The sequence below is a fragment of the Sorex araneus genome, chromosome 4, assembly GCF_027595985.1.
Source record: "Sorex araneus isolate mSorAra2 chromosome 4, mSorAra2.pri, whole genome shotgun sequence".
NCBI classification, from domain to species: Eukaryota; Metazoa; Chordata; class Mammalia; order Eulipotyphla; family Soricidae; genus Sorex; species Sorex araneus.
The window spans coordinates 63,783,551-64,360,266 of NC_073305.1; the positions used below are offsets into that span (position 1 = coordinate 63,783,551).

The following is a 576,716-nucleotide window of genomic DNA, read 5'->3' on the forward strand; positions in this document are numbered from 1 at the left end:
GCTCTGCCGTGGGGGTGAGATACTCTCGGTAGCTTGCCGGGATCTCCAAGAGGGGTGGAGGAATCGAACCCAGGGCAGCTGTGTGCAAGGCAATTATCCAACATAAAGATTAATATTTAACCTCCTCTCCAAATTGCCCACTGGGCCTCTCCTTGACACCACATTCCCGCTTGCTTTGGAACATGATACTCGGTAGAGGCCATCCTCCCTCCACCCCATGGCAATATTTGGAGACTTTGTTGACTGTCATAACTGGGAAGAGGGAGCCTTTTGACATGAGCCCAGGTCTGCTGCCTTCTACAATGTCTAGCAGGCCCCACACAACAGAGAAGCAGAGAATTACCTGACCGCAAATCTTACCCATGCCAAGTTTGGGAAACCTTGCAAAGGAACCACGAATACATTTGCATATTTGATATGCTATTTTGTGTCTGACTCTTTTGTTCATCGTGATATTTGTGAAATTTGTCCACACAGTCCTATGCATCAGAGAATTCATTCTTATTGATACAAGGTGTTGACTCACCTGCTTTTAAAGCTGTTTTTTTTACTTTTCGTCTTCCAGTCAAAAGCCGTGTTGGGAATGCATTTTTAAAATATGCTGTCTTCTTCAGAATTTTAGATATTAATTCTATGCCTAAAACAAAAAGGAAGTATAGATTTATTGGGACAAAATTAATATATTTCATCCTTGATCACTTGCTAAAGTAACTGGTCAACTGTTTCTTCTTTTATGAGCAAGACTTATTTCTTCTTGCTTTCTTGCTGGAGTGACTGGTGAATTGTTTCTTCTTGCCAGTAACCAATAGGTAAACATTTTTTGCTTGCCAAGGCCAGCTTTTGTATGTGCTGGAAGATATAAAGACAGCCAAATCACTTCCATTTCAGCAGTCTTCAATGGGTGTCAACAGAAATAGATTCAGTTCTTGCATGGGAGGCAGGAGTCATGCTTGGGTTGAAAGGGGACTTAAAAGGGGATAGTAACTAAACTTAAAGGATGCCTATCTTTGTTTACCCTCTGAACTTGTCTGATTTTTGTTAACATGGTTACTTTTCTTCCAAGCCATCTTAAAATTTTCGGGAAAAAATAGCACTTTGAGAGTTTCTACATAGAGAAACTATATGTCTCCCTGCCACTATGCTTCTGAATCCATGCTAGGTGTTTTTCCTGATAAGCAAAACAATAAAGTTCTTTGGACCCTTCAGCTACTAAATGGCTAGAGAGGATTACAAGTTAACCTCACCGAAATTAATTTTATAACACTTCCTAATGCAAATAATGTGCATAGATATCTCAGACCAAGCTTTCTCTGTTCTAAGATTTTCTTTGACAACATCAGCACAGTTGTCATTTTTGGTCACTGAATTATCTGTGTTAGGGCTGTTCTGTTTCTTATAGGGGAATATGAGCATTCCTCGTCTTTACCTTTAGAAGCTGGCATTATAACCTCCTTTCTCAAGTTGTCATGCTGAAAACCTTTTTTTCAGCACTCTTAAATGTCCCCAGGTGGTCATATAGTCCCAAATGAAAAACCTTGGACTAGTGTACAGGACACATTTCTTTATCAAGCAAACCTATCCATTAATAAATAGCCTGGTTTCATAAAATAATTGGACTTTGAATGAAGTAGTGGGAATATCTTTGTTCTTCATCCTGTTTAAAACACAAAGCAGGCTTAGGAACTGAAATAAATAAACCAATCAATGAAGGTATCTTTTGGAGATCAGACTCAAAACAGAGATGGCCTGGTTCCATGGCTCTGCTTTCTTACTTTGGCCTCCGGAATGTTGAAAGGTCAGCTTTTGGAGATAAACCTGTCAATTCATAGCCGCTGTTTTGGCTAGAACACAGGTTTAGTCTGGGATGCCTGGAAGACTGATATCTGAGGACCTTTTCCGTTTGCTTAGAATTTTGGTAGTGTTTCTATTGTGCTTGACTATTCCTTCCCAGGTTCATGGTTATCAACATTGATGTTATTGCACATCAGAACGCTGGAAGAAAATGAAAATCTTGGTAAATAGGGAAGGAAATACCTAAAATTTGTTAAATACTTATTATGTTCCTGGTACTGTGCTAATCACTTTATATGTTTTAATCCCCACAGTCATCTACAGAATAAATATTCTGTGGATTATTCCTAATGAGGAGATTGAGCTAAATATGTTCTTTAAGGCGACGTAGTGGAATTGGGGTTTGAACTCAAGTGTGGTGAATTAAAAAAAAAAAAGGTTTCTTTATCAGTTATCCCTTTGAATTTGAATACTGGCTGATTCTGTGTCTAGGAGGAAAAATGAGGAATGTCTTATTTAGATAATTTGAAGTTTCTATTTTTATTAGAGGGTCTCAGGTTTCACTTCTGTTAATACAGGGTCAATGGGCTAGAAGGTTCAATGCTTTAGCACGGCGATGTGGTGTTCCTTGTGACAGAATTTCTGGGGGCCACCAGGGCCAGTCTGGGAGTGATCCCAGGACCATGAAGTGCCAAGTATCAAACTCAGGCCCTCATGCATGCAAGATCTGTGCTCCAGCCCTTTGAAAGATGTCCTTGGCCCTTGCAGTCTTTGCAGTTTCTACTTTTGCTCATCTGGGAATGTTTGTTCCCTTATACTTACAGCAGCAGGATACTATGTCTGCTTCTCTTGGGGATTCCATATTGCGAGGGAGCCCATGTTAGCTACAGGGGGGAGGGCAGGAGGGAGGGAGGTTAGGAGGTGGGATAGAAAGGAATATTAGAAGTTCAGCTTGTAAAGGTATAGATTTAGGTAGGACTGTTATTTTCGTTTTCTTTTGGGAAACATGAATAATAATGTGACAGGTCTTGACTGCTTTGGGTAGAAGGAGATATGGAGAAATGTTGAGCCAGGAGTCAACTAGCAGGCTCAAAGGACACATGACATTACTGTGTGCTTTCTAGGACTGTTTTGTAGACACCACTGTGAAACCCTGGCTGCATCACTCTTGGGAAACTTTACATGGATAACATGATTGCAATCCTGTAATTGGATGGTGATTCATTCTTTTCATATTTATAGTAATACCAGCATGGAAACAAATCCAGATTTATACACTAAGCCTTCACAGTAGTCACCCTTAGGGGAGAAATCGGTGCGACGTTCAATTCTTTCTTTTTCAAATTAGCTGTTACTGGTTATTTGTTCCTTTGTTTAGTTATTGTCTAATGCTTTTTTTTTTTTTGAGGAAACACTAGTTTAGATCACTATATGTGCTTCAGAAGAGTTTTTTTTGCCTCTTCAGAAAGAAGTTGCCATACCACACCCATGACCCAAGTGCCAATCCCTTCACCACCATCTTTTGTGTTCTCTATGACCTGACCTCTGGCAACCTCAATTCTGAGGTCCTTAGTAAGGGTTAGCTTCAGAATGGTTTTGCCTGATACCTTGCTTTATTCTTCCTCTTTTTTTTTAACTAGGAGAGAGTGCAAATGTAGTCCTCCACTATGAGTTTTCCCACATTTGGGGAAATCGCAAAGGTCAGCACATCTGGAATGCAATGGGTAAACCTTACCCTAGGAAAACCACCTTCATGGTTGTTGTCTTTCTCCTGCCATCATGCCTGGCTTTGTTTCTTTATGTACGACATAAGAGTGAGATTAGTACTTGTCTTTCTCTTTCTGATATATCATTTAGTGCAGTATGTTCCATTTTGTCACACTGGCAAGATTTCACCTTTTATAGTAGCTTCTTTATCCATTGTACATCTTCTTTATCCACTTATTCAGTAATAGGCATTTGGGTTGTTTCCAGAACTTGGCTATTATAAATAATTTTCAATGAGCATAGGGGTGCCTATATGTTTTGTGTTAGCTTCAGCTATATATTTAGGAATGGAGCTGCCAAATTGAATAGTAAGTTCATTTTTAGCATGTTGATAAACTTGCATACTGATTTTACAAGAGACAGGGCCACTTTACCCTTCCACAAACATTTGAGGGTTCCTTTTTCTCTATATACTCACAAAAACACATGCTGTTTTTGTTTTTTGTGATATCATTATCTCAGGTGTCATATGATATCTTGGAGGTTTGATTTGCATTTCTCTGATAATAAGTGATGAGGAGTATATTCTTTTGTGTGTCAGCTGGTCAATGGTAAGATATTCACTTCTGAGTAATTAATTTTATATGATCATGAATAATATAAAAAATAAAAAGGAAAATAATAAAGAAAACTTAGAAAATGTGTGTATATACACACTATATATACACATACTTACTCATACATATACTATTGGTTTTTTGCATATTTCTTAAGAACTCTAATGAATACAAAACCACAATTAATACAAGTGCAAAAATAACGTAAACAAATAATAAATTCCTTACTGCATTTGCTCATTATATCCCTCCAAGTAAGATAGGATGATTGACATTATCACTTTTTCTTTTTTCAATCTTTAGTTTTAAAGATTTATTTATTTTTTTAATTGAATAATACACAGTTACAAAGATTGTTCATGATTGGGTTTCAGTCAGACAATGTTCTGACACCCATCCCTTCACCAGATCATAACTTTCTCTTTATGATGGAACTGAGGCTTACAAAGGCCCCAATTCCCAACCCCCAAGCCAAAACACACACACACACACACCCACACACACACACACTCACGCACATACGCATGCACATGCACACACACATATACACACACCCTAAAATGTTGTTCATAATACAGTTGAGACAAGAATTCTTCTGCAATCAATTACTGCTCACATAGAACTCATAAATGATCCCACAGCAATTTGTACCTTGTTGTTCATAGTGTCCAGATAGCTCTGTGATCACCTGTTGTGTTAAGAAATGAATCACACACAGAAACATCCTGCACGTGCCCCCAAGGTCTTTTCCCCCACTGATATCCACACAGGTGTGACCTTTTCATTTCTCCTTTAAGATAGACCCTGGCCCTAATAGGTCTTCATGCAATTGCTACTAAGTTATGCTACCAAGTTGTACTTTCTGTTTGTTTGTTTTTTGCTTTGTGGCCATGCCCAGTGACCCTCAGGGGTTATTCCTGGTTCTACATTCAGAAATTAGTAGTGCTCAGAGGACCATGTGAAACGCTGGAAGTCAAATCTGGGTCAGCCACATGCAAGGGGGATCTCTCTGATTCCCAAGTGCAAGGCAAATGCCCTACCCTCTGTTCTATCTCTCTGATCCCCCCCAGGTAATACTTTGAATTTAACAAAGTAGGCTTACAGAAAATCTGGCTCCAAAATGGACAGAATGAAAATATAGATGAACACTTTTGGGGCCTCTTAAGCAGTGCTCAGATGATCCTGGTTAACCTTGGCCCACGAGGCCGGGTAGTTGCATGCTTGGGTGAAACAATGCTACTTGCATCAAGCTAGGCTAGGGGCAAGCAATTCCCCTCCAACCATTTTCTGGGCTTCCAGGCACTATTTGTATCTCCAATCTCTCCAGCCAGAACACAGACAGATGGGATGTTTAATTCATCTCACTTGCACATGACATTTTAAAATGATTTTCCTATAAGGTAGAAGAAGTACGAAAATTAGTCTTTCAGTGTGAAGATTTCTAACGGTGTTCATTGCTAACTACTACTGACACTTTTTGCTTGGGAACACTCTCTTTTCTTCAATATTCCATTACTAGTTGTAGAAGGGTCTGTGTAGTGCAAAGAAGCCAGAAGCAGGCACCTTCCAGTACTCAGTTTGACACTGCCCACTGGTTGTTCGAGTTTCTTGATTCAACTTTGTTTCCTTCCTCTACTCTTACCTTGTCTCGGAACAGGCGTCTGGCTTGGTGCAGGAGAGTCAGATAAATTATTTTAGACTAATCCTGGTCTCGAGGATCTTCTTGTGTTCAGCCTCTACTTCAAGGCATTTCTCCTCCATTATCTTTCAAGTATCTTTGCCTAGAGGCTGTGCTAAAAATGGACAGGATAGTGGAGTTAAGGTCAAGACTATTTCCTATAATAGAATTTGATTCTGAGATTTCAAGACATGAAGTGATGTATATAAATGACATGACAGGGAGTGGCAGATTGATGTTTGAATATTATATACCCAAGGAAGAATACATATTTTTATTATATTTCAAATAGCATGACTAGGAAGTGGAATATTGATGTCTGAGTTTTATATATCCAGGCTGAATTTTGCATATTATACCTTTATCCAATCAACAAATGCCTTTAAAATGAAATAACCAATAAAGTGCATAACAACTTGATGAATTAAAAAGTCCCTGCTTCTATGGACCTTCCACTCTGCAAAACTGTTGTCTTCGTGATTTTAAGGGTTTCTTCAAGCAAAGAGAGAAAAGCGGAAGGGTGCTTGGCACCCCGGGGATTGTAGAATAGGATTGTAGAATAGGGCTACAACTTGTGACCTAGGCTCTGGACACGCCTAGGGAGTCACATCCCAACAGCCCACCACTGCCAGCACAAGGGGCTGGTGCGTCTAGTCTCCCAGTCCCCAGCTACGGGGTCCTGGGCTGGGAAGTGGGCACAGGAGATGCAGGACTGCAGCACAGGCTTCTGCACACAAGCCTGTGGGGCTCAGATCTGTGCAGTTTTGCATCTGGAAGGAGCTTTGAGCCCACTGCAAGCACCAGTTTGACAAGTCGGAGGGCATGGGATGAAGAAGGCACAGTGGTGCCACACACTGTGTGCCAAGAGATCATCCACGTGACTAAGCCCTGCGTACTCAAGGTCAGAGCCAAGAGGGGAAGGAAAGGGATAACAGGTTGGATGTCAAGGAGCCCTTGCCTCACCCCTTTCCCTCCTGTAATCCCAAGGTAGAATTTACTGGTAGGGTCATTTGTTTACTTAGTAGCTTTATCAGGAACTCTCCGCTGCTTTCCTTCATCCCTCACTCACCTCAAGTCCCAAAAGAGAGGAGAACCTAGAGACTTGTGCCTCCCCAAACGTCATTTGAATATTATATCTTCCTTTTGTTCTTCCCCACAATGATTCCATTACTGTGAAACAAATAAATATATAAGCCAAAGCATGCTCCCCCCAAAGAAACAAATTACTTGCTAAGAATAACCGAATTCATTTTAATAATGTGTAATTAAATTTGTGTGTTTATGAAGAGAGAAAGAGAAAGAGATAGAGATAGAGATAGATAGATAGATAGATAGATAGAGAGAGAGAGAGAGAGAGAGAGAGAGAGAGAGAGAGAGAGAATATAAACCTAAGACTTCACACATGCAAAGCAAGCGCTGTTACGGAGTTACAGCCCGAGCCCCAAGTTTTAATAGTTTGCATTTATAAAAAGGTATGACCTTGGAAAACTTATTTACCCTTTGTAGTCCCCAGTCTCCTCCTATATAAAATTAAAAGGGATGAATTAAATGACACGTAAGGTCTATTAATTACAGGTTGACAGAATTATGCTCGTTGTGATTTTGAAGTATCAGGGTAATTCTCCTCATTTCCCTTTTTCTTTCTTGACTGCTTAATTTTACAGACAATTTTCTTCTTTTAATTTTTATTTTTTTATTAAATCACAGTGATAAACACATTTACAATGTTGTTCATGATTGGATTTCAGTCATAAAACATTCCAACACCCATCGCATCACCAGTGTACTTTTCCCACCACCAATGGTCACTATTCACTATTTCCCTCCTGTCCTCCATCCCCACCTCTGCCTGCCACTATGGCAGAAAATTTTCTTTGCTTTCTCTCTCTCTCTCTCTCTCTCTCTCTCTCTCTCTCTCTCTCTCTCTCTCTCTCTCCTTTGAGCCTTGAGCCTTATAGCTTGCAACACATGAAATAAAACGTTATCAGGTATACCCTTTTGCCTACTTAAAACCAGTTCCTGTCCAAAGTGATTTTTTCTATTATTTTCATGCTGATCTCTTCTCTGCCTTGACTGTCAGAACACAGAAGTTTTATTTATTTATTTATTTATCTATTTATTTATTTATTTATTTATTTATTTATTTATTTATTTATGCTTTTTGGGTCACACCCAGTGATGCACAGGGGTTACTCCTGGCTCTGTGCTCAGGAATTACTCCTGGCTCTGTGCTCAGGAATTACTCCTGGCGGTGCTCAGGGGACCATATGGGATGCTGGGAATTGAACCCAGGTCAGCTGCATGTAAGGCAAATGCCCTACCCGCTGTGCTATTGCTCCAGCTCCCAAAAGACAAAGCTTCTTAATTTTAAAAAATTTAAAAAGAATGGTGTTTTTTCTCTGGAAAATGCAGTGTGACATATACCTTCGGGTCAAGTGCAAAAAAAATTTCCATACCAAGAAAGCAGCTAGAAGTTCATAGAACAGGGCAAGAGATTATGCCCCTAATTAATTCATAATCAAGGTGGCTCTTTGTTACAAATAAGACTTAGTAAAATTGCATGGAGAACACTTTATACCCAGAAAGTCACTAGGGTCCCATTGAAGTGCACCGACGCTCATCTATTCAGCAGGAGTAGACGTTGCAGCTAAGCATGGAAGTATATTCAAGTACTTCTTAGAATCTTTATTTTTTTCTTGGGTGTTTATGCTTATGGATGGGTTATTGGGTTAGGAGGGTATTTGTATATTTTTAGGAGCCTCAAGTTAAACTAGTAACTTGCCTTTTCAAACTTTCAATATTTTTTTCTAGATATAGTTTGTCCTGGAGGTACTCTAATTCACCCTAAATTTTAGGGGGATTAAACAAAAAAAGACTAAGATACTGGAAAGAGAGTACAGGGCTTAATGTATTTGTATTGCAAGCACCGATCCTCATTCAAGTTCCCACATTGATATGGTTGCTGGAGCACTGCTGGGAGTGTTCCCTGAGCTCAGAGCCAGGAGTAAGCCTGAGCACTTCAGGGCATGCTCCCCAAACCAAAATCAAACCAACTCCAAATGGCCAGATCAAAGAAGAGGAATGTGAGGTGCCATCACCGCTTCTCTGCTGTACATGATTGAAAAGCCCTCCTTTTGTGTTGGGCACTGGCTTTGTCAATGACAAAGGACCAATCTTCCACCAACTTGAATGAAAGAGGTAATTGGGGGAAGGTTCTTGAGATTCAGGCCCTAACTTTGGTTTGTGGCCACCTCTGACTTCCAGAGTTTTGGTTCTCAGAGTATTATTGTGGTCTGGGGAATTCCTTGAAAAAGCTGTCAGCAGAGCGAACCTCAGTGTTTGTCCAGGCAGAGATTCTCTCGGTCTCCAGACCAAATCAGGAAGTAGACAATTCTTATTTCAGTCATTAATGAGGAAAATGGAGCTTTCTTTACCCAGGACAGGAATACAATAGGCAATTTATCATCCAGTATGAAGGCCCAGGTGAGTCGGTGCCAATGATTATTTTATAGCTCTCAAAGAAGCAGGTCAAGTGAACTCTATGGCCCCAAGTAACCCTGAAACCAGGTGGATCCAGCTCTTTGGGCTCTTTTCCCAAAACTTTGTACAGCAGCTTCCTGGAGCTGGCTGGAAAGAGTTGAGACTTGGAATTTGGCCTGGGTTTGTAAATCCTTAGCTAGCAGAGACCTAATTCAAAACTATTTTATTTTTTTTTTAAAAAAGAAGGGGTAGAATATAATAAGTGTTATTTTAAATTACCCTGGAGTATGCAAGCTTTTTGATTTCTAATGCTCTCTGTAGAGCCTTCATTTTTTTTCTCACCATTTGAAGGTAAGCTATCAAATGTCCATGCATTCAAAAAAAATGTTTCATTGTTTGAGTCTCTCATAGTTGTCTTTCAACACACTGATTTTCTCTGGCTACACTTTTGGAAACTGGCAGCCTTAGGGAGGATTTTGTGACCAGTATTATGATTTTGCTGTGAGATTGCCAGTCCTCTTCTGATTCCGGTTGAGTTAGTCCTGTTGGGTCTTGATGCTTATTCTCTTTTTGTTTACTCCACAGGGGATTTCGTCACAGTGCCTCGGGGAATGGACTGCATTCATTTTTTTTGTATGTACAGTGGGATTCAATCTCAAAGTGTCTTCCAAGTATTGGGCAATCTCTCTTCAAACTCCTTCCAGAATAGGACTCTTACTGTTTTTTACCTGCTTTCAATGGCAACTTTTGACTCCCTTGCATACAAACCATCTGTTCTGGATTTTTCTAGTTCTGAATTGAGCATGATGACATTTAAGGACTGGAATGGACATTTCAGGGGAGGGGGAGCAGGTATCTTTATTTCTTTCTCTCTCCAGGATATCTTTTGGTTTTATTGTGACGATTCTACTGTTGTGACATGATCGACAAGGAGCAACTATGTTTAGTGATTGAGCCAAAATTGATGCGGGGAATATTAAAGGCAGACTTTGGGGGTAGGGACATTAAACCCAGGTCTTCACAAAAGTAGAGATCTTTTTAACATGTTATCTTTTTAACATAAAGGACAATTCTTCTGATTAGCAGATCACAGAACCTAGAGATGGGGGTTTTCCTGTTGCTCAGAGAACCCTTTTATCATTCATCAACATCAAGGATACTTTGGGAAGTCCCAGTTAGTATTTCTGGGCCTGCTAAAACCAATCTGGGCTCATTCCAAAACCCAAGAGATCCTCAAGCAAGTTTGCTTCAACTGATTTGAAATCTTTCCCAAGAGCATGAAGAATACCCTCAGGTAAGTCCAGCCCCTGCTTCCTGAGCATGCTGTGGTCATTAAGATTGGTATCACTGATTTGGCTCACAGTCCTACTTTATTTTTCATTTCTGCTCTTATTATTCCCTTAGGAAAGAGTCAAGCCTTCTTATCCGTGCTTGAAAACTCAGGCTATCTCTGCATTTTAGTATCAAAATACAATATATGGAAGTGAAATCAAAAGGTAAAAATTCCCAGAACATGTCAACAATTCTATGTACTGTTATTTAACTACTCTAAATCCATTATGAACTGAGGGAAAGCTTTGATATTTATAGAGAATTTAATTCTGCTTCTATCATGCTTTCTGACCTTGCCTCTTCTGAGCTTGCCACTTTACTCCTTATTGTGTTTTGAACATGCCAAGCATGTCCCTGCCTTGAGCTTATACTTTGGTTGCTTAATTATTTTCTTTGTTCACAGATTTCCACATTGCTGCTACTTGATCATGCTCTAGGTTTCTCTGACATCTTACTTTCTCTAAGAGAAAGTAAGGTCCCTTCCTGTTGACCTTATTTAGTATTTCAACCTGTCTTCCTAACTTCCCAATACACCATTTTGCTCTACTCTGCTTATATTTTTTTCAAAAACATTTGATAGTATTTTGTAACTTAAATATTTGTTTTATTTGTTTATTTTGCGTAGCAGTTTGGGCCACTCTCTGTGGTTTTTCAGGGGTTACTCTTGGCTCTATACTCAAGGATCACTCTTGGTAGGGTTCAGGGACCATATGGGATGCTGGGAATAGAACCCAATTGGATCTATGCAAAGCAAACCCCTACCTGCTATATTATCTCTCTGGCCCTATTAATCTAATTATTTTTATGCTATTATCTCCCCCACTAGAATGTAAGGTCTGTAAGGGCAGTATTTCTTTCTTTTTTAAAAAATATTTATTTGTTAGTTTATTTGAGTCTTGTTACTTGTGTTTTATTGTTTTTTTTACATTTTTTTAAATTAATGAATCACCCTGAGGGTACAGTTACAGATTTACATATTTAGGGCAGTATTTATTTTTGTCATTTTTCCCCATAATCAACACTAAGTGCTTAGAGTAATATCCTAGTATTGGATACTTGGATTATTTTATTTCTCTATATAAACATTGATATTAGTACTGCGTCAAGTGCTGGAGCTAGATAGTCCATGCTTTATCAATTTGCTTATACCAAAACTACTTTTCCTAGATTCTTCTTCCCTGAGTGATAAACGTTGGCCAAAAAGGAATTTGTCAAAGATCTAAAAGACAGAAGTAGAACAGGGGCCATTAGTCTTTGAATGTCCACTCTTCTTGGAATCTCATTCTAGAATTTGAATGTGCCTTATTCCTAGATTCTTCTTGCAAGTGTTGGCATATTGAATCATTTGAGAGTTATTTTGTGGCTCTATCTGTCATCCAATATCCTCTTCCCTACCATTTCTTCCTTATTTTCTCCCAGTATTGAGTAAATTAAGTGCTATAATAAGGACTTGTTTTAAAATACTCATAGTGTTTCTTTTTCAGTGATCGAGCCTTGAATAACATAGTTTACAAGTCTCTGGGACTGAAGAGATAGCACAGCAGGTAGGGCGTTTGCCTTGGACCCGGCTGACCCCGCTTCGATTCTTTCATCCCTCTTGGAGAGCCGGGCAAGCTACCGAGAGTATCCCACCCGCACGGCAGAGTCTGGCAAGCTACCTGTGGTGTAGTCAATATGCCAAAAACATTAACAAGTCTCACAATGGAGACGTTACTAATGCCCGCTCGAGCAAATCGATGAACAACGGGATGACAGTGCTATAAGTCCCTCACTACTGTGTTGTTATTGGTACACTTTCCAATAGCAAAGTCTTCCAATCAAAGTCTTCCAATCAAAGTCTTCCTTTCTGTTCCTCACATAAGCTAAGTACGCCCTCGCTTAAGAGATGGAACTGTACCCTCAATACTTCCTCTGTCTAAACTATTCTTTTTTGCAGAAAGTAATAGGGCTTATTTCCTTTCTTCCTCCTGATAACTATTCCAATGGACCCGAGTGGTTCTAGATATAGTTGTTATACAGCTGCACAACAGTGAACTCATTCTCTTCTATACTGATTATCTAGAAAACATTGTTCAATTTTCCCCTCAGTTGTTATGTTACCTCTTTTTTATGTAGTTGTTTATTTTGTGTAGAAGCTTTTAAATTTTACATAGTTTAATTTGTTTATTTTGCTTTCCTTTACCATGCCCATGTAGTTGAGTTCCCAGGTACATATCCAATATTGAGGACCTGGAATAATGTGTTACCGATATATTCTCCTTTGTATTTTATGATTTCAGGTCTAATACTCAAATTTTTAATTCATTAGGATTATTTTTTGTAGACACACAAAATTCTGTGTATGATGTTCGCCTTCTTTCCTCCCTCCCTCCCTCCCTCCCTCCCTCCCTCCCTCTTTTTTTCTCTCCCTCCCTCCCTTCCTTCCTTCCTTCCTTCCTTCCTTCCTTCCTTCCTTCCTTCCTTCCTTCCTTCCTTCCTTCCTTCCTTCCTTCCTTCCTTCCTTCCTTCCTTCCTTCTCTTCCTTCCTTCCTTCCTTCCTTCCTTCCTTCCTTCCTTCCTTCCTTCCTTCCTTCCTTCCTTCCTTCCTTCCTTCCTACTCACTACTTACTACTCACTCAACTGTTTATTGAAGAAGCTTTCTCCATTGTAACAATTTGGTTTTTGGAGGTTATAGATGAGATACTCATTTATATATGGATTTATTTCTGGGTTCTATATTCTACTCCGTTGGTCTATATGCCTGTTTTATTTCAACACAATATTATTTTAATTACTACTGATTTTCACTATAGTTTGAAATCATAACGTATAACGGCTCCATTTTTCTTTTATTCTCTCTTGGAATTTACTGGTTATTTGTGGTGTTTTATGGTTCTATAAAAATTTTAGATTTTTTTGGTTCAATTTTCTTAAAAAACGTCATCGGTAGTTTGATAGGGGTTGTGTTGAATTTATAGGCTGCCTTAGGTAAGATGGCCACTTAATGTTTATTCTGCTAATTTATGAGCACAGTACGTCTTTCCATTTTTTGACATCTTTTTCTTTAAAAATAGTGTCTTATAGTTTTTACTGTATTTTTTACCTCTTTGTTGGGTTTACACTATGGTACTATCTTTTTTGACATAATTGTAAATGGGATTGTTTTCTTGATTTCTATTTCTTCGAACTCATTATCTGACCATAGAATTGCAGCTAAATTGTAATTATTTATTTTTATATCCTGCCACATTACAGAAATCATTGCTTCTAGTAATAGTTTGGGGTAGCCTTTAGAATTTTCTATGTATATTATTATGCATGGCACTTTGTAACAAGTAAAGGAATGCAGCCTCAAAATAAAGACTTATTTTAAAATATATTTGATGGTTGCAATTATTGAAGTATTTTTATTTAAAGAAATTTACTGTTAAACAACTTCAATAGTGTGGGTCAAACATTGTTGAAAGTTACTGAATATATATATAATTGGTTTCCTTTAAAATGAGTATATTTTAATTTCTATACTTGAAAACACTATTTAGTGAAAGGATTTCTAGATTTCATGGAAATGCCACCTGATCAATGGCAAAAGAAGTTAAAATTCCACAATGAGGTTTAAGTACTAAGAAGCTATAACCTTTTTTGTGTGTGTTTTGTAATTTTTCCCCCCAGAAATCTAACACCTGGCAGAATTTGATTAATTTCAAGAATAACTTTTGGCCAGATAGTACTCTGATATTTATATTTTTTTCCTCTCTTGCTTTCTATCTACCAACTTGCTTTCCCTCGGGGCCTTCCCTTTATTCACTGTAGGGAATGTCGCATATTTATGAAAAGAATTGCATACCTGGGAAGTGATTGGAGACAACATTCCTGATGAGCCCTTGACAGGTAAGGACAAATGCCGAAGGTGCAGGGGAGACACAGAAACTTAAAATATCCCAGCATCAAGATAAAAAGTATCAAATTGTAATTCAAAATTTGGGGATTTCCAGGGTACATTTTTACTCCATAAAAAAACAAATTTCTTTTGTCTAGGACTGGCAGTTTCACTTGTTTGAGAACACTAAATCCAAAGATCTTCTTTCACTCAATTCTCAAGAAGTCCAAGATGATGGATGGAGTTTTCTCAAGTGCAAATATCTGGCACCAGAGAAGGACTCTTAGGATCCCCATCGCTCTACTGTTTGGATAAGAAACTATTGAACACTTGCCATAATAGGAGAAAAGGCCATAGAAAAGGCTTCAAATTAAGACTATTTAAAAAAATAATAATTCACTGTGAATTACAAAATGCTTCATTTGTGGGTTTCAAGAACACAGTGTTTCAAAACCAATCCCCTTCACCAGTGTCCTCTTCCCTCCACCAACTCACCCCCACCTTCCCAATTCCCTTTTACCCACCTGCCTCTATGAGAGGCACTTTTTAAAATAATTTTTGACACTGTGACTTATAGGACGCTATCAATAAGTTTCATGCATAACACTTTACTACTTTCAGCCCTCTCTCCTCCCAGTTCAACACTCCCCTCATCCATTGTTGTAGTGCTCCCTTCCCTGTCCAATCCCCCCCACCCTCTCAAGGTGGCAGGCTTCCTACTGAAGAACAGTTCTCATGTTCTTCGTTTCTGTTGCCTTTGGCCATTTGTTATTCCACTATCATGTATTTTTATGTACTGCATATGAGAGACATCACTCTGTGTTCATCTTCTCCCTTCAACTAACTTCACTCTCATGATATTCTGATATTCTTGATATTCTTCAGATCCATGGTGGTTTATTTTGATGAATGATACACATGTTTATGAACATGGACTGGAGCGATAGCACAGCAGGAAGGGCGTTTGCCTTGCATGCAGCCAACTCGGGTTTGATTCCTCCATCTCTCTCGGAGAGCCCGGCAAGCTACCGAGAGTATCTCGCCCGCATGGCAGAGCCTGGCAAGCTACCCGTGGCGTATTTGATATACCAAAAGCAGTAACAAGTCTCACAATGGAGATGTTATTGGTGCCCACTCGAGCAAATCGATGAACAATGGGACAACAGTGCTACAGTGCTACATCTATGAACACAACTACAACACTCCATCTGTGTAGATACTTGCTTTCAAAATATTTTAAAAAGGGCTGGAGTGATAGTATAGTGGGAAGGGCACTTGCCTTGCACTCAGCCTACCAGGTACATTCTCCAGCACTGAATGCAGAGCCAATGGCAAGCCCTGAACACCTCCAGGTGTGGCCGAAAAAACAAAATAAAAACATTTGTGTACAAACTTTCTAGTGCAGTCCCAACTCCTGCATTCCAGTTCTAGAAAAGATGGATTAAGCAGTTTCAGATGGATCGAAAGAATCCAGTCATCACATTCTAGGAAAAAATAATAGTAAAGGAAATTTTCTAAATAAATTACATTTAACTGGATTACTATCTGATTTTCAATTAATCGCTTTACCAAGGTCCATTAAAGAGCTATATAGTTTAAAAATATTTACTGATATTTAATTATTTCTAGACAGTGTACTTGTTACTTTACAAATATCTTATTTGAATTCCTGAGGTCGATATTAGGGAAACAGAAGGTGCTTCGCCCAAGGTCACACATTCTTTCTCTCCTTCATAACATTCTGCTCTAGAGCTCACAGAATTTCCCAGATAAAACATTTCTTACCGTCATTATGGCTCATTAGTTGTTTTCCTAATATTGTTCTTTAGATTGGCTTGCTTAAATATATTTATTTATTGTGCCAAACATTTAAAAAATTATTTATTTTAATGTACACAAAAGCTACAACTGTTGATACAATTCTAGAATTGAAATTAGATAACAAATCTCCAATATTAAAGTTAGCACTGTTAGCATTGTCATCCCATGTTCATTGATTTGCTCGAGTGGGCACCAGTAATGTCTCCATTGTGAGAATTGTTACTGTTTTCGGCATATCGAATACGCCACAGGTAGCTTGCCAGGCTCTGCCTTAGGGATCGGATACTCTTGGTAGCTTGCCGGGCTCTTTGAGAGGGACAGAGGAATTGAACCCAGGCCGGCCACGTGTAAGGCAAACATCCTACCCACTGTGCTATTACTCCACTCCAATATTAAAAATTAATAAGTATAAAATATTTTTAATGTGAAAATTATTATATCTGATCACAGAGTTGTTAAATCCTTGTTCAAGAATTTATTAAGCAGTTTGTTGCTAGTTGAGCCTTCTATGTTGTTTTTGTTTGTTGAATTTACTTGATTTTGATGTTCATTTCCCATCTAATTTGATGTGCTTCCACTGGAATTACAGTTTTGAGGAATTGGGTGGTGTTGTGTCACATACAGCTGTACAGTGCAGAGACTTCAGGATCTAAGGTCTGGGCCAGTGAGTTGACATGTCACGTCAGCAGCTGTGGGAGGTTTCTGGGGCTGCCAGGCCTTCCGGAAGTACAGGGAGTGGAAGAAGACTGCCCACCCTGACTCAGAGAAGACCCCAGACTTCTCAGTCTGGGCACCGGGGTACCTGAAATTATTTGCAGTTCGGCATCTCTGCAGAGATCTTGAAGTGGGAAGTTGGGCCCTTGGTGTGGCTGCAGTGGTGGGCGGCAGGACAGGTACTCAGCCCACTCTCCTCCCAAGGGTGCCCAGAGTTCCAGAGTTTCAGTTTTGCAAGTTTAGCTGCTTGGTGTGCATCTCTCGGAGATTTATTCTACCAACTTAGGGAATCAGTAGAGCAATTCCCCGATGGGTGAGTCAACATGGTGGTGGCTGTGGGAGGTGGGCATGGCTGCCGTGAATGTATTTATTTTATTTATTTTAAAATTTATTATTTTATTTTTTTATATTTTTTTAATTGAATCACCATGTGGAAAGTTACAAAGTTCTCAGGCTTATGTCTCAGATATACAATATTCAAACACCCATCACTTCACCAGTGTACCTCCCGCCCCCGCCCCCCACCCCCAACTGCATAACTGATGAATTTCACTTCATTTCCTCTTTACCTTGATTTCATTCCATATTTCAGCACAAAACTCACTATTGTTGTTGGAGTTTCTCCCCATGAAAGACAGCCCTACTACCAAGGAAGCATTTGATAATTAGTTTTCCATTGCTGAGAATGAAGAGATATGTAGCCCCACTGCTCCAAGTACATAACTCTTTCTTTTTTCCCTTTTTCCTTTTCCTTTTTTTCCCCCTCATCCCCCTTCCTGTGCCTCATAGTATGGTGGACGCCACGCCGCATTTCACCCCAAAAATGGGAAACAACCAGGAAAGAGGAATATTTCCTCTTCTCAGCCGGCGGGGGCTGTTGCTTAGTTCACAGTCCAGAGAAATGGCTTCTACTTTGATTACCTTCAATATTTCAACAAAAAACTCACTGTTATTATTTGGAGTTTCCCCCTCCAAGTCAGACCTGCTAAAAAGGAACTGTTTCACATTGCTGACAATTAAGAGATGTTAAGATGTTAACCGCCGCGCCCGTGTGGTTTTGGATTTCTGTATAAAGTCCAGGGAAAATTCTGCCAGAAATTGCATAGCCCATCTCACAGTCCCAGTGCATTGCTGTAAGAAGCTGTGCTGGATGCCAAAATGTGGCATCCAGCACAGACCTATCTCTGGAATCAGAGTCTTTAGGCGCAGAGGGTCCGTTTGGTTCTCAGCAGCTCCGGATTTATCTGGGCCGAGGGCGTGCTGGTTATACCCACTTCCCATAATTCCCTAGGTGCCCCAAGTGTAAAAAGTGTATACCTCTGGGTTAGGAGTCTTAGAAGGTGGCTCCTGCCATGTGGATGTTGCTGCCACCGCCATTTTCTATGCAGAAAGACAGGGTGGAGAGGAAAGATCCATCCCCGGGCAGCATGGAGTTGTAGCCTAGCTCACAGTCCCAGTGCATTGCTGTAAGAGCTGCGCTGGATGCAAAAATGTGTTAGGTCTCTGAAATCAGAGTCTTTAGGTGCAGAGGATCCTAAAATTTGTTTTTATTTTTATTAGTAAATCACTGTGGGGTACAGTTACAAACTTATGAACTTTCATGTTTGTATTTGGTTTACATCCCTCCACCAGTGCCCATTCTCCTCCACCAGAGTTCCCAGTATCCCATCCACCACCCCCACCCCAACCCCCACCACCCCACCCTGCCTCTGTGGCAGGGCATTCCCTTTTGTTCTCTCTCCTGTTGGATGTTGTAGTTTGCAATAGAGGTATTGAGTGGCCATCATGTTTGGTCTATAGTGCACTTTTTGTACGCGGTTTTCAACCCGAGTGGGTCCTCCCAATATTCTCTACTAGTGTTCCCTTCTCTGTCTGTGCTGCCTTTTCCCCCAGCATGTGAGGCCAGTTTCCAATCTGTGGGGCAGACCTCCTGGTTCTAATCTCTACTACTCCTGGGTGTTAGTGTCTCATTCTACTACTTTATATTCCACATATGAGTGCGGTCTTTCTATGCCTGTCTCTTTCTGACTCATTTCACTCAAAATGACACTCTCCATGTTGATCCACTTATAGGCAAATTTCATGACTTCATCTTTTCTAACAGCTGCATAGTATTCCATTGTGTAGATGTACCAAAGTTTCTTTAACCAGTCATCTGTTTTTGGGCACTCCGTTTTTTTCCAGATTTTGGCTATTGTAAACAGTGATGCAATGAACATAGAAATGCAGATGTCATCTCTACTATACCTTTTTGCTTCTCCAGGGTATATTCCCAGGAGTGGTATTGCTGGGTCAAATGGGAGCTCAATTTCTAGATTTGTGAGAATCGTCCATATTGTTTTCCAAAAAGGCTGAACCAGTCGACATTCCTACTAGCAGTGAAGGAGAGTCCCTTTCTCCCCACATCCAAGCCAACACTGGATGTTTTTGTTTTTTGGATGTGGTTCAGTCTCTATGGTGTGAGATGGTATCTCATTGTTGTTTTGATCTGCATCTCCCTAATAATTAGTGATGTAGAGCATTTTCTCATGTGCCTCTCAGCCATTCAGATTTCTTCTTTGGGAAAGCTTTTATTCATTTTATCACCCCATTTTTTGATTGGGTTGGCAGTTTTCTTCTTGTGGAGTTCAACCAGTGTCTTGTATATCCTTGATATCAACCCCTTATCAGATGGGTATTGGGTAAATATCCTTTCCCATTCTGTAGGCTGTCTTTGTACTTTGGTCACTATTTCTTTTGAGGTGCAGAAGCTTCTTAGTTTGAGAGAGTCCAATTTATTTATCTCTGTTTTCACTTGCTTGGCCAGTGGTGTGTCATCTTTGAAGATACCTTTGGCTTTTATGTCGTGGAGGGTTTTGCCGACCTTGTCTTCAATGTACCTTATGGATTGTGGTCTGATGTTGAGGTCTTTAATCCATTTTGATCTGATTTTTGTACATGATGATAGGTGGATATCTGAACCCATTTTTTTACATGTAGGTGTCCAGTTTTGCCAGCACCATTTGTTAAAGAGGCTTTCCTTGGTCCACTTCACATTTCTTGCTCCCTTATCAAAGATTAGATGATCATATATTTGGGGGGGGGGTGTCAGAGTATTCAACCCTGTTCCATTGGTCTGCGGCTCTGCCTTTGTTCCAGTACCATGCTGTTTTGATTATTACTGCTTTGTAGTGGAGTTTGAGGTTGGGGAGGGTGATGCCGCCTATCGTCTTTTCCCCAAGAATTTCTTTAGCTATTCATGGGTGTTTGTTGTTCCGTATGAATTTCAGGATTGCTTGATCAATTTCTTTGAAGAATGTCATGGGTATCCTTATAGGGATCGCATTGAATCTGTATAGTGCTTTAGGGAGTATTGCCATTTTGACAATGTTAAGTCTTCCAATCCATGAGCAGGGAATACGCTTCCATTTCCTTGTGTCTTCTTTTATTTCATGGAGTAGGCTTTTGTAGTTTTCTTTGTAGAGATCCTTAACTCTTTAGTTAGGCTGATTCCGAGGTACTTGTTTTTCTGGGGCACAATTGTGAATGGCATTGTTTTTTTTTTTATGTCTCTTTCCTCTGTCTCACTATTTGTGTATAGGAAGGCCATAGATTTTGGGGTATTGATTTTATAGCCTGCAACTTTACTGTACATGTCTGTTGTTTCTAAGAGTTTCCTAGTAGAAGATTTAGGATTATCCAGGTATATAATCATGTCATCTGCGAATAGTGAGAGCTTGATTTCTTTTTTTCCTATATGGATGCCCTTAATGTCTTTTTCCTGACTAATTGCTATTGCAAGTACTTTCAATACAATGTTGAACAGAAGTGGTGAGTGTGGACATCCTTGTCTTGTCCCTGATCTTAGAGGAAAGGCCCTTAGTTTTTCTCCATTGAGGATAATGCTTGCCTCAGATTTGTGGTAGATGGCTTTGACTATCTTAAGGAAAGTTCCTCTAAAACCATGAGTTTTCATCATAAATAGATGCTGGATCTTGTCAAATGCTTTCTCTGCATCTATTGAAATGATCATATGGTTTTTATTTTTACTTTTGTTGATGTGATGGATTCTGTTGATTGATTTCCGAATGTTAAACCATCCTTGCATTCCAGAGATGAATCTGGCTTGGTCCTGATGTATGATCTTTTTGATGAGTTGTTGGATTCTATTTGCTAGTATCTTGTTGAGGATCTTTGCATCCATGTTCATCAGGGATATTGGCCTGTAGTTTTCCTTGTTCGCAGTGTCTTTATTTGCTTTTGGTGTTAGGCAGATATGTGCCTCATAGAAACTGTTTGGGAGGGTTCCTGTTTTTTCAATTTCATGGAAAAGCTAGAGGAGAACTGGCAGCAGGTCCACGTTAAATATTTGGAAAATTCACTAGTGAAACCATCTGGGCCTGGGCTTTGTTTTTGGGAAGACTTTTGATTAAAGTTTCAATTTTCTTTACATTAATGGGTCTGTTCAGGTATTCCAAGTCTTCTTGGTTCAGTCTTGGGAGATTGTAGGAATCCAGGAATTTATCCATTTCTTTTAGGTTCTCTTGTTTTCTGGCATACAGACTTTCAAAGTAGTCTCTGATGATGTTTTGAATTTCAGTGATTTCTGTTGTGATGCCCCCCTTTTCATTTCTGATTCAATTTATCAGGGTTCTCTCTCTCTTTCTTTGTGAGTCTTGCTAGTGGTTTATCAATCTCATTTATTTTCTCAAAGAAACAGATCTTTGTTTCATTGATCTTTCAGATTGTTTTTTGGGTTTCCATGTCATTAATTTCTGCTCTAAGTTTTATTATTTCTTTCTTTGGATCTGGTTGGGTTCTTTTTGCTGGTCCTTTTCTAAGATCTTGAGCTGTGAAGTCAAGCTATCTACGTAGGCCCTTTCTTCCTTCCTGAGGAATGCTTGCAGAACTATAAATCTTCCCCTTAATACAGCTTTAGCTGCATCCCATAGGTTCTGGTAGCTTGTGTCTTCATTCTCATTTGTTTCGAGTTATTTTTTGCTTTCTTCCTTGATTTCCTTCATGACCCACTCATTTTTCAACAGTGAGTTATTTAATTTCTAGGTGTTTGATTTGGTTCTCTGCGTCTGTGTGTGATTAACTTCTATCTTCAGTGCATCATGGTCTGAAAAGATAGTTGATACAATTTCTATCTTCCTGATTCTATTAAGGTATGATTTGTGACCCAGAATATCGTCTATTTTGGAAAATGTTCCGAATGCTCTGGAAAATAAAGTGTATTCTTTCTTTTTGGGGTGTATAGCCCTGTATAGGTCTATTAGCCCTGTCTTCTCCATTTCTTCCTTTAGAGCCATTGTTTCCTTGCTGAGTGTTGTTCTTGTTGATCTATCCAGAGGTGATAAGGCAGTGTTGAAGTCTCCAACTACTATTGTGGTACTAGTGATGTCCCCCTTAAATTCTGTTAGGAGTTCTTTTAAGTATTTAGCTGGTCATTCATTAGGTGTGTATATGTTTAATCGTGTGATTTCTTCCTGCTGTACATATCTCTTGATGAATAGAAAATGACCTTCGCTGTCCCTTCTGATATTTTTCAGCCTGAAATCTATGTCGTCGGATACTAGTATGGGAGTTGTTTTCTTGCAGGATTGTTTTCCATCCTTTGACTTTGAGTCTGTGTTTGTTCTGGCTATTCAGATGTGTTTCTTGTAGGCAGCAGAAAGTTGGATTTAGTTTCTGAATCCATTTTGCCACTCTGTGCCTCTTGATTGGTGCATTTAGACCGTTGACATTAAGGAAAATTATTGTCGTGTGATTTTGTGCCATCTTTCTGTAGGGTTTGTTGTTCTTGTTGTTCTTGTAGGGGTTTTCTTTGTCTTATAGTAGCCCTTTTAATCCTTCTTTTGAGTTTGGTCTTGAGTCTATGAAGTTCCTGAGCTCTTGTTTCTCTGTGAAATAGTGTATGGTTCCTTCAAGTTTAACTGAGAGTTTAGCTGGGTAAAGTATTCTTGGTGAGACATTCATTTCATTGAGTTTTCCACTATATCCCACCATTGTCTTCGGGCTTGGAAGGTTTCCTCTGATAGGTCTGCTGTGAATCTAAGGGGTGCTCCTCTCTATGTGATTTCCTTCTTTGATCTTGCTCCTTGCAGTATTGTTTCTCTATCCATGGCATTCATCATTCTGACTATGATATGTCTTGAGGATTTTTTATTTGGGTCCCTTTTAGCCCGCACCCTTTGGACTCCTTTAATCTGGATGCCTGCATTCTCTAGCTCTGGGAATTTCTTAGCATTGATGTCTTTAACTGTGTTTTTTCTCATTGGGATTGTTCCCTGTGCTTCTGTACTCCAATAATTCTTATGTTGTTTCTCTTAAGATCATCCCCTAGTTCTCTAATTCACTCTAGAGCCATTTTGAGTTCTTTGACCATTATTTGTTGTTGCCTATATGCTTTCTGCAACTCATCTTCAAGCTCACTGATTCTGTCTTCGGCTGTAGCCATTCTACTATTGAGGGCTCCTACTGAGTTTTTTATTTCATCTACCGATTCCTTTAATTGTGTCACTTCTGTTCGTAGCTTTGAAATTTCTGCTCTCATTTCTTCCTGGATTATCTTGGTGGAACGTTCCAATGCTGCATTCATATCCTCCCTTATTTTATTGGATGTTCGTTCCATAGTTGCTTTGAGTTCGTCAACCATCTTTACAATTTCCTATCTGAGAGGAGATTGTATTTGTGGGTAGTCCCTATGGAGGTTTCTGAGATCCTCTCTTCCCTTTCTTTTGGCGGTGGGGATTTTCGCTGTTTCTTCATGTTGTTATAGGCCTGACTCTCAGGCACTCTTCCTTAGCTTGTGTGGGGCCTCTGTTGAAGAAGTGAGGCTACGATCTCTTTACAAAGGACTTTTTTGCAGCTTGTTGTGTTCACTGACAATTTTTGTGAAATTAGGATAGGATAGGCTAGTTGACTATTAGCATATTAGTGACTAAGATGGCCAGGGTATCCTTCAGAGGAATAGGTTATACCGATTGTGACCAAAGCACGATGCAGGAAAGGGGAGAAAAAACTGCACCGGGTCCAGTAGGGGGCCACACCCCCTTTAGGCCACGCCCCTGTCATGAGGGCACGCCCCCAACGACCTGGGTAAGAGGAGGGGGTCAGGGCAGCCAGGAGAGGTGACTGAGAGCAGCAAGGCGGGGCTGGAGGCTTCAGAGACCCCCCCAGGCAAGGGTGGGGGGACAATGGAAAAGCTCCTCCTTGCTGGGCAAAGGGAAGTCCTGGTTACCTGGGCAAGAGGAGGGGGTCAGGGCCCCTCGGAGAGGTGACTGGAATGTATTTATTTTAAAGGTAAACTTTACATCGCTGCTGGTGGTAAGTAGTATCATTTGAGAAGAGGATACTATTAGCAACAACTGCAGTTGTCAGTAAAATTTCTGAGTCTGCACTCCCTTTCAGTTCGGTGGCAAAAGCATCTGCCTTGCAAGCCTGACCCAATGAACAGCAGATTCAATTCTGATCACTGCCCACGTGCTGCAGTACAATCACTGTGGCTCTACTGCTTGGGTTCCTAGTGCCCCAACGAAGTGTGTGATTTCCAGTGCACTGTAGCTAAATATGTGTGTAAGCTGTATCACTGTTTCATTGTTGTCTGGTTGCTTGGTTGCTCATAGATTTGCTCCCGCAGGCACCAGTAACGTCTCCATTGTGAGACTTCTTGTTACTGTTTTTGGCATATCGAATATGCCAAGGGGAGCTTGTCAGGGTCTGCCATTTGGGCAGGATACTCTCGGTAGCTTGAGCAGGACAGAGGAATTGAACCCAGGTCAGCTCCATGCAAGGCAAATGCCCTACCCACTGTGCTATTGCTCCTATGTGTAAGCACCATGAACAAGTGTGCAACCCACAGCACACACCACCTAACGTGTGGGCACTACTGCTAAGTATATGTGACTTTCACTTAGGGGAATACATTATTTTTTAAATGTGAAGGTAAAACAAAAAACCCATGATATTTTGAACCAAGGTTGAGTCTTAAACAGAAAGCTAACAAGTGTTGGAGGTGCATTAAGCCATAATTAAAGGATTAGTTTACTAAAGCTGCTACAACAAAGTATTAAAACCTTGGAGGCTTAAGTATAAAAAATATTATTATTGAGAAGTCCAAGATCAGTATGCTCAGTTACTTGGGAAACTTATCTTGACTTATGGGTGTTCATCTTCTGTGTATTCACATGATCTTTCCCCTGTGTTTGTGTGGTACAAATCTCCTCTATCTATAAGGACAGCAGTGATAGACCTCACCCCAATGACCTCATTTTGTCTTAACTACCTTCTTAAAGATCCTAGTGTTAAATTTGGTTGATATTATAAAGTACAAAGAATTAGGACTTAGACATATAAAATGATGAAGTGGAGGGGAACACAATTCAGTCCATAATTGAAATAAAAATGAGATAGTCTAATTGAGTAATTGAAGGGTAGAAAAATATAAAACGAACAGAACTCCTTCACTCTGCGCTTCAATATTATTTAATGCCTGTCTAAACCATTTAAATTCACCTTTTGTATGACTAGTAGCAATTGTCCCCCTGCTTAAGAAATTACAGTTGAGTGTGCTTCATTGTCTATTTCTTTGTCAGATGCTTCAGCCCAGGCTGGATAACACCTGAAATATCACCTGAAATTTTTGCACAGTCATGCAGCCGATTTTAGAACTAGTCTGAAGATTTCCTGCTTGGCTGACTTGCGGGAGAGACAGGCCTGAGTCCGAGGAGTGAATTTCTCTAAAAGTATCTTCAGTCAGAAGTCAGATGTTGGTGGATAAGTACTTCAATTTGCTTCTGACTTAGAGTAAAATTCAAAGGGGCTTGGGGTGATCTATATAATCTCTTGAAGTTTCGAGAGAGAAGGGAGAAGAAAAGTACCTGTCATAGAGCCATGGGGGTTTGGCGGGAGGAAAATGGGCCACTGGTGGTAGAAAATGCTGGTGAAGGGACAGTGTTGAAACATTATATATGTGAAACTAAATCATGAACAACTTTGTAACTGTGTATCTTACTGTGATTCAATTTTAAAAATAAATACATTTTAAAAGAGCTCAGAGTAGGAATCTTTGCTCATTAACATACTCTTGATTAAGTATATTTAAAGTTTTCCATCTAAAATGTAATAAGAAAACAAGACCAAACAACTCTATCTACTTGTTATCTTTTTTTTTAATAACTATTCCCAACCATTTTTTAGTCTTAAAACCTTGAGATGAATCCAGATGTGGAAGGAGGTATGGACAGAAAACAGAAACTCACAAATTTCTATAAGCAAAATTTTGTAGACCACCAGTTAAAGCCTTGACCATATTCCTTGCTGATTTAGTCCTTCTCGTTCTGCAAAAATGTTGGGTGATGTTTAATATGGGTATAACTACAGTGGATATGCTGGTTTTTTCTTTTATTTCTGGCCTGAAGAGAATATTTGAGGGATAATTTGATTACATCTTGTTTCTTTTGTAGATCAGTTGCCTGGGAGTGTATTTTCTGGTGATGAATTTAAAAGAAACTCTTTGCCAAGAAAGGAAAATAATCTAAGTGCTCATTTTACTTAAAATTAAAGAGGCTGGCTGATGATGGATAGACTTGACTTCAGAGAACAATACAAACAGAATTCCATGCATACCTTTAGAAGAGTCTCTGTAGAAGTTGTGTACCAGATGTATTACTGTAACCACAAACAAGGCAACAAATCATATGAACTCACTGAAGCTTGTGATTCCCATTAAGCTTTTTAAAAAAGTATGTCAACAGAAAAGGACATAGAGTAATATATTGAGTACCTACTTCCACACAACATAACTTTATAAAATCCTAACATTTTGTCACAGCCTTTTGTTTCCTTTTAAAGAAATAACACATAACAAATATGCTTGAGACTCCCCAGTATTTTTGCTAGTCCTGTGCGCCTTGTTTCCCTGATGGATATCTTTATCAGTTCTCAGAATATTATTACCATGTAGTATCATAAACAACTACATTGTTTTTGCATGTTTTAAAACATTCTATAAGTGAATTCACTATTATGCTTGCTTCATTTTATAGTTTGAGTGTTTCCATAATGTCATAGTTTGGAGATTTACTTCTATATACATATAGTTTAGCTTGCTCATTTTAACCACTGTAAAGCATTACCTTATATTAATAAGTAAGTTTGCTTTTCCATTTTCCAGCTGATAAACATTTAGCTGTTTACATGTAAAAAACTGCCTCTACAAATATTCCTGAATGTGGTTCTTTATTTATATATATACATATATATATGAGAAATTTCTTATAAGATACTTGCCTACAAGTGCAAATGCTAAGTTATATACAAAAAATGTGTTGCTTTAACTTTATTAGAGACTGCTAAATTGCTCTTAAGGATCAATTTATAATCCCATTAGCATGGTTCAAATTTTTCTTATCCTCACTTATTTGCCCTCATTTGATCATGACAGACTGACATTTTTTCCAACCTAAGGTCTGTAAATAGCCAACATAATTTTATTTTAACTTTAGTGTTTCATTTTGTCAGTAACTAGTGATGGAAAGAGCTTATTTATTTTATTTTAGATCTCAAAACTTTTCGGGTTTGTATATATTACAAATAGTATCCTTCAGTGTTTTTTTTAAAGTGTGTATTTTGTACTTTGTTATTGATATCCTTGAATGAATAAAAGTTCTGAATTTTAATGCAATATACTTTCAGTGACCATTTTTTAGTCATTAATTTTTGTGATTGTTTAGGATATCCTGTCGTACCCTGACCTCTTTTATTATGTCTAACATATGTTATGAAAGTCCTGTCATTTCACCTGTACTAACAGCCACCTAGAATTGAGAAAGAGAGATCCAATTTAAATCTTCTCTATGACTATCCAGATGTTGAAAAGACAGTCCATTTCCCCACTACTTTACATGACCACTTTTGCTGTTGTTGCTTTTGGTGTTCAGCCAGCAATGCTGGGGTCTGGTCCCTGCTAGGTGCTTAGGGGTAACTCCCTCTGTTACTAAGGGGATATGTGAAAATAGGAATGACCCTGAGGTCTCACACATGCAAGGTAATTGAATCACATTCCAGCCCCATATGGTCACTTTTATCAAAAATCCAGCATTCCTATGTGAGTATGTGTTGTGAGTCTCTAGTCAGCTTCGTTGTTCTATCTGTCGGTGTACTAGTTCCACAACATGTTCTTTAATTGCTGTGTAAGATGTATAGACACATGTTCAACGATTTCCCTACATAACCTGTTTTCTCTTTTATTCTTAAAGTCTCATTGTGTGTATGTGTGTGTGTGTGTGTGTGTGTGTGTGTGCGCTTCACTTCTGTGTTATTGGAATTGAACTTGGGGACTACTTACAAATGCAAGGCACGTACTCTACTGATGAGCTACATCCTCAGGCCTAGATTTAATTTTTTAATGGCTGTTTCTTCTACATAAACTTGAGGATCACACCAAACAGTTTCATGAAAAGCCCTACTCATTTAAAAGACAATCAATCAGAATTGTTTGAATATCTAATTTCATCATTGTCATCACCGTCATCTCATTGATCATAGATTTGCTCGACTATATAATTTAGAGATGATAAATACTTGTATAACTGAGTTTTCTTAGGTATAATTTTATTCCCATACTTTGATTTTAAATTCTTCAACAAAATTTTATTATTGTCTTTATGCAGACACCATTTTTTAAATTGAATCACCATGAGATACAGTTACAAAGCTTTCATATTTGAGTTTCAGTCATACAATGATCAAACACCCATCCCTCCACCAGTGCACATTCTCCACCAGCAATGTTCCCAGTATATGCCCTATTTTATAACCCTACCCCTGCCTCCATGAAAGAAAATTTTTCCCATACTTTCTACTTTTGGGCATTATGGTCAGCAATACAGACACTGAGAGGTTATCATGTTTGGTACTTTATCTACTTTCAGCACATATCTCCCATCCTGAATGATTCCAACCATCATTGTCTTAGTGATCCCTTCTCTAAAAAAGTACAGTAGAAATGACATCTGCACCTGTATGTTCATTCTGTACTGCTCACAATAGCCAGAATCTGGAAACAACCTGAGTGCCCAAGAACAGACGTTAGGTTCAAAGAACTTTGGTACATCTACACAATGAAATACTATGTAGGCACCACATTAAAAAAACATCTGCCTGAAGGCCAGATATATAGGTTCTACTTTTTGGTGGAAAATGGGAAGGTTGTGGGAGGTAGACAACTTAGAGTTGGAAACATGGTTATGTTTATTTTGGAAATATATATATTTTGCCACAAACTTCCTTCTGGTTACTATCAGTTACATTCCTTGCATGCACTGGAAAACCTGCACTCTTCCACAGAATCTATTTTTATTACAATCTGAAACTCAGGCTCACAGTCCAGGACTTTGCCAGTTAGATCATGTCCACATGCAATTGAGCACCATCAAGTAGAGCTTATAGAGATAGTTTACCTAGATCTTAAGACTTACAAACTCAAGAATCAATATGTTGCATGTGTGTGCACACACACACACTACATATATACACACCTTGTAATGGAGGAACAGACATGGAGTGATTGTGCTAGACCCTTTCCCTCCGCCATTGACCACCCAGAGAAGGCATATAGAAATCCGTAACAAAAATATTTTCAAAAAGCAATCAGGGACCGAAATGATAGTTACAATGGATAGGGTGTTTGCCCTCTCCAGAACTCCATATTGTCCTCTTAGTGCAGAACCAGGAGTAAAACCTGAGAACTGAAAGATGTGGCCCCCAAATGAAAACAAACAAACAGCAGTCACACATTCTGAAACCCAGATGAGGGCCTGATACTGCTTACTTTGTTAGCATTACTTATTCCTGTCAATAACTCACCACGACTCTTGGTTTTTATCTCCAAGTTCACTTTCCTTTCCCACTAAAAGTGGCCTATATAACAGCTGAATGTTTTTTTCAGTCGGCTTGCTGCATATAAAATATCGAATAAACTTAATTTCTATTCAAGTTCACATGATTATTTTTTAAAACTTGTGGTTTTCTTATGAATCAATTTATAACACATTCAACCAAAGCTTAGTGACTAGACAAAGGCTGTTCATACAAATTTAGTCAAGACAAGCCTTTCTGCAAGAAACAACAAGCTAATTCCTAGACTGAGTGTAAACTGTGGTGGTTACCAGAGGCAAGGGGAGGAGTGTGAGAGGAATAGATAGAAGGATCTTTTGGGTGGTAGAATGACACCAGAACTTTGGTGGTAAGAATGGTGACAAGTACACACATATAGAGGCTGAAACTAAATCCCTGAAGTTAAAAAGCTATTGTAAACCCATGCTAAATTCATTAAAAAAAGATATTTTAAAGTCCTGTGCCTTGGACTTGCAGAAAAACTGCTGACAGACAACATTCTTTAGATTTATGAGTTCTATTAGTTAGCAGGGAGCATCTGTGGAGGGTCATTTTCTTTGAGTAAAACAATTCCTGAGGAATTGCCTCAGGTAGTTCTGAGGTGTTGAGAAAGGATCTTCGGAGTTCATCCTGGGTTTAATATTTTATCTGAAGAGCTTACTTAACTTGAGAATATTTCTGGGATTCTAAATAACTTAATCGTTGAGCCTATTAAATCCTGGTGCCATGTTTATATCCTCTCATTTTTACTGAAAATAAATAATCACTTTTTCAAAAGGACTTGCTCTCCTTTCTCATTTTGCCTTCAACACTAGGAAGAAGTTAGAAGACACTTTGAGTATCCTCTGTCCGAAATCTACTGAGCTGATAACTCCTGCCTTTTTTTTGTGTGTGTGCTGCTCAGGATATTTGTTGTTGTTGTTGATCAGATTCCTACAAGATTTTCTCCATCTTTCTTTAAGTACTTACTGATAGTTTCATTGCGGGTCCTCAGGCTTATCTTAGTAGCCTCTTTGAGATTCTGTAGACCTTTAACTTGCATTAGGCTTTTTCTAGTTTCTTCACTCTACCTCTGTCAAGTCTTTCCCATATATTTTAGGTTTTTTTTTTTTTTAAAAATCTCACTGGTTGTGCCAAAAATAAATTCTCATTTTATCTCTACTGTGTTCTATTTGTTGAGGCAGTCTCAAGTCTCACTTAAAAGAGGGAAAATAGTCTTATCTCTTGGTGACTATTTGAAACTCCATGCCAACTTTTGGAAGATCACAAGAGACTGGAAATAGCGGTGTGCCCATTTAGAAAAACTACATTTGCTCTAGTTAAAATTCCCAAAGTTTTATTGGGTATGGCCCTGGCCACCCCATAACAATGCTAGTCTGAGTCTTTTTCTGGACTGAGTTGGATAAGTGTGAGCAAGACAAGCCTCTCTAGCCTTGCACACAACTGAAATATTTAAAATTTCAAAATTCAAGATTAAAATTCAAAATTATAGTAAATTTTGATTTATTTGTTTTCTCTATTTGTCCTCCCCTTTCCCTCCCAGCCCTCTGGACTAGAGGGGTGTGTGAATTTGTAAGGAGACACATTCTTAATGAGGAGCATAACTTCAATTTTAATGTAATATAGACAAATGTAATATGATAGAGCACAAAACCTAGTACTTAATTCCAAGCCCTGTATAGCACCTACAAATATAGATACTTCTACAGCTATCTGGTCACTAAAATCCAGATATATGTGATGCATACTTTTTCTTATGTTATTGGGAGAGCAAAAATATTTTTGTGTGTGTTGCAGTTTAGGTGGCATGGTTTTAATAGTGGTCAAGGTATATGGGACTGATGCACAAAGTTACTGTGCCTCTTCCCCACATCCCACTAAAATACCCACAACTCTTTACCTTTATCCCCATGGCACCTTCTACCATCACCATTCTTTTTCTCCCCATTATACCATTCAGACTACATTGTCAACTATAAACATTTTATAAAGAATTTAAGCAGAGGATAAAGACGTGGGCAATACTTAAATCCAAAGAAAGAGCTCTAAAACCATGGAGGCTCAAAGTTTGCAAGTTTTAGACATCTTGAATATTTATTGTAATATGACTCTCTGGCAGTATGATTTTTCAAAATTACCTAATCTTGTGCCTTTGACATTTTTATGTTCTTTTACTGATTTCCCTTCCTTATGAAAAATCTTTTTTTATTTTTTCATAGACAAGTATTCCAGATGTGACTAGTCAAAATTTCTGAGTGCGTGACACATTCTTTACTTTTTTAAGGAAAACTACCATACAATATCGTTGACTTAGAAAACTCACTTGGATTGATGTAAATGCATAACAGCAACAGCTTAAGGACTGGCTACATCTTTCCTAAAAATGATCAATTTAGTTTCTAGCTTAAAATGCCATTTGACTTGCAGGCTTGAGTCAGCTTTTTCTTATTCCCCAAAAAAGAACCTATCAAAAATTGAAGAAAATGTAAAAGTTCAATAACAATAGAAAATATCATGGGAATAATTCTCCTGATGGAGTTGGACCAATACAAATCTATGTAAGCTTTTTCTAATTCAAACTCAAGTTTAGTGATATTCCAAGTATGGACCAGATGCAGAGTGGCTGAGAATTTACCCTAGCCCCATATAAATAGTTAAGTCATGTTCCAGTTATGTGAGCTATAGAACAAACTACTACAAAATATAATGGCTTCAAACAATGGTAATCAGTTATTACCTCATGATTTTTATGGATCAGGAATTCAACATATTATGATGTTGTAAAGTCCTGAGCCTCAAAAGGAAGACTGTAAGACTCAGGACAATAATTACTTAAGTCACTCATTCACTCTTGTTGATGGTTGATGGAGACTCTTGACTTCGTAAGATTCATTTTTATTTGACAAAACCCTACACAAGGCCCTCCTTGTGCCATGGGCTTCACTACACAGGGGGATGGAATTCTAGGGGGAAAAATTCCAAGAGAGACACAGAGCTAGGAAGAGGCTGTTTTGTCCTTTAAAATGTGGTCTTGAAAGTCACACTGTCATATTTGGCCATTTTGCTGCTAAACAACTGTTTTATGGGCTCACCAAGCTCAAAGGAGAGGAATGCCTGATGGAGGAGTACTATCTGTTGTAAGAGATGGTGTGGAATGAAATACATACTGGTGCTACCATACCAACTTACCATCATGGGGTTCCCAGATTAGATGACCTGAGTTTAAACTCATCTAAACTACTTACTCTTTAACCTTGTTATGGAAATTATTTGACCTCACTGTTTTTCAGTTTCCTCACTAGGTTGTCAAAAAGAAGTTTTATGTCAAGAAATTAGAATAGTACTTAACACCTATTAAATGCTACATAATAGGAATGTAAGCTCTTATTGTGTAGAATAATGGTCAAAGTGCTCTGTCCTTGCTACCCACTTCCATTTTTAAATTTTCTGATATGAACAAAAGGTCTTTTGATATGATAAGTTATGTTGTGGAATAGAAGATGAAGCTGAGATTCCATGAGAAGGAGAAAAAAGAGGAGAGAAACAGAAAAAAAGGAAGATGTCTGACATTTTGAACCTAATTTTAGATGCCTCCAAAAGTAGCATTAAAACTCTGCATTTATACCTCAAGAATTAGACTGGGTTTTCTGTAGGTTTCTAAGTCCATCTTAACTCCTGTATGTGTGACTGTATATGTAGACTTCTCATCACCAAAAGGCAAATCTCAAATACCACCACAATGCAAGAAAATGTAATGGCATTCCAACACAATTAATCTAGAGGTGGGACCTGAGACTGTTTAGGTCAAAGATTCAGTATGTAGAGATCACGTTCCACCTCAGACACCAACACAAACCCAGGCAATTATCCATGTTTCTGATAAGCTGGCTAGAGATTTGAGGTTCTGGTTAACCCTTCCTCAGATTTCAGATGCTTTCACACACATTAGTACCTGTGTTTCTCACGGACTCACTGACAGATCAGACATTCCCAGGATATCCTCTTCCAGTCTGATGGCTAGGAGGACTCAGAACATTAGAAAGCACTGACTCACTAGGTCACAAATTTACTACTATTCATGCCCTTTCCAGACATTTCCACAGTCCAAAAGTCATCAAAATCTCCTTTTCAGTTTTTGTGGAGCTTTGTTACAGTGTTCATTACATTCCTTCCACTCATTGACTATTGGCGGGATTCTTCAGCTCCCGGCCGGAGGCAAGAACCGTTAGTACTTACCCTCAATCAAACTCTGTGCTTCCTGAAGTTACTTCCTTACCATAACTAAAGACATCTTTATCACTTTCAAGGCTGACTTTTGGTAACTGTGAGACGGGAATTGCGTATGAAGGCCAAACATATTTGTGCATCATCCGGCACTGCTCAGAGCTTTTTCCTGGCTCTGTACTCAGGGATCACTCCTGGTGGTTCTCAGAGCATACTGTGGGGTGTTAAGGATCAAATCTGAGTCGGCTGCATGCAAGGTAAGCACTTTGCCTGTTGTACTATCTCTCTGACCCCTATTTTATTTTTAAATTTTTATTTTTAATTTATTTTATGAAGACACCATAAACTATAAAGTTTATAATAGAATTGCCTCAGGCATCGTTTCCAAGTAATCCCACCTCCAGTTTGACTTTCCTTCCACCCATGTCCTCAGATTCCTTCTTACCAATCCAATGCCCCCTTGGCAGGCGCATAACAAATTTATTTCATATTGCTTGCTCCAACAAAACTCAAAAGAATGGAAAATGAAATTATCAGACAACAAATCAATAAAAGTCTACTTTAATACAGTGGTTTTCTATGGTCCCTATGCTGTACTTTCTTCCTTTCTAGCATCAATATGAATTTAAGATGTTGCCTATTGCTTTGTCCAAGGGAAAAGTATCAAAATTTTATCACTGGCTTTCCTGGATGGTGAGATTCAGCGATTCTTTTTTTTTTTTATTTTTTTTTCCATCACTCTTCCAGAACTTCTATATCATTTGATAATTCAAATGGAAAGTGAGGGAAGAAAATCTGAAAGACAGCATTTGCATATCCACAATAATTGTGCTACTGAGTTTCAATTACCACATCTCATCAGCATTTGAAGGGGAAGATATGGGCTAGCCAAACTTAGGAGTATTTTTTTCCCTGAGGACAGAAAATTCTCCTCTTCATTCTAAATCTGCAGACTCAGTCACTTAGAGAATGGCAAATAGGGCAACCTCATGACCTAGATAAAAAGGAATTTTAGTGACTGACCTTCTCAAATGTCCAAAGTCCTTCCATATTTGCCTCTTGGTATTTGCCAAAGCACCCAATACGTTTCTAAAGGATCAAGTTCCTGGTGACTTGAATGTAGCACTGTAGCACTGTCATCCCCATTGTTCATGGATTTGCTTGAGTGGGCACAAGTAACGTCTCTCATTGTAAGACTTGTTACTGTTTTTGGCATATCAAATCCGCCACAGGTAGCTTGCCAGGCTCTGCCGTGCAGGCGGGATACTCTCAGTAGCTTGCCAGGCTCTCTGAGAGGGGCGGAGGAATTGAACCCAGATGGGCCGAGTGCAAGGCAAATGCCCTCCCACTGTGCTATTGTTCCAGTCCAACTTGAATGTAGTTTTTGTAATTTCGATGGAAATGACTGCAGCCCATCAATACAGGTCTGGGGAGGGGTAGATGAAGGAGCTTGGAGCAGATCGCAGCCAAGCCACTCCTCCAGCCCCCTCCCCTTTACTGTAACAGCACACCCATAATCCCTGGGGAGGCCCAACACAAATGAGAAAACACCTGCGAATTCTTCGCAGAACTCCCCCAGTGGCTGTCTTCTACCTTCTGAGTCCTTTTGCTCCATTTTTGACCTCAGGGCAAGGACAAATGGATGGAGGCCTGGTGTGGCTTCTCTGCTCTTGGCTGTCTTCCCTGTACCAATTAATCACTGGATCCCGGCCTGACAGGCCCTGCTCTCTGCGGCTGCTCATCCTCTGGCTGTTCTGGTGATTACTCTAAAGCCTTTCCCAGATGTAAGAATTTCTTAACGTTTTTTTTTCTTTCCCACTGCTCTAACTCCTGTGCTGGCTACTGCACGGAGAGGGGCACGGCTCCCTCCCACAGTGCTGTCCTGTTGGCCAAAGGATGCCCGAGCATTCCATTGAAATCCAGGTTCTGTTAGTCATTAGCTTTGCCACCTTGGACAAGGAAATGGGCTTCCCAAAGCTTCCTCATCCTTGGAAAGAGCGTAATAGTAACCACGTTGCCGTCTTTAAGGACTCATTGTGATTGTCTGGTCTGGAATCCTTCATCTCTGTCTTCTTCCACTTCTTATTTTTGCCAATGTTCCACCTGATAACCCAGGGATTGGGGTTGGGGATGGAAACATTCCGAATTTGGTGGTGGAAATGTGTAATGGTGGTGGGATTGATGTTTGAATATTGAATGTAATCAAACATTGTGAACTAACTTATAAAATTAAAAAAATTTTAAAAAGAAAATAAAGTAATATGGAGTTCATGCCCAATTCAATCAGCTTAATCAATGGCTGGATAAATAGAAGTGCTCCTACATTCACTGTCATTGTCACTGTCACTATCATCCCATTGTTCATCGAACTGCTCGAGTGGGCACCAGTAACGTCTCCATTGTGAGACTAGTTGTTACTTTTTTTGGCATATCTAATACACCATGGGTAGCTTGCCAGGCTCTGCTGTGCAGGCAGGTTACTCTTGGTAGCTTGCCAGGCTCTCCAATAGGGGAGGAGGAATTGAACCCGGATCAGCTGCGTGCAAGGCAAATGCTCTACCCACTATGCTACCACTCCAGCTCCGCTCCTACATTATAAAAAATAAATAAATACATAAATAATTGAGAATGCTTATGTGAAAATGCATCACAAGCTGTTGTCTGATACATTTGGAAGATGAGCAAATAATCCTGTTCTACAAAACAAAAACGAAACAAAAAACACACCAGGATCTAGTTTCTTTGAATCTTTGTATTCATTCTCTTATCAGTTTCCTTGAAAAAGTTTCTAGAGGTTTGGGGAGAATGTGATCCTCATAACAGAAAGGATCAGAGGCTTTGTGGATTAGAGTTGGTCTGTTATATGTGAATTTTAAATTAAACAAATCTGAATCTGGCCATTGGTTCTGACTCAACTATGTTAGAATGACCCGAGTGGGGGCCTGGGCAGTGTGTACATGCTAAAGTCTCTGCTTCCCCCATAAAGCCAGTCTTACAAACTCCCAGAGGTGACCAGGTGATATTTTGCCAAATGCATCCTGATGATTCTTCTGCACACCTAAACTGGAAAACCTCTCAATGTAGGAAAATTGCATTGATTTTTATCATTGTATTTGAAGAAGTGGAATGGTTGCCGGGGCAGCACAGAAGATTGGCAGATGATCAATGACTTCCTGGCAACTTTATTACCTGAGCCCACTTCAAATAGACCAGAATTATAATCTTCTCAAACATCTATCTCAAATTAGGACTGAGAACCATCATCACTCAAGGAGGGAAACCATTCCCATGATTAGCTTGAGTCAGCAGGGACCCTTTCAGAATCAAGGGAGGATACTATGCATTAAAAAAAAAACCAGCTTTCCGGCCCCGCACGAGATCGACCCCGGAGGCAACTGAACCACTTTGGACACGAGCAGCGCCCCCAAAATGCCTCCAAACTGTGTGCTCGGAGCTTCTGGCCCAGGCGCTGCCGGCAGGGTATGGTCTTTTCTCTCTCAACTCTTTCTTTTTGAATGCAGCGAGGCAATAGCCGGTTTTTAGACTATGCAGGAAGCCCGGGAAAGCCGATGGGCGGGACTTCCGGATCCGCCCTGTGCCGGCCGACATTTAAGCACAGAGCCATGTGGGGACGCTCCTTTCCGGCCCTGTGCGAGATCGACCCCGGAGGCAACTGAACCACTTTGGACACGAGCGGCGCCCCCAAAATGCCTCCAAACTGTGTGCTCGGAGCTTCTGGCCCAGGTGCTGCCAGCGAGTGATGCAATTACCAAAAGAATTTTCCCTGGACTTCATATAGAAATCCAAAACCGCGCGGCTGCTATTGCAGCCGCGCGACCTAATATCTCCTGATTGTCAGCAACGTGTAAATGTTCCTTTTTGGCAGGGCTTAACGTGGGGGGAAACTCCAAACAATAGTACTAAGTTTTTTGTTGAAGGGTAAAAGATTGTAGCGATAGAATTTTAGGCAGAATTTCCCCTGAACTTTATATAAAAACCCAAAACCGCGCGGCCACGGCAGCCTAATGTCATCTAATCATCAGCAATATGAAATGGTTCCTTTGTAATGGGTTGGACTGTGGGGGGACCATAATAGGGTTAAAGTTTGTAGCAACGTGTAATTTCTGGCTGTACTTTCCCTGGACTTTATACAGAAATTCAAAGCCGAGAGGCCGCTGCCATGGCCGCGCAACCTATTGTCATTTAATCATCACCAATATGAAATGGTTCCCTTTTAATGGGTCGGACTTTGGTGGGAAATCCTAACAAGAATAGTAAGTCTTTTGCTGAAATATTGAAGCCTACCAAAGTGGTAGCCATCTCTATAGACTGAACTAAGCCATATCCCCACGCCAGCTGAGAAGAAATATCCTTCTTTCTCGGGAAGAAACGCGGCGTGGCGTTAACCATAGTATGATGTCCATTAAGCTGACACGGACATGGTGGCATGGGAATGGGATACAAGGGAATAAATTATTATGTACTTGGAACAGCGGGACGCTGGTGGAATCTCGAGCTGGGGCCGATACCAGCATATTACTTTTGGTTCCAGAAACTGCTTGCAGACATTCTACCAGACTATCAACTAAGCCAGAGCCCCACGCCGGCTGATGACGAGAAATAACCATCTTTTTTGGTTTGTTTTCCCTTTGTCAGGCAGCGTGGTGATTACTAAACAGGCGTGATCTCGGTGGCGCGGGACGAGGGGGGAAAAAAATAGAAAAGTTATGTAACAAACAGCGGGACTTAACATCTCTACATTCTCAGCAATGGAGAGCCATCAAATGCTTCCTTGACAGTGGGACTGTATTTTATTTTTTGGGGGGAAACCCTAGCAACAATAGTGAGTTATGTGTTGAAACATGGACTGTAACCAAGATAAAGCGTAAACGAAGTGAAACTTATCACTTACAAGGGCGGGGACTGGGGGGGCGGGAGGGGGCGGGAGGTATAATGGGGTGGTTGGTGATGGAATATGGGCACGGGTGAAGGGAAGGGTGTTTGAGTATTGTATAACTGACATAATCCTGAGAACTATGTAACCCTCCACATGGTGATTCAATAAAATTTAAATTTAAAAATAAAAAAAAAAAACAAAGTCATTACTAACCTGAGCCTAATATCCCAGCATGAAGGTATATTTTGGAGTACCAGGCTAGTAATGCCCTAAAACCTGAGATATGTGAGATGTTGAGTGTTGGCTAGAAGAAAGCAAAGGGAATTAAGATTGAAGGGAAGGTAGAATTTCTACCAAGAGAATCAATTCATTTTGGTTATCTTTTTCCTAATATAGAACTCAACTCACAGACTTATAGTAGACACCAAAAATTTTTGAATTTTTTCCATGTTTTGCTGGTCACAGAGGCAGAATAGACAAGAGTAGGAAGAACATTGAGACAGTGCCCCCAATTCTGTGAAATATTCCTCCCTCCCTCCCTCCCTCCTTTCTCTCCTTTCTTTCTTTCTTTCTTTCTTTCTTTCTTTCTTTCTTTCTTTCTTTCTTTCTTTCTTTCTTTCTTTCTTTCTTTCTTTCTTTCTTTCTTTCTTTCTCTCTCTCTCTCTCTCTCTTTCTTTCCTTCCTTCCTTCCTTCCTTCCTTCCTTCCTTCTTCCTTCCTTCCTTCCTTCCTTCCTTCCTTCCTTCCTTCCTTCCTTCCTTCCTTCCTTCCTTCCTTCCTTCCTTCCTTCCTTCCTTCCTTCTTTCTTTCTTTCTTTCTTTCTTTCTTTCTTTCTTTCTTTCTTTCTTTCTTTCTCTTCCTTCCTTCCTTCCTTCCTTCCTTCCTTCCTTCCTTCCTTCCTTCCTTCCTTCCTTCCTTCCTTCCTTCCTTCCTTCCTTCCTTCTTTCTTTCTTTCTTTCTTTCTTTCTTTCTTTCTTTCTTTCTTTCTTTCTTTCTTTCTTTCTCTTCCTTCCTTCCTTCCTTCCTTCCTTCCTTCCTTCCTTCCTTCCTTCCTTCCTTCCTTCCTTCCTTCCTTCCTTCCTTCCTTCCTTCCTTCCTTCCTTCCTTCCTTCCTTCCTTTCTTTTTGTCCACACAGACAAGTCAAATGCTCCATCACTGAGCTGGATCCTCAGTCCAATAATTTCTTTCCTAAAAATGTTTCTGAGAGATTGGAGCAATAGTTGAGTGGGTAGGGTGCTTTCCTTCCATGCAGCAAACCTGGGCTATGTACTCAAAATCCCGTATGATCCTCTAAGCCTGCCAGGAGTGATTCCTGAGTGCAGAGCCAGGAGTAACCCATAAACATTTTCAAGTGTAGCCCAAAAAGCAAAAATAAAAAAACACTTTTTGTGGAATGGACAAGGCCACTTGTGGTTGTGCTCAGTTTTTATTCCTGGCCCTGTGCTTAGGAGTAAATTCTGGTAGTGCTCTTTGGTTCATATGTGGTGCTGTGGGTTTGAAACAGGGCCAGGCATATGCAAGGTAAATGCTTTACCTCTTGTATTATCTCTCTGATCCCAAGTACTTATTTCTTGACTTAAGAGATTGTTGAACAAAATAATTAAAGATATTTCTTTTCCTAGAGAGTGATGGAAACAGCCCGAATGGGTAAATGATCTTCATCAGGAGGGACTGATGATCTCAGAAGATATTTCACCCATGCAGGACAGGATGGTGAAATCAAATGTGTGTGACTGGTCAAGTGGGGTGTGCAAAAATGCTACAGTGTGTTTCCACAGGCCATTTTCTTGAAGATCTCAGCAAGTGTTTCGAAATGTTCTGCATATGGCACAGCCAGGACCACTTTGAGGGGATAGTTCTGACCATTTCTAAATGCTAAAGACAAATGCCTCCAGCTCTGAGGATTTGGAGCACTGGAGTAGGTAGCTGCGTGATGTAGGGGCAGAGGGCTGCATGAGCGAGGCTCTCTGAAGATGCTGAGGCTGCAGCAAGCGCTAGTTGCAATACCCACAGGCCAGTTTCCTTCTACTTTGTCTTCTTCTACAAAGTCTTTTGTGGGAAAAGGGGGTTAATTTTTACCTCATGTTCCTTTAAGTCCAAACTCCCTGCACTCCTTTCCTTGGCTTTCTCTGAAAACATGTGCCTAACACATGGCTTCTCCAAGTGGCCTCCTCCCATTTTAGCACCTTTTGGTGAAAAATAGAATCTGAAAATGGGGTATCAAACTTTGGCCTGTGCATTAAATTCTTGCTTTGATTGTTAGTGTCTTAATTGAAAAAAAAATTTTTTAACTTTTCTCTTCCTTCCCATTTGAAGCTGCTGCAGCTGTGTTCAGGGATCAGCTGTGCTTGGTTGTGGAACTGGCTCCCAGGAGTTGCATATGTGATTGTGGTGCTCACACATTTGGCTGCAGTGCTCATGTGGGGTAGTACACTGTTTTGTATTGCTCATGCTCATTCAGCCGTAGTGTTCGCCAGGCTCACTGCAGTTCTCACACATGATCTCACTGGGGATGCATGCCTGATCAGCCACAGTGCTTACTAATGCTTCAGTCAAAGTGCTCTCTACCTGTCACGCACATCAGCTGTGGTGCTTGCACACACTGGCTGTGCCTTGGAGATCATGCACTGCTGGGGCAGGGGCTGTCAGAAAGCAGAGCCTCAGCACTGAAGATCAAACCCGTGGTCTCACAGAGGCCTTCTAGCCACAGAGATATCCCTGGCCTGCCTTTTAAAGTCAAGCTTTATTGGAACACAATCACTCCTAGCGGCATAGGTATAATCCTTGATTGTTTTCTAGCTGCAAAGGTGCAGCTAAATGGTAACCTCTCAGTATCGGCATTGTAAACCATAATGCTCCAAATGAGAGAGAGACAGACAGAGAGACAGAGAGAGACAGAGACAGAGAGTGTCTGCCACAGAGGCAGGTATGGAAACTGGGACATGATGATGGGAAATGTACACTGGTGAAGGGATGGATGTGGGAATATTATATAACTGAAACCCAATCATGAACAATTCTGTAACTGTGTATCTCACTATGATTCAATAAAAAAATTGTTTTAATACCAAAAACTGCATGGCCTGCAAAGGCCAACGCATTCTTTCTAGCCTCTTTCTAACCTTGGCTAAACGAAATGGAACACATGGGTCAAAGCAGCAGAAAACTTGGGGAGTCAAAGACTTCAAGGGAGACAGCTCATTTTCCAATCAAAGAAGCAGCCACTGCTCTCTGCTCTTATGACCTAGAAAATGTTGTTTGTGGGGAGTCACCTGGGTATGTTTATTAGTGACCATGTCCTCTTTAGCTGAAGACTTATTTTTACTGCAGAGAAGGATTTTACTGCAGATGAAATAATGTCCTTCTCTGTTATATACCATCTCCCCATCCTCTGTCCTTGACCCTCACTCATCCCTCTACCTAGAGCAAATATCCCAGGACCACACTGGTTTTCTTCAGATTATACTGTCAGGTGAACTTTCCGGTGTGTATGTGTTACTAAATGTATGTCTTCATTTTTTTACATGTCCAATCATTTTGTTTACTCGTGTCGTCTGAGAAAGAGTCCAGAGGGTGTTCGGTTTTCCCTCCACTCAATAGGTTTAGCCTGCTGACTGTCCATGTCATAAAGAAACAGAGGAATGGCTACTGCTGCAATTACCAGATCAATGGAACCCTATTTCTTAGCAGTGGATGGTGGGAGAGGCAGTATTATAGGACTTTAGGGTAGAAGAATTCCTATACCCTGTATCTCAGTTGGCCTCTGAAGCCACAAAGGAGAGTTGGAGTATAAGGGTTAAGGCTCTTGCCTTGCATGTGGCTGACCCAGGCTCCATCCCTGGTTCTGTATGCAACCCAGGTGCTCCACTGAAAGCAACCCCAAATCACGCAGCTTTGAGGAGGTTCCAAGCACTGCCAGGTGTGCCCAACCTCCTCTCTTCTCATCCCCAAATGTCATGCAGGACTGGTGTGGGTAGGCAGCCCTGCTCTATTATAATCAATCCCCGGAACTTCATTTCAAGATCACAAAAGAAAAACTAAGTGTTACATTGGTATTTTGTTATTATTCAAATGTTGGGGGATCAAGTCAAATAATCAGCAAATTTAAACTGCAAACTGGCATAATAAATAAGAACTTAAAAATGTTTTGGCCTGGCTTTTCTTCTAAATGTCTCAGATGCCTACATAGGCAGTTCCAATTTTACGAGGGCATTCTTTTTTGGGGAATGGTGTGTGGGTGCTTTGAGACTTGAAGAGTCCCTGTAAGTTGTATAGTTCCACCTCCTCCCACGGTTCTTTCTGGCTGATACAAGCATTTCACCAATATTTGAGGGGAAATGTGTATTGATTTTTCTTTTTATGTTACTGTTTACTTAAATCAGTATATCAGGCACAGCCTGAATTGTAAAGAGGATTGTTTAAGCTACCAGGCATAGTTAAATGTAATATATACATATATATATATATATATATATATATATATATGCCAGAAACCAGAAGTGATGCCAGAGTAGCACTGTAGCACTGTTGTCCCATTCATTGATTTGCTTGAACAGGCACCAGTAACGTCTCCATTGTGACACTTGTTACACTTTTTGGCATATTGAATATGCCATAGGTAGATTGTCAGGCTCTGCCATGAGGGTTTGATATTCTCGATAGCTTGTGGTGTTCTCTGAGAGGGATGGAGGAATCAAACCCGGGTTGGCCGCATGCAAAGAAATCACCATACCCGCTGTGTTATCACTTTAGCTATATATATATATATATATATATATATATATATATATATATACACACACACATACATATGTGGCATACATATATATGTATATATATAGAGAGAGAGTCTCTTATATAGAGTCTCATATATATATATTTATATATATATGAGAGTCTCTTGCCCGCACGCCTGGCTGTCTTCCCCAGGGCCCCTTGAGGGGATGGGCTCCAGCTTCCCTCCCCACCCCGAGCAGAGCTCCCAGCAGCCAAAGACCACCAGAACCTAGCTATAGCCATGCTCGAGGCCCCTCCCCACACATTCGTGACAGGCCTCATGTATGAAGGTACCAGCAGAGGAACCCAGGTGTATGTAATCCATCAACGGCAACATACAGAGACTTAAAAGCAAGCTCCCAGAAGCGCGTGACCCCTTCATGGCCACGCGATATTCTGTAGCCTACTTCTCCCTCTGGGAGAACCTGGCAAATTACCGAGAGTTTCCTGTCCACATGGGAGAGCCTCACAAACTCCCCATGGTGTATTCATATGCCCAAACCAGTAACAAGCTGGATCCCACTCCCCAGACCCTGAAAGAGCCTCCAGTGTGACATCACTGGAAGGGCTGAGTAGAGAGAGACTTCTAAGATCTCAGGGAAAGGACAAATGGAGAGGTTACTGATCCAGCTCGAGAAATCGATGATTAACGGGATTTTGTGATTGTGATATATGTATGTATCTCCCAAGGAAAAACTGAAAACAAAAGAGAGTTTAACTTACCATAGAGCTCACTATAATATCCAGATGTTTCACACCAGGTTAAAGGCAGAGATAGTGGTTCCATACTTAGCTTTTTCCTTGAAGTGGGGGCAGCATAGGGTGGGAAGGGCTGTGCATTTCCAAATAGTGCTCAAGCTTGGTGGGGGAGACACTCCCAGCCACACTTGACCAACTAAGCCAGAAGGTTCAATGTGTGCAGAGTGATGGGGTCTCCAGGGCTAATCAAAGTGCTGGGGTGAAGTGAGGGGAGTACCTTGCTAGGGATGATACAGGCTGGGGCCTTGCATATTCAAGGTATATGCCCTGACCCCGAAATAGTTCCCAGACTTCTCCACTTTTTTTTTCTTTTGGGTCACAGCCGGGGATGCACAGGGGTTACTCCTGGCTCTGCACTCAGGAATTACTCCTGGCGGTGCTCAGAGGACCATATGGGATGCTGGGAATCAAACCTGGTCGGCCGCGTGCAAGGCAATCATCCTACCCCCCCCCCCCGCCCCCGTGCTTAAAAGCAAAATGTTTTGATTTTTAGCAGAGCAAAGTAATTTTTATTGAAAGATATTAGAGAAATGTGAGAAATATGAGGAAAGAGAGAGAGAGAGAAAGAGACAAAGGGAGACAGAGAGAGACAAAGAGACGGAGAGGTAGAGAAACAGAGAGACACAGAGAGAGGTGTTCAGGAGAAAATATGGGTTTCTCCAGAGTAGAAGAAAGCAAATAAAGCAGAGAATGATTTTCTGAAGTTTATACACATTTTCTCCAAAGTGTCTTGGCCTCAAGAGCTCTGCATAGGTGAAAGTTAATGTGTATATTGTCACAGGGAAAGCCTTGCATTCTTAGTGGTTCTTTCATGCTGTTGTCAGGACCTTTAGATTCTCCTGTAGCTTCTCCTTTTCTGAAACAGTTCCATCCTTCTCTGGAGAGAGCTTCAGTTTCTGTATCTGGGTGGTGCCTCAGTTTCTCCATCCCCACAGAGCTCAGGTTTTGCATCTCAAAGGGATGTGCTCCTCATGCGCTTGCACTGATTTAGGGGTAGGCAGTTTCTCCCTATGTTTAAATATGTCCCCAAACTCATAAACAGACCCCCTACCATCTGCTTGCAACATTCCCCCCTCTTAGATATTTCTCCCCCTTACGTCTTTAAAGGGTACCTAGGTGAAGGTCCACCTTCTGTAATTTCTTCATGCTGACAAAGAAATGCAGACCTTGCCTATGTGTGCGAGTGAAGTCTCATGATATCTTATTATTAATGGTGTCTCTTGCCCGAGCCTGGCTGTCTTCCCGGGGCCCCTTGGAGGGGGTGGGCTCCAGGTTTCCTTCCGGCCCTGAGCAGCACTCCTGGCAGCCGAAGACCTCTGGAAACTAGCCACAGCCATGCTCAAGGCCCCTCTCCACACGTTTGGATGAGCCTCATGCATGAAGGTACTGGCAGAAGAACCCAAGTGTGTGGGACCCAGAGCTGAGACTTCCAAGGCTGCTCGGATTGGAACTGGGCCTGCTCTGCCCAGATTTCCCATTTCCCAGTAGCTAGGCTGGGCTGTCGTACCCAGGGACTGCCCCCAGCGCTGCATAATCCCATTCACAGCCAGCATCCAGACTTAAAAACAAGCTCCCAGAAGCACCTGGCCACTTTGCAGCCGTGCAATATCTTACAGCATATTCTCCATCTGGGAGAACCTGACAAACTACCGGGAGTTTCCTGCCCATATGGGAGAGCCTAGCAAGGTCCCCTCATGGTGTATTAATATGCCAAAACCAGTAACAAGCTGGATCTCATTCCCCTGACCCTGAAAGAGCCTCTGATAGGGCATTGTTGGGAAGGACGAGTAGAGAGAGGCTTCTAAAATCTCAGGGCTAGGACGAATGGAGACGTTACTGAGACCACTCAAGAAATTCAACGATCAACGGGATGATGATGATGATGATGATGATGATGATGATGATGAATGGCGTTCAGGTAATGGTTTAAGCAAAACAGTTGAACATGTTTATTTACTACCGTCCAATAAGTATAAAAGATCATTAATGAGTTCTGCTTGGTATTGGCTCTGTGAGGAGCTGTGCCAGGCCTCCGATGGGTGAAGGATGTGTAAAGCTTCTGATTTATGACCCTTTCTCACTTCATCCTGTTCAGTTATTTCTGGTATTTGTTGTATAATGTACCAAGTATGTCATTCATTAATGCATGAATATAATTATGAAGAGATGTTCAACACTTGGTTAATGCAGGAGCTGTGAACAAAACTCCCCCTTTATGTGGTGTCTTAGCTCAGCATCTGATCAGGTAACAGAATCTCTGTACTATAGTCAGGAGCACAAACCCCAGGAAAGGGGTGCCTGCCATATAGCTCCAACCACCTATTCCGTTCATTTGGAAATGACTGATTCAAAGGGTGTCAAAGAGTGGTGTGCCAGGTAGCAGGTAGTTAATTTAGTTGGTCACTTTAAATCTCACCCATAGGAAAGGTACCCAATCAAAATAGATAAAGGAATGGCAGAGGGGAGGAAGATGGCAACATATAAAAGGAAGCCCCAGCCAGAATCTCTTCGCATATGCCCAGCTGACTACAGAACCAGGCCTAGCTAGCAAGCCTGGACATATGGCAGTTCAGACAGAGCTGGAATACCCAGTGACATGGAACTGAGCACAGGAGTCCCACCCCCCCAAGGTTGGAGAGTAGGAAAACCTTGATGACAGGGCATGACAGAGTATCCAGGGGTACAATTTGAGAGAGGCCCAGCGATGGGTACAGAGCACAGATGTCTCACCTATATGCACATGGTGGTGACCAGAGACAAGGAAAAGCTGGGATGGCATGTCAGGGAACTTCTGGGGTACAGTGTGAGGGAGGCCCAAAGGCACAATTTCAGATCAGGAAATCATACACTGGATACACCGCACAGGGACAAGACTTAGCAAATTGCACCTAGACCAGGCAGCAGGGGCAGGATGAGATATTGTCCATGGCTAAAGGAGAAATCTGGACATTTCTGGAGGCCCTGACCCAGTCACTTAAATTTTACAATAAACTCTAACTTAATATACTTCTGAGTTTTGTATGTAAATCTCCCATCCAATTCTCAAGAACCTAGCAGCTCAGAAAAAAATCACTCTCACAGTAACATAAGGATTGAGCTTGGCCAAATCTTTAGATTACTTTTTTAAGAATAAAAAAAAGTTATACTTTCTGTGAAACATTGTGATTTATGCATGAAAACTCATGATTCTTAAATATAGGAAACAGCAACTCTGAGCTGGCCAAAACCCACATCTGTTGGCCAGATTTGACCCATGGACTGGCATTTTGCAACCTCTACCCTGAATTCTATGTCCCACTATTTCCCTGGTTTAAATACTTTGTAAAAAATGCAACAGGAAACAGCTCTTCATTGTTAGTCTTAATGCAGGTTGATATATTAAATGTCCTGAGAAGTAGTGCCAGAATGTAGCTCTGTTAAACTGTTTGAATCACTGGTCCTTCCAAACGTGAATCCTCTTTGCTCCCACATCACAAAAATCACCTGCAGAAATGTGGTTGCTAAGAATGTACACTGTGAAATGCAGCATGATCTCATTTTATTATTATTCTGCCAATAACTGTGTGGTAGGTTTTACTATATTAGGCTTCCTACTTTATTTATTTTTTAGTTATATTTTTGCTTTTTGGGTCACACCTGGCGATTCACAGGGGTTATTCCTGGCTCTGTACTCAGTAATTATTCCTGGTGGTGCTTGCGGGACCATACGGGATGCTGGGAATCGAACCCCGGGTCGACCACGTGCAAAGCAAACACCCTATCCACTGTGCTATCGCTCCAGTCCTTAGGCTTCCTATTTTATCTATTTTTGCACAGAGTTGCACATTTATTTGCCTCCTCAATATTTATTTTTTAATTTTTGCTTTTGAAAGAAATGTTTAATTGAAATACCTTGAGATATACAGTTATAAAGTTGTTCATGATTGCTGTTTTAGTTATACAATGCTCCAACACTCATCCTTTCTTGCTGGATTTCAGACTCCAGCATCTAATAGCACAACTTGTAGGGTGTTTGCCTTGCACGCGGCAGACCCGGGTTCGATTCCTCTGCTCCTCTCAGAGAGCCCTGCAAGCTGCTGAGAGTATCTCTCCCACGCGGCAGACCCTGGCAAGCTACTCATGGCGTATTCAATATGCCAAAAATAGTAACAACAAGTCTCACAATGGAGATGTTAGTAGTGCCCGCTCGAGCAAATTGATGAGCAACGGTATGACAGTGACAGTGACAGTGACAGTGATTAAAGAAGCAAACCCAGGTCCTATAGAAATATATCAAATGACCCTGGTTTCATAAGTCACAGAAGCACCAAGGTCTCATTTTATAGCCACATGTTTTGTGGTCTGCTTCACATCACCTCCCCTGAGGAGGCTGCTGGACCTTCTTCTTCACACCCTGCCCTGCCCTGGGTGTTCCGAAATGACTCCTTTGGCTGCTGTCTCTCTTCCCCTGAACTCCATCACCTTTCTCCCCACCCATCATTAGCCCTGGCCCAGCTGGCCTGGGCCAGCTTCTCCTGCAGACGTCCAAGTCAGAGCCAAAGGGAGGAGTAGGTCAAAGCCTTAGGATAAGCAGTGGGGAGGTCTGGGAGGTCCTCTGGGAGGTGGTGGGGCATCTGCAACAGAATGGGGTGGGGCAAGCGCTGAGAAAGGGTAGGGAAGGCCCAGATGATGACCTGGTCCCTCTCCCACCATTTGGACACCAGATGCAGAATGAGAACTGCCATTTGAACAGCCTAGAGCCAAAAACTATTCCCAGGGGTGAGGTCTCCCTGCTGTGTCTTAAAGATCCCCACAGAGGATCCTTTCTCTCCAAGGGGGATTGCACCCCTCCCTTGGCAATCACTCCCAGGCTTAACTAACCAGGCTTAATGGGAGAAAGTTCACCCTCCGAGGCATAAAACTCTTCCTGCCGAGTTTCTTTTCAGTGGCTCTCCAGAGGCTCCCAGACCTCCAGGGCTCCACCCGCCGCATATTAACCTTTGATAAACTTGAGAGCAACAGAGAAGAGTAGCTAAGAGCATCAGACAGAATTGAGCTTGAGTCCCAGAACATGAAGCCTCTGTGTGATCATGAGCACATTGCTCCACTTTTTCCCTCTGTACTTTGGGGGTCAAAACATAGGACCTCCAAGAAAAAAATGAAACCATCCATCCATTACTCAAATGTGCATATGAACTCTCTCAATATTAGAAATGATCCAAATGTCGACAAGTGAATAAAAATGTAATATAACACAATGGAAGATGAATCCAAATAAGGAATAGATGTGCCCCAACAGGAATGAGAACTGAAAAGACAATGGCTAGGCTGTGAACCCAGCAGCAGGAGATCACAGCTGATATGGTACTACCATGTGAAATATTCAGGAGAGGTAAATCTGTTGTGACATAAAGACTGTTAGGGACTTTCCAGGGCAGGTGGGCGAGGGAAATGAGGAGTGACTACTAATGGATGTGGTTTCCTTTGGGAGTGATGAAAATATTCTGAAATTGATTGTGGTCATGGTTGCAAACTCTGAGAATATTTTTAAAAACCACTGAATTACATAGCTTAAATGGCTGAATTATGTGGTATGTGGATTATATCTCAATAAAGTGACTTTTTTGGCCTCCTAAACAAAAACAAGCCTGGGAGTCAGGGTCATCTATCACTCGGGCAGACCCTCTGTTAGGTGTCGTGTAGGGAATGCAATAGTGCTCAGGCAGGCAAGTACTGAAGTGTCACCTGGTAGAAGGGGCCCCCAGGTTCCCTCTGCAGCGCAAGGGAGCTAACGCAGAACTTCGCTCATGCTGAGCATGTGCCCGCATATATGCCCACATATATGAGTCATATGCCCCCACCACTCTCTTTTTTTTCCTCTTTCCCTTTTGGTCTGGACTACACCCAGCAGTGCTCAGGGCCCACTTTTAGCTCTGTGTTCAGGGATCACTCCCGGGGATTTGGAGAACCATATGAGGTGTGGGGCACCTAACTCTGGTAAAACACTAGCAAGTCAACCACCTTACTTCATGTCCTTTCTACCCCCTCATATTTTTTAAAAGACACAAAAAGTCATAATACCTATTTTATAGTTATTATAAAAATTAATTACTATAGTGTGGCATATTCAATATGTCAAAAACAGTAACAAGTCTCACAATGGAGACGTTACTGGTGCCCACTTCAGCAAATGGATGAGCAACAGGATGACAGTGATACAGTGAATGTCTATAAAGTGTTAACACACAATACTTCATCTACACAATGGAATACTATGCAGCTGTTAGGAGAGATGAAGTCATGAAATTTGCTTATAAATGGATAGACATGGAGAGTATCATGCTAAGTGAAATGAGTCAGAAAGAGAGGGACAGACATAGGAATTCATTCATTTGTGGAGTATAAAATAACATCACATGAGGCTGACACCCAAGGACAGTAGATACAAGGGCCAGGAGGATTGTCCCATCACTGGAAGCCTGCTTGAGCAGAGAGGAGAAGGCAGATGGAGTAGAGAAGGGATCACTAAGAAAATGATGGCTGGAGGAATCAGTTGGGTTGGGAAATGTGTGCCGAAAGTAGATAATGGACCAAACATGATGACCTCTCAGTGTCTGTGTTGCAATCCATAATGCCCAAAAGTAGAGAGTATGGGGAATATTGTCTGCCATGGAGGCAGGGGAAGGTGGGAAAGGGGGGATATACCAGGGATATTGGTGGTAGGAAATGTGCACTGGTGGAGGGATGGGTGTTTGATCATTGTGAGAATGTAACCCAAACATGAAAGCTTGTAACTATCTCACAGTGATTCAACAAAATTTTTTTAAAAAATTAATATTGCTTTGTAGTAAAGACTAAAGTCTGAGAACACACAAAAATAAAAAAAACAGCACTTGGTAAATAATCGATTATATTCAGTAGTATATCAAAAACAATTATACTACTACCACATATTACAGTATCATATAAATGATAATAATGATACAGAACATTTTATGCAACTATAAATATATTATCATAAAAATAATGAAATTATTATTTTCACCCAGTCTCCACCTCCTCTTAAAACTTTCTGACTTTAGAATAGCAATTTTTTTAACAATTTAACAATATCAAAATTATTTCAAACATTGCTGCAGGGCTGGAAAGATATTACAGCCTTACACCTGGCCTAAACCGGATTCCATTCCGGCAGCCCATATGGTCTTCTGAGTCTGCCAGGATTGATTCCTGAGTGCAGAGCCAGGAGTAAGCCCTGAGCACTTCCCTGGTGTGGCCCAAAAACCCAGCAAAAATATTTTCACGCTACATTAAGGTATAGCACAAACTACCGTAATTACTTGTGTCAAGGAGATTGTGACTTTATTATCACATATTAGAATACACGTATATACATAGTCATACCACGTGCTCTTTTGAGGTACAGAATATAATACATCATCTATGATAAATAATTACTCGGGAATATGATAGTTGTAGTGTGACCACCCTGTTATTTTTTTCTCTGACCTTTCTGAATTTGAGGTCGCTTCTCCTGTTCTTTGAACGTTTCCTGGCACGGGGTATATTTGGAAAGAAAATAGCTTTGCGTTTGGAGAAGTTAGGTTGTTACAGTCATCTCTCCAATTCAGCTGCTCAGTTCCAGCCACTATAGACCAACCCCCGCCCCTCGCCCCCCGTGGCGCGCCGCGCAGCTGGGCACTGGGGACCTAGGACACCTGCAGAGAGGCTTGTCCCGTCCAGGTGTGGCGCTCCCGGGAAAGGCGCTCTCCGCCCACCTCCCAGATCCCTCTCCGCCCCTGTGGCGGCATCCAGGGGCCTTCGGGGACTGGTCCCGGGCTGGGCTGGGCTCTGCTTGTCCGCGGGAAAGGGGCGCTTGAGTGTGGCTTCACGGGTGTCCCATTTTCAGGGAAATGACAAAGCAAATGCCCACTTGATCTGGTAACAAAGTGGTCATTGAAGCTGGTGTCCGCCTTGGGTGGCCGGAGCGCTGGAGAAAGCAGTGCTTCCAGGGTTTGGTCTGGCTTCCCACCGAGCTCCAAGTTCCAAGTTCCTCTGTGATGTGGTGGCTGGGACAACACTAACAGCAACCCTAGCTCCCCACCCCCAGCACACACACACACACCACCACCACCACCACTACCACAGCCCTCCCCTCCTCCCCCCCCCTTCCCCCAATGCTAGAGATGCTGTAGTTTTAGGGAACAGAATTATAAGGCAGGTGTATATTTTCCAGGAGAAATATTAGCTGGATCTGACTTTCTCAACAATCCCAGTTTCCCATAAACCCAGAGACATGGTGAGGATTTTGTTTCATTTTTGCTGGACAAACTTCTCTATTATTTTGTCTTATTAATTAATTTTATTGTGGAAAAGAAAATCTCATTTTGCAGCTCTCTTGGGAGGCTATGCCTGGCAAGGTAACAAGTTTCTTAATATGAAATATACATTATATTATGAAAGCTTTTTTTTCTTTTTCCTACTTTGGGAAGACTGCTAGAAGTGACGTCAGAAAATTTTTTAATTTTCTTTTTTGGGGAGCTGGGGGTTGGTGAACTACACCTGGCCATGCTTGGGGCACATTCCTGGTTCTGTGCTGTTCACGGATCCCTCCTGGTGTGGTCTGGAGATCACCTGGGGTGCCTGAGGTAGAACCCAGCTCCAGTGCATGCAAGGAAATGCTCTAACCCCTGCCCTCTCTCTCTGGCCCCCAAAGTGATGTCTTTTAAGAGGAAAAGACTTAGCAAGTTGGATACGTGTAGCAGCCAAGCTGGAGTGTGTAGCTGTCGTTCGGACCAGGTGGCTGGCACTCCTCTGTGCCAATGAGGACACAGTCGAGTCAGAGTTCAGAGGATGGGGTTCTGCTCGGTTCACGACCTGCCTCTTGGACATTCTTAAGCAAAAACAGTTTGCTCAGGCCTATAGGGGTCCTCTGGATATGGTTCACTTCTCCTTGCCTTAAACCCCTTAATTCTGAAAAAGCAAGTTCAGAGGTATAGACTGTTTTAGTCTATGGTCAAAGAGTCAGATAGTCATGAAGCTTTTTGGATGAATGATTCCTAGTACCCCTAACAGTGGCCCTGGAATTCAGCAAGGAGCAGTGGTTCCAGGTGCCTGCAAGACAGTTGTATGTATACTGGAGTTTCTGTAAAATCCTTGATGCCTCAAATAAAGAAGAAAAAGAAGGAGGGAATTGTTTTAACAGTGTTTCATGCCTGTTATATAATTCAACAAAAGTAGATTGGGGGGGGGGAAGGGATTGGACCAAGATGGGGAAATACTTAAAGAAAATTTTAGAAGAATAAAAGATTGCAAGAATGAAAGATCCTGTGGTAGGTCTAGAGTAGCATGGACTGGGCCCATATATTTGATGAACTGGAAGCATCACCCATCACATTTCTTGATATGACAAAGACAAATTATTTAGACTTTGAAAGCCATGTTGGTGGGAAAGAGAATCTCAGTTTTGTTTGGGGGGAATTTCTCACTCTGGGTGGCACCACTGTTCTGAGGTGGGGAAGGATGTGGAAACATTCTGGCTGCTAAACCTTAGAGGTATCCTTGAGATACCACTGTTACCTCCCACAGAGGCTGGTTCTGGAGCTTGTGCCTGCTTCAGCCTGAAGTTGGGAAAGCAAAAGGCTCCTTTGACTAGGATGCTCCAGCAGGGCTTCTCTCTCTCTCTCTCTCTCTCTCTCTCTCTCTCTCTCTCTCTGGGATTCTGCCCATTTTCCTCAGAGCACTGCCAGGAAGCTGGAGCCTGGTGCTTGTTCCTGCTGGCCCCAGAGGACTCTTTGCTTCATACTTCTCCAAGCCCACTCTCAACCCCTACCCTCTTTGCCTCTGCCCTCAAAAAGATAGGCTCTCTCTCCTTTCTCTGCCTTGCCACAAAATTTGTTGGGGGCTCAGAACCTGCTATCAACTTGAACGGGGGTTTGGGGAGGGGAGTAAATTTTTAAAAGTGCACATAGGGAAATAAAATTAATGAAAAGCTAAACTTCTGTCCTGTTTCACAAACAGGATTTTCATCCCTAAAGGACTTTGAACAATTCCTTCTGTCTCTTCATTTGCAAAGCAGGAGAGAGTGATTAAACTGGTTTTCATGTAAATAGCAGATGTAAAGAGAAAAAATTCATGTGAATGAGAGCACATTCATAGTGTTTCATACAAAAAAATCTTTGAAAACAATTCTTTAATCAAGTGAACAAACATCTCCAATTATTTATCTGCTTGGATTTAGGGATCGAATGTTTATTGGAAAGCAGCTTCACATTGTTTTCCAAATAGCTATTTTGGTGGGATATAGCTAGGTTTTTGAGATAACTGTTCTCAGGAGTGTTGCATAAAGGAAGCATCTATGTTCTATAGATACTGAGATGCAGCTCCTTGGGTAGCAGTCTTTGGTGATTTTGTCACCCAGCTGCCAACATCTCTCTCAGTAAGATTAACAATCCCTAAATCCTACACTTTGTCCTACCCTGGCATTTAAGAGCTGACTATTCTTCAGTAGTTAAATCTAATTCACTTAGAAATGTGGAGAGCTGGGTGAGTGGGTGGGCTCTTCTCAAGCTGGGAATGACAGTCAGCTCACAAATTCTTAGATTTCCTCTGAAGCCAAGACACACACTAAGGCTAGAACCACAAAAAGCATGAGAGATCTTGTGAATATCAGTAAATATATCCAAATGGCACTTAGCTGAGAAACTTGTCTGTTTGTCTTGAGCAATGGGAAGGATTCTATGATATGAATTCTGAAGAAGAGTTAAAAAGGTAAAGAGCTAATATTAGAAGAACCTTGTGTTCTTATAGCTGGGCTCCGAGATTCAGGACAATTTCCAACCAGGAGTTCACTCATTAAGTGATTGTAGCTCTCCCCCAAGTGAGAATTTCATATGAAAATAATGGACACTAACTTCTACTCCATCGTGTACTGATTTTTTTTTAAAGCAATATCCTGCCAATCCTCATAATCATCCTATGAAGCAGGCACTGTTCATATTCCACATTTGGTAGATGAGAAAGCTGAGCATAGAAGAGTTGAGATACTTATTTATTTTGGATCACAAAGTAGAACCATAATTTGAACCACTGTTTCACTAACTAGCCAGGTGGCAGCTTTAAACCTTTGCTAGACTATCTCACACTGTGTGTACTGAATGCCTCAGCATGAGCCGACACACCTGCACAGTATCCCCTCCAGGGTAAAAGTTATCTAGATGACAAATTCAGTTGATGATAGAGTCTGTGTTAACCTGATACTCTGTGGCCTCCTTGGGGTTACGATTCAATCTATGTGCCAATTCGTGTGAGCATTGTGAAAGACTATTTCTTAACTTCACTTAATAATAGTCTAAATCTTAAAAACACCTCCTAGAAATTCCTTTAATGACTTCCAACATCAACATGTGAAGTGAGAGTCAAAAAAATGGAGGGAAATTTATCTGTGCGAAGAATGGAGAAAAACTAAACAGAAAATGTTTACCCTTTGCACATATGGACAGTGCAGCTCTCCTGCACACAGATGTGGAAGAATCCTCTTTCACAGAGCCATCCTCTTCCGTTGACTCACCTGCTTCTTGATTGAACAGTTCTTAGTTCTGAGTAATTCTAATATGTTCTCAATATCACGAGAGACAAGAGAACATGGCAATGAGGGGTGTGGACCCTGGAGTCATGCAACTTGGTTTAGAAATCTTTGGCTTTGTAAGTTATCAGCATAATCTTGAGTGCTTAATTTCAACTTTCAGTGACTCAGTTTTCTCATCTGCAAGATGAGACGTTTCTTCCCTATAAGTCTCAAACACTTAAATCATAGTGAGGATTGAAGGGTTTAGAATGAGTACGATCCATTGTAAACACCATGTAAAGCAACTCTAGGGTTAGATACTAGAGATTATATTGCTAATATTTGCTCAGTTGCTGAAACTAAAGCTTTTGGCACATCCTCTATTTTCCTTTTACTCTTATTCACTACCACGACCTATCTTTCCCCAAGATATAATCTATGAGCAAGGCCTTAGATATGGATCTCCAAAGTATAGCTCTCAGATCCAGCCACTTTTCTCCCTCTTCATTACCACTCACACTGTGCCACCATTCTCTCTTGCCTGGACAGTACAATGGCTGTGTTTTTGCTTCTTTATATTATATCTCCATGGGAATCAGAATAATCTCAGTTAAATATAAGTGCTTCCATTATGCATCAAATTCCACAATTTCTCATTGTTGATAGAAGAAAATTCACTTTTTTTTTTTCTTTTTGGGTTACACCTGGCAATGCACAGAAGTTGCTCCTGGCTCTGCACTCAGGAATTACCCCTGGCAGTGCTAGGGAGACCATATGGGATGCTGGGAATCAAGTCTGGGTCAGCTGCGTGTAAGTCAAACGCCCTACCCACTGTGCTATTGCTCCAGCCCTGAAAATTCACTCTTTCAATGTCCCAGTTGATAGATTAAAACACACACACAAAAATTCCAGTTAAATTTGGATCACAACAATCAATGAATTATAGTTTAAGTGTATCTTAAGTACAGAACATACTTCTATTTAAAAAACAACTCACTGTTTACCTGCTTTTTAAATCAAATTGAGTGGGCAGTTATTTATCTAAGCAAATCTAGGAACTTTTCTTTTTCGTTTCTTTTCTTTTCTTTTTATTTTTGGGCATACTCAGCAATGTTCAGAGGTTGCTCCTGGCTTTGCTCTCAGGAATTACTTCTGGTGGTACTTGAGAGACCGTATGGGATGCTGGGGATTGAACCTGGGTCAGCCACGTGCAAAGAAAACACCCTACCCACTGTGCCATCTCTACTGCCCCAAATCTAGGAAATTTCCTACAGTGGGTCTCTGAGAAGGAGCTCTGTCACCATCTCTCCCTCCGTTCTTGCAAAATTCTCTCTTTCTCTCCCACTGAAAGGATTTTCCCTTGTATCCACTCTACTTGGCAGACCTTGCTTTGATGTGGTGGCCACAACTGGTTGCATCTTATCCTTTGGACCTTCTTGCAAGTGTCATGGTTTAGGAAGGTTTTACCTACCATGCTAATGCAACCTTATTTGTTGCAGGGTGTTTCTTTTTTTAATTCAGAGAAGTTCGTTGGGGTATAAATGACTTAGTTGGCTTGGCTGCTGTGACCAAATGCCACGGAATGTGTTATTTACAAAAAAGAAGAATTGACTTCTTGTCATTCTGGAGACTGGAAAGCCAAGATCAGGATAGTAGTAGAAACCTTTGCTTATGAGGACCCATGTTCTTATTCCTGTTGTCTCTCAGTATTCTCTCTTATTGAAAAGGGCAAGTGAGATCTCTGGCATTGACTTTTATAAGGACACTAATCCTGTCCACAAGGGCTTTACCCTCACAATCCAATCATTTCTCAAAATCTTTCCTCTATATGCCATCAAATGTTAGTGTTAAGTTTTAACATATGACTGCATATGCACGTGAGTGCGTGCGTGCGTGCGTGCATGCGTACGTGTGTGTGTGCGTGTAGATGGAGAGCATTATGGTGCACAATTCACTTAGAGATTTGATGCATAGTAAAATTTATTCTTTTACATGGACAATTTTATATATTTTGGCTAATGTATATAGTCATGTAATGATCATACAATTAAGATGCAAATGATCAAAGAAGAATATTTGATTATTCCCAACAATGCCCCTCTCATTCCCCTTTGTCATCAAACATCCCCCCATATTCAAGTGGGTCTCCCTTTTAAATCTGTATTTTTTTTTACTTTCCATAATACATTTGAGGTTCATCAGTGTTTCTGCCTGTATAATATTTAGTTCCTTTTTTTTGCCTGAATAGTATTCTATTTTGAACTTTTAGTATAACTTGTTTGTCTAATTACCCATTGAAGAAAATTTGGGGTACTTCTTATTTATTAACAAAGCCACGATGAAAGAACAAATAAATATCACAAATGTTTATGTGAATTTTTGAGGATCTAATATTTATTTCTCTAAAGTAAATACCTAGGAGCAGTATAGCTGTGTCATCGGCTAATGCAATCACCATTATAAGGTGCCAGAGTAGTTTCCAGAGAAATATAATTTAAGAGAGTTCTGGTTGTTCTGTACCCTCATCTGCAGCACTGTTCATTTTCTTAAAAAGGTATTTAACATTCATGTGATTGATTCTCATTATGGTTTTAAGTCTTCATTTCTCTAATGACAAATAGGTCATATTTTCTTTTTTTTTTTTCAGAGAGACCTTTTTTATTTTTTTTGAAATTAATTTTTTTTTAATTTTTATTTTTTTAAAAATTTTATCACCATGTGGAAAGTTACAGAGTTCTCAGGTTTATGTCTCAGTTATACCGTATTCAAACACCATCCCTTCACCAGTGCCCATATTCCACCACCAAAATCCCCGGTATACCCCCCGCCCCCCACCCCAACTGTATAACTGATGAATTTCACTTTATTTTCTCTTCACCTTGATTACGTTTCATATTTCAGCACAAAACTCACTATTGTTGTGGGAGTTATATCCCCAAACAAGATAACCCTAATAAGGAGGCATTTGATAATAAGTTTTCCATTCAAAGATTGTATGTTTTCAGGTTTTAGAAAAGGTCACGCAGCCGCGTTAGTGGCCGCGCGGCTCGGATCTGTCCCAGTCCCGAATCCTGGAGCCGTGTTAGTTGCTGCTCAGTGTCGCCAGGGTTCCATCTGGAGTAGGTGTGCAGGCGGCACCTCCTCCCTTTGGCCCCCCAGTGTTGCTGGCCCCGATTCGGGTCCGGAGCATTGTCCGGGCCGCGTTGCTCAAAAATAGGTCATATTTTCATCTTGAGTATTTTTTGTGTACTTGTTTGTCATCTGTACATCTTTGGTATAGTATCTGTTCAATATATTGCCTAGTTTTCACTTTGGCGACTTGTTTTCTTATGATTGGATTTTAAGAGTTTGTTCTATGGTCCCTTGGAGGCAATGGGTTTCGTTTCCCTCCCCGCCCCGAGCAAAGCCTCAACAGTTGAAGACCTCCAGAACCCAGCCACAGCCATTCTCAACTCTCCACAGGTTCGGACTAGCCTCACGCATAAAGAAACTGGCACAGGATCCCAGGTGTGTGGAACCTGGGCCTGAGATCTCCAAGGCTGCTCAGATCAGGACTGGGCCTCTTCCACCCAGATCCCCCATTTTCCAGTAGCTGGGCAGTCACACTCAGAAACTTGCCCCAGTGCCTTGTAATCCCATCAACGGCCAACATCCAGAGACCATAAAACCAAGCTTCCGGAAACATGCGGCTGCATCTCAGTGTGCGACATCTAATAGCCTAGTTCTTCCTCTTGGAGAACCTGACAAGCTACCAAGAGTCTATTGCCAGCATGGGAGAGCCTGGCAAGCTCCCCGTGGCATATTCATATCCCAAATACAGTAAAAGACATAGACATACCTCTTGGAGAACCCGGCAAACTACGATGAGTATCCTGCCCGCATGTCAGAGCCTGGCAAATTACCTGTGGCGTATTCGATATGCCAAAACCAGTAACGATAGGTCTCATTCTCCTGACCCTGAAAAAGCCTCCAATCATTGGGAAAGACTAGTAAGGAGAGGCTGCTAACATCTCAGGGCTGAGTGTAATAAAGACGTTACTGGTTCCCACTTGAGTAAATCAACGAACAATGGGATGACAGTGATGACAGTGAGAGTTCTTATTCTGGATACAAGTGCTTTATCAGAAGTGTTTGTAAACATGTTTTCCAGGTCTGCAGCTTGTCTTTTTGATTACTTTGCATCTGCTCACTTTATCTTGGATAACTTCTTCTCTTGATCTATCTCAGAACTGTTCTATTATCTCCATACCACTTTCCACTTTCCAATTTTGCTTAATCTGGGTCATGCTTACCAGAATTGAAGTGCAAGAAGGACAGGAGTCTTACCTATCCAAGTCACCAGTACATTTTCAGAAGCCAGATCTGTGCCTGTCACACAAAAGTACACAACAAATACTTGTTGGATAAATAGTAATAACATCTACTTACACTTCCTGTTAGCTGCTAGCTCCATGTGCTCTGTTCCTCACTTCTCATGATCTATTTCATTTAAACTTCTAAACCACATCATGTAGTCAATTCTGTTATTAATTCCATTTAATAAGGGCCGCCACCGCCGCCGAGCCGCCCCGGGATGGAGGGCTCGAGGCAGGCGGCCCTGGGCCCCGCGTTGGCCGACCAGACAGAGAAGTGGATGGAGGAGGCGATGCGCATAGCCAAAGATGCCCATAGAATACTGAAGTTCCTGTTGGCTGCCTTATGGTCTATAACAATGAAGTTGTGGGGAAAGGAAGAAATGAAGTAAACCAGACGAAAAATGTATGTGGGCTGGGACAGTGGTAGAGGGAAGAAGGCACTCTGGTGTCAGGTGTGGTCTAGAATGTTTCATGCACGAACCACACCGTTAATAGTATTATAAACCGCCCGGGTGGCCATGCCTCTGCACAGCCACGTGAATGCCGATCGAGCAGGAACCAGAGGCAGCTATAAGACTTGGGGTTCCGGCGAGTGCTTGCAACCATGTATGCGGACTGTGAACTAAGCTTTTGCCACACACCGGCTAACGGAGGAAATATCCTTCTCCCTTGGTCTCTCCTCCCTCCCGGGGGAGAAGGCGTGGTGTCCAACATTTTATGGGTCCTTTGAGCAGGTATGAACTTTGTGGCTCAGAAAAAAAAAATGTGTGCTTTGAACTTGAAACCAGGACACCTGGGCAGGTTCGGGCCGGGGCCGGAGCTCGGGCACCTGCGAGATTCGACCCGGGTGGCCATGCCTCTGCACAGCCGCGTGAATGCCGAACGAGCAGGAACCAGAGGCAGCTATAAGACTTGGGGTTCCAGAGAGTGCTTGCAACCATGTATCCAGACTGTGAACTAAGCTTTTGCTCCATGCTGCTCCAGGAAGGGAAATGATTCAATTTCCAACTTTAATCTCCCTGGATTTAATTACTAAAATATAGAAATTGTAAACCGCGTGGCCGCTACCGCGGCTACGTGACTTTTTATCTCTTCATTCTCATCAGTGGAAAACTCAATATCAAATATTTCCTTGTCAATAGGGCTGTATTCTTGGGGGATAAATTCCAACAAAAATAGTGAGTCTGTGTTGAAACTCCAACAACAATATTGAGTTTTGTGTTGAAATATGTAATGTAATCAAGGTAAAGAGAAGAGTGTAATTTATCAGTTACTCAGGCGGGGGTGGGGGGTGGGGGTGGGAGGCATACTGGGGTTTTGGGTGGTGGAATATGGGCACTGGTGAAGGGACGGGTGTTTGAACATTGTATAACTGAGACATAAGCCTGAAAACTTTGTAACTTTTCACATGGTGATTCAATAAAATAAATTTAAAAAAATTAAAAAAATAAAAAATTCCATTTAATAAGAATGAATAATTATAGGGATGAGGTTTGTAACTTTTCACATGGTGATTCAATAAAATAAATTTTAAAGAATTAAAAAAATTAAAAATTCCATTTAATAAGAATGAATAATTATAGGGATGAGGTGCTAGCATAGGTGCAGCATCTCCCTGGCATTACAGCCTTGCCCTACCTCTGCCTGGCATTGCTAGGTATAATCTGGAGGCTCCTAAGAACTCTCATGTGTGGCCCTGGTGGTTTCTGGTCCACAGGGCCTGAGTAGCAGTACCTCTGCAGACCTGAGCATTAAGTGAAAAACTATTTGGTCGACCAAAAAATCACCAGGAATGGACTTTGGCTTGGGAGTCTCCTCATCCCAAGAATATACTAATCATAGCAGTAAGGAGGTACTAATTAAGTTGAATCTAGGAGCATGCAAACCACTCCCCCTTTTTTTTGCCTGTAACTCTGCATTAGGTTCACCAAAATGGGACTCTAGAGGGAGTGAGAAGGATGGAGGAGGGAAAAAAAGACTTCCTTCTTTGCTGTGGATTACTGTTGCTATGAGCATCACTCTACATTTGGGTTTAAAATGAAGCAGAGTTCATTGGTTGTAGAAGCAGGTCTTGGGTCCAGGTTGTAGCTCTTTCCATAGCCAGGTGTATCAAATGCTCTCAGAGCTACTAGCACCAATAAATACCCCTCATCAAAAGATTTAGTTCTGTACTCCAGACCCTCCAAGTCTATAACATTTTTTCCTTCTTTTCCTCACCTTCTCACAAAGGTATTTACTTTCAGCAACCCTTTTTATACCCAAATACTGTGTGGGCTGGGGACCAAGCTATTCAAAGATACAACCTTTTTGATTCCTCAGTGTCCTTTTTATACCTTTCCCATTTCTTATTACACAGTTAATGATAGGTTATGTTAACTTCTTTCTGATAAAAATAATTGGGATCTTAAATGGTACAGAGAACTGAGCATGGAGAACTAATGGCCATCAGACTGAGTCAAGCAGGAGCATGACTTTCACACAATTAACTTCAATTAAAGGAAGAAAGCTAGAAATGCCCTAGGAGGAGCGAACAAAAGGAAAGAAGATCAATTCCGCAGTTATCTATCAAAATCTATTACAACGCCTTCCCAGAAGAAAGGAATATATTGTATGATCTTGGCAACTCCAACTTGGAACTGGGGAGGGGCAATTCTTGGAAAAGTGATGTTGGCTAGACAATCTAATAAATGTTCCCTCCATTATTGTTAAAGGTCCAACCCAAGTACTGTTTTATTCATGAAACCTGCTGTGGCAAATACTCTTAGATACCCCTAGTGCCACAAAGCTCCCCTTTCCCCCACATTAGGATTCCAGGATAGAAAAACCAAAATAGATTCTCAGTTTCTTTTGGGTAAGAGGTATGGTGGGAGGCTGCTTTATGCCTCATTTTTGGCCCATGAGCTATAAGAAGACTTTTCTGAAGAACACATCTGCAGAGATGTTTGTTGGGGCTTCCAAAGAGAGAGCTCCTCATTAAGAGTCCCCATCCTCAGGCACTCGGGGTTAGTGGATCAGAGTGTCTGCTTTACAAGGCAGTCTTGAATTTGATCTCTGGTGCCACCATACAGATGGAGTGGATTCCTGGAAGCTCTGCAGTATGAGATCCCTGCACTGCAAGGGATTTCTAGCTATACCACAATCAGGGGTGTGTGTGTATGTGTGTGTGTGTGTGTGTGTGTGTGTGAGAGAGAGAGAGAGAGAGAGAGGGAGAGAGAGAGGAGAGAGAGAGAAAGAGAGAGGGGGGGAGAGAGAAAGAGAAAGAGAGAGGGAGAGAGAGCGCACCACAATTAAAGAGATGTAAATCCCCTCAAAATATGTGTAAACACCACATCTAGGAAGTTGCAGCTTAGAAAATGCAATTCCTGGCAAGCACTGCAGCTAAAAAATACATGAGCAGCATCACTAAAGTATGTGACTCCCCTCAAGCACCAGAGCCAAGTGTGCAAGCTTCAGCTGACATGTATGTTTCCCTGTCATTGTAAATAACAGCAAAGGAAAGGGGAGGAAGGGAAAAGAAATAGACAATTTAAGGGATTTTTTTCTTCAGATAGCTCCAATAACTCCCTTAATTTTTTCCCCCACTTTAAACACCACAGTTTACAAAGTTGTTTATGATGATTTGTTACAGGAATTCAATATTCCAACACCAATCCCACCACTGCTGTCAACTTCTCTCCACCATTGTCTCCAATTTCCCATCCACTTCTTAAGCCTTCCCATATAGCAGGCCCAACATAATTTATTTTATAGTGCTTGTTACAACTAAATGGCTACTGGAATGATAATATATATACATGTATATATATATATACATATATATACTTCAGTAGAAGAAAATTTGTGAATATTGTTGTATCTCACCATGGAGACACTAAGTCCTTGTCTGAAGGTTTATGAAATTTTGATACAAGTTATGCCTTCCATGTTAATGTTTTTGTTAGTTGAGATTAGTTGGCTTCTACATTATATTTCCATCCAATCTGGTGTGCTCTGACTAGGATGTTAGGATGTTAGTATTGTAGAATTTGGAGATGTTGCTCCAGGAAATACATAATATTTAATTGGGCAGGCAGGAGGGAGGTATGAATAAATACAGTTATCCTGGAGTGTGAGTCTAGTTGTCTAGGCTTTGGTAGGGCAGAAACTTGACCTGCCCTTTCCCCATGACCCCCCCCCCCCTGCCCGGCCGGGATTGTCCTGGAGGTTCTTAGCCAGGCCTGGGTATCTGAGAAATTTTTGTGGCTAGTTGATCTCTTTCGAGATTTATTTATAAGTCTTGGGAACAGGGTCAGGAGATGAGCTTATGTGGGGGTGACAGAGAGATGTGGGTGTAGCTGCTGGGGCTTCCAGAAAAACAAGGAGGCCAACCATCCTGGTTCTAAAAGGGCCTAGAGTTTTCAGCCAAGAAAACCTGCAGTGTATCTGAAATTTTCAGCAGATTAGCATCTCTGTGGGGCTCAGTAGTAAGGTGGTGGAATCTGGTCCGTAATTCCCCCTTTAAACACAAAACCAAAAATGAGACTTTTTTACTTTGTTGCTTTAGCTGCTTCCTGCTTCTAAATGCCTCTAGCAGGAGCTGCTATTTTGGACAATTTTATGAGAGTGACTTTGCTGAGACACTGAATAAATTAAGAAATAGCTAGTTTGACCAGTTAAAGTTATGATTAGTTCAGTTTTCTGCTTCTTGTGTCTTCAAGCGTTTTAATTGGTACATCCTCCAGTTCCCTAGTTGGAAAAAACATTCTTTGTTTTGGTTTCAATAATCCTTCCGAATTTCCTTAAACATTTTTTTCTAGAGTCTGATTAACATACATATGGTAAAAAGATTTATCAATACTCTTATTTCCCTTATTAGAGCTCTCATTATTAAGCCCAGAAACTTAAGTCATTTGAATAGATCATACACTTCTAATAAAATATAGGAGGTCCAAGAATAATGCCCAAATTGTCCAATAAAATTTTGCTAGTAGTTTCTATCTTTTAAAAAAATGACCTTTGACTTATTTTTGCTGTTGTGGGGGCCACACTTGGGAGTGTTCTTGGGCCCAGTGGTATCAAAGGGAGCACGTAGTGTCCAGGAAGGAACTTACAGCCTTGTATACGTAAGGCAAGAGGCTGACACTTGAGCTACATTCCAGTCCCCCTTCAGCATCATATTGTTATTGAAGATGATGAGAAAATAATTTTGACTCTCAATCCATGCCCAGTCTGTGTGGATTTTGCATTTCTTCCCAAGTCTTCAGAGGTTTTATTTAAGTACTCTGGATTCCAGCCATAGCCCAAAGATGTGACATGAGGCTCTTAGAGATATAAAGCTCAGATGTGATATAACGTTTATTCTCAACTGCCCAGCTCAAAGTGAGTGAGGATAGACGGGAATGTGTGTGTGTGTGTGTGTGTGTGTGTGTGTGTGTGTGTGTGTGTGTGTGTATGAATTGCCATATCCAGGGGTGGTGCCTAGAGTAGTAGGCTGGAAAATATGTAAAAAAAATAAACACAGATGATTGTTTAATATTAGGAGTTTTTCTGGTCTTTATTTTTAAGTTTGGAAAATATGCTTGTAATTGAATATATGCTGTAACAATTTAATTCTTGTTTTATCAATCATCCTACAGTACACTGGTTTCCTTTTACATTATTTCATTTAAAATCAATATTTCCAAGAATTTTTGGAAAGTAAGAAGGATTTATTGTACCTAACACATGGTAAGTATTTAATGAATGTGTATGTATGTCCACTAACTCTATAACTACAACTTATTTTGCTGTTCAGCATTTGCCATGTGAGAAGAATGTTAGTTAAGAACACTAACTCTAGACGTATCATGGATATCATGGTGCTATCCCCGGCTAACTAGGTAGCCCTGGGTAAATCTTTACACTGACAAACTCTACATGCTCTACATCTGAATTTAAATATCATTAGCCACATGAAACAATCTGTGCTTTCTTAATCCAAAATTTGATTGCATTATTTCACTCTTCTTAATTTGTCACTCCCTTAACTGAAATGTAGAATTTTGATTTATTTTGCATTTGGGACCATTTTACATGATATTTCTGCTAACTTGATTTTTAAAATTAGCACTGTAGCACTGTTGTCCTGTTGTTCATCAATTTGCTTGAGCGGGCACCAGTAATGTCTCCATTGTGAGACTTGTTGTTACTGTGTTTGGCATATAGAATACTTAATGTTTTAATTATATTATAGCTTTTCATGTGTAGAGTTACCTTATCTGCACACCATTTAGTAACCTAGATTTACCAGAATTCATTTTAATATATTATTTACCGAGAGTATCTTGCCTGCATGGCAGAGCCTGGCAAGCTACCCCTAGTGTATTCGATATGCCAAAAACAGTAACAACAACTCTCACAATGGAGGCGTTACTGGTGCCCACTTGAGCAATTCGATGAGCCATAGGATGACAGTGATCATTAATGAACTTTTAATTTATAATTTCTGCACATTTCATAAAATTGTATACTTAATTTATGTGCTTCTTTCAATGATTTCTCTAAGATAGATACCAAGAATTTTGGGTTGACACTAAAATGGGTAGCTAGACAGACATTTTGAAATTGGGCAGTGTGAGTCAAATCTCATTTTGGTAGTGACCATTGCTATAAGACTGAAAGTTATTCATCACTCTTTCTTTGACCTTACTTACCTTTCAAATTCTGGAAGAGTAACAGTAAGAGGTCCTTCGCTGGTCAGCGTAGCCTGTTGCCCTGGTCTGGCACCCTCATCCTTCTGTAGGGCAACTTGTCAGATTAGAGGGAAGAGCACTGGCATCACAGGACACCACAGGGCTTGATACATTACAATAGTGTCACCAAAGAAACGGTACTGGGATTTCCTTGAGAATTGTTTTCTTCCCTGTGAAACTGGTTGAGAAGACTTCCTTACCTAGGTTATTATCCTTACTGAGAAGGAAAATGAAGCTTTTCTTTAGGACATTCTATTTTTACCTCCTTTCCTCTATTCTTTTCTGCTGCTCTTCAGTCCACAGATCTATGTGAAACTTCACTGTATCTATATCTTGGCCTGGTGGAGTGGTCTTGAAATAAGATGAGCAATATTTTACTGGGCGTTCCATTCTGTCACCGCTTCTACAACATGGGTGGATGTGCCACCTTCATCTCTGAATTAGTCCAAAATTTTGAAAGAAATCTTTTCTTTTTCTTTGCTTCTTTTTTTATTTTTTTGCTTTTTGGGTCACACCTGGCAATGCACAAGGGTTACTCCTAGCTTTGCACTCAGGAATCACCCCTGGCAGTGTTCAGAAGACCATATGGGATGCTGGGAATGGAACCCGGCTTGGCCGAGTGCAAGGCAAATGCCCTACCTGCTGTACTATTGTTCCAGCTCCAAAAGAAATCTTTTCATTGGTGAACAAATGAATAACTGCCAGACATAGGATTTGATTCTACTTTAACTGCCATACTTCTGGAGTAAAGCTCTTTTAGGGTTCGTATAATAATAATAATAATAAAAGCCAATTTCTGTATGCCATTTGAGCAATAAAATTGAGAGGTTATTTCAATCTAGGGATACAAACTTATTACCTAAACAAATCTTCTGACATAAAGATTAAGAAAAGGTGAATGTTCAAAAGGATCCTGTGAAATGCAAAGGAGAAAAAAAACAAAACATTTGTTAGAGGTCAGATTTAGGAATCAGACTGACTCATGGTATACCAAAGAGAAACAAAGTCCTTTAAAAACAGAAAAAGAGTTCTCCGCAGCTGCACGAGCGTGAATCCAGACCCAGCAAAACCTCTTTCGGCATGGGCAACTCCTCGCAGAATGTCTCCAGCCTGAGAACTAAGCCTCGGCCCCATGCCTGCCCAGGAGGGGAAAGGTATTTCTCTCTCTCACCTCTTTCTCTCCAGGGATAAAGGGCGCGGTGTCCGCCATATTAAGACGACCACAGATTGGGTTTTCAAGCCTGCAATGATCCAATATCTGGAAGAAATCTCCCTGGACTTAGTTGTTAAAGTACAGAAATTCAAAACCGTGCGGCCGCTACTGTGGCCGCGCAACCTCATTTGTCTTCACAATAGGTCTGACTCTAGTGGGGTACTCCTAACAACAATAGTGAGGTTTGTGTTGAAATATTGAATGTAACCAAAGTAAACAGAAAGTAAAATGAAACTTATCAGTTACAAGGCGGGGGGTGGGGGGGTGGGATGAGAGGTGTATTGTGTGGGGTTTTTTTTTGTGTGTGTGGTGGTATATGGGCACTGGTGAAGGGATGGTTGTTTCAGCATTGTATAACTGAGACCTAAGCCTGAAAGCATTGTAATCTTCCACATGGTGATTTAATAAAATAAAATTTTTATTAAAAAATAATAAAAAAATAAAAACAAAAAGAATGATATATTTATTAGGAAGAGTCTAGATTAAGAGATAGTATTATAGTTCTGATAATTCCATGCAGTTATTCAGGAATTCATTACTTTTAGGCAGATGGAATGCACTGATTCTTCATGAAAAACCATATATTAAGAAGGAAAAAAGCAATATTTAAATGAAGAAAAGACCATCTGGTTTAAAGTTGAAAAAATTTAGGGTGTTGGGAAAAGTTCCCATGGGGACTTTTAATCACTATATCACTGTCATCCCATTGCTCATCGATTTGCTTGAGTGGGCACCAGTAACGTCTCCATTGTGAGACTTATTACTGTTTTTGGAATATGGAACATGCCACAGGTAGCTTGCCATGCTCTGCCGTAGAGGTGAGATATTCTCGGTAGCTTTCTGGCTCTCTGAGAGGGGCAGAGGAATAGAACCAGGGTCACCCGCGTGCATACCTTCAATATTAAAAATGATTATTTCCCCCAAAGTGAAATTTTTTAGCATCAATTTTTAAAATCAAGGGTCAAAAAACTTTCCCTAAAAGCAAATAACTTCACAGCAAATTGGAGTTGAACTTAGAGTTTAAAAAAATAACTGGACTCAATTAAACATTTTATTTATTGGAACTTAAAATAATTGTAACATATAATTGTAAACATGCATGATTTATATATCAAATTTTCACAATATATAATAAAGGACACATGAATATAATAGATGCATGTTATATGAAATTAAATAAAATTACTTAATATTATTATAACAATGATAGATAATACTTAGAAATATTTTTTTATCCCAGGTCCTGTTTTTAGCATTAAAATGGGTGAATTCTCTCAGATTTACACAAGCAATCCAAGGCTCTGAAAGTTGACTTTGGAAAAAAAAAGAAGAAATTTAGAATTTTTAATTTACTTGGTAAATTTTTAATTTACCAAGGTAGTCTAATTAACAAAGGGAGATGCTAAAGTTTAACAAGGTTATCTGAGTTCCAAATCCACTCTTTTAATTGTCCTAGTATGTGATTCTGTGCTGGACTTTAGGTCACATGTCTGAAACTTTTTTAATCCACCCTGGAAAAATTAGTCTCTTGGGGAGAAATACATATAAATACTAACAACTCTGATACCAGGCAGAATGGATAATGCATCAAACTGAAAGTTTGGTGGTAAGCAGTAAAAAAAAAAAAGAATCTGATTTATACAGCAAGGAAAATTACCGATATGATGATGGTGGCATCACAGATTCATTGGAAAGATTACTAACCAGGATTACAAATGTTGCAGAGACAAATTGAGACCACTTACAATGAAAGTGAGATACTTATCATAGCATGTTCCTTTAACCAGGTAATAGCATTTTTGTTTGTTTCTGTTTGTTTATTTTAGGACCACACCCAGCTGTGCTCAGGCTTAACTTTGGTTCTGCACTCAGGGATCATGTGAGACTTGGGACTGGACGGAACCCTGGTCAGCAGCATACAAGGCAGTGCCCTACCCACTGTACTATTGCTCTGGGCTCCCAGGTAATAACTTAAAACAACACATTAGAGATTAAATACAGTGTTCACACATATGAGGCATGTAGAGTATCACTAACCCACATTCTCAGCTTATAATATCTGCTATTAATAATGGGAAAAGAAAAGCTGAAAATGTAAGAACAAACTTCATTAAACTCAATCTTCAGCGCTAACATCACTATATATGTTCTTTATTTTCCTAAACGTCTTGTGTGATTGAGAATAAAAATTAACTGTGAGGGTCATCTTGATTTTCACTTGAGGTTGTTAAGTTATTTGGGGAATTTCTTATTATTCACATGAAGCTGACAGAGTTTTCTGGATTTTGAAAGTGCAAAGGACAGGTGAAAAGAATCATCCTAACAGAATTAAATAGACCTTAACAAATATCCAATTTGTTTCTTCTTTTTGATAATCATGAGTGATAGTTACAAATCTGTGATCATTTTGAGAAGAAAAAGTTTTCCCTAGAGATTTTTATGGTACTGGTTATTCTACTCATAAAATTTTGTAAGATAGGACTCAAGTAGAATATTGACATTGGGGAATCTATTTTCTTAACTGACCTCAGTTTCGGCCACTCTGGCCAAAATATGTATTTTATTAACCTACCTACATTACTTTCCTCTTTTATTAAAATGAAGAGTTTAAAAGGAAAGGAAGAAAAACTGGAGTGATAGCACAGCAGGTAGGGTGTTTGTCTTGCACTCAGCCAACCCAGGTTCGATTCCTCCATCCCTCTCAGAGAACCCGGCAAGCTACCGAGAGTATCTTGCCTGCACAGCAGAGCTTCGCAAGCTCCCCGTGGCGTATTTGATATGCCAAAAAAAACAGTAACAAGAAGTCTCACAATGGAGACGTTACTGGTGCCCACTCGAGCAAATCGATGAACAATGGGACGACAGTGCTACAGTTCTACCTATACCACTTTCCTCATTTATTAAAAGGAACAGTTTAAAAAAGAAAAGAAAGAAAAGCTTCACTCATATCCTTTGAGCACACATATATCTTACCTATTCTGAGGTTTTGATTGCGTTTTCAAGTCCATGCATGCAACCCCTCAGAACTTTTCTAAAAATAATTCCCAAAGCTGAAAATCCAGATTTTCAGATCACAAAATATTCTCTGATTTATGAACTGAGCATGTTGAGTGTTACTGACAAGCCTCATCACTCATCCACAGCTCACATCTCTTTCTCTGTTTCTGGCTCCAAACCTCATTGAAAGATTATCGCAGTGTGATGGCCTTTGGTTCCCGAGAAGCCCCAGAGCCCAGACGCTTTATCTATAGAATGTTCTCAATGCAAAGTTGTAGCCTAAATTGCCTTTGGTAAAATTTCATTCCAGGTCAACACATACATTTACTCCACTGATTGGTTTTGGGTATGCGTTAGCCTATCGTCTTAGAATCGTTCTTCAAGTGTTAGAAGTCCTCAGGGTTTACAGAATTCCAAAATGCAAAATGACACCTGGTGTAATGCAACTAGTAGGAAGTCCAGTCATACTCTAGGTCCCTAATCATAACAATTGTGGGTTTTTAAATTTTTTAAAATTTTTTAATGAATCACCGTGAAGTACAGTTACAGACTTACAAACTTTTGTGCGTACATTTCAGTCATACAATGATCGAGTGTCCGTCCCTCCACCAGTGCCTGTTCTCTACCACCAATGTTCCCAGTATCCCTCCCACCCCACCCATTTCCCCCAGACCTCCCCCCATCCACCTCTGTGGCAGGCACATTCCCTTTTACTCTCTCTCTCCTTTAAGGTGTTGTGGTCTGCAATGCAACTATTGAATGGCCATCATGTTCGGTCTATAGTCTACTTTTGGCACACATCTCTCATCCCTAGTGGGCCTCTAAACACCTTTTACTTGGTGTTCCCTTCTCTATCTGGATGCCCCTTCCTCCAGCATGTGAGGCCGGTTTCCAAGCCATAAAGCAAACCTCCTGGTACTTATCTCTACTATCCTTGGGTGTTAGTCTCCCATTCTGTTACTTTATATTCCACAAATGAGTGCAATCTTTCTATGTCTGTCCCTCTCTTTCTGACTCATTTGATTTAGCATTATACTCTCCATGTTGATTCACTTATATACAAATTTCATGACTTCATCTTTTCTAACAGCTGCATAGTATTCCGTTGTGCAGATGTACCAATGTTTCTTTAACCAATCATCTGTTCTCGTCACTCAGGTTTTTTCCAGATTCTGGCTATTGTAAGCAGTGCTGCAATTAACATAAAAGTGCAGGTGTCATTTCTACTATACTTCTTTCATCTCCAGGATATATTCCCAGAAGTGGTATTGCTGGGTCAAATTGGAGCTCAATTTCTAATTTTTATAACAATTGTGTTTCCTTCTTTCTTTCTCCTCTGCTTGACTTCACATTCTATTTCAAAGTTTCTAAATCAAAAGTATTACCAGGGGATGGAGCAATAGTACAGCAGGTAGAATGCTTGCCTTGCACACGGTCAGCCCAGATTTGATCTCTGTCACCCATATGATCCCACAAGTCTATCAGGGGTAACCCCTGAGCACAGAGCCAGGATTCAGCCCTGAGCACTGCCAAATGTGGCCCAAACACTGAAAAAGAAAGAGAGAGAGAGAAAGAAAGAAAGAAAGAAAGAAAGAAAGAAAGAAAGAAAGAAAGAAAGAAAGAAAGAAAGAAAGAAAGAAAGAAAGAAAGAAAGAAAGAAAGAAAGAAAGAAAGAAAGGGGGCTGGAGTGATAGCACAGTGGGTAGGGTGTTTGCCTTGTATGTGGCAGACCCGGGTTCAATTCCCAGCATCCTATATGGTCTGCCAGCACTTCCAGGAGTAATTCCTGAGTGTAGAGGCAGGAATAAACTGTGTGCATCGCTGGGTGTGACGCAAAAAGAAAGAAAGAAAGAAAGAAAGAAAGAAAGAAAGAAAGAAAGAAAGAAAGAAAGAAAGAAAGAAAGAAAGAAAGAAAGAAAGAAAGAAAGAATTTCCAGTTTAATTTAAGACAACTTTCTGTACCTGATGAGAAAGAAAAAAAATCACTTTGTTGCTCAAGTGGTAAGATTAATGAATTTTCTAGGACAAGGAAATTCTCTGGTGATAGTGGCTTGAGAAAGAGTGGAACTAAAATGAAGCCTTTTATTTTTGGTGTATTTATTTGTTTGTTTTTGGTAGATGGCACATTCAGGAATGCTCCTGGCTCTGGTGCTCAGGAATCATTTATGGTGGTTTGGGGGACCAGATGAGATGCCGAGGATCGAACTTGGATTGGCCAGAGGCAAGGCACACAAAGTACTTGCCGTACTATCTCCTTGGCCCCTTAGAACAAAGTTTTGTCCTGGAGTGACAGTATAGCAGGTTGATAGGGCAGAGTGCTTGCCTGGCATGAGCCTGGTTGGGAATAAAGAGTAGGAATAAGCCCAACGACAAAACAAACAAACAAAAAAACCCAAACCTAAACCCACCCAAACTCCCCCCCCCAAAGAAACAAAAACACCAGCACAGGTCTTCCAATCATTATTCCATTGCATTGCATCTCATAGTGTTGCAAACCTACTTGTCAGCAGCAGATTGGTAAATAGACAATGAAGCAGGCAGTAATTTTCTTAAAGAACATTTCTGACCAAGGTACTTACTACAGATACAGATATTCTATATCATTCCTTATATTCCCACACTCTCTTATAGTTCAGAGAGTGTCATATGATTAATTCTGCCCAATGGACTGTGCAAGGAAACTGCTTGAATCACTTCCATGTCCAGGCTATTCACAGCTGGTCACTGCCACTGTTATCTGTTGTTCATTGATTTACTCAAGAGGGTGCCAGTAATGTCTCCATTTGTTCCAGCCCTTAGATTTTAGCAGCCTCTCCTTACTTGTTTTTCCCAATGATTGGAGGCTCTTTCAGTGTCAGGGGAATGAGACCTGTTATTGTTACTGTTTTTGACATGTCAAATACACCACGAGGAGCTTGCCAGGCTCTGCCGCATGGGCAGGATACTCTCGATTGCTTGCTGGGCTCTCCAAGAGATATATCTATATCAGATATATCTATATCTGTATCGATATCGATATATAGATATAGATCCCTTTATGATGATGTGTCATGGCCTCATGGTCCAGGAATATGTTCACTCCTGTGTGAGGCTCAGCCTGAGCGTGTGGAAGGCAACCTGGAGCGTGGTGGCGGTTGGATAGTCTGGTACTTAAGTTCCTGCAACTCAACATGGTAAAATTTTACAAAAAGTTCTCAATTTGTTTCATTTAGAGGAAATCTATATTTCTATATAAAAAATATTTAATAATAGGAATTTCTATTTTTATTTATTTTATTTTTTATACTTAATTTATTTTTTAATTAGTGAATCACCATGAGGGTACAGTTACAGATTTACACATTTTCATGCTTGTGTTACCCTCATGTAATTTCTACTTTTAAATAGGACGTTAATTACCAGTCACAGCTCGTAACTCTTTCTTATTCCTTTTTCCTCACTTGTGAACTGTCTGGTGGTCACATTTTCCATGTGGGAAGGAGATGATCCCCTACAATCTATAGCATGCAAGCGATAATCTTTAGATTTAAGTACATAAGACAAAATCTTTATTGTTAGATCACTTTTCAAATTTTGTTCAATGGTAGTTCATGGTCAATGTGCAAATGTAGTATCATAAGTTGTATATTTGAATAGATTTTGCTTATCAAAATATAGGCACATTCTTCAGTGTCTCAACAAAGTATGTTTTTATTCTCTTTTAATCTGTTATTTTCAAATCCTAAATTGATAAGATGCTCAAATTATCTAATGAACACATATAGCTTGATAGCAAAACACCAAACAATGTAATTGAAAAATGGGAAGAGGAACTACATGGATATTTTCCAAAGAAGACAGTCAAACGGCCCATAGGTATATGAAAAGATGTACATCAACACCATTATCAAAGAAATACTAGTCAACCACAATAAGATATCACATCACCCTTTTCAGACTAGCTATCATCAAGTAACAACAAGTGTTCGTGAGGATCTGAAAAAAAGGAAATATTTGAAAAACGATTGTGAGAATTTAAATTTCTGCAGTGTGGTGGTTCCTCATAAAGATAAAAAACAGGACTACCATCTGATCCAGCAACTCCACTTTTGGGTGTATAACCAAAGAAAATGCAAATATGATAGCAAGGCAATACCTGTCTTCTCATGTTTGTTGAATTATTACTTACAATAACTATTATATAAACAATACAATAATAAGTACCTAATATGTTGAAGCCACATCAGACACATAACAATGTATGGTGGTAGGAAAAATTTGAAGTCATACGTTACATTTAAAAGTAGAAATCCCTAATTTTAAATATTGTTTTCATACAGAAATATAGGTTTCTTCTAAATGAAAACAAATTGAGATCTTTTTGTAAAATTTTACCATATTGAGTTGTGGGAACTTAATTAGAATAATTATAACTCTGCTCGGATCCGTGTAGTTCAAATTAAAAAGATCTGATCTGTAGGATAGAACCAATTTATGGATTATCAGATTGTGACTTTTGCATCTCCATAAAGACTTTTCCTAACCCACTTTTCTTTAGAATGTTGGGAATTGTATTTCCCATATAGCCTTTCCCTTTCTATGGAAGAGCTGTCACTGTCACTGTCACTGTCATCCCATTGCTCCTCAATTTGCTCAAGCAGGCACCAGTAATGTCTCCATTGTGAGACTTGTTACTGTTTTTGGTATATTGAATACACCATGGGTAGCTTGCCAGGCTCTGTCAGTAGCTTGCAGGGCTCTCCGAGAGGAATGGAGGAATCGAACTCAGGTCAGCTGAGTGCAAGGCAAACGCCCTACCCACTGTGCTATCACCCCAGCCCATGGAAGAGCTAGTTTTACAAATACAATCTAAAATTTGAAACCATTAGTAGGTGTGTTTTACTTAACTCTACCACTAGTAACTGGACTAATGGAGTATCAGTGATTGGCTGCATCTCTTATTCTCTGCACTGTCTCTCCAGTCCCTCGTGATACAACTTTTGTTTTGTTTTGGTTTGGGGGCCACACTAAAGTGCTCAGGGTCTATCTTGGTTCTGAACACAGAGCGCACTCCTCGTGGAACTTGGGTAACCATATGTGGTGTTGGGTATTGATCCTGGGTTAGCTACGTGAAAAGAAGTCATCCTACCTGCTATACTGTTGTCTGGCTCTGTGTATATCATGATATATCATGATTATCTTATGTAAGCCTCATACTTTCTATAATCCGTATTTCACACTCATAATTTCTCATTTTGTCCACATGGGTAGTATAGCTGCCTTTCATATGGGTATGCTGAGTCAGAATTTTTAATTAGTTTGCTCAAGGAAATAAAGTAAATCAGAGATGAAGGTAAGATCAACATACAAATCATCTAAGTTAGGAGTTGGTCATCTTTTTTGAAGAGACAGGTCAGTTTTGTAGAATCTACCGTCTCTATGGCAACAGTCTCTCCTCTGCACTACTGTGTGAAGGACACCATAGATAGTATGTGAACAAACGGACACATGGCAGTATGCCAATATAATTTTATTTATAGTTACAGGCAGCAGGATGGATCCAGCCATGAACATAATGACTGACAATTACTTCATATTTTTTCATAACACAATTTGTAAATGCTTTGGGAATTTATCTTTTTTGTTCACTTTTATATCCCCTGTGCCTAGAATAGGGCCTGATCTATAACAAGGACTTAATATCGATTTGTTGAGTGATGTAACTCACATTCCTTAGAATTGAATATACACCAACAGCATGTTTGGTCTGGAAGTCATTCTTTCAACTGCCTTCTACCTCGTGCCAACTCCGACTGTGTCCAGTTCTAGTCAAAGAAAAATACCTTTCTCCACACACAAACCAGCACCATCTTTCTTGCCTGATGGTGGCTCTTCAATACCAACTTTTCATCTCTACACACATCCACTATTATCACTGATTTAGTAGTAACATGCATCCACAATTGGAATTGCACATGTACCATAGCTCAGTGGTATTCCACCTCGTTTTAAAGCCAGATGAATGATTAGCCTGAGAAATCTACTCATGAACCAGAGCCCAGGCTAACTCTCTCCCTGTGGCACTCACTGTACCAACAGCTGACAGAGTGCTTTCCTACCACGCAGGACCTTTGCACTGTTTCCCGTCTTTCCTCTCCTGTTCTCCACCGTCCAGTCCAAAGCCCTTACAGCAATTGAAGCTCAGCATTCTGTCTCTCTAAGGCACATGCCCTGCTTGTTCTTTCACTACAAGGTCACAGTCCTCACAATACTTGCAATTAAATAATGGCTTATATGATTCATTTATTAATGCCGATCTTGCTACTGTGGTTCACCAGTGTAAATCCTGGTAGCCAGCGGTATTTTCCCTGTGTTCTGTAAGTTCTTGTTGAATGTATGTATGGCACCACAGAATCTTATTTGAGAAAAGATCTTAGAAGCTTATCTAGTGAAAAAGCAACATTCTCAACCATTTTAGAGGGTGTAGAAGGTGCACCATATGTGTCTTGGCTTTAGAAATATAAAGCAGCCCTGTTTTACTGATTTGCTGCTCTCTAACAGTCTTTTGTAAAAAACGGCAAATCATAATTGCCAAGTATTTATCTGTGGCTACCTCTGCTATGGTAGGAAATTTACCTCCTCCATCTTTAACCTCACATAATTTTTTAAAAAATAGAAACACTGTGAAATACAAGTTACAAAGTTGTTTATGGTTGGGTTTCAGTCATACAATATTCCAACACCATCCCTTTACCAGTCAATATTTCCCACCACTAATATCCCCAGTTTCTTTCCTCCCTCCCCACCTCCCTCCTAGCCAGCCTGCCTCTATGGCAAATAATTCTCTCTCTCTCTCTCTCTCTCTCTCTCTCTCTCTCTCTCTCTCTTTCTCTCTCTCTCCCCCCCTTCCTTTTAGGCACTACCTCACACAATTTTTAAGTTTTCTATGATCATTCACTATCTCTCTTATGATGAGTGAAAATTTTATAGCTACCTTGACTCAAATGTTATCATTCTTCCAATCAGAAATGTTTATTAAGAATGGTAATTTTGTATTTAATTATGAAAAATTGCAAACACAAAAGTAAAATGAAAGGCAAAAATTATAATGACAATGCAAGTATGGTGCTTTAAAAATATCTATCTTCTTATTTACCTTTTAGTTATAAAACAGCAGAAATTATCATATTTAATTTCTTTCTGTAGACAAATAGAGGCTTAGATGACTCTTTTATGGTGATACAATTAGAAAAGGACCGGGGACAGGGGATTATTCAGCACAATTCAAGATCCCACAGGCCGTATTGGCTTGGGTTCCCCAGTCTCTGCTATACGTAAGAGTAGCTCTCATATTTCCGTGTACAATATTGCTGAAGAGTGGTGAAACTTAGAATCTTCTTGAGGGCATAATATAAATCGACATTAAATAGAGAGCGACCTCTTCTCTTGAGACGTCACCAACTACAATGGGACACCATTACTTGCTCTACTTTGCAAATGAGAAACCCGAGACAGAAGCAAAGTATGTGGCTTTCTCTGGATCCTCCAGGGATTGCTTCCGCTTTCTTGGTTTTTATTTGTATACAACAGGAAAATTTCAACTTCAGCTTTACTATTTCGGGTATTTATACCACCTTAAGTGTAGTACAGGACAAAGGGAGTACGCTTTATGGACTATTCTTTCTCTCTGGAGTTTGATTTCTAGGGCCAACTGCTGAAACGACAGTCAGAGTATCTTGCAACCTCAGTGTGAGGTGTTGAGAAGTCATGACAGTCTGTAACCATGTAAGAGAAACGTGTTGATAAATTTTAAGTACAGCTATTGTGAAGGGCATAATCTCCCCTATCCCCAGCCTCCTTCGAAGATTTAACTCTAGCTAACACACTAGTGCCACCTATTGGAGAGACATATTTTAATAAAAATAAAGTTGCCGTCTTCCTGTCTGCAATATTGGAAAATGTCTCCCTAGATGACAATCTCCCCTACCAAAGAAAAACAAAGTTAAGCTAGCTAGCTAAAGAAAACATAGGTGATCTCCAGGTATTATTTTTAAAGACTTTCCTTTTTCAACTTGATAGCAAAGAAAACATTACATGATAATAAAATAGGTCATAGATAGCATAGTTCAAGAATGGGCTTTTCTATAAATTCTCATATAAAGCTGTCACCTTCAGTGGGGGGGTCTAAGTTTCCTGGGGGGTTAACATAGAGGTTTCTTCTTACGGATATGGAGGATTTCTATTTTAAGCTCTGCTACAGAGAGATGCAGAAATTTGGAGAAGAGGTAGGAATTATAATAGGAGGCTTTACCTCTGTTACGACAGAAAGCAAAAAGCTATTTTTTCTTCCTGACTTCTATTAAAGAACATAGTTTATGTGGTCACAAATCATTAGTCTTCCAATACATCCTGCATACTCCCCCTTAGCACCAAAGTACACTCTGTATTTGTGTATGTAACAAGGGTCAAACCCAGGGCCTTGTATGTGGGAGCATGCATTCTACCACTGAGTTATATCCCTGTCCCGCACCAAAGTCTTCCTAACACTGAGAATAAATATTTACAAACATCCCTTAGAGGCAAATAATAATAATAAGGAGAAGAAGAAGAAGAAAAGAAGCAAAAGTTAGGGCAATAACCATATATGATATGTTGTGTAAAATTTAAAAGAAGAGGTAGAGGAGTAAAGAAAAATAGTTCTGACAAATGCATAAACATTTTCTTGGAAAAAATTTTAAAATGGCTAAAACAATCTATAAATAAAATAGGTTTAGGAAAATGTGAGGTAGAGGTGAGAGACTGTTCTTTTCACTGTTTCCATTCATAAACTTTTCTAATCACAGACCAATATTACTTTTGTTAATTAAAAATATGCTCAATAAGTCAGTCTGTGCCATGAGAAGTCATATTCCAGATGTCTTTGCAGATGATCAGTGTCTAGAAAGGACCAAGACTTCGGGATGTTTCTTTTTCTTTATCTTCTCTGTTTATTTTTTTGGCTTTGAGTCATACCCAGAAGTATTCAGGGCTTAGTCCTGCCTCTAAGCTCAGGGATCATTCTTGGTGAGGTTTGGGGGACCATGTGGTGCTAGGGATCAAACCTGGATCAGTCTACTAAAAAGCAAGTGCCTGACCCCCTAGACTATTGCTCTAGCCCTGAGTGCTTCTTCTTGATCAGTAATTACTTCTGGTGATGCACAGGGATACTGGGGGATTGAACCTGTGTCAGCTGCATGCAAGGCAAGCACCCTACCCTCTGTACTATCTCTTTAGCCCTATACTCCTCCCCCATTTTATTCCACAAAAATTAAAGTTTTAAAAATAATGCCAAGAGGAGTTCTTGGGTTATAGGCCACTTTTTAAATCTTCCCATATTAAATCTAATGAATACCTGTTATCAAAACCAGTGTGAAAGACTTTGATGTTTACTTTCCAAATGCATGTGTGAAATATGTCTTTTGGCATATTGTTGTAGTCAATAGAATTAGAAAACAAACAAACAAATAACCATCTGTTCTGAAAATCTTCTTCACACAGGCAGAAGCTCATGTCTGAGTAACTTGTATAGTTGACGGCTCTCAGAAGTCTGTCAGGGAGATGGGACAGGGCTCTCTGCCCACAAGCCCAGGTTTTCAGTAACCAGAGCACAAGCATCTCTGTTCTTCCACAGGAGGTTGTTCAGTAGCCAGCAGGCTCAGCATCCACGTTCGGAATCAGGCAAACTCTGTTCTTCCTGCTGGCATGCGGACCTCAGCCATTTCCTGTCCGAATCCACCAGTTCAGATTACCTGTTTACCAGTGAACATTTGATGGGCTTGCAGATATCTGATCTCCTAGTAGATAAGTGTTCAAGTAACTGTGCATGCCATATCCTTTGAGTGGAAGAGCTGCAATCAACTCTGCAACCAGCAAACAAAAGATTCTGGATTTTCTAACAGTTTCAGCTTCCAACAAGGGTAGGGGATAGAGAAGATCCCAACAGGGTTATAGGGCAGCAGTGTTTGATAGAGGCGGCATCACTACCAGGCTTTTTGTTTGTTGCTTGTTCACTTGTTTCATTTCAAGATATTACTTGTGCTAAATGTACATGTTAGTACTTTAATCTTGTTCTAATCAGATAGCAAAAAAAAGTTTGTATCTGCTATACAGGGTTCTTTGTTGTTATTGTTGCTGCTGCCAACTCAAAGAAAGAAATATGAAGGCTGAAACGCTTTGCTTCTGTAATTTTCCACTCTGATATTCGTTTATAAATTAATTCCCTATCATTAAAAGTATTGTAAATCAAGGCGGTTCAAAAAAGAAAAAAACAAGGCACAAATCCCTCACTGATTAAATTTTTATAAGTTCTGCAACTGTTAACTGCCAACTACCAATCATGTACTTTTGCATTTTGCTTTACAACACTTGGACACTCAGTTTTCATTTACATCAGTTTTACTACATAAGTGAGTCTTGAGACATTTGATAACCTAATCAAAATCCCATAGGGAGTATATAAGGAGGAGAGGTGGAATTCAGCCTGAAGTCTTTTACAATCGGAATGCCTATATTCTTTTTCCTCATATGTTATACATATGACTTACTGTTATCTCCACTGTCACTTTTGGAGCATTTGTACTAAACAATTTGGGACTCTCGAATGGTTTCTAGGGTACATGCTTGTGGGAAATACAAGGAGTTGACCACTTCTAGGTGGTTGTCAGGTTAGGAGACAAAAATGGTCGGATTCAAGTTCAAGGAGGCCTTGTATTGGTGGTAGGTGATTGTATAGTATCAAAATTAATTGGCTAACATGGAAGTTCTGGTTCAACCCATGTCAGAGGTGCTTAGGAAACCATATGTTGAGAGAATGCCCTTTTCAGGAGTTTGGAAAGTAAGGGATAAAGTTGGAAGTCTACTTCATTTGCTCCTTCTTACAAGCACACAGTGAAGGCCAAACTAACTATCTCTGCCAATGGACTGAATTTATACATACTCAAGAATTGGATATCTAAAGTGAACAGAAGCCTATTAATCTTGAAATGGTGTATTTTGGGGGTGGTGGTCATTTTGATAGAGGTTGGCAACCTAAGATGCCAGAAAACAAAAAGGAGAAATGGGAAAACAAATACTCCTTCCACTTAATCAATTCATGGAAAATAGAACTTGTGTGTGTACATACTTTAAAGTATTTGCATCTTCGCTTGGCTTGGCATCCTACCCAGAGGCAGTAGGAACTTTAAGGTCAAGTGGCAATTTGGTCGTGAAAGTTGCCATAGGAATACTACTGCCCACAGAAAGATGATAATTCTCAACAGTGGATTCTCCACTGCAAGAGGTCACATGAGGCGGACTTTGAGAAGTTTACATAACAAAGAGCAACTCTGTTAACTAAAATGATTAATTCCCGTCAATACACATCAAACAAAACTCTTACAAAACATTATTGTCCAGGTTCACATTGCATAGTGAGGGTTTTTCACAAGTTCCATTTCCAATAACTCTTTTCACAAAGCCAGACTTTTTTTTATTCTTGAGGGGGTGGTGAGCAGACATTAATTTCTAGAGGAATCCATGAATGGGCACTGAGTAGGCTGCCGTTCTAAGTGTGAGATATGTCACAGTGATGTTGTGGCAGGAAAAAAACAACAGCCCTTCTGAGGATCAGGGGCCTTTCAGGAATTGGGGTGGATGAAAAATGCTCTGGCAGTACAAAGGCTGGATTGTCCTTCCCTTCATAGACAATGGGGTATTTAGAAGGCTCACAGCATCAGAATGCTACCATTCCTTTAAGACATTTTCAAGTTTTATGTCTCACAGTTGACAGGAAAAGCAAATAAGAACAGTGTACCTTCTAAATTCTCCTGCAGTCATGCTGGATTCTGTATTCTGAAGATGCTGTTTGCCTGCAAGTATAATTGATCTTTTAAGTTTCAACAATGTAAGGGCTCCATTTTCTACTTTTCAGGAAGCAGCAACAAGAATAGGAAAAAAACACTGAACTCCCAAATCAAAAGATTTGGTTTTGAGTGATTTTTTTTTTATGTCACCAAAATTTGTCTTATTTGTAAAGAATAACTGTACCCAAGCTTGTTTCTCAGGGTTGCTATGAAAAATAAAAAATATAAAATATGTAATAAAAATGTACTACTAAGAGTTAAGAACCACAAATTATCAATACAGCTAATAATATCTCAAGGATAATTTGCTTCCTGAATAGATTTACGGGAGCATGTTTTTAATAGATACATTTCATTAGAACCTTATTTCTTTGAATTTTTTAAACTTATATTGAATCTCTTCAACTTTTTGGTCATTTGGTGAGACTATCTAATTCTAACTGGACTAGTTAGACTATCTAACTACTAAAACAGCAATAACAATAAATCTGAAAGTAGAGTGATCCACAATATGTAACCAGGGACCCTTACATTATCTTTATTTTCCAAAGATAGCACAACACATGTTGATATACTTTAATGTTTTGGTCCTCTTTGACTACTTTAGTAAAGTAGTCAAGATGATATATTTTTCTGCACAAAAATGAACTGTATTTTCCTTAGTACCAAGAACCTAAGAGTTTTGTTGTAAGAAATTAATTCTAAAGCTGGAAGAAAATATCAAATTAACATTTAAAAGCTGACAGGTTTTTTTTTAGATGTTTGAATGTAGATTGCTAGTTATGTGCAATCAAAACAAAATGCACATAAGCTTGGGTGCAAATGTATTGTGTGAATTCACCTGTGCAGAGCTCTGGAATGTGGAGAGAAACACCCAGTGAGGTGGGGAGGAGGACTAGCAGTCATGTATTGTCTGCCCCCCACTCTTTCTTTGACCACTCATTTCAAGGACCCAATGGAAATGCCTCATCAGACCCTAAACTAATTTCTGACAGAAAGGTGCCACCACCCTTACATAGATCAGATATAAGAAAATAAGGAACCAGAGAGATAGTTCAGGGTAAGGCCCTTGCCTTGCATGCAGCTGATGCAATTCAATCCCTAGCACTTCATTTGGTCCTCCAATCCCTGCCAGGAGTGATACCTGAGCATGACTGGGTATAGTCCAAATTCCCTTTCTCTACCACTCCCCCAAAGAAGAAAGAAAAAGAAATAAGAAAAGTTTTAGACTAGAGAGATGGTAAAACACGCAGAGCACTTGCCTTGATGGCAGAAAAACAGGTTTGATCCTCAGCATCATATACGATCTGTCCCTTGAGCACAGAGCCAGGAATAACTCTTGAGCAGAAAGGAGTGTGGCCCTAAAATGGACACATAAGAGGGAGGTTTTTATTTTGGATTTCTAAGTGATTATGGAAGATGCTTGGGAAAGATTTTAATTGGTTTTCGTTGTCCTTGCTTTATCAGCAATCATCTTGTGGGATTGCCTTGGTCAATAGTAGGAAGAGATATTACCTCTAAGAGCCAAACTGCAGATGCTCCCTCTTCTAAAGAAGATTTGCTGGCATTTAAACCAACTTCTCTTAGGAATTTATATAGTGCATACCAATGATCAAAGAAAGGAATGTTGAAAACATAAAAACACATGAATTTGCACTGCTTCTAGAACCTTTGACTAGAAATGACTAGTGGGATGAGAGGTTATTTAGGAATCTACAATGTGGTCAGTGGACAGATCCAGATCCAATTAGGAAGCACAGCTTCTCATCCTGGGCAATGTTTGAGCACGTGCAGATGTTCTTCACTGAGTGGCCGGCTTGAGCACAGCCCCCCCCCCCCCGAACATCCAGAGCAGGACATCTTGATGTTTGTCACTACCACTAATGATTGATTCATGTTGCAAGACAGGAAGTGGGGTATACAACACAAGGGCAACGCAAGCTTTGAAGGTGAATGTTGGTGGCTCCTAAGCTAATGAGCGGGTAGTAACATTCTAAACAGTGCATCTGGTCTTCTCTAGTCTTTAGGTTTTTGAGGCAACTCTCATACCAGATGCTTCAAAGTTCTCTTACTTTGAAATGCTGAATTCTTCTCACCTCGCCTACAACTTTCCTGGTCTCATCTTTTTGTTGGGCGTGAGTGGAGATGAAGTGACAGATAGTCTGATAGACTGTGGTGTGATGTCAGCACCAGGTTATGACAACTGGACAGTTTCTCACGTGTCTTCATGAAGCAAAATTACAGCCTCCCTGGCCTACTTTGTGTGTCACTCAGTGCCCTCTAGCTTTCCAGTGTATTTTTAAAATGGTTTCTGTGTGTGCTTCAAAGACAGCGGGTTATAGTTATGCAAAGGGCACCTAGCTTATGCTTATTTAACTACAGAATCAGCTTGCTTTATTAATGCAATCAATGATCAAATATATTATTTATGGACAATTCCCCCAAGTACTCACTCTCTTCAAGCTTAAGCCATGTCTGCCAATATTCATAATAGTTGTTCCCAGCAGCACCAAGATCTAAAGATAAAGATAAAGATAAAGCACGTGTTTGGTCTATGACCTTGATTTTAACATGTTTTCATGTGATTATAGGGATTTACCTTGACTGACATTTATTTGACTATGGTCACAGATGGTGTTTCATGAAAAGAAAACAATGTATTTATTTAATTCTGGGAGGTTATTTGGGGGTGAGGGACTTGGGCCACACCCAGTGGTGCTTATGGCTTTGATCCTGTGCTTAGGGATCATTCCTGGCAATGTTCAGGGGATCATATGTTGTGCCAGGGATAGAACCCAAGTCAGCTTTGTGCAAGGAAATTCCTCTACCCACTGTACTGCTGTTCCAGCTCCCAAAAGAAAAACCACTTATATAAGGAAAATTTCCCACAGGTCATTTTCCTGGGAGCTCAGTTTATAAGTCATTTTTCTTGGAAACCAAATTTTAAATTATAAATCTATGCAGCAAATGTGTAATATCAGGGATACTCTTCCTCTATTATAAATTCACTCAAACTGAACTGAAATAATAAGTACATACTATGTGTAGAAGTAAAAGAACTTTGGTAAACACGGTTTCTGATTCTAGAATTTTAACAAGTTCTAGTCAATATTTGTGTTCTATTCATTAAACATTGAAAGTCCCTTCAACAGGCCATGTAATCACCCCAAGTATTTGCCCTTTTTCAGGTTTAACAAAATGTTTCGGACTCTGACTATCAAAGAATGAGGACTATGCAAATGTCTCCTTCTGATAACAGAACCCAGTGGCGACTTTCATGGCTCCAAGTCCCGAGAAAGTTTCCACTGTTTCCCCACATGCCCTCCTCCCCACGTCACTGCAGGAGCTTGAAATGACTCCCAAGACTAAGACCAAGGTGAGCGTCTTTGCCCTTTCTGCATAGTCCTTGGAGGAAATTTGAGGTAGCAACAGAGAGAGAGGTTTTAGGGCCATCTCCTCTCCCTGGTCCTCTAGGTCAATTCCTTTCAATTGCAGACAAGGAAACTGAGACTCAAGTGATTTTTACAAGACCTCACTTAATAGATTGCTGTTTCATCACTGAAGTCCTAATTACCCCTTCAATGCTCTATTTCTTCCAACTGTATTACCTCAATCATTCAGATTATTCAGTAAACTCTGGCCTCTATTACATGGTATATTTTGCAGGTAAGTTTCTTGCTCTTTGCATTTTGACTATAACCTCTACTAATACTTTGGCAAAAGACTGATTCAGTCTTAAGATTTTAGTTGAGACAGTTTTTCTAGGATCCCCTTCTTGACCTTCTGAGGCTTAGGTGCCCTCTCTCTGCCTTCTCTTATCTTCCGTACAGAAGCCAATCACTGTGTTTCCCACCCTATAATAAAATTGTTGAATTTCCCACATGCTGCAGGTGCCATAAGGACAAGGACAAGTCATGCCATGGCTGCATCCCCGAGGCTTATCACAGTGCCTGGGATTCACTGACTATATTTCAAAAGCATACATGAACAGATTAGTAGGCACTCATTCTGAATAGAGGGAGGGTTGCAAGTTATGGATGGAGATCCAGTCTGGATAGAGGGGGGAAATTGGTTGAAAAGAGGATTGGTCTGTGAAGTCTAACTTCAAATGGATTCTTTCTTTGTGGTTATTTTCCTTTAAACTGTGGATATTTACTACAAGTCCTAATGAGTTGAAATTTACCAGATACTTGTGACAAAACCTGAGGAATTTGGAAGGAAATGCTGAAAGAACACCACAGATTTTATGTTTCATCCTGAATCTGGTAGAGAACTCATCCCAGAAAGGGCTCCCCCAAGGACCTTCTCAAGGGCACCGTGGTATCAAGTGGAAGTTGGGTCATGTACTCAGTGATGCCTAGTTGATGCCTTTCTTTTATATTTTCAAACCCTGCCAATGACAGTCAAAGTGGGTTATTGTTCTAACTCACTACCATGATAAATCTCACATGGGAAAGAATAAGAAAGATATTTTTGTACCAGCATAATCTAAATGCACATAGGATTTCAAAGTAAACAACTTAGGGTTTAAGAGGCACTTCCTCAAGTGCCTCTTGGAGGCAGCTGGCATGAAAAACCCCAAGAAGATACCAACAGGTTTGGTAACTGTAATTAAGCCTTAGATTTGGAACCCGGGTGTTTGTTGCTGTGCTTTGTTCTGGAGATCAAGGCCTCTGCTTTGGTATCTGCAGAGCAAGGTCAGTCCTGGTGGTGAACTTTTCAGCAGCCGCTATGCCATACTCCACCTGATTCTCAGAGCCAGACTTAAAATCCAAGGAGAGATATACAAAGGGCGCTTGCCTTGCACATGGCTGACTAAGGTTCAGCTCTTGAATGCCTGTTTGGTCCCCTGAGCCCTGAATGATCCCCACCGAGGGAGCACATAGCCAGGAATTAAGTGAAGTGACAGGGAGGACAAATACTGGATAATATCATTCCTCTGTAGTATATAGAGAAACAAACTAAGGGAATAGACAGTGTCAAGTGATCAGGGGACTACATGTGATTCCGGGATTGAATCTGGGTTGGCTGTGTGCAAGGTAAGTGCCTTAACTCCTGAACTATCTCTCTAGTCCTGTATTTCTGATATTAACATTAGGTTTATAAACAACCTGTTTAGGTACACCAGGTTTTATGGAGATTACAGAACTGGATTATAGAACTGAGAATACCAAGCAAGAAGAAGAGGAGTTGGGGAAGTAAGGGCTGACTAGAAGTAAACAGAAGGACATCGAGGAAGAGTCTTGTGAGCTTTTGTGGTGCTGAGGTATGGAAACTGCATATAGTACAGCCATAAACGTCAACACTATTGGAAACATGTGACCTAAGCTATAGTAACAAAAGTGGTTAGTCAAAATACAACAAAATAAAACTCAGTGCCACTGCTTGCACTAGTGATCATGGTAGCCTACTGTTTATGATCCCTGTAAAAAGGATCAGAAGGTGACACAGTTAACTTTAAAAGTGCCCAGAGCAAGTCTGACCATGAACTTGTCATGCCATGTGGAAAAGGGGGGAAATACAGAGTTCAAATTAAAATATTTAAAACATAAATATGATATTTAAGCCATAATCATTAAGACATTATTAGTCATATTTAATATGACTGGAGTGATAGCACAGCAGGTAGGGTGTTTGCCTTGCATGCGGCCGACCTGGGTTTGATTCTTCCATCCCTCTTGGAGAGCCCAGAAAGCTACTGAGAGTATCCTGCCTGCATGGCAGAGCCTGCCAAGTTACCCGTGCATATTCGATATGCCAAAAACAATAACAACAAGTTTCACAATGGAGACATTACTAGTACCCGCTCGAGAAAATCTATGAACAATAGGACAACAGTGCTACAGTGCTATAGTCATATGTAATGTATGATAAAAGTGCAGAAAATTTAAAACCATTGAGAGGGCTGATCAAAACTTAACTGATATGGGGCTGGAAATGTAGTTAGGGTAAGTGGGTAAGGCTCTTGCCTTATGTATCCAACTCAGGTTTGATCTCTAACACTACATATGGTGCCCCAAGACTTCCAGGAGTGATTCCTGAGCACAGAGATAGGAGTAAGTTCTCAGCATCATCTTTTGTGGTCCACAAACGAAACCAACATACAAAAAATCATCAAGAAATTCTGATTTACTGGGCCTGGGGTAGAATCTGGGAATGAGAAACTGTCAAGGTCTCCTGGTATTTTGTATGCTTCTTTGAGAGAAACTAGGTTGGAGGTTAAGAAACAATATAAAGTTTGGGGAACATTTGGCTAAGACCTTAGAAATGATATACTTGAATATGCAGATCAAAAATGGCCAAAATTATTTTAAAAAAATGTTTTGCAAGCACACTTATAAAATGCTTCTAAGCAACTTAGGTTTTGTATGATGTTATAGAATGAATGGGTGCTGTGGGATAAATATTCTGGTTATGTTTTTCTCTTTTTATTCTCCTTTGTTGACAGACGGTGTGTTTCTTGCATTTGGACTTTATCTTCTTGAGGAGGAAAAGAGATTGGTCAATATTTGCAATTTCAGGAACATGTTGCATCTGCTTCATGAGTTGAGTTTTATGATCTTTAATGTTACAAAGCACTTTCCTCCATAAACAGAGTTAATAGGGCAGATTAGATTGGCCCTTTGGACAGATTAGATAGGTTTTCATCTTAGCCTTTGATGAAATGCAGCAAGAGCACCAGGAACTCAGTTTTGAAATGTCATCCTAGTAAAAGGTTCTGGGATTAGCCCCTGATGCTGCTCATAGCCAAGAGAAAGTGAATGAGTCACTGGGATATTATCAGTTATCAATAGCTCTTATTCTTCTGCACAATCAGAAGGAGAGGACTTTCTTTTCTGAGAGTAAGGATGGCCATTGTACAGAAAGCATCATGTCATTTACCAAAAAGGAGAGAATTGTGAGGACTAGAAAATAATTTTGCCATTCAGAATGAATTCTAGGATTTCCAGAAGAAAAAAAATGTTTTAGGGCCAGGAAGATAGAATGGCATTCAGGACCCTCATGGGTCCTAGTGGTCCCCAGCTACATGGGACTGGGTTAAACATTGGACAGTCAGAGTAAATTGGTTAACTATTACCAGCATGACCATGGGTTCCCTGAACATTTCCTGGGAACCCCTTCCTTTCCAAAAATGTTATAAAAAGAGTTTATTCCTGCCCATCTACACACAGTTACTTTTCTTTCCACTTAAAATTGGGTGCTTAAATTTATGGGCAGGGTGATAGACTCCACTGTAAGATTATATACAAACAAGTGCATACATTTTCATAGCTTTTGCTTATTTAGTGAGGAGACCCATCATGTCTTCTGTGCTTGATACTGTTTCCCTGGGATCTGATTGATACAAAATATAAATCCTAATCAGTCCTCATAGCAATCAGTTTTATGAATGAAAAAAATTGAGCACAGAGAGGTTAACTCTCTATAGTTACACAGATAGTTATATGGAAGTCAAACCAAAGTAGTCAGGCTCCAGACTATGCCCCCTGAACCACTGCTTTATGCTGTTCTTATATTTATTTTCCTCTTCTTCTTCTTCTTCTTTGTAATGGTGAGGATTGCAGGCAATTCCAGGTTTACTCATTTCTCTTTGCTCAGAGATCAGTCCTGGCAGTGATCAGGGGACTATATGTGGTTCCAGGGATTGAACTGTTGGCTGTGTGCAAGGTAAGTGCCTTAAAACCAGTACTACATCTCCAGCCCCGTAGTTCTGATTTTAACAATTTTAACATTTCACCAGATTGTGGCGAGATAAAAAAATTGAGGTCTAGTAAGAGCAAATAGGGGTCAATAGAATTATTGATAAATAAGTGTCTCTGACTAAAAGCATCTGCACCTTCTACTTCTCTAATACAGCACCTTGGTTGATGAAGACCTCATCATTCTTGAAAGAGAAATGACAGAGGAAGTGATGAGTAACACTGAAGCAGTGGTAGCAGAAGTAGTTGCTGCTGCACTAGTTAACTCCTCACACACATAGTTGTTGACTGTCTGGAGCCTACATAGAGATTCCACAGAGAACGTTTTGCATATATCAAACTTGATTTTTCTCCACAAATATATTCACCAGTGATGAACTCAGATTTAGAGAGAGGTAATACTTCATGCTCAGTCACATAATTAAAAAAAAAATTTTGTTTGCTTGGGGGCCACTCCTAGTGGTGCTCAAGGACCACTCCTGGCAGGCGGTTGAAGCCAGGTTGGCTGCATGCAAGGCAAACACCCTACTTGCTGTACTATCACTCTGTCCGCCTCAGTCATATAATTTTTAAGTAACAGAACCTGAATTCACTTAGGGAGAAAAACTGTTTAATTCTAATAAGGAGAGTAGGTCTGTTCTGAATCTCTGGTTCAGAGGTTGAATTTGTGCTTGGAACACCTGAGACAGTGTTTCCCAACCACCACTGCCTTCCCTGTGGTAGTCAAAGAGAGAAGATTGTCAATGTTTCTAGATCCTTACTTTCTGAGCACTTAGAAATATTCACTCGCTTTCCTCCCCCACTCCTTTCTGCCGATTCTTATGACAACATGGTTTGGTTGCTAGTTGGTGAGTAGTTGTGAATGTCACTTGTGGGCACAAACATTTATGTGGCAGTGCTACCCATATACAAGTGCATAATCATTGCAAGCTTTCTTGCTTTTGCAAAAAAGTGTGGTGTAATTACTATGTGAAGTTTAAAAAATCATGCCATTGGGGCTGGCGTGATAACACAGCAGGTAGGGTATTTGCCTTGCACACAGCTGACCCAGGTTCAATCTCTGGCATTCCTTATGGTCCCCCCAAGCACCTCCAGGAGTAATTCCTGAGTTCAGAGCCAGGAGTAAACCCTGAGCATTGCTGGGTGTGACCCAAAATGAAAAAAATATAAATAATTGTGCCACTACCACCAGGATCCATGCAGTAGCCTTGCCTTCCCTCCTGGTTTCTAATCTCCCTGAAAACCATGCATCTATATAACACAACTGTGCTCTCAATTTCAAAGTTTTGTCATTTCAAGTGTTATACCAATGAATCACCATAGTGTAGAATCTTTAGGAACTTTTTGTTAAGAACTCAGCATAAATCCCTGGATATGCATATACTTTGTAGCTCTAGAAATCATTTTACTCTCTTTATTGTTGAGTCGTACTCGCTGATACATATGTGTCACAGATTGTTTCACCATCCACATGCTACAGAACATCTGAATCATTTGCAATTTGGGGCTATTATGAACAATAAACATGCTCAACATTAACGTAAAGGTTTTTGTGTGAGTTAAGTGTCTTAATCCACACAAGCTGCTGTAACAAAGCACTGTAAACTGGAAAGTTTTTAAACACAGAAACTTACTACTATCAATTTTGGAGGCTGCCATTCATATGCCAGTCTTGATACCAGGTAGGTGGGTAAGATGAAGACTCTCTTACTTGCTGAATTTTTGCCCTATCCTCACATAATAGAGAGCAGAGAAGGCCAAGGTCCCATTAATGAGTCCTCTGCTTATATGACCCAATTTCAACCTAATTACCTCCCAAAGGCCCTGTGTCCTAATACTATCACATTGGGGAGTAGGGTTTCAACATATAAAATTCGGGAATACACAAACATGCATCCCATGGTAGTGAATTTTTGTTTCTCTAAGGTAAGTGCCTAAGAGGACAGTTTCTGATAATGACATGTTTAGTTACGCAGGAAACATTCAAACTGTTTACCAGAGCCAATGTTCCATTTCACATTCTCATTACGACTTGGAGATGACCTATCTTTTTTCATGCTCCCCCCGGATTTGATAGTGTCCCTGTTTTTATTTTCACTATTCTGACAGGTAAGATACATTGATAGCCCGTTATTTTAATTTGCATTTGTCTAATGACAAATAATAACAGATATTTTTTTATGTTCGCTTGGTACATTTTTGGGAAAAATATTGCTCAAGTTCATGCCCATTTTAAAAAATTGAGCAATAGTACAGTGGAAATGGTATTTGCTTTACACATGGCCAACCCAGGTTTGATCTCTGGCACCCCACATGGCCCCCCAAAACCACCAGGAGTGATCGTTGAATGCAGAGCCAGAAGTAAAGCCTGAGCACTGCTGGATGTGGCACCAAATGAAAACAAAAAATAGATCAATAAAGGACTTGTTTATTATTATTATTTTGGTGTTGAATTTTGAGAGATATATAGGGTCTAGATTAGGTTAGTGGTCTTTCTTAGGGTCGATTGTATCTTAACTTATTTATTTTACAATTAATTTTTATGTTGTAGTTTAGGTAACATTGTGATAATAGTGTTAACATCTATGTATGTTAGTATATCTTAACACTACCAAGACCCAAGATCATCCATCACTTTGTCACCTTTACTTCATGTCTTCATTCCCCTGCTTGATAACCTGAATTTTGTCATGCAAGGTTTGTAATCATTCAATACTATTTTCTTGTTTTGTCTCTCTCTATACCTAGATAAATAATGAGTGAGTTCAACTGATATTTATTCCTCTCCCTGATTTTTTTGGGTGTCAGGGGTTTGAATCACAACCACTGGTTGTTAAGGTTGCTCCTGTACCCTTGAGGGTCACTCCTGGTGACCATACATGGTGCCTGGAATTGAACTAGGATCAGCCACATGCAAGGCAAACATCTTGACCCCTGTATTATCTTTCAAGTCCTTCCTGCTGATGAGAAACTTCTGATTTCACTTAACAAGCTGCCATCCCATTCCATCCATGTTATAGTGAACCATAAGACTTCACTTTTTCTTACAGTTGCAGATATTCTTTTGTGTACATACACTACAGCTTCTTTATCCATTCTTCAATTGGACATTTGGCTATTTTCATATTCTAATTATTTTACATTTGTGTATATGTCACTTCAAATCAATGTTTTAGGGTTTTCAGAAGAGGGTAGATACTAAGAGATAGAATAGGTAAGTTGTATGGGAGTTGTATTTTCACTATTTTGAGGAATTCCCAGTGTTTTCCATAGAGGCTGGATCTGTATCTCATACCATTCACAAAAGTTTATTCAAAGTGTATTGAAGACCTCATGATTAGACCAGAATCCATAACATACATTGAGGAAAACTTAGAAGCTTGTCGTGCCCTTGCTAGCATCTCTAATTTAGTTAAAGTTTATCTTTAACCTTTCCTTTGTGTTGGATATTGACCCTAAGTGCTTTAGGCTTAATCAATGAATTACCCCCTTCCCCCCCTCCCAGAGAAGCTTACTCTGCTCTTGCTAGCATCCCTAATTTAGTCTATCTTTAACCTTTTCTTTGTAGTTTACCTCTAGTTGTCACACTTCCCCAAATCAGTCTTGATTACTTATGAGCCAAAACTTTCTGGTAATTCTGAACTTTGTATTTGTACTGCTTTGTATTTGAAGTGCTGTGTATTTGTACCTGCTTTTTTTATTTTCCCTGTAATCTTTTTATATTTTACTATAGAGCAATGTAAATTGGTTTAGCACAGAAAAACCATTAATGCTCTTAATATTTGGGAGCTGATTGACTCGAAATATATCCACTCTTGGGCATAATTACTTGGTCATAACTACTTGACTCAGGCTTCAGTTGCTGTAGTTCCTAACACCCCAAAGGAAGGTGTTTCGCTGTGGGACTGGGATGGAACTGGGCGAGTGGCAAAGCTACTCTGACATTGAAATGGGACATTCTAGAAAGTGTAAATGCATGGTCTTGATGCAAGCTGTTACAACTTAAGAGACAGGACCTCCCTGGGGAAGGACAAGCTGAACTGGCCTGAAGACTTAGTCTAGGATTTATAGTAAAAGCCTTGCTTGCTCTCAGCCCAGAGAACTAAGTGTTGAAAGCCTTGTTTGCTCTCAGAGCCCAGAGAAGTGTTGGGATCTTTGTCTCTTACTGTGTTTGTACAAACAACTGCAAGTATTGATAACATATACAACTAGAGGGATATAGATAAAAGCAATATAGATGTCCCTGGGTGACAGAGTGTCTTCTTTCATTAATCTCCCCAAAAGGGAATTTTCTAGTTTTATCTATATAAATGACCTATGTAAACTTCCAGGTGTCTTACCTATGTAAATGATCAATCACACCTATGTCCTTACCTCAAGCCCTCTCAGATGTTCTATAAGTATGTTAGCTGCTCTGCATTAAATGGGCCATTTTCACCACCAGGCTGTGGTCCCATCTCCCTGTCTTTCTGTTTCTCCTTTAGGGAGGCCTGGGTAGGACCAGGAGGCACATGTTCACGTGGTGCAGCAGCAGACCAGCAGACCCCCCACATTTTACTTGTGGACTCACAATCAAGGAAATGCAAAACAACAATAATGAGATATTATCTCACACCAGGATGCAGTGACAAAGGATCCCGATACTGTTGGTGGGAATGCAACTTGCATTTTTATCTGTTTTATGTGCATATTTTTACATTTGGGAGGGAGTTGGGGAGTTAGCACAGGGATTAGAGCACATGTAAGGCATGGACTAGACCTGTGTGTGATCCCAGAACTTTCTAAGTGCCACTGGGTATAGCCTTGGCAGCCTTGCCCTTGAGTATCATTTGGTGAGGTGGGGGGTTTCTAGTGATCCCCCCAGCACTGCATCCTTGGGGTTTTGCACTGAACTGTTGGTCTTTAGACTGATCAGCCTCAGGATTGTCACCTGGCCCCTTGAGAACCACTTGGGAAACCCCTCATCAAAGTTTTCTTTTTTATCATCTTACTTTTCCAACTCTTTTCCTTCCCCATGTTGTTGCTATTTCTTGACTTTATTGAATCACAGGGAGATACACAGTTACAAGGTTGTTCATGATCATATTTCAGTTATATAATGCTCCAGCAACCATCCCCTCCCCTTCACCAGTATAAATTTCCCACCACCAGTGTCCTCAGTTTCCCTCCTGACCCCCACACACATCTACCTGCCTCTGTGACAAGCATTTTTTTTCCTTCTTCTCTCTCTCTCTCTCTCTCTCTCTCTCTCTCTCTCTCCTGCCCTCTCCCCCCCACCCCCCCTCCACTGCTTCTGTCTTTCCTTTTGGGCATTATGGTTTGCAATACAGATACTGAAAGTTTATCATATATATCCCTTTACCACTTTCAACACTCAGCTATTGTCCAGCGTAATCATTTCTATTATTGTCATACTGTCCCTTCTCTATCCCAACTTTCCTTCGACTGTTGCTATTTTGATGTGCTATTTTGATGACTGGAAACTGTACACATTTGGTTTTGGTGCGCCAAAGATCACATTTTGTTGTGACTCTGAGGTTCCTTATGGCAGTGCTAGCAAGATTGTACTCAGCATGTGGGTTGGCACCTGCGATCAAACTCGGGTTTCATGCCTATAAATTAGGAGCTCTACCAAGGAGTTTTCCTTATACCAGTGAGCTTTCCTTGATCCCTTTAATGTGTTTTTTTGTAGGGCAAAGTATCACTTTTATTTGCTTTTTATTGGGGGGAATGGATGATTTGGGTGAACTTAGGGATAATTCCTAGCCCTTCAGTGCTCAGGGGACCATATTTTGTGTTGAGGATCAAACATGGGTTGGCACCATACAAGGCAAGTACCTTTTCCTTTGTTCTCTCTCTCTCTCTCTCATCCCCACCTCTCTCTCTCCCCCTCTCTCTGTCCCATATAGTATTGTTGTTGATCTTGGAGAAGGCTCCCAACAGTGTTCAGGGTGCTGTGAGGGCACTCCTGGAATTACTTGCTGGTACTTGAGGGCATATGTCATACTAAGGAAAAAACTGGGGCCTTGTGTATGCCAGGAATGTATTATAGTCCTTTGAGTTCTCTCCCTGGCTCAAGGTTGCTTATATTTTAAAGGCACCTTTTTGTATTTCAATTAAGAATTATACTTACTACTTACTTGTAATGATTAGCATTTAAAATGTTTTTTATTGGGAGTTGAGAGGTAGTACAGTGGACAGGGTACTTGCCTTGCATAGAGATTACCTGGGTTTGATCCTCAGTACCCTGTTTGGTCCCTTTGAGTGCAGAGTCAGGAATCACCCCTGAGCACTGCTGCGTGTGTTCTCCCTCCCCCCAAAAATATTCTTTATTTTTCTTTCTTATCTATAGTTGAAAGAGGATTTATTTTTCTCCAAAAGAATTTTTAAAAATGATTTTAGAAAGCTGAGAAATTACTTGAAGTAAATTTAGCATGCAACCTCAGCTTTAGGTATTGCTAACAACCTTCTCACACAGGAAAGAAGGGCATGCCAGCAGAGAGGTCATCGCGTGTGGGGGACTAGACTTATTTTAAGCATCATTACTTAGGGGCTGGAAAATGCATCAAGAGAGGAATGAAGTTCAAATAGGACTGCACTGTTGCACTGTCCTCCCGTTGTTCATTGATTTGCTCGAGCAGGCACCAGTAATGTCTCACAACAAATTGTGAGACTTGTTACTGTTTTTGGCATATCGAATACACCATGGGTAGCTTGCCAGGCTTTGCCATGTGGGCGAGATACTCTCGGTAGCTTGCCGGGCTCTCTGAGAGGGGCGGAGGAATCGAACCCGGGTCGGCCACATGCAGGGCATTTGAAGAAAGAAAAAACACAAAAATCTGATTGTATGCAAATAACCAATCTAGGGCTGGTTAGCTAAACTGAAGAATCTCTAGCTCCAGATCCAGACATAACCTGGGAAGGAAAACTGGTTCAAATGAAGTAGAAAAGGAGCACCTTGAGAGCATTAAAATCACTCTGAAATGGGGAGGTGAGGCGCAGTGTTATCTGTATGTGAAGGGTGAAGTTCAACTATTCAAACTTCGATATTGATTTCCTGGCTTTAGAACTGCTAAAGATATTAAATTAAGAACTGAACCAAAAACATCTGTGATAAAATTATCACATACTCCCTGGAAAATAGAGAAATATACTTAGTAATTTTAACATTTGTTTAGATATAAAGCTATATAAAATACTTGAAGATTGCTCTTGCTTAATATTCTCACTATTGAAAAGGCAGCTTATAAGAGAATCCATAGATTGCTGCACACTGTAACATTTTGTTTCTCAATGTGAATACTGACCCCTAGTGTTAACGTTTTTTAAAAAAGTTGTAGACTAAATCTGGCTGTGAGTGCATATGTAGTTACAAATTGTTTCAGAAATCAGTTCCATACCTACATGTGCTTATCCCTGACTGTTAAAATATTCTGTCTTCAACAACTGTTTCAGACATTCCCGTTCTTTTGAGCAAATTCTATTAGATACACGTTATCAGACTGAAAGTGTTTTGGCACCAAGAGTAAATGAAATGATGGTGCGTCCCTAAGTCAAATCAAGGTAGAGGGAAGTGGGTTCCATACTGTTGCTAAATTTTAAATATTGGTTCAGGAAATGTTCATTCTTACAAACTATTCTGTTAAGTTTGCAACAAAAAGGTCTTCAAGAATACAATTCTAAAAGATACCAAACATATCCTCACAGATGGCAGCTTCTCATGAGAATGATCTACTGAGATTTTAGGCATTTTATAGTACATAATGTCAGATACTCACAGATGTACAGAGACAGGCACCCTGCTTCTTCACGTTCCCATCACCCAGCCTAGCCGTTATCATGCCGTCATTGTTCCATCAAATTTGTTTTACCTGGACTTCCCTGTCCTCCAAACCCCCTCTTTTTAATCAGTTAAATGAATGGTTAACTGATTTATTGAACATAAAGTTTCATCTTCTTGTGTTTATAATTTTGTATAGAATGGTATGTAATGTCCTGATTGTCTGACATGTGAAAAATGGATTTTTTTTTTCATTTGGGGCAGATTTGAGAGCAAGGTGCTACATGAAACATTTCATCTTTAATTTTTATTTCTTTGCTTTTTGGGTCACACCTGGCAGTGCTCAGAGATTACTCCTGGCTCTGCTCTCAGGAATTACTCCTGGTAGAGCTCGAGACCACATAGGTTGCTGGGGGATGAAATCCAGGGTGGCAATGTTCAGGGGAAACATCCTCTCCACTGTACCATTGGTCTGACCCCAGAATAACACATTTAAATAAATTCATGACCTGCTTTTTTAAAAAAATGGTATAAGGTGATAGAAAAGTTATCCTTCAACTGTTATTTTAAAAGATTAGAAAAGAGAAAGGAATGTATAAAGGAGGTCTTCAAGAACAAACAGAAAAGTAAAGAAGACTTTCTTACAACACCTCCTCCAAGAAGCCTTTGCTAAAGGCTGGAATTTAGCATCTTGTCCAGTGCCTGTTTTGCATTCTTTTATTCTGCTACACGTGTTTTGTAGGGGCTTCCCTCCCCAGGAGGCCCCTGGGACTGAACTCAGAGCCTTGGTACTGGGCAGCCTCTTGATCTCTGCCCTCTGAAGCTACCCCCCCCCACCCAGTCCCTTTGTTTCACTACATTACAGTAAGATACTGCAAGTATCTGTTCCCTCCCCCCCACCCCGATACCTGCTCTTTGAAAGATGAAATTACTTTTTTGTCACCTTGTACTGCCACCAGTTCCAGGTATAATTCCAAGAACCTTCTCCCCATTCTTTCCTTCACTCTATATCCCAGATGAATCAGGGTGGTCCTGCTTGGTTACATCACTTATTCAAAACCCTGGTAAGGTTTCCCAGGCCACTTAGAGAAAGGCCGACTCTACAGAAGCCTTAGATATTCAGGGCATTTCCTCCTGGGGAGATTATTGCCTGACTTGGTACCTCCTTCCCCCCTTTGATACCCCCCTCCCCTTAAATATCCACTTAGCTAAATCACTCTATTTCCCAGTTGCTGCTCAAACATTATCTTTCATTCCTCTATTCCCACACTTCTTACCTTCCTTCCTTTATTTGTATCTCTAAAGCTATCACCAAATGGTTCTGTCTGCCCCACTGAGAGGTCAGCTGCCATGGGCTTGCTTGAAGCCTGCCAAATAGAAGCATCCATGGAACTAACACTGAGAACATAGGGACTCACTTAGGGTGTGCCATACTGGAGGGACCCGTAAAAAATGTCTGTGGCCTGGGGTAGTGAGCAAATTCTGACCTAAAGTTGTTCTGAATAACCAAACTTTGTCCAAGATAACCAGAGAAGACGATGGGAGGGCGGAAGGACATGGATACTTATCAAGAAGCCAATGGAAAGGAATTGTGAGAACACAGCATGGTGGAGGTGACTGTGTCAATCACAAAAATGTAACTGTGAACCTGCAATGAGTGGCATTGGAAGATTTCCTTTAACCATCTGGCTTTGAAAGAATCTTTTGAGAAGAGAAGTTGGCAACCCCCATCTATCACCAAATTAGTGAACCTGACCCTGGATGTTTCAAAACAAGCTTCTTCCTAATTGATTGTTTTCTGTTTCTTATGTTAAGTGGCTCCACACACCCTTTGTGGGGACAAAGACAATTTCCTTTTTGGTCACCTTGCAGCAATTTCCTTGGAAACCAGAGTAAGTGCAAAAAATATCAAGAGGAAAAGCACAAAGCCCTTCTAAAGTGGGTGGTCAGTGTCACTTTAATTCTTCATTGTAAGCCTCACAAGCCCAAAGCCCTGGGAACTATTAAACTGCTCAGGGGGATTTCCTCTGGGCACTCTGCCCCAGCTGGTCTCAGGATGTTCTCAGCGACAGGCGGCTTGGGTAATGTTCTCTGAACACCTGTCACCTGCTTCACACAGTAATCTAAATAGAATGTGAATACAAAAGGCCCATTATCAATTATGCAATGATCAGTTTGGCTCAGGCTACAGGGCTGTGTGGCTGAGAGCGGTTGAGCATTCCCTCAGCGGGCACATCAAAACACACGGGACATGAAAGGGCATACAGAGATGGTTACTTCTTTTTTTCTTTTCTCTCCAATTTTATTTTATTTTTATAAAGCTGTTCACATTATTTATTGCATTCAATATTCCAACACCAATCCCACCACCATAACACCTTCCTACCACCATTATTTTTAATTTTCTCACCACCACCCAAGCCTGCCCCTAAAGCAGATCCTAAATAATTTATTTTGTATGGCTTATTATGAATATTGCGGTAAAAATGATCCCATAAATTTTCTAAGAGGAAAATGTGTGAAGATTGCTGTATCTCACCCTGGAGCCATTAAGCCCTTGTATACAAGATGACCAACATGTTGTTATGTGTTGAGCCTTGCATGCTAATATTTATCTATTTGTTTTTGGATTGAGATTGATAGCCTTCTACATTAACCCCATCAACTGTGGTGTGCTACTCTTGGTACATCAGTGGAGTAGAGTATGAAATCTCGCTTTAGGGATTCTAAATTTTTAAATAGGATGATACAAGTGGAAATGACTTTGGGACCCGGAAACATCTCTGTAGCTTGTTGCTCTCTTCCCAGATTTATTTGTGAGTCTCTGAATCCTGGCTGTTAATGAACTTATATGGCACTGGAAGTAGTTCATGGAAGTGACTGCCAGGTTTCTGGAAAGATGATAAATGGGGGGAGGTTGCCCATTCCCAACTCTGAGAGAGCCTGGAGATTTCTGTCACAAAAGCCACATACCTGGATTTTCTAGTAGATTCATTCTCACATGTGAGAAACTCATCCAGAACCTGTGGAAATCAGCCATGAGCATGGCAGCAACTGGATTCTGGAGGTATTTGGCTGCCAGGGCTCTACTGGGGCTGGTACTGGGATCACCAACCTCACTCCGGGCTCCCTGGGAGTGAGGTTCAGCCTGTCACGGCATCTGGAGACATCTCTGCGGGTCATGGCTCTCTTCCGAAATTTATTTGTAGATGGTTACTTCTTTATGCTTCCAGATTCAGTGAAATGATCCTGGTCACAAAGAAGGATCATTGGTTGGAGGTCAATGTTTGTGTGATGTTTCAAGTAGGCAATCCAGGCAAGGTTTATGTCACTCAAACTCTGAAACACACATTAGTCAGTCCTTTTTTTTCTCATTCAATATTACACTGAAATATATTTGAATCCTTGACATTGAAACCCTGCTTGCTTATCTTTCCCACTAACTTTCTTTGATTCTAAGCATATCCAGGGTAACCAGTTATCACTGCAGACAGGACAGAAGGAACATCGGTTTTCAGGAGAAAGGTACTTGTATAAATTGGTCTTCCTATGATCAATATTTATTTACACATAATTTAATTTTAATTCACCATTAGCTGTGCAACTAATCTGTCATTCTAAGAAGGAAAAAAAGAAACAATATTGAGGCTATTCCCACAGCATGCAAACAAACAAGGTATAAATATAAAGCCAGTAAGTTATCAGGGAGTGGAACAAAAGCAATAGTTTCCCAGGAGCAGACAATAATGGATTGTAACATCTCTAGATAAACTCAGCACAATTATTTGTAACTAAATGAATAAAGAATTAAACTCAACAGAGGAAAATTCTGATAACTTTATTAGTAGAAGTGTAGGATAACATTGGTTTGTCCTTTCTGCCTTGCCACAAGGAGCTTAGGTGTATTGGGTTACACCTGTTGCAGTGCTCCCTAGAAATTCCTATTCCTCTGTGTTTATCTGTAACCTCTTTCTTTGTGTTCTGCTTCCCCAATTGGTCAATCACCCTTATCTCCTAATAAGACTCTGTTAACTTGTAAATATTGCTTTTCTCTTCTTATGTCCTTTGCATTGTTACTTCAGAGCAATATCCTTTTTATATAGACACAGGAAGACAGTTAATGCTATGCTTTTGTAAGCTGGGAGTTAATTGACTCTGAATAATATTCACTCCTGAGCATCTGTTTCCTCAACTTAAGCTTCAGTTGCCTTACTTCCTAGCACCCCAAAAGCAGGATCTGACCAGGCACTGGATGGAGCCAGGGCAAGCTGTGAGCTACCCTGGCATCAAATGGGCCAGGCCAAGCGCCATAATACTTAACTATAAGTTAAGAGCATGGTTATGGACAATTCTTTCATGATCTAGAAAAGTAACAACTAGAGTAGGACCTGCTAGGGTTATGAAAGATTAATCTGGCCTGAGCTCTGTAGTCTGGGATCTCTAGAGAGATGTCCCCAGGAGAGCCACCCTACAAGCTTAATGTATCTTTTACTGTGTCCATACAAAATGATTAATAGAATTAAGGGATAGAATTAAGATGAATGTTTAAATGGCTATTGGATTAAGGAAAGGAGAAACACACCCTAGGTGGTATTTCACCCTTGAGTTGATATCCTGGCTGCAGAAGTTCAGGAAGGGCTTTCATATTTTGATTGTGCTCCCTCCCGGATCTGGGTGTGGTTGCTACGTCCAAGTTCTGGAGACTGGAGAGACCAGGAAGGCGAGTTGGAGTGCGGGGAGACTAGCAAGTGGGGCAGGAGGAGACGGGAATGGGGAGCTTAGTGAGACTGGAACAGGTGCCTGGGGGAAATGGGATAAACGGCAGCTGATCACCAACCACCCTGGCCCTCATTTGCTCCTTCGTCGACCCAGGGCATCAGTTGTCCCGGGTGGGAAGCAGCCGCAGACCACCAAACGCAGGCAGCGAGAGAGAGCGGAGGGCTTCTTATTTATTATATGAATACACAGTAGAGTGTCAGAGACCTTTATATTCAAGCAGGAGAGAATCTTCTTTATTTCTACCTCAGTTAGAAGTTTCCAGAATTCTGGAACATGGAAACAGACCTGAAGATAACATGGGTTAGGAACATTAATATTTTTAAATTATTTTTTTCTGTAAGTCAGGGACATAGCTCAAATGGTGGAACACATGCCTATCAAGTGTGTGCACCTAAGTTTGATCCACCTTGTCCCAATGGCACTGCTCCTGCCCTCCTCACCCAGAAAAGCCCAAACCTCCCCACCTTCAGAATTCCCTGGCTCAGAACTGCTGGGTATAGCCATTGGCAGCCTCTTAGTACCATTAGGCCCAAGTACTCAGGGAGTAACCACAAGTTTCCTAACACCCTGGCAGTGTTACTTTATCACTGTATCACTGTCATCCCATTGCTCATCAATTGGCTCGAGCAGTCACCAGTAACATCTCCATTGTGAGACTTCTTGTTACTGTTTTTGGCATATTGAATACACCCTGGGTAGTTTGCCAGGCTCTGCCGTGCAGGCAAGATTGTCTAGGTAGCTTGCTGGGGTGGAGGAATCGAACCTGGTCGGCTGTGTGCAAGGCAAATGCCCTACCCGCTGTGCTATCGCTCCAGCCCAGTGCTTCCTTTAATAACATAAAAATAAATTCTCTTTTCTAAGACTATTAAAGTTTTTAAATCATGTGAAATGGGGCTCTTATAACTGAGATAACATCTGGGATTTTGATGTAGACAAGGAGACAATCATTAACAAAGTTTTCATAAAGTTCCACTTGCTATAAAACTGACCCAACCTGTAAGAAGGCCAGTGCTCTTGCTGACACTCTAAATCACCTAATTTGAAGAGTTCCATGATTTTAGGAGCTTTAAACTGGAGGTTTGATACTTATCTTCCAGGACTACATTTGATTTAATAAATACGTTTTGTTGGCCTACAGCACTCCAAATTGAAAACAAGTGGTACTTTAAGGCTAGGGAGAATTTGTATGCAAATTCACATTTCAAAGTTTCTCGAGAAACATCCAGAAAGCTATGCACATTCCTAGACAGCAGCATTGGCTGAGGTGAGGAGTGGCTAACTCCTTTGTATAAAGCAAAGTTCATAGTTTCTATGAGTCCTTTGTACTTTCTCATTGACACAATGCACTTCACTCATTGATATTATTTGTCTGTTCCCTGAACGCCCTTGACCTTGTGATCCTTACTCTACTTTTGTACCGTCCAACAGTAGACACTAGCTACATATAGCTAACCAAATGTCTATTTAAATTACTCAGAATTAAGAAAGACCTAAAATTTAGCTCCTTGTTGCACTAACCATGTCTCCAAGTGCACCATGTGGTTTGTGGCACAGATTAGAATATTCTCATTTTCACAGAACAGTGTTGCTCTAGACATGAAATGTTCCAAGGTTTTGGCTGGCATCATCTGCTATACACCCAGTAGATTTTATAGCCTGATGATTCTCTTGTGGGAGAAGCTGAAGATGGAGAAAGACCAAAAAGAACTGTTGTGTGGTGCTTATTCTCCCAAGCATGATAAAGGCATTCCACAAATTGTCTCACTTAAGCCTTTTAAGTTCTGCAAGATAAGGATGATGGTGACTCTTCCTTATCCTAAATATGATTTAACAGAAGCTTAAAAGATATTAAATTGCTGAGGCTCAAAGAAAAGACTAATAAATGGATAGTCATAATTTAAACCAACAAGTATTGGGTCCTTAATTTATTCTCCAACTAATTACTCAATAACAAAAATTTCACAGGAAAAAAAAATCTCCACTAGCAGTCAGTCTATTGAGCCCAAATAATCTAGTGGGGAGGGATTTGGTGCTCCTGATCCATTGGCTGAAACTTGTACCAAATGAATCTGGTTCAATACCTGGTTCTTGGTCAATCCTAAGGCCCTTCCTTCAATCAATTATCAAAAAAATTCAATTTTAGTATTGACAATGATTTTGTTTCAGTAGTAATTCTACTATAAGTATTTTTCTTAGTTTGATAATTCATACCAATTGATAATTAGCTGGTTTTAAACATTGATAGCTACTCCACTTGCTTATCTTAAAGAAAACTTACTTTGACATTCATATAAAAGAATCATTATTAAAGAGGCTTTATTATATGTGTATTGTTCCATTTTCATTTAGATGTGTCATTTTCACAAATCAGATATTTACCACTATATTCCCAAATGGCATAAAAAGATAAACACTTTAGCTTTAGCATGTTTTTAATGATCATTTGGAAGCAGAGAGTAAGTAAAATTAATTCTTTTTTAAATGTAGGAGTACTGCTGTTTATTCAGTCATTGTTAATTCATAGGTTAAAATTTTCACGTTTATGGTGAAGGCGCACAAACTTGGTTTTTTTGTCTCTAGCTATGTTTGTTTAAAAGATTCTTAATTTAATCTTGCTTTATTTGTTTTCCGATTTTAAAATTATGCTTTTTATTAAAAAATTTTAACATATGAAGTTACATAAAGATTTACCATTGGCTGAACAAGAGTGAGTACTTGTTTAATCAGGCAGAATCAGTTTTTGATGTAAAGGGAATATTTTCATTTGGTTTGTCTCAGTCTTTCTGTGTTCTCTGGAAATTATTCTGTAGTTTCCTTAACTTTAAACATTTATCAAAGATATTTTTATGACAGGGTTTTCTTTGCTATGGTCCATGATCATCATCAGCTTTGCTTGCCAGTGAAGAAGAATGCTTTCATCTAGATGAACTTATCCATTGGATGAGGGCAAAACATTCTCTTTCTTTTTTTTTGAGGAGATTTTCATCAATTGCCTATAGATTTGGAAAAAAATCTTTTTAAACAAAGTCTACAGAGTATTTAGTTAATATAACTTGTTTCAGTTATAAGTACATATGATGCTTGTTCTACATATGCAGTGATTGACATTGGTATTTTCCATTTTTTTGATGAAGGCTTAAAATAGGTCTCCTTAAGTTAATCAATACACTATATCAGTAAAAGTGAAACAAAACTATCACATGACACTATCAATAGATGCTGATAATACATTTTACAAGTTCAGCATGCAATTATAATTTTTTAAAAAACCTCCTAATACAGTGGGGATAGAAGTAATGTCTTGAGGCATGATAAATTCTATATCCTGTGAACACAAAACCAATATCAGATTTAATGAAAATAACTAAAAGCTTTTCTCTAAAAATAATGAATAAGACAAAAAGTTTATTCATTCTTACTCTTCTATTTAATTAAGTATTAAGGGCATTAAATAGAGAAATTAGACATCAAGAGAGTCAAGAAATTCAAATTGGAAAAGAAAAATAGAAACTATAATTATTGGAGAAAGAAGGTTTGATAATATATAGAAAATGATGAAGATTACTAATATATTAGAAACAGCGAGTACAGCAATGTAAAAATCAATATGCAACAAATCAATATACAAAAATCTGCTGAATTTCTATAGGCAGGATACATGAGAATAGAAATTAAGATAACAATCCCATTTTCAATTTATAAGACACTTAGAGAGTACAACAGCCAAAACACTATTAAAACATATAGAAAAAGATATTAACAGATGGAAAGCCATTCCTCATTCATGGTTGGGGAGAAATAATACAATTAAACTATTTTTCCAAAATGCCCATTGTACTATCTTATCATTTAATACAGCTTCACTCAAAACCAACATCTTTTTTGTTTGTTTTTTAGAACTAGAAATATTTTTAAAGGAAATATAACAAAAATGTAGCAAGATTTATATAGAAATCATAAAAGACCTCAAATAGGGAGGGAAAAAAATGAAGACAAAGTGTTACTTGACTTCAAACTGTACTTAAGTGCAATAGTAATTAAAACTCTGTGTACTGGAATAAAATATCTGCACAGATAAATGATAGAGAACTGAAATACCAGAAATAAACCTACATATTTACCAATATTTAATTTTAGGCAAGGGATTCAAGGTCATAGAATGAAGAAAAGACAGTCTTTAAAACAAATAATATTGAGAATACTAGGTAGCACATACATAATAATAAACTGCGCTATCTTATAACCCCACATACAAAAATGAATTTAAAATGATTTAGAGACCTGCACCCCCAACCATAAAGTATACAGAAGATAGTAGATGAAATGTTCCATGACTTCAGTATTAGAGATGCCTTTAGGGACTCATCTCCAACAGCAAGGGAAATGAAAGTAAAGATAAACAACTGGGAATACATTACATTGAAAAACTTTTGCTCAATAAAAGAAAATATAAACAAAATGGAAAGCCAACATATCAAATGGAATAATTTATTTCCACATAATACACTCAGTAAGGGCTTACTATCTAAGGTATATAAAGTATTTGTACACCTTAATGACAAAAACAAAACCCAAAATGCACAGGATCTGGGAAGAGAGCTCTAAAGCACATGCTTAGCATGTGTCAGGCCCTAAATTTAACCCTCAGCACCAATGGCCCCCAAGATCTCCCACATATAACCCTGTGGACCCCTGAACCCCTCTCCACCAGACTCACCTACCAGCTATCAGTTCCACAGCCCTGAAGCAGACCCAGGTTCCACTCCCCTGCACACACCAATGGGTTTGATGTCAACATAAAAATAATATAACAATGAACAACAACAACAAAATGGTGAGATTTGAATTAACATCTTCAAAGAGAGTATACAGATGTTTTATTCAAGCATAGACAAAGATAATTACTCACCACTGATATCAGAGAAATGTAAATTGAAACCACGGTGAGATCCCACTGTATAGATACATGAGAGTGATTTCTATCTGGGACTGAAGATAGAGGTTGACAATAGGGTCTTGCGAGCATGAGGCCCTGGATTTGATTCCCTAGAACAGCTTGTTATGTTGTGGTTCTATGGCATCTTAAGCATAAAACATTGATAGCAATTCTAGCCTAGAAATTAATAGTAATACTACTGTAAATCATGGCATCTTGATTTAAGAAAAAAAGAAGTATTGGAAAGAATGTGGGGAAAAGAAACCCTGTGTACTTTTAGTGGGAATGTAAATTGGTGATATCATTCTGGAAAGTGTTTCAGTTTCCTTAAGGAGTTAAAGATAGAGCTAACAATAATCCAGCAATCCTACTCCAGCGTACCAAAAGAATATGAAAATATTAACATATAAATTTATACCCATCCCAATGTTTATTGTAGCATTATTTACAATAAGCAAACTATGGAAGCTGTTCAAAGAGCCCTTAGGTAAACAATTAGATAAATAAATGTTGCATATTTATACAATGGAATTCTATCAGCTAAAGAAAGAAAGAAGAAAGGAAGGGAGGAAAAAAGAAAGAGGGAAAGAAAGAGAGAGAGAAAGAGAGAGAAAGAAAGAGAAAGAAAGAAAGAAAGAAAGAAAGAAAGAAAGAAAGAAAGAAAGAAAGAAAGAAAGAAAGAAAGAAAGAAAGAAAGAAAGAAAGAAAGAAAGAAAGAAAGAGAAAGAGAGAAAGGGAGGAAGGGAGGAAGGGAGGAAGGAAGGGAAGAAGGGAGGAAGGGAGGAAGGAAGGGAGGAAGGAAGAAAATTTGTGTCAATAGTAAAATGGAAGAAAATTCTAGGGGATAATGTTAATGGAAGAAAGTCAGAATGAAAAACAACAAGTCTTGAATGATTTCACATATACATAATTTCAAAGATCTAAAATTAATAGGTATATAAAATAAAATCAATAGATAGATAAATCAATGGTTATATCAGAACTAAGGTTACCGGAGAGGAACTGTGGCATGGGTTGGACAAAGAGGAGTGGTGAAAGTAAATGTGGTAGGTTGTGCTTATAAAATTTAATTTAAAATAATGCCTGCTTTATTATTTAGATTCATATCTACCAACCACGTATCCGTCTGGCTTAGGAAAATCTTTCTTAATATGAAAGAAGGAAAAACATCCAAAGCCAGTCCATGACATTAAAATCTGAGAAGAAAAAGGTTTCTCCATGCAATACAGAACACTCTGGAGTAAATGTTACAGTGAAGAATTATTTACTCATCTAGTAAGTGTTTGCCAAATACCCAGATGTGGTACTCATTGTGCTAGATGTTACTGTCCATCTAATCTAACATGCACATTACTTAGAATATTTGTAAAATGCATATTCTGGTTCAGTAGAATTTGGATAGGGCCTGAGGTCCTGCATTCTAGTTTATTTACCACTAAACTCAGAGTTGTTGGTCCAGGGATTGATCAAACACTGAGTTGCAAAGCTCTTGGCATTAGTAATAGAGATGATCAAAATACTGCCTATCAACAGAATCTCAAATAAATGAAAGATATTATAAAAGAATTAAAAAAAGTGTAAAAGTGTTATGTGTTTGTTGCATGTGACTTTGCATTAGTAATACGTAAGTAAAATTCCTGGCTATAACAGCTATAAACTCTTGATAAACCAAAGAAACCCATAGCCATGGGAGAACGCGAAGGCATGGGAGAATAACCAGAAGAAAGCAGTCACTGTGGGCATTTGGTGATGATGTCAGAGTTCAGAGAAAGAACTATAGCTGAAAAATCAAGGGAAAGATATTGTAGAAAATAGAGATACAGAAAAAGAGTCTTAAATGTGTGTATATTGGGACCAGCATGATAGTACAGTTGTAGGGTGCTTGCTTTGCATGCAGATAATCTGAGTTTTATCCCTGGCATGCCATATAGTCTGTCAACACTGCCAGGAGTGATTCCTGAGTGCAGAACCAGGACTAACCCCTGAATACTACTGTGTGTAGCCCCCAAACAAACAAAAAATTAAAAGAATAAAATGTGTAAATGTTTATATAAACCTTGTCTCAGTCTGTCTGTCTCTCAAGTACATATGCATGGGCCAGATTCTAGGCAACCTGGTTAAGGCTAAAAGAACTAAAAAGATTTTAGGTACTGTTCATGGGAGAGGGGGAAAATTTTGCAGTTTATATTCAGCAATATTTCTTCCTGCTTACAAAAAAGTAATGTTTTTCAAAGTTATATAACATAATCCAGAGTTTTCTTAATGTATTACTAACCAGATAATCCAGATTTCTTATAAAAAAAAGCCAGAAAATAAAACCCACAATCATGAGCAAAGATTAAATTTGAAATTAACCAGGTATTGAAAATTCTTGATAAGAAATTTAAAGTATCTCACAATTACAGTTTAAGGCACAAAGGAAAAATTTTCTCACTCTTTATGATAAAAAGAAAAAAATCAGCAGCAAAATAAAGAACTACAAAAATATTCAAATGGCAATTGTGGAATTGAAAAACATATAGTACCCTAAATAGGAAATTCACTGGATGAATCTTAACAGCAGATTGTAAATGATAGTCAATGTGAAAATATATCAATAAAAAGTATTAAAGTTAAAGATTACAAAAGGGGTAGATATATAATAACCAGGTATAACATAAATATAATTATATTCCAAGAAAGAAAGGAGTAACAGAATGAAGCAAGAAAAACCTCTGCTGAAACATTTAGTATTTCCTGAATTTATTGAAGACATACTATATATATATTATAGAAAGATACTATAAAACAACCACACCTATAAATATCATACTCACACTTCCAATTATAGTATGAGATAGTACTTCTAAATCTGAAAAAATCAAATACTGAATCAGAAACTTGCACCAAATTGTATTTATGTAGACTGAGTGGGTCTACACTCACTGTTTATTTACCACTAAAGTACTGTTTATTTACCATTTAAGTACTCAGCAGATTGTTAATACATAGAGTACTGAAGGAATTAAGGATCAATACTAGAAGGATTGAGAAGAGAGGATGGAATTCTCAGACAAAATATGGTAGAAATTAGCAAGAGGTCAATTATTTGAATTCTGGTTTGGAAATCTTTTCCAACACAACCATGATCACATGTATTGATAGGTTCTCTCCTTCATAAACAGGCCACCATCTCACAATGGGATCCATCAAAGTGAAATTATTTCATGATGTTCATATTCCCTCACAACAAGCATGAATTGAAACAATGATCTCTGTCTGTAAAAGAAGAGTGAAGGCTACAGTATTTCTAAAATAGCAATTGATGTTTTTTTTTCCCATTTCACTTTTGTCCTTTTTGTCATCCACATTGTAAAAGAGTTGTTCTAGGCTCCTTACTGGAGAATTACTTTCCTTGGAAAGCTTTTTTGAAAAGGTGATTCATAGGAGGTTTTAAGGTTTAAAAGCTTAGTTTTTTTTAAAAAGGAAAAATAGTAGTTAGGGAATGAGTCCACAATTTGGAAGATTGCATGATAACTTAAGCCTTCACCCTTTAATGTGAAAAATAATTTTAGTAGGGGAAAAAGTGTTGAAAGGGAAGTAGTGAATTTTTGGAAATGATAAGTTTTAGCACTTCTCATTCTCCCCATTGCTATCACCTGAAATTTGAGGGATCAAAATGTCTTTGTACATTATTGTCATGATTTCCTAATGGTTGAAGTTGAACCTGTATCTGTCTTTGTAACCTACAATCTCCTTTCTGCAGAGAAAGTGATTCATGTTGTGACCTAAAGCACAAAAGGCCAATATCTCTAGTCAAACATATGACAAGTTCCCAGCCAGGCACCATCCAGCCATGGCACTCACATTTAAGGCTAAGAAGACCTTAGCAAGATTTCTAAGACTACACTCACAACCTTCTCTCCTATTCACACTCCTTTCTATTTTCATGAACCTCTCTTTTGTTACTTCAAGATGTCAGACATAATGCTGTCTTTAAGGAGCTTGACTTTTAAATGCTCCTCAGGTCGGAAAAGATTATAGAAAGATTTTAAAGTCCTTTCTGTGCATGTGACCAACTCTGACTTGATCCAGGATACTTCACACCCTCCTGAGCACTCTCTGTAGTAAATCCTAATCCCTGGACACTGTCACTGTCACTGTCATCCTGTTGCTCATCGATTTGCTCGAGCAGGCACCAGTAACGTCTCCATCATGAGATTTGTTGTTACCATTTTTGGCATATCAGTTATGCCACGGGTAGCTTGCCAGGCTCTGCCGTGCAGGTGAGACACTCTAGGTAGCTCTCCGGGCTCTCCGAGAGGAGCGGAGGAATAGAACCCGGGTCAGCTGCGTGCAAGGCGAACGCCCTACCCGCTGCGCTATCGCTCCAGCCCATCCCTGGACACAGAGCCAGGAATAATACCTGAGCACTGATGGGTGTGACAATGCTCAATTGTTGTGTGAAACAATCATCTCCTCAATATTTACATGGCGCATTCATTTACCCATTTCAGGTTTTTTTTTACAGCCTCAAGAAGACTTTACTGAAATTCTCCATTCCAAACTTACCAGCCCTATCTATTTGTTTTTTGTGCTTTAGGTACATAATTTAATTATTCACATTTTATTGTTTATTATCTTCCATAAAGAAACCTAGAAAGAATTTTAAAAATTATTCACAGAAATATCCTCAGGGTATGCCATTTGATAAAAACTCTTAAACAATGGGTACACTTTGAATCTCTTGTCCAGGGGTAAATTCTGGGGAACTGGAACAGGATTGGGAATGTAAGAGTAGAGGGGACCCAGGGTTCACTTCTCAATGAAGATATTATGTGAGCTACATATCTTAGAAAGAAAATGCAGGGCCTGGTCAGGGATTTTGATAGATAGTTGCATGGAATTTCTGTGAATATTACGTGTAGGCCTGAGAACACTGAAGTGGTCAAGGTTTTGCCTGATTTTCAACAAGCTAGCTATACATGGAACAAGAATAGCCAAAGATTTGCTGCTTGGGAAACAAGAAGAGAGAATGAAAATGTATAGAGGAAACAAGAGGCAAATGTAAAGTCAGCTATTTGTTTAGAAAGCAGAGCAGTGGACATTTCAGAGGTTTTAAATATTAGAAGACAACAACTGATGGTTTATATGCTACCCACCTACCCTTTCCTTACAAAGGATGAGTAATTTTTTCCTGGGAAATCTCAGATACCAAATCAGATGAGATCTTGCAAGCCACATTTCACTTATGCAACAAACTCCTCTTTTCTTTTTAAAAACAACTTCAAGAGGGAAAACACAAGTATGAAAATGTGTAAATCTGTTACTGTACCCTCATGATGATTCACTAATTAATAAATAAATAAAAAATAAAAAGAAATAAAAAGAAAAATCAAAACAACTTCAAAAAAATCTGAGAAACAGGTTAGAATTGCAAGACTTCTGCCCCTTTCTCTCCATAAGAAACCAACAGAAACTAGGTGACTCATGGCATAGTCACTGAGACTAGAGAAAGGGAATAATTCCCTTGTGGCCCACAGGTAAAGAAATGTTAGAGCAGGAGCTCTTTGGAGAAAATAAAATAATCTGAATGCCTTATACATTGGATTTATGAGTTGAAGTCCAAATGACCTCATCTAGCTTCTGGATATTATTCTTTTACCCAAATTATGGGAAAGAAGCATGATCAACTGCTTCGCCAGCTTAAAGTCAGCCCAAAGAAGAAACTAGGTTTTGTCTGAGAGTCCTTCCAGGCCAACCAGGACTCAGTAAAGTCTAGCAACATTAAGAACATTCTAGTTATTTATTTATTTATTGCTTTTTGGGTCACACCCGGTGATGCACAGGGGTCACTCCTGGCTTATGCACACAGGAATTACTCCTGGCAGTACTTGGGGAACCATATGGAATGCTGGGAATCGAACCCGGGTTGGTCGTATGCAAGGCAAACGTCCTACCCGCTATGCTATCACTCCAGCCCCAGAACATTCTAGTTATTGACTGTGGTAAAACAAAGTATTCTCATACAGAATATCTTCAAGCAACAACAATCTTCTTGTTCAAGCAACAACAAACTTTTCCTTGTTCAGAAGTTTGTGCATCAGGGATTTTGTTGAACAAAGTGGTTCAGCTTCCTGTGCTGTCTGCTGACAGATGGGGCCGATGCATTACCAATTCACTTTATGTGCAGGGAGCCTCGGCTGCAGGGCTGAGCTCAGCTGGAACCCTTTGATGGAACACCTAGATATGGGTTTCCAGCATGGTTAAGGGAGCTGGACTATTTCAAAGTGATCAAAGACTCCAAGAATGAGTGTTCTAAGAGAGGACGAGAATTACCAGACAAAAAGTTTAATTTTGGTTTGGAAAACTACTTAAGCACAACCAGAATCAAATGTATTGTTAGGTTCTCTCCTGCATAAAGGGGCTTAAGTGATCTTGTGGTCTACATAGGCCATCAAAGACAATGAGATGCATCAAAGTGAAATTATTTCTTTTTTTACTTTTTGGGTCATACCCAGCAATGCTCAGGGGTTACACCTGGCTCTGCACTCAGGAATTACTCCTGGTGGTGCTTGGGGGACCATTGAGGATGCCAGGGGTTGAACCTGGGTTGGCTGAGTGCAAGGCAAATGCCCTACCCGCTGTACTATGGCTCCAGCCCCAAAGTGAGGCTTTTTCATGATGCATATTCCCTCACAACAAGTATGACTTGAAGCAATTACCTACAGCCATGGGAGAACATGAAGGCATGAGATCAATCAGAGGAAAGCAGTCCGTGTAGGCATTAGGTCAGATGTGAGCACTCGGAGTAAGAACTACAGCTAAAATAAAATCAATGGGAGATATTTTAGAAAAGAGAGATATAGAGAAAGATTCTTAAATATATATAAATAAATATATCTATATATCCACATATATAGATATATAGCATGCCAGAGTCTTGTTCTTTATCAGAATTAACCAGACAAATCACTCCACCAACTAAGAATGGCCATGCACCACCACCCACAGAATTGAGAAAGAGCTATCAACCTGTCAATCCTGTCAGCCGCTTTGCAGTTGTGCAACCTCTATAGTCTAGCCATCTGATGTGCCTAAAGCAGCACACATGTGTTTGGTTTGAACATACTTTCTTGTATTTTCTGATATACATTCTCTGTTCCTCTCAGAGAGCCCGGCGAGGTGCTGAGAGTATCCCATCCATATGGAGGAGTCTGGCAAGCTCCCCGTGGTGTATTTGATATGACAAATACGGTAACAATAACAGGTCTCATTCCCCTAACCCTGAAAAAGCCTCCAATCATTGGGAAAGATGAGTAAAGAGAGGCTGCTAAAATCTCATTCAGGGTTGGGACAAATGGAGACGTTACTGGTGCCCACTCAAACAAATCAATGAACAATGGGATGACAGTAATACAGTTATATATATATATATATATATATATATATATATAGTTTTGACCAAGACGAGAAGGAATCGAACATATCACTCCGTTTTCAACACTGGAGAAGAACTGTTCCTCAGAACATGCAACAATAGAGGCGTTGTGGTGTCAGTGTCTTTGTCAACACAAACTTGGTCATGAGCATTGATTCATTTGAAAGCATAACAACCCGAATCAGACGCTTACATTTGAGTAGGTGTGGCTCATTGCCAGCAGTTTCTATCTCTGTCATCTATGCACCAACATCCAACTATGATGAAGAAGAAATAGAGAAGTTCTACATGGAGCTGGAGATGTTCTATAAAAAAGACCACACCTTCTACAAGGTCATTGTAGGTGAATTTAATGCCAAGATAGGACCTAGAAGGTCACCCAAAGAACTTCACATCAGGACCCATGGCCTAGAATGAAATGAACAGGGTAACAGACTGAGTTTATCATGTTGACCAAGACCATCCATGGTAACTTGCAGTTCCAGAAGGCCAAATCTAAACGCTGGACATGGAAGTCTCCCGGAGGACAGTTCCACAACAAAATTGACTACATCATATTCAATCGATGGTTTGGCCTGACGGATGTCGCTGTTGTCCCAAAATTCCAAATGGGATCAGACCACCATATCCTTTGTGCGAAATTCTACTTCATGGAGCTGGGATAAAGGGCTGCAAAGTTTAAGAAGAGAACTCCCAGAATGACCACCAACTGGGAGCTCTTTGACACTACTGCAGCAATATGGGAATATGCTATCATTGACAACATTGATGAGGAATATGATCAATTGGTTCAGCACCTCCATTATCGTGAGAGGAATGCAGAGAGAGAGAAGGCCACAAAAACTCACCTGTCTTCGGAAACTCTCAAGCTCATTCGCCAACGTGGTCTGGTGCAAACTCAGTCAACCACAAGCTAACGTTCAAGCTCACAAAACTGTGGAGAGAAGTGATAAAGGAAGACCTGAAAGAGAGAAGAGCAGCAGTATTGGTCAATGTGACAGAAGCTGGGAAAAGTATTCACAACACCTGCCTGTCCTTCGCCAACTATAAGAACTAGTTGACTGATGACTGTTCTCCGATGTCCTGATGGATCTATCACATCTTCCAGAGGGGCAATGGAAAAGGTTATCCATGACTTCTACTCGGATCTCTTTGATAGCCACATCCACCTGCCCACATACCAAATTCTGCAGGATAAATATGTGTTCCAAGAATTCTCCCTTGTGAAATCCAACATGCCATTTCGTTGGTAAAGAAGCGTACAGCACCCGGTCCAGACAAGGTCAGACTCGAACACCTGAAGAATCTCCCGCCAGTACTCATCAATATACTGGCTCAGCTCCTCACACGCTACCTGTCTGAATGCACAGTCCTGTCCCAAAGGAAAACCAGCAGGACTGTTCTGTTTATAAGAAAGGAGACATCCTGATCTGCCTGCTGTCCGTCATCTACAAGTTATTCACTCAAGTCATCCTGAATAGGATTGGCAGAACACTAGATGAGGAACAACCATGAGAGCAAGCTGGGTTCCGAAAAGGATTCAGCATGATTGACCATATTCACAGTGACCAAGCTCATTGAGATTTTGTGAGACTTCAAGATTCTACTCTGTCTAACGATCATTGATTTAAAGAAGGCCTTTGATTCTGTTGAGGCTGAAGTGGTCATCGAAGCCCTAGACAAACAGGGCATTAAAACTCAATACATCAGGATCCTCAGGATCCTCTGTGAGCTGTATTCACCACCAGGATCTTACAAAGAAGTGATCATCGACTTAAAGAGAGGGGTTCGGCAGGGCGATACCATTTCACCAAAACTCTTGAGTGCCACCCTGGGGAACGTCATGAGATAACTGGAATGGGAGTGAAACTAGACAGTCAGCAACTACACCACCTTCGATTCACTGATGACATCATTCTCATAACACCAAATATTAGCTAAGCAGCAGGAATGCTGGCTGACTTTGATCGTGAGTGTGGAAAGACCAAACTGCAGCTGAATCTCATGAAGACAATCTTCATGAGAAATGAACTAGTTCCTGATGTTCCATTTGCCCTCAATGGAATGAGTATCTCCAAATGCAGCAGTTATGTGTACCTAGGTCGAGAACTAAACATGACAAATGACCTAGCATCTGAACTGCGAAGGTTCAGGAAGAGCGCAGCATGGAACGTCTTCAAGAGTGTCAAAGAAATGGTTAAGAGGACAAAGAATCTTCAGCTCCGGGCACATCTTTTGACTCCACTGTTCTTCCTGCACTAACATATGTCTCAAAGACCTGGGCCCTACAAAAACAGGATGAGAACACTATTTGGGTATCCCAAAGAGGAATCGAAAGAGCTGTACTTGGAGTATCACATTTCACTCAAGTGAGAGAAGAAATCTGGAGTTCTGACCTCTGTTGACAATCAGGACTCAGAACACTGTCTTGTTTGCCAAGGCATTGAAAATCTGATGGGCTGGACACATAATTCGATTTTGATATGACCGCTGGATTAGAACTGTTACCAACTGAATTCCATGGGACGTCAAAAGACCACATGGCTGCCCACCTACGAGATGGTCAGACTTCTTCAAGACCCTGAATGAACAGTTTGAGGCTCCTCAAACCGTTTTTGAGTTTGTGTTTCTGGAGCAAACAGACGCCACTGGACTACACTAGCATGCAACAGGGACGAATGGAGATGTTAGTGGTGACTGCTTGAACAAATTGATGAAAAACAGGATGACAAGTGATACAAGTGATATATATATTGGGTCCAGCATGCTAGTACAGTGGGAAAGGTACTTGCCTTACATTGACCTGGATATTCCTGCTTTCAGGCCGTGGTGGCAAACCTGGCAAAGACAAGTTTTCACCAATTCCTGATAGTCAAAACAGTCACAGAGCACACCTAAGTGCAAGGAACAGGGACACTCTGTTTCCCCGAGATGGGAAAACTCTCAAGCTTCTTTGATGTATCTTTAATCGATTACAAAGTGAAAATAACAGCAGCTCAGCAAGAATAAAGTGATGCTGAAGGAGGTGACACTTTAGCTTCCCTGATGCCATCAAAGCCCGGGAAAATGCCACCTGGGAAGAAACATACTTTTAATTTGCTGGGCATGGGGGCTCTCAAGTGGATCAGGGCATCCGGAGAGTCACTCTCACTGACACCTGGTCAGTTATGCAGGCCTGAAGCTTTGTTTCTCAGGATAGGTAATTTGGTGCTGATTGATCTGGAGATGGCAGAGGCCTTGCGAGTTAAACCTGTGATACCAGGAACTGAACTCTGATCTCTGCATGCAAAGAATGAGCTCCAATTCTTTGAGCTCTTTCACTGGTCCCTATGCTTCCCTCCTACCCCCTCTTTGGTGGGGTAAATAATTAAGTCAGCTAGTTTTTTTTTTTATTCTACACTGTGCTGCATTTCTTGATAAGGTCCAGTGATAAAAAGGAAAATTGATTTCTTTCTAGAAGAAACTGGAAGAATAAAGCTAAAAAAAGTAAATTAAAAACCCACAACAACCTGTCAGAGAGGGTTTAGATAGAAAAGGAGGGCAGAATAGCTTATTTCAAAAAAGAGAAGAATTGAAATACCCTCCGAGAGAGGAAAGACAGACAAATTCATAATAAGTGATAACTATATAAAAAAACTGTAGACAGAAATAAATTTAAAGTCAGTTGAATATGGGAAAAGAAGAAACCAGAGCAATAATAGTCAATGTATGCTTAAAGCTTAATCTTGACAATAAGATTAAACTTTAGTTATAGAGATTTTAATAGAATTCAGAGTTCTTTCTAAAAAGTTTGAGTTAGAGGAGAATAAATTACTGCAAAACATATAACTAAAATTTGAGTACTATTCTTTTCATTGTGTCGTATTGGAGAAAATTATTATCTTTTAAATCTACACTTGAAAAGGGACAACTTAGAAGCATACAGACTTTCAACCCAATTGTGACAAAAATAAAGACATGAACAATGCCTCCCTCCTGGCTACTCCCCCCCAAGTCTCTACCAGTATTTTGTGTTTTCTCTTACTTTAAAATATGTCCTCACAGACTTTCATCCACTGTGGGAAATATAAAGGAGAGAGAAAAATCTACTTTTCTGTCTGCCCATGGCAAGAGAGACATTGCTGCTGCATTTCCAGTTTTGTTCTCTGGTGCTCCTGAATATGCATTTGAGCTGTGAAGCTGAGAGAGTTGAAACAAAGGAATTTTTCCTTGGAAATGGTGGTTAGCAGAAACAGTAGGGGGGACACAATTAATCTAGGAGCAGCAGGGGTGGCTGCAACAGCAGTTGAAACAGCCCCAGAAAGGAGAAACCATAATGGAACAAGCAAAGAAAGAGACCAAGAAAGAAAAGACATCCTGTTTTCAGAAGAACTTTGAAAAGATGACCCAAGTTGGGAGGATATATTAATTCCAGGAACAACAATGCACCACCAAAATAATCAATGCACTTATTCCTCATGTGCCCTTTCTCACCCTATTACTGCTCCATTTCTAGTTTTGTCCCTTGATACTTCTCCTCAGATCAATATGCAAAGCGGAGCCTTCAAAAGTCCCGTAATAAATGAGTTTTGCACTTCAAACGTGGCAAGTTTTTGTCTTTTTATCGAAGGCGGGTGGAAAAGACTGTTGCTGCTTACTGCATGTGGTCCAAGCTTTGTAGAATAAAATCTGACCTGTCAAAGGCAAAAGAAGAAAGGGCAATGAATGCGTGTATAGAAGAAGGAGGCTGGATGTCACAGTAACAGCATTGTGCCCTGGAAACAAAAAGAGGATTTGAAGGCATCCAAATAAATCTACATACAAGTAATTTGCTTAGAGGGCACCCTGCAGCTGAAAGGGTCAATGGAGTTCCCAAGATTCCAGAGAGAATAAATTTATCTGCAGTAATCTACCTTGGTCTGAAACATTCCAGTTGGAGAATGGACTGTGGTTCTATCCAAATGGAAATTTACTGGGAGCAAGAAAAAAAAAAAAGAAAAGAAAAAAAGAAGGATCATTTCAGATTAGTGTGTTTCCCCCTTAACAGTGCCAGGGATAGATCCTAAGCTCTCATATATGCAAAGCTCACTTCACCTCTGAGCTACAACTCTGGCTGCTACAATCAGTTCAGTTTCATATGACTGATTTGTGGGCAGACCCTCCATGTAATAATGATTATAGCTGTTCTGAAGGATTCTTGGTTGTAAATCAGGCAGATGAATAAATCAGGTACATTTAAGGCATGATCTATACATAGGTATGTACCAATAGGGGGTTATTTGTAGAACCACGTTTCTTTTAAGTAAATTTTATTTAAAAATATTTTACAGCTATCATTACTCCCTATAATTCCTTACAAAAAATAATCTTTGTAGGATTTTTACACTGTATGCACTTGCAATTAGGTTTTTACAGCTATCATTACTCCCTATAATCCCTTATAAAAAAATCTTTGTAGGATTTTCACACTGTATGCACTTGCAATTAGGTGAGGATGTCATTTACAATAACCAAGCAGGGTTATAAGAGGAAAGAGACTTTAGACTAATGGGGGACGAAAAGACTGAAGTTGCGGAGAAAAGGATTTAGAAATGTTGTAGCTTAGTCTAATTTTTACTTAAGATGAGATGGTTAATGAGTTCCCTAATGTCACATATCAACAAAGTGTTGCAAAAAAGACTTGAATCTGGGATTTCTGATTTCAGATATACAGCTTCGAGTCTCATAACATCTTAGTCAAAAATTCCATAATTCCGATTGTGCAGTGTTAGCCAGGGTGGATAACTAAGATTTGACAGTAGGCCAACTCTGACATCTGAGTGTCTATGCAAACAAAAGACAAAGTAAAGTGCAGGTCAGTAGGGCTCCTTTGGGCCAGTGAACTCAGGAACCCGAATCTCTATGGCTTAAACTTCTATATTCACAGGTGGTTTTAGGTTACCATGTCAGTGAAAAGGAGAATGTGGATTAGCACACTAATTCTTAAATGCTTCATTCAGCCTGGCTTTTTATGCATCACTTGTACTCACATTTAATTAGTCAGAGAGCCTCATCTAAACAAAAGGGGTCACAGAACTGTAATGTCCCACGTGTTTCTGGGAAGGAAATAAGGCATGGCTATGGCTGTGGATGAGCACATACCATCTCTGGTACATGGGCATATCAGATCTTCAAGAAGCATACATATAAAAAAATAAGTGTGAGGGCATTCTGAGTGAGTAGAAGAAAAAATAAGGCAAACTTTATTAATTACTATTGAAGTATAAAGATCTGAAAAGAAATGCTGGTGATAAAGTCCTATCTTTTAGTATAGTCATCCTAAATTCCCTAGTCAGAGCTCACGAATATTGTGATAAAAAAACATTGGCCACATTTTGTTTGTTTGTTTGTTGGCTTTTTGGGTCATACCCGGCAATGCTCAGGACTGACTCCTGGATCTGCACTCAGGAATCACTCCTGGCGGTGCTCGGGGGACCATATGGGATGCTGGGAATCGAACCCAGGTCAGCAGCGTGTAAGGCAAACGCCCTACCCACTGTGCTATTGCTCCAGTCCCTGGCCACTTTTTGTTTGACTGTAAAATTGTACAGATCAAAATTATCAATTGAACCTCTCTTCCAAGGACATTTGTCACTTAGCCTCAGGTCAGGAGACTTGTTTTTTCACAATAAAATGTGTGTGAATATTTGTGAAGTTTATCAATGGCCCTTCAAAACCAAAAAGAACCACATCTTGCAAAGTGAGTGTTTTGTAGGCTCCATGGATCAGGGTGCCCTGGACCCTTCTGAATTTTAGAAAAGTCTGAAAAGTTCAGCTATACTCTTAAAGCTAGCAATTTGTTTCCTTTAAAAAGATTACTTATAGATTTTTAAGACACTGTGTTTATTGCCTCTTCACCTACTTTTTAGGGACCCCTATAATTGGGCTTTAATAATACTTTAATGCTGGAATAGCAGAAATGTAAACTTTTTGATAGAAATTCAGTTTCATTGACTGCAATATTCACTTATTCTCCCTCCCACTCCCCTCCTCTCGCCCCTATACACATACCTCTTACACATATACATCTTTAGAATGCAGCTTCTCCATTTCTTTCTTTCTTTTTTTGTTTATTGGTTGAATTAATTGTTTTTATTTTTTAACTTTTTTATTTTATTGAATCACCATGTGGAAAGTTACAAAGCTTTTAGGCTTAAGTCTCAGCTATACAATGCTCGAATACCCATCCCTTCACCAGTGCACCTATTCCACCACCAAGAATCACAGCTTCTCCATTTTTATTGTGCTAACATCTTGGGATCTTGCTTGTTATGTACATATTCTGAAAGTACTGTAGAATGGGCACTTCTACAATGAAAAATGTAGAAGAGAAAAATGTGTTTTTCCAACAAGTTCACAATTGATGGTAACTTTGCCTCAGTATAATGTTAGGTGCTTCACAGGAGCCCCTGGGATTCCTTTACCAGGTTCAGTGTATCCATTCCCCAAAGGTTAGGTGCTTTACTTGAAGTCTCTGAAGGATTACCCTTGAACTGATATTTATGTTCACTCATTCCCATTCTCTGCAATTGGTGTCCTGTGACTCACAGATATAGAGGAGCAGAAATGTTATTCCCTTGTTAAAAGATTGCACTAACTCTCGAAACCATTCTCATTTCAGAGGACCTCAGTGGAGTGGGATCATCCCAGTGTTTGACTTCACCTGAAACCACATCCTCAATTTATACTGCTTCCATCCATTTTTCTTCAAAGAGCATTGTCTGCACATTCATTTTAAATATAACCTTTAATTCTCCTATAGGGCATCTACTTAAGATATTTGCAGGTCACATTTAGAGGTCCAGGAGTCTCCAAAATGAGACAGAGCAGGATATTATAGATTTTTGGTCAGGCGGATTTGGTATAAAGATTGCGTTTAACCTACCCATTTTCAGTTCTTAATCTAGATTAGGAGATGTTCTATACTCCTTAGAAAAATGAACTCCTAAATTATCACAAAGATCTCTAAATTGCAGTAGGTACATTTTTCATGTAAAGAAATTAAGCAACTACATAAAACATCCACTTTCTACTTTGAAAGTCTTAGAGATAGTAATTGAGCCTAGACACTTGCTCCATTGTATGTGCTTTGAAACACCAATTAATTTCTTACTTCCCCTCTATCACTATTCTTTCTCGAACTTCCAGGGCTTTACCTGTACCGTAGAAATGATAATAGAACTAGAAATTATTTATTTTACAGGTGAAGCCCTGGAGGATCAAGAAAGAATAGCTATCTTTTCAGTTGCTCAAGGATTAAAGGAAATAATATACAAAGTTCCCAGGATTGTGTCCAGTACATTTTAGATATGTTGTTGGCCTTAATCAAATCTCTTTGCTGTTGAGCTGGGGTGTTTAGCATATCTTACCAGAAAAGACATAATATTTGACTCATGTGGTATATACTTTGTTTCAGTAAACAATTTCAGAATTCAGGCCAATTTCTATTTATACGGTATGAAATGTTTAACCATGTTGTCTAATCCCTAACAGAGGAGGTTCTCCTGTACCTAACTAGAGAAGATAAACAAAACCCAAGTCAAGTTTAGGCAGGCTGAGAGCTTACATTTCAGAAAATTTATGGAAAATGACTCTTAGTTTGGTGGACTTGATGCCCAAGCACCATATTCTCCAGAAATATGTCAGGGTATCTGAGATGGACCAAAGATTATGTCAAAATGGCATGTGGGAAATTGCCCTTGTGAGAAACACACTCACCAATCCAATAGTTCAAAGAGTGGACCTGAAAACAAGATAGTGGGGCAGTTATTGATATTCTAGCAAGACTGAGTGTCTAGTTGGCAGCAAAATGGCCAAAACAGGCATTAAGTTCCCTTATGTACATGTCCCTCCTCTGGTTCCTCACTGAAAGAATACTATGGAGCATACAGTCTTCTAAGACATTGCTTAGGTTTCTTTTTTTTTTTTAATTTAAAAAATGTTATTGGATCACATTCCCCACCACCAATATTCTGGGTATACCCCCCCCTTTCCCACCATGCCCCTGTCTCTAAGGCAGACAATATTCCCCATACTCTCACTCTACTTTTGGGCATTATAGCTTGCAACACAGACACTGAGAGGTCATCATGTTTGGTCCATTATTTACTTTCGGCATGCATCTCTCATCCCAACTGGTTCCTCCAGCCATCATTTTCTTAGTGATCCCTTCTCTATTTCATCTGCCTTCTCCCCTCTGCTCATGAAGCAGTCTTCCAGCTATGGAGCAATCCCCCTGGCCCTTGTATATACCATCCTTGGGTGTCAGCCTCATATGATGCTACCCCACACTCCACAGATGAGTGCAGTCCCTCTATGTCTATCCCTCTCTTTCTGACTCATTTCACTTAGCATGATACACTCCATTTTTATCCATTTATAAGCAAATTTCATGACTTCATCTCTCCTAACAGCTGCATAGTATTCCATTTTGTAGATGTACCAAAGTTTCTTTAACACATTGCTTAGGTTTTACTGGATAATTTGAATGCATGTACTCCTTAAGATTGGTCGGGCTTCAGCGTGCCTTCCGCCCAGAGATGACCCGGAGTCGCGGCAGGAGAAACAGACCCTCCGCGCCTAAAGACTGTGATCCTGAGGTCTCCTAACCCATTTTGGCACCAGAGCGGATTCTTGCAGCCATGCATTTTGACTGTGAACTGAGCTACAACCTCGTGCAGTCCAGGGAGAGATTTTTCCCTCTCCACCCCATTTTTCTGAGCGAAAATGGCGGCAGCGGCAGCAACCATGTGGGTAGAACCACCCTCTAAGACCCCTCAACCCGGAGGTAGGACTCTCTTTAGTGACGTAGTCTGTAGGTGGTCCTGGGAGGGGGGGCGTTCCCTGCACGCCTTCCGCCCAGAGATGACCCGGAGCCGCGGCACGAGAAACAGACCCTCCGAGCCTAAAGACTGTGATCCTGAGGTCTCCTAACCCATTTTGGCACCAGAACGGATTCTTGCAGCCATCCATTTTGACTATGAACTGAGCTAAAATATTAGAAACCCATAACCGCGTGGCCCCTATTGCGGCCGCGCGGACTCAAACTCTTCACTCTCAGCAATGAAGAGAAATTATTAGATGATGCCTATTCAGCAGGCCTGATTGTTGGGGAAAATTTCCAATCAATAATAGTGAGTTGTATGGAAATATGGAATGTACTCAAAGTATATAGAGAATAAAGGGAATATCATTAGCTACTTAGATGGGGGGTGGGGTGGGAGGGGGGCGTATTGGGGTTCTTGGTGGTGGAACATGTGCACTGGTGAAGGGATGGGGGTTTAATCAGTATTTGACTCTGACTTAAAAAAAAAAAGATTGGTCGGGCTTTTAGAAGTAGGTTTGGATTATCTACATCTTTGTTCTTTGTGGGGGGAAGACTCTCCTGGGGTTGTGCTCTCTAGCATGTGGGCAGCTTCTACTTTTCCCCCCCTAATACCTTGTTTATTCTAAAACTCAGTTAGTGGGTGAGTCGTTATGAAGACACTTTTTTCCAGTAATTTTTCCATTTAGGGTTAATTGCTATCTTGTAAGACCCTGATGCAAGATAGCTTCAAAGTTCTCTCAGAACTCTGGGGAAAGACTAGTTAAGATGCTATTTAAATTTATACTATGTTTCTAGAAACAAGAAGCAAAGATGAGAATAGGGTGCAATAGAAATGCAAGAATATATAAACATAAACACTGCTGATCTGTTGTGATTTTACCTCTGTTCGATCAGTCTCCCAAGCTCATGAGGACTAGAAGTGAGATCTGAGCAGGAATCTGGCAGGTGAAAGGAATTGAGAGTCAATATACACATCTTCTCCTCAAATTCTTTTCTTTAATGAAAGAAGCAAGTGGACCCAAGTCAAGATAGAGACTGATTTTTTTTTAATTTTTTTTAAATTAATTTATTTATTTTTAATTCGTGAATCACCATGAGGGCACATTTACAGATTTATACACTTTTGTGCTTATGCTTCCCCCATACAAAGTTCGGGAACCCATCCCTTCACCAGTGCCCATTCTCCACCCCCAGTAAACCCAGCATCCCTCCCACCCTCCCCGATCCCATCTCCCCCCACCCCACCCTGCCACTGTGGCAGGGCATTCCCTTCTGTTCTCTCTCTCTAATTAGCTGTTTTGGTTTGCAATAAAGGTGTTGAGTGGCCACTGTGCTCAGTTAGAGACTGATTTTTTTCCTGTTCCTGGAAAAAGCAAAATTTCATCCTAACCTGAGGACAAAAGCTCCCTGAAATCTGGATGACAAAGGTTAATTCCAAGTCAAATATATCAAACGGAATTCGAGAAGAGGTTAATGGTTGTATTAGTGGGGCAGCAGGTTCTTTGTGTCCATGACAGAAAGATGCTCAGCAGGTTTCACCATCCCTGACTCTGGTATCTTTAACTGGTGTCAGATGAAAACTCTGACTTCTCTAGCTTTTTTTTTTTTAAATTTAAAAACAATTTTTTTAATTGAATCACCATGAGCTACAGTTACAAGTCTGAATTTTCTAGCTTTTAACCTAAGTGAGAGCCACTAAGTTGAAAGATCAATGAGAAGTCCTATTTATCGATCATAATAATAGAATGCTTGTTTTAAACTCAAATGAGTTCTTAATGTGTCAGATTAGACATAAAGGCATTGAAGATTTTTTTTTGGGTGGGGATCATGGTGGTGGGGGGGCATGGGGTGCTGGAGGGGGTCGGGCACATCTGGATGTGCTCATGACTTACTCCTGTTCTGTGCTCAGAGATCACACCTGGTGGTGCTCAGGGGAATTTATGGGATACTGAACATCCGTTATGGGTTGGTCATCGAAAAGCTAGCACTCTGCTGTGCTATCTCCCTGGCCCCAAGAACATGTATGATTTTCATTATCTTATTTAACTTCAAAATTTTATGAGTTGAAGAAAAATTTATACTTGAAATGCTAAATGAGATTTTTAGAATTCATCCTTTTTAAAAAAAATCTATTTTTTAAAGAGTAATTAAGCCAAAGGCAGACTGATGGACAAAAACTAAGAAGGAATTACAAGTTTAAGAAAAGAGTACTCAAAGAAAAGAAATAGTAGAATAAAAAGTCACTTTATACTTAGAACTAAAAAATTTTTAATAAATTCAAGTATAATATTTCTGACTTTTAATCATGTACTACCAGACTAAGAAAAGGACATTTTTATTTGTGAGGAGAGTGGTTTTATTTAAATAAACTAAAAGGATAATTTGAATGAGTCACTAGGTATTTTCTATGTTTTGAGAGCTATGCTAATTGCTCTAGTTCATTATTCAAATCTTACACTATTAATATTACAGTGAATGTTGTTCTGTATATCGTGTTTAGCAACTTCTTTGGTCTCTATCCATTTGATGCACATCTCTCCCTGCTGAAACAATCAAAAATTATGCCAGATATTACAAAATATCCTCCTCTGAGCAAAAATGCCTTTACTCTAAACATAATAATTCATAAGTATGTCCAGGGCACAATAAAATAGGACTTAGAGAGTTTATATTTTATATTTTTTGCTCAACTCTGCCTTGTCCATGCAGGTAGTAAGAGGTGCAGTCAGGATTCAAAATAAAGTCCAGCTCTAAACCTGTTTCTTAATCTCAACATGAATTGTACTTCTCTTATTTTACTACCCCCTCATTTTCTGAGAAGTATTTTCAGATTATTTAATTATTCTTCTTAATTGGAGAAAAGAAAGTCAGGGAAAAAAGCAGTCATTTTTTGGGTTTGGATCTACCAGGACACATTAGTTAGATTTCTGATAAGATGGCTTTATCCCTCTTAGATAACAGAAATTTGAAATCGGATGAAACCTTGGGCTCATCTGTTTCAGAAAAAGCTATTTGGACCTGCAAAATCTCAAAAACAACATCTGACAGCACCTGGTTCATTTCGGGTGAAGAAAGGATGTGCTGAAAGCGTCCCTATTTTTATGCACTGTGATTCCTACAGAAGCTCTGTTCTCCGTTACGTTGTACCCCTGCAGTAAATGATCAGTTTCAACTCATGCAGCCAAAGTCAGGTGTGAGGAAATAACAGGCTCTCTACTAACAACCACGTAGAAATGATTTATGGCTTTTCCAGAGAAGACTCTTGACATTTTGAAAATGTAATGTAGTGCAAGAGTAATTAAGCCAAAGGTAGACTGCTGGACAATTGATTAGCATTGTCAGATAAGCCTGATTAGCTTAGTGACTTCAAGATCTGATTTTGCCAGCTATGAATTAAAGGTTAGTAATTAAATTTATGGGGCATGGCCACTGTCTCCAGGTGGCATTTCACATAGGAATATTTGTGTTTTGAAAGGACAGGCAAATGAAGTGAAAAGTCAGTTGCCTCTACTTTGTTTAAAATGTCTCCTCAGAGACAAAAGAATAGTTTTATTCAGAAGACAAGACCCTGCTTGTAATATCAAATAATATATTTTAAACAGACTAATTCTAGATACCTTACAATATATCAGATTTAAAAGGGTGAGTTTAATTAAAATGCATTCTAAAATAGAATGTTTTAGCATACTCTGTTTGGAGAATGGTTTAGTTTTGCTACGTTTATTGTTTTCTCTACCCATACTTGTAGTTTTTTCGATGGAACAGCCCCAGTTCTTTTCCTATTTTTTCTGCACATATGTATTGAAGACTGGCCATGTATGTCAGGGTTAATTTTTTGTTTCTCAACTTGATTTCAACACTGTTGTAGTTTTGAAATGGGGCAGTGTCATCTTATGCCTCTGCTCTTCTATATCAAGATCCTTTAACCACACTGAGTCAGTTGCATTTCTACATGAATTTTAGGACTGCTTATTAATTTCTGCAAAGATAGCAACTATGATTTTTATAGTGACTGTGTTGAGGACTCTTACTATTTTACTAAATCTTTATCTAAGAAGTCTTTGAGAAAATGGTATGTCTTTCCATTCAGAGAGACATAATTTACTTTTAATAGTAGTTTGAACATTGTCAGGGAACAAGTTTGCAAATTTTTCATTAAATGTATTCATGAATTCTTTATTCTTTTTGGACATTACTGTAAATTGCACTTGGGAACTTAAAATAAGGATTAAAAACAATTCCAGGGGCCAAAAAGATAGTACTGCAGGTAAAGTGCTTACTAAGCTGACCTGGGTTTGATCTTAGGCACCCAATATGGTCCCTAAACCCTTCATGAGTGCAGAGTGATCCATGGGTATAGAGCCAGGAGTAGGCCCTGAGCATAGCTGGATATGACTCTAACACCCTTTCCCCCACACAGAAACAAACCAACCAAAAAATAGTTATAGTTTTAATTTGTCTAGTCTGTATTTTTCTCCCTATATGATTATTTGGGACTTGGAGTCACACCTGGCAGTGCCCTGGTGCTCTAGGGGCCATACAGTGCATGGATTAAATTTAGTGCCTCACATATGCCAGCACGTGCTCCACACTTGAGCCCCATCTCTGGCACTTGTGCAGTCTTTTGAAGACAGAAATGTAAACATGGCTAATGTTGGTGGCCCATTTTCTGCTCCATGGTAGAAGAACAAAAAGACATATTGTGGATTTAAAAATAAAGCAAGCACAGAAATGAGAGATGAGACTCCTAGGATTCCTTCTGGAGGTAGATAAAATTTCAGATACATTTTTAGGTCAGCTGCATCTTTATTCTTTTTATAATGCTCTTTCTGAACTCTGTGCATTTCTGCTTTGATCAACAGAAAGTCCCAACTGCTACATAATTAGCATGCAGTAAGCATGTCATACTTTGCTGTCAGGGAAGAAATAAGTTGCTACAATACCATTTCCATCACCTAGCTTTCAGTTAATCACTCATTTTTATATTAAGTGAAAGAAACAACATAATATTTTTAGAGTTATAATTTAGCCTATGAATTCACTCGGCTACATTAAGCTTTTGGGCATTCTTATCAGGTTAACTACCTGAATTATAGTAGAACTGCCTAATCTATGAGAACTGGAAGTAGATTTATATAATTGAGCAACGGCATGCACACTTTCCTTTGTCAGGCATAAAATTTACCAAAATGTGATAGTTGTTGGAAATTTGCACTATAAATTGAAGAGCATTAGAAATCTTACAGCAAGTTCACAAACCTAGATTACCTGGTATTATTCAGGTCCTAAACAAATAATTCTTAAACTTGATTTGTACTTGTTTGTCATCAAGTATTCCAATATATGAAAATTTCAAAACATATAGGTTCAATTTAATAATTTCAAGTACCCAAAGAAAAACTTTAAGTGTATGTTATACAAATCTCTCTCTCTGTTATGTGGATCATTTGACCATAAAGAGAACATTCAAATCAACAGATTTTATTTTATTTAAAAAGTTTAAAATAGCAGAATCTCCTGTCCCCGTGCCAGGCTGTCTTCACCGAAGTCCCATTGGAGAGGGGCAGGTTGAGTTTCCCTCCCCACCCCAAGCAGAACCCCCGGCAGCTGAAAGCCTTCAGAACCCAGGTGCAGCCATACTCAAGGCCACTCTCCACATGCTCGGACAAGCCTCATGCATGGAGGAACCAACAGAGGAACCCAGGTATGTGGGACTTGTGACTGAGATTTTTAAGCCTGCTCGGATTGGGACTGGACCTTCTCCACCCAGCTCCCCAGTTCTTCAGTAGTTTGGCAGTCACATCCACAAATGCCCCCGGCACTATGTAATCTCATCAACAGCCAAGATCCAGAGACTATAAAACAAAGCTCTCGGAAGAGAGCAATGCAGTTTTTCCTGCACCTCTTATGCTCAGCCCACTGGTGTACTAAAGCAGCACACATGTGTTTGGTTTGAGCATACTTGCTTTTATTCTCTTATATACGGGCTTAGTGGGCCCCAGAATGAAATCAACAAACTTTACACACTTCCCTCTTATTGTGATGGGAAGATGCTTGCTGGTTGGTTAGGTGTTTGAATATTCACTGTATCACTGTCATCCCACTGATCATCGATTTGCTTGAGCGGGTGCCAGTAACTTCTCCTAGCCCTGAGATTTTAGCAGCCTCTCTTTACTTGTTCTTCCCAGTAGTGCCACATTGGAGGCTCTTTCAGGATAAGGGGAATGAGACCCATCATTGTTACTGTATTTGGCATATTGAATACACCACAGAGAGCTTGCCAGGCTCTGCCATGCGGATACGATGCTCTCAGTACCTTGCCAGGTTCTTTGAGAGGGAGAACTAGGCTATAAGAGGTCCAGGAGCTTTGTTTTATAGTCTCTGGATCTTGGCCATTGATGGGGTTACACGGCACCAGGGGCAGTTTGTGGGTGTGGCTGCCAAGCTACTGGAAAATAGGGGATCTGGGTGGAGGAGGAATATTATCTGTAATGAACTACTGTGAACTACTTTATGAAAATAAAATGTATAAAAACCATAAAAAAGTTTAAAACAAATCTTCCTTTACCTTTTTATTTATTCTTGCTATTTTTCTCTCTCTCCTTCTTTCTCTCTCCCTCTTTCTTCCCTTTCTCTGTCTCTCCTCCCTGCCCCCTTTCCCTCTCTCCTTCCCTCCTTTCTTCCTTTCCTTGAAAAGCCTCGGTCTTTTTCTCCTATTTTCTATACAGCATTTATTACCATTTTCAAAAAGAAATATTGAAAGCTATTATATAAAATTTATATTTTGAAGAATAATAAAAAAATGTAGGTGACAGTGATCTTTTGAAAAGATGGAATATTGGTGTTTCAGAAATAGTGCAGTGGGTAAAGTGTTGCCTTGCATATGACCAGCCTGAGTTCAACCCTAATCACAGCATATGGTTTCCTGATTATTGCCAGGAATGATCACTGAGCACAAAGCCAAGAGCAACTATGAGCACCTCTAGGTGATTATCAGTGAGTACGAATTAATTGCTGGTAAAAAAAATATTACTTTAGGGGCTGGAGTGATAGCACAGTGGGTAGGACATTTGCTTTGCATGCAGCTGACCTGGGTTCGATTCCCATCCCATATGTTCCCCTGAGCACCACTAGGAGTAATTCCTAAGTGCAGTACCAGGAGTAACCGCTGTGCATTACTGGGTGTGACCCAAAAAGAAAAAAAAAAAACATTACTTTAGTGTTCATTTAGTATATTTTCAACCTATAAGAATTGACAAAATTAATGTAACAAAAGTTTTATAGGAAGTTAGATTTTAATAAATATTTTGGAAGATTTATTTCTGTTTTCCCAAGATTTTAAAGATTGCAGAAATTAAGGATTTTTTTTGTGTTCTGTTGTTTCCTTTTGAAAGAGGCAAATGGGAGCCAGGGACAACACATCAGGTAGGGAGCTTGCTTTGCATGTGGTCCTCCCAAGTTCAGTTCATGGCATCACATATGGTCCCCCAAACCCATTGAGTATTTCCTGAACGTAAAGGAGTAAACTCTTAGCACAGCTGGGTGTGGCCCAAAATCGAACAAACACACACAAAAAGGCAATATTTAAGTATTCTAATTAGTACAATAATATCACTAGCATTTATTTAAGTACTTACCCACCTTATTAGAATATGAAATAAGACATAGAAAACTACATTGGGCAAAACTCGATATTCTGTTTTCTGAGTAACCTTAACAGCATTCTTTGGTTTCAAACCAAAATTCATTACACTAAAAAAATTTTTTTTCTGTTTTGTTAGCTTTGATTTAAACCCTAGACCAAAGCATCCACGTACTCCAGATTATTGAGTATCGGATGCTAAGTACTAATGAAAGTACTGAACATTGATCAGTACTTGTTCCTATAAATGATCTATACTTAGGGATCACTCCTGGTGGGGTCAGGACCATATATAATATTGGGGTTTGGATCTGGATTGGTCGTGAGCACAGAAAGCACCCTGCTGACTGACTGTACTATTGCTCAGGCATCCAACACTTTTAAATTTCTAAAACCAATGTCTTCATATTCCCAGAATTACTTTGGGTTCTACAATCAAGACCAAGCACAGCTTCTTCATCCACTGTGTTAGCCCTGAACTGGTGAGAGGAGACGTTAAAGAATCTACTAATTCCTACCCTTTGGTCTCAATGATTGATTAATTAAAATTTTTCCAAAGAAAGAAAAATAATAGGTGCTGGAGCGATAGCAGAGTGGGTAGGGCATTTGCCTTGCACCCAGCTGACCTGGGTTTGATTCCCAGAATCCCATATCATCCCCCAAGCACTGCCAGGAGTAATTCCTGAGTGCATGGGGCAGGAGTAACACCTGTACATCGCTGGATGTGACTCATATGAATTTTAGGACTGGAGCGATAGCACAGCAGGTAGGGCATTTACCTTGCACACAGCCAGCCCAGATTCGATTCCTCCCTCCTCTGAGAGGCCGGCAAGCTACTGAGAGTATCCCCCGTGCACGGCAGAGCCTGGCAAGCTACCTGTGGCAGATTCAATATGCCAAAAACAGTAAAAACAAGCCTCATAATGGAGATGTTACTGCTATCCACTTGAGCAAATTGATGAACAATGCGACGACAGTGCTCCAGTGCTACATACATATTTTAGGTATCAATATACCATCATGTCACATAGCATGTTATACAGATTCATAGTTAGACATGATATTATCTCTTTCAATGAACCAATGGTCAAGTTTCTAGTGTTTGGAAGACTCTGAATTCAGGTTGTTATGTAATTTATTTTCCTCATTTTACACACCAATAATATAATCATTAATATAATCATCAAACAATTAATTATTCAATCAATAATTTAATTATAATAATCAAATAATTCATTAATATAATCAATTTATATAAATACTGGGCTGGAGTGATAGCACAGTGGTAGGGCTTTTGCCTTGCGTGCAGCCAATCTGGGTTCGATTCCTCCGCCCCTCTTGGAGAGCCGGGCAAGCTGCTGAGAGTATCTCACCCACACGGCAGAGCCTGGCAAGCTACAAGTGATATAAATACCATTTATATACTAGCTATTATTTAACAATAGTAAGTTATATATAATATTTGGTTATTATTATAATATGTATAATCATATATACATTAATAAGTATATCAAATAAATTAACTCTTTTTTAATTTTGAAGATGAGGAAACTGAATTCTTCGATCATTTGTAGAAAGTCATGAAACTTTTAAGTTGCAAAGTCAGTACTCAAATTGCTTAATCATCCTTATATATTTGCTTCATCTTTGCACTGATTTAGAGGCCTGCCTGATAACTCCCCAAATATTTCTATCAGAAATAGATTATATGCTTGTATCTTTCAGCTTGTCAATAGAGAAATAATGCTTAATAAATTTTCTAAGAATGTAAATCAACTATTATAAATATCCAATATATGGAATAAGGTGGACTGGCTTAACTAGGAGGAAAAAACTTTTCCAAGATTACAAAACAATTAAATACAAGATCTAGGGTTTAAATCAAAGCAAGTGATTACATTTGTTGAAAACCAAAATATGGTTATGTAAGTCTCTGAAAAATATTTTACCCTGAAAGTCATGTCTCAGGTACATTTAAGAATGTTTAAAAGGGATAGGACAAGATGGTCAAATAAGGAAAATTTATGTTTAACTACTCCAGCAAGCACAACAAATCTACATCAAAAGTTGATTTAATGTATATAGAAATTTACCTGAAACCAAGAAGAACAGGACTTCTTTAATAAGGAACAAAAGCACAGCTTCGGGGCTGGAGCGATAGCACAGCGGGTAGGGCGTTTGCCTTGCACGCGGCCGATCCGGGTTTGATCCCCGGCATCCCATATGGTCCCCCAAGCACTGCCAGGAGTAATTCCTGAGTGCAAAGCCAGGAGTAACCCCTGAGCATCGCTGGGTGTGACCCAAAAAGCAAAAAAAAAAAAAAAAGCACAGCATCCAGGTGGATAGTGAAAGAGACACCTCTGCCGGGGGTGGGGTGGGGGTGGGAGGGGGGCAGAGCAGGGAAAAAATCCTTAATACAGGTGAACAAGCTATAATACAGAACTTTACCCTGGGTAACGTGTATGGGGAGGGGCAGGAGGAGACTACTACCAAGAGACCAGAAACCCAATCCTATGATCTTATGCTTCTTACATCAGTGAAAGAGAAGGAAAAATCACTGTATCACTGTCATCCGGTTGTTAGTCGATTTTCTCGAGCGGGCACCAGTAACATCTCTATTCCTCTCAGCCCTGAGATTTTAGCATCCTCTCCTTACTCGTCTTTCACAAAGATTGGAGGCTTCTTTCAGGGTCAGGGGAATGAGACCTATCATTACTGTTTTTGGCATATCGAATATGCCATACTGTAGGAAAAAAACCAGTTGCTGGAGAACACCAACCTTGGAGAGTGTGCACAACCTTGCTGACGCAGTGCTAGAGGCTGCCATATTGAAACCTACTTCGCTCAGTGAAAGGCCCTCTTGGCAAACACCTTAGGCTTGCTCTAACACCCCAAACAAATGGCTGAGCTAGATGGGAGCTGAGAAACAATAGTGGAGAGTCCTGAGTCCTGGCAAAGAGACCTGCCTGTATCAGTCCCCACTTATTTCCAGGAAACAATGTGCATCTTTACAGAAGCAAGAATTGCAGGGTTCCTCATAGCATAGCTAGACTGCAGGATGGTCCCACACGGCCTGCTCTGCTCACTTGTTGGCGCATGATTCTGCTTCCTCCCAGTCTGTGAATATTCACTCTTTCGGCAACTGAGTCTGAAGTTTCAGCCTTTTCAGACCAGTGCTAATATGGATTTCCTAATGGATTCTTGGAGCTTCCAGATAATTACTACTGCAGATCCCTAACTGCTTCTCAAATCAACTAATTTTTGACATTATAGCGAGTGCTGGGCTTTCATGAACACAGAATCCTGATCACAACTCAGGCCTACAAAAACACAACTCCCTACCAAGACCTGTGTGTAGTACCAGACATGATGAAGAAAAAGAACTTCTACTGCTGTGTCAGGACAGCAATGCTTAATTGACAAAGCTATGAAAATTTCCGGGGTTGGAGTGATAGCACAGCGGTAGGGCGTTCGCCTTTCAAGCGGTCGACCCATGTTTGATTCCTCCGCCCCTCTCGGAGAGCCTGGCAAGCTACTGAAAGTATCGCGCCCACACGGCAGAGCCTGGCAAGCTACCCATGACATATTGGATTTGCCAAAAACAGTAACAAATAAGTCTCACAATCAAGAGACGTTACTGGTGCCCGCTCAAACAAATCGGTGAGCAGTGGGATGACAGTGACATGATAGTGACATGAAAATTTCCATAAAATTTTAAGCAACAATCACTGTACAATTCAATGTACACTGAAATGGGGATATTTATGTAGAAGAGAATGCTCCAACAAAGAAGAAATGTGAGAAAAGTCCAAGGCTAAATCATAGCTAAAGAAAAAAATCAGCATCAAAAGAAAAATACAGAGTAGAGGGGCACAACTCTAGACTGGAAGTAGCTGGCAATTGAATCGATGAGCTCAAATATAATGTGTAGAGATCATAAAAAGATACCAGCTAAAAAAAAAGAATTAAAAGTAATGGAAATAATGTAAGCTTATGGGACTGCATAAATACAAACAATATTTTCATCATGACAGTTCTAGAAGAGGAGAGGGCAGATTTTTTTTATAGCTGCTTTTTAAATATTTAATTATTTTATCATATTTTGCACTTTTAAAACTTTTGTACTTCATTTTTTAATATTTAATATTTTTAGAGGGCAGTATTTTTATTCAAAGAAATAATAGCTGAAAACTTCTTTAAGCTGAGAAAAGACTTAAGACACATAGTTCTATGAAGCTACAAGAATTACAAAGAAAATACAAAAAGATAGAATTCAAATGCCAAAAATCAAAGATGAGAGAAACTAAAGAGTAAGAGAAAACAGAGTCAAACCTAGGAGAATCTCTGATTATAAGTACAACAGAAACTACCAGAAATGAATAGCATGATAAATATAAATTCTATGTAGAAAAGACCTTCAACCAAGAATATTCTATCCAGATTATCATTCAGATTTAATGGAAAAAATAAATATTTTCCAGAAATATCTTGCCTGCATGTCTGGCTGTCTTCCCCGGGGCCCCTTGGAGGGGATGGGCTCCAGCTTTCCTCCCCAACCCGAGCAGAGCTCCCCGAGGCTGAAGACCACCGGAACCTAGCTACAGCCATGCCCGAGGTCCCTCTCCACACGTTCAGATAGGCCTCACGCATGAAGGTACCGCAGAGGAACCCAGGTGTGTGTAATCCCATCAAAGGCCAACATCCAAAGACTAAAAAGTGAGCTCTCAGAAGCGATATCTTGTAGCCTACTTCTGCCCCTGGGAGAAACTGACAAGCTTCTGAGAGTTTCCTGCCCACATGGGACAGCCTTGCAAGCTTCCCATGGTGTATTCGTATGCTAAATCCAGTAACAAGCTGGATCCCATTCCCCTGATCCTGAAAGAGCCTCCAGTGTGACATCATTGGGAGGGCCGAGTCAAGAGAGACTTCTAAGATCTCAGGGAAAGGACGAATGGAGAGGTTGGTGAGCCCATTAGAAAAATCGATGATTAATGGGATTTCGTGATCGTTCATGATCGTGATTTAATAAATAAATAAAATTTATTTATTTAAAATGTATTATGACCATATTAATAAATCAAAAAATATATTGATGAGGTTTAGTGTACATTTATAATAAAAATAAAATGAGTATAGAAGGAACATAATTGAACATTATAAACATTAAATATAACAAACTCACTGCTAACATCATACATATTCAATAGTGAAAATGGAATGCTTTTTTCTCAGATCTTCTAGGAAAAAGCAAGGATGTCTACTTAGTATTATTATTTAGCATAGTATGGAAAGTACTAATAGTATTGAAAGTTCAATTAGGAAGAAAATGAAATAGAAAGTATAAAAAATTGGTTAATAAGTAAAACTAGTGTTATTTGTAGATGGTATGTCACATCATGTACAAATGCAGACAAAATGGCTTTATTTTAGGCTAAAAATATATAAAATATTATGAAGAAAATAGGCATAATGCTCCATAATACTGACTTCTGTAATGCATTCCTCCATAGATAAGGTAAACAAATAAAGGAAATATGGAATTACATCAAACTATAAAGTTCCTGCATACTGATAGATGCTATCATTAAAAGATGATGGTGATCCACTGAATAGCAGAAAATATTTGGACACCGCGCAACTAAGAGCAAATATTTAAGATATATAATGAGCTCACAAAAGTCAACAACCACAGAAAAAGCAATCCACCCCAAAAGTGGCAGAAGAACTAGAAATACATTTCATCAAAGAGGACACAAAGGTGGCAAATAGGCAAATGAAAAAAATGCTTGTTATTGCTGATGATTAGGGAAATGTTAATTCAAACAACACAGATGCATCTAACACCTGTGAGAATGCCCCATGCTAAAAATGCCAGAAAGAACAGGTGCTGATTGGATTTAGAGAAAAAAGGGAAACTTGTACATTCTTGGTGAGAATATAAATTGGCTTAGCCTCTGTGGAAAAGAGTATGGAAATTTCTAAAAGTACTTAAAATAGAGCTATCAGATGATCCAGCAATTGTACTCCTAGGATTATATCCAAAGAATAAAAAATGACTCATTCAAAAGGAAATGTTCCAGCCTATGTTCACTGCACTGCTATTTATAATAACCAAGGTATGGAAACATTCCAAGTGCCCAACAACAGATGATTGGGTAATTAAGATGTGTTACATACACACAATAAAATACTAGTCACCTATAAGAAGAGGTAAATTTTCTTTTGTGACATCATGAATAGAACTAGAGGAGGTAATGCTAAGAGAGAAGGAAAAGACACATATTGGAAGATCACATTTATGTGGTTTTAATTTTTATTTATTTTTTAACCATTAACAATTTTGAATTTTACTTTATTTAAAAATATACCTATTGGGGCCAGAGCAACAGTACAGCTGGTATGTTGTTTGCCTTGCATGCAGCTGACCCAGACTCAGTCCCCAACACCTCATATGGCCCCCCAAGCCTGCCAGGAGTGAACCCTGAGCACAGAGTCAGGAGTAAGCTCTGGGTACTGCCAGGTGTGGCCTCAAAACCAAAGCAATAATAATAATTAATAAATTTTTAAAATATTGATTTTTTAATATTTTTATGATTTTACTTTACTATTTTCTTTTCTTTTCTTCTCTTTTTTTAATGATTGGATTTCAGTTATATCATGTTACAGCATCTATCCTTTCACCAATTTATATTTCTCACCACCAGTGTTCCCAGTTTCCCTCCTGCACCTCCCCATTTTATTTTCTTAAAAAATTTAAGCAGCCACAGCCATGCTCAAGGCCACTCTCCACATGTTTGGATGAGCCTCATGCATGAAGGAACCCGCAGAGGAATCCAGGTGTGTGGGACTCGGGGCTGAGATCTCCAATCCTGCTCGGATCAGGACTGGGCCTCTTCTGCCCAAATCCCCCATTTTCCAATAGCTAGGCAGTCACATCCAGGGACTGCCTCCAATGCCGTGTAATCCCACCAATGGCCAACATCCAGAGACTATAAAACCAAGCTAAGCTCCCGGAAGGAGACGTCTTATAGCCTAGTTCTCCCTCTGGGAGAACCTGGCAAGCTACTGAGAGTTTCATGCTCACATGGGAGAGCCTCGCAAACTCCCCATGGTGTATTCATATGCCAAACCCAGTAACAATGCTGGGTCTCATTCCCTGATCCTGAAAGAGCCTCCAATGTGGCACCACTGAAAAGGACAAGTAAAGAGAGGCTTCTAAAATCAATGATCAGTGGGATGATGATGATGATGATGATGATGATGATGATGATGATGATGATGATGAAAAAAAATTATTATTTAAATTTTTGGGCTTATAATACTAATAATTCTATTAATATCATGAAAATTTTAAGGAAACAACATAAGGAAATAGATAAAACCAAATAAAAGCAAACACTTGGACTCCAAACATCGGGCTGAAGAGCAGAGGCGGGGTGGGTGAATAAATGGAGGAGGAGGAAGTCCAGGAAACAGATATCGGTGGAGAGGGGATATTGGTCTATATTGGTGGTGGGTTTGGTATGGCTACAAATATTTTGAAGAGGTGTGAAATTGTAACCTTGAATATAGAGTTTCATAAACTCACTTAAAACACATGCAATATATTTCACCTCAATTGTGAAGGACAAAAGTGTACTGTTCTATACAGCAAACAACAAATTCAAATTCATTTATGCAATTATCTGAAAAAGAAATTTATACAGAGTGGTTCAAAGAATATATTCTGTGAGGTGACTGCTCAATGGAAGCAGAGATATGAAGAAAACATTGCTGGACTGGAACTTTTTAGTACAGTAGGTAGGAGGTGTGTGCCTTGCACGCGGCCAACCCTGGTTAGATCCCTGGCTTCCCTTATGGTGTCCCAAACCCCACCAGGAGATGATCCCTGAGAAAAGAACCAGGAGCTCAACCCTCCACCCCCAAAACTTAATCTTTTGGGAAGAAACAAAGAAACTCCAGGAGCACCAGGGGGCATATTAAGGCAGATGCTCAATTTTCAAAAGACAAGGGTACTTAGATCTCCCAACAGGACTGTTCTGGAATGCCAACTGAGCCTATAATGCAGACCACGGAACATACATATTAAATAGATACTTAAGCAGAGTTCATAGTTCACAGTCACTGGGTCAGTGCTGAGGTAGGCTACAGAGGGAAGTAGCAATTCCCTGAGCCTAGGCCTCTGGCATGCAAAGCATGCTCTCAGTCCATTCAGCTTTCTTCCTAGCAGGTCTGTTTATTAATTATGTCTTGGGGCCAGAGTGATAGCGTTGTGGGTTAGGTACTTGCCTTGCAAGCAGCCAACTAGGGTTGAATCCTCAGGAGACGCTCTCCAAGAATAAACTTCTGGGAGCTTGCTTTTAAGTCTCTGGATGTTGGCTGTTGATGGGATTACACACACCTGGGTTCCTTTGAAGGTACATTCATGCATGAGGCTTGTCTGAACGTGTGGCGAGGGGCCTTGAGTCTTACGATTAGGCACACAATATTTCAACACCAATCCCACCACCAGTGTCCACTTCCCTCGACCAGTGTTCCTGTTTTCCCTCCCTCAAATACCATGATTTACAGTACTTTATAAATGGTAAAGTTCATGCAAACAGTTTTCTAACACTAAACCCACTATGCAGTGTCACCTTGGCTTCATTGAAGTCCCAAGGTCACTTCCCATCCACCCCCAGCCCTTTAGTAAGCCCAGGTCAAATTTCAGGTTCCGTTGCCTTTGGCTATTTGTTATTCACTTACTATGTATCCTTATTTCCCGTATGTGAGATAATTTTTTCTTTATTTGTGCCTCTCCTTATTCTACTCAGCATGATGCCCTCAAGTTACATCTATATAGCATCAAATTACATGCTTTCATCTTCTGCTATATTCTAGGAGTATTCCATTGTATGGATATATACCACACTTTCTTTACCCTCTCCTCTGTCATTGGACACTTGGGTTGTTTCCAGATCTTGGCAATTATGGATAGTACTGCAATGAACAGAGACACAAATATCTTTTTGAAATAGTGCTTTTGGACCCTGGGGCAAATGTCAAGAGGTGATATTGCTGGGTCATATGAAAGTTCATTTTTTTTCCTGAGCCACTCTCGGCACACTCAGTGCTCAAGGATCTGTCCTGCCTTGGCTTGGGGGACCATGTGGGATGCTGGGGATTGACCCTGGTTAGCTGCGTGCAGAACAAAGGCCCTGCCTGCTATACTATTGCTCTGGCCCTAACAGCTCATTCTTTTAAAAAAAGTTTTTCTAAACTTATTTAAAGCCATGATTTATAAATTCATTGATAACTGAGTCTTATGATTAGGCATACACTATTTCAATACCAATCCCACCACCAGTGTCCACTTTCCTTGAACAATGTTCCTGTCTTCCCTCCCAGTAACCCCCATTCTCCCATTCCATTCCTGCCCACATGCTTGCTGCTTTGACATTTTAAAGATCTGTGGTAGAAACTCAAGTCTTAATTTTTGAGAAGTGTGCATGCTTTTCCATAGAGGCTAAATCATGCAAAGAAATAGTTTTACAAGATGCAACACTTATTCATGATAAAAACCACATACAATGGGGATAGAAGTTTCTCAATATAGTTAGTCATTTACCACAAACCAACAGCTAGCATCATAATAAATGGTGAAAAATTGAAAGCCTTCCCTCTAAGATCAGGCACAAAAGACAGTGTTGCCAAGTCTCACAACTATTAATCAACAATGTATTGGAATTCCTTGCCACAACAATTAGGTAAGAAAAATGATAAGCAGAAATAGTTTGAAGTTATTAAACCATTGACTATTTGTATGTGATATGATACCATATTTCAACTTCTAGAAACGATAAAATTGTACAATGAAGTAGCAATTACAAAATCAACATGCATAAATTCATGGCATTTCTATATGCAAAAAAAGGAGAAGAGAGGGAGGTAAATTTTTTAAAATTCGACTCACAACTATACTTCAAAAAATCAAATACCTGGAATAAATTTTACAAAAGAGATGAAAAACTTATACAAAGAAAACAATATGTCACTGTTAAAATAAATAGAAGATACAAGGAAATGGAAACACAATCCCTGTTCTTGACTGAAAGGATTAATATTGTTATTATTTGTTTCCTTAGCAGCCAAAACCGGGCAGATTGCCGGTCTTATTCAGTTCTTTATCCTCATAAACAGTTTCTAAATCTTAGAACCAATGCAGGTGAAAGAAAAAACTTGATATATGATTAAGTGAATAAAATCAAAATATACATAGAAAAGGGGGAAAAAAGAGTTTAGGTGTGGATGTAGGGTGAGCAGTAAGCCTCAGTCACTAGATAACTGACTCATGTTCCCCAACTCAGTGCTGTGACCTAAAATAATAATTGTGCTACCTGGCACTGAAAAATTATAAGCAATTATATTTCCATGTCTATTTAAATCTCATTAAAAAATAAAAAGGATTATTTCACTAGAGATAAAATTGGGTTGCGTCTTTGTTTATGTTTCAGGAGTGCTTTTTCACACTATCCCAAAGCAAATTGTTTTACTATGACCACCCCAAAGTCCAAAAATCTCTCCATGACCTTCTATTTGACCCTAGCCTTTGTATTTTCTCAACAGATACACAACAAAATCATTATTTAATTTTTAAATTTAACTTTAAAATGATTAAAATTTTATTGTTTGGAGGGTAGCGTGGATTTACAGGATTATAAATATTTGTAAATCTTATGCATACAATGGGCTGTAGTGATAGCATAGAGGGTGTTTGCCTTGCATGCAGCCAACCTTGGTTCAATTCCTCCACCCCTATCAGAGAGCCTGGCAAGCTACCAAGAGTATCTTGCCTCCACAACAAAGCCTGGCAAGCTCCCCGTGGCATATCTGATAGGCCAAAAACAGTAACAACAAGTCTCACATAGAGACATTACTGGTGCCCGCTTGAGCAAATTGATGAACAATGGGATCACAGTGATGACAGTGACAGTGATACAGTGATATGCATACAATATTTCTATATCAAACTTGCCACAAACAGGATAACATTACTTGTCCTGTTTGGCCACCTCACCAATGTACCTCCTAATCTCATTTCTATGGTCAGAGATTTAGGATTTGAGGGTTTTTTTTAATGGACATTGCCTATTCTCTTGTTTTGTTTCTTTACTTACCATACATGAGATCATTCAATATTTGTCTTTTGATATACATGTCAAAAATTTCTCTGGATTACAAAACTACTGAAAAGCAGTTGCAAGATTGGAAATAATCGCGTTTTGTACTCTAAGCCACTGCTATAAGTAACTCAGCAATGAGAATAAGACACTTAAAGGTTTCTGTTCAATATATTGGTATTAATGGCTGCCATAAGCAATAAGCCCCACAGACAGCCCTGGGGCCAGGAGGATATCACAGGGCCATAGATCAATATTTGGCACCTCCTAGCTCCTCTGAGAATGGTGAGTATAGACAAGTTTGGCCACTATAACTGGTAGGGTAGCATTTCAGGGCCCAAGCAACGTTTCATTCTTAGGGCCCAACAGTGAACTCTTTGAGTTGGTTGGCTGAAAATCTCGAGTGGCTTCTGAGTCTCCTGAGAATCACTTGGGAGTTTCCCTGCCCGTTCTTCCAAAGTTCTATTCATTAACCAAATACATTTACTCTACGTACTTAGTTTATATGTGGATGAGTATATTTAGTCTATATAGCATATTAGGGCTAAACATAGTTGAAAATCTGTCTTGAAAATGGTAGAGGATTTCTGATAGGTCTGTGGTTTGAGTTCTAATTTCCAACTGTGGTAACCAAGAGGGGCCTATATTTTGGTTTAGTTTTTATATTACCTTTTTAAAGAAAAGGGTGGTGAATCAAAGCATCTAGAAGAATGTGGAAACAGTGAACATTCCTAAATAATATATTCTGTACTAGGTGTATATTCTTGATTGTTTTCCTGTTTAGTTTCATTCATAAAATATACATTTAAACTTATAGTGAGGAGGATGGAGAGATAGTAAAGCACATAAGGCACTTGCCTTTCATATGGCTGAACTGGGTTTCATTCTGGCATCTTATATGGTTCCCTGAGCACTGCCAACAGTCCTGAGTACAGAGTCAAGAATGACTCCTGAGCATAATGGATGTGACTCCTAAATGAAAAAACAAACATTTTTAGTTTAAGCCATGTTAATGCAAAATGTAAAAAATCGGTTGTCATATTTTTTAAGGTAGTATTAAATTTTGGTAAGACAAGCATGCATCGTGGCTAAGTGCAGGAGAGAGATCGGTCAACATTTATTTGTACTTATCTCCTTATAACTGTAACTGAGGCAGGAGTAAGATCAAGGAAAGAATATGAAAATTTTCCAAGTCAATTAATAACCTCTCGGTCAGTTTCAGTTTCTCCATCTATCAAATGGTAATGATGAAGAGCTAATATTATTGCAAAGATTAAGCACATAGTATAGGTAAATTATTTAGTATACATCATGGCATGGACTGGAGTGATAGCACAGCACAGCAGGCCTTGCACAAGGCTGACCTGGGTTCAATTCCTCTGCCTTTCTTGGAGAGCTATTGAGAGTATGCCACCCGCATGGCAGAGCCTGGCAAAGCTACCTGTGGCATATTCGGTATGCCAAAACCAGAAACAACAAGTCTCACAATGGAAACGTTATTGATGCCCACTCAAGCAAATCGATGAGCAACGGGATGACAGTGACAGTGATGGAACGTGTAGTTATAATTTTATCAAGCATTTCCGAGAGTCAGAAGCCCACCTGGGGATCATGAACCTTAAGGGACAATGGATTGGTGAGGGGACCTGTGAGTCTCCCAAATTAAATGTAGACTCCAGTGTTGTGCCATGAGTGGTGGGGAACAGGTATGTAACTCTCAACAGATTCTGATAGCTTGAATTTGAAGAGCAAAGGTAGAGCTCAAAGGGAAATACACATATACACATATAGTTAGATCAGCAATGCTTTGCCTATTACTCAGAGGTCTTTGATCATTGGTCTAAGTTTTCCCCTTCCTTTCACAGAAATTATATGTGTATAGGAGAGTAAAATGCTGCTGTTGTCTCAAGGACACCATGTTGGTTTTGAGAGTACATTATTCACTCTTGACAGTTGTGGCTTACAGTCTACACAGTTCTACTACTTCCCTCCATTTATTAAATTACTATAAGTTCTGGTTAAGTGCACTAGGTGGGAAGGGTCGCTGTAGGCATTTGAAAAGCAAGGCAAAGAGCTAAAACATTGAAAAGGCTGTACCATCTTGTGCCTCTCACACTCATCTTTACCCTAGGTTTGTAAAATACATTATCTCTGGTAAATGCCTCTAATAGCATTTTTTAATGCATTACCTGGGGATCTAACAAAATGATTGGCCCTCACTCAATAGGTCTGAGATGAGACTGATATTCTGTATTTCCAACATATTTCCAGGGGGACACTGGGAGTAGCAAGGCTCTAAAAATTCCTGTTGTAGTTCTTACAGATAGGGGGTTCTTCTTAGAATCCAAGGGAATTTTTTAGTCTGATTTTCCATAAAGAATTTGACAAAGGGGCACTAAACTGACCAAAGAGGCCTACGAGTAAAGGGACCGTAGAGAAGGGGTATGGAAAAGGATGCCAGAAAAGAATAAAGACGTGGTTGACTAAGGGTTTTGTAATTGGATTGGCCTTCTGGATTGATTCAGATCCTATGAGCTTTATCTCTCTGGCAGTTTCTGAGGGATGTTGGCTTACAGGTTTTCGTAGGTTTTGTTCTTATAGGTTCCTGTCAGTCAGCAGAAGACTGAGGTATTGGGCTTCTGGCAGACTCAGTTGATTATATATTGGGTCTTTTCCCAGACAATTTTGGTGGGTCACTTGCTAGTTCCAAGTTCAAAAAGATGGAGGAAGTTCCCACTGCTGTTCTCATTGTCAGCCTCAAGTCCCAAACACCATTTATCTGCCCACTCCTGTTTCACCATTCTGGGCTTTCTTGAGAGAAGGCTGTGGCTGCATGGTGGAGATAACATGACAGCAAAGGGGAGAAGGGTCAAAAAGAGGTGGGCACAACTCTAACCTAACAATTAGGTTATTTACCTGTTGTGCCCAAATGTCTCTAGGCAAATAGAAGAAAGGAACAGACCCTTACTTACTTCATTTTTCCTGGTCTGAGTACAAAGAGATGAAAGGCAAGTTAAATCTGTGTGCTTTACTTGGGGCTGGAATGGTACAGTGGGTAGGGTGTTTGCTTTTCACGTGCGTTCTATTCTCAGCACCCCATATGGTCCCCTGAGCCTGTAAGGAATGATATCTGAGCACAGAAACAGGAGTAAGCTCTGAGTGCAGCTGAGTGTGATTCCCTCTTACCCTGCCCTGCCACCCCTCCCCCCAAATAACCAGAAAATTAAAGAAACTTTGGTACATCTACACAATGGAATACTATGCAGCTGTTAGAAAAGATAAAATCATGAAATGTTGATGGACCAACATGGAAAGTATTATGTTAAATAAAATGAGTCAGAAAGAGAGAGACAGACATAAAAAGATCACACTTATCTGTAGAATATAAAATAACAGAGTGGGAGAATAACACCCAAGAGTAGCAGAGATAAGACCAGGAGGTCTGCCCCACAGCTTGGAAATTGGCCTTACATGCTGGGGGAAAAGGCATCTCAAATAGAGAAGGGAACACCAAGTAGAGGATGTTGGGAGGACCCATTTGGGTTGGAAGATGCGAACTGAAAGTAGACTATAGACTGAACATGAAGACCACTTAATACCTATTGCAAGCTACAACACCCAAAAGGAGAGAGAAAAAAAGGGAATTCCCTGCTGCAGAGGCAGTGTGGGGTGATGGGGGATGGGGTGGGGATGGTGAGAGGAATACTAGGATCTTTGGCGGAGGTGAATGGGCACTGGTGGAGGGATGGGTAAACGATCACTGTATGAATGAAATGCAAACACAAAAGTTCATAAGTTTGTAACTGTACATCACAGTGATTCTCTAATAAAAAAAATAACCAGAAAAAATATCTGAAGCTTTACCAATGTGGACTGGGGAAGTGAACACTAGACAATGGTGGAGAGAAGAGGTCAGTCTTGAGGAAGATGGAATATTGAAAGGAGGTAAAATGTGTTTACCGTAGGGCAGGCTTAAGGTAGGGGCAGAAGGGAAACTGGGAGCACTGGTGGAGGGAGGAGAACACTGGTGAGGGGATTGGTACTGGAACATTATATGACAGAAATTCACTTGTGAGTAATTTTATAACTTTATAAAGACACATGATCAGTGAAAAAGACTCAAGGGAGGCATAGTAGTTCTCCAGTTGTCATAACCGAACACATTTTAAAGTGCTTTTCTAACTCTAAGATAAAACTTATCTTCTTCTCTGGGGTTCAAGGAAGAATGACTCTCCACAAACAGAAAAAGAGGGGGGAATAGAACTTACCATGTTAACAAAGGGACTTAAAATTTCCCAACCACAACTCTGAGAAAATAAGAATACATACTGTGTCATAAAATTCATTATGGAAGATTTTACCCTGGACATAAGCATACATAGGTGATGCTCAATATGCCATTTTATACCTTATTGAAGAGCAAGCTGTTCTTTGCTAGGGATTACAGAGTTTGACTTATACAGTTAGTTTAACTTTTACTGTCAATGCATGAAAAGTGAAAATGAATGGAAGGAAAAAGGAAGATCTTAGGAAGGCTCTCCACTGAGGCCACATCAAATGGGATTGAAAAGCCCAATCAGCGTCTGTCACGTATATAATATCAGATGGAAACAGCTGTAACCCCAGGTGTGACTGTGGATTATCTTTCCAGCTCAAAGTCATTGCTGTGTTTACTCCTGAGTGGATCGTTTCACAGGGAGACAGTGAGTACAGGCACCATCAGTCAGAACACTGTGCTAAGGTGTCACCTCGTTTCACAGGCAATGATGAATCACAGTGCTGCTCTCACACCACTTTCCCATGACGTCTGAGCAATGGGGAAAGCTGAAGAACAATTATGGGCATTTGCTTTCTCCAACAAAGCAACAGAAGGCCCCGATTAAACTGTCCTCTTTGCAGCTTAAAAGGAACCACCGTTTGTCAGCTTTTAAGGGAATAAGCTATTTATGGGCAGTGAATAATTATGAGACAATTCTATGATTCAATAGGTGGCCACTGTAGATGCAGATACAGATGCTTAGACAGAAATAAAGGCAAACCCTTCCCGAGGTCAGCTGGGTCTTTAACTTTCTTTCTAAGAAATAAAAATTGTAAAGGCAATTTTGAAAGAAGCATTTGAAATACAGCCAAGGGAAAAGAAAATTTCCAGCAGAATTTCTGCAGGCAGTTAGCTGATGCACTGTGGTTTTGATTGTTGGAATGTATCTTTTGCTGCTATCACTAAAAAAAAAACCACAAAAACTGAAAAAACAACCCACACTTGCTAAAATGCAGGGCTGTTCGAAAAATTTAATGAGGATGGTGATAATGATAATGGTACTCTTCATAAATTTAATTGTTTATTCCTTATGGAAATATAACAATTTTTAATCTCATTTTTATAGAGGAGGAAAGAATCTGAATTTTTAAATACTTGCCTAAGATTGCACAGCTGCTTGGTGGCAAAATTTACTTATGCTTGAGTGATTTGACTCAGGAATATATGTCTCCCCCTTCCCTATTTTATGGAAATAAAATTGATATAATTGACATAACTTGTGTTGTTTGTCATACAATGTATATATTGTCTCTTGCCCACTCACCTGGCTGTCTTCACCGGATCCCCTCGGAGCGGGGTGGGTTGAGTTTTCCTCCCAGCCCCAAGCAGAGCCCTGGAAACCGAAGACCTCCAGATCCCAGCCACAGCCATGCTCAAGGCCCCTCTCCACATGTTCGGATGAGCCTCAAGCATGAAGGAACTGGCAGAGGAACCCAGATGTGTGGGACCCAGGGCTGAGATTTCCAAGCCTGCCCGGATCAAGACTGGGCCTCCTCAACCCAAATCTCCCATTTTCCAGTAGCTTAGCAGCCACACCCACAAACTGCCCTGGTGCCCTGTAATCCCATCAATGGCCAACATTCAGAGACTAAAACAAAGCTCCTGAAAGTGCGTGGCCGCATTCATGGCTGAGTGACCTCTTATAGCCTAGTTCTCCCTCTTGGGGAACCTGGCAAGGTACAGAGAGCATTCTGTCCACACGACAGAGCCTGGCAAGCTCTTGGTGGCGTATTCAATATGCCAAGTACGGTAACAATGATGGGTCTCATTCCCCTTGCCCTGAAAGAGCCTCCAATGTGGCACCACTAGGAAGAACGAGTAATGAGGCTGCTAAAATCTCAGGGTTAGGATGAATGGAGACATTACTGGTGCCCACTCAAGCAAATCAATGATCAATGGGATACAGTGATACAGTAATATATTTTAATATGATGGTATAATAGCATTAGTTAATACCTCTATCCCCCTAACATATTATCCTAGTATTTTAGTTGTAATAATATTTTAGGTATACTCTCTTAATATATAGTGTTATCTATTATCAAAATTCTGGGAATTTACTCCCAAAAACTTACTCCTTTTTTTTAATAGAAATTTTATATTCTTAACCGACATTTCTCTATTTCCCCTACATCCAGTCCTTAGTAACCATAGTTTTATTCTCTGGCTTTTCAGATTCCACATTCATATCACATGGTATTTGATTTTCACTGACTTAATTCACTTAGCATAATGCTCTCTGGGTCTGTTCACACTTTCAGAATTGACAGTATCTCTATTTCTCGAGGATGAATGAATGATCCGTAGTATATTGTCAAGTGACATAATTGAAGTAACTTAGTGATGACTTTGGTGACTCTTATTAAAGGGAAAATAATGAATGGATGGACTGAATGGCCTTTCATGTCATATGAGGTTTTAGTTTGTTTTTTGGAGTGCCAAACCTAGGGGTGCTCAGGGCTAACTCCTGGCTCTGTGCTAGAGGTTCAGGATCACTTTTGGTGGTACTCAGGAGACCATGTATAATATTGGGGATTGAAACCAAGTTGGATGCATGCAAATAAGGATACAGCTTATTTGCCTTACTATCACTCCAGTCCTCTGTGCCACTCAAATAATGGACAATTTGTCTCAAGCGATTCTGGGCAAGTGCAAGTTTTATAGAACATAGGAAGAAGCCATGTAGAACAGCCTGCTTAGTTGGTTTGATCAGTTTGGGGATTTCATGGTAAATTTAGCAGGTCCTATTTTTTCTTTTTTTACAGTAAATATGTTATAGGTTTTATAGTACTTTCTGATATTTCAAGCACAATTACACTAATGATGTCACAATAGTGAGTAATTGAGGAGATTAGATAAATTTTTGAAAAGATAACTTTAACCACATTTTGCATAATTGCAGAATTGCTTAGAAAAGTAAAATTTAACATGGTCTGGTGTTCTAGGGTAAGGTGAGCTAACTGAAGCTGAGTTGGAGGATTGTGAGTGCTGTGTATTAGGTTTCTTTCGCAGTAGGCATTTCACATGTCAGTGCAGGCTGACTTAGGCTTAAATTTATGTCATGGGCTGGACCCTGGTGGACTCCATATAATGTATAAATTAACTTGATATATTCATCTATCATTTATATAGCTCACATCTTATATATCCACTTATCTATGGATTCACACTTAAGTTGTTTCCGTATTTAACTTTTGTGCACATGCTACAATAAATTTGGGAGAAACGTGCTTTTATTCTTTTTAATAATGTTAACGATGATCTCAGTACACTAAATATGGTTCACTGCATTGCAGATTTCTTTTTTTTTAAATTTTTAAATTTTATTGAATCACTGTGAGATAGTTACAAGCTTTCATGTTTGGGTTACAATCTCACAATGATCAAACACCCATCCCTCCACCAGTGCACATTCCCCACCACCAATATCCTGGGTATACCCACCCTTTCCCACCCTCCCCCTGCCTCCATGGCAGACAATATTCCCCATACTCTCTCTCTACTTTTGGGCATTATGGATTGCAACACAGACACTGAGAGGTCATCATGTTTGGTCCATTATCTACTTTCAGCATGCATCTCTCATCCCAACTGGTTCCTCCAGCCATCATTTTCTTAGTGGACCAGTCAGCATTCCTACCAACAGTAAAGGAGCGTTTATTTTTTCCCACATCCATGCCAGCACTGGTTGCTTTTGTTCTTTTGAATGTGTGTCAGTCTCTGTGGTATGAGATGATATCTCATTGTTGTTTTGATTTGCATCTCCCTGATGACTAGTGATGTGAAGCATTTTTTTTTTATTTTTTTTTTTTATTGAATCACCAAGTGGAGGGTTACAAAGTTCTCAGGATTATGTCAGTTATACAATATTCAAATACCCCTTCCTTCACCAGTGCCCATCTTACATTCCCAACCCCCCCAGTCTATCTGCCGCCCCCTCCCACCTCCCTAGTCCCCACCCTTATACGTGATAGGTTTCACTTCATTTGCGCTTATCTCGATTACATTCCATGTTTCAACACACAACTCACTACCGTTGCTGGGGTTTCCCCCCAAAAAGAAAAAGACAGTCCTATTGCCAATGAGGCATTTGATAATTCTCCATTACTAAGCATATAGAGATATTAAGTCCTGCTGTTTGTTACATAACTTTTCTTTTTCCCCCTTGCCCCGCGCCACCGAGTTCACGCCTGTTTAGTAATCGCCACGCTGTCTGACAAAGGGAAAAAAAACCGAAGAGGATGGTTATTTCCCGTCATCAGCCAGCGTGGGGCTCTGGCTTAGTTGATAGTCTAGTAGAGTGTCTGGAAGCAGTTTCTGGAACCAAAGCTCTTGCGCTGATATCGGCTCCGGCTCGAGATACCACCAGCGTTCCGCTGGTCCATGTACCTAATTTTTCCCCTTATTTCCCATTCCCACGCCACCAGGTCTGTTTGCTTAATGGACATCACACTATGTTTGACACCACGCCACGTTTCTTCCCAAGAAAGAAGGATATTTCTTCTCAGCCAGCGTGGGGATATAGCTTAGTTCAGTCTAGAGAGATGGCTACCATTTTGATTGCCTTCAATATTTCAACAAAATACTTACTATTCTTGTTAGGAACACCCACAAAAGTCCGACCCATTAAGAAGGAACCATTACATACTGCTGATACTAAGATGACATTAGTCATCTTAGTATAAGATGCCGCGGCCGCGCGGTTTTGGGTTTCTGTCTAAAGTCCAGGGAGAAAGTTGAAGGAGAGAGAGAGAGAGATTTCCGCACGGGGGACCTGGCGGAAACTCTCAAGTCACATACTGCAGGTTGCTGGTGGGCTGCCGGTGTCCCAAGCAGCTCCGTCCTCTTCGTCAGTCATTCTGGGGGTGCGGGCGCGGAGAAATGGGGAAGCCCACGTGGCTGCACTCTCTTTAAGTGTCCGATGTGGGCGGAGACCGGTACTTCCCCGCCCTCGATCCCCCGCCAGCCGCGCCGCGCACTTGGGTGCGTCTCTCCATTTTGTGCTCAGAAGTGGGATAGATGCTGTGCTGTGCCCAGAGGTTGAGGGGAAGAGAGATAGATTAAAGAAAAAAAAAAAAAGAGAAACGCCAGGCCCCCACTCGGGGGACCTGGCGGAAACTCTCAAGTCACATACTGCAGGTTGCTGGTGGGCTGCCGGTGTCCCAAGCAGCTCCGTCCTCTTCGTCAGTCATTCTGGGGGTGCGGGCGCGGAGAAATGGGGTGAAGCATTTTTTATGTGCCTTTTGGGCATTTGTATTTCTTTTTTGAGGAAACTTCTGTTCATTTCTTCTCCCCATCTTTTGATGGGGTTGGAGGTTTTTTCTTATACAATTCTACAAGTATCTTGTATATCCTGGATATTAATCCCTTATCAGATGGGTATTGGGTAAATATTCTTTCCCATTCTGTGGACTCTTTCTGTACTCTGGTCAGTTTCTTTTGAAGTGCAGAAGCTTCTTAGTTTGATGTAGTCCCATTTGCTTATGTTTGCTTCCACTTGCATGGTCAGTGCTGTTTCGTCCTTAAAGAAGCTTCAATGTCATGTAGAGTTCTGCCTACATTTTCTTCTATGAACCTTATAGATTCATGTCTGATGTTGAGGTCTTTAATTCACTTTGAACTGACTTTTGTGCCTGGCATTGCAGATTTCACAGTAGTTACTTCAACTCTCTATGAAGTAGCTAGAAGCTCTAATATTATATGATACTAGGGACTAATCAGTGCTTATCCGGTTAGTTGAACTGGTTCTGTATAAGTCAATCTAATAATAAATGTTTGGTGAGTCCTGTTTATTGAGTATGAAAGAAGAGAGAGAGGTGGGGGAGGGAAGGAGAGAGAAAGAGAGAGAGGGGAAGGGAGAGAGAGAGAGGTGAGAAAAAACCAAAACAACATAGCAGAATGGAATGTGCTCATTCCATGTCTTCTAAAAGATAAATTTTCGCAAACAGTGTTTGAACCCTTGAGAGAGACTTGAAAGAAAGCAGTGTTGCAACATTCATAGTAGCTGGGAGTGGACGTAGAGGTTCCTGCTGCCTAACATTCTTTTGCTCTTCCACTGGTAACAGCATCCTGAACTACTTTGAAGCATCTAATCTCTCATTCTCCCCAGACACACAGTCCATTGTTTTGGGGGAGGTGTGCTCCAAGTGGACTTAGGAGGCCCCTGGACTTCTCCCTGCAATTCTCAACTTACTGTACCTAATTGGACTGTACGGACAGCCCAATTCTAGCGGCAGGGTATGTGATGCTGTTGCTGATCTGCAGTGCTGGAGAATACCCACATCATCCCCACGATGCTAGGGGGCTTCAGGATTATGCAGTGGTGCTTAGGGCCTCCAGAGTTATGCCTGGTGATGCTCAGGGGACCATATTGTGCTGAGAATAAAACTGGATTAGCAGTATGCAAGGTATGCCCAGGTTCCCAAGATGCACATTTTTTTGTTTGTTCTTGGATCAAACCTAGAGATGCCCAGGGGTTACTCCTGGCTCTGCATTCAGGAATTACTGCTGGTGGTGTTTTGGAAAACCATATGGGATTCTGTAGAAAGTACCAGGGTCAACCATGTGTAAGGCAATTGTCTTACCCACTGTACTTCTGCGCTGTCTCTTCAGGCCTGTACAGCTTTATTTTGAGTCAAAGATTAGGTATTGAGTAATGCAAGGACAAAATAAATAAAGTGATCTTGACACCAACACAAAGTGTATAGTTCTTGTAGAGACTTGATTTTAATCTGCTACTTCTATCACTACATCTTAGAGCTACCGTAGTTTGGGTCCTCATGAGTCTTTTTTTTTTTTCTTTTTGGGTCACACTTGGCGATGCACAGGGGTTACTCCTGGCTCATGCACTGGCGGTGTTCAGCAGACCACATGAGATGCTGAGAATCGAACCTGGGTCAGCCATATGCAAGGCAAATGCCCTACCCACTGTGCTATTGCTCCAGCCCAGGGTCCTCATGAGTCTTGGTAGTCAACTGTTACACTATTGCTTCCCTTCTCCATGAACAGCCCCTCAACAAATTTCACCAAGGACTTAAGCTATTCGTTTTCTCCTGCTTGTCAACCTCACTGGAACACCAAGAGTACAAACAGCAATTCCTCAAACATCAGCTTCATCTCCAGACATACTATTTGGTTATATATAATGTAAATGATGGGGCAGTGGGAGGGAGTAAAGACAATGAACTAACCAGCATTATTTGAGAACCTGGCTTTGTTATAGATAACTCACCTTAGAAAAGAAGTGAACAACAACTACTGACAATGATCAATATTAAAATATTGAGTTATTCTCTAGACTAATTAATACTGAAGTGCACATATTTTAAGTCCCTCTATCAATTCACTTTGTAGTTCACATAGTAAAATGATCAAATTGAATTCAGTAAGCACATTGAAAGCCACTGTGATCATATTATCTTTGTGTGTGTGAAACAAGTGAGTTTTTGTTTTTTATTATTTTTTTCTTTTTGGATCACACCTGGCTATGCACAGGGGTTACTCCTGGCTCTGCACTCGGGAATTACGCCAGGCAGTGCTCAGGGGACCATATGGAATGCTGGGAATCGAGCCTGGGTTGACTGCGTTCAAGGCAAACGCCCTACCTGCTGTGCTATCGCTCCAGCCCAACAAGTGATATTTTATCAAAATTTATTTAGAAAGATGTGAGGGAGAGGAAGAGTGGAAATGTGTTCAAGAGAGAATGCAGGCAAAAAAGAAACAGAGACAAAGAAGCAAGACACATGTTTAAGGGAGAACAGGGGCTTGAAGAGCAAGCCTTAAATTACCTCTTTTGGGGGTATTTCCCAAGCAGTGCTCAGGGGCTCAGGGGAACCTTCCATTGATTCTTGAACAATAGGACTTGGATTTGATGCAAGGGCCCCCAAATTTGGTCCCTCTCTGGCCCCATCCCCGTTGTGCTGGGAATTATATGGGTTAACTTGGAGTTCTGGGAGGGAGCTTTCAGGGCAATGTCCCTCGGTGCTGTAGGTAATGGCAGACATTTTCAAGTCTGCACCCAGTGAAGATTGGGGGTTTCATGCAGTGCTGGGAATCTCTGGCCTGTGTTTTTAATTTTTAAGAAACCATATTAGGATTGTTCTGCCAAACTCCCTATATAAACATTTTATGAATCAAATTGAGCACTGACTCAAGAATCAAAAGATCCTATTGCTAAACCCAGCTTGACCACCAAAAACGGTTTTTTTTTGGCTTTTTGGGTCACACCCAGTGATGCATGGGGGTTACTCCTGACTCTGCACTCAGGAATCACCCCGGCAGTGCTCAGAGGACCATATGGGATGCTGGGAATCGAACCCGGTTTGGATGCGTGCAAGGCAAACACCCTACCCACTGTACTATTGCTCCAGCCCCTAAAAGTTATGTATTCTTGTTAGCAAAGTTACTTCTCTGAACTTATTTCATTAACAGCAAAATTAGGGAGAGGAAAACCTTTAATACTTTGAAGTCAGAGTTTCTAAGATTCTATATGGAAAAGATAGGTCTCAGAAATCATGAGGAATTAACTAGATGTCTCTCAAAACCTCTTTTGCCAAAAAAACTAAGCTTTTCCATCCTATTGTTCTGAAGATGCTGTTAAGTTCCAGCTTGACTCCCCAAAGTAGAAAATCTTATGATGTGTATGTTATGAAAGATTCAGTATCTCTCTGTGCCTGTAATGATTTTACCATTCAAGAAGAAACCTTCAAAGGTCAGGATTATTAAATTTCTCTTCTGTCATTTAACTAAAATCTAGTTATGAAGCAAATCCTAGGAGGTCAGAAACAAATATAATTTGATTCTTAGCTATTAATAAATGAGTTTTAGATTAATTTGAAACTTCAAAGGACTTTGAATTGAATTGATGCAAAATATATCAGAAAACTTACTGAATTATTTTCTAGTACTAGTAAAACTTTGTCTCTAAGATTCATATTTCTCACTATAAAGAAAATAAAAATACACTTTTCACTTGAAATAAACAAGTTTGAATCTTAAAATATACATATCTCTTCATCCTCTTTCGTTATCTTATACTTTTATGACTTTCAAAGTCACCCAGACTAAAAGTTTCCTAAAGCAACTCCTTTCACAATTTGGTCACATTATCTGTACCTCTGTGATCAGTGGTCTTGGTGGGAAAAAAAGGTCACATTATTTGGTGAAAGGCTAAAGTTAGGATTCAGATCAATTCTATCTGTAGTTAACTTTACCAGCTAGAATGATAAATAGTATGATAAGACTAGAAAAATTTTATTTTTTCCAAGCATCACAAACATTTATAGATATAGAAACATGAAACATAAGAAATGATATATTCCTATTTCTAGGTAGCTTTCTTTCAAAAATGATTTGGAACTCACACTTCCCCCAGTTGTACATTTTCTGATTTCTTAATATGGTGTTGAAACAACATAAATATTTTAATGAGAAAATATATGTGCAGTCATGGTGGAATCCATTAGCACAACTTCAGGGCTCTTCAATAACTGTTAGCGCGTGGCCTTGATATTGAACTGTCAGAACATTGCCACTGTGATGAACTGCACTTACGTCTCATCATTTGGTTATTGTTGTTCTCTAAAGACATTTGGTTGTTGTTGTTCTTTAAAATACTACTATTTCATTTTCCTAGTAAGAAAATTGAGACTCAGTATAGCGAAGTGTATGCTGAAGACCATACAACTATGGAGAACAGAGCCTCTTAAGGTTCTTTTTTCTTTTTATTACCATGCGCTATTAACAAATTCAAGGTGAAACTAGAGGGCAAGTAAGTTTCTTAAAGTGTTCAAAAATTTCTTAAAGTATCATACCAAGTAGATATAAGCATTCCCTATCTCTCACCCGCATTTAAATTACATGATTAAGAATTAGTGGCAGTATTTGATACGTACACATAACACATGGTGTTTTATTCTTGAACCACTGACACACCTCAGAAGTTCATATTTCACCTATAATAGTCTGTGATCTTCCTAGTGCATGATATAAACGCGAAAGGGGTGGGACTGACATTCCTAATGTTCACTCTTTGTTACTCAGGGGCAAAAACTAGGAGGATGACCTAAACCAAGACCTTTCTGGAAGGCCATCATTATTGGCTTTGACTAGAAACTGAAGCCATCAGAGGATCCATCTGTGCATTCTCCTCCAGAGAGGGGCACAGATTTATCTCTAGAGAATTTGACACTAGCCATTTGTCAGCCGTGGTCACACGTACTTGCTGTTGCCACGCTTTATCCTTTAGTCAAAGCAATAATTCCTGGTTGCGAGAGAGCAACTGTGGGGTGCCAGGTGTTGATATTTTAGAAACAAACAGCCGTAACAGCTGTGATGGCAGATTTCACTTTTTTCAGCCAAGCTGGTGATAATATCATAGGCCAGATGATATTAAAGAGATATGAATCTTTTGCACACCCCTAGTAATGCATGATCTGTGCTTCCCTCTCTCTGAGGAGCTCCCTGTGGAAATTTAACTTCATTCTGCAGAGCGGTGCTTCAGTGGCTTTGCTGAGGTACTTGCACCCCCTGACTGCTCTCAAAGTGTCCCCTCAGATTTCCCGGTGCTGATGATTCTCAGCTCTGTGGTGCCTGTTTTTTCATTATTATCATTAATCAATACATCCACTTTGGTGTCAATTCAAATACAATGTGACATTTGTTTTCACTTTCCTTTCTGGGTCAATGTCCTTCCAAGCATCACACGCACTCTCCATGGCATAATTTCCTCAGGGTTGAGTCGTTATCATTTGCATATTTGAATTTCATTAAAATAAATTATTAGAAGTGATAGTACAGAGGGTAGGGCACTTGCCTTGCACTTGGCAGATGTGGGTTTGATTCTCTGCACCCCATATGGTTTCCTAAGCCTGCCAGGAATGATTTCTATGTAGAGTCAGGAATAACCCCTGAGCATTGCTAGGTATGTCCAAAAACAACACTTTTGTTTTTGAACAAAAGATCATTTGAAGAGATTTTGATGGATTCTCTTGTTCTCAGGTAAAGTACAGAACCTACGAAAATCAGTCTTGGAGATTCTACAAGTAGTATAGTCAGGCTATCAAATAAATTTCAGTTCCATTCTAGATACAGACACCGGTATGTTAATAGTTGGATTTAGTGGTTTTAGAACATGCTGCACTTACATTGGTACTTACCCTCATTGTGAATTTTATGAAAATCACATAGAACTTCCAAGAAAAAGATGCAAATAAGTTGATTATTTGTTGACAAGTTGGGCTTTCATGTACCCAATGAAAACGTTATAACTTTTCCTATCATATAACTATGATTAAATGATTCATGAGTGCACTTATAAGTATATGTTTCATTCTCTGAATTATTTAAAATATTCTTTAACAGCACTCCTTTAGTTGAATTTTATGTTTGATATAAAATACTATAAAATAATAATAAAATACATTCATTATTATTCACTTTAAAGTATTTTCCAATTTCTCCTGTAAATTCTTTAGTCTATTAGGCACAGCAGTTCATTGTGCAGTCTAGTTTGATTCAAGGAGTTAATACATTTTTTTAATCTGCTATGTACAACTACCATTATATAGTAGTACTACTGTATAATACTATTCATCTCCTACTCTATTTTTATCTTTTAATACTTGATTTTGATTCAGAAAATAAGCAAATTCTGTACTCATATTAAGTACTGCCCTTTGAATAGTACTGTGTCTGTGACCATAATTAGTTAAGTTTGAGCTTAGCTACTTTTGAAAATGAACTCAGACTACTTTGAGTTTTTGTTTAGTTTACTGGCTTGTTTTGGTTTTGGGAACACACACAGTGGTATTCAGGGCTTACTCCAGGCTCTGTGATCAGGGATCATTTCTGGGGGTCTCAAGGAACCATTTCAGGGCTAGGGATTAAAGATGGGTCAGCTGCATGCAAGTTGAGTATTTTGCCTGCCATCCTTTCTCTCTTCAAAATGCTACTTTAACCTTGCCTTCTCTTCTTCTATACTCCTTCATTGTGTTGAATGGTTATATCAGTCTCCCTCCTCCAGAACCCCCTTTGCCATGCTTTCTCAAAAATGTTAATTTGATCACACCACTGTATGAAATTTTATAACTCATATTGGCTCTGTGGAAAAGTGTAAAAAATTCCTTTAATCATTTTACAATCTCCCTACAAGTAAATTATCTGTTTTCTCCTCTTGCATTCTCCTAACAATTCTCTGTATTTCTGGAATCTAGATTGATTACTTGTCTCCAAAATATGACATTCTCTAGTCCATTGTGTCTTTCAGGTAGGACATATGGATCTTAAGTTCAAACTTGCAATTAGATATTGCAAAATCAAGAATTGAGATATGATTTTAATAGTTATACATGATCAACATTTGCCTCTCTAACACAATGACAATTAAAATTAATGTAACTGTTCCTAAGATGAAGGCAAATATAAATATAGCCACTGCTTTCTTTACCAACTTCATTTCAACTTTCACTCATCCTCTCTTTCATGTACTGAACCCTTTGTTCAGTCTTGTAGATTTTCTGTTACTGTGATAAAGTTCACAAATGCTGTTACTTCTGCTTGGAATGTTTTTATTTCTTTTGGCCTATTTTTATAAATAACTTCTATTTATCCTTCATGTTATGGTTCAGTGTACTTCCTTATAAACCGTCACTTCTCTAGCCAGGTTATAACTCTTTCATTTACCCTTCTTTCACCATACACATCTGTCTTAGAGTATTTATAAAAGTTAAAATCCTAATTCTAAGAAACGAATTCTATTATACTATATATTACAAGAAAGTAGAGATACCTTTATTTTTTTGCTTATTACTGGCTCCCCAGTGCTCAATAAAGTACAAGGAACAGAGTACACTTTTTAAAGAAATAAATTTAAAATATAAGTTGAGGTTCACAAAAATGATGTTATATAGTGATGACAGTCACAACATTAGGACATAAAATGATTCTGTTATCAAATAAATATGAAAAAGTATGATGATGATTGTGAAATGGTTAAATCACTAAAAGGTGATAATCTGTGTTAACCTAAGATATGTGAAATTGTACCCCTAATATATATAGTCATGCAAACTAATGTTATCTTAGTGAAATATAAAATAATAAAATTAATAAAATTAACTGCTTAAAGTGAATGCAGGGGACAATAAGGAATGAGCATGTTGGGAAAGAAGTTTAAATGAATATCAAAAACACAAATTCAATGTGGATTCTGAAAACACAAAAAAGGACACTATAAACAAAGGGAATCAATGAATCAATTACAAGCACTTCCCAAAATGGTACGATGTGTAAGAAAAATATGATTCACAGACCTCTCCAAATTTTAGGTAATGTAAACTGTGACACAACAAAATGTCTTCACATTTAAGGTGAAATGAAGACTCCTAATCTAAGACTCCTAAAGTAAGTTAAAGACAAATAAGAATGTAATGACTTTGGACATCAATCAAAATTCTAACTGAAATTCACCACAGAGATTTCACCAATGTGAACTATGAACTAAGCACATAAATTATATATGCAAGAATAAAGTGAGAATGTGGGTGTGTGGAAATAAAACGTTGTGATGAATACATCTGTCATACACTAGAATGCTATGCCAGCTGGCTGTTTGCTTGGAGTTTCCCGCCAAAGAGAAGTCAGGTTGCAAAACAAGCCAGTTGTTTGAGTTTATACCACCATTTGTTTTTGGTGTACTGCTAGAATTGGATATTAGATTCAGATATGCTCAAAATGAACAAGAAAACAACTTTTTCTTATCCTCAAATAATCTATACATTCTATACAATGCATAACTAAGTAGAATGGAGGTGGACAAACAGCTCCTGTAGAAGAGAGGTGACTAGAAGTTTATGAGTGTCTTTCAAAGTTCACTTCCAAACTCTGCAAGGACCTAACACAAGGAAGCTGTCAATTACATATACTTAAAAGACTAGGGTTATGTTCTAATTATTTAAATTCTCAGAAATTGAGCGGACAACTGTGATATCTTGCTCTCAAGTCATGAGAATAGATTTGATCCCAAATGGCATTTTGACCTTTCTCTGCTTTTGCTGTTTTATTTTCTCCAACCTTTACAAAAAGCCAAATGAGACTTCCTGGATCTAGAAGTTGTGGGTTTTCTGTAGCAAGATTCTTATAAAGAGTCAATGGTTAATTATAGAAGAAACTGAGGTTTGTGTAATCAATTGTGTAATGCACCTGTTCATAATCAATTTCATACTTGATCTCACTCTCTTAATGGTGCATAGACAATTTCTCAAAGCATGGGGGTGAATTTACATTTGTGATCTGTAGAAAATTTGGAGGCATTAATGTAAAAGGTATAATAAGATAATTACTTAGCCACAAAACACTCTAATGGAATGTCAATTAGGTGATATTCGACCAGCATTAGAAATGTTTATTTCCTTTGACATAGTATTAAAATAGCTTTCTAAAACCTACTCTTTAGCAATAATCCAAAATGTTGTGATTAACTGTATATAAGGATACTTATTGCTGCATTTGATAATAAAAATATGAAAATAAATCAAAGGGCAAATAGAAGAGATGTTACATAAAGTGTGGTATATACATTTGTGGAAATTAAGTGGTTATTGTCAATGGTAGTTTACCAGATAAGAAACCAAAATTATAAAAACAAAACTATTAGGACTAGTATACAGCGAAAAAAATCTGAATATAAAGTTAACTGGATAAATTGCTTTAAAATAATAAAATAAAAAAGGGAATGCCCTGTCACAGAGGCGGGGTGGAGTGGGGGGGATGGGGTTGGGGGGCTGGGAGGGCTCCTGGGATCATTGGTGGTGGAGAATGGGCACTGGTGGAGGGATGGGTACTCGATCATTGCATGACTGAAACGCAAGCATGAAAATTTGTAAGTATGTAACTGTACCTCACGGTGATTCGCTAATAAAAATAAAATATGTAAATAAATTTTAAAAAATAAAATCTTTCCTGTCTTTCATACACAAGTCATGTAGACTTTTAAATTATATTATAATAAATAAAATTATTTTAAATGTTAAAAATTAATAATAAAATAAGAAAAATAAGAGTGCAGAAGAAAACATATAAAACTGTTGCCAGGAAGGCTTTTCAATTGAAGGGCCAATGGTTACTTTTAATCTTTATTGTTATTTCCAAAATGTGTAGTTTTAGAAATATAATTTTTAAGAGATTTTCATTAATTCACAGTTTACTTGCTATAAGTTTCATTATTTAATGTGCAAATCCATGAACTTTGGCACATTTTCACAGTTTAGCACTATCTAATTCCAAAGGACCGTATTTATCCTAAGAAGAAACATTGCATCCTTAGTTTTTCAGGCTCACTTGTACAGCCCAGAGGCTTCACTTGCTCATTCTTCAGGTGAGGCCAAGTTCAGTTCATATCCTCTGTTTTTACTTCAGACTTGGAAGCAGATTTCTCTACACTGGGGTCCCAGTAGCCTTCACATGCGACCCCTGCCCTCTCTACATGCCCACATCCACGTCAGTGCTCCTGTTCATCTGTACTGCCCCCCAGCTACTGCACCTACTGCTCTGGACCCACAGGATCTCGCTATACACCCCCTCTTCACCAACAATCCCACAAGAGGAAGTTATAACCTCCTCCACACAGTTTCCCCTGCCAAAGTGGCTCTCAAGATAGTGATGACAGCCAGAAATCAACAGAGGCAAGAACAGTACTCAACATAGTGAACAGCATAACTGGATCACTGCTCAGAACACATGGAATTTGAAATTCTTTCCTTACCACCCACAAAGCATTTTGGGATAATGAGAAAATAAAGGAATTCAGCAGTTTCAGCAGAAGGGGAGATAAGTCCAGCTAAGTCCACAAATTTATAAAAACTCTCAACACTTGCCTCATGAGGACCTCAGAATAGCACTGTAGCTAAAATGAAGAGAACATAGGTGAGAGATTTATTTACTCAACTTGAAGAAAAATTAATGCAAAACAGTAAATAATTCTTTTAATTAAAATGGAAGGAGTTAAGGAATACACTAGTGAGTCACACAGCAGCAGTATTGAGGAACTTAAAAATTAAATCAATGTGCCTTTTGGCCATTCGTATTTCTTCCTTGGTAAAGTTTCTGTTCATTTCTTCGCCCCATTTTTTGATGGGGTTGGATGTTTTCTTCTTGTAGAGTTCAACCAGTGCTTTATATACCATTGATATCAACCCCTTATCTGATGGGTATTGTGTAAATATCCTTTCCCATTCTGTGGATAGTCTTTGGATTCTGGTCACTGTATCTCTTGCGGTGCAGAAGCTTTTTAGTTTAATGTAGTCCCATTTGTTGATCTCTGTTTTTACTAGGTTGCTTAGTTCCGTGTCACCTTTGAAGATACCTTTATCTTCAATATCGTGGAGGGTTTCGCCGACCTTGTCTTCAATGTACCTTATGGTTTGTGGTCTAATGTTGAGGTCTTTAATCCATTTTGATCTGACTTTTGTGCATGGTGTCAGGTCAAGGTCTAAACCCATTTTTTTGCATGTGGTTGTCCAGTTGTGCCAGCACCATTTGTTAAAGAGGCTTTCCTTGCTCCACTTCACATCTCTTGCTCCCTTATCAAAGATTAGATGATCATACATTTGGGGTTGTGTGTAGGGATATTCCACCCTGTTCCATTGGTCTACGGCTCTGCCTTTGTTCCAGTACCATGCTGTTTTAATTGTTACTGCTTTGTAGTAAAGATTGAGGTTGGGGAGGGTGATGCCTCCCATCATCTTTTTCCCAAGAATTGTTTTAGCTATCCTTGGACGTTTGTTATTCCATATGAATTTTAGGATTGCTTGATCCATTTCTTTGAAGAATGTCATGGGTATACTTATAGGGATCATCAGAGAGATGCAGATCAAAACAACCATGAGATACCACCTCACACCACAGAGACTGGCACACATCCAAAAGAACAAAAGCAACCGCTGTTGGAGAGGATGTGGGGAGAAAGGGACCCTTCTACACTGCTGGTGGGAATGCCGGCTAGTTCAGCCCTTTTGGAAAACAGTATGGACGATTCTCAGAAAACTAGAGGTTGAGCTCCCATTTGACCCAGCAATACCACTGCTGGGAATATATCCCAGAGAGGCAAAAAAGTACAATCGAAACAACATCTGCACATGTATGTTCATCGCAGCACTGTTTACAATAGCCAGAATCTGGAAAAAACCCGAATGCCCCAAAACGGATGACTGGTTGAGGAAACTTTGGTACATCTATACAATGGAATACTATGCAGCTGTTAGAAAAAAGGAAGTCAAGAATTTTGTAGTTAAGTGGATGGGCATGAAAAGTTTCATGCTGAGTGAAATGAGTCAGAAAGAGAGAGACAGACATAGAAAGACTGCACTCATCTATGGTATATAGAATATCAGAGTGGGAGACTAATACCCAAGAACCGTAGAAATAAGTACCAGGAGGTTGACCCCATGGCTTCGAGGCTGGCCTCACGTTCCGGGGAAAGGGCAACTCAGAGAAGCGATCACCAACTACATTGTAGTTGAAGGCCATGTAGGGGAAGGGAGTTGCGGGCTGAATGAGGGCTAGAGACTGAGCACAGCGGCCACTCAACACCTTTATTGCAAACCACAACAGCTAATTAGAGAGAGAGAACAGAAGGGAATGCCCTGCCACAGTGGCAGGGTGGGGGGGGGGGGGAGATGGGATTGTGGAGGGTGGGAGGGACGCCGGGTTTACGGGTGGTGGAGAATGGGCACTGGTGAAGGGATGGGTTCCCGAACTTTGTATGAGGGAAGTATAAGCACAAAAGTGTATAAATCTGTAACTATACCCTCACGGTGATTCTCTAATTAAAAATAAATAAATTATAAAAAAAATTAAATCAATGTGCTTAGGGGCAAAAACAGAAGAAATCATCCAAAAAGAAGATGCGATAGATGGAATATTCAAAAAATTGAAGAAACTGTAAAATATTAAGTGAAAAGAAGCTGTAAAGTATTAAATGGAAAGAAACAAGAGGAATATTTTCCTAATCATAGGAATCCTGAAAAGAAAAGGCAAAAGAGGGGGAAAGATTATGGAAGACATAATAGTCTGAGGAGGGAGATGGCAAGATCAGGAGAGAGAGAGAGAGAGAGAGAGAGAGAGAGAGAGAGAGAGAGAGAGAGAGAGAGAGCACTTAAACTAGCAAGCAAGAAACAAAATTTCAAGAACAAAGGAAAGTGCAAAATTCACAACACATCTCTCATGTGAAACTCTATAGGCAAAAAGGAGGTGGGAAAGATATATTCAAAATTCTGAATGAAGAACGGGCTGGAGTGATAGCACAGTGGGTAGGGTGTTTGCCTTGTACGTGGCTGACCTGGGTTCGATTCCCAGCCTCCCATATGATCCCCTAAGCACTACCAGGTGTAATTCCTGAGTGCAGAGCCAGGAGTAACCTCTGTGCATCGCTGGGTGTGACCCAAAAAGAAAAAAAAATTCTGAATGAAGAAAATGTTCAACCTTCTCCACAAGGCTGTCTTTCAAATGTGAGGGAGGCATAAAAACATCATAAGACAAATAAGAATTGAAGACCTAAACCATCTCTGAAATGATTTCTGAATGGCCATCTATAAAATACTGTCTTTACAGAACATACATGGTGTCAGAGATCAAACACGGCAGACACCTTACCAGTTATATTCTTTCCAGACCTGAAGCCCTGAACTGCCAAACTCTTACCCAAAATTATGGTACAATTTTATAATCCTGTCAGTACTATGTGAAGGTTCTTGTTTCTCTATAGTACTGAAAACACTTGTTAGTGTCTATTTTTGGTGTTCTGATGAATGTAAATGGTATTTCATTATCATTTGACTTTCATGACTAATGATGTTGAGCAATTTTTAATTTTCTTATTGACAAATTGTGTGTCTCCTTAAGATAAATGTATTGTCATGCCTGTTAGATACTTCGGTGCAAAGGCTATTCATAGAGTTATTGACAATTTTACTAGAAGAGCTTCTTAATACAAGTATCTTGTGTGATTTTTGTTTCATTCTATAGGCTATACTTTCACTTCTTAATAAAGTGAAATCTTTACTCTGAAGATTCCATTTATAAATTTAATTTTTAGAGTCTAGAGTTCTTTACAATGAATTAACGTTTATGGATTTATTTATTTATTTATTTTTCTTTTTGGGTCACACCCAATGATGCACAGGGGTTACTCCTGGCTTTGCACTCAGGAATTACTCCCGGCGGTGCTCAGGGGACCATATGAGATGCTGGGAATCGAACCCAGGTCAGCCACGTGCAAAGCAAACGCCCTACCCGCTGTGCTATTGCTCCTGCCCCTACATTTACCATTTTAGTGTAGTGAACACACCCCTCATCACCACCGAAGTGCCCAAGATCCTCCATCAATGTGTTGATGTTACTTCCAGACCATCTTATTCCTTCCTGCCTACTCCTCCACCTGCTTGATATATTCAGTTCTATAATCCACGGTTTTATTATCAGTTATTACTGTCTATTACCTTGCTTTGCTTCTCTATAACACAGATGTATGAGAGCATCTGGTATTTGTCCTTTTCCCTCTGACTTATTAGGCTTAATACATTTCTTTTTTTAAATTTTTTATTTTTTATTAATGAATCACCGTGGGGGTACAGATACAGGTTTACATATTCTCGTGCTTCTGTTTCAGTCATATACAGCTTGAGTATCTATCCCTCCACCAGTGCTCATCCTCTGCTGATGACCCCATCATCCCATTTCTCTCCAGTGCAATCCATGTTGCACAAAAATGCACGATTCAATCTTTTAAAAATGAAACTGCAGAGTATTTCATTGTGTATAAATGCAATAACTTTACTCATTCCTTTGTTGAACATTTATGTTATTCATGTAAAAAATCCAATTTGAGAGGTAATTAATTTTGAAAACGATCAATTAATTTATTTTTCCTGTGTGTGTGTATATGTGTACGTATGTATGTGTGTGTTTGTGTTTGGTTTGGGGCCATAGTTGACTGAGTGAAAGGCTTACACCAAGGATCACTCATGGTGGTACTCACAGAACCATATGTGGTGCCAGGTATCTAATCAGGGCTGGCCACATGCAAGGCAAGTGCCTGACATGCTATACTATCTGTCAGACCCTTATCTTGTGTTTTTAATATTATATCATTTTATCCAATGTAATAAAGATTTACTTTTTTTTTCTTTTTGTGTCACACTTGGCGATGCAAATGGGTTACTCCTAGCTCTGCACTCAGGTATTACTCAGGGGACCATATGGGATGCTGGGAATTGAACCCGGGTCAGCCGCGTGCAAGGCAAACACCCTACCCATTGTGCTATTGCTCCAGCCCCAAAAGATTTGCATTTTAATGTAAATTATTTATTTTAATTATAAAAAATAAATGGGTGGGGGTTGGGTTGGGCTACACTGGATGGGGCTCAGGGCTTATTCTTGACTATGATCAGTAGTCATTCTTGGCAGGATTGGAGAACTGTATGGGGTGCCAGGGATCAAAACTAGGTTAGTTCCATGCAAGACAAACACCCTACCCACTGTACTATTGCTCCTGCCCCAAAGACTTTCACCTATGTCCTAATGTTTGCACAATCTATCTATTCTATCTATTATATTTCAGTATATAATTTGATTTGAGTGAATTTTGTATATAATGTGAGAAAATGTTCATTTAATTCTTTTGTATGTGAAACATTTCAGCATTATTTGTTGAGATGATTGTCTTTTGTCCATTAAAATTTCTTGATATTCTCATCAAAAATCAAGTGATCATAAATTGAAATTTATGGACTTTCAATTTATTGATTTATTTACCTATGTGTCTATCCTTATTAAGTGGCATATTGTTTTAAATACTGTAGCTTTATTATAAGTTTTAAAATTGAAAAACTGGGATTTCTATAACTTTTATTTTCTTTTTAAAGATTGTTTCAGATACTCTTGTTCTTGTATTTTATGAGTTTTACAATGAGTTTAAAAATTTATGAAGGTTCGCTGCCGAGATGTGATCCCGAAGCTGCACAATGTACGAGCATGACTCCAGAGACCAGCTAAACTACTTTTGATACTGCAGCTCCTTGCAGAATGTCTCTCTCGCCTTTTCCTTGCGGGGGACGGTCGTGGGGGGGAGGGCGTGGCGACCGCCATATTATGAGGACCACTAATGAAAGACACAAGCTTGCAATGATCCAATTTCTGGAAGAAATTTCCCTGGACTTAGTTGCTAAAATACAAAAATCAAAAACCTCATATCTCTTCACCACAGGTCTGACTCTAATGGGAAATGCCTAACAATAATAGTGAGTTTTTTGTTGAAATGTTGAATGTAACCAAAGTAAAGAGAAAGTAAAGTGAAATTTATCAGTTACCCAGGGAGGGGGGGTGAGGGTGGGAAGGATGGAAGGTATACTGGTTTTTGGTTTTTTTTGGTGGTGGTGAAGGGATGGTTGTTTCAGCATTGTATAACTGACACTTAAGCCTGAAAGCATTGTAATTTTCCACATGGTGATTCAATTAAAAAAAATGAAAAGGGGATCTAAAATCAGGATTCACTTGAAGTTATTGATTAGTTTGGAGGAATATTACCGTTGTAAAAAATAAGTCCTTTAATCCATGAATTTAATTTTTTTTTTTTTTTTTTGCTTTTTGGGTCACACCTGGCGGTGCACAAGGGTTACTCCTGGCTCTGCACTCAGGAATCACCACTGGCAGTACTCAGGGGACCATATGGGATGTTGGGAATCTAACTCAGTTTGGCTGCGTGCAAGGCAAATGCCCTACCCGCTGTGCTATCACTCCAGCCCCCGAATATAACATTTCTTACATTTCTTTGTATAATGATTAATTCTTTGAATGATACCTGCATTTTTTTTCTTATTCTTTGGATTTTAGGCTATTTCAGATGGTGCTTAGAGCTTTCTCTGGCTCTGCACTCAGGAATGACTCCTGGCTGATACTTTGCGTCTTTAAGTGTATAAAGTTTATACCTCTTTTGTAAAAAAAATTGTTATTCTCTCTAGTGCTATTTTAAAATAGACTATTTTCTTAACATCATTTTTAAAAATTGTTCATTCTAGCGAATTGAGATATAATTAACTTTATGTTTAATTACCTCACTAAACTTTTTTTTCTTTTTTTTCTTTTTGGATCACACCCGTTGATGCACAGGAATTACTCCTGGCTCTGCATTCAGGAAATACTCCTGACGGTGCTCAGGGGACCATATGGGATGCTGGAAATCGAACCTGGGTCAGCCAAGTGCAAGGCAAAAGCCCTACTCACTGTGCTATCTCACCAGGCCCCCTCACTGAACTTCTTGACTGTGCAATTTTAAAACTAGAATAAATCATATAAAGAGAAGTCAAGTCAGAGTTTTCTTCAATTCTCAAAAATTGATACAGGCCCATCTTCCACAGCCTCTGTCATGTGGACTCACTCATCAGCTTTGCTCTACCGAGTCCGATGAAATCTCTGAGGCTATCAATGCTAAGCAGCTAAAATTCATGGAACACCAGTCCCATGGCTGAAAACTCTGGGGTGATCTTGGGAGGTGGGTGGGCTGACTAGTCCTTGTCCTGCTGAAGCCCCTGTAGCCACAGCCACACCTCATCGCTGCAACAGAGCCAAGGATGCTACTCACCCACTTCATTAAGATTCTCTGTAAAGACACCAGATTGTGAATACTCTCAGATACTGCAGTGCCCAGGCTGAGAACTCTATCTTCTCCGACTCGGGTGGGCAGCTTTCACTCACTCCCTGTACTTCCGGAAGCCCCAGAAGCCATACCTACCTCCATAACCAAATCAGAGTCAACTCCTCGGCCCAGACTCAAAGATCCTGAAGTCTTTGGATATCTCCTGATTCCTCAATAGTGAAATTCCAACAGAAACTCACCAAATTACATGGAAAAATAACAAAAAAAAACAAAAAATAACAATCAAACTCAACAAAGAGAAACAATAAAATGGAAGGGGCAACGAGCAACAAACAGCTTAATAAATTTTTTTTTCCCATTTATTTTTTATTTTTTATTTTTTTATTTTTATTTTATTTTTTTTAAATTTATTTATTTTTGATTAGAGAATCACCGTGAGGGTACAGTTACAGATTTATACACTTTTGTGCTTATACTTCCCTCATACAAAGTTCGGGAACCCATCCCTTCACCAGTGCCCATTCTCCACCACCCGTAAACCCAGTGTCCCTCCCACCCTCCCCAATCCCATCTCCCCCCCACCCCACCCTGCCACTGTGGCAGGGCATTCCCTTCTGTTCTCTCTCTCTAATTAGCTGTTGTGGTTTGCAATAAAGGTGTTGAGTGGCCGCTGTGCTCAGTCTCTAGCCCTCATTCAGCCCGCAACTCCCTTCCCCCACATGGCCTTCGACTACAATGTAGTTGGTGATCGCTTTTCTGAGTTGACCTTTCGCTTAATAAATTTTTATATAAGGACTTAACAATGCTGTGATCAGATATAAAAATTTTAACATAAAATTGATTTAAAAATTTATTTTTAGTTTTTTACTTCACTTGTATCACTTGTAGTCCCGTTGATCTTTGATTTGTTTGAGCGGGCACCAGTAATGTTTCCATTTGTCCCTGTCGCGTGCTAGTGCAGCCCAATGATATCTGTTTGCTCCAGGAACAGAAAGAGCCTCAAATCGTTCATTCAGGGATTTGACGAAGAAATCTGACCATCTAGTTGGTGGGCGGCCATGAGGTCTTTTGATGTCCCGTGGAATCCAGTCGGTAACAGCTCTAGTCCAGCGGTCGTCTTTGAATCGCATTGCATGACCAGCCCATCTGATTTTTGATGCCTTGGCAAACTAGACAGCATCCCTTATTTTTGACCATCGACAGAGGTCAGAACTCCGGATTCCTTTTCTCATTTGAGTGAGACATGATATTCCCAGCATAGCTCTTTTGATTCCTCTTTGGAATACACTAATAGCATTCTCATCCTGTTTGCGTAGGGCCCAGGTCTCTGAGGCATATGTTAGTGCAGGAAGGACGGTGGAATCAAAAAGATGTGCCCAGAGTCGAAGGTTCTTCATTCTCTTAACCACTTCTTCGACACTCTTGAATGCATTCCATGCTGCTCTCTTCCTCCTGTGCAGTTCTGGCACCAAGTCTTTCCTCGTGTTGATTTCTCGACCCAGGTACACATAGCTGCTGCATTCGGAGATGTTCATTCCATTGAGAGCAAATGGAACTTCAGGGACCAGTTCATTTTTCATGAACATCGTCTTGTTGAGATTCAGCTGCAATCCGACCTTTCCACACTCATGGTCAAAGTCTGCCAGCATTTGTGCCACTTGGCTAATGTTTGGTGTTATGAGAACGATGTCATCAGCGAAGCGGAGGTGGTGTAATTGCCGACCGTCTATCTTCACTCCCATTCCTCCCATTCCAGTCGTCACATGATGTTCTCAAGGGCAGCACTGGAGAGTTTCAGTGAAATGGTATCACCCTGCCGCACCCGTCTCTTTACATCAGTGATTGATTCCTTGTAGAATGGTGAGATCCTGGTGGTGAATCCACAATACAGCTCTCAGAGGATTTTGATATGCTGAGTTTGAACGTCCTGTTTGGCCAGGGCTTCAATGACTGCCTCAGTCTCAACAGAATCGAAGGCCTTCTTTAAGTCGATGAATGTTAAACAGAGCAGCATCTTGAACTCTTGTGAAACTTCAACGAGTTTAGTCACCATGTGGATATGGTCTATCATGTTGAATCCCCTTCGGAACCCAGCTTGCTTGCATGGTTGCCCTTCATCTAGTGTTCTGCCTATTCTATTCAGGATGACACGAGTGAACAACTTGTAGATGACAGACAGCAGGCAGATTGGGCAATAGTTGCCGATGTTGTGGATGTCTCCCTTCTTGTACAACACAATGGGTCCTATTGCTTTTCCACTGGGATGGAACCTTGCATTCAGACAGTTAGCGTGTGAAGAGTCATGCCAGTTTATTGATGAGTACTGTTGGCAGATTCTTCAGGTGTTCGGGTCTGACCTTGTCTGGACCAGGTGTTATTCGAGTCTTTACCAGCGAAATGGCGTGTTGGATTTCAGAAGGGAGAACATTGGGAATGATATATCCATCCTGCGGAATTTGGTATGTGGGCAGGTGGACATGGCTGTCAAAGAGATCCGAGTAGAAGTCGTGAATAATTTTCTCCATTGCCTTTCTGGAGGATGTGATAGATCCATTGGGACGGTGGAGGGCAGTCATCTTGGCCTTGTAGTTGGCAAAGGACAGGAGAGCATTGTGAATACTTTTCCTGGCTTCTGCTGCTGGCCAACACTGCTGCTCTTCTCTCTTTGAGGTCTTCCTTTATCTCATTTCTGCACAGCTTTGTGAGCTTGGACGTTAGCTTGTGGTTGCCTGAGGCTCGCGCCAAACCACGTTGGCGAATGAGCTGGAGAGTTCCCAAGACAGGTGTCTGTTTGTGGCTTTCGCACTCTCGGCATTCTTCGCACAGTCATGGAGGTGCTGAATCAGTCAATCGTACTCCTTGTCGATGTTGTCAAGGACAGCATCTTCCCACGTTGCTGCAGTAGTGCCAAAGAGCTCCCAGTTGGTGGTCATTCTGGGAGTTGCCTTCTTAGACTTAAATTTTGCAGACTTTTCTCCCCGCTCTGTGAAGTAGAATTTCACACGAAGGAGATGGTGGTCTGATCCAGTTTGGAATTTTGGGACAACAGCAACATTGGTCAGGCAAAACCTTCAATTGAATATGATGTGGTCAATTTCACTGTGGAACTGTCCACCGGGAGATGCCCATGTCCACTGTTTAGATTCGGCCTTCTGGAACTGTGAGTTACCATGGATGGTCTTGGTAGATATGATGAATTCAGACAGTCTCTCACCCTGATTGTTCCTTTCTAGGCCATGTGTCCAAAAACTTGGGATAAGTTTTTTACTATTTGACTTTAATATTGGAGCATTGTTGTGTAATCAATTTCAACGCTAGAATCGAATCAACAATTTTGACTTTTGTCTAAATTAATCCTGTTGCTCATCAATTTGTTCGAGCGGGCACCAGTAACATCTCTCATTGAGACACTTATTGTGAATGTTTTTGGCATATCCAATACGCATAGGTAGCTTGCCAGGCTCTGCCTCATGGTCTCGATACTCTCAGTAGCTTGCCAGGCTCTCAGAGAGGGGCGAAGAAATTGAACTCAGGTCAGCCATGTGAAAGGCAAATGCCCCACTGCTGTGCTATCGCTCCAGCCCCCAAAATTTTTAAATAAAAATGATATCTCTGGATATCTCCAGTTAGGAATAAAGATACTCAATTACAAATATCCTACCCACTGGATGAGAAGTAGAAAGTGGAAATCAGGAAAACTATCGTTCTATCTAGATATTATACCTGCTGATTGTCTAGATACAGTGGCTGAAATATATTAATTGTACCATAAACTGAACATTTGTACCATCTCCACTAATATGTTGAAGCACCAATCCCTAAGGTGATGACCTGCAATTGGGGTCTTTGGAAGGTAATTAGCACTAGATAAGATTAGGATAGAATTCCCGTGATAGGATTATTGTCCTTATAAAAAAGAGGAAGATGGGGGCTGGAGCAATAGCATAGCGGGTAGTGGGTAGGCGTTTGCCTTGCTCGCTGCTGACCCGAGTTGATTCCCAGCATCCCATATGGTCCCCTGAGCACCGCCAGGGGTAATTCCTGAGTGCAGAGCCAGGAGTGACCCCTGTGCACCACCAGGTGTGACCCAAAAAGCAAAAAAAAAAAAAAAGAGGAAGATGCCAGAACTCTCACTTCTACCACAGAAGGATGCAGTGAGAAAGCAAATCAGAAAGAGGACCAGACACTTTCACCAGACACTGATTATGTCAGCACCTTGATCTTGGATTTCTTGCTTTTAGATCTTGGAAAAGCAACTGACTACTATGGTCACCCAGTCTCTGGAATTTTGATTAAACAACCTAAGCTATCTTTTGTTGGTTGATGTTGAGACTGTAGGGGGCAAAACACCAATCCTTGAAATCAATCGACAGAATAAATACAAATGACAAGCTTGGTCTTCTCCCCTGCACTAGCTTAGTTTGTTTCTTAATGTCACAGTAACAGAGAGTCCTTGGTCATAAATTTATGGGAGAGGGAAATTTGCTTGAAATTGAACCTTGAAAGAATATGGTACAAAGAGGACAGATAATCTATACCCATGAATCTAAAGAAGTGATAAGAGAAATTATTTCTGTGTCCTAATTTTAGAGAAAAGTTAAAGCAAAATTCCCTGAATTTCTACCACTTGTGGATTTTATTAAAATTGTGCACAACTCAACCGAAATTGGTTTTATTGTCACTGTCACTCCGTTGCTCATTGATTTGCTTGAGTGGGCACCAGTAACGTCTCCATTGTGAGACTTGTTACTGTTTTTGGCATATCGAATACGCCACAGGTAGCTTGCTAGGCTCTGCTGTGTGGGTGACATACTCTCTGTAGCTTGCTGGGCTCTCTGAGAGGGGCGGAGGAATCGAACCCAGGTAAGCCATGTGTAAGGTGAATACCCTACCCGCTGCGCTATTGCTCTCAGTTTTATTATCTCAGAAAATTCAAGGGTTACTATGGCTGGAGCGATAGCACAGCAGTAGAGTGTCTGCCTTTCACGTGGCTGACTCGTGTTCGATTCCTCCGCCTCTCTCGGAGAGCCCGGCAAGCTACTGAGAGTATCGATCCTGGCAAGCTACCCGTGTCCGTATTGGATATGCCAAAAACAGTAACAGTGTCCCACAATGAGAGACATTACTGGTGCCTGCTTGAACAAATTGGTGAGCAACGGGATGACAGTGACAGTGACTATTACAGAGGCCATAAAAGTTATCTTGAAAGAGCACTTCTGTTATTAAATACACACACACAAAAGGAATACTTTAAATGCATTACTTAAAATGAATTCATAACCGTACACAATAAAAACATAAGAACGTGATCCCCCATGAGAAAAAGTCAACAAAAATAAAATAATTATAACCATAGGACTTCTATTTTTGTTTCGAGCTTTTTTTTTTTTTTTTTTTGGTTTGGGGACCATACCCAGCAGTGCCCAGGGGTAACAACTGCACTCAGGAGTTACTCTTAGTGGTGCTTCTTGGGGGGCTATATGGGATGCCAGAGATCGAATCTTGTCTGCTGTGTGCAAAGTAGATGCCTTACCTGATGTACCAGTGCTCTGACTCCTACCATAGGACTTCTGATATGACAGAAATAGTAAATCAAATATATATATTAAATGAATAAAGGGATCAAATGGACTGGAATAGAAAAGAAAGAACACATGGAAAATAATCCAACTAAAGAAAAACGGGTGGATTCTTAGCAATTTGAAGAGACTGTTGGGAAAGGGAAGTGGGAAGATAGAAAAAATCCATCCAGGATTATGCATATATAACGTTTTCAGCAGTTGTGTTTTAATGTCATGGTATTAAGAAACACAATATGCTTTTTGGTAAAGGACATTGTGCTAAAATACTGATGCTCATATTTCAAATAACTCAACAGCTGTTTTTTTTTTGACCATTGGCAATGAATTTTATATTTAGAACACCATATTAGATCCTGGATCAGAAGTAGAAAAGGCCAACTAAGTGTCATAATCACACAGTTCCTCATAGTCGAGCATCACGTACCACTGGTGGTACTCTCATATCCCTTAAAATGGTCCACTTCAGCACTTCAGAATATCAGTGATTCTGCATCCCACTGGCTGAATCCAATCTATTACTTCCTTGCTACTTCACATTTAAAAAAAAAGGCCTGGATGGTGTTATTTTGTTGTTGTTGTCAAGCACATTCCATTTTTATAAGCTGATACAATGTCTCCTAACTTGGAAACCTATTCTGGGCTCTATTTCAAATATTTGTATTTCTAGAATCAATAAAAGTCTTCAGTGACAATGATATTATAACTCCTTTTGGATACTCAGTGTCTTGTCACATTTTAAAGGGTCTGTCCTGCTTTTTTGATACTGTAAATAACACCATTTTGCTTCTTACATCTTCTTTCTCCTTAAAGTTATTCAGACCATCTATTTTCTGCTCCACTGGAAAAAAAAAGAAATGAGAATATGTTAAGAAATTTAGGGTTGCTTATGAATTCATAAAGTATTCTTTCACCTTAAAGAAAATTAATCTCCCAAATATTAGTTATTAGACAGACATTAAAGGGGATCTATAAATAGAATTCTCAATATTCACATTTTTACTTTATTTAAAAATATGCTCATAACAATTCAAATTAATAGTTCTTGAGAGTCAATTTATATTTTATATAAAGTAAAATATTTTTGTGCTTTAAAATGAGTCATAATTTATACATGGTTTTTGTATATATTTCATTATTTTTTATTAGAGACTCAGGCACAGAAACTAATGAGGTAGTTAAAATCTTGTTATCTGGCTATATATTTGCAGAAGTTACACTATTGCCCACTGAGGTAGCCAAGTCAGGCATTAGGAAGCATTTAGCAACTTTTTCCTGCTGTAAAATCTTTAGAGGTCATTGAGCTTTCTACTTACAACTAAGTTCCTTAATCCAATAAGAAGTGATTCTGTTCTGTCAGAAATGAGCTTGGTTCATTTTGAATCACGTTCTTTGTTAAGTCTGCGAATGCATCTCTGGGGCCAATGGAGACTACAAAAAAGGGGAACCTGCATAATTGGCTAAAACAATATAGCCAATAAATGAATGCTTCCATTTTCTAGTAAAAATTAAGCTATATGAAAAACTTTCAGAATGACATGTTTGGAAAAGCTTGAGTACAATTCAAGAGGATCTAGAAGACTGTCTGCTAATGTAGAATTGTAAAATTTCTACCAGAGCATCGATCACATGTTCCAATAAACGCTCTGAGCCCCTCAGCAAAAGATGAGAGATGCATTTGTTAAAAGAATTTAAGAAATTACTAATTAATCATTAACTCCTAACATAATAGAATTGGGATTGCAGTAACAACACAGGACAAAACATATAAACTTTATAAAATTACTTCAGAAAAAGGCAAACAATCAGAAAAAGCAAAAATAGAATCAACAATCCCCTTGAAACATAGGAATCTATTTATGAGTTTGCATTTAAAACATTTAGTTTAAAGAAAAAATTGAAACATGAGCATAATATAATATAATATAATATATAATATAATATTTGGACCAAACAATCATAAGAAACTATCCTTGAGGAACATATATTTGATATACTGATTTGTAATCTACTAGTCCAAAGAATCTAAGAACTACCTAAAGAACTAAAAGTATGTGTCAGGATGTCTATATCAGTATGATATAGAAATCATGCAAATAAAACAAATTCTGAAGTTGGAAACAAAATAATAAATGAAAGATTTTCAGGGTGATTCAACAGCAAATAAGAGAAGAAAAATACGCAGCAACATATACCTAATGAAATCCCCTCAGAGTTAGCAGAGGAAAAAAAGGGGCAGAAAAAGTATGGAAGGAAAAAATGAATAAAAGGAGTTAAATTTGCTGAATAATATTGATTTATTGACCCTAAAAAAACTTTATGAACTTTCAGTTAAATCAATAAATCCACACTTCATGCATTATAATCTGTTAAAAAAAAGAGATAAAAGTAAAAAATGTAAACTTGTCAAAGGCAAATGGCTCCAAGAATAGATGACTGGATAAATAAACTATGGTAAAGATACACAATAGAATACCTCTTGGTTATAAGAAAAGGTGAAGTCATGCAATTTGCAGCAAAATAGATGGATCTGGACAGTATCATGTTGAGTGAAGTTAGTCAGAAGGAGAGGGGCAAATACAGAATGACCTCCCTCATATGTAGTATATACATAAACATAGCACTTTGGGTAGGACTATGGCTAGTTTTACTACTTTGGTTCTTCCAATCCAAGAATAGGGAATTTCTTTTCATTTCCTGGTGAAATTCCTCTTCTATTTCTCTTAGTAGTGATTCATAATTTTCACTGTAGAAGCCTTTTACTTTCCTTGTTAAGTTGATGCCACATTACTGTATTTGTTTATTATTTCTAGGACTTATTTTTGTAAAGTCTTAAAGGTTTTAACAACTCAAGAGTAGTATCGTGCCATCTTCAAAGAATGAAAATTTAACCTCTTTGCTTCCAGTTTAGATCCCTTTGGTATATTTTTCTTGTCTGATTACTGTCACCAGTTTTATTCAACACAATTTTTAAAGTCTTTTGCAAACAACCCAAATGCCCAATTTTAGATGAATTAATGAAGAAATTGAGGTGTATACACACATACACACACACACAAAATACTATGTAGCTCTAAGGAAAATACAAAACCATGCAATTTGCAGCAACATGGATGGAACTAGAGTGCATTACGCTGAGTGAGTTTAGTCAAAAAAGAAAGAAATAGATACAGAGGATCTCTCTCAAATGTGTGATTTAAAAGATACACAACAAGGTGGCAGCAAAAATCCAAAGGGAACTGATCTGCACATGAGTTGGGGAGGAGGGAGAGAGGAAGGGATCTGAGGGATCTGAGTAGAAGGAATATGAGTACACTTGAGATGGGTGTATTGTTGGAATTATGTGCATAAGAAGCCATTATTAATTGTATTGTAAACAACAAAACCAAACAACTTAAGCAAGCACAAATGAAATAATGTATATGAAATCACTGTCACCGTATCACTGTCATCCTGTTCATCGATTTGCTCAAGTGGGCACCAGTAACATCTCCATTGTGAGACTTGTTGTTCCTGTTTTTTTCATATCAAATACGCCACGGATAGCTTGACAGGCTCTGCCGTGCAGGCAGGATACTCTAGGTAGCATGCCAGTCTCTCCGAGAGGGGTGGAGAAATTGAACCTGGGTTGGCTGTGTGCAAGGCAAACACCCTAACCGCTGTGCTATCGCTCCAGCCCGCATATAAAATATCAAAATTTAAAAAGAAACATACTAATACAACAAATACCCAAAGGTAACAGCAACTAAGAACTGGACTTCAGTAGAAAGCATTTACTTGTAAAAGGTGGAGAAGGACAGGTGGAGGGATGCTGACATCTGGCAGATGGTGTGGTGTTTTTTATATGAAACCCTGCTACTATCGTTACTATAAATTATGGTGCCTAAGAAAAAATTGAGGGAAAAAAAGCCAGTGGCATGATGTTGATGCTAGACAGTGACATCAAGTCGAAGCTCCAAGGCAGACACGAACAGAATCACAACGGTAAACAAATCATACTCCAGATTCTAGTTTCATATGCTCGGGGCTGCAGGCCATATGGAGCTAAAGAATGAACAGGAGGGTCACAAAATATTGGCAATAATAAAAGGTTTCTGATCTTGTCATAAAGAAAATAATTATTATTAATATTATATAATGTTCTCCCAAAGTAGAAAAGAGACGGATACTTTTTAACTATGTTGCCAGTTTACTCAAATCCTTATTAAAATTCCAGACGGTTGGGCTGGAGAAATAACACAGCAGGCAAGGATGGGCATGAAAGGTGAGATAATTTAATTTATAATATAATCTTGTCAACAAAACATTAGAATTGTTGAAATTAAATAAATTTCCAAGGTATTTTTTACCCTCCTGGTTGAAACCAAGAAGGCTCTTCAGGCATCTTCCAAATTCCTCAGCTCACCTGGGTCTCTAAATTATGAATTGCTGACTATCCAAATACTAGGGCTAACATGATTCCAAGGATAAGTAATGAAATAAATATTTTATGAATGGAGACCTGCAGTCCTATCATTAGCTCTAATTTTAGATCCCATTTTCCTGCTTCCTTTCCTTTTGACTTCTTAGGTTAAGTAGACGCAGAGAAGAAGAAAGAAAAAAAAAACCCTAGATTGAAGAAATCAGTCATCACATACTGAAAGATTCCATTAGGGTATCATTCATCTTTGAGGGAGAACTTTACAGGAAAAGGTTTATTTAATAGCAACATGTATAGTAGAAATAAATCAATAGGGTAAAAGCTTCTCAATTTTAGCAAAGATGGCATTGACCATGAGACCATCTACTTAAATCCCCTGTGATGGACAATTGGCATCTGGGTCTGAGTCTCTTCATAGACATTCAACTAATAAGACATAAAATTGTCTTTTAGGCTTGCCATGTATATCAAGAAAGGTTAGAGCTGTCATACTTAACACCAGTAATGAGGTCCAGTAAGCAAAAAATGTCAACTAAAAAGAAACTCCCTTGTGCTAATACAAATAGAATTATTTAAGCATCATATAAGCAAATGCTTGTATTTAAAGATGTGGCCTAGAAGATAGTGGAAGACACAAAATTAGTTGAGAGGGTGGGTAGTTCCTGAAAAGCTTATGGAGAATTATTCATAAAACTGGAATACTATTTTCCTGGTATTTAGTAAACAGTTCTAAAACCCTAACATTATTATTGGTGTATTAGAAACTATTTCCATTTTAAAGTGGAAAATATTGGGGGGGACAGAGAGATAGAACAGAAGGCAGGGCACTTGCTCTTGCTCTGGCCAACCCAAGTTTGATCCCCAACAGTCTATGTGGTCCTCCAAGGACTGCTAGGAGTGATTGCTGAACATAGAGCCAGAAGTAAGCCCATAGATGGGTGTGGTTCCAAAAACAGTTTAGAGAGAAAGAAACGTGGAAGTTTAGAGAGACTAACTAACCCAAGTGACCCAGTCTGAAATTATCTGGAATTTGCACCAAGACAAGAAATTCTTCTTTTTTCTTTTCCTTTTGGCTTTTTGGGTCACACCCGGCGATGCACAAGGGTTACTCCTGACTCTTCACTTAGGAATTACTCCTGGCGGTGCCCAGGGGAACCATATGGGATGCTGGGGATAGAACCAGGATTGGCTGTGTGCAAGACAATTGCCCTAACTGCTTTCTTATCGCTCCCACCCAAGATATGAAATTTGAAAACCCAAATATTTGCCATATTCTATAGACTCCTTACACTAAAAACGGATCTTATCAGGTGAGAGTTTTTATTAAAAAAGACAAGGGTGGGGCACAGAGATAACTCTAGGGGCTGTAACACATATTTTTCATACAGAAAGCCTGGGTTTGATCCCTGTGGTAGCATGGTCCCCTGAGCACTGCTTGGAATGACTCCTGAGCCCTGAGCCAAGTGTAGCACCTGAGCATTATTAGCTGTTTGCTTAAAACAACGGAAAAGCCAAAGCAAATATAAGCAATATCCTTAATTTGTTCACTTGTTCAAAATAACAATCAATAATATGTACAATATCTGTCTGTGTATAAATTTATTTTGATGCCTACTGTGTGTACAGACTGGGGTGATAGCACAGCAGGTAGGGCATTTGCCTTGCATAAGGCTGACCCGGGTTCGATTCTTCTGTCCCTCTCAGAGAGCCCGGCAAGCTACTGAGAGTATCCCACCCACATGGCAGAGCCTGGCAAGCTACCCATGGTGTATTCAATATGCCAAAAACAAGTCTCACAAGTCTCCCAATGGAGACATTACTGGTGCCCACTCGAGCAAATCCATGAACAGCGATGACAGTGTGACAGTGCTCTACATGTGCATAAAACACAAGATTTAAATGCTATGTAGATTGAATGAAAAAATCAGTAGGGTGAGAAAATGGGAGTGGGAGATTGCACTATATGTAATATTTAAATTATTTTTGAATCCACATGATAAACATCATATAAAAGATTTTTTTTACAAACAGGTTTTTTTTTTGCCAAATATTCTGAAAGAAAAGAAAAAGCACTCATTCAGTACTACAGTGATATTTACATAAAATGTCCCTGTGTAGAATTGGATTGTTATAGAATACAGAAATATTTTAACTCTTAAAGACAGCTGTGGCCTTCTGGCAGATTTTCAAAGAAGGACACTTTGAAATTTACCTACTGCAGGTAAATTTGATTGCAGTCAATATCTATGTTATCATTTATTTTTTTCTCTCTATCTCTATGTTTAATCTGTTCAAAATGAAAAAACACAGTTAGCCTCAACTGCAGCCTGAGAAGGTGTAAAGCACTTTCTGGCAGTGCATGGAAGCAAAGCATTTGTCCTCCCTTAAATCCTCTGCAGTTTGAAAAACTTTCCACGTGCACAGTGGAAGGAATTCAGCTTTAATCTGACAGGTTGTTGAACAAGTTTGACCTCTGGCTTCCTTTGCGTTGCTGGAATTTAACTTTTCATGTTGTAAGTGTCCAGCATCCTTTTTTTCTCCATGCAAATTTCCTTGTCAAAACTACAAACGAACATTTGATCAAAGGTCAGCCCTACTTCATGTTGCTGTTTGATAAAGAAATTTCTATTTCATCCTTGGCTTTCAGGCCAGTTTGAGCAAGAGTTGTCTGACAGAGAAATTACTAATGCATTTCATTCCATTTCTTGCTCTTTAAAGTTGTCCTGACTTTTTAATTTTAAATTTTATGAGCATTTTAATTCAAATTTGTTTTTACTTTCTATTGGGATATTCAAATTAGCTGTGAGAAGTATCTGAACTTGTTTGTTAAATTAGGGTGAATAGCTGCTAAAAACACCCATCAACCAACAGAATAATCACCAATCTTTTTAATCAGCAGTTTTATGTCACATTTAACCAAATAAGAATTTTTTTATCTCCAAGTATTATTTTGTCTTTCTTTCTTTGTAAGAGAAATAAGGAATTGAAGAGCAAAGGTATTTTTAGTTTACACAACATGCTATTGCTCTGTAGTTATCGCTTTAAGTGCATGTTGAATTTAAACAAATATTTTCACTCATTTAGTGTTTTTATTTATTGAAGAGAAGGCTAATTGTGAGAGGCTCTAAGATTGTTAAAATTCCACTTGAATTTTCATCAGGATGTTCTCAACTAGTAGATCCTTGAAAAACTCAGTACGATAATAAAAATATATATTGCAACAGCAAAATGTAATACTAATGAGACAACAACTTTGAGCACAACACAAAACTTCACTCAAAGAAGAAACTATCAGGTGAGAGTTTGGACTGCAAAGAACCCTGGACCATGTCTACATTCAAGTTGCAAACTTCAGTTTCAAAAACAAAAGTGAAAGTGACCACTGAAGGAAGGAGACTTGAAAATCAGACAGCATGGGTTCAAGGGGTACACAAAACTTGACCTAATATAACTTAATGAACTTCCTGAAATCCAACTTGTTTATCAGTAAAATGAAGGTAATTTCTACTTCATACTCAGGCAAACTCAAGACATGCTGCTTTTTCTTCATTTCCTTTGTAAGTATTGTAAATATATTTACATACGGTATGGCAAAACAATTAATAAATTAAGTATTGTGATGATATAGAAACACAAGGGGAAAACTTTTCTTCAATATGTAATATGTAAGGGATAAATTGCAGATTTTGTTCTGCTTGCCTTGGTGAATTGTTAAGCAACTGAGCACTGGTGACCAGAGAGAGACCCAGGAAGGTCAGTCCTTTGTGTGACCTATTCTGGGAGCTGGACAAAGAAAGATGAATAGGCCATAAATCATAAGGTATGATTCAGAACAGGAGAACCCAGTCCAACCTGTTATGTAGGCAGGAAGGAGAACAGGGCCACCAAAACAGTTAGTATGTTATTATGTCTATATTATGTTATTATGTTACTATGTCTGTATATTCATTGGACTACACTAGCTTGGGACAGGGACAAATGGAGATGTTCCTGGCACTCGCTCGAACAAATCGATGAGCAACGGGATGACAAGTGATACAAGTGATACAAGTGTCACGCGCTGCTTCGTCCAGCGAAGAAACACGCAACTCGGAGATCCTTTTGGCTGCGATTTATTCAGGAACTTTCTCAAGCATTAGAGAAGAAAACGGGAACGGGGACGAGGAGGAAGGAGGAAAGGGGGACGCATGAGGGAAAACCGACTAGCTAGGTGACTTCCCCCCTTATATACTTCTCCCTGCCTGTATGCCCTCAAGTGTCTGCAGCTGATAAACTAGCCATAACTTGTGAGCGTGACAAGACATCCTGATTACCCATCAGGTGTTGTTCACGAAGCACGGTGCAACCAACAAGAAACAGGTGTTCACGAAGCACGGTTCCATGGAGGCTCTCCACATACAAGTGATTATGTCTATATGGGACCTAAAACAGAGCATATGTATCCCAAAGATTCCCATCAAAAGGACCCCCTGTCAGTTCCATGTTGGCCCACTCCCAACTTCAGTGTACCTATGTATTGTCACAAAGCAGCCAATCAAGAAACCACATCTTTTGCTCTTTTCCTCTTTATCCCACAAGTTTGATATGTTGCCAAGAATGTTCCTGTCTAAAACATTCTGTATCTCTGCTCAGGCCACAATTTCAGTTGGTTGTGTAGTTGCGGTCTGTCTAGATATTGTATAATTAAATCTCCTTGCTTTCTTGCCTAAAGATGGTTTTGGTGTGCTTAATTAAGAAAACTTCATGACAATAATTAGTCACTAAAGGAAGAGGAAGATTGGAAAGGTTAATGGATCTGTCTAACTCCCTTATCTAGGAACTAGGCCAAGAATTTGTGTGTGGGCCTTTCCTGTCCTCAAGTATAACCTTTTCCTCCATCATTCTAATAGAGAAAGGAGAAGTTTCAGACATCCTATAATGTGACTCTGAAACACTTCTCTGATAAAATACTTTCTCCATTCTGGAAGTTTCATCAGCTTAATGCTTTAGAAAATAAACTCTCACGAGTCCTGTTCAATCATTACTGATTTACAAGAAACTTGGAATTCAACAAGAAAGTTTGCTTCCCTATAGATGAGTGAAGTGCCCTCATCCTTTCCCGCAGGATTCCAAAAGCTCTTGCTGACTGTCCAAAGATACACCAATTGCTTGTTGGAAACAGATCCCAGGGGTTGTCTCAGAGGGCGCATCCAGAAAGTCTCCTTGATTTACATGGTAGACTCACTGCAACATGTCAGGCAACGATGTGACAGACCCACAACCCAGAGGACTGTATGGCACTCAAACCTCTCCTATCTTTTTTGTTTTCTAGGGGAGCCACACCTAGCAGTACTCAGGCCTTATTCCTGGCTCTATACTCAGGGACCTGTACTCTGCCCGCCCATGCTTACAAGACCAGGGTTATTGCCGACGATTGAATCCAGATGGGCCGCATGCAAGAAAAGTGCCTTATGCACTATATTATCTCTCTGACTTAATCACTATATCATTTTTCTCTGGAAAGGAAAAATGTTTTGTCTTTCTAAATTTATTTAAATGCTGTGGTTTATGAACTTTTTCGTGATACAGTTGTTTCAGCAAGTGATGTTCCAGCACCAATTCCACCACCTGTGTGATCTTCCCTCTGCCAGTCCCTGCCTTCCCAGACATACCCCCTTGGCAGGCACAACATAATTTTTTTCCTACCACTTGTTATAACAAAATATGTAGTCTTATCAAAAAATGTAGCACTATAGCACTGTCATCCCGTTGTTCATCGATTTGCTCAAGCGGGCACCAGTAATGTCTTCATTGTGAGACTTGTTGTTAGTGTTTTTGGCATATTGAATATGCCACGGGTAGCTTGCCAGGCTCTGCCATGCGGGTGAGATACTTATGGTAGCTTGCCGGGCTCTCCGAGAGGGACAGAGGTATCTAACCTGGGTCGGTTGCATGCAAGGCAAACGCTCTACCCACTGTGCTATTGCTCCAGTCCCAGTTCAATAAAATATAAATTTGTGAAAATTATTAAATCTCACAATGATTTTATTAAGGTTATTGAGGATTTATAGAGCTATTTGATGCTACTGAGTGTTCTGGTTATTGTTTTCACTTATTGGGCTTGGTGCTACTTTCCCAATCTGCTGTGCTACACTGAGCTGCCAGTATTATGGAATTCGAAGGTGTCACACAGCTTTGTATGTGGCTTTGCGCTAGGACCTCAGAATCTGTAGACCTGGGGTAATTCTTGATTTATGTGGCTGACTCACTGCAACATATCAGGCATGGATATGACAGACCCATAATCCAGAGGACTGTATAGCACTCAAACCTCTTCTATCTTTTTTGGTTTTGGGGGAGCCACACCTAGCAGTACTCAGGACTTATTCCTGGCTCTATACTCTAGGACCTGTACTGCAGCCATGCTTAGGAGATCTCCCCATCTTGAGGATGCCCCAGAGTTTCCAGCCCAAAAATTGGTGTACCTGGGAGTTTTATACTAGACAACCTCCTTGTATCTTTTTAACAATATGATTTGAGTAGCACAGTAAGCAAATGTAACTGAATGAATATTTATTTAGAATCCCATATACAAGTATGAGAAAAATGCATTATTTTTTTGCCCTTTATTTTTTAGTCATTGTTGCTTATTGCTTCAACATTCAGGCTTTGCCTAATTGATCATGGTGTTCTGACACTTTGTGTCAGGGCTTGCTCTAGTAGTGCTGGGAAATCATACTCAGTGGTGTGGGGTGGTTTTGGGGATTAAACTGGCAGCCTCACATATGCAAAGCAGGCATTCCACTGAGTCACATGCTTGGGCCACTACTTGTATCTCCTAGAGTTTAGCATGTAGGAGAGGCCTCAGGAATAACTGCACAACTTTTCTTCCTTTCTCAGCCACTTTGCTCACCTTCTCGTACCTTGCACACACCATCCCCCGCCCCAGTTCACCCCCTAAGAGTATTTTTCTTTTTTCCCTTCATCTCTGGGTCCTTTGTCCTACCAATTAACAAGACTTCTTTTGTGCTTAAAGAGGGTTTTCTTTTTTAAGGAGTAGGGAAGAAAGGATAAAACAGCTTAGGCTTCTGGAATTCTCTTCCAAGAGCTAGGTTGGTTGGGCGTGGTCGAGAAAAAGATCACTCATATAAAGTTGATGAACACTCCTTGGACTAACGCATGCTATCTACACTTACTTTCATGGTTAAGAACACTTTTGGGATGCTGTCTGTTTAGAATAGAGAGGCATCTCTGGGCAATCATGAGTTAATCAAGGTCACAGGTGGAGATTAAAAGGAAATTTAGGGAGAAATTGATGTTTAGGGAGAAATTGATAAAGACACTGAAGTAATAGGGCCAGTAGATACTAAAAGCCAAAGATTTTTGCCAAGCTGATCAGTTTCCTTTTGCTTGGTGCCCCTCCATCAGGAGCACTGATGTTCATGACAAGGCTAGATTTTTCAATGCTAGCATCCTGAAGCTGGAGCGATAATACAGCTGGTAGGGTGTTTGCCTTGCATGTGGCCAGCCCAGGTTCGAATCCCAGCACCCCATATGGTCCCCTGAGCACCGCCAGGAGTGATTCCTGAGTGCAGAGCCAGGAGTCAGCCCTGAGAATTGCTGGGTGTGACTCAAAAAAACAAAACAAAAAACACCAAAGCTAACATCCTTCTTTCTTGGCTTCTCACAGTCAGCATCTTTTAGAAGGAAATGAACAAAATTCAGGTGCTGGAACTGAACATCCATTCTTTTCTTTATGCTTTTGTTGTTGGCTGTTAGGTCTTTGCACACTTCGTGGGAGATAACATGGTCACCGAAATTGCCCAAGACATCAGGATGTAGCCCTGGGATTAGGCCACGAACACCCCAGCAGACATTTCCAAATGCTGCAGTGTCTCTGTTTGTTTGCTTTCCTTTCAAAGAGCAGTTTGAACTTTCTAGATAATGGATCTCAGTGACCCTTTGCCTGATCAGAAATGGTCTGAAAGGAAACATCTCTATGAACACCAAGTCCTGCCCTTGAGTGCTGCAGTGAATACCGAGACCACTTTATGAACAATTACTGGTGTGAATTTGATGAATAGCAGAGGCATTATCTACTGTTTTCTATGCCTGTGTTGTATTTGCTCCTTAGAGAAGCCTAAATGCCTTAAATGGGATTCTTTTTAAAATCACAGCTTTACTGAGATTTAAAAAAAAATCATACACTTCATCTATTTAAAGTGTAAAATCCAATGATTCTTCACATATTCATGGTGCTGTGCAAAAAAAATCACTGTAATAAATTTTAAAATACATTCATCAGGCTATGTAAATCCTGGACACATTAGCAGTCATTTTCTATTTCTCCCGACCCTCTGAGCTCTAAGCAAGTCTAATTTACTTTTTGTTGCTTTAATGGGATTCTTTTAACTTGTTTTTTTTTTTAAACCAATGAAAGAAAATCTATACTGAGGAGTACAAACAGTATTAGGACCAGGGTCAAGGCCAAGACTCGGAGCTTATGATGGTCAGGGTGAATGCTCAGCATTTAGGGAGACATGCTTAGAGTTAAGCCCTTACTCTTCAAATGCTGGTTGTGTGTTTTCTGATCAGTTAACCTCTCTAAATCAATTTTGTTTTATTTATTTTGGGGCGGTGGTGAAGAAGCCACACCTGGCAGTGTTCAGCGGCTACTCCTGAATTTGTTTGAAAGTGAATCCTAGCTGGGCTTTTGGGACACCACGTGGTGCTGGAATTCCAACCAGGGTCACAGCAGTGCTGCCACATACAAAGCAAATGACTTACTTCCTGTGCTCTCTCTCCAGTCACATATAAATCTATTTTTACCAACTACAAAATGGGAGTGATAATAGGCACTGCTTTAATCAATCAAAGCATCTAAAGCACTTAGCATTGTTTTTGGAATATCATACATACTCATTACATGTCTATTCATATTATCATATATATTCTTGTCACTCACAAAACAGCAGATTGGATTTTGATTTCTAATAACTCAGCCTGCCACAGTTTAACTGCTCCACTTTACTTCTTCTAAGGGGACTGGAGTTGTCCACTCACAGATCAGTTGCAAGAACAGCTGTAAAGTAGGGATATGAAGAATAAATGACTGATGAGCAGAAGTAAGAAATTTGGCAGTGGTTTAAGAGAAGTCTCTGCAAGATATAGTGGATTTACTGATATTTGTAGATCACTGGAAACCAATAAAGTGGGAAAAAGTGAAGATTCCAAGGCAAAGAAAGACAAGTGATGAGGCAGAGTCTCCTGGAAATGCAAATGTATAAATAAACTGGCAAAGTACTGCTCAAGGCTGCAGCTATGAAAATCAAAAGCAAAATTGTGTTACTCTGAGTTCCTCTGAAAGCAGAGTCAGACATGAAGGCATGAGTGTGTAGAGTTAACTTGGAGATGTGATCCCAAGTCGCATGAGGTGAACAAAAGGGGACAGAAAAGAAAAAATAATGCAAGGGGTTGACCTCTCTTCTACAGGTAACTGGTTTCTTTTTTTTTCTTTTTGGGTCAAACCTGCAATGAACAGGGGTTACTCCTGGGTCATGCACTCAGGAATTACATACACCCAGGAGTTACTCCTGGTGGTGCTCAGGGGACCATATTGGGATGCTGGGAATCAAACCTGGGTTGGCCACATGCAAGGAAAATGCCCTACCCACTGTGCTATCACTCCAGCCCAGTAACTGATTCTTATGTACCAAAAAACCTATTTTAGAGTGGCCTACCTAGGGCCAAGAGATAAAATATTTATTTTATTATTATTATTATTTTGGATTTTTGGGTCACACCCGATGATGCTTGGGGTGACTTCTGGCTCTGCACTCAGAAATTACTTCTGGCAGTGGTCAGGACCATCTGGGATGCGGGGGACTGAACCTGTGCTAGTCCACCATCTGGAAATTTCATTCCTCATACCTCCCCATAGCTTTCATCTTTACTTTGTCTGGACTTCATAAGGGGACTATCCTGAACCTCCCTATACACACAGTATTCCTCTTCCTTGAAGTACTTATCCTGCTTAATTTTTGTCTCCTGCAGTTTAACTAATTGTGTATTCATGTTGCTCCATTCATATTAGAGTGGAAATAAATGAATGGATAGCTGGAACAGGGTTTTGTGCTTTTGTGCCTTCTCATAATAAAATTTTGGGATAATGCTTAATAAAGAAAAAAAGCCCCACCTAGATGAAGGGTTTTATCTCTCAGACTACAAAATTCCTGCCCGGACTCTTCACAGTATGCTTCAAAGTATTGTTTGGGACTTGGTGCTGGGGATTAAGCCCTGGACGTGCAAGGCACGCGTCTACCCTGAACTTTATCTCCAACTCCGTCCACATTTACAGCACACCTCTCAGCAAATTAGAGATGCATATTAAGGATACTTCCAGATCTTTTCCCTAGAAGGAGATGGTGTCACGGCTGCCTTTCTAGTACACTCAGTCTACAGGCTGTTGAAGTAGTCTCTTGTCTGTGAGCTCTGCTTCCAGTAGGGGGCAGCAGAGTCCTTTCCACGCAGGCATTTGCAGCAAAGACCAGCTTTGGTCCGTGCATAGTTAACAAGCCCCTTTCAGAGAGAAACAGCAAATGAGTCCTATTATTTCTAGGATGGGACTTACTGCAATGGCATATTTTCTTCCATGTCTAATTAGATAGATGATTCAAACTTCTGAAGAAGGGAAATCTGCATATTTAGAATTTAGAGTATTTTAGCAACCTTGATTGAAAAAGAAAAAGCTACATTCTTATTTATTTTTGTATTTCCAGCTGCCTGGTTAAATATTTATTTTATCAGGGGTTTTATTTTCCTCTTCTTACTTGATTTACAGTTTACAGGCTGACTAAGGGTTGCTGGACTGGCAGAAGTTGATACTCGTGATTCACATGTATTTGGCCTACGGTTTATCCTGCCTGGACTTTCAGGAATGAAAGTTGGTTTCTTAGGGTGGAAAGTTCCTATACTTATCTGTAATGATTACTCTGAAGGAAAGATATTCTCAACTTTAACTCTACAAATGACCCAGAAGTGTTATCTACACAAACTCATTTCCATCACAACACTGAGAATTTTCAGAAAAGAAAAAAGCCCAACAGATATATAGAAGACAATTGATTTCAGTTATGCTCATGAGTCATAAAAAGACTCTTCCTAAGGACAGAAGAAGAAAAAATTAAATTGCCACAAAAGTATTTTTAAAATACACTAAGTGGTAAGGGTACATACATCTAAAAAAATTACAGAATCTTTTAGCCTTTTGATAACTTTAGAATAATCTATTAGGAAATTCAGTTATCTAAAAGCTTCAGGGTGTTTTGCTTGCTTAATTTACTTTTAAATGCTTTTTATATTTGCAAGAAACATGACAATTACTTTTAATCTCCATATTTTGTGGATCAAGGATTGGTTTAGAAAAGACCAGTTGATGTTAATTTGCTGTCAGGAAATTTAGCAGCAAATGACTTCAGGTTTCCCCATTAGCTGCACTCAGTAGGATTCTACTGAGATATTAATTTCTGTGTTTCAGTATCAGAATTTTGATTTATAACAGAATTCATTCTTAAATTGTGACCTACTGTTTTGATATGTATTACTTACATGCATTATCTGATATTGTTCTGGTTGCTTTGCTTTTATTGTGACTGTGTTCTTTAAGAATTCTGTTTAGGAAAAGCAGCCCCAAAGACCGAAGGAGAGAGATTTGACTTTAGTCACTGTGTTTACAGTCATTTTAACAATAGCCACTGGAAGATTTTGTTACTGTATATGGCCGCACAAATTGGTCTCAGACTGAACTGTGTGAGCTTTGTTTGAAATTGATGCTTAACTTTCAACTCTAGGTTTTGAAATTTTCTATTCAGTCTCAGGAATATAACCTTAAGAAATTGGATTCTCAAGAGATGGGAAAAGAAGATACTGAGCATGCCTTTTAGGTATAAAATAGGATTAAAGTGGTTCATCCTGTTGAAATTATTTACCATCGGATCCCCTGAATATAAATGTACTCTTAAAGGCAGTGAAGCTTAAGGCAGTCATGTGAAGGAGACTAAAAAAGTATTTATATTATTTTACAGATGAGAAAAAGATGAGGAAAAAAAAAGTCAAGGAAAACATAAAATGGATGGAGCATCATTATCCTGCTTTGAATATACCGAGACACTGTCAGGGGAAAATTCTGTTTTTACGGATAATAATTCTATGCTACCTACCTACATCAACTGTTATTTTAAAATGCGATACGGGTGTAAGAAGTGGGGAAAAGTTCTTTGCATTCTGATTCTTTCCTTGTAGAAAAAGAACTGAATTTTGATTTGAACTCTAATTGGTGTGAAGCTCAGGAACTATATAGGTTCTCTGATACATATATTTGGTAAACATTCACTGACTCCTCTTTTATTGCAGATGTGGTACTAGATACTATGAGTGCAAAAAGGAGAAGGATTGACCCTGACTTGGTGGAATTCAGTTCTTTGTAGGGAAGACTGAGAGAGTAATTTAACACATTCATTTAACAAGTAATCATAGTATTATAAGTATTTCAGAAACAGTAAAAGAGAGAAGACAATTTCTGATAATGTTTCACATGCTCATTTGAAAGAGTTTGATCAGAGGGCTAATCAGCGTATTGATACAAATGCAAGTGTTAGTTGACTTGTTAACCTCAGACCGAAGTTGAGAATATTCCCTGCCAAGCAAAGTCACCCTGATTCCTAGTCAGGTGAGGATCATTCTTCACTCTATTTTCCCCATTTTTTATAGATCCTCCTGACTAATCCATCAATGATCTCTAGTGACTCTACTGTGGAAACGATACCTTCCTGCTTTCTCCATGGTTGCCACCTTGAGCCAAGTCACTGACATGTGCCTTGGTCATGCCTGCTTTAGTCTCCTGCTGTCACTTTATCCTAGCTCTGCCCTGACCCTCTGTCATGCACAGTGGCCCTCAGGCTGCTCCTTGAGAGGTCAGAGACCTCACCTGGTGCAGAGGGACAGAGACAGTAAAGTGAAGAGAGGACAAGTTTATTGGGGCGCTCTCTGGGATGGGCCTCCAGTGAGGCTGGCGTAGAGCCACGCCCTGGGGGAGACTAAGCAGGATTTTTAGTTTTCTTGGGTGGAAAAAGCAAACAGAGGGTAGTGGGACCAGTACACTTGGTTTGGCCTCCTATTATCTCTAGGGATGGATGTGAGGACATGGAATGCAGCCTGGTGGCTTTCTGTCGCCAGATGGGCCCTAAGTCTGTCTTCCACGGTGTGGGGGGGGGAGGGGGGGAGGGTTATCATTGATTCTGGAAAATGTCACTATTGCATCAGTTGGCTACTATTTGGTCCGAGCAAACCTTACACCCCCTCATACACAGTGTGGAGGTTCTACTTTTAGAATGGTTGTTCCTTGTGTGTGGGACCTGTCCTTACCTTCATGGACTCCCACCCGCTCCAGGCCTCGTACCCTCACTTAAGGTCTCTGCTTGAATGTTACTTCTGAGGCAAGGTCCTTCAAACTGCCTCAATTATGGCAAGTCTGAACCTTCTTTTTTTTTATTATTCTTTTGTTAAATCACCATGTGGAAAGTTACAAAGCTTTCAGGTTAAGTCTCAGTTATACAATGCTCCAACACCCATGCCTTCACCAGTGCACAATTCCACCACCAAGAATCACAGTATACCTCCCCCCTCCCACCTCCCCAGCCCCCCACCCCGCCTGTGTAACTGATAAATTTCACTTTGACTCTCTTCATTCTCAGAATGGAAAACAAATTATCAAGTGCTTCCTTTTCATCAGGTCCGACTTTGGGGGGGAGAAACTCCAAACAATAATAGTGAGTTTATTATTGAAATATTGAATGTAATCAAAGTAAAGTGAAAGTAAAGTGAAAGTCTGAACCTTCTATCCCCAAACTTTCAGCATAATTTTTCTCCAGAGCACATTTTTATACCCAACATTATGCATCCATCTTTCTTTCTTCTTTCCTTCCTTTCTTCCTTTCTTTCTTTCTTTCTTTCTTTCTTTCTTTCTTTCTTTCTTTCTTTCTTTCTTTCTTTCTTTCTTCCTTTCTTCCTTCCTTCCTTCCTTTCTTTCTTTCTTTCTTTCTTTCTTTCTTTCTTTCTTTCTTTCTTTCTTTCTTTCTTTCTTTCTTTCTTTTCTTCTTTTCTTCAGAAGAGTCTAAACTTCAGATCAGTAGAATTTGGACAATATTGAATTATTCTAGAATTCCTGAATATCTGAGCTGAGTCATGTGAACATTCAAGTATTTGCCAAATGAGTAAGAAAACATATTTTTATCATTAAAAAATTTTAAAAATTGTCATAAAAATAGACATAATATAAAATTTCCCCTCGACCACTTTAAGCGTATATTTTAGTTTGATTTTTACAACATTTTCAATGTTTTCCCAACTGTCCTTATTACTCCTTTGATCTTACAAAGCTAAAACACAATACTCATTGAAAAACAATTCTTTATTTCCCACCTCTCCCTAACGCCTGGAAACCACCATTCTTCTTAATAGTGGTTTTGAATATCACTGTTCTAAGTAACTTGTACAAGCAGAATTGTAACAGCATGCATCCTTTTGTAATTGACTTAATTTCCCTTACCATAATGTCCTCAAGTGTTATTCATGCATCAGGGTAACACTTGAGGTAACATAGTCTTTCTTTGAAGACTGAGTAATAATGCTTCACTATATGAGCACACACTACACCACACACCATTCACACACATATTTTTCTTTTTTTAAAAATTTTTTTATTGAGTCACCATGTGGAAAGTTACAAAGTTTTCAGGTTTAAGTCTCAGTTATACAATGCTCAAACACCCATCCCTTCACCAGTGCACATATTCCACCACTAAGAATCACAGTATAGGTCCACCCCGCACCCCACACCCCTAGCCCCCCCACACCCCTAGCCCCCCACACCCCGCCTGTGTAACTAATAAATTTCACTTTACTTTCACTTTGATTGCATTCAATATTTCAACAAAACTCACTATTATTATTTGGAGAGTCTCTCCCCTAAAGTCGGACCTGCTGGAAAGGAAGCATTAGATAATTTGCTTTCCATTGCTGAGAATGAAGAGGTATGAGGTCGAGTGACCGCACTTAGCGGCCTCACGGTTTTGGGTTTCTGTATTTTAGTATTTTAGTAACTAAGTCCAGAGAAATATCTGCCAGAAGTTGCATCATTGCCAACTTGTACTTCTCAGTTACATTATATTCCACATATGAGTGCAATCTTTCTATGTCTGTCTCTTTCTTTCTGACTCATTTCACTCAACATGATACTTTCCATGTTGATCCATTTATATGAAAATTTCATGACTTCATGTTTTCTGACAGCTACATAGTATTTCATTGTGTAGATGTACCAGAGTTTCTTTAACCAGTCATCTGTTTTGGGCTTTTTTCCAGATTCTGGCTATTGTAAACAGTGCTGCAATGAACATAGAAATGCAGATGCCATCTCTACTATACCTGGGGTATATTCCCAGGAGTGGTATTGCTGGGTCAAATGGAAGCTCAATTTCTAACTTTTTGAGAATCGTCCATATTGTTTTCCAAAAGGGCTGAACCAGTCGGCATTCCCACCAGCAGTGAAGAAGAGTCCCTTTCTCCCCACATCCATGCCAACACCGGTTGTTTTTGTTTTTTGGGATGTGGGCAGTCTCTGTGGTGTGAGATTATATCTCATGGTTGTTTTGATCTGCATCTCCCTGATGATTAGTGATGTGGAACATTTTCTCATGTGCCTCTGAGCCATTCGGATTTCTTCTTTGGGAAAGTTTCTGTTCATTTCATCACCCCATTTTTTGATCGGGTTGGCAGTTTTCTTCTTGTGGAGTTCAACCAGTGCCTTGTATATCCTTGTTATCAACCCTTTATCTGGTGGGTACTGCGTAAATATCCTTTCCCATTCTGTAGATTGTCTTTGTACTTTGGTCACTGTTTCTCTTGAGGTGCAGAAGCTTCTTAGTTTGAGATAGTCCCATTTATGTATCTCTGTTTTCACTTGCTTGGCCAGTGGCATCACACACATATTTTTCAATTCATCCCTCAACGGACTTCATCATATAGTAAACTTTTTTATATGGTGGTTCCCTTAGAGGTGTGTTGTTCTCCTTACTTTTGGCACCATTTTAAAGTCTCACTGTAGTGTCCATGAGTTCCAATTTCTCTACACCTTCACCTACACTTATCCTGTTCTGTATTGTTTGTTTGTTTTAGTTTTTTACCCACACCCTCCTGTATCTGACTCCTGACTCTGTACAAAAGGATGGTTCTTGGTGATGCTCAGGAAAGCACATGCAGTACCCAAGATCAGACTGGGGTTGACTGTCTTAAGGGCAAGTGCCTTAAGCTTGTACTGTCTCTCCATCCCCAAGAGTTTTGGCGGTTTGTTTTGTTTTGCTTTTGGTTTAGTTTGGTTTTGATTTTGGACCACACCAAGGGATTACTCCTGGCTGTGTGTTCAGGGATCTTCTCTAGAAGTGCTGGGAGACCATCTGTGGTGCCAAGGAGTGAATTTGAGACACCTGTTGGCAAGGCAAGCACCTTACCTGCTGCACTATCTTTTCAGCTCTTTGACAGTAGTCAGCATAACGTTATGAGCTGGTATAGTACTATGTGTTTGTTTTTGTTTCCTTAGTATTGAGCATATTTTAATGTTAATTTAGGTTCCTTGTTTTCATCATGACTTGTGGCTCATACAGACAGTGTCCTATAAACCTTGGCCTTTCACACCCACTCCCTATTTTACTCAATGCACCTTGACAATTTGCATTATCCATCTTAAACTATACACAGATAGATTCCCCAAATTTGTGAGAGAGGAAACTATCCCTTTAAGTATTTGAGAATACAATAAAAGCCTGTGAATTAAATTCCATTTTTGTCCTACTTTGATACCAATCTTTATGCTTAACAGACAATTATCTCACGGCAAAGTTACAAGAGTAAACAATTAAATGTTAAAATTAGGATGTTTTTTGGGAAGACTTTGAGAAGCTCTCTGAGTAGATGACTCACTCAGTTAAATTACTTATATAATTCCAATGTAACACTTGTCAATCAAATGTTCAATCTAAGAACAGGACTTTTCCCCCCTATATTTCTATGCTTTCCCTGTTGATCTTGAAACATCTCAACTTTAAGATATTTTTTAATTTAGGAGTCAACTTTAAGATATTTTGCAATTACTTTGAATCACTTAAAACTTGCCTCCATTTTCCATATTAATTAATAAACCTATCTTTAAATCTGGAACATATTTTTTATGGGTTCACTGAAAATCTCTGGGCTGGAGCGATAGCATAGCAGTTGGGCATTCACCTTTCACGTGGCCGACCCGTGTTCTATTACTTTGCCCCTCTCGGAGAGCCTGGCAAGCTACCGAGAGTATGGAACCCGCACAGCAGAGCCTGGCAAGCTACCCGTGCATATTGGATATGCCAAAAACAGTAGTAAAAAGTCTCTCAATGAGAGACGTTACTGGTGCCTGCTAGAAAAAATCGATGAGCAATGGGCTGACAGTGACAGTGACTGGAAATCTATCATGGATAAATAATTAATAAAATAAATCTCATATCCTTTTATTGATTTTTTGCATTTAGTTTTGTGACTACCCCTAAGAAACTCCAAAATACTTCCTCTGAGAAATATTAATTTGTATATATGAAATTCTATATATATTCTATAAATTCCCCAATATAGTAATGGATATATATACATATATATATATATATATATATATATATACCTGTCGTAGAGCCCGGCAAGCTACTAAGAGTATTCTGCCCACATGGCAAAGCCTGGCAAGCTACCTGTGGCATATTCAATATGCCAAAAACAGTAACGATAGTTCTCATTCCCCTGGCCCTGAAAAAGCCTTCAATTGTTGGGAAGGATGAGTAAGGAAAGGCTGCTAAAATCTCAGGGCTAAGTGTAGTAGAGACGTTACTGGTGCCCGCTCGAGTAAATAGACGGACAATGAGATGACAGTAATACAGAGATATATGAAATTCTAGGCTGATCTGCTTATGAGAGCTCATTCTAGTCAGTACTTAATCTTTCTGCACAATAACCCAAGGGTGATTATAATATCGTATGACAATATAAACTTACACATATCCTAGGCCTCAAGAAGACTCAAGTATTGGCCATCCAGAAAGTAGATAGCTATAGTCATCTCTTTTAGCTGTTTCTCTTTTTGAAGTCTCTCCTCAACATCCTCTTTTATTTTCTTCATAAGCTACAATTTTCTATTCTAATTCACAGAGAGTTCCTTGTCATTCTTCAATGAATTCTTCTAGTTCTTTCAGCCTTCAAACATAGATGCTGATCCAGTCTCTTTGCACAGTCTCCTGTGTGCCCTCTTTACTGGGTTATTCTTTTCAAACTTCTATTTCTGCCTCTCTGGGGGGACTCAGTTTAACATCACTTGAGCTTTACCTGAACTTCCTATAGGAACAGGCCAGATACTTTGCCAATGCTTCTGCATCACCCTAAACTCAGTCCAACCTTATCCCCTTACCTATTTTCTTTTCCAAATTACTATACTTAACCATCCTAATTATCTTAGTTGATTTTAAATAACTTTTCTACTTTAATTTCCACTATCAGCAAGACATAGCGATTAAATAATTTAAAAGAAAATACTTTGTTTAACCTAAGGAGGCCGGGGAAAGTTTCAAAGAAATGACTTTGTGCTGCCCATTAGAGAGCATGAGGGGCTGGAGCGATAGCACAGCAGGTAGGACTTTTACCTTGCATGCAGCCAATCCGAGTTCGATTCCCAGCATCCCATAGGGTCCCCTGAACACTGCCAGGAGTGGTTCCAGAGTGCAGAACCAGGACTAACCCCTGTGTATCACCAGGTGTGACCCAAAAAGCAAAATATATATGTATATATATATATAAAATATGATGGCAGGGAGAAGTGGAACAAAGTTTTCCAAAAAAATGAAAGTGGTACGAGGGCCATGCTTTAGGAAGAGAGTTACGAGTTAGAAAAGAGTTTGTAAGGATTTTGATTTGAAATAAGAAGCACGTAGACACCAGTAAACATCTTCTAGTTAAAATAACACCTTTGGGTGAGTGATATTGCTCAAAGATCTAGAGCACATGTTTGATAAAGAAGACCTGAGTTTGGTTCCCAGCATCATATGGCCTCCTCCTACATCCCAAAACCACTGTTTTTGAACATCCAAAAATGATGTTTAAATCTGCAAACTCTTTCTTTTGTATTGCATGTTTTGTCTTCCATAGAAAATGGGAATTATGGATAATTTTTCTCTCTCTCCTTGTCTTTTTCATCTTATTCCTCTCTGTATTCCTATATCCTTCAGTATGTTATAAAATATGCTGAAGTTCAGTAAATATTTGATTAATGGATAAATAAGATAGTGTAAATATAAAGGCACAGAGAGAAAATAACAAATGGATGCAAAACAAATATTCCTTTTAGTACTTAAATTTTTAAACTTCTAAGCTCCCTTTCTAACAATCCAATCGCCCACTTCTGCAGCCTCCTTCCCCCCCTCTAACCTGCCCTTCTAACTTGTGTGTCACATACCACAGAGAGAAAAAAGTAAGTTTGCTTTCTTTACATAGTACATTCCTTGTGTGAATCAGACTTGACATGAAAACAATCTGAAATAAGCTGCAAAGTGATCCTTAAGAGAAGCTACATAAAGTTACAAGGAAACACACTAAATGCACACACACACACACATATGCACACATAGTAACCATGCAGACAATCATTAAAAAGTTTCATTTACCTGTGTCAGTGATAGAACAGTAGGCAGTCTGTGTGAAAGATATAGAGCCAGTGCTCCATTCCTCAGACTTCTTAGTCTAATTAGTAGTAAAACAGTCTGATGACTACATATTGAACAACTACAATTATGCCATCGGTTCTCACATTAAGCATTTGTACAGATGAATAAAAGGACATTCAGAGGGGAAAAATGGATAACATATTTGGAGTTAAGTTTGGTTCAAAACCTCATGCTCAACTGATTATACAAAACCTGTCAGGAAAGGAAATAGGATAGACAATGTGTTACAGCAATGTACAAGAAGAGTAAACTAGGGGTAAGGGAAGGGAGGTCTTCTTGGAAAAGGTGGGGTTTCATAGCAGAATAGTGATTGGATGACATTTTCCTGTTATCCTGACTGTTTTCGTGTCAATCTGATTCATGCCTGTTTTCCCTAATAAAAAATAATTGTAGTATCAAGATCTAGTGATAGAATATTTTCTTTTCTTTTCTTTTTTTTTTTTTTTGCTTTTTTGGTCACAGCCGGCGATGCACAGGGGTCACTCCTGGCTCTACACTCAGGAATTACCCCCAGCGGTGCTCAGGGACCATATGGGATGCTGGGAATCGAACCCCGGGTCGGCCGCGTGAAAGGCAAACGCCCTACTCGCTGTGCTATCGCTCCAGCCCCCTAGTGATGGAATATTTTCTACCAATACTGTAATTACTTTGAAGAGGACAGAGGTGCACTTTCATTGCTTTGTTCAATTTGGACACCAAAGGTTGATGTAAGAGTGATTTAGAGGTGACATTTCCAGAAGACTTCATTTGCCAGGATAAAAATCTCTTGCAGGAGGCCTCATCTCTCCAATCCTAACACAGGAGCATAAAAGCTTAGGGCTCAAAGTTCACCACATTTGTTAAAGAAAACAAAGTAAGGGCACTAGGGAAGAGAGGCTTTTTTTTTTCTCCTTGCCTAAACATTGCACACCTGATATAAATCAATTTCTTTGCACTGGATTTGAGGTCAGACATTTGAGCCTATGTTTATAAAGGCAAGTCACAATATCCCTACCCTGAATAATTCATGGCGTTTGTAATAGCTGTTTTAAGCCATTCTGTTAAACTTAAAGATTAGCTCTCTTTCCCCTCTTTAATTAACACTTATTTTCACTCAACTTTGAACAGTACCTCAAGCTGTACTGTTCAACTATTTGATTCATTATTTCTGGACTAGGAAGCAGCTTGCTGCTAGCTCTTAGCCTGTTATATTATTCAACATCTTCGTAAATGATGAATAGACTGAAAGCCTAGAAGGCTATTTTCTAATTTCTCAGGGGTCTCTTTACCTCCTAATTTTCTTTTCATCAAGTGTTATTTACCGAGTCACTCCAATCAACTGCTACGGTATTGTTGGTTGCTGTGATTTGAGCAGATAATAAATGTCAGCACAGAGAGGGAAGAGATCTGAGGCCCAAATTTAATAATATTGTGTGTTTGAAATTGGCTCCACTTTTATCACACTGAGTGTCGCACGGGGCAAGACCTTTACCCAGCATCTTGATAATATCCTTGGGGTCCCTATCAGTAGCTCTAGGATTTACTATGTGGCAAGAGAACAACAGATTTCAAAGATCTTAGAAAGAAAACAATTCATTAGTTGTGAAAAATCTTATTATATCCAGTCTTTCATGGGCACAGTACACATATTAATGTATGGCCTACCAGAGATATAAGAACAAATATGTTAAATTAATGTTATACAGAGATTAGACAGAAAGAATCATTTCTACTTGTAAAATACCACCGTCATCCTGTTGTTCATTGATTTACTCTAGTGGGCACCAGTAATGTCTTCATTGTGAGACTTGTTGTTACTGTTTTTGGCATATAGAATACTCCACGGGTAGCTTGCCAGGCTCTGCCACGCAGGCAGGATATTCTCGGTAGCTTGCCAGGCTCTCCGAGAGGGATGGAGGAATGGAACCCCGGTCAGCCACGTGCAAGGCAAATTCCCTACCCTCTGTGCTATCCTCCAAGTACCAAAATTAAAATAGAAGTCACAGGAGGCAAACATGTGTAGAACTAGTTGAGTGCCTTTGCAACACCACTGAAATTTGAGCTGTCATTCACAGTGAACTCAGATGCAACTCAGAATTCTTCGAAACACAGTTTCCCAGGAAGCCACTGTCAGTCTCAGGCTGCCATGTCCAAGGAAAACTTTTAACTATCTCTGAATTCTTTAGTATGTTATTTTCCAAAATAGAAATAGTTAAAGGCCAATTCAAGAGACATCCTTAGGAGGCAGAGAGATAGTACAGTGGGTAAGTTGCTTGCCTGCTGACCTGGGTTCAATCCCACAGCTGACCTGGGTTTAATTCTTGCACCCTTTTTGTACCCTGAGCCTGCCAAGAGTGATCCCTTAGTGCAGAGCCAGAGGTACATCCTGAGCATTACTGAGTGTGTCCCCCAAACAAACCAAAATTTAAAGAGGCAGACTTAATGACCTTCCCCGTTAAACAACATATCAAAATAATCTTAACTCAATGGCAATGTTCCATGTAATAGTTTAGCAGTCAGATTAGAATATAGTTCCTGTTCAGCTGTTTCTTCACTATGTCTCAGTACTATAATTTGATCTCATTTATTACTAAGTTGCCATGTTGTCAATGACTTAACTAATAGTTATTTTCCTTTTTTTAAAAAAAAAAAGTAGCAGATTTACCCCTGCTTTAAAGTTTGTGGCTGACAGTTCTGTGCCAACCTGATCTTCAGTGATGAAATATTTTAATTTTACCCTCCACATCATCCTCAGCTTTTAAATTAGTCCTAATTCTTACTTCAAATAATTAATAGCTGAATTACAGAGTTTCTATTTTCCTGTGTAAACCAGGCAAATGAGAGACTCTACATTTTAGCATGTTGCAATCTAAAAGTGCAGCTGTTTTTCTATTAAATTGTGCTTTAAATATGATAGACCTTGATTCACATTTTTATTTCTCTGCTTTTAAGCATGACATTTCATAACCTTTACATACATGTAGCACAGCAGGTAGAGCGTTTATCTTGCACACAGCCGACCACGGTTCGATTCCTCCGTCCCTCTTGGAGAGCCGGACAAGCTACCGAGAGTATCCCGCCCTCACAGCAGAGCCTGGCAAGCTACCTGTGGCATATTCGATATGCCAAAAACAGGAACAACAAGTGTCACAATGGAGATGTTATGGTGCCTGCTCGAGCAAATCAATGAATAACGGAATGACAGTGATACAGCGATACATATAATTTTATCCCCAAAGACCTCTTCATAGTTGTTTAGTCTTGCTTTCCTTCCAAGACTTGGAGATTTGGAGGAAGAACTAGACAAGGATATACCTATTTTCCTGCTGATCTATAGTTTTCCATTGGAAAATACTGTTTTATTTTTAAAGTGGTAGTAGAAGACACTTTCTCATTATAGTTAATAGTATCCAGTGTCAGCATTATGGACTTAGAAGTATAGTAAGAAGTCTACTCTGGGCTTTTTCTTCATGCCACCTACAAATAAATAATGATATCAGCTTATTAGTTGTCAACTTGGCCTCATTACTAACCTTCCCAGGTCTCTTTTCTAGAGGCCTCACCAGGGACTACATCCCTGAATGTCCCTCCCCATACAGTTCTGGATCAGTGTTGGCCTAGAAGAAGCATGGGCATAAGATCTGAAGGTTTATTCCTTCAAGAAAGTTGTAGAAAGAAATACTTGACAGCAGTGTCCTGGTGAACTCATGGAAAACATCCTTCATGACTACACAGAGAGAACTGTTGGGTGATTGCCAGAGATTTGAGAATTGCAGCGGGTACTGTGTGAGCTCTATAGATCAACCCACTTCAAAGCTTTTGCCTGACTTGTCTGTGTCGTCCTCAATGTTACTCTCCTAGAGTTTCTGGCACCTGTAAAACCCCCTAATTCCTACCTTAAATCATCATTCCTAAAGTTGTGTGGCATTTCTTTCTATGTCTGAACCTTTCCTGCTATAAAAAGTAAATGAATGGGCTAGAGAGAATATTACAGTGGGTAGAGCTCTTGTCTTGCACACAGTCAACCTGGGTTGGATCCTGTAAGTTCCCCAGAGCCTGGTAAAGAGTCTTCCCTAGCACAGAACCAGAAGTTAGCCTTGAAACTAACCCCCCACACCTGCAAAAAACAAACAAACAAAATAACAAATGAATGCACACAGACATGTATAAATAGCAGTATTCTAGATTGTTCATTACAACATGAAAGTTGCTGAGATACCAACATTTGCTGTTAACTTTATGTTTAGGAATTTCCCATATCTTCCACTTTCCTTTTCACTTGGGTTCCTTGTGACTAATTTTGGTCACGAGACTTACCTGTTCACAGAAATAATGGATCATTTCAGGGTTCTAGCATTTTATTGCTTCTTGGGCTGGCCTCACACTCTTATGTCCCTTCTAAAGTGGGCCTATGTTAAAACAATACAGAAACAAGGTGGCAGAGCTTCTCTGAGCTTGAGTTTAGGTCTCTGACTCCATGAGAAACAAAGCTGCTTTTCTGATCAGTGTTGTACATGTCACATCAACAAGAAAGAGACTTTTGCTGTGTGAAGGAAGCTGAGGTTCTAATTATCACCAGTACCACAACTCACTACAGTCTGTTCTGAATATTTCACAGGCTTAAGACCTATTTTGGGGGAGTGGGAGTGGGGCAGGGGGACCCTGACGGTGCTCAGGAGATCATACCATGTGCCATAGATCAAACCTGAGTGAGCCACATACAAGAAAGCACCTTACCTGCTGAACTATCATGGGCCCTAAGACCTATTTTTTATACACAAAGAGGCATGTTTCTTAAATTTAAAACTATAAAAAATAGCTTCCAAGTTAACTATATAATACTCTTATAAAATAAACCATCAGATTTTATATCAAATATATATAGAAGTGAAGTTTAAAAAATAAAAAGGAATTAGAAGTAGTGTGTGTAGATAAATTCACATAAAGCACTCTAAGAACTATGAAGAAGCAAAATGATAAAGACCATTGAGATAGCACAAAGGACTGGAGCACAGGTTTCACATGCTGGACCCCTGGATTTCAACCCCAGTACCACATGGTCCCTCAAGCGTTGCCAAGAGCAACCTCAAAACATTGAGGCAGGAGTAATCCCTGAGCACCACTTTGTGTGACCCCCAAACCAAAACAAAGTAACTAGTGACAGCACAAAATGAATCTGCCAGTGAAAATATTAACCTCAAACAAAGGTAGGTACTCTATCTTATTAGTAATAAGTATATAAATAGAATTTAATAATTAAAGGTTTGAGATTATCAGTTAAATTGTCCATTTTTTTAAAAAATTCAAGTTGGTATGGTTATAATATGTAACTTACTTTTGTTTTTGGAAAGGAATTTGGGGTGAAAAAGTGACATGAAATGTTCTTGACCTTAATAATTCTGCTCTGCTGAAGAAATTGAAAAATGGAGGAAATTTGTATATGAACAAATTCATTGCAACATTATATAAAGATACAACAACTATAGTGTATTAATGGTGAGGGCCTTTTATCATGGATTAAAGAAGTTAATGTAGAGCAGACACTCAATCTTGAACATACAGCAGAATCACACTCTGTGGGACCCTGGTTCCAGAGATTCTGATTCAGATTATCTGGGTTAGGAGCTGAGAATCTTCTTTTATGGTGAATCTCAGATAATGTATATTCAAGGACCACATGCTAAGCACCCACTTCTGATATCAGAATTGAAAAATACACGGCAGTACTTATAATATAATGTTAAACGGGAGGGAAGAACCACTGAAACCCTGAGCTAAATAAGATGCATTTACTTGGTAATACAAAGAGGCATTTTGGTGAAATAGGAGTCGAGAGCATGAGAGGGAAAATTCACCTCACTGGCATTTCAGCTCAGACTGCAGATTCTATGGGGCCAGCTCTCTGGTTTGACAAACTTTCAAAACTAAAATTTCTTTGAAAGGTAAAGGACAAGGAAAATATACAGAGAAAACTGCAAGATTGAAATTTGTGTGTATTTAGGAGTGTAACAAACTTAACACTGAACTCATCGGTCAGTTGAAAGTTAATTCTATTATATATAGGTTTAAAGATACGCACATATCTAAATATATTTGCTGTGGTATGGAGTAGGATCCCTAAAAATAAGGTAACAATGGCATTATTAACAACTTTGCAAATCATGTGTTATAGTAAAAACAAAGCTTTAAAAATGGGAAAAAAATGATCATAAAGGTACCTAGTCTGGGAATCTGGGTTGTAAGAAAAAGAGATTTTAGTGAATACCAAGTTTTCACCGATTACTTATGGTGTAAATGTAATGGTGGTGCCATTTTTTTGTCAGCTATGTTGAAAAGTTTTCCTTGCTCCTCCCTCAGGGATCTTAGGTTTATTGAGTCACTTCCACCACAGTGCCACTAAGGCACACCCAATTTCATCAGGCACTAATTCTCCTGTATTGCTTTCCTCTTTCCTTTATGTCACTTATATGGTTTAGCTATGTCCTTTTTGTGTAGACAGAGGAAGACAGTTGATGCTATTCTTTTGTAACATGGGAGTTAATTGACTCCAAATAATATTTACTCCTGGGAATCCATCATATTTACCTGACTTAACCCTCTGTTGCTCTTACTTCCTATCACCCCCCAAAAAAGGGTCCTGATGAAGGGACTGGGTGGAAGCTGTAAGGTACCCTGGCATCAAAAGGGGACAAGCTCAGCACCATAAGTATAATAAGTAAAGATCCTGGTCATGGAACAAATTTTGTCATGACTCAAAAAAAGGTAACTGAATAAGGACCCTGCTGGGGTTAGGAAAGACGAACCCGGCCTGAGCACTGTAGTCTGGGATATATAGCAAGATGTCCCCAGGAAGAGCCAACCTTTAAGTTTAATATATCTCTTACTGTGTTCATACAAAGTGACTAGAAATAATATAAGAAGTAAATTCACTGGATGGAATCCTGCCCTTGAGTGGATCACCTAATATCTGAAGTGTTGAACCCTCAGATGAGTTTTTATACTTGAGTTAATCTCCTAGAACTTCCCCTGATGAAGGGACTTTACCTATGTTTGTTGTTATGACAATGTTAAATCCCACCTTTGTGTAGTCCCACCCTTCATGATTTCTATATAACTATGCTGTAAGGAGTAAGAGAGGTAGAGGATTTTGAGGTCTACGAGGAGACTAGGATGATGGAACTAAAATGACTGGGACTACAGCCAAACCTACGACTACAATTGTGCTGTAAGGGGAGAGATTGGACTACACTGGGGAGGAGAGAGAAATAAACTGACTACCCACAGCCTGGGGCCCTGTTTCTCTGTTTCCCTGGTCCTTTGTCCATCCGTCGCTATCATCTGGCCTTGGGGGCAGCTCTTGGACACCAAATCCTCACGTCCCTTGCACCTGCACTTTCTTTTGGAAACTTACAGTTTGATATTTTCATTCTGTGTCAATTACCATGCTAACAAATATATACACATGAATATGTTTACATTTCATGCTTGCTTTACATTTAAATAAATATTCTACTAAATACTTATATATGTCAGTATAGCAAAGAAAAATATCATAGGGCTTTTACCATGCACAAAATCATGAACTCCTAGCAAAATAAAAAATGTTAAAATATTGAAAGTATATTGATTTAATAACTCATCCAACACCCTGATATAATGTATGTACATGACTATGTAATCAAAAATCATACTATCAATAGTCTATAATCGAACCATGTAAATGCAGAAAGGTAGTAATTGTCAAGAGTCATGAAGTCCAGCTTCATGTGAAACACATTAAAAAATTCTGCCAAGTAAATAATTTATTAAAGAAATAAAAGAGAAAAAGAGAATCAGTAAACTCCCTTGGCAGTGGGTCACATTTTCTCACAACACTAGAGTTGTATATTTCTTCCTGAACTCACAACTTAGTCTCTGGTAACTAAAAGGAAAAAAAATAAACAAAACAAAATAAAGAGACTGACTCTTTGTGTCAGTAGTATTTACATATTTATTTTTAACCAATTAAACATTAATTGCTGACAAAGGAAGTATTCATCTGACTATGTCTCACTGCCACTCATTGGGTAGGCTTAACTCATCCCATTTTCCAATGAATGGTATTAGAGGTTACTCTTTATTCTGTATAAGAGATACTTGTTCAAAACAACCACAGCAGAATTAATCGTGTAGATCACTCTTTAGAACTCTTCAGTGACCTCCAATAGAGATTTTAAGGAGAAAAATAATCCAAAGCCTATAAGTACAATGACCACATGCCCTGATTTTCCTGAGCAGACCCTGCTCTTACCTAATGTACTAGATGTGCTGCCTATAGAGTCCCTTTATTCTGCAGTGTTCTAATACAGACAATAGGGTTGCCAAGTGAAATATAGAAAAAACAAACATTGCATGTAATACACTTAGATTATATTTTTCCTTGTTCAATTCTGAAATTAAAATTGTATAGTTTAAAAAAATATTTTTATTTTTTCAATCTGTCAATCCAATGAACCCTATGGGATGGCCTTCACTGAGGTTGTCTCTGGTGCAGGAACATAGGACCACTATGCCTGAGTACCCAAGCTCATTTCCTCCTCTGGATTCTGTGCTCACGATCTGCCTGGATTTCTCACCTCCCTATTTTCATGAAGCCAGTTTCTGATAAGAAACAGGTCACAGGGAATATTAACTCAAATACACCTCTCCAAAGTAAGAAGCTTCTTTTTTTTTTTTTTACTTTTTTGTTTTTGCTTTTTTAGGGGTCACACCCAATAGTGCTCAGGAGTTACTCCTGGCTCTGCACTCAAGTATTACTCCTGGTGTTGCTTGGGTGACCCCATGGGATGCTGGAGATCAAACCCAGGTTTACCGCATGGCATGCAAGGCAAATACCCTCCCCTCTGTTCTATCACTCATGCCCCAATAAGTGTCTTCTGTCACTCTAAACTGACAGTATGTTTTCATGGCCACCTTTCCTATTAGGATTAATATTGCTTGGAATCAAAGACCTTGGTCTTTCTTCTTAACCATGGGGGTTACATAAACATGCCTAGAATAGTACTTGGAAAAGAGTAATTAATCAATAATTTACTTTTAAATGTTAAATGGAAGAGAACAATTTAAATGTTAGCTAGAGGTTCTTGACATTGGAGTATACACATACTTTCCCCCTAGAAAGAGCGGTATTTCTTTAGAAAGACTTCAGACTTGAATGTGTGCTTTTTCCAAATGTACAATGGTAGTGGCATATGGTAATAGTTTCATAAAGCGTGTTAATCAAAGGAACCACAAAAATCATTTAATCTAGGACATTTCCTTACCACCATCAAATGCTGATTATATTTACATAGAAATCGACTCATTATAATGCAGTTGATAAACATCACTGAAAGGAGAGCTGCAAAAGTGTATTTGCTAGAGAGAATCTCTAATTCTAACTGCTGACAGAAAATAATCATTTTAAAGATTGTCACACAAAAAATGACTTTCCTGTGTCATCTTATCTCCTTTTTCTAAAGTGGGAGCAAAGATTAATAAAGTTAATAGGAATAATGCAAACTATTTAAAAGATAGTATTCTTAGTGTTAAGAAATGCATGATGATAGATACTGTGATAATTCTAAAATAAAGACTCAAAATGACTACTTGGAGTCCTAAAAAAATCCATTCAGACATGAAATTGTTAGAAACACTTTAAAAGATGAGAATTATCAAAGTTGTTCCATATATGCTTTAGATATATGTGCATATGTGAAGTTATTCTCAAATTGTGTATGAAGACACACATAGATGCTTATTCTTAAGTAAACATATTTTTTCCTATTTAAATTTAAACAAAAACAATGGAAAGTATATTTAGGCATCCAAGCATAAAAATTGCAGTTTGGTTTGCATCTTTCACTGCGTATTATTTTAAAATAATCCTCCTCTTTGTTGATGCAGTGGACACATTTACTTTTATTCACTAATTTATTTAGGTTTATGGAGCACACCTGACTATATTCAGGCTTATTCCTGGCTCTGTGGTCAGGGGTCAATCCTGTCTGTGTTTGGGAGAACATACAAGGTACTAGGGATCAAATCCCAGTCATCAGTTGCATATAAGGCAAACCCTATACTCTCTCAGGCTCAGGCATATAAGTTGAACATAAGCAACCTCAGTGGATTTGGGCTCCATATGCATCTGCTGGGGAGACAGTGTTAAAGCTGACCCACAAGTGCCTTCAGACGCTTTCCCTGCCCTATTAAACATTCAGCTTCAGACCTGTGGTTAAAGAGCTTTCCTGTGGCATGCACAGGAGCTCTGCTGTGATCTCAGAATGGAGCTCACTGTTCAGCCGTCTCTTGTTCTGGAGAATATTTTGAGTTGAGAAATGAATTGATTCCTATAATAAAAAGACTTGAAAACATCGCCTTCAGAGTTTCAAGGCTCAAGTAAGATCAATAAAGTCACTTTTCTTCTTATTTACTTCTTGCTTTTATTCCAATACACATGAAATTACTAACTGAAATGAGAGTTTTAACAAATTACTGGTAACTGTGAGTACTTCACATAGTAGTTCATAAAGAGGGTTTCCATAGACACTGCCATAAGATGCATTAAGAACTGCAGTGATAAAAAGATGACAAGTGTACTCAAGATAAATTAAAAATTGTTCCAAGGCAAACTAGAAGGTATATTCTGCAATCTAATTCATTGTTCTTATATTACAGTTTACACTCTTGTATAATCATTTGTTACTTTCAAAAGATTCTCCACCGAATTCAGGGAACACAACCAAAGGATTGGGCTAGCTCTTGTTTGACCCTGGATTATGGGAGATATTTTTGTTTGCTTCACACTATAATCAAGGCAAATATCTAGCTGACACTCTCAGCAATGACTGCACACACTTTAAAGATGGACATTGTATCCTATTTCTTTTTATTTTCCAACTTATCCTAAATGCAGTAAAATTCAATACAAGGATAATAAATATGGTGCCATTCCCTCATGTAGAGAATCAACTCTGTCATCTTTCACCCGAGCTCTATCCTACCTTGCTGAGGTCTGAGAGTGGCAGAGAGAAGGTGATGTAGAGATGTGGAAAGATTAAGCAGAAGCTATGGCAGTGTCAGTTGGGGAAGAAACTAAAAAAAGTTATAATGTAATCCATAAAAAAACATAGCAAGTAAACAACAAATACTCAAAGACAACAGAAACTGAGAATAGGTCTTTAGTAGGGAACATACCATTGTCAGGAGGATGGCTGGTATAGAGTGGGGTGGGCTGGACAGTGGATCAGAAAAACGTTAAGCAATAGAACTGGAAGGTGAGTCTACAAAACTGAGCTTACAAGGAGTGGGTATGAGTGGTCCATGGGACAGTGACGGAGGGAAGCTGATACTCTGGTGCAGGGTTGGAATTTTTCATGCATGATAGCCAGCTATTAGTGTGTTGCACTAGTTGCTGTTTTCTTTTGCAATATTTTGTGCATTTTATTTTCATAAAGTAGTTCACAATGGAATGGAGCAATAACACAGTGGGCAGGGCATTTGCCTTGCACGCAACTGACCTGGGTTTGATTCCTCCATCCCTCTTGGAGAGCCCAGCAAGCTACCAAGAGTATCTTGAATGCACGGCAGAGCCTGGCAATCTACCCGTGGCATATTCGATATGCCAAAAACAGCAACAACAAGTCTCACAATGGAGACGTTACTGGTGCCCACTGGAGCAAATCAATGAACAACAGGACGACAATGCTATGACAGTGCAGTGCTACAGTTAATAATAGTTCATTACAGATAATATTTAAACATCCACCCCACCAGCGAGCATCTTCCCACCACAATAAGAGGGTAGTGTGTGAAGGTTGTTGTATTTCATTCTGGAGTCATTTAAGCCCATATATAAGAGAATACAAACAAGTATGTTGAAACCAAACAAATGTGTACTACTTTAGGTACATCACTGGGCTAGAGTGTAAGAGGTTGCATGCCGCATTTGTGGCCAAGCACTCCAGGAAATACTGTATCACTCTCTTCCAGGAGTTTTAGTTTATAGTCTCTGGATCTTGGTCGTTGATGAGATTACATGGTGCCGGGGGCAGTTTGTGGGTGTGACTGCCAAGCTACTGGAAACTGGGGAGCTGGGTGGAGCGGGTCCAGTCCCAATCCTAGAAGAGTTGGAGATCTCAGTCATGGGTACCGATACCTGGGTTCCTCTGCGGGTTCCTTCATGGGTGATGCTTGTCCGAGCGTATGGAGAGTGGCCTTGAGCATAGCTGCAGCTGGGTTCTGGAGGTTTTCAGCTGCTGAAGTTCTGCTTGGGGTGGGGAGGGAAACTCAACCCGCCCCCTTCCAAGGGGGCCTGGTGAAAACAGCCTGGTGCAGGGTCAGGAGATTCTGCGTGCTGCACTTATTGTTATTAATGGTATTATAAACCTAGGAACCTAAATTAAATCGTTTTAAAAATTATAAAAACACAAACTTTTTATACATAGATAAGATTCTAAGATATTTTATGTTAGAACTTGCTCTATAGAAGATTGCGGGGCCAGAGCAATAGCACAGTGGGCAGGGGGCTTGCTGTGAGTGCGGCCTACAAGAGTTCATTCCCTGGCATACTATACAGTCCCCAGGGCCCAATAAGAGTAATTCCTGAGTGCAGAGCCAGGGGTAACTCCTGAGCACTGCCAGGTGTGGCCCCAAAACAACAAAAGTGCAGTACTGTATGTAAAGATAAAATTATATAAGGAAAAATTTCACAAAGTGACAAAGTAGTCACTTATAGTCTTATTTTAACATCAGATAGTAATCATAGACTGGGGATTTTTTATTTTATATTTCAGGCTAAAAAATTGGCATTTATTGTCCCAGACTTCAGTCATTATTATAATTAAAACAACTAGACTCTAGTTAGTAAACATTTCTATTTAATATGTGTTTTTTTCCTCATCCCTTTCCTGTATTGTTGTCACTGTCATTGTGATGTCTGAGGGTGGCTCCCTTGGTTTCAGAGCACTGGAGACCACACACTCGTGATTCTGAAAGGGTCTCACTGAATGATATGGGTGATGCGAGGGACCAAACTTGTAGCCACATGCCTGCATGGAAGGCCCTCTACAGCTGAGCTCCAACCCCAGACCTCTTTATCTGTATTTTTATGCAGACCTCCGACAAATCCGATTTAATGAAACATTCTAAAGCTTAGCAAGGAGAGATCCCTGAGCACAGAACCAGAAGTACTCATTCATCCCTGAGCACTCTCAGGAACAGCCAACCTCTGGGCCCAAACCCCACTAAAAAGAACTACATAGAACACATGATTTTTTGTTTCATTTGAGAATAAACTGCTGGCCTGATGCCCATGGTGTGTACTTTTCACAAAGACACTCTTCTGTACACAAAACTGGGAAGTTAAAACTGATTTATTATTAATACCTAATTCTTAGACCCTATTCAAATTTCTCAACTATATTACCTAAATAGTGCCCATTATAGAAAAGATTTAGAAAGAATAAAATGATGTGATACATATAGTAATAATGTCTCAGTCTCCTTCTGTCTAGGATTCTTCTGTATTTAGAAAATGTTTTTAGGCTTTAACACTTCTCAAAATTGTTGAGTCTTCCTCAGAGTGAATTCATTGGCTATTTCTTAATGACTAGACTCAGGGTATTAATATCTGGTGGGACTCTATATCACAGGAAGAATGCTTTGTTGTTTCATGAATTCAATCTGATGTCATGCGATTTTTACTCATCCATTACAGATTACACTCACTTTGAATGCTTTTATAACATGGCCACTACTATATTTCTTCACTAAAAAATTCTCCCCAGCTACTCTTATAACATATAAGTACTTTGGGAAAGGTATGTAAAATCAAAATAAATATTTAGTACTTCACCAAAATTTCAACTAATACATTTATCAATATGGTATTGAGTTTTCTATTTTGTTCATATATAAATCTGCCACTATCTTTATTTATTTTGAAGTTCACATTTTTGTTCATATGAGCAAAATAGAGGCACCTTTGAACAGAAATGTTCCATCATCTATTACTTCCTAGTTTTGTGACACAAGGATACATCCCATGTTCATATTCTAATTTACATAAATATGCATATATACACACATATATACATATATGTGTATATAGTAAATATAATATACATGTATACTCTACTATATATATAGTAGAGTATAGAACACATGATTTTTTGTTTATATATATAAACAAAAAAGTTTTTATATATATACTCTGTTGTGGCTGGCAGGGGGCAGCAGCTACCTTGCCATGGAATCTCAATGCAGGCTGTGTGTGGTCAAGAATGGTCAACTCACACACTTAGAATAAGATAGCCCAGAAAGTTATCCAGATGGGTGGCTGAGACTCCTGATTAAACTCATGCTCTGTCCTTGTGTTTCTCAACTAATATCCAGATGCCTCCTGATACTGTAGACCTCCCGATACTCTACGGGGGTCAAAGGTGAATATTATATGAGTGGGGACACACAGCATGACCAACATTAGGACCAGGGGAGAGCAAAAGAAGGAAACAAAGTCAGAAAAGAGCGTTGGTTGGAAAGAAAGGTTGAGAACCATTGGTTTAATCCTACTTGACCACACTGTGCCATTGATTTAAATATCACATTTTAAAACTACTTGTTTTAAAAAAACAAAAACAAAAACAAAAACAAAAAATAACCTTGGATATCAAAATGGATCTAGGAGTTCTGTTTCCCCAGATTGGAGAAATCAATTCCATGCCTGTGAACAAAGGTGTTTGTGAAGGGTGGTCTTTTAGTGTTGCTTTTTTTCGGGAAAGTAGAGAAATTCCAGGGTTTTGTGTAGTAGGTAATGTGGCTCAAAAGCTGGACAGCAGTTAATAAACTGACCACTAAAAGTTAAATGAGTCTAAAATGGGATCATAGGAAAACACTTTGGAAAATGAGAAGCTAGGGCACTGTTATTACTTTTATTATTAAGTAATGTTTTTTTTTTCAAAAATGGAAAATCAGAGAGGTGAAAGCTTGTTCAGTTCTTCTGAGAGCATTTGCTTTCACGCAGGAAACCCCAATGCCCATCCCTTTTGAGACAGCTTTCCTTCCCCACCCGGTCCGGGGGCTGGGGCCACTTTCTCTTGCAGACACATATTCTCTATGAGATCTGGAACAGTTGCACAGTATTCTGCCCCTTCATTAAGAAATGAAACTGAATCCCTAAATAATAGTGACCATGAGTGATGAGAGTACTAATAGCCAATGTTCAACCAGTGTTCCCTTTTGGTCAGACACTGTCTTTTGATTTGTTTGGGGGCCACAGCCAGTGGTGCTCAGGGCCTACTATAAACTTGATGTCTCAGTGTGTGTATACATATATATATAGTTTATACACACACATATATATTTATAGTTTCTTTATCCAGTCACTTGTTCTTGGATGCTTGGATTGTTTCTAAATTTTGGCTGTTATAAATAATGCTGCAATAAGCATAGGAAGGAAAACAATTTTTTTCAGTGAAAGGCCTTGATTCCAGACCTGAATCCATGAATTACATTGGAGAAAACATAGGCAGAACCCTTTATGACACTGAATCTAGAGACATTTAGAGAAATTTTCAAGATTCAATGCCAATGGTTAAAAAAACAGAAGTAAAGATAAATAAATAGGACTACATCAATTTAAGAGGTTTCTGCACTGTGGGGAACAAAAAGACAATGATCAGAATAAAAAGATCCCACAGACTGAGAGAAAATATTTACTCACTGGTTGTCTGACAAAGGATCAATATCCAAGATATATAAAGCACCTGCAAAACTTAAGAAAATAACAAACAAAACCATCAAACAATGAGAAGAGACTAAAACAACCCCCCCCAAAAAAAACACACAAAAACCCCCAACACTTCCTCAAGGAAGAAATACAGATGGCAATTGGAATACAAAAAGGTGCTCTGCATCATTTTGATTCAGGTAAATGCAAATTTTAGGATTTCATTTATTTGAAGTTTGTTTATTTATTTTTTACCCCATGGCACTCAGGGTTCACTCCTGGTTCTGTGTCCAGGGATCATTCCTGGCAGGGAATCTTATATGTTGCAGGAAATTGAACCAAGGCAAGGCAAATATATAACGTAAAACACTGTCTCTCCAGTCTCTGTTAAATGTTTATTAATGTAACAAATTTTGATATAATTTTTATTTTCAAAACAATTGTGAGATATCACTTCATAGCAGCAATATTGGCATACAAAAAAAGAACAAAGGAAGCTAGTGGTAGAATAGATGTGGGGAAAAGTACTCTCATCAACTACTGGTGGAATGTTGACTGATTCAACTTCTTTGGGGATATCATTGACATTCCTTATAACACTAAGAATTGAACTTTCATACAATTCATCAATTTCAATTCTTGACATCTATCCTAAGGTTCAAAATCCTTTATTCTGAAAAGATTCTGGTGCTTATTTTCATTTTTCTTTTCAGAGAGTGATGAATCAGGTTTCAAACTACTCACCTTGTTAGTCTCCCTTCGTACAACCAACTTTCCGTTTTCTTCCCATCCTTCTCTTATGATGATGTCTTCCTCAATCTATTTGATTTTAACACTCTGTTCTAGAGTCTTCAACCCTATGAAAGGCACATGCTAATTCTCCAATTTCAGTTTCTGTTCACAGCTGCAGGATCTCTTTACTCTGGTTGGTCTTTAAGATTCCATACCTGCCCAATTCTCCTTGAAAAGCGTGCTATTTTTCTCCTGATTATATTTAGTGTGAATTGTTTGAAAAGGGAAAGACATGGGAAAGAAGGGGCAAGTTAGAGTCACTAAGTTCTAAATTTGTTGCAATATTTATATGCATCCAATCATGACATTATGTACCTAGTACTAATGAAAAAGCCATGTTAGCTATTTCTCAGTTATATCTCAATTTTTGAATTGGAAGTTAAAACAGAAACTGAAATTCCAAGCATGTCTTTTCCTTCATGTTTTTAAACATTGTACTTGAAGTTTCAGCTAATATATTCACCAATATAAAAGTGCTTCCTTGTAATCGTGAAAAATATTTATTTACAATTGAAATAAAAGGTCTCAAATTAATATTCTAAATTGCATATCTTTAGAAACTAGAAAAAACAGGCAGGGGGCGGAATGGAGGGTATGGACTAAGGGATGGCAGGGTGCTGGGACAATGGTGGAGGGAAACGGACTTTCTGAGGGCAGGTGTGGCGTTAGAACATTGTGTGACTAAAATCCTATCAGCAACAGTCTTATAAATCATGATGCCTAAAATAAGAAAAAAATTCTTTAAATCTAGAAAAAGAAGAGATAGTTAAGTTCTAAGTAAACAGAGGAAGGAACTAGTAAAGGTAAAAAGACACAGAAATAATAAAGATAAACTGTAACACTGTAGCACTGTTGTCCCGTTGTTCACTGATTTGCTCAAGTGGGTACCAGTAACGTCTCCACTCTGAGACTTGTTGTTACTGTGTTTGGTATATCGAATATGCCACGGATAGCTTGTCAGGCTCTGCTGTGTGGGCGAGATACTCTCAGTAGCTTACTGGGGTCTCCAAGAGGGATAGAGGAATCGAAACCAGGTTGGCCGCATGCAAAGCAAATGCCCTACCCTCTAGAGTAAAGATAAACCAAAACCTGTTCTTTGAAAAGATCAGTACAATTTATAAAGCTAACTGAAACAAAAAGAGAGAGAGGACACAACTTGGCTAATGTCAGGAATAAAAGAAAAAGTATTACCACTTTTCTTAAGACAGTAAAGAGATAATTAAGGAATGTCATGAATATCTGTATACCAATCAATTCAGAAAAAAATTAATAAAAATTTCAGTTGTAGTCAAGGAAATAGAAGGAAATCCAACTACCACTAAATATTTGTAAAAATAAAGACATCACTAGTACCACTTGTAGTCCCGTTGATCTTCAATTTGCTCAAGCGGGCACCAGTAATGTCTCTATTTGTCCCTGTCTCGTGGTAGTGCAGCCCTATGATATCTGCTTGCTCCAGGAATAGGAAGAGCCTCAAATCGTTCATTCAGGGATTTGATGAAGAAATCTGACCATCTAGTTGGTGGGCGGCCACGAGGTCTTCTGACGTTCTGTGGAATCCAGTCGGTAACAGCTCTAGTCCAGTGGTCATCTCTGAATCGCATTACATGACCAGCCCATCTGATTTTTGTTGCTTTGGAAAATGAGACAGCATCCCTGATTTTTGACCGTCGACAGAGGTCAAAACTCCAGATTCCTTTTCTCACTTGAGTGAGACATGATATTCCCAGCATAGCTCTTTCAATTCCTCTTTGGAATACACTAATAGCATTCTCATTCTGTTTGCATAGGGCTCTGAGGCATATGTTAGTGCAGGAAGGACGGTGGAATTGAAAAGATGTGCCCAGAGTTGGAGGTTCTTCATCTTTTTAACCACTTCTTCGACACTCTTGAATGCATTCCACGCTGCTCTCTTCCTCCTGCACAGTTCTGGCACCAAGTTGTTCCTCGTGTTGATTTCTCGACCCAGGTACACATAGCTGCTGCATTTGGAGATGTTCATTCCATTGAGAGCAAATGGAGCTTCAGGAACCAGTTCATTTTTCATGAACATCATCGTGTTGAGATTCAGCTGCAATCTGACCTTTCCACACTCATGGTCAAAGTCGGCCAGCATTTGTGACGCTTGGCTAATGTTTGGCGTTATGAGAACGATATCATCAGTGAAGCGGAGGTGATGTAATTGCCGACCGTCTATCTTCACTCCCATTCCCTCCCATTCCAGTCATCGCATGATGTTCTCCAGGGCGGCACTGAAGAATTTCGGTGAAATGGTATCACCCCGCCGCAACCCTCTCTTGACATCAATGATTACTTCCTTGTAGGATGGTGAGATCCTGGTGGTGAATCCACAATACAGCTCAAGGAGAATTTTGATATACTGAGTTTGAACGCCTGTTTGGTCAGGACTTCAATGACTGCCTCAGTCTCAACAGAATCGAACGCCTTCTTTAAATCAATGAACGTTAGACAGAGCGGCATCTTGAACTCTCACAAAATTTCAATGAGTTTGGTCACCGTGTGGATATGGTCTATCGTGCTGAATCCCCTTCAGAACCAGGCTCGCTCGCATGGTTGTCCTTCGTCTAGTGTTCTGCCTATTCTATTCAGAATGACACGAGTGAACAACTTATAGACGACAGACAGCAGGCAGATTGGGCGACAGTTGCCAATGGGGGGTCGATTGGAGGAGGCCCAGTCCCAATACGTGCAGGCTTGGAGATCTCAGCCCTGGGTCCCACACACCTGGGTTCCTCTGCCGGTTCCTTCATGCGTGAGGCTTGGCCAAATATGTGGAAAAGGACCTTGAGCATGGCTATGGCTGGGTTCCGGAGGTCTTCGGCTGCTGGGACTCTGCTCAGGTCGGGCAGGGAAACTCAACCGCCCCTCTCTGAGGACCCCCGGTGAAGACAGCCAGGTGCGGGGTCAAGAGACTGTGCCTCCTTTACCATAAATTTATTATTCATTATATATGTAAGGCTTTAATTGTGGACTCTCAATTCTATCCCACTGGTCTGCAAGTCTGCTTCTGTAACAGTACCTCACTGTTGTAACTACAGCAAAATAGAAGTTTAGAGTTCATGAACATAATAGCTCCCCATAAGTTTTTTTTGTGTGTTTGTGTGAGGATTTCTCTGTCCTTATGGATTCTTTTGAGGTTCTCTATAAATTTCATTAGAATTTATTCCATTTCTTTAAATAGTACTATTGGTTTTGGATTTAGGTAGGATTGTTATTTTTACAGTGTGAATTCTTCAAACACAAACATGAAATATCTTTTTCTTCTTTTTTATTGTTTGCATATAAAATACAAGGTTTTTTTTTACAATAAGAGTATAGCCTGCACATTCACTGCACTGCTTTGTTAATTTCAGGGCAACCTTTAGAAATTAGTGGGAGCAAAACAAGAGAACCTAGAAGAAATGGACAAATTCCTTGATTCCTACAATCTCCCGAGACTGAACCAAGAAGACTTGGAATACCTGAATAGGCCCATAAATATCAAGGAAATTAAAACTATAATCAAAAATCTCCCCCAAAACAAAAGCCCAGGCCTAGATGGATTCACTGGCAAATTCTTCCAAACATTTAAAGAAGAGTTGTTGCCAGTTCTTTTCAAGCTTTTCCAGGAAATTGAAAAGTCAGGAACCCTTCCAAACAGTTTCTATGAGGCAGATATCTCCCTAATACCAAAAGCAAACAAAGACAACACTAACAAAGAAAACTATAGACCAATATCTCTGATGAACACTAACGTGAAGATCAACAAAATACTAGCAAATAGGATCCAACAACTCATCAAAAAGATCATACACCATGACCAAGTGGGATTCATCCCAAGGATGCAAGGATGGTTTAACATTCAGAAATCAATCAACATAATCCATCATATCAACAAAAGTAAAGATAAAAACCATATGATCATATCAACAGATGCAGAGAAAGCATTTGACAAGATCCAGCACCCGTTTATGATGGAAACTCTTACCAAAATGGGTATAGAAGGGACTTTCCTCAAGATAGTCAAAGCCATCTACCACGAACCTACGGCAAGCATTATCATCAATGGGGAAAAACTAAGGGCCTTTCCTCTAAGATCGGGGACAAGACAAGGATGCCCACTCTTACCATTTCTCTTCAATATAGTACTGGAAGTACTAGCAATAGCCATTAGGCAAGAAAAAGATATTAAGGGCATTCGGATAAGAAAGGAAGAAATCAAACTCTCCCTATTTGCAGACGATATGATACTATATCTAGAGATGCCTAAAACCTCTACTAAGAAACTCTTAGAAACAATTGACCTGTACAGTAAGATCGCAGGCTACAAAATCAATACCCAAAAAACCATGGCCTTCCTATATGCAAACAATGAGACAGAGGAAAGGGACATGAAAAAAGCAATCCCATTCACAATCGTGCCCCAGAAAATCAAATACCTCGGAATCAGCTTAAATAAGGAAGTAAAGGACCTCTACAAAGAAAACTATAAAACGCTACTCCATGAAATAAAAGAGGACATGAGGAAATGGAAACATATCCCCTGCTCATGGATAGGGAGAATCAACATTGTCAAAATGGCAATACTCCCTAAAGCATTATACAGATTCAACGCGATCCCTATAAGGATACCCATGACATGGATCAAGCAATCTTGAAATTTATATGGAACAATAAATGCCCATGGATAGCTAAAACAATTCTTGGGAAAAAGATGATGGGAGACATCACCCTCCCCAGCCTTAAACTTTACTACAAAGTGGTAACAATTAAAACAGCATGGCACTGGAACAAAGGCAGAGCCGCAGACCAATGGAACAGAGTGGAACACCCCAACACACAACCACAAATGTATGATCATCTAATATTTGATAAGGGGGCAAGAAAAGTGAAGTGGAGTAAGGAAGACCTCTTCAACAAATGGTGCTGGCATAACTGGAAAACCACATGCAAAAGAATGGACTTAGACCTTGACCTGACACCATGCACAAAAATCAAATTAAAATGAATTAAAGACCTCAACATCAGACCACAGTCCATAAGATACTCGAAGACAAGGTCAGAAAAACCTTCCACGACATTAAAGATAAAGGTATCTTCAAAGAAGACATGGAATTAAGCAATCAAGTAAAAACAGAGATAAGCAAATGGGACTACATTATACTAAGAAGTTTCTGCACCGCAAAAGACATAGGGACCAGAATACAAAGGCAATCTACAGAGTGGGAAAGGATATTCACCCAATACCCATCTGATAAAGGATTGATATCAAGTGTATACAAAGCACTAGTTGAACTCTACAAGAAGAAAACATCCAACCCCATCAGAAAATGGGCTGAAGGAATGAACAGAAACTTTTCCAAGAAAGAGATACGAATGGCTAAAAGGTACATGAAAAAATGCTCTACATCACTAATCATCAGGGCGATGCAGATCAAAACAACCATGAGATACCACCTCACACCACAGAGAATGGCACACAGCCAAAAGAACAAAAGCAACTGCTGTTGGAGAGGATGTGGAGAGAAAGGGACCCTTCTACACTGCAGGTGGGAATGCCGACTGGTCCAGCCCCTTTGGAAAACAATATGGAGACTTCTCAAAAGATTAGAAATTGAGCTTCCATTTGATCCAGCAATACCACTTCTGGGAATATATCCTGGAGAGGCAAAAAAGTACAGTCGAAATGACATTTGCACTTACATGTTCATTGCAGCACTGTTTACAATAGCCAGAATCTAGAAAAAATCCGAGTGCCCAAGAACAGATGACTAGTTAAAGAAACTTTGGTACATCTATACAATGGAATACTATGCAGCTGTTAGAAAAAATGAAGTCATGAACTTTGCATATAAGTGGATCAACATGGAAAGTATCATGCTAAGTGAAATGAGTCAGAAAGAGAGAGACAGACATAGAAAGATTGCACTCATCTGTGGAATATAAAACAACAGAGTAGGAGACTAATACCCAAGAATAGTAGTATATAATACCTGGAGGTTGGCTCCACTCGCTGGGGGAAAGTCATCCCAGATAGAGGAGGGAACACCAAGTAATATGTGATTGGAGATCCTGTGCGGGAAGGGAGATGCGTGCTGAAAGTAGACTAGATACTGAACAGGATGACCACTCAATACCCCTATTGCAAACCACAATACCCAAAAGGAGAGAGAGATATCAAATTGGAATACCCCAGAGAGGTGGCGGGGGGATTGCATTGGGGGGTGGGAGGGATACTTGGTTCGTTGGTGGTGGAGAATGTACACTGGTGGAGGGATGGGCTCTCAAACATTGCATGAGGGAAAAACAAGCATGAAAATGTGTGAATCTGTAACTGTACCCTCACTGTGACTCACTAATTAAAAAATAAATAAATTAGAAAGAAAGAAAGAAAGAAAGAAAGAAAGAAAGAAAGAAAGAAAGAAAGAAAGAAAGAAAGAAAGAAAGAAAGAAAGAAAGAAAGAAAGAAAGAAAGAAAGAAAGAAAGAAAGAAAGAAAGAAAGAAAGAAAAAAGAACGGAAGCAGTGACTGGAAGAATCTTGAAGCACTGAAAAAAACTTCTTTATCCAGGCACACAACATTGTGGCCTTGTAGCTTCCCAATTTGTCCTAGAACTTGGGGAATGAAGCCTTCTCTCTCTCCCTTGTTTATACTCATCAAATCTTGTTCTTTCCAGTTTACAAGAGAACTACCTTTTCTCTTTAATCATTTTCTATCTCTCAGTTTGGCACCCAACTATTTCCATTCTCCCTTTTCTCCTCCCTTCTTTCCCCTTCTTTTCTTTCTTCAGGGCTTCACATATATGTGAGGTGTATGGTATATCATTGAATGTTATCTCCAGCCCCAAACTCAATTTACTTCATAGCACTTATAAAGTTGTGTTTATCACCTATCTTCTGTCTTTCTCTAGAAGCGAAACTCCATAAGGGAAGGTATAGCTCTATCCTAGCACCTGGAATATGCCAAATATAAGGAACCCACTGATCTACCTTTGTAGAATAAGTGGGTCACTTTATGGTATTGTGTAATATAATATTGTGGTACAGGTTTCTAATACATACAAAAATTTTTAACAAAAGGTTTTTATTTTTATTCTGTCTATAGTCATACTCAAGAGTAACAGGGATCAACATTCAATCACGAACTTTTCCCAAAACTTCATATCCTAAGACATTTTTTATACGGCTGTATAAAATAGTATTTTGTTATTTGAACTGATGTCTGTTTCTTCAAATTTTAGGTTTTTGAAGTTTAGGTAGCATATGATGCTTTATAACTACTTTTCTAGTTGTAATGCTGCTAATGATCATGATTTTGATGCATAAATCATGCACCCTCACCACAACCAGCATATTCAAGACCCTCTCCCTGCCACTGCCCTCTGTCAGATATGTATTTATTTTTTAATACATTTAAAAATTATATTTAGTCACTGTAAAATTACAAAAGAACAGATGACTGGTTAAAGAAACTTTGGTACATCTATACAATGGAATATTATGCAGCTGTTAGAAAAAAATGAAGTCATGAACTTTGCATATAAGTGGATCAACATGGAAAGTATCATGCTAAGTGAAATGAGCCAGAAAGAGAGGAACAGACATAGATAGATTGCACTCATCTGTGGAATATAAAATGGCAGAGTAGGAGACTAATACCCAAGAATTGTAGTATATAATACCAGGAGGTTGGCTCCATGGCTTAGAAGCTAGCCTCACACGCTGGGGGAAAGTCATCCCACATAGAGAAGGGAACACAAAGTAAAATGTGAATGTGTGAATCTGTAACTGTACCCTCACTGTGACTCACTAATTAAAAAATCAATAAATTATAAAAAAAAAGAAACTAGTGGGAGTTTGGGATTGTGTGACACCTGATGATGCACAGCCTTTAGTCCTAACTAAATGCAAGCAACTTAGCCCCTGTACTATCTTTACAGCACAATAACTTTTTGTATATATTACTATCTCTTCTGTAAATAATTATTATTTTATTTCTTTTTCAATTTGGTACTACTTTATTTCTATTTCTTTCCTAATTGTTCATATTAGTTCAATACTATTTTGAATAAGAAAAGGATGGAAATTCTAATTTTGCTCCTTGATCATAGGGGAAAGATTTCGATTTTCAGCATTGAGAATGCTGTGTCTGGGACACCTCTATGCTAAGTAGAGTAGATCTGAGAGGTGGCCAGGCACACACTCTCACAGTGACCAGAGACTACTAGTGTGCAGATCTAGTTAGCAATGAAAATAAATGTTAGTAGTTTCTATAAGTTTTTCTAATTAAAAAGCCAATATTCCCTTTCTTAGAATAAAATGCACTTCTATATTTTTAGGGGACTATTTAGAATTTTTCCTCATTATTTTATTAATTATTGTCTCTCTTACTAAATTTTTAACTTTTAGGGTTTACCTAAATTTTGTGTAAATTTTAAAATGCATTAGCTCAGATGGTTGCTATACCTTGAGGTTCACATATAGCCAGGTGGTGGAGACCTGAGGTTCACATATAGCCAGGTGGTGGAGACCGATGGTCCTTCTGTAGACTTCAATAGAGGTCAGAATTGGTGACAGAGGGTGTAATCCAAGGATAAAAGAGATCAAAGACTGGTTTATCAAGAACTACCAGAGTAGGGTGACCAAGCCGTGAGACTCCCTTACTAACTTGCTATGTCTTAGGAGGTTTGTTGGGTGTTTTCTGTCTATAGGGATATAGCTTTTTTTCATTACTGGTACACTGGGAGATAAGGGTGAAACACCAGGTGAATTTAGTCAGTCACTTTAGTCTCCCTCATAGAACAAGTAGTCAATCAGAATAGAAAATGAGAGGGCAGCAGATAAAAGGAACCCCCTGGTTCCCGACTGTGAGTGCTCTCTCTCTCTCTCTCTCTCTCTCTCTCTCTCTCTCTCTCTCTCTCGCCTTCTCTCTCCCCTCCAAATACTAGGTTCTACCTAAATCACTCTTTAATGATAGATGTTGGGAAAGAAGGTTAAAGCTATATACTGACAACAGTATCACTAGCATGCAAAAGTTCAGAGAAGTCTTTGCACTGAAAAATCAGAGAAGCAATCCTAACCCACTGGAGGTGATCCTTTTTCTACCATCTTAATACCACTTCAGGTCTACTTGGTACCACATGCTTCCATTCACAGAGCCTTCCATAATTGTAATTTACCCAGGGACACAGTGGGATCTGTAGTTGAAATCAAGTTAAACTTTTTGTTCCTGTTCTATTTGTCTTCTAATACTAAATCAATGACTGTTTTCAACACTTAATTATCTTTATCAACCCCAAATACATTACGTTTAACGAAAGATAAAATCAATAAGGAAGAGGAAGATCAATAAAGATAAAACTGAGAATAAGACCTTAAAAATGAGCCACCCAGGGAAAAGGATAAGAAAATAATACGATACAAAACAAAGAAAGTTAAAGTGTTTCAAAGGGAAAGATGCCTTATAAATGTTGCTTAAAAGAAAACCCCAAGAGTACAAGAGATACAACAGATAAATTGGGGGCTTAAGGAGGTATATGCATTTCCCAGATAAAATTTTGTTATGAGACAAATTTGGAACTATCATAAAAGAAAAAAAAAGCAAAAGTCTGCAAAAGTCTACTTTAAATATTGAACTAACATGTTATTTCTTAGAAAATCTTAAATCTCAAATGAAGAAATTATATTTGGGTTGCACTAATTGGCCATTACATTAAATTACTGTTCATCGTATTGTTGTTTTTAACTAAATACAGAGAGAAAACATTGTAGGACCAAAAGATAAAGCATATCCTCATATGCAAAATCACCCATTAAAATAAAGGGACTACTTAACAAATAAAAACAAAATTAACATGGCAATCAACATAGGAGTTATGGCAATTTTTATTTAATGCACCTCTGAAATTGATATATCAAACATTGTATAAATAACAACTTTAAAGAATTTTTGAGAAATTAAAAAAATTTGTTGCAGTTTTGGGGAATAGGTTACAAAAGAGTGTTAACATTTGTGATTTTGATATACAATGTTATAGCTCTAAAATATGCCTTCTAAAGTTTCTGATTCTTAAGAAGGTAAAGAGTCAGGGTGTCGCACTCTTGCTTGATGTTCTTCCATGCTAGTTATACATTTGTTTACAGGTTATTTGTTTTTTTTAATTGTTTTTCTATTAAACCCTTTGTGAATTACCTTCGTTCCAGTGTGGCATTACTTACCTGCTTGAACCGTCTCTGAAGCAGTGTTTGAATGTGAATGCTCTTTTTGGAAAGAAATGGGACCTTCACTGATACAGTGCATGAATATAAATGTTCTTTCCAGGAACTTTGTTGCAGTAGGAAAATCAGTATATGAGAGGAAGAAATAGATCAAAGTCCTATCTTTATTTCATCCATATATTAAGAATGTTTCATACATATAAGTTTTGCATATCATGCAAAAATTCAAATCCATAGCTGAAAAGTTTCTTGCAATGGTATTTTATTTTAGTTTTACTTGTTAAGCTCTGGGACTTGCAAGGTCCAAGCGAATGGGAGAACTCTGATCTGCCACGTATATTAGTAAAGCAGAAGCTTCTGCTTCAGAAAATATAACCACTCCTTTTGTTTTTATTGTTTTTGGCTCTGCGCCATACCCAGTGGTGCTCAGGGATCACTCCTGGTAGTGCTCAAGGAACAAAATTGCCTGGAATTGAACCAGGTAGTGCCTGTAATTGAACCAGGATCAGCTACGTGCAAGTAAAGCATCTTAACTCCTGAACTAGCTCTCCAATATGCAAATGGCCCTTTTGGAGTTAGGTACTATTGAGGTCCTCACAGTCTCGGATATGGTACCAAAGCCATTCCTCCTAAATCAGTTCTCCAGAGATTTGCTGTGTAACCCCAGGTCAGCAGCATACAACGTCCTGGCAGCTTCCTCCCCTTCCTGGTGATGGGAATCTATTTCTTACCATTGCTGGTCTAGACGAACAGATTTGATTCTCAGTGGATTTCAGATGTATGAGAAAAACATGTGGTATTTTGTTCCAGTGTATCTTCCAGATTGCCTCACAAACAAATCCAATTCTAACAGTACATGAGATCATATTATTTTTCTGCTCCTTTATAAACTTGTACTGACATTGAGCTAAAACAGAAGTAGAAAATATGAGGCTCCGCAGTCCTTCCTCCTGTCTATCATTCCCTGTCCCTCTTCTCCAATGATCCTTCTACAGTTCTACTTCCTGGAGTGGGGCATCCAAGTAACGGAAGAAATGAATGTGAGCAGGCATCAATGCTATGCCACTTACTTATTTCTCTTAGCTATGCTGTGCAAGCAACAAAATGACTGGCTTTCAAGCACATTTAAGTGTCTTACAGAAGACAGGAAGGTCAGTCAATGATGATGAGGGTGATGAGCAGAGTCCAGTTTGCTGCTCTGTGATGACTCCATGATTCAGAGCTCCCACTTGTAAGTTCTCCCATTTGGAATATTCTTTCCCACAATCTTTTCTCTGCGAACTCTCTACTGCCTTAAAGTCAAGCTTGACTCTTCTCTGTAGCTCTGGGCAAAGAGGATTGATCTCTTTACTCCCTGAGTCCCACGCTGAGGTCAATGCCGCTCTTCACAGTTCATAGCAATGATCTCCTCACCCACACGGTGTCAATCTATAAATTTAAGAGGCTTGTGGGGATCCAGGAATGACGACATATTATTCATCTCTGTGCCTTATTTTTCAACCAGGGCTGATGAATTTAAGATCCTTTAACAATGGGAAAAAGGAAGAAAAAATAATTCACAGGGTATTCCATCACCACCTATGGATATCCATGAAATTAAAATAAAAACATGGTCTGACTACTTGAGGAGTTTTTAGATTTATATAATCTAAGTTTGTCAAATTATTGGATATGCCATGGGTACCAATACTGCAGGGGAAAAAATTTGCTAAAATGTCCTAAAAGTAACACTTAAAAAGCATGTTATTTGAAATAATGACACAAAGTGGAACATTCAAAATAAAAGTCAATTTCTCCAGAGTGTCCCAGACCAAAGAATTCCCTGAATCAAGGCAAAAAAAATGCTTAGCAGGGCTGACAACACAACAGAGCAACTTGCCTTGCATGTACGAGGTCCTGAGACCAATCTGTGGCACTGGAAAAATAATGGCTTAGTAGTAAAGGTGAAATATTTTATATAATGGAAAGGATGAGACAAAATAAAATCAATTACTTATGAAAATCAGATCAAAATGCAGACTGATCATTTAGGGACTGGATTTGGGACTGATCATTAGGGACTGCCATTGGCCCAATTCCTGACAGCCCAAGCACCGAGCATCGTCAGTACTGCAGGACCTGGGCAGCACCATTTCCTTGTGCTCTAGTAATGAAAGACTGAATGTGTTGGCTAAGATACGTCAGGCCCTTCTGAGCACTGTTTGGGAGACTCTCCACAAACGGAAATTATTTAAGATCAAAGTGTCTTTTCTTTGGGGGTTAGGTGTAGAGGTTATACCTGGAAATGCTCAGAGGTTACTCCTAGCTCTTGTAGTCAGGAATTACTCCTGATGATGCTAAGGGGACCAAATGGGATGCCAGGGACTGATGAACCCAGCTCGGCCATGTACATGTGCAAGGCAAATGCCCTACATGCTGTACTACTGTTCTGACCCCGAAAGTATCATTTTTAAGAAAAGAACCTACATGCTAGTTTATAGTGTTTATTTAACATCATAATAGTTACTGACACTAATGAAGACATCACAAATTAACATAATTAAGGTTTAAAATAATTTGTGTAATCTTGAATTATAAGGAAAAAATATCTTAGCAACACTATATTAGAAATAGTAGCAAGATCTCACTTAAGAGATGTTGAATGAAGTCCAGAGGATTGTGCAGCAGGTAGGATGCTCTCCTTGAACTCAGCTCACTTGGTTTCAATCCTGGGCATCCTACATGCTCCCTCAAGCTCTGTCAGGAGTGATTCATAAGCATAGAGCCATGAGTTTGCCCTGAGTACTTCTATGTGTAACCCCAAAACAAAAAAATTAATCAATAAAATAAAAATTAATTTTAGAAATAGATGCTGAGTGAGATTATTTCTTTCTGAGGGATGTGGTAAAATCCGTTTATTCTGCTCATCTCAACACAAGTCGTGATTTTTAACAAAATTCATTTAGTGTTCTATGCATGTAATATAAAATAGCATAAAACTGAGTAGTTTATTAATTTCAAATAGAAAAATCAAGGTGAAATGTATTCAAAATTCACTACTCTTTTTCAGTAGATTAACCAAAAAGTAGGAAAAAATTCTCAAAAAAAAGAACAATTGTCAGTGCAGACTTTTATTTATTTATTTATTTATTTATTTTTAAGTGAATCACTGTGAAGTACAGTTACAGACTTACAAACTTTCATGCTTACGTTTTAGTCATCCAATATCGAATACCCATCCCTCCACCAGTGCCCATTCTCCACTACCAATGATCCCAGTATCCCTCACTCCCACCCCTCCACCCCAGACTTTTATAAAGAAAGGGAAAAAGGAAATGTTGACTAACAAAACAAAATCTATTTATAAAATAACTTTAAAAGGATAATGCTTAGTTACTTTGGACTGAATTATTAGTATGAGAATCTAGGGTGATGACTTTAATCTGGTCTATAGCTAAGCAGTTGATTTTAAATATCTTCTTAAAAGTAACCAGGTACAAAAAAGGCATATTTTTTAACTGCGATTCTAAGTCCCTGAGCTAATTACCATAAAATGAATGAAGATGAATATATGAAAGAAGATGTGAGAGTGTTTTATCCAAAAAGAGTTCAAGAACCTTTGTAGAAGGAACAGAGTTTCTGACCCCAAGGCATTGGTGTATGTGTAGTGATTATAAACTAAAGTGTTCAAGATGGCAAGTAAACTTCTTCAGTTGCTGATTTTACTAAGATTGAATTGGACACTTGCTTTTATGGTCAACAACATAAAAATTATTACCACACAGTGATTGCTTAATTTGGGGAAGACATCTGTTGTAAATGACTTTACTAGGAGTTAACTTAATGAGATTCAATCAGAACAGACTGTGTTTCAATAGGTTCTATTTGTAAACCTTTCTAATAAGGAATGTTGTAACACCCTTTTCTATTTCTATTTAGATAGATAAATTTTAGATTTATCTATCTAAAATTAGATAAATATTATCTAATTATCTAGAAGATAATTAATTATTTTTAAATGCTAGTCATTTCAGTGTGTGCTGAAATATCATAACTTCTATAGTCATCATCTGAAGTAAAGGATAATAGCCCCAGGGCTGGAGCGATAGTAGAGCAGGTAGGGCGTTTGCCTTGCACTCAGCCGACCCAGGTTTGAGCCCTGGCATCCCATATGGATCCTCAGCACCGCCAGGAGTAATCCCTGAGTGCAGAGCCAGAAGTAACCCCTGAGCATCGCTGTGTGTGACCCCAAAAGAAAAAAAATAGTCTGAAAAGGACTTTCAAAATCTGAAACTATAGTAAGTTTGTATGATTATTTAATTCCAGTTTGCTTTATTTATTAATAATTTAAACTAATTAATTTTTATATTGATTTAAAAATATTAAGGTATGCAATTTACATAGTTATTCATAGATAATTTTCAGGTGTCCAGTGTTACAATACCATCAATGTCAATTTCCTTTCACCAATATATTTCTTTTGACCAGAGAGACATATTGGGTTTAAGGTGCTTGCCATGCTGCTGCTAACCCAAGCTCAAATGCTGACCCACATGATCTCTCGAGCACTTCCAGGAGCCATACCTGAGCAAAGAATTGAAAATAGCACCTGAGTACTGTCAGGTGTGCCCCAAAACACCTCTCAAAAAATTATTGTATGCAAGATAGTGAAATATAAAACTCCCTGGCTTTGGAGCCAGTAAAAATCTGAAATCAGATCCAATTATTATTGCATTAACATTGTAATAATCCTAACCAATGAAAAGTTGGGGAGCCAGTAGAGAATGTGGCAACCAACTCATGCAAAGTTTGAGACAATGAAGAAAGTGGTTTATGTTATCAATATAAGTGAACATATGAAAGACAGCAACAGATAAAAATCTGGCTGCATGAGATAGATAGATAGACAGATATATATATATATATGTATGTATATATATATATATATATAGAGAGAGAGAGAGAGAGAGAGAGGTCCTGCCAAAATCTTTAATAATAGATGACCTTCATAGCACTCCTCTGAAATATGGCACACATTTTGGTATGAAAGTTAGCCAGATTTGAGATGCTTCTTGACTTCACCATGGTTCTAAGGCCTTCACCAGTGAGGGCCCTAGAATCCTCACAGAATAAAAGGGTTTTATTCTTTTATTCTTCTTTGGTAAATTGACAGATGAAGAGAAACTCTCCAGCCCAGCACTGCTATTTGTTATCTTGTCTGGCTTCAGAGTTTCTGTCATAAGTATTTCTACCCTCCTACCACTTTTGGAGGGTGGGGGCAAACCTAGAGATGTTCAGGAAACTATATGGGATGCCAGGGATTGAACCCAGGTCTTCCACTTGCAAGGCATTACCCACTGCACTATATCTCCAGCCCCCCCCCTTCCCCACCCCCCACTCAATTAGCAATTTTATTGCTAATTGAGTTATCCACTGTAGAATGTAATGTGGACCCCTCTGAATAAAATTACACTGTAATCATATACATTTGACTTGAGAGTAAAGTAAGAAAGGTAAGTATGGAAAGGTGGAACTTAGCACTAAGAAGGTGGAACCTCGTGTTTCACATATCCTGCCTCATAATAAGCTTGTCACTGCTTTTTTTGTCATCTGACTTTAACTAAATTGGGATTATTATACCCACTGAAGATAATTTTTCTGAATTTTACCAGTCTGGTAAAATCCCAACAAAAGATACTCAAATCATTGCCTTTTCTTCACTTATTTGCATTCTAGCACTCTTATTCACAGAAAACTGGATAATACATATTTGGCAGTAGAAATCAATTTTCCTTTATTAAATCTAAGAAGTCATTTAGTAAAATTTCATTTCAAATCTCCATCTAAAATAACTTTCTTAGCTAATGAAGAATTTATCTATCTTGTGAATGAGTACATGTTGATTTTTGTTATCGTGTCTATTCTCAGTGTTCATCCAATCTCCTTAAAATAGAAAGCACTTTTTAAAAAGAATACCTTTTTTATTGCCTTAAGAACAACTAGATTTTATATTCAAAATCACAAAACACACAGGAAGCAAAGAACAAAGTACATATACTCTGAGCTATTTCCTCTTAGGTACAAGAAAACCAATTTTATGGAATGAAAATGATTCAAGTGTATGGAATCAATATAATTTTGAGAAACCAATGCAGTTAAGGTGATTATTAGAAGTTTATAAAAATAACAATACTTTATAAGGGCTGTTGGGTAAAAGAAAATATCTTCATTGGAAGCATTCTTGCCTAGTAAATTTGCTCCAAGGTTTTAGATCTCTATAGTTAAGATTTTAAGTATAGAATTTAAGTTGAAGTCTTAATCTTGCATTTAACATCATAAAGAATGACAACTGTACTTATTCCTCCATTTCTTCAAGTTCTGATGGTGCTTTTTTCAGCCCTGTAGACATAATTCTGAGCTGTTAAATTCATTGTACTTCATTTTAGTATGACCTTCCTTAGAAGAAGGTTTAGCATTTTACTTATAATATAAATTCTAATGAGAAAGAAAATCACGCTACCATCTTTTATTAAGATGCAAAAAGAAAAGAGAAAACAGACATCTTAATTTTAGAATAATAGCATCTTATTGTATGAAGGGAACTTTAAAAAATTGTCATAGACCAATTGCCTTGTTATACTGATGAGAAAATTCGGAGGTGTATAGTTTTTTTTCAAGTCAGTAGCAGAGACAAGTCTATTTTCCAGTTGGCAATCCACACATGAAAGTGGTTCTGCCTGTGTGTGTGTATGTGTGTGTGTGTGTCCATATGCATATACAGTCTTGCTTTTTTAAAATTTTTATATCATTTTGTTTTGGGCTTGGGGATGTGCTTAGGGGTTACTACTGGCTCTGTACTCAAGTCCATTGAGCTATTACTCTGGAACCACTTTTTTTTCTATTTTATCTGTGTACTGAAGTACAAAATACATGCTTCAAATGATTGGCTATAATGAAGGGTGGAAGGAAAACTTTTGTCATTTATCTCATCATTTTAAAGCCAAGTGTTAGATTTACTCATGTGCCTCCAGATATCTTTGAAGCTATTTTCAACATCAATTAAAGAAACAACTAATATTAACAAGAAAATGTGTTGCATACTAAATTTGAACATTTCAGAAACCTCTACTACATAAATCTCTGCTGCCACATTTAATTTGCTTTTCTGCATGTTGTAGTGCAAAGTTAATGACATTAGAAGCCAAGAAGGCTAAAAAAAAAAGGAATGAAAGGCAGAGAGGACTGAGACAAGGAGGGGACTACAGCCCCATCTAATGCAGGCAGCTGTCTGTGGTCCGAGGTATACAGGGCCAATGTTCTCACATATTAATTTTTAAAGAAAAGAATAAAGCTCCTTTTCTCTACATGAAAATGGGATATAAGGGATATTTTAGATTCTTTAGTGCTGTACTGAATTGAATCAATAAACTGTAAACCATAAGAGAAAACATTCCATGTGATAAAAACAGAATATATTCATATAAATTTTTATCTTTTAATGTAAATTTACCTATGGTTTCTTAAAGCATAGAATTCCTTATGTGTACTTCGAACTTTAAAATTATTTCTTGAGGCCAGAGAGATGCAAGTAGCATTTGACTTGCATGTGACTCACTCAGGCTAGTTTCCTGGCACTGCATATAGTCCCCTGAGCAATACTGTGAGTGATCCCTGGGTATAGAGCCAGGAGTAAGCCCTGAGCACAGCTGGATGTGGACCCCAAATATTTATTTCATAATATAAAATTTGATTATTAAATAATGACTATATATAGGAAGAGAATTTATAGGATACGAATTCCTCTGACATAAAGAACTCAGATTAAATTTAGTACCTAGTTATAGGTAGTTATTTAGTAATTAGCATACCATGCCTGAATTCTAGAAACTGTGGTCACTGTTGGTGCTGCTAGAATCTATAAAGAATAGCATTTTTATTTATTTGTTTTGTTTTGGCTGTGCTTAGAGCTTATGCCTGGCAAGGCAAATGCCTTACTAGCTGTACTATCTCTCTGGGTCTGAATGTCATTTTGAATGAACTTTTTTTGAAGATATGCATGTGATTTTAAATTTTTCTTTAACATCAAATTTAGCAGTTTGGAAGGCTTTTATTTCTTCACCAAAGCTCAGAGTTAAATTTAGTTATATTATTCATTTTGCCAAGAACTGACATGTGCTATTGGGAGATTCATACTCGATGGCTTTCACCCAGTCCGAACCAGGTGTGTTGGGGAGGAATTATTATAGGCACAGATCTCAAAGAGCTGACACAGAAAATTGAGTTGGAAGGGCCAAGTTAAACTTCTTATTTGTTGTTGTTATTATTATTAGTGGATCTCCCAAGTGTCCCAAGGAACCCCATTGGTAGTTCCTGATCAAAGAGGTCCACAGTTCAATGCAAGAGCCTGAGAATGAGGTGCTGCTCCAGCCCTGTGGTGTTTGGGATTATTTGGGCTCCTTCACACCTAGAGGTGCTTAAGGACATCCAGGGCTGCACCTCATGATGCTCCAGAGACCAGGTGATACTAGAAATGGAGCTTTGATCCATTACATCGCTGTGCAGTTTCCTTGCCCCACTAACTTCTTTTTAAAGTTATCATACATTTAAGCTTTTGAAAAAAATTATTGATTATGATAGTAAGCTTAAATTGTTCTATGTCAAATTACTTTAGACAATGGATTTTAAAATAAGAATTTAAATAATGCCTTTGCTGTTTAAATTTTGACACATCTTTTATAGGTGCGCTTTCTAAAATACATAAAAAATAATAGTACTTATCACAGTAATTATATAAATGCATTCCTTTGCAGATGTCAGAGGTCAATTAAACAAACCTCTAGAAGCTTGACTGACACACAAAATACGAAGAAGCTCCAAGAAGACCCCAGTAAGATTAAAATGGGAAGTCAAGGGTTGAACTATAGTTGTAAAGAGGAGTTATAGATATTGCCTCCTTATTTTCTCCAGAGAAGTTCTGCAGAATAGAGCTTAACATCACATTTAAGACTATTCCTTAAAAAATACATAACCAAAATCCACAACCCAAAAAAATACATTAAAATATCCACAACCAAATACATAAAAAATTCCACAACCAAAAAAAATACATAAAACAAAACCAGGGTATTCATAACTAAAAGTTAAAGTTCAAGAATGATCCTAAGTGGCTGGAGTAATAGTACAGCGATTAGGGCATTTGCCTTGCACATGACTGACCCAGGTTCAATTCCCAGCATCCCATATGGGCCCCTGAGCACTTCCAGGAGTAATTCCTGAGTGCAGAGCCAGTAACCCCTGTGCATTGCCAGGTGTAATCCAAAAAGCAAAAAAACAAAAAACAAAAAAACGAATGACCCTAAAATTTTTAGAGTTTATTTTTGTCCAATTTAATAGTCATCGTAGAAGAGCATGACTTTCTGAAAAACAAGAAGAACAAGCATCTCAGTTGCGATTCCACTAAAAGAGACTAAATTATTTTAATTGTGCAGAGTATACTATTTTGCATAGGTAGGGTGAACACTAAGTTTTATTTCTAAAAGTAATGGTGGTTTCACGTATATAATTTTCCAAAACCACACCCACCACCAGAGTACCCACTTCCATACATCAAGTTCCCAAAGGCCTCTCTTTTTCAACAACCCCTACCCCCAAGCTCAGGTCTGTGAACGAATTCTCCAGTCCTATTTCCATTGACCATTTGTTGCTCCCTTATTGGGTAATTTTAAATTCTACATATGAAAGATATCATTCTGTATTGATCTGTATCCTGAGAGTCTTTATTCAGCATGATAAAGTTCTATCCATGTCATGGCAAATTGAGTAATGTTGTTCTTTCTTACTACTGCATAGTATTCCATTGTGTATGTAGAGTACAACTTCTTGATTCACTCATGTGTAGTGGGCATTTGGGTTCTTTCCATATCTAAGTGCTGCAATATATCATATGCAATATAACATAGGTATGAATATATCCTTCTAAATTAACAGTTTCATGTTGTAGGGGAGGTAGATGCAAAAGGTGGTATATCTGGGAAACTTCGTGGCATCTACTCAGAGTTATAGTTTTACTTTTTTTTTTCTTTTTGGGTTACACCCAGCACAGGGGTTACCCTGGGCTCTGCACTCAGGAATCACCCCTGGTGGTGCTCAGGGGACCATATGGGATGCTGGGAATCGAACCCAGGTCGGCTGTGTGCAAGGCAAATGCCCTACCCTCTGTGCTATCGCTCTAGCCCCTATTTTTACTTTTTTGGGAGCACTAAAGAAGGCTATATTGCATTGTCAAAGGACCAGTCTGACACTAAAACTAATTCCTTCCAGGTTCAAACTCATACAAATATATCTGACATCCATCTTGGTTTGGTTTTATTTCTCCATGTACTGGAGTATCAAAATGTGTTTTTCAAAAGACAAAGGCATAGACAATTTTTAAAACAAAAAAAAATTCACCTAGAAATGATGTACCATTCACTTAACTACAAGAAGACACCTTGCAGAGAACAACTAGTCCACACAACAGAAAATCAAACTTATAGCATCAAAAAGAGAGTTACTTCGAAGCACTAGATGGCAGAAGAGAGTTGGTTAGGAAATCATGCCCTCAGCACTCTTGCGCCTTTTCTCTGGTTATAAAGAAAAGCCTGTAGGCTAAGCTTAGTTTTGATAGTATTATCTTAGTTAAGAGGAAACCATTAACACAATTCTGGTTTCTTTCACTGTAGTGTAGCACAGCAGGTAGGGCGATTGCCTTGCACGCAGCCAACCAGGGTTCGATTCCTCCTCGTTCCTCTCTGAGAGCCCGGAAAGCTACTGAGAGTATCTTGCCTGCATGGCAGAGCCTGGCAAGCTACCCATAGCATATTGGATATGTCAAAAACAGTAACAAGTCTCACAATGGAGATGTTACTGGTGCCTGCTCGAGCAAATCGATGAGCAACGAGATGAGACAGTGACAGTGGCAGGGATACAGAGTCTCATTAGAGAGACATATTTACACATCTCTGTTCTTCCAAATTTGTTCTAGCAAATCACATATCACAATAGCCTCACATCAGCAAGAGAAAGATGGTCGAACAGCCCTTTTCTCAAATGCTGAATTATTTTAAAATGTCTCCTCCCCAGTCTGAGGAGGTGACTACTACCAGATTCCCTGCAACTGAAACTGCCCTAAACCTTAATCGAAGTTCGATTCTGAGAAGCCAAGCAGTGTGTCTGGTTGCTATAGATGTAATCTTCTTTGGAAATGAAATAAATAGTTCTTGGTTTTTGTTTGGGTTCTGACCCCAACCTGACCATGCTCAGGAGTTATTCCTGACTCATTGCTCGGGGGTCTACATAAAAAGTTCTTTCCAGAACTTCTTTTCTCTTTTAATTTTAATTTTATTTATTTATTTTTTTTATTAAATCACCCTGAAATAGTTACAAACTTTAATGATTTAAAGTTTCAGTCATGCACTGATCGAGCACCCATCCCTCCACCAGTGCACATTTTCCACCACCAATGTTCCCAGTACCCCTCCCCCCACTCCCACCCTATCCCACTCCCTGCCTCTGTGGCAGGTACATTCCTTCTTACTCTCTCTCTACTTTTGGGCATTATGGTTTGCAATACTAAGAGACCATCATGTTTGCTCTTTCTTCTACTTGCAGCACGCATATCCCATCCTAAGGGATCCCTCCAATCATCATTTACTTAGTGGTTCCTTCTCCATCCCAATTGCAACTGCCTTTAAAAGACTAAAGCTGGGCTGAGGTGGAAAGAGGTCAGGAGTTAAGGTACTTGCTTTGCATGCAGCTTCGACTTCTCAGGTTTGAAACCCCAGCACTGCATATGATCCCTGGAGCATCTCCAGGAGTTTTCCTTGAGCACAGTGCCAGTAGCAAGTCCCAAGCAAAACCAGGTGAGACCCTCAAATAAACAAACAAGAAACATGAAGCTTTAGTAACTCAAGAAGGGGGATATGGGAATAACCCAAATATCCATGATAGATAAGTGGATAAAGAAGTTGTGGTACATACACACAATGGCATACTATTTTGTTCTAAGAAAAGATAAAATCTTGTAGCTTGATTGAAACTGGAAGGCTATATGTTAAGTGAAATAAGTCAAACCAAGAACAAATACAAGATCTCAATCATTTATGGTATATAAGGAAACAAACCAAGAGAACAGAGAGTATCAAATAATGACAAACACTTGGCTTTTGTTCACAAAACGGAGGTTGTGATGCAGTGGGGAAGGCAGGAGGAAGACAGGTCAGAAGTTACTTAGGATATATGGTGGAAGGTGAAGAGTCTTGGACACTGTGTTGGTGGTGAAAGTGCAGTAGCTTTGTGCTTAAAACTTTCCACATTAACACTGTTGTAAACATGTGACCTAAATTCAATAATAACTGTAAAGAATAAAACGATAAAATAAGATGAAATTATCTTAGTAGGTCAGGGAGAGAGGAAACTCCTAAAATTTCATGAGTAAGGAAAAACTGTTCCAAAGGTTGTTTCCGTTAATTAGACTACAAAATGAAGTCTGTTTGTGTTCCTGCCAAATCAGTCTCCTCCGCACTGCGCGGAACCTTCCACAGTCCTTTATCTGTTCTCTAGCATTTATCATGTCATCTGAAATAAAGATTCGTATGTGTGTTCTCATAAGTTACAGCACAAAGGATGGTTCTTGACTATTTTATCTTCATATTCTTTTATTCATAATATTGGTCAATGTGTATCAAATTTAATTGATTGAAACCTATGGTCCTATACAATACGATAGAATGCATTTTACTGTTCATCTCAGTTTAAAATTGAACATCAGGTTTCTGTTTGCCTAGTAATTATTCTTCTGGTGACACACAAAGTTAATCTATTAAAATATTGATTGCCAAATCCACATAGAGAGTAATCCTCTGTAAAACATAAGGGAGCATTATTCTCTCTCTTAAAATTTTAAATTGAAGAAACTTTACTTTTCATTCATTCAATCATTCTCAATCAGTCAATACAGCTTTGTAGTACTATATGTTTGTTCCTGTCCTGAAATACAAGTAAGAAACTGAAGTTTCTCATTTATTGGGTGGTCAGTCAAATCCTGAAAGACAGCAATGAGTGATTTCCTATTAAATTGATAGGATGATAGGATTCAAAGATAAAATTGGTTTAGGATCTACTTAATGCTTAAGTACTCTCATGTTTTAATTACTGTGACATCAACAAAACAAGTAAAATACAAAAGGAGATAATAAAGCATTATGGTTTGAAAGCAGGGGTTCTGGGGACGGAAAGACATGGGTTCAAATTCCATTTCTACATTTAACACTTTTGCCTTTGAAACACATTAAACACTATAACCTGCAATTTCCTTTTTTGTTTGTTTTGGGGTCACACCACCTGAGTACTCATGAGCCACACCTGATTCTGTACTTGGGGGATCATATGTGGTACTGGGATTTGAACCAAGGCTGCATGCAGCTCTGGTCACATGCAAGGCAAGTACCTTAACTTTGTATAACTCCAGCGACCTCAGTTTCTTTAGGTTAAATATTGGAATTAAGTAGTATTCACCATAGAGAGTTGTAACAAGAATAAAAGAAGCTAATTAACATAATGCTTTTAGAACTCTGACTACATTTTATGTACATAGTCTATTCCAAGCCCTCACAGTCATAGTTCCTATCACTGGATGAAGATAGGCAGGGAAGGAAAAGAACTCCCAACCTAATCACTTAGCGTCTCCCACAGGGACGAACTAAAAAGAATCACCATCAGCATATTAGCAAATCCAATGGTGAAGACATGTAGAAGCCATCAAGTCCAGTGAGTGGAAATAATACCACAAAACATAAACTGACATCTATCAGCTCTGTAAATCCTCAGAGAAAGACTTCAGTGACACTATAATGAGAATGTTTAATGATCTCAAAGAAACAATGGCACAGGGAGTCAAAGCACAAAAACGCATGAGTCATAATGGAAAAACTATGTTCAAAAATAAAGAATATGGTAGGTTATATAAAAAGTAACTCAATAGAGGGGCTGAAGAGATAGTACAGTGAGAAAGGCATTTGTCTGGCATGTGACCAATTTGGGTTTGATTCCCAGCACCAGGAGTGATACCAGAATGCAGATCCACAGTCAGTCTGAGCACCATGTGGTGTAGCCCATAAGTAAATGACATCAAAAAACTCAATAAAAATCTGAGTAGTAGAGTAATAGCAACCGAATAAAGGAATAACAGCAAAGATAAAGATTGAGGAACTCTAAGATGAGATGGAGGAAACTTCTAGAAAACAACAGAAGATGCAAAAAAAAAAGTCTGAAAAATGAATAGCACACCAGAGAATGATGAAATGAGTTCAAGAGTACCAATATAAGAATCATCAGAGAGTGAACCCAAGCAGCCAAAAACCTCCACACTCCACAATGGCCACTATGATCCCAACTGAACCCCACTGCTTGGATCAACCTCATCCAGAAATCTGTTCATTGAAAAACTCAGGTATGCGGGTTTTGTACCTGAAATCTCCAGCTTTCATGGGGTTGGGATAGGGGTGCCTTTGGAAGGGCTTCTGGAATCCTGGAGATCATGCACACACACATACCAAAGCCACCAGTGAATTAAGAATTTAATTCCAGCTGTATCACCCCATTTAAAACTTTGAACACCCTGGAGTGTGCATCCGCAATTCTGGCCGCACAACATCTCAAACTCTGTGACACTGATAAACCAAGAGTAAACCAAGATTGGATGAGTTGTAATGTAGAAGGCAACCAATCTTGATTAACAAAATATAAACACAGAAGTCTTAACCTGTAACATCTTAGTAATGTCTGATACAAGGGCTTAAGGACTCCATGGTGAGATGTAACCATCTTTTTTTTTTTGGTTTGAAAAGTTCTATATTTTCTTTTTTTAAAAAAATTTATTTGTTTTTTTACATTTGTGAGTCACAGTGAGGGTACAGTTGCAGATTCACACATTTTCATGCTTGTTTTTCCCTCATGCAATGTTTGAGAGCCCATCCCTCCACCAGTGTCCATTCTTCACCAGCAATGAACCCAGTATCCCTCCCACCCCCCAAATCCCATCCCTGCCGCGCCACCCCGTCTCTGTGGGAGGGCATTCCAATTTGATCTCTCTCTTTCCTTTTGGGTGTTGTGGTTTGCAATAGGGGTATTGAGTGTTCATCCTGTTCAGTCTCTAGTCTACATTCAGCATGGAGATGCAACAATCTTCACTAACTTTCTTCTAAGGAAACATTTTTTTTATTATCCTGTTAGCAAATTATTTATAGTAAACAATATAAAATAAATTATTGAGGGCCTGCTATGAGGGCAAGCTCAAGGGGTGGTTGGGAAAACTGGGAATAATGGTGGTGGGAAGGTGCAATGGTGATGGGATTGGTGTTGAAATATTGAATGTCTCTAAACTAATAACTGAATACATCTATTTTTTTTTTAAAAAAGAATCATCAGAGACATCTCACCTCCACCTCCATGTAAGCTCATCTACCAGCCTTGTTCCACAGACTTGTAAATAAATCTCAAAAGAGATCAATTAGCCACAAAACTTTCTCAGATATCTGTTCTTGGGCATTCCCAGGGGAGTCCAGCCCGCTGCCTTCCTACCACAGTCCTGGCCACCGTTCCCACACCCCCAAGCTGTATCCAGACTGCCTAATTAGATATTCTGGATTTTCTGTAGATGTAGTGTTTGACATCTCCAAACTCCTCAACATTTACATCCCAGTAGGAGCACATCTGGTTTAATGGGATATAATGTAGAAGCCAACCAATCTCAACTAAGAAAAACATTATCACAGAGGGCTTAATTTGCAACAGCGGCTTAGTAAACGCTCAGATAAGGATTTAATATTCTCAGGGTGGGATACAACAATTTTCACAAATTTTCTTCTATTGAAATATTTTTTGATCACTTTGTTAGCCATTTAGTGGTAACAAGCAATATAAAATAAATTATTGTGGACCTGTTACAGGTGCAGGACTGAGTTGTGGTTGGGAAAGTGAAGAAAATGAAGGGAATTTAACAGTGTTGTGGGATTAGTTTTGGAATATTGAATGCCTGCAACAAATCATCACAAACAACTTTGTAAGCCATAGTATTTTAATAAAGTGTGTGTGTGTGTGTGTGTGTGTGTGTGTTGGGGGTGGGGTAGGACAGAGAATCATCAGAGTTCCTGAAGGAAACAAAGACAAATTCAATGAAGAACCAATAGTTAAAAAATAATCATAGACTAGAATTTCCCAGAGTTGAAGAATATGGATAACTAAATACAAGTAGCCTGAAGGTTTCCAATGAAAATAGTCTCAACTAGGAAAAAGTCTAAGATACACTGTCTTCCGAATGACAAAAATCAAATGTTGAAAGCAGCAAGACATTGTCTGAGATTTTTCTTCCTTGATTAATGTCCTTATTGAGTTTTGCCATCAAGTTTTTAGTAAAATATTTTATTCTGCTTTTATCTTCTGGAAGCAGCAAGATCAAAAAATAAATAAATAAATAAACTTACTTGCAAAGGAAAGTCCATAAATTTCACAGCAGATCGATACAATGAGACTCTACAAACCAAAAAAGAACAGAACGGAGGGATATTGTACAAGAACTCAATAAAAGGAAATCCTCACAAAGAATACCCTATCCAGCTAGATTGTCATTTAAATTTGAAGGGATACAAAGCATCAGGATAAACAACAGTTTAGGGAATGCAGAGCCTTGAAACTAGTTTTGCAAGAATCTGTAAAGGAACTTCTTTAAAAGACAGGGAAGCTTACCTTTCACACACCAGACCTGGGTTCAGTCTTTGGCACCCCATATGGTGTCATGGGCACCACCAGGAGTGATCCAGGAGTAAGCTCTGAGCACCACCAGGTGTGGCACCAAAACCAAACTAAAACAAATCAAATCAAACAAAAAGACAGAGCAGACTTCCCCATGCTTGGCATTAAGTGTGGCATTCACTCAGAATACTTGCAGCTGCCCTTTGCTAGACTAAGGACGGTAAGTTTATTCCTAGTTTTTAAGGTATTTTACACGTTTTAAAGAACAAATTAAAATTCATTTACATTGAATGCTCTATGTCTGATTGAGTATTTTTTTATTTGACATTCATAAAGAGTTTCTATATTCTTTTACTTATTAATGCAGGCACATAACCAATAAGTAAAATATTATATTTTCTAATATAAATGTTCCCTTTCTTAAGATAAAACACAATTTTATTCTTTAATTAACTTATTCAGATTTTCCTCTTTCCATTTTCTTAATTCTCTTCACTCTTGCTAAATTTTACATTTGGAGAATTTACCAATTTCATGTACATTTTAAATGTGCTAGCACAGAAATATTCATAATAGTAATTCTTACATTTATATGCTTATACATTTTATGAAAATAATTTTACTTTATCAATATATTGATTTACAATTTTGTGCAATTTGAGGGATAAGCTCTATTCATCTATATGTTTTGCAAGTGTCACCACCTCCACAATAAGCAGAAAATAGAGGAATCTCTCTCATATGTGGAATAAAAAAGAAACATAGTCGGGAACAACAAATGGACGGTCACTGAAACTGAAGATTTTGTCTATTTAACTGAGCTTACCGTAGGAGTGGTTGTTGTGATTGTATGCTATGCTTACTAAGACAGCCAAAAGAAACATCATAATCCTGTCCATTAGTGCTCAATGTTCCGTAAATTGTCAGAGGTTGAATATAAAACAGAAGTTTATAATTTTATGTGACAATTTAAAAGTTAAGTAAATTACTGTCTTACATAACATATGTTTGCTACTGCCATTATTATCTTACTTTTAACTAATTCTTAATCTTCTGTCCATTATTGGTGACTATCTCTCCTTCTTTCTTTTCCTCCCCCCGATATTTTCTTGATAAAATAGTTTTACCTTGAAAATGTGTACTGGTAATTTCAACATTCTTAAAACGGAACAAATACATGGTATGTTAATGATCTTATTAAGAGAAGATTGTAGATTATCAGAATATAGCACTGTAGCCCTGCCATCCCGTTGTTCATCTATTTGCTCGAGAGGGCACCAATAATGTCTCCATCTTGAGACTTGTTGTTACTGTTTTTGACATATTGAATACTCCTCAGGTAGCTTGCCAGGCTCTGTCGTAAGGGCAGGATACTCTCGGCAGCTTGCCAGCCTCTCGAAGAGGGGTGAAGGAATTGAATTCAGGTTGGACAAGTGCAAGTCAAATGCCCTACCCACGTTGTTAAGAAGGACTAAATAGTAAATGAAGAAAAGAGAACTGTGTTATGATTCTAAGACAGCGTGACTTAAAGCTCTGAATAAGTCATGGGGAAGGTTTAAACTATGGTGTTTGACAAATGTTCTAGCTTAGTTTTATGTCAACATTAAGTAAAGGTTTGAATTTTGACACCTAGTAGGAAGTCTCAGATGAACTGAAGAAATAAAAAAAAATCTTAGAATGCTAAACTGCCCTGTGTACTTTGAAGAACAAAAAGTAAAGAATGACAGCAAGGAATGGGTAGAAATAGAAAGGATAGAAGTAAGGAATTTAAATTCAACATCAAGACATTTATTCCCAAAGTAGATTATTATTTGTCAATCAATTTTCAATGTCTCCTTGAATTATTAGGACATTTGTTCTCTTAAGTGGAGACTAAATTTTCCAGCTGCCTTTAAGTTTACTGAACATTGCCTGAGCACTAATAGACAGAATTATGATGTTTCTTTTGGCTGTCTTAGTAAGCATAGTGATGATTTTGAAACTATTTCAAACTGTGAAGGTCAGTTTAAGACAAAAGCTTCCTACTGTTCCTCTGTTAGTAATTCCCACCCATAAAAAGAACCTGTATATGTATATGTACACATATATGTATATATATATTTTTTTGAGTGGGAATTGTGTCTTAATCTAATGTTTTGTTTTTTCACAAGTACCTAGAGCAGTGTCTAGAAGCAATGGGCATGAAACATAAGTTGTTTGAATGAATGGAAGAATTTCAGAGCTGGAAAGAACATTAGAGATAATGTTGTCCTTGTTTTAAGATAATTCTCAGTGAAATTGAGACACATGTGTGGGATGTTTGAGTCAGAACTTCCCAGCAATGTTCTTTCTACCAGCCAGGCAACACTTCCACACTTTATACTGTAAGAACCCAAATAAGTCTGCTTACAGCATTGGTTGTCAGTCTTTCCTACGTAAGATGTACACTTCTCAGAGATGTTTGCTTCTCTAAAGATGGAACACAGCATGCTGTATTCATTTAGAGTCCATAAAAATAATGTTAGCAATTTTCAGGTACCTTTTGAAGATCTTCTTTATTGAAATTTTTCTTAGACATATTTTACCATAGCTATTTTCAGAATGCACTTATATCTGCTTGTTATATTTTTTCACTCTACATCTTACAATAAGTATTCTCATATTTCAGCATATCATTCACAATTATGACATTTATTGGTTTTTACAGTGTTGTATTGAGTGCATATATCACAACTAACTTCACTTGTTTTTATAATGGTGGATCTAAATGCTCTTCTTAATAATTTGATATTACAAATCAAGCAGGGATAGTTTGGGCTATAATGCTTTGTCCATGTTTTGAGTTATTTGCTTATGATTAATTCTCAATTATTAAGTCAAATAGAATGGACTTTTTTGGTGATATTTCAAATAAATGTTTTCAATTCCTGGGTTAAGAGACAAAATTCTAAATTCAATAAAATTAGGTGAGTGAACAGCAACAGAGATCCCTACATCCAGCCATTCTATTGAGTTTAGTAATGTGAACAGAAAGTTGTTCTGAGCAACCTCTTCTCAGCCCTGCCTCTTCTCAGCCTCATCTAATTCAACTGGACCCAAACTTATTTCATAGACATCTGCATGAGAATCCAGCTAAACTGCAGTGTTGGCTTGTCATTGCCGCCCTCCCCCTCCACCTTTTAAAAAAATTCTGATAGTTAACAAATAAGAAAGTGGGGAAAAGAAAGCAAGTTGGATAAATAAAATTCCATTTCTTTGCTTGCATGAGGTCAAACAGATTCTGAAGTTGAGACTAAGACACTATTAAGACTGAACATTTTTGTAACATTCAACATCATGCTGTCAGAAGCCAAAATAACTTAGAAAGAAATGTCTAGCTAATATTGTTCTTGAGCCCAGTTTTACCTCTCAGCTCATGAAGAAGTGGGATTGGGAATTCCTTTTCTGGAGACTGTAGGAATGTATCTAGATAAATCAGGCAAACTCCTATGGATGGTTGGTAGAGTAGAAAGGTGTCTCCTTCTACTTTTCAACCATATATGTAATTATTACCTAGATGGGAAGTTTATTTCTTCCATGTCTATTTCTTGAAGCAGAGATTGGGTCTGGGAAGATGGTGCCATGGGTAGGGCGCTTGCCTTGCATGTAGCCAGCCCTGATTCAATCCCTAGCTCCCCAGATGATCCCCTAAAGCCCTGCCAGGAGTAATCACAGAGTCGAGTAAGCCTGAAGCACTATTGTGTGTGGCTCGAAAAAAAAAAAGAAATTAAAAGATTTTGTGATATTCCAGAAAGCAGCTATAACGTACAAAGGCATTAATGCTTCCTATACTGTGCACATACTTCATAGATTTAGATATGTTTTCACCAACTTTCCAAGAGCATTGAGAGTTAAATGCCAATTTATCCCATTTTATGATTCAGAAACTTCAAATGATTTTCTTTCCCTAAGCATGTCAGCAAGAGACTGAGTCATGACTGAAATATTTATCTTTGGCCCCAAATCCCTTGTATTTAAGTATCCTTCACATCACAAAACACTAATCACAGGAATATATTGGGTGATTCAGAAAATCTTGGACCATTTTAAATTAAGTCTCTGAAACTAAGATTTAAAGCTCATAGAAGATACAGAGGCTCAAGCGATAGCACCACAGGGAGGGCATTCGTTTTGCATGCGGCCGACCCGGGTTCGATTCCTCCGTCTTTCTCGGATTGCCAGCAAGCTACCAAGAGTATCTTGCCCGCACAGCAGAGCCTGGCAAGCTCCCCGTGGCGTATTGGATATGCCAAAAACAGTAACAACAAGTCTCACAGTGGAGATGTTAGTGGTGCCTTCTTGAGCAAATTGATGAGCAACAGGATGACAGTGACAATGACAGAAGACACAGAAGAGCAAAAGAACTGTCACAGAATCAACCCAATGGCAGATGGTTGAATCAAGTGCCTAATGGCAGATGATGAATAAAAAGGGCTGTTTTAAAAAGTTTTATAGCAATGTATTAATAACATAAGGCAAAACACTATCAATGTCATCCTGTTGCTCATTGATTTGCTCAAGGGGGCACCAGTAACGTCTCCATTGTGAGACTTGTTACTGTTTTTGGCATATCGAATATGCCACGGGTAGCTTCCCAGGCTCTGCCTCTTGGGCAAGATACTCTCAGCAGCTTTCTGGGCTCTCCGAGAGGGGCAGAGCAATCAAACCCTGGTTGGCTGCGTACAAGGCAAACACCTACCTGCTGCACTATCACTCCAGCCAAGACAAAATAGACTGATAAAAATATTACTACTAAAATAAGAATTTTATCATTAAAAAAAGAGCTCTATTTTCCTAGGAAAAAATATTTATTTGTATATACCTGAAAAACATAGCTAAGGGTGTATTGTCACTGTCACTGTCATCCCGTTGCTCATTGATTTGCTCGAGCGGGCACCAGTAACGTCTCTCATTGAGAGACTTATTGTTACTGTTTTTGGCATATCCAATACGCCCGGGTAGCTTGCCAGGCTCTGCCATGTGGGCTCCATACTCTCGGTAGCTGGCCGGGCTCTCTGAGAGGGGCGGAGGAATCGAACACAGGTCGGCCGAGTGAAAGGCGACAGCCCAACGGCTGTGCTATTGCTCCAGCCCCAAGGGTGTATTATTCAGATTTATTTTAAATGTATTTATAATGTACACCTATTTAACATTTAATATTATGTTCATATATACTTATTTATATATTTTATATACTTATTCATTTATATGTATGTTTCAGAAAGGCAGTTTTTTTGGTGGGAGTTGGTGACAGAGTACACCAGATTAAAGAGTACTTCAATTTGCTACCTAATCGCCTGCTTAAGTTCATGACTTAAATATCTGAATTCATTTGATTAGTGTGTGTGGGAAATGAAGTGGAAATTCGACAAAGTTTTTTTTTTTACCTCAATTCAGTTATTAATCTACCCATTCATTTTATACCATTATCCACTAAGGAGAGATAGGCCAAAACATTGATAGTACCTTCAAAAACTGAAAGGTTGATTTGAGTAGAAAAACATCCAAACATTGGAAAATTGCATTATTCAGTCTATTATGACATATCACATGCAAAGTACTTCAAGCATAATTGGGGATCTTATACTAATAAAAACATTTTAATAGCACTTAGATTTCCTGTTATTATGAGGTATACTTATTGTATTTCCTTTCATCCTTTCTTGCCCCTGGAGCATTAACCAGTCATAAGCTTAACCATTCATAGTTTTGGTTAGTGTCTAGTTGCATGAATTATTTTTCACATTTCTGGGTAACTGTCTTCATGATGAGGAGGTAAGCACTGAGCTCTCTGGTGTTTTTTGTTTTAATGCCACTAGATATACCAGGAGAGGCTTCGACCTAACGACAAAATTGAATTTGCCACCCAGAATTCTAAATACTGGAGATTAGGGAATTAATATGAATTTTGAGGCATAACAGTCCATGGCACCCACTAAGAGTGCTATAAGTTGTGATTGACTGCAGTGAGCTATTTGATCTCATAAACTCCAAGTGCTAATGAAGCAGTTTTCCAACACAATCTGTTTGGTGAGCCAAGCTACTTACAGTCCACTGTTAATGATTCAAAATCAACTTGGTGTAAATCATCATTTAAAAATCTACCTTTATTTTTGCTATTTTCACATTTTTGTGTCACTGTGTCCTCATGATGGGGAGGTGAGGACTAAGATCTCTGAGGACTGAGAGCAAAGCATATGTTATCTCTTTGGCAAGGGAAGGAACCACTGGCATTGTCTGACCAGAGAAGCATTATCATCTTTTAATAAAGATTTAACCATTAAATTGCATCATATTCACTCACTTATTTTGTTGTTTGTGGGTAAATGCCTGGTAATATTTAGGAGTCAGTCTCCTCTCTGCTTGGCTGTTGCTCCCAGCACTGCTCAGGGGATCATGCCGTGTAAGGCTCCTTTAAGCAAAGCATTCACTCAGTCCTTTGGGCCATTTCCTTGGCCCACATCCACTCACATCTATTGTTCAAGATGATTTATCGCGTTCAACATTTCAGCACCAAACCTACCACCATTTCACCTTCCCACTACCATTATTTCCAGTTTTCCCAACCACCACCCAAGACTGCCCTAATAACAGATCCTAAATAATTTATTTTTTATTGCTTGCTATGAATAATTTGCTAAAGATTATAAAAAATTATTTCCTTAGAAGAAATGTGTGAGGATTGTTGTATCTCACCCTTGAGCCATTCAGGCCTTATATAAGAGATAACGAACATGTTGTTACAGGCTGAGCCTTGTGTGCTGATATTTTCTTTATTGAGATTGGATACCTTCTACTTTGTATCCCATCCAATGTGGTATGCTACTCCTGGTATGTTAGTGGCTTAGAGTATGAAATGTCACTCCAGGAATTCTAAAATTTTGAATGGGATCATATAGCTGGAGCTAATTTTTTACTTGATTGTGACTTGAGAGTCCAGAAGCATCTCTGTAGTTTGTTGATCTCTTCTGAGATTTATTTATGAGTCTCTGGATCATGGCCAGTTAATGATCTTATATGGCTTCAGATGCAGTTTGTGGGCATGACTGCCAGGCTCTTGAAGAATAGGGAGATGGAGAGAGGTTGCCCATCCCTGACTTCATGATTTTGGTCACAAAACCTGCATGCCTGAGTTTTTCAACAGATTCACTTTCATATTAGGCTCATTTTGAGCCTCTGGAGTCCAGCCATGAACATGGTCGCAATTGGATTATGGAGGTTTTTGAATGCCAAGTCCCTGTTTGGGTGGGTGGTGGGCTCACCCATCCCCGGGGTACCCTGGGTGAGACTCAGCCTGGCGAGAAGTCTGGAGGCAACTCTGCCCCTGCTATACATTCTTTATGCAAAAAACAAAAGTATTTTTATTGACATTTCAAGATTAGATCGTAATGCCACATTTATACCATTTAACCTGTCAGTAGTTTAAAACTTGTAATTTTTGTAATTTGAAAGAATTTAAACCTGTAGAAGTAATATGATAGATTCTTGCAAATTGTTTAATTTACCAAAGTATCATTATTTTGCCTTTTTTCTTATTCCTGTGTGTCCATACTTTTATATTTGCTTTTCTTTGTGCCCCCAAAATTGAGGGGTCAGAGAGTTAATGCAGCAGATTAAGATGCTTGCTTGCACATGGCTGATATGAGTTAAATCCTGGACATTCCATGTATTCCCCCAAACCGTGCCAAGAGTTATCCCTAAGCGTAGAACCAAGAATAAACCCTGAGAAACACCTGATGTGGCACAAAAATCAAGCAACAACATGAAAAGAAAAGCAAAAATTAAAATAAGTTGTAGAAATGGAGATTTTTCTTTTTAAAGATTTAAGGCTCCATTCTTTTTGAGCAAAGATATTTACTTACTGAACAAAAATCCAGGGAATGAAAGGAAAAGATAACTGGTATTCACCAATGATAGTGTCTTTTTGTCTCCAGTAGTACTGGTGGTCTAATCCAGGTCCTCCATATACGTGGCACACACTTTATCACCAGTCTACATGCCTGCCCAGCTAAAAGGAAGCCAGTGTTTTGAGTGGAGAATCTGTAGAGCCATTAATATTTTCCTGTAACCACAGAGACCTAATGAATAAAGAATTTCAAACCAGGTTTAGCCCTGTTCCTATGACCTGTTGTAGCCTGAGTAATGAAACAAGTGTTTACATTGTATTTTCACTTCGCTTTTGACCCCTTCTCCCTGGTCCCAGAACTTAATAAGAGAATGCAGGTGGGAAAAATACCAATTTAAATAGACATTGTCTATTCCAAAGATCACTGAAGTTTCTTAATTGTTTTCTGAGATCCTAATCTAGGTACATTCTTGTCAATGACTGCACTGACTCTCTCTTAGAAATCAGGATGAACATATTGCTGTCCAGCTCTTGCCTTATGTTCACAGGTTAACAATCTACAAATATCCTTTTGCAGGCATCCATTCTAGGTTTTGAGGGTCAGAACAGGAAACAAAACTTGCCATGTTGAAATTGACCTTAAACTCAAATTCAAACACAAGTTGTTGCTGGAAGGTCAAAGTTTCCTCAGGGTAGTTTCAACCTTGAACTTATAGCTTCAGTCTTTCAATATAAACTGCAACTTCCTCTTGTTTCTGTATTCCTTTGTATTTGACAGACCTTTCACAACTCAGTACCACTGAGTTTTAACACACGCCTTTTCCTTAGTCCTCAAGCTCTGATCATCTCTCTATTGTCATCACATTTCCTGCCTATTCCTATCACATCATAGCTCATAGAAAGGTGGTGCTGTGAAAAAGAACTCACAACAGACCTCAAATAAGGCTCAGGACTTATATTGGCACGCAAATTATGTCATGCTAGTTTGTTGTTGTTGTTTTTTCATGAGGACTAAACTTTGCTCAAGTTGACAGGTAAATTTGTGCTGCTGTCTTATTTGGTGGCTCCCTTTTACTTCCTTTTTCTTTTTGCCATTGTTCCTAGGTCCTTGGGATCAGGCAATTTGTGTTTCTGGGACCTATGGCTTTGGTTGTGGTATACTGAGGATAACACATTTTTTGTAATGCTGGGGATCATAAGAGGAGAGTTTGGGGATCACATTTGGTGGTGTGGGACAGAGCAACTCACTATAGAATGCATGGCCTTATGCGTGGAAAGTAAGCTGGCACTCTGCCACTGAGTCATATCTCTGGGCCTCTGGTACTGTCTGCTTCAAAGGCAAGTCTCCAAAGTTGAGTTTAAACTACTTTTTAAAAATTAAATGTGATTTACTCCCTTATATCAGTCTTAAAATATTTGCCTTGGATTTTTCACTTCTGAATAAAAGTTCTTGCTGCAGACCAGAATACAAAACGCGTGATGCTAGATCACACCTGGGCTTCATCTCACGAGCACTGGTGTAAAATGAAGGATAGACCTTCCCAAGATGTCCAAAACAGGCGGTTTAAGAGGACCACCTTGGATGTGGATTATTTTGAGTCAAGGTCAATGGAGACCTTGAGGCTCAAGATTCACATTTTTCACCTTCTCTACATCAAGAAACAAAGTGGGAGGGATTACCCAAATTTAGGGTTATATACAGAAATCAACTTTTTAAAAGAAATGTTAGGAAAAGCATCTAACTACAAAGCATCTGGTTTGTATCATATGAGTCTTCCTCCTCTCTTTTTGAAGCCCCGGGCTCTTACCCCATTTTTTAGTCTAGTATAAATATACTAGGGTTGTTCTATTTACTTTAAAATTCACATCTATAAAGATTCTTCATATGTATGTAATTAAACCTGTACTTTTCTCTACTAATCTGCCTGATGTTAATTTGATTGCTTGACCAGCCCAAGAAGAAACAAGAGGAGGAGGAAATTGCTACTTTGCCTGGATAATACACAGAATCAATTGCTGACATTTTGAAAATATCATATTTTGTTGCAGTAGATTCAGGAGTCTGTGTGGGCAAAGTATCCAAATTACAATAGTCCAGAGTTTTTCATTTGCAGAACCATTGACATTTGGAGTCTGATAATTTTTATTTGTCTATGACTTGTAGATCACTTAGCAGAATCACTGAACTCTATTAATAATTAGATGCCATCAGCATACAATTGCATCCCAAAATGTGACAGCCAAAAGTATCTCTAGCCATTTTCCTCCCAAACATTACTTGGGGAACAAAATCACCCTTGTGAAGTTCTATAATAGATGGTTTTGGGCAATTTTACCCATAAATTAATCTTAATGTACAAGTTTGTTCTTCAAATTCTATGTGTATAGGTCACAGACTGTCTCCTTAACTATCAGGTCATTAAGTGTAGATAGTTACTATGTTTGATCTATTCCTATACAATTAAGCTTCTACCATGATCTTTGTAGTTTAGTATTGTATCTGATACTGACTCCCAAATATCTCAAGCTGAATTTCCTCTCCCACTTGCAATTATAGGAGAAGTCAATGATTTGTTTTGGTCAATAAAATATGAAAAGAAGCGATGCATGCTTCTCTAGATAGAAACTTAAGAGCCAGTTCACTGTTCACCACATGCTGACTTTCCTCCAGGGTTAGTGACATTTGTGATGGTGGCTGCTCCATTACTTTGGATCTCAGGGACCACAATGAGCAATACCATTTGTTGGCATGAATGAAAATTAAAATTTTAGTGACTTAAATTGTTCAAAGTATGGGATTATTCTTTTTCCTTTTTTTCCTTCTATTTGCTTATTATAAGACTTAATGGTATGTTGTTTTTGGTAACAAAGGCATTTGGATTAAGAACACGACTTATAATGGTTGGTTCCTTTTTTCTTTCCATAGGAAAAGAGAGAAAATTTTCTCCTCCCTCTCCAAGTTCTTTTTACACAGCTGGACAATCAAATTAACAGCAAGCAGATTAGTAGGAGCAAAGTACAAATTTAATTGCATACATATGTGAATCTATATGAATGTAAGTTCTAAAACAAATAGGGCAACATAATTATAATTTCTTGATAGCACAGCAGGTAGAGTGTTTGCCTTGTAAGTGGCCAACCCAGGTTCAATTCCTCCATTCCTCTCAGAGAGCCCGGCAAGCTACTGAGAGTATCCTGCCCCCATGGCAGAGGCTGGCAAGCTACTCGTGGTGTATTCAATATGCCAAAAAACAGTAACAACAAGTCTCACAATTGAGATGTTACTGGTGCCCACTCGAGCAAATGGATGAACACTGGGACGACGGTGCTACAGTGCTAAGGAATAAAAAAGGGTCCTAGAGCTTCCAGGAAGGAAGAAGAGTGGGGTGTGTGTATCGTTGTGGAGGGTGGAGCTCATGATAAAAATCAGGAGGTCTAGGGGCCCGAGAGGTAGTACAGCAGGTAAGGCTTGCTTTGCCTGAATACAGTGTGCCTGAATGCAGCTGAGAGTAGCCTAGAAATAAAATCAAAATAAAAACATTGTAACTAGATGTCCGCCTTTTCATATTCTAAACGATAGAGCTAAATCCTATAGATTTCACTAATGGGAGCTTATTTCCGGAGTTATTCTTCTACATTAAGGTGTGGAGAGATTTCTCTTTGAGCCTACAGGGTCTTCCTGGACAGAATATTGAAATAATGTGCAATAGTGACATATATTTGAGAAGGTCTGTTCTGGACATGATGGGGAGATCTATTCCTGTCCCTCAGGGAAGTTGGTGATCATGGATGATAAACCTCTGCCTGGATGTGCATCTGTTAAGGTAGCAGCGGGTTCCCGCAGGCTTAACTATGATTAATTTGCAAGCTGGTAAGATACGAAAAATAAAAGTTAATGGCAATAATTATCTGGAAAATCAACTGAATTCTCAAGTTACTAACAGATTAGTACTACTAATATTCGCCAAGAGCTTTCTCTGCACCAGTCACTAGTTTATGTAATTTGCATAATTTATGCCCTTTATTTCTTATAATGATTTTCTGAGATAAATTACCTTGGTAGATTTTAGAGTTGAGGAACAATAAGCTTCATAGGTCATAGATAGAATGTGTTTCAACTGGGCAGTATTATTTCACAGATTTTTGTCTGGTGATAATTATGATAATGATATTCTACCTCCTAAAAAGTGATTTTTCCCTGACCACCACCAGGTGTGACACTCCCCTCAAAACCAAATAAACAAAAATGTGATTCTCACTCTGATTTCCCTTTAAACTAGTTATTTTATGAGTATAAACATAAACACAAATGTGACTGTTTCCTAGCTAGGAGGTCAGGAGGTGGGTCTTGAGGGCCTTGGAGCAACAGCTCAATAGTTGACTACTTGCTTTTCATGCAAGAGACCAGGTTTGTATCCTTGGCTCTGTATTCTCCTGGGACCCCTAGGCACAACCCCAAAGAGCCAGGAGTAGCCTGTGAGCACTACTGGGTGGAGACCCAAAATTTAACAAGTGACATTTTGAGAAGTGATGGCAGATAAAAAGCCATATATCTAAGATTATGCAGAACACTTAAAACCCCATGCTTCTTCAAATATTATAGCAAATTGAATTGCCCGCATGGGAGAGCCTGGCAAGCTACCTGTGGCATATTTGATATGCCAAAAATAGTAACAAAAAGTCTTACAATGGAGACATTACTGGTGCCTGCTCGAGCAAATGGATGAGCAACAGGTGACAGTGACAGTGACATTTTAGCTATGTAAGTATGTTGATTTCTTAGAAATTGAACTGTGTATGTAATTAAGAGAGCTACTCCGTCTAATGTTTCTTTGGTCTTTTGTCACATTTAATGTGTTGGATATTGTAATTCTGTTTCTAGGCTCTTAGAAATAATCACACCATTGTTAGAAGACTCCCAGTCCCTATTGTTAATTTGTTATCTTTAAGACATGCACCCAGTGGGGTCAGGGAAGTCATGTCAGTGACAGGACATGCCTGGCAAATACAAACCATGAGTTTAATTTCTGGCACCTTGCTCTCCTTCAAGCAGCTCTAGCTGTACCCTGGTGGCATGTACACCACTGTGGGGCTTGAACACACAGAATCTTTAGGCTGACAACTGAATCACAACCCTTGCTGAGTATGACTCCTGTTTTTGTTGTGTTATTATTTTTTTAAAGAACTTACACCTAGTAATGTGATTTTCTTTTTGGGGGTAAAGCAGCATAGTTTTTATTGAACACTTGTTTAGAAAGATGTGAGTGGAAAAAAAGAGAACGAATATGTTCAAGAGAGAGCACAAGCTTCTCCAGAGTGAAGGTAAGCAAGAACAAACACATAGAGACAGGCAAGCAAGTGATACGCGTTCAAGGGAGACCCCAGACTTGAAGAGCACGTCTGAAACGTGACATCTCACAAAAGTTCCCCTCATGCTGAATCTCACTGACCTCTCAATATGGCACAGGAAAGTCCCATTAAAGTCATTTGAACTCTTCCAATAGACCGGGGTGCTTGTTAATCATGCAATTTTCAGTATTACTCATCTGAATTCCATTATTTCAACAATATCAACCTGTGGCGGGGACTCCCAAACAGGGCTCAGGGAGCCCAGGGGCTACTCCCAGAAGTATCTGGGCAACGTGAACACACAGTTCAGTGGTTAGCCTGGAAATGTTGTGCCGCTTGGACTAGGAGATTCTGGAGTTTATGAGGGAGAACCAGGAAGTCCAGGGCCCTCAGGGCTACATGAGGTAATGCTCTGAGTACCATGAAAGCCAGTGTTTTAACTCAGATTACCTATGACCAAAAAGCTATCTCCCTGGCCCCGACACTCAATTTTTATTAATATGATACACTTAATTAAGACCTAAGGAAGGGAAGGGAAGGGCTGGAGCGATAGCACAGCGGGTAGGGCATTTGCCTTGCAGGCGGCCAACCTGCATAAGATTCCTCCGCCCCTCTCGGAGAGCCTGGCAAGCTACTGAGAGTATCTCACCAGCATGACAGAACCTGGCAAACTACCTGTGGTGTATTCAATATGCCAAAAACAGTAACAAATCTCACAATGGAGACATTACTGGTGCCTGCTCAAGCAAATAGATGAGCAATGGGATGACAGTGACAGTGATACAGTGATACAGTGAACGGGGGGATGAGAGGAAATTCTAACTGTTGGGGAGCATTGAAAATTTATTTTTATATTAATTCATCCTTTCTATTGTTTCCCTATTGCTATGATAGCCTATTGCCACACATTTTGTCTTAAAACAACACCAACTATCCTTCAGTACTAGATGTCAGAATTCATTTTGGCAGAACTGTCTCCTTTATACAAGCTTGAGGCTTTTTCTGTTCTTGGTTCTAGATAGAGTCCACCTGCAATTCTTGGCTTATGTATCCTGCCTTCTTCTCTAAAGCCCATTATCCTACTTCAGTCATTAAATCTTAATGTCTCCATTTTTACTCTGCTATTTTTTTCTTCCTCTTCTAGTATCCTGGTGAGTGTGGCAAACCCACCTGGGTAATCCAGCAATGTCTCTCCATCTTTAATCAGTGGTTAGGGTGTTTGCCTTGCATGCAGCCAACCTGAGTTCTACTCTTAGCATCACATATAATCCCACGAGCACTTCCAGGAGTGATTCTTGAGTGCAGAGCAGGAGTAATCCCTGGGTACTGCTGGGTGTGGCCCAACCCCCGCTTCTCCTACCACACACACATATAGTCTGCAAAGTCTTTTTCACTATATAAGAAAATGTTCACAATTCTGGGAATTAGAACATGGGCATCTTTGATCAGCTACTATTCTGTCTACTATACCCACTTACCATTTGATATATTCATTTATGTAGTTAATTTTGTGAACACTTATTCAATCCTGTCACTGTCACTGTCATTGCTGTCCCGTTGTTCATCGATTTACTTGAGCAGGCACCAGTAACATCTTCATCGTGAGACTTCTTGTTATTTTTTTTCACATATCGAATATGCTATGGGTAGCTTGCCAGGCTCTGCCGTGTGGGCGGGATACTCTCCGTAGCTTACCAGGCTCTCTAAGAGGGATGGAGGAATTGAACCCGGCTTGGCCGCATACAAGGCAAATGCCCTACCAGAAAAGATAAAGAGGAAAAATAGCATAACAGATGGATACATAGTCAACATACTTAGACTTTAACAGTAGAACTGAATAAAACAATTAAGAACAGTATGAAATCCATAGTCAAATCATATTATACAAATAATAAGCATCCATAAAACATTGATAAAAATGTTACCAGAGCAAATACATACATAAATGTCCACGTTAAATCTGTTATAATGCTGTGTGAGAAGTGGATGATGGTGGGAGAGGAGAACGTGTGTGAAGAGAGCAGCATACTTTCTGTAAGAGAACTCCTTTCAGCATTTGCTGCAAAGCAACGTGATAGTGTCTAACTCTATTAACTTTTGTTCACTTAAGGGACCCTGTGCTAGGCTGTTTCATTCAGGGCACCCTGCGGGGGGGGGGGAGGGGTGAGGCTCCTCCCTGCCCCAAGGTACCTATCCCTGTCACCAAAATCTTCCAGAATTCAACTGCTGCCATGCTCATGGCCACTCTCCACATGCTTGGACTGAGCCTCACTGATGAATGAAACTATTCCTGGACCATGTGGCCACATTTGCTGCCTTGTGACATCTCAGACCTCACACCACTGATATTTCAAGAGTGGAGCACCACATTTGGTGGGGTTTAAAGTAGAAGGCAATGAATCCTAGAGGAAAATATATTTTCACATATATGTGTATATATACAGATATACACATATATGCACTTAGTTATATGTTACATGTTAGTAAGAGATTACTAACATGTTAATAATCTCTTACAAAAGGGCTTAATAGCCCCAGGGTGAAATATAACAATCTTCACACACTTTCCTCTAAGGAAGCATTTTTGGATTATTTTCAGTGGTTTTTTTCATATAACAAACAGCACAAAATAAAGTTTTCGGTTTTGCTTTGGGGCAGGGGTTGGAGTTTGAGATAGAAACATTTGAAATATGGTGGTGGGAAGGTGTTTGAATATTGTGAACTACTTTGTAAAAATAAAATAAAATTTCAAAAAAGAAATGAATTGTTTTTCTATTATTATTATTATTATTATTTTAGGTTTTGGTCACACATGACAATGCTAATGAGTTATTCCTGGCTCTGCACTCTGGAATTACTCCTGGGGGTGCTCAGAGGACCATATGTGATGCTGGTGATTAAACCAGATTAGGCACATGAATGGTAAGTGCCTTACCCACTGTAATATTTTTTCACATAGTGGCTGAAAGTTTTTATTTTTTGTAATTATGAGAATTTCAAGATTGTTATTCCATGTTCTTGTACCTTATGGTTTCTGCTGAAACATTGATAATATAGCTTCTGGGAGTCCTTTACATGTTACGTATTTTTCCTTAGCAGTATTAAATTTTTAAAATTTAATAATAATGTGTTTGTATATGTATTTTTAAATTTAAAAAAATGGGTTTGTAGGGAACAGATACAGTATAGGAAGTAAGTCAAATTCTTTGCATATAGTTGCTTTGGTCCCTGGAACCATATATGATTCCCTGAGCACCACCAGAAGTTATTTTCTAGCAGGGAGCCAAGAATAGCTCCTGAACATGGCTGGATGTGATTCATCCCGACCCCACAGAAAATTTGGATGTTCCTTTGAATTACTGCATTTCTATGGTTAATTTTTATATTTTTGGAAGTTTTCACCTATTATTTCTCAAAAGCAAAATTGAAACCACTACTGATCATGCGTAAGAAATATCCCCACCTTTGTGCTTGGTAGGTTGCTCCAGCCAATGTTTAGGGGTCCATACTGTGCCAGGAATCAAACCTGGATCTTCTGCATGCACACTATATGCTCTTGCCCTTCAAGGTATCTCTTGGACTGTATTCTTGCTTTTAATAAACACTTTGTTGCATTCTCTCCCTTCCTCCCTTAACACCCGCCCCGCCCCGCCTCTGTTTCCTCAGCTTCTGGTGTAGCTTCAGAAGAGAAAACAACAAAAAGTAAAAGGCTAGGAAGAATGGAAAAGAATCTGTTAATTCTAAAGACAGACTAGAGCCTGTGCACACACACACCCACATGCACCCACACATACACACATGTGCAGGCACACACACAGAGTATTTTAGATATTAATTCAAACATCATTAAAATCACATAACGGGGCCAGAGCGATATCACAGCGGGTAGGGCGTTTGCCTTGCACGCGGCCGACCCGGGTTCGATCCCCAGCATCCCATATGGTCCCCCAAGCATTGCCAGGAGTAATTCCTGAGTGCAAAGCCAGGAGTAACCCCTGAGCATCGCTGGGTGTGACCCAAAAAGCAAAAAAAAAAAAAATTAAAAAAATCACATAACAAAAAATGTGGGACAGAGACAGAATAAAATTGAAAAAGTTGAGAGATCACCAGTAAAAACTATCCAAATGATTAGGCAGAAACTTGTGGAAACGTAAAATATATCAAGCCAGAAAGCAATTGATAGAAGAATAGTAATTGAGCTTTTCTATGTCAATAATAATCCTCAATGTGAATGCTCTGAGTTAACCAATCAAAGACACCAACTGGCTGACTGGTTAAATTATAGATGTGGAATCATCTATAATATGAATACTAGAAACTCTTGTCAGATATCAAGACAACCATTTATAGTGGAACACTGGAATGTTCCACTTAACGTCAGTAGCTGAAAAAGGGGAGAAAGTCTCATTCATACTTGGAGTATTAATAACCAAACCCAAAAATGTACAAAATTAAACAAAAAACACGTGAAAAATATGAAGATTATCGGGGAGAAAGAGTTAGGTTGAAGGGAATGGCATAAGGGGACCCAATATACTTTCTCTGGAGTTTTAGTGGCAGGTGTGTTGAGAAATATACATATAGAGATTTGAAACAATACTCCCCAAATCTTATCACATGAATGGTAAATCAATAGTATTTGATGGAAAATGAACAAGCAAGAGACTTAAAAGAAACTTGTTATGTAAGAAATGGTGCTTATGAACCAAAAATATGATTTATGAGAACTATGTTTAATTCAACAGAACAGTAGACACTTAGAAGATTTTGATTTTTTTAAAAGTATATTTATGGAAACTGCACCTGTGCTTTTTAACAACGTGGAAACCCAGGACACACAGAAATCCGGAACAGAAAGGAGTAAGTCGTAGAGTGGTGGTCTCAATTGGTGACAATTATCTTCCTAAAAGAAAATTGTCTCAATCTCTGGAGACATTATTTTATTGTCACTTCTTTGTGGGCAATGCTACTTGGGAGTGGATAGCAGCTAGAGATGCTGCAAAATACTTGTAAATGCATAGGTCAGCCCCCACGCCCTAGGAAAAAATAATACTGCAAATGCCAATAGTGACATGAGGAAACCCTGAGCGCTAACTACCAGAAATAAGAATTAAATATTCCTGACATTTGTGTGGTGTGCTTCTTTATACACGGTCTTTATATATAAAGGTCTTCTTTTTACAAGAATGTTTATTTGGAGGGGCTGGAGTGATAACACAGCGGTAGGGCGTTTGCCTTGCATGCAGCCGACCCGGGTTCAATTCCTCTGCCCCTCTCGGCAAGCCTGGCAAGCCCACACTGCAGAGCCTGGCGAGCTACCTGTGGCATTCTCCATATGTCAAAAACAGTAGCAAGTCTGACAATGGAAACGTTACTGAGCAAATCGATGAGCAACGGGATGACAGTGACAGTGACAGTTTATTTAAAGAATTAAAGTATAATGAGTGGTAACAAAACCTGAGAGTAAGCCTACAGAATTGTATTTCCCAGGGGGGTGATTTGAGAGGTGACTCTGAAACACTCTTAGAGGGGTGCGACACCCCTGTAGTAGGTATAGTGTTGAAATATGCACAAAACTCTATTGAAAGTATTGTACATCACAATGCCTAAATAAAAATTGAAAACAAAATTTTTTTAAAATAAAAATGATCAGACAGCACCTATTCTTCAAAATTGTTTTATTTTCAGGACTTTTACTTATTGTAATCAAAGTATTATCCATCTAGAGTTAAAGATCTCTACATGACTATGGTAAGTTCATTAAATTAAATTGTTCAGACTTGGGTTTTCTCATCCTTTTGGGGTGGATGGGTGGTGGGCAAAAGGTGATCATACCAAGAAGTACTTAAGGATTACTATTGGCTCTGTGCTCAAAGATCACTTCTGATGTTTGGGGTACCAGATAGAGTACTGGAGATCAAAAAGGACCATCCTCGTGTAAGGTAAGTGCTTTAAACCCTTTCCTATTTCTCCAGGTCTTATCTCTTACCTAATTCTTAGAAAATTCAATTAAAATGTGGCATTAAGGGAAAAAAGTAGATAATACTTCGCCAAGAACCCCATGTCTTTGCTTAATTGCTGAATTAAGTTCTATTAATATTAATATAAGAACAAGTTAATGTGTTATCTTGTAGGTCAAGCCAAGATAATACAAGCAGTAAGAGTGGATTTTATCACTTGTGTGAAAACTTGCTTGTTGTATTCTCTGAAGTCTCCACTCCTATACTAGCTGAACTGAATCTAGCTCTTCTGAAATCCTCCACACTAATTGATTGAAATATTTGGAGGATGCTCAGAAGGTGGGGTAGATGCCTAGAGATTCTCAGCCAACTTACTGAACAGTTGAATGCTGGGGCCCGAGAATGTGGTATTGATGAAACTCTGTGGCACCTGTGATCACCAGGGCTACCCTGGCAGTATTCAGGCGACACTGGGACCATAGGTGACTGTGCTGTGGAGGGGTCTATGTGGTGCTGTGGATCAAACAGGAGTTGAACACCTGCATATTCCCTAACCCATGCGCTATCTCCCCATCCCTGAAATACTTGTTTTATGCTAACTAGTGCTTGCCTTCAGCCATCACTTTTTAGGTTAATTTTCATCAGAATATGTTATATTCTTCCCCTCCTCTCCCCTCCCCTTTCCTCCTCTCCCCTCCTTCCTTTTCCTCTCCTCTCCTGCCCTGGCTCACTCTGACCCTCCTTCCCTCCCACACATACCTGGCCTTTCTCTGAGAGTTTAAGAGTCTATTCTGTCTGTATTAATATACAAGGAGCTGGAAGATTTGATGTGGACCTACTTTCTGGTTCATAGAAGTTTGTCTTCAGTATTCATACATGGTAGAATTTCTCTGGGAGTTAATTTATTAAGCACAAGCCCCATTCAGAGAAAGGCATCCTTAAACTCAATCATCACCTACAATTCCTACCTCCTCTTACGGGCAGTGGGGACGAATTTCAAAATGAATTTTGAATAAACACATTAAATTTCTATTGCTATATCTTTTCAATCTATATCTAATGGTTTTAGCATCAGGAACCTTGTTTTGTAGAGCACTGGCCTAGAATGCAGATTTCTGGAAGAGGCAGGAGGTAAATAATTTTTGAGGAATTTAATATCCCTGCCACTAGTTTTACATTTCTATTTTTAAAATGCAAGTGCTAAATTCCAGACACTTCAAAGGCAAATTAATATAATTTAGTGCTCCCTAGAAAAATAAAATTCATGATTCACAAAATGTATTCTTCTAGTTATTACCATGTTGAATTCTAGAATAAACTCAAAAGGAATAAAACTTAAAATAACACATAGGCCAGTGATAGTCAACTAATAGAACTGATGTTAATAGCTATTCAATATTTTATGTTTGAAATAAGCTAGGTTATATGTACTTTATGTTTTTAGAAACGTTTTTAGAAACAATGTCACATTTTGTTGTATCTGCAACCTGAGAAGGATAAACATATAAGGGTGTCATTGGCTAAAAGGTAAGAATCACTGACATTCTCTTCTTATTTTCAGTTGATGTAGCTGTTGTCAATTTCACAGCCTCAAACAATACTGAAAAGGGAAATTGGAAAAAGGCAGAATTGATTTGCGAAGGGAAGTTCTGTTTTCGTTTACACCTTCTTCATCGGAGTTGCTATCATTCTCCTGTTGTGTAATATTATTGACAGTGGCCTGAGCACAGCAAATAATTGCTAAAAGTCATTCTCTAAAGTGAAAGTAGAAAACAAAATAAAAGCCTCCAGTTGTCTATAATTTTTAAATTTTCTGAAGTTATAATCCTGTTTTTCATAATGTCTGTTTCTTCCCCTGGATTTTATACATAAAGGTTTCTTTACTTGTGTGTGTGTGTGTGTGTGTGTATTTGTGTATGTGTGGGAGAGAGAGAGAGAGAGAGGAGGAGAGAGAGAGAGAGAGAGAGAGAGAGAGAGAGAGAGAGAGAGAGAGAGAGAGAGAGAGAAACAGACAGACAAACAGACAGGCACAAACAGGCACAGACAGGCACAGACAGACACAGAGTCACAGAGACACAGAGAGAGTGTACTGTGGGTAAGACACTTGTCTTGCATGCAGTTAACTGATGGCACCACATATGGTCCTCTAAGCCCAGCCAAGGGTGATTCCTGAGCACAAAGTCAGGAGTAAGCCCTGAGCACAGCTGGGTATGGCCCCAAATAAAAAACTCTGCCTTCAAATAACCATAATCATAGCAACTTTCTTTTGCTCTGTTTTCTATGAAAATGAAAGGAGTATGGTAGCTAAATGTGTAATTTGAACTAAAGACAAGTCTTTCAACATTTTGCTTTCTTTTTCAATTTTATTTCTTTCTAAATTTCACCTTTAAACTCTAAATATATGAGAAAACTGTTCCAGAGAACTTTATACTATTTGATACATTAAGAATAAAACTAGTTTATTCTCCTCGCTGTTTTTCTAGATCAGCAATAAGTTCTTACTAAATATCAAACTTGAGTGATTTGAAAACAAAGCTTTGTCTATTTAACATCAACCGGGAAACAATATCTCCCTTGTTTTCTTAAGGATAGTTGGGAAAGAATAGTTGAAACTATTGACTCAAATTTTATATCCCTCTATTTATTGTTCTTTAAAAATGTATTTCTAATGATGAAATTTTTACTATGTAATGCCTTCTTCCCAGTTTAATAGAGTTTACAGTGACAACAACCTTGTAAATATCTTTGCTTTGCTATTTTTATTCAGGTTCTTTAGGCTTTGTAATATTCCTACCCCCAAATTCAGAAAATTTTGTGTATCCAAAAAATCATAAATCTTTTTATTTAGTTAATTAAATGATATTGCCACCCAGCTAATTAGGTAAGAATTAAGTGAAAAAGAAAATCAGCCAAATTTCTTAAGACTGAGATGGGTAGCTATGATAAAAAGAAAAAAACAATGCAAGCAATAAAAGAAACCCATTTTAATAGGTTTGAAATGGCTGCCAAATAAAATATAGAAGTGCCCATTTAAATTTTAATTTCAGATAAACAACAAATGATATTTTCTTTAAGTATGCCCCAAACAATGCAGAGCCTATATTTTTATTTGCTATTTCTGGCAACTCTTAAAGTTGTTGCCTTTTCCACCCTTAATATTGTATTATTTTCAGCAAGTCACCTAGTATTTTATAAAATAGCAAAAACTTTGAGTTAATAAAAATAGAGATGTAAAATGATGAATAATGAAAGTTAATTCAATTTCAAATAGGGAGACCTATGCAGACAGTGGCTTTGATATAGAAGAATTCTAGGACATATATTTTGCATCTATCCCAGGACGTAGTAAATTCCAATTTTCTAACTTACATGCAAATTAGAGTATTTTGAGCTCTAAATTTTTCAGTAGATATAGGGGACAGAATTGGATTGTTTTTCATTACCATTTCTCTTCCCCATCTCAATTAATTCCAAGATTTTCAATCAAGAAAACCAACTACTTTAATTTATCGTTGTTAAAAAAAGCTATTTGCACAGATTAACTATATCTCCAGTAAAAAATATTCTCTTTAACTGATACTACCTTTCATTTATTTCAAGGTTCCAGCATTTCAATCATTAGCGCATTGGTGCCTTAGATTGATTTTAAAAATATTATCTATAATGTGCCAGGCACCCTGCTAGATGCTACAACAAGGTAATTGTAAAGCACGTTCAACAGCAAAATTTCTGTTCACTTTCAAAAGCCTCGTAGCGTGGCGCAGATAAAAGAGGAACTGTGATTGACGAGTGACGGGCTAAGAATGCAAGTGCTCAAGAATTAAAGGGTCTTATCTAAGATGCCAAGTTTAGTGAGCAAAAAGCGACGCTTGGGTGATTTTCTGGGGCTCCAGGCTCAGGGCATCCCCCAATGTCCCTTCACAGGAGACCCCAGATAACTTCGTGTCTTAACCCCTCCTTTTCCCAGGGGCAAAATAGGAAAGCGGCTTGAAATCCGCTCCTCCGAGAAGGGAAACACGTGTCCTCGGGTTGTGGGCGCAGAGGCAAGGCTCTAGTGGGTGGGACGGTCCCGGGCAGCGGTTGTCACCAGACCCAGTCAACCTGTGGGAACCAGAGCCCTTGGCCCAGGCGCGCTGTTTCAGTCGGGAGTCACAGGTGACTCGGCAGGGGTGGCTTTGCTTCCCGGCCTCCCGGTATTTCTCTTCGGGGCGCGGTGTCAGACTTCCCTCGCCTCTGGAAAACAGCCCTCTCGTCTATTCCCCCATTCTCTGCTTCCACGGCCCTCTCGCACCAGCAACTCCTGTCACGACAGGAGGCGTGGCGACGCAAGTCCCAGGTGAAACAGCAAACCCAAATGCCGTTAAAAAACAAACAACAAAAGACACGCGCCCGAGAACCTGGAAAAAGGCCTAAAATGGGGAGATTCGCCCTCCGAGAGCTTTCCCTCCCCGCGCCCCTGAGAATGACAGCTCGGCTCTGCCAGAAAACTACCTCTTCCGGCAGGCAGCGCGCGCCCCGCGGACACAGGCTGGCGGGCCCCCCGCGCCCCGCCCCCGCGCCGGCCAGCCAATAGCAGCCCCCTGCTTGGGCCTCCGCCCGAGCCGCACCACGCGGGAGCGGGGGCAATAAAACTACATTTCCCGAGGCGCCGGTGCGCACACCGGGGCCAATTGGCGCCCGGGATCCGCAGGCGGGGGGCGGAGCCTAATGCATAGGCCACCTTATTGGGCAGAGGACGCTTAGAAGAGCCGGAACCCGGGAGCGAGAGAAGCTAAATGACATTTCCTCTTTAAATAGCTAGAGCCCGGGCCCCGTGGAGAAATGGCCGCGTCGGCAGGTGGGTCTGGCCGTGGTTGGAGCGGCGGGGCGGGGGGGTGGGCCGTGGGCCAGGCTCCGGCTGCGAGCTGCGGGGTGGCGGCGCGGAGCCGGGGCGAAGGATGGAGAGAGGTAGGGAGGGATGCGGGGGAAGGCGGCTGGCTGGCGCGGCGGGCGGTGGGCGGTGCAGTTGCACGGGGATGGGGAGGGAGGCCGGGTACCCGTCTCCGCTCAGCCGGTTCGGGAGCGGCTGGGGAGCCAGTCGGGGGCCGCCGCCAGCCCCCGGGCGCTCCCCGGGGCGGCTCCTGCCCTCGGCCCTCGGCGGGGACCTCCGCGCCGCTCGGCCAAGCCGCCGCCGCCGCCGCCGCCTCGCCCGCGCGGCGCACGCTTCCCCGGCGGGCGAGCGCGGGGCTTCGGGCTCGCCTGGCTCCGGCAGCGCGGACGGGGTCGGGATGGCTTCGCGGCTCGCCGGCTCGCTCCCCCGGCTCGCCGGGGCTGACCTCGCTCCCGTTCGCGGGCCCTGTGTGCAGATAGAGAAAATTACGTATTTTTTTTCCCTCCCCTTCGTGGGGGGAGGGGTGGGGCGGGGAGAAGCGGAGCCAAGTGAAACATACATACACACAGACGCACACGCACTCCCAATACACGCGCATATGCACACGCGCACGCACACACACGCACACGCACACACTCTCAACACACGCATAAGGACGCGCGCGCACACACACGCACGCCCCCCCACCCCACACACACACTTGCACACGCACGCACACGGCCGCGCCGCCCTGACTGGCTCGGAACTTCTTGTGGTTGTTACGCTTTTCCTCCCAGATATAAGCAAATCGTCCCCCACGCTGAATGGGATTTCGTCTTCGGAAGCGGCCGGCGATGCCATGGACCCCTTGCACGCGTGCAGTATTCTCAAGCAACTCAAGGCAATGTACGACGAAGGGCAGTTGACAGACATTGTGGTGGAGGTGGATCACGGGAAAACATTCTCCTGTCACAGAAACGTTCTTGCTGCCATCAGCCCCTACTTCAGGTACGACGGTCACAGACAGGCTTGTCCATTTCCGCACGGGGCTCCTCCTTCCCCGTGGAGCTGGGTTAGGCTATGACAAAGCAACGCAGCCAATGGGTTTGCTTCTGAAAGGAGATGAGCCCTTTTTACTAGTCCTCGTCTTAGGGTAGGGTCGGTTCCCGAGCACTAGCCAGCTTTTAAGTTGGTCAATCTGTGCTCCTTTGTTGTAAGTAAAGGATCATAACACTGAGAGTTCTCTTAATCCTCTATGGCAGCCACTAGCCACTTGTGGCCTCTTAAATTTCAGTTGTTTAAAATGAAATGAATGGGGGCTGGAGCGATAGCATAGAGCGGGTAGGGTGTTTGCCTTGAACACGGCCAACCCGAGTTCGAATCCCAGCATCCCATATGGTTCCCCGAGCACCTCCAGGAGTCATTCCTGAGTGCAGAGCCAGGAGTAGCCCCTGTGCATCGCCAGGTGTGACTCCAAAAGCAAAAAACCCAAAAACTTAAAAGCCAATAAAATGAAATGAATGGGCGCTGGAAGATACCCAAGGGCTGCCGTGCGTTCTCCCACCTGCTGAAGCCCCGTCACCATTCAGATAACCCCTCTTCCTGCCCCTACCTCCACCCAAAATCAATAAAAAACTAATTTTCAGCCATACTGCTGTATTAGCCACATTTAAAGGCTTGAAGAGTCACATGCAGATAGTGGATGCCGCACTGGACAGGCCAGAGAGAGCATTTTTGTCACAATTTTACCACACAGTACTGGTTTGGAAGTTGTTCCCCAAGTTTACTATGATTTTCTTTTATCTCTTTGAGTGTAAAACATTATTATGTTCTTTAAAAACGCATTACCATTGAATAAAGTTATTTATTTTTAATGGGGGGGGGAGCACTAAAAACAATGAACTAAAGAGGAATAAAATACAGTTTCTATGTGCTTTATGCTTCAGGCAATGTGCTTTATGCTTCAAGCATTGATTCTTTCCAAGATTTTCCGGAGTGTTTTTCAAGTCAAGTTTTCATTTATTTTTTTTTTAATCTGGGTGTATGTGATAAAACCTTGAAAAGTACAATTTAGAACTTTGATTTATAAAATTTTTGGTGTAAAAAATAAATACTCTTAAGATCAGTGATAAAAACATGAGTTTAACTTTTTTTGTGTCAGGAGCTCACTTTTTAAGTTTTTCCATATTCAAAAATGCTGTATGAATGACAGTGAAATATTTTTTCTCAGACACTGTAAAGGTGCTTTTTTACTTTTGCAGGTGCTTACCTTTAGGGCCTAGAAAAGTGTATGTTTCAGACAGTAGTTTCTGGTTCCTCTTTCTCTGAATACTGGGTTAAATATAGTCTGATGCCTGTTATATAACCATTTGGACTAGCCTAGGGTAGGTCATTGGACTATTAAGTATTAATCATCAAGAGGTAGTGAATTGAAAAGTAAAAAGAAGAAGCTCATACACAGATGGTATGATGTTTGGCCTGCTACTGGAAAATCCTGGTGCAATACATCTATTCAGACTGTCTGTTAGATATGATTCGGTGATTTATGCAATTAAATATATGTCAGTTACTGCTTACTGAGTTTTAAGCTAAGCATACCTCACAAATATTAATTTAAATAATTTTTCATCTACATTATTTGCACAGACTTTTCTATTTTATGTATAATAAACTGAGGTTCAGAGAGGTTAAGTGACCTGTCTAAATAAGCGATCTCAATAGTATATGACAAAGGCTGGATTTTATTTAAGAGATAGATTTCTAAGTCAGTGTATAATTTAAGGAACAAGAGTGGAGCCTCTTTTAAGTTTATGAATTTTTTAGTATAAATTAGATATTCATAGTGAAAAAAAATACTGGAATTTCAAATTGGAATGTGTATGTCTCAATGAAATTTTATATTCTAAATGTTAATCATTTAAATGTCAAAAGGTTTGAAGACCATGGACAATCATCTTTAAAAAAATAAAATAGAATATTATTGTTTTTTTTGAGGTTATCTTATTTACCAACAAGTTAAGGAAATCCTTTGAAAATTTCTAAATATAAGATAAGAATTCAAATGAACGCATTTGCTTAGAAAACTGAAGAATTTGGTTATTTCTTGCAGGAGGTTTTGTACAGTAGTTTCATGGTTCTAGTGCCATTTCTTATGTGAGACCTAGAAAATCCTACTTAATAGTTTCTAAGTCTTGCATCACTGGTGGAAGCATTAGAACTTCCTGAAACTTGGCATGGTTGTTTCGTGATTCCAGTAGCTTGGCAGAATTAAATTTTGTGTGATTATCCAAAATGTTTGCTGCTCTAGCGTTTGTGTGAGGAAGTGTTCCCACCTCCTGTCGTCTGCAGAAAGAGCCCCAGAGGAAGCTCATCGGTTGTTGCGCTGCTCCTGTGTCTGAGACCATTCTGTTCAAATCAGTGGTAGTTCCCATGATAAAGGGTTATGTGGTAATGCTCTCCTTTGGGAGTTAATCTCTGCCTAATGAAGGGCTTTATTTTTCTTTTTAATTGGTGGCTTGTATAACTAAGAATTTTACCACCTGCATTGATAACTAACTCTACATTGGATCACTTAGTTTTCAGTGATTAAAAAAGAAATGAACCTACCTCACCATAATACTAGAATACTGTAAATGATACCATATTTATAATATATTTATTACAATAAATATATTAAACTTAGTATTTATACTATAGAAGTGAAATTAGAACTCAAGGATTATTAATCCGTGAAGCAATTTGTAGTCTGATAGACCTCCAATATCCTCATACTTCATTTAAAAGTGTTTTGTGTTTGATGGAAACATCAGAAGTGACTAGAAATAATTTCTTTTTTTCCAGGAGTGCTCAGTACTGGTTCTGCACTAAGGAATCACTCCTGGTGGGCTCAGGGACTGTAAGGGATGCCAGGGATCGAAACTGGGTCAACTGTGTACAAAGCAAGCACTCTTCCCGTTGTACTATCTTTTGGCCCTTGTGTTTGGCAATATTTTAGAGATCTTTTACTGGCAATATTTGCATATGTTTTCTAAAATGTAGTGCTTAAATATATGTTTAATCAATTTTATCATTAATAATGGTTAATTTCTTCAATAGATATGGAATCAATAGTTTTGAACGTAGCTCTTAGTTTTTCAAGGTATTTTAAAAAGTTTATTTCATTTTAAAAGTTAATTTGGGGGGCATAGTTTTGTACTCACGGTTTTGTACTCAGAGAACCATGTAAAGTGCAGAGGAGCAAATTGGGGTCAGCTGTATACTAGTCGAGTGACTTAACCCCAGTACTATCTCTCCAGCCCTTCTTTTTATTTAATTTTAAGAGCAACATAGAAAGGAACTTTGAAAGAGGAGAGGATAAAAAGCAAATGTTTGTAAATCATAAGCAGACATTTAGGTTTTGACTACTTAATGTTTGGGCCAATGATATTTCATAAGTGCACAAGATATTTTAATTTCAAAAATACTTGGTCTCAGCAGCAGAATTTTATCACTGTGTAAGTTAATTCACCATACATACTTAAGATTTTTTTTTCTGGTGTTGAGAACTTTTAAGATCTACTGTTTAATAATTTTTAAATATGTAATGCTGGGCTTGAGAGATAGACATGTGTTATGGCATTTGCCTTGCATGTAGCTGAGTCTGGTTTAATCCTGGCACCTAATGAGGTTCCCTGAGCACTGCCTGGAGTGACTCCTGATCACAAAACCAGGTAAGCCCTAAACAGTACCAGGTGTGACTCCATAACCAAAGCCAAACCAAAGAAGAAATCAGATATGCAATTCTGTATTGGTAACTGCATCACCATGTTTTACAGTATATGCCCAGGATTTATTTAGAACTTTTAAATTGTTTGATTATTCAAATTTACTTGTTTTATTGTTTATAAAAGATCTGAGGCCACCTTGATGCAGCCTGTCATTTTGAATACAAGTTGTCTTATAAAGTTGAGAGCTAGTACAGTGGGTAGGGTGCTTGCCATGCATGCAGCTGACCCAGATTTAATCCCCAGCAGCCCAAATCCTGGAGCACTGCCAGGAGTGATCCCCAGGAGTAATGATCACTGAGCACAGAGCCAGGATTAAGTCTTGAGTACTGCTGGGTGTGGCCCCAACAGCAACAAAAATCAAAAAAGTTTCATTGGTCATTAAAAGTTCTGGTAGACTATCTCTTTTGGCAGTATATAGGTATCTTTTTGTATATTTTGTGGTCTTGTCTCAGTTTTGGGACCGCATCTAGTAGTGCTCAGGGACTCTTATCTACATATTGACTAGGCTCATTTCAGGTGATACCACACTCAAGGAACCATGCAGTGCAGGGGATTGAAATCAGGCTGCATGCCTACTGGTCCTTTTGAACTATCTCCCTAAGCGCCCTATAGATATTCTTAAATTTCACTGACTATTGATTTAAAATGTCACTTTCCTATAAGATTTTAAGTCCTAATGTCCCCAAGGTAACTTGACTAGAAACCTGGATAAAGGCTCCATGGAAAATATGGTATCCTGAAATATTTCATTTCACCTTTCAGTCTACTCTTTTCCTCAGAGTTGGCAGCCAATGAGCCGGTGCCGAGAGTGGGGTTTTTGAGATTAACTAGAATCAGTCTGTGGATCATCAACTTTTAATTCCATTCAAAATAAACAGAAAACAAATTAGGCAGTCTCTTTCAGTTTCAAAAGTTACGTTTGGGGTAACTTTGCGCTATTAAGTTTTTGTGACAGTGGTTTTAATTTTCAGTACACGTGTGACATTTTCCACTCTTTTCTTCATAGATCCATGTTCACTAGCGGCCTTACAGAAAGTACTCAAAAAGAAGTTCGAATAGTCGGTGTGGAAGCTGAATCCATGGATTTAGTGTTGAACTATGCCTACACCTCCAGAGTTGTTCTGACAGAGGCCAATGTTCAGGCCCTGTTCACTGCAGCTAGCATCTTCCAGATTCCTTCCATCCAGGACCAGTGTGCTAAATATATGATCAGTCACTTGGACCCTCAGAATTCTATCGGGGTCTTTATATTTGCTGATCATTATGGTCATCAGGAGCTTGGAGATAGATCAAAAGAATACATTCGTAAAAAGTTTCTGTGTGTCACCAAAGAACAGGAGTTTCTCCATTTGACGAAAGACCAACTGATAAGCATACTAGACAGTGATGATTTAAATGTAGACCGAGAAGAACATGTTTTTGAAAGCATTGTAAGGTGGTTTGAACATGAACAGAATGAAAGAAAACTGTACCTTCCAGAAATTTTTGCCAAATGCATACGTTTTCCTCTGATGGAAGATACCTTTATAGAGACAATTCCACCTCAGTTTGCACAGGCTATAGCCAAAAGCTATGTAGAAAGGGGACCATCCAATACTAATGGCTGTACACAAAGACTTGGAATGACTGCATCTGAAATGATCATATGTTTTGATGCTGCCCACAAACACTCAGGAAAGAAGCAAACAGTGCCTTGTCTAGATATAGTCACAGGAAGAGTGTTTAAACTATGCAAACCGCCAAATGATCTAAGAGAAGTTGGGATTCTTGTGTCACCAGATAATGACATTTACATTGCAGGAGGGTATAGGCCAAGCAGCAGTGAGGTTTCCATTGACCATAAGGCAGAAAATGATTTCTGGATGTATGACCATTCCACCAATAGGTGGCTATCCAAACCATCTTTGCTGCGTGCCAGAATAGGCTGCAAACTGGTATATTGCTGTAGTAAAATGTATGCAATAGGAGGCCGTGTTTATGAAGGTGATGGGAGAAACTCACTCAAGTCTGTTGAGTGCTACGATAGCAGAGAGAATTGTTGGACAACGGTTTGCGCAATGCCTGTTGCCATGGAATTTCATAATGCTGTGGAGTACAAGGAGAAGATCTATGTTTTACAAGGTAACTATCAAGTGATTTCATAGAAGAGTAAAATGCTGGGCTGGAGCTCTAGTACAGCAGGTAGGGCGTTTGCCTTGCACCCGTGCACACGGCTGACCCGGGTTCGATTCCCAGCATCCCATATGGTCCCCTGAATACCGCCAGGAGTAATTCCTGAGTGCAAAGCCAGGAGTAACCCCTGTGCATAAGCAGGTATGACCCAAAAAGCAAAAAAAAAACAATTAAAATGTCAAACTGTGGGTTTCTTATACCAAAAAAATATAGCATTTCTTCCTACTAATTGATGAATGTCTCTGGCTTATTTTGTTTGCTTGTTTTTGTTTTTTGGGCCGCACATGGTTATGCTCAGAGCTTCCTCTTGACTCTTCACTAGGGGATGCTGGTTCTTGTGGGTTGTAGGGGGTTCTAGTTGTCTAACCCAGGTCCACTATGTGCAAAGCCACTCTGTTGCTCCCTGGCCCCATCTCTGGCTTCCTTATCACACATTGTTGGGATAATCTGTTCTTTAAAGGGCATATCAAAAAAATAAGACTTTTGAATAAAAAAATGGGAGGCATTTTTTAGTTACTAAAATGATTTGCAGGCTTATTGTGCTCTTACTGTGTTTTGACCTTGTGATTATTTTGAAAACAATAAAAATAATTCAGTGTGTGGGAGAACTTTTATTTCACAGCCAATTTTGAGACACACAAAAAAATCTTCTTGTTTCTTTGTTATTCTTTATTTTAGCAAAAAAGCAAGTACATGACTTTTGTTTTTTGCTTTTCATTATTAAAGAATCAAGAATGTAGGTATTTTCTTATGGTATTTACTGGCTTTGTTGAAAAAATGAGAAAGAATAAGAGCAAGGTATTCACTAACATTATGTTATTCATCCATAAAAGAATTCTGTGTAAGGTCTGTGATTGCAAGAACAAAGTTTAATTGCATAGAATTTGAAGTTGCATTCTGTAGATTTTAATTGCAATGGAGATTTCATTGCCTTCAATAAGTTTAAGCATTTATTTTTCACTGAAAACTTTGGATGTGCCAGCTTTTTTATTTACCATGATATAAAGAGGGACTGTCTGATTTGCTTAGCTTAAAGAAAAACAAAAACTTTCTTTACTGGCTGAAGACCAGAACTTTGGCGAAGATGATTTTTAAAAGCAGTAGAGGGGAGTAAGTAAGACATTTGGTTGCAGGGAGTGGGAGAAGAGGAAGACAAGCCAGCCTTTTAAAACTTGTTTTTTAATTAAAATAATTTTTCGGGTTTTTGAACCACACCCGTTAGTGTTCGGGAAATACCCCTGACTGTGTTCGAGGATCACTTCTGGCAGGGTTCAGGGGCTGGTATGTGGTGCTGGGTTTGAAACCCCAGTGACACTACCTGGTCTGCTATTGCCCAAGTCCTAAAACATTTGATCCAGAATTCAGAATTAGTTATTTGTAATAACTAATGTGTTTCTTGTGTTTGGTTTCTTATATATTTTTAGTTGCTTGAATGTTGATACCATCATCCTTATTCATGCTTTGGTGTTTGTTTGCTTATGCTAGAATGTTTCCTCAGAGTGCTTCTTGAATAAACAAGAAAAAAGCAATTTCTCTGTAGATACACTAGTTTTAGCTCTGCTGATGTGGATTTTTAAAATATGTTCTTTGCTCTAATCTCTTATTGAATTTAAAATTTCCTAGAAATTCCAAAACCCATTTGTTTCAAGTTCAATGTAAAATTAATTCTCTAAAAGGACTCTCCAGTGCCTTCTTTTAGTTAAATAGAAGCATGAGCATGATTTGTGTTGGACTTGGTGAAAAAGGAAAGAATACTCTATTAAGGATGGCCCAGTGGCTTACATCAACCAATATCATGAAACTCTCATCTGTGTATATTTTGATCTTACTAGCTAATAATTTAGCTAGATAGAGCCTTATTTCTTTATTATAATAAGGCTCTCAATTAGAAGGTTAAGGTTGTCTATTGGTGTAAACAATAAAACAAAGTAAGAATTAGTTGACAGAAACTTAGGAGTAAAATAAACATTGTTTAATCTGAAGTTATTTTTCATAAAGAGGAATCTGGCTTGAAAGGCTTTCTCAAATGCTTGTCATTTGTTTAAGTAATTAAGAACACTTTAGAAAAATCAACTTTATGTCTGATCTTTTCTTCTGTAAGAAATTGTGAAGGATCTTTATTGAGATTTCTTCATAAGGTAGTACACTTTAGAAAGTTTTCATTGCTACCCTCATCAAGAATTCTGTTATAAGTCAGTAAGGGAAGTCAGTGTATATGCAAAAGCTGGGAACTTGTTAATCTTTTAAGAAAAATTAAAATAATGACTAGTAGTTAAATTTGTAGATAAGAGTTAATTTAGTTAAAAACTGTTTTCAAGGAGTTGTCCAATATAGATGAAAGCATTTTCTTTAGTTCTCAACATACAGCCAAAAATAGATATAAAATGTGCATTTTTTTTTTACCTCTTTTAGGAGAATTTTTCCTCTTCTATGAGCCTCAAAAAGACTACTGGGGTTTTTTAACCCCCATGACTGTGCCTAGAATCCAGGGCTTAGCAGCTGTATACAAGGATTCTATCTACTACATTGCTGGAACCTGTGGAAATCATCAGCGGATGTTTACTGTAGAAGCCTATGACATTGAGCTAAATAAATGGACTCGCAAGAAGGACTTTCCATGTGACGAGTCCATAAATCCCTATCTTAAACTGGTACTTTTCCAAAATAAACTCCATTTATTTGTTCGAGCTACTCAAGTGACCGTTGAGGAACATGTTTTCAGAACCAGCAGAAAAAATTCCCTTTACCGGTATGATGACATCGCTGACCAGTGGTTGAAAGTATATGAAACCCCAGACCGTCTCTGGGACCTGGGCCGGCATTTTGAATGTGCCGTTGCTAAACTCTATCCTCAGTGTCTTCAGAAAGTTCTTTAACGAGTAGGAGGCCTTAGTTGCTCACTGGCATCTTGTACTTGAGGAAACTTGGTCTTCAGTGATGCAAGATGTGCTGTCAGTATTTAAGAAAGCTGAGAGAGTTTGTACATGGAAATGGGTGCTCCTAAAGATTACAGTGTAGGAAGGGATTTTTTTTTCTCCATTCTTGTGAAGTTTTCATTTTCAGTAAGCAAAGGTAACAAAGTGCAATTATCAGCATTTTTCCCCTGGTTTAAAAGTATCATATTACTCTAGGATTTTGTGATTAGTAGTCTCTGAGCTATCAGAAGAAAACTATGCACTCTTAGAAGAGCATTAGGGTATTATTGGTTAGCGACATCCAAATTAGTTTGATGTGACTTTTTATTTTAAATACGGGTAAAAATCTGAGGCAATATCACTAGGACTTCAGCTGTGACCTCTCTAACATAGAGAAGCACTACTTAGATCCTCATTCTTAATATATAGATATATAGAGAGATAAATATATATATATATTTGTGTACTGTTTTCACGTGTTCTTGGATTAAAATGTGTTCTTTTATTAGAATAGGTAGAAAGGAAAAACAAAGCAGTTTCAGAAGGAACATTTGGTCTGATTCTTATGCCCCTCGCCCCTCCACCCCTCTAGCTTTAAGTTAAGCTAAGGTTTTAAAGTAGCAGTTTTCTGTTGATAACTTTTTGAAGTGCTGACACTGTTTCATTTAAAAAAAAATCCCCAAGGGCTCAAATTCACAGGTGGCTGGTGCTAGTTTATGTGTATAGCTAGATAGATGTAAATTGTCAGAGCCTATACTTCTTTTTTATATTGTTATGCTAATACTAGTTTTGTGGCCATAGTTCTTCACTCAATGAACTGTGGCTATTTCACAAGGTCCTTTACTTACGTGATAGCGAGGTATGGCCACTTACTGATCTAACTGGATTCATTCTTCAAATGGTGAGAATATTATGTTCATTTTGCACTAACATATGCTGTTTTGTCTCCTCACATCTTTCCCATCCCCTACCTGTTGAGTCATTATTGGTACAATGAAAATAACTTATTTCTCTTCTGCACAGAGCATAATGTGAAGTTTTACATCTGCTTTAAAAATTCTGTTTGCCGGAAACACAAAACTCCTGCAGTGATCTAATTAATGGCTTTTACATTACATATGACAAATCAAACCTCATTTTTTTTTCATTTTTGCACTTAACAATGATAATATTTTTATGTTGACAACCTAATCCTAGCTGAAGGTGATTGATAAGGAAAAGAGTGAATAGAACCATAGCATTATAGGTACTTACTGATTTTCATAATTTACTGGTGAATTTCTAATAATCAGGAAATGTTAATGAAGTTCAAACCAACTCATTTGTGATACCTAAGGCAAGTATTTGGGTTAATAACTTATTTTTTACTATGCCGAGGATAATTGATAAAAGATATGAGTATAACCAAGAGTGTCTCCTCAATGGTACATTTTGATTCTCTTAGAGAAAAGAAACTAGCATGGTTTGTATTAAAACTCTTGCACAAATTGTAATGTGATACTGTGAAACAAATTTAAAACATTGCCTCTTTGCATCACATACCTCGTTTTTTCAGAAACTTTCCAAACTTCTTGTCATAGACCTCTTTAAGTAGGGAATGTTTTCTGAAGCAGAATTTAAAGTGGACAGCTTTTATAGAATTAACAGCTTAAAATCTAGTCTTAAGAACTAGATATGTGGTTTCTTCTTACTGGTGTTGATAGTGTGGTTATTATCTCTTTGTAAACTTTGTCAACTGGTGATCTGTTCTCCCCATATTTTCTGTTTCTTTATCTTTATGCTGTTTTAGGGATGTTTCTGTAATTTTCTTTTTTGTTTCAGCGTCATTACAGTGTTGTGTTGCAGAGGGGAGAAAAAAAATAATTCCTCTTTTGTGAAAGATGTTCATGTAATTTATTTTTGAAAGCTTTGTTGAATAACTAAGATTTCCTGTCGCTTTTTGACAATCTTCTATATTTATTTAGATCTAAGTATTACTTGAAAACATGACATTAGAACATTGAGTTAGCAAGTTACACATGCTGTATGATTTGTAGAAGTACAACATACTGTGGTTAATTCTACAGTAGAGATTTGGTTGATCGGCACAACAGTTGATCCTTTTGCTCTAACATTTTATATGGAGGGGGTGACTTAAGTATAGTGTGTCAAAGCCAAGGTTTAGAATTTGCTACAGGACTAGACTATATATTGAATTTTGTATGAAGAACTGTTTGCTTAAATTATATAGCTGGGATACTTTGCCACTTTTAAATGATTTCAGAAAAGTTCCTAGAAAATTAAGATTCGTAATATGTGTGGATATATGTTCAGATATTTAAGGTACATTTGCATAGTGTGATGAGAATATAAGCAAAAGGCACAATGGGTACTACAGAATTAAAATACATGTCTAACACAAATGCCAGTCCCACTGTAACTTTGTTTTTTGCATTTGATGAATGTATGTAGCACTTTCCTATGTATTTTTAATACGTTGAAACTGGACTTGCTATAACTGTATAGGAAAGTAGAAGTTGTATTCTTTATTTTCCATCTTTGTTTACTGTTCTTACAAAGTTGATGCTTAAGCGTCAAGCTTACTTCATTGGTGCATGAGAAAAAGTGGATGTGATCTGCAAGGAATCAGATTCCCTCTGTGAATCAGTTTAATGGCATTCAATGTTCAGTGCTCAGGTATGTAGTAAATACTGTAGTCCTACGGGGGGCAGATGTATAGCTATATTAAAACATTTTGCCATAATTGCACAATTTTTTGCATTTTTATGTGATGGCATTGTTTCTTATAATAAAGCCTTTTCTGATTAGAAACATCGATTGTTGTAAACTGACCTCTAACTGGTGTGTTGTAGTATTAAGATTTGAAGAAAATCATGAAATAAATACTGATGACATTTTGGAATGAGATGAAATTTAAACCTGTTACATTCTGAAACTGGTATGAAGTGAGCCAGTGAATATCACTTTCTATACTACTCTTTAAATTCTAAAATTAATGCATTAATATCAGTAACTCCCATGTTACATTTGTTTTGGCTTTTTAAAAGTTTATTTTTCCCCTTCTTTCATTTCTCATAGTTGATCCATCAGGAAAAATACTGTTTTGTTTTCAAAATATATCTAGAATCTAACCATATGTCACTTGTACCACTTCATCCTAGATTAAATTAACCTATCTTGTCTGCTTAAATACATTTTCACTGGCTGGTCTGTGTGATGCACAGTAGCCAGAGTAATCCTGTAAAATCACAAATCAGAGTATGTCCATCTTCTGTTCAGATCCCTCCAACTGCTTCCCATTTTTCATCATATGCGAGCCGGTGTCCTTTATACCCCCAACACCAGCCTCATTCCTTCACTAGTTTACTCTAATCCAGCTATGCTGACTTCAGTTTCTAAAATATGCCAAGTACCTCAGACTTCAGGGCCTTGGCCCATTTAAGTTTTTGCCAAGGAAATCTTCACAAAGTTACTTTATTCAAATTTAATAGAATAGCAGAGCAGCCAGCCCTGACATAGTGTAAACCTGAATGCCCTCCTTTCCACCCCCACCATTGCCACCTGTATTTCCCTTTTTTACCCTATATCCCTTCCCCCATTGAAGTTTTTTGTTTTTGTTTCATTTTTATAAAGTAGTTCACAGTATTTGATTACATTTAATATTGAACACCAATCCCACCAACTTTACGCCTTCTCATCACCATATTTTGGATGTTTCCATCCCAAGCCCCAACCCCTGCCGCAAAGCAGAACTAAAATAACTTTTTTTATTGTTATGAATAAACTGCTGAAAATGCTCCAAAAAAGTTTCCTTAGAGGAAGTGTGTGAAGATTGTTGTATTTCACCCAGGGACCATTAAGTCCTTATATTACTTCTAACATTACTGACATGTTAAACGTTGAGCTTTGTGTGTGTGTGTGTGTGTGTGTGTGTGTGTGTGTGTGTGTGTGTGTGTGTGTGTGTTTCCCTCTAAGATTTGTTGACTTCTACTTTCAACCCCGTTGAATGTGGTGTACTACTCTTGGTATATTAGTGGTGTGAGGTATGAAATGTCGGCTGCATTCGTGGCCATGAAGTCCAGGAATAGGTGAGATTCGGCCTGAGCTTATGGAGAGCAGCTGTGAACATGGCGGCGGTTGAGTTCTGGAGGTTTTCAGTCACTGGAACTGCGTCCCTTGAAGAGGGGAGGGGCCTCACCCGCCCCACTCCGGGGTGCCCGAATGAAACAGCCCCGTGTGGAGTCTGGCAGCATGGCTATGGTGTCATTTTATGCTCTCTTCTGAAAGATTTATAATGAGTCTTTGGATCATGGCTGTTGATGAGATTATCTGGCACCAGCCAGTGGTGGCTTGTGGGTGTGACTGCCAAGTTGTCAAAAACAAAGGGAGGTGGGGGGAGGACCACCCATTCCCAGTTCTGTTGAACCTGGAGTTTTCAGTCACATGTCCCGCATACCTGGGTTCTCTGCAGATTCACTCCACCTTATTGAAATGTTTGCTCCACGAAGGCCGCAAGATTTATTATGCATCTCTGATTCATATGAGACATTCCGAAAATATTTGCAAAAGAAAAATAATTTTCATTTGTGTCTTAGCATACCCTAAGATAAAATCACCTCTGTTTTATCAGATAACTAATAAAACCCAAGTCATGCTGAAAAACAACTAATGAGAAATTTGGGATCAGAACCAAGATTTCTACTTTTACCTGAACCACTTCCTATATACTATTCTATATTCAAACAAAAATGATAGAAAAGTAAATGTGTCTTTTAATTTTAGAATACCATATTTTCCCAGTACTTCTATTTGAAGTATTTATACTGTAAGTTATAACTATTATTATCAGTGGATGAGTAGATAAGAAAACACATTCTCTTTGTTGCCCCCTACAACTCCCACATATTGTATCTTACATTCATATACCTGTTAAGGATTTTTGTCCCACAAATAAGTTGAAAATATGATTTAAAGTACAGCTGACTTGTTTCTTGAGTGAACTTAAAACTTATCTGCCTTTTAAATTTCTTGCTGTAATATCTTTACATTTTATTAAAGAATTATTTGTAAATATAAAAATTAAATGTAGTGTTCTAGGCGCTCCAGTTCTTTAAAAAGAATGATGTCTGTGACATTTGCTAGTTTGGGGGTTTTGTTCACAGGGCTTGGAGGCCACACCCACTGGTGCCCAGGTGCTGTCAAACCTAGAGCTTTCCACGTACAAGACCTCATAGCTATTGCAAGACTTAAGCCAATTCCTTAGACACTTGTTAAGTTTTCAAAGTGAAAAGAAGAATTACAGATTTGAGCATAGAGGAATATTTTTCCTCCACTTTGTGTGTATAGGATATACTAAATGGTTTTTAGGTTGGGTAGATTGTTTAAAAGTTTTCAAAAGTAAACATGGAGAAGTACTAGTTAGTAAAATTTCTAGTACTCATTTTGTATCCAATTTACGCATCACTAATTTTCATTCTCCACACTTCATTTTGTCTACTATTTCTGGTAGAAGATTCTAGGATCTAGAAAGTTAAGCCTCTGGCTCATGGATCTGATTTTTTTTTTTTGTAACCTACTTAACACCCAATAAGCTAATTTGGATAGATGACTCAATATGGCTGCCATCCCAGAGAAAGAAAAAAAAAAACTATACTTTTTAGTCATAAAGTAAACATTTGAAGATTTAAGTTACTATTCCATAAATCAAAATATTAATCTTTATCAAAGCATTTTATGACTGCTAAGGGTAGCATAGTCCAGTATGACTTAGGTAACCATAGACACAAAATATATTTCTACTCTTTTATTATGAATTACAAAACATTAAAATACGTGGTGTTTCTACAAGTACCCACCTTATTTCCTTCTAGCTCCTTCCCCAAGCTCACTTGCTTTCCTCCCATTCTGGTCAGTATACTCTCCACATGACCAAAACTGCTTTGCCCAAGGTCTGTCCCTAGTATCATGTATGCTCCAAATTCATCCTTCACTTTTCTGTTCTCAACTTACTTGACTCATGGAAGTATTTGGTAAAATTTATTACAGTTATCATTTTGGAGTTCTCTTTTCTTACTGGACTTCACAGAGAGTATGTTCTAGAAATTACCTTTTTTACTGTGTGTTCTTTTCTTTGTTGGGTCTTTCTCTATGTGGGTCATCTTCTCCTCCTATTTCTTCTCACCTCATCTAATCCTATTATATGCCATGTGCATGCTTACAGTTTCTAACTTTATATTTTCGAACAAAACCTCTCCTTTTAACTCCAGACTCATGTTTCCAAATGCTTAATAGATCATTCTGTTGGGTTTCTGGGAACAGCTCAAGATGAATTTTCTGAGTTCTCTCTTACATTACCCCTGCATTCAGTCAGTCCATCTAAAAAGGTCTGAAAGTGCTATTTGCAAACTGCAATTTATGTCTGTCTACTCCTTTTCATTTTAACCATTTCCACCTCTTTTGTAGCCAGTCTTCTATTTTTATTGGTTACTAGAGTAGCACCATAGTAGCACACTAGCAATTCTCTCTTTTAACCTTTGCCCATATTCTCAGTAAGCTGCACCCTGTGTCAGAACTAAATGATTGGAAAACAATGGAAATACGCCACAGATAGAGTGCTAATTATTTTCTTTCAGGTGCTACATAAGTAGCCCTGCTCTGGTTACATCTGGTGAAAATTCTTTCCTTTGCTACCACTTCTTTAAACTGCTGCAGACTTTGTAGGTATTCCTCCCATTTACACTTGTTTTTTTCACTATTCCCATGTTTATGTTTCAATTGCAGTCTTTGTAGGCAGTTAGACCCTGTTTGACTCATTATAAGAGATGTTGGAGGTGCCAGGGAGTTAAGTTCTTCCTGAGGTCTAGACTTCAGTCAATTCCTGATGGCAGATAGTGACCTATCTTAATTGGGCTATGTGAGACATGTTTTACAAAAATCTAAGTTCTCTACTATTAACAAGATTCCTTACTACCATAACGGGAACCTGCTGATAACTACTACTCCCCTGATTTACTCTCTATTTTCCTACCAGTGCTTCTTAGGAATCCCCTCACCCCTATTCCCTTGCCCCAAAGATCTACTTGCACTCAAATCCTTGCTACAAGACTTGAGAGATGGGCCCTTTTCTCATTACCTCAAGGATCTAGTATAATGGACTTGGTTCAGGCTATTTTCTGTACCTAGAAATGTTTTCCTTTGCCCTCTGCTCCTCACATAATCCATTAATTATCTTTCTGATTTTTATTTTTTTTTATTATTTTTTTTTTTTTTTTGCTTTTTGGGTCACACCCGGCGATGCACAGGGGTTACTCCTGGCTCTGCACTCAGGAATCACTCCTGGCGGTGCTCGGGGGACCATATGGGATGCTTGGAATCGAACCCCGGTCGGCCGCGTGCAAGGCAAACGCCCTACCCGCTGTGCTATCGCTCCAGCCCCATCTTTCTGATTTTAAAGAAATCTGGGAAAATCCTTCCCGAAGTCATTGTTCTGGCTATGCTTTATCTTATCATCCCATCCATAGTGGATTTCCCCATCCTCTCTGCCTCCAGATCTTTTTCCTCCATCTCCTTATTGAATAAGAAGTTTTCCTGAGGGCAGAGAGCATGTCTACTTACTATGCAGCATGTCCCTTACTTGGGACAGTGGTCAGTGGTTAATCAATAACTTTTTTCCCTTTTTTTGTAGAGGGGCCTCCTGAGTGGTGCTCAGGAGACCTGAGGGCCTTGCTGGTATTTCTAGGCCAAACAGACTGCAGTGCTTCTTGCGACTGTGTTGCTCAGGATTACCTCCATTACCCCACTGGTACGCAGGGTCCGCCAGATCTGCACCTGGTGATGCTGGGGACCATGTGGTGAGGGGTCGAACCCTGCTTGGCAAAATGCAAGACAAGCACCTTAAGCCCTATTTTTTTTTAATTTTAAATTTTTTATTAGAGAATCACTTTGATGTACAGTTACAAACTTATGAACTTTTGTGCTTGCATTTCACTCATACAGTGATTGTTTACCCATCCCTCCACCAGTGCCCATTCACCTCCACCAATGATCCCAGTATCCCTCTCACCACCCCCACGCCCTCCCCCACCACCCCACCCTGCCTCTGCACAGGGCATTCCCTTTTGTTCTCTCTCCTTTGGAGTGTTGTAGTTTGCAATAGAGGTATTGAGTGGCCTTCATGTTCAGTCTAGCCCTGTTTTAACTCCCCAGTTCTTTTTTTAAAAAAAGTAACTAGGGGGGCCAGAGCGATAGCGCAGTGGGTAGGGCGTTTGCCTTGCACGCGGCCGACCCAGGTTCGATCCCTGGCATCCCATATGGTCCCCCAAGCACTGCCAGGAGTAATTCCTGAGTGCAAAGCCAGGAGTAACTCCTGAGCATCGCTGGGTGTGACCCAAGAAGCAAAAAAAAAAAAGTAACTAGGTCCTTGGAGGTCCCTGTCACCAGAAGGTCCAACCTCTTGGGTCCAGTTGGTTATTGCCAAGAGTGGCTGTGGGCCCCATCCAGAGCACTGTAGCACTGTCATCCCGTTGTTCATTAATTTGCTCAAGTGGGCACCATTAACGTCTCCATTGTGACACTTGTTACTGTTTTTTGTATATCGAATACACCACAGGGAGCTTGTCAGGCTCTGCCATGAGGGCGGGACACTCTGCAGTCCAAAATAAAAAATAAACTTTAATTTTTTTTTTTTTTGGTTTTTGGGTCACACCCGGCGATGCACAGGGGTTACTCCTGGCTCTTCACTCAGGAATTACCCCTGGCGTTGCTCAGGGGACCATATGGGATGCTGGGATTAGAATCCGGGTCGGCCGCGTGCAAGGCAAACGCCCTACCCGCTGTGCTATCGCTCCAGCCCCTAAACTTTAAATTTTAATACAGTTTTACTTCATAAAATATTGTAAGGATAGTCCAGAATTCCCATAAATCCCATACACACTATTATTACTAACCTCTATGAATATGCCAATGTCTATTATTATAAAATTAATCATATTTTGTAAATAAATTCATTTAAAATATTTTTATATCTTATCCTATTTATATTCCAGGATTCCATCCAAGATAATACACTAAATTGTTATGTCTCCTAGTCTCCTTTCATTTGTGACGATTTCACCGACTTTCCTTTTTTTTCCAGGACTCATGATTTTGAGGAATATTGGTCATATATCTTGTAGGATATCCTTTAATTGAGAGTTATCTGAGTTATTTTTTTTTAATGACAAAACTAGGATTATGGGTTTGGAAGGAAGATCACAGAGGGAAAAGGTATTCTAACACCTCACATCAAGGGTCTGTTCTCTCAACACAGCTTACTACTGCTAGTGATAATCTTTAATTTTTTTTTCTTTTTGGGTCACATCCGGCAATGCACAAGAGTTACTCCTGGCTCTGCACTCAGGAATTACCCCTGGCGGTGCTCAGGGGACCATATGGGATGCTGGGAATCAAACCAGGTGCTCAGGGGAACATATGGGATGCTGGGGTCAGCCACGTGCAAGGCAAACGCCCTACCCGCTGTGCTATTGCTCCAGTCTCTGATGATAATCTGGATCACCTTGTGAGATAGCATTTGCTGTGCTTCTCTAGTGTAATTTCCCTGCCTGTGTCACTTTATCCTCTGGACGGAAGTCACCATGTGCTGTCAACACAAAGTGAGCAAAGTTCTGGTTCACCTCCTGGAGGGTGGACTACTTACATGCATTTTTTAGTATTCTGTACTGGTCTTTCTCTTCTCCCCAATTTATTTATTTATTTACATCAGTATGGACTCATGAGTATTTTGTTTACACTTTGAGCTACAGTCCTCTATAATTTTACTTTGTGACACAAATTGTCCCAGCTTTGTACCAGACAGATAGCTTAGGAATTATGGCATTTGCTTTGCATATGATCCCCTGGACTGCACATGGTCCCCTAAACACCTCCAGGAGTGACCCCTGAGCACAGAGCCAGAGTAAACCCAGAGCAACACCAGGTGTAACCCCAAAACAAAATCAAACAGTTTTGTTTTTGTTCAGCTTTGGTCTATTGGCATCCTCCGTCAATTATCCTCAGTGGGTGACTATGTCCTTTGGCATCCTCCGTCAATTATGAAGCAGTCTTGTTCCTGTTTTTAATGATAAAACTTTCAGAAGTTTCTGTTTTCTGACATGATAAGATGCCCAGGAACATCTAACATATGTATTTTTTTCAGTTTTCAGAATTTTCCTTTTCTAGGGATTGTTGATTCTTTTATACTGGAGATCTGAGCTCTAGATGTGTTCATTTTGCTATTAAAGTATCATTGTTTATAGACCCTCCCACGTGACTAAGTCTGCAGGTTGACTCTTTACATGCACATGTCTAATATATATAACTATCAACATGAAGCAACATACTTGTTCATACTGATGTCTGCTACTTTAATTTACTGCTGTATGGAATAGTCTGGCTTCCTCTCCTTGGTCCTTTTATCCATCATCATCTGCCATCATTAACTTAATTATTCAATTCTAGTTTGTATATATGTAGTATTGTCAGAATAGTTCCCATGTTATCACCTAACAATCTTCACATCCAGTCCAAATAGTGGTCCCATGTCATTGTGGCATAATTCTGTTTGTCTTGATGCTTAAGTGGAAACAAGTTTATTCACCAGTGGCATGTGGATGTGTATTTGTCTTCTGGCACACTATATACTTTGAGCTAGAAATTTTAGTTCTTGTCCATTGTTAGTATGCGTAAGTAAAACTTTTAAAGACCTCTTATACCATTTATGTATGTATGTATATTTTGGGCCACACCCCAAGATGCTCAGGGCTTACATCTGGCTCTGCACTCAGGAATTACTCCTGGTGGTGCTTTGGGACCATATGGGATACTGCAGATTGAACCAAGATTGGCCATGTGCATGGTAAATGCCCTAGCTGCTATACTATTGCCCCCCCCCACTTGCATCATTTCTATAGTGAGTAGTTGATAAGTAGTGATCCCCAATTAGTGCCCACTGGATACTATAAGTACTCATACTTGGATCAATTTTTCAAATGGATAATTAAGAATTGGGACTTGATATTACTTGAAACAGGCATCAAATGCTTCAAAAAGATGATAATTTCAAGTGTTCTAAGTGGATCTGAAGACAAAGCTGTGGTAGAGCAATGAAGTTAACATATGAGTGACACATCAGGTAATGAAATCAATCTTTGGACAAAAATTAAATATTGTAATTTGGTATCATAGCAGTAAAATATCTCAAGTGTATTTTCTTGTTTGTAATGTACAAAAATTACAATTTGTGCTACTACTTTTTTCAGACTCATAAAGTTCTCTTTAAACAAAGAAATTATGTGCATCAATTTGGTTTATTCAGGAGTATTCTATGAACCTAATCTTGTACCAAAGATATTTAGGAGTAAGTTATTTTTAAGTAATACCCACAAAGTTTTTTAAAGCTTCACAACAATAGTCACACTTAGCATTACAGTTAAACAAAAAATGGCTTAAACTCTTCAGCAGTTAATACAGTAATACAGTTACCCTCTATTTACAGGAAACTTTTTTTTTCTCTTTGGGTCACACCCGGTGATGCACAGGGGTTACTCCTGGCTCTGCACTCAGGAGTTACCCCCTGGTGATGCTTAGGGAACCATATGGGATGCTGGAAATCAAAGCCCAGTAGGCCGGGTGCAAGGCAAACACCCTACCTGCTGTGCTGTTGCTCCAGCCCCACAGGAAGCATCTTTATCAATGAGAACATGATGCTTATGCATAGTTCTTTTTTCTTTAGTCTTCCAGACTCTGCTTAATTTCAAAATTATTTAGATCAATGTTTTTCTTCACCTACTTCAGTGAAATTTTTTCAAACATTTTGAAGAACTGAAAGGATCATATTATTTTTCTTTTTTAGCCTGTGATATGAATGACCTAAATGTCTTTTATTTGTTTATTTATCTGTTTGTAAGTGTGCAAATAGTAGCACTGCACTGTCGCACTGCACAGTGGATAAGGCATTTGCCTTGAATGCAGCTGACCCGGGTTCAATTCCTCACCTTCTCAGAGAGCCCAGCAAGCTGCCGAGAGTATCCCTCCTGCACAGCAGAGCCTAGCAAGCTACCAGTGGCATATTCGATATGCCAAAAACAGTAACAAGTCTCACAATGGAGACGTTACTGATGCCCACTCAAGCAACTCGATGAACAACGAGATGACAGTGCTATTATCTGTTTATTTGGTTTAGTTTTGGAACTAAACTTAGCTGGATTCAGGGCTCACTCATGGTGCTAGGAATCATTCCTGGCTTGTGTGTTGTGGGCTAGGCTGGGTGTGGGTGTGGCTGGCAAAAACAATGCACTTTATTTAAACTAATCAATGAGGTCCCACTGAGATATAGATTTATTTTTAAATATTCAATCAGCTGCACATAGCAGAATAAATCCTGCTTGGTTATAATGTATGATTTTTTAAAATAACTTTTAATATTTGACAAATTATTTTTAGGATCTTGTGGTTATGCTGATAAGAAATATTGGTCATTAGTTTCCCTTTCTTATGATCTTTCTCAAGGATTTTTACTAAGGTAATGTTCTGATTCTATTTTCTGTAAAATGATAGTGGAAATTTTGTATAATTTCTATCTTAAATACGTGGTAACTTTTCCATTCAGATTATTTCTCCTGGTGCTTTTGTATGTTCTCATTATTCTTTAATAAATGTTGATTTAATGTAATCTCTTTAAAAGTTTCAGTATCACTTGTATCACTTGTCATCTCATTGATCTTCGATTTGCTTGAGTGGGCGCCAGTAATATCTCCATTTGTCTCTGTCTCGTGCTAGTGTAGCCTAATGATATCTGCTCACTCCAGGAACAGGAAGAGCCTCAAACCGTTCATTCAGGGCTTTGACAAAGAAGTTTGACCTTCGTTGGTGGGTGGCCATGCGGTCTTTTGATGTTCCATGGAATCTAGTTGGTAACAGCTCTAGTCCAACGGTCATCTCTGAATCACATTACCTGTCCGGCCCATCTGATTTTTGCTGCCTTGGCAAACAAGACAGCGCCCCTGATTCTTGAGCGTCGACAGAGGTTGGAACTCCAGATTCCTTCTCTCTCATGAGTGAAATGTGATAGTCCAAACATAGCTCTTTTGATTCCTCTTTGGGAGACTCGAATAGCATCCTCATCCTGTTTTCGTAGGGCCCAGATCTCTGAGGTTTATGTTAGTGCAGGAAGAATGGTGGAGTTGAAAATATGTGCCCAGAGCTGGAGGATCTTTGTCCTCTTAACCACTTCGATGCTCTTGAAGGCGTTCCACACTGCTCTCTTCCTCTGCGCAGTTCTGGCATCAAGTCGTTCCTCATGTTGAGTTCCCACCCAGGTATAATAGCTGCTGCATTTGGAGATGTTCATTCCATTGAGAGAAAATGGAATATCAGGGACTAGTTTGTTTTTCATGAACATTGTTTTGGTGAGATTCAGCTGCAGTCCGACCTTTCCACACTCTCGGCCGAAGTCAGCCAGCATTTGTGCTGCTTGACTAATGTTTGGTGTTATGAGAGCAATGTAATCAGCGAAGCGGAGGTGGTGTAGTTGCCTGCGTCTATCTTCACTCCCATTCCTTCCCATTCCAGTCGTCACAGTGCTCGAGGGTGGCACTGAAGAGTTTGGTGAAATGGTATCACCCTGCCGAACCCCTCTCTTTATGTCTTTGTAGAATGGTGAGATCCTGGTGGTGAATCTGTAATACAGCTCACGGAGGATCTTGATGTACTGAGTTTGAACGCCCTGTTTGGCTAGGGCTTCGATGACCGCTTCAGTCTCAACAGAATCGAAGGCCTTCTTTAAATCAATGAATGTTAGACAGAGCAGCATGTTGAACTCTCACGAAACTTCAATGATCTTGGTCACCGTGTGGGTGTGTTCGATGGTGCTGAATCCTTTTCAGAACCCGGCTTGCTCGAATGGTTGCCCTTTGTCTAGTGTTCTGCCTATTCTATTCAGGATGACTCGAGTGAACAACTTGTAGATGACGGACAACAGGCAGATTTGGCGATAGTTGCCGATGTGGATATCTCCCTTCTTGTACAACAGAACAGTTCTGCTGGTTTTTCACTGGGACAGAACCTTGCATACGGACAGGTAGTGTATGAAGAGCTGAGCCAGTGTATTGACAAGTACTCGAGGCAGATTCTTCAGGTGTTCGGGTCTGACCTTGTCTGGACCGGGGGCTGTATGCATCTTTACCAACTAAATGGCGTTTCAGATTTTGGAAGGGACACCAAACCCACAAACTGCCCCTGGTGCCATGAAATACCATCAACAGCCAAGATCCAGAGACCATAAAACAGTGCTCCTAGAAGCGCTGTTTTATTTGTGGCTGCACGACCTTTTATAGCCTAGTTCTCCCTCTCAGAGAACCTGGCAAGGTACCGAGAGCATCATGCCCACATGACAGAGCCTGGCAAGCTCTCCGTGGTGTATTCGATATGCAAATACAGTAACAGTGATGGGTCTCATTCCCCTTACCCTGGAAGAGCCTCCAATGCAGCACCGCTGGGAAGAACGAGTAAGCTGCTAAAATCTCAGGACTAGGATGAATGGAGACGTTACTGGCACCCGCTCAAGCAAATCGCAAATCGATGATCAAAGGGATGACAGTAATACAGTGATACAGTGGATTTCTCTGATTTTCCTAGGTGTATTTATATGATGTATGTTCTCAATTTTATTCTCAATCTTCTTTTTTTTTTTTTTTTTTGCCTTTTGGGTTACACCGAGTGATGCACAGGGGCACAGGGATTACTCCTGACTCTGCACTCAGGAATTACTTCTAGCAGTGCTCAGGGGACCATATGGGATGCTGGGAATCGAACCCGGGTCAGCCGCATGAAAGGCAAACGCCCTACTCGATGTGCTATTGCTCCAGCCCCCAATCATTTTAACTCAATTATTTGTTGTTCTCTTCTCTGACTCCTTTTGGTATTTTGATCATAAAAATTTTGCACATATTTATAATTATTTTACTGTTATTTGATATTCTATTGAATTATTTTCCTTCCTTTTTTCTTTTCATACCAGTTTGCAGAGTTTCAACTCCTGAATCCTGCTAAGCCTTTTTAAATTTTCTTTTTTAAGTTTTGATACCTAGTTTTTTTTTAAGTATACAATTTAAAGAGTTTCTTTTTATTCTTACATGAATAAAAAAATAATTGGAAGACTTTCCCTAGCATTTATCACATCCTGGGGAAGAGTTTGCCCTGTAAACAATACCTCTGATGAATCCAATACACGTTCATTGATTCTCTCTGATTATTTTGTTAGTAATAACACTTATTTTTTCTTTTATCTGTGGGAGAAAAATGTATAATTCTATACTTTGATGAAAAATCTACAGATTCATACTGGTGTATAGAAATATATAATTATTTTTCTTGTGAATAGGAATTATAGTGTTTCTGGTGATGGTAGATAAATCTCTTAACCTCTCAGTTTTACTTTTCTTAGATAAAACGTGGTTGATAATATAATCCACTGATAGACTCAGTGCAGATCAGATAAGTATGAAAAAGTGATACAATGCTGATACATAGTAAATATTGTATAAAGTTCATTATTGTTATCATCATTAATAAATTGTTACCTTGTAGATACGTTTAAAACCGTCTGAGTAGAAAAATATTCCCTTAATAACTGGTACTATATGTCTACACAAGAGAAGGGTTACCATTTGCACTCTTATAGGATTGTGCCCATAATCTCTGCATGAAACACAATTTTCACAGTTTTACTGTCGCACAGTTCTCACTTGCATTTCTGCACTTCGCATTTGTAAAGCTCTGAAACTAAGCCAAGAATATTCATAGATCTGTGATCTCTGCAAATTAAACTGAGAACTTTTTTCCTGTTGCTTTGTTTTGGGGTCACATCCCACAGTCTTTAGGGACTATTCCTGGTTCAGTGCTTGGGGGGATTAGTCCTGGTGGTGCTCGAGGAAATAATATGCAGTGTTCTGTGTACAAAGCCTATACTAAGTCTATTGAGCTATTGTTCTGGTCTCTGATTTGTTTTTAAGAACTGAAAAAGAGCCTAACCATAGTTTTTTTCCTCTGACCTCTGTTCTCATTTAGAGAGAAGGATCAAATAGAGTACAGGTCACATAGGTCAGTTTCTGAAACAGGCAATTCAAAAACTCTTTTAAGAATTAAAATAAATGGTTAAAAATTACCTGATTCCAATACTCAAGATATCTGAGACCTGTTCATAACCAGGGCAGTAGAGGTACGCCTAATATTCTACAGACCATGAGATGCATGTGATCATTAGCAAACATCTGAGATGGCAAGAAACCCATGACTGCTCTCTAATAACTGATGAGATATTGAAGAGTTAAGTCAAAGTTAAGAATGCTGCTAAGGAGTCTGGCATCTTCAGAAATGGTTTTAGTTGAATTTGCCAAAAGGCCACTGAGAAGTTATCTGAGGAGAAGGGGACCCATGAAGGGTAGAACTACTAGAAAGGATTTCAGAAAGAGGTCCATAGAGAGTAAGCGAAATAATGCAGACTACAATGAGGCTCTTAACTAGAAAATCTCTGATAGAAACAAATCCTTAGACACTGATAATAGAACTAAGGTTACTAAGGCTCAGGGAAGGGAGGATGGAGGATTGAAAGTTAAGACTGTGCGGGTGGGGTTTGGGCAGGAAGAGTCCCAAAGATAGTGGTGGAAGGATATTGGCACTTTGGTGTTGGGTATGGCATAGTAATACTATTGTATCTCTAAAACAAAAACATTTAGTCTTTTAAGTCATTGTTAGGTCAATATTATAAAGCACTGTAGCACTGTCGTTCCATCATTCATCGATTTTGCTCAAGTGGGCACCAGTAATGTCTCCATTGTGAGACTTGTTACTGTTTTTGATATATCAAATATGCCACAGGTAGCTTGCCAGGCTCTGCTGTGCGGGCGGGATACTCTTGGTAGCTTGCTGGGCTCTCTGAGAGTGATGGAGGAATTGAACCTGGGTAGGCCACATGCAAGGCAAATGCCCTATCCGCTGTGCTATCGATCCAGTCCAATTTTAAAAATGACTTAAAAAATGAAACTTTCCTCTATCTGCTGGCTGAAAGATTAGAAATGCTGGAGTGCGAGGGACAGAAATAAAATTGCTGTGAATTAATTAAGGTAAAGGTCTGAGTGATTGATGCAGGTATAGCCTCTCCAGAGGAAGCTCAGATATACAGGTGCTTGAGACATGGAATTTGGGGAAGAAAAATCAGAGTATTCAAAATATACATCCCAAATTTCATAACCTATTCCATTTCTAGATTATTTCAGTTGAGAGTTCTGCAGAATTCCTGCTTTCTCCACCAAAGGTGCAAAGGTGCAAAGATATGGATATACAAACACTATCTGACTGAAGAAAAACAGACAGCTAAAAATAGGTGCAGACTGAAAAGGAACAACAAACCCTGTGCATAAAGAAACCGAATCACTTTAAGTGGCCTTTCACAGTTCTGTGAGAATGTAGAGGTTAACAGTTTTTGCAATGTATTGCTACTTTGCCCCACAAGCCAGATGAAATTCAGCAGAAAGCCAAATCTGGTTCCCACCCCTGACCCAAGACATCTGGTTTGTGATAAGTGCTTGAATATCCTGTGTTTTCTAAATTATGTCGTGGGTGTGGTAATGGCAGGAGTCACAGGCAGAAAATGGATGAGCTAATCAGAGCACGCATATGTGAAGGTGGATAGGCCTTGGTTCCTCACACATGGTGGCTTTGTTACTTCAAGAGACCAGGGAGATGGTACCTTATAACTAGGACTAAGTTCCAATAAATGGAACTTTCCTGGATTTCAGCCCTGGAATATCCAGTATGCACCTGGGGGTTTAGTCCCTGAGACATTTTTATTTCTCAGTTTATAAGACTACACTAGAACTATATTTAGGAATAGGAGAAAGTAGGGGCACACCATTTTCAAAATCTACTGAATGCTTCTATAATCACACATAAACATAAAGCAGAGTAAAATGTATGTATCTATATATGTATGCATTTCTTAAGGTTTCTGAAAGACCATTATTATTTTTCTCTTAAATCTACCTAAAATACTATGCAGCCCAAGTTTGATTTGCAAGGCAAACTATATTTTGAGGCCATATACTATTTAGGATACTTGTTTATGAAAAGAACCTCCCCAGTGGAAAAAATTTTAACATTTATGAGCCACTGGCTAACATAAAAATATGATACGCTTATTATATTTCAAGAAGCAATTGTATTTATTATTATTTTGGATCCAGCTACTTCTACCATTCTTTTTAACTATTGAGAAAACATAGAAATGGAAAGGAAATTGTTAAGTGTGCCGACTCAAACAAAGCTACAAATGAAAAGTGAACGTATTAGTAAGGTCCCAGAAGGATGGCCCATTTGGTTATATTCAAAAATAGAACACGAGGTGCTAGGATTGCAGACAACTGGAAAGGAGGCCAGTGTGGGATGTAAAGTGAGTGAGCTCACTTTTGGAAGAGCCAGGTTCCCAGTGACAGTGGATGTGTATGTATAGATTGCCGGTGCGCGCAACAGCCAGGATGGGTGTGGACACAGGGAAATGAATGAAGGTGATAGGTCAGGGGCAGATGTGGACTTGGCAGTCAGCCCAATCCTGATCCGAGTCTGAAGAAGCAGTGCAGGAGGCTGGAACTCTGTGAGCGCTCACCGAAGTACTGTGGAGAAGGGACTGAGGACAAACCCAGCCTTGGCGGGTCCACAGGAGGCCGCAGGAAGGGAAGAGCTCATTTCCAAGAAGCCGGGAACACAGAGGTCCTGAGAACTAGGATGACAGCACTGAGAAAGAAAAGAGGCCCCGTGTAAGTGAAAGCTGGGAATGGCAATAACCCCTGAAACCATGCCTGAAAACGCAGCTTTCTATTTTTAGTTCACCAGTAGATGGAAGCTTTAAATTCTGACTTTGGAAAATTGCTTATTTCTATAGAATAACCAGATAATTCAGTGACTCAGGGTGCTTCCTTTTTGACCAGCTCTTGGAGGGCTTTCACTGTTTTCTAATCAATAGTGCTCCTCCATTCGTCTGCATTTCCCTGCACCGCTAGGATCTGATGCCGGTGAAGGGTAGGGCGGGACCCAGCATTTCGTCTCCATCGTACTCGGAACGGGGATTTTGTTGCCTGGCAGACAAGAGACCACTGACTACTGATTCAGTTTTTCATCTCTGGGGTTCTCCGATTCCACATTCCCCTGTTGTTTGGAAAGGTCCATCTTCAGGCTTAGCAGTGATTGGCAAACATTTTTATATGGGGCTTGGCATTTAACATCCGGAAAAGTTGTGAAATCAATTTGCTGCAGATAAAGATGGACAGATGGAAATATCTGGTGCTTTTCTACACATGTGCAATATATACATAATGAGATCATTGCGCGCTGTGCTGCTCTTGAACTCTGTTCAAGATTTTTTGAAAGTATTGTTTTTGGTTTGGGAGCATGAGCACTTGGGTAGAAACACTGCTTCTCAGTAGAAAGAGGACTCCACATAGAAAGTTTACTGGTATTGAGCTTTCTCAATACTTTTTCTTTTAAACATCAACATCAAATGTTTTTGGAGTTTATAACTCCATTTTATTCAAATCGTGGTCCAGTTGAGCCAATTTTGTCTATTTTATCATGTAGTATACTGTAGAAGAGGAAGAAAAGGAAAACCAAAGGCATAGAAACTGGAGAAGGGAAAGGAAACTATTTTTTAATAACATGTGGAAATCCATCCTGAAAAGTAAAGAATTTGTGTGTAGCATGTAGCAGGTTACAAAACTTTAATCTGAAACAGATATATGGGGGTGAATGATTTCAGTTTTTTTAAATTATCCAATCAAGCCATTCTCTTGGATCTACCCTCACTGGGAAGTGGGAAAAATTGAATAAATGTCCATTTTAATTTAATGCTAAACATAATCCAATAAGTTCGAACAATTCCTTTTGATTCCTGAACAGAGGAGCAAGGAGTAAACCCTGAGTAATGCCATATATGACCCCAAATCCTCAAAAGAGACAAAATACAAACTCCCCAAACAAACAAACAAACAAAAAACACCCACAAATATTAGCATTCAAAAATTCCCAAAACTAATTGTAGTAAAGTTTCTTTACAAGTAGGGAGTTTTAGGTTCCTCCCCAATGTCTAGGCCTCTCTCTTTCACCTTTGTATGACGTCACTTGTCCTGTGTCCAAGCTGAACTTCCTAGTGTGTGACATCACCCAACTGGTCTCCCCTGAGACGCTGAGTCCTTCAGAGGTCTGGTCTCAGGTCTGCTGCTCTATAGTCTAAGGGACTTTACAGCCCACTTCTCAAGAACTTTGTTCTCAGGTCATATGAATGAGAAGGGCTGGTTTCCTGCCATTTGCAGGGGCACAGGTGAAGGATCAAAGAGGAAATTCTCTTTCTTATGACCCTTTTCATAGGTTTACTATCTTCATCACTTAGCTATTGCCATTATTTGTTTGATTTATCCCTCATATTGGCAAGTTTTAATATGGCCACGGAGGCAGAGAGATAGTACAGAGGATAGGGCAGTTGCCTTGCCTGCAGTCAACTCTGTTCCATCCCTGCATTACATATGGTCTACAGGCGGTGCCAGGAATGATACCTGAGCACAGGGCCAGGAATAACACTGGGTTTATTCCTCTAAACAAATACAAATTAATTAATTAAAATGATCTATTGTATTAATTAGATTATCTGGGATCCCTCCTGTTCCCCCTCCACCTCTGACAGCATAATCAAATGGGAGTCACAATGCCCTAGGTTTGTATCAACGCAGTCCAAGAGTTCATCTTGTCTTGCTTCTTAACTCTTGGTGAGAATTCTGACTGGTCCAGCCCTTCTGGAAAAAATATGGACAGTCCTTCGAAAACTAGGAATTGAGCTTCCATATGATCCCATAATACCACTTCTGGGAATATATCCAGAGGGTGCAAAAAAGCACAGTAGAAATGACATCTGTACGTATATGTTCATTGCAGCACTGTTCACAATTGCCAAAATCTGGAAAAAACCCAGGTGCTCAAGAACAGGTTAAAGAAACTTTGGTATATATACACAGTGGAATACTATGCAGCTGTTAGGAGAGATGAAGTCATGAAATTTTCTTATAAGTGGAGGGACATGGAAAGTATCATGCTAAGTAAAATGAGTCAGAAAGAGGGACATTTAGAAGGACTGTACTTATTTGTGGAGTATTAAATAAAAGAACATGAGACTGACACCCAAGGACAGTAGATATAAGGGCCAGGGAGATATTGCTCCATAGTTGGAAGCCTGCCTCTTGAGCGGTCAGGGAGAAGACAGCTGGAATAGAGAAGGGATCACTAAGAAAATGATGGTTGGAGGAATTGGTCAGGATGAGAGATGTGTACTGAAAGTAGATAAAGGACCAACATGATAACCTCTCAGTATCTGTATTGCAAATCATAATGCCCAAATGTAGAGAGATAGTATGGGGAATATGGTCTGCCATGGAGGCAGTGAGAGGGTGGGAAAGAGGGGGTATACTGGGGATATTGGTGGTGGGGAGTGTGCACTGGTAGTGGGATGGGTGTTTGATTATTGTGTGATTGTAACTCAAACATGAAAGCTTGTAACTATATCTCACACTGATTCAATAAAATAAAAATTTAAGAAAAGAGTTCATTTTGTCTCTGGAATTCCAAACAAGATGAAGCATGAGTTCTGTTCATTAATACTGCTGTCACATCTCCAATATACCTTCTCTTCTGTTAGAGAAAGAAATGACATAACAATTTTGACCACTAAGTTATTTTCCTTGATCTATACTTCATACCACTTTTTCTCTCCCCTTATGGTCTGTCTTACAGGAACCTTGCTATTTCCAGTGAGTAAGCTTGGCACTTGGAAATGAGAAAGTAATAGAAGGATGGTGAATTTCAGAGGGGGTGGGGTAGAAGGAGGAAGGTAGGGGGAGAGCGAGCCTGGTTTTGACAATTATTTTCTTACTGAACAACCAGATTTGACATCAAGTTAACTAAGTATTACACTATTTTCTCTGCAATTTTTCTCTAAAAAATAGTCATCTGTTGGAGTTAGGTGGTTTTTAAGTGCCAGGTCAAAATTATTGGATGGCAAAAGAAAAATGCATCATAATTTAAATGAACATTCTTAAGTGTGTTTCTAAATGCTCATGAATAATTTTCTCACTTTGCTTCTGTCTCTGTTTCTGAACTCCTATTTTTTTTGACTGTACATTCATGAGTTTACTATACTCTTTTTTCCTCCTAGCCCATTGTTTTAGAGAATACACTTCCTATAGTTTTCTCAGAAACTCTTGGAGATAAAATTATTGTCTTGTTTATCAGAAAATGTCTTTATTTTACCTTGGCATTTGAATGTCAATTTCAATAGTGCAAAATTCTAGATTGGAAGTAATTTCCCCTGATAAACATAAACCGCTGTTTTCTAGCTTTAATGCTATAGTTTATTTCATAGTTCAGATGTTCCCATGTTCACTACTTTTTTCCACATATATATGCATATATATTATAATCAAGTTTTTTGAGACTGATAATTGTGGAGAAATGTACATATAGCTAATATCATATATGATAATTTTTTATTCTTCCTCTCAGTGTAGTTTTCTATTCTATCAGAGTATCTTCAGGTATCTTCATGATAGGTTCATGAAGGATTCATGGATAGCATGCTTTTAGAATTCATGTGTATCAAAACATACTTTCATATTTGAATTTTCCCTTTGCCTTTAGTTTTCAAAGTAAATAAGTCTTACAACGACTTAGAACTTTACAGACATTTTACTATTATCATATAGCATTTTGTGCCACCAATGAGAGTACTGATTCTAGTTAAATTTATATTCCTTTGTAAATAACAAGCAAAATCACTATTGCTTAAAAATAGCACTGTTGTCCCGTTGTTCATCCATTTGTTCGAGCAGGCATCACTAACGTCTCCATGGTGAGACTTGTTACTGTTTTTGGCATATCGAATACGCCACGGGTAGCTTCCCAGGCTCTGCCGTGCAGGTGGAATACTCTCGGTAGCTTGCCGGCCTCTCCAAGAGGGATGGAGGAATCAAACCCGGGTCGGCCGCGTGCAAGGCAAACTCCCTACCTGCTGCGCTATTGCTCCAGTCCAAAATAAAATGTTAAATTTTATTTTTAAAATTAAAACATTGTTATTGAATTACCATTAACTACAAAGTTACAAAGATATTTATGATTGAGTTTTAGGCATGTATTGTTACAACCCCAATTCCTTCTCCAGTAGCCACTACCCTCCACCTACCTCCCCAGTTTCCCTCCCACCCCCCAAGGCTGCCTCTTTGGAAGCTACCTCTGCGTATTGGATATGCCAAAAACAGTAATAATAAGTCTCTCAATGAGAGACGTTACTGGTGCCCGCTCGAACAAATCGATGAGCAACGGGATGACAGTGCAATTCCTAGCTCTGCACTAAGGAATTACCCTTGGTAGTGCTTGAGCGACCATATGGGATGCTAGGGATCAAACCCAGGTTGGCTGCATGGAAGACAAGCACCCTACCTCTGTAGTATTTCTCTGGCCCCAAGAAATTACTTTGTGTTCCATTGAAAGCATTGATTTCAATGGATCACAAACACAGGAGATAGATGGGAGGGGGGGCGCAGAGAGAGAGAGAGAGAGAGAGAGAGGAGGAAGGAGAGGGAGGAAAGAGAGAGAGAGAGAGAGAGAGGAGGAAGGAGAGGGAGGAAAGAGAGAGAGAGAGAGAGAGGAAGAGGAAGGAGGGCTGTAACAAGCTGAAGTTTGACTGAAGAAATGCTCCTGGAAACAAAAGGAAACTTCAGATACATATGAATCTATATACTCATATAGGTTGAAGGGAGAAATTAATGGCTGCAAAAAAGAAAATAAATGATAAAGAAGATAAAAATTTGCTTGGAAAAAATGGGAATTAATTAAAAAAATCAAATGGGAATTAATCAAGTCATTATCCAATGACTAATAATTAGAAAATAAAGGAAAGTCTGTTGAAAATTGGGATGTGGAGACTGACTTGAGATACCACATTGGAGAAGAACAAATCTCATATGAGTATGCATTGAATTAACGTAAAGTGAATAAAAGACATAGAGAACTAGGAACTGAACTGAACCAGTTCTTTGGTTAGCAAAGAATGTCTAAACAGAAACTCAAAGTAGACATTTTAATGATATCACTGTACAAGCATTTCTATCAAATTAATTCAGAAGAAGGGCTGTGGTTATTTTAGTGTGCTAATGATTATAAAATTAGACAAGGACCACATAGACATTTTTTAGGGCATGAGGTTATCTGTGAGATAGTTGCCTACCTAGGAATTTAATAAAGTCAGACTTAAAAAGTAGAACTAATTATCCAATTAAGTGAATTGGAAAGAAATAGCAAATACAGAAAAATTTGTCCAATGGAAATTTAATTCATGTAAAAATATTGAAATTTATAAGAATAATAGTTATTATACTATCTGTAATAGTACATGGAAAAGGCTGTCAAAGACATGGAAACATGTATTTTTATATTTTGAGAAAATAAATAGCATAAATATATCTTTTTCTGGAAGCACATTATTTGTACATGTCTATGTCTGCATTTGTATATGCTTTTTTATGTTGTGGATTAAGAGCCTAGAATAGTATTCTTATCCTTCCATTCTGTACACTTGTTTCTAAGTATTTTGGTTTGACTGGCTTTGTCTTTTTTAAAGCACAATGTATTATTTATTATATAAATTAACAAAACTAATCTTAATTTGGATTTGAGTTCTTGAGTCTCTGACTTGCATAATCTTTGGCACATTACTGAGGATTTTAGGGCTTCAGTTTTCTCATCTCTATCACAGAATTGATAGTAATAGCACCTATCTCTATAGAGTTGTGAAAGTTGAATAACTCAGTATGTAAATGAAGTCTTGATATATATTTTTATAAATGGGTACTAGCATTTATGTATTCTTATATATATAAGTATATATATTCTACAGGAGTATACTCATTACTTTTATTTCACATAAAATTAAATATATTTTCTATTTCACATAAGATTTTCATTTTTGTTTTTATTAATTCGTTAAAATGTTTCTTTACCATTTTATTGAAATACAATGTTTTACAATATTGTTATACTTTTATACTTTTCACACATATATTGTTCCAACACTGTTCCCATCATCAAAATGATCACTTCTCTCAACCAGTCCCAAAGATCCTTCCCGACTCCTCTCCCCTAGGTAAGCTGGGTTCTATAGACAGAATATCCTGTTACAATGTCTTTGCCCATTTGTCATTCCCTTACTATGATTCTACATATCCCAAATATGGGAGAGATTTTGTGTGTGTATGTGACTTAGTAACACCTGTGCACATATAGATGAATAAAGGCAAACTCCTAAAGTTCCACAAAATTGTACTTCGATTATGAACTGATAAATTTTTCCCAAACACTGCATATCTTTCTTTTTTACATGTGAATACATTAAAAATTAATAGTATGATAATTCTATGCCAGCATATTTTAAAATTTGCATGTAATAGATAAATTATACAAATAGACAATTTAGTAAAAGTGAGAATAATTTTTAAAAATTTAAAATAAAATTTGTTTTTTTTGTTTTGTTTTGTTTTGTTTTGTTTTTTGCTTTTTGGGTCACACCTGGCAATGCACAGGGGTTACTCCTGGCTCTGCACTCAGGAATCACCCCTGGCAGTGCTCAGAGGACCATATGGGATGCTGGGAATCGAACCCGGGTTGGCCGCGTGCAAGGCAAATGCCCTACCCGCTGTGCTATCACTCCAGCCCCTAAAATAAAATTTGAATAGACATATAAAAGTGTGTTTTATGCTAAAAAAGAGAATATTGGCTTTATGTTGGAACACACTCTATTATAGACAGTGCTTAAGTATCTGCATTAATAAATAAAAGATTTTAATTAAAAAATCACTGTAGATATAAACATCCACCTAAATAAGCATAGCACAATCAATAGAAATCAAACATTAAGTTATTATTAGAAAAGTATAAAAATTTTTTACAAGTCAGGATAAACAGACCTTTCTTCATCTAATAAAAGGTGATCATAAGCGCCCAAAGCAAATATCAAACTCAATGACAAAGTGCTGAAAAGTTTGTTTTGTCTTTTATCCTCTTTTAAAGAAGCTCCTTTAAAGCTTCTTGCAAAACTGGTTTTAGAGCTATAAATTCCCTATGCTGTGGCCTGTTTTTGAAGCTTTGTGTCATCTTTCAAATCTGAATGATAGGTTAGCTGGATAGAGTATTCAAGTGTTTTTTTGTTTATTTTGTTCTGGGGCCACACCCAGTAGTACTCTATCACTCCTAGCAGGCTTGAGGGAGCATATGGTTGCTGGGGACAGAACCTGGGTTTCTGCATGCAAGGTAAATGTCCTATCAGCTGCACTATCAATCCAGTTCTTTGTATGTTTATTTTTACTATGTTCCTCCATTTTCTTCTGGCTAGTAGAGATTCCCCATGTGATAGATGGGCTGTAACTCTTACAGCCTTTTGCATATCTTGTAGGAGCTTGTGAATCAAACTCCTTTGTGATTCACAAAGCTCCTTTTGAGTCTTACAGGAGTTCCTTTTTCTTTCTTTTCCTTTTAAAAATCTCACTGACTTTCAATATTCTATAGCTGTCTTTGACTTTTGCCATTCTGTTTCTTGGAGTTTTTCTATTTGAGTCCATTTTTGCTGGGAACCTTTAGGGCTCTTGGTCTAGTGCCTATGTTCCTCAACTCTGGGAAATTTTTATCAATAATTTCTTCAACTAGTAATTCTTCCTAAAAATTTCCTTCATGTTCCCAAGAGATTCTGAGAACTCTTTTATGTTGTTCCCTTGACCTCATCCTATAGCTCTCTGGTCTGCTGTTTATTTCTTTTCAGACTTTTCCCCACCTTTTGTGGTTTTGTAGGGATTTTCTGCATTTCATCTTGGATCATAAGTATCTTTTTCTGAGCTGTTGGAAAGTTGAATGAACAAGCGAGGGTGTGAGATGCAGAGGTGTGCCTGCTGAGATGATGGAGCCATTTTCTCTCATTTTACTAAAGAAAACATAATGCTCCACTTAAAACAAATTGCTTTGGTTTTCTTCCCTTTCCATCCTTCTTCACTTCTCTTCCCTTCTTTCTTTTTTTCCTTTCCTTGTCTTTTGGAATTAGGGCCACACCTGGTGGTACTCAGGGGCTACTGTGAACTCAGTTCCTAGGGTAACTTGTGGCTGGCTCAGGATTCCTTATGGCCCTTAAAGCCTGAGTTTTTTATTGCTAGGGCAATATTTGGCAACATTTTACTCTTTCCCTTTTACCAACTCACCTCTTATTTTTCTGTAAATTGAGTCCTTATGTAACACTTGTTTGGAAGGATTGTTTGATACTCTTTCTTCATTGAAATTTTTAAAAGAATTTTTGGACACTTAAAAATAGGGGCCACACCCTGAAGTTTAGGGGAAAGGTGGGGACTACTCCCATGGATATGAGCCTGATGATTTAGCGCTAGTCAGTCAGGTTGGAGAGGGGGACTAGGGTCACAGCCAGCTACACTGAGAGTGGCACATAGTTACTGGGATCAAACTCAGGGCTTTGCATGCTAAGCATGTGTTCTATAACTTGAGCTAGTTCACTGGCTCCCTAAACAGTATTATATTTACAGAAAAATTGAGGATATAGTACAATTCCCACATAGCTCCTTACGCAGTTATTTCTATAATAATATCTGTATATTTGATATAATTTAGAAATCATGTATTTTTAACTAAATTATAAGTTTGATGCAGGCTTCCTTAGTCTTTACCTGATTGTTTTTATCTTCCTGGATTCCATCCCAGATACCACATTACATTTCATTGTTTCTTACGTTTTTATGTTTCTTTAGTCCTCTCTTGATTGCGAGAGTGCCTGAGACTTTCCTTATTTTGATGACCTTGCCAGTCCTGAGAATTGATTCCCAGTTAGATAATTTGTAGAACGTCCTTCAGTTTGACTTGTTTGATAATTTTCTCATGGCTAAACTTGGACTTCAAAGTTTTGGAGATGATTAACACAGAGGCAAAGTGCTGTATTACTACATCATGTAAAGGATACATACAATCTACGTGATTTGTAAATGTTGATGTTGACCTTCATCACTCGACTGATGCAATACATTTCACTGGGGTGACATTTCTCTTTGCTCCTCATCCAACTCTACTCTAAGAGCACATCACTATGAGCAGCCACCACTCAGGAGCAAGAAGTGAAACCTTACCTATGTTCTATTTTTATACCTCTGAACTTGAGCTGTCTTAACGAGATTAATTTCCATTCCTTTTACCCTAACCTTTGATATTTTAAATATTGGTTGTATAAAATATCATGACTTGGTAATATGTCTCCTTTTTTCCACTTAGTGCTCTCTCACATTCCCTCCAATGGCTTCTTTATTCTCTTCCTTGCAAGAGTCTCCCCAAAGTGTGAGGCCATTTCTGACCCATCTCTCGAGCTCCAACAAGGATTTCTACACAATATCCACCTGGCAGCACATGTGCTGAGTCAAGTTTTCATAAACAAAACTCTTCACTTTTTCCATCGTTTCTAGTTTCTCTAATTGCTGAGTTCCCTTATTCACAGAACCTTCAGAGTATAATTGTTTTGCTTGTCTCAAATTCAGTCACAATCAGCACATGAAATCCTTCATTTACGATGACTCTCTTATCAAGCTCTTTCTTTTGAGACAGTCCTTTATTTTATCTTACTAGATAGCTTTAGCTAATATCTGATTATATGCCACTTTTCTTATAGTCTATTCTATGCTTCCTATAATTGATTTGTTCTGTATAATTAAAGTTAGAGTATTCCAATATAAATATTCCTAATGACACATTATTAATTTCCTCCTTAACTTCCATCCATCACACATTTCCTGTCCCCACAACAAAACCATTCATTCACCATAAACACCAATCATTGAATGATAGACATCCAACTCAAGCAAAAAAATGTAAAGATGAAAATTGTTAAAATATGGCTCCTAACAACCAAGGTGAAGTCATTCTTCACTATGACATTACAATCATCACATACTATTTCCAAATATATCCTGTTTACTATTATTGAAATGTCATACACTAAATAGGTATTTATTATTGTAAAATGTGGGGACTATATCTGATGATATCCAGAAGCGACCAGGCTATTTTCTTTCTCTCTTCCCTCCTTCCATTCTTCCCTCCTTCCTTCCTTCCCTCCTTCCTTCCTTCCCTCCTTCCTTCCTTCCCTCCCTCCTTCCCTCCCTCCTTCCCTCCTTCCTTCCTTCCTTCCTTCCTTCCTTCCTTCCTTCCTTCCTTCCTTCCTTCCTTCCTTCCTTCCTTCCTTCCTTCCTTCCTTCCTTCCTTCCTTCCTTTCTTTCTTTCTTTCTTTCTTTCTTTCTTTCTTTCTTTCTTTCTTTCTTTCTTTCTTTCTTTCTTTCTTTCTTACCAAGAGACGTACTTACAAAGCTTTCATGTTTGAATTTCTATGTTTTTGTTTTTGTTTTCTTTTTGGGTCACACCTGGCGGGGCTCAGGGGTTACTCCTGGCTTTGCATTCAGGAATTACTCCTGGCGGTGCTTGAGGGACCATATGGGATGCTGGGGATTGAACCCGGGTCGGCCACGTGCAAGGCAAACACCCTACCAGATATACTATCGCGTCAGCCCCTCATGTTTGAATTTCAGTCATTCAATGGGCGAACACTCATCCTCCACCAGTGTACGTTTTCCACTACCAATTATCCTTCTGCCCATCCCCCTCATGTCCCACATTTCCTCCTATCTCTATGGCAGACAGTTCCCTCTTACTCTCTCTCTACTTATGGGCATTATGGTTTGCAGTACAGATAATGAAAGGCCATTATGTTTGGTCCTTTATCTACTTCCAGCACACATCTCCCATCCTGAGAAATCCCTACAACCATCACTGACTTAGTGATTCCATTCTCTATCCCAGCTACCCTCTCACTTTATGGATTCGGGTCTGATATTGAGGTCTTAAAGCCACTTTAATCTGACTTTTGTTCTTGGCATTAGACAGAAGTCAGTGTTCATCTTTTTGCAGGTAGCTGTCCAGTTTCCCCAGCACCACTTGTTGAAGAGGCTTTTCCTTGGTCCACTTCACATTTCTTGCTCCTTTATCAAAGATTAAGTGATCTGGAGCGATAGCACAGCGGTTGGGCATTCACCTTTCATGCGGCCGACCCGAGTTTGATTCCTCCGCCCCTCTGGGAGAGCCCGGCAAACTACTGAGAGTATCCAGCCTGCAGGGCAGAGCCTGTCAACCTACTTGTGCATATTGGATATGTCAAAAACAGTAACAATAAGTCTTTTAATGAGAGACATTACTGGTGCCCACTCGAACAAATCGATGAGCAACGGGATGACAGTGATATGATATATGACAGTGATATATATATTTGAGAATCTGTGACAGGATATTCAACTCTGTTCCATTGGTCTGTGGGCCTGTTTCTAGTCCAATACTGTGATGTTTTAATTACTACCACTTTGTAGTGCAGTTTGAAGTTGGGGAAGGTGATGCCACCCATCTTCTTTTTCCCAAGAATTGCTTTATATATTCGTGGGGGTTTATTATTCCATATGAACTTTAGGAGTGTTTTGTGTATTTCTTTGAAGAATGTTGTGGGTGGCCTTATAGGAATCACATTAAATCTGTATAGTGCTTTGGGCAGCATTGCCATTTTGATAATGTTAATCCTCCCTATCCATGAGCAGGGATGTGTCTCCATTTCCTAGTGTCCTCTCTTATTTCTTCAAGTAGTATTTTGTAATTTTATTTATATAGGTTCTTCACTTCATTAGCTAAGCTGATTCTGAGGTACTTGATTTTCTGAGGCATTATTGTGAACGGGATTGTTTATATATATGTATATATATATTATTCTTTCATTATTTGTATATAGAAAAGCTCTTAGGTGTTGATTTTGTAGCCTGATACTTTACTATACAAATCTATTGTTTCTAAAAGCTTTTCTGTAGAGTGTTTAGGATTTTCTAAGTATAGTATCATATTGTCTACAGGTAGTGATAACTTGACCTCATCCTTTCCTATCTGGATGCCCTTGATATGTTTTTCTTGCCTAACTGCTATGGCCAGAACTTCTAGTACTATATTGAATAGGAGTAGTGAGAGTGGGCAACCTAATTTTGTCCCCAATCTTAGAGGGAAGGCTTTTAGTTTCTCCCCATTGAGAATGATGCTTGCACCAGACTATTTTCGGTGGTGCCCAAGATTAAACTCAAGATCTTACATGTGCAAGACATATGCTCTAACACTTGAATCACATTGCCAATCATTTCAGAAAACTGACTTTTAACATATTAATAAATCAATCCAAAATGTTCTCCTTTGAGACACCCCTATTGCGTATTCAGAGACACATAAATATGCAGAGATATTATCTCCCGTATTTTAATTTATGTAGCTTCCTATTTATAATACATGGGCTTTCCTATACAAAGTATAGCTTGAACGTACGTGTTATATCCCCATCAGATTAGTAGCATCTCCAGACAAGTGGTGTTCTTCTGTTGTCTTTTATTTCCTCTAGTACTTCCAGAATAAAAACTCAGTTAGTAATTTTGACATGTTACTTTATTTTACATTATGATGAAGTTTGATTGTAGCACTGTAGCACTGTCGTCCTATTGTTCATCGATTAGCTCGATCAGGCACCAATAACATCTCCATTTTGAGACTTGTTGTCATTGTTTTTGGCATATCAAATACGCCATTGGTAGTTTGCCAGGCTCTGCCATGTGGGCAGGATACTCTCGGTAGCTTGCCAGGCTCTGTGAGGGATGGAGTAATCAAACCTGGGTCGGTCGCATGCAAGGCAAATGCCCTACCTATGCTGTGCTATAAAACTATAAATTCATATTTGCCATCATTTACATATGCGAGGGGAAAGTTATACAAGAAATTGCAAACATTTTTTTTTGCCTTTTTGGGTCACATCCAGCAATGCTCAGGGGTTACTCCTGGCTCTGCACTCAGGAGTTACTCCTGGCAGTGCTGGGAGACCATAAGGGATGCTGGGAATCGAACCCAGGTCAGTTGTGTGCAAGGCAAACACCCTGTCTGCTGTACTATCGCTCTGCCTGAAATTGAAAATGTATCCTGCTGTGAACCTCTTATGTATTGGTTGAATGTTTGCCTCTGAATGCAGTTCTGGTTCAAAGAAACAAACAAGGTAACAATCACAAAAAGAAAAGGTGAGCACTGGCTTGTCAGCTTCCACCCATGATCCCACTGTGGCCCCTCCTGGTCCCTTCAAAGCAAGTGACAGGAGGACCCCACCTGTCTTCGATGAAGTTTGACATCATAAAAAAATGCCTAGATAATTATTGAAAATATTACCCTGTGTCTCATGCAATGCTATTAAGAATGGACTGTAATTTGTATTCAGTTGGGTATCCATCTGTTAATTATCTATCTATATCACATATGAATATTATTTAAAGTTATTAATTTCATAATTAGAAAAAGTAATAATATCTGTGTGTAATCCATAAGCCAGCAACTCTATACTTACTTAAATTGCTTTTATATAGCAACATTTTAAATCCCTTGTGAGCCAAGATCTTTAAAGTACCATAATTGTTTAATTTTGTACAATAACCATGGCTTTAGAGATAAATTTCTAAGTAATTTTTCTTTTTGTGAATTTTCTAGAATTTGCTCCGATATAAATTTCAATTTTGATTTCTTATAACACTTAAATTTAACCTTAAAGTATAAGTTATAGAACAATCTGAAAAATGAAGTCACTTTGAGGAGGGTTCCCATCGGCAATTATTGCACTTTTTCCTGCCACAGGCTTCATCTAATGATGTGACCTTTTCTGTCGCAATGGACAACAAACAAAAACCTGCCACACTGTGATAAAAAATAGGTTTTAAATATAAAATGAATTAAACTAAAAAGATTTATAAAGGTCAAAGACACGGAAAGAATTAAGTTGAAACTCTGATTTGTTCTTCACACATGTTGTGCCAAGTGTTTGCCAAGGTTATTTTTTGACATTTTAATGTTTAATAACTCTCTAGAAAATTTATATTTTAAGTAATATTATGCAGAAGTGTTGAGCAATGTTTTTTTTTAGTTCAAATGTTATTCAACAAATTTATCATCTCCTTAGTGTGTGCCAGGCAAGTAGACACTCTAAAGAACAGATAAATTACTTCTTTCTTACAGCTTATGGTTTAATAGAAACATCGGGTTCTTATAGACTTTAATGTACACTAGATATTGACACATCTCAATAGTTTAAAATTAAGCTACATAACACATTTTCAGTACTACACACAGTAGGTTTAAACTAGGAGAGGAAGAAGACTGCTGCACTCTTATGGGACACAGGAGGTACAAAAGTACACTAGATTCTCCAATAATGTTCATTTATGCAACGTTGCTTTGTTATAACATTGGTGAGAAAAAAATGTCATTTGCTGGCCTGCACCACTGACTGTGGAGTATGCGTGTTCTCTTCATGACTGCGTGAGTTTTCTTTGTGACTTGGGTTCCCATTCACATCCCTCAGATGTGCATTTTAGATTCGCAGGTGTGCCTCAGTTGTTTAACCCAAAGTATGTTTAATAAAAAGGCATTGTGACCTGAGCCAATGGGCTTTGGCTACCTGCGACCCTAAGCTAGAAAAAATGAAACTGGAAAATAGATAAATGAATAAATTGTTCATTATCAAGTATTAATTGTGGGTCATAATTTAGAAGATTGTGATGGTTTTGTGACCGTAAGTATGCTGTAGGAACTTAAATTTTATTTGTATCAATTAATCTATAATCAAATTTGTTTACTTATATATAATTTTGCTTTCTGTCATAGTTTCCAAAAGAATTTTTAACAACATTCAGCGAGAAATCACTGTGCAGAATAGAGGTAATAGTATTTATTTGAAATTGAAGATTCATTATGACAGGAGAGTAAAGGGCTAAATTAGTGATTCTCAAATAGGGGGAATTTGACAACTGGCGAACATTTTTAAAAGTCTGGAGACATTTCTAGTGGGTGGAACAGAATATAAAGAGGTTTTTGGGATCTAACAAGTGAGGCCAAAAATTCTGCTGATTGTCCTAGAATTTTCTGGACAATATTCACAATAGCAGCAAGTCTCTTGCCCGCATGCCTGGCTGTCTTCCCTGGGGCCCCTTGGAGGGGATGGGCTCCAGCTTCCCTCCCCACCCCGAGCAGAGCTCCTGGCAGCCGAAGACCACCGGAACCTAGCTACAGCCGTGCTCGAGGCCCCTCTCCACACGTTCGGACAAGCCTTATGCATGAAGGTATCGGCAGAGGAACCCAGGTGTGTGTAATCCCATCAACAGCCAACATCCAGAGACTTAAAAGCAAGCTCCCAGAAGTGCGTGGCCACAAAGCTGCCGCACAGTATCTTAGAACCTACTTCTCCTCCTGGGAGAAACTGGCAAGCTTCTGAGAGTTTCCTGCCCACATGGGACAGCCTCACAAGCTTCCCATGGTGTATTCATATGCTAAAGCCAGTAACAAGCTGGATCTCATTCCCCTGACCCTGATAGAGCCTCCAGTGTGGCATCGTTGGGAAGGCTGAGTGGAGAGAGACTTCTAAAATCTCAGGACAAATGGAGAGGTTACTGAGCCCGCTTGAGAAATCAATGATCAATGGCATTTCATTATCGTGATTGTGATTCACAATAAATAATCTTCTCTGATATCAGTCAATAAATTTATGTTAGATAAGTTTGATTAAGATAGACAGAAAAAATCAAAAGATGTGGATTTATTCTGAGAATTATGGGCTATCACTGAAGGATTTAAGCACAGTTTGTTTTCTATGCTCTGAAAAATCCTCATTGTTAAAATTAAAATTAGGCATTTGTTTATCTGTATTGATAAATATTTATGTTGAATATTAAATTGGGTATAATATATGATCAGAAATTTGTGCTTATTATAAATTTTATCTACTAGTATCATGAATGTCAAATGTGGCAAGTTTTTTGAAAGACTAAAAGCAAAAAAGAAAGATGGTTAGATTTATTGGTGCTCAACAAAGTATTATTTTTTTAGTTTTTTTGGGGAGTGGGTTTGGGCCACATGGTACTCAGGTGCTATTCCTGGCGCTGTGCTCTGGAGTGACCCTGCAGTGCTCAAGAGACCATTTGTGGTACCGAGGATCATATTACAGTCAGCTGCATGCAGGGCAAGCTCCTTATCTCCTGTACACTCTCTGACTCCCATGGTAACATTTTTAAAGTGTACTTATTTGATAAGACTCTCCTGTCACATAGTATTAAGCATGACAGTTTACTCTCATGGCTCTGAAGTAATGTTGAACATCAGAAGAAGATACAACCCAAGATCATGCAGTTTCAACTGGAAGTTGAAACTTCTACATCCTCAGCAAAGAGGAATAATTTTAAAGTTACAGGAAAAGGTCTTGGAGATAGTTCAAAGAGCTGTAGCACATGCCTCTCAGGTGTGAGACCCCAGGTTTGATCCCTGGCACTGCATGGTCCCCTGAGACTGCCAGGAGAGATCACTGAGCACCACTCCAAAAGCAGATCCTGGTTCCTCTGTGTATGTCTTCAGCGCCCCACCCCGCTAAAAAAGCAGGGGGGGGGGAAGAAAAAATTATATATCCACATACCCCAAAGAAATATAGTGATTTCTCATACTACGGTGATGTTCACATAAATATTCAAAGGCAAGATTTACAGTAACAAATGTTTGCCAGAGGAAATATGGTGTAATTTAGAATCTTCCAGAGAATTTTAATCAATGACAATGACTAAGTATTTAAAATAATGCTCACCAAATTACCATTTGTGACATCTTGCAAGTAAGTATAATGATGTTTCACACACAAAAAGTCATTGGAAATGAGCAGTTTTTCCATAATGAAAACAATATGTTGCTCCAATTTACAATACCGTCTATGCTGAAGAGTTTTGCAAGCTATAAACTTTCTGCTGATTCCCATTTACTTAGTCATTACTTTTTCCAAAATTAATGATTGATTATAGGCTCAATATCTTATAAATGTAAATGAGGGTGAACTGCTCTGAGTTTAAGTTTATTGCATTTTTTTTTTTACAACTGAGTACAAGCTTTTCATTCCCTTCATTCTATTTTGTCACAGTTCTCTTAGTTATCTGAGTCTGGACAGAACTGTCCTCAGCACTCACACATTATCATGAACACACACACAAACACACTTTCTTATCTCTTACTAATTCTTTGGAGATGCTTATTTAAGATAGCTTAATGTTTCTAAGATTAATTATTTATGTCTTTTCCAAATAGGATGCAAGAATTCAGGTGTGGGCACATTTGTGGCCACATTTATGACCTACAGATAAAGAGTCAGAGCCAGTGAATGAGTGGTGCGTGCATGAGAGAGAGAGAGATGGAGAGAGGGAGGGAGAAAAAGAGGGAGGGAGGGAGGAAGGGAGAGAATATTGAGGTATGAAGTATAAAAATGTAGGCATTGAAGATAGGGAGTAGAGGATTTTAAGTAATTGGTCAATAGTTCATTCTTACCAAGAATGAAATATACAGCTTGAAACTTCAACTGAAGTATTAAAACTAAAACGAAAATGTAACTATTCTTTAACTTCTCTAATTACGTGATGAGAAGCATAAAATTTTTCAGTTATTGCATAAATCTGCTGCAGGAGGGATAATATTAATGATATAAGGAGTGTTGTGTGAAAGGTGTCAGGGTGGAAAGTTAAACCCAGTAATGACGCAATTTAACAATCCCAATATGTGGACTTCCTGGTAAGGCTTTTATTTTTTTTCCTTTATGTTTTTTCCTTGGAGAGACCTCCCAAAGGTACTCTGGGGGCTCCGAGGCAACCCCTCTTAATCCTTTGGCATCTGGGCTCTTGCTTTAGTGATAGAATCCAAGGACGAAGTGCTATTGGATCTCATAGTACCAGGGACCACAGTGTCATCCCAGTGATGATTGGGAGTCTCCTTGTCTATGCCCAGTGACACTAAGAAGGCCAAGTGATTCTTGACAATTGAATCTGGGGTGAGCTCATGCTAGGCATGCATCTGACCTACTGCACTTGTTTCAAGGCTTTGATATGTCCTATAAAGTGAAACTTCAGATTATATAAATTCTCTTGCTCAAACATCATTGTAAATGTCTGCTTCCACTAAAATCTGAATAATTTGAGGCTGATCCCTCTACCCTTCCATTTAAAATAAGTAAGTGTATTTTCATTTGAAAAATCTAGAGATAAAAAAGTTCAGGACTGGAGAGAGTGCACTGGGTGAGGTGCTTGTCTTACCAGGTTCACTCCTTGGCACCCCATACAGTCCTTTGAACATCACCAAGAGTAATACCTAAGAACAGAGACAGGAATAGTTTTGAATATAGCTGGGCGGGGCCCAAAAAACAAACAGAAACCTCCAGAGATATAATAGAATAAATATCCCATTTATGTAAGAGATAAAAATGGGAAATAAACTTAAGAAATGTGTAAGATTTATATAAAAGTATAAACACTATCAAAGATATAAAAAAGTTGAACTAATGTTTTATATTATGGATCAAGAAAACTAATTGTAAAGATATCAATTATTTCTACATTTAGTTAAAATGTAGTATTAAGACTACAATTAAAATACCAACAGTTTTTCTTTATATTTTTACTGGACAAACTGAACATATAAATAAATAGCATTGCAAAATAAACCAAGCACATACGAAATAAAAGAAAAACAAATAGGCAAGACTAGCATACCAGACAGTTAATTATATCCTAATATTTAAACATAATTTTAACATCATGATAGTATGTTAAAATAAACCAATGAAATATGATAGAAGGTACAGAAATATGCCAAAATATATGTCACATACTAAAAGAATCAAACTTGAATCACTGAAAATGTCTTAATTAATCAACAAATGATATTGAAACAAAAATTTGTGTTTATATTTCACACTGATTATAAGATGCATTTCAATTATAACACACAAAAGTGAAAAAATTAAATAACTAAAAGAACACTTGATAAAATTTTATTGTTTTCTTGAAAAATCGGAAGCAATAGAATTATGTTTATTTGCATTAACATTTATTTAATAATATTTCCAAACACATTATATGAAACCAATATAATCCTGACAACAAAAGCATAAGAGATATCCCAAAAGAAAAAAATACATATTAATATTATTACTAATAAGCACACAAAGAGTCATAACAAATCACACTGAACTAAATTTAGCAATATATTAAAAAACCATGCAGCCTATAGACAAATTCATTCTAGCATGCATAATTCAACATGTAGCACTGTAGCACTATCATCCGATTGTTTATCAATTTGCTCAACTGGGCACCAGTAACGTCTCCTTTGTGAGACTTGTTGTTACTGTCTTTGGCATATCAAATATGCCATGGATAGCTTGCCAGGCTCTGCCGTGCAGGCAGGATACTCTCAGTATAATTCAACATATACAAATAAATTAATTTAGTTTATATAATACACCACATCAATAAAAGAGAAAGAATGATTTTTGATAAGATTCTACATTCACTTCTAATTTTTTTAAAAAGGAAACAACATTTTGATTGAACTGGGGATTGAAGGAGTTTACCTCAGTAAAGATAATATGAAACAAATGTACAACTAGTATCATACACAATGGTGAAAACTGAAGATGGTTCCCTATAATCAGGCATAAGACTAGGATACCCACTCTTACTATTTACATTACACGTTGTATTGGAAGTCTTACCCAGAATATTTGGGAGTGATTGTAAAAGGAGAAGTAAAACTATCACTATTTGTAGATAACGTGGCTTTATAAATAGAAAACCCTAATGACTTCACTGAAATATGAGAGTAGATCAATAGAATAAAGTGTCACACTGATAAAAGTCTATATACAAAATCTGTTACATTTTTATACACAAGTGCTGGGGTAAAGAGACATAAAATTTTAAAATTCTACTTACAATTACATATAAAATAATTAAGTATTTAGGAATAAACTTAAGAAAAAAGTTGAAAGACTTATATAAGGAGAAATATCACTACAAAAGATTATAGTCTGTGCCTAGGAGTTGGAGTGATTCACAGTGTGATAAAGACCATTAATTCAAAGCAGTATAATGCAATCACAATCAAAATTGCATGACATTCTTTAAGAAAATAGAACGAGGGGCCGGAGCGATAATACAGCAGGTAGGGTGTTTGTCTTACACGGGGCCGACCCAGGTTCAATTCCCAGCATCCCATATGGTTTCCCCCAAGCATTGCCAGGAGTGTAACCCCAAAAGCAATAAATAAATAAATAAATAAATAAAATAGAATAAACATTACTTAAATTTTTTAAAGTTATTTTTTAATTTTTTAGAGTATTACAAAGTTCATGACTGCACTTCAGCCATACACTGTTCTAACACCTATCCCTCCACTACTGTAATTTCCCAGCACCAGTGTCCCCAGTTTCCCTTCCACCCCATCAAGCCACCTCGAACCCCTGCCTGCCTCTATGACAGGCACCTATTTTCACTCTCTCTTTTTCTCTCATCTTAGGCATTATGGTTTGTAATACAGATGCTGAGACATTGCTTAAATTTGAGTAAAAGCACAAATAATCCTGAACAATCAAAGCAGTCCTTTTTGTTTGTTTGTTTGCTTTTGGGTCACACACAGCAATGCTCAGGGGGTCACACCTGGGGATGTTCAGGGGTTACTCTTGGCTTCTGCATTCAGGAATTACTCCTGGCAGTGCTCGAGGGGCCATATGGGATGCCAGGGATCAAAACCGGGCTTGATGTGTGCAAGACAAATGCCCTACCCTCTGTACGACAGCTCCAACCCCTCAAAAATGTCTCAAGATTAAAAAACAAACAAAAAACCCAGAGCCATCATATTTCTTCCAACTATATACAAAACTACAGTCATAAAAACAGTACAATTTTGGAATCAAACTAGGCACACAGAAAAATGGAACAAGATTGAGAGTCCAGAATTAAAGTATGACATATATGGATAATTAATTTATGTATTCTTATAAGGGCTGGAGTGATAGCACAGCAGGTAAGTCATTTGCCTTGCACGCGGCTGACCCGGGTTCAATTCCTCTGTCCCTCTTAGAGAACCTGGCAAGTTACCGAGAGTATCCTGCCCGCATGGCAGAGCCTGGCAAGCTACCCATGGTGTATTTGATATGCCAAAAATAGTAACAAGTCTCACAACGGAGACGTTGCTAGTGCCCACTCGAGCAAATCGACGAACAACAGGGATGACAGTGCTAGAGTGCTATAAGGAGTCAAGAGCGTAGAAAGGAGAAGAGGAAATATCTTCAATAAATGGTTCTGGGAAAACTAGGTAGGCTCATGAAAAATAATGAAATTAGATCGCTGTCAAATCTAATTTCCATGCACAAAAATTAACTCAAAATAGATGAGACTTGGATTTTAGAGGTCAGGAGATAGTACAGCAGATTGCCACATGCTGTCATCAAACCCCAGCACCACATTACCATATGTTACTGCATAGATTCCTACCACACATTAGCCCAACTATCACCGGGTGCAGTTCTGGAGGCTTCTCAGCACCTCCAGGTGCAGCCCCAAAGGGCTGTCACTGCACCACTGTCGCAGCAGTATCCAAACAGCATTGCAGCATTTGAGAATTTGAGATTCACTGGCCAATCATCTGAGAATCCTCAACACTGCTTATTGGAAGGAACTCACCCCATCATCATCATCATCATCATCATCATCATCATCATCATCATCATCATCATCATCATCATCATCATCATCCCATTGATTGTCGGATTTCTCGAGCAGTCTCAGTAACGTCTCCATTTGTCCTAGCCCTGAGATTTTAGAAGCCTCTCTTTACTAGTCCTTCCCAACAATGCCGCATTGGAGGCTCTTTCAGGGTCAGGGGAATGAGACCCAGCTTGTTACTGGTTTTGGCATATGAATACACCATGGGCAGTTTGTGAGGCTCTCCCATGTGGGCAGGATACTCTCGGTAGCTTGCCAGGTTCTCCCAGAGAGAGAACTAGGCTATAAGATGTCACTTTTGGGAGCTTGGTTTTAAGTCTTTGGATGTTGGCCATTGGTAGGATTACATGGCTCCTGGGGCAGTCCCTGGGTGTCACTGCTTAGCTATAGAAAATGGGAAATCTGGATAGATGAGTCCCAGTCCCAATCCAAGCAGGCTTAGAGGTCTCAGCCCTGGGTCCCACACACCTGGGTTCCTCTACCAGTACCTTCATGTGTGAGGCTCATCCGAACGTGTGGAGAGGGCCTTGGGCATGGCTGTGGCTAGGATCCGGAGGTCTTTGGCCAAGGGAGCTCTGCTCGGGGCAGGGAGGAAAGCTGGAGCCCACCCCCTCTGAGGGGCCCCAGGGAAGACAGCCAGGCGTGCAGGCATAAAATACATTAAGGAAAATTTAGGCAAATATTTCTTATTAGGTTCTGTGATATATTTGGAGATTTGATTTCAACAGCAGGGGTAGCAGACAAAATTAATAAATAGGATTATAAGAAAATAAAAGTCCATTTACAGCAAAAGAAACTACTATAAAATATGAAGATATCCCATTAAATTATTTTCAGACCATGCATCTGACAATAGTCTAATGTCTAAGATAAATAAAAAAAACCCCACAAAACTCATCACAAGAACTCAAACAACACTATCATAAAACAGAACAAACTGAACAGACGTTTCACCAAAGAAGAGATAAAGATGGTCAGTAGGCACATGAAAAACAATGCTTATGATCACTCATTCTTGGTGAGTTTAAATCAAAATAATAAACTTCCACTTGAGAAAATGGTCTACATCAAAAAGCTTTGAAACAATATGTGGGCTTGGAGTGTGGGTGTGAATAAATGAGACTCTTGGTGGGAATATAAGCTGGTTTAGTTTCTATGAAAAAACAAATGGAGAACTTTCAAAACATCAAAAATGGATCCACCAAATGTGAGCGATTGTACTCAGGGTAACATTTCAAAGAAGATGAAATAGTTATTCGAATAGATATACATTCACTTCTATTTACTGCAGTGATATTTACTATAGTAATGATAGATAAACAACCCAACTGCTCACAACAGAGAAACATATAAATATGGTGTATATACACAATGTAACACTACTTAGTTATAAGAAAAAAAATTGTGACAACATGAATGGAACCAGAGAGGGCCACAGTGAGATAAATCAGAAGGAGAAAGACAAATATCAGATACTCTTATTTATATGAGGGATTTAAGGAAGCAAACATAGGAAAAGACAAAACCCATAGAAGCAAATCCCTGGACTCGAACTACAGAGTTGTGGTGAACAACGGGGATGAGAAGAGGGAGGATAAGTGTGGGGACTCAACGAACTTAGTGACGATATACTGGTACTTCAGTGGTGGTTGCTCTGTGGTAACATACCTGAAAGGGGCATGAAATTGTTCTCTTAAAACACACAGTCATAGCCCACATCCAAAAGAATTAAAGCAACTGGTGTTGGTGCAGATGTGGGGAGAAAGGGACTCTCCTTCACTGCTGATGGGAATGCTGATTGGTTCAACCCTTTTGGAAAACAATATGTACGATTTTCAAAAAATTAGAAATTGAGCTCCCATTTAACCCAGCAATACCACTCCTGGGAATATATCCCGGGTAGGCAAAAAGGTATAGTAGAAATGACATCTGGATTTGTATGTTCATTGCAGCACTGTTTACTGTAGCCAAAATCTGGAAAAAACCGGAGAGTCCCAAAACAGATGACTGGTTAAAGAAACTTTGGTACATCTACACAATGGAATACTATGCAGCTGTTAGAAATGATGAAGTCATGAAATTTGCATATAAGTGGATCAACATGGAGAGTATCATGTCAAGTGAAATGAGTCAGAAAGAGAGAGACAGATATAGAAAGATCGCACTCATCTGTGGAATATAAAATAACAGAGTGGGAGACTAACACCTAAGAGTAGCAGAGATAAGGGCAGGAGGTCTGCCCCACAGCTTGGAAACTGGCCTCACATGCTGGGGGAAAAGGCAGCTCAGAGAGAGAAGGGAACACCAAGTAGAGGATGTTGGGAGGACCCATTCACATTGGAAGATGTGAACTGAAAGTAGACTATAGACCAAACACGAAGGTCACTCAATACCTCTATTGCAAACTACAACACCCAAAAGGAGAGAAAACAAAAGGGAATGCCCTGCTGCAGGGGCAGGGTGGGGTAGTGGGGGATGGGGTGGGGGGGTGAGAGGGATACTGGGATCATTGGTGGAGGTGAATGGGCACTGGTGGAGGGATGGGTAAACTATCACTGTATGAGTGAAATACAAACACAAAAGTTCATAAGTTTGTAACTGTACATCACAGTGATTCTCTAATAAAAAATTTTTATAAAACACAGTCATGTATCTTAATCAAAAGAGAATGAAAATACAAATAAAATAAAATTTCTTTTTTAAAATTTTTTAAAATTTTATTGAATTACAGTGAAATAGTTACAAGCTTTCATGATTGGGTTACAATTTCACAATGATCAAACACCCATCCCTCCACCAGTGCACATTCCCCACCACCAATATCTCGTGTATACCCCCCATTTCCCACCCTCCCCCTGCCTCTATGGCAGACAATTAAAATAAAATTTCTTCACAACAACGTGTTCTTCATGTTCCTGGAGTGAGCAGATGTCATTTGGCCACTCTAGCACACGACAAGGACGAATGGAGATATTACTGGCATCCACTCAAGCAATCAATGAGCTACAGGATGACAGTGTTACAGTGATACAATGTTGTTACACCATACTCACCACTAGAGTCTCAGCATCCCTTCACCATAGTCCCTAAATCACCTCTCCTCCTTTCTACCTACCCAACCCCCTTAGCAAACTCACTTCTGTGTACTGACTTTCAGGTATGTTAATATTAGTTGTTTTGTTGTTGGGTTTGTTGTTGTTGTTGTTGTTCATTTGTTTGGGGGTTATATATTCATATACCTGGTGGTGTTCAGAGTTTAAGCCTAGTTCTGTGCTCAGGAATCACTTCTGGCAGTATTCACGGAACTGTAAGTGGGGCTGGAGACTGAACTAGCTTGGCCATGTGCCTTGTTTGCTGTACTATTTCTCTGGCCCCTAGCATATCATTTTTTAGATTTCACTGTCACTGTATCACTGTCATCCCGTTGCTCATCGGTTTGCTCAAGCGGGTACCAGTAACGTCTCCATTTGCTCCTGTCATGTTCAGGGTCAAGGAATGAAGCCCATTGTTGTTACTGCTTTTGGCTTAACGAATACGCCACGGGTAGCTTGGTAGGCTCTGCCGTGCGAGATTCTGCATCTGAAGCACCCAGCCAGGAGCAGCCCCCAAGGGTCACTGAGTGTGGTCCCTACACCACCAAAAGAAAGATTTTCTGTGTTGATGCTCATGTTACAACTCTAGCACTCAGAAATAATGATCTGTAGGATGAAGAAAGGAAACCAACGGGGGTGAAAGAGGCAGGAGGAAGAGGGAAAAGGCGAGTGACCAGAGCAGAAGCAGCATATAACCCAGTCAGGAAGTACTGGGTTCTAGCCTCTCTCAGCCACTAATTAACTAAGTGAGCGAAGCATTAGTTCTCTCTTCTTTATAAAATGAACTGGCCTACATCTAAAATGGGAGTAATTCTTGGAACATTAAAGATAATTGTCGCAAAATGTCTCCACTTTTTGGAGAGTGGGTGAGGGGCTACATCATATCCATTGGTGCTTGAGGGACAATGCAGCTCCAGGGAATGAACCAGGATTGCTTACAAAGCAAATGCCTTACACAGTATGCCTACAATACCTCGCCTAATCCTACTTATCTTCATTTTTTTAAATTCAGTTACCAAGCACCTAAGTTCACTAGTAATTTATCTAAAAGTCATGTCGCTAGAACATAGCTTAAGAGCCTTGGAGGAAACAACACACACTACAGAAATTAGATGTTGGAAGATTCACACATTACAACTGACATTTATAAACAGTTCTTATGCTCTTATTCAGAGGTTATCAATTCTTTTTCTCTTTTCTGGTAGCACAGATATTGTGTGTAAGTTATATAGGAAGAAAAAAATTGGTATTAAGGAATCAAACATTCATGCTCATTTATATATTTATATATTTTTATTTTTACAAGCAACTCATGTACCCCCAACAGAATTAAGTGTGTTTCTCAGAAGTGATTACTGTTATCTGTATCTTGTGCTACTAAATTTTCTAAGTCTGTATAAAACATATGAGAAATAGGGGGCAGCACATACAAGAACTTCGGATTTAATTTTTAAAATTTCTTTGTACTCCAAATATGAGACTATTTTGTACTTTTCCCCTTCTTACTCCCATTACTCGTATGATACTTTCCAGTTTTATCCACACAGAAATGAACAGCAGGGTTTTATATTTTCTTATGACTGAGTTATTATTCTTCATGAGCATTATGCATTTAGGTCTCATAGAAAGGGGGTCAATAAACCTTGAAATAACTTTTGAATATGGTGTAAGGCAGAGTACAGCTTCACTTTTTGGTATGTGGCTAACTAGTTCTTCCAGTTCTTTCTTTAAAGAAACTATTCTTTTTATTTTAGGTTTTTTGGGGGGTCACACCCGGCGATGCACAGGAGTTACTCCTGGCTTTGCCCTCAGGAATCACTTCTAGTGGTGCTCTGGGGACCATATGGGACGCTGGGAATTGAACGTGGGTTGGCTGCGTGCAAGGCAAATGCCCTGCCCACTGTACTATCACCCCAGCCTAAAGAAACTATTCTTGCTTCACTTTATGCACCTTTGTTGAATATTATCTATATACTAAGGGATTGTCTCTAAATTCTATTTTGTTGAACTGAACCAGCTTTTATTCCAATAGACACAGTTTTTATTACTATAGTATTATAGAATAATTTAAAGCTTGGGAAAGAAAAATCTCTATCTTTGTTTGTTCCAGTACTCCTTTGGATACTATGGAAGTTTTATTAATCTATCTAAATTTCATCTTATTTGGCTTATATCTTTAAAAAAATGCCATCAGGAATTTGGTGGGGACTGCATTAAATCTGTATAGTGATTTGCATCGGATAATTCAATATTCATCCTTCCTGTCCATGAACAGAGAATTTATATCCATTCCCTTATATCTTTTATTTATATTTTTATACTGATTTATGATTTTATATGAATGTTTTTTTGCCTCTGTTTTTTTTCAGGAATGTTTATTGAGATGTTGTGATTTACAAAACTGTTCATAATATATACTAGGTTCAGGCATACAACATTCCAGCACCAATTTCACCACCAATGTTCCCTTCTATCCGCCAATATCCCCAGGTTAAACCCAATCCTGCCCCTTTGGCGGGCATATAACACATTTATTTCATAGTACTTGGTGCAATAAAAAATAAAAGAATGACAAATACAATGATCAGAAAATCAATAAAAATTAATTTGTGATTATTAATTGTTATATGCTTTTAACCTTCCTTAATGTAGTAGAGGACAACCATATGTGCCATTAGTAACTACCACACTTAATGCCACATGACAGGAAGTTTCTACAGTCCTTTAAAGGAGTTCTCTTAACACTTCTTGCAAAACTGATTTCAAAGCTATTCCCTATTCAAAGAATTCCCTAAGCTGTTGTCTTTCCAGAATGACATGAAGCTCTGTGAAGCTTATGTAGCTTTGTATAGCTCCTCCAAGTCTGAATGATAATCTAGATGGGTATAGTATTTTTGGTTCATTTAGTTGTTTTTGTACAATATCTTTCCATATTCTTCCTTATAGAATCTTGTTTGATAGATGTGCTATAAATCTTATGAGCTTTTCTTTGTAAAGTTCCATTTTTGATCTTGCTGCATTTCATATTCTGTCATCTTTGTATTTTGAGTATAACATATCTTGGAGTTTTCCTAATTGTGCCTATTTTCACTGGAACCTTTCAAACCTTTTGGATCCCAGTGCTTGTAATCCTCAACTCTAGAAAGTTCTTATCTTTAACTATTGTTTCTTCATCACTTTTGCTTTCCTGTTCTTAGGGACTCTGATGAATTTTTATTGTTCCTCTTGAACTCATCCCAAAATTCTCCAGTATGTTTTCCATTTCTTTTCAGATTCTTATCCACCTTCTGCTGTTTCTTAATGATTTCCTCCTCATCTTGGAGTTCCTTGATCTTTTGTTCAATTTCTGTTACTCTGCTGTTTGTTTCTATTAACTTTTTAATATCCCTAATCATGTATTTAATTTCTCTCTTTTTTTTTTTGCTTTTTGGGTCACACCTGGCAATACACAGGGATTACTCCTGGTTTATGAACTCAGAAATTACTCCTGGCGGTGCTCAGGGGACCATATGGGATGCTAGGAATCGAATCCAGGTCGGCCGCATACAAGGAAAACACCCTACCCGCTGTGCTATTGCTCCAGCCCCCATTTCTGTCATTTCTGACTTTAGTAGTTTTTTCCTTTTGACTTTGATACTTTCTTGTGTTTTGCTGACTACCACTACTATTGCTTCTTTGAGCTCACTGAACATCCTCATCATAGTGTCACTAAAGACACTGAGGGCTTACTTTTTAAATTTTATGTATTTGGTGATACTCTTCAAACTCATTGACCTTGGCAGATTTGTATGTGCTTTCCCCATTGGTTTTCCAGTATTCTTGCTGTACTGGGGGCTGAGTCTTTGTAGTTAACTCCCTGAAGGATGCTGAAGGATTAGGCTGGGGATGTTACCTGTCCTCACAGGATGACAGGAAGAATGTGAGCAGCATGTAATTTCTTGAGTAGATTTGTCACTTCAGGAGATGTGATGTGGGATCTTGAATCTGGTGCAGGTCCGTGTGTGGAGGCTGCTGGGACCCACCTGGCAGGGTGTGGTTCTGTTTCCTGTCCTGGAATAGGTCAGTGACGTCAGCTGGAGGCAAGCCTCATTTTGGATATTGGAGCAGCAAGCAGAAGATCAGACTCTTTTACTTATTTTTGTTAAGTTGATTTTCAGGTACTTGATTTGGGAGCTCACAACAACTGTGAATGGGATTTAAACTTTGTCTTTCGTCTACCCCATTACTTGTGTATAGAAATGTTAGGTTTTCTGCATATGGATTTTGCAACCTGCCAAGTTTCCATATAGGTTTATTAATTTTAGGAATTTTTTGGTGGACTCCAATTAGGATTTTATAATTATAAAATCATGTCACCTATGAATCTGTGAACGGTGATTGTTTGGCTTCTTTTCTAACTTGAATTCCTTACTAGTCTTTTCTTAACTAATTACTTTAGCAAGGACTCCCAATATAATATTGAATAATAGTGGTGAGAGTGGACTTCCTTGTCCTGTGCCTGGTTATAGAGGAAAAATTTCAGCTTTTTTGCTGAAATGGTAGTTGTGGATTTGTGGTAAATGGTCTTTATTATATTTAGGATAATTCCTTCGAGCCCATTTTATTGAGAGCTTTTAATTCACAAATGGGTGTTGAATCTTGTTGGATTTTTTTATTGTGTGTGTCTATGTACATGATCACAAAGTTTTTGCATGATCTTAACTTAAATTTTATCTTTCCTTATTTTAGTATATAAAATAACTTATTTGTAGATATTAATCATCCTTGCAAACCTGTGATAAATCCCACGTGATCATCATATATGAGACCTGGACTAGAACAATAGCATAGCGGGTAGGGCATTTGCCTTGCATGTGGATGACCTGGATTCGATTCCTCCATCCCTCTCAGAGAGCCCGGCAAGCTACGGAGAGTATCTTGCCCACACAGCAGAGCCTGGCAAGCTACCCGTGGTGTATTCAATATGCCAAAAGCAGTAACAAGTCTCACAATGGAGACATTACTGGTGCCCGCTCAAGCAAATCGATGAGCAATGGGATGACAGTGCTAAGACAGTGCTACAGTGATAACTTATTATTGGATTTTATTCACAAAGATTCATTTTTGGATTTTGTTTTTTGGGCAACACACAGTACTCAAATCTTACTCCTGGTGTTTAGGGATCACTCCTGACAAGGCTTGAGGGAATTATAAGAGGTGCTAAAGATTGAACTTGATTGACTGGGTATGAGGCAAGTGCCTTAGCCACTGTACTACCTCTCCAGCTCCTTGGCTAATAAACATTTTGTTAAGGATCTTTACATGGACATTCATTAGTGATGTTGGTTTGCAATTTTCATTTCTTTTCTTTTGTAGTATCTCTGTCTGTTTTGGTATCAGAATAATACTTATCTCGTATAAGTTGTTTAGGAGAATTCTTTATTTTTCTTTGACTTTATGGAAGAACCAGAGAAGAACAGGAGAAATTTGAAAGAACTAATGGGTACACCAATTTGGCCTTGGAATTTTCATTTTGAGGAGACTTTTCATTACTGTTTTTATCTTTATACTATTGTTTGGTATGTTTACATGTGTACTTTCTCCTGATTCAATCTTAGAAGATTTATGAGCTGAATTCTCTTTTGTACTGTATTATTTTTCAATTTTTTATTAATTAAACATCCAGTGATACTTTACTCTTTCTTGCCAGTCCTAACTAATGATATAAAATCTTATTTATTAAGTTGTAAAGAAGATGTGCTAACCACAAACTTCCTTTACAGCAACAAATCTTATGATGTCAATGAAAATGAATCAATCTAGTACCTAGTGTGGAAATATAAAAAATGTTTATGCAATGCTGTTTGATAAGGATTAAATTTTTGGGAGGTTTTGCCTTCTGTGGTTCTCATAGACTTGAGTAGTCAGTGAGATTCTTGGAGCTCATTGAATTTATCCAACAGACTATAAAATATAACTTCAGAGATCTGGCAAGCTCAGTGGTAAAATTTGGGCCAGTAACTGAGCATGTCTAGGAAGTCTGTGAGTAGGACACATAACTAATAAGAATAAGGGATATGAGAGCTAAAATTTTGCCAAGACTCCCATTTTGTATTTCTTTGTGTTTGTTTCATTCTGGGACCACACCTGGCTGTTCTGAGGCCTTACTCCTGGTCCTGCACTCAAGAATCATTCCAGGAGGACTTCAGATATCACATGGGATTATCAGAAATTGAATCTGGGTTGGCTATGTGGAATGCAAGCACCCTGCCCAGTGAACTAAATCTCCAACCCTATCATTCTGCCTTTCTACCTATGCTCCCCAATCCTCACGGGATGACCCATGACCTCTTACTTCTATGGAGTCCAGTGAGCCCCCAAACAGTGTGGAGTTAAAGGAGTAAAGGGAAACCAGAGAGAAAGGGAGAAAACACCATTTTTAAGTCATTATACACAGAGGTGGTATTTTGGTCAATAAACTTTGGAAAGTCTTCCTGATAATTTTATTTAAAATCATTTTTATATTGTGCTGAGATGTCATTGTTTAATTAATTGAGTTCTGGAAAAAAAGGTTGGAATCCTCTCAAATGGAAAAAGCTGTGAAAGACCCTTTATGTATATAGAAGGAGCAGGCAGACCTTAGAATAAATAAAATTCCATTTCAATTAAAAAGGATCCTTGGAAGTACCTCTAGCAAGCTAGAATTATTGTCATTCCTGTCAGTGTTTTAGTCTCTCCTTTTATATTGGATGAGGGGCTTATAAAGGAGCTGAAAATTAAGACAAGTAATTTGAGAAGGTAAATGAAGGTTTTTTTTTTATGAATATTAAGTAGAGAGAAGCTGACTGAAGTTGACTTGAGATTACCAAACAAATGATCTGAGAAGAACAAAGTGTTTTTGATAGCTGACCATTGTGGATAAGACTTAATTCCTCAAAGAAGCCCTTGGTTGGGGTGGGGGGTGGGGGGGATACTGAAAACAATCAAGTTGAAATGAAGTCACTTTGAACGGAAATGCAAGGCTGCACTAAACAATGAGCAAAATAGATAAAAACAAACTGGGAAAAGATCCAGTTTTACCTGATATCTTTCCCATGTTGTTCTCTAAATCATGTATCGTGTTCAAATGAAGTTTTTCAAGTTGCTGCTTTTTCCTCAGTAGCAGATTCTGCATTAGAGACAGGCTGAGTAGAAGCTGGCTAAAATCCTGTGACTGAATATATGTGGGAAGCTAATCCTTCAGACCTTGGAGCTATGACTTAGATTCTCTATAAACAAGATGACAGGTTATTGAACACAGTGAGTCAAAGATAAGAAGTTTTCAGGCCACCAAAGTGTCACTCTGAACTTGCAAGCTTACAAAATATCTTTAGTAACAAAAGGAAAAAACAGCCTTTTTGTATTTACGGTGAAGAGAGCGATGAAATTTGGGGGACAGTCTTCAAAAGGTGAATTAGATCTCAGGACTTCAGAGGCTTAATAACAAAGTCAAAAAACCTTAGTAATTATTGCTGAAGCATATCTAGTATTTATCTGTGTCACCTGAAAGACGATAATTTTAATCTTTGTGTTATTTTAACAAAATATTTTAAAAGATTTTGAACAATAAATTTTTTTTTCAGATCTGTCTTTTACAGACTCTGGAAACATAAAAGAGCCAAAACATAAAATTTCACCAGTTAACTTATGCTGTGAGTTCACAATTGTACTAATATTTATTTATTTGTAAAATTAGTGAAAATCATTAGTCTTGCTGACAGTTACTTGGATATCAAGGGTTATTATTTTAGTATGGTGGTCTATTATTTTAGTGGTCCTTATCAGCTCAATACAGCCAATTTATGTGGTTTGTTTTATTTGTAAAGTAGGAAGAAAATCCTAATTCTTTAATTGGAACTGAGCAACATTTTTCTAAACCACTCATTTTGCCAAACTGATTTCTGAAACACCATAGAAAATGCTATTTTCCTACCTTTTTTCATTAATGCAGTGTAACTATTGCTCACAAAGGTAAGTGGAAAACTTCAAGTTTTAGAAAAATTACAAAAAGAATATATTTGAGAGACAAATATGCTTTTAAAATTTTGTCTTACAATGTGATGTGTGTAATTATTTTACAATTAATTACAAAATAATTATAAAATATAAAAATAAAATATAAAATCTTTTTATATTTTAAAAGATTTTGTAAAATCTTATATTCTTTGAAGATACTTGTTTATAAAATAGTGATTTAATGTTTTAAAAGAGTAAAATATATTTTGATTTGCATGTTAAAGTCAAATATTTTGTTTTTAATTGAGTGTTGTATGTAATTATAAAGATAATGGTATAGCAATCTAAATAGTCTAATGTATTTTATTCATATTGTAAATTTTACTGGTACAACATGAAAATGGCAGACATGCATAGACCTGAATAATTAATAAGGTATATGTACACAAAGACACATATTTTGTCTTTGGCTTTTTTGAGGGTGATGGTCACATACAGGTGTGTCCAGCTCTGCACTCAGGGATCAATCCTGGCAGGCTTGGGGGACCATATGGAATGCCAGGAATTGTACCCATGTCAGCCACATGTGAGGCAAGTGCCTTTCCCCACTCTTCTATTTCTCTGCTCATTTTCTAGCTTTCTAAATTTTATTTATTATTTTTTGGGTGTAGGTGGGCCTAGGGATCACTCCTAGTAGTATTTAGCAAACAAGGTCAATGGCTCAGTGTAAGAGGTTTAAGAATGTGATGCTGTGAGGGGCCCTGTGGTTCTGGGGGACTCAGGGCCACTCTGACCGTACTTGAGGGTCTCCAGGCTACATCAGGTGATGCTCTGATAGCCAGGGTAATGCAAGTGTCAGAAGCAGAGACTGAATTCAGGTCAGGAGCCTTAACTAGTGAATGATCTAGCTCCCAAAAGCCATGTAATCAAAAAAACAAAACAGAACTGCATTTTTTTTTTTTTTTGCGTTTTGGGTCACACCTGGCGATGCACAGGGGTCACTCCTGGCTCTGCACTAAGGAATTACCCATGGTGGTGCTCAGGGGACCATATGGGATGCTGAGAATTGGTCAACCCGGGTTGGCCACATGCAAGGCAAACACCCTACCTGCTGTGCTATCTTTCCAGCTCCCAAGACAGAATTGCATTTATAAAATATCCAACCATATGCAAAAATATGTAAAAGCAAACTTTTAGAATTTGTATCTAAATAATTTTATTTACAAGTGTCAGATCAGGCAATTTTGCATCCTAATGGTTAAAATTTGATAGAATCTTTAACTAAAGTTGATTTGTGTGTGTGGTGCAGTTTAAGTAACACCTAAAAATGTTTGTGTTAATGTATGGATCAAGCAATTGTGAAACTCCTGAAGCACAATTTGAAATATCTGCAAGACATCTCAATAGTGGGGCCAGAGTTTTGGGACCTAGGGTTGGAAACAATTAGTACAAGCCTAAAATCCTGAGCTTTCATGTGGATGTATAAATCCTATAAATCTCTTAATCACTCCTAGAGTATGCTTTTATCTAATTTTCCCAAGAGAGAGCTATCAAAGCCATTCTCAGAGTTGAACTAGGGCATGCTAGAGCTCTTTAGAGGATAGACTTCATATAGTTCTAATAAATCAATATGTCTCCCAAGCTTGCCTAATATAATAACTGTGTTAAATTCACTCCTTCAGAAATGTGCAGTGGCATTATGTCTTCAAATTGTTATCACAGAAAGGATAAATCTATTTTCTATAGAAATGTAAGTAAATAATAGGGAATATTTTATAAGATCTTATCAAGTAAATTTTTTTTGTCTGACCTTAATTTTGCATTTTGTCTATATCAACTAAAGGCATTTTTAAGAAGTCACAAGCTATAATAATTATTGATGAAGATGCAGTATTCCAACTTCTCTATATACTGGCAATATAATCAGAATCAGAAAAATAAAAATATTTCTGTATAACTTTTATTACTGATTTCAAGAGACAAATTATCAGTTATAGTTGTGCAACCATAAGTATAGTTTATATACACTTAACTGTTTTGTCAATTCAATAGCATGAAATGAGGCTCACTAAAAATATATTGTCTTTATATCTCAGTTTTCTCTCTTTTCTGTTCTCTTTTAGAAGAGAAATAAACTCTACACAATATCTTCTATTAGTAAGAAACATAAAATTAGTTACTTTTTTAAAAAGTATTCATGCTAATGATTATAATCACCTTTACATCCTAACTTTTATTCAGTTGACAATTTATTAAGCAGTCTAGTATGAAAACTAGCATGATAGCTGAAAGCTAGTATAACTCAAGGGTTGTAAGAGCTGTTTTGCACTCTTTTATCTTGTCAAGTGTCTAGATGTTGAAGTACTAAGAAATGGAATATTTTTTAAAATTTTATTAAAATAAAAATATTTTATTTTTTACTCATTTACTTCTCTGTTGGAGAGCCCAGCAAGCTACTGAGAGTATCCTGCCCGCATGGCGGCAGAGCCTGGCAAGCTCCCTGTGGCGTTTTCGATATGCCAAAAACAGTAACAACAAGTCTCACAATAGAGATGTTGCTGGTGCCCACTCGAGCAAATCTATGAACAACAGGATAACAGTGCTAAGTGCTACTCATTTATTTATGTTTTTTATTGAACCACTATGAGATACAAAGTTGTTCGTGATAGGATTTTATTCATACAATGTTACAACACCTGTCCCTTCACCAATACATATCTTATTGTCCCCAGTTTCCCTCCCACCATCACCCCCAACCTGCCTATATGAAGCATTTTGAAAAGTATATTCTTTCAAAATAACACTTAACATGAGATTTTCCTATTAACAATTTTCTAGTGCACAATACATAACTATTGGTTATAGATATGGTGCTGTATTCTTTTTGTCTTTATAATTGCTAAATGATGCTCCTGAAAAGACCTGATACTATCAGGCAATGTGGGTAGTGCTTTGGAAGGCAGAGAGAACCTCGGGAGGGTTACAAGTAATCTTGTATAAAGTTCTGGTGGGAGTATAAATAGGCACAGCTTTTGGAAAATAAATTGTAAACACATAGTAAAGCTCAAGCTCAATTTGTTCACTTTCAGATGCATTCCTTAATTATGGCACAGGCATGTAAGGAAACATAAAGGCATTTAATTAGAGGGATGGAAATAGAGAAATTGACACATAAACAATAAATTCTTTATCACAGCTAAAGTGAAAGAATTTTCCTTAAACACAAGGCATGTAGTGTTATGTGGAAAGCTATAAAGTTTCACAATGTTTTGTGTACCATTCATACAAATGTATGCAGTGATAATTAGTATAGTAAATATACTGATATAAAGGCAAATATACCGATATACAGGGGCTGGAGCGATAGTACAGCAGGTAGGGCATTTGCCTCGCATGAGGCTGACCCGGAATTGATTCCTTGCATCCCATATGGTCCCCCGAGCACTGCCAGGAGTGATTCCTGAGTGCAGAGCCAGGAGTAACCCCTGTGCATTGCTGGGTGTGACCCAAAAAAGAAAAAAAAAGGGAAAGTTACAAATCCCCCTCAGGACAGAGGTGGTCTTTGGTGAGGAACGCATGGAGAGGCTCAGATGAGGCAGGGAGGGAGTTTCAAAATTCCACATAATGTGTCGTTTCTTTAAAAAAATATTGCTACAACAAGCATGGCAGCAGTTAACATTTATCAATTCAGGGTTGTGACTACAAAAATATATATTACTGTCTGTACTATTTCAACTCTTAGTGATTATGAAGTTGGTGGGTATCCGTGGGTTATTTATGTAAAGCCTAGAGGAGAGAGACAGCCACTCTCTTTCAGTCCACCTCTGCCACCCTGGGACCAGCTGGCATGCCAAGACTGAAGAGCCTCTTCATGGCACAGACTTCGATTCCTACCAGCCCCACTAGGTGGCCATCAAGCCACACCTGGTGTCTACTTGTCCTTCTCTGCAAGGAAGTTAATCCCCACCACCTGATTTCTCCAGGAGCTGTAGACTAGGATGGAGCAAGGAATTGTTCTTTGCAGGAAAAGAAAGCCAGTCCTTGACCATCTGGATCCTTGTCTTTGTCTCAGAAAAGAATTTCAGAAGATGAGCAACGGAGCAAAAACTTTTTATTTGGAGGCCTCTCAGGAAAGGAAAGGAGGGAGAGAGACAAAAGTGAGAAGAGAGAGAGAGAGAGAGAGAGAGAGAGAGAGAGAGAGAGAGAGAGAGAGAGAGAGAGAGAGAGAGAGAGAGAGGAGAGACATCTCAAGGGAAGATGTGGACAAAATATGTGCTCAGCCACCACATGTACTTGGTCACATGGGCACAAGCAGTACACAGGCTAGGGTAGCATATTCACATGCTTTGTTTGTTCAAATTGGCTTTTATAGAGTTTTTCCCATGATGTATGGAGTTTTCTAGCTAGGTAAGAATTTGTTACTAGGACGGTTGCCAAGGGGGTAGAGTTGGGATTGGCTTATGGTCTTTTTTGAGATTCCTTTCCTTGGTCTTTGTTCCTGCTGAAACCTCTCCTAGACAGGGTGCCAGTCTTTGGGTATGTTAGAGGTAGGTTAAGGCTTACCAGGCCTTAATTCTTGTGTCTGGAAGACAAACTTTTTGCATCCTTGGGGCTATTGGTTTTATTACTTCCTAGGAATTCCATTGTGATGGGGTCCCTTCCCTATTGGAAGGAGAAGACAATGTGGTACTGGAAATTAGATGGTCTCTTAGATTAATGTAATAGAATTGAGAGCCCAGAGATATACCCTTAGGTTAATCTTCAACAAAAGAGTTAGAAGTGTCCAGTGGAGCAAGGAATGCCTCTTTAACAAGTGGGTTGGGAAAAATAATCAACAGCTTGTGAAAAAATTGAACTACCGATTTCAAGCCATGCACAAAAATTGATTCAAAGTTTACTAAGGTCTTCAGTATCAGACTTCAATCTATAAATCATATTGAGGAAAACATTGGTAGAGCCATCATGGAATAGAAACTAACGGTCAACGGTTATTGGGCCAAGCACTGCACGGTAGCACTGTCGTCCCGTTGTTCATCAATTTGTTCAAGCGGGCACCAATAATGTCTCCATTGTGAGACTTGTTGTTACTATTTTTGGCATATCGAATATGCCATGGGTAGCTTGCCAGGTTCTGCCAAAGCTTCTGTTTGTTGGCCCTAACAGAAGCAAAAATTTAAAAAAATGGTATTATGTCAAGTTAAGAAGCTTCTGCACTGACAGGTCTGAAAACTCATCCTGCTCAGATAAAGGATCAGAGACAAGTAAAGTGAAGAAACAGGAGAAGTTTATTGGGGTGCACTTCTGGGTGGACCCTACTGACTTCCAGTGAAGTTTGGGGTAGAGACCAAACGGGGAGAGGCTCAATGGGATTTTAAGTTGTCTTGGGCAGGAAGGGAACAAAGACCAGTGGAAGCAGTGTGCTTAGCTTGGCCTTCTCTTATCTATAGGGGGTGGTGTAAGGAAGCATGGAATGCAACCTAGTGGTGACCCGGCACCAGATGGGCTATCAGTCAGACAGTCCTGTCTTCCATGTGGGGGACGGACAGGGTGATCTTTGAGTCATGAAAATGTCACTATCTCATAAGCCATTTGGTCTTCAGCAAACCTTGCCATTCTTAGGAAACAATAAATAATGTAAATGTGATGCCAGTGGAGGTCCCCGGCGACTTCTGTGAAGTGGAGAGGAGAGAGGAAATTTCGCTCTATCCACCTCTGCCAGCCCATGAAGCAGCTGGGAAAATCCAGAACAAGAAGAGTCCGCTGGGGAGCCTTGCCCTTTGCAGGGAAAGAAGGTCAGCCCTAGAGATCTTGCCCAGAGCTCTTCAAGTCTGTTGTCTTTCCTTTAGAAAAAAAAATTTTTTTTTCAGTATAAGACAACCAATGAAGTAAAAACAGCTTTTATTTTGAAATTTTGAGGAAGGGATTAGAGGGAGAGACAGAGAGAGAGAGATTGAAAGAGGTAGGGAGAGCGAGAGAGAATAATGTGCCCACGAGAGAATACAGGCTTCTCTAAAGTGAAAGCCTCTGTACACATCACAGAGTTCAAGTATGAAAGTACACATTCAGGGGCTGGAGCAATAGCACCGCGGGTAGGGCGTTTGTCTTGCACACAGCCGACCTGGGTTCGATTCCTAGCATTCCATATGGTCCCCCGAGAACTCCCAATAGTAATTCCTGAGTGCAGAGCCAGGAGTAACAACTGAGCATTGCCGGGTATAACCCAAAAAACAAAAAACAAAAAAAAAAAAAAAGGAAAAAAGAAAGCATACATTCAGTATTTTCTTTAGATAAAAAATTAGTGTTTTTAATGAATTTGCTTCAAGAACTAGTTCAGAGCAATTACTATAGAGCTGAGGCAAAATAGCTAAAGAGAGTAATTAGGTAACTGTAGCAATAAGTAACTTCAAAGGTAAGTCTAAAGAAAAAATACATTTTCTAAAAAACCTAAGGGAAAAAAAACCCATATGAGATTATAAAGGAAAAAAAATACAACTACAAGGGCCCTGGAGCAATTGTACAGAGGGATTTTTTTTTTCTTTTGGGTCACACCGGCGATGCACAGGGGTTACTCCTGGCTCTGCACTCAGGAATTATTCCTGGCGGTGTTCAGGGATATGAGATGCTGGGAATCAAACCCGGGTCAGCCGCATGCAAGACAAACGCCCTCCCCGCTGTGCTATCACTCCAGCCCCGCAATAGCACAGAGGGGAGGGCATATACTTTGTATGTAGCCAACCCTTCTTGATCCTCTGCATTCCATATTGTCCGCTGAGCTCTGCCAGGAGTAACTAGTGCAGAACCAAAAGTAACCCCTGAGCAACGCAGGGTGTGGCCCACAAAACTCTGAACAATTAAGAAATAACTACAGACATGATAGAAAAATAAAAATTAAAAGAGAATATAATTTACATTGGCATAATATTTGAAAAATACTTAAAGGAATATTTTGGGCAGAGGATGAACCAAACTCCTCTGAGTACTAGCTGGATATGACTGAAGACAACTAGGAACCTTCTTTCTGGTCAGACTTGCAATTAAAAATAGAAAGGAGAGTGAGCCTGTTATCTCTTCAGCAGGAAAACAAAACAAAACACCAATGGTCCTTTCATACACAGAATACTACTTAGCATTGGAAAGGAGTAAATGGCAGTCCTATACTATCAAGGAGAAACTTTAAAGACAGATGGTGGCTAAAGAAGTTACAGGTATTTTTCTTTTGTGGAGAAACCACTGTTCTATCCTCTTTCTCCCTCTCACACTTTTATTTACTCTCTTGTTTTGGTTTTGGACTACACCCAGAGATGCTCAGGTGATGCTCTTGGCAAACTATGCAGGAACAAGGCCTGATGGCCTCCGGGGATCATATGAGGTGCAGAGATCAAACCCAGTTTGGAGTTTGGGCACGTACAAGGCAAACTACATACCCATTGCTTCAACCATCCTCTCAATCTTCTAAGTAAATTTCTTTTAATAAAAAGTGTGTGTGAGAGAGAGGGATGGGGGAGATAGATAGATAGATAGATAGATAGATAGAGAGAGAGAGAGAGAGAGAGAGAGAGAGAGAGAGAGAAGTGACAGAGGGGGATGGGGCGGGGAAAGGACCTTTTGTAAACAGGGAGTGATGGTGAATACACATGACTAGTGTCAAGAGAGTGACTGTCTGAGGATACAGGGGTAGTAACAATTGCACAAGCCTTCTACGTCTCTGGTCATATTAAACTTCTTGAGTAATATTAAATGTGTATTACAGTTTATTTTGGCATGTCTAATGGATTTCAAATAAAAGAAAATAGGGAGTGGTATTTTTAAAAAGAAGCAGGAATCCCCTCTCTCTGTAACATTTCCATCCTGATTTTCCTAAACATACCATGGAGGAAATTAAACATTTCGCTCTTTCCATTGGAAAGAAATCAATTAAATTCTTTCTACTTCTGGCCACACAACTTTTAACTTATAAAATAATTACACATTTTCAGGAAAATGTACAGATAGTAAAATTAGGTTCATATATTCTTTACCTGTTTCCCGGTGCCCTCAGCCACAGTTACATCTTCTACGAGGACACTACCAAATCAGTAATGACATTGGCACATTGCGCGTATATAGTTCTATATCATTTATATTTCAAGTATAGAATGATATAACAGACATCATCTTGTATATTTGGGTAACAAAAAAAAACAACAAACAACTTGCTACCCCTTTATCATCACACCTATGTCACAGCCATGCTACCCCTTTATCATCACACCTACCACTTGCACCTGTCCTTTGTAATCCCAGGCAATCAATAGTCTTCTGCTCATTCATAATTTTATTATTTGAAAATTCTGAAAGAAGAAACTATTGGAGATCTAAAAGAGAGCATGCTTATGATATTAACTTTGTTTATTGTGCAGGACATCTGATTTATCCAAGTTGTAGAATATACCAATAGTCTACTCACTGTTGTTGCTAAATCCGAGTGTGTGGTATGGATATATCAAAACCTAGCTATTAATCTCTTGAGAAACATTTTTATTGTTCTCATTGGGTGCTATCACAAGTAAGGCTTTTATGATCAATCACATATAGATTTTGGTGGACATAAGTTTTTCTCCACCTGTATAAATGTCCAGGAGCACAATTTTTAGATAATTTACAAGATATATGTTTTGTTTTGTAGGATATGCCTAAAATTTTTTCTAGACAAACTGGACCATTTTATATGTCCACCAGCAATGTAGGGGAGGCACATATCTATATAAGGTATTACCAACATTTTTCAAATTAACTATTAAATAATGTAGTAAGAAATCACCGTGGTCACAATTTTCATTCTTCTAAAGGCTACTATTTTATTTTTAAATGGCTAGTAATGATTAATAATGATTGTTACAATAAACAACCACAGTCTGAATGTCTTAAAGCAACACATTTATTCTTACAGGACTCTGCAAAGTCTCTATGTCTTCTGGATGTTCCAGGGGAGAATGCTTCCTTTCTACTTCGTACTTTCAGAGACTTCGTCTATTCCTTAGCTCTAGATTCTTTCCTACATATTCAAAGCCAGAGCCATAACATCTTTCACGACTGCTGCCTTCTTAGGTCTTCTGTGATTTCATATGAGTAGCTCAGGATAATTCTCCTACCTCAAGATACTTAACCTAATCAAACTACAGAGATTCTTTTGAATGTGAATATTACATTTACATATTCTGGGGATCATGATGGTGGACTGATAGGGTATGGAGGCCAGTATTTCTTCCACCATAGGTAACTTTTATTTAATCAAAATTTTAATTGTTTTGGGAGGTCTGTAGGTAAATATTAATAAATAAGTCAAGAGAACATGTTCATTCACATTTTTCTTTTCCACTGAGTATTTTTATATTTTAGAATAAAAATTCAAAGACCTTTTCACACATGTTTATGTTTTTACATTTTAAAGTAAAAACTCAGGACTGGGGAGTTAGCTCGAAGGGCCAGTGCATATGCTTTTGCCTGCTAGAAGTCCAGATTCATCCTTAGTAGTGTGTGGTTAGTCCTCTGAGTACCACCAGTTATGGCTCCAAAAGAACAATAACAAAAAGTAAATAAAATTGAAATATGATTTCATGTATTGTTTCTTTTGTTACTGATTTCTCACCTCCATCCTTAACTCCCTTCCCCAAAAAGATAAATCTAAAAGAACTCTATTCATCATTATAGAGTGATGAAAAGAACTCCTTCATCATTATATTCATCATATAGAACTCTATTCATCATATATCTCCCCTATACTTGACTAGGGGAGAGAAAAAAACATTGAACCTATCCTTGCTTTGCCAGTTCACATCAATCCTTTTGGCTTCCTGCCTCTTTCATTCTCTTCTGTAGGGCTAGAGCTATATAGCACAGTGAGTAGGCCGTTTGCCTTGCACACAGCCGACCTGGGTTTGACTCTTCCGTCCCTCTCAGAGAGCCCGGCAAGCTACTGAGAGTATCCTGCCCACATGACAGAGCCTGGCAAGCTACCTGTGGCATATTTAATATGCCAAAAACGGTAACAAGTCTCACAATAGAGACGTTACTGCTGCCTGCTCGAGCAAATTGATGAACAACGGGACAACAGTGCTACAGTGCTACAGGGAGGACAGAAGTACAGATATGCCTTTCTTCAGGGAGTCTCCAGCCACTGGTGTATATAGGAATGTTACTGAGGATTCCTTGCCCCTTATTAAAGCCAGGTATATGAAGGCCCAAAATCTAGAACTTGAGATGGAAGATAACTCTAAATGAGAACCATACCTGGCTATTAGCTATAAACCCTCTCTCCGTTTTACTTCCTTTCGTCTATATCCTTGTAGTCTTTTTATTTTTATTATTTTTTAAAAATTTTTTAAATTTATTTTATTGAATCACCAAGTGGAAAATTACAAAGTTCTCAAGTTATATCTCCGTTATACAATGCTCAAACACCCATCCCTTCACCAGTGCCCATATTCCACCACCAATAAAAACAAAAACAAAAGCAAAAACAAACAAACAAAAAAACAGGATACATCCCACCCCTCACCCCCAACCCCCCCCATGCGTGAGTGATAATTTCACTTCCTTTTCTCTTTACCTTGATTACATTCCAGATTTCAACACACAACTCACTATTGTTATTAGAGTTTCAAAACAGACTCACTATTTTTGTTGGAATTTATCCCCCAAGAATACAGCTCTTTTAACAAGGAAATATTTGATAATAAGTTTTCCACTGATGAGAATGAAGAGATAAAATGACACGCGGCCGCTATCGCGGCCGTGAGGTTTACAATTTCTGTATTATAGTAATTAAGTCCGCGGAGATTTAAGTTGGAAAATGAATCATTTCCCTTCCTGGACCAGCATGTAGCAAAAGCTTAGTTCACAGTCTCCATACATGGGTGCAAGCACTTGCTGGAACCCCAAATCCTAAATTGTCTCTGGTTCCCGCTCGTTCCACATCCACCGGCTGTGCAGAGGCATGGGCACCCAGGCCAAAACCCGGCCGGAGCCGAGCACCGGCCCCGGCGGGGATTGCCCCGGTATCCCGCGGCTGTTTCAAGTTCAAAGCACATTTTTTTTTTCCCGCGCCAAAAGTTTGTACCTTCTCAACGGACCCACAAAATGTGAACTAAGCTTTTGCCCCACGCTGGCTAATGGAGGAAATAGCCTTCCTTCTTGGTCTCTCTCCCCTCCGGGAGAAGGCGTGGTGTCCGACATTTTGTGGGTCCTTGTAGTCTTTTTAAACTATTGGGCACCCTGTAGTATTTTTCTATGAAATAATTTTATGTATAGAAGGAAAAGAAAAGTAGAAGATTTATAATCTAATTAAATTTGCATCTGAGGATTGCTAGATAACTTTGAACAAATCAATCTGGTAACTGAGCAAGAATGTTTAATGAATATCGAAAGGGTTACAGTGAGTTAAAATCCAAGAACTCTACTAAAATTTTCTATATTTGTAAGATAAAACATTGAATAACACTTCACACCTGAGTTAATGCAGTGCACAATCTATATAAACAAATATGACACTGTACCTAGACATACAAAATTTTATGAGTGACATTTATATAAAGTAAAAAAATGGTCCTTTTTGTCAAGTCAATTGGTTTTGAAAACTCTTACGACTGCACAGAAAAGCTTTTCAAAGTTATGTGTTTTGGAATTATCTAGCTCTTCAATCTAAATATATGTCTTGTGATTTTTGGAGCTAAATATCAAAATTGTAAATCCCAGTCCACTGGAGTGGTCACCTGCAATAACTGGCCTGCAACCAAGTATATATACAACAACACTTGCAGTTGGGCCCAAAAATTATCTTAGTGAATGGAACTCTTCCCACACCAGGTGCTCTGAATCAGATGAAGGCAAAACCAAACAAAGCCTTGCCCTGGAAATGGAGCTTGTCCAGGGAGTTTTCTAATGAGCCAAATACTAACAATTCTCTAAGGATGGTGCTTTGCATGGGACTCCAAACCTATTGTGCTTCCCCCACAGTTGGACAGCTGGTTTTCATGGCTACTGTAACCATAAGACGGCTGCTTTCCATGGCTATAGTGGAGGTAGGGAAGCGGGGATGGAAAAAGGAATGGAAAAGTAATTAAGTTTATAGTCTTATCAAGATTTTGCTGTTCTCTGCACAAGCATGACTCCAGAGGCCAGCTAAACTACTTTTGGTATGGGCAGCTCCTTGCAGAATGTCTTCAGACTGAGAACTAAGCCGCGGCCCCATGCCTGCCCAGGAAGGGAAAGGTATATTTCTCTCTCTCTCTCTCTCTCTCTCTCTCTCTCTCTCTCTCTCTCTCTCTCTCTCTCTCTCTCTCGCCTTTTTCCTTGCTGAGGGTGAAGGGTGTGGTGACCACCATATTATGAGCACCTCAGATGAGAGTTTCAAGCTTGCAATGATCCAATATCTGGAAGAAACTTCCCTGGACTTATTTGCTAAAATACAGAAATCCAAAACCTCATATCTCTTCACCACATGTCTGACTCTAGTGGGGAACTCCTAACAATAATAATGACGTTTTTGTTGAAATATTGAATGTAACCAAAGTAAAGAGAAAGTAAAGTGAAAGTGAAATTTATCAGTTCTGGTCGGGGGGAGGTATACTGGGTTTTTGGTGGTTTTTTGTTGTTGTTGGTTTATTTATTTTTTTTTGGTGGTGGAATATGGGCACTGGTGAAGGGATGGTTGTTTCAGCATTGTATAACTGAGACTTAAACCTGAAAGCATTGTAATTTTCCACATGGTTATTCAATAAAATAAAAAAATTATTAAAAAAAGATTTTGCTGTTCTTCTTGATGTGCATAAACAATCAAATAAATATTACTGGTTAAAATCCAGAGTTCAGAAAATGTTGACTTCATCATTTTTTGTCAGTGTCCTCATTGCTTGATGGAGAATTATCTTTCTGGCAGTCTTCAGTGAGTTATTTGGTCTTCAGTCAGTATGTATTATTCCAGAAGAGTTTCTCCTGTATTGTGTCAGTGGTATATATTTTAGTGTGATTGGCTTGCTATTATTTGAAACTCTCAGTTGTGCAGAGAACCACGTCATATTCAAGCACTCTATGAACTGATTTGCTCAAGATGTTTGCTATCCTCACTTGGTGCTCAATTTCTTCTCTTGTCTTTTTCCTCAAATGTAAAATAAATGAAAAAAGTTCTGCCAGATTATCAGAAAGAATACTAAATGCTAAACCAGAAACTCCTAAGAATGAAATGAATCAGCTCTTCAGATATCAGAAATTGAAAAGATTCAATTGCTATTACATTCTGGTTGATGTGGTTTTTTTCAAAGAACATTTGAAGTGAAAATAGCATTATTTAAAAATAGTAGTTCAGGATCACATTTATCAGTATAAAGGCAAAGTGATTGTCTTGCATTTCACCTATTTTGAAACATTTAATAGTTCTATTTTTTTTCTTAAATATATTAAGATAATATTTTGACTTTAGGTATGATGTACACTTATATAATACAACCTAACTGCTATATATTAACCCCCAGCTTGGGTTTAAAACAATTAATAAAATTAAATGTGGTAGTAATAATTTAGCAATGTTTTTTTCACAAAGATTATTGATTAGCTATTTCTTACGATTTAAGATAGTCAATTTTGCCATAAAGTTTGAAAAATAAGGATGTTTTAAATCAGAATAGCCATAAGCATTCTTATGTTATGAAATACTTTCTATTTATAAGCTAGGAAAAAGGGGAGGCAATATAATTAAGTGTCTAAATTAATTCTATAGAACAGCTAAATGCAGGCCATTGCAAGTTAGAATGTCATTATTCTCACATAAGCTGAACATTTGCTTTTCTCTCTTTATATTTAGAAAAAACTTGCAGAGCAAGTTAATTGAATAAGTAAATTCTTGTGAATAAACTATAAAATGTAAACACATGTAAATCATTAACATAAAAACTGAAATTTTTTAATTTATTTTTTTTATTGAATCACCATGTAGAAAGTTACAAAACTTTCAGGTTTAAGTCTCAATTATACAATGCTCGAACACCCATCTCTTCACCAGTGCACATATTCCATCACCAAGAATCACAGGATACCTCCCCCACATAAGACAATTTTAATGCGTGAGTTAAGTGTAGATCTATTTAGAAAAAGCTCCCTTTAATTTTAGTTTGTCATTTAACTTACTAAAAGTTTTTCTTAACTGCTATATATTATAAAAATCATTGCTCCACATGGCTTAAGTCCTTATACTATTTTATTTCTACCATTAGGTTCTAACAAAATCCAAATGAAATCAGAAAGATTAAAAAAATTGAATTTCCACTGTTTACATGTAGGAGATTGCTGAGACTAAAGGTAGAAAAGCATGAATTTCACAGAGTGAAATAGCTCTAATGGGTGGGGCGACACAGATAGACAAATGTGATAGACTGGATAGACCGAGAGGTCAATGAATTTCAGGTGTGAATAAGTAAAAGAAACTTCTATCTTTCCATTTTTGCTCTTCTGTCCTAAAAATAGTAGCACTGTAGCACTGTCGTCCTGTTGCTCGTCTATTTGCTCGAGTGGGCACCAGTAACGTCTCCATTGTGAGACTTCTTGTTACTGTGTTTGGCATATGGAATATGCCATTGGTAGCTTGCCATGCTCTGTCTTGAGGGCAGGATACTCCGTAGCTTGCCGAGCTCTCCGAGAGGAGTGGAGGAATCAAACCCAGGCGGGCCGCGTGCAAGGCAAATGCCCAACCCGCTGTGCTATCACTCCAGCCCACTAAAACAGTAAATTTCAGTAAATAATATACCTCTGACAATAGTAAATGTAGGAAGCAGGATGCTAATTCCTGCCCACTGTGGTCTTGGAACTACCTTAGGCCGTTATTCTTCTGTGGTTAGGTTAGGCTTTGTGCTATTCTGTGGGGCCACAACTGCCTCAAGAGTGTCTCCTGTGCTCTTTCCTCTTCGGAAATAAATGGCCAAAAATCTGCACTAGTTAAATAAAGAGAAACTACATTTAGAAATAGCTGATACATAGGGTTGGAGTGAATAGCACAGTGGGTGGGGCATTTGCTGTGGGGCTTCTTCCTTCCTTCCTCCCTCCCTCCCTCCCTCTCTCTCTTTCTTTCTTTTTTCTTTCTTTCTCTCTTCTCTTCTCTTTCTTTCTTTCTTTCTTTCTTTCTTTCTTTCTTTCTTTCTTTCTTTCTTTCTTTCTTTCTTTCTTTCTTTCTTTCTTTCTTTCTTTCTTTCTTTCTTTCTTTCTTATTGAATCACCATGTGGAAAGTTACAAAACTTTCAGGCTTAAGTCTCAGTTACACAATGCTCAAACACCCATCCCTTCACCAGTGCACATATTCCACCACCAAGAACCACAGTAAACCTACCCCCCCACCCCCCAAGTCCTCCACTCCGCCTGTGGAGATGATAAATTTCACTTTACTTTCTCTTTACTTTGATTACATTCAATATTTCAACAAAAAACTCACTATTATTGTTTGGAGTTTCTCCCCCCCCAAAGTCAGACCTGTTGGAAAGGAAGCATTTGATAATTTGTTTTCCATTGCTGAGAATGAAGCGATATGAGGTCGTGTGGTCACAATAGCAGCCGCGAGGTTTTGGATTTCTGTATTTTAGTATTTTAGTAACTAAGTCCAGAGAAATTTCTGTCAGAAGTTGCATCATTGCTAGCTAGTACCTCTCTGCTACAGTATATTCCACATATGAGTGCAATCTTTCTATGTCTGTCTCTTTCCTTCTGACTCATTTCATTCAACATGATAGTTTCCATGTTGATCCACTTATATGCAAAGTTCATGACTTTATCTTTTCTAACAGCTGCATAGTATTCCATTGTGTAGATGTACCAAAGTTTCTTTAACCAGTCATCTGTTTTCGGGCACGCTGGTTTTTTCCAGATTGTGGCTATTGTAAACAGTGCTGCAATGAACATAGAAATGCAAATGTCATTTCTACTATACCTTTTTGCCTCTCTGGTATATATTCCCAGGAGTGGTATTGCTGGGTCAAATGGGAGCCCAATTTCGAATTTTTTGAGAATTGTCCATATTGTTTTTCAAAAGTGCTGAACCAGTCGGCATTCCCACCAGCAGTGAAGAAGAGTCCCTTTCTCACCACATTCGTGCCAACACCGGTTGCTTTTGTTTTTTTGGCTGTGGGCCAGTCTCTGTGGTGTGAGATGGTATCTTACTGTTGTTTTGATCTTCATCTCCCTGATGATTAGTGATGTCGAGCATTTTCTCATGTGCCTCTCAGCCATTCGGGTTTCTTCTTTGGGGAAGTTTCTGTTCATTTCATCACCCCATTTTTTGATCAGGTTGGCAGTTTTCTTCTTTTAGAGTTCAACCAGTGCCTTGTATATCCTTGATATCAACCCCTTATCAGATGGGTATTGGGTAAATATCCTTTCCCATTCTGTTTGCTGTCTTTGTACTTTGGTCGCTGTATCTTTTGAGGTGCAGAAGCTTCTTAGTTTAAGGTAGTCTCATTTGTTTATCTCTGTTTTCACTTGCTTGGCCAGTGGTGTGTCAGCTTTGAAGATACCATTGGCTACAGTGTCGTGGAGGGTTTTGCCGACCTAGTCTTCAATGTACCTTAGGGATTCTGGTCTGATGTTGAGGTCTTTAATCCATTTTGATCTGACTTTTGTACATGGTGATAAGTGGACATCTGAGTCCATTTTTTTGCTTGGAGCTGTCAAAAAAACTGAAATTACTAAATATCCATTAAACAGATCAGAAAAAATTCTATTTGGATGGAATCTTTTTTTATATTTTGAAATTAGTTGCTCAATTATTCATTCATAGACATTGATTAAATGTTAACTATGTGCTAGACACTTGTAACACTTAAAATACAAACATGGCATTGAATATGGCAGACCATTCTATCCCAACTCCTTTCATCATTCCATCTTTATTTCATATAGCCAACAAAAATCAAGTTAATACAAGCTAAGACAAAGACCATAAAGGAAAAAAACCCCTTGCAATATTAAAAATGTAATAATATAAAAAATCATCATCATCATCATCATCATTATCATCCTGTTGATCGTCAAATTTCTCGAGCAGTCTCAGTAATGTCTCCATTAGTCCCAGCCCTGAGATTTTAGAAGCTTTTTACTCATCCTTCCCAATGATGCCGCATTGGAGGCTCTTTCAGGGTCAGGGGAATGAGACCCAGCATTGTTACTGATTTTAGCATATGAATACACCATGGGGAGTTTGGGAGGCTCTCCCATGTGGGCAGGAAACTCTTGGTAGCTTGCCAGGTTCTCCCAGATGGAGAAGTAGGCTATAAGAGCTTCTTCCAGGAGCTTGGTTTTAAGTCTCTAGATGTTGGCCCTTGGTGGGATTACACGGCTCTGGGGGCAGTCCCTGGGTGTCACTGCCTAGCTACTGGAAAATGGGAAATCTGGGCAGAAGAGACCCAGTCCCGATCCAAGCTAGGCGGTCACACCCAGGGATTGCCCCCAGTGCCCGTCAGATGAGCGTCACGCATCAAGGTACCGGCAGAACAACCCAGGTGTATGGGACCCAGGGCTGAGACTTCAAGACAGCTCGGTTCCTCTGCCAGTACCTTGATGCGTGAGGCTCATCCGACCGTGTGGAGAGGGGCCTTGAGCATGTCTTTGGCTAGGCTCCAAAAAACCCAATGAGGTATAGTGTAGTTGTGGGAGACTTTTGACCAGTGTCAGAGAAGGAGTCTTGGTGGATGAAGTACTGGGCGACCAAGAGAAGAATATTAGTCAGTGCAACATGGATTAATTTAAAATTAACAGTGCATAGAGGGTGTCCAGGTCAGAAAAGTGAGCCGGTTATGTATCAATGAGGACCTTCTAGCTTTCTTGAAGTTATAAAATAAAATGTGTTTAGTTAGAGAATTAGTCAAAGAACAGCTAATATTTTATACCTTATAGGTATAATTTTTATATTTTATAGATATAAACCCAAAAAGAGCAGAAAATTTCAATGGGTAAAATAATTCAACATTTTGTTGAGAAGTTACTAAGACACTGTTCTAAGTATAGATGACACAGCAGTAAACAAAACAGATAAGCCTTAACCTTATCTGGTTTAATTGTAGCAGAGAAAAAACCATTAAGTAGAGAGAGAGAGAAAGTGTGTGTGTGCGCATGTGTTTGTGTGTGTGTGTGTATGAATGCTTGTACAGTATGTCTGTTCATGATAAAAAAAACATTGTTATACGAAAACCAGGGGTGAAATAAGAAACATCAAATTTTAGATAGAGGAAGTGGAGAGTCTTTCTCAAACAGATGACCGGTGCAAACCCTGCAGAAAGTGAGGGAACTAGACCATCTAGCCTTGTGAATGGAAGAAATTTTCCTGGCAAAGAGCACTGCCTGTGCAAGAGCCTGGTAATTGGTACTTGCCTGATAGCTCCAACTGGAGCCTCATGCTTAGATGTGAGACCTGTGTGGTTGGAGCAGTTAGTGATGCCCCGCTAGTTAAGGGGATGCTAGTAGACAATTAATTCAAAAAGAGAGCATGTTCAGATTATGAAATGCCTTTGGAAGGTTTACTTCCTTGTGTTGGATAATGTTACTTCTGCTTGAAGGATCATCATAGTTGCCTGTTTGAAAATAGTGTGTGTGTGCATCTGGAAAGGAGTGACTCGGGGCAATTGTACCAGGAGGCTAGTGTGCTAATCTAGGTGAGTGATAAAGACTCACATGACTTCCAGAATATGAAAAGTTTCTAGAATCATGAAAATTGATTTCTGGCAAGATTGGCAGAACGAAAAAACACTGGGAAAAGACAGGAGGACTGGGAGATCAGCATTTTCACAGGGAAAAGTTATCAATTGTCAGAGAGGGTATGAGAATTTGCAACGTAATTTCACCAGGGATATTACACACAGGTGAGGCACACTCAAGAAATGGAGAGAAAGAAAAACTCCTCTGTGTGTATCTGTGTGTGTATGCATGCATGTGTATGTGTGCACGTGTGCATGCATGCGAGACTGAAGGGCCCACTCGCATATCTGGAACTGTCAACTGCATCATAAAACAAAGTGTGATTGTGGAAAGCTGAGGGGTTTCCCTCTGAAGAACAAAAGGAGTCTGGAGAGCAATTGTCCATGGCCAATTGTGAGAATACAGATAGATGACAGCAGAGTGGCCACAGCATTGCTAGAAATCAAAGAGCCACAACCTGAGGCTGAACCACCTGGTGCCCTGCCATTTGGGCTGCCTGAGACAATCAGCCAGACAGTCCTTGTAGTAACCAGTGTAGCACTTGTTCAAGGTCATGACAAACTGCTTGGACTTACAATCTGGGGTGTAGACAGCTAAAGTTTAAACCTTTGAGAAAGGTCTGGTTAGTGAAATTTGTTTGGAGGTAAATGAGGACCACCTATGTTCCTTGTCAAAACTAGTTTCTGAGTAACGGAAAACATCTCTCTTCCTCCCCACCTGTATGAGATTAAATTTATCTCCAGTGCTCATTACCTCCATGATCTCTGTTCGAATGGCTGGAGCTTGTGACTTAAGAAAGTTTGGAGGCTGAGAGTTCCTTGGAACATATACTAACGAAACCTTCCCCTAATCATAGTCCCCTTCTGGGGCCACCATCCAAGGAGAAGACTGAAGGAGTTCTACAAGAGAGAGAATCTTTTATAAATGGGGCCAACGGACTCTAGAAAATACAAATCCAGTTGTGACAGTTGTTGGGACTGTGCCTGAATGCAGCTCAAATACAGTTTCCAGATTGCTATGATTCTGCTCAGACCTCTTGATAAAAACAGAACCTTTATCTGAGCCTGCTGTGATCTGAGCTGTGCTACACTGGAGGAGACCGTTTCCTCCTTAGGCTATTGTGAAAGCTCTGGTTCAGGAACTGTACTAGAGGAGAGGGTGGTTATACAACTCCCCCTCAGTGTGGGCATTCAGCCCCTGGGGAGGTTGAACTCACAACATTCTCTAGCAGAAACAACTTCCTACTGCTCTGAATTCCACCCTGGTTAGCACTGGAGCTCCTGTCATCCAAACAAGTGCTTATGCTTTAATCTGAAAACCATGCAGACAACACAATATCCTGGGAAAACAACTTATAATTTATATTCTTCTATCAGTAATCTTGGGCTGGAGCAATAGCACAGCGGGTAAGGCATTTACCTTGCATGGAGCCCACCTGGGCTCAATTCCTTGCCCTCTTGGAGAACCCAACAAGCTACCGAGAGTATCTCGCTAGCGTGGCAGAGCCTGGCAAGCTACCCATGAGTATACGATATGCCAAAAATAGTAACAACAAGTCTCACAATGAAGACGTTACTGGTGCCGTCTTCAAATCGATGAGCAATGGGATGACAGTGATACAGTGATCTGTAATCTTGTCTTTGTTTTGTTTTGGGGGCTACACTTGGTGGTGCCCAGGGGTTATTCCCTGGCTCTGCTCTCAGAAATTACTCCTGGCAGTGCTCAGGGTAACCATAAGGGATGCAGGAGATCAAAACCAGGTGAGTTGTTTGCAAGGCAAGTGCCCCACCCACTGTATTATATTCCTCCAACTCCTCAATCTGTAATCAATATAAGGCCAACACCTCAAGATAAGATTTAGAAATCTTCACAGTATTTTAAAGAATCAACCTAATGAAACGACAATCATAGAGGTTTTCAAATTTATTTGGCTTGATGCCTCATTCTGGGGAAAAAATCACAATGGAATAGACAGTATCAAATGATGACAGATCCTTGGCCTTAGATGACAAACTCAGATTACTAAGCAGTGTTGTGATGTGTGGGTGGGGATGGGGGCTTGAAGACAAGGGCTGGAGGTGATATAGGAAGAGTGGTGATGGGTCTTAGGCATTCTGGTATTGGTGGGTGCAATAACTTTGTTCACCAGTAAGAAAAACTTAAACACTATTGTAACCATGTTGTCTGAACAAAACATACGTTTTTTTAAAAAAAATTACTCAGTACTTCCTGTTAACCTTAGTGAGCAAACAGAAACTGCCCTCTATACCTGAAGATACTGCTACTATCAGGATCATTTAATAACTCCAAGCCCCTTAGGGGCAGTCTCAGCTACTTTGGGAAATACAGGGCATAATTGAAAAAAATATTTGCATAACATCACCATATCACTGCATCACTGTCATCTCGTTGTCCATCGATTTGCTCAAGCTTGCATCAGTAATGCCTCCATTGTGAGACTTGTTCTTACTGTTTTTGACAAATCGAATATGCCATGGGCAGCTTGCCAGGCTCTGCCATGCGGACGAAATACTCTCGGTAGTTTGCCGGGCTCTCTGAGAGGGATGGAGGAATCAAATCTGGGTCAGCCATGTGAAAGGAAAATGCCCTACTCACTGTGCTATCACTCCAGACCTTGCATATCCAAAAAAAGGTGAATACATTATTGCGTTAAAAATCATGCAACCCACAACAAAATTCCAAATAGCTCAATTAAAAAATTGGCAGGGAGGTCATAAAGATTAGTACAAGGATTAAGGTATTTGCCTATTATGCAGCCAATTTTGATCCCTGGCAATACATATGGTCTCCTGAGCACTACCAGGAGTGTGACCCCTGAGCCTAGAGCCAAGAATAAGCCCTGAGCACTGCTGGGTATGGACCCTAAACTCAAAAAACAAAACAAAAAATTGGCAGGTGTTGATAGACACCCCACAAAATAATAACCACATGACCAGTAGGGACATTAAAAATGTCCATCATCACTTATTAGCAGAGAAATAAACTTTTTTAAATGAGACATCACTCACTTGGGAGAATGGCTTACATGGAAAACATTAGCAATAGCAAGTTTTGTTGAAATAGTGAAGAAAACTGAGCCCTTGTAAACAGCTGATAAAATGTAACCTGGTACAAATGTCTTAGGAAACAGTAAAAGGTATAGAACTTCTCAAATGCACCGACAATAGAACTACAGTGTGATTCAGCAATCCCACTCTAGGTGTCCCGCCAAAGTGTACAGAATCATTAACAAGGAGATAACATCTCTTCCATGTTTACTGCAGCCTTATTCAATAGTTAAGATATGGAAATAAGCTACAAAATGAACCTATGTGCTCATTGATAGATTGAAAAACAGAGACATTGTATATATATATACATACATACATATATATAGTGAAATTACTGTTCAGCCATAAAAATGATGAAATTTTGCCATTTGAAGCAAAATGGAAGGAACTGGAGGTGATTACACAGAACAGTGTATGTGAGGAAATCAAAGACAAATATTTCACTGATATTTGGAATATTAAGAAACAAAACAAATAAACAGACAAAATGAAATTTTAAGAAAAAAACAGTCCATTTTGACAACAGAACTGAGAATACCAGAGGGGAAAATGTTAAGTATAGAAAGAGGGTTGAGGGAGCCAATGAATAGTGGTAGTTTGTTATAATTAAAAGTCATTTTTTTATGAAAGATTTTTCAGGGGGCGGAGCAATAGTATAAAAGGTAAGTTGCTTGCATTGCTCATGACTTACCCAGGTGCAATCCCTGGCACCTCATATGGTATCCTGAGCACTCCCAGGAGTGATTCCTGAGCACAGAGCTAGTAGTAAGCCCTGAGCCCTGCTGGGATGGTCCAAATACCTACCACACCAAAAATTGTTTTTTTTTTTTAAAGATTTTCTGGGTAGATGATATAAATGGGTCAAAGTAGAGAATGGAAATGGGGAGAAAAACCCAGACATTTTGGAGTTGAAAGAAATGGGCCAGAATTTTCACTCTCTTCCTGTCAGTTAAATGAACCGCTTATCTAGCTTGAGTTTCTTCCTCTATAAAGTGGAAATATTACAAAATGATGTGCAGAAGACTGTGGATATGTTGCTCAACAAAACTAATGAGTCTTAAGAAACACAGCAAGGAGAAAAATAAATCATGGAGATGGACATGATCGGAGATAAGTTATTTAGATGGAAGAGGAGATCGAAAGCTTGGGTGACAGCCAGTTCTTCCTTTAGAAAGCTGGAAAATAAAGGGGGGGCAAGTGAACCCCCCAAGACAGCACATGATTGAGAGCTAAGAGAGTGCAACATTCTGTGCACTGCTAGCGAGGTTAGTTCTTATATCTTCATACCTGCAAGCAGTATGTTGGCTCTGAAAATACCAGTGAAGCATAGTGATTAAATAATAAAATGACTATAGCCTGCCTGTACATAAAAATGCTCGGAATTGTACTAAATACAGAAGGTTGAACTGACTTTTTTTTTCTTTTTTTGCATTTTGGGTCACACCCAGTGATGCACAGGGGTTGCTCCTGGCTCTACGCTCAGGGGACCATATGGGATGCTGGGAATCAAACCCAGGTCAGCTGCATGCAAGGCAAACGCCCTACCTGCTGTGCTATTGCTCCAGCCTCTGGACTGATGTTTTAATCTACATTTTATCCATCAAGGAGATAAATAACTCTCTTGGATTCATGCCATTCAAATCTAGACAGTCTGCATACAGAACCAGGGGAATCAGATGCCAAAGCAAAATGAACATACACAATCAGAATCATGGCTTTACCATTTTAATGACTTGGATGCTACACTTATTAATTCCTTGGACTTTGGGCATATTGTTGAGCTTTGAAACCTTAGCCTCTTCCTCTGTGAACTCTCTTCTTCATGGCTCTGTGGCATCTGACACATTTCTTTTATTATTCCTGAGCATGATCTAAGAATTCTTCCTAGCTACTGAAATTCACCTGTTAAGTCTCATTCATTGAGTTCTCTGATTTGGCTAAAATATGTCTCTTTTCATTGCCACTCTAGCTCATGCCACTATCATCTCTTATCTAGAATTATTTTCTATTATTGATATCCTTGTCCACTTCATTGCCTTTTCTATGCACACAGAAGCCACAGAAGCCTGACTTATCCTCTCACTCATCTGAGAACATGCTTGACATATGCAGGATGCCAGGTTCAGTTGTCAACACCACATGGTCTCCTAGGTACTGCTGGGAGCAACCTTGAGCACTGAGAAGTGAGTAGTTTCTGACACCACTGGACAGTTGCCCAAAGTCTCTCTTCTCTGATATCACACGAAAGTAGATCATATTGGATTAAAATATTGGTTAAAATCCTTTATTGACTCCAGGAAACACTGGATCAAACAGTTTGGAGGTCATTTGTTTAGGCTTTTGTAAATATCTTTTAATTTTCCTAAATCCCACTTTCCTTTTATGCTGTTGTGGATGTTGTTGTTGCAATAATAGGAGTCACCCACATGCTTGGCTGCAGTAGAATATTTGAACTATGGTGCTGACTCAGGGGCGGGAGGGGGTCATATCCCTTTTCTGGTGATGCTCAGACACTGCCAGAAGCAGGGACCACAGATAACAGAGCTGCCGGGCTCGAAAAGATGAGATGAGATCCTCTTTAGGCTCTCTGGAATATAGACTATTGTAAATTTATACAAAGGCATTGGTACAACTTACATCATCTTCCAACAAATTCCCAGTGTCTAGTATAACAAATATTTCTTTTCAAATGATACATAAGACATAGGGGACTAGGGATGTAGAGCAGGGGTAAAGTGCTTGCCCAGCATATTCAAAGAGCTCTGTTGAGTCCTTGGCAAGAAAGAAGAGGAAGAAGAAGGAAGAGGATGAGGAGGAGGAGAGGGAGGAAGGGAGGGAGGGAGGGGAGGAATAAAGAAAGAGGGAGAGAGAAAGAGAGAAGAAAAATGGAGGAAGGAAGGAAGGAAGGAAGGAAGGAAGGAAGGAAGGAAGGAAGGAAGGAAGGAAGGAAGGAAGGAAGGAAGGAAGGAAGGAAGGAAGGAAGGAAGGAAGGAAGAGAGGGAGGGAGGGACGGTGGGAGAAAAGGAAGAAAGAAAGAAAGAAAGAAAGAAAGAAAGAAAGAAAGAAAGAAAGAAAGAAAGAAAGAAAGAAAGAAAGAAAGACAGAAAGAGAGAAAGAGAGAAAGAAAGAGAGAAAGAAAGAGAGAAAGAAAGAGAGAGAGAAAGAAAGAGAGAAAGAAAGAGAGAAAGAAAGAGAAAGAAAGAGAAAGAAAGAAAGAAAGAGAAAGAAAGAAAGAGAAAGAAAGAAAGAGAAAGAAAGAGAGAAAGGAAAGGAGAAAGGAAGAGAGAAAGAAAGAGAGAAAGAAAGAGAGAAAGAAAGAAAGAAAGAAAGAAAGAAAGAAAGAAAGAAAGAAAGAAAGAAAGAAAGAAAGAAAGAAAGAAAGAAAGAAAGAAAGAGGAAGGGAGAAAGGGAAAAAGGAAGAAAGAAAAAAGAAAGAGAAAGAAAGAAAGAAAGAAAGAAAGAAAAAGAAAGAAAGGAAGGAAGGAAGGAAGAAAGAAAGAAAGAAAGAAAGAAAGAAAGAAAGAAAGAAAGAAAGAAAGAAAGAAAGAAAGAAAGAAAGAAAGAAAGAAAGAAAGAGAGAAAGACAGACAGAAAGACAGACAGAAAGACAGAAAGAGAAAGAGAGAGAGAAAGAGAGAGAGAAAAAGAGAGAGAAAGAGAGAGAAAGAAAGAAAGAAATGAAAGAAAGAGAAAGAGAAAGACAGACAGAAAGACAGACAGAAAGACAGAAAGAGAAAGAGAGAGAGAAAGAGAAAGAAAGAAAGAAAGAAAGAAAGAGGAAGGAAGGGAGAAAGGGAAAAAGGAAGAAAGAAAAAAGAAAGAAAGAAAGAAAGAAAGAAAAAGAAAGAGAGAGAGAAAGAAAGAAATGAAAGAAAAAGAAAGAGAAAGACAGAAAGAAGGAAAGAGAGAAAGAGAAAGAGAGAAAGAGAAAGAAAGAAAGAAAGAAAGAAAGAAAGAAAGAAAGAAAGAAAGAAAGAAAGAGGAAGGAAGGGAGAAAGGGAAAAAAGGAAGAAAGAAAAAAGAAAGAAAGAAAGAAAGAAAAAGAAAGAGAGAGAGAAAGAAAGAAAGAAAGAAAAAGAAAGAGAAAGACAGACAGAATGAAGGAAAGAGAAAGAAAGAAAGAAAGAAAGAAAGAAAGAAAGAAAGAAAGAAAGAAAGAAAGAAAGAAAGAAAGAAAGAAAGAAAGAAAGAAAGAAAGAAAGAGGAAGGAAGGGAGAAAGGGAAAAAAGGAAGAAAGAAAAAAGAAAGAAAGAAAGAAAGAAAAAGAAAGAGAGAGAGAAAGAAAGAAAGAAAGAAAAAGAAAGAGAAAGACAGACAGAAAGAAGGAAAGAGAGAAAGAGAAAGAAAGAAAGAAAGAAAGAAAGAAAGAAAGAAAGAAAGAAAGAAAGAAAGAAAGAAAGAAAGAAAGAAAGAAAGAAAGAAAGAAAGAAAGGAAGGAAGGAAGGAAGAAAGAAAGAAAGAAAGAAAGAAAGAAAGAAAGAAAGAAAGAAAGAAAGAAAGAAAGAAAGAAAAAAAGGAAGGAAGAGAAAGATTCATAGTAAGTGTTGCTGGTTAAATGAAGCTAAATATTGCTCGAAAAAGAACCACTCAGATTACTAATAGAATCATAAAAACTAAATAAGCAGGGCATAAAGCATTCACTTAAGTACTATCTACAAAAAGCAGGAGGCTCAGCATTTTAGGATGGAACACTGAGATGATTCTAAAACATCAGAATCGTAACAGGAATAGCAGAAGAGAGATGAAGACAAGGGAAGTATTTGTATTATTTAGTCACAGCATAAATACTACACGAAGAATGCTGGATCCTAAGGCTGGGTCAGAAACTGAAGCTGTGTCGGCTACATATACCTGCTGTTTGCTCTGCTGCATATGGATCTTTGAGGATGAAAGACTGTATAATGAGGCAGATGTAATTCTTGATCTCATGTCAGACAGCTGCACCAGGTCAAAATAGCTACTATTCTCTAAGTCATTAATACCTTCATACTCTCCCTCTGTAGAGAAACTGGGAGAGTGTGGACTGGTCTGGGTCTGGGTCTGCCCCAGGCATCTAAATTTGGGATTTCTGGCAATCCACATAAGAGATGAGGAACCATAGAAAAATCTGACATGCTTTATTTTCACTCGTACTCACGGGCTTAAGAGTGCTCTCAAAGTGAGTACAAAGCTGGCCCGGTGTCTAAAGATTTGCTCTCGTCGTTAGTTCCCACAAGCGTGTTCAGCCCCTTCTTCACTTCCGGCTGAAAACTAACTCTAAAGCTGCTGCGGGGTGGGGGAGGGGTTGGGGGCGGGGAGGGGGGAGCCTAAATGTTACCATGTTCTCTTCCTCAGGCCAAAAGGAAAAGATGAAGATTTCCACTCAAAGGAAAAGAGAAAGGTTACTAGCGTGCGAACATTAAGAAATCTTAAGAAATGATGATTATAATGGCATACACTAGTGGAAATGAGAATACCTCCTAAACTTGGCCACATAAGCTTCATAAATGTCTCTCTGCACATCCTATGGGGTAGTGATGCGATCTCTGAGAAAGTCTATGCTTTATTATTTATTTATTTATTTATTTATTTATTTATTTATTTATTTATTTATTTATTCCTGCCTCAACCTGCACATTTAGTTTTTCCTCCTGCTGCTTATATGGTGGTTGAACATGTTTTTGAAGTTTTCCTCAAAGTCTGATTCAAAGAATAGCATCATTTGCAAAGCCTAGGAATTCATTAGAAGGCAGAATCTGCATTTAAAAGATTCCTAAGTGATTTGTATTCATGTTAAACTTCGGAGGGTGCAATTTTAAGAGAACTATAAAAAAGGAGAATGACATCAGTGATTCTCAAGATGGTCCTGTACCAGTAGATTCAACATCCTTTGAACTTCTTAGAAATGCAAATCCTTAGCCCTATCCAAAACTACTGAATCTGAAACTCTAGGTGGGCTTAGTAAGACGTGTTTTTTGATACAGTGGGATTCTGCTGTGTGCTATTGTTTGAGAATTACCAAATCTAGGCAGACTGCCAGCCATCCACGGGCATGTGGGACAGCGGAAGGGCACTGCCACTGCAGGCTGAAGAAACGGAGGCAAAGCAGAGACAGCATCAAACGTCAGCTGCAATTCATTAGCTGTGTGACCTTGGGGAAGCCACTTCCTAATTGACTGAAACTAGTTTCCTTCCTTGCAGAGAGAAAAGGACAGAAATTCGTGAAATAAGTGTTCTCAGTGTGGTTTATTAAGAGCTCTGTCAACATTTCAGAGAGAGAGACAGAGAGAGAGAGAGAACTAATAGCAGACATAATAAAAATAATTGGCAAAATGCATTTTGCTTAAATGTATTTGATGATTTCGAAAAGTAAGATATGAATGCTACAAAATTGTGATTAAGCATCTCTATGAGCTCTGAGGACTGGGCTGAACAAGACTGTTAGGTCATCTCAACTAACTTTTGGTTAATAGGGTACAGATAATTTCTCTAAGAGCTTCCACAATATTTCCATCTTAGACTTTACATTTAATCTCCTACTTTTATTTGATGCAATTATATTATATTCTTCTTATTAAAATAGTTCAGTGGCTCATAGTTGTTCATTGATGCATTAAAATGCCGTTGCAATAACTACATAAAAGCTGGTTCTATATCATCCCAAAGGATGTAATAAATAGCACTTTGGGGTGAATGTAGAATTTGAAGCTGATTATGTACGAACAAACAAATCAATATAAGGATTTTGCTCAGGCAGTAGAAGGAGGGCAAATACAAATTAAAAGGGTACTTAAATGTTTTCTGTTAGTCTTCCATGGTTTATTAAGAAACCTTGAAAATATGCCTTGTGCTTTTTGTTTTTCTCACTACCCAAGGTTAAATGTCACATGCTATCTGAGAAATTTGTAAAGACAGCATTGATGACATAATATCTGGGTAAAAAAGAATATATTTCTGGTATATTTCTAGTTCACAGTGTTGAAAATTTGCCCAACCAATTACACTTATGTACATGGTAATTTGAATGAATAGTTGAAAGGCAAAGTAGTATGCACATATTACATATATGAAGAAGGAAATCTTGATGATTTTTAGTTCTACTTTTTTACTATTAATGATGTCCAGAATAGATTTGCCATTGAACTAGCGATGGTTTTGCCTGCTAAATAAGGCGAGGAAGAGTATCCCATGGCAAGCATTAGTGAAACAGCAGCAATCTAAGAACCACAAAGAGCACTGACTCTGGGACTTGGAACAGAAAGAAATGTCAAGCTGTGCACTGTTTCATTCATGGACACACATTCAACAATGCTCTTCCTAATCTTGATGCAGCATTGATGGCTGCAATAACAATTATGGAGAATTGTAATTATGAATATGACTATACTATAATAATTGAATCAATGCATGTTCAGAAAAGGAAAAATGGGCAATGAATTCAACACTGTTTTTACACATTAAATCAATTTACATATCCATGGCAAAGTGCACATGTGACTTTTAAATTTGCTTATTAAATAATAATTTTATATTATAACTATCACTATGATCATAATGCATGGCAATTTCGTCACTTCCACAAACTCCTTGTGTCCCTTTGCACTCACTTTTTCTATTTTATCCTCATGTACCAACTATATTTTTTGTCTCTAGTTTTATTTTTCTAGAATAGTGTACATATGTACTTTTGCTTGTTTCTTCTCAATATGTGACTATTTGGTTGAAGAATGAGATTAAACACTTTAACAATGTAATGTTTGTTTATGGGTTTAATATAGAGTACTCAAAATAAAAATTTCAGTGCAATATTGAGTCCCTAGAACCTAAATCCTTTATTAGAATTTATCAAGTCACCACTGTCAATCAAAACCCGATAGACAAGAATCTACTCTTAAAAAAAAAATAAAGTAAATCCATGATCTTATTACCAGTAGTTATTTACCTGTCCATAAATGAGAGTGTATGAAGAAATTTTTGCAAGCTCCCGAACAACTGCAGATTAGATTAAAAACCCATACATTTAGCATACTTCAAGTCACTTACTAGATCTTATAGCATTGAAAGTTATGTGTAAGAAATAGCACTATAAATGTTCTTTAGTGTATAATGGATCTAGTTTCTTAGTCCAACCATGTTCAACAAGAATTTTTAAAATTGCTTATGCAAAAGATTATTAGCCTTCATATTTATCTTTGGTTTTACATTGATATTTCATTTGTAGTTTATAAAACTTGCTCATCTGCTTAGTCTTTCCTTGATTTATATTTGTGCCACCATGATCCTTTGTATTATCTTAAGTGGGACAAACATTTCATATAATTACCATGGTACATAGAATCTTCCAACTGTCTCAGGATGCTTTCCTATTTCTACTGTTCCTATAGATCTAAGTAAATAAAATTTCTCAGATTTTCAGAAAAGAATCCCAGCCCTGAATGGCATGATGAATTATGAGAAAAATGTGCAAATTATTTTACACGCTTATTTGTATAGGGAAAAACACCTGCACATCTTGCAGAGTTTCTTGCAGTCATTGTTGATTAATATGCATGTGACAGAGTTTCCCAGTGCTGGGCAATAAGAATTTCAAATGCACTTGGCTCATTTTCAAATAAATCCCTGGGTCTTCACTACTAAATTACATATGTTAGGTAGATACTAATTTTATATAAAAAATTCCTATTCTATGAAAAATGCTCCATTTTTGCACTCAATATCTAATTTTTCTTTGCGAATAGCAATTTCACAAAACAACTAACAATATAAAGCAGTCCATCTGGTAAACTCAAATATTTTACAGAGGATTTTTTTTGAAAAAGATGTGGGATTACGGCTCACACAAAATAATAAAGCTGAAAAGTAAAACTGGTCATCCAACTCGCTCTCAGGGAATTGTTTATTTGTGTGTATATGAAGAACAAGGTCCTCTAAGAACAATGTTCTCTTTCACTTGGGCAGCTACAAACTCTTGGAGATTGGTAGTAACAATGTAATAAGGTTTTCCTCATGAGGTTGTTGTGATCATGATTCAGTAAGTGGTGTTTACTGGACCCTTGACTGAGGAGTGGGGTGGAATCACACACTCTCATGTGATGTTACTTAAACAGGTTCTCTCCAAGGGTCACCGTGGTGCTCACATATAGACTTGTGGTGGTATCAGGGACTTGGGGTGCTGAATCTGAAGTTGTCTTGCAAACCCATGCTCCCTCCATTCCAAATAATTAATTATTCTTCTTTAGATGAGAGATAGTACAGGGGTTAAGGCACTTGTGTTGCCTGCAGCTGATTCTAGTTCATTTCCTAGCACTGCCAGGCTATGATATCCCAAGGACTGTCAGGAGGAATCCCCGAGCTCATAACCAGGAGTAAGCCATGAGAACTGACATGTATGGTCCCAAAAAATACGAAATAATTTTTTTTTCTGTTTTTCGGTCACACCAGGCAGTGCTCAGGAATTGCTCCTGACTTTGCACTAGGAATTATTCCTGGTGGTGCTGGGGGAACCATATAGAGTGCCAGGTTCAGGTCAGCCACATGCAGAGTAAATGCCCTGCCTGCTGTACTATCGCTACCGGCCAAATTATTCTTTTTATACCTCAGTATTACTATTTATATCATTAACACCTTACATTAATATAAAGGAATCCTATTGAACCTGATTTAAATGCATATCCATTTAGGAATTTTATGTAAGTTATCCTACATAGAGAATGATACATTCTTCATTACATTGAGTGACTTGTTCAGCTTTCCTTAACTATCTGCTCTTACCAACACTGCCAGTGAGGGTGTTTCCTCCAGATCCTTCTTTCACATTTCACCTTGTATTTGCCTTATATATGCTTGAGTTCTTCTGAACTCAAGCTAGCATAAGTAATATAGTGATGAAAATCAATATTTAGTAAAAGAAAAGCTTAAAGATATGAAAATTGATTATGAGATTCATAAAGTGTTTTAAATTTGCACATAGTTTTGCTTTACTCGTTTTGTGACACATCACTCATTATTGGAGTTACTGTCATCAGACCGCTTTAGTTACTCATTCATAGACACTTCTTATATGTGTTAGTTTCATTTCCTCTCTTCTCACTTTATAAATTTAAATACCATACACTTACATTGGAGTGGAGTGACACAGCAGGGAGGGTGTTTGTTTGCAAGTGGCTGACATGGGTTCAATTCCTCCGTTCCTCTCAGAGAACCCAGCAAGCTACCGAGAGTATCCCGCCCGTACGGCAGATCCTGGCAAGCTACCCGTGGCGTATTCGATATGTCAAAAACAGTAACAAGTCTCACAAGGGAGACGTTACTGGTGCCTGCTCGAGCAAATCCATGAATACTGGGATGACAGTGCTACAATGCTAGACTTACATTCAATCTCTTTATCCTTCCACTTCTCGGCATTCTTCCTTCAAATTTAGGCCATTGTTCCATAGTGAGAACTGCAATTATTTTTGGTTTCTTTCCTAGCTGTTCTTTGGTCTTTCAATTGAACAACTTTGAATTTGTCTCTCCTGCCACTATTTTACAAATAGTCACCATCTCTTTAACCTCTAGTCCTTTACTTGACTGATTCAAACTTCATTCATTTGGACATATCCCAAAATCTACCTTCTCCATACCCAGATTATTGAGATGCGCTGGATATAATTCTGCAAATGGGACCAGTTTTGTTCTGCATTCACTGATGTCAAAGAACTTGTGTGTGTGCTTTTAGTTTGAGCTTGTGTGTTTTCTAAAATAATTCTATTTTTATTTTTATAAGCTCACACTCATTTTTCCACAGCACCTATGTCAAATATTTTCCACCTTTGTCAAAACGTGGGCTTTAATCCCCCATTTAATCATCTTATCCCATGTGACATTTTCCTAAATTATACTATCCAACTTGGATTAAAGTAAAGCAAAGCCCAAAGCAATAATTAAATGCTAAAAGTTAACAGGAAAGTATAGTCTTGGGACACTAGGAATTTATCAGGGAATGGCAGAAAGAAAATACATCCTTCAGTTGCCATCTTTTTAAAAATATAAATAAAAATATAGCCAATTACTGGACCAAAGAAATCGTACAGGGATTTTACCTTTGCCTTGCCCAGACCTAATCCGTATTAGATCTCAGCACCACGTAGGATCCCCTAAACCTTTTAGGAATGATCCCTGAGCACAGAAGAGGAGTAAGCCTTGAGAACTGATATCTGTGTTTGTATTTGTGCGTGTGTGTGTGTCTGTCTGTCTGTCTGTCTATCTGTCTGTCTCTCTCTCTGAATATATAACCAGTTACTTGTGTCAGTAGACTTCCTCTTCAATGACTTTACAGAACACAATGCCTTCATTTACATTCATTAGTAAGTCTTTGAAACTGCAAATTTAAGGATGTGCTATCTCTTTAAATGATGTAAGAGGGAAAACAATTTTTACCATAGGCTAATCGAGATATACAAGAGTTAAGTTCCTATGGTGCATTTCTGGACACACAAAAAAATCACCAAATTTTGAAAGATTCCAAAGTTTCCTAGATAACCAAAATTTGTGTTTACATATGCATTTGCAACCCAATTTATTCCAGCCAGTTCAGAGACATGAGTGGCCAAAGCATGTTCCAGCAGTTGAGAGAGCGAAGTGGCAATCAATCCTAGTCAGGACATCTTTTCACCTCAAGGTTTCTCTCTCTCTCTCTCTCTCTCTCTCTCTCTCTCTCTCTCTTTTTCTCTCTCTCCCCAAGAAGTTAATAATTCTCACATGCTCCATACTTATCTATGGAAATGGGAAGATACCTAGAGAAAACCTGCATGGACATAGGAAAAAGAATTTCAGGAGTGAGTAAAATGAGCCAAAAAGAGAGGGACAGACCTAGAATTATTACACTCATTTGTGGGATATCAAAAATATAGTATGAGACTATTACCAAGGACAGTAGAAATTAGGGCCAGGAGGACTTATCCCTAGTTCCTGAAAGTTTGCCACAAGTGTGTGTGTGGCGGGGAGAGTTAGGACAGAAAAGAAACCACTATGACAATGAGTGTTGAAAATGACCACTCTGGACAAAAACTGAGTACATAAAGGCGTAAAGGGATTTACATAATAACTTTCAGTACCTGTATTGGAAAGTCATACTGCTGAAAAGGGAGAGGGAGACAGAGAAAGTGGGGGTGAGGGTGGAAGGAGGGAAACTGGGAGCATTGGTCGTGGGAAATGTACACTGGTGAAGGGATGGGTTTGGAACATGTATGACTAAAACCCCATCATGAATAACTTTATAACTGTATATCTCACATTGATTCAATAATCTGTCAATCAATAATGTAAGGAAAATAAAATTACTATATAAAACTAAAAAACATGGGGAAAGTGTGCAAAATTCACATAGTGGCCTCACCCAGGAATCAAACTTTTACCCACTAATATGCAAATAATTAATGCTGAAGAAATGAATTTGATGACTTCTCATACAAGTATTTTGTAATAGTCTTAGGTCATGAAGCATAAAAAGGGAAGATTTTCATTGTTCCTGCTCATCGCTTGTCTTTCACTGGACAAAGTTTTTCACAGATAGTTATCTCTTCTATATTTATTGTTTGTTGTTTATATATTTATCATTTGCATATTTGAAAATTAAATCGTTCTATTTTTTATTGTCCTTTAAAGAATTCTATAGATATATTATTTGGCTGACAAAATACATTTTTAATTTTTAGAGTTTTTTTTAATTTCTCTGTGGCTTCTTTGGGGCTGCATCAATTATTATAGCTGTAAGCTCACTAGTCTTTTACAGTTATCATTATTTCCTGTCCCCTGCAGTTTTTTTTTATTAGGCTATTTACCTGAGGACCTTCCAAGAAATGATCAAGAGCCCTTGTGGTCACTCCTGGAGAGATTTAGTTAGAATCTGCAGAGTAATAGAAGGTTTGACTCAGTAATGTGGGGTGAGGGTAGGGGGTGGGTACTGAAACCAAACTCAGGTTTTAGTGCACGGTCAATGCTGGAGTCTTGTGCTCCAGTCCATTCAGCTTCTATATTCTGAATCTTAGACATGGTGCATTTTATTTCTAGAAATTTGATCTTTAAAAGGTTGGTTTTTGGGGGAGGGCGTTGTTTGTTTTTTAAATATTTCCCTTCAAATTATTTTTTTTAATTTCTTATTAGTCAATCACCGTGAGGTACAGTTACAGACTTAAAACTTTTCGTGCTTGTGTTTCAGTCATACAATGCTTGAGTATCCATCCCTCCACCAGTGCCCATTCTCCACCACCGATGATCCCAGTATTCCTCTCACCCACCCCCAGCCCCATCTCCCCCACCCCACCAAACCTATGTTGCAGGGCATTTCCTTTTGTTCTTTCTCTCTTTTTGGGTGCTGTGGTTTGTAATAGAGGTATTAAGTGGCCATGATGTTTGATCTATACTCTATTTTCAGCATGCATCTCCCACCCCCAGTGGGTCCTCGAACCACAATTTACCTGGTGTTCCCTTCTCTATCTGAGCTGCCTTCTACTCCAGCATATGAGGCCAGCTTCCAAGCCATGGAGCCAAACTCCTGGTACTTATCTCTACTATTCTTGGGTGCTAGTCTCTCATTCTGTTACTTTATATTCCGCAGATGAGTGCAATCTGTCTATGTCTGTCTCTCTCTTTTTGACTAATTTCACTTAGCCTAATACTTTCCATGTTGATTCACTTTTATGCAAAGGTCAAAATTTCATCTTTTCTAACAGCTGCGCAGTATTCCATTGTGTAGGTGTACCAAAGTTTCTTTAACCAATCATCTGTTCTCAGGCACTTGGGTTTTTTCCAGATTTTGGCAATTGTAAACAGTACTGCAATGAACATTCAAGTGTAGATGTCATTTTGACTATACTTTTTTGCCTCTGCGGGATATACTCCCAGGAGTGGTATTGCTGGAGCAAATGGGAGCTCAATTTCTAATTTTTTTTTCTTTTTGGGTCACACCTGGCGATACACAGGGTTTACTCCTGGCTCTTCACTCAGGAATTACCCCTGGCGGTACTCAGAGGACCATATGGGATGCTGGGATTAGAACCCGGGTCGGCCGCGTGCAAGGCAAATGCCCTACCCGCTGGGCTATCGCTCCAGCCCCCTCAATTTCTAATTTTTTGAGAAGCGTCCATACTGTTTTCCAAGAAGGCTGAACCAGTCAGCATTCCCACCAGCAATGTAGGAGAGTAGGAGAGTCCCTTTCTCCCAACATCCATGCCAACAGCGGTTGCTTTTGTTCTTTTGGATGTGTGCCAGTCTCTGTGGTGTGAGGTGGTATTTCATAGTTGTTTTGATCTGCATTTCTCTGATGATTAGTGAGGAAGAGCATTTTTTTCATGTGCCTTTTTGCCATTTGTATTTCATCCTTGAGAAAATTTCTGTTCATTTCATTGCCCCATTTTTTGATGGGATTGGATGTTTTCCTCTTGCAGATGCCAACCAGTGCCTTGTATGTCCTTGATATCAACCCCTTATCAGATGGGTATTATTGAATATTCTTTCCCATTCTGTAGATTGTCTTTGCATTTTGGTCACTGTATCTTTTGCAGTGCAGAAGCCTCTTAGTTTAATATAACACCATATATTTATCTCCGTTTCCACTTGGTTGGTCAGTGGTGTGTCATCTTTGAAGATACCGTTAGCCTCAATATCATGGAGGGTTTTGCCGAACTTGTCTTCAATGTACCTTATGGATTCTGTTCTGATGTTGTGATCTTTAATCCATTTTGATCTGATTTTTGTGCATGGTGTTAGATTGAGGTCTAAGCCCATTTTTTTTTGCATGTGGTTGTCCAGTTATGCCAGCACCATTTGTTAAAGAAGCTTTCTTTGCTCCACTTCACATTTCTTGCTCTCTTATCAAAGATTAGATGTTCATACATTTGGGGTTGTCTGTAGGGATATTCCTCACTGTTCCATTGGTCTGCAGCTCTGCCTTTGTTCCAATACCATGCTTTTTTAATTGTTACTGCTTTGTAGTAGAGTTTGAGTTTGGGGAGGGTGATGCCTCCCATCCTCTTTTTCCCAAGAATTACTTTAGCTATTCGTGGGTGTTTGTTGTTCCATAAGAATTTTAGTGGTGCTTGATCCATTTCTTTGAAGAACTTCATGGGTATCCTTATAGGGATCGTATTGAAACTGTATAATGCTTTGGGAAGTATTGCCATTTTGACCATATTAATTCTTCCTATCCATGAGCAGGGCATATGTTTCTATTTCCTAGTGTCTCCTTTTATTTCGTGGACTAGCGTTTTATATTTTTCTTTGTAAACGTCCATTACCTCCTTAGTTAGGCTGATTCTGAGGTAGTTGATTTTCTGGGGCATGATTGTGAATAGGATTGATTTTTTCTTTTTTTTTCTTTTTTCTTTCTTTTTTTTTTTTTTTTGCTTTTTGGGTCACACCCAGCTATGCTCAGGGGTTACTCCTGGCTTTGCACTCAGGAATTGCTCCTGGCAGTGCTTGGGGGACCATATGGGATGCCGGGGATCGAACCCGGGTCGGCCGCGTGCAAGGCAAACGCCCTACCCGCTGTGCTATCGCTCCGGCCCCAGGATTGATTTTTTCATGTCACTTTCCTCTGTCTCGTTATTTGCATATGGGAAGACCATAAATTTTTGGGTATTGATTTCATAGCCTGTGACTTTACTGTACAAGTCTATTTTTTCTAGGAGTTTCTTGGTAGAGGTTTTAGGCATCTCTAGATATAATATCATATCATCTGCGAATAGTGAGAGCTTGATTTCTTCCTTTCCTATCTGGATGCCCTTAATGTCTTTCTCTTGCATAACTGCTATTGCAAATACTTCCAGTACTATATTGAACAAAAGTGGTGAGATTGGGCATCCTTGTTATGTCCCTGATTTTAGAGGGAAGGCCCTTAGGTTTTCCCCATTGGGGATAATGATTTTCATAGGATTGTGGTAGATGGCTTTGGCTATCTTGAGGAAAGTCCCTTCTAAACCCATTTTGGTGAGAGTTTTCATCATAAACGGGTGATGAATCTTATCAAATGCTTTCTATGCATCTATTGATATGCTAATATGGCTTTTATCTTTACTTTTGTTGATATGATGGAATGTTGATTGATTTCTGAATGTTAAACCATCCCTGCATCCCCGGGATAAATTTCATTTGATCGTGGGGTATGATCTATTTGATGAGTTGTTGGATTCTATTTGCTAATGTTTTGTTGAGGATCTTGGCATCCGTGTTCACCAGGGATATTATTAGTCTGTAGTTTTCCTTATTTGCTTTTGATATTAGAGAGACATGTGCCTCATAGAAACTTTTTGGGAGAGTTCCTGTTTTTTCAATTTCCTGGAAAAGCTTGAGGAGAATTGGCAACAGGTACTCTTTAAATGTTTGGGAAAATTTACTAGTGAATCCATCTGGACTTGGGCTTTTATTTTTGGGAAGACTTTTGATTACCATTTCAATTTCCTTGATATTAATGGATCTATTAAGGTATTCCAGATCTTCTTGATTCAGCCTTTGGAGATTATAGGAATCTAGGAATTTATCCATTTCTTCTAGGTTCTCTTGTTTTGTGGCATACAGACTTTCAAAGTAGTCTCTGATGATGTTTTGAATTTCTTTGGTTTCTGTTGTGATGTCTCCCTTTTGGATTTCCGATCCAGTGTATTAGTATTCTCTCTCTTTCTTTCTTAGTCTTGCTAGTAGGTTATCAATCTTGTTTATTTTATCAAAGAACCAGGTCTTGGTTTTATTGACCTTTCGAATTGTTTTTTGGGTTTCCATGTCGTTAATTTCTGCTCTAAGTTTTATTATTTCTTCCCTTCAGCCAGGTTTGGGTTCCTTTCATTGATTTTTTCTAAAATCTTGAGCTGTCAAGTTAAGCTATCTATGTAGGCCCTTTCTTCCTTCCTGAGGAATGCTTGCAAGCTATAAATTTTCCTCTTAACATGGCTTTAGCTGCATCCCATAGGTTTTGGTAGCTTGTGTGTTCATTCTCATTTGTTTCCAGGTATCTTTTGATTTCTTCCTTGACTTCCTCCCTGACCCACTCATTGTTCAACATTGAGTTATTTAATTTCCAGGTGTTTGATTTGGTTCTCCATGTCTGTGTGTGATTAGCTTCTATCTTCAGTATATTGTGGTCTGAGAAGATAGTTGATACAATTTCTACCTTCTTGATTCTATTGAGGTATGTTTTGTGACCCAGCACGTGGTCTATTAGAAAATGTTCCATGTGCACTAGAAAAGAATGTGTATTCTTTTTTTTGTGGGTGTAAAGCCCTGTATAGGTCTGTTAGCCATCTCTCTTCTATTTCTTCCCTCAAAGCCAGTGTTTCCTTGCTGAGTTTTGTTCTTGTTGATCTATCCAGAGGTGACAGGTGGTGTTGAAGTCTCTGACTACTATTGTATTGCTAGAAATGTTTTCCTTAAAATCTGTTAGCAGTTATTTTAAGTATTTAGCTGGTCCCTCATTAGGTGCATATAATTTAAGAGTGTGATTTCTTCCTGTTGTACATATCCCTTGATAAATAGAAAATGGCCTTCACTGTCCCTTCTAATCTTTTTCAACTTTAAATCTATGTTGTTTTCTTCTAATTTGTGTGTTTTTTTGCTTTTTGGGTCACACCCAGCGATGCACAGGGGTTACTCCTGGCTCATACACTCAGGAGTTACTCCTGGCAGTGCTTAGGTGACCATATGGCATGTTGGGAATTGAACCTGGGTCGGCTGCATGCAAGGCAAATGCCCTACCTGCTATGCTATCTCTCCAGCCCCATGTTCCCTTCTAATTTAAAAAAAAACCCAACTTTTCTTTATCTTCTTGAGTGTGAAGTTATGAAATTTGCTTATAAATGTATGGACATGGAGCATGTTGAGTAAAATGTCAGAAAAAGTGGGATAGACATAGAATGACTGCACATATTTGAGGGATATAAGAAAATGAAGTAGGAGACTAATATCCAAGGACAGTAGAAACAAGAGCCAGGAGGACTGAGCCATTGTGGAAGCTTGCTACAAATGGTAAAGTGAGAGAGGGTCAAATAGGATAAAGAAGTCTATTATGACAGTGATAGCTGGAAATGATCACTCTGGATAAGATCTGAGTTCTGAAAATAGGTAAAGCACAATAACCTTTCAGTATCTGTATCACAAAGCACACAATACCCAAAAGGAAAGAAAGAGTGAGAGAGAGCAAGAGCGAGAGAAAGAGAGAGAGAGAGAGGAAGAGAGAGAGAGAAGAAAAATGCCTGCTACAAACAGAGGCAGACTGACGAGGGTGGTGGCAGAAGGGAAATGGGGACACTGGTGAAGTAATGTACACTGATGAAATGTGAAATGTACACTGCAGGAAATATACACTGATGAAGTGAAGGGTATTGGAACATTGTGTGACTGAAACCGAATTGTGAACAACTTTGTAGCCGTATATCTCATGATGATTCCATTTAGATAAATAAATAAATAAGTTCTTTATAATCTTTGCAGAGTTAATAAATTGTGTAATTTGGAGATGAGAATTTTTTGGTTTTTGTTTTGCTTCATTTTTAGTTTTTGGGCTACACACAGCAGCACTCAGGCCTTATTCCTGCTCCTCAAGGTTCACTCCTGATGGTACTCAAGAGAACATACGATGTGCTGGGAACAGAGCCCCGGTCAGGTGCATGAAAAGCAAACACCTTACCTGCTGAACTATCTCTCCAGTTAAGAGCAAGGGAAGCCTTTGATAAGTGTAGACAAACTTTAATGATTTTTCTCATCTTTGGGATAACATTTCCCTGGATCTTTTTCAAGCTCAATAATTTTGATCGGTTTCCTGACATTGTAAATTTTAGTTCATTGGATGATGTATATTCTGCTTTTACTTTATAAAATGAGTCTTTGGCTCTGTTTAGGGGAGATGATTAAGATGAATTGAAACAGTTTTATCTTTTTTATGTCTTGCTTTTAGTTTTTGTAAGGAAGAACTAATTATACTTTGGTTTGGAAGAAATAGTGTTTCATTTTTCTCTAATTGATGCTTTTATTTTCTCATGTATACTCACATTCCATCCTCTTCTCACATACTGTAGTAGGAGAGGGTTTGGCACCTTTCTTCAGGGGGTTCTGGGGTCACCTGAGGTTAGTGACAACACACGTGAAACGTTGTCTTCAAGGGGAAGCTCCTTAGACACTACGTGCTCAGGGTTTCGGGATTTGTTTGGGTTTGAGGCCAAACCCAGGAGCGCTCAGGGCTTGCTTCTGGCTCTAGCTCAGGGGTCACTCTGTGGGGCTCAGGTGACCACTTGGTGCGCTGGGGATCAAAGCAGGGCTGACCACGTGCAAGGCAAGCACACTACCTGCGGTACCGTCTCTCTGGTCCTACATGCTCAGAATTTCAATGGGAACTATATTTGCATGCAGTCTCCACCTGGTAGCTACTAGATTCCAGGGTCCTAGAAGGAAAGCAGGGTCTGTCATAAAGGACGTTATTTGCAGTGAAGAGATAGCTCAATGAGCTCAATGACGCAATGCATCTAGGAGGCCCATTTACTCACCCAGGAACCACCTGGTCCCCAGTGTATGACTGGGAGTGACCCTGAGCGAGCAGTAGGCCCTAAGCCGTGCTGGGTGTGGTCTACAAATTAATAATAATAGAAAACATTGTTATTATTTTGGCACAATTAGTCATTTTGATCAGAGAATGATTAGAATTCTCAGGAAGTCTTAAGAGCAACCTAGAAGTAGCCCTTTGAATGATAATCTGCTGATCCTTAAGTTCTCATCAATCCTAATACTTCTTTATAAAACCTATTCTTTCAACCTCTCTTTTGCGGACACCAGTTTGTGAGAAACAAAGAAATGATTTTCTTTAGTATCTTGTTGTCAGACCTTCAATAAATACTTACTAAATTAAGACAAATGGTTAATGTTATGAGAATATATAAAATTGTTTATATTATAAGGAATAGTTTGCAAATTATGCAACAAATATTTAGCAATAAGCAAATACATTCAGATTTCAAAATTGAGTTTTTATGTACCAAATGTAAAATGTTTTAAAATATTAATAAGAATATTTTATATAATAATTGAAAAATATTGCTAAATATATGTTATATATGTGAACAATGTAGTTATGTGTGTTCTCAGAATTTTAAATGTTTAGATATTTAATTCACATACAGAAATTTATCTTAAGAAAATAAGCAGTGAGACTGTGTCAATAGTACAACCATTAGGCATTTGTCTTGTGTTCAGCTGACGTGGGTTAGCTTTCCCAGCATCCCATATGGACCTCCAAACACTGACAGTAGTGATTCCTGAGTGCAGAGCCAGGAATAGCCCCACAGTACATCTGGGTGTGGCCCAAAAACAAAAAAGAGAGGAAAAAAAGAAAATAACTAAGAGATTAAAAGAGACAATAAGTAATAACTTAAAACTTATAATGAAAAGTATCATAAATATTCAGTGACAGAGAAAGTTAAGTTATTGTTATAAGCATAATGAAGTATTAAGAAATTTACTGAAATTTGTTTTTATATATACATTTAATGATACAAAAAGGCACTCATAATATAACAAGTGAAAATCGCAGTATATCAAAAAGTTAATTTATTTTGGCCAAAATCTATTAATACAAATGTGCACATTACATTTAAAATATATGTTTAGATACATAGATTAAGTACTAATTACTACTGATGAATTTATTCATGGGATTACTTACATACCTTCTAAAATGAATACATTTTGTAATAGGGTATATACACATACATGCACACACCTGCAGATATATTCATCCACATAAATAATAATTGTATTTGCTCATTTATTTTATTATTTTATAATTGTACAATATTTTTATGGGGAGAAGATTATTAGACATCACATATGAAGCACAAGAGTAAAAATAAAGTGTACTATAAACATGAGAAGACTAATTTGCTTAAGAAACATTTGGGGAAAATTATTGGTTCTTAACTGATACTAATATACCATTCATCATTATAGTTAACTATATATAAGTATAAAATTATCAAGATAAACTTCTCACAACGTAATTTTTGTTTAAGTAGTTAAATTTTCTATCTCTTCTTTCTACTAACTTTTTATGGTTTTAGGATTATTGTTTTTCTCAACTGGACTAGAGTTTGGTCAGAAAAATTATCTGAAACTTAGAAATAGGCAAAAAGGGCTAATATCTCTTCTTAGCACTGTTTCATTTTTTATGTGTGGTCTGGATATTAGTTTTCTATTGACTGGGTCATTTTACAAATCTTTAGAGCAAAGATTTATAAAGGCCAATATAGTATTCACAAGATATTTTAGACTGTCTGAAATTTTTATTTTCCCGCTCTTCCATTTTCTAAAGTGTTTGCTCTCAAAATGTGAGTGAAATATGCAATCATGAAAGGTTATTTAAATTTTTCCAATCTGGAAATCTGAATATTCTGAATATTTATGCAGGATTAAAGGATCTGGGAACACATACACACAAATACAAAGTTTTATAAATTCTGGCTCCACAATTCTCATAAGGAAGGCTGAGTAATTTGATGACTAATGCTTTATTAAGATTATTTTCCTGACAAATTGTATTCTCACAACATCTGTTATTTTCCTATCTGATTATAATATTTGAATTTCAATCAAACCTATCTATATAAACAATGGACATTTTGACTAGTAGAGATGGGCTGCTGTTTTATCTGTAAAACCATGTTTATACTAAGTCAATTGTGGGTTTCTCCTAAAGCAAACTGAGCCAAGGTGTTGGGTGCAAGTAATTTATGTGACATGGAATCAAAAGAGATGTGGTAAGGAATGGGTAGAAGACTGGAAGGAGAACACCAATGAAGCAGGTGTTAATTATGAGTCTTCTTCTTAGGGAAATTAGAATTCATTCTTGCTAGACCCTCTGACAAACTACACAGAACCTGCTTCAGAAATGTCCTACTCATGATAAAGAACTCGGGTGTGAATCCTACATAGACTGGTCACTCATAAAACAGATGTGTTTGGGACTGGAGGGATAACACTGGGGATAAGATGCTTGCTTTGCACAAAGTCCAAACCAATTCAACCCCCAGCATTCCTGAGCACCGCCAAAAGTAATTCTTGAGTGCAGAGCCAAACGGAAACCCTGAGCATTACCGGTGTGGCTCAAAAACAAAAACAAAAGTCCAAACAAACCAGATGTATTAGCATGGAACAGTGTGCAGATGTGCCTACCTCTAGTTTTGAAAGGAAGCCAAAGAACCTCTATGACTCTTAGAGTTGAGTGCTCCGAATGCTCTCATGTCATATCCAAATCTTTCTGGTGTGTGTATACACATGCACATACATGAACACATACACACATTACTTCATTTTTTCTTCCAGATATTTCCTGTACAGAAGAGCAAATGAAACAAAGACCCTTCAAAAAAAATGAGCAGACAATTGATTTAAAGCTTACAACATAAGAGAATCAGATCTCATCACCTAAAAGTCCCCGGAACAATAGAGGAGTGGAAAGTTTTTTAACATAAAAAAAATAAGAGGGCTTTAGTGTATCCTGACTGACGGCTGTTGGTGTGGGAAGCCTGACTATAAATGGGACATCCTGTATGCGTGGCTCAGGACATATTTTGCTTTCTCTATTTGATTTCTATTTGGTCCTAATTTGGAAAGAGGAGCAGTAAATAGAGTAGCTGTCAGTTACTGAGTAAGTGCTGACTGTTTGGGCTGATTGCTGCAAAAACTGTGGTTTTGTTTCCTGGACTGCTTGCTGTAGATTATAGATCAGAGTTTTACTTTTTATGTGTGGTCTGGATGTTGCCCATGTGTTCATTTAGTCCAGCAGAACTCAGGCTTAAGTATCTTCAGCCCTAAACCCTGGAAAGAACGGAGGTTGCTTTTGTTAGCAGGTAACAAAAATCCCCAAGACACAGACCAACAAGCCACAAGAAGCAACAACTAAGCTGTTTTGGCAGAGGATAGAGAGAAGGCACATTGAAAATAGAGAGGAGATATCCCAAGTTCTTTTCCCACAAACTGAGACTTCCATAGGATCAGAGATTCAGAACTCAGAGATTGCTTGAAATGGGGGAAAACCCTGGTGTGTGTTTGACTTTTCTATCTCCAAGTTAGCAGAACTCATGGGGATGAAAGTTATGTCTACATTTATACTTAGATGTCTTACCCTAGGCAAGTCATGGTCCTTCCTCAGGAGTCCAAAAATAGCCCTTCAAATTAAGCCTGGCATCCGAGAACAATTTAAACAGAACAAAAGTAACTATTGCCATGGGGACGGATCGAAAGTCTCTTTGATCAGTCATTCCACTCATGTGAGCCATCCCTAAACCTAGGGTGGTATGAAAGTAATTCAACAAACATCTATAATTAATCTGTCACACTTTTCCTGCTGCTGGCAAATTATTTTATTTTATTTTAGAGAAGTTCATGGAATCAGTCTCTCAGAAGAGACATATGATGGAACGTCTTTAGAAACAAGTGTGTGTGTGTGTGTGTGTGTGTGTGTGTTTTACTCCTAAACACGTGGGTTTTAAGAGCCAATTTTAATGACATATCAGGATTAATTTAATGTTTCAAATTTGTCTTTTAAATAACTTTACAAAGTGAAAGATCTTTGTTACCTTCACAAAGTTAGGTATGCTGGACAGAAACAAAACAAAACTTTTTCCTTCTGAAATGGTTGCTATGATCTGTTAGAATAGATGATACTTTTTGTGGTTGTTTGTTTTGTTATCATGAAGATGATGTAAATATAACCTAGACATATGTTTTTTAGGGGGCAATGTATAGTTTTATTTCAATACACAACACTTGAATCAATCTTTTCATCAAAACATATAAATTCAGGAAGTGTTTAAACATTTTTATATTAATTTTTTAACGTTTCTAAAAAGTATCCAAAGTGATCTATAAAAATTAAAATGCGATTCATATTTTATTACAATAAAAGAAATGTCATCAGATTTATTAACATAAAATTGAAATTTTATTTTGACAAAGACTGACTACTTTTTTTCGTTTTAAAATGTACACTTTTTAAAAAAATTTTTATTGAATCACCATGTGAAAAGTTATAAAGTTCTCAGGTTTATGTCTCAGTTATACAATATTTAAACACCCATCCCTTCACCAGTGCCCATATTCCCCCCACCAAAAACCGCAGTATACCCCCCACCCCTACACCCCTAACTGTATAACTGATGAATTTCACTTCATTTTCTCTTTACCTTGATTACGTTCCATATTTCAACACAAAACTCACTATTATTGTTGGAGTTTCCCCCCAAGAAAGACAGCCCTACTACCAGGGAAGCATTTGATAATTAGTTTTCCATTGCTGAGAATGAAGAAATATGTAGCCCCACTGCTCCAAGTACATAACTCTTTTTTTTCTTTTTCTTTTTCCTTTTTTCCTCCTCATCCCTCTTCCTGTGCCTCATAGTATAGTGGATGCCACACCGCGTTTCTCTCTGAAAATGGGAAACAACCGGGAAAGAGGGATATTTTCTCTTCTTGGCCGGCGTGGGGCTGTTGCTTAGTTCACAGTCCAGAGAAATGGCTGCTACTTTAATAACCTTCAATATTTCAACAAAAACTCACTGTTATTATTTAGAGTTTTCCCCCCCCCAAGTCAGACCTGTTCAAAAGGAATCGTTTCACATTGCTGACAATTATAGATGTTAAGTCGCGCGGACGTGGGAGCGTCCGTGCGGTTTTGGATTTCTGTATAAAGTCCAGGGAAAATTCTGCCAGAAATTGCATAGCCCAGCTCACAGTACTATAAAGTCTTTAGGTGCAGAGGGTTCGTTTCACTCTCAGCAGCTCCGAATTTATCTGGGCCGAGGGCGTGCCAGTTACACCCACTTCCCATGATTCCCTAGGAGCCCCAAGTGTAAAAATCGTATACCTCTGGGTTAGGAGTCTTAGAAGATGGCTCTTGCCATGTGGATGTTGCTGCCGCCGCCATTTTCCGTGCAGGAAGACAGGATGGGGAGGAAAGATCCACCCCCAGGCAGCACGGAGTTGTAGCCCAGTTCACAGTCCCAGTGCATTACTGTAAGAAGCTGCACTGGATGCTTGAATGTGTTAGGTCTCTGGAATCAAAGTCTTTAGAAGAAATATTTCTTTACATTTGCATATCCAGTGATGCATATTTATCACTCCCAGATACACCCCATCTGGAGTGATAGCACAGCGGGTAGTGCCTTTGCCTTGCATGTGCCCGACCCCGGTTAGATTCCTCCGTGAGCCCAGCAAGCTATTGAGAGAATCCCACTCACACAGCAGAGCCAGGCAAAAAACCCATGACGTATTTGCTATGCCAAAACCAGTAACAACAAGTCTCAATAGAGACTTTACTAGTGCCCGCTCGAGCAAATTGATGAATAAAAGGATGACAGTGCAGTGCAGTGCTACATATTTACTTAGGGATATCTTGAGCCAAAATAGACTTTTGTGCATTCCTGTTGTGGGTATTAAGTTTATTAAATGACAAATATAGAGAGAGTCTCTTTAAGTATAGAGGTGACCAAACTTTGGCTAGAGTGCTAACTCAGATGACCCCGTCATCCTGAATTTCCATTTGTAACACTAAAGCTCTTGTTTTTCAAGAAACTTCCACACAAAATGAAACTATTGATTATATTACCTAAAATTTCAGGAGTTTTCAATTTTAACAGATTCAGTTTTGAGAATTGCTGGAGAGAATACTAAGGAATTGAGTCAAAACAAGTCCGAGGCTAAGGTTCTAAAATTGAATGATTTCCCAATAGCAGTGGCCTTAAAAATGGAAAATAGATTTCCCAAATATGGATAGTAAACACTTAATTGCTGGAGTAAAGCAATCAGAAAGATAACAGATTACATACATTTTTCTAAAAATGTATACATACATACATAGCTCTTTTCTAAAAGAGCTATGAAGAAATCATTTAAGAGTGGGATGGACAGACAGTTGTTAGGGATCTTGCCTTGCTTGTTACCTGACCCAAGACAGAGAGACCATCTCTGTCTCTGGCACCAGAGATGGTTCCCAGATTTCTGTCAGAAGAGATCCCTGAGTGTAGAACCAGGAGAAAGCCCAGAATACTGCTTGGTATACCCCCCCCCCAAAAAAAAAAAACCCCACGAAGTAACAAAAGAAGAAGTTATTTAAAGTCACCTCTCACATACCATTCAGCTACCAATCCAAGATAAGGTGGACATGACTAAGATGCTTGAAACCTCCTGTCTGCTTCTTACATCACTTTGTATACTTTTTGTTTGTTTGTTTGTTTGTTTGTTTGCTTCTAAAGATATCTAGAACAGTGGTCTGCAAAATGGGTTTCCTAGGCAAGAAGCAGTAGCATCACTTGGACATTTACCAGAAATCCAAATTTTTAGTTGGAGGAGCAGCAAGAATTTGTATTTTAAGCCCTCCAAGTGATTTTTAATGCATGGTAAAAGTTGAGAACCATTGATTGAGAGCAATCTTTTTTAATACTTTTAATAATATGGATACATTAAAAACTTACCAATCATTATAAATGCAGCAGATGGGACAAATAGATGAATGCACTAGAGGTTGTGTTGAGGTGCTGATTTGACACATTTTAAGCTTGAAACCATCCTATAAGAAATTAAGAACTGAATTTAAAATTATAAAAAAACAAGCTATTCTGGACAAGGACAGTTTTCCCTACCTTGTCCTTCCCTCCAAAGCCTAAGTTAAGGAAATTTTGGATTTTTACTCAGAATTTTTTGCCTAAGTTTTCAGGTATGTTGGAAGAGGACTCAGCAGAACAGCTTGCAAGGGAATTCAGCCTATAACCCATCCTCTTTAAAAATGTGCGTCCGTTTTTATTTTTCAATAAAAATCACCGTGAGCATATAGACAAGATGTTTTCTTTGAGGACATGATCTGTTATATCTGATCTTTCAACTTGTCAGTAAAATCTTTTCTCTATTGACCACTGTCACTCATTGATTGCCCCCTGGAGTGGCAATGGAACTAAAGCTTCAGTTTATGTAATCCTGCATACAACCAGGCATAAATGACTCCTGAACCTGCCTGTTGCTTTCCCACCTGTGATAACAGTCAGTAATTAGTGGCTAATAGTCGGGCATCAGTAACCAATCACAAACTACTCCATGGCTCTGAAGCTCTATGAGTAAGAATGCAATACAACAATGACTTCAAATTGTGTAGACAAACCACAAACCCCAAAGGTGGTTTAAATAAAGAGATCTTTGCTTCAAGATTATTTCTAGACTCAGATTTCTTATGTTCTGGAGTAAGAATCAGATTTCCTGTGTTCTGGAGTATTCCAGAATTTAGAACAAATTCAGAAAAAGGATGGTAAAGAGTGGACTAGTAAAAAAGATGATGCTCTGATTGAGTCATATTTTATTCATCATTATTCTGCACAAGCTCATAGATTCTTTCTTATTTTAAGACAAAATTTGATTACATTTTTGCCTTTTGGCTAAGACCAAGTGTAGCATCAGTTCATATCAGTTTAATATCCTATTTGTCCTCTGTCTGAAGATGATTTATTAAATGTATTTTTGGAGCAGGGAAATGGAATGGGAGTTGGCTTGTGGAATGGAATAGAAGCATGCATCGATCTGATATTGCAGTACTTCCAGGAACGGTGTGCCCTCTGGGGAATAGTGTTGTGTTTAAGAGGAGTCACTCACCGACACAGAATGGTCTCTTTCATATGTAGGACTTGGAGATGCACAGTGAGGTAGCAGCAAAGATCCAAAGACAGTTTCTTGGGGATTAGGATGAGGAGCGACCCACGCAACTGAGTTGGGAGTGGTGAGAGGGAGTGCTATTGTGTTCTTTGGGGGAGGTAGACGGGTGATAAGTGTGATATTGAAATTATGCTCATAAGAAGCCATTATTACTAGTATTGTAAACTGAGCAATCATAATAATAACAGTAGTAATAAAGACCAAGAAGGAAAAAGAATAAACTTCTATGTGGGAGACAGAGTAGCCACCACTCCTTCTTGCCTCACTTCACAGCTTCTTTCTCTCACTCTGGCTGATCTTCTCCAAGGCAGGAGTGTCCTGGTACCTGCGTTGATTCCGTTCTTGATGTCACCTGCAGGTCTTAGCTCCTGAAGTACAGTGTATCTCTCCTTTACCCTGTTAGTCCTTTTCTCTCTCTCTCTCTTGTTACTTTTTTGTTCTCTTTTTTGACTGCCTTTGGCACTCCCAGGAGAGATAGTATGTGAGTCCTGGATGCAGCTGGATCCCAAAGCAAAATAAAATTACACTATCAAAAGTTAAACTCTTTTTTAAAAAAAGAATTTTACCATGTCATCTTTCTTAGCAGCCAATGGATATTTTTCTCCAATATCTACAGGTGAAGATTTCACTTACCAGCTAGGCCAGAAACTTGATTTTGTTGACAACTAGAAGCCAGAATAATAGTCTGGAAGTGAGTCTTCAATTTAAAAATTATCAGTTTATTAAAAAGCTCAAGAGAATTCTCAACTTCTTATTCAAGAATTTAAGGTCCATGAAGAAAATTATTTGAAAGGTTTTTAAGTTGTAATTCAAGGATAGATAATGTCAATGTAGCCAATATATTTTATTGGGGGGGAAATGTGTCAGGAATAGTTAGTGTTGAACTAAAAATATAGATATTTTTGTATTAAAAAGTATCCAGAAATATATTTTAAATGTCAACAATCACAGCTGACTCTTTTCAGAGAGACTTGAGTTTATTTAGCCTATGACTTTGTAGCGATGAAACTTCCTCTAGTCTGAAGAATCATTTTGAACTATTTGAAATCATCCAGTTATGAACTAAATTGTACAAAGAATCTCCATTTAGGAATAACTTCTAAGGCATTCTTTGCCTTTTAAATCATCAAAACAATATTTTTAGACTCAATAGAGCGCAAACATTTTCTAGTATACTCATTGTTCTGTCATCCAAGTAAGTTCAATTGTGAGATTACTTTATTTCCCTAACTTTTGCTTTTTCATATTAGGTTGGCATGGTAATTTCTTTTCAAGGGCCCTAATATTAAGGGCTTTATATGAGGTCAGATAAATTCACAGGTGCAGAAATAGATCAATTTCCACAGAGTTGAATTCTAAGCTCTGTTTATATTTAATATAAGACTTTTAGTTTAAAGTTTTTTCTTATTTGGTATAGTGTTGGTAAAGAACATTTCTAGCAGAAATATAATTTTCATTTAAATATACTTTTCAGATATAGGAATTACTAAGTCAGTGGAACTTTAACAATTTTGGTTCATACTTCTCTCTTGGAATTCGACAGTAAAGCAATTGCCAGTAAATGTCTTGCTATGCAAAAGTCATTTTATAGGTGTACTGTTTTTTTGTGTACTTGCCTGGTAGAATTTGAAGGACTTCAGGGATACTTTCCTCTCAGTACAATGACCATATTTATATCTGAACTTCAAGGATACTTTCCTCTCTTAATATGATGGCCATATTTATATTTATAACATTTCAAAATAAATGCTATTTATTTATTTAGATGGTTTGGGGTCACATCCAGTGCTGCTCAGGGATCACTCCTGGAGGTGATTGGGGCCATGTGTGGTGCCAGGGACTCAACCCACATCAGCCGTATACATAGCAAGTGCCTAACACATTGTACAGTCTCTGCCCTCTCATATCTGAATTTTCGGGGTGTGTGTGCATGTGTGTGTATTTATGTGTGTGAGAGGGAAAGAGAGAGAGAGAGAGAGAGGTGGTAGGAGGGCCACAACTAGCAGTGCTCTCAGGGATACTCCCAGTCCTCTTCTTGGTAGTTTGACCCTGTGGTGCCTGGGGACTCATGAGTCGCTTTGGATAAAATTCAGGCCTTCTGCATGCAAAGCATGCACACAGCCTTTTGGCTTAGCCCATTGGATTATTTCTTCTTGGTCCCTGGCTTTTTTTTCTAAATGCAAATATGCTGGAGTGGATTTTCACTTAAAGTGATTTCTAATGCGCCACGGGAAACTTATTAAAGTTGTTTTTTCTGAGCTATGGTAACAGAGAAGGATCTTCATTAAAGGGGAGGTAAGATGATCAGAATGCCACCTTCTTGATATTGTTCAGGGTTTAAACTAACTATGACAAACTGCAAACTGCAATCATCTCTGCTATGAAATGACTTCAAAGTTTAAGGAGAAATTTATAAAAGATGTCATTGAGAGTCAAACTAAGGTTAAAGAGTAAGCAAGTGCTTACATATTTCTTTGACTGCTCTGCCTTCATATGCTTGGGTAAGTTACATCAGATGAATACACAACATTAGGAAAAACAACTATTCTTAATGAAGAAAGAACTTTATTCAAAACTTTAAAGTGATCCCTTAAAATTGCAGTCAACTCAACCACACTAATCTGAGTAAAGGAAGATGTAAGAAACAATGGGTTTGAATCTCTTATCCCAATACATGTTGCCAGTGGAGAGAGTGGAGAGTTGGTGACTGCAATACAAAGAGGGTGCTGCCAAGCTACCTGCGACCCAAGCATGAGGATTCTCACTTCCACCTGAGGTTTTGAGACGCCAGGGGTTCTGCAGGGACAGTGAGGGTTTTTCTCTTCATAGAAAAGGTAAACTGGAGTATTGACCTTTGCCCAGGCTTCCAGATTCATGACCTGTTCTCAGGGGAAAGAATTTCAGCTCCAGGTTGATAGTACAGAAGGTAGAGCACTTGCTTTGCATGCGGCTGACCCAGCTTCCATCCCTGGTATCCCGTGCAGTCACGAGAGCCTGCCAGGAGTGAACCTGAGTATTGAGACAGGAATAAGCTCTGAGTGCTGCTGGGTGTGAGTATAAAACAAAAGCAAACAAAAGAAAAGAATTTCAGGAGAGGAAAAGTAGGAAATAAATAAATGTTATTAAAATATGAGCTTCTTCAGAGAGATGAGAGAGAATCCTAACCAGCTTTACAGAAAAGGTCATTTATGGAATTTTTTTAAATTATCCTGGTTGGATGTTATCTGTGCAGATAGGAATTAGTGCCTCAGTGTTGTCAAATGGGAAAAACTTTGAACATTTAATGATCTTCTTTATTAGTTTTAATATGATCTTTTTCTTTTGTTGAAGTATCTCCTTTCTGGATGGGGCCTTGTCTTTCCTGTTTGGGCTACAGCTAGGTCATTCAGGTCTCAGTTTCTGCTTCTCCAAAGGAGGTTCCAGCCATCCCACTATCGGGCTGGCAAATGGGTTGGAAATAAAGTAATCTTTTTTGAGATAGTATCTTGGTTTTATATCTTAGATATAAAACCAAGAAATTAGTTTTTAAAACCAAGAAATATAAAACAAAGAAATTAGTACTTGCCACCACTCCACACACCCACTAGTGCACACCCGAATGCACACACACACACACACACACACACAACTGAATACTTATTTGACTTAGAGCTTACAATTTAGAGCTTAGAACTTAGACTTACAACTACAATGTAGGGCATTTTCTTTGATTCTTCTCCTAGGAACTGATAAACATTCATAAGCATGTCAGACAAAGGTTTAGATAGACACTTTTGAGATTTTTCCTTTACTTTTCATCTCAAAGAGAGTCAAAGCAAGGTCTTGACTTACTCTCCTCAGTTCTCAATCAACCCTGTGAGAGTAGAGGAGGTACTTTTGTTGCTGATGGGGAGAATCAGGACTAGAAATAAAACTCAGATTCAATCTCCAGTAAGGTTCCAGCTCTTATACTTATGTCACAAAAATAATTCCTGGAAGAGGTAGACGGCAAAGGAAAATAGTTTTATTTAAAAAATAGAAAAGAAGCCTCCATAGGTAAGGAAATTATGTACTCCAGTGTAGGATAACATTGAGTTTGTCCTTTCAGCCTCGCCACAGGGAACTTAGTTTACCTTAAAGCAATGAACTTTCTGAATGGACACAGGAAGACAGTTAATATTATGCTTTTTAACTTGGGAACTGATTGGCTCCAATAATATTTACTCTTGGGCTTACGCTTTCATGACACAGTGTCCTTAGTTCCTAGCACCCCAAAAGCAGGGTCCCGACGAGGGACAGAATGAACCCAGGGAAATCTGTGAGCTGCCCTGGCATCGAAATGGGCCAGGCCAAAGTGCTACAATACTCAACTATAAGTTGAGAACATGATAATAGACAAATGCTGTCATGATCCAAAAGTAACAATGAGATTAGGACCCTGCTGGGTTTAGGAAGACTCACCTGGCCGGAGGACTCTGATCTGGAATATATAGTGAATGTCCTCAGGAAGAACCAAACTTAAATGATATATCTTTTACTGTACTCATACAGAATGACTTTGCTAGAAATATTAGAAGTAAATTTACTATAACTGTTTAAGTGTATTACTATGAGGAAGGAAGAAAGCTACACACCCTTGTTTGGATCCCACCCTTGAGTGGATCTCCTAGTAATCTGGAGTAATCTCTTTAGATGAGATTTTGTTAATCTCCTGGAGAAAAGGTCTTACCCTTCTTTGTTGATTTGTTAGTTTTCAACCCACTTTTGTGTAACCACCCTATATGATTGCTATATAAGCTAAGATTGTAACAGAAGCAGGGGCAAGAGAGAGAAGAAGCAGAGGCAAGACAGAAGACATAAGGGAAGACACAGAAGCAAGGTAGAAGAGCCAGAGGCAAGACAGGAGACACAAGAGAAGACACAGAAGCAATAGAGAAGACACAGAAGCAGAGACAGAGAGAGGTTGGAGGAGACCAGAGGAGAGACTACAGAGAGAGAGACAGAGATAGAGAGAAAGACAGAAGAGAGCACATCGGCACACACAGAAGCAGAGAAAAAGGAGGAGCCATTCCGATCCAGTCCATACACAGTGGCTCTAGAGCACAGAACGCGAGTGGTGAGAGAGAGAAAGAGAGAGAGAGAGAGAGAAAGAGAGAGAGAGAGAGAGAGAGAGAGAGAGAGAGCGCACCACCCCGAGAGCCTGTGAACAACACAAGACACATCACATCACCGCCTTGCACGCATGCCTTTGTATTTTTTACACTCCAGATTGGGATGTAGGTGATTCCAGAATTGAGTGTGCCATAAAGTAAAAAGAAAGTGAAAAACTCAGTGTAGAGGAATGGGAAGTTAAGAATGAAATATGTAAAACTTGCTTATATTTATTAAACATTTAATTTAATTTTTGTTAAAATTTAAGATTTTTTAAAATTTATAACCTGACCAATTTAATTCAAATTTACTTAAACATACACAATTATTTTATTTTTTCATACTGAACTTTTCATAAAACAAATGCCAATTAAATGATATCTTTATAAGGTATGCATAACATAAACATTTGTGAAATATATATATCTATTATAGTTTAGGTAAGATGATTGCAATAGTGCTAACATTCATGGTATAAAACACATTGTTACAGCATCTTTGCCACGACCAAAGTGTCACAGACTCTCCCTCACTGTCCTAATACCACTTCTGTCTTTAAATCTACCACTTATTTCCCCACACACCATCTCCCTACTGCTTGGTAATCTCAGTATTGAGATCAAAGATGAAGTTTTATCATTTGATATTATCTTTTCTTGTTTGTATCTCTATGTACCAGAGAAGAGTGAGACCATCTGGTGTTTTTCCACATCTCTTCACTTAATATGAACCACAGTTTTATTCATGCTGCTGCAAATTGCAATATTTCATATTTTTATATAATTGAGTAGTATTCCACTGTGTGTTATATATCACAATTCCTTGTCCATTTATCTGTTGTTGAACATTTGAGTTGTTTCCGGTTCTTAGTTGTGGTAAATAATGCTGCATTGATCATAGGTCAATCCACATCTACGACATCGGCAACTATTGCCCAATGTGCCTGTTGTCTGTCATCTATAAGTTGTTCACTCGTGTCATCCTGAATAGAATACACAGAACACTAGACGAAGGACAACCATGCGAGCAAGCCTGGTTCTGAAGGGGATTCAGCACGATAGACCATATCCACACAGTGACCAAACTCATTGAAGTTTTGAAAGAGTTCAAGATGCCGCTCTGTCTAACATTCATCAACTTAAAGAAGGCCTTTGATTCTGTTGAGACTGAAGCAGTCATCGATGCCCTAGACAAATAGGGCATTCAAACTCAGTATATCAAAATCCTCCACGAGCTGTATTGTGGATTCACCACCAGGATCTAACCATTCTACAAGGAAGTGATCATTGATGTAAAGAGAGGGGTGCGGCAAGGTGATACCATTTCACTGAAACTCTTCAGTGCCATCCTTGAGAACATCATGAGACAACTAAATGGGAAGGAATGGGAGTGAAGATAGACGGGGAGCAATTACAACACCTCTGCTTCACTGATGGCATCATTCTCATAATGCCAAAATTAGCCAAGAGGCACAAATGCTGGCCGACTTCGACCACGAGTGTGGAAAGGTCGGATTGCAGCTGAATCTCAACAAGTCAATGTTCATGAAAAATGAACTGGTCCCTGAAGCTCCATTTGCTCTCAATGGAATGAACATCTCCGAATGCAGCAGCTATGTGTACCTGGGTCGAGAAATCAACATGAGGAATGACTTGGTGCCAGAACTGCGCAGGAGGAAGAGAGCAGCGTGGAATACCTTCAAGAGCATCAAAGAGGTGGTTAAGAGAACAAAGAACCTCCGACTCTGGGCACATCTTTTCGATTCCACCGTCCTTCCTGCACTAACATTTGCTTCAGAGACCTGGGCCCTATGCAAACAGAATGAGAATGCTATTAGGGTATCCCAAAGAGGAATTGAAAGAGCTATGCTGGGAATATCATGTCTCACTCAAGTGAGAGAAGGAATCCAGAGTTCTGACCTCTGTCAACGGTCAAAAATCAGGGATGCTGTCTCATTTGCCAAGACATCAAAAATCAATGGGCCGGTCATGTAATGCGATTCAGAGATGACCATTGGACTAGAGCTGTTACAGACTATATTCCACGGGACGTCAGAAGACTTCGTGGCCGCCCACCAACTAGATGGTCAGATTTCTTTGTCAAATCTCTCAGTGAACGATTTGAGGGTCTTTCTGTTCCTGGAGCGAGCAGGTATCATTGGGCTACACTGCCTCGGACAGGGACAAATGGATATGTTACTGGCGCCCCCTCGAGCAAATTGAAGATCAACGGGACTACAAGTGATACAAGTCAAGTGATCATAGGTGTGCATGTCTTTTTTAATTATATATTTTTTGTGTTTAGGGGGTCGATGCCAAGAAATAGAACTGTTACAGGTAGGCAGGTATGGAGAAAGGGCTGGTGATGCATTTTTCATAAGGTCAGAAAACTAAGATATGATTTAAAGAAGTTGTCAAGTGACTGGCACTGAGATAGCCAACAGGCATAAAAACCACATCTCTTTGAGATATAAATACTGAGCTTTTGGAGACGCAGAAACTGGGGCAACACCAGAAAAGAGTGGAACCTCCTTCCCTCGAAAAATGAGAAGCAGGGACTGGAGCAATAGTCCAGCGAGGAGGGCATTTGCCTTGCACGCGGCTGACCTGGTTTCGATTCCCAGCATCCCATATGGTCCTCTGAGCACCGCCAGGAGTGGTTCCTGAGTGTAGAGCCAGGAGTAATCCCCATGAGTCACCAGGTGGGACCCAAGAAGAAAAAAGAAAAGAAAACGAGAAGCTCCTAGAGAAACAAAAGCCCAGTTTTGAGTATGAAGAAGATGGGCCAGATAGATCCTTCACACTCCTCTCTTGTGCATTCCTAGCAACTTTCATAGAAAGTTCCAAAGGAGAAGAGCAGTTTGGGTAAAACCCTACTATATAACAGTCTTTTTTGTTTATTTGTTTTTTTGTTTTTTGAGTCACACCCATATGTGCTCAGGGATCAATCCTGGCAGGGCTCTGGGGACTATCTGTGGTACCGGGGATCAACCCCAGGTTGGTTGGTTGATTACATCATGAAGACTTTACCTCTTTACCCTCACAGGGAGTTTTCCAAGTGGCTGGAAAAGTGGGTGAAGCAAGGAAGTGGTAGTGTTCTTCTCTCAATGCTCCCTGTCTCCTTCTCCTTTTCATAAGTCACCTACAACATAATTGGCCAGGGAGCCAGGAGAAATAGCTAAAACTGAATTGCTGAGTCATATAGAAGCCCTATTTTTAAGTTTTTAAGATGTCTCAATATTGTTATATGTAGAGGCTGAACCAAAAGACATTTTCACCAACATTGAATAAGCACTTTTTTTAAAAACCATATCCTAGCCAATACTAGGTATCTCCAAGTTTTTCAATGTATGCCATTTCACTGGTGTGAGATGATATTCCACTGTCATTTTTATTTTTATTTCCCTGATAACATATTGATGATGAACATTTTCTATCATGTGTGTGCCAGCTCTGTATGATCTCTTCAGGGAAGTATTTATCTCCTCTGTCCCCATTTTTAAAATAGTGTTTTAGGTTTTATGTTATTGATCTTTGTGAGTCCTTTATGTATGAGCTTGAATATTAGCTTTAAACTTGATCCATGGTATGTAAATATTTTATCCCACCCAGTAGGGTGCTTATTTTTGTTTGTATTTTTGATTTTGATTCACACCCAGCACTACCAAGGCAGGTGGTGAACCTTTTGGAATCAAGAGATGGAACCTGTGCTGGCCATGTGCATGGCAAGCAGTAAGGTGTTTTTTGTTTGTTTTTGTTTTTAAATTAAGCCCAAGTATTTTTTCCCCCATGCATTGCTAAAGAGTTTGTTTCCTCACATTTAGGAAGCAATCTAAGTGTGAGGAAATGAAAATTAAGAATATAAAATCTGGCATAAGATATGCTATTAGGCTTCTAGTCCAGCAGGACCTATTTGACCAAACCATCACAACAAGGACTGGAGTGTGAGGTGAGTGAGTTGGGCAGGACTTTCAAACAAAACAAAACAAACAAACAAAAAAAGGTTTTATTTCTTTCTATAGCTGCTGACTAGAAAATAATAACTGTAATAATTCACAGCTGTCGAAATTTTATTACAGAAACATGGAGTGCAGAGATTTAGAAGCAATAAATTATCTACCGCATGTAGGAGTTACTTGGCAAAACTAGGAAATGACTTGGTTAGTTGAATGAGTAACTATATTGCTCCACCCAAAAGCCAAGGTTTCCCCTCCTCTAGTGTTGCATATCCTGGTGGAGGAGCACAAGTTGACTGAGGTCTTACAAGGAAATTTCAAAGGCCCACGGAGAACAGGAGTTCATTTGCTTCTGCGTCAGAATATACCCCCAACTGATGACAGTGTGGTCTCGGTGGGTGGGCCTACATTCTCCTGAAAAATTCAACTTTTCATAAAGCCCTTGATTCAATCCAGAATTTATAGGTTTACTCTGCTTCTGACTTTCCTCCAAAATGCTGTTTTTTTTCCCCCAAGTTCTTCAAATCTAACCTAGTTTGGAAACAGGCAGCATACCTCCAATAACTACTTCCAATAACGGCCACTAGAGCACACCTCATCTTGCACCTCTCACAGATAGTCACAGACACCTGGATGGCATTTTACCAAATTTCCTAATCATAGATACTTGAATGGAATTTTACTAGGAAGAGTTAAATGGGGAGTTGAAATAATTTCCCAAAATAAATGAGAAAAAATATCCTGAATAAATAATCCTGAAGTCCTACTATGGTCTCAGTCAAGTCATTCAGTTCTTGACTCTTTCATACTTTGATAATGTTAATCATAGAACCAGAGTTTATACACTGGGAACTACTCTCAGTAGTCCATTTGGCTCTTAAAAGATATGTCAATGTACAAAACTATAGGAAGTCTCAAGAAAATGCCCTAACTTCTAACATAATTCCAGCAGGGAAGTATGGAAATATCCCCCCACACACTACTAGGTTGTTATTAGCACTGTAGCACTGTCCTCCTGTTGTTCATTGATTTGCTCGAGCGGGCACCAGTAACGTCTCCATTGTGAGACTTGTTGTTACTGTTTTTGGCATATCAAATATGCCACACGTAGCTTGCCAGGCTCTGCCTTGTGGGAAGGATAATCTTGGTAGCTTGCCAGGCTCTCCAAGAGGGACGAAGGAATCAAACCCGGGTCGGCTGCATGCAAGGCAAATGTCCTATCTGCTGTGCTATTGCTCCAGTTCAGGTTATTATTATAAGTAATTAAAACATTACATATATTATCAAGAAAGAAAGATCAGCTAAATTATGTATATAAAAGCAATCCATATAGTCTGTGAAGATTTTAACCTGTGTGGTGGGGGAAGGATATATACCCTTACTTAAGGAACAGGATATAAACCTAGAGTTCAAGGAGAGAAAAGGGACTCACCTAATCAAAATGTCAAATGCTCGGTAATTATTCAGTCATATCATTATCTTTCCATTCTAAAATCGGGGCAAGCCAACTTTTATTATTCTTTATAGTTAAAAGAATGTTTAAAATTTCTTCTCAGCCTACAAGGCCACACTTTTGCTTATCTTGAAATAATCTGTATGTCAAAGTGCATGTAATAGGTAGATCTGTTTTGAGTATCTTGGGAAAGAGTATTCTAGGCACCTGAAAGGCCGTAGTCAGATACTTAATATAGAATGATAATAACATTATTTCTTAGAAAAATTGCTGTTCTGAGATGCAAGGTGTGAGAATAATGTTTCTACCTTTTAATCTGACTTTATCATTATCCGACCTAGGGTTGCAATCATCTAGAAATTGAGCTATCTCCCCATTCAATGACCTTGGAACTTCAAATAAGTGAAGAACAAACTAATGAGAGGTGGGCCACAAAATGTAGTTCTCAATAGAAATAGCTGCTGAGCGTGAGGCAAATCCAGAACAGGTATCTGTCGTTGTCAACGTTAAGGCCGAGGTTTCTCCAGTCTGAATTCAGGTGAAAAGAGAATATTGCATGGGGCTAACTACCTTGTTAAACAATGAACAATTCAAAAACTCTCAGAACATCATCTAAACATCATCTAAACATGACTCACTCACTCTTCCCTGTACGGAAGTCACCATTTTCTGGGGATTCAGGTAAGAACCATTTCAGTATTACAACTTTCTAAATGGAAAAAAAAAGGTTGGAGCAGGTAGTACAGCAAGTAGAGCAGGTAGGGCACTTGCCTTACACATAATGACCCAGGTTTGGTCTCCAGCACACATGGATCTTCAGTCCCACTAGGAGTCATCCCTGAGCACAGAGCCAGGAGAAAGCCGCAAGCATCACCATCTGTTACTCCAAAAGCAATGAAACAAAACAAAGTGGAAAGGAAAGATTAAGTCTCTTTCTTAAATAAACTGATTGTTAATCTAAAGTATGAATATAACAGTTATTTGTTTCTGGTTCCAATTTATTTCAAATTGGTTATAGAGCACAAGAAAAATGAGGATCCAGGAGTGTCTCTAAATGTATCACAATGATGTAAGATCTGTGGTGATTTCGTTTAAATCAATGTCATGACTTCTTAAGTTTCAGTTAGACATGTAAAGGACTTGAAAGGTAGCACTTTCTATTACAATAAGAAAATGCAAACAAAGTGAAAGTCAACGCTTTTGTGGTTCCTAGACTATTGTATCGAAGTTGCAAATTATGGAGAGAAGGGGCCATCTAGCAGAAGCTATCACTATCACTATCATCTCATTGCTCATAGATTTGCTCCAGCGGACACCAGTAACATCTCCATTTTGAGACTTGTTGTTACTGTTTTTGGCATATCAAATACACCACGGGTAGTTTGCCAGGCTCTGCCCTGTGGACTAGATACTCTTGGTAGCTTGTCGGGCTCTCCGAAAGGGGCGAAGGAATCGAACCCGGGTCCAAACCTGGGTTGGCCACGTGTAAGGCGAACACCCTACCACTGTGCTATCGCTCCAGCCCACAGCAGAAGCTACTAATATCATAATCTGAAACAAGCAATGAAATGAAAAACTTGTTAAATTTCTAGAAACTGAGTGTGTTTCACAGTGAGTGTGAAAAATTTCAGAGTATCATAATCAGGTAAGACATTCTCTTTCATGGGTTTTAGGCAAAGATTCTACCAGATTTACACAGCAAGTAGTCCAAAAATATGTATATGCATAACTTTGAAAGGGGCAGAGGATGAATAATCATTATGAGATATAATGAGTCTTTTATATGACAAGGATTTACTGTCCAGTGAAAAAGACCTTGTTTAAAGTTTAGTACAGTATAAAATGTATGCATACTTATATTTTTATTTTGCCTACTCTAGTAGTCCATTTTTACATAAGGGAACTGTATGACTGTAGCACTGTCCTTCTGTTGTTCATTGATTTGCTTGAGCAGGCACCAGTTACGTCTCCATCGTGAAACTTGTTGTTGCTGTTTTTGGCATATAGACAAATATGAGAGCTTACCAGGCTCTGCCATGTGGGCAGGATACTCTTGGTAGCTTTCCAGGTTATCCAAGAGGAATAGAGGAATTGAATCAGGTCAGCTGCATGCAAGTCCCAACCGCTGTGCTATCGCTCCAGTCAACATGAGGGAAAGGGAAGTAAAAATTGTGTAAAGGGAAAGTAAAAAGAAGTGTTTTTAAAAATTACAGCCCAAGTCAAAGTTCCTTAAAACACTGAGATTTATTTAAAAAATTAGAACCTGATTCCCCTCTTTTTAATTATACAAATCTATAATTAGAAGTCTTGTATGACAGTGGATTATAATTGAAAGTATTCAAAGACAGACTTTATCTGAACAAAAGTAAGGTAAGCCCAAAGTTAAAAGGGAGAGTCAAACAATGACACTGGAGGAAATTGAAATCTTTGGGTTCTACAGATACAGTGAACTTTACAAGGACCTAATTATAGCCACATTAAAATATGATCTCATATTAAAGTTGTACTTATTTCAGTTATCTCTTGCCCCCACGCCAGGCTGTCTTCACCAGGGCCTCAGAGGGAGATGGGTTGAGTTTCCCTCCCCACCCAAAGCAGAGCCCCGGCAGCCTAAAACCTCCAAAACCCAGCCACAGCCATGATCAAGGCCACTTTCCACATACTCGGATGAGCCTCACCCATGAAGGAACTGACAGAGGAACCCAGGTATGCGGGGACCTGTGGCTGAGATCTCCAAGCCTGCTTAGATCGGGACTGGGCCTACTTCACCCAGGTCACCCGTTTTCCAGTAGCTTGGCAGTCACACCCATAAACTTCCCCCAGCACTGTGTAATCCCATTAACGGGCCAATATCCAGGGTCTCTAAAACAAAGCGCCTTGAAGAGAGCAACATAGAATCTCCTGAAGCCTCTGTCCCTCTCAGAGAGCCCAGCAAGGTACCAAGAGTATCCTGCCCATACACCAGAGCCTGGCAAGCTCCCCATAGCGTATTCAATATGCCAAAGAAGCCTATAGCAGTAGCACTATTGTCCCATTGTTCATCGATTTGCTCGAGTGGGCACCAGTAACTCTCCATTGTGAGACTTGTTGTTACTATTTTTGGCATATCAAATATTCCACGGGGAGCTTGCCAGGCTCTTTTAGAGGGACTGAGGAATTGAACCTGGGTCAGCCACATACAAGGCAAATGCCCTACCCGCTGTGCCATTGTTCTAGCCCTTCAATATGCCAAAAACAGTAACAAAAACAGGCCTCATTCCCCTGACCCTGAAATAGGCCCCAGTATGGAAGTGTTGGGAAGGACAAGTAAGGAGAGGCTGCTAAAAGAGTTTGATACTCTTCATGTTCCTAGAGTGAGCAAACGCCATTGGGCTACACTAGCACGTGACAGGGATAAATGGAGATCTTACTGGCACCTGCTCAAGCAAATCAATGAGCAAAGGGATGACAGGTGATACAGGTGATACTTATTTCAGTTCATATTACCTGGTATTATACGCACAATTGTTTTGAAACAATTGTACAGCATTCTAAAAGATAGACAAACAAACTGTAATCTAAAGAGAAAGAAATTTTTGAACCAGATATTTAGGTATTTTAGAGCTATCAAAATGCAGTATAAAATCACTGTATCTGGGGCTGGAGCAATAGCACAGTGGGTAGGGCATTTGCCTTGCACGCGGCCGACCCGGGTTCGATTCTCAGCATCCCATATGGTCCCCTGATCACCGCCAGGGGTAATTCCTGAGTGCAGAGCCAGGAGTAACACCTGTGCATTGCCAGGTGTGATCCAAAAAGCAAAAAAATAAAATAAAAATAAAAATAAAGTCACTGTATCACTGTATCACTGTCATCCTGTTGATCATCAATTTGCTCCAGCAGGCACCAGTAACGCCCATTCGTCCTAGCCCTGAGATTTTAACAGCTGCTCTTTACTCGTTCTTCCCAGTCATGCCCCTTTGGAGGCTCCTTCAAGGCTAAGGGGAATGAGACCCATTGCTATTACTGTAATTGACATGTTGAATGTACCACAAAGAGCTTTCCAGGATCTGCCGTGTGGGCAGGATGCTCTTGTTACCTTGCCAGGTTCTCCGAGAGGGAGAACTAGCCTATAAGAGGTCACACAGCCTCAAATGCAGCTGAGCGTTTCTGGGAGCTTTGTTTTATAGTTTCTGGATCTTGGCCATTGATGGGATTACACGGCACTGGGTCCAGTTTTGGGGTGTGGCTGCCAAGCTACTGGAAAAGGCATGATATGGGTGGAGGAGGCCCAGTCCCCATCTGAGCAGGCTTGGAGATCTCAGCCCTGGGTCCTGCACACCTGGGTTCCTCTGCAAATTCCTTCATGGGTGAGGCTTGTCCAAATGTGTGCAGAGTGGCCTTGAGCATGGCTGGCAGTATAAAATAACTATGATAAATATGTAAAGTAATCTAATGGAAAAGCAGACAATATGTAAGAGAATATGGGAAATATGTAAGAGAGATAAGAATGCCGAAAGGGTGACCAAAAGAAAATACTAATTAAAAACTGTGACAGAAATGAAGAATGTCTTTCATTGGGTCTAGAAAAACCCAATGACAGTAAAGAGTAGTTAAAAACTGAATATGGTATAAATGTATGCGTACTTGTATTACAAAAAGCAAACAAAATTCAACCTTTTTTCTCCTAGAAATTGATGATATTTATACTCTTCCACCTGAAATAATCACATAGTTCTCTGGTGTGCTGTTTATTTCTATTCAGACTTTTGTGCATCTTCTGTTGTTTTTCTAGAAGCTTTGTCCATGAACTCCTTTTGGAACTCCATGATCTTTTCTTTTCCTTCTCTTCTACTTAGATGTACAGAGTTTTATTTGCTTGTACTTTACTTGCCACACTCTATTTATGCTTGTAGTTTTCTCATTTAGGATCTTATACTTTCTTTTGATTTACTGATTTACAGGTGAAACTGTTTCTTTGAGCTCATTAAACATCATCACAATGGTGTCACTAAAGACATTGCCTGAGAATTTACAGAGCTGATTGGTGCTGGCTGAGCCTTCTATGTTACTATTTTCACTCAGAAACTTGGGACTCTAGGCCACTTTCTCCGTTGGGTTTTTGGCATATCAAATACTGCTGTATTAAGATGTGCTCTTAGAGATTCTGCTGTACCCATAAGGTGTGCTCTTAGAGATTCCAAGATTCAACACTAAGATGACAGTTCTTCCCAACTTTTTAAAAGATTCAACACAGTTCCATTAAAATCCCAACAAGAAATTTTATGGATATTGACAAAATGATTTTAAAAATTATCTGGAATAGGAAAATACCTATAACAGCCAAAAACCTTATTAAAGAACAATAATGTTTGATACCTCTTTCTTTCTCTGTGAATTAAAGGTTAGAACTGGGAGACAGACTTCCTTTGTCTTTTAGGCCAGGCTTCTAAGGCTGCATATTTTAAGAGAACTTATAATATCTGACTTTAAAACTTATTATAAAATTACAGAAATCAATACAACATGGTCTCATTAAAGTATACAGAAAGGGCAAGGGAACTGAGAAACATATATACAGGCATGTATACTCATGGCTGAGTGTAATAGAGATGTTACTGAGTAAATCAACGAACAACAGGATGACAATGATACAGTGATACTCAGTCTATTACAGCCTATTAGGTCATGGGACCATATTTCCCTAATTGTGCTGTACCAAATAATATTTTGCACAAATATCTTTAAAACAGGTCATGTGGACAAAATGATTGGTGAATACTGCTTTCTATAGCCATTTTATGATCATTCACTGTGTGTACCAGTGCACTCAAAATTTTAAGTGGTCCTGCAGTAAATAAACTCAATTGCAATTTTAAAGTTCCTTAAATATATATTATTACAGATTCCCCCCCTCAAAAAAAACCCCTTAAAGATTACTCAAGTTGGAAGGGTTACCTGGGATGTACAAACTCTCTCTTAGCTTCTGCTGATACAAACGCTACATTTTGGCCGAGAAACAGAGAGCCATCACTGTGTCTCACTAATATGTCTGTAAGGTGAACCCAGCTGCCTTGCAACCAGAGTATATCCCTGAAATTTTTCTATATTTGTTAGTTTCTTTGGGGACCATACTCTATAGTGCTTAGAGGATATTTTTGGCTCTGTGTTCAGGGACATTCCTGGTGGACCAAGTGGTACTAAGAATCAAAACCGGGCCACCTGCATTGAAAACTGTGGTCAGTTCATTGTACTCTCTCTTTTGATACCTCTTTCTCTGAGAATTAAAGGTTAGAACTGGGAGACAGACTTCCTTTTAGGCCAGGCTTCTAAGGCTGCATATTTTAAGTGGTATTTACTCTACTCTTGGCTACACAGAAAAAATTTTGCTCTGGTAGTAGGAAAGCAAAGACGTTAAAAAAGATGTAGAGAGATTGGAAGAGATGGTGAATATAATTGAGATCAACAGGGAGAAATGATGCATTTACATCTTTTAATCTACTTATCCATGAAGCCAAACCTACATGTGCCCTAATATTTAGTTACATTAAAAAAATATCTGTTTTCTTTCACCGCTTCACATGTATCCATTAGGAAAGCTTGCTCCCTGGCAACCTTAATAAGTTGAAACAATAAACCTGCTCAAATTTTATTTATTTGTTTATCTATAATATGTTTGTTTCTATGGTGCTGGGGATCAAGCTTAAGGACTCACAAATGCAAGGAAAGTGCTTCACCTCTGATCTACATCACTGGCCTCCATCTGCTCAAATTTTAGAGGCCATCAAATGGCTTATAGGTCAACCAACAGGAGTACATTATACTCTCATCTCTGAATAATAGATAGATTGCTTTAAAAAAATAGTTTTAGTTCCTAAACAAAGTCTACATAGATCCTTACTTTGTGTCAGTGAGGTATTCAGACACAGGGTGATGTTTGTACTAAGACCAAGGCAAAATGTAGGTTTCATAATGCACAACTCTGATAGGCAGGGTGGCTGTAACTGCTGTCTTGGGAGGTGTTTTGGTTTGGCAAACCTGGATCTGCAGGTCCTCTATATCTTGATTACCTTCTACTCAGCAAAGCAAGACACTTGCCTAACACTTCTTTATGCCCTCCAGAAACATCCCAGTCAGCAAAGGGGCTTAATTCATTTTTGTGGATTGAATGAAACTCAGGCAGGTCCTGTTCCTTATTAACATGGTTATAGTCAAGGTCGACTTCAGGAGTTCTTAATAAAATTTATTTTCAGCACATTACTTCATGAATGCTATCCTTGTAAATTCATATATATTCAGTGGTTGCTTTTGAGAAATCTAAAAATACCGTCCCTTGGCATTTGCCCTAGAACAGCGTGCTGCCTTGACGTAGCCATAACAGTCGCACCATATGGGAGGAAACCTGGCATTCTCGAACAGACTCTTCTTTTAGGATCAAGTCTGCTGCTGCCGCCTGGACTTGTAGCCTCCTTAACCCCTTTATTTAGGTACAGCATTCCACAGCTATTATTTCATATGTGGAGCGATTTTTTAAAATTGGTTGTAGTTTGGGCTTTTCACCACTAGAGTTCAATCTTGCTCTTACATAGATGATTTCACATGGAAAAAAAAAAAAATTAAACCACACTCCTTCCAAACAAAACAAAACACAAAAAAAAGTCCCAAGGTGGTTTCCCTAATTCAAATCCTGACCTTTGGCTACTAAGAGCTGATCTCATTGATGTGCCTTTAGGGGAGAGGGGGGCGGTGGTGCATGGGGAAGGCACACTATAATTTCTTGTGTCATCAACTGTAATACAGTGAAGCAAGGTAGTTTTTATTGAATGAAACTTGCATAGAAAAACGTGAAAAGAGAGCAAGGGCAAATATGTTTCAAGAGACACCACAAGCCCCTCCCCTGTGGAAATAATCCAGAAAAAGAAACATTAAGACAAGCAAGGGAGATAGTGTTCAAGGGAGAGTTCAAGTGTAAAATTCTTTTTTTAAAAAAAAAAAAAAGTTGAAAAAATGTTTAATTAATGGCATCTTAGATTGCAGGAAATGATAGTGGAAGTTATGCCATTTCTTTCGAAACAATGATTTAATATAGCACTAGTTGTATTCTGAAGCCTCCTGGCACACAATGATTAAACAAGACCATTTTCATAATCTTTATGATGGAGAGCCATGCTTCCATACTCACCTAAAATTCAAATAATTTCTAAATAACTTTAAATAGTAATTAAGGGTGAGAAACCAGAGCTGATTTATGTTTTGTGAATCATTCTGTAATCTACAGAAGATCACTTATTCCTACATAGAGTCTTTATACAATTTTAAGAAACCAGAATTTTGCAGGCATTTGTTACTACAGATGCATATCAAGTATACTACATTTAACAAGTGATATAAGGACCTGATTAGAGTCCTGTGATTATTGTATACTTTCTAATATGGCAATACAAAATTTAACAGTGATAATCACTAGATTATTTTATAATTTGTTTGTTTCACAAATAAAATACAGAGCTGAGATGCTCAAAAGTTATTTAAAGAAGCTTTTCATTAAATTTGGATGGAAATATCCAATAAAATAGAAACTAATGGTTGCAGAATACTGCCTTTTAAAGATAAAAATATAAATCTAGATCATTCAAATAGAACTTTCTATATAGAAATTATTAAGAATATTTGAAAAGACTTTAAACAATTCTGATGACTAAAAATAAACTTTCTCCATGTGCTTTATAAATAGAACCTTTCATTGCATATTTTTATGGTGGACATAACAATTGCACTGGCTTTTTTTTAAAATAATTTATTTATTTTTAATTAGAGAATCACCGTGAGGGTACAGTTACAGATTTATACACTTTTGTGCTTATACTTCCCTCATACAAAGTTCGGAAACCCATCCCTTCACCAGTGCCCATTCTCCACCACCCGTAAACCCAGCGTCCCTCCCACCCTCCCCAATCCCATCTCCCCCCCAACCCACCCTGCCACTGTGGCAGGGCATTCCCTTCTGTTCTCTCTCTCTAATTAGCTGTTGTGGTTTGCAATAAAGGTGTTGAGTGGCCGCTGTGCTCAGTCTCTAGCCCTCATTCAGCCCGCAACTCCCTTCCCCCACATGGCCTTCGACTACAATGTAGTTGGTGATCACTTCTCTGAGTTGCCCTTTCCCCGGAACGTGAGGCCAGCCTCGAAGCCATGGGGTCAACCTCCTGGTACTTATTTCTACAGTTCTTGGGTATTAGTCTCCCACTCTGATATTCTATATACCATAGATGAGTGCAGTCTTTCTATGTCTGTCTCTCTCTTTCTGACTCATTTCACTCAGCATGAAACTTTTCATGCCCATCCACTTAACTACAAAATTCTTGACTTCCTTTTTTCTAATAGCTGCATAGTATTCCATTGTATAGATGTACCAAAGTTTCCTCAACCAGTCATCCGTTTTGGGGCATTCGGGTTTTTTCCAGATTCTGGCTATTGTAAACAGTGCTGCGATGAAAATACATGTGCAGATGTTGTTTCGATTGTACTTTTGTGCCTCTCTGGGATATATTCCCAGCAGTGGTATTGCTGGGTCAAATGGGAATTCAATATCTAATTTTTTGAGAATCGTCCATATTGTTTTCCAGAAGGGCTGAACCAGTCGGCATTCCCACCAGCAGTGTAGAAGGGTCCCTTTCTCCCCACATCCTCTCCAACAGCGGTTGCTTTTGTTCTTTTGGATGTGTGCTAATCTCTGTGGTGTGAGGTGGTATCTCATGGTTGTTTTGATCTGCATCTCTCTGATGATTAGTGATGCAGAGTACTTTTTCATGTGCCTTTTGGCTTCTTGACTCTATTTTCTTTGTAAAAATAATTCCCTTTGACACTCTTTCTGAGTAGAGTTTTCAGCTCTAATACTTGGTTGGTTTATGAGAGAGCATGCTTCCAGTCAGCAGAGTGAAGCTCACTGCGGGGCAATAAGAACTACAGTAAATACGGTAGCATTTCTAATCTCTGGGAGCTTTGTTTTGTTTTGTTTTGTTTTTGCATGGGAGGTGAAGGCTTGGGTCACCCTCTTTGAAGTTGTAGATCTCAGGGAAAATTCCCAGCTTTGTTCTAGAATCACTCCTTGCAGGAATCAAACAGGTTTAGCTGCATGCAAGGTAAATGCCTAAATCATAGTACTATCTCTCTGGCCTGATTATTCATTGTTCCAGTAGTTTAAAAAAATAATTAAATTTCTCCATGAACCTCCAATGTTAGAACTTTAAAATAACTACATCTTCCCCTCCTGCGTGTGTGTGTGTGTGTGTGTGTGTGTGTGTATTTATTTATTGTTTGTTTGGTTTTCTTGTTTGGGGAAGTGATCACTCTTAGGGGACTAGGGTAGTGGCTCATGTTTGACTAACTTCATGTTACTGATGCTGATGGGGGTCCCTAGGCAACTTAAATTATGTCACACTTAGTCATACTTAGAATTAAAGTATGCCGGTATGAAAGCACACATCTCAAGGGGGGAGAAGCAGGTGGCATCTGCTCAGGCACCACGTGCATGGGATGGCAGCAAACATGTGCATACCTTTTTTTTCCAAGTTGGCATTTGTAGGGGTTTTCCCAACCTCCCACATGTGTGGCTTTCTATCTAAGTAAGAGTTTGTTGCTAGGGTGGTTGCCAACGGAAGAAGCTAGAAGCAGATGATGGCCCTTGACACTCCTTTCCTGGCCTTTGTTCCTGCTGGAGCTTCTCTGTGAGGGAGTAAAGGCTTCTCTGGGTCTGTGCTGGTGCCAGCTGAAGGTCTGGTCAGTCCTTACTCCCTGTGTCCACAAGATGGGTCCTGGCAGCCTTAGGGCTAGCTGATTTTATTACTCCCAAGAACTCATAGCCTCCTTGCCAGCCTCACTGCTTCACTGTCTCTCAGACCTGGACGTATTTCTGATGAGATAAAAATCACATGACATATCTGTGAGGAAAACTGGTGGACGTTTACCAGCACAGGGGGCTGTGAAGGAAGGTGGTAAAGAATTGCAAGCACAGAGCACAGAGTCCTGAACCATCAGAGCAAAACACCCAGGGCAGATTCTATGCAAAACTCTTCATTCTTTATAACTTCATCAACCTATCTGCAGTTTAGTGTGTGTAAGCTGGCTGGCTTCCACGTTTGAAGACATAAAAGCAGAGTGAACCCTTTGAAACTGAGAGTTACCAGGATTACCTGAATTCTTGGTCTGCATGAAGAACCTCTTTTCTCTTCCACTCACCTTGGACTATGATCTTGACTCCTTGAACTTTCCCTAACATACCTATGTCTGAAACCTTACTCCATGTATTATTAGTAAGGCAGTTACTCCAAACTTTTTCACAGAAGTCTGAACCATCTCATCATCATCATCATCATCATCATCATCATCATCATCATCATCATCATCCTGTTGATCGTTGAATTTCTCGAGCGGTCTCAGTAACATCTCCATTTGTCCAAGCCCTGAGATTTTAGAAGCCTCTCTCTACTCGTCCTTCCAGTGATGCCATACTGGAGGCTCTTTCAGGGTCAGAGGAATGAGACCCAGCTTGTTACTGGTTTTGGCATATTAATACACCATGGGGACCTTGCGAGGCTCTTCCATGTGGGCAGGAAACTCCCAGTAGTTTGCCAGGTTCTCCCAGAGGAGAAGTAAGTTATAAGATATAAGCTTCCGGGAACTTGCTTTTAAATCTCTGGATGCTGGCCGTTGACAGGATTACACGGTGCCGGGGGTCGGGGTGGGGGGGGAAGTCCCTGGATGTGACTGCTTAGCTACTAGGAGATGGGAAACCTGGGCGGAGGAGGCCCAGTCCCGATCCAAGCTGCCTTGAAATCTCAGCCCCGGGTCCCACACACCTGGGTTCCTCTGCCGGTTCCTTCATGCATGAAGCTCATCCGAACATGTGGAGAGGGGCCTTGAGCATGGCTGTGGCTAGGCTCCAGAGGTCTTTGGTCGCTGGGAGCTTTGTTTGGGGTGGGGAGGGAAGCTGGAGCCCATCCCCTCCAAGGAGGCCTCAGGGAAGACAGCCAGGTGCGCGGGCAAGAGAACCATTTCAATCAAATGAGTTTAGAAAGTACATTTGCAAGGATGTGGGCATAAATATATGTCTTCATTCTACCCATTTATTTTTAACATCTTCCAGATATGACTTCGATGATCTGTTAGAGTAAATAACACTTTGCATTGTATGTAGAAGTTTTCAGTGAGTTTGGACTCAGGATAAAAAGGAAGTCACATGGTATTATATAATATCCTCTGTTTTGAGACAAAGAGCTGAACACACACACACACACACACACACACACACACACACACACAAGACTTACTCTTGGAAGTGCTTCGGGGACCATAGAGGATGCTGGTATTGGACTCAGATTGGCTGCATGCAAGTCAACTGCCCTACCTGCTATACTATTCTCTCACTCTGGCCCAGGCTGTGAAAATATTTAACAACTTTGCCATAATTCAGACATTATTTTATAAACAAATCAGCCATTTCACAATTGAAGAGACATTTGTTTTGCCTGTGGTTTCACATTATCTACATTTGTAGGGATTTGTAGTGAGGGGATGGGGTACAATGTTAAGAGGCCAGGAATAGAGTAGTACAAGGGCACATGCCTTACTTATACCTTCACAACATCTTCCCCCTCCCCTCACCCCCTGCCATTTATACCTTCAGTCTTACAGCCTTGAAAGTCCCCAAATTGTGCAGGCCTCACACTGGCCCTTACAGTGCTCTTCATCCAGCACCACCATATCCCTAGGCTCTAACAAGTCTAACCCAGAAAGATGGCCAAGAATCTCTTTGTAGCCTTTAGACCCTCTGAGCACCACTTGAGAGTTCAAAACACAAATAGAAAACAAAACAATGTAACCAAACCTCAAAACATTGTTATGAGAGCCACAAAAGAAATATTTTTTCAAAGCTTAGCTGAGTCAAGCTTAACACCCAGACAATTTGAGAAAAAAAAAAGATTTGAAGTGCTAAATAAGGAATATTTAGTAACAACCCATCACTGTCACTGTCATCATCACTGTCACTGTCATCCTGTTGATCGTCAATTTGCTCGTGCGGGCCCAGTAATGTCTCCACTAGTCCTAGCCCTGAGATTTTAGCAGCCTCTCTTTACTCAACCTTCCCAATGGTGCCGCATTAGAGGCTCTTCAGGGTCAGGGGAATGGGACCCATCATTGTTACTGTTTTGGGCATATGAATACAGGCTCTCCTGTGTGGGCAGGAAACTCTCGGTAGCTTGCCAGTTTCTCCGAGAGGGAGAACTAGGCAATAAGATGTCTGGGAGTTTGGTTCATAAGCTTGGACAAGCTTCATGCATGAAGGAACCAGCAGAGGAACCCAGGTGTGTGGGACCCGGGGTTGAGATCTCCAAGCCTGCTCGGATCGGGACTGAGCCTCCACCACCCAGCCCCCACCCCCATTTTCCATGTGGCTAGGCAGTCACACACACAAACTGTCCCCCTGCGCCCCTCCCCCCTTGCTGTGTAATCCTATCAACGGCCAACATCTTCAAATACACATCATTTGAAAATTCAACTATACTGATTACTGATTATTATTTTTAATTGAGTGCCATCTTTTCATTGACACTGTAATAGTAAATGTCACAGAGTGCTGGGTATGTGTCTACAGTAATATTTATGTTTGGTGCGGGGGGTGTGGGGGGAGAATCTTTACTTCTTTCTCCTGAAATGTTCAAGTGGTTAGCTAGAGGGCACCGTGACTAGCTAACACCCTTCACTTGATCTTCTAAGTATCTTTGCAGCTTGAAGATGTCACTGATGTTTGAGCCACCTCATGGTCTCCTGGAAGCGTCAAGAGTACTGGCGTGCAATAGTCAAGGAAGCAGTACTCCAACAAGCCCACAGAGACAATATGGGTAACATAGGCCCAGTATGGGGCAACACTAGTAAAACAATCTCTAAAGAAATTCTTTCCCATCAAAAATCTTCCCAGATAGGGCCAGAGAGCGCACAGGAGTTCAGGCACATGACCTGCATAAGGAGTTTGATCCATGGCCACCAATGCGTCCCCAGAGCAAAGCCAAGAATAGTCGACTTCTAGAAGCTGTGGCCCCTAGCCCCCTCCCAACAGCTACTAAACATATGAAAGTTTCTGCAGAAATAGTTCTCTTTTCTATTTTCCTCAGACCTATAAGTTTGTTGAGGCAACGTCATACGCAGCCAACTTTTTGTAAGAGAGCAAATGCATCTCACATAAGGTATTATGCTAAATATACAGATTATGCTAAAACACGAAACACAACATACAGAGGGTAAAGGCACATCACACGTCTAAGCACGTGTTCTAGAGCATGCCTCGGGGCCAGAGAGACAGCATGGCAGGTAGGGAGCTTGTCCTGCATGCAGTCAACCCCAGTCCCCCCGAGCTCTTCCAGGAGTGTTCCCTGAGCACAAAGTCATGAGTTCACCTGGAACATGGCCTGGTATGGTCCCGAAACCAAACAACAGAGTATGCTTGATCCAAGAGCATATGCTAGAAAGAAAAGTCGTATTGTTGGTTATAACCTCAACTCAGTCATTATCTGAGGTATATTGACTGAAAATTAACTATGTGCTTGGCATTTTATGTGGCTAATTCTACATCATCTTCACAAAATCTGTGTGAATCAGTTACTTCTCAGTTTCATTTTACAGATAAGTAAACCAGATGAGTAGAGAGTAGTAATTTAACAAAGGTCTCCCAAGACAGTGTATGGTGGAGCTGGAGTGGAAGGCACATGTTCACCTAAGGAACGAAATAGATGGATTTCTATAGTCATATGATGTGGACTTTTTGAAATTATAGATGAGGGCTTACTATGAATTCTGATGTAATGAAGGGCTATTTCTAAGAGAACAGCAAGAAAACCACAAGAGTTAATCAATAGGAATTAAGCGATAAAGCAAGATGTACTATGAAATGTGAATATTATCAACTACAGTATGTTGCTTATTTTTTTAACAAACATAGACTTCCTGCTCATATAGCTGAAGTTTGTCTGATCAACCCATTGCTAATGACAGAGTGCATATATATGTATGAAGAACTTTTCTCAGGCACACTGATGTTTATCAGGATTTTTTTTATTTCTTATATTTTGAGCAATAAAAGATGTAAAGCATAGTATTGGGTTTAGGTGTACAGTGATTCAGTATTTGCATACGTTATGAAATGATGACATAAGAAATCTGTTACCATAAATTACTAAACATAATTCACTTTTAGGATGTATCCTCTGAATCCCTTAACCCATTATGCCCACCTTAAAACTCCGTCACTTCTGACAACTATCTTTCTATTTCCTGGTGTACATAGAGTTTTTGTTATTTTGTTGTATATTTGTTTTGTTGTTTAAATCACACACATATTGAAATCACACAATATATTGTTTTCTGTTAAACTTTTCCAATGCTTGGCATTGCTCCTGCAAGATTCATGTGTGTTTTTGCACAAGGCAGATTCATTTTTTAAACATTGGAGTAGTTTTCCATTGTGTGTTTTTATATAACTAAAGAAGATGGGCATACACATCCATCTTCTTCACTCGCTGCTGAACACTTAGGGTGCTTTTCTATCTTAATAAATCTGGATAACAATATGATGACTTTACTTTGTTAGTGTTTTCATTTTCTTTGCATAAATACCAAGAATTGAATTCTTGGGTCATATGGTAGGTCTATGTTTAATTTTATGAAGAGTTTCCATTCTATTTTCCATAATGGCTGTGCTAATTTACATCCCACCAACAAGTACAGGGTTATTTTTTCTCTGTATCATAACTAGTACTTGTTATGTTTATATTTTAAGTATAATTATAATAATGATAACAGATATGAGATGATATTCACTGAGATTTTGGTTTGTCTTGTACTGATGATTTTAATGATCAATGATGTTAAGTAATCTTCAAGTAATCTGTATGTTAATATAAACATACATACATATATATTTTTTTTCCTCTGGGAAAGCATCTATTTAGATTCAGATTCTCCACCCATTCATCAACTTCAGATGGAGAATCTTGACATGTTCTTAAAACTCTCTGTTTTGTATTTGCAACTATGATGAGTGATTATATCCAATTGGACTTGAACATTCCAGAGATGTATTTGAGCAATGTCAGCCTAACTTTTTGTTACGATTTAAAATTCTGGATTACATAATCCCATCACTCACTAAGCACTACTCCAAGTAGCCAACTATGATGAGCTATCCACTAATTTAATATATACTAAGGATCAAGAATTGTACTAGGTACTGACAATATAAAAGAAAACAGAAAAAAACAAAATAACAACTAAAAATCTCTGCCTGCAATCTGATTGAACAGGTAAAAACTGAGCAAACAGGTGAGCAAGCATTGTATGCTTAATGATTGGCAACAAACTAGGACAAAGACCAGTGGTGCTGTTTTGTTTTCTTATATTGAATAGTAGAGTCACAGGAGGATACTATCAGTAAAAGTAACAATAAAAGTAGTTATTAATATAATGCCATTATAGTCATAACAGCAGCTAGCAATTTTGAGTGTTTAGTCTTTAGCAGACTCCTTTAATTGACCTCATTTAGTAATCCCCACTCTTTCTCATGGCTAAGGAAAAAGACTGAAAAAGCTTTAAAAGGTATAGACGTTTTGAATCTTAACCTGACCAGAATGCTTTTATTCTAGTATTTTTTCTTTATAAAGTAATATTTACATATGAGATAACATTAAATGAACAATGTTGATCTAATTTTTAAGTCCTGGTTTATGTTATCCAGAGAATATAAGATTAGCTGCAAATTTTCCAAAGATAATTCTTCAAATATGCTTATTATTTGGAATATATTAATTAGAACTATGGTTTATTTATTTGTCCAGGTCATATAACCATCTACATTAAAATATTTATATCAGCTAACAAAATTTAATACAAAATAAATTAGGAATTATAAATTATAAATAAGTCATCTTTATTAGGCAGTTCATCAAAAGACAAAATAGCTTGACTAATGATGAAATAGGATAAAGATCGTCTTAAGGAACAGGGGTTTAGGTTGCATGGGGAATTAAGAAAAATTCATTGCTACTATTAGTAACTGAGGTTAGATATATATTTTGGTATTTTTGGTTTTGTTTTTGCTTTTTTGCTTTCTGGGTCACACCCACCTGTGCTATTGCTCCAGCCCCTTATTTAACTTTTTTGCTTTGGGGTCACACCCAGATCTCATCAGAGTTTATTCTTGTATTTTGCTCAGAGGCATCCATGGCATCCTTGGGAGAACATATACTGTACTAGGGATTGGACCAAAATCAGCTGCATTCAAAGCAAGTACATTAAAGCCTGTATTATTTCTCCAGCCCTGTCCAAAACATTTTAAAAGCATTGCTTAATTTAAGGTTTTTTAGGACTCTCTGAGTTTGATAATATTATTTTTAAGGATGAGAAAACAAAAGATTATTAAAGTTTCTAAAAGTTATTCAGATTTTTTAAAAAAGTGCTAGAGTTCAAATCTAGATATGGTTAGACTGTGATTCTGCTTTACTAAGTATAATAATAATTATTATTTTGTTTCTGGATCACAGCTGGTAGTGCTCAGGTATTACTCCTGACTCTAAGTTCAAACATTACTCTCTTTTCAGTGTTTCTTGGAATCATCTGGGATGCCAGGGACTGAACCTGAGTCAGTCACATTCAAGGCAAACGCCCTACTGGTGGTACTTCCACTCCATCACCAATGAAGTATAATTATTTCAGAACTTTTTAATTGGGACAGATGCAACAGTTTGTAGCAACAAGAGCTAGATTTTAGGTCTAGACTGCAATATTGGGGTGAAAATCCCACAAAACACTTATTTTCTCATCTTTCCAGATAAAAATAACAATTACGAGAAAAGTTACTGTACCACAACAATTACACAAAATTAAACTATTAATAATAACACAAAATTAACTCTGCTGTTAATTAAAATAGAGAAAATAAATGAGGAATAATCAATAAAACAACTCAGACAGATATCTCAATTCTGGTCCCAGAGTAATGAGAATAGTCTTGAATCATCAATGATATTTCAGGACCGAGGATAGCGACAGACATCTCTCCCACTAGGGGGCAGGATGGTTCTTACATTGGAAACTTGAGATGCACTTGCGTTACCTACAAGCTGAAGGACCTACTTTATTTCCATTGCCCCAGAGTATGCAGCCAGGACAAAGCCTGTATTTGCCCCTGAGAGAACTCCGAACTTCTTTAAGGTTGTGAACCTCTTTAAAGCTTTGTGAGCACCCAGTGGATAAATCAGAATTTATATTTATTAACCAGAGTGTCAAAGAGCTAGAGAAAGCAAAATATCAATTATTAGAAGAAAGTTTTGGGAAACTCTCTTGAAATTGCCCCTTCTAGCCCCTACGCTAATAGTGATTGATTTCAAATTAAGTTACTGACTAAAAGCAGTAAATCCCTTTTGGGACATTTTGAAACATCCTATGTCAGGTTTTAAAAGGCAGGAGTACTCCAGAACTGACTTTCTTGCCAGGCACCACCTCTAATCCATTGATCTGACATCTTAAACTAGGGTGTGTGTCTTTTAGTTTTTCCTCATTGAGAATAATGTTTGCCATGGCTTTTGGTAGATGGCTTTGACTACATTGAAGAAAGTTCCTTGAATTCCCATTTTTTGAGAATTGTCATCAGGAATGGGTAGTGGATCGTGTCAAATGCTTTCTCTGCATCTATTAATATGTTTTTATCTTTTCTTTTAATGACATAAAGAATTATGCTGATTGACTTGTGAACGTTAAATTATCCTTGCATCCCCAGGATGAATCCCACTTGGTTGTGATGTATGTTCTTTTTGATGAGTGTCTTGCTAGTATTTTGTTAAGAATCTTTGCATCTCTGGTCATCAGGGATATTGGCCTGTAATTCTCTTTTTTTGTGGTGCCTCTATTTGCTTTTGGCTTTAGGATGATATTGCCTCATAGAAACTGTTTGGAAGTGTTTCTGTTTTTCAATTTCTTAGAAAATCTTGAACATGATTGGGGGGGTGTGGAAGAGCATGTATAAAGAAAACTATAAAAGAATACTTCAGAAAATAAGGGGACAAGAGAAAATTGAGATGCGTCCCTTGCTCAAGGATTGGAAGGATCAATATTGTCAAAATGGCAATACTCCCCAAAGCATTGTACAGATTCAGTGCCTCCCCTATAAGGATACTCATGACATTTTTCAAAGAAATAGACAAAACACTCCTGAGATTCATATGTAACAATGGACCCCCACTAATTGCTAAAGAAATACTTGGGAAAAAGAAGATGGGAGGCACTACCTTCCCCAATTTCAAACTGTACCACAAAGCAGTAGTAATTAAAACAGTATGGTATTGGAATAGAGATATACCTGCAGACAAATGGAATAGAGTTGAAAATACTGATGCAGACCTTTTAATATATATTACTTAATCTTTGACAAAGGAGCAAGAAATGTGAAGTGGAGCAAGGAAAGTCTCTTCAACAAGTGGTGCTGGTAAAACTGGACAGCTGCATGCAAAAAAAGGCACAAAAGTCAGATTAAAATGTATTAAAACCTCAATATCAGACCTGAATTTATAAGATACATGGAGAAAAACATAGACAGAACCCTTCATGACGTTGAAGCTAAAGGCATCTTCAAAGATGAAACACCACTGACAAAGCAAGTGGCAGCAATGATAAACAAATGGGACTACATTAATCTAAGAAACGTCTGCACTTGAAAAGAAATGGTGACCAAGATGCAGAGACAGCCCACGGGATAGGGAAAATTGTTTATCCAATATCCAATTTTGAAACATGAATATATAATAATAATAATTGTTATTCTACAGGATTGTTATAATGACCAAATGTATCTCTAAAACAGATAACCAGAAGCCTGGCACATGATTAATACTAAATAGATGATAACCATTCTGATAATTAGAAAGGAAATGAGGCACAATGATATCAATGATGAAACTTAAATTACTAAAATAGCTGGTACTTCTCAAATAAGTAGCACTGCATTGAACTGTCATCTCATTGCTCATCGATTTGCTCGACTGGGCACCAGCAACGTCTCCATTGTGAGACTTGTTACTGTTTTTGGCATATCGAATATGCCCACGGGCAGCTTGCCAGGCTCTGCCATGTGGGTGGGATACTCTCGGTAGTTTGCCGGACTCTCTGAGAGGGACGGAGGAATCAAACCTGGGTCGGCCGTGTGCAAGGCAAATGCCCTACCCACTGCACTGTCGCTCCAGTCCTCTCAAATAAGTACAAAAATACATATAAACATTTACTCATTATTTACCTAATCACTGAGTCAGCAAGCATTTCTTTAGCATTTATGCGTTTCAGACCAAAGTAATCACTAAGATTGATCACAAATATTTGAACACATGTATGGGTGATTTTAGCAATGAAGTAAGAACAGGGACTTGAACTATTGGCCTTGTATAATTGTAAAAACTTGTGAGTGCTTTGTAATGTATTTATTGTTTCCCCTCAAAATAATGTATAGTGGTTCAATTAGCATCTGTTCTGCCAATTTAAATTCCTGGGTTATACTGACGATGGCAATATTCAACTCTCCATGGATATAATTAGGCACAAAAAACGACTCTTTAAAAAAAGAAATTGAAATTTAGGGTCAATTACCCTAGCATAAAGATGATTTATTCTGAATGATATAAGGCTGTGACACTTTGAGAATTCTGAGCTTATTTCTTATTCTGGACTTAAAAATCACTTGTGATGGGCTTGAGGGACTATATAGTGTGCCTGAAATTAATCCCAGATCTGCTGTGCACAAGGCAAGCACCTTACCTGCTGTACTGTCTCTGTAGTCCCCCAATGTTTCACTCTCAACCAATCTGTTATTCATGTATCATAATACACAAATTCAATGCGGAACCCAAAAGTTAAATATAGGCAAAGGGGTAAGTATATGTATAAAAATAAGGATCATCAATTTTATAAAGAAATAAAGAATGAATAATGATGTCAGAATCCAAAATTTTACTTTTGTCAAGTTTACCCAGTTCTAGTCTTACTTTAAGATCAAGGTTCCCATCCTCTCCCATAAATCCTCTGATGTTAACCCCCTTATATTTTCCAAGAAGTTACTAGTGCTGTGTCTGGTTCCTCAATGCAAATATTAACACTATCAAATTAAAGCTCTTACACCATGTATCAAGCTAATGATATAAAACTTAGGAACAGGAAATAAGTGAATCACTGAAATATTTTTCCATTGGTAAGATGAAGTTATAAGTGATTATAAGCCAGGGTGATTTATGCTATTCACCAGTTCCTTATGAACATAATGTTGTTATGGCAACATATAAGAGAAAAAGTGGTAAGAGTTCACTGTTAAATTTTTCTTAAAATGACCCACAATATTAACTGTAATTATGAAAATTCTGTAGAAAATATTATATAATTTTTTTCCAGATCTGTTGCTGAGTGGGAAGGGATGTTTGCCTGCAGTTGTTCAGGCAGTATAATCCCCTCTGAGATGAGAGCAGAAAAGCAAAGAAAACTAGAAGTCTATTTGCCCCCAGGACAGTTCTTTCTAACTCTCCCCTCTATTAATATTCAAGGCATGGAACATTAAGTGTCACATCCATGTCATACCAAACGCCAATGCTCTATGCAATCACAGTAGAGAATTTTTTTGGCAACCTAACTTAGGCTAAAAACAGAAACAAAGTCCCATTATCCTACACCCCGCAAAAAGGTCAAAGTGTGATTATTGGTTTTCCTTGGAATTTTTATCAAAATTAGGACATATTTGGGGGAAAATTTTTCTCCATTGATTGTGGCATTATTTTATTAGTTTATTGATGGAAAATAGTGCTGTGAATAACAAAGCTCATGAAAAGTCACCACTCCTTTATCAAATGTGAATGAAAACCTGTATCTCCATCCAGGAAAATAAATCTATAAAATATTTTAGGAAGAGAAATCTGTTTTGTCCTTTGAAGGATGTTTAATTGCTATTAATTTTCCAAAGACAGATCTAAGTTTTAAAGCAACCATGCAACTAAAGAAATAAGAAAATGAACTGCAGACCATTATTTCTATGCCATTGAGATAGAACTCATTCTGTCAGTGATGCACCACCAGTATCTAATGCTGCAGATCTCTTGCATATGACTTTTGAATCTCTGTTTCTTGCATTGATGAGAATTCAATTGACTTTAGTGACTGAACACTTAGATAAGAATTTGAACAGAACTAATTTTCTAGTAACTTGCCAAAGCCTGTCTCCGACCATGTGATCATAGTACTAGATTTTACAGTATTGATAAAGGCTCTGAAAGAAACCATCATTGTGAAAAATTGAAGCCATAGACAACTCCCAGAAGGAAAAAGTTGATGGAGTACCAGTTGCTCATCTTTTCCTAAAATTCCCCAAGATCCTTCAAGATGTCTCAGGGCATGTTTAAGAGCCTAGCCCTGCTCTTTTATGTGTTGTTTCTTATGTACCAGATGCCATTCATTTTAGAGTTAACATCTGGTGTTTCCAGGGCATTTAGTAGTTGCTGGTAATGTGAACAGAATACGCTAATCATGTCGCCTAAGAAAAGGACAGTGAATTACATAAAGGAAAGAGAAAATGTTTATCTGTCATAGTAGTTCAATTTGCTTGTCATTTGTTTGTCTGTGTCTCTACTAAATGGACCATGATACACCAAAATAGTGTATGTAATTATCTGTTTAACGCCTTATCCCATCTCCAACATAAAACTCAATGAGAACAGGGACTGCTTTTGTTCCCTGATCCATTCTCAGAACCCACTGCACATCAATTAGGGCAATGAACAGTTGTATTTAAAGTGACAAGACCTGAGTAAGAACATAAGAAAAGCATAAGATCTTGGACAGACACACTGCAGCCACCACAGGTGGTTCTACTGTAATTAGCTGGTGGTTGGTTATTGCTGGCTTCAGCAGTGCAGCTCAAGTGTTTGTATTTGGATGTGTGTTCTACATTCAGAAAAATGAAGACCACTCCTATGGAATTTGAAGAGTGAATTCTTTCCATATTAGAGGGTAAGACAGAATGAATGGATGAATTATACAGCAGCAGAGTGAAATAAAACATATCTGAAAGGCCTATTCTCTACAAGTTAGTAAAAATGGAATCTTCACAGGCTTCACATGAGCATAGAGCAGCATTCTACAATTTGGTATTGTGATGGACTTATAGCACAGTCTATAAGCTAATTGTTGTTGGAATAGATATGTTTTTAAGCGATGCTGATAATTTACTTTTGTAAAGTGTAGATGGAAATATGAATTAATCCCACCCAACAGCCGTAACACGAGAATGATGATCCTATACTCCCCCAAAAAACACTAAACATTGAATATGAATATGTATTCTTGTCCTAATTTTAACACTAAAATGTGCATTGAGATGGTCTTTCTATTTCTCTATCAACCCTGAGCAGATAAGCTGATTGGATTATCTCTAAGAAAGATGGATAAGTGACTAACAAAACTTAAGGCAAAACTTAGGGCTTTGGGAGAGGCAGCACCCTTTCTGATTTTACTGGATGTTCAATGTTAGTACTTGGAAACCTCATTTTCTCTTATGTAAAATGTACATAATAATTGTACCTACTTCATTTGGGCTATGTTTTGGATTAAATTAAATAAATGAAGTGCTTATCACAGTAAGTGCAGCAATAGTATTTAGATTTATGTAGCTGCTTTGTAATTAAGGTAGATAAGTATTGAAAAGTGTGCAGGCACTAGAAACTACATCTTGTTCTTCATTGAACTTTTTAGACCCTTTTTACAACCTTTGCTTTTGACTTTCTTCTAAGGCTAATTTTTTTTCTTATAAACTGTATGTCTCATGTTAATGTCAGAGCCAATCACAGAATAGAGGAAAAGAACAAACAACAGATGCCCTATCCCCAATGGGATCACACAGATCACCCAAAGCAGATGTTACACAGTGGTGTTGTCTGAAGCTTCACAGAAAATAGATTGGCATATCCCCGTGACTTCATCAAACCACTGACTTTCAATACCATCAGTTCATCTCCCTTTTCTGTGTTTATTTATTTACTCCACCAGCCCCTTAAACATCTCAAATCTCAACTGGCAGATAAGATAGGTTGGGAGGATCACTATCTTATCTGTTTTCTAATACCTCAATAAATGTTAGAACCACACTTTTTTTTGTTTTTTTCCCCTTGTAGTAACTCTTATCTCTTGAGTACAAACAACCAGATCTTGATTTTAGTATTATCCACTTTATGAAATTGGTAGCCATAATAGCCATACCAAAAAAATCCTGCTTGTTGTTTCTTTTTAACTTTTGTATGTATTTTTGAGGCATATGTTTGTGTCTCTGTGCATGTAAAAACCTATGAATAGATGGATAAGATCATGAGTATATATTTCGATATGTATAGTGTATTAATTTTTATCAATTTTATTGTCATGAAGGTATAAGCGTAAGATATAATTTTAGACTTAAATCATAAGTAGGTATGGATAAGATAAACTCAAAATAATTTTAAGTATACAAAGAAATGAATAAGCATATATTGGCCAGAGATAATACAAAAGTTAGGGTGCATGCTGTGTCTAGGTTCAATCCTTGTTCCATCCCTAGCAACATATGGTTCCTTAAGCACTGGAAAGGGTAGCACTGGAGGCCCCTGAGCACTACCAGGGTGTTCCAGCTAATTGCGAGGCTCCCCCCACAGTGCTCTTTAGGGCCTCAAAGCATTGTAACCTCAGGCCTCTTCCCTGAACTGCTGCTAGCTTAGTTGGCTGAGAATCCTCCCCAGGCCTCCTGAATACCACTTGGGAAGTGGGACACCACAAAAGAAAGAATAAACAGGTAGATGTGAAATGAAAAGAAAACTGACTAATATTATGATATATGTATAAAAACAAAGCTCTATTGCTTTTCAGTTTTAGAAGAGTATAAATCAGACTTAATTTAGATTTACCTAAAATTTCACAGAAGTATTGAGGGAATCCCAATTAGACAACTTAGCTTATAAAATACTTCTCTAACATATGGTTAGAGAAACTTTCCTGTGTGAGTGAAGTATGAGTCTTCCTTCAAGAAGCACATTGTGCAAGAAAAGTTTAAAAGACTAAATATATCGAGCAGAGGAAAAAAGGTATAGTAGAAATGACATCTGCACTTATATGTTCATTGCAGCACTGTTTACAATAGCCAGAATCTGGGAAAAAACCCAAGTGCCCCAAAACAGACGACTGGTTAAAGAAACTTTGGTACATCTACACAGTGAAATACTATGCAGCTGTTAGAAATGATGAAGTCATGAAATTTTCATATAAGTGAATCAACATGGAAAGTATCATGCTAAGTGAAATGAGCCAGAAAGAGAGAGACAGACATAGAAAGATTGCACTCATCTATGGAATATAAAGTAACAGAGGGGAGACTAACAACCAAGTGTAGTAGGGATAAGGACCAGGAAGTCTGCCCCACAGCTTGGAAACTGGTCTCACATGCTAAGGGAAAAGGCAGCTTAGAGAGAGAAGGGAACACCAAATAGAGCATGTTAGAAGGACCCATTTGGGTTGAAAGATGCATGCTGAAAGTAGACCATAGACTGAACATGAAACCACTCAATTGCAAACTACAACACCCAAAAGGAGAAAGAACAAAACGGAATGCCCTGCCACAGAGGCAGGGTGGTACGGTGGGGGATGAGGGGGTTGTGGGAGGGATACTGGGAACATTGGTGGAGGAGAATGAGCACTGGTGGAGAGATGGGTAAATGATCACTGTATGACTGAAATGCACACATGAAAGTTCATAAGTTTGTAAGTGTACCTCACGGTGATTCACTAATAATTTTTTTTAAAACAACAACTCATTTTACATTACATTAAATGTCATTATTCATAAAATATGCAGTTTGGGGTTTCTGTCAAATAATATTGACAGAAAGAATTCAAAGGTAAAAAGAAAAATTTTGGTATACTTGTGATATCTTTTGTTGTATAACTATTAAAATGTGTTTGAGATGTATATTGGTCTTTATAAGCAGTAGAAGTTCTAGCAATTGCTTAAAATCATCATCATCATCATCATCATCATCATCATCCCGTTGATCATTAATTTGCTTGAGTGGTCTCAGTAATGTCTCCATTTGCCCTAACCCTAAGATTTTGGAAGCCTCTCTTTATTTGTCCTTCCAACTGTGCCTCACTGGAGGCTCTTTCAGGGTCAGGGGAATGAGACCCATCATTATTACCATTTTTGGCATATGAATATGCCACGAGGAGCTTGCCAGGTTCTCCCATGTGGGCAGGAAACTCTCGGTAGTTTGCCAGGTTCTCGGAGAGGGAGAACTAGGCTATAAGATGTCACGCTTCTGGGAGCTTGGTTTTATAGTCTCTGGATGTTGTCTGTTGATGGGATTACAGGGCGCCAGGGGCAATTTGTGGGTGTGGCTGCCAAGCTACAGGAAAATGGGGGATCTGAGTGGAGGAGGCCCAGTTCCAATCCGAGCAGGCTTGGAGATCTTAGCCCCGGGTCCTGCACACCTGGGGTCCTCTGCCAGTTCCTTCATGTGTGAGGCTTGTCTGAACATGTGGAGTGGGGCCTTGAGCATTGCTGTGGCTGGGTTCTGGAGGACTACTTAAAAATACTGAGGATATTTTTTCCCTCTATAATCTTTGGTCTAAGTCATAAAAGTTGATATATTTTATACATTTTCTATTCAGTTCATTTTTTTAATAATCAAAGGTAGCATCTGGAATTTATTTCAAATGCAATTTCTTAAATTACAGCTTGGTTGATACACATGGATTTTGGTGATTATGGAGAGTGATTCTATTTGCCTCACTGTTTCTCTTTGTTTCACTGACAAAGAGAGTTCAGGATTGTCAGTGAATAGGATCAAACAAACTAGAAAGGACAGGGCTCTTGCCCACATCCAGGGCATCTCAGGCCTGGGCCACCTTTGCACAGAATCTCACTCAGCAGCTCCTGGAACTATTGTCCCAGTGAATCTCCAGCCCTCGTACATACCATTTTTTTTCCAAGAAGCCTGTGATCATGTTTTGTTCTGTGATCATGTTTTATTTTTTCTTTTCTTTTTGGGGATTGGTGGTGGTGGGCAGTGGGCTACATGTGGGAGTGTTCAGGGCTTATTCCTAGCTCTGTGCTTAGGGATCACTCCTGAATTTGCTCAGAAGATCAAGGGATGCCAAGGATTGAGCCCAGGTTGGCCATATTCAAGGCCTTAACCATTGTATTATCCCTCTAGTCCCTGGTCATACTTACTTTGGCTGCCATCTGCAGCCAAGACTCCATCTGCCTCCTTATGAAGAAGCAACTGTGTTATCTGATAACTTCCATTCTCCTCTTTGAAAAAGAATTCAAACCAAAGCAATGTTTTATACAACATCATAACCACAGGTAGTTGTTCAGAATGGGCCCTCTCTTTCACTTTATACACATGGTCTTTTAAATTTTGTTTCTCCAACAAAACTATGTAGATGATTCCCAAAGAGAGGGAAAGACGGGAGCCGCGCCCTGGCTGCTGCTGCTCCCCATGGAAGCAAAGGCTCCTTAACAATTGTCAGCAACTCACTAACGACTATTTGTGGGCACTTAGCTGACACTGGTCTTTGCCCTCACATGCATAATTTTATTTAACACCCACAGGGACCCATGAGGTGGGCATTTTCATGCCCCTATTATTCTGATGAGAAATGGGGCTTAAAGAGGTTCAGAGATTTCCCTGAGTATTCCAGGAAGGAAGTGGAACAGAAACCCTGAAAGTCTGATGCAGAAGCCCACATGGCTGTTCACGGTGACCACGGATTTGTAATTCCTGTTTTTCCTAATTCCTGTTCATTGGATGCTTTTCCTGCCTTGAAACAGTGCTCCTAACTGCTACAGAGTTTACTGAGAAGTGGAACAGTGATTTAAAAAAAGAGAGGTTTCGGAGCCAGGCTGCCCTGTTTTCAATTTTTGCTCTACTATTTAATACTAGGTGATCTCGGGCCAATCACTGAAACACTCAATTCAGTTTCCTCCTGTTGTCAATGGGAAAAAACAATAATCTTATTCCAAGTATGCTTGTAAGGATTAAACATGGCAAAGCTAGACCACGTACTGTAGTATGGTCACATGTGCCAAATATTCAACAAATATTTGTGGTTGGCAGGTATTATTCCATACAAGGATTTGACATTCAGTTGTGTAAAGAGCCATCATGATACCTAGTAATTAAGGACTCGCAGGACTGTGGTTAAGAAGAGGGCCCTAGGAGAGAGGCAGTTTGCAGCAATGAATAAAAGGGAAAAACAAAGCACTTGGAGTCAGGTGCTTGTAGCAGCAGTGTGAGCTGAACGTGTCACAAACTTCCAACCCAGGGAATTATTACATTTTCAGTTTCCTATTAAGGCTTCACATCTGGCTATAAAGTTCAAATGCAGACTTTTGTCAGGAAAAGGGTGTGTAGGAGCTGCCTTTGCAAATATCTTGGCTGCTGTTCATGGTGCCCGGGTTTTATGTCTCTTGTTTTCCTCTGAATTATTTATCCTCAGCATCTGTGTTACATTATCTTTATGTAGTGTCACAACAGAAGTAGGCGAACCGCTGCTGCCTCCTCACTCGCCCAATATGAGTGCACCCCGCCGCGTCCAGGTGCCTTTCCCGCCCTGCTCCACTCACTTCCCCAGTCTCTCTCTCTCTCTCTCTCTCTCTCTCTCTCTCTCTCTCTAGCTGGGAGAGGACCGACCGTTCAGTTAAAGATAGGCCAACTGATTTTTTTCACCTTCTTTGCAGCAGACAGGTCTACAGACTGAATTTTGTTTTTCACTTACCAAAACACCAGTGCCCTTCCCGTGGGCAGACTAGACTAGACCATGACCTAGTTATGACTTCAGACATCATAACTATTTGGCAAACTTTTCCAGGGGGTCTAATCTAGAGGTTTAACAGCAAACCAAGAAATGTCAGAACGATACAACAAATGCAAGTTTTTCTTAAGCACTATGTGTAAACAATTAAGCATATTTTATATCACTTCATTTAAATTTTTACCACCAACTTCTGATATGCCTTTCCTCCTTTAAAATAAATGGAAGGAAATGAAGTTTAGGGAAGAAAGGGATTCACTACTAAGAAGCTAAAATTTAACCCCAATTTTCAGAACATACTATATCCTACTACTTTCTGCTTGTTCACATTTTTTTATTTTTGTTTAGAGGCAATGCTTCAGGGGGCTAATCCTAGTTTGATGATGGGGCTTGCTCCTGCCAGTGCATAGGGCACCCCACTACCTTTTGGTTCACGGTTTGCATAGAATGTCTTTTGCCATTCTTAAAATTTTAACTGGCCTATATATTTTTATTTAAGGTGGTTTCCTTCCAAATAGCATGTAGTTGATTCTTGTGTTTTATCCAAATTGACAATCTTTGACATTTAGTCAGCATGTTTAGATCATTTACATTGAATGTGGTTATTATTTGGGTTGAAATCTACTATTTTACTAATCTATTTCCTATTTGTCTTATCTGTTCCATATTTTAATTTACTATTTCCTTGCATTGTTTGAACTATAATTTCTTATTCAATTTTGTCTCCAATGTTGACTGTCTGACATTTCTGCTTTCATTTTTTAGTGTTTGTTCCAGAATTCACAATACATACTTATTTCAGTAATAAATACTTATTTCAGTATTACTGTATTACTGTTATCCTGTTGATCATTAAATTGCTTGAGCAGGCGCCAGTAATGTCTCCATTTGTCCTAGCCCTGAGATTTTGGAAGCCTCTCTTTACTTGTTCTTCCCAACGGTGTCTCGCTGGAGGCTCTTTCAGGGTAAGGGGAATGGGACCCACCATTGTTACTGTATTTGGCATATCAAATATGCCACGGAAACCTTGCCAGGCTCTGCTGTATGGGCAGGATGCTCTTGGTACCTTGCCAGGTTCTCTGAGACGGTGAACTAGGCTATTAGAGGTCTCGAGGCTGTGAATGCAGCCTAGCACTTTTGGGAGCATTGTTTTATAGTCTCTGGATCTTGGCCGTTGATGAGATTACATAGCACTGAGGGCAGTTTGTGGGTGTGGATGCCAAGCTACCGGAAAATGGGGGTCTGGGTGGAGGAGGCCCAGTCCCAATCTGAGTAGGCTTGGAGATCTCAGCACCGGATCCCACACACATGGGTTCCTCTGCTGGTTCCTTTATGCATGAGGCTTGTCTGAACTTGTGGAGAGGGACCTTGAGCATGGCTGTAGCTGGGTTCCGGAGGTCTTTGGCTGCCAGGACTCTGCTTGGGGTGGGGAGGGAAACTCAACCTGCCCCACTCCAAGGGACCCGGGTGAAGAGACCCAGGCACGGGGCAAGAGACTCTGCATCGGTCTTTTCCGGGAGGGTTGTTTTAGTCTCTGATCTTGGCCGTTGATGGGATTACATCAACTATTTCAGTCTATCACTGACTAATATTCATTTCTGTATAATAATTTTTAAAATGTGGACATTTTCCTCCCTCTTGTATTTTTGACTGTTGTTATTACTATATATTTCACTTCTATATAATCTATCGATCCCTAATATGCTTTTTTTTGGCCGTACTTAAATATCCTTTTCATATTTTAATCATGCACTTTTGTGGCTAACCTTGCTCTTAGGTCCCAGGAAATGCTTCTTCACACCTCCTATGAACTCAAAACAGAAAGGGATTGCTTCCAAATATTGTAAGGATATGTGGGCAGTTGCCATAGAATGTGGGAAGGTGTAGAGAGATAGAAGAGCTAAGACATAGAACTGTGTGGCTGCTCAATAAGCCAAGGAGTGGCTAACGGTGTGATGGAGAGAACCAGACACAGCTTACCTCTGAGATGGACTACAGAAGAGCATGCACCAGATGTGTAAGTGCAGCTCACATATAGAAGAATAAAGTCTCTGAGCAATCAAGTGTGTCAGCCGTACCCACGGTGATCTCAGCAGCAAGTACCTGAGGTGAATTACCCAAGCAGAACTGAGACAGGCATTCTAACTTGAGACACCAAGAGGTGGTGAAAGCATAACTGCAACATCAAGGTAGTTGATCCCAAGTGAAAAATCTCAGGCTCTGTCTACTGATTGAAGCTTCCCAATTTGCATTGTTTGTAGGAGAAGCTGCATCATACCTTTATCTGCAACCTTTCTTTTTGGTTTTAAAGATCCTGAAACATTACTGTGCACATATGATTGGCTGGAATAGCAATCATGACTATAGGAAAGAGCTGAAAGATGCTGCAGCATATTCACTATAGAATGAGCTGTATCCTGCAGGAGGACCGAATCTTCATTGACACATTCAAGGTTTTTGACAAGCATATGAACTTGATTTGCTGTGATTATATGAGTCCAGGAGGATTAATCTGAAGAATGCAAAACAGTGGGGCATGAAGTAAAGCAGTTTAGGGGTTGGTATTGTTATGTGGGGGAACTTGGTGTCCGTGACTGTGAAAGAACCACCTCCCAAAGATACCAGCACCGCCTAGCTCCTCCTGGAGCTGCAGGAGCCCCTGCGGTTGACAGGGCAGCTGTCACAGGTGTTCCAGCTGGTGCCCCAACTCCCCCAGCTCCAGCTGGGTTGCTGACCCGGTCTGAGGACTTGATGGGCCATCCCAACACATAATGACCAGGAAAGAGGCACGGTTGCAGCTGCTGTGGCTGCTATTAGTGCCAGTATTACTGGAATCCCAACACAATACCAAGCAGGACTGAGGAAGCCGCCACCCCTGGAGCCATCTCACTTCCAGGTATTATGGTGCCGCCACCACTTTTGGACCCTCCAACTGGACTTCCTCCTACTGGAAGGACGCTGATAGCCATGGCTCCTCTAAGAATGAGACCCCTTCCTCCAGGAATTAGAGGTCTACGTCCCCAGAAATGCATCCGCCAGGACCCTAGAATTCTAGCAATTCTTCACCGCTTTGTTTTCACTTTGAGACTTTTGAAATTACAAAGAGTGTTTGTGAAAGGCAATCTACACAATGGGAAAGGATATTTCCCAATACCCATCTGATAAAAGATTGATATCAAGGGTATACAAAGCACTGGTTGGACTCTACAAGAAGAAAACATCCAACCCCATCAGAAAATGGGCTGAAGAAATGAACAGAAACTTTTCCAAGAAAGAGATACAAATGGCTAAAAGGTCCATGAAAAAATGCTCTACATCACTAATCATCAGAGAGATGCAGATCAAAACTACCATGAGATACCACCTCACACCACAGAGAATGGCACACATCCAAAAGAACAAAAGCAACCACTGTTGGAGAGGATGTGGAGAGAAAGGGACCCTTTTACACTGCTGGTGGGAATGCCGACTGGCCCAGCCCCTTTGTTAAACAATATGGACGATTCTCAAAAAATTAGAAATTGAGCTACCATTTAATCCAGCAATACCACTTCTTGGGATATATCCTGAAGAAACAAAAAAGTATAGTCGAAATGATATCTGCACTTACAACTGGACAACCACATGCAAAAAAATGGGCTTAGACCTTGACCTGACACCATGCACAAAAGTCAGATCAAAATGGATTAAAGACCTCAACATTAGACCACAAACCATAAGGTACATTGAAGACAAGGTCGGCAAAACCCTCCACGATATTGAAGATAAAGGTATCTTCAAAGGCTACACGGAACTAAGCAATCTAGTAAAAACAGAGATCAACAAATGGGACTACATTAAACTAAAAAGCTTCTGCACTGCAAAAGATAGAGTGACCAGAATACAAAGACTATCCACAGAATGGGAAAGGATATTTACACAATACCCATCAGATAAGGGGTTGATATCAATGGTATATAAAGCACTGGTTGAACTCTACAAGAAGAAAACATCCAACCCCATCAAAAAATGGGGCGAAGAAATGAACAGAAAATTTACCAAGGAAGAAATACGAATGGCCAAAAGGCACATGAAAAAGTGCTCTACATCACTAATCATCAGAGAGATGCAGATCAAAACAACCATGAGATACCACCTCACACCACAGAGACTAGCGCACATCCAAAAGAACAAAAGCAACCGCTGTTGGAGAGGATGTGGGGAGAAAGGGACCCTTCTACACTGCTGGTGGGAATGCCAACTGGTTCAGCCCTTCTGGAAAACAATATGGACAACTCTCAAAAAATTAGATATTGAGCTCCCATTTGACCCAGCAATACCACTGCTGGGAATATATCCCAGAGAGGCAAAAATGTATAATCGAAACGACATCTGCACATGTATGTTCATCGCAGCACTATTTACAATAGCCAGAATCTGGAAAAAACCCGAATGCCCTAGAATGGATGACTGGTTGAGGAAACTTTGGTACATCTATACAATGGAATACTATGCAGCTGTTAGAAAAAAGGAGGTCATGAATTTTTTATTTAAGTGGATCGGCATGAAAAGTTTCATGCTGAGTGAAATGAGTCAGAAAGAGAGAGACAGACAAAGAAAGATTGCACTCATCTATGGTATATAGAATAACAGAGTGGGAGGCTAACACCCAAGAATTGTAGAAACAAGTACCAGGAGGTTGACTCCATGGCTTGGAAGCTGCCCTCACATTCTGGGGAAAGGGCAACTCAGAGAAGGGATCACCAACTATAATGTAGTCGAAGGCCATTTGGGAGAAGGGAGTTGCGGGCTGAATGAGGGCTAGAGACTGAGCACAGTGGCCACTCAACACCTTTATTGCAAACCACAACAGCTAATTTGAGGGAGAGAACAGAAGGGAATGCCCTGCCACAGTGACAGGGTGGGATGGGGGGAGATGGGATTGGGGAGGATGGGAGGGATACTGGGTTTACTGGTGGTGGAGTATGGGCACTGGTGAAGGGATGGGTTCCCGAACTTTGTATGAGGGAAGTATAAGCACAAATGTGTATAAATCCGTAACTGTACCCTCATGGTGATTCATTAATTAAAAATAAATAAATTTAAAAAAAAGAAATGATATCTGCACTTATATGTTCATTGCTCTGAACTTAATTCTGACTGTTTACAATAGTCAGAATCTGGAAAAAACCCGAGTGCCCGAGGACAGTTGACTGCTTAAAGAAACTTTGGTACATCTATACAATGGAATACTATGCCGCTGTTAGAAAAGATGAAGTCATGAACTTTGCATATAAGTGGATCAACATGGAAAGTATCATGCTAAATGAAATGAGCCAGAAAAAGAGACAGACATAGAAAGATTTCACTCATCTGTGGAATGTAAAATAACAGAGAAGGAGACTTACACACAAGGATAGTAGTTTATAATGCCAGGAGGTTGGCTCCATGGTTGGAAGTGGGCCTCACATGTTGGTGGAAAGTCATCCCAGATAGAGAAGAGAACACCAAGTAAAATGTGATTGGAGATCCTACGCGGGGAGGGAGATGCGTGCTGAAAGTTGACTCGAAACTGAACACTATGGTCACTCAATACCCCTGTTGCAAACTACAACACCCAAAAAGAGAGAGAACAAATTGGAATGCCCTGCCACAGAAGTGGGGTGGGGAGGAGGGGAATGGGATTGGGGGGTGGGAGGGATACTGAGTTCATTGGTGGTGGAGAATGTACACTGGTGGAGGGATGAGCTCTTGAACATTGCATGAGGGAAAAATAAGCACGAAGAGGTGTGAATCTGTAACTGTACCCTCACTATGACTCACTAAAAATAAATAAATAAATAAAAAAGAGTGTTTTTGAGCTTTTCTTCTTATTCCTACTACATAATATTAGTTAATAAATGCATAGAGTGATTAAATTGCAAAAGAAGAAGAGTTAAGACAAACACAAATATCAGAAATTCTTCTCTTAGACTATAAGGAGGTACAGATTTTTTATAAAATAGTATGAGTTTCTAATACTCTTGATTTTCTAATTTAGGGCTCTCCATGCAAATTAGCAAGGTACCCACAGCAATTGCATGTAGAAGAGAATGTATTTTTGTAATATTAAATTATCCATATTATTACCTAATGTTTATATGTGTTGTTCTATAGAGCAGATGTATCACAGGTCTATCATGCACAAGTGTTTTCATCCAGATCTATTTTGACAAAAGGTTTCTTCACTGATGCTTTAGATTGACATTACAAATGCCTAGCACCACAAATAGTATTATTTTATAATTTAAAATGTACGGGGGTGTTACCAGCACGCTCCCCGCCCAGATGAGAACCAGAGCAGCCACACACATGAAACGGCTCCTCTGCTCCTTAAAGACTATGATCCTGGAGGACTACTAATCACTTTTGGCTCCCAGTGGCTTCTTACAGAAATGCATCTATTCTTCACTGCTGGTGGGAATGCCGACTGGTTCAGCCCTTCTGGAAAACAATTTGGACGACTCTCAAAAAATTAGATATTGAATTCCCATTTGACCCAGCAATACCACTGCTGGGAATATATCCCAGAGAGGCAAAAAAGTGCAATCGAAACAACATCTGCACATGTATGTTCATCGCAGCACTGTTTACAATAGCCAGAATCTGGAAAAAACCCGAATGCCCCAGAACGGATGACTGGTTGAGGAAACTTTGGTACATCTATACAATGGAATACTATGCAGCTGTTAGAAAAAAGGAGGTCAAGAATTTTGTAGTTAAGTGGATGGGCATGAAAAGTTTCATGCTGAGTGAAATGAGTCAGAAAGAGAGAGACAGACATAGAAAGATTGCACTCATCTATGGTATATAGAATAACAGAGTGGGAGACTAACACCCAAGAATTGTAGAAATAAGTACCAGGAGGTTGACTCCATGGCTTCGAGGCTGGCCTCACGTTCCGGGGAAAGGTCAACTCAGAGAAGCGATCACCAACTACATTGCAGTCGAAGGCCATGTGGGGGAAGGGAGTTGCGGGCTGAATGAGGGCTAGAGACTGAGCACAGCGGCCACTCAACACCTTTATTGCAAACCACAACAGCTAATTAGAGAGAGAGAACAGAAGGGAATGCCTTGCCACAGTGGCAGGGTGGGGTGGGGGGGAGATGGGATTGGGGAGGGTGGGAGGGACACTGGGTTTACGGGTGGTGGAGAATGGGCACTGGTGAAGGGATGGGTTCCCAAACTTTGTATGAGGGAAGTATAAGCACAAAAGTGTATAAATCTGTAACTGTACCCTCACGGTGATTCTCCAATTAAAAATAAATAAATTAAAAAAAAAAAAAAGAAATGCATCTAGACTGTGAACTGAGCTACAACCCCAGGCCACCCAGGGAGGGGAAAGGTTTTTCTCTCTTGGCCTTGTCTTTCGATGACCTCTGGCAGAAATCCCTCTGAACTTAATTACTAGAATATCAGAAACCCCAAACCACGTGGCCGTGACAGCCGTATATTTTTCACTCATATATTCTTCACTCTCATGTGAGCTCTCATATATGGAGCTCTCAGAGCTCATATATTCTCTACTCTCAGCAATGGAAAACAAATTATCAAATGATGCCTTTTCAGCAGGTTTCATTGTTGGGGGAAAATTCTAAATAATAACATTTAGTCCTCTGTTGAAATATTGAATGCACTCAAAATATAGAGAGAGTAAAGTGAAGCTCATTAGCCACTCAGGTGGGGGTGCTGAAGGGATGGGGGTTTGATCATTATATGACTGAGACTTAAACGTGAAAGCTTTGTAACATTTTTCACGGTGATTCAATAAAATAAATTTTTTTATTTTAATAAAAATTGATATAAAGAATTTATATTAATTAATTGATATAAAGAATTTATATTAATTAATTGATGTAATTGATATAAAGAAAAATTTAGCTTAAATTTTTGTTTTATTTATAATTATAATCAACATTTGACTCTGGCTCTTAATTTTAACTAAGAAAATAACCTTTTAACACAAATTTAAAAATAACTTTTACTAGATTGTTTAGTTCCGTGTCATCTTTGAAGATACCTTTATCTTCAATATCCTGGAGGGTTTTGCAGACCTTGTCTTCAATGTACCTTATGGTTTGTGGTCTGATGTTGAGGTCTTTAATCCATTTTGATCTGACTTTTGTGCATGGTGTCAGGTCGAGTTCTAAGCCCATTTTTTTGTATGTGGTTGTCAAGTTGTGCCAGCACCATTTGTTAAAGAGACTTTCCTTGCTCCACTTCACATCTCTTGCTCCTTTATCAAAGATTAGATGATCATACATTTGAGGTTGTGTGTGGGGATATTCCACCCTGTTCCATTGGTCTTCAGCTCTGCCTTTGTTCCAGTACCATGCTGTTTTAATTGTTACCACTTTGTAGTAGAGTTTAAGGTTGGGGAAGGTGATGCCTCAACAAATGGGACTACATTAAGCTAAAAAGCTTCTGCACCGCAAAAGATACAGTGACCAGAATACAAAGACTATCTACAGAATGGGAAAGGATATTTACACAATACCCATCAGATAAGGGGTTAATATCAATGGTATATAAAGCACTGGTTGAACTCTACAAGAAGAAAACATCCAACCCCATCAAAAAATGGGGCGAAGAAATGAACAGAAACTTACCAAGGAAGAGATACGAATGGCCAAAAGGCACATGAAAAAGTGCTCTACATCACTAATCGTCAGAGAGATGCAGATCAAAACAACCATGAGATACCACCTCACGCCACAGAGACTAGCACACATCCAAAAGAACAAAAGCAACCGCTGTTGGAGAGGATGTGGGGAGAAAGGGACCCTTCTACACTGCTGGTGGGAATGCCGGCTAGTTCAGCCCTTTTGGAATACAGTATGGACGATTCTCAAAAAACTAGAGGTTGAGCTCCCATTTGACCCAGCAATACCACTGCTGGGAATATATCCCAGAAAAGCCAAAAAGTATAGTCGAAGTGACATATGCACTTATATGTTCACCGCAGCACTGTTTACAATAGCCAGAATCTGGAAAAAACCCGAGTGCCCTAGAACAGATGACTGGTTGAAGAAACTCTGGTACATCTATACAATGGAATACTATGCAGCTGTTAGAAAAAATGAGGTCATGACGTTTGCATATAAGTGGATCAACATGGAAAGTATCATGCTAAGTGAAATGAGTCAGAGAGAGACAGACATAGAAAGATTGCACTCATCTGTGGAATATAGAATAATAGACTATAAGACTAACGCCCAAGGATAGTAGAAATAAGTACCAGGAGATTGTTTCCATGGCTTGGAGGCTGGTCTCTCATTCTGGGTAACTCAGGGAAGGGACCACCAAGTAAAATGTGGTTGGAGGTCATGTGGGGGAAGGGTGATGCGGGCGGAATACAGACTAGAGACTGAGCACAGTGGCCACTCAACACCTTTATTGCAAAACACAACAGCTAATTAGAGAGAGAGAACAGAAGGGAATGCCCTGCCACAGTGGCAGGGTGGGGTGGGGGGAGACAGGACTGGGGAGGAGGGGAGGGATGTTGGGTTTACTGGTGGTGGAGAATGGGCACTGGTGAAGGGATGGGTTATCGAACTTTGTATGGGGGAAACATGAGCACAAAGATGTATGGATCTGTAACTGTACCCTCACGATGACTCTCTAATTAAAAATAAACTAATAAAAAAATGAAAAAAAAAATAAAAATAACTTTTAGTTCAAGTTTTTATTTGAATTTCTGATGAACTGTTTATTTGTAAGTAAGTTGAAAGATTGAATACTATTTTATTTCTTCTTAGTAATTTATATTATTAGTGTTAAAACAGAAATTAAGTGAAAATTATGAGAATGATGGAGAGATTGTGAAATTATAATTATGATATATTAAAATCTAGTATTTTTTCTGCAATGAAGGCTAGGAAATAATTTTTCAATAAATGAATAATCATTTAAGAATTTTATCTTAATTTTGTTACATATCCAAGAATCAATGCGTTAAGAATAAAAAACTTTGTGTTCAACTATAATTAAATACTGTTGCCTTTAATTTCCAGTCACATAAAAAAGTACCTTTATATTTATTTCTACTTTGCATAATAAAGATGTCAAGGTAAGAGGAAAGATGGTCTTATTAGTGTATTAGACCGATTCATAACTTTTAAAGTAAATTTCTTTTTTTTGTTTGTTTTTGGGTCACACCCGGCGATGCACAGGAGTTACTCCTGGCTCTTCACTCAGGAATTACCCCTGGCGGTGCTCAGGGGACCATATGGGATGCTGGGATTAGAACCCGGGTCGGCCTCGTGCAAGGCAAACGCCCTACCCGCTGTGCTATCGCTCCAGCCCCTAAAGTAAATTTCTATTTGTCATCTTGCTTCAAGGCCCCAAAATGTTAATGTAATAGTAAGGGAAATAAAAATTTTTCCACACACAACTTTGAATGTGTCCCTTACAAGTGACAATAAGCTATTTGTCCTGGACTCAAATTTGTTCCGAGCTAAATACGGTCTTCCATTTTATCTCATTGCTAAGAAATGATGGAAATGTATTTGCTCTTCAATTAATCTTGACAAATTTGAAGAATTTTAGAGTTTGAAGAACTTACAGCTTGTTGCTGCAACCTACTATTCACACAACCAGTTCACAAAACTTTCACTGACTTTCCATCCACAGTGCAGAATACTGACCACTATGTGATCAGGGCATTCACTGACTTTGCAAAGCCCCAGAGATATAGACAGTTTCTCAGATCAAAGGATTATCTTTCCTCTTTTTAGTTTTCCTTCCAGACTTTTATTTCTCCACCCTGGAGGTAAGGGACTAGCTTTGCATGTGGTCATTTCATCCAACCCTGATTTAATACCTGGTACCATACATGATCCCCTGAGCACAACGAGTGTCACTCCTAAGTATGAAACCAGAAATAGTTCTTGAGCATCTTTGGGTGTGCCACCCCGTACCCTTAAGCACCCTTTCCCCACCCCACTCCACTCTAACTCTTGTTTTTTTATATTCTGGGCCTGTCTCTAACCTTGGTCTCCTCTCAACATCAACACTGTCCATCTGTTTCCACCTCCTCAGGACTTGCTCACTGCTTGGCACAAAACTCTTCCCTGTGCCCTGAGATATCTCTTTAAGGTTGTTGGCCCAGGAAGGAGAAAGGTGAGGAACACCTGAGAGGGCTTGGAACCCTGGAATTGAAAGATGGTAATAACACCAGTGTCAAAAAGTAAGGACAACAAACAAGAAGAGAACTATATAAGAATCATTTTCTTTTGCTGCAAGATGATGGATGAAAGCATATATATAGGGAATACAATTTTGTGTAATAATATCATAAGAAATTGAATGCGATAAAGAACTCTGCAATGGGGCCAGAGAGATAGTGGATAGTGCACTTGCCTTTCACTTGACTGACCACAGTTTTATCCTTGGCATCCTATACGGTACCCCAAGCCCACCAGGAGTGATCTGTGAAGACAGAGCCAAGACTTGCCCCTGAGCTATGCTGTGTGTGACCCCAAAACAAACAAACAAAAAAAAATGAAAAAAGCTTTGCAATTGTATATGTGCAGGACAACTGATTGGTTGGTAATTAGTTTTTTATGTAGTTTTCTCTCCACCTTCTCTAAGCAAGTAGTCAGTTTCCTTCTCTCTTAAGTTGAGGAAAGTTTTTTATTAATGGCTGGAGATGTTTGGGTCACTGTGCTAAAGTCTGATCCAGGCTTGGCAGTGTGCAAGACAAACTATTATTTCTCTGGCCCTTCTGCTGAGGAATTTTGGAAAGCTAAATAAGAGATGGATCAAAGGTAATTCTCTTCTTTGTGGAAGTTCAGCCTCATGAAAACTATAATGTTAGGTAGTTATATTGAAGATAGGGAGAAGTAGCTATCTTTGAGAAAAACAAGAAAGGAGAGTTGTTTTTAACACTTAGGGCTTTCTTGTTGCTGTTGTTAACTGAAAAATGGGTGAAAAATCAAAAAGCACCACATTATCTCTTTGGTCCATGACAGATGGAGTCAAAATCATTAGTACATGGCTCTCATGGAGTAAACCTATTAAAATTAAGCTTCAGTTGCTCATCACCAACAGCAGAAAACCAATAGGATCCAGTTATCCTGTCTTCAATGCAGCATTAGTTACAAATGTCACAAGTTAGAAGCAATATAAGGGCCCAATCATGGATGATTGAATAAAGAATACTTACAATAAAACACTACTTGACTATTAAAAATAAGAGGTAAAATTTTCATTTATATATTTCACAGCAACATGAATGGACTGAGAGGTGAAGTATGTCACATCATAGAAAGACAATGCATGATTTGGCTCCCATATGGTACTTAAACAAACTTGACCAATGAACTAAATAAAATAAAAACAGAGCCTGAGAGATAGTTCAGCAGATAGGGCATTGGCCTTGCATGCAGCCAATCCAGGTTAGATTCACATCATCCCATATGGTCCCCTGAACACCACCAGAGGTGATTCTTGAGTATAGAACCAGGAATGACCTCTGAGTGTCACTGGGTGTGGATCCAAAACAAAAAATGAAACAAAACAAAACCAAAACAATAACAAAATAAACTTTTTAATTTTTAATAAAAATAAATCAATAAATACATTTTTAATTAATCAGGTCAATAGGGATCCATCATTTGGTGAACAATAGAATTGTACTTTTAGGAGTGAATTTAATAAACTATTTAGAAGCATAATTTTGTACAACCTGGAACATATAGTAATGCAATATTGGTTTAGAAAAATATTTGAAAAGAAAACTGAACTTTATACCGGGGTTCCCATAATCATCTCTGTGTCCCACACATGATTATGTAGCTAGTTGTTGGTTTTGTTGTTTTAAGGCCCTAAGTTGGCACTAGATGTATTGGTACAATCACAAAGTGTGCATTATTTGGGTAGAATAGAAATGTTAAAAACAACAAGCAAAACCATGAGGGTTGGTGTTTTCTCTTTGGTTTCCACATAGAATTCTTTAGTGCACTTGCAAGCTGATGAAGATGAGGTCCTGATGAAGGGAAAGTTACTCAATACTGGGCTCACCTGTTTTCTTTGGAGCTCAATAAAATCCTAGAGCGATTGTGGACTTTAAGAAGCATTGTTGTATATAGAGGGGAAGAATCTTTCCCATCATATCATATAAAGGTATTATTTTTATTAAAGAGAAATGAGATGGTACTCATTCATCAGAATTCACAGATAAAGATTCATAAATGAGTTTGTAGATGAAGATTTATTTCGAGTCATACATTAATCTCAAATTAATGAGTTTAGACCACTGCCTAGTACATTATTTATTTATTTATTTATTTATTATTATTTTTTAAATTGTGAATCACCGTGAGGTACAGTTACATACTTACAAATTTTCATGTTTGCATTTCAGTCATACATGATCGAGTACCCATTCCTTCGCCAGTGCCCATTCTTCACCACCAATGGTCCCAGTATCCTTCCCACCACCCCATCCCCATCCTCCCCACCCCACCCCACCTCTGTGGCAGGGCATTCCCTTTTGTTCTCTCTTTCCTTTTGGGTGTTGTGGTTTGCAATAGAGGCACTGAGTGGCCATTCTGTTTGATCTATAATCTACATTTGGTACGCATCTCCCAACCTGAGTGGGTCCTCCAAACACCCTTTATGCTTAGTAAATTATTAACACTTAGCACTGAAGAATCAAACAGATTCTAAGTTCTTTTAGACTGGTAAACATTTTTATCAAAGCTCCTAAGGGAACTTCTTAAAAGTTTCCATGCAATTATAAGAATATTTAAATAAATATGTTAAGGTCTTTGGAGAAACCTGTTGAAATTTCACCAAAATCAACTTCCTTACATTCTAGAGTGTAATATATATTTTAGCCAAATGAAATCAGTCTTGTTTGAATTTTCAGGAAAAAAGGGAGGGCAAATATCAACTCAAAATGTACCACATATAGCTAAAAACAGCATTTTCTCATTGTGATTTCTGGGACACAGACACTTGTAATAATAGAATGGAATAGAATTGCATAGAATAAATTTAGAATTTGTGATAAGAACCATGAGAAGGGCAATGACCAAGGTTATTAAAAACAATTATTCCTGACTTCATTTTTGTTACAATTTTCAGTTCTCAGTATCATCCAGGTCACCGTATAGGCATTAATCAAAATGTTTCCTCTGGAAAATTTGAACCACACATAATGATTGATGTTTCCAAACCAGGTACAAGAAGATGATCTCCTAGAGAACCTGGAGATATAAAAGGGCAGGGACAATCATATAATGAACAGCAGACACACATCTGTTCTTTCTGAATGGCACCTCTTTCTTTGTTACACTCAATCTTGCAAAAACACTTTCTGCATCTTGACATATTTTCCCTTTACTGGATGGATAGAAAATTAGAGATTTATAGCATGGTTGCTGGCTTTTCACTGTTGTTTTAAATAGAGATATCCTGCTCATCTACCAATGCTGACTGAGCTTTAAATAGATATCAATTGGTGTATAATGATGGAGTTATTAGAGTAAGAGAGAGGATCAAAGGCTGTAGGTTTCCATGATCCCACATTCAATATGCTATTGATCCACTTGGGAACAAGCGTGCCATCTTTTGCTTTTCTTGGCCCATAAGAAGGTAGTGGGCTTACTGTCTCCTCTAGTTAGAGCAGAGAGTTGTTTATTCTCTCTTGGAATCTCTGTCATAAGTATCTTTCCCAGTATCAATTTATTCACAAGGAAACATTTGTTGATGCTTTTGAAATCAAGTAGTTAAAACATCCACTGGATAGCAAAATGCAAATTAATTGAACCGGGCAGGTATCAGGTCAGCAACTCATCTGTGTAATATAAAGTAACAGAATGGAAGACTAGCACCCAAGAATAATAGAGATAAGTACCAGGAGGTTTGCTTCACAGCTTGGAAGCTGGCCTCACATGCTGGAGGAAAAGGCAGCTCAGATAAAGAAGGGAACACCAGGTAAAGTATGGTTGGAGGACCCGGTTGGGATGGGAGATGTGCACTGAAAGTAGACTATAGCTCAAACACGATGGCCATTCAATGCCTATATTGCAAACCACTACACCCAAAAGGAGAGAGAGAACCAAAGGGAATGCCCTGCTATAGAGGTGGGGTGGGGTGGGGGGATGGGATGGGGAGTGGAGGGATACTGGGATCATTGGGGTGGAGAATGGGCACTGGTGGAGAAATGGGTACTCGAGCATTGTATGACTGAAACACAAGCACGAAAGTTTGTAAGTCTGTAGCTGTAATTCACGATTCACTAATAAAAATTTAAAAAAAAAATTGGGAAGAGCTAAAGGCAACACAGGGGCTGAACAACTCTACTTTCTAGTCCCTAGCACTGAACTGCTGACCTGGTTGACCAAGCATCATAAGGAGTGTCCTGAGAACTCCTGAGTACTGCCTGGAAGGTCCCTAAATAAAATAATATTTTAGATGTAATTGATATATTAAGCCTTTATTTCTGTAAGTGCAACTCTAATGCTAAATGAGATTGGCTTTCATTAGTAGGTCTGCTAAGTACAATTTCAATTGAGCTACTTAAAACAATGATGAAATGAAAATGCACATTTAATTTGGTTCTCCAGAGAAGTGGAAGGAACAGTTTGGTTCATGTTTAAGTGCAAGTTATAGTTATCCTGAGTAGCAGGTTCATTAATGGGGGTTAATGGAACTAGAACGTAAAATTTATGCAGCCTCAACAATGGCAATAAAGCAATCTCCCAAAAAACAAAATCACGTTCTGTTTGGATCATTGTCTTCTTGTTCACTAATATTGCCACCACTGATGACTATTCCTTGTAATGGGAAAGGGTTAGTGTCAAATCCAAAGTAGGATGTCCCAAGTTCCTTTATTATTCTTACATACTTCTAGCATATGATAAAAAATGAGTAAAATAACAGATTCATCAGAGAAACAGTATAAGTTGGACTGACCACAATACTTTAGCTTCTATTTTCAATTGAAAATTTGTAGCATTTTCAGTTTTATAAAAGATATATTGGAGGTAGTTTCTGTGTGCCTTACATGACTTAATTTTTAATCTTTTAAGCAATCAGTTTTAGAAAAACTATATCAACAATATCTACAAACAAGAAAAACCAAGGTGTAGAGATAGACTCACTTACCTAAAGTCACGCAGTAAGTAGTAAGTAAATTCAGATTTAAAATCACATCCACAAATTCCCTTTGGTTGAGAAGAAGCCAGAGTTTTTTAGACAAACCTAAACTGAAATCATTGGTTAGAAGCAAATCAATCATGAAACAACCAGGTCTCACGTGGTTGCGCCATAAAATATATTGACCACTGGAAAGTAACATAATCATTTTGGTTCACTTGAGTCTATCCTCATGTTGAAAAACCATTATGCTTAATAATGCCCGTAAATTTAGACTTCATCTTCTTATATAAATGGTTTCCAGAAAAACTATACTGGCATTCGGGTCCAACTTTGATTATAGAAACACAAGGCCAGTAATCCAGGAGCTAATGAATTAAAGGCTGACCAAAAAGAAAAGTGACTTAAATTCTTGAAGTGGCTTTTATCTGCATAAGAAGAACAGAAACTTTGTAGTAGATGCATATTGTTAACCTTTGGAGTGTGTTCATTCTTTTTATTGTAGGAGTCACTCCCAGGATTTCTGAGACTCAGTGTATATGTCTTATCAGTATACGAACTATCGTTCAATACTCTGGACTTCAGTCCACAATGGCCATTCTGCTGATGTTCAGAGACTACTACATTTGATGGTACTTGAGGGACCAGGCAATTCTGAAGATCAATCTCAGGGTCTATGTGTTTATGCTCTATATTTCAAGCTAAGTTCCCAGTGAAAGTTTAACATTAATATTTGCCCCCATCTCTAGAATAATGCTCCCTATGCCTACTCTTTAGCCTGGTACAGTCATATTACATTATACTATGGAACATTGAATTAGAAAATTTCTAAGCTTTATGGATTCATTCATTCTCCATTTTAATGGAAGCACGTAGATGAGTCTATATATAAGATTTCTAGAGCCCAAAGCCTGTATGTACTGATAAAGTACACATGAAGTTGTTACAAAGTCACCAGTCTGGTTTTCTTTTGAAAAAGACTTGAGAGGAAGTATCTATCATAACATTCATGCCTGTGTCCTGTGTATTTAAACTATTCATGCACAGTTGCTAGAGAACAAAAGGACTACTAGAGTTGGATCATTTCTTCCCAATGTTGAGTTTTTTCAATGAATATTCCTCACTTTCCCTGCACAGCAGAGCCTGGCATGCTACTCATGGTGTGTTCAATATGCCAAAAACAGTAACAACAATGGGCCTCATTCCCCTGACATTGAAAGAGCCCCCAACATGGCAGCATTAATAAGAATGAGCAAGGAGAGGCTGATAAAATCTTATGGACAAACTAGACTGCCAAAATGAAAAAGGACTAAAATGTCTGTACTTTCAATGCACGTATGCTGGCATCAGAAAAATCCATCAAGGACCTGATGGTGCAAGTGCAGAAGATCAAGTACGACATCATTGGTCTGACCGAGACGAGAAAGCATCAATCACATCACACCACTTTCAACACTGGAAAAGAACTCTTCCTTGGAACATACAACAATAGAGGCGTCAGTGGTGTGAGTGTCCTTGTCAACACGAACTTGGCCATGAGCATTGACTCATTCGAATGCCTAACAACCCAAATGGGATGATTATGCTTGAATCAATGTGGCTCACTGCCAGCAGTTTCTATCTTTGTCATCTACGCACCAACATCCAACTATGATGAAGAAGAAATATAGAAGTTCTACATGGAGCTGGAGAAGTTCTATAAAGAAGACCACACCTTCTACAAGATCATTGTCGGTGATTTTAATGCCAAGATAGGACCGAGAAGGACTCCCAAAGAACTCCACATCAAGACCCATGGCCTAGAATGGAACAAACAGGGTGAGAGACTGTCTGAGTTCATCATGTCTACCAAAACCATCCATGCTAACTCACAGTTCCAGAAGGCCAAATCTAAACGTTGGACATGGGAGTCTCCTGGTGGACAGTTCCACAATGAAATTGACCACATCATATTCAATCAACGATTTTGCCTGACCAATGTCACTGTTGTCCCAAAATTCCAAAAGGAATCAGACCACTGTCTCCTTCCTGCAAAATTCTACTTCCCAGAGCGGGGAGAAAGGAGTGCAAAGATTAAGTTTAAGAAGAGAACTCCCAGAATGACCAGCAGCTGGGAGTTCTTTGGCACTATTGTGGTAACATGAAAAAATGCCTTCATTGACATCTACAAGGAATACAATCGACTGGTTCAGCACCTCCATGCTTGCCCAAAGAATGCTGAGAGTGGGAAAGCCATAAACAGACGCCTGTCTTCGGAAACTCTCGGAGCTCATTTGCCAACTCCTGGTTTGGCATGAGTCTCAGACAATCACAAGCTAATGCCCGAGCTCACAAAGCTGTGCAGAGAAGTGATAAAGGAAGACCTCAAAGAGAGAAGAGCAGCTGTGTTGCCAATATGGCAGAAGCCAGGAAAAGTATTTGTAATGCTCGCCTGTCCTTTGCCAACTACAAGACCAAGATGACTGCCCTCCAACGTCCTGATGGATCTATCACATCTTCCAGAAGGGCAATGGAGAAGATTACTCATGACTTCTACTCAGATCTCTTTGATAGCCACATCCACCTGCCCACATACCAAATTTCGCAGGATGGATATGTCGTTCCCAACGTCCTCCGTTCCAAAATCCGACACATCATTTCATCGGTAAAGACACATACAGCACCCGGTCCAGACAAGGTCAGACCTGAACACCTGAAGAATCTGCCACCAGTAGTCGTAAATACACTGGCTCAGCTGTTCACACGCTTACCTATCTGAATGCAAGGTTCTGTCCCAAAGGAAAACGAGCAGGACGTTCTATTGTACAAGAAGGGAGACATCCACGTCATCGGCAACTCTCGCACAATCTGGCTGTTGTCCGTCATCTACAAGTTGTTTACTCGAGTCATCCTGAATAGAATAGGCAGAACACTAGATGAAGGACAATCATGCGAGCAAGGTGGGTTTCAAAAAGGATTCAGCACCATCAACCATATCCACACAGTGACCAATCTCATTGAAGTTTCGCAAGAGTTCAAGATGCTGCTCTGTCTAAAGTTCATGGATTTAAAGAAGGCCATAGATTCTGTTGAGACTGAAGCAGTCATAGAAGCCCTAGCCAAACAGGATGTTCAAACTCAGTACATCAGGATCCTCCATGACAAACTATTTTTTTATTTATTACTTTGTTTATTTTTTAATTAGTGAATCAACGTGAGGGTACAGTTGCAGATTTATACATTTTCATGCTTGTGTTTCCCTCATACAATGTTTGAGAACCCAACCCTCCACTGGTGCCCATTCTCTACCACCAATGAACCTAGTATCCCTCCTACTCCCCAATCCCATCCCCCCCACCTCATTCTGCCTCTGTGGCAGGGCATTCCAATTTGTTCTCTCTCTCTTTTTGGGTGTTATGGTTTGCAAAAGGGGCATTCAGTGGCCATTGTGTTCAATCTATAGTCTACTTTCAGCACGCATCTCCCTTCCCGAATGGGCTCTCCAACCACATTTTACCGGTATTCCCTTCTCTATCTGAGCTGCCTTTCCCCCCCCAGCATGTGAGGCCAGCTTCCAAGCCATGGAGCTAACCTCCTGGTACTTATTTTTACTGTTCTTGGGTATTAGTCTCCTACTCTGTTATTTTATATTCCACAGATGAGTGCAATCTTTCTATGTCTGTCTCTCTTTTTCTGACTCATTTCACTTAGCATGATACTTTCCATGTTGATCCATTTATATGCAAAGGTCATGACTTAATTTTTAATAGCTGCATAGTATTCCATTATATAGATGTACCAAAGTTTCTTTAAGCAGTCATCTGTTCTCAGGCACTCGGGTTTTTTCCAGATTCTGGCTATTGTAAACAGTGCCGCGATGAACATATAAGTGCAGATGTCATTTCGACTATAGTTTTTTGTTTCTCCAGGATATATTCCCAGAAGTGGTATTGCTGGATCAAATGGAAGCTCAATTTCTAATTTTTTGAGAAGTGTCCATATTGTTTTCCAAAAGGGACGAACCAGTCGGCATTCTCACCTGTAGTGTAGAAGGTTCCCTTTTTTCCCCACATCCTCGTCAACAGCGTTTGCTTTTGTTCTTTTGGATGTGAGCCAGTCTCTGTGGTGTAAGGTGGTATCTCATGGTAGTTTTGATCTGCATCTCCCTGACAATTAGTGATGAGGAGCATTTTTTCATGTGCCTTTTGGCCATTCATATCTCTTCCTTGGTAAAGTTTTTGTTAATTTCTGCGCTCCATTATCTGATGGGGTTGGATGTTTTCTTCTTGTAGAGTTCAACCAGCGCCTTATATACCTTTGATATCAACCCCTTATTGGATGGGTATTGGGTGAATATTCTTTCCCATTCTGTAAATTGACCTTGTATTCTGGTCACTGTATCTTTTGCAGTGCAGAAGCTTCTTAGTTTAATATAGTCCTATTTGTTTATCTCTGTTTCCATTTGGTCGATCAATTGTGTGTCATCTTTGAAGATGCCTTTAGCTTTAATATCGTCTCCACTACAAACTATTCCCTGACATTCCATTTGCTCCTAACAGAACAAACATCTCAGAATGTAGCAGCTATCTGTACCTGGGTTGAGAACTCGACATGAGGAACAACTCTTTGTGTTCCTGAAGCGAGCAGATACCATTGGGCTATACTAGAATGAGCAGGGAGGAATGGAGACATTACTGGTACCCGCTCGAGGAAATCAAAGATCAATGGGATGACAAGTGATGCAAGTGATACCAAATTTTCTTTCCTGTCCTTCTCTATTCATAGGTGTCAGAACTGCATGATAATAACAAATTTTACTTTAACTATTCATGCTTCTGCCTTCTTTTGTCCTTTGTGGGCATATTACCAACCAATTTCTTGTACACTTGAATTTCATCTTGGCATCTGCAACTCAGAGGACCTGGACAGAAATAAACACTGCACTGTAGCACTGTAACTCTGCCATCCCATTGTTCATCAATTTGCTCGAGCGGGCACCAGCAATATCTCCATTGTGAGACTTGTTGTTACTGTTTTTGGCATATCAAATACGCCACAGGTAGTTTGCCAGGCTCTGCCATGCAGACACAATACTCTTGGCAGCTTGCAGGGCTCTCTGAGAGGGACGAAGGAACCAAGCCTGGGTCAGCTGCGTGCAAGGCAAATGCCCTACCCACTGTGCTATTGCTCCAGTCCAAAATAAACACTAACTCCTCATATTTACCCATGTAATTAAAATGTAACATGAATGTCTGGGCTATTTCCTAGCTGTATTCTGTAATAATCTATAAGTGATAGATATATACCTGTATTTAATGTCTTATACTCTAAGTGAACACTGATATCTCAAAACATAATCCTAACTTTAAACTGATGTTTTTATTTGATTGTATCCAAATTTTATTCTCATTTGCAAAGGCTTTTTGCCTATCTTATTCTGCTTTGAATATATGGACTTTCCTATACTTCCCCCAAATATTGGAAATTGTGTGTGTGTGTGTGTGTGTGTGTGTGTTGTTTCACTGCCTAGAGCATTGTTCCCTCAGATATTCACATTGCTTGCTTACTCCTTTTATTCAGATCTCTCATTCAATCCCACCTCCTCCAAGAAGACATCTGTATCCAACCTATCTAGAAGAACATGGCTCATTATTTGAACCCTGTTCTTTTTATCATAACGATTTATTTTTTTAACCAGAAAAAGTTAAAAGAAATGGAAAAAGAAACATAAAAGATAATAAACTGTTCTTAATTTGTCACAACTGCTTTCGCTAATTTAGTTAATTTATAGTCTTTAGCAGATTTCTCAAATAAATAACCTGCTTGCATTAAGTGAAAATTAAATTCTTCGGGGACTTAGGAGTCTTTACAAAAAGAGTGAGACTATTAGAAAATTCACATGTCTTCACAAAATAGATGAGGGAAGCAAACAATATTGTTAAGCTGAACATTTGAAATGTGTCTGGCACTTTATGAAATTTCATGGACAGATATTGCTGGTAAATCAAAAATCAGGGTAAAAATCAAAGCAAATTCTTATTTAAAAATCTTTTGTATAGACATAATTTAAATCTACTGCCCATAGCTCACATGTCAAATTAGAAAGTTACTGGGGCAAGAAATATATATTTTCTGGCTTTTATGCACAGCCTACACAATAAAAATACAATATAATCCCTATCATGTATATATGTATATATTCTACATAATTAATCCTAATATCCTATGAGATTTGAAATTTCCTTGACTGTTAATATGTATGTACCTGATATTCATTGAGCATTATTTCTAATGTTAAAAAATTTAAACAACCTAAATGTTATCAAATTGAGTACTGGTTAAATGTATTGTGATATACACACAAAATGGAATTTTTTTCAACCGTCAAAATGATGCAGATCTGTACTTTCTAACCAGGAGATTTTATGATCTATTGCATCAAAAATTGATGTAAAATGTGTGCCTATACATCTAGGTGCATGTATAAATATACATTATTTAATGCATAAATAAAACATTAAAAAGACATTACTTTGAATAGCTATAGATTTTTGAACATGCATATTATGAGCATTTACATTTTTCTTTTACTGTAAATTGAAAGTATTTTTAGATAAACACATTTCACTTTTGGAATACTAAAGCATATTAAAGCATATGCAAAATATAGAATTGTGAAAGATAGTTGTCAAAAGGAGTACAGAACTCATTAGTATATAGTTCAGTGAACTTCAACTCCAGATTTGTGAGTTGGTGCCGGTGAGCAAAAATTTCTTGCCAGTCTCTAAACAAGTTACTAGCATTTAGCACATGGTACACCTGAATAACTATTATAAATACTTATACATAAATATTTACATGGTCTAATTAAAGATAATGTTTTATTTTCACTTCAGTAATCTGTGAAATATTTCTCTTATTTTCATTGGTCTGCAAGTGTAAAAATTATTGAAAACCACTGAGATAATTCAAGATTTGCTTCCATTTTACAAAGAAACTTAGATCCAGCAGGGAAAATGAATTATACAGTACTCAGATGTATAACCCTCTCTCCCATCATTCTCCCAAGTTAACACCCCGGCAGGTGCTCAGTTAACGAGTTGATTGATGTAATTGGTTTATATTGATGTGAAGGAGCCTGAGGGTGATCTCACTCTACTGTTGAACTGTGGCAGAAGATTTCACAGTGGGAACAGAGAAGGTTTAATTTTCCCTCGGCTCCAATTATGCAAACCTCTGATGCACATTGATCAAGACATCGTTTTGGACAGCTGAGGGGTTGATAAAAATTACTAATGTAAGATTCCCTCTGACTCAGAATGTATTTAATTTCTTCTATCCTCACTGCCTATTGTTTTAGTGTGTTTTGTGAAAAATATCTGTCTCTGTAAATACATTTAATTTATAATTTTACAATTATACAAAATCCATATTGATGGAGGGACCAGAACAGAAGTTCATAACAAGTGTTTTAAATCTAATTATTCTTCTCTCTCATAAATGTATATTGTAAGAGTGTGAACAATTGAGAAAGAAATCATGTTGGTAATGGGTTTGAAAAATTACTTCCAAAGGAAGCAGAAAATGGTCACAACAGAAACTCAGATTCCAGCCACATATGCAACATGGCTTTATAAAACTGAGTTTTGTGACTTTTTGTTAGTGGAGGAGGCAAAGCAGAAGAGGGAGGGAGAATCTGCAGAAGCTTTAGAATTGTCAAATTATTGTTAATTTTTTTACTTGAAATGGAGCAGAATGTTTGCATTTTTTGCCCAATTTTCTAGTTCAATGATGCACCAATAAATGACTATAAGTGAAGGTAATATGTGGTTATATCTTCTACTATTCTTTCACCAGATGTCACCCAACATCGTTATCAAACAAAGGATTCACAAAAACACCAAAACTCCCTTCTTTTCTGTGTTAACTTCTGTGGCACTGGACACAAATGGAGTTTTTGTTCATAATAAGGAAACAAAACAATGATCATGGGAGAACTAGCTCTCTTATGTCATCTTTCTTGCCAACAGCTTACTGCCTGCAAAACTATTACCCAGAGGGAGAAAGTTTTGTGTATTAGTTAAATTAGAGCCAACCCAGGTGGTATTTGACAGGAGACTTTTAATTTCCTCCTCCATAGGATATCGAATTCAATAGACAGTGCTCAGCTGATCCTTTCTCCACTGTCTTCTGTGGAAAAGTGGTGTGAACTGTAAATTGATTGCCTTAAGTAACCAGAGCACTGAACGCTGTTGTCCTAGGCTTGTTTTTCGTTCTTTTTAACCTTCTACAGAAATAGTTATCGCCACAGCAGTGTGACTCATCTGTACTGCCCTTTCCCTTTCAGGACATTCTCTTTTTTGCACAGAACATTACAGTGCAAAGGTTGTTAGATTAAAAACAAGGTTCAGATGCCATTGCTCTGAGGATAGTTGAAAATTTTTTAGTCCATTTAGTTCTTACAAGATGTAATCCTAAAATATTAAGTACATTGACATACATGAATAGAGAAGCAGCCAAAGACGTATAACTTAAGCAAAGTCTTCTTATATATTTTATCTTCTGCCAGTGCATTCTTTTCTATCAATATAATTAAGCAACATAATATACAGAGTTCTGGAATGAAACCCAAATGAGCTAAGTTCCTATATTGGCTTTGACTTTACATAGCTATGTGACTTTGAACATCCAATATAGTCTCCAAGAGCTGTTGGAACATATTACAACAAACAACTTAAAATAACCAAAGTGGGGCTGGAGTGATAACATAGCAAGGTAGGACATTTACCTTGCACGCAGACAATCTGGGTTTAATTCCCAGCATCCCATGTGGTCCCCTGAGCACCACCAGGAGTAATTCCTAAGTGCAGAGCCAGGAGTAACCCCTGTGCATTGCCAGGTGTGACCCAAAAAGCAAAATAATAATAATAGTAATAAAATAACCTAAGTGTAATATTTTATAATTCTGCATATCATGAATCCAGAAAGTTCAACTGGTTTTTCTGCTCTAGCTTTCACAAGATTGAAATCAGGGTAGCAGCTTCTTATTTGGAAGCTCAGGAAAATATCTTCTTTCAGGGTCATTCTGTCTTTAAAGGTTACTTGTAGAATTGGATCCAAGCAGCTGGAGCACAGAGGCTTCTTAGCTGGTTGTCAGCCCTGAGGTTATTTTCAGCTTCTAGGGGTCACTTATGGTCTCTGGCACTCACTTGCTTTTATTTTCATCTTCTGTGATAGAAGGTCAAGTCCCTTTCTTTCCCCCGGCTTTAGCCACAGAAAAAATTTCTGCCTTTCAGTGATTACTTTGGTTTTACCTAGATAATTTAGGGCAATATATCCTTCTCAAGGTCCAAACTCAATTACATCTGCAGAGTATCTTATTCTATAAAACAAACTATTCAAAAATTCTAGGGATTAGATTGTGGCTACCTGGGGAGTGTGGGTTGGGGTGGGTGTTATTATTCTGCCTCTCCCAAGCCCTTCTCTGGACTGCTTCATCGAGAACGAAGCTGAAAAAGTTGTGTTTCTTGAAGAGTGTATTCGTCTAGAAGACTGCAACATGAATTGAGGATGTGACATCAATTTAGAGTTACACATGAAGACTGTTACTCCAGTGATAATTACTAGACAATTATTCTTCATATTAAGAAAGGAAAACTGTCTCGTGTTAATATTTCTTTTATACTGCTCTAATACTTCTTTTCTTTTTCATTCGGAGTGGGGTTCTGGGGGAAGAGAGAGTGAGAGTGAGAGAGAGGATAAAGTATATAGTATACAGGGGGCCAAATTCAGGGGTCAGTCTACCTCGTCACATTTAGCAGTGTGATTGTATTTATTGTATTCATCAATTATTGTGCTATCTTTAGTCCAGATAAGTTGATATTAGTTTTTCAGTGATCCCTGAGCATCACTAGTGTGGCCCAAAAACAAATTAAAAAGACCTAACCAAACAAAAATATATTTCTGTATTCTTTGTGAAAATATGCATCAGGCTGTTTTCACTCGGGGCACCCCAGAGTGGGGCAGGTGTGAATCCTCGCCGCCCCAGGGGACCCAGCCCCAGCAGCTGACCCCCATTATCCAATTGCCACCATAGTCTAAGCTGCTTTCCAGATCGACACATTATAAGACATTTCCTACCCATTTTCCATAATTACCACACCATATTTGATGGAGTTCAGATAGTAGGCAACAAATCATAGAGAGTAATATATATTTATATGTATATAAATCTCAGAGCTGAGAGGAATAGAGATGTTACTGGTGCCTGCTCGAGTAAATCAATGAGCAACGGGATTACAGTGATACAGTGATAGTCATAAAACTTTAGTTTAAAATTAATGCATGTAAAAATCATATTATAGGTTTAAGAAAATAAATATCACATAACTAATAACACATGTACAGATAAGCCCCATAAGCTGAAAAGGAAGAGCAACAATGAGGGAAAATGAGACAAATGATTATTTCTTACATCTCTTTAAGCTTTGAAAAAGTCACATAAATAGAAACATGGATCAAATCATGAAAACTTACTTTTTAAAAGGCAGTTATCTATATGGCAAATCACATAGGAATAAAGATTTAGCTTTATTAATAGTAAGAAAATTGAAAATTTGTGTAATAATGAGATACCATGATATACCCACTAAACCAACATGAATGATAAGGTCTGAACTCACTAGTTATGTCAGAATGCACAGTGAAGAAACTTGCATGTGCTTCTGAGAAAGTAAAGCTGACAAAGACTTTGATAAGGACCCAGAAGGTTGCTATGGAATCTGTCTCAGTCTTTCTTTCCATTCAGTGCTGGCTTTCATGGCCTTTGTGTGATTTCCCAATTCTGTAAATTGTAGAATGAAAAAATTGCTAATTGTTCTTATCTTTAGGACTTCAATTGTGTCCTGTGGAATAAAACTGATTATTATCCAATGTGCATTGACTATTTTTGCATCTATTTGCAATCTTTTCAGGATTCTTGATGCTTATATATATATGTATATATATATATATGTTCTTTAAATTCTCATTGGAAAATGCTATACTTGCAGTTTCCTTTACTAATGTATTAAAATATTCTACCCATTAATGTTACATTTATATAAATCATGATTTTATATTAAAAACGATATCTAACAGCATAAATTAGAAAAAAGTTTAGTATAAGCAAGCAAAACTACACATATATACTAGGAAAGCTTTTCCAACATAAAACAAAAGATACATTAAAGAATATTCAGGGGGGTAAAGAGATACTACAGGAGGTAAGGCACTTGCCTTGCATACGGCTATGTTGGCTGTGATCCTGATTTTTTTAATTTTAATTTTTTATTAGTAAATCACCATGAGGCACAGCAACAGATTTACAAACTTTTGTGCTTGCATTTTTGTCATACAGTGATTGAGTATCCGTACCTCCACCAGTGCCCATTTTCCACCAGCAATGATCCCAGCATCCCTCCTACCACCCCCCAACCCACCCCACCTCTGTGGCAAGGCATTCCCTTTTGTTCTCTCTCTCCTTTTCAGCCTTGTGGTTTGCAATAGAGGCATTGAATGGCCATTGTGTTTGATCTATAGTCTACATTCAGCATGTATCTCCCAACCTGATGGGGCCCTCCAAACACCTTTTACTTGGTGTCCCCTTCTCTGTCTGAGCTGTCTTTTCCCCCAGCATGTGAGGCCAGCTTCCAAGCCATTGGGCAAATCTCCTGCTCCTTATCTCTACTATTCTTGGGTGTTAGTCTTCTATTTGTTACTTTATATTCCACACATGAGTGCAATCTTTCTATGTCTATTCCTCTCTTTCTGACTCCTTTTACTTAACATGATATTTTCCATGCTGATGTGATCCTGATATTAATCTTTGTACTACATATGGCCTCTGAGCACAGCCACAGGTCACTCCTGAGCATAGAGCCAGAAATAGCCCCAAGAACTACCTGATAAAACGCCCAAAACCTTAAAATAAAATTAAAATAAAAACATTAAAAGTAGAAAAAATAAATATTAAAAAATATTTTAAAATTTACCACTTGCATAAACATAACAAACATTCAAATCTTCAAATTTTCTCAGTAGAAGAAATTTGTCAATTGAAATATATTCATATGATTGGTAATATGCAATGAAAATTCAGTACAACTATTCAATAGAGTATATACTATGTGTTGAAAATTATGTACAACTATGCATGGATAAACAACAACAAAGATCAAAACAAAAGAATATATACTTAATAGCTTTAGTTATGTAAGAAACAATAAAGAGGCAAAGCTAAACTTCTAGGTTTAGGTCTATATAGTTGGGTGACAAAATCATAAATAAAAATAAGATTATGGGTAGCACACAACTTAGGATGTGGACACTTTTGGAAGTAGGCGATGAGTTAGAAATGGGGAATAAGAAACATTTATTTTGAACAAGGTGGTTATATCCTTTGTTCTTTATGTTATTACCCTTTAAAATGTTCCTGTATTTTTAATTTTCATGTAAATGCATTTGTGTTTATACATGTAGCTATATAGACATATAGATATAAACTTCATAAAAAGATTCAAGTCAATGACTGAACCATACTTGGCCCTGTGAATAAGTAAATTATTCACTGAAATGCTAGAATAAATGACCTCAAAGATCATGCTTTGAACCCTCAAGTTAGAATTTGATGACTGTTGTGAACTAGTAATAACGTACATCAACAGGGCCTAAATGTAAGTCCTGGCCCCAAATGATCTGTAATGAAGAAAGTCTTATAAATGCCATTAACCTATATCGTCTCTTTCATATTAAGAGATTCTTTCATATTAAGGAATATAAAAGTGTTTCTGTAAATTACTGTATCAAAAAAGAATGTGGGGGTAGGGAGAAAGTTGGAGTGATAGTACAGTGGGTAGAGTACTTGCCTTGCACACAGTCAACCTGGGTTTGATCTTCACCAGCAGCAGGATAGCTCCTAAATTAGGTGCCCAGAAATCTAATGCTACTGTGACAATGAGTCTACTTTGATGCTAAGAAACAATGATATTTGTTAAAAAATATTTTTCTTTAGCTATGCCTCTTCATATCATTATTACTACTGACCCAGTGATTGTTGTAGTTAATGCTATTACTTGTACAGCTCTCCTTTTTTAAAAACTTATTATGTTCTACTGTTTATGTGTGTTGGCTCGAACAATTAGGTCATTTGCAATGCCATCACCTCTTAAACAAACTCTGTTGATTTTGTTGCATGAAAATTGAAAATAAAGTACAGTTAAAACTTCCTTGATCTTTCACTTACTTAATATTTGTATTTCTGTATCTATCGACCCACCTATTAAAAAGTCAACATAGCCAATTTTCCCCGCAGCACTGGGATGAATCACTCTTTGGTTGCATGTAGAATAAGTTAAATATGATGTAAACTCTATATATATTTTAACATTCAGGACTATCTCATTAATCATAAATCTACATGTCTCATTTTTCAAATGGGATTCTCACTGTATAATTCTTGCATGAAATCAGTTAATTTGTATTTTAGGGGATTTGTCAACTTAAATGTGTGTGGTTTAAGTGAAATAATGTTTACTTTATTTGAAAACTATTTGACTTATTGATGCAAGAACTGGAATGGCTGATTTTTTTAGTTCTTTCATGACTCAAGCCATGATCTCAGGCATTAATTTCAGTGGCAGGAAACTCTGGGATTTAAGCCAGTGATTAACAAGTGTTTGACTTGTTGCTTCTAACCACCCCCAACCTCTCAGTTCAGTACCATCTTACTTAATGACATCTCAGTAAGACAGTAAATCTTGTAGAAAAGCCTTTGTGAGGAGAGAAACATGCTCACATTCTAAACAGAACATTTAAAATATTTATTTCCATTCTGATCCCAATGTTCTCATAAAGAAAGACCCCGAGCCAGAGTGATGGTTAGGGCACTTGCCTTGTATACAGTAGATCTGGTTCCATCTCTGGAACCACATATGGACCCTGAGCCAACCAGGAATGATCCTTGAGTGCAGATCCAGGAGTAAGCCCTGAGAACCACCTGGTGTAGAACCTAAAAACAAAAATTAAGAAATAAACGCAAATCAAAGAAAGATCCTCTGTCCTCTGTAGACCATGATTTTGGATGCAGTTCAGGTTTATGCAGAACCTGGACGTTTCTTCTTCCCTCAGGGCTAGTAGGAAAGAAGTCTTAAATTTATTAATTAAACATATAAGGGGCTGAAGCAATAGTACAGCGGGTAGGGTGCTTGCCTCGCTTGTGCCTGACCTGTTTGATTTCCAGTATCCGGTACCTTCCCCTGAGCACCGCCAGGAGCGAATCCTCAGTGTAAAGCCAGGAGTAGTCCCTGAGCAATGCCAGTGTGGTCCAAGAGCCAAACCAAACCAAAACAAAATCAAATAAACATATAAAAGAGTTCTTAAGTTTTTCCCCAAGTTGCTATTTGTTTTCTCCTTCTGTTGCCTTTCTGTTTCTCCTTAAGGTCTTAGTGTTGATTAAAATTTTCTCCAAATTACAACATATTTGTGAAATTTTTTACTGGATACTACTCAGAACAACAAATAATTTTGAAGCCATTTAAATTTTGCCAACACTTCTACGATAGCCTACAATCTAACCTTCCAGCAGTAAATGTAACTTTACCAATGTGGTACTCGTAATGGAGATCAAGTGGCACATTTAAGGCTTTAAAATTAAAAGAGCTCAGTTTGCACAATTGTCAGCTGCTGTGAACAAATACTTTTCAGTTCTCTTCATCCTACATTTTTTAACATGTCTGCAAATTACTGCATGATTTCTGATATTGGGAAGTTAATTTCTCAAGACCATAGATCTGTCCCAGACCTTGGGCTGGAAACTGGAGACTAACAGATAGGAGGCAAATGGTCAAACAGATAATGTAAAAGACCCTAGACTAGTCAGATCACTCTTTAGAGTCCTTATATTCTCTTAACATTCTTGTCACTTGCTGAATATCATAAAGACCCAATTTTTCTATAACCCTCCCCTCCCTGCCCCCAAAATAAGCCATATTGAATTTAGTCCAATACTAAGTTCTTCCCCAACTGGGGAGTTTATTTCTTACTTTATAATAATATACTTTTCTACATTTCCAAGTGAGTCTGAGCATCTTTATGAACCTGGGAACCATGGAAGTGAACACAGAGACCTGCTGTAACCGCCACTACACCATAGTAATTCCACATCTGGCAGAAAAAAACCCCTGAAATCTTGCTTCTAATTCTAAATACCTTTAACCAAACTGAACCCTGGTATTGATTGTTTGCAAAATAACCCTGGTATTGACTGTTTTCAAAGTTCTCTGAAATATTGGTGTTGCCACAAAAACAGCTCATAAAGCGTCTTCCAGACTTATCTAACCAACTTCCTACCTGACCTCTACTCGGTGAAGAAACATCTCCAATTTTTGCTGTTATAGTTCTTTATAGCTGTAAAGGAGGGAAAAACTTTTCATTACTTTCTTAACGAGGGCATCAGAGAACAAAGTGAATACCCAAGGGGCATAGGAAATTGTCACTGTCACTGTCATCCCGTTGCTCATCGATTTGTTCGAGCGAGCACTAGTAATGTCTCCTTTTTTTTTTGAGACTTGCTGTTACTGTTTTTGGCATATTGAATACACCACAGATAGCATGCCAGGCTCTGCCGTGATATGGAAATTGAGAGTACATATAAGCTCTTAGTAAGAGATATGTCAAGGGATTTCTGAGAGAACAAGTTACTCTTCAAAAGGAGTAAGGACTCTTGTGGAAATGCAAATAAATACATGACTTTTGTATGTGGGTGATGTTAGGGTGGGAAGAGAGATAAATAAGCTTTAGGAGAATAAATGGGAGTTATCGTAGTTTGTGAAAATGTCTGTCCAAGTGTGGTACCAGGTGTGGTCCCAGAAGAGAAGATTGAAATTGTTCTGGGGGAAATATTTATGATATTCCAATTCTTTTGAGAGGTTATATTAGGCAGATAAGAGTTTCAGGGAATTAAATGCTTTCAACCCCAAATAATTCCTAAGTTAAAGTGCTCTATATCAGAACCAGAATAATAGTATAGTGGGGTAGGCACTTTCCTTGCTTGTTGGTTGATCCCCAGTACACATATCCTGGCAGGAGAGATCCCTGAGAACAGAGTGAGGAGTAAATTCTAAGCATCAACCGGGTGTGGCAAAAATAATTATGAAAAAATAAAATGGTCCATATTGGGACTGGAGTGATAGCACAGCAGGTAGGGCATTTGCCTTGCATGCGTCCAACTCGGATTCGAATCCTCCGTCCCTCTTGGAGAGCCGGGCAAGCTACAGAGAATATTCCGCTCACATGGCAGAGCCTGACAAGCTCTGCGGTGCCTACTCGCTATGCCAAAAACAGCAACAAGTCTCACAATGGAGACATTACTGGTGCCCACATGAGAAAATCGATGAACTATGAGACGACAGTGCGACAGTGCATATTGGGGCAGCATCTGATCTCTTCAGTACTTGTTAACATACAAGTTTATTGAGGTACAGTGGCTTATTAAATGTACTTAAAGTATGCAAGGTGATAGATTTTACCCTGTGTATGCCATAAACAAATTCACAGAATTAATTTAGAGATCTAGTTGACTTCATTAAAACATGAGTGAAGGGGCAGCATTCTACATATCTAGCTAACAAAGGCCCTGCAAATGTATTTTTAGAGGGTAAAAAGCAAATAAGACAAGCCATTAGCTAAAGAAAGGAAGGATATTTTAAAGACAACTTCCCTATAAAGGAAGGCAGGCGATTTTTATTATGCAGATTACCTCACTAATGCTGACCAGGAAATTCCTGATTGACTGATTTAAAATTCCTCTTATTGGGTACACTAAAAGTACAGCTAGGCTAGGCATAAGTCTTCTTAGGTCATGACAGAATAGTTCCAGTTGGGGTCAGTTTTTAAATTTTTTTCCCCAATAATGCAATGAAACCAACACCACAATTAAGATAACAAATTATCTCTAACTTCCACAAATTTCCTTGTGTCCTATTTTATATACCTCCAACTAGAACTTTTTATTTTAAATTCCAAACAAGTTTCTACCTTAGCTATCTCTATTGTGTCAAACCGCCGCCACTCTGTTGTAAAGCTGATGACTTGCTCCCCTGTAGCCTATATATGTTGTCTGTTAACAAATTTCAGACTCTGAACCCATCCACTTCTTTTATCTGTCCAACTACCTCCCTAGTTGAAGCCACTTGGTTTACACTGTGACTGCAAAATCTGCCTACATGCTTCTACCATTATTCACCACAACTCATTCCTGATATAGAAGCTAAGATGTGTTAAAAACAAAAATCACACAAAATCCAATCAAATGACTCCTTCACTGAAACCTTCCAGTGGCATTTAACTGCTTTTAGAACAAAAGGCTTGCATATATTTATCTTTATACTTTACTAGATTGGACCAGAGCAATAGCACAGCGGGTAGGGCATTTGTCTTGCACGTGACCAACCCAAGCTTAATTCTTCTGTCCCTCTCAGAGAGCCCGGCAAGCTACCAAGAGTATCCTGTCTGCACGGCAGAGCCTGGCAAGCTACCCGTGGTGTATTCGATATGCCAAAAACAGTAGTAACAAGTCTCACAATGGAGACGTTACTGGTGCCCCCTTGAGCAAATTGATGAACAATGGGATGACAGTGCTACAGTGTTACTTTACTAGATTAGTGGCACTCAAATACTATTATTTGTTTTGTTTTGTTTTTGCTTTTTGGGTCATACCCGGCGATGGACAGGGGTTTCTCAGGAATTACTCCTGGCAGCCTCCAGGGGCCCACATGGGATGCTGGGAATCAAACCCGGGTCGCCGCCGTGTGCAAGGCAAACTCCCTACCCGGTGCTATCGCTCCAGCCCCTCAAATACTATTAATGTCAGTGGACCCCATGGGTGGCTCACATGAATGGGGAGGAGAAAGATGGTCACTTTCTCCCAATCCCCCTCTGCCACCTGGGCCCCAGGGTTACTGGGTTCTTGTGTCGCTCGCAGAATGGAATTTCAGGAGTAGACAAGCAGTGAAGTCAAACAGATTTTATTTGGAGGGTTTTAAGGTGTGGAGGGAGAGAGGGTGAAAGAGAGTAATGCGCTCAAGAGAGAACTCGGGCTTCTCCAAGGGTGGAGGGAGCCCCTAGACACATTCCAGCATTAGACACGAAAGCATGAATGTACACATCTCAAGAGGGGAGATGTGGTGCTAGAGTGATAGCACAGCAGGTAGGGCATTTGCTTTGCACGCGGTTGACCAGAGTTGATTCCCAGAATCCCTTATGGTGCCCTGAGCACTGCCAGGAGTGATTCCTGAGTGCAACACCAGGAGTAACCCCTAATCATCACTGGGTGTGACCCAAAAAGAAAAAAAAAGAAAAAAAAGAGGAAAGAGGGAGATGCAGGCAACACATGTGCTCAGGCACCACATGTGCTTGGCACGTGGGCGCAAGCAGCACATGGGCTCGGGCAGCATATACGTACCCTTCCTTTGTTCAAGGTGGCCTATATAGGGTTTCTCTAACCTGCCCCCATGCGGGGCTTCTCGAGACATTTCTGTCATGGGGAGGGATCCAATCTCCTCAGGATCCACTGCTCAAGGTCTTATCCATATCCAAAAAGTGGATCAGCCTTGGAATTTTCCTCCCAGAATTTTTGCTGACCTGTTTCATTGTCCAGGGCCTCTCCCTATCTACCTGCTGACACTACTATCAACTCTCTAATACCAACTCCTTCCTACTATACTGACTTTATTGTCATACTGACTTTATTGTCATACTCCTATACAATTTCTATACACAACCCATTCCCATATCTCTGACTTTCCTTTGGTTTCTAGTGATGTAGGCAGGTGGGTAGATAGGGAAGACCCCCTTACTCAAGGCAATGGCAATGGATTTCCTGGGAAATAAAACTATCGGTAGCCCTGAAGTTGCAAAAAACCAACTTTTCAGAAAACAAAAACTAAGGCCTGATAAGACTTTCACTGGGCCAGCAACAGATCCAGAGAGGCTGGACTCGCCTCAGAGAGAAGCTTCAGCAGGAACAAAAGGACAGAAAAGGAGTTTCAAAGAAAATCATCACCACTCCCAACCTTACCAGCTTTGGCAACCTCCCAAGCAATGGACTTTTACCTATGTAGAAGCCCCACATGTGGGCAGGTTGGAAAAACCCTATAAAAGCCACTTTGAACAACAGAAGGTCATGCATATGTTGCCTGAGCCCCTGTGCTGCTTGTGCCCACATGGCCTAGCACGTGTGGTACCTGAGCACATGTGGCACCTGCATCTCCTCTCTTGAGATGTAGACTTTTCTATATAATGCGGGGATGTGTGTAGGGGCTCTCTCCACCTTTGGGAAAAAACTCATTTTCTCTTGAGCTCTTTATTCTCCACTTTTCCCACGTCCCCCCCCCCTTCAAAAACCTCCAAACAAAATTGGTTTTACTTCACTGCTCTTCTACTCCTGAAATTCCTTTCTGTGAAGCGAGACAAGAACCCAGTAACTCTGGGTCCCAGATGGCAGAGGTGGATTGGGAGAAAGTGACCATTTCTCTCCTCTCCACTACACATAAACCAGCCTGGTGGCCCACTGACATCAGTAGGACAAGGACAAGAAAACACACCCAGCAAAGTGTCTTTATACCTAGCTTTGCTTTTGCTGGCACACTCTTCCAGATAGCTTTTCATTGTTATTCAAATATCAGCATAAAATCATCTCTTTGGAAGTATCCACTCAGAAACATCCCTTCTGTACATCCCTACAGAGCATATGTAGTGTTTAGAGTGACTTATTTATGCTTTTACTTTATCTGTCATTTCCACTGCAATATAAATTTAAGAACTATTTATACTCTATTCTATCATAGTAAGATGTTCTATGTTTTTGTTGATTATCTCATATCATCTGTTGCATGCCAGTTTAAGGAAAACTAAGGCTTAGAAAGTTTAATTTTCATGAGATCATATAGTTAAAAAATAGTGAAAGTGACTTGCAACTTGACATAAAGATAATAAGAAAGACTTAAATACTTTGTACACTTCCCAAAGAACTGAATTTCTGTACTTACTCACATATTCAATAATTTCCTCATCATCTGGATTCAAATCTTAATCAGATAGTTTGTGACAAGTAATAGACTTAATCTTTCTTCTGATTTCTAAAAGCAACCTGTGGGGGTGGAGTAGGAGAATGAAGTAGTAAGGTATCTCTGATTAAGAACTGTAGCTTAAATATTTCAATAACCTTTAAGCACTTGCCACCTACTTAATAAGGAATTGAAATTGATGCTTTCACAGAATTTTGTAAGTGCTGACAGATGAGTCTAAATGCTCCCAACTTTCAAAATTCTTTTGCTGTCTCTAGATATAGTGTCACTGCAGAAGTTAAAAAAAAAGTATATCGGAAAGTGAGAAGATAAATTCTTTTTATTTTTGTTTGTTTTGCTTTTTGGGAATGGAGCAATAGCACAGAAGATAGAGCGTTTGACTTGCATGCAGCCGACCCAGGTTATATTCCTCTGTCCTTCTTGGAGAGCCCAGTAAGCTACCAAAAATATCCCACCCACATGGCAGAGCCTGGCAAGCTACCCATGGCGTATTCAATATGCCAAAATCAGTAACAACAAATCTCACAATGGAGACGTTACTGGTGTCCACTTGAGCAAATTGATGAACAACAAGAACAAGGTGCTATAGTGTTACAGTGATTTTTTGGCCTGGCAGTGTTCGGGGCTTACTCCTGACTTGGATCGCTTTTATATGTCTCTCTCCAGCTCCTTAGAGGATAAACACTTATTTAGGATTTTAAAGACACCTTAAATCTGGTCTTGGTAACATTGTAAGGTCCAATTTTGATCAATTATGAAAGGCTATCTGGAAAAGACTGTGAGATCAAAATTAACAGAAAAAGAATGTCATACTTCATTAGCATTATTATCATAAATCTGTTATTTTATGATTAGGGCCTAATCTTGTTAGTATTTTATATAATGGTAAAGGCTTACATGATTATTTTAATGCTAGTTGGGGAGTATTAATAGATTGAAAGTATAAGTGAGTTTGCATAAAGTTGGGAACATTTGCTTCTTGAAATTTTGATGAAATTTCATGGACATAAAGCTCTCCAAGAGATAAAATTCCAGCTTAATTACATTCTGAATCAGACTGGAAGCAATAGGTGTTCATCATTGTCTTGGTTATCTATTGCTGTCCTAGTTATCCATCGCTTCAAATCTTGGTAGTTTGAAACAACAAAATCATATTATTATGTCTCCTAGTTTCAGAGGGTCATCAAGAATTTCAGAAACTGGGTAGTTCAATTTTTTTTATGTGGTTTCCAGCTAGATAGTGGTTAGAATTGGGAGAATATCGGAATAATTTGTATTCCTATATGGATTAATTTGTATTCCAATGTATGATCTATTATGACTTGTCTTTGAAGTTATGTAGGATCACTTCAAATATATCCTATGGATAGCCATCCCAATGAAAAGCCTACTCTTACCCAAACTGAAGGGAGGGAAATTACTTTCTACTTGATGGGACTGTGACTAGGAATTGGAAAAATATGTAGGATATTATTCACTTGTATCACTTGTTGTCCCATTGATCTTCAATTTGCTCGAGCGGGCACCAGTAACGTCGCCATTTGTCCATCGTGGGCTAGTGCAGCCCAGTGATATGTGCTTGCTCCAGGAACAGGAAGAGCCTCAAATCATTCATTCAGGAATTTGACAAAGAAATCTGACCATCTTGTTGGTGGGCGGCCACACGGTCTTCTGATGTCCCATGGAATCCAGTTGGTAACAGCTCTAGTCCAGCAGTTGTCTCTGAATTGCATTACATGACCGGCCCATCTGATTTTTGATGCCTTGGCAAACACAACAGCTTCCATGATTCTTGACCAACGACGGAGGTCAGAACTCCGGACTCGCTCTCTCACTTGAGTGAGACATGATACTTCTAGCATAGCTCTTTCGATTCCTCTTTGGAATACGCAAATAGCGTTCTCATCCCGTTTGCATAGGGCCCAGGTTTCTGAGGCATATGTTAGTGCAGGAAGAACGGTGGACTCAAAAAGATGTGCCCAGAGTCAGAGGTTCTTCATCTTCTTAACCACTTCTTTGATACTCTTGAAGGTGTTCCACACTGCTCTCTTCCTCTTGTGCAGTTCTGGCACCAAGTCATTCCTCGTGTTGATTTCTCGACCCAGGTACACATAGTTGCTGCATTCAGAAATGTTCATTCCATTGAGAGCAAATGGAGCTTCAGGGACTAGTTCACTTTTCATGAACATCGTCTTGTTGAGGTTCAGCTGCAATCCGACCTTTCCACATTCGTGGTCGAAGTTGGTCAGCATTTGTGCCATTTGGCTAATGTTTGGCATTATGAGAATGATGCCATCAGCGAAGCTGAGGTGGTGTAATTGCCGACCGTCTATCTTCACTCCCATTCCTTCCCATCCCAGTCATCGCATGATGTTCTCGAGGGTGGCACTGAAGAGTTTTGGTGAAATGGTATCACCCTGCTGCACCCCTCTCTTTACATCAATGATCACTTCCTTGTAGAATGGTGAAATCCTGGTGGTGAATCCACAATACAGCTCGCGGAGGATTTTGATATACTGAGTTTGAACGCCCTATTTGTCTAGGGCATCGATGACCGCTTCAGTATCAACAGAATCAAAGCCTTCTTTAAGTTGATGAATGTCAGACAGAGTGGCATCTTGAACTCTCCCGAAACTTCAATGAGTTTGGTCACTGTGTGGATATGGTCTATCGTGCTAAATCCCCTTCAGAACTGGCTTGCTTGTATGGTTGTCCTTCGTCTAGTGTTCTGCCTGTTCTATTCAGGATGACAGGAGTGAACAACTTGTAGACGACAGACAGCAGGCAGATTGGGCGATAGTTGCCGATGTCGTGGATGTCTTCCTTCTTGTACAATAGAATGGTCCTACTGGTTTTCCACCGAGATGGAACCTTGCATTCAGACAGGTAGCATGTAAAGAGCCAAACCAGTATATTGATGAGTACTGGCGGCAAATTCTTTAGGTGTTCGGGTCTGACCTTGTCCGGACCAGGTGCTGTACGTGTCTTTACCAATGAAATGGCATGTTGGATTTTGGAAGGGAGGACGTTGGGAACGACATATCCACCCTGCGGAATTTGGTATGTGGGCAGGTGGACATGGCTGTCAAAGAGATCAGAGTAGAAGTCGTGAATAATCCTCTCCATTGCCTTTCTGGAAGATGTGATAGATCCATCGGGACATCGGAGGGCTGTCATCTTGGTCTTGTAGTTGGCAAAGGATAGGTGAGCATTGCAAAAACTTTTTAGGATATTATTATCTTTGGAAAATAAGATCAGCCATAGCCACAAATATTTATTAGAACTTACGATGTGCCAGAATGCATGTCCCTTGAAATGCAGTGATAAGCACCAATGAGGTACTTTATCTTGTGAAATATCTACTTCACTGAGAGCCATTGAAAAAATATAAGTGAGCAAAAAGATAATTTCAGACATAGATGAATTATTCTATGAAGGATTTTGAAAAGTATCTGGTTTGGGGAGAGGGAGTCTTCAGATAAAGGTGTTCAGGACAAGGTTTTCTCAATCAGAGAAGGAGTGAGTTGCATGAATATCTGAGGGTAAAAACCCTTTAGACAGGGGGCTGGAGTGATAGCACAGCGGGTAGGGCGTTTGCCTTGCACGCGGCCAACCCGGGTTCGAATCCCAGCATCCCATATGGTCCCCTGAGCACCGCCAGGAGTAATTCCTGAGTGCATGAGCCAGGAATGACCCCTGTGCATTGCCGGGTATGACCCAAAAAGCAAAAAAAAAAAAAAAAACCTTTAGACAGAGAGAAGAGCAAAGACATAGCAAATGAATGATGCTGACATGTTTGAGAAAAAGCTAAAATCTTGGCTCCAAGTACACCGTGAACAAGAAAGATAGGGCATAAGGTGAGGTATGGGAAGTGGGCTGAGGACAGATCACGGGGATATTCACATCTAAGGAGAATGAGTTTTGTTTCAGTCTTTACGTAAGTTCCACAAGGAGAAGTATCAACTCTTCATATTTAATGTTGGATCCCCAGTACTCAGAGTTCTATCTAATACCTAGCTGGAACTGAGATCTGTTAAATCAGGAACAAAGAAACAACTGGTCACATTTCCAGGCAAGGTTTGCAGAGTGGAGACACTTCTCAAGGTGAAAGTGGTTGCTATCTTAGTTTATTTATTTTACTTAGTTTATCTATTCATTCATATTTTTTATTTAAGAGCCGTACCTGATAGTGTTCAGGACTTACTTTTGGTTCTGTGCTCAGGGGTCACTCTTGGTGGTATTTGGGGGGTCGTATTTAGTGCAAGGGATTGAACTAGAGTCAGGTACGTGCAAGGAAGGTGCCTTAACACCTGTACTATTTCTCAGTTCTCTCACTTTTAAGTTTTAAATCTGTAGCCAAAGAGATCTCACTTTAAATATTTAGCCTGAGAGTTGATGGGCTACTCAAGTACAACTATGCCACCTAAATGAAGACACATAATCGGGAGCTAATTATAATGTGTCTTGCTGTGCTCTTGAATAATTAAATGTTTATTGTGATGTTACAATATGAATTTATTATACTTTGCTTGGGACCAAATTAAACATAATGAGGGCTGTTAGTCTCCTTTTGGCTCTGCTTGTATCTTATACCTTATATCATTTTTGCCACTTTGATTAATGGATTTAATTTAATTTGACTGGAGTTTATAGGAATTAGTAGAAGGGGGAGGAGAATCTGTTCAAATACATTTAATTAGAATAGTAATACTAAATCTGCATGTGTTAACAAGAGTGAACTATTAATTAGCTTTCGTAGGTGGTTTCTGGAAAGGTAATAGAGAAGAGAGTAGCTTTGAAATATCCTTGTTGATTCCAGAGGATCTATTAACTTGACAAACAGAGCATGATATTACATATACCTCCAGGAAGCAGTTCTTAGTATCTTATGGTATAAAGAATTGTGTTTTAGAGGCTTTATAGTTGGACACAGCCCCAGCTAGTGGGGGACATCTCTCTCTCTTTTCTTTTTTGCTTTTTTTTGCTTTTTGAGTCACACCCTGCGATGTGTAGGGGTTACTCCTGGCTCTACACTCAGAAATTACTCCTGGCAATGCACAGGGGACTACATGGGATGGTGGGAATTGAATACAGGTCGGCTGTGTGCAAAGCAAATGCCCTACCCGCTGTGCTATCGCTCCAGCCCCTACTCTTCTCCTAGTGCCCAGTGCTTTCCTGTAGGGGCCATAGAAACCCCCAGCACTCGGCCTGCTGGTTGGATTTGGCCAACTGGGGCCTCAATGGCAGGAAATCATGGTATTTTATTGATTTTCCCAATTGGAAATTTCCAGATATCTCTTTGAAACTGGCTGTGTCCAGGGACTGAAGGGACAGATAACTGCTCATCAGTTTAGATGTCCCCATTCAACTCTCTGTCTTTGCCACCTCAGGTCTAGAGAGAGATTGGCTCTCCCAGTGAACTAGATTCCTTGTGTTAACTCTGTGGGGCGCCCACACCTTACCACTCTGTAAATGGTTCTTTTAAAAATGAATCTTGTGACAGTCATTGAGTATGCTATTTCCCATTGGAACTCTGATTTATATTCCCTTTTAAATGTATCTTATTATAATTTTGTTCAAGTTTGATTAAAATTGACTGCATCATTAAACAGTGCTGTTTTTGAGATGAGATGAGGTTATATTTGAAGAGTTATGCTTTTTCATAGATAGCTTTTTCTAGTGTCAATATTTGTTTTAATAAAAAATCTAGACTACATTGGGCTGAGGGTGGTGGGATAGTATCTCTCAGAGAGGGAAGTCCTTCCAAAACAAACCACTTTGTAATTAAAATTCCACAAAATATGTTAAATAAATGTGTCATATTTAAAAAAACAAATTTTATTTTGGGGTCACTTTTTTTGGGTATATCTACCATATCAGCCAGTCTCCATGAAAGGAGCACACAGGAATCAATAGGGTTTTTGTTTGTTTGCTTGTTTGTGTGTGTAAAAATAAATATTGAAAACCTATGTTAAGACAAAAATCCATGTAGTATGTTATCACATTTACAATAATGTGCTATAAGACTTTGGTAGGACATGTGGAGGTGCACACCTAGCTGTGTGCAGGGTTTACTCCTAACTCTACACTCGGGGATCACTCCTGGTGGTACTCAGGTGACCATATGGGTGGCAGGATCTAACTTGGGTCAGTTCATGGAAGGCAAGCACCCTACCCACTGAACTGTTGCTCTAGCCCCTAAAATGTGATCTAAGACTTTTGAGACTTCAACTACTTAAGAGAAAAATATGATGAAGCTTCTAAGAACAATGTTTGATATTTAGACACATTTTGCTTAATTTTATTTACTTATGTTTTCGGGTCACACCCAGTGGTGCTCAGGGCTTACTCTGATTCTGTGCTCAAGGATCACTCCAGGTGGGGCTTAGGGAGCTGATAGGATGGCAGGGTGTCATAACTGAGGTTAGCTATGTGCAAAACAAATATCCCGCCCGATACACTATCTCTCTAGCCCAAAACACAATTTTCTTTTTAAGATTGCTAGGGTGAATCTGGGAGATAGTACAGCAGTTGTGGTGCATATTTAACTTGTGCCTGACCAGGGTTCAGTCCCTAGCACTATGTGGTCTCTGAGCATCACTGAGTGTAGTGAGGTCAGATACTACAGGTGTCATCCTAGAAATCCTTGGCACACAGGACATGAGCTGCACTGAATCCTTGGGCCTTTGCACTGAAGTGCCAGCCTGGTTGACTAACAATTGTCAGTGGAGCCCTCCCGAACACTACTTGGGGAGCACCCGAACCCCTCCCATAAAAGGATTGCTGGAGTAAAGCAGACATGTGTGTCTTTGTTGAGAGAGTCCTGTAGAATTACTCTCCATTGCTTGACACAAAATTTTCATTTCCACTCACCTTTCCTCACCACTATGGGGATTCAGCAAGTTTTGGGTATCTAGGCGTTGGTATCATGGAACTTATGTGTCTACCAAGTATCCATGGTCTCTTTAAAACTTTGCTGATAGATTTTCTGGGAACATAAATAAGATGGGCCACATAATAAGTTTAGGTCACCCAGGCATGGGTAATAGTTGATGAATAAGAGTTCTAGAAAATATGCTTTTAAAATACGTCCTTCCCCCTTAACTTCTATTTTGTATCTGGAAATTGGATGTAATGACTAGAGTTCCCAGAATCATTTTAAAATCCTTACCTTGAGAATGGAAGCTATGTCTTAAAATAGAAAAGTAGAAAAAGGAACATTTCAAGAAGATTAATGATTTCACAGACCTACAACATCAACCCCAGTTGACTCACTGCTGGCCATATTAGCACTTTCTTGGTTAAACTCATTTAACATGTAAACTTACCAAAATTTCTAAATGATGTCCAGATGAACCTACCATGGTTATTACTTATGCTTTCCTTGGGAGGGCATAATCCTATTTTATTACTGGGGGTAATTTCAGACATGGAGGTTTAGTTTAGTACAACTCACTCCTAGAATAGGATTAGAATACAAACATCACTTGTATCATTTGTATCACTTGTAAATTCATTGTTCATCGATTTGTTTGAGTGGGCGCCAGTAATATCTCCATTTGTCCCTGTCGCGTGCTAGTGTAACCCAATGGCGTCTGCTCGCTCCAGGAACACGAAGAGCCTAAAACCATTCATTCAGGGTCTCAACCAAGACATCTGATCATCTCATAGGTGGGTGGCCACACCGTCTTTTGACGTCCCATGGAATACAGTCGGTAACAGTTCTAGTCCAGCCATCATCTCTAAGTCGCTCTCACTTGAGTGAAACGTGATACTCCAAGCATAGCTCTTTTGATTCCTCTTTGGGATACCCACATAGCATTCTCATCCTGTTTTCATAGGGCCCAGGTCTCTGAGGTGTATGTGGGTGCAGGCAGAACGGTGGAGTTGAAAAGATGTCCCTAGAGCCGGAGGTTCTCCGTCCTCTTAACCACTTCTTTGACGCTCTTGAAGGCGGTCCATGCTGCTCTCCTCCTCCTGCGCAGTTCAGGTGCCAGGTCATTTGTCATGTTGACTTCTCAACCCAGGTACACATAGCTGCTGCATTTGGAGACGTTTGTTCTGTTGAGGCAAATGGAACATCAGGAACTAGTCCGTTTCTCATGAACATTGTCTTCATGAGATTCAGCTGCAGACTGACCTTTCCACACTCACGGTCTATTTGGTGTTATGAGAATGATGCCATCAGTGAAGCAGAGGTGGCATAGTTTCTGACTATTTATCTTCATTCCCATTTCTTCCCATTCTAGTCATTGCATGATGTTCTCGAGGGTGACACTGAACAGTTTCAGGAAAATGGTGTTGCCCTGCCGAACCCCTTTCTTTACATTGGTGATCAGTTCTTTGAAGAATGGTGATATCCTGCTGTTGAATCCATAATACAGCTCACGGAGGATCCTGATGTATTGAGTTTGAACACCCTGTTTGGCTAGGGCTTCGATGATTGCTTCAGTCTCACAAACATGCAAACATACCCTTCCTTTATTTATTTACATTTATTTACCTATAGGGACTGTCGGTAAGGCATTTGCCTTGCACGTGGCTGACCCGGGTTTGATTCCTCCGGCCCTCTCAAAGAGCCCAGCAAGCTACCGAGAGTATCCCGCTCTCACAGCAGAGCCTGGCAAGCTACCCATGGTATATTCGATATGCCCGAAACAGTAACAACAAATCTCACAATGCTGACATTACTGGTGCCCAGCTGAGCAAATCTATGAACAATGGGACAACAGTGCTATAGGATTTGAAAATTTATCCCTTCATAAAAATTGAAAATTTTGTGACTAGATATTTCCCCAATTTTTCAATATACAGATTCACTCTAATATTTATTCTACATGATTTCTGACTTTTCCTATGTCTTATTAATCACGATATACAATTTTACATCCTTGAATTAATAAGAGAAGGGACTGTGATGTTTTGTTTGCCAGGCATCTAGAAGAGACAAGATAACAAATAAATAAAAGTAATCTGGGCGAGCCCAAAAAACTCTTTTGAGTACCAAAGCTATGTGGAAATGTGTACAACAAAATTTTATTTTATTTTATTTTATTTTGCTTTTGGGTTATACCTGGATATGCACAGGGGTTAACTCCTGGCTCTGCACTCAGGAATAACTCCTGGCCATGCTCGGGGGACCATGTGAGATGCTGGGAATTGAACCCGGGTTGGCTACGTGCAAGGCAAACGCCCTACCCACTGTGCTATCGCTCCAGCCCCAACAAAATTTAATTTTGAATAAAAGGTGGGATTGAGAAAGGACTACTTTCTCAATCCTTGTGTGTATGTGAGGGAGAGGTAGCAGGAATTTAGGGACCAGGAGGCAAGGTCCATGAAGCTTCTTTCTGTTTTGCTTTAGAGCCAATCTGACATAGACCCCAAGCAAAGACTCAGTAACACAAAACAAGTTCTGTATTTTGGACAAGACTATCTAGCCCTTTAGACCAGGGATGGAAGGGTAGGAGACACTGGTAGTGAGATTGATACTGGAACATGGTATGTCTAAAACCCAGCAATAAATAATTTTGTAAATCATGATCCTTTAATAAAATAAAATTGTTTTAAAAAATATTTAGGCCTCGTAATATTGTAAATATAACAACAACAACAACAAATTAATCAATTGATAAATCAAATGAGTAAGTAGTAAGAGTGGACAGAAGAGCATGACAGTAATTGGTTTCACAACTGTTCCTGTTCATGTGGCACCCACAAGGCCTTCTGCAGGTAACTGCAAGTTCTCATCAACAGGAATTCTCTACCCCAGGCAAAGGCACATCTGGAAAGTGTCTCTAGGGTTTGACAGTTGTGCTCGAAGAACCCTTGCCCTTCCTCTTTTATTTGCTGGCTCACTTATGAGAAGCATTATACAATCACTTCACCCTGAGCCAAAGCCTCAGGTCCAGAGAGGCGTCAGTTAATGTGGGAATAAAGCATTAAGCTTTGCAGGGCTGAGTCGGCTATCCTAGGCAGCTTTCTGGGACAGTAAAAAGGTTGTTGTTACTCGTGTACTGTTGTTCTATTATATTATTTTTCCTAGAGGGAATAGTCTTTGCACATTAAGCAGTTTTTCACACGTTCATAGTTCTACATGGGCTTGTTTATAACGTACCATCAACACGTGTTTTATATGGAATCTAGAGCTCTACAGGGGCTCTAACTTATCCAGGAACCTGAGGCATGTTATAACTTATCCAAATCTCATTTGCTAAAAGGTAATTAAAAACAATTGGTCAGATTTTCTTTCCTTGCAGAAGTAATTTTACCCATGCCTATTCCTTTAAATGGTACTGAGTAATCAATAAGTTACTGGTAGCAGTAATGGTAGCAGTCAGACAGATGGGTGGAGTACAAAAAACACTGAATTAAAAGTTAATAAAACTATGTCTTGAGGCTTACTGTGTTATCACATAGGCTTCTGACATCAGCATGGAGCTCAAGCAACCTTTCTCTGGGGAACTTTTTCCTGATAACTTTTCTGTTTCCCTATCACCAGATTGGGTTCAGAACCTCATTCTCTGCTTCTATTGTATTCTGAAATTTACCCCATCAGACATTTGGAACAAAGTGAGAGTCACACAGAGGCTGGAAGGCAGGAGAATATAAAGCAGTCCTTTTATTCCCCAAAGAGTATTTCTCACCACTTTCAGTTTAAAATAACATCTCTCATGCCAATTAAATCCTATTTGGTAACAGTCATTTTGGTATTTAACCCTAAATGCTTCTGTGAGTTCTATTTCTTTTCTCCTGGATTTTATGCATTAAGTATGACTAAAGTGTTACTCTCAGCACTGAGGAAGGTTGTCCAATATATGACTGGTTCCTGTGCACTGGTTCTCACTATGCTCCAGCGAAACGTTTTTTGTTCTTATGGTCCTTAAACATCTTAATCTGGTGACTACTGTGATATGTCTTGTCCTGTTTGACCTGTGTTTCAGGCTCTCATTGCTGGCAGTAGTAAATGGACTGACTCCAGAACTTTCATCTGATATTACATTTAGCACAGAACATGAGTGTATGAAAAATGACAATCAATTAGTGTACTCCAGAGATCAATGGGCTTTTGCATACTCATTTAATATGCTGAGATTTACAATCTACTGAGGTAGGTGGCTAGCCCAGGAAGGCAGGGACTGTGTATATTTTATTTTCCAGGCACCCATAAAAACGGGACAAATGAACATATATCCGGAAAGGTCAATGATAAAGATAAAAGAATACAAAATTCCTATGTGTTTCGCTTTTTGATTAATTTATGGGAACATATTATGTTAATCTGCAGAGGGAGTCTATTGGTATGTACATGAATCATAAATTTTCCATCCTGGCAATGTTCAGGGCATCCAGAATCACCTGGCAGTGTATGGAGGCCTTCAGGGATGTCCAAAGGTGGATCCATGGATTGAATAAAGATTAGTTGCACACAGGGACGCACCTTAGCCCTCTACTATCTTGCCAACCCCTGAAAATCATGTATGTAAACAATCACAAGAGAACGTAGTCCTATGTTATACTAAGTTCCTTCCCATCTGGGGAAGAACTTTCCTTTCTTTTATCTTTATACTTCTTTCACTTCTCCCTTTCCTTTCTCTTATAATTTCCAATAAAATTTTCTACTTTCCAAAATAAATGAATAAATAAATAAACAACATAAGAATGTTTGGTCATCTATATTCATTATTTGTCACATACTTGAAAGAAGCAAACTAGGTAACTATAATGTATCTCTTGTATCACTTGTCATCCCATTGATCTTCGATTTGCTCAAGTGGCGCCAGTAATATTTCCATTCATTCCTGTCGTGTGCTAGTGTAGCCCAATGGTATCTGCTTGCTCCAAAAACATGAAGAGCCTCAAACCATTCATTCAAGGCTTTGACGAAGAAGTCTGACCATCTCATAGGTGGGCAGCACGAGGTCTTTTGATGTCTCACGGAATCCAGTCGGTAACAGCTCTAGTCCAGCAGTTGTCTTTAAATCGCATTACGTGTCTGGCCCATCTGATTTTTGATGCCTTGGCAAATGAGACAGTGTCCCTAATTCTTCATCGTCAATGGAGGTCAGAACTCCCGATTCCTTCTCTCACTTAAGTTAAACGTGATACTCCAAGCATAGCTCTTTCGATTCCTCTTTGGGATACCCAAATAGCGTTCTCATCCTGTTTTCATAGGGCCCAGGTCTCTGAGGCATATGTTAGTGCAGGAAGAATGGTGGAATCGAAAAGATGTGCCCAGAGCCAGAGATTCTTGGTCCTCTTAACCATTTCTTTGATGCCCTTGAAGGTGTTCCACACTGCTCTCTTCCTCCTGCGCAGTTCTGGCACCAAGTCTTTCCTCATGTTGAGTTCTCGACCCAGGTACACATAGCTGCTGCATTCAGAGATGTTCGCTCCATTGAGATTAAATGGAGCATCAGGGAGTAGTTTGTTTTTCATGAACATTGTTTTGGTGAGATTCAGCTGCAGTCCAACCTTTCCACACTCATGGTTGAAGTCGGTCAGCATTTGTGACGCTTGGCTAATGTTTGGTGTATTAGAATGATACCATCAGCGAAGCGGAGGTGGTATAGTTGCAGACCGTCTATCTTCACTCCCATTCCTTCCCATTCCAATCATCGCATGACATTCTCGAGGGTGGCACTGAAGAGTTTCGGTGAAATGGTATCGCCCTGACAAACTCCTCTCTTTAATGATTACTTCCTTGTTGAATGGTGAAATCCTGGTGTTGAATCCATAATACAGCTCTCGGAGGATCTTGATGTACTGAGTTTGAACACCCTGTTTGGCTAGGGCTTCGATGACCGCTTCAATCTCAACAGAATCAAAGGCCTTCTTTAAATCAATGAATGTTAAACAGAGCAACATCTTGAACTCTCACGAAACCTCAATGAGCATGGTCACCGTGTGGATATGGTCAATTGTGCTGAATCCTTTTCAGAACACGGCTTGCTCTCATGGTTGTCCTTCATCTAGTGTTCTGCCTATTCTATTCAGGATCACTCGAGTGAACAACTTGTAGACAACAGACAACAGGCAAATTGGACAATAGTTGCTGATGTTGTGGATGTCTCCCTTCTTTACAACAGAACAGTTCTGCTGGTTTTTCCATTGGGACGGAACCTTGCATATGAACAGGTAGTGTGTGAAGAGCCGAGCCAGTATATTGTTGAGTACTGGCAGCAGATTCTTCAGGTGTTCGGGTCTGACCTTGTCAGGACTGGGTACTGTACGTGTCTTTATGGACAAAATGGCATATCAGATTTCAGAAGGGAGAATGTTGGGAAAGAATATCTATCCTGCGGAATTTGGTATGTGCGCAGGTGGATGTGGCTGTCAAAAAGATCTGAGTAGAAGTTGTGAATAATCCTCTCCATTGCCCTTCTGGAAGATGTGATAGATCCATCTGGACATCAGAGCGCAGTCATCTTGGTCTTGTAGTTGGTGAAGGACAGGCGAGTGTTGCAAATACTTTTCCTGGCTTCTGTTGCATCAGCCAACACTACCTCCACTACCCAGCCACCACCACGCTCCAGGCCACTTTCCTGACACTTGGGCCAAACCTCACACATGAGTGAAGCCCTACAGAACCAGATGGGTAGACTGTCTGAGTTTATCAGGTCAACCAAGACCATCCATGCAAACTTACAGTTCCAAAGGCCGAATCTAGATGTTGGACATGGGAGTCTCCCGGTGGACAGTTCCACAATGAAATTGACCATGTCATATTCAATCTATGGTTTTGCCTGACCGATGTCGCTGTTGTCCCAAAATTCCAAATTGGATCAGACTACTGTCTCCTTCATGCTAAATTCTACCTCACAGAGCGGGGAGAAAGGACTGTAAAGTTCAAGTTTAAGAAGAGAACTCCCAGAAACACCACCAACTGGGTACTCTTTGGCATTATTGCAGTAATGTCGGAAGATGCCGTCATTGACAACATATGATTGACTGGTTCAGCACCTCCATGACTGCGCGAAAAATGCTGAGAGTGGGAAAACCACAAACAGATGACTGTCTTCAGAAACTCTCGAACTAATTCTCCAACGTGATTTGGCAAGAGCCTCAGGCTAACATCTGATCTCGCAAAGCTGTGCAGTGAAGTGATAAAGGAAGACCTCAAAGAGAGAAGAGCAACTATATTGTAATTAATTTAAATTTTTGAACATAGGAATATATTAAAAACACACATTAGGGGCTGGAGTGATAACACAATGGGTAGAACATTTGCCTTACATGCCACTGACCTAGGTTCGATTCCCAGCATCCCAAATGGTCCTCTGAGCACCGCCAGGAGTAATTTCTGAGTGCATAAGCCAGGAATAAACCCTGTGCATCACCGGGTGTGACCACCCCCTAAAAAAATAACCAAAACCAAAAACACACATTAAACTAATGATATGCCTATATTATATTATATGACTTTGTAATTATTTTTACTTTTGTTTTTAAATAGTCTAGCATTTCATTATAAAACTTAGCGTCAAGAAATGCTAAGTCAAATTTTTCAACCTATTTAAAAAACAGCAATAACGTTTGCATAATCAACTCACCATATTTAACTACACCTATGCATGTTATTATGATTATATTTGCCTTGAGTTAGGGGTAAACAGAATTGCATATTGTTTATGGTGAGTGACTTCATCCTAAAATCTGCACTCTATAATACTGCTCAGAAATATTGGTAAATAAACTGGAATAAGTAATGGTGCTTCTGTACTTTGTGGGATAAATACTTCAAAGACAAACTCAGAATTTTCACAAGTCAAATATTGATATTTTAAAAGTTCCAATAACTAAAGGCAGAAGGTAAATAATCTAAAACAATAGGTAACTTAAAATTAATTTAAATTTAACTATAAATTATGTTAGATATCTTCCTCTTTTCAGATGCATATAATTATATTTTTCCTAAATTTGTGTCTAAATGAACCTGAATACTTATTACTATGGAGCAAGTTTCATGCCTGGGTTACAAATGAGCCTAAAATAATGTTCATAGTCAAAGTGGATTAAAAATCCATATATAATTTCATTTTATATTCTCAGAGACCATAACTTTATAATCAAATGTTAAAAAGTCAAGATTCACAAACACTAACTTTTATTGCATCCAACCACATCTAGTAAACCCATCCCATTGTTTTATATTTCCATCAAACTTCACAACCAAGAATTGTTCAAAATGACTAGTCATTTCCAAAATTTGTGCTATACTGTTACCTTCATCAGGCATACTTTCCTTGTTTTACATATTTCAACTCAGGTGGGTGTAATAGGAAAAATCTTATACCAATGAATATGGAGTTTAATAGAAATTTCCTCCCATCTAGCAGTAAAGTGTGATAACCTGGAAGGTACTGGGGGAGGCAGACTAATTGAAATAAATTAGAAGGAAAGAGAAAAATACCAGATGACCTCACTCATACGTGGGTTACAAAGGGAAGAGACAAAATTGAACTAAGCACTTGCATACTGACTATAGATTTGAGGTTATTAGGAAGAAACAGGGGCTCAAAAGGGAGAGTGACAGCTGTGTCAGGTGGAGATCATTGGTACTATGGTGGATGGTACTGTGGTGTGGCATCTTTACAAGATGTGTGTGACACTGCAAGCACACCATCTACACTTCTATGTTCATTGCAGCACTGTTCACAATAGCCAGAATCTGGAAAGTACCTCAGTGCCTGAAAACAGACGTATGGATAAAGAAACTCTGGTACATCTACACAATGAATTATTTCTCAGCTGTTAGAAGAAATGAGGCCATGAAATTTGTGTATAAATGGATAGACTTCGAGAGTATCATGCTGAGTGAAATGAGTCAGAAGGAGAGGGACAAAATAGAATAACTGCAATCATTCGTGTGATCTATATATGTATATATATACATATATATCCTATACATAGATAGATAGGTAGATAGATAGATAGATAGATAGATAGATAGATAGATAGATGTATACAGTATGAAACTAATATCCAAGGCCAGGGAAAAAGAACCACGGGGACTGGTCAGTGGTTGGTCAATTGTGTGGGAAATGGAGGGTAGTTAAGTTAGAGGAAGATCCATTATGACAATATTAGTTGGAAATGCTCACTCTGGACAAGAACTGAGTGTTGAAAGCAGGTAAAGGGATATACATGATACCATTCAGCATCTGTATCGCAAACCATAATGCCTAAAATGAGAGTGAGAAAGAGAGAGATTTCTCTCAGAGGTGCCTGCCATAGAGGCAGCCTGGAGTGGGGAGTGCCTTGAAGGGGTGGGAAGGAAACTAGGGACACTGGTAATGGAAAATTACACCAGTGAAGGGATGGGTGTTGAAACATTGTGTGACTCGAACACAATCATGAACAATTTTGTAATACTCTATCTCATGGTGATTCAACAAAATAAATAAATAAATAAATAAATAAATAAATAATTTAAAAAGCAAAAAAGAAAGATGTGTTGAAATTGTGTTCCTAGATCACATCTAATCTTGTGAACCAAGGTTACCAAAATATAGAAATTTGGGGGGCTAGAGGCATAATACAGCCAGCAAGGCACTTACTTTGCATGCAGATGACCCCAATTAAATCCCTGGTACCACATATGGTACTTGAGTACAGAGCAAATCCTGAGCACAGAGCAAGGAGCACATCTGATTGTGGCCCCGAAGTAAGCAAACAACAACAGCAACAAAAAACCTCAAGTAATATTTTTCATCAGTAATTTTATTGTTATGACCTTGCATTGAGAGTGGATGGAGCCAGTGAACATCACAGTAGAATATTTACACATTAAAATGCAGTCAAACATTCAGTAATAATTGAACCCTTGTGCTGTGACAGTCATCATGCTAAGTGTTTAGTGTGCATTATTTCAGAATGCTTTGTGCTGTGTTGAGGTTTCAAGAATATTGACGGTCTTGCAGAGCAAAGGAAAACTGTACTGTGTCTTACCAACGAGAGAGTACAGAACATTCTTAGATCTGGGGAAATCAAAGACTCAAAGAAAGTCAGAAAAATAATTATCTGAACAAGAAATATATAGACTATTAAATAAGTAAATTTGATATAATTTACTATGATCACTATCTCCGACATTCAGCTTGTCTTGCAACTTCATGCATGAAATAAGGCTATTTTCACAAAAATTGGTGTCAAAACAAGATTTGGGATTAAGGGCTATGCCCTTCAAATATATGAAGCACAGGTATGTGGTAAAGTCCTTATTTTGTACTCTTATTTGGAAAACAAAATTAGTGGCATATATAACATTTTGCATTATATATAAATATTATAAATAAATATATATAAATATAATAATGTTTGTATTATTCCAGCTATTCCTCCTGGAAGGGAGCATAAAATGAGGCCCCCATAACTATGCCACCGAACACCGCACCAGGAATGCCCCAGAGTGGGGCGAGTGAGAGTTATTCCCGCCCCAAGGGACACAGCCCCAACAGCCAACCTCCACTACCCCATCACCACCACGCTCCAGGCCACTTTCAACAGGCTTGGGCCGAGCATCACGCATGAGTGGACGTATTCCTGGACTGCACAGCTGCTTTGACATATCATCATAAAGGGAAATATATACATAAGCCTCTCGGAGAGCCCGGCAAGCTACCGAGAATACCTCACCCGCAGAGAAGAGTCTGGCAAGCTCCCCGTGGTGGTATTCAATATGCCAAATACAGTAACAATAAGAGGTCTCATTCCCCTGACCCTGAAAAAAGCCTCTAATCATTGCGAAAAAGAATAAGAAGAGGCTGTTAAAATCTCAGGGTTGGGACGAATGGAGACGTTACTGGCTCCTGCTCGAGTAAATCTATGAACAACGGGATGACAGTGATACAACATTTTTTAAAAAGCACAGGATGAAGTCACTGAATATTACCAAAGATGGTTGCACCCTGTATTGCCTTCTGTCTATCAATGTTCTCTTTATTCTTCTATTATAACATTTAAAAAATGTTTTATATGTCATACACTGTATGCTTGTCTTAGAATCTCCACAAAACTCCAGGCAATTTAAAATGAAGGATGGATTTATTTCTCTCTACAAAAAAAAAATACTGTCACCACATTGAACCCAGTGCCCTCTACACAAATTAATCTCAACAATCATCATTTGAATTGAACTTTTTCTGCAGATCATATAGATATGAACATATCTAGCAGTCATTTGTGAAGCAGTTAAGCTTAATGGTCAGCAGTAAACTGTCTGGTTTCAATTCCTGGTTTTGACTCTACGATCTATTTAACCTTGAGCAAGTGTATTTTAGCCTCAGTTTCTTCATAAGTAAAATTGTGCTAATAATTGTAAGTGTTAAATATGGCAGCATATGCCCTTTCCGGCCCCAAGCGAGATCAGCCCCGACTTCCGCCCCGACTTCCGGATCCGCCCTGTGCCGGCCGACATTTAAGCACAGAGCCATGTGGGGACGCCCCTTTCCGGCCCCGCGCGAGATCGACCCCGGAGGCAACTGAACCACTTTGGACACGAGCGGCGCCCCCAAAATGCCTCCAAACTGTGTGCCCAGAGCTTCTGGCCCAGGCGCTGCCGGCAGGGTATGGTCTTTTCTCTCTCAACTCTTTCTTTTTGAACGCAGCGAGGCAATAGCTGGTTTTTAGACTATACAGGAAACCCGGGATAGCGGATGGGTGGGACTTCCGGATCCGCCCTGTGCCGGCCGACATTTAAGCACAGAGCCATGTGGGGATGCTCCTTTCCGGCCCTGCGCGAGATCGACCCCGGAGGCAACTGAACCACTTTGGACATGAGTGGCGCCCCCCAAATGCCTCCAAACTGTGTGCCCGGAGCTTCTGGCCCAGGCGCTGCCAGCGAGTGATGCAATTACCAAAAGAATTTTCCCTGGACTTCATATAGAAATCCAAAACCACGCGGCTGCTATCGCAGCCGGGCGACCCATAGCAACCGCGCAACCTAATATCTCTTGATTGTCAGCAACGTGTAAATCTTCCTTTTTGGCAGGGCTTACCGTGGGGGGAAACTCCAAACAATAGTACTAAGTTTTTTGTTGAAGGGTAAAAGATTGTAGCGATAGAGTTTTAGGCAGAATTTTCCCTGGACTTTATATAGAAACCCAAAACCACGCGGCCTCAGCAGCCTAATGTCATCTAATCATCAGCAATATGAAATGGTTCCTTTGTAATGGGTTGGACTTTGGGGGGACCATAATAGGGTTAAAGTTTGTAGCGACGTGTAATTTCTGGCTGTACTTTCCCTGGACTTTATACAGAAATTCAAAGCTGCGAGGCCGCTGCCATGGCCGCGCAACCTATTGCCATTTAATCATCACCAATATGAAATGGTTCCCTTTTAACGGGTCGGACTTTGGTGGGAAATCCTAACAAGAATAGTAAGTCTTTTGCTGAAATTTTGAAGGCTACCAAAGTGGTAGCCATCTCTATAGACTGAACTAAGCCATATCCCCACGCCGGCTGAGAAGAAATATCCTTCTTTCTCGGGAAGAAACACGGCGTGGCGTTAACCATAGTATGATGTCCATTAAGCTGACACGGACCTGGTGGCGTGGGAATGGGATACAAGGGAATGAATTATTATGTACTTGGAACAGCGGGACGCTGGTGGAATCTTGAGCCGGGGCCGATACCAGCGTATTACTTTTGGTTCCAGAAACTGCTTGCAGACATTCTACCAGACTATCAACTAAGCCAGAGCCCCACGCCGGCTGATGACGAGAAATAACCATCTCTTTTGGTTTGTTTTCCCTTTGTCAGGCAGCGTGGTGATTACTAAACAGGCGTGATCTCGGTGGCGCGGGACGAGGGGGGAAAAAAATAGAAAAGTTATGTAACAAACAGCGGGACTTAATATCTCTACATTCTCAGCAATGGAGAGCCATCAAATGCTTCCTTGACAGTGGGACTGTCTTTTTTTTTGGGGGGGGGGAAACCCTAGCAACAATAGTGAGTTATGTGTTGAAACATGGACTGTAACCAAGATAAAGCGTAAACGAAGTGAGACTTATCACTTACAAGGGCGGGGACTGGGGGGGCGGGAGGGGGCGGGAGGTATAATGGGGTGGTTGGTGATGGAATATGGGCACGGGTGAAGGGAAGGGTGTTTGAGTACTGTATAACTGACATAATACTGAGAACTATGTAACCCTCCACATGGTGATTCAATAAAACTTAAATTAAAAAAAATATGGCAGCATATAACATATCTTAAACTGTGCCTATCATGAATGAAGCAGATACCTGGAAATCCTTATTATTATATATTTTTAATCTAATGTCTGCAAAAATTACTGAATTGAGATTACAAAGAAATTAAAGATAATTAAAGATTTTATTTTTAATAATGGACATCTTTTGTAAGAGATCACATGTGAAATGCCCTTATTTTGTTCAAAATAAAATATGAGGACATACAACAGAGATACAATCTTGTATTCTCTTCATGAAGTAAGGGAAGAGAATCTTCCCTTATCTTCAAAATACTCATGCAAAAAAGACACAAAAGATCATAGAATATGTTTGAGTCTCAAGAATACTGATAATTTTAGTTGGAGTTTTTAAAAATTTTATTTCATTCAGGGTTATAAGACCTAGGAATATTGTATGGTTAGTGTCTGGTTAAGGATAAAAAAATCAAATCTATTAGACAATCCTATCTCATCAGACAGAAGGAAACCATGAAAATTTAATCAGAAATCAGCCTGCTGACTTAGACCTATAAATTGCTATATATTTTTTTGTTTATGTGCTTATTAGGAATAAGATGTTAGTCTCACTTTGAGAAGCTGTGAGTAGCAGAGATTCCACAAACAGATAAAAACTTACTTTCTTTAGCAAGACTTTCTTCCTTTGTTATGCTCCTCTTGTTCTCCCCTCACCTTACTACATATTTCTTAAAGTCTGTGAGATTATGTGTTATAGATTAATAAGATGCTCAGGAGGACTCTCCTCTCCATTTTATTTTACTCCTTAAGTAAGGATCTGGCTATCTTAATTATTATGTTTACCATAATAGTGGGTAGGGCATTTGCCTTGCACATGACTGACCCGGGTTCGATTCCTCTGTCTCTCGGAGAGCCTGGCAAACTACCGGGTGTATCCCCCCCGGCTCGGCAGAGCCTGGCAAGCTACTTGTGGCATATTCTATATACTCAAAACAGTAACAAGAAGTCTCACAATGGAGACTTACTGGTGTCTGCTCGAGCAAATTGATGAACAATGGGGCTACAGTGATGCAGTGCAGTGCATATTTTTTAGTAGAGCTTCTAACATTCACTAGTCAATCTTTAAGTCATCAAGCAGACCCCCAAAAATGACAGATCAGAATCGAGAAATAATAGATAATTTTGGTTTTATAGCTATGTATTAAAATTTATTCCCCAAAGAGAGCTGAGCACATAGAGAAGCAGGTAACATGGTCTAGTAAGTACATTTTGAGGTTGGCCCAGAGAAGGGTAAGAAAAGTCCCTCAAGAAGGGTTATAGAGAATGAGAGTGAACATTAGGTGGAACAGGGGTAATAATATATTTTTGTGGAGAATGATATTTGTAAACAACACTTTTACTTGTTTACCTTGCCTGTGAATCTTTTTTTTTTTAATTGAGTCACCATGTGAAAAGTTACAAAGCCTTCAGGTTTAAGAATCAGTCATACAATGATCAAACACCCATCCCTTCACCAGTGCACATGTTCCATCGCCAAGAACCCCAGTTTACTCCCCATCTCACAGCCCCGCCCTGCCTGTGTGGCAGAAGATTTTCACTTTACTCTCTCTTTACTTTGATTACATTCAATTTTCGACAGAAAGCCCACTATTATTATTAGGAATTTCCCCCCGACAGTCATGCCTACCAAAAAGGCATCATTAGATAATTTGTTTTCCATTGCTGATAATGAAGAACATATGATGTCGCGTTAAGTCCAAAGGTATTACTGCCAGCAGCCGCTGTGTTCCAAGATTGGTTTGTGTGCCTCTGGGATCATGGCTGTTCAGGAGCGGAGGAGCCATTTGTGGGCTGCTGCTTGGGGTCTCGTCTGGGCGGGGAGCAGGGCCGGTTCCAACCTCCCCCTCCCTATTGCGAGATTTCCAGCACGCCCCATCACTTCAAGCTCCTACCTCTCTGTACAAGAGGCTCTGAAAGGTGGTGGTTACTATGCTGCCACAAAGAGGAAAAGGCCAAGGGACAAAAACCTTTCCCCTCCTGGGGTGGCACAGGGCCATAGCTTAGTTCACAGTCCAGGAGCATTTCTGCCAGCAGCTGCTGCATTCAGAGATCAGTTTGTGTGCCTCTGGGATCATGCCTGTTCAGGAGCCACCTTGCTTATGAATCTTATGAGAAAGGACTAATGTTTCCATTGCATAATTCCCATTTTCTCTAGTAATTTTTCTTTGGGTGTTTGTGTTGTTGTTGTTTTTGAGCCACAGTAACTGGTGCTCAGGGTTTGCTCCTGTTCTCATGAGTCACTCCTGGCAGGACTCAGGGGACCATAAAGGGTGCCGAAGATAGAACCTGGGTCTGCCAGTGAAAAGCAAGTGCCCTACTCACGCTATACTCTATACTATTTCTCCAGTTTTCTAGCAACTTTCCCTCTTAGTCTAAGAAAATGCTGATTCAACTGCTTCAAAAATTGTGAGACTGTTAAAATATAGGAGTCTTAAGCACTCTGGAAGTCTTGGTCATTAGTTTCTTCCACCCCCAAGTCATATGTCAGTGCTATAAGCTTTGATAGGAGAAGAAGGAAGGTGAACATATATAAGAACAGGGCTAGAAGGCAATGGAGATGAGATTTTGCTGAGAAGGGGTATTTTTCTATCAAAGGCAATTCATATGCTATTCAAAGCTCTGGATGTACAAATACTATATAAATCTTGTCTTTCTCACAATGTGGCATGGAATAAATAGAGAAAAAGAGAGAAACACATATACAGTTCAATCCCAAAAGAGAGAAATATTAAAGGATCAGGAACAAAATGCATGAGAAATGGGATCTGGGTAAAAGGTTATGGGGAATCTAAGAAAGAGAAAATTGTCTTAGTTGGCCCAAGAAGACAACGGTGGGTAAAGAAGACTTTTTTTTTCCTGCTTTTTGGGTCACCCCTGGCAGTGCTCAGGGGACCATATGGGATGCTGGAAATAGAACCTGGGTCAGCCTCGTGCAAGGCAAACGCCCTACCTGCTGTGCTATTGCTTCAGCCCCAAGAAAACTTTAACTCTCGGACCAGCTTGAGTCTTGCAAAGTAGAAAAAACATAGTATAATCACAGATTGGGGTATTCCAAAGGCTGTCAAAATATAATCTGGAGACTATTAATGTAATATTTTAATTATAATGCTTCCTCTATACTCAGAAGAAAAAGAATTAAACTCTTTAAGTTGGCTTAAGAGAGGGAACATTGTTTTTCTCTGCCAATTATCAGTAACATTCCTAGTTGTGCTCTTTTCATCTCAAAAAAGAGTCATCTTATGATAACAGTAACACATACTGATTGGGATAATATAGAAAACAAAAGCATAATTCATATAAAAGATAAGTACTGCTAATATTATGATCTATATTTTTTAATGTTTTATATATAAATATTTATACACATATGTACATATATACACATATATGTACATATATGATATTATTTTATAATTATTGGAAGGGTTGGGCACTTCTGGCTCTGCTTAGGGGTGAACCAGTACAGCCAGGGAACTTTAGAGATCAAACTATAGCCAGCTGCATGTAAGGCAAGTGCTTCGCCTCACGTACATGTACTGTCTCTCCAGTCCCATAACATATATTTGAAACAAAATTTAAATTATCAATAAAACTAAACATAAATATTTACAAAGCTGCTACATTTCCTTTACATTGTGTTTTCTCTATAATATAATAACCTTTATCTAGGATTCTACACTAGGAGTATTCTATCTTTAACCTCTATTTGAATATCCTAGAATCGTTCCAAGTTTTTCCATTTTTGACCAATTAGAAGTTCTCTGGCTTTTCTATTCTCATGTACAAAGGCCCTGGTGGTCTGCTCATTTAGTCTATATGATTGGATTTGCTGAAGGTAAATCAGAATTGAGCTATTCATTTTCACAGATTAATAGTGTCTGAGAGAAAATAGCCTCTGAAGCACTGTATGATCCATTGTAAAACAATTTGTCTTGGGATGGGAAAGTCTTTCTTTCGCTACTTACCAGTCTCTTCTTTCTCTACATGAAAGTCTAGGATCACTAATTTGGCATGACACTACTTTGATGTGATTTTTGTGGTGGTTGTTGGCTTTTTAAAAGCGTAGATGCCTTTCCTCAGCTGTCAGATAACTGCTCTTTAAAAAAAAATCAGTGAATCACGGTGGGGTACAGTTACATACTTACAAACTTTCATGCTTGTGTTTCAGTCATACAATGATCAAGTACCCATCCCTCTATCAGTGCCCATTCTCCACCACCAATAGTCCCAGTATCCCTCCCACCACCCCCACCCCCTCCACACCTACCCCACCCCACCTCTGTGGCAGGGCATTTTCTTTTGTTCTCTCTTTCCATTTGGGTGTTGTAGTTTGCACTAGAGGCATTGAGTGCCAGTGTGTTCGATCCACAGTCTATGTTTGGCTGGCGTCTCTCAACTCGAGTTGGTCCTCCAAATACCTTTTACTGGTGTTCCCTTTTCTATCTGAGCTGATAGAAATCTATCTAAGCTGATAGCTTTTCTCCCAGCATTTGAGGCCAGCTTCCAAGCCATGGAGTAGACCTCTTGGTCCTTATCTCTACTGTTCTTGGGTGTTAGTCTCACATTCTGTTACTTTATATTCCACAGATGAGTGCAATCTTTCATAACTGCTCATTTTATGGGAAATTTTGATGGAAAAAAATCAGGTTGCAAAAGGAACAACAAGAGGCAGTAGTTTGTTGTAATAATAGTCTTATTAGCTGAGTTCCAAATTTTCATATTGAGTTAAATAACATGATTAGAGTTAAATAAATAATGACAGCTAAAATAGAAACAGTCAAGGGAGATGCTATTTTAGTCTTTTCAGAAAAAAAGATGTCACGAATAGGAAAATATTGAATGTCCAAATCAAAGGGGGGGAGGGTAGGCAGGGGAGAAAGAAATAAAGTGCAAAGAGGATGCTAGGGAAAGGACATATATAAAATTTTATAAAAATGTGGCATAATGGGAATCGATAAATTTAAGAAGAGATAAATATGTGAAGAGTTGTAGATTCTTTGGTTTAGAACAGAGATCTGCAAACTTCTCCGCCCCCCCCCACCCAGTGATAGGTGGCACTGTAGCACTGTTCTCCTATTGTTCATCGATTTGCTTGAGTGGACACCAGTAACATCTCCATTGTGAGACTTGTTACTGTTTTTGTTATATCAAATACACCACGGGCAGCTTGCCAGGTTCTGCCGTGTGGGCGGGATACTCTCGGTAGCTTGCCAGGCTCTCTGAGAGGGACGGAGGAATCAAATCTGGGTTGGCTGCCTGCAAGGCAAACACCCTACCTGCTGTGCTATTGCTCCAGCCCATCAGCGATAGGTATTGAATATATTTTTTTGTTTGTTTCTGGAGTCACACCCAGCAGTGCTCAGAGCTTACTCCTGGCTCTGAGTTCAAGGATCACTCCTGGTGGGCCAGAAGTCAAAGGCAGACCAGCCACATGCAAGGCAAACTCTTTGCCCATTTGTATTATCACTTCAGCTACCAGTAGTAAATGTATTCTCTAAACCTCAACTCTGTATTTATAAAGTGAAAGCAGACAGACAGTATATGAACTAATAAGTGTATCTATTTGTTCTATATAAAGTTTCATAAACTCTTATGGAACCCTGGCTGTGATCTACAGGTCATAACTTTTTGACTCCTCTTTAGATTGCAAAAATGGTTGCTTCTCTCAACCTACAGTTACATTTTCTATAAATCAAAGTTATATATTTAAGTTGTGGTTTCTATGAGAAGTAAATAATAACCATGAGAGGTCTAACATAGTGTCTGGCTCAAGATCCACATTCAAATGTTGAACATATATACTACCTAAAAACAGAACAGGTAATAAAGAATTACAAAAAAGGGAAGACAGTATTAACTTGGGTTTTGGCTACCTAACTCATGATAAATTTTTAAAATACATCATTTTGCAAATTGAAGACATAGAACAAATAGTACAATTACAAAAACAAATCAAATCAATACTGGCCAATTTCCCCACCAATAAGCTCATTTTCTGCTTTTCTCTATTTGACTTTTTACAACTTTAAAATATTCCCACTTTAAAGAAATAAAAAATAAATAATAGATCAGAAATTCATTGCTATAGATAAACTATACTTCACAAATAGTTTTAAATAATATGATTACTTCTTTCAGTTAAGATGGTGTCTTAATTTTGATTAAAGAAGAATCACTTTGTTTTTTCTTTTGGAAGTTCTTAATGTTCTATGAAGCACCACTCACATATTCTTTGAGCATTTCTAAATGAGATAATTTTATTTTACACAGGGTTTTGTGTAAAATTATTGTCTTTCTGTACATCTAATTAAAATAAAGATGTAATAAAGAATTTACAGTTTTAATTAGGGCATAGATCTTAAAGCAATTATCGCATCATTAATAATTCTTTAACAGACTTTCTTGCACAAAATGAATAAAAAGATTTTTACAGCATGAAAAATCAATACACATTACTTACTTACATTAACAAAGCTACACAAGGCAATCTGAATCTTCATTAAATTATTTCTCCTATAAACTAGAGTAGTTTGAAAAGTCATTAGCTATTTATAATCTAGTGAACTTCACTTAAAAGAGAGAAATCTCATCCAAGACTAAGTACTTCTATCAATGTCATTTAAATGCAGAACTAAGTAATATCAATATGTTAGTGAGTGGAAATAGATTGAACAATTCCATAAAGAGAGGTAAGTGATGAAAGATAGTCACCATCACGTGTCATAATAGAAATGATTCAATAGTCTTTTGAAAGAAAAAGTCTTAAAATCTTTTTATAAAGTGCATATTAAATGTGTATCCTATCACAAACTCTCTGGACCATACTCCTGGACCTTAACACACAAATTTGGACTATCAGGCATCTTAGCATCTGGGACATGTAAAATTCAGAAACCTTATTGTGTAATAATGAGGCAATCTCATGTAATATGTTTTTTATTTATTTTTAAAAATTTGTTTGTAATATGCTTTTTAAAACTTTAAAATTTTTTATCTAACAATACAGAAAAATCCAAAAAGTGTAAAAACTCAAAACCAAAAACACTGAAGTTAATTGTTTTCCATCGAAAGAAGAAATGCTATGCTATAAAAAGTCATTAAGAGGAGAAAACATTTGGCCATTTAAATTTTACCCATGTTGTGCTGAAATGATCATTTGGAGGCTTAGGTGTAGTTTAACAAAGGATAAAGCACACAGCAACAAAATGTCAATTTCCTAAGGGAAAATGTGTCCATGGATGACATGAACAATTGCCTGATTTCAGTGGTGACTTTGGATCTTTATTAGTGTCTGAGTTGTTTCTTGAGTCCCAACATTGTGATAAATAATGGGAAGAGATGAGAACTCAAGTTTTAGGTAGGATCATTTGGTAAAGCCTTCAATTAACAGGGCTGTTTTTTATGAATAGTAAGTAATAATAATAAAATTAGACCATCAGGAAAGTCAAACAAAGCATTAAATTGTCAGTGGGAAAACTACATGGGCTGATGGATTCTTGTTTTGTGATGTGAGAAGAATTACATGGCAGAGCTGTGCTTGCAAGCAGCTGGTTTATTTCCCCAAGCCAAGGGAACATAAACATTGGCATGGGAGAGAACTGGGACCAGCTACTAAGGCAGTGAGGCAGATTCCTCGAATCTCAGAGCAGCAATGGACTTTGACCACCTTCCATCTCTACTGGTCCAGGGGGCAGTAGGTCTCATTCTGGAGACTAGTTCTTAATGAGGTCAGCTGGAGGTCATAATACTTGTTCAAATGGGGAAACCTCAGTTTCCTTTTCCTGTCCTTTAGGGGATGTGGAAGAAGAGCCAGGGGTGGGAAAAGACCTTATTTGGCTTCTTACGAGGTGGTGCCCATCTGGCTAAAGCAACCCAGAAATTAGCATGGCTACAGCCTCACTTCCAAAAAGTCTTTGGAGCCAGAGACAGTACACCAGTCAAGGCTTTTGCCTTGATCACTGTTTCTGCTCAGGGTTCAATCCCCAGCACCACATATGGTTCCCCGAGCAACACCAAGAGTGATCCCTCAGGAGTTAAGACGAGCACCACCAATTGTAGGGGTAAAGGGATGTGGATATTGGGCCCTCTGGAAGACTTTTAATGTTTTGACAGGATATACTACCGCATCAGACCATGCAGTAAAGAAGGGCAGTTGGAGTTAGAACATCTGAAGATATTTTCTGCTGTGCTAGCTGAACAGATACAGGTATCAAAGTTCATGATATTCTGCATTCCTTCTATTAGGACCCACAAGGGTTAATGTGTTGGATATTAACTATAAGTGTTTTAGGTTTCATCAGTGAATTGCCCCTTTTTCTCCTCTAGGAGGAGCTTGTTGTGCCCTGGCTAGCTCCCTAATTTAGTTAAAGTCTATCTGTACCCTTTCCTTTGTAGTTTACCTCTCATTGTAACAGTTCCCCAAGTCAGTCTTAATTACTTGTAAGCCAAAACTTTCTGATAATGGTGAACTTTGTATCCCTACTGCTTTCTATTTGAAGTGCTGTGTATTGGTGCCTGATTTTCTATTTCCCTTATAGCCTTTTCATATTTTACTATAGAGCAATGTTATTTGGTTAAACACAGAAAGACCACAAATGCTATGCTCCTAATATTTGGGAGTTGATTGACACTGAAATATATTTACTCCTGGGCATAATTACTTGGTCATAATTACTTGACTCAGGCTTCAGTTGCTGTAGCTCCTAACACCCCAAACGAGAAGTCTTGCCACGGGACCTGGGGCAAGTGGCAAGGCTACCCTGGCATCGAAATAGATATTCTAAAAAGCATGAATGCATGATCTTAATGCAAACTGTTATGATTTAAGAGACAGGACCCCCATGGGAAAGGACAAGCTGAACTGGCCTGAGGACTTAATCTGGGATTTACTGTAAAAGCCTTTTGCTTGCTCTCAGAACCCAGAGAACTAGGTGTTACAAGGCTGTGTTTCCTCTCAAAGCACAGAGAACTAAGTTTTGTGATCCTTGTCTCTTACTGTGTTTGTCCAAACAACTGCAAGTATTGGTAACTTATACAACTAAAGGGAAAGGTAAAAGCATCGTAGATGTCCCTGAGTTACCGAGTGTCTCCTTGAATTAATGTCCCCAAGAGACTGTTATGTATGTAAATGATCAATCACACCCATGTCCTTACATCGCCCCCTCTTCAGAGTTCTATAAGGATGCTAGCAGCTTTCCACTAAACGGGCCATTTTCGCCATCAGGCTGTGGTCCTCCGGCTCTCTGTCTTCCTGTCTCTCCGTCTCGCTGCTGGGGAGGCCTTGGGCACACACGCTTAGCAGCAGCCCCCCACATTTTATTTTGTGAACTCACAGGTTTGCATATGGATTTTGCAAAATTCCTAAGGGTCACTGTGTTCCACACCATTAAAGACGTACTTTCACTTATAATGTAGTGTGAAATATGTACTCATATGGTCATAGTTTCTTACTACTTTCTGGCATTTAATTGCTCACTATTTTCTTTCATGATTTCTTGAAAAAAATCACTATTTCCTGAAGAACTCTTTTTAAAATAAAGTATATCTTAAGCTATCTGGAGTGAGTCATATTGGAGTTATTAAGTTATTAAGATAGTAGAGTGTGTTAATTAAAAAATTTGTCAAGCATTTTTCAGCACACCCCCCATCATGACAATCAATATTTTGATCTCAAAAGACAATATTTGAATTTTCATTTCACAGATAAAAGACAATCAATAAATCTATTAAAATGCTTAATTTTTAGCTATGAGAATAAATTGTTTTTCTAATTAATTTAGCCAAATTAGAAGCAATGCTGTGTTGAGTATGAGGAAATAGGTACTGTCTTATCCTGATGGTGTGAGATATGAATTATTTCTGGAAAGCAATTCAACAATTTGTTTTAAGAATCTTATAGAAGTATATAATCACTGATATAATAATGAATTTTCTGCTTTAGAAAAATCTATCCTATGAAATTATTTTGATACTTTGACACATTTAAGGACATTTATTTTATAATAACTCTTCATAGTATTAAAGACTCCTTTAACAGAAAAAATTAAGACATGTTTATTACTGGGATATAATACAGTTATTACATGGAATTTTTAAGAACTTTAAATAATACTGAACAGTTGTTGCCATACAATAGAAAATTTTTAAAATAATATATGTACTTTATATTTTTTAAAAATTTGCAGGGTTGGCCACATCCCATGATGCACAAGTCTTGCTCCTAGCTCTGCACTCTGGGATCACCACTCCTGGAGGAACTCAGGGAACCATATGTGGTGCTGGGAATTGAACCTAGGTCTACTGCATGCAAGATAAATAACACCCACTACACTATCTCTCCAGCCCTTAAGTAGTATATATACTTTAATGTTAAGTAAGTATTAGAAAATTGATGGAGGGAAAAGCTCTAGATTACTAGCTACCTCCTGGAGAGATGAGACTATGGTTAACTTTTTAAAAACTTTGTATTTGGACACTCCTGGTAGTGCTCAGGGCATACTCCTGATTCTGTCCACAGGTATCACTCCTGGTGAGCTTGGAGTATCATATAGGGTGCTGGAAATCAAACCCAGGTCAGTGCCCTATAAGGCAAATGCCCTACCCATTGAACTATTGCTCTGGCCCCTTTATGCATTTTTATATTTTCAATTTTCCCACAATGGCAAATTCTTATTCAGTTTTATATATCATTTATGACATAGGTGCTAGAGAGCTAGAACAGCAAGTAAGACTTGCTTTGCAGGCAAACAACAGGGGTTTGATCTCCAGACTACTTATGGTCCCCTTAAGCCCTTCTAGGAATAATCCTTGAGCACAGAACCAAGAGTAAATCCTAAGCACAGTCAAGTATGCTCAAAAATAAAATAAAATATTTACAATAAAAATATTTTTTGATTACAGATGAAATAAAAGAAGTAGAGCATTATTTATAAAAATTAACCAAGATATTTTTCTTTCTGGGTTGACTACATGTAACATTACCCCTGTTTTGCTGCCAAATCCAGCATTATCTCTCTCATTAATAACTTGATGAATATGAAATGAGTCATAAACCAATTATAAAAAAACTCATTACTACCTAATAGACATAAAATAACATTAACACAGAAATGCATCTAGCCATGCACTGATATCTTGATGATCAAACTGTCTGGAAAATGAAGCTCCCATCATTTAACTCTACCAAGTCAGGAACTCTCACAAAGGCATAGACACTTCATCAGTTGCCAGTGCAGTTTATTGGTTGGTTAAGTACTAAATGATCATTAAAGCTTATTGAACAAAAAACAGTTTTTAAAGGGCTGTTAAAGTTCAGAAACTCTAACACAGAGATATTGATATTCTAGTATTTCAGAATTGAGTTGTTGGCCTCATCTCCATATATGTATAATTGAGTTTAGAATAAAATTATAAGAATAGAATTATACTTAATTCTGATTAAGTTTACCTTTCAATTTGTTAGGAAACCCTAGCAAATGTATTTAGTGTCTCTAAAGCATGACAAAAGAATTATACACAAATATATTTCATCGTAGGGTGGGTGGGGATGGGTCATACCTAAACGTACTTAGGGATTAATCCCATCTCTGTGCCAGGATCATTCCAGGCAGTGATCTGGAAAAATACGGATTTCTGATAGGGTCCTTTGCAGAGATGGCTTAAGAATAGTGAGCTTTGAAGTGAATATTTAAAGCCAGGCTCACTCACAAGGGAATTCCTTGGGGTTTTACAGTATATGGCATTTTCCCCAATATTTCTGGAGTCCCCCAAATTATTATATAACATCTCTTATTTTCCATTTTTATCTCAAAGGTCCAGACATATAAATAAGCAACATCTGACATTTTTGAAACGTGCAACATTTACTGATGCTTTTATAAATCAGAAAGCACAAAATGATAAATAAAACCTTCGAAGAAAAAAACACTAGATAGTGTCTTGTGTAGGCGGTGAGGAGATTGGTGCTGTGTGAATCCCACACGGTGGCCAGCACTGTCCTTTATCTGTTATCATTGTTTTATTTTCCTCTGACATGTCTAGATGAGCCCTGGGCCTAGAGACAATATATGTGCCAGAGTTTCTCAAGTCTTTTCCTCACTTTCTCCCTAACCATTTTAGGTATCTTTTTCCAAAAGGCAATCTACCTAAACGATCACTATATGAATTCCTCTAAGTGCCATTAAACAAGAACAATTTAACTTGTGCAAATAAACAACTGCATTACTACTGAAGCAGCATGTGAAGACCTAAGAGTATAGTAAAAAAATGACGGAGTCAGGAAGATGGTCTGAATTATCAAAGGGTAATCTCTCCCCTGAGCTTCTTCCGACAAGCAAAACACCTAGCAGCATAGGCATGAATAAAAGTTGCTCTGTGTTTTACTTTTCTTCCCAAATAGTCATAATAAATTTTGTTGACGCAAATACACAAGAGGTTAGAGAGGAACGACACCGTGTTGGTGAGGAGACAACCCTACTCTTACCTAATACACTGGAGAAATACAGCCAGACCAGTCACCCATGTAAAAGCAATCTTTCTAATGCCTCCAAGGTCAGCAAAACCTCTGTTAAAAACAAACTAAAAAACTATCGCATAACTGCTAGTACATTGGGGTCATATTATGCATTTAATTTAACCAACATTTTAGGCAAATTTTTTCAATAAAAACGAACATAAAGCTTATAAAGACCTCTTTCATTTGTTCTCTCCAGTTTTTTTTTATCCTCTTTAGCATACTGAGAAACACACACACACATGATATGCACACACAGAATGAAGGTTTTCATGAGATGGGCATTATAGACAAGCATGAAATATGGGTCAGGGAGTGGGGGTTGGGTGGTAAAGCACACGCATGCTTGATCCGCAGCTGGCTCCTGTGATCTATTGACCTGGCCCCTAAGAACTGCAGTAATAGCACAACATAATAAAAGAGAAATCTGTCTTGAGATAGGTCAATTAACACAGTACAGCAAGATAAATTGTTTTTGAATTTGTGATATTAGGACAATAAATTGAAAAATCCCACATTATTATCTCACTTATCTGTGGCATGTAGAATAACAGGAAGAGGGATGCAAGGTATTAAAGGGAGGATCACTAGAAAGAGAAGAACAGGAAGGAGGAGAAAAGGAAAAGAGAGAAATGGAGGAGAGAATTTAAAAAAGTGGTCACAAAATAACAGAGGCAAGGGTTAAGGGCCTTGGGCACGTCAGTGAGATAGAGATATGATACACATATGCGTGCACACGCATGTGCACACACATTAACACACACACACCAGAGCCCAAAACACTGAAAACACAAGATCCAAAATAAAAGAATCAACCATAAAAATGTGCCTGAAAAGGAGGCAGGAACCTGGCAACATTGATGGAGGGAAGTTGATACTGGTGGTGGGATTAGTATTGGGGCGTTGTACATCTGAATCTCAACTATGAATAACTTTGGAAACCATGGGTGCCTTAATAAAAATTTTTAAGAGGAAGTATTGAGAAGGATAGCATCAATCATGTGGAAATAATTTATTATTAGTGTTACAATAATCTCGTATTTATGTGCAAGATCTCATTCTAAAATTTTTCAAATAGTAATTTATGCAAGGAAACAGATGTTTCCTTTCCTATCAACATTGTGAAGAGACTATTACTTTCTATTCTATTTTACAGATTAGGAAATGGAAGTATAGAAAAATTCAGGTATTTAATAAACTTAAATGTACTAAGTGAAAGGATCTGGATTCACAAAACAGACTTCAACATTTTAGCCTTCAAAAACTCTAAACTACCATGGAACATACTCTGCAACAAGATACTTGGCATCAAACATTGTGCATGTCTTCTTCATAGGATGCTCCTGAGAATGTCAGGACATAGTAGGTGCTTAAATATTGTTTTATAGACTGGGGAATAATGCACAGAAGCTCTGTAAATGCATGTGCTGAGACAAATCTTTATAATACTTGTTCCTTATCATCTCCCTCTTGCCCATACCCTCTTTCCAAGGAAATAAAACTAAATACTCCCTCCACTAGACCGTCCCACTCCATAGACCTTCTATTTTCTAACTATTTATTTCAAAGTTTAGACACTTCTTGAAGTCTCTAAACATTTCTATAGGCACCTGGGCTTTTTTCCCTGCCTGGAGAAATCAGGTTATACAGAGAATACTAAGTTTCCAAAGTTGTACTTCTAAAACAGAGGTACTGCCACGATCAGAATTTTAGGATTTCTGCTTTCAGAGCTCAGGATATTCCCTGTATACTTTGTGACTTACCAAATGAGGTCATCATTGGGACTGTGTGGTGTCATAGGAAAGTCCCTTTCCTTCACTTACTGCATGACTCTGCTTATATAACAGAAAGACTATCCTTGACCTCCCCACCGAAACTGAGCACCATTCGCTTGCTATCATTTGACTCTGCTTTGTAGTAATCATCATTATTTTGGTGTCATTGTATCCTTATGTCATCTGTGACAATTGTTACTGTAGTTTGTTGTCTCATGTCCATTTTCAAGAATAAGAATCCTATGGCTATTCTCAGTATAGGGCATCACTTTTGTTACTACCATGTCTGGTTGAGTCATAGGGCAAGAAGAAAAGATCTCTGAAAACCCAGGTCACGTTTCCTTCACATCCCCTACTCAGGGTAGTAAATTGAACCTGGATTAAAATCTTAATGGTTCTGGTTGTCTTTCCTAGTTAAATTCAGAGGTACCTTGCTATTTTGAGAATCCTGTCTCACACCTTCTGAGCAAACAACGGTCTTGATTTGTCCAGTTCCAAAGATGTTGCCTGACTTTGAGAAATGGACATAGATTTTAAAACTCAGTTCTGTCTGGTCATTTATTTTTTTCTCACAAGAACCAATAAACTGAGGGGTTTACCCTCTTCCTTCCCAACAATCTGACATCAGATTACATTTGTTTGTCACTTTCTGTCTCCACAGTGACAAATTCTGAAAGAACAGGAAACTGTCTTGGTCACATGGCACTTCAGGTATAAGAACAGTGTATAATACAGAGAACACACACACACATCCAAGTAAATAAATGACCATGTAATAGGTTCCAGGAATAGTTTATTATCATTCTTATGATGAGTAGTATCTCCTTTTATCAGGTAATTCAGTGAGACAAAGATTTATTTTCTAACTTAAAACTGATGGGAAATTGCATCAACAATGCCAGTTCCAATCAGATCAAAGAAAAGTCAAAGCAAAGCCATTAACAACTAGGAGACCACACACTTGAGATAAGGATGTCCTTCAAGCTGGTTGAACAGTTGGCATCTTTGCATTTCCAAAGCCCCTGTTTTCATGGCTTCAAATTTCTTCTGAGCTCAGAGATATTCCTCTGGTACTAATCATAGATTGCCTTAATTCACCTTTCACTTTTCCATCAGGAAATAATTGGCTTTGGTTTATTTTTTTTATCCCTTTATTTACATGTTTGCTACAATACGGAGGCATTGATTTTCCTAAGAGATTATGTGAACAGAATCAATCAACCACCATGGATAGGTATCAAAGCGCGATTTCTTTACATCCCCAAACCCACATCCCAGACAGGAGATGCTGCAGGCAAACAGCCTCCATGGAACAATGCCCAGAGCTCCAGTGATCTCCAAGGTGGTAGGAAGGCACTTGCTTATTATAAACTCTCAGTGAACTCAGATGCTTTGATGACCAGATAACATGCCAAATGCACACAGCGGAGGGAGAACTCTGTAGGGAGTCTGGAATCCTGAATTCAAATTTAAAGGTTACATTTAAATATAATACTCACTAGGACCAAACACATGGGAGAAACTGTCAAGGCATGGATCACGTTTGAAAAAAAACTTAACTTCCCTCCAAATAGGAAATTCTATTTTAAGTAATGGGGGTTTAGGATATAGCTCATAAGGCTGGCGCATATGCCTTGCATTTTGAGGCCCCGGATTTTATTCCCGACACCCCATAACCCCCTGAGCACTGCTGGGTACAGTTCTGGTGGCCCCAAGTACAAAATCCCCCAGGGCATATGAGCATTTCAAGGAAACTTCTCCCCAACATATAAAGAAAGAAATAATGGAGGCTATTTTCCTGTGGTCTTATCTTCATTTATTTTCAGAAGTTTCTGATCCTACCAATCCAATACAGGTGATGAAAGCAGCCAGAGTGTCCTGGACTGAAAAACAAAAGTAACTGAGTCTTGCAGAGGATCTCGGAATAAATAAATTCTGTCTTATTTCCTCCCACCTCTAGACTCCATTGCCTCCTAATTAGGCCCACCATTTTCTGAAAGCACACAGGCCAGAGAAGTTATCCATTTCCAACATTTCCAACCCAATCCTGACAGGATCACCTCAAAACTACAGGTAAAAGCACCACTTACGGCTCCCTGGCAGAATCAAATATGACCCCCCCTTGAAAGCATAAACTCTGCAGCAATTGTTAGCATCTCACCCCCACCCCCATAGTTCATTGGACTCACTGTCACTCCAACCCTAGAATTCAACACCATCAGCTGTGTGTTCTCAAATTTATAGCCTCCCTTCAAATCTCCAATGAAGGGGTGGAGTCAGGGAAGAGGTAACTGGGAACTGAGAATCCATATTTTTTAAATGCTCCAAGGGATTTTAATAGGACCCTTTAGCTAACACATTAAATGGTTCTGACAATTATTTCTGCAGAGTACCAATATTTCTCACATATAGCTGCACATTATCTAAATCAGCGCTTCTCAATCTTTTTCCAACCATGCTCCCTTTCCAACTTGCTTCTTTCCTACGGTCCCCTGTTCTACTGGCTGGACCCCTAGTCTTTCTAGTCAGATGCTGTGCACCCTCTCCCACCAAAACCCCGTTTACATGATTTTCACCTGTGGTCTTCTTGGAATAGCCTAAGAATCCACAGGGGGCCATGTGGCTGCTAGTTAGGAACCTAAACAATAAACTCTGAAAAGCGTTAAAATACCAGTGATGCTCATGTCCCATTCTAGATCAGGGTTTCTGTGTGTGCGGGGCTGACCAGGATGCCTTTCCAATAGCTAGCTGGGCACTATCTCCTCCCAAGCAAAAATGCCTCGATATAATGCCAAATGCCCCCTGCCTTCCTTCCCTGTGATGTCTTCAGGCTCACTTTAACAGGGAGTCTTTTCTTATCTTCACCCAATTACATCCATAGAGGCACTATAATTCCTGGTACCTCTGGTTGATGTTCCTGTGTTCAATGTACAAAAGCACAATTTTCCAGGAAGACACTAAGACCCTGTCCGAAGCTATAAAAAAGCTGATCTGTATATTATGCTGCGTGTTCACAGTGAAGATTTACAGTTTCACAGAATTAAAAGGGAATGGAAAAGTAAGAATGAATTTCTAATGAGGTTAGTCATTATTTTTAAAGTAAATCAAAAGGCGACAGTGAGATAATATGGGGTTGATGCGCATACCTTCCATGTGGCAAACCCTGGTCCTTTCCCTGGCACCACATGGTCCTCCAAGCATCACCAGAAGAGACCACCAGGCCTTTGAGTATCTCTTGGGAGTACCCTAAATAAAAAATTACAAGGATAAATTAAAAGAAATCAATATATCTTTTCTTTCAGTATTTGGGATAATGTATTCACTCCAAGTATTCCATGAATGAACACAATGTGTCAGAAAGTAAACACTAAGATGTTGTCATCCTGGAATTTATAATATAGGAGGGGAGAGACAAGCAATATGCAAGATTGTACTTTAACAGAAATTTGGAGTGTCAAACAAGAATTAAAAGAGAATCACATAGGCTGGAGGCTCTGGTGTGAAAGTGAGATATTCTGGGGTGTCATAAAAAGACACAGTAGAAGTGACATTTGCACATAAAATTGTTGTCACACCACTCCATTGATGACAAGAAAATTGGTATAGTCATTTGTGAAAACAATTTGTCAATGTATGTCAAGAGTTGTAAATGGGTTCATTTTATCCAATCATCCAACAAATATGAGATATCTATGAAAATACAACTCATCAATGGCACTGTTGAGACTGTGTGCCAAGAAAATTCCCCAAACACGAAAAAATGTCCCAATGCTACAGAAACTTCATTTATCATATTTTATGAAACTATGAGCTACTGAATTTGTCAACAAAAGGGGATATTTGGATAAATCCTAATTTTTTAAAATGTTGAGAATGCTTAAAGGATAATGTTCAAAAATTATTCAATATACAGAATGCCTAAGACAAAATCTAAAGAAAAATTATTAAAAATATGCCTATAAACATCAATCATATGTAAGATGAGATAGGTAAAAAATGGAGAGAAAATTTCAACAAAATAGTAACAATAATTGGGCTGCATTTATTCACATTTTCTGAGTCATTTTTCAAAGAAACTTCTAAGATAATGCTTTAGACTTTTGAGACTATCTTTTGAGCTAACTTCAAATCTATGAAATCCAAATCTGATTTCTCTTTGAGGCTCACCTTAAATCTATATCCATGTAGCCATAACTAACTGCCATGTCCCCAGTCAGAATTCACGGCTTTCTGTTCTCTGCTACCTCCAATTTTCTTCTCACCTGTTATGGCCCTCCAAATAACATGCTGAAACCCTAACCCCTAGAACCTAAGATTCAGATAGCATTTTAGGACGGGGTCTTAAAAAGGATGGTTAAATTAAAATGGGACTCCTTTGAGTGATATCCTTAACGAGAAGAAACCTGAACTCACTATGAGGAAAACGAGGGAAGCTCAGATGAAAAGCCAAGAGACACAGTGAGGTGAGAGCCACAAAGAGATTCTCTACCCCCACCAGCCCCTAAACATTCTGATACTTTGATTTTGGATTTATAAGCTCTAGATCTAATAAAATAAAATTTAGTTAATTAAGTAGCCAGTGTATTTTATCACAGTAACTTGACAAGATTTATGGCTCATTACTTCTTATTGTTGTTCTAACAAAATTGGCAAACATGAATATTTCTCTTACATAAGCTAATCTTCTTAGCTAGCATAGCACTTGGCCTTATTTCCTTTGCATTTAACTCCAGTGTTTTTTTTCTGGTTCTCTGTAGTCACTCAATAAATACTAATCAAAATGAATTAGCTGACTTTGTCTTTCTAGTATCTATATAAATATTATTGATGCATCATCAAAAAATGCATCATCAAAGGAAATTTGCTTAATCTCTATGTCCAAAGTTACATTGTTCTGAGCTGGAAAGAGAGTATAGGGTTTAAGGCATTTGCCTTGCATTGCATGCAACTGAACTAGCATTGATTTTGTTCCCTAACACTGAATCAAATCCCCTACACACCACCAGGATTAATGCCTAAGCACAGAGCCAGGAGTATACCTGAGAACTTCAGGGTTTGACCTCTACCATCCCCAAATTATGTTGTTTTAATATGTATGTTCCAGCCTCAATCACAAATTTTTGTGTGCATATACACATTTATTATATTTTCCAAGTGTGTAGTATAAATCTAACAATGGTCTTCATTGTCTCATAATTGTAATGTATTCTAATTCCCTGAATAACTGGGCAGAGAGATAGTACAGTGTGGTAGGGCAGTTGCCTTGCATGCTTCCAATCTGGGTTTAATTCATGGTATGCCATTAGACCCCCTGAACTTGCCAGGAGTCATCTCTGAGTGCAGATCCAGAAGTAAGCCCTGGATATGCATAGTGTGATCCCCCCACCCTTAAAACCAAAAGAACAGAAAAACATGGCTCACAAATCAAACGCTTTGTCATCACTTGGAAGTATATTAAAAATGCAGAATTTCAGGTTTCAACGTAACTTAAATTAGTACTTGATTTTAAAGAGATATCCAGATAATAATTTAAGAAGTACTGCAGACACTCATAGCCTATGTATTTGAAAAAATTAAAGGATAATAAATGTTCATAGTTAAAACAAGTGCTGTTGTAAAAAAAAAGTTTTTTAAGAGTAAACTTAAAACTTTATGGTATTTGCTTAGTTGTTAGGCAAAGTAAAGACAGCCAGGCAGGGTCGTTTTGAATTTAAAAAGTGCATCTGGTTTTGTTTTTCTAGATTTATCTGTAACTTGCAGACAGTGCCCCAGATAGAGAAAATAGATGCTGCAGAGAAATCCAGTGTCCTCTAAATAAATCACAAAGTTGATAAAGAAATAAGTGAAGGTACAAAAACTATTCAGATTCATCCTAAAATAACTTAAAGCTAACCTAAATAAAATAGTTCAATTGTAAAAACATAAGAGACCTGGATCTCAAGGGTAACAGTGAAGGTGGTTGCTAGAAGTCACTTTTTTAAACCTGAGATTAGTAAAATGCCTTTTAAAAGAGATTTTGCGCTCTATTAGTAATTGAACATAAATATTCAAATGGATATGAACAAACATCTCTATGATCCATAAAGACAAAATATTGACTCTTTCTTTTTTTCTACCTCCAGGCACCAATTTCACAGAAGAATTCAATTGTATTTATGGCTCATGAACAAACATAATGGTAAAAATGCTTTGTGAATATAAAAACATTTCTTCCCAGGGGCTTGAAGTGCGTTTTAGACATTATCTCATTAATTGCTCCCTTAAATCTTTCTCATTGATTTTTAGATTTTTTTTCAAACAAGTTTACTATTTCTTTTTGCATACCAAGGTGTGCCTTCACTTCACTTAGAATTTAAGGTCTTAAGCATTTTTAAAATGGTGTCTCTCTATATGAGCTGACAAGGATTGCTAAAGTGACTTCAAAAAAACAAAGTGACCTAATAGTCTATTTATTTATGTATGTATGAACTAACCAAAAGTTCTAAGAATGTCTTAGAAAGATTGTATCAAGAATATAAATATTTGACGAAGGTACTGAGGCTGTATTTACCAGGAAAGATGTATCCAAAGATTAGAGATGTGCAAATGTCTCATTTCAGAAAGGGGAAAAATGAACATTGAGTATATATTATTAAATAAGCTGTCTGACAAAATAATGCAGTGATCTCCAGGGGTCAGTAAGAATTCACAGAGAACAAGGTCATTCAGACCAACTTCTTTGCAAGTTTAACAGAATTAACAATTTGGTAAAATAAACAATACACAGATGCTATAAAATTAAACTAATAATGGTGATGATTTTTCATTAAGAACATCCCACATGTCAGAGGCAGGGGGTGCATGATCTCATTTAATCCTTTGAAACCACCCAGAAAATATTATTGCTGATATGCTTCTTATAAGGAAAAGTAACTAGTCCATAGTCACAGGCAGTTCCCAGAGATTATCATCATTCCTTTTTGTTGTTATTGCTGTTGTTGCTTTGTGGTGCTCAAGGCATACTCCAGGTTCAGTGCCCAGGGATCATTTCTGACAGGACTTCTGGGACCAGATGTGGTGCTGGGGATCAAACCCAGGTAGTTTTCATGCAAGGCAAGTGCCCATTTGGCTGGACTATCGTTCTGGATCCCCAGAGATAAACTTTCTATCCATCATATAGTAACATTTTCAGCCAATTCCATTTTCTTGTGAAAGTATTTGGCCAACTGTCTTCCTTTGAGTGATCTAGTTAATGCATGGTCCACAGTTGTGTTGTAGTATTTTTAGTTTGCAAGAAAAGATATTCTGCAAACTTTTATGTTCTCTTCGTAATTGTACATAATTACTCAACTAGATATAAACAAAGTCCTCTATGATCCAGAAAGATAAAATAGTGAGTCCTCCTTTCCTTTTATTTGCAGGCATCAAAGCTCATATGTAAGAGTAAGGGACAATCACAATTGAGTATCATCACACTCATTAGTATTGCTACTACCAGACTCAAAATATAAGACATGAAACAAGTGTGGATGAAGATTTGAAGACATGGGAATACTTATATACCCATGATATGCCATTGTGGAAATATAAAATGATGTGGCTGTTATGGGAACCAGTAAGATGGATTTCAAAATAAAAACAAATTACCAAATACTGAGCAATTCCATTTATGGGTCTATAGTTAAAAGAATGGAAGCAGGGTTTGGAAGAGATTGCATTTCAAACCAGATAAAAGTAGATGCTATTTTATAAAGAGTTAGGTTAAATGTCATTTAGCACAATAACAAACAACAAGACAACTAAGAATAAAGTGTTCTGCTAAAAAAATTACAGAAAGTAGTTTTTGTTCTCTATCAAAGTTAGTGTGGAATGGAAGAATAGTTAAAGAATAATAAAAGACAGTGGGTAACAGTTCTATCATTTAGATGCTAGAATTTATATAAAATGAAGTACCATAGTTTTATATACATTTATTTTTATATAAAGTTATCTTTTTTCTTTTGGTTTGGGTCATACTCAGCTGTACTCAGGGTTTACTCTTCTCTCTGTGCTCAAGATTACTCCTGGTTGTACATGAGGACCTTTAAGCTATCTCTATGGCCCCCCAATTTTCATTTCTGAGACTCAACATTTTCATATGTCAATGAATTTAATACTATCTTTACTTTCCTTTATTCACAAAGACCCAAATGACAAGAAATTCTTTACCTATTTTAAAATCTTCTCTGAGTTTACTTTGTACACTTACTTTAATTGGTCATATTATAATCTCTGCCTTCTGTCTCCGTAATCTAGATTTCAGCTCACCTGATTCTGATACAGGCATTCAACTACCTCAGCTAGGAGAATTTAAGACTTGAAATGTTCCAAACTTGATTCGCAATTATACCTTCAGTCTCATTTCTTCTCCAAAAATCATTACTTTATTTATGATACCTTCCCTTACTGAACCTCCTTCTCTCTAAGCAAGTAGTTAGTACCTATCAAACCAAAGGCAAACTCCTTTTGCTATCCATTTATTTTTATTTTATATTTATTTTATATATATTTTATTTTTATTTTATATTTATTTTATTTTATGCTATCTTTTTATTTCTTATAGAATTTTCCTGACAACTCTGATTCACTTTTCAGGGCCAGCATATACTCCACCATCTCCAGGGAGTCTTCCTCCATCCCCCTAAATTCTCAGTAGGATTTCTCCAAAACATTCCTGTCTATTATTCTGTACCTCTCCTATCTCTACACTTACGACAATATATGGGAATTACCCATATGTTTGCTAGAATGTTTGTTAGCCTGAAAGCTCAGGGGAAAGTTAAAAAATAAACGGTCCTCCTTGGAATACAAACAAATACAGCCATTTCAGAGCATGAAAGTGTATAATTATAAGACACGTATACAACACTTCCATCTCATTTGCCTAAGACTTTGCTATTTGACTCAAATGAATATTTAATATTCTAGGTTCATTCATTGTTGATCCAATAGAGGATGGAACTGAGTACTTTTATCCTTGTTAGCCAAATTTTGTATAATGTAAGCACGTTTGGGAAACCAGCTGGAGCACTGTGGCTAGACGAGATGCTGTGCAAGACGTGGCTTCTCTTTCCTATAGAGAGTAACTAGTGTTGGACTCATGTCACACTAGAAAAGTTGGCCAATCTCCCAGAAGTTTGGCTTGACATTTCTTCTGTTGAAATACTCTGGGAAAGGCCTCTCTCTTTGTATATTTCTATAGTTCAAACAGGGGTATCTGGAGTCACAGCTCTGGGTGGCTCCAGATACCCCTGGATACCAGATACCCCTGACACCCCAGGGCCCCAGCAGTATGGTATCCCCCAGCCCTCACATGTGAACCTTAACTCTTGTTCTACCTCGCAATCCTCATCCTGAATAATTTTTTGTCATGCTATCTTTTCAAATAAAATGATCGAAGGTAATTTTAAAAGTCTAACATATAAAAACTGTTTAATAATAGCCATGCTTCTGGACCCCGTGTCAGGCTATTTCATTTGGGGCACCCCAGAGGAGGGTGGGTGAGTTCCCCTTCCTGCCTAAGGACCAGCCCTGGCAGCCAAAATCCTCCAGAACTCAACCTCTGCCATGCTCACGGCCGCTCTCCTCTCACTCAGTGAACCTATTCCTGGACATCTCATACCTTACACCACTAATATTCCAAGAATAGTGTGCCATGTTTGATGGGGTTTAAAGTAGAAGGCAGCCCTGATCCCGTGCCAGACTGTCTTCACTGAGGCATCCTGGATGGGTGCGGTTGAGATTCCCTTCCCACACCAACAGAACCCCTGCAGCTGAAAACCTCCACAACTCAAACTCAGCCATGCTCAAGGCCACTCTCCACAAGCTCAGACAGGCCTCACCCACGAGAGAACCTGCAGAAGAATGTAGGCATGTGGGATCTGAGACTGAAATCTCCAAACTTGCTCAGAGTGGGGGCGGGCCTCCTAATCCCAGCTCCCCCATTTTCCAGTAGCTTGGCAGTCACACCCACAAACTGCCCCCAGCACCATTTACTTTCATCAATGCCCAAAATCCAGAGACTCCGGCATAAAGTTCCCAGAAGAGAGCAACACAGAGCAACTATGAATCTGCTCTGATTGTATTCTAAATTTCACAATTCCTGGAGCAACCTCTCATGCTCTAGCCTACTGATTTTACAAAAATAGCACACATTTGTTTGGTTTTAACATACATATTTGTAATGTCTTATTCAAGGGCTTAATAACTTCAGGATGAAATACAATAATCTTCACATACTTATCTCTTATGGTGGTGGGAAGGTGCATGGTGGTGGGATTGGTGTTTGAATATTAAATGTAATAAATTATTGTGAACAACTTTATAAAAATAAAATTAAATTAAAAATAAAAAGATAAAGTAGAAGGCAACAATCTTAGAGGGAAATATATTTTTACAAAAATATATACAAATATATAAATAGATATGTACATATATACACATAAGCACACAAGGCTCAAACTCATCATATTAGTGATCTCTTATAGGAGGTCTTAATGGCCCCCCGGGGGTAATACAACAATCTTCACACACTTTCCTCTAAAAAAACTTTTTTGAATCATTTTCAGCTGTTTATTTACAACAAACAATGCACAAAAAAATTATTGTGGTTCTACTTCAAGGCAGGGGTTGGGGTTCAGGATGGCAACATCCAACATATGGTGGTGGGAAGGTGTAATGGTGGTGGGCTTGGTGCTCAAATATTAAATGTAATCAAATATTGTGAACCACTTTATAAAAATAAAAAAATTAAAGTGTTTAACACCATTGACACCATATTATCTAATGCAGAGGTCAGTGCTTTTGTTCTGAAAAGAGGTCAGATAATTAGTAACTTAGGCCCTTTAAACATGAAGTCCTTGCCACAACTTCTCGGCTTTTCTACAGTGGCCTGAGCCATTGTACATGACAAGCAAAGTGGTGTGTGGTCGTGTTTCAAACAGGCTGTGTTTTACTTCCAAGGTCAGGGGGCTGCATCTGGTTTATGGATTGTGGTTTGCCAATCCCAGACACCGAGTACTGGTTTCTGACCAGGGGATTTGTGAAATCTGTGTACTTGTTTATGTCCCATAGGGAGCAAGATTCCAGAGGAGCAATATTCTTCATATCTGTTGAATAAATGTGCATCTGTCATCCTCTCCAAAAGGAGAAACAGATGAAGGAGAACCCTAAATGGGGATGAGGAACAAGGGAACATGTACACTAATTTAAACCTAATGAAGCCAAATGAGGTTTGTTTTTCTGATTAAAATTAGGAACATTTGATAATTCATGCTAGTAATTTGGAGAGCAGCTCTAAGCGTGTTTATTTTTAGCATCGTTACTTATCATTTGTGAAGGGAAAGATATATAAAAATTGAGTCAATTAATTAAAAAAATAAGTTTCTTGAGGGAAAAAATGTAGTGCTTTGGAGCTCTTTAGTCTGTGTTGACATGTACCAATATTTTAACTACTGCGTTATTATTGGTTAATAATAACGCAGTAGTTAATTTATTTTATTGGCTAACAGCCAAATTGATACAAATGTGTCATTTTAAAATTTCATTTTCATTTTAACATATTTACAATTTTAACTTTATAAAACCTGAAGTGTGAGCTCAGAGAGTTTAAATATTCCCTTACATCATATATGATTCACTGCTTTCCTTTATATCATGTATAATGCTTCTGTTTGTGGAGTAAAACCAGTCACTTTGCTAAAATACCAAATTTTAGATGAAAACAAAATCTTTTCATATCTACCGGTATGTACACTTTAAACACATCTGACAAAAAAATGAGTTATGATGCCCATCCTATTTCATGAATATGAATTAAACTATTTGCATAATTTAACTTTAAGGGCTATTCATCCCTAGAATAAGGCCTAATGACCAGTACATTGTCCAGGGTCCTTCACAACCAGGCAGTAACTTTTCAACACTTCTTAAAATAAGTACTTTCATATTTTGCAGTCCCAGGGGTTGAGCTGAGGGCCACAGAGTAAAGTGATGCACTTTAGTGCTAATCACATCTTCAGCCTGAAACAAAAATATATTTGCTTAAATTTTTTTTTTTCAAATTTAAAAATAGTAAGGCACAGTGATTTTCATACTAATAGTTGAGTTGCAGGTGTACAACACCTTAATAACAATCTCACCACCAATGCCAACTTATAATTCACCAAAGTCCCCAGGTTGCCTCCCCTCTATGTGTTGCCCAGCCTGCCTCCTTGACAGGCACTTAACGTTAAACTTTGGTATCTGTAGTTTGGATCTCATGCTTACATTGTTGTTGGCTATGTAGTTTAGACATATCCATATATCACATCTCTACACCACTTTATACCACTCTATACCAAGCCTTCAACCCTTCTCTGTTTCTTCCTACCATTTCTTCTGGTTCCCCCTCTCTAGGTTTTTTTCATTCCTTCTCCTCATTTCTATAATGTAAGATCAAGGATAATTTGTGTATCCCTGCTTTGATATCTTGCATACCTTCTTCCTGTTCTTCTACTGCAAATAAGTGAGATCTTTCAATTCTTCTATCCACCACCTTACAGCAAACTCGAAGAGACATCACACCACTGTTGTTAAAAATGCTATTCTCTGACTTCTTCTCTTCTTTATCAAACCCCAAGTAACCCCCAATTTAAATTCTTTCCCTGAGTAACTTTTATGGATGACCCCACCCTAAAGAAATTATTTCCCCATAAATTCATGAAGCATCTATTTTTGCTCTAAGTCACTTAACACATAAAATTTTGGTTTCGGTTTTCTATTGTAAAAATCTGTACATATTTAATGTACATTTGATGAGTTTGGACATGGGCATAATATTTGGGTAGTATCGGAAACAGTATAATTACGGTTATGCTATCGATACAACTGGAATGATAAACATTCACATCAGCTCTGAAAATTTCCTCCTCCCTTTATTTTGTGGGAGTAAAAAAAGGTAGTGTGAGTTCTGCTCTAATAAAAAATTGTAAGGGGCTGAGAAGATAGTCAAAGTTAGGACACATGCTGACCTAGTTTTCTCTCCAGCACTACATGGACCCCTTAGCAGCTCCTGGGGTGACCTTTCAGTGCCACTGGAAAAGGGCACTGGTTGTTCCTGGCACTGCAGGAACAACACCTCTGCTGACTGTAGTATCAGAACTATCAGCCTGGTTGACTGAGTATCACTGGGAATAACCACCAAACTCTCTTAGTGATGCTTAAGAGGCTCCTCAAAATTAAGTGCACAATACCAGGCTAACTATAGATGTGACACTATAAGACATCTCTAGAAATAAATCTTCTTGAATAATTGAAATTTTCTATCCATTGAATAACATCTTATTTCCCTTTTTCTCAATTCCTGATACCATTCTAGTCTTAGTATCTGAGTTTGAATATTTTAGGTACCTTATATACATCGCATCATATAATATGTGCCCTTCCAGGATTGATTTATTTGAGTTCACACCATGCCTCCCAGGTTTAGCCATGTTGTCATAAGTGGTAATTTCCTTTCAGGCTGATTAATATTCCATTGTAGGTGTGCTTCATATGTTGATGAACATTTGGGTTGTTTCTATATTTTGGCCAGCTTCGAGAAGGCAGGCTAATTGCTTTAAAGTTGCAGCCTCGGGACTTAGCATGTTACTGCACTTTATGGTCATTTTCCTAATCATTATTTGTTGAAAAGACAGCTGGGGTCATGGCCAGCAATAAATAGAGAGTGACGGCGAGAGTTAATTTTATGTGTTAGCTCTACTGGGAAAGGGAAGCCCAGATTGTTGGTAAGACATTATTGCTGGAAATGTCTGTGACAGTTTTTGGAAGAGATTAGCATTTGATTCAGTAGCCTGGGTACAGTTTCACACTTCCTAATGTGGGTGAGCTTCATACAATCTGCTGAGCAGTGGAACAAAACAAACCAAATAATAATTGGGCTGTTTGAATCTTGCTCTTTTTTTCATCATTAGTGATTCAAAATTTGTTCTGTGGGTAAATTTTTTACTTTGTAAAAAAATGAGGTGCGAGCATTATGTGAATTTCTAAAATATTGTGTTGATATTACTTAAAAATGGGGTATGGTGATTATTTGGTGAGTTATGTTAAATAAACTAGAATTAAAATAAATATAGACTGAATGGGCTTGAGTGATAGCACAACGGGTAGGGCATTTGCCTTTCATGTGGCCGACCTGTGTTCGATTACTTTGCCCCTCTTGGAGAGCCGACAAACTACAGAGAGTATCTTGCCTGCATGGCAGAGCCTGGCAAGCTACCTGTGGCGTACTCGATATGTCAAAAACAGAAACAACAAGTCTCACAATGGATACGTTACTGGTGCTCACTCGAGCAAATAGATGAGCAACGGGATGACAATGATACAGTGATAGACTGCATGCTATAGATTATGATTGAAGAATTACTTGAGTTCATTGCTATTTTTCATCAAGAGAGAAAGTCAGAGATTCTTAATAATTTTTCTTTAAATAATGCAGAGTGGCCCAGAAACACCTGAAATTTAAGGGATTTGTATGGAACCAGTGAATTTTGTTTGGGCATATTTATTTCTCCACCTTAATTTTCTTTCCCCCAGTGAAGCAAAAGGGAGAAGTTTCTAGCTCTGAGAAATACAATGCAGTGAGTTGGGGAAAGGCAAATCATCACAGTGAGAATTAATAATTTAAATATGCTTTCCAAAGCTGAGTACCTGACAGGTTGCCTATGTTTCATCAGCCTAGAGACATAAATGTGCCAAAAAGGGCATTTTGGGAAGTTGGCAGAGTCCCTCTGGGGAAATTCTGATCAAAGGATGATTATGGCTAATGTCCAAGGGTGAAACTAAAATCCTTACACTTTATTAGATTTAAAAAAAATCACCCAGTTCAGACATTTTTCCTGGAGTACACATAAGCAATTAAATGTGTATTCACTTATCTGAGCATAAAGCATACTTCCTTTTAACCTAAAATAAGACACCTGGGAGTTTAAATCATAGAACTCACTAAATGTAAGAGTAAGATCCACACATGTGTAATGAAGTAGTCAGCTCAAACTGGTATTCTCTCCTAAGACCTGGCACAGATTTAGTATAGAATTTGTGATTCTGATAAATAAGTCCTTTTATATACTAAATACACTCATACAATTTATTTATGAACAAACTTTAAAGGTATTAATTTAGTTTAATTGCCCATGTATTACAAACTAGAAAGATGAGGATCAAAAGCCACTGCCCCATGCCTGCCCAGGAGGGGAAAGGTTTTTCTCTCTCGCCTTTTCCTTGCCAGGGTGAGGGGGAGGGTGTGGAGGGAAGGGAGACTGCCATATTATGAGAACCACTAATGAGAGGTATGAGCCTGCAGCAATGGGACGCCAAGGTGCTCTCAGGAATGTGGGCGGTACCAGCCCCCCGCTCTCCACCGAGATGTGATCCTGAAGGCCGCATGTTGTTGGAATATAGCTCTAAATATGTTAGGCCTGACTTTGGTTCGTCCTTGCTCCCCTTGCCCAAAGAGCTTAGGTTTATCAGTCACACCCATCAAAGTGCTCCCAAGTCACTCCCATTCCTTTGTTTATCTGTAACCATTTCTACCAGTTTATCTGCTCTTCCCTTAATCAAACTCTGTTAATTGGTAAGGTCAGAACTTCCTAGGACACTGAATATTATAACATTGCCTTTCTCTCCTCTTTATGCCTTTTGAATAATTTACTTTAAAGCTATGTCTTTTTTGTATAGACACAAGAAGACAATATTATATTTTTATAACTTAAGACTTAATTGGCCTCGAATATTATTCCCTTCTGGGCATCTGCTTTCTCCACTTAAGCCTCAGTTGCCCTCAGTTCCTAGCACCCCAAAGTAGGGTCCCCGACGTGGGACGGGAAGGATCCCGGGCAAGCGGTGAGTTATGTGCTACCCTGGCATCGAGATGGGCCTGGCCAAAGTGCCTAATTCTTAACTATAAGTTAAGAGCTTGATCATAGACAAATGCTGTCATGATCCAATAGTAATTATGAGACTGGGACCCTGCCAGGGATAGGAAAGACTGATCTGGCCTGAGCACTGTAGTCTGAGATTGAGATGGCCCCAGGAGAGCAATTCTATAAGCTTTAATGCATCTCTTATTGTGTCCATACAAAATAATTAATATTATGAATTCTTATATGTTTGCTGGCTGAGGAGAAGAGAAACACATTCATGGGACTCCGCCCTTGGGTGGATCCTCCTGCTGATAGAGAATTAAGTCCTAGGAGAAGCATCCCCTGAGGGAAAAGAACCTTACCCTATTGCTGACCACACCTATGTGTATGCCCCAACCCCCTCATGCTGTGGAGATTTAACTAGGCGGTAAGAGTGGGTTGGGGGCCAGATCCACGGAGCCAGATCCACGGGGGCCAGATCCACAGATCGAGAGAGAGACCGAGAGCCAGGAGAGAGGCAGAGAGAGAGAGAATGAAGTAGGATGGGGGAGAAAGAAGCAGGAGGAGAACCAGAGGAGAATGGAGATGGACATGAAATAAACCGATCGAGCAACCAGTTTGGCCTTCTTCCTTCCTTCGCCTGTCTCGCCGCCTGCGCGTCCTTTCTTTTTATTCATGTGTGCGGCCTCACTGCAGCTGCACGAGCATGATTCCAGAGGCCGGCTAAACTACTTTTGGTACTAACAGCTCCTTGCAGAAATGTCTCCAGATTGGGAACTAAGCTGCGGCTCCATGCCTTCTTCCTTGCGGGGGTGGGGGGAAGGGTGTGGCGACCGCCATATTATAAGGACCACTAATGAGAGATACAAGTTTGCAATGATCTAATTTCTGGAAGAAATTTCCCTGGACTTAGTTGTTAAAATACAGAAATCCAAAACCACGCGGCCTCATATCTCTTCACAGCAGGTCTGACTCTAGTGGGGAACTCCTAACAATAATAGTTTTTTGTTGAAATATTGAATGTAACCAAAGTAAAGTGAAATTTATCAGTTACACAGACGGTGGGAGGGGATGGGAGGTATACTGGGTTTTTTTTTGTTGGTGGAATATGTGCACTGGTGAAGGGAGTTGTTTCAGCATTGTATAACTGAGACTTTAGCCTGAAAGCATTGTAATTTTCCACATGGTGATTCAATTTTAAAAAATGTTAAAAAGTATACATACAAAAACATGCAATATTAAAGAGGGAGTGAAGAAAAAGGGAATATTTGTAGTCATGTATTCAACACCAAAATTAGTTTTCTCTTATTCCTTTATACTTTCACGCGGCCGACCTGTGTTCGATTCCTCCGCTCCCCTCAGAGAGCCTGGCAAGCTACTGAGAGTATCGACCCCATGTGGCAGAGCCTGGCAAGCTACCTGTGGTGTATTGGATATGCCAAAAACAGTAACAATAAATCTCAAAATGAGAGACGTTACTGGTGCCTGCTCAAGCAAATCAATGGGCTATAGGATGACAGTGACAGTGACAGTGACAGTGACTTTACATACAGGGCAATTTGATATACACTGTATGGATCATATGCAATCTTTATTTAAAATTTAGGAATTCTCATATAGTGCTTAATTTCTCGTCAGTAAACTTTTAGTTTCTGATAAATTCTAACTCTCCAAAATCAAGCCAGAAGTTAAAGACCAAAATTCTGCAGATACAATATATACTTTTGAACCCCAGGTTCAGTCTCACACACTGTCCAAGGCACTCTGAATCAGCACATTTGAAGTATTGGGAACAGGTTATATGTAGTTGTTGTCATCAGTATTCATGTTCTAGGAACAATAGCTTGGGTTTTAGCAAATGTGCATTCCTAGCACAGATAATGGAATAAATATGTATAACAATTATAGTTAAGTGAGAAAAAACTTTTCAGTGTAGTGAAGGGTCCTGGGGATGGGGATATGGTCTCTAATGACTAGGATTTGTAGAACAGAGTATACATGGGAAGAAAAACAAATTTAAATAATGAATTATGGTACTCCGCCACTTGTAAGATATGGAGTCTAAGAGGGTACAGTATCTCATGTGATGATACTGATAAATAACATTTCTATCATCATTTTTAGTGGTCAACATGAAGTCACTGGGAGGCTTCATCTAGCGTATAATGACCCTAGAAAGTTCGTTCTGGCACCAGTTGCCAGTTGGAGCTTAGGAAAGTAGCAAGACAGGGGAGGGACACCAAGACAAAACAATCATGACAAGTATTTCATTAAGATCTGCTTCTCCCCAAAGATCAAAAGTGTCTTGGGGCTGGAGCGATAGTACAGCGGGTAGGGCATGTGCCTTGCACTTGGATGACCCGGGTTCGATTCCCAGCATCCTATATGGTCCCCTGAGCACCACCAGGAGTAATTCCTGAGTGCAGAGCCAGAAGTAACCCCTGTGCATCACCGGGTGTGACCGAAAAAGAAAATAAAAATCAAAAGTGTCTTGAACCCAAAGCATATGTTATATTTCACTTGACATATCAAACATATAGTATAGTGAAGGTTCTCAGAAATTACTGATTAAATGAATGAGAACAGAGTGAGCTGTATTTTTTTTCCATTCTTGAAAGAATATGTTCAGTATTTAGGTCACAGAGCCTGAAAATTTCAATATCCTCTTTTGAACAATAAATTAGATATTTAATCATTAAAAGTGACTCTCAAGGGCAGAAATGAAAGTAAAAATAAAACATGAACTTATTTTTTGAATGAGCTGTAGTTGCCAGCAACAATGCCTAAAATATGATGCATGAGATGAGAAGACAAATTTCTTCCAATAAGGAAAGAAGTTGGTTTCATTTGGACAAGAAACATAGTTTAACAAAAACTTAGACTATGAAGATGGATCGCAAGGTGATTCTGGAGCAGATTTATAATTGGAATTCAGAGTGATTAGTAGGTGCACATTATTGTTTCTGTCAATGTAGCCATCAAGATGATATAGAAAGTCAATTACACCAAGTTCTAGTTGCTTCAGAGGTGGAGTCATAGTACTTACTCAGAGTTTACCAGTTGTTCTGTCATAGATAAGTATGAGACTATCAGCTACTGTTTTAATATTTTTTTCCTATTTGTATTAAGCTGAAAGTAATACATAGACTATAAATTTAATGGGAAATACAGGCAAATGTGTTGTATTAAACGAAATTTTCTTAAAATTTATAATATAGTATCCTATTGTCTAAAAAATGTATTTCATTTATTCAAATTATATTTTGTGTTTTTTAACTAGGGCCATAGGCCTCCCACTGTGAGCATTTAGAATATTTCAAGGAGGCACAGATAAAAATCGCATAAATGAGTGGTCAGTGTATGAGATTTGGGGGCCAACTTGTAGGACAGGGAGGCCACAGGAAGGAGATATAGTCAGAAAAAGGCCATGACCAAAAATAGGCTGAGAAATGTTTATTTATGCTATTAAACCAAATTTTGAAGGAGATCTTATTTTCATTTTTTGACTTATAAAATTATAATTTAGTGAAAATATACAGCCATGTATGTGAAGGGTTAAGATCAAAAGTTTTCGGAAAAATGAAAAAGAATCCTTTTTATTTTTTTTTTTTTGAGTGATAGCACAGCAGGTAGGGCATTTGCCTTGTACAGGGCCAACCCGGGTTTGATTCCCAGCATCCATGTGGTCCCCTGAGCACTGACAGGAGTAATTCCTGAGTGAATGAGCCAGGACTAACCCTGAGCATCTCTGGGTGTGACGCAAAAATAAAAAAAAACAGTAAAATAAAACAACTCGTATCCTTTTCTCTTCGTTCTCTTGCCTTTTTAAAATTTTTAATTGAATCATCATGAGATACAGTTACAAAGCTTTCATATTTTAGTTTTGGTCACACAATGATCAAACACCCATCTCTTCACCAGTGCAAATTTTCCACCACCAAAATTCCCAGTGTCCCTCCCTCCCCCATCCCTGCTGTGTGGCAGACAGTTTCCACAATACTCTCTCTCTGCTTTGGTTGCATTCAATATTTTGACACCAGTCCCACCATTATTATTTGGAATTTTCCCACCACCACTCAAACCTGCTGAAAAGGCAATGCTAGATAATTTGTTTTATAATGCTTGTTGGGCTGGAGTGATAGCACAGTGGTTGGGCTTTTGCCTTTCACGTGGCTGACCCGAGTTCCATTCCTCCGCCCCTCTTGGAGAGCCCGGCAAGCTACCGAGAGTATCGAGCCCTCGCAGCAGAGTCTGGCAAGCTACCCGTGCGTATTGGATATGCCAAAAACAGTAACAGTAAGTCTCTCAATGAGAGAGGTTACTGGTACCCGCTCGAACAAATCGATGAGCAACAGGGTGACAGTGACAGTGACAGAATGCTGGTTATGAATAGCATATGATGTTGCATGACCACCACTCCTGGAATTCTAAAATTTTAATAATTAGGGTCTGGAGGGATCTCTGCAGCTTGGCTTCAAGATTTATTTGTGTGTCTCTGGTTCATGGCCGTTAAGGAGCTTAATAAGTAGCCAGGGGCAGTTTGTGGGCGTAATCTCAGGGTCCCATTGGGGCAGGCAGGGAGGAGGGGACAGAAGGACCTGCTCCTCCCCCATCCCATGAGGCCTAGTGTTTGCCACTACTGCTTCCGGGTACCTGGGTTTTCCATTGAGTTCTGGAAGATGGCTGCCACCAGGGTTCCCAGGGAGCAGGAGGAAGAAAAAATATCTTAAAGGAAAACCAGTCTGTTATGTTTATGGAAGGTCAGTTAGATTAATGGGTAAAAGTACATAATATGGAAACAAAAAGGGTAATATGTGAGAATGCAGTCAGATTCTAATAGTTTCTGTACATCACTAAAGGAATTTATGTTTTAATTATAGTTCCATTTCTATGGTGATGTATTGCATTGCACATCTTAAAGAACAACTTATAAATCATACCAAGTATAAGCAAAAATGATATTTATCTGAAATCACTGAAATATACAGAAACCAGGCAGATTATGGAGGCATGTCAAGATTTTGAAGAGAAATAGGGTGAGTTTTCTGTTTATAATTTCTGGTCTGAAACTACAAAACAAAGGTGGTGGGAAAGTCATAAAAGCTTGTATGTGAACTTTTGCCAAGTATCTTACTGACCCACAAATTACACATGCAAAGGTGAGATTCAAAGGATACCAGTGAAGAGCTAAAAGAAATTAGTAGAAATTTGATCTTCTAATCAAGAGATTTAGCAGTATGAGTTCAACTGAGTTAAAATTTGGAAATAAAGAAAAAAAAACAATTAGTATTTTTCAAAGGAATAAAATAGAACACAGTAAATCAGAGTAGAATATATAAAATATCTGGATACCATCCATATTATTCAATGAGAGAATTTGGATAACATTGGTTTGTCCTTTATGCCTTGCCACAGGGAGCTTAAGTTTATTGGGTTGTTTTCATCACAGTGCTCCTATTCCTCTGTGTTTATTTGTAACTTCTTTTTTTGTGCTCTGTCGACTTGTAAATATTTTTTCCCTCTTCTGCTTAAGTCCTTTGAATAGTTTGTTCAGAGCAATGTACTTTTTGTATGGGCACAGGAAGACAGTAAATGCTATGCTTTTGTAACATGGAAGTTAATGGTCTGTCAGTGATATTTACCTCCTGGGCATCGGTTCTCTCAACTTAAGCCTCAGTCGCCCTTACTTCCTAACCCCCCAAAAGCAGGGTCCCAACAAGGGACTGGATGGACCCAGGGCAAGCAGTGAGCTATGTGCTAACATGGCATGGAGATGGGCCTGGCCAAAGTGCCATAATGCTTAACTATAAGTTAAGAGCTTGGTCATGGACACATCTGTCATGATACAAAAAGTAATAACTAAATTTGGACCCTGCTAGGGTTAAGAATGATTAATCTGGCCTGAACACTGTAGTCTGAGTCTGTGGCAAGATGTACCCAGGAGAGCCACTCTACAAACCTCAATGTATCTATTACTGTGCCCATACAAGTATAACTTATTAATATGTTATTAATAAGTAACAATAACTTATTAATATATTAATTAAGTAATGTGTTTATAAATATGTTAATAAATATGTTAATTAAGATGTTAGGAGAATATCCCTAGGAATACCCTGGGAAATACCCCTGCGTGGTGGTGGTGTTTCCACTCTTGAGCCTGATGGGCAGTCAGGAAGGGCTTTGGAATACCCCTAGGTGGTGTTTCTGCCCTTGAGCCTGATGAGCATTCAGAAAGGGCTTTCTTATATTGATTTTGCTACCAGACTGGGTGTAGCATGGGCCCAGAGGGCGAGGGGTGGAGAGAAGAGTAGAAAGAGGTAGAGAAGGGGAGTGAGGAAGTCGTTGGGAGAGAAGCAGTCAGAGGCAGAATCCTTAGAGCTGGGATTGAGGAATGAGGGTCTAGAAAGGAAGATGGGAGAGAGGAGAGATTGAATAAATGGCAACTAATCAACAACCGGTTTGGCCCTTGTTTTCCTTAGCCTGCCCATCACTAACTTGATCCAGTCCATATACAGCAGCTTGAGAGTACTGAACACAGGCAGTGAGAGAGAGCCACCCAGAGAGCCCATGAACACACATCCTTCTGTGTGCGTAGTTTTTACAGATAACAAGATCCTTTTCAAAAGAAAATCAAAATAGACCAACCCCGATTTGAGCCAAATATTGAATTAAGCAAAATATATTAAACATCTATTATAGCTAATGTCAGTGATGAGATAAGAGATATCCAAATTAAAATGAATATGTAAGTAATCTCAACAGGGAAGTAGGTCCATATTAAAAAAACAAATATAAATTTTAGAACTGAAAATACAATATCTGAAATTCAAAATTATCTGATCAGATTTTAAGGAATAAGGAAAAAAATTAGAATTTGTAGATAAAAGTGATCTGGATATATGGCTCAGTGGTAGATCATTTGCCTTGTATTTTTGAGGTTGCAAATTCAATCTCTGACACCACCCACATTACTGAGTGCAATGCCTCTCACTATTGGCTGCAATGATTAACATCAGTAACATCATCAGCAAAACCACAAGAAGTGTGTATCACCTTATACCTTAATGGAAATGGAAATGTCTTCAGTACCACAGGTTTCTTTTGAAGAGAAGTACATAAATACAAACCAAAGCCATAAATATGTAAACACAAATACAAAACCACATAATACATTTCTTTTGAAGAAAGTGTCTTCAGTACCATAAATGACTTTTTGTCTTTTCTGGATGCTTCACTACTTCCAAATAGAGGTTCTTTTTTCTTTAATAAAAGCTGTTTGAATATATTCAAGTTTAGTGGTCATGAATTTCCATGTGTCTGGTAAACTACTCCTTCCACCAAATCTAAGTAATGTCCCAGCAGGGTAGAGTATTCCTGGTTGTAGATCTTTTCATTCAGCACAATGTGTACATCTTGCCACTTTTTCCTGGCAGTCTGTGAGTTCTATTGGAGAAATTGCTGATAATTCTTGTGGGGATTGACTTGTATCTAAGTCTGCTTTTCTTTTGCTGGTTGAGAATTAATTTTAATTTTTGCCATTTTATATAATTAATTTTTTGTAAAGTAAATGTTTTGTTGAAAGAAATATACTTAGACAAGAGAGAGAGAATGTTCAAGAGAGAACATGCATTTGCTAAGCTTGGGAAAAGCTGATTTTTGTCACATTAAAGTGTTTCTTGGCATGAATCCTTTGATTTCTAGTCACTCGCATTAACTCCAGTCTAAAGCCCTCTGGGAAGCACCTTATTCCTCCAGGGTTTACACTATTCACCTCACTATGTACATAAGGTTCACCAACTCTGTAGGATTTGTTCTTTCAGGGATTTTCCCTCAGGCTTGGGTACAAGTAGTAAGAGTCAATGTGATGTCCAATATCATTGCTATCAACAAGGGTGCAAGAGAACACCTACCTGTCACTTTGACACCTATATATACCCCATAGTTTCTTATCTTATATTCCAGTGTTGCAAGTGTAGGATCATGGGATAGGGTACTGGTTGTTTGATGCAACTACACCCCTACTCCCAAGAGTCAAGTTCTGCACCTTAGAAATGTGTATCCCAACTGTGCTATGTTGCCCTTTGGTGAAATTCCTTTTTTGATGAGGCACAGGCTCTCCCCCAACCACTTTCTCTCTCTTTTCTATAAATTTCTGATAAATAAATACTTTTATATATTATGAAATACATTCCTACATTATATTTGTAAGCAAACTTTAAAGGTTTTAATTTGGTTTAACTGTCCATGTTGTCGAGCACATTTATTGTGATTTGAGGAGGGCAGGTAAACACAAGTTCTTTGTGTTGGTTTTGTAAACCAGAGCCTAACCAGTGCTTGAAGAGAACTCATTCTTAGAGATGAAAAAGTAACAGAAGTTAACTCTCTCCTGTTTATTGACTACAGAAAAGGCATTGTAAAAATTTTTTATTTAATTTTTTTTCTTTAAAGCATAGGCAGTGATGTCATGAGGTGCCTGGAAACAACTTCAAGGCCTTGTACATGCAAGACATACGTAACATGCTACACCACTTGAGCTTTCATCCTAAGCCTGATTTTAACATTTTTCAAGCACTTTTTTAACATAGTTTTTTAAAAATGGTACTGACCATGATTATTCACACCTTATAAGTGAGACAAGTGAAGCTCACGGAAGTTAAATATAATTTCCAAGATCACATGACTAGGAAATGACAATTTGATTTATGCAAGATTATCCACATCCTAATTCTAAGTCTCTCCACTTAATCTACATAATTAGCAAGTAGTCAAGAGATGTACTTGACTGATCACTTGAGTAACTTTTTTAAAACCCAGAAGTATCCTTGTGAGAGAGTAAGAAAGTCTTACGTACCCTTTACAAGGTAATCTTGTGTTAGACAATATTACAATTTTGAAATTTTATAGAAGGTCTCTTTGGGTTAAAATATAGTTAGTTCAAAATTGTGAACTCCAAAATTTATTCGTTTTTGTTGGTTTGTTTTTGGTTTTGGGTCATATACAGCAATGTGGAGGGCTTACTCCTGGCTTTATGCTCAGGGATGACTTCTGGCAGGCTCAGAAAACCATATGGGATGTTGGGGATCAAACAGAAGTTGGCCAAATGCAAGGCAAACACCTTACCATTGCCCTAGACCGCACATTTGATTCATTTCTTCCTAATCTCATCTTCCTTGGCCACAGAATGGAAATACTATTTCTGCAGCACTGTAGCACTGACATCCCATTATTCATCGACATTCTTGAGTGGGCACCAGTACATCTCCATTCTGAGAATTGTTACTGCTTTTTGCATATCGAATACACCACGGGTAGCTTGCCAGGCTCTGCCGTGTGGGCTGGATACTGTCAGTAGGTTGCTGGGCTCTCTGAGAGGGATGGAGGAATCAAACCTGCGTCGGCAGCGTGAAAGGCAAATGCCCTACCCTCTGTGCTATTGCTCCAGTCCAGAAACACTATAGTTCTAAAAAAAATCAATCTGTGGCAATGCACGCAATAACTGTGACTCACCTACAACAAACTGCCTAGTTGAGTGTTACATAGTAGTATTGCTCCTAATTAGCTGATAGTAAATGTAGAAACAAACAAAAAAATGCATCAAACTTAATTTAATTCCATCCCATCTGATTTATTTCAATTTCTGGTTTTTGGCTTTCTATCAGTTTTTTGTTTTAATTTTAAATTTCCAGTCTTCATTTCTGTCATTCCATCATGGTCCACAACCTTATATTGAGGACAGAGCTCATGATAGTAACAGTTCTTTGTATGTGTGGGTGGTATTGTGGGATTTACTGTTCTGCAAATGCACTTCCTCTTAGTAACCATTTTTCTCTACCATTATCCAATTCTTTGAATAGCATGAGAGTTTACATCCTTTTTCCTTCCTACCATCTTTGGGACCTTTGCCTCAGGGCATTGCTAGTAATAGGAGTCTATTGGGCAGTGCTTAGCTCTGCTCATAACACCTAAAACATGAAAACAGAAACCCTGGTGACTTTCATTTCAAAGAATACAGCTCTTTGACAGCTCCACAACCACTGTAAAATGGCTAGTCGTGTAGAATGAGAGTGGATTGCACCTACAGAGTGAGTCACAACAGATTCTGCAGTTTTCTTTCTGATTTTAGCAATGAACTCCAACATTTTTTTAAAAAAACAACATTAAAATTAAGATCTGTGGTGGGGCCCTTCCGTGACCTCCTTTCAGCTAAAAGGCTTCCCCTTGAGTGCTCTTGTTTGTTCAAGTTTGTTTAAGATGCATAATGTATAAAGGGTACACAGTGCTATTCTTGAATAACTTTTGCTCCCTAGCTAGCTCAAAAGGATTAAATATATTGACTGCTTGTCATACAATGATTGTTCCTGACATAAGCCGTTGTCATAATCTGGGGAAGGGCCACTTGGTTCTCGGTGGTTCACTCTGGTTCCTTGGTTGTTCTCTGAAGATAACTTTAATAGAATGTATTTCTTAGCAAGCAATAGTCTTACCTCCATGAATGAAGTTTCTAATAGTCTAGGCTGAAGAGATGGCTCAAAGGGTTGAGAGGCTAAGGTTCATTCCCTGATATAGCAGGGTCCCCAAGTACTACAGAGGACATCTCCTGAGCACCAAACTGGGAGTATCGCCAAAGTACTGCTATGGGTAGTCCTAAAGCAAAATTCAAAGAGCCTAAAAATAATGAGCAACTCCAAGCTAACCATATTTTCATCTACCACCTTTATACTAGGAAACAGAAATATTTCCTTTCTTTGTTTATTGCATTCAAAAGGGGAGGGAGACTTAAAAGCCAGGACATAAATTCAACCTTTCTCCTCGCTCCTTTCTTTTTGCCGAGTTGACACAAGTGATAAAACTATCTCCTTAGAATCCATGAGGTTGCCCCAGATTATTTGTCATTTCATTGCCCCATCATGACATAATAGTCAATTTAGAGGTGATTTATGGCTCTCCAGGTAGGACTGATGAGGAGTGGTTATACAATAGGGGTTATTTGGAGGAGGCATTGTTAGTGCTCTTGCCTGCCCCAAATATTCTTTTTCTCAGCACATTGTGATGGCTCCCCACACCTGCCTCCCCCCCAACCGACCCACAGAATGACAACAGCACCCTGTCAAACTAAGCAAGAAGATAAAATGCAACTTTATGCCCAAAAAACTTTATGCTCTGGTTTATCCAACAATAATTACAGGTACCATAACTGTAATAGAGTTCCACCACAGATTAAATACAGATTATTTTGTTTTTAACAAAGACATAGGTTCTATCCCCATAGTTCCTGGTCATTTATATAAAAAGTGACCTTATCTACTTATGATAAGGTTATATTAGGCATTATTTATGATCAATACTAATTTAAGAAGTTTATTTCAGGTTCATGTACATTAGTCCTTACTAGATGGTAGATTAATTTGATATCCCATTTCTTTCCAGTTTTCTTTATCTGTAAGAAAATCTAAGTTGTGGCATAACCTATAGTAGTGATAAAAATACCTATGAAAATAATAACAATGGTTGCCTTTTGCAGCAAAACATTTACTAGCCTTTGTGAGAAGACTTTCATGTGTCATTTTATTATATATTTTTATTCCTGCCAATCCTGATATACACATCATATTCTTCATTTGTCAACAATGAAGAGCAAGAATTTTGAGGTTATGTAAAGTGCTCATAGTTAGAAAGTTGCAAAAAGGACTTGAGTACAGGTCTGAGACTTCCTCTGTCACAGAAGAAGGACATTTACTTGTTTGGATAGCTCTCAGGAAGATGTACCAGGTTGTAGGCACACCACAGCTCACAACACATCAAAAGTAGACTTTAGTTTCTGACAACAAAAGAGCTACTGAATTGCTCTCAGACCCCTTAACTACTGTTAACTACTAATTTGATAAAATATACTAAAAATGTGAATTCTGTTATCAAGGCAAGTGTCCTGGAAGTTGTCATGTCCCAATTGTCAGTATCCAACTTAAAGGCAATTTAAGCTTGCTCCAAAAATTTTCAACTTTGATGTCTTAAAGGAACACAGCATGTGCTGATTCACTTCTGTACAGGAGTTTTAGTTTCAACTCAAACAGAATGCAACAAGCTTTTTTTTTTAAGACTTACGGCCTAAGGATATTTTTTCCCTCTGGCTTATTTGAACTACTTTACTTTATGTATGACCACCACTTACTAATTGCCATCCACTCTCCCTAGAAATACACAGACACATGATGTTTTCTTAATCTTCAAAACATCTTTAGGGGATTGTAGCTTATCACTCCCACATTTGATGCTTATGGCAGACCATCACCTGTTTCTCTAGTAAGTTTCAAGGGTCATAGAGAAAGCTTTAAAACTATACTGCTGTATGATATTAGCACATGGATCTTTTTTTTATTAGTGAATCATCACGAGCTAAAGTTACAGACTTACAAATTTTTGTGCTTGCGTTTCAGTCATACAATGATCGAGTACCCATCCCTCCACCAGTGCCCATTTTCCACCACCAATGGTCCAGCATCCCTGCCACCACCCCCACCCTATCCCCTTAACCCCACCCTTCCTCTGTGACAGGGCATTCCCTTTTGCTTTTTCTCTCCTTTTGGATGTTGTGGTTTGCTACAGAGGTATTATGTAGGCATCATGTTCAGTCTATAGTCTATTTTCAGCCTGTATCTCCCATCCCTAGTGGGCCCACCTAGCACCCTTTGCTTGGTAATCCCTTCTTTATCAGAGCTGCTTCTTCATCTCACATGTAGACCAGCTTCCAAGCTGTAGAGTAATCCTCCTGGTACTTATCTCTACTATTCGTGGGTGCTAGTCTCCCATTCTGTTACTTTATATTCCACCAATGAGTGCAATCTTTCTATGTCTGTTCCTCTCTTTCTGACTCGTTTTACATAACATGATACTTTCCAATTTGATACACCTATATGTAAATTTCATGACTTTATCTTTTCTAACAGCTGCATAGTATTCCATTGTGTAGATGTAACAAAGTTTCTTTAATCAGCCATCTGTTAGCATATGGGTCTTTTATTGTCTATAGTCTCCCAGGCAGGTTGTGATTTGGGAAGTTGTTCACCAAATTTATAAGCTGAAAGGGGAATGAATCATTAAAAAACAATCTATTAATTTCAGCAAGTTAACTTTTTATTTAGTATCCAAGCAGAGCTATTTTCACTGAATTAACTAAGTTATCTGGAAAAACCAGAAAACTGAATTAGATTAATTCTACCTGGGGGTTATATGGCCACTCTCTCAACTCTAGCACAGAGTTAGGAGAACTTTGGGACTTGTGCCCTAATTCAAGCATTCTTACTCACCCTCTTTCAGTTTCTCTCTAAAATGAGATTATTATGATCATTATAATGTACACTGAGTACCAATTATATGGAACATGTTATTAGTGTTATCACTGATTTATTATGCTATTTATGTCATAGTTGTTAATATATTTGGTTATTTTTTCTGAGCCAATGGCTCTTTTAGCCTCTGCCATACCTAATTGCTTTAGCCATGACATGACATAAAGATTTTTTTGGAATTCTAGGCCCCAAGCCAGAAAGTTATAAAGTTGGGGAAAAAATGCCACTTCAACAAGCTTGCCTCCTGGTCTGAGTGAAAGGTTTGAGCTTCTCTCATTCCAATATACCCTTTGGCTTGGAAAAATAAAACTCAATGTTCAAGGTCCTTGGTTGAGGAATTCTTTTTCATATCAAGGGCAAGTTTCCACTAGTAGTGGAAAATTTCCCACTAACAACACTTTGTAAGTTCTTTACATTTGTTACCTCACTTAAATGCCAGAATAGTCTGATGGAGGAGCCTGTCTAATTTTTAATTTTCTTCATTTATAAAGTCATAGCATAATACTAATCGTAGAATTCAAAACCCAGTGAACTGATTCTGAAGCTCACCCTAGGACCTGTGACTCCTGTGGTTTCCAACTGAGTATGGCAAAATCACCCAACCCCCGGGGTTCTGCTCCCAGAGTCAACTAAAATATGCTACGAGCAATGGAGTTAGGAGTTTGTCACTGTAAATAGCAATTTATAAAAATTAAGCTGCTAAAATAAATTAATTTATGCACACACAAAAAATCCAGGTTATATTTAAGGCTTTAACTTGCCTAGTGCACAAAAATAGACCAACATGAGTATTCCTTTTACAACTGGCCAGTAAACTTGAGCTGATATAAATGTTCTTGAATTTCTTGGTTGGGAATATTTCATAAAGAGAAAACAAATTTGGTCTGTGCTTAGTGACCATATATTCAGAGCAGGTGTACTTTTGCCTTGAGGGATAAATAAGATTTTTGACACTAAGCTTCACCACTGATTAGTGGGATATTAATCTAAATCTTTTGGGATAGCCTCTCAGCTGAGGTAGTGGCATGTCACGTACAAATTGTGAGCATCTTAGCAATCATGTGAATTTCTTCAAGGACCACATTCTCACCACATCTCACCTACAGCCTAGAAATCACATTCTCACAGCTTTGAATATTAATCATGCCCACCTCAACACTGCAGAATGTACTGTATAGTTCACAAGTCTATGCCAGGAATTATTCCAAACCCCTTACAGCTCATTTCATCCTAAATATACACATAAGAGGTAGTCACTATCCAAATTGTTCCTCATTTCACACATTAGAAAATTAATAAGCATTACCACTAGAACTTAACCCACCCAGAGGCTGAAAGAGACTTAAATCCATAGTTTTAACCAATTCGCAGACTCCCAACTGCATTTTCAGTTTCTCCTTGCTCCCTTTGCCCTCTTTATAAAATTATATAATAAATTTTAATTTGGTAGCATTTGACCTAAATAATGTTGTAAGTTTCATGGGTACAGCATTGTGAACTGAAATCTATAAATAGACTACTTACTGATCATCAACAAAAAGATAGCTTCCAACCACCACCATACAATTAATTTCTTTACCCATTTCATTCCCTTCAACTGCACCTATGTCTTCAGCAAATGCCATTGTATTCTCTAAATTGTAATTTTTTGTCTCATTTGTTCACTTGCTTTGTTTCTTTATGAGTGAAACTGTAGAATAATTGTATTTCTCCATGTGGCACTTAGCCTAATACTCTTTTTGCCCATACATATGACAAATATTATTTGTTTCATGTTTGTTTTAGTTTCTTATTATTTAATGGTATTCTATCATGTATAAAATACTATATCTTTTTATTCATTCATTAGTTTGTTTTCATATGATGGACATTGGTTGCAATTAGTATAAAGGTAGATATATTTTTTAATGTGTGTTCTTATAGTCTTTGGATCAATAACTACAAATAGAATAGCAGGATCTTTTGATATTTCTATTCTTAATTTTTTCTTGCAATGACCAGACTCTCTCCTTCCCCCTCTCTTTCCCTCTCTTTCTCCCTCTCTTCTCTTTCTCTCTCTCTCTCTCTGTCTCTCTCTCTCTCACTCTTTCACACACACACACACACACACACACTTGCACATTTTGTTGTGGTGCTCTCCAGGGGACTCACACTCATAGGTGGGATGTTTATAAATGAGGCTTAAAGGGGTTCACATCCCCCCCTTATTTGTGCTCTCAGATATTCTGGTCATTGTAGTGTTCACACAGGTCCCACCAGCTATGGTACTCCTGGACCTGTGCTCAAACATTTTTATTTGTGGTGATTAAAAATATGCACGCAGCACTACCAGTCACTTACGTATCCTCTTTTCCTCTTTTCTCAGCTCCCCAGAGTGCACCCCTAAAGTCCTCTCACTATTGCTGATTGGATCAGAGACGATGATCTGATTCAGTGCATGTCAAGCAGGCTTACTCCCTGACGTTTTGAATTGGCTATATGGTAGAAAGAAAATAGGAAAATTCAAAGGTTGACCTGTTTGTTCATTCATACAAAGCAATGAAAAAAGCCAGTCTACAAAGAGAAAGAGGCAGATGTAAAAAATGACATAAAAATAAGATAATTTAGAGGGACTGGAGCAATAGCACAGCGGGTAGGGCATTTGCCTTGCACTCGGCCAACCTGGGTTCGATTCCCAGCATCTCATATCCTGAGCACTGCTGGGAGTGATTCCTGAGTGCATGAGCCAGAAGTAACCCCTGTGCATCACCGGGTGAGACCCAAAACCAAAAAAAAAAAAAAGATAATTTAGAGCTGCTATTGAAGAACAAGATGTTTTTCTTTGTTTCTTTTTCTGGTTCTATTTTCTCATTTTGCCTAATAAGGTACATACTTGTTTTTGAGAAATCCCTCAGTGTCCTCATGATAAAGTCTATCATCTTACCTTTCAAAAACTTAATCTTTTAAAAGTGGATTTGTATTAATAAAAGCTCTATAAAAATTGAGATTTGGATTCATTTTCAAAAACAACTCCTTTAGACACTGTAATTTACATTTTTTAATGATGGGGCTTCAGACATATAACTTTCCATCATTACACTCTTCACCAAACCGTGCCTTCTGCCCAGTCCTTCAAACAGAGCACCTAAACAGATAATAACTGTGAAGAAATTAAAACTGTAAACAAAAGCTACCCAAAAAAACAAAAGTTAAGGTCCAAAAGAGTTCACTAATGAGTTCTTTCAAACATTTAAAGATGAACTAGTCCCAATTCTTTTCAAATTCTTCCAGAAAGTTGAAGATGCAGGAAACCTCACAGAGAGCTTCTGTGAGGTAAACATTACCTCGATATCAAAAGCAGTCAGAGACACTACCAAAAAAGAAAGCTATTGATGTATATTCTTGATGACTATAGATACAAAGACTCTTAACAAAATATTAGCAGATTGAATTTAAGGATATAGCAAAAAGTTCATTCATCATGACCAAACTGAATATATCACAGGGATACATTGCTGGTTTACATACACAAGTCAATCAAAATATCACTTACATGGAAAAATCTTTTTTTTTTCAGTTTTTTTTATTTAATTTAATTTTATTTATTTTTTTTAGAGTTACAGATTTATACATTTTTGTGCTCATGTTTCTCCCTTACAAAGTTTGATAACCCATCCCTTCACCAGTGCCCATTCTCCACCACCAGTAAACCCAACATCCCTCCCCCCCTCCCCAGTCCCATCTCCCCCCAGCCCACACTGTCACTATGGCAGGGTATTCCCTTTTGTTCTCTCTCTTTGATTAGGTGTTGTGGTTTGCAATAAAGGTGTTGAGTGGCCATTGTGTTCAGTCTCTAGTCTATATTCGGCCCGCATCATCTTTCCCCCACATGACCTAAAACCAAATTTTACTTGGTGTTCCCTTCTCTGAGTTGCCTAGAATGAGAGACCAGCCTCCAAGCCATGGAGACAGCCTCCTGGTACTTATTTCTACTATTCTTGGGTGTTAGTCTTATAGTCTATTATTCTATATTCCACAGATGAGTGCAATCTATGTCTGTCTCTCTCTTTCTGACTCATTTCACTTAGCATAATACTTTCCATGCTGATCCACTTATATGCAAACATCATGACCTCATTCTTTCTAACAGCTGCATAGTATTCCATTGTATAGATGTACCAGGGTTTCTTCAACCAGTCATCTGTTCTAGGGCACTCGGGTTTCTTCCAGATTCTGGCTATTGTAAACAGTGCTTCGATGAACGTATAAGTGCAGATGTCATTTCGACTATACTTTTTGGCTTTTCTGGGATATATTCCCAGCAGTGGTATTGCTGGGTCAAATGGGAGCTCAACCTCTAGTTTTTTGAGAATCGTCCATATTGTTTTCCAAAAGGGCTGAACTAGCCGGCATTCCCACCAGCAGTGTAGAAGGGTCCCTTTCTCCCCACATCCTCTCCAACAGCGGTTGCTTTTGTTCTTTTGGATGTGTGCTAGCCTCTGTGGTGTGAGGTGGTATCTCATGGTTGTTTTGATCTGCATCTCTCTGATGATTAGTGATGTAGAGCACTTTTTCATGTGCCTTTTGGCCATTCGTATTTCTTCCTTGGTAAAGTTTCTGTTCATTTCTTCGCCCCATTTTTTGATGGGGTTGGATGTTTTCTTCTTGTAGAGTTCAACCAGTGCTTTATATACCATTGATATCAATCCCTTATCTAATGGGTATTGTGTAAATATCCTTTCCCATTCTGTAGATAGTCTTTGTATTCTGGTCACTGTATCTTTTGCGGTGCAGAAGCTTTTTAGTTTAATGTAGTCCCATTTGTTGATCTCTGTTTTTACTAGATTGCTTAGTTCTGTGTCACCTTTGAAGATACCTTTATCTTCAATATCGTGGAGGGTTTTGCCTACCTTGTCTTCAATGTACCTTATGGTTTGTGGTCTGATGTTGAGGTCTTTAATCCATTTTGATCTGACTTTTGTGCATGGTGTCAGGTCGAGTTCTAAGCCCATTTTTTTGCATGTGGTTGTCCAGTTGTGCCAGCACCAATTGTTAAAGAGATTACATGGAAAAATCTTAAACAAATGCTCATATCAATAGATTTAGAGAAGGTATATGATAACTTAGGATCCAAAACTATTTATGATTAAAAACTTTCAACAAAATAAGGCTGGAAAGAAGTTTCAAGTTATCACCTTTCTGGGGAGTCTCTACTGTTTCCTAACTTTGAGTCTGAGCATCTTTTTTACTCGGTATTTTCATTCTTGAAAATACTAAAGAAACTGAGAACCATGAATGAACACCAAGACCTGCATCACTGTTCCTGCATCACGAGCAACACAAGTTTGAATGCTACGGTACCATTTTGGTCACCAGTTCGCAGAGCTGGAAATGGAAGCATGGTTAAAGAATTTGGCCAAGATCACTCAGAAACTGACAGATCCAGAATATAACTAGGCAGTCTGTGTCTAAATACACTTGACCGCTCTGTAGGTATTGTTTCTTTCATAAATACTTAAGAGGGAAGAGAGCATACATTTAAAAGCTGAATTCCTCGCATCACAAAAGCTCTACAGCACAGCCTGGGGGCAGGAAAAGCCATCACATTACTGACTTTGTTACTAACACCTTCTGCATACAGATCCCAGAGGCTACACTGCTGTTTTGGATCTTTCTCTATTCATACCAACAATTTCTCTAACCTTGAAGCAAACATGAACCAAGAGAAAAATAAAATCTGGCTTTGGAATGGTAGCATCAATTTTTTACTATGCCTGTCACTGAGTGTTCGTGCTGCAAAGTCTTGGAAAATGTTGATTGATCAGAAGCATCTTGTTTGACACGGGCCTGTAAAATTAGCTCAGCATTTCAGGAAGTCAAGCTATCCCCCATGCCCCATGCCCTCCCCCTGTCTCGATCATTTTGTGGGAACCATCTGACATTTATCACTCCTCAAACTTCTAGAAATGGTTCAATTTTCACAATTCTGAACATTCTCAGTCTGGGACCTGTAAGAAGGCAGGCATCTCACTAATTGAAATGGAAAAATTTAATATTAAGAATGGTAAGCTACTTGAATGCTGTTAACTACTAGAAAATGTCAGAGATTGCAACGAGTTCTGAGGCAGTAGGAGCAAAAGAGTGGCTCCCCTTGTAGGCCAAGAAGAGCAATGGCCGAGGAACCAAAGTCCTGGTCTCTGCCTACAAGATAATGTTCAGTGCTCTTTAAACAGGTGTAGCTACCACAGAACCTCCTATTAACTTGAGGAGAAAAAGAATTGCCAGGGCACAAGGTCTATAAGCAGATCTGGGGAAGAGTGTTGAACACTTGGTTTGAGCACTCCACCAACCTGGTCTGAACAAGTCACTCCATTTCAACACTGAATAATGTCACATAAGACTGAAACCTTTCAAGAAGAATATCCCTATCTCTAGGAACTAGAAGGATCATGCCAGGGATTTCTTTTGTCAAAAATGTACGTTCTGTGATTGCACTTATTTGTGGGATATTAAAAAGAAAGCCAAGACATAGTGTTTGAATAATACCCAAAGACAGAAACAAGTGCTTAGAGGACTGGTAGGAAGTTTGCCACAGAGCAGGAGAGTGCACTTAGGTTAGAGAGAAGGGACCACTATGATCACATGATAAACATATTTGGAAATGGTCAGTCAGGAGAAAAACAGAATTTGAAAGGAGCTAAAGGTAAAATGATATGCATGATATCCTTTCAGTAACAGTATTACAAACCAGAGTGCCTAAAAGGAAAATGAGAGAGAGAGAGAGAGAGAGTCTGCCATAAAGCATAAAGTTAGGTTATGGGTGTGACCTGCGGGTAAACAGGAGAGAAACTGGGGATACTGGTAGTGGGAAATGTGCACTGGTGAAGGGATGGGTTTTGGAATATTATATGACTAAAACTCATGAACAACTTTGTAGCAGTATACATCACAAGGATTCAATTAATAAAACTTTTTTTAAATTTACATTCTGTCAGCAGACCAACGGAAATAGTTACAAGCCTTTCACCAGTATTTCAAGGCAAAGAAAGGAAAATTTAGGATTCAGAGTTGAGAGACAATAATGTGATAATTAGAATGATATCAAGAGGAACAGCAGTCATTTTAGAACTAGCATTGTATATACTTATTTCCATCTTTTTTAGAAGTAATGAAGTAGTTCTACAGTTTAGCTGACTGCTATGTTGATTTCTTCCTCTGGCTCCAATGCATTTAAATATTACAAGGAAGTATGTTCTTGTGAGTATCTATATATATTTGAAAGGTGTCTTGTTAACTCCATGAAGCAAACACTTTACTTTATCCTTTGTTATATGCCTTGTGCTTAGTATCATGATTTACAAAGAATGAATGGGTGACTCCGTCCTTAGTTAATCCTGTGACATGGCCTTATGCCATACTCTGGAGTAACTCAAGAGGATAATATCCACCTCAACTTGAATATCAGTCGAGAAATAAAGTGTTGGATCTTGGGAGCTTGGACTTCATGGGCTAGGAGCGCTTGATCTATTAGAATGGCCACTAAATTTCTCTGAGGTAGATTGTAAATATCATGAGTATGGCCGAACACATGTTTCGTGGTACTCTTTTTGCCACTCTTCTCACAGTTGTTTTATTTGTCTTCTCATTTATTGAGCATGCATTTAGACATCATTGCTCAAATAAAGTGTTACTTAATCTTCCATTTCTTCAAATTATTATAATTATTTACAAATTTTCTTCTAATAAAAGTCACCTGAGAGATGTTTTAAATTGAAATTATAATAAAATTCCAAGACAATGAGCGAAAGGATAAATACATGGACACAGAACAGAACTGATAGTCCAGAAATAAGTTGCTAAATGTAAAATCAACTGGTTTTATATAAATGTAAAAAGATAAGAATACGTTCCAGGCTCTGTGGTGTGAGATGTTATCTTATTGTTGTTTTGATTTACATCTATCTTCCTGATGATTAGTGATGCAGAGTATTTTTTTCATGTGCCTTTTGGCTAGTCGAATTTCTTCTTTGAGATAGTTTTTATTTATTTCTTCTCCCCATTTTTTGATAGGGTTGGATTTTTTTCCTCGTAAAGTTCTACCAGTGCCTTATGTATCTTTGATATTAACCCCTTATCAGATTGATGTTGGGAGAATAGTTTTCCTCATCCCATGGGCTATCTTTGTATCTTGGCCACTGTTTCTTTTGAGGTGAAGAAACTTCTTAGTTTAATGTAGTCCTATTTGTTAATTTTTGGTTCCACTTGCTTGGTCAGCAGTGAGTGTTTTATCTTTGAAGATGCCTTGAGCTTCAATGTCATGGAGATTTTGACTATGTTTTCTTCAGACCTTGCATTTAAATAAGATTCCCACGTGATATAGATATTTGAATTTGAGAAACATGGCTCTATTACACTCTACTACATTTTATTTCTCATACCTTTATTTGTGTAATATATTTTCTTTCATCTTTGATATCTACTCTAGAACTCCTAAGGTAATGCAAATGAATAGAGCTTCAAAGTTCTGAGAACTGTCATTTTCACTGTTATTGATCCATGCCACATAGTTGATACTATACTGTACATTTGTGGAATGAATCAATAACCATAATCTTCTCCCCAACTACCTCTTCCTAACTATAAAACTCTCACTAATATTCAAGACCTAGGTTAACAAGTGCCATTTGCTAGATCTTTAGCATGAGCTCATTGCTCCATTATTTGTGACCCTGCTGGTTTTCTACTTAAATCTTAAGACATCAAACATTACACCCATCACCCTTGCTCCTGACCCCATTGAAAGGGTTTCATTCACTAATGGCACTGTGCCAACAGAGGAGATGAGATTTTTGTATGTGCAGAAATTAACTAATTAGAAAGTATTAGAAAATAGAATACTAGGAAGTATTGTACTTTTGTAATAGTTCTACATTTCATTACTATGTGCTCACTTTATTTTCCCCTCCTTTTTTGATTGATTTATATTAACTTACCTTATACACACTGACTTTATTAAGACACACTAATAAGCAAAGCTAGTTATGGCCCTTGGCTTCTGGAACTCACACTTCACTGTGACAGACCTTAACCAAGCATAAAGACATCAGTCATCTTGACATGCTAACAAGTGCCAACTTTCTCTTTAGTAAGGTTGTTGACTCAACTAATTTTTGTGTAGTTTTCATTGCTTCTTGTTCACTTCCAAGAGAAAACCCAAGTTTGTGATAAAGCCAGATTTAGGATCAAATGCATGACTCCAAATGTATCATTTTGTATAACCTTAATACTGCATGGAGGTTGACTTATAGTTAAGATTCTCCTAAAGTAGACGCTGGGGGTGGGGGTAGGGGGCTTTTAGTATAAATCATTCATTTGTAAGGTGTCAGAAAATACATCCTATTGATTAACAAATTATATCTTTAAGTTAGGTGCCAACGTGGACCACAGACTTCAATCCAATTGGGAATCAATGGCAAACGGTATAGACCAAGTTACTGAGAATTGTACCAAAGGAGGAGCAAAGATATCAAAGGTTTCCACTGACTCTCCATCTGTTCCTGACTGAAGGTTGCTTCTGGAACTATAAATTCTCCAACATTTCAGGTTTGCCAAAAAGTGCTCCCTTAGCTGGAGGGGAAAATAAAGATTTGCAGGTGTTTCAGAGATGTTTCAGCATTATGCAGGTAGGTTGAAGAATGAATATTCTCCAAGAATAGACAATACTGTCAGGGGGAGAGGGAATGACAGATACCCTAACTGAAAACAAAGCAATTCAGACAAGAGAAAGCCTGACTTTCAAATTAGTGGCTCTGTGAGGCTAATATTTGGGGATGAGATATTCAGATATCTGGAAAATTGTTGAAATTTTTTTTCCTCAGAGAAGCCAGAGCAATACTGGAAGCACGGAGAAAAATGAATTGAGCCAAATAGAAATGACATTTCATTTACCTTGACATCCACAATGACATCCACCTGAAAAAACAGTCCATAATCACTCCTCTAAACTTTGCTTTTAACCTACTGTTACGAGTTTGCGGAGGATATTGTTCCAAACCTTATCTGGAGGGGACTTGAGGATAAGAAGTGTTGCAGGGCATGGAAGGTAAAAGTGACACTTTAGATCTCCACCAGAAGCCCAGGACCCTGTTTACTGATAGACAGTTACTAAGTAGAGCTGAAAGATCGAAGTGAGCCAAGCTGTCCTGTCATTTTAATGTGGCAATCTTCCCAGTTAAGGTCTTTGGTGGCAAATCAAATATTCTATTACATTATTTTCCAATTGCATTTCCCCAGCTGGATTTTCAAGTGATATATTTTCCAACGTTCAGAAACATTGTCCTGTTCGCCATCTGCCTTGATGGGCTGGCATATTGGACACTGACTCTGGGACCAAAACATGTGTGGTCCAATGACACCATCCTGCCACCAGCTAATGGCACCTGAGAGATGGTGGAAACACAAACCTCAAAGTCGAACCAAATTCAAGTACAGGGGGCTCTCAAGTCTCACTCAGCCTTTGCTAGGTGAATGTAAGTCTCACACCTCTCTTACTCCCAAGCCCCCCCCCGCCCCCTGCCCCGCCAAAATAAAATTCTGCTTTCCCCCATTCTCCAATGTTGCAATGCAGCATCTATAAGATATTGAAGGCAGTTCAAGCAGTATGTTAGTACCAGTTTGACCTGATTAGTTGTGTTGTCAACAATTGGACCTAAAACTCCAGGCAGGTGGCTTGTGATTTACTGACAATACCTCTCCAGCTCTTCTGCAAAACATTGTCTAAATTTTAGGGAATCTAAGAATAATTCATGCTCTTTACAAGGATGCAAAGAAGAAGAGGTACAGCTGGAGCCAGAAATGTTCAGCTCTCTCAGGAGCGAGCCTGGAAGAGCAGGAAAGGATGGGAGCCAAACATTCTGCACCCATTAGCCAGTGTGATGAAAAGTGATTAGCATTTAGCACAACCATGGCAACCTTTACTTTCAAACAAACCCTGCTCCCAGCTCCCTGTAAACTTGTTTAGTTCCAACTCTTCTTGATACTGATTCACTAATTGGCAACATAACTCATTTCCATGAGCTCTGCAGCATCTATAAGTCCTTCATTTGACCCCTGAGGGATTCATTTATGTGTGCAGCTGGAGGGAAATCAGTGCAAGAGAGAAAGGAGACAAGCAAAGTGGGTATGAAGATGTAGCTTTAACTAGTACCAGTGGCTGTGAAAAGGAACTCAGAATACATTTAATGCTGTCTGGACCCACATATATGCTTGGGAATTCTGTGATTCAATAATTCTGCTTCTGACGGATTGGTTATACTGAAAGAAAGTACTTGTGATTTGGTTGGAATGAGAGCCCAATATAGCTTTTGTTCTGTGAAAGAAGCATAGTCATTCATCTTGGAGTCAAGGAGCCTTAGTTAAAATGCTGCTTCATTCTTCTCAATAGAGGCATCACCACCCCCAAGTTCATGACACAAAGTTGGCCATAAACTGTGCGTAAGTCCAGAGCAGAAAGCTCTTGAACAGTAAGGAAGGCAAGATCAGAGGTGAAAGAGCTAAGTCTAAAACAAAAGGGAGCAGGGGAGTCTGAGGAAAATTGGGAAGCACACGCTCTATCAAAGGGAGCAGGGCTATCTATTCACCTCTAGTCAATGGTTAAATGTGGAACAGAGGAGGGTTGTGTGTGTGTGTGTGTGTGTGTGTGTGTGTGTGATAAATGCTGAATTAAAAAGACCAAGATAGAGAGATACACACAGAGACACACCAGAAGACAGGCTCACAGAGAAATCAAGCATCCTAACTGAATTTGTTTTAAATACCAAACATTAAGAAAATCCTAAATGGCCAGAAATTACTGTTCATCCATATTCAAGTGACAATCCATATGATTCCAGCGTATGGTCCTTGCTCAAGCACATAAAAGGAAGTTTATCTCAAAAAGCAATTCTTCCTCTTAAGTCCTTTCATATATTTATTAGTTTTCAAATATTTTTCTTTTTTGATCCCATGTTTTTTTTATTCATTGCACAAAAAAATTTTTGACCACACCTGGATGTGGTCAGGAACTTCTCCTAGCTCTGTCCTCAAGGATCATTCCTTGAAGGGCTCTAGGAACAATATGAAGTACTGAGGATCAAACTTGGTGCAACTGCATGCAAGACACGCACCCTGCCCACTGTATTGTCTTTCTAACCCTTCATTCTATACATTTTATGGAACACTTACCAAACTCTAGGCATTCAACCAATGGTTAAAAGAAATATCTCAGGATAACCTAGGGAATAATAGAAGCTTCCTTACACAGAGGTAACTTTTCCTGTTGGAGAGTAGTTCTGCCCCTACCACTCAAAGTTTTCTCCTTAGAGGTCAAAGAGATCTACTTTGTCTTAAATATCAGAGGTAGTTTCTTTTCAGGTCCAATTTGTTAAAATCCATTTTAAAATGTGGCAAAGTGTAAAGAACTATTTATGGAGCCCCTTTCTGAGAGTTTTATAATTCATAAATTTTCTTAAGTAAATTGCTCAGCATATGTAAATGCAGTGCTATGCAATGTATCTTTCTCCCTTTTATAGTTTTTCTGGGACTTGGTGCGGGCACATATCTTCATTTCTAAGAATTCTGAGACAGAAAGTGCTTCACAACATTTCTGCTTCCTGTAACCACAATCTGTTTTCGTATTCTTCACTACTTAATAGAACATAGCACATGCATAGCCAAGCTTATTTGCTTTCTTTTAATTGTATTTCTAAAGGTCACAGACTTCAAGCTGAAGTGCTACATGAAATAAGCATTTCCAGGAGCACTTGAGGAAAATAACATTAATTGCCTGTGACTCTAATTGGCTTTATGACAGTAGCCAGGCCAGTGACTGGGAAAAGACACCCCAGAACAGCTGTCAAGTACACAGTTTCACAGAAAGACATCAAATATCAAGAGCCCTTCCTGCACAGAACTGACATTCAGGAGACCCACAAAGACCTAGCCATCAGAAAAATCTCCCCCCATGTGATGATTTTCAAACTGCTTCATTTAAACTGGTTTCTGTGGAGATGCAAAACATGCTACAGTTTATCACAGGCTGGCAATGGGCTACACATAAAGGAGCAAAACCCCAACCTTATAACTCATTAGTTGAATATTTAAGGATAGAGACAATGATTAATGTAGTAACAGTTACATTATTTATTCAGGCTTTTCTAGGCATCTGTTATTGTAATTAGAGATGATTTGGGAACGACCAAGAGGAAATCTTGACTGGCCAAGAGTAACACCATATAGAAATCATGCAAATATCCTCAAATTATTATCTTCTTTCTCTATATGAAAATTTATCAGAAGTGGTTAGTAGTTCTATATCTTACAGTTTTCTATCTATTGATTATAAATGAGATAGAAAAGTACAGACCTTTAAGAATTATGAATGTTGGCAGGCAGTCATCCAAGTGATGTTGTGGAAAGAAAACCAGGTTGAGAATTTGGACATAAGTATATGATCCTAAACCTAATATACTCTCTCTCTCTCTCTTTGCTTTTTGGGTCACACCAGCGATGCTCAGGGGTCACTCCTGGCTCTGCACTCAGAAATTACCCCTGGCCATGCTCAGGGGACCATATGGGATGCTGGGAACCAAACCCGGGTTGGGTGCGTGCAAGGCAAACACCCTACCTGCTGTGCTACTGCTCCAGCCCCCCTAAATCTAATACTTATCAAAATATTGAACCATTAAAATTATTTGGTGGGGCAGAGTGATAGTACAGCAGGTAGGACGTTTGCCTTGCACGCAGCCAACCTGGATTCGATCCCAATTTATGGCATCCCATATGGTCCCCCAAACACTGTCAGGAGTAATTCCTGAGTGCAGAGCCAGAAGCAACACTGACCATCACTGGGTGTGACCAAAAAGCAATAAATAAATAAATAAATAAATAAATTTGCTTCGAGCAGGCACCAGTATCATCTGCAGTGTGAGATTTGCCGTTACTGTTTTTGGCATATCTAATATACCACAGGTAGCTTGCCAGGCTCCACCGTGCACGCAAGATATGGTAGCTTGCCAGGCTCTCAAGAGAGGTGGAGGAATTGAACCCGGATTGGCCGTGTGCAAGGCAAATGCCCTCCCCACTGTACTATCACTCCAGCTTAAATAAATCACTGTCACTGTCACTGTCATCCCGTTGCTCATCGATTTTCTTGAGCGGGCACCAGTAACGTCTCTCATTGAGAGACTTATTGTTACTATTTTTGGCATATCCAATACGCATGGGTAGTTTGCCAGGCTCTGCCGTGCGGGCTCGATACTCTTGGTAGCTTGCCAGGCTCTCTGAGAGGGGCAGAGGAATCGTACACGGGTCAGCCGCGTGAAAGGCGAATGCCCAACCACTGTGCAATTGCTACAGCCCCCAAATGAATAAATAAAATAAAATGATTTGATGAAAATCAAATATATAGAAAAGAATTGAAAAATAGATAGCACAATAGAAAAGCATTGAACTACTATCATTACTGCTCTATTTGGTGAAAAACCTTGATCTGAATCTTAACAAATGACTTATGACCTTCTCCAATTTTTAAAAAGAGAATTACAGATCAATAATTAAAAGTTAAATTTACTTCTGTTTCAACCCCTTCACTTTCACAGGTTGGCAACAGGGTAACAATGGTCTAGATTGAACCCACAGAGATATTTTGTTCTACAATGTTTTGTTTGTTTTTTGCCTGCCTTGGTTGTCAAAATTTTATTCATGGTATTTTTCAGATTGATATTTTCATTTGGCATTTTCATATCAAACTTCAGTTTTCCTACTTATATTTGAATATGCAAAGACTTGGCAAAAGTCACTTGGCTTTTCCACAGCTGCAACTGGTTGGAGCTGAGTAGCAGTTTCTACTCCCCACTGCCCTGGTGGTCCCCACCTGCCTGTCTGCCTCATTTGTGTTTGCTGTGCAAGCCCTAGAAGTATTTGCATGTCAATTCCTGTTCTTCCCATCTTTGTTTAAAAGACAAATAACTCTACAGAATGTAAAAATCAAAGGAAGCAAGAAGAATCAAAGAAAGAAAGAAGACTGAATAACTAACCAACTAAACATCAGTAAATAAAGCAGAGCTACTACAATTACTATAAGAAAAGGGAGAAGAGAGTAACTGAAGATACTAAAACAGTATTAGGTAATGAGCCCAGTCCTTACTAGTTTAGTAAGATTTCTACGCCTCAGTTTTCTCACATAGAATATAAGAACACTAATAGCTTTCTCTCTAACTCATTTGTATAACAAGGATTTATTAAGCACTCTATACATACCCCAAAATTTCCTAAGCACTGGTGATTAAACAATAATCCATATAAAGTCTATACACATAGTTTATAGTAAGTATGTAAATCCATGTTAACTACTAAGAACAATATTTGGCATATTAAACTCAGTAAGAATTAGCTATTGTTTTTATCATAAGGCATGGTATCATACTTATATCAAAGTGAATACTTATAACTTGCTCAAAGTGAATACTCATAACAGGAAGGGTAAAATTGTTTAAGCTTAAATACTTTTTTCCCCTGGCAGTAGAATAGCACTACCTGGTAGTAGAATAGCACAGCAGGTATGGCATTTGCCTTGCACGCAGCCAACTCGGGCTCGATTCCTTCGACCCTCTTGGAGAGCCCAGCAAGCTACCAAGAGTTTCCCACCCGCACGACAGAGCCTGGCAAGCTACCCGTGGTGTATTCGACATGCCAAAAACAGTAACAACAAGTCTCACAATGGAGACATTACTGGTGCCTGCTTGAGCAAATCGATGAACAGTGGGACAACAGTGCTACAGTGCTACAATAGAATGAATTATCACCTCACACTGAAAAGAACACCCTATATCAAAAATATCTGAAACAAGTATTAGCAAGGATAAGAGGAAAAACAAACGTTAGCAAACTGCAACAACATAAATTGGTGCAACCTCTATGAAAAATTGAATGCCTTCAAAAATAAATGGAAATCCATATGATCCAGTAATACTACTCTAAGGCATTTAGCCAAAGAATATGAAAAGCATATTTGCAACACACATATTTATAATAGCATAATTCACAATAGCCAAAATAGAGAATCAACTTACATGCCCATCAATAGATGAATGGATAAAAAAAAATCTGGGGTTGTACATTTGTGCACAAAATGTACGAAATTTGAGGTAATTTATGCTAAGTGGTGTAAACAATGTTACAAAAGACAATCTATGGATGCCTTCACTTGTATGTGGAATATGAATCACTGAATCAAACTTTCCAAAATCAACACAACTGACTCCTAGACTCAGAGAAAACTGTGTTGGTTGACAGAGGGTATGAGGTAGAAGGTACAGGAATCATTAAGGGTTTGCTTTGGTGAACAGTTGACAATAAAACTTCAGTAGTGTATGTTGTAAGACTTATACCGATACAGAGTTTTAAAGCTACATACTTGAAATTCATGGTATTGTTAACTAATGATAAGCAAGCAGGAAAAATATAGAATGAGTTTGAGATCTTGTCCTGGTCAACAGTAAGTAATGTCTGGGCACAAAGGATATCAAACTCGGGTTTGATATCTTACTCGGGTTCCTCAGAGTCTAAACAAAGAAACTCTTAATAGCAATCATAAAAGGAAAAGCAAAGAGAAATTTATTAGTAATATATATACATCTTGTAGACATGAAAGAGACCTAGAAAAAGTCAGTAGCCTACCATGTGGTCTTAGATTCTGTCTTTAACTGGCTTTGCTAATATAAAGGCTGTTGGGAAGAAGAGAGGGTAGGCCAGTTAAGAAGCTTATCAGTGAAGTCACAGCAACAGGATTTGGGTGTAAAGGCTGCCTTTCCCTTACCAGATACTCCCTGGGAGGTAAGCTTAAAGAAAGGTTTCAAAACCCTCACAAAACTTTAGGGTCCTCCCAAGAGATTAATCTTTTGTTAAAGATCTTTTTGGGGTGGTGAATTTTTGCTCCCCTACAAATGCAAATGATTGATGTTGGATATTTGACCTGGGATTGAGTTACTATGTGGAAATTTGCTTGGAGGTTTCAGTTGTTTTGAGGTTTTCACAATCTCTAGTTTCTGTAAATTAAATGTTTACCAAATGTAGATTTCTGTCTTTCTTGTTGACATTCTTTCTGAGACCTTTTGTTTACGAGATGGACAGAATCACTCCCTGAGTGTTCTTGGCTTTGTTTTTTAATAGCTGCCATTTCAGGAGGATAAAGTGAGGTTTGGCTAATGCAGCTGGTGGAGAACAAGCTACAAGGGTTACTCACCTGCAAATTAGGAAGGCTTTGAAGAGGTCTGTTCCAGTAGTCAGCTCTAATCTCCCAGAGCACCAATCTAACTAAAGGCAACTGGATCTGTGAGGATACCCGGCCTGGGAGGGTACATAGCTCTTAAGTGAATTACTTAGAAAAAAAGAACAACAGTGGCTGGAGCTTTAGTACAGAGGGTAAGGTATTTACTTTGCATGTAACTGACCTGGGTTGTATCCCTTGTACCCAGTGTGGGACCCGGTGCCTGGAAGTAGTAATTCCTGAACTCAGAGGAGAGACAAAGAGAAAAAGAGAGAGAAAATGAGAGAGATAGAAAAAGAACAAGAAAGAAAGAAAAGGAGAAAGAAAAAAATTAAAGAGAAAGAACAAAGAGTGAGAAAGAAAGAAAAAGAAAAAGAAAAAGAAAGAAAAGGAGAAAGAAAGAAAATGAAAGAGAAACAACAGGCGCTCTCTGCCACCCAATTCAGGTACCAGCCCGGGTCGGGGCACCTGCCCAGAGCCACAGCCGCTAACGGGGCCTCAAGTTTTTCTCTTCCTTCCATGTTCCACAAGAACCAGAAGTTATCCTTTTAGCTAGAACTTTCACCAGGTTAACTTAACCAACAGCAACACATTAGCCAATATCTCATTTAGCCCACTTAAATTAATATTGCATCATAAACAGAATAATATCAGAGGGTATGTAGGGCTGAGCCACATAGGTCACAATGGTAAAGCAACTCAGATTCCCACCACGCTTACTTGTTGAAGAGGCTAGCCCAGAAGACCCCAACAGCAATGAAATGCTATAAACCTCTCTGACAAAGAATTTAGAAAGGAGCTACTGAAGATGTTTAGGGACCTAAAATAAACAATGGAAAACAATATTAATATAATACAAGAAGACCTGAAGGTAGAGATGCGGAAAATACAAACTGAAATGTCAGACATGAAAAACCAGGTAGGAGAATTAAAAAACTCACTGGACGGCCCCAGCAGCAGAGTAACAGCTGCTGAGGACAGAATTAGTGAGCCTGAAGATGAAACCCAGAGACTCTCTAGAAAACAACAGAAAATGGAAAAGAGACTGACAGTCTGGGAACACATGGCAAGAGAAGATCATGATGAAGCCAAAAGGAGTAATATAAGAATTATTGGCATCCCAGAGGGACAGGAAGAAAACCCTGGTGAAGAAGAAAGTGTCAAAGACATCATTGGTAGGATGTTCCCAGAGCTGAAGAAAACATGTGATCACATTCAGGAGGCCCGAATGGTACCAGCTAGAAGAAATCCAAATAAAAATACCCCAAGACACATCCTGATCAAAATGACCAAAACATTAGATAGAGACAAAATTCTGAATGCAGCAAGATCAAAGAAATAAATTGCCTATAAAGGAGCATCCTTAAGATTCACAACCGACTTGTCTGATGAAACCCTCACAGCCCGAAAACAGTGGTGGGATATAGTGAAAAAACTCAATGAAATAAATGCCTCACCAAAAATACTTTACCCAGCTAGACTCTCATTCATAACAGAAGGAAAAACACACAGTTTCACAGATAAACAACAGCTCAGAAACTTCATAGACTCAAAACCATGGTTACAAGAACAACTGAATGGGCTACTTTAAGACAAGACAGGACCCTCAAATACACCAAACTTTAGCAGAAAAATGGGACAAAACCCCATAACAATAATATCTCACGTCATTGGGTTAAATGCACCAATTAGAAGACAAAGAGTGGCAGGATGGATTAGAAAATTGAACCCAACATTCTTCTGCCTGCAAGAAATACATCTCAACAGTCAGAGCAAACACAGGCTCAAAGTCAAAGGCTGGAAAACAATCCTACAGGCAAACAACTCCCATAAAAAAGCTGGTGTAGCCATCTTAGTATCAGACCACATTGATTTCAGACTGAAGTAGGTCACAAGAGACAGTGAAGGTCATTTCTTATTGATAAAGGGATCTGTACAACAGGAAGAACTAACAATACTAATTTTATATGCACCTAATGAAGGACGAGCAAAGTACTTAAAACAACTACTCATAGATTTGAAGAAAGACATTGATAGCAACACAATGCTAGTGGGAGACTTCAACACCACTTTATCACCTCTTGATAGATCAACCAGCCTCAAGCTTAGCAAGGACATACAGCATCTGAGGGAAGGAATGGAAGAAAGGGATTTAGTAGATATATACAGGACACTTCATCCTCAAAAAGCTGAATATACATTCTTCTCAAGTGTGCATGTAACATTCTCCAAGATTGACCACATGCTGAGCCACAAAACATACCTCCATAAAATTAAGAAGATAGAGATTGTATCAACGATTTTCTCAGACCACAATGCCCTGAAATTAGAAATAAATATCACACACAAACAGAAAATGAAATCAAACAACTGGAAATTAAACAGCTCACTATTGGACAATGAGTGGCTTAGAAAGGAAATCAAAAGATTCCTGGAATAGAACAACAATAAGGACACGAGTTACCAAAACCTATGGGACACAGCAAAAGCTGTGTTAAGAGGAAAGTTCATAGCTCTACAAGCATTCCTCAGGAAGGAGGAGCGAGCCCACATAAGTAACCTAACCTCACAGATTAAGAGCTTGGAGAATGACCAACAAAAGGAGCCCAATCAGAACAGGAGGAAGGAAATAATAAAACTCAGAGCAGAAATTAATGAGATGAAAACCAAAAAACAATCCGAAAGATCAATGAAACCAAGAGCTGATTCTTTTAGAAAATTAACAATATTGATAAACCTCTAGCAAGACTCACAAAAAAAGGGGAGAGAGAAAATCCCAATAAACTGAATTAGAAATAAAAAGGGGGAAATTACAACAGAAATTATACAAATTCAAAGGATCCTCAGAGATTACTTTGAGAATCTTTATGCCATGAAACATGAAAACCTCGAGAAAATGGATGAATTCCTAGATTCCTATAGTCTCCCAAGGCTGAACCAAGAAGACCTGAAATACCTGAACAGACCTATCACCATCAAAGAAATTGAAATGGTAATAAAAAGTCTCCCCAAGCACAAAAGTCCTGGCTCAGATGGATTTGCTAGTGAATTTTTGCAAATCTTTAAAGAGCACTTACTTCCAATCCTCTTTAAGCTTTTCCAGGATATTGAAGTATCAAAACACTTCCAAACAGTTACTGTGAAGCAAATATACCCTGATACCAAAAACAGACAAAGATTCCACAAAGAAAGAGAATTACAGACTGATATCCGTGATGAACACAGATGCAAAGATCCTCAACAAAATATTAGCAAATAGATTCCAACGACTCAACAAAAATATCATACACCATGACCAAGTAGGATTCATCCCAGGAGTGCAAGGGTGGTTTAACATTCGCAAATCAATCAACACAATTCATCATATTAATAAAAGAAATAATAAAAACCATGTGATCATATCAATAGATGCAGAGAAAGCATTGACAAGATTCATCACCCGTTTATGATGAAAACTCTCAGCAGAATGGGCATTGAAGGAACTTTCCACGATATAGTCAAAGCCATCTACCAAAAGCCCATGGCAAGTATCATTCTCAATGGGGAAAAACTGAAAGCCTTCCCTCTAAGATTGGGCACAAGGCAAAGTTGCCCGCTTTCGCTACTCCTATTGAATGTAGTACTGGAAGTCCTGGCCATAGCAGTTAGACAAGAAAAAGATATCAAGGGCATACAGATAGGAAAGGAAGAGATCAAGTTATCACTATTTGCAGATGATATGATACTATACTTGGAAAAACCTAAAGACTCTAAAGAAAAGCTCCTAGAAACAATAAGTCGATACAGTAAAGTGGCAGGCTACAAAATCAACACCAAAAAAGACCATGACTTTCTTATATACAAATAATAAAAGAGAAGAAAGAGACATTAAAAAAACAATCCCGTTCACAATAGTACCTCAAAAGATTAAGTACCTTGGAATCAGCTTAATCAAAGTGGTGAAGGACCTATACAAGGAAAATTACAAAACACTACTTCAAGAGATAAAGGAGAACACTAGGAAATGGAGGCACATCCCCTGCTCATGGATAGGGAGGATTAATATTATCAAAATGGCAATACTGCCCAAAGCACTATATAAACTTAATGCACTCCCTATCAGGATACCCATGACATTTTTCAAAGAAATAGACAAAACACTCCTGAAATTTATATGGAACAATAAACCCCCACGAATAGCTAAAGCAATCCTTGGAAAAAAGAAGATGGGTGGCAGAGCTGGAGCAATAGCATAGTTGGTAGGGCATTTGCCTTGCACGCGGCCAACCCGGGTTCAATTCCCAGCATCCCATATGGTCCCCTGAGCACCTAAAACAGATGACTGGTTAAAGAAATTGTGGTACATCTAAACAATGGAATACTATGCAGCTATTAGGAGAGATGAAGTCATGAAATTTGCTTATAAATGGATAAACATAGAGAGTGTCATGCAAGTGAAATGAGTCAGAAAGAGAGGGACAGACATAGAGAGACTGCACTCATTTGTGGAGTGTAGGGTACATCACATGAGGCTGACACCCAAGGACTGTAGATACAAGGGCCAGGAGGATTGCCCCATCCCTGGAAGAGAGGAGGGGAGAAGGCAGATGAAATAGAGATGGGATCACTAAGAAAATGGGAGATGCATGCCGAAAGTGGATAATGGACCAAACACTATGACCTCTCAGTGTTGCAAGCTATAATGCCCAAAAGTAGAGAGAGAGTATGGGGAACATTATCTGCCATGGAGGCAGGGAAGGGTGGGAAAGGGGGGTTATACCCGGATATTGATGGTGGGGAATGTGCACTGGTGTTTTGATCATTGTGAGATTGTAACACAACATGAAAGCTTGTAACTATCTCATCGTGATTTAATAAAATCTTAAAAATTAAAAAAAATAAAAATAAATTTAAAAAGAAAGAGAAACAACAAAGAGTGAGAAAGAAAAATAGAAAGAAAGAAAGAAAGAAAGAAAGAGAGAAAGAAAGAAAGAAAAGGAGAAAGAAAGAAAATTAAAGAGGAACAACAAAGAGTGAGAAAGAAAAAAGAGAAAGAGAGGGGGAGGAAGGAAGGAAGGAAGGAAGGATGGAAGGAAGGAAGGAAGGAAGGAAGGAAGGAAGGAAGGAAGGAAGGAAGGAAGGAAGGAAGGAAGGAAGGAAGGAAGGAAGGGAGGGAGGGAGGGAGGGAGGGAGAGACGGAGGGAGGGAGGGAGGGAGGAAGGAAGGAAGGAAGGAAGGGAGGGAGGGAGGGAGGGAGGGAGGGAGGAAGGAAGGAAGGAAGGAAGGAAGGAAGGAAGGAAGGAAGGAAGGAAGGAAGGAAGGAAGGAAGGAAGGAAGGAAGGGAGAGAGGGAGGGAGGGAGGGAGGGAGGGAGGGAGGGAGGGAGGGAGGAAGGAAGGAAGGAAGGAAGGAAGGAAGGAAGGAAGGAAGGAAGGAAGGAAGGAAGGAAGGAAGGAAGGGAGGGAGGGAGGGAGGGAGGGAAGAGGGAGGGAGGGAGGGAGGGAAGGAAATCAGAAAGAAAGAGAGAAAGATTTCAACAAATCACAGCACAACTCCCAAGCCACTGGCAAGTCAGGAGACTAAAATTCTTTGTGGCTTGTCTATGCCTTTTGAGACCTCTTAGGCTTATGACAGTTCTCAAATCTGAACCAGGCAAAGCAGGGAAAGACATTTCAAATTTCTTCCATCACAAATCCAAGTGCTTACTTTTTGTGAACTCCTCGAGGGAAAATTATGAAATAAAACCTTTGCCAATCCTATTCAGTGTAAACTTATTGCCCTTTCCTTGAATCCTGCACCCACAGTCCCAGCCCCAGCTTTCTCTGCTCACATCACACATAGTGACCAGGTCCACAGGGTACATAATTCATACAACCACAGGCTTCTGCGAAGTTATAGGGTAATGGGAAAGAGGCAGCATGAGATTAAAGGTGAACAGGTAAGGTGACATTCTGTTATCAAGAACATACATGCCAAATATTGTGGGGACATCTCCAGCACAGGGTCCTAGAGATGGCCTTCTGGGTCAGCTTCTCTCCCATGACAATGTCAGAAAACTGTCCTTGCTGGATGCCTACTCACACCTACCCTTACAGCTACAGAGACTCCCTGCAATTTCTAGCCCAGCAAAACAAGCTGTTGTCGTGCCAAGGCATGGTCACTATGAAGTAGAAAACACTGATCATTCTCTACATCCTGGGTGGGAAGGAGAGCCCACCCCAAGAATTGGTTTACTGCTGAGAACACAAACAGTGCCAGAAATATTATCACTAAACTGCTAAGTGCTGGACATTTCTATTGCCCTTGCTGTTTTTTAAAGTGATGTTTCATGGAAGCTATCTTTTGTTCTTCCTTCCTCTGGTCTGTTTGGCAATATTCTCCTCCTGACAAGACCAAAGTATGGTTAATGCTGGGCCAACCAGATGTCACCGTCTCTGCTGGTAAATATGTATTAAAACTATGTCTTGACTGTTGCACCCCCTGGAACTTCCACTGGACTTGGTAACAATTATGTGAAAGCTCTCAGAGATGTAGGCTTTTACCAAAGGAATTTGTGTTAAACAAGGAGGCTTTCTAAAAAATATGTGACTGTACAAGGTGGAAGGTCTCTAGCTTTCTCCTCTTCCTCACTTGGGCTCTAGACACTTTATTTTTTTTCAGAGGAATTTTTTGGTAGAACCTACTTGTTTAATAGTAGTTTCCCCCATCTGTCTATATTGTACTTTAAGGACACATGCTAGGTTAGCGTATTCACTACACCACCCCCATATTCTACTGCAGGACTCAATAATGTATTTCCTAGAATAGCCATATAATTATTGTTAGCTTTGCATATTGTAAGTTCTCTTTGGGAATTACTTGACTTTGCTGTAGTGTAGTGGCTCCAAAGCAGTCAAAACTATATCACAGTGGTTATGTTTGGCTTATGGACCATGGTTTACCATCTCTTGATCTAATGAAATAAATCATGAACATACACATTAAGAGTCAAGTAAATAGGGCCAGAGAGATAGTATAGCAGCAAGGTGTTTGCTTTGCATGGGCCTAGGCACTGCCAGCTGTAGTCCCTAAATTAAAAGGACAATGTAAGCATTATTCATATCTGTGTTTTCATTATTCATATCTGTCAATGAAGGACTCAAGACAAGTCATAAACAGTGTTTGTGAAGAGAAGGGCGAGGTACCAGCGAGGATCCAGAGGGCTCCTAGGCCTGGGAATGATTCCTCTGTGAATGATTCATCTCATGGATTTTCAGTGAATTCTCAGTGAATTTCTTGGTGAAAATTAATTAGTTCAATGCACTTCAATTGTGTGCCTTTCTGCATACAAAATTTTGAGGTGTTGGGGTGGGGATGGGGGAGTATGCCAAGTAGTTCCCAGGAGCTCCTCTTAGCTATTCTCTGCCAACTAGGTATTAAAATATGGTCCTGCTCAGGCTCTGCCAGGAATTGAACAAAGGCCAGATGCATGCAAGGCATATGCCCTCTCCAGCTCAACGCATGCATATTAATATTCTAAAAAAAGTTTATAAGTTAAGATACATATATGTATATATTTAACATATACTAAACAAGCATTTAATAGAGCAATTAGGCATCACTGTTTGCTTGATTTGTGCTTTTGTAATGACATCAATAAATAAACAGTGAGTGTTTCTCAAAAGTTCTGAGAATAAACCAGAAGATAAGCCACATCACCTAAAGGCAACTTTAAGATAAAATAAGAAAAAAGGTTGTTTGATCTGCTAATTTCACAGATAAAATTAATTTGCTGATTATGAAGCTAAAGAGGTCTGGATTCCTTAACTCTTGAATTCTTGTACCCATCCCTAATTCACTGTGAGCACTAAACTAGATAATGAATGTAAACGGAATGTACAACAGAGCCTCACATTAACTCAAGAAGTGTGTAGATGTTATGCATGAAACCCTATCAAGAGCAATACTGTATACCACAGTGTTCCAAGTTATCAAAAAAAGTGGCTTTCATAGAGGCAGACTGGTGAGAGGCAAATGGTGGGGCGGGTGGAGGACATTGGTGGAGAGAAGTGACCACTGGTGAAGGGACAGGTGTTGAAATGTATGCCTGAAACCCTCTCATGAGTAACTTTGTAATTCACTTGTATCACTTGTCATCCCATTGATCTTGGATTTGCTCGAGCAGGCACCCGTAATGTCTCCATTCGTCCCTGTCACGTGCTAGTGTAACCCAATGGTATCTGCTCGCTCCAGGAACACGAAGAGCCTCAAACCATTCATTCAGGGTTTGACGAAGAAGTCTGACCATCTCATAGGTGGGCAGTCACCCGGTCTTTGATGTTCAGTGAAATCCACTCGGTAACAGCTCTAGTCCTGCAGTCATCTCTAAATCGCATTACGTGTCCGGCACTTCTGATTTTCGATGCCTTGGAAAACGAGACAGCGCCCCTGATTCTTGATCCTCGATGGAGTTCGAAACTCCGGATTCCTGCTCTCACTTGAGTGAAATGTGATACTCCAAGCGTAGTTCTTTTGATTCCTCTTTGGGATACCCAAATAGTGTTCTAGTCCTGTCTTTGTAGGGCCCAGGTCTCTGAGTTGTATGTTAGTGCAGGAAGAATAGTGGAGTGATGGAACAGTGTTTGAAAAAATGTGCTGGAGCCAGATGTGGTGGCTAAACCACATCTCTTAACCATTTCTTCAATGTTCTTGAAGGCTGCTCTCTTCGTCTTGCGCAGTTCTGGTGCCAAGTCATTCCTCATGTTGAGTTCTCAACCCAGGTACACATAGCTGCTGCCTTCAGAGATGTTCATTTCATTAAGAGCAAATGGAACATCAGGGACTAGTTTGTTTTTCATGAACATTGTTTTGCTGAGATTCAGATGCAGTCCGACCTTTCCACACTTGTGGTCAAAGTAGAACATCATTTGTGCCTCTTGGCTAATGTTTGGTGTTATTAGAATGATGTCATCAATGAAGTGGAGGTGGTGTAGTTGCAGACCATCTATCTTCACTCCCATTCCTTCCCCCTTTCCAGTCATTGCATGACATTCTCGAGGGTGGCACTGAAGAGTTTCAGTGAAATGGTATAACCATGCCTCACCCCTCTCTTTACGTCAATGATCACTTCCTTATAGAATGGTCAGATCCTGGTGGTGAATCCATAATACAGCTCATGGAGAATCCTCATGTACTGAGTTTAAACGCCCTGTTTGGCTAGGGCTTCGATGACCAGTTCAGTATCAACAGAATCAAATACTTTATTTAAATGGATGAACGTTAGACATCTTGAACTCTCACAAAAATTCAATGAGCTTGGTCACTGTGTGGATATGGTTGATCGTGCTGAATCCTTTTCGGAACTCGGCTTGCCTAAATGGTTGTCCTTTGTCTAGTATTTTTTTTAATTTATTTTTTATTGAATCACCATGTGGAAAGTTACAAAGTTCTCAGGTTTATGTCTCAGTTATACAATGCTCAAACACCCATCCCTTCACCTGTGCCTATATTCCACCACCAAAGACCCCAATATACCTCCCACCCCCCGCCCCCACCCCCCATCCCTGCCTGCTTAGTTGATAAATTTCACTTCATTTTCACTTTACCTTGATTACATTCCATATTTCAACACAACATTCACTATTGTTGGAGTTTTCCCCCAAGAAAGACAGCCCTACTGCCCATGCAGCATTTGATAATTAGTTTTCCATTGCTGAAACTGGAGAGATATGAAGTCCCATTGTTTCAAGTACATAGAGTTTCCCCCCCCCCCTCCTTTCCGCATCACCAAGTTCGTGCCTGCTTAATGAATAGTCCTCATCTTACGGCTGACACCACGCCGCCCTATGAGAAAAATGGATATTTCCAGTCCTCTGCTGGCGTGGGGCTATAGCTTAGTTCAGTCTAGAGACATGGTTACAAGTAGTTTCTGGGACCGGAAGTAGTCTAGTTAGGCTCCGGGTTCTGGTTGATCAGCAACATTGCGGCCACTCAAAGTGTGGCCACCCGGGTCGAGTCTCAGCGGAGCATGCGCTGGTATTAGCCCGAGACTTCCCAAGCGTCCCGCTGTTCAAAGTATATAGTTTTGTTTTTTTTTCCCCTCCCATTCCCGCGCCTCTAAGTTCATGCCTGCTTAATAGACTTCATAATATGGTGGACACCACACCGCGTTTCTCCCAGAAAAGGGAAAAGAACCAAGAAAGGATATTTCCTCACCTCGGCCGGTGTGGGGCTTTGGCTTACTTCACAGTCTAAAGAAATAGCTGCTACTTTGATTACCTTCGATATTTCAACAAAAAACACGGTACTATTATTTGGAGTTTCCCCCCACAGTAAGATCTGCTAAAAAGAAACCTTTTCACGTTGCTGACAATCAGGAGATATTAGGTCGCGAGGCTGCAACAGCAGCTGCGCGGTTTGGGATTTCCATATGAAGTCCAGGGAAAATTCTTTTGGTAATTGCATCACTGCAAGCTTTTACTTCCCTTTCGTGGTGCTCATATGATGGAGAAGCCTGGAGAGAAGAACCGTGCCCCGCTGGAGGCCCAGGGGCCAGTAGCTCTGATCACACAGTTTGGAGGCATTTTGGGGGCGCTTCTCGTGTCCAAAGGAGTTCAGTTGCCTCCAGGTTCAAGCTCGTGTGGCGGCAGAAAAGTGTCCTTTGTCTAGTATTCTGCCTATTCTATTCAGGATGACTCAAGTGAACAACTTGTAGATGATGGACAATAGGCAGATTGGGCAATAAATGGTGATGTCGTGGATGTCTCCCTTCTTGTATAACAGAATGGTCCTGCTGGTTTTCCACTGGGATGGAACCTTGCATACAGACAGGTAGAGTGTGAAGAGCCAAGCCAGTGTATTGATGAGTACTGGTGGCAGATTCTTCAGGTGTTTGGGTCTGACCTTGTCTGGACAAGGTGCTGTATGTGTCTTTATCGACGAAATGACTTGTCGGATTTTAGAAGGGAGGACGTTGGGAATGACATATCCATCCTGCGGAATTTGGTATGTGGGCAGATGGACCTGGCTGTTGAAGGGATCTGAGTAGAAGTCATGAATAATCCTCTCCATTCCCTTCTGGAAGATGTGATAGATCCATTGGGACGTTGGAGGGCAGTCATCTTGATCTTATAGTTGGCAAAGGACAGGTGAGCATTGCGAATACTTTTCCTGGCTTCTGCTGCATCAGCCAACACTGCTGTTCTTCTCTCTTTGAGGTCTTCCTTTATTGCTTCTCTGCATAGCTTTGCAAGCTCAGACGTTAGTTGTGATTGCCTGAGGCTTGTGCCAAAGCACATTGGCAAATGAGCTCCAAAGTTTCCAAAGACAGGCATCTGTTTGTGGCTTTTCTATTCTCCGCATTCCTCGTGGAGTCATGGAGGTGATGAACCAGTCGATCATATTCCTTGTCGATGTCACCAACCGCATCTTCCCACGTTGCCACAATAGAGCCAAAGAACTCCCAGTTGGTGGTCATTCTGGGACTTCTCTTCTTAAACTTAAACTTTGCAGTCCTTTCTCCCCATTCTGTGAAGTAGAGCTTTTAATGAAAGAGACGGTGGTTCGATCCCGTTTGGAATTATGGGACAACAGTGACATCAGTCAGGCAAAACTGTTGATTGAATATGATGTGGTCAATTTCATTGTGGATCTGTCCACCGGGAGACTCCCATGTCCAACGTTTAGATTTGGCCTTCTGGAACTGTGAGTTACCATGGATGGTCTTGGTCGACATGATGAACTCAGACAGTCTCTCACTCTGTTTGTTCCATTGTAGGCTGTGGGTTCCAATGTGGAGTTCTTCGGGCAACCTTCAAGGTCCTATCTTGGCATTAAAATCACTGGTAATGATCTTGTATAAGGTGTGGTCTTTATAGAACTTCTCCAGTTCCATGTAGAACTTCTTGATTTCTTCTTCATCCTCGTTGGATGCTAGTACATAGACAACGAAGATAGAAACTGCCGGAAGCGAACCACATCGATTCAAGCATAATTGTCTGATTCGGGTTGTTAAGCATTTGAATGAATCAATGCTCATGGCCAAGTTCTTGTTGACAAAGACACTGATGCTACCGACGCCTCTGTTGTGGTATGTTTCGAGGAACAGTTCTCCAGTGTCAAAAATGGCTTGATGTGATTGATGCCTTCTCGTTTCAGTCAGACCAATGATGTTGTACTTGGTAGTCTTCACTTGGACCATCAGGTCCTCGATGGATACTTGCAATGCCAACGTATGTGCATTGAAAGTACAGACAGTTATTTTAGTCCTTCTTGGTTTGGGCAGTCTAGTTCGTCCCTGAGATTTTATCAGCTTCTCCTTGCTCATCCTTCTTAACACTGCCATATTGGGGGCTCTTTCAGTGTCAGGCGAATGAGGCCCATTGTTGTTACTGGTTTTGGCATCTCGAATATGCCACCGGTAGCTTGCCAGGCTCTGCCATGTGGGCAGTGTACTCTCGGTAGCTTGCCAGCCTCTTCGAGAGAAATGGAGGCTTTGAGGGCGGCCTCTAGTTGCCCTTACAGGTGTTCCCATAGTTCACACCATATTTGAACTCCATCAAAGATGGTAGGGAAATTATGGAAAATGGGTATTAAGTGTCTTATGGTGTGTCACGCAGCTGTAAGCAGAAAGCGGCCTGGAGTGTGGCAGTGGCTGGGTAGTGGAGGTAGTGGAGGTCAGCCGATGAGGTATTTATCTGGCGCCAGTAGGGTGGGTCATCTGGGTTTGATCCCTGGGGTGCCAGACATTGGATGAGGCAGACAGAAGATTTTGGTCCAGGTGTTGTTGAGCCTGGAGTCCAAGGTCACAAAGTTTTGCTCTACCTAGTTCTGTGGAACTTCACTCATATGTGAGTTTCTGCCCGAGTGTCCGGAAAGCAACCTGGGGCATGGCGGTGGCTGGGTAGTGAACTTTGTAATTCACGGTGAGTAAATTATAAAATTAAAAAATTAAAAAATTGTGATTAAAAGAGAAATCAACTTAAGTTAATTTTACGGGAAAGACCACAGTGAAAGGTGTACTAGATGCCTTGCTCACACTGCTTTATCCATTTTCTATCCTTTTTTACTCCCTTTCCTATTCTGACCTCCAGCCTGAGAACAGAGATGTGAAAGGGACCCATTTCACAGCATTAATTTCCCCATCCTCCCTTCCTCTGAGCAACACCCATTAACACAATGATTGTAAAGCATCCCTTTCCACAGAGTTGCGTTAGTTACTGGACCCTGTAAATGTTTGGTTCCTTGTTCTCTCAGGCCAGAGGGTGGTAACTGTTCTACACTGTTAATTACCACAGGGCACTGGAATATTCCTGCATTTTCTCTGCACTGTGACCATAGTTTTGTCCACAGTTCCTCAGGTTCAGGCTAATACTACCAACCATGTATTTGTTGAGCAAACTCAAAATTGACGCAGGCAAGAAAATTTCTGGAAACAGCTATTGCTTTGGGGAGTGGGGACAATGGTCTCACATAGAAAACTTGGAAAATCAAAGAGCAATTTTTTCAAGGCCCAGCACAAAGCTTCATTTGGCAAATCTGAGCTTTCTCACTTCAGGAGCTAAAGTAAATCTGCATTTGTGTTTTAGAGATGAAAAAACAGTTACCTAAAAACGCATGTGGATGGGGCAGGGAAATAGGTAGGTTCTGAGAACCAGCTGACTTGTATATACTAGTGCTGGAGGACCTCAATCCCCACTCCCAAGAATTAGACAGCTGATGAGACAGCACAGGGGGCTTGATCTGGTAGAGAATTTCCACTCCAAGCCTCTTTGGGTCACATAAGAGCCTAGAACTAAACCTGATAGCAATGAATATGATGAGCTGACAATTAAAGGCCTTTCTAGTAGGAATCAGTGGGACCAGGGATGCCCTTAAGGGTATCTCCATCATAAGAAAACAAGAAAGAAGATAAGCATCTTCAAAACCATACTGGGAGAGATAGGAACTCTTCCTTAACGTTCATATTATTGTGGCTTGACTTGGGTTTCCTAAATATCATCTTAGCATTCACTCCGAAGACAATAACGTGAATAGCACATTGAATACAAGGAGGTCCTATAATTATCTTCATTTTATAAAAGATCAGAGTCTCTTGAGATTCTCTTGCCCGCATGCCTGGTGGTCTTCCCCGGAGGAGATGGGCTCCAGCTTCCCTCCCCACCCTGAGCAGAGCTCCTGGTGGCCGAAGACCACTGGAACCTAGCTACAGCCATGCTCGAGGCCCCACTTACACGTTTGGACAGGCCTCATGCATGAAGGTACCGTCAGAGGAACCCAGGTGTGTGCAACCCCATCAACGGCCAACATCCAGAGACTTAAAAGCAAGCTCCCAGAAGCGCGCAGCCGCTTTGCAGCTGGCCGCGCAATATCTTGTAGCCTACTTCTCCCTCTGGGAGAACCTGGCAAGTTTCTGAGAGTTTCCTGCCCACATGGGACAGCCTTGCAAGCTTCCCATGGTGTATTCATATGCTAAATCCAGTAACAAGCTGGATCTCATTCCCCTGTCCCTGAAAGAGTCTCCAGTGCGACATCGTTGGGAGGGCGGAGTGGAGAGAGACTTCTAAGATCTCAGGGAAAGGACGAATGGAGAGGTTACTGAGTCCCTCGAGAAATCGATGATTAACGAGATTTCGTGATCGTGATAGTGTAATTTTATAAAAGTAAAAATGGTGCTTTGGACTCAAGACATTTGTGGTCTAGGCTAATTTTGACTGAGCAAGAAACATTCAACAAATCATCTTTTCTCATGTGTGAATCAAGTTAATTCCCATTTTAGAATCCTGTCCAAATCCCAATGTTTGCAAAATTACAAGGAATGAATAGTCTTCTACTTCTTTCTTTATAATCAAGAAAGTAAGAAAAAAACCCTTTCCCCAAAAGTTTATGATTGAATTTGGGCACTTTATAAAGGTGCTGAACAAAACCAAAGAATGTTTTCCATCACCCTTTCAGTCCATGCTCAAAAAATCAAGTAAAACAATCAGCTTGGATGCTTACAAGTCAGCAAAAATTTTATATAATTAATCTTCATCATGGCAGTTTAGTCACAACATTAACATCAAATATACCCCGAGAATAAATATAAACTGTTAGGTATAATCAATTTGCTTTATGCATTCAGCAGCAATTCTATGTGCCTCCTCAAACACACTTAATAGCTGATTAAGATTATAAAGAGTTACTGGTTTTCAGAAAGATGCAAGTCTGCAAAGTGAGATCCAACAAGAGGTAAAACAACAATGAACTAGCAGCTCAGACAGTAGCATGATGTGAGGTTTGTGCACCCCTTGGAGAGAGAGGAAGCCCAACTAAGTTGTTCATTTCCTCCTTACTGTTAGTTGCTAACAGTCTCTTGACACCAAATCCTGGCAGTGTAGGAGGGAGGACTTTAGAGGAGGCCCAGATAAAGAATGAGGCCAGACTTGCTTCTATTCCAAATTGCAGTGGAAAAGCATCCTCCCTCCAATCAAGTGTCCCAGGGATTTTCTCTGAGATGCCCTGGAGAAAACTAAACCATTTTTTTAAAAATTTTGTTGAATCACCATGTGGAGGGTTACATAGTTCTCAGGATTATGTCAGTTATACAATACTCAAACACCCTTCCCTTCACCAGTGCCCATATTCCATCACCAACCTCCCCAGTATACCTGCCACCCCCTCCCACCTCCCCAGTCCCCACCCTTGTAAGTGATAAGTTTCACTTCGTTTACACTTTATCTCGATTACATTCCATGTTTCAACACATAACTCACTATTGTTGCTGGGGTTTCCCCCGAAAAAGAAGAAGACAGTCCTATTGCCAAGGAAGCATTTGATAGTTCTCCATTGCTAAGAATATAGATATTAAGTCCCGCTGTTTGTTACATAACTTTTCTTTTTTCCCCCCTTGCCCTGCACCACCGAGTTCACGCCTGTTTAGCAATCATCACGCTGCCTGACAAAGGGAAAAAAAACGAAAAAGATGGTTATTTCCCATCATCAGCCGGCGTGGGGCTCTGGCTTAGTTGATAGTCTAACTGAGTGTCTGCAAGCAGTTTCTGGAACCAAAGGTATTGCGCTGGTATTGGCTCCGGCTCGAGATTCCACCAGCGTCCCGCTGTTCCATGTACATAATTTTTCCCCTTATGTCCCATTCCCACTCCACCAGGTCTGTGTTTGCTTAATAGACATCACACTATGGTTGACGCCATGCCGCGTTTCTTCCTGAGAAAGAAGGATATTTCTTCTCAGCCGGCATGGGGATATGGCTTAGTTCAGTCTAGAGAGATGGCTACCACTTTGATTGCCTTCAATATTTCAGCGAAAGACTTACTATTCTTGTTAGGATCTCCCACAAAAGTCCGACCCATTAAAAAGGAACCATTACATATTGCTGATGCTTAGATGACATTAGGTCATTAGGTTTTGGGTTTCTGTATAAAGTCCAGGGAAAGTACAACCAGAAATGACATCACTACAAACTTTTACCCTTTTATGGTGCTCATAAGATGGAGAAACCTAGAGAGAGCTGGCTCGGCGTCTCCATTTTGCGCTCAGAAAGCCGTGGACCCTGCGCTGTGCTCGGGAGGAAGGGGTTGAGAGAGAGAGGTTAAAAGAATTGGGGAATTCCCAGTTTCCACTGTCGCAGCCCGCCGTGGGGTCTCCGTTCCCGTGCTGGAATTAGTTCAGTGGGCTGCTTGGAGTCCAAGGGCGCTCTTTTGGGCTCTTCCATCATGCTTGATCCACAGCAGTGCCAAAAAGCTAAACCATTTTAAAAACACAAAAAAATGCAGAGATGTTAGAGTCAGGTAAAATGTCTCTGAAAACTGTAACTAGGAGATTGCCCTCTGTGTGAACCCGTATAATAAGAAGGCTTCTTCCTTGTCCCCACAACAGTTCACATTTTCTCTGGGGTTTTATGTGTGTGTGTGTGTGTGTGTGTGTGTGTGTGTGAGAGAGAGAGAGAGAGAGAGAGAGAGAGAGAGAGAGAGAGAGAGAGAGAGAGAGAGAGAGAACGCAGATAGATGAAAATAATAGGCCTTCTCTACTTTGTGAAATGTTTTTCTTAATTTTGGAAACTATTTCTTTTGAAATGTTACAGTCATGGTATAGAGTTTGCTTTGGGTTATCTTTTCATTCTCTCTTTTTTGAAATTAACTTTGTGCCTCATTTCAACAGACTTTTCAGTTTCTTACAACGTTTTATGTTTAGTATCTCATAGAGTAAAATAATCGGCCTTCTTTACTTTGGGCCCGGGGTGAGTAATAGAGTTCTAATGAAGAAAAGTGTTTAATATTTTCATGTTCATTGTTGAAAATATTTCTTTTAAAGATATTCCTTCCTTCCGTCCCTCCATAATTCCACTCACATTTCTATAGAGAAAAATGATAGTAATATCACCATACAAATATATCAATTCAAACAGAGAATTCAGTTAATACATGAATAATATGTAGTAAGAGTTATTAGAAAAGTTAATATAAACAAATATGGCTGCATAGATCGTGAGACTGCTTCTGGTTTTAGAAATGTGCAATCATGGCAAGAGCTTGATTTTACTCTGATCTCCCTGGTAGTCAAAGCAAAATGAGAAATAAATCCCATTCTTAAAGTAGCCCTGCACTGTTGTTGCACTGTCATCCCATTGTTCATGGATTTGCTCGAGTGGGCCCAGTAACATCTCCATTGTGAGACTTGTTGTTACTGTTTTTGGCATATCAAATACACCACGGGTAGCTTGCCAGACTCTGCCGTGCGGGTGGGATACTCTTGGTAGCTTGCCGGGCTCTCTGAGAGGGACGGAGGAATTGAACCTGTGTTGGCCGCATATATAAGATGAAAATAGTGAGGGAAGCTGGATCCCACCCCCTTCAAGGGGCTCTAGGGAAGATAGCCAGGTACACGGGTAAGAGACACTCTACCTCTACCTAGATCATTCATCGAAGTATTTTTACTTGAGTGTGTGTGTGTGTGTGTGTGTGTGTTTGCCTCACCTAGTAGTGCTAAAGGCTTACTCTTGGTTCTAACTGAGCTCAGGGATCACTCCTAGCAGGCTTGGGGTGCCATATGGGGTGCTGGGGATCAAACCTGGGCTGGCCATGTGCCAGGCAAGCACGCTGTATTATCACTCTGTAGCCTTTACTTGATTTTTATGAATCCTTTGGAACAGAAATTTAGCTGTGAGAATACCTCAGTTTGAAATATTGAAGGCAATCAAAGTGGTAGCCATCTCTCTAGACTGAACTAAGCTATGTCCCCACGCCGGCTGAGAAGAAATTTTCTTCTTTCTCGGGAAGAAACGCGGCGTGTCGTCAACTACAGTGTGATGTCCATTAAGCAAACAGACCTGGTGGCATGGGAATGGGATATTAGGGGAAAAATTATATACATGGAACAATGGGACGCTGGTGGAATCTCGAGCCGGAGCCGATACCAGCGCAAGCCCTTCGGTTCCAGAAACTGCTTGCAGAAACTCTACTAGTCTATCAACTAAGCCAGAGCCCCATGTCTGCTGATGACGGGAAATAACCATCCTTTTCGTTTTTTTTTTCCCTTGTCAGGCAGCGTGGAGATTACTAAACAGGCGTGAACTCGGTGGCTCGGGGCAAGGGGGGAAAAGAAAAGTTATGTAACAAACAGCGGGACTTAATATCTCTATATTCTTAGCAGTGGAGAACTATCAAATGCCTCCTTGGCAATAGGACTGCTTTTCTTTTTTGGGGGAAACCCCAACAACGGTAGTGAGTTGTGTGCTGAAACATGGAATGTAATCGAGATAAGGCATAAACAAAGTGAAACTTATCATGTACAAGGGTGGGGACTGGGGAGGTGGGAGGGGGTGGCAGGTATACTGGGGGGGTTGGTGATGGAAGATGGGCACTGGTGAAGGGAAGGGTGTTTGAGAATTGTATAACCGACATAATCCTGAGAACTATGTAACCCTCCACATGGTGACTCAATAAAATAAAATAAAAAAATTAAAAAATAAAAGAAAATAAAAGTCTAAATTTGGTGCTGGAGCTATAGTATAGCAGGGAGGGCATTTGCCTTGCATGCGGCCAACCCAGGTTCAATTCCCAGCATCCCATATGGTCCCCCAAACACCACCAGGAGTAATTCCTGAGAAAAAAAAAAGAGAATACCTCAGTTTATATAATAGTTCATAAAATACTTAATCCTATACCACTACTGTTAATTCCACAGTTTTTTCTGTCCCACACATCTCTTGGATATTTTGACATTGCAGTTTTGATTTCAGCTTTTAAAACATCGCTTCTTAGACCATCTCATTATTCCGTCATCAGTTCAAGACCTAAGGATGGGTCAATTTTTCTAATACCATAGAAAAATTGGTTCTATGGAATTAATGCACTAACTACATTTTCTGGGAAACTTTAAGTACAACAGCCTGAGTTTTAAGACTTTCAGGTTATGTGTGACTGAATTAGATCATAAATTATAGCAAATAATGGCTAGTCTAACCCAGAACTCTAATTTTAGTTTCCTCATAATTATCAGATTGTCACTAAAATTCAGCATTTTTGCTAGGGAGACAGTACCGTGAGTAGGCTGCTTACCTGGAAGTGGTTGAATCAGGTTGGGTCCTTGGCACCCCATCTAGTCCCCTGAGTACCTCCAGAAGTGAATCCTGAATGCAGAGCCAGGAGTAAGCTCTAGTACTGCTGGGGTGGCCCAACATCCCTCCACTGCAAATAATAATAATAATTACTACTACTACTACTACTACTACTACTACTACTAATAATAATAATAAATTCAACATTTCAACATCTATGCCATGCTCATGCATAGAAAAACAGGCATAGTACGCCTAGGTCGATTATGTGAACTGAATTTTTGTTACAATTTGGTGAATATATTTATATCCTATTCTATGTTCTGTGAAGTGCTCTTTATTCTTTTGAAATTAGTATTTAGGAACATTATAACTCATATGATCTCTGTTTAAATTTTATCCGTTGCATTCTACAGTTTCTGTTATATTTAATGTTGGGATTCAACCTCCATGTTCTTTGAAAAGCTGAGTTTCTCAGACGCTGTAATATCAGTTTTTGTATTTAAACTTGGAGTTACTGGGAAACCATATATATTTAGTGAAAAATATCTAATGTCAGATAAACCACAGTTGGTTCCTTATTCTTTTATTTTCCACTCATAAGACATACTAAATGCCTTGTATTCTTTCTAATCTGTAAAACTTGTTTAACAAGAATAATACCTATTAAGAACAATTGGAAGATAATGTATGCATAAATGAGAAAGTTTCTAACCATAGCATTATATTTATTTTAAATTATTTTTAGTACAACCCAAGTTGTTTTCTGAAGACACACAAAGTAATGATAATAGCAGGAATCATTTTGGAATACTCAATATGTGTGTACTGGCATTCTACAAAGCACTTTATATACATAAAGCATTTGAAATTAATACTGTATTATAACTCACATTTATCAGATGAACAACTAAGGTTCAGAAAGAATAATAACTTGTATAAGATCTCACAGTCCACAAATAATATACTTGGAATTCAAATACAAGTCTTAATTTGCAGATGTTTAATCAATTTACCCTATTGATTAATCAAATTACTGTATTGATACTCAGAACATGCTAAGAATTCTGGATTAGAGATATTAGCAAACAATATACGTATAAAATGGGATTACATCATCACATAATTTAGGTAAAACAAACTTAAATTGGTTTCCTGACTGAACCACCACTCAGGTACTTGCCTATGCATCATTAGTTTTGAAGGAGTGATGGTGAATTGCATTTTCCTAGAGCTAATTGAACCAAACCTCTATTTTCAAGAGTTTTTCAAAAGACCAATGTTTCAAAGAATGTATCTGATGACATAGATGATTAACAATGGCATATTCCTTGAGGGTTTAGAGAACAATTGTTTGGTGTAGGGACCATAAGTGCACATTGGCACCATTTACACATAATTTCTGCTTTATACAAAGCCTTAAGAGAGGAAGTGAGTTATACAACGCATAAATTATAGCAAAGTAATTTTTAAAAATAAATGTGTGAAAGATGCTCTTGTTTCAACAGAGGTGCAAGAGATATATTTCTCATCCAGGGTGGTTTTCTGAGACTGACATTTGGAGAAGAGAGATGCATGAGTAGCTGAACTTTCAAAGACCTTGTTGCTGGGAGATACTATAGATCACACTAGGGCAAGACAGGAGGAACTTTAGGAAGCTGTTGTCTGCAAGTGATTAATGACAGTGAGATGACCCATTCACCTTTCCTGGTATTTCTCAATCCTGGCATCTGGAGTTACCTCCCAGACATATGGAGAAAGAAGGGGACAAGACTGTTTCCAAAATCACATAGTGTATGATCACTTTCAGAGAGGTCCACTTTCCTTAATTTAAATAAGTATTTTGCTTATCGAATTCTTTACTTATTGTTTTTAATATCAACTTACGATCTATGAATTCTCCCTCTCCCTGATTTATAGATATCCACTATTCCCAGATGAGAGAATTACAGTTTTCCTGTTACTAACATAACAGTAGCTGAAATAATAATCTTGGGTCTAGTTAGCTTCATCAAATTGTAAAGTGAAGAAAAAGTTGGATGGTGAATAAGTATTCAACCATTTTTTAGACTCTATGAGATCTTTTAAACTACATAGGATCTGGCCAATCAAGTCTTCAGTTACTAACTTTATAGTACAACTCAAACCCATGTCATAATATGTGTCTACCCTGTATATTTATGATATGTTCACAGCTATTCTTTTTTCTTCTTTAGTGTTTTTGGGTTTACCCAATAATATTCAGAGTTTACTCCCAGCTATGTGCTCAGGGATCACTCCTGGTGGTCTCTGGAGAGGATGTGGTATGTTGGGGACCAAACCTAGGTCAGCTAAAACGCAAGTGACTTACATGTCTCTCTGACCCCACATGGGTTTTATTTGTTTATTTTTTGGGAAAGCACCCAGTTTTCTTTATGGTGTCCTTCTGCCTATGTGTTCAGGATTGTGCCTCTGTGCTCAGGAACATGCTTGTGTGCTCAGGAACCTGTTTACTCAGGACCATGTGTGGCACTAGGGATCGAGCAGGTCAAACCATGCAAAGTAAGCACCTTAGACTCTATGATTTTTTTTCGACTCTGAGGAAGAGTCACAATTATATTATTATTTGTGAATTTTGGAATGTCATGAGAAATGATGGTTGAGAACATTCTGCCCACACAATTTAATTTTGAATGGTTAAGGCCATAAAAATACAGACTTTATTACTATCCTAATTTCTTCCTTTAATATTTTTATCAGTCTAAGTATTTGTATGGAATTCACTTCACCACACAACCCCTTCTGAGTTCAGGCACAGTCCACTGTTCACAGTTCACTAGCACTCCTCTCAAACTCAAACCTTCTTACTCTGCTTGCTTTTGGACCACATTGGGAAGTGTTTGGGGGAAGCTCCTAGATTAGTGCTTGAGGGCAGCTCCTGGAGATGTTTGGGGGACCAGGTAGCACTGCTGATTAAATCTGGGATTTCTGCAGGCAAAACATGTTTCACATCTCTCCAGTACCTCAAATTCTTTCTTATTTTCAATTTTTGTATTTGCTTTGGGTCACACTTGACAGTGGTCAGGAGTTATTCCTGGCTCTGTGCTCAGGAGTTATTCTGAGAAAGAGAGGCTTTCTAGACATAGCTTTCGGATTCTGACAACATACTAGTTCTTTATCAGTCAATAATGATTTAGGGTAAATTAACAAAAAAGGTAGTTGTCATCTTGGAGAATAAGAATAGGAAGTGGGACACTAGCAGTTAAGTTACACTGATGGAGAAAAGATATTGTAGGCAGATATCTACAGGCACAAAAATAATGAGAAATTTTATCACGTATCTGCATTCACTAGTAAATTGTGAAGTCAAATAATTTAAGATGCACATATAAAGAGTTGAGCATAAGATTAATCTATATTGATATCTCTTGTTGGACACTAACTTTTACAGAAACAGTTTCAAAAGCAAAGAAGAGAAAGAAAAACATAGACATTTCTGAATTACTCACTGTTCTTCTCTCCATTGTTCCTATTAATAAATCCATTGTGAACTCACAGGCTTGCTGCAGCTGTAGCACACACCCCTTCATATCCACACACCAGACACTTGTCCTCTTCATGCCCTAGACATGCACCTTGGCCCTCGTGCTTTCTAGTTTAGGCAGACTGGATGATAGCCACAGCTGTTGCGTGCTTTGGCCAGTGGCATAAGTAACTGGAATTTCAGGAGACTGATAACTTGACACATGGATTTTGCACCTGCAGGTATAATCATATAGAGCACTTTAGACGTCTTTGGAATTTAGCTACTTGTAATTTTCCTGAAGCCTGAAATTCTGATGCTGTCTTAGGTGAACTAAACCTTTAAGTGAGTCCAGCACCCTTCTACCAGATTTATTTACTATTTATCAGAAATGAAGTAAGTCTCATATGTCTTTAAGATCTGGAAGTTTGATTTACATTTCTCAATCATGTGGTACATCTTTCTTCTGTTCTTAGTGAGGGTCGGGCCACATATGTCTGTGCTCAAGAGTTATTACTGGCTCAGTGCTCAGGGGTCACTCCTATCAGTGCTGGAAGTGGCAACATATGTAGTGTCATTTATGATTGACTTGGGGTCTGCAACATGCAAGACATGGGATTAAGCCCCTTAACCCAAATACTATATCTCTGGCCCTATTTGTTACATATTTATTGGAAAGTTTGTTTTAGGAATATTTACAATTTGGATATTTTCCAAACACTCTTTTAGGATGTTGGTTAGTCTATTTTTTTATATACAACTTAGTTTAATGAATAATATCTCGCCCGCACAGCAGAGCATGGCAAGCTACCCATGGAGTATTTGATATGCCAAAAACAGTAACAACAAATCTCACAATGGAGACGTTACTTGTGCCTGCTCGAGCAAATCGATGAGCAACAGGATGACAGTGATACAGTGATACAGTGGTAATGAATAAATGTGAAGTCATGCCTCACACATAAAAAATCTGATTTATTTTAAAATAATTATGGATAGTTTATTAAATTGGATCACATTCTAGCTTACAAAGCACAAACACAAAAGCATGAATAATTTGAATTAGAATTTATGGTTCATATTCCACATGTTTGTGATAATTAAAATAGATATCAATGTCAAATAATTAACTAAAAAATTTCCCCAGAACATTAGTAAAAATATGTCATCATCCCAACAGGAAACAGGTAACTCAAATTAGAATCATATAAAAGAGTTCAATAAAGGAAATGTTTAAAAGATGGTAATAGACTTAAGGAAACTCCAAGAAATTGTGTAGTATCCCAGGAGCAGTAAGAGTGAAATGGTTATTATTAAGTCTGAAGAAGCAAGAAATAGGAAAGAAATCCAGAAGCTATATGAGAGGGTCACTTTGAAAAGAGAAGTGACCTCATATTGAGAATATAATCATCCTGGATTTCATACTTAGAGAAACAGTAACATTGACTTTTATTAATAGTATATTTCTAGATACTTCTATATCATAACACACCATAGATAACACTAATTCCTTAATAGGCTAAAAATGGTAGGGTTTGTTTACTGTTTTCTTGGGAGATTTAAGCAGATAGTATAAAGGTGATTTTATATGTTTTCTTTTCTTTTTCATTCAGAAGAAAGACACCTTCATGTCAGCAACCAGGAGTGACAGCCTAAGAGAACAGAGCAATATCAACATGAGTCCATTGGCAGCTGCCTTTAAGCCACAGGGTTTAGAGAAAATATTCAGCATTATATTTTTAACTGACATTTAATAATCCAAAATGTGATCTAATGACTTTCCTTTTTATCATGGAGAATTTATTCCAGGTCTTTCCTGTATATCCCAAAACTCAAGCTATATGTCAAATATAACACCTTTGTTTCCTGAACTTTGATGCATCTATGTTTAATTAAACTCGAGTTTGAGGCCTAAAATCCTTTATATAAGTCACTTCTATGTCTATATTCACCTTCCATCATAAATAAAGAACTTTTATTTTATTTTAAAATAAAATAAAACATAGCAAAAATGAATACAAATTTCTGTTACGTCTTTCCCAAATGTTCCCTCCAAAACCATGGCTTTCTCTACATGGCATTCATCAATTATACCCGATAATGACCAAGGCAGATACCTCATAGTTCCTGGAGTTTGGAACTTTCAGTATAAATTCATTTTGAGTTAGTGCTTAGCAGCGTAAAACTTTGAGTCCTGGCTCCAAGAAATAAATTATTCTGGGAGCACTATTTAGTGTTTTGAGTTTAATTACCTTTTAATTTCTGGATCATGTATTACTGTGAAGTAACATGATTTGCTAATTTATTTGCATTGTATCATTGTATCACTGTATTACTTTCATCCCGTTGTTCGTCGATTTGCTTGAGCAGGCTCCAGTAATGTCTCCATTTGTCCCTGTCACGTGCTACTTAAGTCTGATGGCATATTGGGGGCTCTTTCAGGGTCAGGGAAATGAAAATCATTGTGGTTACTGTTTTTGGCATATTGAATATGCCACAGGTAGCTTGCCAGGCTCTGACTTGCATTTACAGTGTATAAGAAGAAAAAATGGCTTAGAAAAGGAATGTTGTTAATATATCCCTTGAAAATAGCTCTTTTGTTGTTATCATTTTATTTTTTTGAAAAACCCTTTCCTTATTGCAAAGCATAATGCCCCGAAGTAGAGAAAGAGTATGGAGAAAATTGTCTGCCATAGAGGCAGGGGGAGGGGTGGGCTGAGGGGGAAGGAAATTGGGGACATTAATGGTAGAAAATGTGCTCTGGATGAGGGATGGGTGTTAGATCATTGTATGACTGAAACTCAAACAGAAAGCTTTGTAACTGTATCTCACGGTGATTCAATTGAAAAACAAAACCAAAAAAACCCAAAAAAACTTCCCTGCCGGAATGCCAGAAAAATATGGATTACTCAAATGTTTAATTCTCAAAAGTCAAAAATCAGAAATTTTAGTTAAAGATGTGTGGCAGCTTGAAAAAAGAGCTTAGGCTCTTCCAATGGTCAGAAGGTAAGCAGCATTCAGAGAGATCACTGATATGCTCTGAGAATCAGATAAAAGAAAAATAATAGGGGTGGAGTGATAGTGAGGTGGGTACCATCACTCGCCTTGCAAGCAGCCATGCTGGGTTCAATCTCCAGATCACATATGGTCTCCTGAGCCCCACCAGGGGTGCTGCCTGAGTGCCAAGTGTGGCCAAAACCCAACCTGAAACCAAACCAAAAAGGGTGGCCATGTAAGTGCTAGAAGTTTGATATAACACTGAAATATATTAGTATTTAGAATCCAAGGGTAAGAAGAGGCTTATAAACAATGAATGAGCTCTGTTTCGTTTTCTAATTTTTTAAATCTTCACTGAGGTACAAAATTGTTGATGATTGTTTCCTGCATACATCATCAACAATGACTGCATTTTGTTCAAAGGACATTCACAAAAGTCTGTGAGGGCCTAATTGTTGCACTTGATAGTATACTATTATATTTTGCTCACAGTATATTTATGGGGCATGAAGGAATACAGTAAATCATTGTTTGTTTCTAAATCAAGGATTTTTTTCTTGCTCAGTTGCTTCTATCTTATTTGTATTAATTTTAAATTTGATTTTGGGGTCACACTCAATGTTGCTCACAACAGTCCTGGCTTCTGAGCTCAGGGATCACTCCTAATGGTGCTTGCCGGGGTCCACATGCAGTGCTGAGGATTGAACCCAGGTCTACTGCATTCAAAGGAAGTGCCCTACTCACTGTGTTTGTCCCCAGCTTACTCAGTTACTTCTAAACTAATTTCTAGTTCTGCTAACACCAATATCAAGAAATTATTGTTAGTGAAGGGAAGGGCTGCTGAAATTTAAGAATGCTGATGGGACAATTTTATAAGGGAAACAGACTATGCCATATGTAGGCATGGCTTCTCTTCTCTTTCTTTCTTGTTGCCTAAGGAAATGCTTAGAGGCCTGGACTGTTTTATTGTTGCTGTTGTTTTTATAACTTGACATTTCTGTCTCTCATCAGATTATATTTCTTTTCTGTTGGTGGTTTTGGAAGGACTCCTGTGTCAGCTTGTTCCTTGTTAATAGACACTGAATATTTCATATTGCATAAATGCACTCCAGTCTTGTGTTTGAGTATTTGGTGGCATACACGGAACCATACGTTTTTTTTTTTTAAATCTGAGGTTATTTGGTCTAACAGATTTTATATAAAGCAAACTTCACTTTGCTCAAGGTGTCTTATACTAGAACTCTGCTTTGATAATTCAGTTAAACCACAGTATCTTGGATTATTGTAACTAGGAATGCTGTCTTATAAAGACATAGGAAAAATGGATGACTGGTTCAAAGAAGAATTTATATGTTCTTAGGGATATTGACCAAAAAAAAAATAACATGTTTGCATATCCTGAAGACCAGGAACCACTCACTGACAGTTCGATATACAGGTGAATGCTAAATTCCCATTTTAAAAATGACTTGTTTTTCTCAGTATGGTAAAACGTCATTAGTATCAATAAGCAGTTAAAAAATTTAAAAGCCAGAATCCAACTTTCCCAATGAAATGAGTAATAAATTCTATTTTTTAAATGACATCATGTACTGGGAAAAAAGTTACTATATATTTTAAAAACAGTATGGCATCAGAATAGTGCCAAATAATAATTTAAAATAAGTATTTCACACCTCTTGCTCCATTTGATTTTGCCTGCATTCCAAATACTATAAGCCATCAGTACACATACTAAATGCTGGAACCAAAAAGACATGACATATTTAGCAGTTTGATGTTTTATTAAAGTTAAACCAGCTGGTAGCAGTTTGGTAACTAAAGCTATATTCCAACTTGCTAAAAATCTATAATGTTTCTAATGTTGTACTACACTGGAGGCAAAAATGGTGCCATAAAAATTTAGGCTATAGAAAGCCATCATCTAATTCATGTTAACCTTCAGGCTATAGTTTTATTTGAGGACAAACTTCCTATGTGACAGTCTACAGCTTTTGAAATTTCTGCACCGATGAAAATGAATTTCTAAAAAACCAAATTATATTCTTCTAAAGATATAAATTTACCAAACGTTTTGTGTTTCTTATTCTTGAATAGTTGATATTTGAATACCAAAGAGAAATCTAAATGTGGAAAGCTAGAAATTGCAACATGACTTCCTTCAAGAACTGAGGAAATAGAATTCTCACAGCTGGAAACTTGCTCACAATTCTGAATTAGTTATGATCCTCTTCATCAAACTGGGCCCCATTTAAGAAACATGTTGTGTTTACATTTAATTAATATAATATGTTTATATAAGATATTATAAGAACGTGCGCATTTATCATCTATTATTTGGGGTTGCATCCTGTGGTGCTCAAGGGACCATGCGGTGCTATGGGTAAAACCCAAGGCTCCTCCATACAGATCATGTGCTCCAGCCTTTTGAGCTACCTCCCCAGACCTGCATTTATGTTTTAAAATATACTGCCTTGATTCCGTGAGACTTCGATAGACTTTATATGAGACATGTTGTTTGCCATCTCTGTTAGCTTGAAGATGTTTTATATATATTGGGATTTGGCAGAGCCAAGGTTCAGAGTATTTTATAGTAAAGGAGGTTCCAGGTCTCTGATGAGGGGGATTGGATAAGATGTTGCTTATGCTGCTTTGCTTTAGGCTCGGCTTGATATTTTTTGGATTATTATTTCCCAATCTGTGTCTTCAATTGTTGGATATCATTGGTTTTCCTTTCCCCCTTGCCACTAGGAGCTTAGGTATATCAAAGTGCTCCTGAGTCACTCCCATTCCTTTGTTTATCTGTAACCACTTCTACCAGTTTATCTGCTCTTCCCCTAATCAGACTCTGTTAATTTGTAAGGTCAGACCTTGCTAGGACAGTGTAAGTTAATATTGTCTTTAAGTTAATATTGTCTTTCTCCTCTCTTATGTCTTTTGAATAGTTTACTTTAAAACAATATCCTTTTTGTATGGACAAAGAAAGACATTTATTAATATGCTTTAGTAACATGGGATTTAATTGGCTTCAAATATTATTCATTTCTGGGCATCTGCTTTCCCGACTTAAGCCTCAGCTGCCTTTGTTTCCTAGCACCCCCAAAAGCAGGGTCCCGACGAGGGACATGGGATGGACCCAGGGCAAGCGGTGAGTTGTGTGCTACCCTGGCATCTAGATGGGCCTGGCCAAAGGGCCTAATGCTTAACTATATGTTAAGAGCTTGGTCATGGGCATGTGTCATGTCATGATCCAAAAGCAACAAGGAGACTAGGGCCCTGCTAGGGCTAGGAAAGACTAATCTGGCCTGAGCGTTATAGTCTGAGATCGAGGTGACCCCCCCCCAGAGCAATTCTATAAGCTTAATGCGTCTCTTGCTATGTCCTTACAAAATGATTTATAATATGAATACTTATGTTATTAGGACAAAGAAAGGAGAAACACACCCATGGAATTCCGCTCTTGGGTGGATGCCCTGCTGAGAATGATTCTGTCCTAGTGAAAGCATCCCCTAAGGGATAGAACTTTACCCCCTATGGATTGTAACCACACCTTTGCAGAAGCCCCAGCCTGCTGGGGGATGGGGGAGATTTAAGATAGCTGTGTGAGGGGGAAAGGGGAGAGTTCCAGTGGAGAGTGTATAGAGGGAAGATTAGAATAAACTGGTAGAAATGGTTACAGATAAACAAAGGAATGGGAGTGACTCGGGAGCACTTTGATGGGTGTGACTGATAAACTTAAGCTCCTTGTGGCAAGGGGAGAAAGGACGAACCAAAGTCGGGCCTAACATATTAAGAGCTATATTCCAACATTCAATGAAAGAATGTTGGCATGCCTGCATTTTCTTTCTAGTTGTCCCCTGCTTATCTATGAACTTTAGGAAACAGCTACTCAGACTGAAAAATAAAGACCTCACACATTTCTAGGTCCTGTCTTCATAAATTTATTTTTTGTGTCAGTCTCAGGTCATCTTAATAGAATAAAACCTTTGAAAAACATTTCAAGAGAAGTAAGTTAGTTCTAGGAATATTCTCTGATCCCCATTTTTTTTCTTACTAATACATGGGTAGGGCATTTGCCTTGCATGTTGCTGACCCGGGTTTGATTCCTCTTTCCCTCTCAGAAAGCCCAGCAAGCTACCGAGAGTATCCTGCCTGCATGGCAGAGCCTGGCAAGATACCCGTGGCATATTCGATATGCCAAAAACAGTAACAGCAAGTCTCACAATGGGGATGTTCCTGGTGCCCGCTAGAGCAAATCAATGAACAACAGGAGGACAGTGGACAGTGCTATTATAAGAATACAGGAGAGAAGCAATTAACTTTTTCTAGTTGGGTAAATGGTAGGCAAGAAGTGATGGTGATGGTTAGTAAAATGTCTCACAGAGGAGGTGATATTAAGGATGACTCTGGAAATGAGGATTGATGTTATCAGGTGAAGAATAGTTTTTTTTGTTGTTGTTTTGTTTTTTTAGATCACATGTGGAGCTATAGCACAGCAGGTAGGACATTTCCCTTGCACATGACCGACCTGGGTTTGATTTCTCTATACCTCTCTGAGAGCTCGGCAAGTATACTGCCCACATGGAAGAGCTTGACAACTACCGGTGGTGTATTCGATATGCCAAAAACAGTAACAACAAGTCTCACAATGGAGACCTTACTGGTGCCCGCTCGAGCAAATTGATGAACAACGGGATGACAGTGCTACAGTGCTACAGTGCTACAGTTCACATGTATTAAACAGGGGATGGTACAAAATGTTTGAATGCTCAATTACAAAATATCAATAGATATTCCCAACTCGTGATCCCTTCTAGAGAAACTTTACCACTCTCAGCTCTTAGAAGGAGTACCCCTTGCTTAGTTAATGCTAATTAGATCCAAGAGGAGACCTTACCCAATACAGGGCTTAAGTAACCAATTAGACCATCTTTGGAGAATTTGAACTAGCAGGTTAGATATAGCTAAGCTGAAATGTTGAGATAAATATAGCCGTCTTGAGCCATATATAGTGGCTATACTGGGCCATATTCAGGATAAAAACGTAGAGGAAACAAGTCCAGAGATAAGCAAGAAAATAATAGACTCCTAGATAAAGGCAGTGAGGAAGAACCACATATATTTGGTGGGGAGGGATCTTTTGATATAGAATAAGTCAAAATAAGCCATTTATACCACAGAAGGAGGTAACAAACTACAACCTAAAAGACAATGCAGTCTAGGACTTGTTTTTATACAACATGAACTACAATTTATTTTAAAAACCTGATTTTAAGATCATAAAGGAGGAGATTTAACTTTCTAGGAGTACCTCAAAGCTTCACCGATGTTTGCAAGTGCCAGCACCACAGTAATACCCCTTGTTCAAATTCAAACTTTTAATGAGAATTTCTTTTTTCTAAAACATGCCACCTAGCATTCTGGAGTTTTGCTCTGAGTCTCCTTGATCTGGAAAGGAGGTAGTCAGAGTATCCATCATACCAAAACCCATTAAACTCTGTGGCAGAAAGGAAAGAGATCCAGGAAATCTTTATGCAATGAAATGTTTAAGTTTGGAAGTGGCCTACCATCATAACCACACAGAACACATTGTCAGAACTAGTCACCCACACTTACCAATCCATGGTGAATTTGATCCCATTATGTACCACAAAGGTAAAGAAGAATTATTTGATCAACAACACTAAGAACTTAAATATAGTGAACGTTGTTTATCTGTACCTGAAATACTTGAAATAAAATTTTGTTTCTAATAGTGACAAAAAGATTTCATAAAGGAAACTTTGAGGAGATAACCTATAAAGTTATGTAGAACTCAGATGCAGAAAGGTTTTATATGTCAGGCAAAATCATATAGTCTTCCGTATTCATTGACAAGTCTTAATGGACTTTAATAATAAATAGTCAATAAAAAAGGTTATAGATTAAAACCACTCTAGGCTTAAAATAGAAAGCTATATGACTAGAACAGTATTTTAGAGATAAAATTCTAGCTGCCAAATGGAAATATAATTTGAGAATTTATTCCATGAATGAAAGAATGAAAGTTGGTCAGTGAAAACAGGATGCCAATTAGGTAGCTATTGTGGGCATGAAAATGTGGGGTTTGAAGCAAAGTTTTGTTTAGAGGAATGAACAAGACAGCCAGATTGAATAACAAAGTCACATAAGACATAGAATTTCCAGGGTTAAATGAAATAAAATAAATAAATTAAGTAAATTTTTAATTTATTATTAAAAATGTGGAGGCAATAAAGCAAGATGAAGTCTGAGGTTTACATATTTGGCAATTGAGTATCAAGACTATCACTTAGACAGCAAATGGAGACCACTGGAGAAAAAGGATATAACTTTAAAACCTAAATGGCACTTTACCAACCTAATTTATTATGACATGAAATAAATTTGATTGTTCACAGGTTTGGTCCATCATGCATGGTCTCAGACTATTTTGAAATCAATGTTAGGGCTAACAAACTTACTATATGCCTCTTTGAACTTTTCTTTCCAGATCAGTAAAAATTAAATTTTGAAAATTTTATTGATTTTTATGTGCAAAGTGGAGGACATATTTAGTTTTTGTGTTTGTTTATTTGGGGGTCACACTCAGTGGTACTTAGGGATTACTCTGGTTCTGCACTCAGAGATCATTCCTGGCAGGACTCTGGGGGCCACATGGGGTACCAGAGGCACAATACACTCAGGCAGGTTCCCTACCCACTGAACCATCACATCGACATCTAGATTTTTTACATGACAATATACCATTTTGATATAAACCGTGGCATATATCATAAGTGACATCCAATTTATTTCCTCAATTCATAGTGAACATGAAGTGCTTGGTTTCTTGTCATAAAATTCAGATAAAATGAAAATAGTTTTTTTAATTGCAATTTAGCTCAGGTTTTCTTGCTAGAACAAATTGGAATTGGGCTTCAATGTTTAACAGTGGCTAATTAAATACACATATATTTATATAACTAGGGCATACAGACTCTGGATTTAAAAAAAAACAGATTTCACACAATTCTTTTGGGATATGCTAACAATGCAGGTTTGTACAAGGAAATCAGGCACAAATCATCGGCAGTGACAGATCTCAGAAGTCTGTACAGGATTAATGGAAACACATTAATATACCATTATTGTTGTTATTTACACCATGCACTGAACTATGACATTAAACATATGGTTTAATGTCATGGAACATATATAATGTAAGATGCTGTATGTTATAATGGCAATAAGTCATGCATTGCATGAATTCTTCAGTGTCCCAGACTCTGTCTTCCCTCTACTTGTAAGGGAGAATCATGATATCCTTTCCCTTTAGAACTGCTTTTTGCCTGGTTATTCTCACATGCATTCCTGCACTTTCTTCATAGGAAGTCGGATAGTGAAAACAATTTCCAATCCTCTTTCCCCACTGGTTTCTACCTAGATTCTGTCAATGCAAGGTAACATTAGAGGAGTGGAAACCAGGAAGAAAGGTAGCCAGAATATTTGCCTCCTCCAACCGATATTTCTTTTGCAGGCAGCATTTTATCAGGGTCAGTGTCTATTGCAGTTTCAATTCCCACTTTTGCTGAATAAACACTCCTGCTGTGCTTCTCCTTCCCTAGAAGCTTCCTCTTCAGCTACACACTGAATTTAGTTATATTGAGTTGACCAGAATTCCAGTTCTTCCCTAACAAGCACTTTCACCTTCTCCAATGTTCCAGCTCCTGCAAATCACCCTTGTCTCGGGATTCTGAAACATAGTCTTGGTCTCTTTCCTAAACCCTGCAGTTCTAGGTCCATTTTTTCTGTCATTAAAATTTGGACTGTTCATCCTTTCTTTACTCTGTAGCTTTTAAAATGTTTATATTAGATGTTATGATTTATAATATGGCTAATTGTAGGATAACAGTGGCTCATTCTTTCTCCTCTGTCCTTTCTCCCTTACTGCAGGGACCTTAGATTTATTCGGTTACACACTTCACAGTGCTCCTGAGGCACTCCCATTCCTCTGTTTTTATCTTTGACGTCTCTGTGCTCTGCTCCCCCTATCTGTTAATCACCTATATACCCAAATCATATATCCCTGTGACTTGTAAGGTCAGATTCTTCTAAGGACACTGGATTTTGTATTTTTACGTGAGATATTACTTATCTCTTTTCTTTATGTCCTTTGCAGTTTATTTAGAGTGATGTCCTTTTTGTATAGACACAGGAAGTCAGTTAATGTTATGTTTTTGTAATTTGGGAGTAAACTGACTCCAAATAATATTTACTCCTGGGCATCTGTCATATCATATTTACTCAGTTCCCTGTAGCTCCTAGCACCCCCAAAGCAGAGTCCCAACGAACAGACTTCGGATGGATCCAGGGCAAGCTGTTAGCTGCCCTGGCATGAAAAAGGGACAGGCCAAGCATCATAATACTTAACTTTAAGTTAAGAGCATGGTCATGGACAAATTCTGTCATGACCCAAAGAGAAGTGACTGGACAAGGACCCTGCAGAGATTAGGAAGGAATAATCTGGCCTGAGGACTGTTGTCTGGATCTATGGCGAGATGTTCCCAGGAGAACCACCCTATAAGCTTAATAATCTCTTACTGTGTCCATACAAAATGACTAGAAAGATTATTAAGAAGTAAATTTAAGATCATTGTTTTATGGACAGTATGCTAAAGGAAAAATATGCTCTTAGGTGAGATTCTGCCCTTGAGGTATCTCCTAGCAGGATTTTTTTTTTTTAGAAGAGTTTCCCCCTCCCCCCAGGGAAGGGCTGATTATGCTATCTCACCTGTATTATTGCTTCCCCCAACCCTCGGTGATTGTTCTCTATAACTAAGGCTGTGAGAGTGGACACTGGGACAGGGAATATGGGCAGTGAGTGAGACTGGAAGGAGACAGAGGAAGACTAGAATGGAATAAACAGCAGTTTATCATCAACAAGCTTGCTCCCTGCCCCCCCATCCATTTCCTCCTTCCTTAGTCCATCCGGGGTGCAAAGCAGCCTGACCACCTAATGCACACAGGGAGCCAAGCACAGTGCCATGCATATTGTGAACAGCTAATGGTAGGTGTTCCTGCACAAAATATTCCAGCTCCACATACTTCACCACCCTCTGCTCTTTCTATACCTCTGCAACTTGATTCCTATGTATTTTCAGCCTTATTGAGTTATAATTTATGAAGTTGAAATATATTGCAATATATTTCAATTGCAACAACTATATATGTACATATATACATATATATAAGTAAAAATTGCTATGTATTCAATATAGCCAAAACCAGTAATAACAAGTCTCACAATAGAGACGTTACTGGTGCCTGCTCTAGCAAACTGATGAGCAACGGGATGACATTGACAGTGACAGTGATGTATTTAAAGTATATAGCATGATGATGTAAAAATATTTCCCTAACAGGCTTTGTATTAGATCCCTTATGTTAAGCTCTTCCTTTGGATCTAGTATAGAAGGGTTCTCTATAGATGAACATAAAGCAGAGCATGCAAGATGACCTCAAGGGCCCATCTGGAGTTAGGTAGCTAAGTCAATGACAAAAATTTGAAGCCAGACTACCTTGGGAAGGAAAATCTGCGCTTCAGAGGCTGTTTTGATGAATGGACATTTCAGCAGAAAGGTGAAAGAAGGGCCAGGCCAGGATGTGTTCCCTTTTCTCTCCGGTCGCAACCCTTCCACCAGCCTCTGCCACTTTTAGGGAGCAAAGTCACAAGTTATAGTGGAAGACCCCTTAACACCTTATTCTCCACATGCTTGTACTAAAATACACCCTAAGTGGAAAAATTGATGCTCCCTCTTCAGATAAAATTGAAAAAATAAAAGTCATTGATAGAGTAGTAAATTATTGAGAACTAAACTCATGTGTAAACAGCATCCTTTAAAATGCAATCTTCTTATGACTTTTGTTAGTCTGAGCTTAATTAACCTCAGTTTAAGTGACCTGACTCTGGATAAGCTGGATTTCTTTTTCTTCACCAAACAGGGTAGAGCTAGACTCAAAGGACTTGGAAAACACAGACAATAAGAAATCAGGGTCTGAGTCTGAGCAGAGACAGTGGAATCAAACGACTAACTTAGTGACTCATGATTCCAATAAGCATTGTTTTGAATGTTGCTTTTCACCTACAATTTTACAATTTGGGAAACATTATATCAATGTCTGTGTCTCAGTTTTCTTATCTGCAAGACAGGTATAACAGCACCTAAATCTAGCTGTGAAAATTAAATTAAAGTCTAGCTCTTTCATGTTGCAGATAATGGGATCTTGAATAGGTTAGTAGATTGTACTGGAGTTATATTTTCCGTCCTTGAGCCAAGAAATAACAGCACATAATACAGAAGGTGGAAATGATAATTAAATGAGACAATATGTGAAAATGTCTAAGCATGACCCCCAAATGACAGAAATAATGACCATGAAGATGTCCAAATAAGGACAAAGAAGATAAGGACAAAATAGTTGCTTTATAGATATAAGATGACATAAGAATAAAGCAGCTGTTAAATATTCAATTACTGTTGTTATTATTGCCAATGATTTAAGCCTCTAGATGTAAGTATATCCCCACAGGTTAAAAAAAGATTGTAAGTGAAAAGTAGAAATATTAAGAAATAATTTTAAATTAGAGTATGGATCATTATGAAAGTTGTTATTTTTATAGAAAATGGGGTGACATGTATCCTACTAAGATTTAAGTAGAAAGAAAATATTTGAATATTTTCTCATAACTATTTTGAAGGTAAAATTGCGATTTACCTCAGTTTCCACCTTTACTTTCACTATAAATATTTTTTCAGGAGAATTCAAAGATAATAATTGGGGTATGTGGGTTTTTTGGTTTTTTTTTTAAAGAATTCAACTTGATTCTTTTTTTAGAATTTATTTTCCTCCTTTATGTGAATGATGTGTTAAATAAAAGTTATAGTCTGATGGAATGCCCCAGTTTCCACAGCTAGGACTGAGAAGCTTTAATTGTCTTAAACAAAGAGTCCTGTGCCCTGGATTTGCAGGGGAAACTCTATTTTAAGCAAATAATCTTATTATTCTGTTCCAGGGACACTATTCTTCAAAGCCTTGATATTTCCTGGATGCCAAACCGTAGAAAGTCAAATGAATTGAAACTGCATCAGGCATGATATCTAAAATGTTAAAAAAGATGTAGCATTTTAACAAAAAATAATGACTTAGAAACCGTTATATCATTTTACGGAGGAAAAACTGAGGTCTGGGGGCCAGAGAAAGAGCTCAAATGCCTAATTCATGTACTTTCCATGCAGAAGGTCTGGGTTTCTTTCCTGAAAGCCCATGTTCACCTGAGCACAGCCAGGAGCAGTCCCTGAACAATTCTGGGTGTTTCCCCCAAACAAGAACAAACAAAAGTGGAAGCCCAGGACCAGGAGATGGCTCAAGTGGCAGAGAACTATGTTTATAATGGATGTGAGGCTCTGAATTTTATCCCTGGCACTGCCAGGTATTCCCCTGATGGCCCCAAACACTGCAAGGCTAAACAACAGGGTCAGGCTCTCTGTGTCTGACGCAGGGTCACTAGCCCAAGGTCCCCTAGAATCCTTGTTTGTGACCCTTATAAAAATATCAACACTGAAATCCAAAGGCGGGGGTGATTTGCTCCAAGTCCCCCAGCTAGTACTTGAACCAGGTTTATAACCAGTTCTAAGTAAGTTCAGAGATCACACACTTTAAACCATACCATTAGCTTCTGGATCTTTGAATTTGACATATGGCTCCACGTTTAAGAGGAATTCTGTTCCAAAAGAACAATTCAGTGGGAAAATTTAATTTAGACACAACCCTGATCTTTGTTCATATATATCAAGAAAATTGAAGGCAAAGCAAATGCCAGTTCAAATAAATGAAGTTCTCATTTCCTCATACCCTCAGAGCTAACAATTACACTCCTGACTTCTCTTTCATCCCAAGTCAAATGACTTTCTCTTCTCATTCACTTTTTTTTTTTCCTCCCCTAAATAGAGGTAACACCTGGAGTGCAAGCAGGCAGTGTAGTGCCTGGGGCCAGATGGTGTGCTGGGTTGTGCTGGGGTCTACCTTAAAGAACTATATTTAACAGCACACGGGGAAACTTGCAGTGGCATGATTCACCTCAGGAACTCGCAGATACATGTGTTTCATCATGAGAAACATATCCCCAGCTCCTTCTTCACACTGACTTTGAGCAAGCAGATCCGAATGCTACCATAGACCTAATTTATTTTTATTTATTTATTTTGCTTTTTGGGTCACACCCAGCAATGCACAGGGGTTTCTCCTGGCTCTGCACTCAGGAATTACCCCTGGTGGTGCTCAGGGGACCATATGGGATGCTGGGAATCGAACCCGGGTCGACTGCATGAAGGCAAAGGCCCTACCCACTGTGCTATCACTCCAGCCCCATAGACCTAGATTCTTTACCTTTTCCCCTTTCCCATTTTCTTTTTTTTTCCTTTTTAGGTCACACCCAGTGATGCACAGGGGTCACTCCTGGCTCTGCACTCAGTAATTACCCCTGGAGGTGCTCAGGGGACCATATGGGATGCTGGGAACCGAACCCGGGTCGGCAGCATGCAAAGCAAACGCCCTACCTGCTGTACTATCACTCCTCCCCTTTCCCATTTTCACTCCTTGTTCCAATCATGCCCTGCTTTCATTTTTTCTCCTAGAGAACCAAAAAAACTTTTCTTTAAAAAAATAGTCAGAGACTCCACAAATAAAAATTAGCTCTCAGTTATTTTAAGCATAAGAGGGGAGGAGAGAAAAGAAGAATATTTTCAAGTCTTAATACTAAGATTTAACCTTTCTTTACATTTGTGACTCACCGAAGTCAGGTTCTAACCCTCTCTCATTTCTGAAACTGTCATATTTCGTCTCTGATTACTGTCCTAGAGATCACAGGACTAACCCTACTTTTTAATGTGATTTACTTAGGCTTTTGTGGTAAGTTGTTATACTCTCAGACGTTTAGAAAAATTTGTTTTCAACAATTATCCCAGAGTCACTCTTTAAATATTTATCAGCCATATCATGTATTATATTTTTCAAAATGACTCCAGTGACATATATTCCACCCGATATGTTTTCTCTAGTGTGCCTTTAGCATTCCTTCATCAGAGGACTGGTGTTTTCTCCCATGAGATTTGGGCATATTTTGTAATTGCCTCAACCAATGCAATATGTGGAAGTTAGAGTGGCACTCCTAAAGCTAAAAAAATAAAATTTACTTCCACTTTTACCTTCTCTTTTATTTATCACCTGGGGAGAAACCAGTTGCAGCTATGAAGAGGAACCAAGGTGGGAGAGAACAGAATCTCCAACCAATAACCAGCATTATGTCACCAGTCACGTGAATGGAGTCATATGAAGAGTCTTGAGTGTCCCCTTAGGATTGAGACAAGCCTCCAAATAACTGTATTCTTAATGAACATAAGGCTTGAGCTGCATAAAAGATTCAAACAATAACACTCTTTTAGATACCTGTCTAAATATCTCACCACCAGAAACTGAAGCAGGTAAGTGAATTCTGTTATTTTCAATAAATATTGAGTTGAATTTATACATAGATCAATAAATAAAACAATCATTAGTGCCTAATCTGAAGTTTTCTCCATAATAAGGTAAATCAATTCAGAATAACCTTAATGTAGGTTTCAGGGAAAAAAGCTTTTTGAAAGGGCAAAGGTCAGAAGGGTAGTGGGTAAAAGATCACTGTCCTCCCATTGCTCGTCTATTTGCTTGAGTAGGTGCCAGTAACATCTCATTCGTCCCTGTCGCATTCAGGGTCAGGAGAATGAGACTCATTATTATTATTGTTTTTGGCATATCAAATATGCCACGGGTAGCTTTCTAGGCTCTGCTGTGCGAGATTCTGCATCGCTCCCTTCCAGGAGCTTTGTTTTATAGTCTCTGGGTCTTGGCCGTAGATGAGATTACATGGGGATGGAGGCAGTT

General features: G+C 39.0%; 1 protein-coding gene, 1 non-coding gene and 2 pseudogenes across 3 annotated transcripts; all 4 read left to right on the forward strand.

Annotated features, from left to right (window-relative positions):
• Positions 1–268,678: 268,678 nt before the first annotated feature.
• Positions 268,679–281,456, forward strand: KBTBD8 (kelch repeat and BTB domain containing 8). 2 transcript variants are annotated; one of them, XM_055135270.1, is made up of 4 exons: positions 268,679–268,776; positions 269,586–269,796; positions 274,561–275,675; positions 278,139–281,456. In XM_055135270.1, exons 1-4 carry the CDS (start codon positions 268,761–268,763, stop codon positions 278,600–278,602), a joined length of 1,806 nt encoding a protein of 601 aa, XP_054991245.1. In that variant the 5' UTR covers positions 268,679–268,760; the 3' UTR covers positions 278,603–281,456. The 2 variants fall into 2 exon arrangements, with proteins under 2 accessions (XP_054991245.1, XP_054991246.1); XM_055135271.1 differs by lacking the exon at positions 268,679–268,776 and adding an exon at positions 268,839–268,886.
• Positions 281,457–379,718: 98,262 nt separating this feature from the next.
• On the forward strand, positions 379,719–379,917 carry LOC129404763 (U2 spliceosomal RNA). The gene has a single exon (XR_008630115.1). It is a non-coding gene; the product is annotated as a U2 spliceosomal RNA (small nuclear RNA).
• A 41,472-nt stretch (positions 379,918–421,389) lies between these two features.
• On the forward strand, positions 421,390–421,627 carry LOC101543666 (SNRPN upstream reading frame protein-like; annotated as a pseudogene).
• Positions 421,628–421,791: 164 nt separating this feature from the next.
• Positions 421,792–422,396, forward strand: LOC105943159 (small nuclear ribonucleoprotein-associated protein B'-like; annotated as a pseudogene).
• Positions 422,397–576,716: the final 154,320 nt, after the last annotated feature.

Coding starts and splice junctions, on each gene's coding strand:
- KBTBD8 (XM_055135270.1), top strand. Junction 269,797..274,560: donor GCCATCAGCCCCTACTTCAG/GTACGACGGTCA, acceptor TTTTCTTCATAG/ATCCATGTTCACTAGCGGCC. Junction 275,676..278,138: donor GAAGATCTATGTTTTACAAG/GTAACTATCAAG, acceptor TACCTCTTTTAG/GAGAATTTTTCCTCTTCTAT.